General features: G+C 41.7%; 1 protein-coding gene across 1 annotated transcript; it reads left to right on the forward strand.

The window, feature by feature from the left end:
- Positions 1 to 14262: 14262 nt before the first annotated feature.
- Positions 14263 to 434254, forward strand: arhgef10la (Rho guanine nucleotide exchange factor (GEF) 10-like a). The gene is made up of 27 exons (XM_060910368.1): positions 14263 to 14399; positions 36824 to 37003; positions 38350 to 38377; positions 60677 to 60756; positions 68318 to 68401; positions 68606 to 68733; positions 71128 to 71211; positions 76011 to 76119; positions 79968 to 80071; positions 82847 to 82924; positions 87392 to 87571; positions 93548 to 93664; positions 111097 to 111189; positions 126957 to 127127; positions 147775 to 147920; positions 153108 to 153262; positions 190223 to 190338; positions 196038 to 196165; positions 221585 to 221685; positions 275199 to 275320; positions 336853 to 336939; positions 368256 to 368467; positions 371442 to 371599; positions 387611 to 387758; positions 414892 to 415061; positions 430651 to 430773; positions 433423 to 434254. The coding sequence occupies exons 2-27, from the start codon at positions 36829 to 36831 to the stop codon at positions 433965 to 433967; spliced, it is 3642 nt and encodes a 1213-aa protein (XP_060766351.1). The 5' UTR covers positions 14263 to 14399; positions 36824 to 36828; the 3' UTR covers positions 433968 to 434254.
- The last annotated feature ends 142462 nt before the right edge of the window (positions 434255 to 576716 follow it).

Here is a 576716-nt window from a genome sequence, read left to right on the forward strand (position 1 = left end):
ATTTTGAAAAATTATTTAATTTCAAGGCCTCCCCCACTGCTTTCTGTCGCTCTGACTACGTCACAGTCACTGTTGCGCTGATTGGTCAGAGCGTTGGCCTATACGCACAGAGACAGTTTGAAAGACAGCGGGTTGTTCCTCCCACAGCCTTCGGAAACGTCTACGGATCGAGGCCAGACTAAATATTCACATTTAGTCTGGCTTGCCAGGCTAGCATTTTTCACAAATCGTGACTGTCATTTCACTGGTTTGTTTTCATTCTAAGCAGAAAAAAGATTTTGTCTGATGCTTTGGATAAAGTTTTTATTTATCCACTTTGCAAAAAAAATAAAAACACTCTGTTTCTCAAAACCCAGTGAATGTGGATAGAATAAAACAGTTATTCCACTCAATCTCGTCGTACATGGCTTATAGCTTACAGGCTATCAGCTCATGTACAGTACGACTCAATTTCTTGGAATAACTGTTAAATGTAATGATAGAGTATGATGTTTATATCTGATTATTTTCCACCGAACTAACTCCATGACTTCAAGCGTTTTTATTCATTACAATCTTCAAAAGGAAGACCTTTCTGTAATACGTCCTCCGAAATCATTTTAAAAACCATCTGGAAGTGATATATGACATGTTTACGTCATGATATTATTTTCATCCGAAGTTTATTGCCTTGTTGCAATCTTTGGGCAGAAACAGTACATTGATCCATATTTTACATTTTCTCCAAAGGCCAATGCCTGCTTGGGTTCACGACGGTCATAGGCCACTAAATTGATTTTGCTGCCATGGAACGTGTGCAAGTGGACTGTTTTGTGTTTACATTTTAAATCTGTGTGTTTTAGTAAAAGCATTGAATGTGAAGCTCATCTGGATGTGTCAAAAGACATCCAGGAATTTCAACACAAGAGAAACCTCATTTCATTCCTGATGTCCTCGTGAAGCGGAACGGCTTTTCTTACTCGAATAGAGGTTTTCAGTTCATTTTTTCTGCCGTTAACTTAAATGCTAAAGCCTGTCATTACAACACACGGTGTAGTTAAGTACTTGAATGGTGTTAATATTTTGTGTGTGTGTGGAGTGTGTGTGTGTGTGTGTGTGTGTGTGTGTGAGTGGAAAAAAAAAAACGGTTCAGTGTTCTCATACATACACAGCGCAAAACCTCAACTAAACCACATCAGAAAATAAAGAGAGCCTCAAAACCAGTGCATAACCATTTAAATTATGAATAACGGAAGTTCACCTTTAGTATTTTGTCATCACGATGATTGTATGTACTTTCAGTTCCACAATCATGCGTTCATACCATTTTCGTTTTGATTATCGTAGTGCAGATTTTGAGATCCGGTTTAATGCAATCAAACTGAAGCTAATATGAATGTAATGAATTTTGAAAAAGCTTCAGTATAATACTAGACGTGTTTTCATTCCTTTACACTAGGCTTCAAAAGCTACCAGAAGGCTAAAGTTGGTAAAGTTGTTTTAGCTATGTTTCCATCCAAAAATCAAGCAAGTAAAAAATAAAATAAAATAAATAAAAGGAAAATATGGCTTTTTAAAAATAAAACGCATATAAAACTTCTTTCACGAGATAGCATCTAAACAGAGTAAATTAGCAAATTCATAACATGACCAACTCTATTTTAGCTTATATTTCAGCTCATGCTAAAATCAGCTAAAGTTGCTAGTTTTTTTTTTTTTAAGGTATTTTGACGATTTTCTACATTGTAGAACAGTACCGAAGACATCAGAACTATGAAATAACATCTGGAACTATGTGGTAAAAAAGAAATATGTTTCGCATTTTAGATTCTTCAAAGTATCCAGTGTTTACCTTGATGACGCTTTGCACATTATTAGCATTATCTTAACCAGCTTCATGAGGTAGTCACCTGGAATGCTTTTCAATTAACAGGTGTCTCGTCGAAAGCTAATTCATTAGTGAACGAGTTCCTTGCCTTCTTAATGCGTTTGAGATCAAATAGTAAATAATAACAAATACACTAAATAGCCCTATTCAACACCACAAATCCATATTATGCTAAGAACCGCTCAAGGAAGTAAAGAGAAACGACATCTATCATGACTTTAAGACATGAAGAAGTGTCTTTTAATTCATAAAAATAAAGATAAAACACTGAATTACTGTTGAAAGTGTGTCCAAAGTTGTAATTGGTACCGTATAACATTTTAATGTACTTTGAAATACCTTCCTCCGGCTTTGGATGGAAACATGGCTAAGTGTTGTGATGACTACGACACAGCGTGCAGAGTCACTTCTTTGGTTCGTTGGAATTTTGTTAGCCAGCCTGGACCAAGCTATGAATATAAAGCCTAAATCTAACCAGTGTTACTGTTTGGTTTTAAGAAAATTGAACAGACAAAGAAGTGTGACTTGTCATCGTTTTACTTTGTACTGAGTGCATTTGTTTAATGTGTTTTAATAAATTCTCTCCAATAAGAAAACTCGGCTCTGGATTTTCAATAATTAAACTGGACGTTACCGTATTTTGTGTGACAAACGTTTTATCTTTTTTTTCAGTTTTTTTTTTTTTTATTATATATGAATCTGATATAAGGTTGAAATTTAAATATGAAATTTAAAGGCAGTCATTTTCAAATCATTATCTAGCACAGGAATTCAGAAAATAGAATCCATGTTGCAGTGTTATAGTAATTTAAAAAATTCAGCGTACAGTGCTGTGCAAAAATCTAAGGCACCCTACTTTTTTTCAGACAAACTTTGTAATAGATTTATACTTTATGACCAACAGTAACACAGGCTGGCACGGTGGTGTAGTGGCTAGCACTGTTGCCTCACAGCAAGAAGGTTCTGGGTTCGAGCCCAGCAGCTGGCGAGGGCCTTTCTGTGTGGAGTTTGCATGTTCTCCCCGTGTCCGCGTGGGTTTCCTCCGGGTGCTCCGGTTTCCCCCACAGTCCAAAGACATGCAGGTTAGGTTAACTGGTGACTCTAAATTGAGCGTAGGTGTGAATGTGAGTGTGAATGGTTGTCTGTGTCTATGTGTCAGCCCTGTGATGACCTGGCGACTTGTCCAGGGTGTACCCTGCCTTTCGCCTGTAGTCAGCTGGGATAGGCTCCAGCTTGCCTGCGACCCTGTAGAACAGGATAAGCGGCTACAGATAATGGATGGATGGACCTACAGTATCTCAGGGCGGCGTAGTGGTTAGCACTGTCGCCTCACAGCAAGAAGGTTCTGGATTCAAGCCCAGTGGCTGACAGGGGCCCTTCTGTGTGGAGTTTGCATGTTCTCCCCGTGTCTGCATGGGTTTCATCCGTTTTCCCCCACAGTCCAAAGACATGCGGTTAGGCTAACTGGCTACTCTAAATTGTCCATTGATCAAGCTTGGAGATGGATGGGCTCCACCAATCATGGACTGTTAAAATGGTGCCCCTACAGCCCTTGCTGGCTATGAGTAAAAAGGAAGAGACGTTATCGAGTCAGTACAAAAACATTTTAGAGTCCAAACGTTCGTTTTCCAGCATGAAATTAAATGTTACAGAAAAAAAGTTTGTATCTGAGCAGCATATTCCATAAGAGAGCACTTTTCAGATGAAAAAAGAAAACATAATGAAGGCTACTGGGTTTCGGTGCAAAATGAAGAAGCGAGTGTGACAGTCAAAGTGTCCAGAAGAACCGTGGCTGGTTCTGGAAGATGCTCAGTAAAACCTACAGCTCATTTCCGCATAAAACTGCACTCACTGGACCTCAGACTACTATTTTTATTTTAAAGCAAAAGGTCGTCTCACACCAAATATTGACTTTGCTTCATTGATTATGGCTTACTGATTACTGTTTATAGTATTATTTTTATGTTGAAACATTTCATTTCATTATTTTGAAGTCATTTTTGGTCTCCAGCATTTCTTTACATGTGCCTAAGACTTTTGCACAGGACTGTAGAATCCAGGAAAACATGCATTTATCTATTTAAAAAAATGAAAACAGCTGCATTTTGATCAGGGTTGAGTTTTTAGCATTGAATTAGCAAATGCTGAAAATGTTGTTAGCAAGCATTCATGCTAATTAGCTTGAGGACAGTAGAATGATTTATTTGAAAGTTGAAAGCAAAATATTAAAAATTTAGTTTCTCGCTAAGGTATAATTTGTGTAACAGATTTGTACAAGGTAAGCGAGTATCACAATAAAATTCAAAATAAAGCAAAACAAACAAGACATCTTGTTTTTCTTTGGATGACGCAACTTCCTGTTGAACATGTGATTTGTGGATTATTCCAAACGTTTCATCAGGGTGAATGTGTTCAGGTAATGTTGTGAGACACCAACATTCACACATTATTACAAAATTATAAGATTTCTGAAGTATTTTAATGATTAGATTTTAAGATTAAGCATAGTTATAGGGGAATGGGCAAAAACAGAGGTGAGGTGAAAGTTATGAGGCAGCGTAAATGCTACGTATTGAAGCTAGCGAAGAAGTGAGGCGAGTAATTTAGTTAGCTAGCACACAGCTAAACAATGTAAAGGCAGAGGGAGTGTGGCAGCAGGGGCGTGGTCAAGCGCCGGTCTGTGACAGGAGGGCGGAGTCAGGGAAGGTAAGTGGCAGAATCACTACACCTGACGACAATTAACCTGTGTTTGTGTGTGTCTTCCCAGTGACCGCGCCCTATTTAAGGAGGGAGAGCGAGAGCAGAGGAGCTCTCCCGAACCAGACACCTGATGTGTGTGCGCGTGTGTGTCTGGGTGTGTGTGTATGTTCATGAGAGACCACTGAAAAGTGTAGCAATAAAACTATTGTTGAACCTGATCTCTGTCCTGCCGTCCTTTGTGCTCCACCCCTTCGTAAGAACTGTTACAGTGGTGCTGAAACCCGGGATCTGGAGCACAGCAGCCTAACAGCCCCATGGAGTCCTCCCCGTTCGCTGAACTGGTCCACGCCCTCGCCACGGCCCAGCAAAGCCAGCACCAGGCGCTACTCACCCTCCGAAAGGAGCAAGAACAGCGGTTCGAGGCCCTGGTGTTGGCCCACCAAGAAGATCGAGAGGCGTTACGGCACCACCTCGCGTCGGCGGGGTCCACCAACGCTCCTGCCGCAGGCCCGTCTCCCCTCACTGTCACCAAGATGGGCCCGCAGGACGACCCCGAGGCATTCATCACGCTCTTCGAGCAAGTCGCCGAAGCCTCGGGGTGGCCCATGGAGCAGCACGCGGCGCGCCTTCTCCCCCTGCTAACGGGAGAGGCACAGCTGGCCGCGCTACAGCTCCCCACCGACTGCCGGCTGGCCTACGCAGACCTCCGCCAGGCCGTCCTCCAGCGTGTGGGGCGCACTCCAGAACAGCAGCACCAGCGCTTCCGCGCGTTGCACTTGGAGGAAGTCGGCCGGCCATTCATGTTTGGCCAGCAGCTCTGGGACGCCTGCTGGCGGTGGTTGAGGGCCGACAACCGCAACGCCGAGGGAATCATCGACCAGGTGGTGCTGGAACAGTTCATCGCTCGCTTGCCAGCAGGAACTGCGGAGTGGGTCCAGTGCCACCGCCCGGCATTGCTGGATCAGGCAGTCGAGCTGGCGGAGGACCATTTGGTGGCTGTCCCGGCGGCAGGACAGCAGATGGCATCGTCTCTTCTCTCCTCTTCTCTCTCTCTCTCTCCCCCTCCTCCTGTGTCCCGTCCTCGCCCCATTCCCCCACCGCGGAGGCGGGGGCTGGCACCACCCCAGCCGGCCCACCGCACCTGCGGTGCCCTCCCGTTTCTCCCTTCTTTGTCTGTCTCTCCCCCACCTCAGGTGAGTGAGCCCCAGATCATCGGTGCAGAGGGAAAGCCCGGGCCGGTCTGCTGGCGCTGCGGGGAGCCGGGCCACTTTCAACAGCAGTGCACGGCGATGGAAGTGGGCGCGGTGATTCAGATCCCCGACGCGCCAGAGGCCGCCCTCGATCAGGCCGGAGCGTATCGCATACCGGTGAGTATCCAAGGGGATACATATCAGGCGTTGGTGGATTCTGGCTGTAATCAGACCTCAATTCACCAAAGCCTGGTGCAAAACGAGGCATTGGGGGAGGACAGGGGGTGAAGGTGTTGTGTGTGCACGGGGACGTTCACAGCTACCCTTTGGTGTTGGTCCACATTTTTTTCAGAGGGGAAAAAGTTATAGTGAAGGCGGCGGTTAATCCTCGCCTTACCCACTCTTTAATTTTGGGGACTGATTGGCCGGGATTTCGGGATTTAATGACGCACCTAGTCAAGAGTGGGTCCTGCCATTTAACGGGGGGAGGTCCCGGTGTCATTTTGGCGGGATCAGCTGTCGCAGAGCCGTCTACGTCATCTCCGTGTCAGAGTGAGGAGCCGCCGGCCCCTCCTCTCTCTCTTGGGGAGTCCCTCGCAGACTTCCTATTAGAGCAATCGCGAGACGAGACTCTGTGACATGCGTTTGACCAAGTGAGAGTAATCGATGGTCAAACGCTCCAGCCGAACGCCACCCCGTCCTTCCCGTACTTCGCAATTATGAAGGATAGGCTATACTGAGTGACGCAGGACACTCAAACTAAAGAGCGAGTCACGCAGCTTTTGATTCCGAAGAGCCGCCGGGAATTGGTATTCCAGGCGGCTCACTTTAATCCCATGGCTGGACACTTAGGGCAGGATAAGACACTAGCCCGAATAATGGCCCGATTCTATTGGCCGGGGATTTGCGGCGATGTTCGTAGGTGGTGTACGGCATGCCGCGAATGCCAGTTAGTAAATCCAGCGGCCATTCCAAAAGCGCCTTTGCGCCCTTTTCCATTGATCGAGACCCCGTTTGAGAGAATTGGGATGGATCTCGTCGGGCCATTAGATCGGTCAGCACGAGGATACCGCTTTATATTAGTTCCGGTGGACTATGCAACGCGATACCCGGAAACAGTGCCTCTGCGCAATATCTCAGCACGCAGTATTGCAGAGGCACTCTTCCGCGTCATCTCCCGAGTCGGAATCCCGAAAGAGATTCTGACTGATCAAGGCACTACATTTATGTCACGAACACTGCGTGAACTGTATGGGTTATTGGGGATTAAGCCGATCCGCACCAGTGTGTATCACCCACAAACGGACGGTTTAGTGGAACGGTTCAATCGCACCCTCAAAAATATCATTAAAAAATTTGTAAGTGAGGACGTACGTAATTGGGATAAGTGGCTCGAGCCCTTGTTGTTCTCAGTGCGAGAGGTTCCCCAAGCCTCCACGGGGTTCTCCCCGTTCGAATTATTATATGGGCATAAGCCGCGCGGCATCCTAGACGTGCTGCGGGAAAATTGGGAGGAGGGACCTTCACAAAGCAAGAACGAAATCCAATACGTTCTGGACCTGCGTGCAAAACTCCACACGCTCACCCACCTAACCCAGGAGAATTTGCGGCAGGCCCAAGAACGGCAAGCCCGCCTGTACAACAAGGGTACGCGCCTTAGGGAGTTTACACCGGGAGATAAAGTACTCGTACTGTTGCTCACATCGAGCTCCAAATTGATCGCCAAGTGGCAAGGGCCCTTTGAGGTCACACGGCGAGTCAGGGACGTCGACTATGAGGTGAGGCGAACGGACAGCGGTGGGGCACTACAAATTTACCACCTCAACCTACTTAAACTCCGGAATGAGGAGGTCCCCGTGGCATTGGTGTCGGTGGTTCCGGAGAAGGCAGAGCTGGGGCCGGAGGTCCAAAAGGGGGCATTGGCATCATGCACCTCTCCGGTCCCCTGTGGAGACCACCTCTCCCCGACCCAACTCACGGAGGTCGTCCAGTTGCAGGCCGAGTTTTCGGATGTGTTCTCGCCCCTGCCCGGTCGCACTAACCTCATAGAGCACCACATAGAGACGCCCCCGGGGGTAGTAGTGCGTAGCCGCCCTTACAGACTACCCGAACACAAAAAAAAGGTGGTTCGGGAAGAACTTGAGACCATGCTCGAAATGGGCATCGTTGAGGAGTCCCACAGTGACTGGAGCAGCCCGGTGGTCTTGGTACCCAAGGCCGACGGGTCGGTCCGGTTCTGTGTGGACTATAGAAAAGTCAACGCGGTGTCTAAATTTGATTCGTACCTGATGCCTCGTATTGATGAGTTGCTCGATCGACTCGGCACTGCTCGCTTTTATTCTACGCTGGATTTGACGAAGGGATATTGGCAGATCCCCTTGACTCCACTATCCCGAGAAAAAACGGCCTTTTCCACACCGTTTGGTTTACACCAATTCGTCACCCTTCCGTTTGGGCTGTTTGGGGCACCCGCTACATTTCAGCGGCTGATGGACAGAGTCCTCCGCCCTCACGCCACGTATGCGGCTGCCTATCTAGATGATATCATCATCTACAGTAATGACTGGCAGAGGCACCTCGAACATCTGAGGGCCATCCTTAGGTCGCTGAGGCAAGCGGGGCTCACAGCCAACCCAAAGAAGTGTGGAATTGGGCAGGTGGAAGTACGGTATCTGGGCTTCCACTTGGGCAACGGGCAGGTGCATCCCCAAATTAATAAGACGGCAGCGATTGCGGCCTGCCCGAGGCCCAAGACCAAAAAGGGGGTGAGACAGTTCCTGGGGCTGGCTGGCTATTACCGTAGGTTTATACCTAATTATTCGGACGTCACCAGCCCGCTGACTGATCTCACTAAAAAGGGGGCACCAGATCCGGTCCAGTGGAAGGAGCAATGCCAGCGGGCTTTTTCTAAGGTGAAGGCTGCACTGTGTGGGGGGCCACTTTTACACTCCCCTGACTTTTGTCTCCCCTTTGTGTTGCAGACCGTCGGACAGAGGGCTGGGGGCAGTTTTGTCCCAGGAGGTGGAGGGGGAGGACCGCCCCGTCCTGTACATTAGCAGGAAGCTGTCAGTGCGTGAGGGGCGCTACAGCACGATCGAGAAAGAGGTCTGGCGATCAAGTGGGTGGTCCTCGCCCTCCGTTACTACCTGCTGGGGCGCCCTTTCACTCTCTGTTTGGACCACGCACCCCTCCAGTGGCTCCACCGCATGAAAGATGCCAATGCGCGGATCACCCGTTGGTATCTGGCACTCCAACCCTTCAATTTTAAGGTGGTCCACAGGCCGGGGTTGCAGCTGGTCGTGGCAGACTTCCTCTCCCGTCAAGGGGGGGGGGGGGAGTCGGCTGCGGGCTGGATGGCCGCCCGGCCTGAGTCGGGCGGTGGGGGTATGTGGCAGTGGGGGCATGGTCAAGCGCCGGTCTGTGACAGGAGGGCGGAGTCAGGGAAGGTAAGTGGCAGAATCACTACACCTGACGACAATTAACCTGTGTTTGTGTATGTCTTCCCAGTGACCGCGCCCTATTTAAGGAGGGAGAGCGAGAGCAGAGGAGCTCTCCCGAACCAGACACCTGATGTGTGTGCGCGCGCGTGTCTGGGTGTGTGTATGTTCATGAGAGACCACTGAAAAGTGTAGCAATAAAACTATTGTTGAACCTGATCTCTGTCCTGCCGTCCTCTGTGCTCCACCCCTTCGTAAGAACTGTTACAGGGAGTTTGGAAACAAGAGAAATCTGTCAGGAATGTCAACATTTCCCTCAGAAAGTTCTGCTATTGTTCTGTCATTGATGTTTTGAAGTGGAACCTGCAATACAAAGACAATTAAGTTTGTCATTCATTATCTCTAGTCACTTTATCCTGTTCTACAGGGCCACAGGCAAGCTGGAGCCTATCCCAGCTGACTACGGGCGAAAGGCGGGGTACACCCTGGACAAGTCGCCAGGTCATCACAGGGCTGACACATAGACACAGACAACCATTCACACTCACATTCACACCTACGGTCAATTTAGAGTCACCAGTTAACCTAACCTGCATGTCTTTGGACTGTGGGGGAAACCAGAGCACCCAGAGGAAACCCACGCGGACACGGGGAGAACATGCAAACTCCGCACAGAAAGGTCCTCGCCGGCCACGGGGCTCGAACCCGGACCTTCTTGCTGTGAGGCAACAGCATTAACCACTACACCACCGTGCTGCCATCTATCATTATTCCATCCACTTTGTTTAAGCATGTTGAACATGCTCAACAGTTGGTACAATGTTTTTAGGGGATTGAATGCTGAATGCCTCACCATTACTCCTCCAAATATACCTCTGGTCATTGTGGCCAAACATCTCAGTCTAATCTGAGCATAAAACTTTCCTCCAGAAGGATTTTTCTTTGTCCAAATTTTAGTGGAGCTTGAAGGTGTTGCTTGTGAAGCAAGGGTTTCTTTCTTGGTTGGCAGTTTCTTAAGGCCCGGTCCCACTGCACTTACGGATGCAAAGAGGATGTAAAACGTAAAAAAATCTTTGCCATCCGTTGGAAAACGCTACGCATCCGTTGTGTACTCATTGCATACGTGCTTCATACGCTCTATCCATCGAGCATCCGTCCACTGTGATTTCATCCGCGCAAAAAGTTTTGAGCTGCACAAAACTTTTAGAACGGATGAACTTTCCGCCGTGTACGATGTAAATCCGCGACATATACGAGCAACAAACGTTCTATGTCCGTTATCATCCGTTAAACATCTGCTGTATCCTCTCTGCATCCTCTGGGCATCCTCGCAACTCACATCCGCTGCAGCTGAAAACGGAAAGAGGGAGGAAAGATAAGGTACATGAAACGTCTATTCATCGTTAGTAGCACGGAAATAGAAAGGATGTAAGCGTATGCATCTCGTATATAAAGTATTCAAAACGGACAAAGCGTTTATATCTGGGAAGTATCTCGTATATTTAGGATGTCTGGAGTATGTCTAGAGTATGTAGAAGGACACCTAGCGGACAATCGATATTTTGTATAAAAAGGGGGAGAAAATCATCTAGTAGTAGAGATGTATCGATGTAGCTGCCAGCACGTCTTTCCGCTTTATGCTGACGGCGTGCGTGCTGCATCACTTTATTTCCGCGGAGCAGACGCAATTCATACCCCCCACATGCGCAGTGAACGGTCTGCATCCGATATATATCCGCGCAACATCCCCTTTGTTTCCGTTAGGCGTACGTGATGCATTCCCTTCATCTGCTATGCATCCGCTCTTTCTGCTATGCGTCCGCTTCTCAGTTATCACCGGTAACCCCTTCGGAGCTGTCATCCACTTCCATCCGCTTTCATCCGCTAGGCTTCCTATGAACATGCGTTTAACATCCCCGCTATATACTACCCACGTCCGTTCTTTTCCGTTCTGTTTTCGCAAATTTTCGCCAATTTTGTCCATTTCTGGAGCGGATGAAAACGGATAGAGCCACCCCTGAAATTTTGCTCGTCCGCTGTGTCCTTTTTGCATACGTTTTGTGTCCATCGGCCAGTGGGACCGGGCCTTTAGTCCATGGTCATGTCAAACTTGCTTGCCTGTAGACAGTTCATGGCAGGCCTGTGCCTTGGTGATTCCTGGGTTGTTCCTGACCATCCGAACCAATTTCTTCTCAGGTGAGAGTGATAGTTTGAGTCATCTTCCAAAACTTGACAAAGTGGCTACACCTCCCAGTAACTTGTACTTGCCAAACAAACCCTTTTATGTTGGCACAGAGAAGATACCAGCTACAGTCAATCATGATCACGAACAGGAAGTTAAGAGGCCTTGGTCTTGGCAAGTTAAAAGACATATTTTTGGACTTTCAGCACCACTGAATTAATATTCTAAATGTGTGTGTGTATATTTTTGACTCTGTAATTTCAGAAAACCCAAAATAAAGTCAAACTTGTGCACCAAATTCTTGTTTTTTATTCTGTTTAAGATACATGTTGGACAATCGTTCTGCCACAGGAAAAGAACAGTTCAAATAAATCATTGGTAAGCACAATATTACCATGATGTTCACGTCCATGAAGGGTGGATGTAATTTTCTGACCTCAACTGTACATTTATGCAAGAGGTGAGCCCCTTTTAAGCACTCCAAGCACAGAGTGGTTAAATGACTAAATGCTGCAGAAAGACTCCAGTTTACACTTGGATGATCCATGTGTCTTGATTATATACGGATGTGGATTTATCCGTATAAATGCAGACGTAAATAAACCCATTCAAAACAGATGTAAATCTGATCACCCGAACCACTTCAGGATGTCTGGGACACATATAAGAAGCATGTTATCTGAGTGTATATATGGTACACTCACCGGCCACTTTAATAGGAACTTGTTCTTGATTCTAAGATTCCTGTTCTTAGCTGCAGGAATGGAACCCAGTGTGGTGTTCTGCTGTTGGATGCTGAGATGCTTTTCTGTTCACCACAGTTGTAAAGAGTGATTATACACAGTGGCGTGCACAGACATTTTGGGGGGCAAGTGCTCTGGGGGGAAAAAAGGGCACTTTTTTGCGCATGTGGAACACCTTATTATAAAAGTCTGAGATTTAACCCTCCTCTTGTGTTCGGGTCACCACTGACCCGTTTTAGTTTTTAAAGGTATAAAACAACCACTTAATGTTAATTTATTACATCAAGGCTTTTTGACTTTGCCAGGAATCTCTAGTTGAACAAAATAGAAAAAGAAATTTTTGTTTTCCTAAATCTGAAAATGGTCTAGCAAAAAAATATAATACTTATGTGCAGTTGTTTCTGTATGCGACGGGCTACTTCACAACAAAATAATTACAGCTTGGGCTTAGAGGGCAAACAATACATTTTCACTCGATTCATGTGTTACCTGGCTGGTGGGGCAGGGGAAGAGCTGACTGACTGCCCGATGTGTTGTCTGCGCTACGACAAGGCCGTGGCTTCCAGGACGCTATGCTGCTGCAACCTCACATTGAATGCACTGCACGCTTGTTCACGTGACAGAGCAAGAGAGACAGAGGGCCGGTGTGTGTGCGGAGGGGGCACACATCGGGACATTATTTTCACACACGCTTTTAATGCCGCGGCTTTTCTAAAAGATCATATCGACATTGGCCTCAGTAAACTGTAAAAAAAAAAAAAAAATTCAAAAGGGCAGTTTTTTGGACAGAGGGCAGAGGGGCAGGTGCTTGAGCACCACCTCGTGTCTATCTGTGCACGCCACTGATTATACAAGTTACGATATCCTTCCTGGCAAAAAAAAAAAAATGCTCAAGCCAATCTGGCCATTTTCCTCTGACCTCTCTGATCAACAAGGTGTTTGTTTCCACCCACAGAACTGTCCCTCACTCATTTGATGTTTTTTGTTTTTCGCACCATTCTGTGTAAACTCTAGAGACTGTCATGTGTGAAAACCTCAGGAGATCAGTAGTTTCTGAAATACTCACACCATCACATATGTCTGGCTCAAACCAACGCCCATGCCACAGTGAAAGTCACACTTTGAGATCACAGTTTTTCCCGTTCTGATGTTTGAACATCGTGAACATTAACTGAAGCTCTTGATTTATAATTTTGTGGGCAATGTTTATTCTGGGGCGGCACGGTGGTGTAGTGGTTAGCGCTGTCGCCTCACAGCAAGAAGGTCCGGGTTCGAGCCCCGTGGCCGGCGAGGGCCTTTCTGTGCGGAGTTTGCATGTTCTCCCCGTGTCCACGTGGGTTTCCTCCGGGTGCTCCGGTTTCCCCCACAGTCCAAAGACATGCAGGTTAGGTTAACTGGTGACTCTAAATTGACCGTAGGTGTGAATGTGAGTGTGAATGGTTGTCTGTGTCTATGTGTCAGCCCTGTGATGACCTGTCGACTTGTCCAGGGTGTACCCCGCCTTTCGCCCGTAGTCAGCTGGGATAGGCTCCAGCTTGCCTGCGACCCTGTAGAACAGGATAAAGCGGCTAGAGATGATGAGATGAGATGTTTATTCTGTTCTAAGCTTGGCTTCTTTTGAGTGCTGTACGTAAGTCTGTTCCTGTCGACAATTTTTAGGATTTGTATAGTATTGTATTGTGCCTTATTTCTTTGTCTATGCAAAAAAGTACAACTGTTAATCAAATCCAGTCATACTTTAAGACCTCAATTAGCTAATTCCATTTATCTTAGCACATCTTAGAGATGGCGTCTTGTGTAGTCATGCCAATCCCCCCCTTTCTCTCTCTCCTCCTTTGTCCTATTCTTTTTTTTTCCTCCATCTCAAGTCCCCACCTCCAGGCTGTGCTCTGATTGGACGATGAGTCTCTCTTCAGCACTGCCATTGGACTTCGTGCAGGAGAAAATCCTCTCTTTTCACTCAGTGGGGCTTAAAGCAGTGTTTATCAGTTAGGGGGAGAAAAGAGAAAGGGAGGGAGGGAGGGAGGTAGTGAACGACAATGCAGGGAGGGAGGGAGGGAGGGAGAGGACGGAGAGAAAGAAGGAGCATTGATATTCATTCAGTCTGAAGAAGGAGTGGGAAAGTAAACAGCCCTCTCGGAGGCCCAGGAAGCCAGAGGGAGATGTGTTTCAAATGCGCCGGGTTTCAAAGCAGGAAGTCAATGCAAGCTTGTCGGGGTTGAATTGCCTGTCAGGAGGCGCTGAAGGTTTTCCTCTGGAAGTCTGAGTGGAGATAAGAAGGTAAGAGTACTGATTTATTGTCCTGTTACAGTACTTTCCCACTCACACAGGCTGTCTCTCTGTCTAATTTATCTCTCTTTCCAAAAAAGCACAGAGGCCAGAGATCATGAACCAAGTGGTGGAAATATATAAACACTGAAACATGGAAAGCTTGTATTCCTTGTAACATCTCTGATTTGCACATACACACACCTGTCAGAAGAACGATCCAAGCACGTGATGCTGTCTCGTGTGTCTACTCGTGTATATTGATAATACACCCCCCCCCCCCAATTTTTTATTTATTTTTTATTTTTTGCAGCAAATTTCAATGCAAAACACAACCAGGAAATGAGGACTAACACTTTACAAACTAACAGGATCCATCAAACAGGTGGTGCACGTCCACTGTGCAGGAATGAACCAGGAATAACAAGTTTTTTCTTTTCTGTAATTGATAAAAGTTTATGGAATTAAAAACAGGACGGCCATTTCCTCCAGGTTTCCGATACAGATATGATGGAGATACGTTTAACCCAAACATCTGGAAAAAAAAAAATGTAAGCATATACTTAATGCATCATCTACTGTGTTTCTAAACATCACAAACCAAAAGATAACTGAAATTAGCTATAAACAAGTAACAGTACGTTACTACATGTTGTTTAATTTTCTGATTACACCGACTCTTTGTAATATGTTATCGTTTCTGTCGCAACATATCATTCATAAGGACTCGTACAATTGACGCATCCCATAATCTAAGACTGATAATAATAATAAATGTTAAAAATGTCATTAGTTAACAAAGAAAAATATGTTTTCTGTCAGAAGATGTTTACTGAACATATTTATGGAAGGAGTCTCCAGTGCGAGTGCTTTATAATGGTGAGTTTTAGGTTTTCCTCCACAGGAAAGTCTTCAGGGTCGAGGAGTTTACACTTTGTGGTTTCTCTGCAACATGAGGAGCTGTTAGAGGAAAAAAGGTCATGGTCAAGGCTTTTTTTTTAACTTTGAATTGTCATGTCATCCATATCCAGTTGGTGCAGTACACAGTTAAAACGAAACGACGTTTCTCCAGGACCATGGTGCTACATTAAACATCACAGGACTACAACTTTACATGTAAGGATATAAAGTGTAAGCGTGCAGCGATTGCAAAGATTGCAGACAATAAACTACACACAACATAAAGTGCAAACTTCGACAACAGAAAGCGGAGACGACAAGGACAGTGCAAAACAGACAACTCGCCCAAACAGACGGTCCAGTGCCAACCAGTACCTGTTACTCTCAATCTAAGACTTGTTCTAAGACGTATATCAATATTGATGGGGGTGGGGGTGCGGTGGGCATGGCTTATTTGACTAACCAGTGATAAAACAGCATGAACTCATTATCTCTAGCCGCTTTATCCTGTTCTACAGGGTCGCAGGCGAGCTGGAGCCTATCCCAGCTGACTATGGGCGAAAGGCGGGGTACACCCTGGACAAGTCGCCAGGTCATCACAGGGCTGACACATAGACACAGACAACCATTCACACTCACATTCACACCTACGCTCAATTTAGAGTCACCAGTTAACCTAACCTGCATGTCTTTGGACTGTGGGGGAAACCGGAGCACCCGGAGGAAACCCACGCGGACACGGGGAGAACATGCAAACTCCACACAGAAAGGCCCTTGTCGGCCCCGGGGCTCGAACCCGGACCTTCTTGCTGTGAGGCGACAGCGCTAACCACTACACCACCGTGCTGCCCTCAGCGTGAAGTCAAGTGTTGTTAATGTATCGATTGAAGGTACAGCTAGTTGTAGAAGGTTTACAGGTAGAAATAAGAAACTGGAAGGAAATTTTTTTTCAATGTTTGATCCAGGCAACCAAGTCCTTGTTTTACCAAGTCCTCTATCTGTGAGCATCTCCTCACTCCACCTGTGATCATATCGAAATGTCTGACATCCTGTGATGGAAAATATTTCCAAAGTATTCTGCTAGCTTCACTGTCAAGCTAGACGGCCTTTTGATTTCATAAAATCGGTGAAATTCAGTTCCGTCTGAAATGTGGTTATTGTGATATATGTTTATTTCTGTAATATCTCACAAAATATCAGGCCATTCTGTGGTTGGGAAGTTATTTAATTTGAGGGGATTAAAACAAATAATGTGCATGAAATCGCTCGCTTCGTGCAGTCAAGCAGACAGAGGAAGTCCGTGTGTGTGTGTGTGTGTGTGTGTGTGCGCATGCGCAGGTTTACCATCTTCTTCTTCTTTTGGGTTTTACAGCAGCTGGCATCCACAGTGTTGCATTACTGCCATCTACAGGTTTACCTTTGAGTGTGCACCGACAGTTCCATCATTCTGTCGCTAAACAAACAGCTGATCACACCGAGGTGCTCGCTGACCACCGATATTTATTAGTTTGATATTTCCTGAGTTTCCTTTCCTTCGTATAGAACATAACATCTTTTCTTCTCGCTTTCCGTTACTGTAGTCGCTCTTTCACGTTTCATTCGCACACTCACGTCCTCTATTTTTCTCTCCTGTTTCAAATTTGTATCCCACAATGCCTTGCGTGAACAGGGAAAGCCCACCATGTGACGCATGACGTAGCATCTTGAATTGGGTCATGGTGAAGCAGGGAAAAATAGCGGAGAATTTAGGGCCATGTGGCCCTAAATTCATTAATTGTTCTCTCATCTCATCTCATTATCTCTAGCTGCTTTATCCTGTTCTACAGGGTCGCAGGCAAGCTGGAGCCTATCCCAGCTGACTACGGGCGAAAGGCGGGGTACACCCTGGACAAGTCGCCAGGTCATCACAGGGCTGACACATAGACACAGACAACCATTCACACTCACATTCACACCTACGGTCAATTTAGAGTCACCAGTTAACCTAACCTGCATGTCTTTGGACTGTGGGGGAAACCGGAGCACCCAGAGGAAACCCACGCGGACACGGGGAGAACATGCAAACTCCGCACAGAAAGGCCCTCGCCGGCCACGGGGCTCGAACCCAGGACCTTCTTGCTGTGAGGCGACAGTGCTAACCACTACACCACCGTGCCACCTTCATTAATTGTTCTATTAAAAAAAAAAAAAGAATAAATTTGGAAGTCTGTGATTCGAATTCAGTAGCTTTCAGTCCACTAAACAAAAATAACTGTGTGTTGGGGAAAGTTCTTTTTATGACCTACACTTGAAAAATCTTAAAGGCAGTCTACCTTTAACGCTATTCGACACACCAAAAACTGTAATATTGGCTTGTACGGATATCATGCCATGAATTTTTCATAGCATCCTACACTCCATCATCACAGCCTCACATTGTTTATGCGTCAGTGTACATGAGGGCACTGTGCCACCCCCTAATCTGCATCTTGGCTCGCTCAGCTGCTTTTCCCCTTTCACCGAGTTTCCTCAGTATCCCCGCGAATCAAAGCTTCAACAAACCCAATGTTCTCCCTGTTTCCTTCTGCTGAAAATCCCTGTATCATTAGCAGTCCATGCATGTGTGAGGCACAGCTCCACCACCAGACTTTTCTCTCCTCATAGTAACACAAAGTTTAAATAAAGCATATCATTTCATGTACATTTCAAGTTATTTCAAGAATTTTGTTCAAACACACGATGTCAGTAATGGTTCAGTACGAATGATTAGCACCTGAGATGTGGAGTGATTCAGGTTACTGCTGTATTTGTCCTCTTTTCTTTCACTTTGTCAGCTCTGTCTCTGAGTTGTGTGACTTGGTCCCCTTGGAATACGGCATGAACAGACTTTCAGTTTGAGTGAATACTTCTTGAGAAACCTGTCATGGAGACGCTTCATGTTTCTGACGGATTTTTACACAGCGGTGTGAGACGAGTCTGTCAGTCAGCTGCATGGGTACAGGAGGCAGTCCCGAAGATTGTGTACAACAGCTTTGCACAAAGATATCTGAGATAGATAGATAGATAGATAGATAGATAGATAGATAGATAGATAGATAGATAGATAGATAGATAGATAGATGTATCAGTAAACAGACAGAGAGATATAGACAGAGACAGACAGAAACATAGATAGGAAGACATAGATAGATAGATAGATAGATAGATAGATAGATAGATAGATAGATAGATAGATAGATAGATAGATAGACTGATTGACAGACAGACAGACAAATAGATTGACAGACAGCCAGATAGATAGCTTGACAGACAGACAGACAGACAGACAGACAGACAGACAGACAGACAGACAGATAGATAGATAGATAGATAGATAGATAGATAGATAGATAGATAGGCTGACAGACAGATTGAAAGACAAATAGACAAATAGATTGACAGACCGTCATCCAGCTAGACAGACAGACAGACAGATTGAAAGACAAATAGATTGACAGACAGACAGACAGAGAGGGAGAGAGAGGCTGATTGACAGACAGACAGATTGAGAGACAAATAGACAGATAGACAAATAGATTGACAGTCAGCCAGATAGATAGATAGATAGATAGATAGATAGATAGATAGATAGATAGATAGATAGATAGATAGGCTGACAGACAGACAGATTGAAAGACAAATAGACAAATAGATTGACAGACCATCATCCAGCTAGGCAGACAGACAGACAGATTGAAAGACAAATAGACAAATAGATTGACAGACAGACAGAGAGAGAGGGAGAGAGAGGCTGATTGACTGACAGACAGACAGACAGACAGACTGAGAGACAAATAGACAGATAGACAAATAGATTGACAGTCAGCCAGATAGATAGATAGATAGATAGATAGATAGACTGACAGCCCACCAGACAGACAGACAGTAATCAATCCTGTAACACTTTGTGTGAAGGCCAGCCTGTATAATGACTTGCAGTAGCAGTTAAAAGTCGTCCTCATGGTAATGAATGAGTCCAAACCTTTGATTGGTTCTGTATGAATATTTTCAATACATTATAGTGCATTCAAAAGGTGATACAAACTTCATTACCATTACACTTCATTACCATTACACATTATAATTACACATCATTATCATTACACATTATAATTACACGTCATTATCATTACACATCATTATCATTAGATATGAACAGAGATTACAGTTTGTAGCACTGTTTATATTTATAATGCAGATGTTAAAAGAATGCAGTACGAGTCATGTTTATAACGCATTATTTCACCACAATATCTTCTCATAATGTGCTGTGCAAAGTGGGGCTTCATCATAGAATGTGTTATGAAAATTATTTATATCGCATTATGTGAATGTTTCGTAATGCATAATGAAGATATTCTATGAAGTGGAATGTATTTTTTAAAAATAAGTATAACAATATGCATAAGGTCTAATGAATGCATTATAACATGATATGAACAGGTTCATAGTTTATTATACTGTATGTATGAGCTGCACAGAAAAAGCCGTCTTAAATTCTTCCTCCTCCTGCTCCTTATAGTTTGCACCACGAACATTATAATATACTAATTCCAATAATAATAATAATAATAATAATAATAATAATAATAATATATTTATTTATTTATTTATTTATTTTTACATTAATGAATAAATCAACTCAATATTATAATTTGCGTAATTTGTGTTTGCAGCTGTATAAATGATCTTGAGCGTACTGTGATGTGAAGGAAACAGACTGGTAGGTCGTTCCAGACTTCCTGTATTTCTTCTCTCCTGCCACACGAATGCAGTAAGCGTTAGTCAGTAAGTAAGCAGACACGCAGGACAAAATGTATTAAAATTTATTACGACTTTTGCAGGGCGGCACGGTGGTGTAGTGGTTAGTGCTGTCGCCTCACAGCAAGAAGGTCCGGGTTCGAGCCCCGTGGCCGGCGAGGGCCTTTCTGTGCGGAGTTTGCATGTTCTCCCCGTGTCCGCGTGGGTTTCCTCCGGGTGCTCTGGTTTCCCCTACAGTCCAAAGACATGCAGGTTAGGTTAACTGGTGACTCTAAATTGACCGTAGGTGTGAATGTGAGTGTGAATGGTTGTCTGTGTCTATGTGTCAGCCCTGTGATGACCTGGCGACTTGTCCAGGGTGTACCCCGCCTTTCGCCCGTAGTCAGCTGGGATAGGCTCCAGCTCGCCTGCGACCCTGTAGAACAGGATAAAGCGGCTAGAGATAATGAGATGAGATGTTACTGTTATTGCACGCTCTGAATTTTCCATACATCTCCACCCCCAGACTCCACGCATGCTCTTTACACACAGACTCTGTACCTGCTTTGTGTGTTAGCTGATTGCTAAAATAATAATCAAGAGAGCTCAGGAGGATGAGATCAGTAGCTTCTTTTGAAACATGTTTGCAAAGGCGATCCTTTTGTCAGGATTATTATAAAAGCAGCCGATTATGCAGTGCTTTGTGTTTCTTCCAGGTGCTTCTTCGAAAAGAACTTTTTTTCTAATTACATAAAAGTCGGCAATGAAAACTGTGGTAAAGGGTATTATCTGCGTTACAGTAGAATCTGAAAGTGGGTCCAAGAGCAGAAGCAAAACATGATGGGGCATGCTGTAGTAGTAATAATAATAATAACAACAAATCTTATTTTCATTTAACAGCACATCCCTAAGTGTTTAAATTCTCATATCACAGCGATTTACCAATGATTATGATTTTGAATTGATTAAAGAACAATAGATTGTACTTTTTATCCATTTATAGTTATGCTCAATGTTGTTGAAACCCACACAGCACGTTATATACAGTAACAGTTATTCCACAAAATCGAGTCGTACACAAGCTGATAGCTGACTCGGTGCTACACGCTTCGTCGGCTATAATCCACGTACGACGAGATTGAGTGGAATAACTGTTTTATTCCATCCACATTCACTGGATTTAGCGAGAGCATTTTTATTTTTATCAAATTTGCTAAATATAAACTTTATACAAAACATCCGACAAAATCATTTCCGCTTAGAGTGTAAACAAACTGGCGAAATGACAGGAGCAATTTCTGAAAAATGCTATAATAATAATAACAACAATTCTTGATAAATAAAAAAAAACATGCATTCTTACCATGAAATACTTTTATTCCATATTTTTTTGCTTTTTTTTTGTAATTTTGTTTTCAAGTAGAGTTTTTATTTCGTCCTTGGCTGGTTCAGTAACACGCGCCGCCATTTTGTTTTTCTCTACTCATGGTATATGAGCTGATATCCTAGTAGTAGAGTCGATCAGAGAGCATGATTGCTCATATCCAGTGAATGTGGATAAAATAAATGCAGTTATCACATACATCATAAGAGCTATAAAGGGCTTTTACTCACTCATTTACTCACCAGGCTTGCTTTTATTTCTCTCTTGACGTCAATAAGACAAAACCAACAAAATGTAGGACAAACTCTTCTGTCCTGAAGACTTTCACATGGTGGAAAACCTCCAGCTTTACCTGACACTGGAGACTCTTTCTACAAAATTATGCAAACGTTTCCTTACAGGAAACTAAACCTCATCAACCATTACATGTGTTTTTTTAAATCTGTTTACATGGCGCATCTGCCATACAAGTCCCTGTGCATGTTGTAACTATAGAAACGATACTGGAATTGAACGAGTGTATTTATCTCAACCTGCGATTTGCCTTATAGCTGAAACCTTCTGACCAATCAGAATCAGTGTTACTGATGAAATATGTTGTAAGTAATAAAGCGTGGAACTCAAACGGCCATTTGCTGACTCAGGTTGTCTCTGAGAGCTGGGGAGGCGTCCTAGGTAGTGTCTCTGTCAGCACTGAGACAGCACCATTTTAGCCAGACTGACTCCCTTTGTTTGTGTGTGTGTGTGTGTGTGTGTGTGTGTGTGTGTGTGTGTGTGTGTGTGTGCACGTGTGTGTGCTGGTTCACAAACACAGCCCACACTAGAACATCCTACACGGGTTACATAACAGTCAACATTCCACAACTGTCGAGATCCACAAATCTTCATAATCTTTCATACTTTTTCACACTTTTATGCATTTTTTTTATAAATGTAAAGACATCAGCAACACTACACATTTCTAATGAAGCATGAACATCAGAGGCTTTAGGGTTGTGGACTGTGGAATTCCTTAAAAAAATGCATTGAATTACTTTGAGTGCATGAAAAAATGAACATCTTTCTCTCTCTCTCTCTAACCCTGTGTCCGAAATCACTCACTCGTTCACTATTCCCTACTCACTATATAGGGAATTACTATATAGAGGACTATATAGTGAGCTCATTGGTAAAATGAAAAAATGCTTTCGGACACTTGCTCGTCATGCTGGTATTTACGCCATTACTGTCACACAATTAAAACGTGCCAGATCAGTCGGCTGGTGGGTTTTCAAAATAATAAATACATACATGTTATTTACCAGCTGGGAGGTCCGTATCGTGAAATACCGTAACCGAGGTCTTGAAAGTACTGAGCGAGGCGCTCTGGGCCGAGGTCAGTATTCAAGGCCGAGGTCACGATATTTCACCATACGGACCGACCTTAAGCTGGTAAGTAATATATTTATTTTTTTCTTTACCAAATTCTAACAGAAAACGAGAGCGCCCGAAAGGGAAAACCGAGCCGAGCCGCCATTTTGAATCCTCATTCACAGCTGTAATGCAAATTGCCTCCTCCTCGGTATACAAGTGCACTTCCATGGCAGGGGAAAAACTACATTTTGCCGCCTATGTAGTCCCCTATTTATACAAAACTGAGTCATTCAGGATTCAGCCATGTTTTTGCTCGGCGTTAGGAACAGTTAGAGGTTTTTAGCTTTCTCCTGAAATGTTTTATTTTATTTCTTCTTCCTCAGGGTAGTAAAACTCGCTTTCGCTGTGAGCACTGTCGTTATCGCTATCCATGCTGTAAAATTAATGCTATTCTCCTGAGAAATGCTGGCAAAAATTTATAAGATTTTTGATAATCTTATAAATAAATCTTATAAAAAAGATAAATGTTGACTAAAATTGCTACTATGTTTGTTGTTGTTGTGAACAAGCGAGTCGCCAGAGATCTGTAACCGGGGTCGTTAACTGGGGTCCGTACCGTAGGATACGTACCTGCTCGCCAGCCAATCAGAGTGCAGGATTTGATGGAAACTGGACTGCGAAAAAAATAAACGCATGTTTTTTTGTGATAAATCCATATTATACTGAGCGTATTTCCCACATTAATCAATACAAAGTACCTGCATCTTTCAAGTTTTTTTTAAATCAAGGCTGAATACTTTCTTTTTTGCCGCTGCCTTTTATTAAATCAAATTTGAGACTTTTGATTTCTTTCAGTGCATGATGGGATATATTGCTTTGGTTAATGACAATCGGTTGTACACTACTTTTCATGATGCATTGTGGGATACTTTGAGTGCACTATATAGGGTGTAAATAATCCTCACTAAGGTTTCGGACAGCACTACAAAATGGCGTCCCCACTATATAGTGCCCTATATAGTAAATAGGGAGTGATTTTGGACACAGGGTAAGTAAAAAGGAAAAAAAATAGTGAGGTCTGTGAAAATTAAACTTTGTCTTCTCTTGGGACAAACTGAATAATAATAATAATAATAATAATAACTAGAAAAGCACTCGGAGAGCGCAGACCTCCTCCAAGAATCCTTTAAAAAAATCCGGGATCCAGAAGGTGATCCGGATCACCACCAAAATTTAATGGATTGTTACTTGTGCCCAGTAACACCTCTGGAAAAAATTTCAGAGCAATCCGTTAATTACTTTTTCCTTAATGTTGCTAATAGGCAAACAAACAAACAAACAAACAAATGCTACCAAAACTAGAAAGGCACTCGGAGAGCGCAGACCTCCTCCAAGAATCCTTTAAAAAAATCCAGGATCCAGAAGGTGATCCGGATCACCGCCAAAATTTAATGGATTGTTAGTTGTGCCCAGTCACACCTCTGGAAAAAAATTTCAGAGCAATCCGTTCATTACTTTTTCCGTAATGTTGCTAACAGACAAACCAACAAACAAACAAACCAACGCTACCGAAAACATAACCTCCTTGCCAGAGGTAAACATAACCTCCTTGGTGGAGGTAATAAGAATTTAGAGCTACAAAGACTTTTGTTTTAGGTTAAAGTAAGAAAAAGAGATAATTATTATGCACAAATAATTTTGTGCATGGGGTGGCATGGTGGTGTAGTGGTTAGCGCTGCTGCCTCACAGCAAGAAGGTCCGGGTTCGAGCCCCGTGGCCGGCGAGGGCCTTTCTGTGTGGAGTTTGCATGTTCTCCCCGTGTCCGCGTGGGTTTCCTCCGGGTGCTCCGGTTTCCCCCACAGTCCAAAGACATGCAGGTTAGGTTAACTGGTGACTCTAAATTGACCGTAGGTGTGAATGTGAGTGTGAATGGTTGTCTGTGTCTATGTGTCAGCCCTGTGATGACCTGGCGACTTGTCCAGGGTGTACCCCGCCTTTCGCCCGTAGTCAGCTGGGATAGGCTCCAGCTTGCCTGCGACCCTGTAGAAGGATAAAGCGGCTAGAGATAATGAGATGAGATGAATTTTGTGCATGCAAAGTAAATCATCTTTAATTCCCTCAACAGCTTTTTAATCCTGTCAGGTTTATGATTTGTCAATTTAAAAAAAAACAAACAACACACACACTTTCATACTCAAAAAACGTCAGGGGTGCAAACTTTTGCACTCTGCTGTATGTATGATGCTCCTCACCCCATCCGCTGTGTGTTCATCATACAGAAGTGGCCCTTATTGCTTCTTGAATGGAATGTGACTCTTTATGATCCGCATAAAGTCCAAGCAGCCCCCCTGAGAGAAAAGTCACGATCTCACAAAGCGATTACTGTGCAGTATGAGCCAATCAATAAAGCGTTCACTGCCTCATAAAGCCACTGTGTAGATACTTCATGTCAAGTCAAGTTTATTTGTATAGCGCTTTTAACAATAAACATTGTCGCAAAGCAGCTTTACAGAATTTGAATGACTTTAAACATGAGATAATTTTATCCCTAATCTATCCCCAATGAGCAAGCCTGTGGCAACGGTGGCGAGGAAAAACTCCCTCAGACGACATGAGGAAGAAACCTCGAGAGGAACCAGACTCAAAAGGGAACCCATCCTCATTTGGATGACAAAAGACAGCCTGACTATAACATTAACAGTTTTAACATGAAGTCAGTTTCGTTGATGCTATAACTCTTCAATTGACTTCATGCTAATGTTCTCCACGTATTACAGGCCTGACCTCTTTACCTCCTGAGAGACACAAATCATCAGTTACAAGGTCTGACTAATTCCCAATCTTTTATTTATGGAGGCATATTTTATCATTACAGATCTCCTCTGAATGAGAATCATCGCTCCCTGTGCATTGAGCTTGTTCAGATCAATACTTTCTCATCAGTATTTTCTAAAAAGTAACAAAGAACAGCATGTAATACATTCCCTCCAGGAATATACAGCTCATAAAAGCTCATATAACCACCTCGAAACCGAAACGGATTACAGATGTTTTAAATTGATCCGTTTAATTCTATCGACGTCTTGATAACTCCACATCACCCGCAGCACGACGCTGACCTTCTGACCTGTGAGCTCATCAGCAGTCGAGCATTTTCACTGACGAAAGCTGAAAAGATGCTTTTGTAAGACGGAGCCACAGTTTTCTGTCACAATCGTGCCATTGTGTGGTGCTGTGCATGCGGTGGGACGATCCAAGTGACTGCTGAACTCCAGTGGTGTTTGGAAAAAAACAGATTCGAATAAACATGGGACTGAATCTGAGTAGAACAGGCCCAAAGACCCAGTGTATCATGGGATGGAATGGGATGGGATGGGATCAGAACCCACCAGATGTGTTTTGCTTATATCTTGAAATTTGTATCTTTCCGATGTCAATAAATGCAAATTTTTTTTCAAACAAAACTACTGATAAACAAGTAAACAATCAAATAAACTAAATAGGACAAACAAACCAACCACAGGCATGAGACAAATTAAAACACTATCAAATGTCAACAACTTTGTTAGCAAAACAAATAGTTTTGTTACCAGTTCATTATCCTAAATTAAAAAAAGAAAATAATTTGTGATGTTGACAAAACAGCAAACAAACAAACAAACAAACAAACAAACAAACAAACAAACAAACAAACAAGGAAAACCAACAAACAAACTAAAATTGATAACAAAATAAATAAACTGCAATCGTGGCAAAATTTTAAAAAATCTTTTGTTTGCAATGCATATAGATTTATCAATTCATTACTCCTAATTAAAAAATAATAATTATGAAGCTATGTAATGTTTACTGTTTTTTAACAAAGCATGTTTTCTTCTATCTTAAATTTTGAAATTTGTAACTGAAATTTGTCTTTCCGATGTCAATAAACGCAACATTTTTTTTGCAAACAAAACTACTGACAAACAAGCAAACAATCAAGTAAACTAAATAGGAGAAAAAAACAAACCAAAGGCAGGAGACAAATTAAAACACGATATCAAATCGCAACATCTTTGTTTGCAAAACAAATAGTTTTGTTATCAATTCATTATCCTCAATTGAAAAAAAAAGAAAATAATTTGCGACACTGACAAATAAACATATAAACAAACAAATAAGCAACCAACCAACCAACCAAAAAAAAAAAAAAACCCACCCCAGGGAAACAGTCAATATGCGTGAAAATATGACGTTTATCGTCTCATATTTAAAATATTTTCACTCATTAGCTTCGCTTCACTCACTCACTCATGATATATACGTTCACCACTCGAAGAAAAACTTCATATCTTAGTGCAACCGTGCAATATCCTCGATTTATTCTCTCCACATTCACTGGATATGAGCAATCACATGCTCTGATTGGCTACTGTACTACTAGGATATCAGCTCATATACCGTGAGTAGAGAAAAACAAAATGGCGGAGCGTGTTGCTGAACCAACCGGGAATGAAATAAAAACTCTACTTGAAAACAAAACCCCCAAAAATAAAAAAAAGAAACAAAATATCGAATGAAAGTATTTGATGGTAAGAATGTATCTTAAAACAAATCAAGAATTATTATTCTTATCGTATTTTTCACAAAGTGCTACTGTCATTTTGCCGGTTTGTTTCCATTCTAAGCGGAGATGGTTTTGTTGGACGTTACCGTATGTATCAAGTTTTTATTGATCAAATTTGCAAAAAAAAAAAAGTCGCACATGACTTATAGCCAACTCGGTGCTACGTGCCTCATCGGCTGTCAGCTCATGTACGAGTCGAGTTCATGGAATAACTGTTAAATGTATGTTCCATATGTTATTTCATAGTTTTGATGTCTTCAGGGTTGTTCTACAATATAGAAAATACAAAATACAGAAAAGCCTATGAATGAGTAGAGTAGGGGTGTACAAACTTTTGACTGGTTCTGTATGTGTGCAAATTAGATAACTCGAGGGGGAAGAAAACAGAAGAGACATCAGAATTTGCCAAAAATGTGTGTGTGTGTGTGTTGAATGTAGTATTGAGAAAGAACTTTGACCTCTTCACCCAAGACTAATGACATCACTCTCTTCCCATCAATTTAATCTATTTCCAATCAATTTCCTTTATTTTGGAGGAATTTACTCGACAACATGCTCCAAAATTACGTTCCATGACACACAAGACGATGTCAAAAACATTTTTTAAAGGTTCAAATTAAAAATCTATCAAGGTAAAGCTCCCGTAAGCAGTTTCAAACCTCCCGATTTTAACTCCTAGTCTGTAATTTCCTCATTTTTAAGGAGCAGAATGTAGAACCTCCTGTAAAAGCTCCCACAATCAGAAGCCCAGGGAGTCATTATCTCAGCTCTCAGGAGACGATGAGAAAAGAAGCACTGCAGCCAAGAATGTTCCGGAAAAGGAAATAGTTGTGAGTTAATCAAAATGTAAAGCAGATGCTGTCAGGGAGTTTCCTCAAACATTTCCTCAAACAGATGTTGTCATTCAAACCTTGTATGACCATCAGACTGCTTCCACAGGCGTCGGCATGACAGAGAGGGATAATACGAGGACTTTTACACGGATCGTACGAGAAAATGTGATGGGATTGAATATAGAATATTGGAATGTATCATGAAAATGAATGACTTAGCTCTTCGTTTTAATCTGAAATACTCCAAGTGCCCTTTCGAAGCCTGGGCATCCCTAAAGGATTATCAGTGATGGTTATCGACAGAAAGGGTGATGCAGGTGGAGATTAGATTCACAACATAATTTGGAAGAAAAGTTGCTGCATGATGAACTGGAAACGTGTATGTCAAGGGTTCGGGTCAGGATTAGGAGTCAGAGTTCTTCTTATGATGTCATTCATGAAATCTAGCCTCTTGCTCAATGAGATTTGATCACGTTTTGGCAAACAAGTGGTGAAAATAAAATCAAGAAAATGAGTCAGTGACTAACATGGGAAGTGATTACTATTTATCTCGACTGAAAATTTAACCAATTATTTTTATCAGAGCTAAAAATACACGGTCACAAAGCAAGGACTCTTTTTTTTTTTTTAAGCTCATATGTCCATAAAGTTGATGAGCTGTTGCCATGGTGTGGCGTCCGTCATCCGTCCGTCGTTCACAATTCAGGTAAATCGTATCTCCTCGATCAGTTCTCCACAGATTTCGGTTCCGATTGTTTTGTCTGAAAGAACTCCTCACGCTTCACAAAACTTGGTCGTTGTTTTGTAAAATGTTTTACTAACAAGTTAGTCAAGTCCCTTCCATGCCAGGATCTGGTCTTCCCAGGCAGGCTCCTGTCCCAGTACTACCCAGTTCATAAAGGCACATGGGTGTGCTTCTAGAGCCCTCAGCTTCTTGCCTATACAGCTAGGGTTACAGTGGGGGCTGGTCCTCTGGTAACCGTGACAGTTTGGCTCCCTACTCGCATCTGTATTTCAGCGTGCCTTGCCAGACAGCAGCAGGTACCGTTTTTTAAAATGATGGTCTTTGGTATGACCAGGCTACGAGTAGAACTCACGATTTCCTGATCAAGAGGCGGATACGCTAACCACTGTGCAAGCTCATGGTATTATTATCCATCCATCCATCATCTTTAGCTGCTTTATCCTGTCCAACAGGGTCGCAGGCAAGCTGGAGCCTATCCCAGCTGACTACGGGTGAAAGGCGGGGTACACCCTGGACAAGTCGCCAGGTCATCACAGGGCTGACACATAGACACAGACAACCATTCACACTCACATTCACACCTACGGTCAATTTAGAGCCACCAGTTAACCTAACCTGCATGTCTTTGGACTGTGGGGGAAACCGGAGCACCCGGAGGAAACCCACGCGGACACGGGGAGAACATGCAAACTCCACACAGAAAGGCCCTCGCCGGCCACGGGGCTCGAACCCGGACCTTCTTGCTGTGAGGCGACAGCGCTAACCACTACACCACCGTGCCGCCCTGGTATTATTATTATTATTATTATTATTATTATTATTATCACCTCACCTGGGATGGAGTCTACCAGGGGGCGAGGTATTGTTTTCGGTTGGGTTTGTTTGTTTGTAAACAATGTTACTGGAAAATGGCTAGACCAGTCTTCATGAAACTTTCAGGATAGATGGGCATTGGTCTCAGATAGAACCTCCAGCGGGTCAAGGCTAGGATTCTTTTTTTTATTATTATTATTTTAATTTTTTTAGCTGGTGGCACGGTGGTGTAGTGGTTAGCGCTGTCGCCTCACAGCAAGAAGGTCCGGGTTCGAGCCCCGTGGCCGGCGAGGGCCTTTCTGTGCGGAGTTTGCATGTTCTCCCCGTGTCCGCATGGGTTTCCTCCGGGTGCTCCGGTTTCCCCCACAGTCCAAAGACATGCAGGTTAGGTTAACCGGTGACTCTAAATTGAGCGTAGGTGTGAATGTGAGTGTGAATGGTTGTCTGTGTCTATGTGTCAGCCCTGTGATGACCTGGCGACTTGTCCAGGGTGTACCCCGCCTTTCGCCCGTAGTCAGCTGGGATAGGCTCCAGCTTGCCTGCGACCCTGTAGAACAGGATAAAGTGGCTAGAGATAATGAGATGAGATGAGATATTTTTAGCTCATATGTCCATAAGGCTGATGAGCTGTTGCCATGGTGTGGCGTCCGTTGTCCATCCATCTGTCGTTCACAATTCAGGTAAATTGTATCTCCTCTATCAGTTCTCCATGGATTTCAGTTCCGATTGTTTTGTTTGAAAGAACTCTACACTCCACACAAAACTTGGTCGTTGTTTTGTAAAATGTTTTACTAACAAGTTAGTCAAGTCCCTGCCATGCCAGGATTTGATCTTCCCAGGCAGGCTCCTGTCCCAGTACTACCCAGTTCCTTGTGTAGAACTCATGATAGAACTCATGATAGGACTCATGATATTCTTTTTTTTTTTTTCAAAAGCTCTGAGCTCAGAATTTTGGGGGTCATCCGGCCAAAGTCAAGGTCATGATGACCTAAAAGGTAAAAAAAAAAAAAAGCCCTGAGCTCAGACTGCAGGAGTGCGGCCTCGGAAAGACTCCTCCCACAAACACGCTGATTGGATCACTGCCTGACTTATTTCCATACACTGCTGTCATTGGATGGTTTCTTGGATCGTTTACATACGCAAAGGAAGGGCTTTTGGCCACACCCACTTTTAAACCCCATTATTCTATTCTTATTATTCTAGTATTATTCTACTCTTACCTCTTAGAGTTTTCAAAACTGAAGCCTCCAAACCAAGGCTGACATACACATGCTGTTGCAGGGGGCGACAGAATCAGAATCATGTTTATTGGCCAAGTATGTTCACACACAAGGTCAAAATCAAGGTCAAGGTCACCAAAAAGGTCAGAAATGTTTTTTTGCGATATCTTCCTTCATATTCATCATAAGTGCTACCAGGCAAGGTTTGTTTTGCCTGGGAACACATTATTATTATTATTATTATTATTATTATTATGAAGAAGAAAAAGAAGGATGAATTCGGGTCTCGTGTCAGCGTAACATCAAAACTGATTAAATTGGTCTTCACTTCAGTTGACATCTATTGGAATAGACCTTTGTAAATCCTGCTCTTAAGCCCAACGCACACCTTCCCGATTTCATCAGGGCTTCGTGTGTCGGGCAATCGGTTACGAATATACGGGCCCGATTTGATCGGTTCAAAATTCCCCGCACACATTTGCGAGACATCGTACACATTCAGCCTGAATAGATGGTCACATGTTCAAGATATCACATGATGGTACAAAATATATATATACACAGAGCCCTCCACAATTATTGGCACCCCTGGTTAAGATGTGTTAAAAGCTTTAAAATAAATTCAATTTTTATTGCAGAAGCATAATCTCACACTGAAAATTGTAGAAAAATGTAACCCTTAACTCAAGTGAATTAAAAAAAAATCCTTGAATAAGAAATAATTGTTTTTCATAAAATCACCTGTTCCACAATTATTGGCACCCATAACAATTCCTAGAAAATAAATGTAATTGAAGCATTTGTCATTTCTACTGTAGTTTATAAAGTTGATCAGAGTATCTAGGAACCTTTAATTAGTAATTCATCACATCCTGTTTCCCTGGGGTATAAATATGATGTGACACAGAGGCCTATTTCTCTTATCCACTCTTCAACATGGGAACAGTGTTGCCAGATACTGCTGACGTTTTCCAGCCCAAAATATGTTCAAAACCGGCCAAAATGCACTTGAAACCGCCCAATCTGGCAACACTGCATGGGAAAGACAAGAGAACACACCATTCAAGTGAGGCAGATGTGTGTCGACCTTCATAAGTCAGGCAATGGCTACAAGAAAACAGCCGCTTGCCTACACCGGCCCGTATCTACAGTCAGAGGAATCATCAAGAAGTTTAAAACAACTGGAACTGTGGCAAACAAGCCTGGACGAGGATGCAAGTTTATCTTGCCACCACGCACAGTGAGGAGGATGGGAAGGGAAGTAAAAAGTTCTCCAAAGCTCACTGTTAGAGAATTGCATCAAAGAGAAGCATCTTGGGGTCACAAAGTCTCCATAACAACCATCAGGTGCTATCTACATGCCAACAAGCTGTTTGGGAGGCATGCACGGAAAAAGCCTTTTCTCACTTACAAGCATAAACGTAAACGTCTGGAGTTCGCTAAGCGGTACTGGGACCATGTGCTTTGGTCAGATGAGACCAAGATAGAGCTTTTTGGCAACAAACACTCTAATAGATCACAAAAGATGAGTATGCGGAAAAGCACCTCATGCCCACTGTGAAGTATGGGGGAGGATCGGTGATGCTGTGGGCCTGTTTCTCTTCCAAAGGCCCCGGGAACCTTGTTAGGGTGCATGGCATCATGAACTCTTTGAAATACCAAGACATTTTAAATCAAAATCTGGTGGCCTCTGCCCGAAAGCTGAAGATGGGTCGTCACTGGGTCTTTCAGCAAGATAATGACCCTAAACATGTGGCCAAATCTACACAAAAATGGTTCACCAGACACAAAATTAAGCTCCTCCCATGGCCATCTCAGTCCCCAGACCTCAACCCAATTGAAAACCTGTGGGGTGAGCTGAAGAGGAGAGTGCATAGGAGATGACCCAGGACTCTGGATGATTTAGAGAGATTGTGCAAAGAGGAATGGTTGAAGATCCATCTCTCTGTATTCTCCCATCTTGTGAAATGTTATAGGAGAAGATTAAGTGCTGTCTTGTTGGCAAAAGGGAGTTGTACAAAGTATTAACATCAGGGGTGCCAATAATTGTGGCACACATGATTTCATGTAAAAGAATTATTTCTTAATGTGGGATTTTTTTTTCCCACTGAATAAATGCACTTGAATTAAAGGTTGGATTTTTCTCTTTTAATGCATTGTTGTCCTATATTATAAAAAAAAAAAAAAGAATTTATTAGACGCCTAAGAACACAACGAGGGGTGCCAATAATTGTGGAGGGTGCTATATATATATATATATATATATATATATATATATATATATATATATACATACATAGAGAAGTATTAAATTTTGAATATTAGAATCAAAAAGGGATAATAATCCCAACTAGACAAATCAATAATAAGAATTGATTCTAATTTGTTCAGTCGTTCTTAAAATTCAACTTGTTCTGGGATTCCGGACAAGCGATTTCTGTCCCACTGAATGCTATAATACTTTACCAGGCCTTTTCAAAGCTGACACGATTACAGCCATAGCCTCGTTCCTCTTTTCCTGTTTGCTGTAATCAGGTGAACTAATGTCGTAAAGACAGGTGGACGCTTCCCAAAGCGACACAAGTTGTGCTTCCTGGTCTGCAGTCCACGTGTGATTGTTGCAAGTCGACATTTTGCCTTATTTACACCATGTGATCAATCGTGGCACTCCAATTGGCTGTTTAAAATTATCGTAACCGATGAGATCGTAGTAACAACACACACACTACCGATTGTGTTGCATATGAGGAGATCGCGTCCGAAAATATCAAGACCAGTTTGATCTGAACCGAGCAACCGAGAACCGCTGAAATCAGCTATGAGGTGCCCCCGCACACATTTACAATTCGCAAGCGATTTAATCAGCTTGACTGTTTAACCAAGGGAATCCTCTCTGGTGACTTACACTACGTTCAGACTGCAACCTGAAACGACCCATATCTGATTTGTTATGAAATCCGATTTTTTTGTTAGGCCGTTCACATTACCAATTATATGAGACTTGTATGCGATCTCCAATATGAACGGAAAACGACCCAAAAGTGTCCCGCATGCGCAAACTGACATGTAATAAGCACATCTACGTAATACGTAAACAAAAAAAAAGCCATTGTTGTTGTTTTCCACCAAAGAGGCGGGATTAGCCAACGCAGAATAGTGACGTTTGTCTCTTGTTGATGACGTGTAGGTCGCATGAATGCGACTTGTCCGGTCAGACTGCAGTCGCATGTAAAACGACCCAAAAGTGTCCCGCATGCGCAAATTGACACGTAATAAGCACATCTACGTAATACGTAAAAAAAAAAAAGCCATTGTTGTTGTTTTCCACCAAAGAGGCGGGATTAGCCAACGCAGAATAGTGACGTTTGTCTCTTGTTGATGACGTGTAGGTCACATGAATGCGACCTGTCCGGTCAGACTGCAGTCGCATGTAAAAATAACAGATATGCATCGGAATTAGGACCACATATCCAAGCGGCCTGGGTCACGTGAAAAAAATCGGATCTATGTCGTTCAGATTGTCAATAACAAATCAGATACAGGTCGCATATGGGCAAAAAAAATCGGATATGGGTCGTTTCAGGGTGCAGTCTGAACGTAGTCTTAGAAAAATTAGTTTGGTTTTCATTTCTCCGGAGGCTGTTTTCGAGGCATCAAGGATAGCATAAGCTGCAGTCAAAAACATCCGTTGACATCTCTGCATTCCAGTATCTGCTTTCTTGGTGTTGTCTTTAAGCTGAGTCCACACAGTCCTGTTCGTCTTAGGAGCCAGTAAGAGCTTACAATTTTCCAGTCTGGCATATTTGTCAGTAAGCTCATCGAGTTTTGCTTTGGGTAGTTTGCCATTGATGAGACCATCTATGATCTTCACCAGATCGTCATCGATTGGTGGGCTTGTTTTCTCACTTGTGGCAAACTCCTGGGCGAGGTCCTGGAACTTGCTTGAGGCAGCATTTTTCTCTTTCTGTTGATCTTTATCTTGAGAAAGAAATTTTTCTAAGTCACCAGCAAGATCTCATCTCATCATCTCTAGCCGCTTTATCCTTCTACAGGGTCGCAGGCAAGCTGGAGCCTATCCCAGCTGACTACGGGTGAAAGACAGGGTACACCCTGGACAAGTCGCCAGGTCATCACAGGGCTGACACATAGACACAGACAACCATTCACACTCACATTCACACCTACGCTCAATTTAGACTCACCAGTTAACCTAACCTGCATGTCTTTGGACTGTGGGGGAAACCGGAGCACCCGGAGGAAACCCACGCAGACACGGGGAGAACATGCAAACTCCACACAGAAAGGCCCTCGCCGGCCATGGGGCTCGAACCCAGGACCTTCTTGCTGTGAGGCGACAGCGCTAACCACTACACCACCGTGCCGCCCCCAGCAAGATCTGCATTAGAGATATTCCCGCCAGATTCCTCCTCTTCATCACTCCAGAAATGTTCATTATAAGCGTAGTTTTCAATGGCAGTCGCAACAAACTGTTCTACATGTTGTTTCAGATCAGTTTTCATCTCTGAAAACATGGCAGATATAGAAGTTTTCAAATCTTCTGAGGATGTGGTTTCAGTCGAGGTTCCTGGGTCATACATATTAATTGTTGCGAACAAGTAATAAATATATGTAGTGTGAATAGGAATTCACAAGTCTTATTCAGATTCCGATCAGATTCAGAATATTTATTGTCATTGTCTCAAAAAAGAACAATGAAATTTCATTTGGAGCATCCGTACAGCAGAGTTGTACACCACTCATTGAATATTCTTCGAAGCAAAGCTAGATCGAAGATTATGAACGTAGTGTTTCCCAAAATTCATACGACTGTGGATCATTTGTAGGGAAACTATCACTTACTTTCCCCCCTGGCGGCACGGTGGTGTAGTGGTTAGCGCTGTCGCCTCACAGCAAGAAGGTCCGGGTTCGAGCCCCGGGGCCGGCGAGGGCCTTTCTGTGTGGAGTTTGCATGTTCTCCCTGTGTCCGCGTGGGTTTCCTCCGGGTGCTCCGGTTTCCCCCACAGTCCAAAGACATGCAGGTTAGGTTAACTGGTGACTCTAAATTGAGCGTAGGTGTGAATGTGAGTGTGAATGGTTGTCTGTGTCTATGTGTCAGCCCTGTGATGACCTGGCGATTTGTCCAGGGTGTACCCCGCCTTTTGCCCGTAGTCAGCTGGGATAGGCTCCAGCTCGCCTGCGACCCTGTAGAACAGGATAAAGCGGCTAGAGATAATGAGATGAGACTTTCCCCCCTTTTATTTTTGCTAGGGAACTAACACTTACTTCCCTTTTTTATTACCAATTTTAATGACATTGTCGACTTTTAAGTAGAATAACAGTCTTACGAATTTAGACTGTAGGGAAACTATCACATACTTTCCCTTCTTAGTGAATATTTTAAGGGAACTATCACTTACTTCCCTAAATTTCCTCGTTAGGCTTTACACCAACTGAGGTATGAAAGGTCTCGTGAAGTTATACGAGTCCATGTGACTAACATTAATAAAACAACTCCCAAAACATAAAGAAGTCGTAAGATTTCTAAAAGAAAAAAATCATAGAAACTATAAGAAAAGGAATATAATATATCCATAAATATCAATTCCCTGTATAAAACCGAATTTAATCCAAAAAAAAAAAACAGCTCTAGAAGGAAGACCACAAGAAAGCTCTGAACTCCACGGCGTCCAACATTGTACTGACTCACGGCGGTGCGCGTGTGCATCTCATGTTAACCGGAAGTACGTCACTGCGATTTGGTAGAATTAATATCACTTCATCGATTTTCCCATAAAATAGAAGCAACTTCACTTTCTTCTTCCAGGACCTATGAGCACACCTTCTCAGCAGCCGAGGGGCATTACGGAGGCCGAGGAACAAGAGAAAGGTGGTCACAGAGAAACGCTGAAAGATGGTGATACGCCACAGAAAGACAGCATCGTTTCTGCTCCGGGGAAAGACGGTGAACTTCAGGAGGATGCAGGAAAGGCGACATGTGGTGCAGGTACTGATGGAATTGTGAAACAAAGAGAATTAATGAGGTTGTTTTTAAGAGGCAGCACCCTCTGGTGGTCAGGAGGATCTCATACGCTCAGGCAAAGTCAATCTGACAAAGATCGCATGTTTCTGCGAGAAGAGAAATGGGCAGATTAGGACTTTTGTATTTTTTATATCAGAATCAGCTGAATAATAATAATAATAATAATAATAATAATGTGTCTGGGGCGGCACGGTGGTGTAGTGGTTAGCGCTGTCGCCTCACAGCAAGAAGGTCCTGGGTTCGAGCCCCGGGGCCGGCGAGGGCCTTTCTGTGTGGAGTTTGCATGTTCTCCCCGTGTCCGCGTGGGTTTCCTCCGGGTGCTCCGGTTTCCCCCACAGTCCAAAGACATGCAGGTTAGGTTAACTGGTGACTCTAAATTGAGCGTAGGTGTGAATGTGAGTGTGAATGGTTGTCTGTGTCTATGTGTCAGCCCTGTGATGACCTGGCGACTTGTCCAGGGTGTACCCCGCCTTTCACCCGTAGTCAGCTGGGATAGGCTCCAGCTTGCCTGCGACCCTGTAGAAGGATAAAGCGGCTAGAGATAATGAATGAATGAATGAATAATGTGTCTGTATTTCTAACAGCATCTTAGTCAAGATGAGAGACAGAGACCCACTGAGAGACTGAAAGAGAGAGAGAGACTGAGAGAGACAGATATAGACACACAGAGAGAAAGAGACTGAGAAAGAGAGGCAGACAGAGATAGACAGAGAGAGAGAAGGAAAGAGAGACAGACAGACAGACACACACACACACTGAGAGACAGACAGACAGAGACACGCACACACTGAGCGAGAGAGAGACACACACACAGAGACTGAAAGAAAGAGACAGAGACACACACAGACAGAGACACGCACACACTGAGCAAGAGAGAGAGAGACAGAGAGAGAGACACACACACACACACACACACACTGAGAGACAGACAAACAGATACACGCACACACTGAGCGAGAGAGAGAGAGACACACACACACACACACAGAGACTGAAAGAGAGAGAGAAAGAGACTGAGAGAGAGAGACACACACTGAGAGATAGACAGACAGACAGATACGCACACACTGAGCAAGACAGAAAGAGACACACACACACAGAGAGAGAGAGAGAGAGAGAGAGATGGACTGAGAGAGAGTCCAATTACTTGGGTTTCCTTGCTGCATGCTATAAAGATTAAAATAAAAGCTTGAGGTCAGACCTTAATTAAACTATTTATAACTAAATTATACCTTAATTCAGCAAATTTTTATTCACTTTCTTTCATATTTTAACAACAGATTTAATTTATTCATTTATTTATTTTCCAGATATGCCGTCCTCTACAAGCCCCAAACAGTAAGTAGCCAGACTCCGACTCCTTTTCGTTCAAACCTTCACCTCATTTATTCCTAATTTAGTCTCTTTTGTCATTTGAACCTTCTTCCTCTGTTCATTCTTCCGCAAGAAATCCTGCCCCGAGTTTCCACCACTCCATTTCATTTTATATCAAACATGATGTTAAATGTTATGAGCTTTAAAACCATCCATAATATCTACTACATCTAATTTATGAACTAATTATTAAAAGTGGTCATTTTATCAGACTTTCAGCTGCTCAGGTTGATCATTGCACAGCTCATTGTACAGCTTTTCCTGCTGCAATCACAACGATCCGGATCACCAAGCAACCTTATCACAAATTAAACCTGGCAATTATAAATGCCATGAACTACAAGATATAAGATATAAATGTAGAAATTAATAATAATAATAATAATAATAATAATAATAATAATACATTCCTATACAAGGAACAAAATGAAATTATATTTTGACATTGATTCTAATTCACTGTTACATATAAGCTATGAAAAGTTCTGCGTCTTTTATCAAGAGCTGGGGATTTTATCAAGAATATTCCAGAATCCTAAAGAATGTCAGGACATATTAAAGGAATAAAGCACTCGGGAGAATGCGTTTAGAGCAAAATAACTAATGCTGAGATGTTGTGATGCACTTTGATATGAAGTGAGGTTACTGCTACCAACCCAAAGTTGATTGTTTTGCAATAACAGCACGTCGGGTCGTGTTTTATTCTGCTTATACCACAGCAATTTGACAATTCTAACAACATTTAAAGCAGAACTGAAGTCATGTTTAAACTTGCTTTATTTCTTAATTAACGTGTTATTCAATTACGTTTTCAGTAACCTTATATCGTGACTCGTATTGGCAACTAATTGCAATTAAATATTATACTTATCGGCCTATTCGGTTTTTAGTCGTGTTGAATTTAGTTCGTTTGGTCCACGGCAGGTGTCGCTTATCCGCGCGATCTTCACAAGACTTGTGCGAGACTTCAAAACATGAAGTGTCAGCCAGGTGTCAGTGCCGCCATTTTGAAAACTGTTTTCCAACCGAAATATTGCACAAAAACGAGTTTAAATGACGATTACTGCCTACTTTTTTCAAACTTTCCTGACTGCTATCAAAACAAACAAAACTTCCGGCTTGATTCCGTCAGCATTCGAAAGAGGGCGCACGCGTCTTTTGACAACGTTGGCAGATGTTGGTGACTTTGATTTCCGCTGTACGTTTTACTTCCGTCCTACGATGTCTCGCACAGGTCTCAACGAATCTCGTTTATGGCCATCGCTTTGACATATGGACTGATATATTACAGAGCATATTTCAGACACTCATAACTTGCTATAGCAGCGACAAAATAGCGATCAAAAATGCATTCCGATATTTAATAAAATGAGATAAATAGAATTTTGATAATAAAAAAAATTGCCTTCAGTTCCCCTTTAAAAAAAGTAATAATTAATGAATGATGAATCATATTTCTTATCCGTTTATACTTACATTTAATGTCGCAGAACGTCCACAAATCAAGTTCGTTCTTGTGATCACTTACAGTCAGATCCATAAATATTTGGACAGTGATAGTTTTTTTTTTTGTATCTTTGCCTCTGTCCATCAACACCACCATGGATTTGAAACGAATCAATCAAGATGTGAATGAAGGGTCGACTTTCAGCTTTCATTCAACAGGTTTAATCAACATATTGCAAATATTAGCCATTTTTTACACAGTAGACAAACAAGCTTGTTATGTTACCATGAAAAATTCCTGGAGACATTCCTGTGTCAGAAAACGTACTCACACTGGACACTCCTGAAGAAAACGTCACCATGTAAACAATTACCAATAGACTTGGGGCGATTACGTGAAATTCAATTATGATTACTTCGAAAGTTTAGATAACAGTTACGATTACATCACATGCACTACAATTATAATTACAGCAAATCCTATGCCAAATTTTGTTATGGACAAGTGCTTTTGACATATTTAGGGACAAATTTGGGCACTTATGAGCAACACTATTCAATGAATCAAATGATGAAAATAAATTAAAAAAACAAGAACAAGAATGTTGGTTTTATTTGCAATATTTATTATAATTTTTCATTATGTATGTTTTCACATATAGTCTCTATTATTAACGTAAAATGTAATGTAAAACTGGCCAGTGTCCATTAAAGTGCAAGAGACTATATGTGAAAACATACACAATTTCTTTATTCTATTTATTATGAGCAGATCAGTTGATATGCGAGTACTGTAGTGCAGACACAGGAAATAAATGAACAGTTTTTTCCAAAGTTAAAAGTATTTTCTTCAAAATAGTTAATTTTGCTCTATTTTGAGTTGAGAGAGTAAAATTTGGAGTTGGAGTGGGAGCAAAATTACAGAGTAATTGTGTAGCAGAGTTGGCTGTGGCTCTGAACTGAGTAAAATAGTACAAGAGTTAATTTCAAGACACACTGAATAGAGTCAAATACCAAAATAAAGTCAAATAAACCAAGATAAATGAAGATGTTATAAAAATCAGTTTTAGAACTGTGTTGGAATGTGTGAAAAAACATGACCTTACCCATTGTGACTGGACCTGATGGGCTTAAGAGTTGGCAGTGAGGGGGGGTTTCACTCTTCTCATGGAATGGAATGGAAATTTTTACTCTTCTCATTGAATACCCCTCCCACTGCCAACCCTTTATCCCAAAACAATAGGACATACGTTTTATGATGGCCAATTAATTGTCCAAATCAGTGGAGCAGATTTAAGTTTCCGTGCTTGATCCATTCCTCAGACTGAACAGAATCACCTCAAGTGACCAAAGTGGTTCGTCACAATAGGTAAGGTCATGCTTTTTCACACATTCCAACACAGTTCTAAAACTGCTTTTTATAACAGTTTCATTTATCTGTTATTTTTAAAAAAAAGTACAATCATGATATACATACGACAGAGATATTATTGTAGCTGAACTTGTGCCGAATACAAAAAAGTCATATGACTTTGAAAATACTGCTTAGATTTGTTGAAATTGTTAACAAAATCAGAGCATACCAAAATCATTAGAGTGCCAGGAGATGCCCTCAGACCCCTGAGGATTAAAGTCTACTGACTGTAGCGGCCAAAGTAGAATTCATATAGATGTGAATTACAATTTATGTTAAAAGGTATATATAATTTAATTTGAGTGTGTAATTTCATATAAGTAGTTTATTTCATGATTAAGATGATGAATAATATGTGGCAAGGTTAAAAGAATTAGAATTAGAATCAGAATTCATATGTTAAGAATTAGAACTGTCTCACGCTTCTTAAGAATTCATATGTGAAGAATTAGAACAAGAATTAGAACTGTCTCACGCTTCTCAAGAATTAGAATTAGAATTCATTCAGCTATATAAGAACGGTCTCACGCTTCTCAGGGTAGATCTCGAGAAGCCGTGGAAGCGAATAGTTTTTCTTACCTGACTCTCTGACTCACGACTCTCTGTATCTTAGAACCTTTGTAATTGTTAAACGAGAATTAAAGTTCAACTTTCAAGACGTTTCAAGTGGATTTATTGCAAGGCACACGGACACTGAGAGTGGAAACAGTTACTTTGGGACAGAGACTTTGTCAGCGTAAGCTATAGCACTTTTCTCAAGGTCTCACTACGAACGAGCCTCTACAATAGTAAGAAAAACTCGCTTGACATCGGATTACAAAATGCTGGAGAGGTTCGCTGAAACTGGAAAGAAGATTCATCGAGGGATTTACCGAGGGACTTCTGAACTAGCGCGATCACGTGGTACACTCGTGGCTGGTGATTGACAAGTGGACATGGTTGCAACGTGACTGTCGCAAGTGGAATCGGAACAAAAAACCGGACCGACGTTCAAAGCAATCATGACGGATGAAAAGGAAAGGACGGTAAGCCCTCTAGGGGGAAAAACGTCAGGGTAAACCAACACAAGTGTCATTGGAAAATAGTCTGCAGACAAGAATCAGCTCCAGAAGAGCAAAGCTAGGAAAACTCATCTCATCTCATTATCTCTAGCCGCTTTATCCTTCTACAGGGTCGCAGGCAAGCTGGAGCCTATCCCAGCTGACTACGGGCGAAAGGCGGGGTACACCCTGGACAAGTCGCCAGGTCATCACAGGGCTGACACATAGACACAGACAACCATTCACACTCACGGTCAATTTAGAGTCACCAGTTAACCTAACCTGCATGTCTTTGGACTGTGGGGGAAACCGGAGCACCCGGAGGAAACCCACGTGGACACGGGGAGAACATGCAAACTCCACACAGAAAGGCCCTCGCCGGCCCCGGGGCTCGAACCCAGGACCTTCTTGCTGTGAGGCGACAGCGCTAACCACTACACCACCGTGCAGCCGCTAGGAAAACTGACTGAGAAAAAAAAACGAATTGCGTGAGTTAATGGATGATGATGCAAACGTGGAAATTATAACAAAGGAATTGTTAACCAAGTATGAAGAACTGATAGGATAATTCAGTAAGATAAATGCTGATGTCAAAGACCTGTACAGTCAACTTGGATGCACACAGAATATGAATGCAGATCAAAGTAATTGGTTTCAGCCAAGATATGATGAGCAATGCAATTTTGTGCGAGAGGTTAGATCATGGATACAGGATGCAACGCTTCGCATAGAAGAGTCTGAAAGAGTGAACAATGAGGTAAATCCTGAAGATAGTGTTTCAGTTACATCCAGAAAGAGTAAAAAAGCCAAGTCTGTCTCTTCTGCTTCTGTAGTATCATCAGTTCACGCTGAGCGCTTAAAAGTTGAAATGGAGAAAGCTGCTTTGTTAACCGACAGCCACATTGAAACAGAAAAGGGCTTTGGAAGAGCAGGAGCTACGGCTCAAAGCTAAAAAGGAAGAGCAGGAGCTATGGCTCAAAGCGGAAAAGGAAAAACAGAAAAGGGCTTTGGAAGAGCAGGAGCTACGGCTCAAAGCTAAAAAAGAAGAGTTGGAGTTACAAGCAGAGCTCGCTGCATCAGATGCAAGATTAGCTGTGTTAAGAAAATTTGAAGACTCAGATGTGTCAAGCGGCTCTAAAGGCAGTAGAGTGGATTCACTGACGGCTACTCAGAGACAACATGTCAGCCACAATAGGAGCAGTGGGGCTAGTAATGTATCTCAGCATAGCCATAGTAGGGGAATAGCTGCCGATGCAACGCCTGTTGTGCGACAAGAGCCTGTTACTTCAAAGGGCAATTCTGCAAACACAGATTGGCCTACTATCAAGTCGGACGACGCTAAGGCACTTGAAGCATATGCTCTGTTTCTGATCAACTGTAACAATGCAATGTCGTATCTAGAGTACTTGGATGAGATGGAGAATGCTGCGAACATGCGCACAGTCATCTCCAAGCTCCCATACAGGCTGAGGGAGAAATTCAGGAGCGTCGCCATTGACATTCAGAAGAAAGATCGGCGAACAAAGTTCCAAGACGTGGTGTCATTTGTAACCAAACAGGCTGAAATGGCAGCACACCCTGTGTTTGGTGAAATCTCAGGTCAAACAAAGCGCCAACCTGAAAAATCAGCTGGCAAGAAAACCATCATAACGCTAGCCACTGAAGCTAAAGAGCAGAAAGTAGTGAAAGATGTTGCTGGTGCTGAGAACAAGAAAGCTAAAGAGAAGAAACCAAACATGAACATGGCTTTCGTGAAACCGTGCATCTTCTGTCAGGGAGATCATACCATGGAACAGTGCAAGAAACTTCAAAAAAAAGCTGCACAAAGAAAAATTGGAATTCCTTAAAAGTAAAGGACTCTGCTTCAGCTGTCTTATAGGAGGACACATGAGCAGTGCCTGTGAAGAAAAGAAGAGCTGTGAGATGTGTTCAGCTAAACACCCTACACTGTTACACATAAAGCAGACCCCTAAAGACATACCAAAAGAAGACACTTCAAGGGAGGAACCAAAAGAGGAGTCTTTACAGGAAGAACAAACTGTGGTCAGTGGATTCGTGGATGCAGGGAAAACTTGCTCTCAGATGGGGGCCGGGGGTGCAGGAACCGTCCTCGCCATCGTTCCGGTGAGAGTGAAGGCAAAGAAAGGCAACAAGGTGCTGACTTGTTATGCGTTCCTGGATCCAGGGAACAACGCCTCCTTTTGCACTAACAAGCTAGCCAACAACCTTAACCTGCAAGGAAAAAATGTGAACATCCTACTTACCACTATGGGAGACCAAAGGACCGTCACGTGCAAGGTGTTGCCAGACTTAGAAGTCAGCAGTCTGGAAGGGGATGACTTTGTCGGGCTCACTGGTGTGTTTACGCAAAGGGCCATACCTGCTAGTCAGGAGAATATCCCAACCCAAGAGGACGTGGATAGGTGGCCACACTTACGAGGTGTACGAATTCCATTGATCAAGGCAGATATCGATCTTCTAATTGGGACGGATGTCGCAAAGGCTTTAGAGCCAAAAGAGGTAATCTGCAGCGTGAAAGATGGGCCGTATGCAGTACGTACAGTCTTGGGATGGACAGTGAACGGGCCGCTGCGTGAGAACATCGGAAGCTGGTCAAAGAACGGATACCCACAGATCCAAATGAATCGGATATCGGTGGCTCGACTTGAAGAATTGTGGACCCAGCAATTCAAGTATGATTTTCCCGAGAATGCTCAAGGAGAGCAGCTTGAGATGTCAAAGGAAGATCAACTGTTTATGGACAGAGTCACCACATCCACAAAACTGGTCGACGGTCACTACTCTATCGGATTGCCATTGAAAAACAAAGATGTGAAAATGCCTAACAATAGAGCAATGACGGAGCAATGAGCGCTCAACATGAAAAAGAAGCTTCAGAGAAACCAGACGTTCCGAGAAGAATACGTCAGCTTCATGAACCAGGTCATAACCAAGGGATACGCCGTCAAAGTCCCAGACGAAGAGCTTAACAGGAGTGATGGAAAGGTGTGGTTTATTCCACATCATGCCGTCTACCACCCCAAGAAGCATAAACTTCGAGTGGTATTCGACTGCGGCGCTTCATATCAGGGAACCACACTCAATGAGCAACTACTGCAAGGGCCTGACATGACAAGCAGTCTGGTTGGAGTCTTAACACGATTTCGTCAGGAGCCAATCGCAGTTATGGCAGATGTGGAGGCCATGTTCCACCAGGTCAAGGTCCCATCTGAAGACGCAGACCTTCTCAGGTTTTTATGGTGGCCTGACGGGGATATCTCAAAGGAACTGCAGGAGTACAGAATGGAGGTACACTTGTTCGGAGCCACCTCTTCACCCAGCTGTGCGAACTATGCGCTGAGAAGATGTGCCGAGGACAACAGGAGTACTTTTGATGCAGCAGCTGTGGAGACAGTGTTGAACAATTTTTACGTCGACGATTGTCTAAAATCAGTTAACTCAGAACAGGAAGTGATCAAGCTACTCCACGACTTGACGGCCATCTGTCAAACAGGAGGCTTTAGACTGACAAAATGGACGACCAACAGTCGAAACGTGTTGTTAACCATCCCGCTTGAGGACCGAGCAACAGAAGTCAAGGATCTTGATCTCGACCAGGACTCACTCGCCATCAAGAGAGCTTTGGGAGTGCAATGGTGCATCCGGTCAGATCATTTCAAGTTTCAGGTGAACATCGAGCAGAAGCCTTTTACCAGGAGAGGAATCCTGTCTACAATGAGCTCTGTCTATGATCCACTAGGAATGTTGTCACCAGTCATACTACCTGCTAGAAACATCTTGCAAGAATTGTGTAGACTAAGAACAGCCTGGGATGACACTGTGCCAGAACACCTCATACAACAATGGACCAAGTGGACTGAAGAACTCCAACAGCTCACTGAATTTCGAGTAACACGGTGCTTTAAGCCACCTGAATTTGGCAAAACTGTGCAAGCTCAACTGCATCACTTTTGTGACGCATGTGAAATAGGTTATGGTACTGTCACGTACTTAGTCCAGAAGAATAGCAGCAACCAAGTACACTGTTCATTCGTCTTGGGGAAGGCGAGGGTCGCCCCTCTGAAACCAACTACCATCCCGCGGTTGGAGCTGACGGTGGCTGCCTTAGCTGTGAAGGTGGACGTCATGCTGAAGAAAGAGCTTCAGTTGCCGCTATCAGATTCCAAGTTTTGGACAGACAGTACTGCCGTACTCAAGTACATAGCCAATAAGAACATCAGATTTAAAACATTTGTGGCAAACAGGATTGCCATAATTCTGCAAGCATCAAAAGTGCATCAATGGAGCTATGTCAACACTCAGTTGAATCCTGCCGATTATGCCTCGAGGGGTCAAAGGGTGAACGCCTTCATGAGGAATGACGTCTGGATTGCTGGTCCCAGCTTCCTCAGTAAACCAGAAAGGGAGTGGCCAGACGAACCCAATCACCTAGAAGAGCTCACGGCTGAGGACCCTGAGGTGAAGAAAGGCGTGCTGGTTAACGCTATCACAGTAGAAAGCACTGATGCAATGCAGCAGCTAATCCAATACTACTCTTCATGGATACGTCTCAAGAAGGCTGTGGCGTGGTTCATGCGACTCAAGCAAACCCTGGTGAACCTGTCTAGGAAGAGAAAAGAGTTGAAAGGATTGTGCAGAGAAGGAAACAACAGCTGAACAAAGAGATGTTGAGCTACAAAAAGGGTCTCAAACATACTTACCTGACTGTGGATGACCTGCAAAAAGCAGAGATCGCTATTATTAGCCATTGTCAAAACGATAACTTCCAAGAGGAGATATCTGCTCTTCGGAGAAAGGACTCTATTAAGAAGAGTAGTCGAATCTTCAGACTCAATCCACAACTTGAAGAGGGAATCCTTCGCGTTGGAGGGAGGCTCAGTGGAGCATCCATGCCAGCCGAAGCCAAGCATCCGATGATCATCCCTAAGAACCATCACGTGGTGGACTTGATTCTCCAGGATGCACACGAGTGTTTAGGACACAGTGGACGAAATCATGTCTTGTCTCACACACACCAAAGGTACTGGATCATTGACTCTCCCTCATCAATCAGAAGAATGCTGTCTCGGTGTATTACCTGTCGAAAACAACATGGTGCATCAGGCACACAAATGATGGCAGACCTACCAAGAAACAGAGTTCTACCAAATGAACCACCCTTTACCAGAACTGGTGTGGATCTATTCGGGCCATTCAGCGTCAAGCGGGGAAGAGTGTCTGTAAAAAGATATGGGGTGATATTCACCTGCCTTGCATGTCGTGCGGTCCACATAGAAATGGCAACATCATTGGAGACCGACTCCTTTATTCAAGCTCTGCGGCGCTTCATTGCGAGAAGGGGTCAAGTGAAGGAAATGAGATCCGACAAAGGGACCAACTTCGTTGGAGCCGACCACGAGCTGAGAAGGGCAATAAAGGCGTGGAATACTTCACAAATCGAGAACAGCTTGCTCCAGCGTGACATCACTTGGTTATTCAATCCACCATCTGGATCCCACCATGGAGGGGTGTGGGAAAGAATCATCCGCTCCATCAGGAAGATCATGGATGCCACTTTAAGAGAACAAAGCTTGGACGAGGAAGGTCTTCAAATGTTCTTCTGTGAATGTGAAGCCATCTTGAATAGTAGGCCTATCACTACGCCTTCTAATGACATTAATGACTTGGAAGCCCTTACCCCACAGCACTTACTCTTGCTCAAGACTAACCCCAACCTACCACCGGGTGTCTTTGATAAGGATGATACTTACGCACGCAAGAGATGGAGGCAAGTCCAATACATGAGTGATCTGTTCTGGAAACACTGGACCAAAGAATATCTGCCTCAACTCCAGAAAAGACAGAAATGGAACAATCCAGCGTGCAACTTCATCCCGGGAGATATAGTCTTGATCGTCGACGAATCAGCCCCTAGAGGATCATGGCTAATGGGAAGAATCGTGAAGACTGTGGAGGACGAACATGGAGTCGTCCGCAAGGTTCGAGTCAAGACGAAGATGAATGAACTTGAGCGGCCGATCACCAAACTCTGCCTGCTTCAAGAAGCAGAATGAAAAGGACTGTTAAATACATTCAATGTTGTAATTGTTTCTAGGATAGAAAGCAATTAGGGGCCGGGTATATAGCGGCCAAAGTAGAATTCATATAGATGTGAATTACAATTTATGTTAAAAGGTATATATAATTTCATTTGAGTGTGTAATTTCATATAAGTAGTTTATTTCATGATTAAGATGATGAATAATATGTGGCAAGGTTAAAAGAGTTAGAATTAGAATCAGAATTCATATGTTGGGCGGCACGGTGGTGTAGTGGTTAGCGCTGTCGCCTCACAGCAAGAAGGTCCTGGGTTCGAGCCCCGGGGCCGGCGAGGGCCTTTCTGTGTGGAGTTTGCATGTTCTCCCCGTGTCCGCGTGGGTTTCCTCCGGGTGCTCCGGTTTCCCCCACAGTCCAAAGACATGCAGGTTAGGTTAACTGGTGACTCTAAATTGACTGTAGGTGTGAGTGTGAATGGTTGTCTGTGTCTATGTGTCAGCCCTGTGATGACCTGGCGACTTGTCCAGGGTGTACCCCGCCTTTCGCCCGTAGTCAGCTGGGATAGGCTCCAGTTTGCCTGCGACCCTGTAGAAGGATAAAGCGGCTAGAGATAATGAGATGAGATAATTCATATGTTAAGAATTAGAACTGTCTCACGCTTCTTAAGAATTCATATGTGAAGAATTAGAACAAGAATTAGAACTGTCTCACGCTTCTCAAGAATTAGAATTAGAATTCATTCAGCTATATAAGAACGGTCTCACGCTTCTCAGGGTAGATCTCGAGAAGCCGTGGAAGCGAATAGTTTTTCTTACCTGACTCTCTGACTCACCGACTCTCTGTATCTTAGAACCTTTGTAATTGTTAAACGAGAATTAAAGTTCAACTTTCAAGACGTTTCAAGTGGATTTATTGCAAGGCACACGGACACTGAGAGTGGAAACAGTTACTTTGGGACAGAGACTTCGTCAGCGTAAGCTATAGCACTTTTCTCAAGGTCTCACTACGAATGAGCCTCTACACTGACCTTGCAGGTAAATGGACCAAAGATGTTCAGTATACACAAGGTACCAATGTTCTTCACTTATATTTTTACCATCATGTAATTTTGTTATATGATTACGATTACTGGTACCCACAATTACAATTATAATTACAGCATGTTTCCTGAGTAAAATTACGATTACATTATGATTACATAAAAATGTCATCGATTACAGTCAATTACGATTACCCCATGTTTAATTACCAAGGTTTTGCAATCAGTTCATCCGCCATATACGTTACTGTGTTAGGTGTTACTATGGAAACGATAACATGTTAGAAGAATTGCATTGGTATAGACATGTGATTTACCTCACAGCCAAAAGTGCTGTCAGAAATGCTGGGACAGGAAATGAATCAACACCTTCAATCCAGTGGCATTATTGTAAAATTGTCAAATTTCTATTGCTAAGATGGATGTTTTAATGAAAGTTTACATTATTGGATTATACAATTAATCTTTATCCTGTAGTTAAACTGATGAAACAACAGCGATGGGGAAATACACTCACTGGCCACTTTAATAGGAATTACTTCTTGATTCTAAGATTCCTGTTCTGGCTACAGGAGTGGAACCCAGTGTGGTGTTCTTTCTGCTGTTGCTTTTCTGCTGAGATGCTTTTCTGCTCACCACGGTTGTCTCATCTCATCTCATTATCTCTAGCCACTTTATCCTTCTACAGGGTCGCAGGCAAGCTGGAGCCTATCCCAGCTGACTACGGGCGAAAGGCGGGGTACACCCTGGACAAGTCGCCAGGTCATCACAGGGCTGACACATAGACACAGACAACCATTCACACTCACATTCACACCTACGCTCAATTTAGAGTCACCAGTTAACCTAACCTGCATGTCTTTGGACTGTGGGGGAAACCGGAGCACCCGGAGGAAACCCACGCGGACACGGGAAGAACATGCAAACTCCGCACAGAAAGGCCCTCGCCGGCCCCGGGGCTCGAACCCAGGACCTTCTTGCTGTGAGGCGACAGCGCTAACCACTACACCACCGTGCCGCCCCACCATGGTTGTAAAGAGTGATTATATGAGTTACTATATCCTTCCTGGCAAAAAAGCTCGAACCAATCTGGCCATTTTCCTCTGACCTCTCTGATCAACAAGGCGTTTGTTTCCACCCACAGAACTGTCGCTCACTCACTCGATGTTTTTTGTTTTTCGCACCATTCTGCGTAAACTCTAGAGACTGTTGTGTGTGAAAACCCCAGGAGATCAGCAGCTTCTGAAATACTCAAACCATCAAATCCATGGCTCAAACCAACACCCGTGCCACAGTGAAAGAAAGTCACACTTTGAGATCACAATTTTTCCCGTTCTGATGTTTGAACATTGTGAACATTAACTGAAGCTCTTGATTTGTATCTGCATGATTTGATGCGTCGTGCTGCTGTCTAGGGATCGGCTGATTAGAGAACTGCGTTAAACAACAGGTGGATGTGTGAGTGTACAGTTCGATTGACATACCGTACAATGAAAACTATATTTATTCAATTAAAATCGAAATCTTATAGATATACTGTATACGGCACTAAAGTTTTGAGAGCGCTCAGGTTTTATGGAGTGATGAGACAGTATTTTGAGATCGGTGCTACAGTTGAAATATGAAATATTTGTACTTGTTCTGAACACCTGCAGGTCAGTGTCCGGGTTCAGCATGGAGGCTTTTTTTTTCTTTGATGAAAAGGACACAGTGCTAAACCGTTGCTGTCGTTCCTGTGGGTTTTCCTGTCCTGTTCTCAGAGCCGTGACTAAAACGAGCTTCTCTTCAGTTCTGGCTACCTTGCTGTTTTTGCTGAGTGCACGTTTCCACCATCGAGATGTCAATATGGCACCACAGCCTGGAGCTATCAATAGCATTTTCCGCTCGATAATGCGAGTGTCAGCATTTGCTCTGATTGCAGTGCTGTCCGGAGGTCAAGCCCAGGTCTGCTTCTGTGACACGAAGCAAAAATGAAAGGTTTTATATGGCACGAGTGCACAAATGTGTCATTTACTGTATGTGTCATCAATGGACTTTTATAAAGTTGGATTCAAAAGTATTGGAACAGTTTGTGTTGCAGGGGGTTCGTAAGACTTTAAATGAAATGTCAAAGGCGTGCTAAGTTACATTTTAATCATATATGCTTTATCCTGGCAAAGCTGGCTGTAGATCTGAAGCTTATCTCAGGAATCCAGGGTACAAGGTGGGAATACACTCATGGTAGTGTGATTATTCATTCTTTTGCTTCCAACATCTGGTCTGGAATGAAATTCTGGATTTGATTGGTCTGTTTTCATTTTGGTGAGTTTTATTACTGTATTACCCACAATGCTGTTCAATTACCTACTGCTAGTGATGCAGTAGGAGTTAATCTGTGGTTCATCTCGATCTGAAAAGAGTGATGCAGCAGCGCTTTAGTCCTTCAGTCTGTCCAGGTTTGAGACACCGCCTCATCTAGAGACTCTGGTCAAAAAGATCAGCGTCCAAAAGTTTCATACTTATACCGCCATCAACGCCATCACACTCCGGTCACTAACTAGCCGAGCCTCTATCATAACCCAGTACAACTGTGTTGTATAGCTGCATTGCATACTGAGACTTTAAACTGAGTAACGGTGAGTGAGAAAAAGAAACTCAGAACAATGTCACCCAATGATGTCAGTGTGGCACACAAACACTGACTTCTCGTGGCAGGAACAGAAATATAGTACCGGCCAACAAATGATTGGAATATATCTGATATACCACGAAAAAATCCAGCCAATATTATCATTATTATACATACACATTCCTTTCAGGTGTTCAAGATTTCTTTCTCTTTCAAAATTCTCTCAAAATCTTCCGTATTTAACGAAGCAAACCTGGCGGCCATGTTTGTTTACAGATTGTCATAGTCGCTTGCTGGCGCAGAAGTTTTACGTTGGAGATGTAAATGAACTGAAATCGTAAACCATATTCAATGCTCATTCTCCATTGGGTAGAGTGATGTAATACACATAGGATAAGCAATATGCGAACAATATTGCATGCTATCAAATAAAATGAATGAAACCCACTAGAAGGGAATAGAACACGTTTATAGTCCATCGAAAAAGTGTCCTGTATGTATAATAATTCAGTATGAACATCATGAATATGTCTCAGGGTGGAGTTTTCCTTTAAAGGATGAATAGCGATGTAGGTTGGACTTTACACCTCATATCAACACGTGCCACATGATTCCAAAATACACGTTTCGTTGCCCTGGAATGATTGTTCTGGGATGAAGGGAACAACAGACTCTACACGCACAATACAGTGGTGCTTGAAAGTTTGGGAACCCTTTAGAATTTTCTATATTTCTGCATATATGACCTAAAACAGCATCAGATTTTCACTCAAGTCCTAAAAGTAGATAAAGAGAACCCAGTTAAACAAATGAGACAAAAATATTATACTTGGTCATTTATTTATTTATTTAGTCATTTATGATTAGCAGTTAATTTGAAGGTGAAATTAGAGTCAAGTGTTTTCAATCAATGGGATGACAATCAGGTGTGAGTGGGCACCCTGTTTTATTTAAAGAACAGGGATCTGTCAAAGTCTGATCTTCACAATACATGTTTGTGGAAGTGTATCATGGCATGAACAAAGGAGATTTCTGAGAACCTCAGAAAAAGTGTTGTTGATGCTCATCAGGCTGGAAAAGGTTACAAAACCATCTCTAAAGAGTTTGGACTCCACCAATCCACAGTCAGACAGATTGTGTAAATTCAAGACCATTGTTACCCTCCCCAGGAGTGGTCGACCAACAAAGATCACTCCAAGAGCAAGGCGTGTAATAGTTGGGAAGGTCACAAAGGACCCCAGGGTAACTTCTAAGCAACTGAAGGCCTCTCTCACATTGGCTAATGTTAATATTCATGAGCCCACCATCAGGAGAACACTGAACAACAATGGTGTGCATGGCAGGGCTGCAAGGAGAAAGCCACTGCTCTCCAAAAATAACATTGCTGCTTGTCTGCAGTTTGCTAAAATCATGTGGACAAGCCAGAAGGCTGTTGGAAAAATGTTTTGTGGACGGATGAGACCAAAATAGAACTTTTTGGTTTCAATGAGAAGCGTTACGTTTGGAGAAAGGAAAACACTGCATTCCAGCATAAGAACCTTATCCCATCTGTGAAACATGGTGGTGGTAGTATCATGGTTTGGGCCTGTTTTGCTGCATCTGGGCCAGGACGGCTTGCCATCATTGATGGAACAATGAATTCTGAATTATACCAGCAAATTCTAAAGGAAAATGTCAGAACATCTGTCCATGAACTGAATCTCAAAAGAAGGTGGGTCATGCAGCAAGACAACGACCCTAAGCACACAAGTTGTTCTACCAAAGAATGGTTAAAGAAGAATAAAGTTAATGTTTTGGAATGGCCAAGTCAAAGTCCTGACCTTAATCCAATCGAAATGTTGTGGAAGGACCTGAAGCGAGCAGTTCATGTGAGGAAACCCACCACCATCCCAGAGTTGAAGCTGTTCTGTACGGAGAAACGGGCTAAAATTCCTCCAAGCCGGTGTGCAGGACTGATCAACAGTTACCGGAAACGTTTAGTTGCAGTTATTGCTGCACAAGGGGGTCACACCAGATACTGAAAGCAAAGGTTCACATACTTTTGCCCCTCACAGATATGTAATATTGGATCATTTTCCTCAATAAATAAATGGCCAAGTATAATATTTTTGTCTCATTTGTTTAACTGGGTTCTCTTTATCTACTTTTAGGACTTGTGTGGAAATCTGATGATGTTTTAGGTCATATTTATGCAGAAATATAGAAAATTCTAAAGGGTTCACAGACTTTCAAGCACCACTGTATGTACATCAGCACAATATGGCGGTGTGACTTGAAGCGTGTTTGCAAAATGCTGACGAGAAAAAGGAGGAGACGCAGGTAAACATCAGACAGGCAGTATTCCTCCACTCCCTGTGTTTAGTCTGAGATCATGTTCAGCGTGTGAGTTAACAGGAGACGACAGCATGCTCCGTCTGTCTTAGCGTGTGTGTGTATATATACACGTATCTGTGAACGTGTCGAGAGACAGGAAGTCCTCGAGTGCACAGAGCTCACGGCTTTCTTATTAGCATTCTGCAGCAGAACACCTGTTCTTCCCTCCATGGCAAATGGAGACTCTTGGGATTAGCTGCTCCACACTGCTTTTCTGATGCCTTTGTATTCTGTGCTGTGATTAATATTTGGTGGAAAATCTCCACCTGCAGGACAGTTTTTATGTTTTTTGTTTTCATTGCTTTTATCTAGAGATAAAATTAGCTGTTTTTAATTAAAAATAGCAGCTTTCGCACTGTGCCCTCTCACCTCTAACTGTTCGTGGCCAGACGGGATGGTGAAATTTATTGAAAGTGAAGTTACTGTCGAGAAGATGAATGTCAAGATGTTTGTAAATGAACTGAAATTGTTATAAAGGAAAACGGTTTCTTTGTGGACTCTCCAACATGATCAGTTCTCATTCCTGTGTAATCACTTGAACATACTGGTACGCATTGCGGGCGAGGTTTAAGTGTAATGACACTGAAATGCAAGGATAAGCTTCTTACAAAATATTTCACATTTCTGATCGGTGCTGATTAACTTTCTATAACAGCAGCACTGACAGTCATGCAGCTGTAATACAAATCACAAATCTTATGTTAATATACCTATAGTAGCAACTCATTCACAGGTACAGTGGTGCTTGAAAGTTTGTGAGCCCTTTAGAATGTTCTATATTTCTGCATAAATATGACCTAAAACATCATCAGATTTTCACACAAGTCCTAAAAGTAGATAAAGAGAACCCAGTTAAACAAATGAGACAAAAATATAATACTCGGTCATTTATTTATTGAGGAAAATGATCCAATATTACATATCTGTGAGTGGCAAAAGTATGTGAACCTTTGCTTTCAGTATCTGGTGTGACCCCCTTGTGCAGCAATAACTGCAACTAAACGTTTGCGGTAACTGTTGATCAGTCCCGCACACCGGCTTGGAGGAATTTTAGCCCGTTCCTCCGTACAGAACAGCTTCAACTCTGGGATGTTGGTGGGTTTCCTCACATGAACTGCTCGCTTCAGGTCCTTCCACAACATTTCCATTAGATTAAGGTCAGGACTTTGACTTGGCCATTCCAAAACATTCACTTTATTCTTCTTTAACCATTCTTTGGGAGAACAACTTGTGTGCTTACGGTCGTTGTCTTGCTGCATGACCCACCTTCTCTTGACATTCAGTTCAAATAAATGACCGAAGATAATATTTTTGTCTTATTTGTTTAACTGGGTTCACTTTATCAACTTTTAGGACTTGTGTAAAAATCTCATCTCATCATCTCTAGCCGCTTTATCCTGTTCTACAGGGTCACAGGCAAGCTGGAGCCTATCACAGCTGACTATGGGCGAAAGGCGGGGTACACCCTGGACAAGTCGCCAGGTCATCACAGGGCTGACACATAGACACAGACAACCATTCACACTGACATTCACACCTACGGTCAATTTAGAGTCACCAGTTAACCTAACCTGCATGTCTTTGGACTGTGGCGGAAACCGGAGCACCCGGAGGAAACCCACGCGGACAACATGCAAACTCCGCACAGAAAGGCCCTCACCGGCCACAGGGCTCGAACCCGGACCTTCTTGCTGTGAGGCGACAGCGCTAACCACTACACCACCGTGCTGCCCCTGTGTGAAAATCTGATGATGTTTTAGGTCATACCGTATTTATGCAGAAATATAGAAAATTCTAAAGGGTTCACAAACTTTCAAGCACCACTGTACAGTACCCAGTCATATGAATTGTCAGATACAGAACTGTAGATGGTCGAAGTGGTATGGCATGGTTTCTTGAGACAGATGGGAGCTGGAGGGTATGCCCGAAAAAATTCCCCTTCTCGCAGACAACAGAAGAAAGGTGTTGACCCTGCAACACAAGTCGACGGCCAGCTCAACTGGGTTTTTAAAATATCAAATGAGCAATTACTGTACAAGAAATAACTCAGTCGCATTGTATCCGAGACTTTTGTCATGTCCAATATTTGAAATATTTGGCACATGTGTGGTGTATGGAAAGCGATGCAGTGCAAATTCGGGTGCTCTTTGATAAAAGTACACCGTCGAAGACCTGGGCAAGAGTGGAGGAGCTGCTGGGGTTTGACAGGCAGTAGACCAAAAGGATGATGATGAGTAGTAAAGACTTCCAGCATTTATTGGAATGGAGGTTTCCAAGGCAAACACGCCCCAAGCAGTGGCGGCTTTCAAACAGGGGAGGCTGGTCGGTTATGATATTTCCAGATTTTAAAAGAAAATGAAAAAACACATCAATTTTGCCCATACTCATGCCTCTGATCTGGCTGATTGTTGGCAGTGTCACAAACTGTGAAATAACGGGTTCTTTTGGCCCATTAGCCTACTGTCCAATATACATGATGGTGGTGTTGGGGGGAGGGGTATATTTTAACATTTTATATTTTAAAATTGTGGCATGTTGTTTAAAAATTGATCATTATTGAAAGCAGCTCTTTGTCAGGAACCTCAGCAGTAACAGCAGAGTGTTCTGGAATAGGCACAAGCACTGACCTTGGGGAGCCAAACATAGAGCTGGGTGCCACACATTTCATTCACTGACACTTTCCCTATATTTTACTTATTTTGACTGAGAAATGTTTTATTGACAATTCTGATAACCCTTCACTTTTAATCCAGGTCTGTAGTGTGAAATGTTCTCGGCTGTGTTTTTGTTTAAAAATGTTTTCCAAATTGTAGCTGTGTTTAATTCATATCCAGAAAAATATATATTCCAATATAATATACTCAGCATAAACATTTTAAATAGATTCCATATTTTTGGTCCATCCATGACATATTACTAAAGTAGCCTATTTACTGTTGTTGATGTGGGTCACTTGCTGTTAGCCAAGTCACTTTCTCGTACCAGGAGAGCTGAAAGGAATGAGTATTATTCCCTACCTTTTTCACCAAGTCAATTTGAGGCGTTGGTCTACCCTGCTCTTTAATTTTAATTTTTTCCTCGAAAGGAAGACGGGCAAATGGCTTCGCCAAAATTAAATCAGCAATGCTTGGCCTCCGTGCGCAGCTTTCTTGCTAGCTGACTAGCCCCCTCAAGTTCAAGTTCAGTCACTCAAATAAACAAAATTTCTGGAACTAAGATAGCAAACTTGACAACACTATATTTACACTTTATTTACAATGAAAATATATACAAACTAAAAAAGCTGGTAGAAACCGTATGTAATGAATGAAATCGAAATGTAAGCCGATCTCTTACAATACACCACAGCACTTGCGAATCTGCATGGGACTGAACTGAGATTCACTGCTGCCTGTCTACTGTATATTTGAAACGAGCTGTCAATCAAAGAAAATATCCAGTCGCTTTCACCAATCACCAGTCTCCTCGTGGAAACTGCCATGTCCCTCCCACTGTGAGGCTGGGAGTCCGTGGGCGGGCGTTTTCGCAGTATTTGTCCAATAATCGTCTTGCATTTTGATATTGAAAAGCACAGAGCTCCCAAATGCCATTGAAGTCCACTGAGGCTGGGAGTCCATGGGACTCCGTGGGCGGGCGTTTTCACAGTATTTGTCCAATAATTGTCTTGCATTTTGAGATTGAAAAGCGCAGAGCTCCCAAATGCCATTGAAGTCCACTGAGGCTGGGCTGCATCATGCTGTCACGAGGGGGAAAAACTCACGCACACATTAGGCGAACTGGGGAAAGTTATAAGGGAATGATTTCACACTGTAGTTGGGTTGAGCACATATATTTCTATGATTCTGGATCTGAAATAGCAATGTTATAAGGTCGGCTATAACATAAGCCTAGCGCAATTCATCCTACATGATGTTCATCATTTTTAGAGGAGGCTGAGCCTCCCTCGTTGTCTTAGAGCAATCGCCCGTGGCCCCAAGGCTGATCTTGTGCCACAAGGGAAACGATGATAATGATGATGATGATGACTTCTCTGGTGGGCACTTCATATAACTATCATTAATACATACTAATAAACACATCAAAACATACTGATATTTAATAAAGAAAAAAATATGATGAGTGATATTTTATTTGTTCTGTGGACGTTGATTTCACATTTATAGCAGGAGATTTCATGCATTCATCAACTCCATGGAATGTAAACTCTGTACACTTCCCCTCCTGGCCAGCAGAGGTCGCCATCTCCAGGGTTGTTGAACAATTTCTGCATTTACATCTGATTCACTCCCTGTTTTTTTTTCCTTTTCAGAATTTAAACAGTTTTTAAATTAATTGCTTAATTTTTGCTTCTCCAAATACACATGGACAAAACATGGAATATTCAATCTGACTATAAAATATACTTAAAAATGAGCAGGTGAAAGTAAGGATACAAAAAACAATAGGCGAAGAAAGAGAAAAGAAAAAACCCCCAGCAGTCTGCAAGGCAAAGAAAAAAAATCAGAACGCAAATATCACATCACCAAATGGCATTTTTTGAGAATGAAGATAATTCCAGCAGTATCATTTCGATTTAAATGGATGTGTATAATTTTTCAGTCTTTTAGTCATATTTTTCATGGACCTCAAGTTCAGAACAAATAAAAAATCAGATATGAATAAATCAGTATTTAAACAGTTCAGCTTGCTCGTCGTGCGAAGTCTTGCCAATCCATGTATTGAGTAAGCCTTAATATTTCACGATTGCCTTTTCATGATTTAACCCTAGCTTTTTTTCTTGAATATTCTCTGGATTTATCTTTCGACTCATAAAACATTAAAGCTTTCCCTGTTGAAAAATTATTCATTTCCTGAGGCTTCAAGTGTCCACTAGAGGGCTCTAGTAGCCACAAAAAATACTGTTATAGGACTGAACCATGTAAAATAGTTTTTTGATGACAGTGTTTTGTGTGTGTGGGTGTGAAAATTGGACCAGTCAAAGCCAAAAATAAATAAGCAGCTGATGTCACATGAAAAAAAAGTGGATTATGCTTTTATTGTAGCCTCAACATAAACTTTAAATTACATATATGGCCAGAGATATTGATCTTTATGCTCCTAGAGCTCATACTGAACAAAACAACTAGCTGGTAACTTCCGTAATATCATTTTTAGTTTGAGTACTGCTTTTTAAAGGAGAACTGAAGTCATTTTTAAACTTGCTTTATTTCTTAATTAACGTGTTATTCAATTACGTTTTCGGTTTCAGTAACTTTATATCATGACTCGTATTGGCAACTAATTGCAATTAGATGTTATACTCTTCAGGGCGGCACGGTGGTGTAGTGGTTAGCGCTGTCGCCTCACAGCAAGAAGGTCTGGGTTCGAGCCCCGTGGCCGGTGAGGGACTTTCTGTGCGGAGTTTGCATGTTCTCCCCGTGTCCGCGTGGGTTTCCTCCGGGTGCTCCGGTTTCCCCCACAGTCCAAAGACATGCAGGTTAGGTTAACTGGTGACTCTAAATTGACCGTAGGTGTGAATGTGAGTGTGAATGGTTGTCTGTGTCTATGTGTCAGCCCTGTGATGACCTGGCGACTTGTCCAGGGTGTACCCCGCCTTTCGCCCGTAGTCAGCTGGGATAGGCTCCAGCTTGCCTGCGACCCTGTAGAACAGGATAAATTGGCTAGAGATAATGAGATGAGATGAGTTTTTAGCAGTGTTGAATTTAGTTCGTTCGGTCCACAGCAGGCGCCGCTTATCCGTGCGATCTTCACGAGACTTGTACGAGACTTCGAAACGTGAAGAAGTGTCAGCCAGGTGTCGGTGCCGCCATTTTGAAAACTGTTCTCCAAACAAAATATTGTGCAAAAACGAGTTTAAATGGCGATTACTGCCTGCTTTTTTCAAACTTTCCTGATTGCTATCAAAACAAACAAAACTTCAGGCTTGATTACGTCAGCATTCGAAACAGGGCACGCGCGTCTTTGGCAGATGTCGGTCGCTTTGATTTCCGCCGTACGTTTTACTTCCGTCCTACGATGTCTCGCACAGGTCTCAGCGAATCTCGTTTACGACCGTTGCTTTGACATATGGACTGATATATTACAGAGCATATTTCAAACACTCATAACTTGCTATAGCAGTGACAAAATAGCGATCAACAATGCATTCCTATATTTAATAAAATGACATTAATAGAATTTTGATCATAAAAATTTTGCCTTCAGTTCTCCTTTAATGACTGTACACAATGACACCGGCACTGATTTTTAATAACACAAGGCTCCTTATTTGTCTGAAACATTCTAGAGATACAGAGAGCCCAGCTCTAGCTGCAGCACTGGAAAAGACAGAAGAGGCCACAGTCGGTCCATTAGCGTCTCCTGGAGGTAAGCGTCTCCGTAGTTATCTTTCTATCTCGAAAAATCAATTTGTCAATTTGCTTTGAGAATTATTCCAACTCTCTTGCTGTGATTTGCTATGAAACACACTCAAAGATTAATAAATGAAAACGTCGACCTTGTCTTAATGATGCACTTTAATTCATTCTTAAACCACAGTCGCAGTTCTGTTTGGTCAGAAGGTGCTGATTAATTTTCCATAACAGCAGTTTGTGATGCACATCGGAGCTTTATATTAATGCGCTTGTTCTACATTACATTACGTTACAGGCATTTAGCAGACGCTCTTATCCAAAGTGGCGTACAGTACAGCATACTCAGAGCAACCTGGGGAGCAGTTGGGGGTTAGGGACCTTGCTCAAGGGCACGTCAGTCATTCCTGCCAGTCCAGGGACTCGAACCGTCAACCTTTTGGTCCCAAAGCTGCTTCTTGAACCATTAGGCTTAGCATGGTTCTATTGCAATATCATTTCTGTTGTAATTTACAGAGGGACTTGTATTTTGGATGTTCACGTCAATGAATTCGAAACCGGGTGTAAAGTTTTCTGTAAGGAGTCTCCAGTGTCAGTGCTTTGTACCAGTCAGTAAATTCTTCACCATGGGAAAGTCTTCATGACGGATGACTTTGGGGTTTGCAGTTTCTCAATAACATGATGCCGCTTACAGAACTGCGGTGGGTTTCCTAAAAGCATCGTACTACAAAGCTCATCGCTAAATGGTAGAGCGAGCATCACAATGAACACTCGCTCTCCTAGTTAAGATGCTCTTGGCGTTAAGAGGCTTTTGGGAAACCCACCCCTGAACGATTCATAGCAGCGTATGACATCGAGCATAACAGGTATGACATGCTTATATTAGTAAATTGCTATCTTATCAGCTAAACAGGATGCAGTAATGTTAGGAAACTGGCTGAATATTTCCATGCTGACCAGAGGAGAAAAGAAGAAGAAGAAGAAGAAGAAGCAGAAGGCTTTATTTGTCACATGCACACTCAAGCACAGTGAAATTTATCCTCTGCATTTAACCCATCTGAAGCAGTGAACACACGTGCACACACACCCAGGGAGCAGTTAGGGGTTTGGTACCTTGCTGAAGGGCACTTCAGCCCAAGGCCACCCCACGTTTACTGAACTGCATGTCTTTGAACTACGGGGGAAACCGGAGCAAACCCATGCAGATAACATGCAAACTCCATACAGAAAGGCCCCCGTTGGCCACTGGGCTTGAACCCAGAACCTTCTTGCTGTGAGGCCACAGTGCTAACCAGCACACCACCGTGCCACCCTCATGACAAATTTGAACCAAGTACATAGTCCAACCCATGCTTGCATGGACTAGTAAAGGACTATAAAGACGATGATATTACTGTATATAATTTATCTAATCTCATTATCTCATTATCTCTAGCCGCTTTATCCTGTTCTACAGGGTCGCAGGCGAGCTGGAGCCTATCCCAGCTGACTACAGGCGAAAGTCGGGGTACACCCTGGACAAGTCGCCAGGTCATCACAGGGCTGACACATAGACACAGACAACCATTCACACTCACATTCACACCTACGGTCAATTTAGAGTCACCAGTTAACCTAACCTGCATGTCTTTGGACTGTGGGGGAAACCGGAGCACCCGGAGGAAACCCACGCGGACACGGGGAGAACATGCAAACTCCGCACAGAAAGGCCCTCGCCGGCCACGGGGCTCGAACCCGGACCTTCTTGCTGTGAGGCGACAGCGCTAACCACTACACCACCGTGCCGCCCTATATAATTTATATCATTAGCTTAACTATTTAAACATGCTTTTATTGAGTTCAGGGTAATTATATACAGTAGATGGAATTTATTCTTCGATTGGTCAAATCCACTCTGCCCATTGTTGTCGTTCCTCTCTCCTTTTCTTTCCAACTAATCTCTTAGATAAAGTTGAAGAAGAAAGTCTCTGCTGTTCAGTCAGCTCCTGTAGGCCGTGTGGGATGCGTGTATGTGACAAGATTGTCTTCAATGACTTGTAAATGTTTGTTCGTTGCCACCAGCAAATCTCTAAATCGCTGCAGGCTACAAGTCAGTTGCTGTCCTCAGGAGCCAGACCCTGAGTCAGAAACACACACTGACTGTTTCTTTTCCACTAATGCCAAGCAATACTGTTGGATGAACCTTTCATTTAGATTCATTTCGGTCTCCATTGCAGTTAATTGCATTGAATTTTAGGGAGGACAATTAAATAATAATCAAAAGCTGTAGTGATCTGTGACCTGGCTGTTGTATTTGTTTTATCACTCCAGGTATATTGCTTTTATGTCAATTTAAAATCAATCGGTCACAGCGAGGAGATTGGCAAGACTTTGCAATGCGCCATACATCTTGTGAGCTTATACACTCATGTAAAAACAAGAAAGTAAACAGGAAATTGTGGACAGAGATTGTGCAACAACTCAAGACCTTGCCTGATATGAAGGGGTAAAGAGGGTTAATGCCCTGAAGCTGGTGTTATTGCACCAATATGGAGTCAGGCCTCATTGTTTCCACTGAGAATGAAAGATGTGAGTTTGCTTGAAAATTTTAAATGTAAGGAAAGAACATACAGTCCTGGTCTGAAACACTGGCACCCCTGAATTTCAAGCACATAATTAACAGTCATTCCATGAAATCGAGTCGTACATGAGCTGATGAGGCGCGTAGCACCGAGTCGGCTATAAGCTGTGTACGACGAGATTGAGTAGAATAACTGTTTTATTCTATCCACATTCACTGGATTTTGAGAAACGAAGCATTTTTATTTGTATTCAAATTCGATAAATAAAAACTTCATACAAAACGTCCGACAAAATCATTTCTGCTTAGAATGTAAACAAGCTGGCGAAATGACAGGAGCAATTTGTGAAAAAAAAGCTATAATAATAATTCTTAAAAAAGAAAAAAAGATACGTTCTTACCATCAAATACTTTTATTTCATATTTTGTTGGATTTTTTATTTTTTTATTTTTTGGGGTTTTGTTTTCGAGTAGAGTTTTTATTTCATCTTTGGTTGATTCAGCAACACACTCCGCCATTTCGTTTTTCTCTAATAATAATAATAATAATAATAATAATAATAATAAGTTAAATTTATATAGCGCTTTTCAAAAAACCCAAGGACGCTTTACAATTATAGACAAGGAAAGAAAAAAAAATATATAATAAAAAAATAAATAACAAATAAAAAGTAAAAAGCCCACCAAGTAGGGGTCAGGATGTAATTCCCGTGGTGTAGCAGCCACAGTCCCACCAAAAGGCGCACAAAAACAAGTCCCACATCTCCAGCACCGCCGCCGTGACGCCGTCAGCAACATCGCTCGAACACCACGCCATGGATCCACAAAGCGAGCAGAGAAGCTCCGCCATGCAGAGCACTGGCATGTCCCAAACTGCCTGCACAGCCGCCGCGACACCACCGAGCAACATCGCTCGGAACATCACGCCAAGCGTTAAAGCGCAGAGCGCTGGACAACCACGATGTAAAATGAGCAACGAGCTCACTGCAGTCCATAGCTGGGAGCGCAGGCATCACCCACGGTGAACCAAGGCCTGGAGGGAACCAACGCTCAAAACTGGGTCTGGAGCTACACCACAACCAGCAGACAAAACACTCAAACAAACACCAAACTACACAAACACACAGAAAAAAAAATAGAAAAAGAAATAAAATAAAATAAAATAAAATAAAATAAAAAAGCTCTGGTGAGAAGTGGCAGCCAGAACGCGCATGACGTACTCTCAACCGGAAACGGAAACGAAAAAAAAAAGCTACTCATGGTATATGAGCTGATAGCCTAGTAGTAGTAGAGTAGCCAATCAGAATACACAGTTGCTCATATCCAGTGAATGTGGATAGAATAATTTAGGATATCATCTGAAATAATTTTTTGGATAATCAGAATATTTGAATAAAATCTTCAATGGGGAAAAAAAAACCCTTCCATAAATAGTAAAATAATGCAAACACACATTGTACTCCAGACACCATGATTGGCAGCCTTCAGTAACATTTGGTTGCACAACCTTTGCCAACAATGACAGCCTTTAGACGTTTCTTGGAGCCGTCTAGAAGCTTCTTGCGCCTCTCTGCTGGTAGTTTCTGCCACTCTTCCATTGCTGTGTGTTCTAGCTCTTCAGTTTGCAGGAGTTCTTTTTGCAGTGGCAGATTTCAGCGTTCTCCAAAGATTTTCAATGGAATTTAGGTCAGGACTCAGTGCTGGCCACTTTAAAACAGTCCATTTTTTCCTTTTCAACCATTCTTTTGTGCTGTTGGACGTGTGCTTTGGGCTGTTGTCCTGCTCAAAGTCTCAACACCTTCCCTGCAAACCTAGATTTCTGTCATCAGGGAACACATTTTACTCGAAAATGCCTTGGCAATCTTCTCATTTCATCATCCCTTTGATACATTCAGTGCCTGCAGGACCAGAGGCATTAAAGTATCCCACAGCATGACAGAAGCTCCACTGTGTTTTACTGTAGGGAGAGTGTTCTTTTCCTTATGGGCTGAGGCTGATGCACTGAATTCCCAAACAGCCCTATTTTGGTTTTGTCTGTCCAAAGAACAAAGACTGTGACTTATCTATGAACATTTTTGCAAACATTAATGGACTTTTTTCCCCCCACAATCCACACAAACCTTCGCAGACTTCTGTCATCGCCTTGACAGATTTGAGACTGTGAAACCTCTTAACATAACAAACTGCTGAAACAGAGGTTTCACGATCTTTCGTGATTGCCTTGTTGCCTTTAGAATTATCATTATTTTTTTTTTTTTGATAATGTAATTTCCGATGCACTCGGACCGCTTTCTTGTCTTCACCATTGTGAAAAAGGGACGAGAAACAATCAGCCCCATTTTCTGCAGTAAAACCATCATTTATTGGATAATCCAGGTCATGTGACAGACTAAAAACTCAGCACAGTCGAGTCTTTTTTGCTTTTTATTTTGTTTGAGGAGCTCATTTAAATTCATCAAAAGGGTGCCAATAATTCTATTCAGCATACATTTTATGTCTATTTTTTTAATTTCACTATACGTAAGCTTTTTTTGTTGTTGTTCAATACCTTTGGACATTTTGTTACATATTCTGATGATACAAAATGGGTTCATTTGCATTTTTTTCCTGAAGATATTCTTACTTTCAGAGTTCAGGGGTACCAATAATTCTGACCAATACTGTGCACATGCCAACCATCCATGAGACAATTATAACATTGTTACAGTATGTGTGTCTTCTGAAGCAGAATAGGTTCTTTAAAGGGTTAAGACTCCAGCTTTAAAAAGTAATGGCACCCCAGCCTATCTGTGAATGATTCATTTTTTCCATTTGGATCAGCTTCAATAGAAATGACGAGGAAATCACACTTTAAAATTATGGGACTTATATGCAGCAAGTGTATAATTCCTTTTTAAGTAGTTTAAGCACACACGCACAGATGTAAATGAGTCACTCTGGCAGTTAGTCATCGTGTGTGGGACAGGCGTAGGCCACCACTGAGCCGATAATCACTGATAGTCAGACTAATTGTGGTTAAGGAACTTTGAAAGTCTGCACTCCCTCCGTCATGAACACATTCCACAAAGCTGAGCTTTTCCTCAGGCTGAAAATCGCCGACCATTTCGTTTCTTTTTCTCTCTGGTTCTGACAAGAGCTTATTTAGCCTTGCTGGCTAATCCATTTCCCGATACTCCGAAAGCAAGCTTTTCCTCGGCTTAACTGGAAACGGGACCTCTGGAGGTGTGATGCAGAGGTGGAAGGATTGTAGACAAATCGGGTTTTAAAAGCGAATCAATAGACCCCGAGTAAGCTAAACTGGGCAAGACGTGGTGGGAGTGAAGCTAACGAGCTAACGGCTAGTCCGACGAGCTGAGAAAACACAGCTGGGGCAATCGATCAGGTGAACAAGTTATTTGTAATCTCAGGACACTCAAGGTACTGTTTCTCACACTGTTTCTCACATGGTGCCATTCGATACATTATGATTTGAATAGAAACAGAAAAGCAGTGAAAATGTAAAAAAGATTGAAAAAGGAATGAGAAGAAAAATTAAATAAAAAATAAAAATATAGAAATGAAAAACAAATTAGGAAGATAGTATTTAACAAAGCATAATAATGCAAATGTTAAGAACAAATTACATGAAATACAGACGAGTAAATTAAAACAAAATAAGTAACTACATTCTCAGAAAATAAAGTACATTATTGTACCTTTAGGGGTACAACAGCTTGTAACTGGTACTTATCTGTACCCTTTATATACTGCTTGGGAACATATAGGTACCTTTTTGTCCCGAAAAAGCTACACATAGTTACCGCAAAGACCAATAATGAACCCTAGGCGGTACATTAGTGTAGATTGTACCTTGGGGGACAGAAATGGGCTCTTACTGTACCCCTGTTTCTAACAGTGTAGAAGGGCATTCAGTAGAGTGTATACCTCTGCCAAGCCACAGATCATCAACATCAAAATCAAATCACTTGAACCGAGGATAATACTAAAGCTGTACACTAAATTTCATCAAAATCTATTCACTACTTTTTGAGTTATGTCAGGAACAAACAAACAAACAAAAAAAAATCCCGGATCCACATACATATCTGGATCCTGGATCAACATACATATCCGGATTTGCACCAAAATCTAATCAGTGGTTTCGTGGCCCATGGCTCACCTTTCCTCCAAATTTGATCAAAATTTGTTCACTACTTTTTGAGTTACGTTGGGAAAAGCAAACAAACAAACGAACAGGCGAAAATATAACCTCCTCCAACAAAGTTGGCGGAGGTAAAAATAGGTCTAAAGTCCTTCGCGCACCATATGGCGGCGCTGATCTCTGTTTCTGTAGCCCTCGGCCTCTCACGTACAGTACCTAGGGCTACAGTGGGGGGCTAGTCCTCTGGTAACCGCGAGAGTTTGACTCCCCACTCACATCTGTATTGCAGCGTGCCTTGCCAGATGGCAGCAGGCACCATTTTTATGATGGTCTTTGGTATGACCTGACCGCGAGTAGAACTCGCGATCTCCCAGCGGACACGCTAACCACTAGGCCAACTCACGTTAAAAAAGTGGTAAAAAAATATGTAATAGATACAAAAAAATAAATGAATAGAAATTAGTTAAATATTAAAATGTGAAACGACACTCCATTTTTTTAAATTCCAGATTTTTAATTTAAGACATGTAAATTCATATTTAGTAAATATCTTGCCATCTTTTTGTCTATTTTTGTGTTTTTTTTTTACTTCATTTTTTCGACTGAATCAGAATCATTTGATGTTGTGAAGGAACTGGTGGAGGGGGATGAATGAAGAATTTTGTCCATTTTTATTGCTTAACTCCTACGATAGTACACCGTAATTTTTTTTTTAAATACATGAAACAAAAGAGATAATTAAATCTCTCATGACCATATTTGTAAATCAGATGTTTCCACACAGGGTAATGACCCCTAATTTGGGAACTCCTGACTTAAACAGTGGTGAGTGGACACACACCTACACACTGTATTTCCTCTGTGATGTTTTCTCAGTCTTTCAGTCGGATGATATTCAGACAGGCAGCTCAGAGGTGATCTATGATGACGTGCCATGTGAGGACGTGTCTCGAGGAGAAGGTCGGTAATAATAAAGTGTGTGTATGTGAGAGAGAGAGAGAGAGAGAGAGAGAGAGAGAGAGAGAGCATGATCTGTATGGCAGCTGTGCGTTCATGCATTACTATATTTGTCACGGAGAATATATGTGTCTCAGAGTCAGACATTACCTGTGTCCAATGGGGATGTGCTGACCATAGTTGCTTGTGTGTATGTGTGTGTGGTAGGAGACATGATCTATGAGGATGTACAGAGAGAGGAAGTCCCTCAGGGGCCCAACAATGGCTGGAGTTCCAGTGAGTTTGAGAGCTATGATGAGCAGTCAGACTCTGAGAAAGCAGCCTCCCGGAGCAAGGTGTGTATCTGACATCTTTTTACAATATAAATTACACTCTGGTTTTATTCAGCATTCCACACACCTCAAATGCTGAAGGACATCTTGCCTACATTCTGTCCAGAAGGGGGCAGAATGGAACTACTTTTGCTCTTCGTTCCCACACCTGCACCTCTCTCGCTGCCTGTCACAGGGCCCGGTTTTCAGTTCACTCCTCATCTACTTCACGCTTCTTCATATTCCTGAGGTCAGGCTACCATTAAAAACACTTTGCCCAGACAGAAATCCCTGAGAAACCAATTGCTTATCAGTACCCTCACCTCTGTCTCACCCGAACGGCACTGAACACCTGCACTCACACACTAAATATTACATGGCACCCTTTAATATGTAAGTGTTCCAGAACTTTCAAAATCTTTCAGAACTCATGCCTTAACTCTCCTGCTATTGCGTGCTTTCGTTAAAGATCAGGCAAATTTTATATATATATATATATATATATATATATATATATATATATATATATGTACACTGTAACCCCGCTATAACGAACGGACGTCCAAATAGTTCGTCATACCAAAAAGTGTGTAATACTGAAATGGACCCACTTGTCACGCCAAACACTTATATTATATGCTAAATTATAGACACATTCTACTTATCACGAATTTCTCCTTCTGAGTCACTATCGCAGTTTATTGACTGAGTTAAAGGGTCACAAATGGAGGTTATGATTTCTTTGTCTGTTATGGAAATGATGGAGGTTACTGGTGTATCGTTGTCAATGTCCGCACTACACTACACTACATTTTTTAAATCTTCACCATTCCATTCATTCATGTGTTGCAAATCACTGATGTCATTTATGTTGTGCTGCAGGGCTGGGTGGGGCGAGGGGTATAAAAACACTGCCGGTACGCTTTAACTAGGTGTTAAGTTTGGTGGTATCAGCACTCATTTTGTCCTTTTATCGATCCTTTGATCACTGTTCTCATTAATTGTTAGTGATCGACACATAAGCGAGGCTCGTTAAGCCTTTGTTTTATGGCGTTAAGACATATTGTTAACTTGGCTGCGGACTTGATTACTTTTTGCTTGTCTCTGGTGGGAAGAGGAGCGCATGGCTCAGTGTGTCATGAAAGCAGGTGAATGATGGATATAATTGCAGGAAGAGAGTTTATTTACAAACAGGCAGGCAAACAGATCAAATACATAAGACAAAGGCAGGATCGTGAAACAGGCAAAGGTCATGCGAGGCACAAACAGAATGGCAGAGAGAAAGATGGAAGGCAGAGTCCAAATATACAAAACAAAGTTAAAACCACAAAGGCAGTACAGATATAAGGCTTGGTAATGTGAGACACTCAGTACAGCTTGTAAACTTCGCCAAGTCTGTGTGTTTAGAGAGTCCTTATAAGCTCGCGCTGTGATTGTGCACTAATCCGGAACAGGTGCAGAGCAATTAGTCCTAATGGCATTCTGAGTGCCAACTCGTGTGGACATGACACAGTGATTTTTTTTTTTCAACTCATTGTCACTAAAGGCAGGGGACACAAACTTAGTTCGTAATTTGCGAAAGTTTATAGGAAGAGTTTGTTATAGCGGGATTTTACTGTGTGTTTATATATATATTATATATAAACAGTTATTCCATGAAATCGAGTCGTACATGAGCTGATAACCAGTAAGGCGCGTATAAGCCATGTATGACGAGATTAAGTGGGATAACGGTTTTATTCCATCCACATTCACTGGATTTTGAGAAACGGAGCCTTTTTATTTTTATTTTTAGCCAAGTCGACAAATAAAAACTTTATAAAAAAGTCAGACAAAATCATTTCTGCTTAGAATGTAAACAAACTGGCGAAATGACAGTAGCAATATGTGAAAAATGCTATCATCATAATTCTTGAAAAAAAATATGCTCCTACCATAATACTTTTATTCCATATTTTGTTGCTTTTTTTTGTATTTTTTTGGGGTTTTGTTTTCAAGTAGTTTTTATTTTGTCCTCAGTTGGTTCAGCAACACGCTCCGCCATTTTGATTTTCTGTTCTTACGGTATATGAGCTGATATCCTAGTAGTAGAGTAGCCAATCAGAGTGTGCGATTGCTCATATCCAGTGAATGTGGATAGAATAATTGAAGATAGTCTGCAAAGCAACAGAACACAAGGCCGGCTGAACGTAGCTTTGAGGGCATGGAATAAACCCTTGCCCCACTCTGCTCACACTTTAAGACTAAACCTTAATCCATGCCACCTTCTTGCCCCACTTACTGTATGCTACTCACCCATTTTTGTGTGCTTTTATCATTACCTATGTGTTTGTACTCCCTGTTTTACTCATCTCCATCTATCCCTGGCTTATACGCTGCTCTGCGGCTGCTGATGTGATGTGATGTGATGCTGTGTAGCTCACCCCTGATGTACGTCATCTTCGGGAATGTTGTGCCAAGACCAAGAGGGAGCTAGCCTCGAAACTGGGGGGAAAATATCAGGTATAAAATCACAAAGCTGTTAACTCTATATGCTCTTTTATATCTATAAAAAATGTAAAGTAACTACAATTTCCATCTGAAAAAGGACCTTTTGGCATAAATTCTGTCCAAACACTATATTTGTACAGTATATGTCTTTTATGTCTTTCCTTTGTCTGAAAAAGTGAAGGACCCTTATATATCTGCATAAATTCTGCACGAAAACTACTGTATATCATTAGTTGCATATAGCCAAGCCAAGATTTGATGTGGCCACATCTTGTCTTTATGAAAAAAAAATCATATTTTTATCAATAGTTCATGTATCATTCACTTGTACATGCTTTTGTCTGAAAATGAGAGACGTGTACTTTATGCATTTGTGAATAATATATAATTAGGTGCCAATTGCTAAGCCAAGAATTTTATTGTTAATGTTTTTGTAAATGTCTTTTTGTGAAAATGTATTTATTACATCTGTCATTCACTTATGCCTCTCTTTGTTTAAAAAGAAAAAAAACAAACGTATGCATGTGTGTACATTCAAATACTCTATAAATAGTTGCATATTTCCAAGCCAAGAGTTTTATTCTGCATTTTTAAGGCATGGTTTGTCTTTAAAATCCATATGTAAATCAGTAATTCAACTGTCACTCACACATACCCTTTTTGTCTGAAAAAGAAGGAAATTATGCATCTGCATACATTCTGTAAAAAAATTATAATACTCTATAATTATTTGCATATAGCCAAGCCAATGATTTTCTTGTTCATCTTTTTGGTTATGGATTTTCTTTTAAATTCATATGTAAATCAGTAATTCAACGATGCCAACCATTTTGGATAGTATGCCCATTTTTCTCAAAATAGAAGGAACATTATGTATCTGCACAGTCTCTATAAATATGATATAAATAGTTGTGTACTTCCAAGCTAAGACCTTTTAATGTGTATCTTTTTAAGATATGCATTGTCTTTAAAATGCCCTCACTTAAGCCCTTTCTGTCCAAAAAAGAGAAGGACCCTTATGCATCTGCGTAAATTCTGTATAAACCCTGTATAAATAGTTGCACATTTCTAATCCAAGACTTTTACTTTGCACTTTTTTGGGGCAGGTCTTGTCTTTAAATTCATATGTAAATAATTAATTCAACTGTCATTCATTTATGTTTGTCTGGAATAGAGAAGGGACCTTATGCATCTGCATGAATTCTGTTCAAATATTATATAAATGATTTACATAAAACCAAGCCAAGACTTTCTTTTTGCATCTTTTTGGCACAGCTTGTTTTGGAAATTCAAATGTAAGTTATTAATTAAACTATGTCAATCATTCATGCTCATTTTTTTTCTGTAAAAGAGAAGGAACCTTATGTATCTGCGTAAATTCTGTATAAACTCAATATCAATAGTTGTATATTTACAATCCAAGACTTTTACTGTGCACTTTTTGGGCATGTCTTTTCTTTAAAATTCATATTTAAATCAGTAATTCAACTGTCATTCATTTATGTTCGTCTGAAAAGGAGAAGGAACCTAATGCATCTGCATAAATTCTGTTCAAATATTATATGATTATTTACATAAAACCAAGCAAAGACTTTGTTTGTGTCTTTTTGGCATGGGTTGTTTTGGAAATTAATATTTCAGTCATTACTTAAAGCTAGACGGCCTTTCAATTTCATAAAATCGGTGAAATTTAGTTCCCTCTGAAATGTGGTCATTGTGATATGTTTATTTCTGTAATATCTCACAAAATATCAGGCTATTCTGTGACTGGGAAGTTATTTAATTTGAGGGGATTTCCGAGCAGATAATGTGCATGAAATCACTCACTTTGCGCAGTCAAGCAGACAGAGGAAGCCCGTGTGCGCATGCCCAGGTTTACCTTGACCATGCACTGACGGTTACATCATTTTATTGCTAAACGAACAGCTGATCGCACCAAGGTGCTCGCTGACCACAAATATTTATAAGTTTGGCCCTGCATTTCCTTTCCTTTGTAACATACCATCGTTTCTTCTCGCTTTCTGTTACTGTAGTCAGTCTTTCACATTTCATTCACACACTCATGTCCTCCAGTTTCTCTCCTGTTTCAAATTTGTATCCCACAATGGCTTGTGTGAACGGAGAAAGCCCACCACATGATGCATGATGTAGTATCTTGAATTGGTTCATGGTGAAGCAGGAAAAAATAGCTTAGAATTTCAGGCCATGTGGCCCTAAATTCATTAATTGTTCTATTTAAAACAAAAACTAATAAAATTGCAAATCTGTGCTTCGAATTCAGTAGCTTTCATCCACTAAACAAAAATACTCGTGTGACGGAAAATTCTTTTTATGACCAAAACTTGAAAAATCTGAAAGGCAGTCTACCTTTAAACTATATGAACTATTTGTGCCCATTTTTTTCTGAAAAAGACAAGGAACGTTATACATCAGCATAAATTCTGTATAAACCCTGTATAAATAGTTGTGTATTTCCAATCTAAGACATTTAATGTGCATATATTTTAGATACGCACTGTCTTTAAAACTCATGTAAATGCGTGATTAAACATGACATTCACTTATGCCCCTTTTGTCTGAAAAAGAGAAGGACCCTTATGCATCTGCATAAATTCTGTATAAGCCCTATATAAATAGTTGTGTATTTCCAATCTAAGACATTTAATGTGCATATATTTTAGATACGCATTGTCTTTAAAACTCATGTAAATGCGTGATTAAACATGACATTCACTTATGCCCCTTTTGTCTGAAAAAGAGAAGGACCCTTATGCATCTGCATAAATTCTGTATAAGCCCTGTATAAATAGTTGCACATTTCCAATCCAAGACTTTTACTGTGCACTTTTTTGGGCATGTCTTGTCTTTAAAATTTATTTTTAAATGAGTAATTCACCTGTCATTCATTTATGTTCATCTGAAAAGAGAAGGAACCTTATGCATCTGCATAAATTCTGTACATCTACAGAATTTACATACATAAAACCAAGCCAAAACTTTCTTTTTGGCACAACTTGTTTTGGAAATTCATATGTAAGTCATTATTTAAACTATATCACCTATTTGTGCTAATTTTTTTTTTGAAAAAGAGAAGGAGCCTTATGCATCTACATATTTTCTGTGTAAAAACATTATAATTATTTGCACATAGGCAAGCTAGGGCTTTCATTGTTCATCTTTTTGAGCATGTCTTTTTTTCATTTTACAACTTGTGATTAGCGCCCTGTCATTAATGTCTTATCCTACGTTGTATATTGTGTGATGTAGTTTATGTGGCTTAATAATTTTCCCATCTTTTCATTTCTTTCACCGAAGTGATTTTTAAATGTGCTTAATAATTATAAAATTGTCGACCTGATTCAGTAGGATGGGCTGACTCATTATCTAATGGGAAGAATGAATACTTTCTTCTGCTCTGCCTCAGTCTCCCGGTGCTGTCTGTCTCTCTTTTAAGACCAGTTTATAGTCCATCATTATATATGTACAGCACTGCACTGACAAATGTTGTTGTCATCTGTTATAACATCATTCAGCCATAAACTGAATAGCTAATACACTCAAAGAGACAAACAACTGCTGAAACTTTTATGGTTCTTTTCGACATTACCACAAATCAAATACTTTTTGGTGCAGTGTTTTTTTATGCTGTTGTTATCATGGAATGATGAACTTGAGTACTGCCTTTGCGCTCTGTACTCTGATTTTGCCACAGTAATCTACTTATTATTGCTCATTATTCTGTCCACTTAAAGCTCAATACCTCTCATTAAGTCTGTCCTGATTATTTTGTTGGAAATTTTTGGCACTTTGAACCACTTTTTCCAAACATAAACATGTTTTCATCTTGGATTCTGGGTGGTTTAGGCATTTGATACTGAATAGCAGGTGGATCGAAGTATGATATCCTAATATCCTGCTTGCTGACTCATAATGTTCGACCTTTTCCCCATCATGCCATGTTTCTAGCTCATCTGGCCATAAGGCCGATTGCCATGGCGTGGCGCCCATCATCTACAATTCAGTTAAATCGTACCTCCTCCGTCAGTTCTCCACGGAGTTCCGTTCCGATTGTTTTGTTTGAAAGAACTCATTACTCCGCACAAAACTTCGTTGTTGTTTTGTCAATTTTTTTGCTAACAAGTTAGCAATTAGGCCAAATTAATGAATTTTCCAGGCCTTTTTGTAACGAACGAATTGTACCGAACTGGTAATTCGGTCACCTTCACGAGTTTTCGGACTTTTTTCACTAGAATTGTATCTCTGCTCTCATTTCTCACCTGATTCCAGTTCTGATCAATGTTTTGGGTAGATCTTCCCTCGGGGAACAAAACTTGGTCATTCATTTGTTGATGTTCTTGTTGCAAATACTTTGTTTACAACTTTGTTTATTTTCAGTTAAATCATGTCTCCTCCCTCAGTTCTCAATGGATTTCAGTTCTGATTGTTTTGTTTGAAAGAACTAGACCTTCTGCACAACACTTGCTCATTGTATTGTCAATTTTTTTTTGAATAAGTAATTAAGTCAACTTAACAAATTCTCTTCTGACTAGAATTGCATCTCCTCGCTCATTTATCATATAAATTCAGTTCTGATCTATGTTTTGGATAGATCGTCCCTTGTGGAACAAAATTTAGTCCTTTGTTGAGTTTCCTGTTGTAAACAATTTGCCATGGAGGTTGGTCCTCTATCACATTGTTACATTTCAGTTCTGTTTGATGTTTTGGTAGTCATGATTGTTCTGATGGCAGGCCAGATGAGCTACTACATCTTTGATGTTCTGGTTTCTGGTTTGCTTTCTCCCATGTTTCAGATGCATCAGCTCATGAGGGCAGCACGCAGTGGGACTAAAGATGGCCTGGAGAAGACCAAGATGGCTGTCATGAGAAAAGTTTCCTTTCTACAGAAGAAGGACCAATTAGGTAAAGCAACATTAGTTTCATTTCGGTTCATTTATTCAAATGAGATCTGCATGATGAGCGAAGCATTTCAAGTAAGATCTGAACCAACCAACCAAGCATCCATCCATCCAAGATGGGTGACTGTCTCTATGTAAATCTTCTCTGGTGGGATTAGTGTTTGTATATTTTCTTACAATGTCTTCAAAGTGAAGATGAACAAAATACAACGACATTGCCACAACAGTAATCACCTGTAGTTTATATCAAGATGTGTGTTGTGCTTGGGATTTCCATTCCATGGTACATAGTTACAACCCTAGTGGGTATACACTTACAAAGGTGTTTGCTCAGTCTAGAAATCCAATATCTTACAGTATGTGCTGCACTTCGATAGATTTAATTTATTGATCCCAAGCTGGGAAATTGTTAAACAAATCTTAACATGTTAATATTAACAACAAACAAAATATTATATACATGATTATCCACTGTTGCTCACTGATGGTGTAGCTCACTCCAGTCCCGTCTAGTCCAGAAGGAACGATCTAAAGTTGCGCAATAAATGTTGCAAGCTACATACACTATATACAAGCTATATATAGAAGCTATATCCACCTTGGAATACCTACCTATTTGCCAGAAAGAATCCAAAATGGTGAGGAATTGACTGAAGCGATTTTTGTTGAACTGCTCATTAAGGTTTAATTAGTCCATAACTTCATTAATAATTGTAATTAAGCAAATCTGGGTAGAAGTTATATGCACCCTAGGTACCCCTACCTTCATTCCAGAAAGAATCAAAATTGGTGAAGAATTGAGGGAGAAGAAGCGATTTGTGTGGAAACTGCTCATTAGGGATTGATTAATTACTCCATATCTTCATTATTAATTACAATTATGCAAATTTGGGTATGTATATGCACCCCAGGCAGACCGACCTTCCTGCCAAAAAGAATAAAAGTTGGTGAAGGAATTGAGAGAGAAGAAGTGATTATCATGAAATGTGGATGCCGCCGGATGGACGACAGACAACACATGATGGCATGACTGCATCACCTGTCGGTCGGATGAGCTCATAATTCTTTTGTAAATAATAAAAGATTGCACATTAAGGGAAGGGCCTTTGATATTTGGAATATTCGATATTTGAGAATACAAACGTTTTTCTGTAATGGACAGATGGAAGACCTGATAATAGTGCTTCGGTTTTGCATATAATGGGTAGAAGGGAAAATTGCACAATGAGATACAGTAGTAGTGGCTGCATTTGTGAATAAATTATCATCTGATAATTAAGCATGGTCATGTAGCATCACTGGTCCATTGGGTTTCTTCTGCATTCTTTGGTTTCCTTCTATCTCCCAAAAACCATTCTGAAACCACTGGTGGATTACCTATGCTAAATTTTCCCGAAGTCTGAACGTGTCATCACGGTGCCTTGCTCTGGACTGGTCTCCTATGAAGGAAACATTCCCACCTGTATTCTAACTATTCTTTGGATAGACTCTGGATCCAACTCGACCCTGACCAGGACGAAGCTCTGACTGAAGATGAATTAATTAAAATGGAGGCTTCTAGACTCCGCACTGAAGTCAAACATGACGATACAGACATTTTAGCATCATATCAAGACAGAAAGATCCTAATTGTCATTTCAGATGTTGACTTATTGCAGCAATGTGGCTCAAATATAATACTAAATGTGTCGATTCTGCCTGAAATTATTACTATTCCGGTCATTAACTACAATGCTTACCAAAACCTGTTTGAGAATCCGAAGGATTTTGTGTGTCTCTATCAGTGAGATCATTTTTCAGGCTCCTTTGCAATTCTTTGTGATGTGAAAGTGTGTTTGGATGGAGCTTAGGACAGCTTGCTTACATGCTGCTTCAGATTTGCAGCTTGGTTTTTTTTTTTTTCAACCCTCACCAAGTTAAGCACAAACAGGAATAAAATAGACAGAGCAACTTTCAGAACAGAAATCCAGGTCTAGACAACTAATGAGAGAATCGAAGGCAATAGTGGTAAGGAAACATACCTGGAGAACATTCAGATGTAAACTTGAAAGGAACCAAGACTGAATAAAGGGTAAACAATTCTTCTCTGGTCTGGGAAGAGGGTCTTGGACCAAACAAAATAATGATTTGTAAAAAAAAAATCCACCACCACCACCCACCCCCAAACTATATCCAAAACTGATGTGATGTGCTAAACTGGAAGAGATTTTTTTTAAAACGATCCCATTAACCCTTTGATGCAAAACATGGGTCAAAAGTGACCCGGCTGAGTTTTTATCTTCTATATCTTTGCAATAAATTAATTCCATCATTCAGTATTCAAGGTATTCCTCAGTTAACTTGTTTTTGATCATCATACATCCTTATTTTATTTTTTCCTTTCTTACTTTTTGAATAAAAACCCTTTTTGTATCACTACCCTTCAAATGCACAACATGGGTCAAAAACGACCTGCATTCATTTTCCAGGTTATTTCATGTACGGCTGAGTGTTTCTATGATCTACTTTTGAAATAAATTCATTTTGTCATTTACTTCTCCAAATATGCAGTAAATATCTTGTTTTTGTTTCGCACAAATCATCATTTTTATTTTTCCTTTCTTAAGTTATGAACAAGCACAGCTTTTGTAATTCTACATCAAGTTTACACACATGGGTCAGAACCGACCCGCATGCATTTACTCCAGCGTTTGGTGGGAACTGTGAATTGTGCTTGTGTCGGACATTTCACAGCTCAGCACAGCGCCCTTTGCCCATCTAATACATGGAAGTAATGTTTTTCAATTGTTCTAACATTACCTTAGAAAAAAATTGATGATGTTTAGGTTCCCTTGAGAGTGAGTAGATTACTTGTCAGAAAGTTACAAGTAATTACTATTAGCTACCGAGCTGTTGACATATTCTACTTTAGTTAGCTAATTTTATTGTAGTTGGCTTAGCTAATGACATAGTTAATCAATAAATAACTGGCCCCATTCACTGCTAAAGTAATTACTTGAAACAAATTATTATTATTATAGTATTAAGACGTTTAATTTTAAATCACACTTGGATGACCCATGTGTAGTAATATAAAAAGTATTTTTGTTCATAAAGTAGGAAAGAAAAAATTAAATTAATGATTTGTGGTAATTAAAAACAAGATATTTAAAGAATAATTGGAATATTCAATCATAAAATAAATTGATTTCAAATGATAGAGCAAAGAAAAACTCAGTCAGCATGAAATAACCTGGAAAATGAATGCGGGTCATTTTTGACCCATGTTGTGCATTAGAAGGGGTGTGCATACCATATGTTTTACATCAAAGGGTTAAATATGAACCCAAAACCCCTTCACGACCCTGAACCCCCAACCCTGCCAAAATGGACATGCAAACATCTCATCTCACTCATTATCTGTAGCCGCTTTATCCTGTTCTACAGGGTCGCAGGCGAGCTGGAGCCTATCCCAGCTGACTACGGGCGAAAGGCGGGGTACACCCTGGACAAGTCGCCAGGTCATCACAGGGCTGACACATAGACACAGACAACCATTCACACTCACATTCACACCTACGCTCAATTTAGAGTCACCAGTTAACCTAACCTGCATGTCTTTGGACTGTGGGAGAAACCGGAGCACCCGGAGGAAACCCACGCGGACACGGGGAGAACATGCAAACTCCACACAGAAAGGCCCTCGCCGGCCACGGGGCTCGAACCCGGACCTTCTTGCTGTGAGGCGACAGCGCTAACCACTACACCACTGTGCCGCCCACATGCAAACATCAGGTCATTAATTCTATGCTCTACAGAGAAGTAATCAAACTCTCTTTCCGTAACTTCTGCCCTCTCTGTGTATCACTACAGATGAAGCAGAAGATGATGCCGGCTATCTGGATGTGCTAGTTTCTGAGGCCAAGCATCCTCCTGCACACCTGGGCCCAATGCCAGAGGGACTTAGCAGTCACCAGGTCTCTGTGTGTGTGTGTTTGAAGTAATTCAAAGAGAAGGAATACTTTTTAAAGTGCTTAAAGTTTCTGTCTTCACAATCCAATTATTGCTGGAGGAACCAGTCTCAAGTCATTTTCTCTGTTGACTTGGAATTGTCATTAACATTTTTATTTGGACTTGGTCATTGTTCTTGCTAAATTAGGTCTTGATCTTGATGGACAGCTTGTAAAACTAATGTTTGAATTGTCTTTTGGTTTTGCATGAGCAAAATTGGCAAGGAGTCTTTTTTTTTTAGAGAAAACAGCCTAATTATTGGTGGAATGTTGGTGTATGAATGAAGCTAACTAAGGCAACGGCACACGACAATGGCAACGGGATTTTTTTTTTTAAATATCGCGTCCACATGGGCAACGGATCAGTAAAATATTAGGTACATATGGCAACGCAACACTTGCTGAAAACGATGCAATACACATGCCACACCTCTACGTGCGCTGTAAGACGGTCCCATCGGAGACACCAGAACAATAGAAGAAGTAGACACATGCGCATAAACCCCTTCTTCTGTAGCATCAGCCACATAAAGTTTTGATTATTAATCAGTAGCGTAAAACGAAAGACTCGGAAAGAGGAATGAATGGGGGTAGATGGAAGCCGGTACGCCAACATTCTGATATCCTCCAGAATTCTTTAATGGTCTGGAATAAATTGAATGCTACATGTTGATGGATTACTTTGTTCTTCTACGCCCTTTTTGAGGAATGTATTGTCAGACTTAAACCAACATCTGAAGAGGTGAGATCGCTCCTTTTTTTTTTTCCTATTTTTGCTGGCGGGATTGTTTTTGTTTTTGGAAAGCGCACGGGCGGTGCGCGGTTTGGTACTGCTTCCGCAGTGTTTGGACTAAAGACTCTGCCCTAAAGGCTATTCTCTCTCTCTCTCTCTCTCTCTCTCTCTCTCACTTTGCACCATTACACAATAAATATTCACAGTGAAAATATTTTGTAAGCACGTTTCATGAACCAAGTTATAGGATTTGTTGACAACTCGCATCGAGTTCGTTACACTTCTACCCGGCGTGAAGCACTGACAGTCATGTGGTTGTGACGTTATCGTAAACAAATCCGTTCTACTCATCCAGACGACTTCGCAACGGCACCGTTGCCAGATTTTTCCACTCTGGAACCTGTTCTCAAAAGATTTCGTTTTGGGGCACCCAATACGCCGGTGCCGTGTGGACGCCAGGCCGAAACGATAAACAATTTTATCAGATTCACCTGAATCCGTTGCCGTGTGGACAGGGCCAAAGTTGAGAGGACTAGGATAGTTGGTTCAAGTTTAAGACCAGGTGTTGACAGAAATCTTGTTTACCAATGCCTTTTTCATCTTTGCAAATGTGACAGCCATTTTACAACAGACCCCTTGTGTAATATGGAGTAAAACTCTCAAAAATCACATCTTTGTTGAAGAAATATCACTGGCTTGCATATGCCCAAATAAATGATGAATGTTAACCCAATTATTAACTCATCTGGCCATAAGGCTGATGAGCTGTTGCCATGGCATGGCGTCCATCCATCATCCATGATTCAGTTAAATCGTATCTCCTCCATCAGTTCTCCACAGAGTTCCATTCCACTTGTTTTGTTTGAAAGAACTCATCACTCCGCACAAAACTTGGTCATTGTTTTATCAAATTTTTTTTTTTTTTGCTCACGAGTTAGTAATTAGTCCAAATTAACGAATTTTCCAGGCCTCTCACTCGGATTGTATCTCCTCTCTCGTTTCTCATCCAATTTCAGTTCTGATCGATGTTTTGGGTAGATCTTCCTTTGAGGAACAAAACTTGGTCATTTGTTTGTTGATTTTCTTGTTGTAAACAATTTGTTTGCAACTTTTTTTTTTACAATTTTGTTTATTTTCAGTTATATCATGTCTCCTCCTTCAGTTCTCAATGGATTTCAGTTCTGATTGTTTTATTTGAAAGAACTCGACCTTCTGCACAAAACTTGTCAAGTTTTGGGAACAAATTAGTCATTAGGTCAACTTAACACATTTTCTTCTGACTAGAATTGTATCTCCTCTCTCAGTTAACATACAAATTCAGTTCTGATCAATGTTTTGGGTCGATCTTCCCTCGGGGAACAAGATTTAGTCCTTTGTTGAGTTTCCTGTTGTAAACAATTTGTTGTGGAGGTTGGTCCTCTCTCACATTGTCATGTTTCAGTTCTGTTTGATGTTTTGGTTGTCATGGCTGTTTTGATGGTAGGCCAGATGAGCTACGACATTCTTGATGTTCTGGTATGTCTAAATCTATTGGCCTTGGATGATTCCGCAGGAGTCTATGCAGTTCTTAAGAAAATTGATAAATTTGGTCTGGAATATATGAAAGTGAAATAAACACTTGGCTTTAAGATTCTGTCTTTCATCAATCTTGGTTTGTCCTGGTCTTGGACTTGACAGTGGCAGCCTTGAATCCTTTCAGCGTAATGCTACCAATTGTACAAGTGCTGAATAGTCGGCAAAGGCAACACAGCTGAACCAGTACTTAAGAAGCAGATCCAACATTTTTGTTTGTTTGTCCAATTTATTTATTTTATTTTGATCATTTAATTAAAATTTTAAGGACTTGCACTTAGTGGTTGCTCAGAGTTGAACAGGAATGCATGCAGTAGAGTTAGAAGAAGGACGAATTCACAGGACTACATAACACCTTTTCATGCCAACTGACAATTTAGTTAGATACTCAAAATAGTGAAATCATTTACACTTTGAATTATTTTCTCTTTCTTCAGATTGTTCGGCGTCACATTCTGAGCTCCATTGTGCAAAGTGAAAGGAGTTACTTGGAGTCTCTTAAAAGAATCCTTCAAGTGAGTCACTTCTGAGTGGTTCTGGGTTGGATTTTAATCACAAAAATGATCCCAAATCAGAAATATCAATCTGAAAATTTCTGTAACGAGTATACCATATATTTAACAATTATTCCATGAAATCAAGTCGCACATGAGCTGATGGCTGATGAGGTGCGTAACACCGAGTCGACTATAAGCCATGTATGACGAGATTGAGTGGAATAACTGTTTTATTCTATCCACATTCACTGGATTTTGAGAACCAGAGCATTTTTATTTATTTATTTTTTACAAGTTCTATTAAAAAAAAAAAAAAAAAACTTTATACAAAACGTCCAACAAAATCATTTCCTTTTAGGTAAACTTCTTAAAAACCTATCAATGGCGGCACGAATTGACTTTAGTGTTGTTTTTTTGTAGAAAGTGCCGTCTTGCTGTCATGGTATAGAATAGCTTTAGACATTTATTTAATTCGTCCTTGGACATTTCAGTTCTGTAATTTTCAAACTTCTTTGAGCTTTTGAACCAGTCTAAAAAAATTCCACAAATTTTAATGCTTAAAGATGAAGAATGTAAACAAACCGGTGAAATGACAGGAGCAATTTGTGAAAAATGGGATAATAAGAATAATAATCCTTGAAAAATGAAAAAAAAGGTATGTTCTTACCATCAAATACTTTTATTTCATATTTTGTTTCTTTTTTTGTATTTTTGGGGTTTTGTTTTCAAGTAGAGTTTTTATTTCATCCTCGGTTGGTTTAGCAACACGCTCCACCATTTTGTTTTTCTCTACTCACGGTATATGAGCTGATATCCTAGTAGTAGAGTAGCCAATTGGCGTGCACGATTGCTCATATCTGGTGAATGTGGATAGAATAATATAATTTACTCAAAAGTAGATTTAAAATATTTTGTCAGTTGAGTTGAACTTGGGTTTGTGGTGTTTCCTGCTTTTACATTACAAAAATTAAATTTGCTATGTGATTTACAGAAATAAAATCGTGATTTAAATAAATAAATAAATAAATAAATAAAATACTCCCTAACAATTTGAGGGAATTCCCAGAGATCCAAAAAGTATAAAAAAGTAAAGATTACAGAATTGCTAAAGTAATTTTTTGCTCTTAGATTTTAGTCAGTCATGCTCATAAGTACGTATGTCTTCATGAGGAAAAATGTATGATGTTTTATCGTGAAATAATACATTGGTTAGAATCTAATTGTTGGCCAATTGATGTAGTAAAAAAATGACACTTCAGGACACACTGTTATAGGAAACCAATGTCAACTTCAGGGTGGTAACAGTAACTGCCATAATAATAATAATAATAATAATAATACAACCCCGATTCCAAAAAAGTTGAGACTAAGTACAAATTGTAAATAAAAATGGAATGCAATAATTTACAAATCTCAAAAACTGATATTGTATTCACAATAGAACATAGACAACATATCAAATGTCGAAAGTGAGACATTTTGAAATTTCATGACAAATATTGGCTCATTTGAAATTTCATGACAGCAACACGTCTCAAAAAAGTTGGGACAGGGGCAATAAGAGGCTGGAAAAGTTAAAGGTACAAAAAAGGAACAGCTGGAGGACCAAATTGCAACTCATTAGGTCAATTAGCAATAGGTCATTAACATGACTGGATATAAAAAGAGCATCTTGGAGTGGCAGCGGCTCTCAGAAGTAAAGATGGGATGAGGATCACCAATCCCCCTAATTCTGCACCGACAAATAGTGGAGCAATATCAGAAAGGAGTTCGACAGTGTAAAATTGCAAAGAGTTTGAACATATCATCATCTACAGTGCATAATATCATCAAAAGATTCAGAGAATCTGGAAGAATCTCTGTACGTAAGGGTTAAGGCCGGAAAACCATACTGGGTGCCCGTGATCTTCGGGCCCTTAGACGGCACTGCATCACATACAGGCATGCTTCTGTATTGGAAATCACAAAATGGGCTCAGGAATATTTCCAGAGAACATTACCTGTGAACACAATTCACCATGCCATCCGCCGTTGCCAGCTAAAACTTTATAGTTCGAAGAAGAAGCCGTATCTAAACATGATCCAGAAGCGCAGATGTCTTCTCTGGGCCAAGGCTCATTTAAAATGGACTGTGGCAAAGTGGAAAACTGTTCTGTGGTCAGACGAATCAAAATTTGAAGTTCTTTATGGAAATCAGGGACGCCGTGTCATTCGGACTAAAGAGGAGAAGGACGACCCAAGTTGTTATCAGCGCTCAGTTCAGAAGCCTGCATCTCTGATGGTATGGGGTTGCATTAGTGCGTGTGGCATGGGCAGCTTACACATCTGGAAAGACACCATCAATGCTGAAAGGTATATCCAGGTTCTAGAGCAACATATGCTCCCATCCAGACGACGTCTCTTTCAGGGAAGACCTTGCATTTTCCAACATGACAATGCCAAACCACATACTGCATCAATTACAGCATCATGGCTGCGTAGAAGAAGGGTCCGGGTACTGAACTGGCCAGGCTGCAGTCCAGATCTTTCACCCATAGAAAACATTTGGTGCATCATAAAACGGAAGATACGACAAAAAAGACCTGACAGTTGAGCAACTAGAATCCTACATTAGACAAGAATGGGTTAACATTCCTATCCCTAAACTTGAGCAACTTGTCTCCTCAGTCCCCAGACGTTTACAGACTGTTGTAAAGAGAAAAGGGGATGTCTCACAGTGGTAAACATGGCCTTGTCCCAACTTTTTTGAGATGTGTTGTTGTCATGAAATTTAAAATCACCTAATTTTTCTCTTTAGATGATACATTTTCTCAGTTTAAACATTTGATATGTCATCTATGTTCTATTCTGAATAAAATATGGAATTTTGAAACTTCCACATCATTGCATTCCATTTTTATTTACAATTTGTACTTTGTCCCAACTTTTTTGGAATCGGGGTTGTAATAATAATACCCTTTATTAGGCGCAGGGTTTCAAAAGCTGACACTTATTTCCATGAAAGCTGTGCATAACATAAATATGAATGAATGGCAAATATATAATCACAAATAGAAGAAATAAAAATGAATAATGTGGATAAAATATTAAAACATAGCAATTTGTATTGACCATGGAAAGTTTAAGAAATCGTGTGAAAGTTATAATAACTTAGAATTTTGAGTACACTGGACAATTTAGAGTTCCTCTACATCGTTGATTATTTTCCGAGAACATCATGCTTTATTTCTTACGTCTGGCATTTCTGAGCTTATCACAGCAATTTCTAATGATCCGAATAAGTCAAGCTAATTCGTTATTTCAGTGCCGTCCCTTGCTTCTTCTGTCACATCGATTTTAAAATGTCACGTTTTCTCATTGACTCAGTGAATATATAAACCTCTGACTGCACCTGGAATATAATGGCTGGAATATCTACAGACGATTTCAGAGTCTAAGCTTGAAATGAAGCCCGAGTTTTAATGTGTTTTATAATCACATTCGTACTGAGTTATGCATCCTTTTAAACGAAACCCAATATGCCGTCTCCGAGTCGAGTTACATGTATCGCAGCAGGTGCAGGCAAAAACATTTATTATCATTTCAGTTCCCTTCCCAGGCAGAGGCACGAGTCCAAATTGAATCACGGATCAATGACAAATGGGTCCTATATGAAATCTAGTCCATCTGGATCCATGCGAGTTCCCCTTTTGTTGTGGAATGAAAGCTCTGTCTGCAGTCTTTTGCTTTTTATGTCATCGTGCTAATGTACTCAACAAGTGCATTTGGCAAGAAAGCTATATAAACTAGATGGATCAGTAATTGGTGAGGGTGTAACCCCCCCCCCCCCCCCAAAAAAAAAAAAAAAAAAAAAAAAAACCTTGAAAAATTGAGTTCTGGAGCTGTAGCTGGAGGCCTTGTTGGAGAAGCAGAGGCATTCTCAGCCTTAATTTGTCCTTGTCGATAATTCATTAGCAGTGGAGAATATGGGGAAAGAAAGAAAGACGTCATGAAAAATCTATTGTTTCCACAGTCTGACTACACATTATCTTAGCTTTTAATGGCTAAAAACTTCACTGCTTATTCATGCACATGTTTATTGTGTGTGTGTGTCCTAAGTGCTTAAAAGCGTCCCCAAGACTGTCCCTAGGAAAGAGGATAATATATCCTCCTGGCTTTGATTTGAGCGCTAATAATGCAGGATGTATTGAGTACAGCATGACTAAACTCAGCTTTATTAACAAGGAAAATTGCCCGAGCTAAAGAAATGAATAAAACGACCATAGGACATTGAAGCCTTGATGAGCATCATCCTTAAATCAAATCATTCATTTTTTTTAATATACAATTTACCACTTCCTGTCCGAATGCACTTAAATCTGACTTTATGTTCACCTGCATCCCGATTTTCTTACCCTTAGGCACTTTCAAGGTAAAACGAGTGACAATCACTTCTTAGCATGACCGCTCACTCACTGAAAAAAAAAAATTCCCATTATTCCACAGGAGTACCAGAGGCCGTTGTTGGAGGCTGAGCCTCGCATCCTGAGCCCGAGGAAGATCAGGCCTATTTTCTTCCGTGTGCGGGAGATCACTCAATGCCACTGCATGTTCCAGATTGCTTTGGCTTCCCGTGTGGCAGAGTGGGACGCTAGTGAGAAGATTGGCGACCTCTTTGTTGCCTCGGTGAGAGATACACTTATTTTTTTTCTGCCAAACATTTCACTGTGGTTCAGCGTAGCTGGCGCCTTAACCCTTAACCTTAGCTTTAGATTTAAAATCTACATTTTAGGGCGTATTCACACCTACGTTGTTTGGTCCGGACCAAATGACCAAACGAACCAAATTTCCCTTGGTCCGGACCTTTTGGGTTGGTCTGAATACAAACCACAGAACTCTGGTCCGGACCAAACAAGCGGACCGAGACCGAGCTGCAAGGTCGGACTCGGTCCGGACCAAAGGAACCCTGGTGCGGACCTTTTGGAGTAGTGAAAGCAGACCGGACCTAATCTGACAGTTTTGCTTTTTTGTACCTCGGGAGCTTCCGTCGTTTGTCGAGCATTATGGGAAACAGAGTCTTGACACTCCACCGCAAAGTGCAAACACTGTTTCGGTTGTCAAGGGAACCTTACAACAGTCGTTCAGTCATTCAGACCAGTGGTAGGCTAGACTACAGAGTACAAAAAATGAGTAGGGGGCAAACGTGGGCCGAGGAAGAAACGCGTACCCTTGTGGATATATGGGCAGATATCCACATATCTGAGCTTTTGGAGAGAACACACAAAAATGCCGACGTGTTTGCTGTATTCAGTGAGAAAATGAAGAAGGGGTTCACGTGCTCCCCAGAACAATGTCGGCTAAAAGTGAAGAAACTCCGTCAGACCTACATTAAAATCAGGGACATTCTTTCAAAAAGTGGCGGTACTAGCGACGCAAAAAAAGAAATTCATCTATTACGATGGATAAGGCGAATATCCCGACACATACCTCCTCCGTCTTGCGTGAAGAGCCAGAACTGTCACAACATGATGTGCGCTCATCAGCGCTATCCTCCGTAGCCGCCTTGCCCTTTGAAGTCGTCGTTGATAAATTACTTGTACAACAGCATAGTAATCGCACAATTGTGAAAACAGTAAAAACTGGAAAAAACATATAGCTTTGATGACATTAAAAAGAATAACAGCACGGAAAGCCTCCATGACTACTTTTGAACTTAACGCTTTGTGCGCGTGTCGTCTCTGACCAATAGCTGAACGACCTCAGGGCGCGCGGCTTTGTTGACAGATTTTGGTCCGCTTACTAAAATGTACAGTGTGAAAGCGAACCGCGCCAAAATGAAAAAATAAAAAAAACATTTGGTTCGGACTAAAGCAAGTGAACTATCGAACTATCCTGGTCTGAATACACCCTTAAACTTAGATTTTAGGGCCTAAAGGTTAGAGAAGCAGCCTTGGGCCCAAAGGGTTGCGAGTTTGAGACGCTGGCCTGGCAGGAAACATCCATGGCTTGAGTGCTCTTGAGCAAGGCACCTAACCCCCAAGTGCTCTCCAGGAGCTGGGTACATGTGCTCATTGTACGTCGCTCTGGATAAAAGCGTCTGCTAAATGCCTGGAATGTAATTAAAAAATCCTAACCAAGATGTTTGAATCCTGTCTACTCATATCATTATAATTTGATGATTAGGAAACAAAGCTGGAGAACCGAGCCTGCGTGACATAAATGCGACCCAACCGTAAATGCGACCCAACCATAAATGCTAAAAAATTGATATAACGTGTGCTTTAACAATTAGTGGACAAAAGGAATGGTGTCGATGTAGATTTTTATAATGGATGCATGTATATGTGTTTTTGAATTCTTCTCAGAAAGAGTGACCAAGTTGCCCATAATATTTCATTCATTCATCTTTGTAACTCCTTTATCTTGGTCAGGGTCATGGGGGATCTGGGTAACACTGGGTGCCATATTAGACACTACTTCATCACAGGGCCTGATGTACACACATCCATACACTTATTTACATCTTGGGGCAATTACAGTATGTGTAGCCAGTTTGCCTAATGGTGTGTGTTTGGACAGTTAAAGGAACCTGGAGAACTCAGAGGAAACCTAGAAGAACATACAAAACTCTGCCCAGATAGTAACCCAAGCTCTGGTTTGAACCCATGACCTTAGAGCTGTGATGCAGCAATGGTACCAACAGCACCACTGGGCTGCCTGCAATAGTTCATAATGTATTCGGTTCTATCAAAGATAAATGCAACAAGCGAGATCTGGCTGAAGTGACTGAAGATTGATGTGAGCACTTGGAAAAAGTATTGTAGAGCCAATCAACATGTCCAGCAGCTCTAATTTTCTGAACATGAACCTTTGTGGCTTCTCTAGGAGATACTGTGTTCCAGCCAGTCATATTCATTTCTGTAAATGATTTTGCTGAAGGCGGCTCATCAGGCCAGAGACGAGCTAAACAGCTAGAGACACATACACTCACGGGCCACTTTACCAGAAACACCCACATATACACCTGAGGTTTTATGCAGTTCTCTAATCAGCCGATCTCTTGACAGCAGCACAATGCATCAAGTCATACAGATACAAATCAAGAGCTTCAGTTCATGTTCACTTCTTCAAACATCAGAATTGTGATCTCAAAGTGTGACTTTCTTTCACTGTGGCATGGGTGTTGGTTTGAGCCAGATGGACTGGTTTGAGTATTTCAGAAACTGCTGATCTCCTGGGGTTTTCACACACAGCAGTCTCTAGAGTTTGCACAGACAGAATGGTGCAAAAAACAAAAAACATCGAGTGAGTGAGCGACAGTTCTGTGGGTGGAAACAAACGTCTTGTTGATAAGACAGGTCAGAGGAAAATGGACAGGAAGGAGCTGCCAGGAAGGATATAGCAACTCATATAATCACTCTTTCCAACCGTGGTGAGCAGAAAAGCATCTCAGCATGCAACAGCAGAAAGAAGACCACATTGGGTTCCACTCCTGCAGCCAAGAACAGGGATCTGAGAATCAAGAACAAGTTCCTGTTAAAGTGGCTGGTGGGTGTATGTTCCGAGATTGATGCCATGGCTGGTTTAAAAAAAAAACCCAGACGTATGCATTTATTCTCCCGTGTCAAAAAGTTCAAAACTAATGTATCTCATGTATTCAGAATCTACGACACTAGTTCGAATTGGCAACATGAAATGCGACAACAAAACAAATGATACATAAACACTTTCAACCATTCGCATGAAAACTAATTGGTCATCATGTTAGTCATCCAGATCTTTCTAAGTAATTAATTTTTGCAGAATTGAACCTTTGCGTAAAGCGAGACGGCCTTTCGATTTCAAGAAATCGGTGAAATTTAGTTCCGTCTGAAATGTGGTCATTGTGATATATGTTTATTTCTGTAATATCTCACAAAATATCAGGCCATTCTGTGGCTGGGAAGTTATTTAATTTGAGAGGATTGAAGCAAATAATGTGCATGAAATCGCTCGCTTCGTGCAGTCAAGCAGACAGAGGAAGTCCGTGTGTGCGCATGCGCAGGTTTACCTTCTTCTTCTTCTTTTGGGTTTTACAGCAGCTGGCATCCAGTGTCGCATTACTGCCATCTACAGGTTTACCTTTGAGCGTGCACTGACAGTTCCATCATTCTGTCGCTAAACGAACAGCTGATCACACCGAGGTGCTCGCTGAGCGCCAATATTTATTAGTTTGGTCCTGCGTTTCCTTTCCTTCGTATAGAACATAACGTCTTTTCTTCTCGCTTTCCGTTACTGTAGTCGGTCTTTCACATTTCATTCGCACACTCACGTCCTCTATTTTCCTGTCCTATTTCAAATTTGTATCCCACAATGCCTCACGCGAACAGGGAAAGCCCACCATGTCATGCATGACATAGTATCTTGAATCGGGTCATGGTGAAGCAGGAAAAACTAGCGGAGAATTTAAAAGAGAACTGAAGGCAAATTTTTTTATTGTCAAAATTCTGTTGATCTCATCTCATCTCATTATCTCTAGCCGCTTTATCCTTCTACAGGGTCGCAGGCAAGCTGGAGCCTATCCCAGCTGACTACGGGCGAAAGGCGGGGTACACCCTGGACAAGTCGCCAGGTCATCACAGGGCTGACACATAGACACAGACAACCATTCACACTCACATTCACACCTACGCTCAATTTAGAGTCACCAGTTAACCTAACCTGCATGTCTTTGGACTGTGGGGGAAACCGGAGCACCCGGAGGAAACCCACGCGGACACGGGGAGAACATGCAAACTCCACACAGAAAGGCCCTCGCCAGCCCCGGGGCTCGAACCCAGGACCTTCTTGCTGTGAGGCGACAGCGCTAACCACTACACCACCATGCCGCCCCTCTATTGATCTCATTTTATTAAATATCGGAATGCATTTTTGATTGCTATTTTGTCGCTGCTATAGCAAGTTATGAGTGTTTGAAATATGCTCTGTAATATATCAGTCCATATGTTAAAGCGATGGCCGTAAACGAGATTCGTTGAGACCTGTGCGAGACATCGTAGGACGGAAGTAAAACGTACAGCGGAAATCAAAGTGACCGACATCTGCCAACGTTGTCAAAAGACGTGCGCGCCCTCTTTCGAATGCTGATGTGATCAAGCCATAAGTTTTGTTTGTTTTGATAGCAGTCAGGAAAGTTTGAAAAAAGCAGGCAGTAATCGTCATTTAAACTCGTTTTTGTGCAATATTTCGTTTGGAAAATAGTTTTAAAAATGGCAGCACTGACACCTGGCTGACGCTTGATGTTTCGAAGTCTCGCACAAGTCTCGTGAAGATCGCGCGGATAAGCGACGCCTGCCGTGGACCAAACGAACTAAATTCAACACGGCTAAAAACCGAATAGGCTGATAAATATAATATTTAATTGCAATTAGTTGCCAATACGAGTCACGATATAAGGTTACTAAAACCGAAAACGTAACTGAATAACACGTTAATTAAGAAATAAAGCAAGTTTAAAAATGACTTCAGTTCTCCTTTAAGGCCACATGGCCCTAAATTCATTAATTGTTCTGTTTAAAAACACTAATAAAATCGGAAGTCTGTGATTCAAATTTGGTAGCTTTCGGTCCACTAAACAAAAATAATTGTGTGTCGGGGAAAATTCTTTTTATGACCTACACTTGAAAAATCTGAAAGGCAGTCTAGCTTTGATTCTTTCACTTTGGAACAGGGATATTAAAAGACAAACCGACCGATTATTTGATCATTGACTTTATTTTTAACCATAACACCAACTGTTATTTCTATTCACAATGGTCTCACTTTCATATGAAATGTTCCTTAGCAAAAAATGCTGGCGAATAGAGAGAAATAAAAGAAAAGCTTTAATTGAGAGCAAAGCATTAGCGAGTAGGTTATGTCACTATATCACGTTGACCTGCTTCAAACGATGAAGCAATTACAGCGAGCAAAGATGGTGTTCTTTATCACAGGGCGATGAGAGATGCGTTAGCACCGCACCACTGCGGGAAGGCTAATGGCCTAATGAATGAGTGTACAGTTATGACCCTCCATGCAGAGAGCATCTTCAGAGCCTGCTCATTATTCACCAGTTAAAAGAGCCTACTTGGCCTCATTGATGTTCTCTGGATTTGCACAGAAGCCCCTAAGCATGAAGAGCTAATGGGGATTTTTTTTCCTTCTCTTTTTTTCTTCACCCATTTACAGTAGGGATGCTGTCTATTCCGATGTACACCTGGTTGCTCATTTTCTCCTACATTTACCGCCACTTGCCTGAACCACCAGTTGCGTTCAGTCAAAACGAAATGAATGGATGATTTATTTTTCTTGCCAGCGCTCAATACGACCAGCTGTAATGGATTATGAAGGGTGTTTGGATTGCAGAGGTGGCAAACAGTTCGGCTTTATAAGTACCTCAGGAAAATTGTCATTCATTTCCCTCGGCTCAGCCCTGCAGTCATGTGAGGGTCGGAGGAAAATTCCATGTTTCCAGCAGTTTTCATTTGCCAACTCTTTTGAGAAATGAAACATTACGGCTGACGTTATTTAGCCACAGTGAATTGTACACCCAGGTCGATTTGAATAAATAAGAGAGAGTTGATTATTATACATTTCTTCTGTGCCCTTTTCACTCACCAATTTTCTCATCGGGGTCCTCTTCAGTTCTCCAAGTCCATGGTGCTGGATGTTTACAGTGATTACGTCAATAACTTCACCAATGCCATGGCCCTGATCAAGAAAGCCTGCTTATCCAAACCCGCCTTCCTGGAGTTCCTCAAGGTGAGTATGATGTGCTATGGAAATGAATCCACTATTCTGTATAGAGAGCTGTTTGTGTCCCACTGATAATATGCCTGATAATCAGGGCTTTGAACCAGAACTTTTTTCCTATTGGTTCGTTCCGAACAGAAACGGAATTTTAATGTTTCCGGTTTTGGGTTCCACCATTAAATAGACGTTCCCGAACCGGTTAGAACAAAAAAATTTCGCTCCCAGAACGGTTAATTACGTTCCCTGTCAGCCGTTTAACAAATGGCTATAAAATTATGTCTCTGTCTCATCCAGCTTAAGCCAAATGTAGGCTAATTCTATTACAACCTTCATTAAATAAGACAAGAAATAATTCAAAACAATTATTATTTCAAATGTTGGCGATTTGGATTCTCAGTATGTCTTCCCATCTACACAAACAGAAAAAGTGCCAAAAATGAAAGAGAATTCGTTTAGTGTGTTACCAAAGGCTAGTCAGGCCCTATGCATTGATAGGCTAACAGAGGTTAACGTCATTTAATGTTCGCGAGCCTCTCATTAACGTGGACAAATATATTGATATCGTGTTTGAAATTGACGTTTTTGAATAACGATAGACTGCAATATTTACCTCTTATTTAAGATGTGGAGACGTGATAGTAGTCCACCCTCCCGCTCTCTCCGTTCAGTCAGCGAACGTCACACAGGAAGTGAACCCCAGCGGGTCATAGAAACTTGCGCAGGAGAAGAATGACTTTATTTGTAGGCTACGGAAACTTTGAGGAACGAAATAAAAACCGGTATTAACCGGTTACCATTATTTTTAATAAGCGTTTCTGTTCCGGAACATAAAAAATAATAAAGTTTCTGGTTTCGTTTCTGTTCCATGTGAAATAGAAAAAGTTCCCGATTTTCGTTTTCGTTCCTTGAACCGGTTCAAAGCCCTGCTGATAAATAACAATTATTCGTCAAAGGCAAGATGAATATTGGTGATTATACTGTACATACAGGACACTTTTCTATTCCCTTCTAGTAGGCTCCATTCATCTGGTTTGACAGCATGCAATATTGTTAGCATATTGCTTATCCTATGTGTATTCTGCCACTCTACCCAATGGAGAATAAGTGTTGAATATAGTTTACGATATTGCACGGTTGTCATGTTGTCTTGACATCACACATCAGAGACGTAAAACTTCCGCACTAGTGAACGACTGTGACAATTTGTAAACAAACATGGCTGCCAGGTTTGCTTCGTTAAATAAGATTTTGAGAGAATTTTGAAAGAGAAAGACGCATTGAACACCCGAAAGGAATGTGTATGTATAATAATAATAATAATAATAATAATAATATTGGCTGGCTTTTTTCGTGGTATATCAGATATATTCCATTCAGCTACTCGTCTTCGACTCGTTCAATATCATGCTAGCTGAATGGAATATATCTGATATAACACGGAAAAAAAGCCAGCCAATATTATTTAAATAATAACCAAGATGAAGTCGAGGTTATTATTCACTGAGCCTGGGGCAGATAATTGTTTTAGTATAAATACCCAGGTGATTTATTAAAAAAAAATGGATTAAAAATGATTTCAATCTTCAAAAGCAGCAGGCAAATGTAATAATGGTGCACGCAGACTTGTCACTTATCGACACCGAGTCACATAAAATAGTTTGTTTTTAAATCGATAAAATAAATCACAATTTCTCTTTACCTTTGAATAGTTTTAGATCAAACTTCGTAGCATCTTTAGTGCTTTTAGGAACAGGATTTTCTTTCATGAGCTGTAATTCTTCCTCACTTACGGTGACGAAGCGATCGGCCGCCATTTTGCTGAGTCACTCGAGGTGATTATCGAGAAATCGTCCGAATTTCTTGACCAATCAGCACGTGCGATTTTCTATAATCACCGGCGTATTTATACTAACAACTGATAGACACAAATCTTTTTTTTTAAAGATCCATCCTGTACTTGTTCAATTTGCGTCCAATCAAATGCTTTCTAGAACGCATTTGTCCCACCCCTGTAAACAAACCGCGCACATTTCAGTAGAAACAGGCTAGCATCAAATATCAAATAAAAGTAAATCATCGTTCATTCATTCATTCATTCATTCATTCATTCATTCAGTATTTTGGGTAAATTCGAAATAAATCAATATGTCCTTAATGTCTCGATGAGCGTGGGCATTATTTAACTACAGTTGTCGATTTGCGAAAAACTCAACTCTGCTAACTTCAATCCTGTTACTCCTTCAACAGCAAAATGCAGCCCGTCAACAACAAAAACCTTGGACTAAATGTTATATTATGACCTGAGATATGTAATAACATTTTATTTTGAATGCTAAAATATGATAAATGAATGATTCAGGCCTCAGTTACTAACGTAATATTTAGTCCCAACGATAAAAACATTTGATTTACGGATTATTAGCTCATCCGGCTGACAGGCGATGAATTTATGCCATCATGTGTTGTCCAGTGTCGTTCACGTTTCACAAAAATCGCTTCTTCTCTCTCAGTTCTTCACTGATTTTTTTTTTCTTTTGGCAGGAAGGTCGGTCTGCCTGGGGTGCATATACGTACTGTAGCTTCTACCCAAATTTTCATAATTGCAATTAATAATGAAGATATGGAGTCTCATCTCATTATCTCTAGCCGCTTTATCCTGTTCTACAGGGTCGCAGGCAAGCTGGAGCCTATCCCAGCTGACTACGGGCGAAAGGCGGGGTACACCCTGGACAAGTCACCAGGTCATCACAGGGCTGACACATAGACACAGACAACCATTCACACTCACATTCACACCTACGCTCAATTTAGAGTCACCAGTTAACCTAACCTGCATGTCTTTGGACTGTGGGGGAAACCGGAACAAACCCACGCGGACAACATGCAAACTCCGCACAGAAAGGCTCTCGCTGGCCACGGGGCTCAAACCCGGACCTTCTTGCTGTGAGGCGACAGCGCTAACCACTACACCACCGTGCCGCCCAAGATATGGAGTAATTAATCAATTCCTATAGCCTGGCAAGCCAGACTAAATGTGAATATTTAGTCTGGCCTCGATCCGTAGACATTTCCGACGGGGGTAGGAGGAACAAACCACTGTCTTTCAAACTGTCTCTGTGCGTATAGGCCAACGCTCTGACCAATCAGCGCAACAGTGACTGTGACGTAGTCAGAGCGACAGAAAGCAGTGGGGGAGACCTTGAAATAAATAATTTTTCAAAATGCGTATTAATTAATAAACAGGTTCTAGATATTAAGAAGTTTGGAGATAATGACCACAAGTTTGGAGTCTGTACCACATACACTCATTTTTTTTTTCCAAGTGTTTTTCAAGGGTTTGCTTAAACTGTTTTTGAGAGTTTTTATTTAGTGGTGTTTGGTGAAATAATTTCCCTTAAATTTAAAATAACGGGAAAATAAGAAACAATCAAAAAGTAATGTTTCAAAGCTGTTTATTAATTCTTCGTACTGCACAAACTAGCCCCATCCTTTTGGCTACGAGCGGAGCCAGCTGGTAGATCAGACTTTTGCCATAGCCGGTCGGCAAAACAGCGAAAACGTCCTTCTTGAAAAGGAATGAGCGGAGAGCCTCTTCCTGCTCATGTTTCAACGAAAACTCCAAGTCTAATTCTTCTAAAACTGATTCCAAAGCGGAGTCAAACGCGCGCTGTTCACTAGCCGCAGCCATCTTTCCTGCTGCGCTTTCTCCAGCGTCGCGCAGCTTTGTCGTCACTCCTGCAAAAGCCCGCCCAAAGAATCCAAACAAAAACCTTGCATTGTGATTGGCGGGCACGATTTGATGCCCAGGGTGTTTTTGTTTATATGGTGCAAGGCTAGACCCATTCACTAGGCAAAAAATATTTTTGGCCGCTAGGCGGGTGGGTCTAGTTTACTAGGCTACAATTCCTAATGAGCAGTTTCCACACAAATCACTTCTTCTCCATCAATTCTTCACCGATTTTGATTCTTTCTCTCATGAAGGTAGGGTGCATATAACTTCTACGCAGATTTGCTTAATTACAATTATTAATCAAGTTACAGTCTAATTAAGCCTGAATGTCTTGCAGTTCAACAAAAATCACTACTTCTCGGTCAATTCCTCACCGTTTTGGATTCTTTCTAGCAAATAGGTCGGTATTCCTAGGGTGGATATCGCTTCTATATATACACTATATTGCCAAAAGTATTTGCTCACCCATCCAAATTATCGGAATCAGGTGTTCCAATCACTTCCATGACCACAGGTGTATAAAATCAAGCACCTAGACATGCAGACTGTTTTTACAAACATTTGTGAAAGAATGGGTCGCTCTCAGGAGCTCAGTGAATTCCAACGTGGAACTGTGATAGGATGCCACCTGTGCAACAAATCCAGTCGTGAAATTTCCTCGCTCCTAAATATTCCACAGTCAACTGTCAGCTGTATTATAAGAAAATGGAAGTGTTTGGGAATGACAGCAACTCAGCCACGAAGTGGTAGGCCACGTAAACTGACCGAGTGGGGTCAGCGGATGCTGATGCGCATAGTGCAAAGAGGTCGCCAACTTTCTGCAGAGTCAATCACTACAGACCTCCATACTTCATGTGGCCTTCAGATTAGCTCAAGAACAGTACGCAGAGAGCTTCATGGAATGGGTTTCCATGGTCGAGCAGCTGCATCCAAGCCATACATCACCAAGTGCAATGCAAAGCATCGGATGCAGTGGTGTAAAGCATGCCGCCAGTGCAGTGCAGAGCAGTGGAGATGCATTCTCTGGAGTGATGAATCGCGCTTCTCCATCTGGCAATCTGATGGACAAGCCTGGGTTTGGCGGTTGCCAGGAGAACGGTATTTGTCTGACTGCATTGTGCCAAGTGTAAAGTTTGGTGGAGGGGGGATTATGGTGTGGGGTTGTTTTTCAGGAGCTGGGCTTGGCCCCTTAGTTCCAGTGAAAGGAACTCTGAATGCTTCAGCATACCAAGACATTTTGGACAATTCCATGCTCCCAACTTTGTGGGAACAGTTTGGAGCTGGCCCCTTCCTCTTCCAACATGACTGTGCACCAGTGCACAAAGCAAGGTCCATAAAGACATGGATGACAGAGTCTGGTGTGGATGAACTTGACTGGCCTGCACGGAGTCCTGACCTCAACCTGATAGAACACCTTTGGGATGAATTAGAGCGGAGACTGAGAGCCAGGCCTTCTCGTCCAACATTAGTGTGACCTCACAAATGCGCTTCTGGAAGAATGGTCAAAAATTCCCATAAACACACTCCTAAACCTTGTGGACAGCCTTCCCAGAAGAGTTGAAGCTGTTCTAGCTGCAAAGGGTGGACCGACGTCATATTGAACCCTATGGATTAGGAATGGGATGTCACTTAAGCTCATATGTGAGTCAAGGCAGGTGAGCGAATACTTTTGGCAATATAGTGTAGCTTGTGTATATAGTGTATATAGCTTGCAACATTTATTGCACAAGGAAGGTGCAATAAATCGTTCCTTCTGGACTGGACAGGACCGGAATGAGATACACAGTCATTCACGGTCTCGTTTAACTGTTACCATTATTTAAAAATGATCTATTTGAAACACAAATCTGCTGCAAACTTTTGTATTTCCAATGTGACCCTGAGCAGATTTGTGCATTTAATCACAAAATCAAAAATTCTTACTGTATTTTGTACCAGTTTTCAGTTTCCAGCATACAGACAGTTGGCTTTCAGTAACGCATTTGGTTTAACATTCCTGGACACAGTGGGATTAGTCTCAAATCCAAAAAAAAAATTGCTAAATCAACATTGACACAGTGATTTAATCACACAAGGCTTAAGCTGGTTTTCATTTATTTCAGCAAGATGTAGTTTATGCTGCTGTGTGCAGTGTGTTCCCTATCTGATACGGACCACAGATTCCCCAGGTACACTAAAGCACACGTTCCACACACCTGAAGCACCAAATAAAGAACCACTTGCTGCAGAACATCATTCCGATTAGCACCGATGATAAAAACCAGAGCAGAGCAAACATCCCCATCTGCAACGGAATTAGGGACGGATTTAAAGGGAAACACAGATGGATGCCACTATCCTGTAAAAACAGCCAGAACTAATCACCATAGGCATCCCATACCAACAAAAGAGCAGAGAACAATCAACGTTGGGTGTTAATTCTTCTCAAAACATCAATCGTAGTAACAAAGATCTGTAAAATTACAACCAGTCGTATTATATTAATAACCTGGTCCTGCTTATGAACAGAAACTAACTGGTAAAGATGTGTAGGGTTAATAAAATAGGCACTGGCTAAAAGCGGAGCTCCTGATGAGTGGAAGCGCAAAATCAATCTGAATAGGATAATAATATTACAGCAGCATGTATGAACTATCGAATTGTATACTGTGGTGTCGTGTATTTCACATCAATAAATCGCTGCATTATCTTGTGACAGTGACACTAATAATGAGATACACGTCAAAAAACATGAATTCATTACGAAGGTGTCGCTGTGACTTACAGTGGTGCTTGAAAGTTTGTGAACCCTTTAGAATTTTCTATATTTCTGCATAAATATGACCTAAAACATCATCAGATTTTCACACAAGTCCTAAAAGTAGATAAAGAGAACCCAGTTAAACAAATGAGACAAAAATATTATACTTGGTCATTTATTTATTGAGGAAAATGATCCAATATTACATATCTGTGAATGGCAAAAGTATGTGAACCTTTGCTTTCAGTATCTGGTGTGACTCCCTTGTGCAGCAATAACTGCAACTAAACGTTTCCGGTAACTGTTGATCAGTCCTGCATGCCAGCTTGGAGGAATTTTAGCCCGTTCCTCAATACAGAACAGCTTCAACTCTGGGATGTTGGTGGGTTTCCTCACATGAACTGCTCGCTTCAGGTCCTTCCACAACATTTCGATTGGATTAAGGTCAGGACTTTGACTTGGCCATTCCAAAATATTAACTTTATTCTTCTTTAACCATTCTTTGGTAGAATGACTTGTGTGCTTAGGGTCGTTGTCTTGCTGCATGACCCACCTTCTCTTGAGATTCAGTTCGTGGACAGATGTCCTGACATTTTGCTTGGGAATTCGCTGGTATAATTCAGAATTCATTGTTCCATCAATGATGGCAAGCCGTCCTAGCCCAGATGCGGCAAAACAGGCCCAAACCATGATACTACCACCACCATGTTTCACAGATGGGATAAGGTTCTTATGCTGGAATGCAGTGTTTTCCTTTCTCCAAACATAACTCTTCTCATTTAAACTAAAAAGTTCTATTTTGTTCTCATCCGTCCACATAACATTTTTCCAATAGCCTTCTGGCTTGTCCACATGATCTTTAGTAAACTGCAGATGAGCAGCAATGTTCTTTTTGGAGAGCAGTGGCTTTCTCCTTGCAACCCTGCCATGCACACCATTGTTGTTCAGTGTTCTCCTGATGGTGGACTCATGAACATTAACATTAGCCAATGTGAGAGAGGCCTTCAGTTGCTTAGAAGTTATCCTGGGGTTCTTTGTGACCTCGCCAACTATTACACGCCTTGCTCTTGGAGTGATCTTTGTTGGTCGACCACTCCTGGGGAGGGTAATGATGGTCTTGAATTTCCTCCATTTGTACACAATCTGTCTGACTGTGGATTGGTGGAGTCCAAACTCTTTAGAGATGGTTTTGTAACCTTTTCCAGCCTGATGAGCATCAACAACGCTTTTTCTGAGGTCCTCAGAAATCTCCTTTGTTCGTGCCATGATACACTTCCACAAACATGTGTTGTGAAGATCAGACTTTGATAGATCCCTGTTCTTTAAATAAAACAGGGTGCCCACTCACACCTGATTGTCATCCCATTGATTGAAAACACCTGACTCTAATTTCACCTTTGAATTAACTGCTAATCCTAGAGGTTCACAGACTTTTGCCACTCACAGATATGTAATATTGGATCATTTTCCTCAATAAAAAAATGACCAAGTATAATATTTTTGTCTCATTTGTTTAACTGGGTTCTGTTTATCTACGTTTAGGACTTGTGTGAAAATCTGATGATGTTTTGGGTCATATTTATGTAGAAATATAGAAAATTCTAAAGGGTTCACAAACTTTCAAGCACCACTGTATAATAGTTCAAAACGACGAATAGACCCCTTCGCATGTTTGTAAACAAACTGACTGTTGCTAGGATGTGCGGGCAGCCTGGACTCAAACAATGGCGCTGCCCATAGACCGGCATTATGAGCTGTCAGATTATGCAAAACAATTGTCGTTACAAGATCGAGAATGCTACATAAATAAGTTAACTCTAACAAGTGGACATCGCCTACCGGATCCGCATTTAATTAAAGAGTGGACGGACGATGATAGTAAGTTCCCTGGTATACAATGGCCAGATATATACTCGTACCTTATTGACAAGACTTCAGTGTACACCCACGAAAAACTTCGTGCCTACAAGTCTTTAGACGCATATGATTGTTATGTGTGGGCATGTACAACTTAATTAACAATGGGACATTCATATTCATTTTGTTTTAATCAAATTATGCCAGTGATGTGATGGCAATGTGGCTTTAGCTACAACAGCAAATCCCAACACTAAACAGCAATTTGCAGGAGGTAATGGCATGAAAGGAATGATAGTGTAAAGAGTGCAGCTAAGAGAAATCAGAGCTGCGTAAAAAGCGAGAGGCAGAGAGCAGAAATGAAACTGAACGGGGCGGGAGCTAGGTTAGAGCAGTCAACGTAAGTTGGCATTTAGAGCGAGGGCACACAATTTTACCTTTCCATCTGTTAGGACTAGGACTGTTTTGGCCTCTAGAGGCCGCTGTTATTTCCTTTTCATGTCGTGTTTATTTTGGCCTCTAGAGGCCGCCACTGTTCCTGTGTTTTGTGTTTGTGTTAATTGCCTAATTATCTTCACCTGTGTCCTTAATTAGTTTGTCTATTTATACCCCTGAGTTCAGTCCTCTTGTCACGGAGTCTTTGTGCTGTTATGTTTATCTCCAGTTTCCTTTGTACTGTGTTTTTTGATCTTCTTAGCTTTTGTATTTTTGCACTTTGCTTTTCTTTTGGATTATACTCTTTGGTTTTTTTTTGTCTTTTGTTTTGCCCTGTATATAGTGTATATAGTTTAAATAAACCTTTTGATTCTTTTTCTACTTCCGCCTCACGCCTCTGCATTTGAGTCATCCCCCTGGTGGCCTAGTGGGGGTTTGCTGGATTATCACACCAACGAACCAGGTTCGAATCCCAGCAAAACCCTAACAGAAAGACTCCGTCATGACCGACTCAGCAGAGGCTGCTTCAACTGTCTACCCGGCCAACCTTCAGGGAATTATGGCAGCTTTGACACGCTTCGGAGCGACCATGGACGCTCATGGACGTACGCTCACCAGCCAACGTGAGGCCCTCGCTCGCCACGAGGAACTGCTTCAGCAAATTGGGAAAACCCTGGCACAGCTGACATCTCTGCCTGCATCTCCTGCTCCTGATCCAGTTCCTGCTCCTGATCCAGCTCCCACTCCTGCTCCAGTGCCTCCTGCAATGCTGCCTTCTTCACCTCGCGAACCCAGCCTTCCTGCACCACAGAGGTATGACGGCAAGCACAGTGAGTGCCGAGAGTTCCTTACCCAGTGTCAACTCACCTTTGAGCTTCAGCCTACCACCTACACTACGGATCGCCGCAAGATTGCCTTTGTGATCACCTTATTAGCTGGTAAGGCGCGAGCCTGGGCTACTGCTATCTGGCAAAGACAGGGACCTGAGTGCTTTGATTTCCAGCTGTTTTCTGAAGAGATGCTTCGGGTCTTCGATCAGGCAGACATCAGTACCGACGCAGCCCGAAAGCTCATGTCCATCCAGCAAGGAGGAAGCGTCGCAGATTACGCCATCTCGTTCCGAACACTCGCAGCAGTAAGTGGATGGAACGAGACTGCCCTGGTGTCAGCCTTCCACCATGGTCTGTCTGACCCCATCAAGGACGGTCTGGCCTCTATTGGATGCCCAAGTGACCTCGAAACCCTCATCTCACATGCTATTCGTCTGGACAACAGGATGAGAGAACGCCACCAAGCCTTGAGCCCCCCCAGCCTCCCTACCTCTACCTGGAGACCGTCTACCTCCTTCAGTGACTGTCCAGAACCCATGCAAGTGGGTCGTACTCGCCTCTCCGCATCTGAGAGGGAGCGCAGAAGGAGGGACAAGTGCTGCATCTACTGTGGCAAGCCTGGTCACTTCCGAGCATCATGTCCCGAACTCTTGGGAAAAGGACCGCCCCGTCCAGCCGAGGGAGGGTTGTGACGGGGCCTACCCTCTCTCCCGGACTCCCTGGCCAAGGAATCTACATCCCGGTCTCCATCTCCTGGGGTGAGTCTGTCCACTCTTGTCAAGCTTTGATAGACTCAGGGGCGGCTGGGAACTTTATGGATATTCACTTCGCCCAAAGCATCAATATTCCGACTGCACCTCTTGAAGTCCCACTGTCTGTGTCTGCCCTCGATGGCCAAGCGTTAGGTGATGGAAGAGTCACCCAAGTTACTTCTCCAGTTTTCCTCCAGTCTCAAGGTCACAAGGAAGAAATATCCCTGCACCTGATTCCTTCACCTGAGTTCCCAGTTATTCTAGGCCTTCCTTGGCTTACTCGCCACAACCCTCGCATAGACTGGGTAACTAGCCAGGTTGTGGAATGGGGCCCTGCATGCCATGCCTCTTGTCTGCTCTCTAGCTCTCCTGTGTCTCCTGCCGAGCCCCCTGATCTCATCGAGTTATCTCAAGTTCCCACAGAGTACTGGGATCTCAAGGAGGTATTCAGCAAGAGCAGGGCCGCCGTTCTTCCTCCGCACCGGGCCTACGACTGTGCCATCGACTTGCTCCCTGGGACTACCCCTCCTCGTGGCAGACTGTTTTCACTCTCTCAGCCAGAACGCAAGGCCATGGAGGAATACCTCAAAGATGCCCTGGTCTCTGGGTTTATTCGACCCTCCACTTCACCTGCTGGAGCCGGCTTCTTCTTTGTCGGCAAGAAGGATGGGGGGCTCCGACCATGTATTGATTACAGGGGCCTGAATAAGATCACTGTGCGCAACCGATATCCCCTTCCGCTGATGTCCACAGCTTTCGACCTGCTCCAAGGCGCCACCGTCTTCACCAAGTTGGACCTACGGAACGCATACCACCTCATCCGTATCCGACAGGGAGACGAGTGGAAGACTGCCTTTAACACCCCGTCTGGGCACTACGAATACCAGGTGATGCCCTTCGGACTCACCAACGCACCAGCTGTTTTTCAGGCCCTAATCAACGACGTCTTAAGGGACATGATTAACCTATACGTTTTTGTCTACCTCGACGACATCCTTATCTTTTCCAAGACCGTGCAGGAGCACCGCCACCATGTCCGCCAGGTTCTCCAGAGGCTGCTACAGAACAATCTGTTCGCCAAGGCCCAGAAATGCGAATTTCATGTTCCCGAGGTCTCCTTTCTGGGATTTATTGTACGGACAGGCCAACTCCAAATGGACCCTGCCAAGACCCTGGCCGTCCGGGACTGGCCTACTCCCAAGTCCGTTAAGGAGGTTCAGCGGTTCTTAGGATTCGCTAACTTCTACCGCAAGTTCATCAGGAACTTCAGTTCTGTGGCAGCACCCATGTCAGACCTCACCAAAGGGACAGGTGGATCTTATGGCTGGTCTCCTCAGGCAGAAAAGGCGTTCAAAGACCTCAAGGACCGCTTCTGCACGGCACCCATTCTGGTTCTCCCGGACACCTCCCAACCATTCATCGTGGAGGTGGACGCCTCGGACAGTGGTGTCGGCGCGGTGCTCTCTCAACGTTCGGAAGGAAAGCTGCACCCCTGCGCTTACTTCTCCCACCGCCTGAGTCCTGCTGAGTCCCGGTACGATGTGGGGGATCGAGAACTGCTAGCGGTCAAACTGGCCCTTGAGGAGTGGAGGCACTGGCTGGAGGGAGCACAACATCCATTCCTGGTTTGGACTGACCACAAGAACCTGGAGTACCTCCAGCAAGCCAAGAGACTGAACCCTCGACAGGCTAGGTGGGCCCTGTTTTTCAGTCGGTTTGACTTCACCCTCTCATACCGCCCCGGCTCCAAGAACACCAAACCTGACGCACTGTCCAGACTGTTCTCTGCCACTAACAGGGAGAATGAAGTCGGGCCTATTATCCCTGTGTCCCGGATTGTGGCCCCTGTCCGCTGGGGTATTGAGGAGGCTGTCCGACGAGCCCAACGCCAGGACCCCGGTCCTGGGACGGGGCCACCAGGCCTCTTGTACGTCCCACATCAAGCCCGGGCCAAGGTTCTCCAGTGGGGTCACTCTTCCCCTCTCACCGCCCACCCGGGAGCTCGGAGGACCCTGGACTTCCTGAAAAGACGCTTCTGGTGGCCTAACATGGAGAAGGAAGTAAGGTCATTTGTCCTGTCCTGTGAGGTTTGCACCAGAACCAAGAACCCACGACAGCGTCCCCAGGGTCTCCTGCATCCTCTGACCATTCCCCGGCGTCCCTGGTCCCACGTGGCAGTCGACTTTATCACGGGTCTCCCTGAGTCACAAGGTAACACGGTCATTTTGGTCTTAGTTGACAGATTCTCCAAGGCCTGCCGCTTCATACCACTGTGCAAACTCCCCTCTGCTCTTGAAACTGCGAAACTTTTGTTTAATCATGTCTTCCGAGTCTTTGGTCTTCCACAGGACATCGTCTCAGACCGAGGGCCCCAGTTCTCCTCCCGAGTGTGGCACGGGTTCTGCAAGGTCATCGGAGCCACTGCCAGCCTCTCCTCTGGGTTTCACCCACAGTCCAATGGTCAGACGGAGAGGCTCAACCAGGACCTGGAAACCACCCTGCGAGGCCTGGCTATGGATAACCCGACATCGTGGAGCACCTGGCTGCCATGGGCGGAGTACGCCCACAACACCCTGCAGTCATCGGCCACCAAGCTGTCGCCATTCCAGTGCCAATTCGGGTTCCAGCCACCTCTGTTCCCGGACCAGGAGGAGGACGTGGGGGTGCCCTCGGTCAACCAATATGTGAGACGGTGTCGCAAGACCTGGAGCAAGGTCAGGAAGACCCTCATACAGACCTCCAGAACCAACCAGACTCAGGCCAACCGCCATAGAAGACCTGCACACGCTTTCCGCCCTGGGCAGCGTGTTTGGCTGTCCACTAAGGACCTTCCACTGCGGGTGGAGAACCGCAAGCTTGCTCCTCGCTACATTGGCCCCTTCAAGGTGGTGCGCAGGGTGAACCCTGTCTCCTACCGGCTCCAGTTGCCCCGGACTCTGAGGATCAACCCCACTTTCCATGTTTCCCTGTTACGGCCCGTACTGACATCTACGTATGCCCCTGCCCCTAGGAACCCCCCACCCCCCCGCATCTTCCAGGGGCAGACTGTGTTCACTGTGAATCGCCTGCTTGACTCCCGCCGGGTCCGCGGCGGGTTGCAATATCTGGTGGACTGGGAGGGCTATGGTCCTGAGGAGCGCTGCTGGGTTCCTGCTCGGGATGTCCTTGATAAAGAACTATGTCGGGACTTCCATTCGGCCCATCCGGATCGCCCTGGGAACGTCAGGAGACGCTCCTAGAGGGGGGGGTCCTGTTAGGACTAGGACTGTTTTGGCCTCTAGAGGCCGCTGTTATTTCCTTTTCATGTCGTGTTTATTTTGGCCTCTAGAGGCCGCCACTGTTCCTGTGTTTTGTGTTTGTGTTAATTGCCTAATTATCTTCACCTGTGTCCTTAATTAGTTTGTCTATTTATACCCCTGAGTTCAGTCCTCTTGTCACGGAGTCTTTGTGCTGTTATGTTTATCTCCAGTTTCCTTTGTACTGTGTTTTTTGATCTTCTTAGCTTTTGAATTTTTGCACTTTGCTTTTCTTTTGGATTATACTCTTTGGTTTTTTTTTGTCTTTTGTTTTGCCCTGTATATAGTGTATATAGTTTAAATAAACCTTTTGATTCTTTTTCTACTTCCGCCTCACGCCTCTGCATTTGAGTCATCCCCCTGGTGGCCTAGTGGGGGTTTGCTGGATTATCACACCAACGAACCAGGTTCGAATCCCAGCAAAACCCTAACACCATCCTTGCTTTAAAATTGTGATTTTCGGCATACACAAATAATGATGGCACAAAATCTGGACTGCTTGAGTCAAGCGAGACCGCTCCTACAAACAAAACTGCATGCAAAGCTAAGCTAACATGCTAACAATATTCATTACATTGTGTAACTATGACCCAGCTAATCAGACAAACGTTACCAAAGTATTTTGCTACATCAATAAATGAAGACTAGAAAGAATAAAAAAGAAAGATTTAATAAATAGCCTGATCTTACCTGTGATGAAGTGGGCGCTGCAAACCCGCGCATTTTTGATGGTGCTTTCATCCCAGTCTACACGTTTGATGGCTTGTAGTCATAGACATCGGCGATTTTTTTGGAATGGGTGAGATCCTGCTGGAATTCTGAACATTTTAACCCCATCACGGCTACGATTCTGACACCCGACAACACAACAACTAGGCATCGCCGAGTCTTTTTTGAGTCCAGGCTGCGCGCACAATTTCCACTTGCGTATGAATGACGTTTACTGCGAAGGGGTCTATACTTTACTGACTTAAGAAACAAAAAAACAAACAATGCAAATGAATTCCACGGGGAATCTTCTTGAATGCTGATTTTTAAGTTGTAGTTGAACGGACATCAAACGACGTGCACAATTCGCTGTCATTTCTCATCCTAATATTTAACAATTATTCCCTGAAGGTGAAGTGAATATCGGTTAATAATAACTGACGTGAAGTCGAGGTTATTATTCACTGATATTCACTGAGCGTGAGGCAGATAATCGTTTTAGTATAAATACACAGGTGATTATTTAAAAAAAATTGTATTAAAAAAATTTTCAATCTTCAAAAACAGCATGCGGCACGGTGGTGTAGTGGTTAGCGCTGTCGCCTCACAGCAAGAAGGTCCGGGTTCGAGCCCCGTGGCCGGCGAGGGCCTTTCTGTGCGGAGTTTGCATGTTCTCCCCGTGTCCGCGTGGGTTTCCTCCGGGTGCTCCGGTTTCCCCCACAGTCCAAAGACATGCAGGTTAGGTTAACTGGTGACTCTAAATTGACCGTAGGTGTGAATGTGAGTGTGAATGGTTGTCTGTGTCTATGTGTCAGCCCTGTGATGACCTGGCGACTTGTCCAGGGTGTACCCCGCCTTTCACCCGTAGTCAGCTGGGATAGGATCCGGCTTGCCTGTGACCCTGTAGAACAGGATAAAGCGGCTAGAGATAATGAGATGAGATGAGGAAAAACAGCATGCAAATGTAATAACAGCGCGTCGCAGACTTGTGTCACTTATCTACACCGAGTCACATAAAATACTTTGTTTTGAAATCGTTAAAATAAATCACAATTCCAGCTTAACTTTGAATAGATTTAGAACAAACTTCGTAGTATCTTTTTAGTGCTTTTAGGAACAGGATTTTCTTTCATCATTTGCAATTCTTCCTCACTTACGGTGATGAAGCGATCGGCCGCCGTTTTTCCGAGTCGCTCGAGGCGATTACTGAGAAATAGTCTGAATTTCTCGACCAATCAGCACGTGCGATTTTCTATAATCACCTCTATATTTATACTAATACTATTTAAAGCACTTGCAACAAGAGCTAAAGTTACAGTTATTGGCAATAAGTGAGGAAAAAAACAATTAGCAAACAGCAGTAGTTTGTTATCGGATGAAGGGAAAGTATTTCGACAGCGTGTCAAAATTGGGCTTCTGTGGTTGTTCTGTTTTGACAGCCATTATTGTTCTACTCATATGTGAATATAGACATACAATGATAAATTAAGATTAATATATACAACTTACTAGTGTCACCAGTCTGACCAGAGAGCTTCTGTTTGCCAATGATGCCGCCCTCGTAGCACAATCTGAGGAAGGCTTGCAAAGGCTGGTGGACCTTTGCTCCAAAGCATGCAAAGAATTTGGCCTTACCATCAGTCTGAAGAAGACCCAAGTATTGGTGCAGAACCCAAGATGCAACACAGAACTGAGTATCACCATAGACAGCACTGTCCTTGATGTGGTCAGCGAATTTACTTACCTGGGCTCTACCATCTCCGATAATCTGTCCCTCGACCGAGAAATAGCCAGACGCATTGGAAAGGCTTCAACAACATTGGCCCGCCTCTCAAAACGAGTCTGGGAGAACCGCCTGCTCACAACCAGCACAAAAGTGAAGGTATACAACGCCAGTATCCTTCTATATGGATCTGAGAGCTGGCCTATGTATGCAGAGCAAGAAAACAGGTTCAACTCGTTCCACATGTGGTGCTTGCAGCGAATTCTCGGAGTGACATGGAGGGATAAGATGCCCAACCAAGAGGTTCTGGAGAGAACAAAGAGCAAGACACTCCATTTAATCCTTGTACATCATCGCCTCCGTTGGCTAGGACATGTTCGCTGTATGGAAGATGGTAGGATACCCAAAGATCTCTTGCATGGCGAGCTGTTGACTGGTGCTAGGGGCAAAGGCAGACTCCTACTAAGGTTAAAAAACGTCTACAAGCGCGACTTGAAAGAGTTTCAAGTCGCAGAAGATCGGGGCAAATGGAGAAAGGCTTTAAGTCTGGGAAAAAAGGTTTGCGAACAGCATCGTCTTGAGCGTTGGCAGCAAAGAAGAGATTCTCGCAGGCTGAGAACCGTTTTTTTTTCATACACTGCACACAATATTTTAATATTTTAACTTTTCGGTGGTGCTATGCTATTGTCTGTCAAGACATACGGCAGCCATCGTCATATACTGTACAACTTGATAGTGTCTCCAGTCTGCAAAGTGTAAGTGACAAATCTACAAAGTACAAATGGAGTCACGTCTCCAACGCAGTGATTCAGAAGTCCAAGCCCAAACTGAAGGCCGTAACGTGGGTGCAAGGTTGCTTTACCAAACATTCACAAAAGCAAAAATAGCAAAAAGTAAACTTTAACATTCCCTTATTTTTTCCTGCTGAACAGCCAAAATGTCTCAGGTCCGTGTGGAGATGACTCTGCTGTTTTTGTGAAATCCGAACCGCTCATATTTCTCTCTGTTTGTTTTGTCTGTAACTTGTGCAAACTTAATAAAACCCAGGAAGAAAAAAAAAACCACGCTTTCCAAGCTGGAGCAAGATGTGAAAGAGGATGCTGCCTTTCACACGAGTTAAAGAACACATCTTGCATATTTTAATGCGTTTCTATCTACACGTGTAAAATACAGGGTGGATTTAATGCAGAATGATTAATGTGTCACTTGTGTGACTTCCTAAATGCTGAAATTACTAACCGAAGGGCAGGTATTAAATTTGTGGTAGGCCATTTTACGCTATTTGAACACAAAATAGAGCCATTGTTTTATTACAGTTTCTCAAAGAAAGTCTCTCACAACCTCTCTATAAATTGTGTGTGTGTGTGCAGAAAAAGCAGTCATCTAGTGTTGACCGGATCACTCTATACGGTCTGATGGTGAAGCCTATTCAGCGTTTTCCTCAGTTCATCCTCCTGTTACAGGTCAGTGGGTATAAAATTAAATATATTTTCTCTCATCATAATCGTTGTCATCCTCATCATCGTAATACTTAGGACCTATATAAGAGAATAGTTGAGATCTGATGGCAGATTTTTAAATTAAATATTACATTTTTCACGGCGGGGCGGCACGGTGGTGTAGTGGTTAGCGCTGTCGCCTCACAGCAAGAAGGTCCGGGATCGAGCCCCGGGGCCGGCGAGGGCCTTTCTGTGTGGGGTTTGCATGTTCTCCCCGTGTCCGCGTGGGTTTCCTCCGGGTGCTCCGGTTTCCCCCACAGTCCAAAGACATGCAGGTTAGGTTAACTGGTGACTCTAAATTGACCGTAGGTGTGAATGTGAGTGTGAATGGTTGTCTGTGTCTATGTGTCAGCCCTGTGATGACCTGGCGACTTGTCCAGGGTGTACCCCGCCTTTCGCCCGTAGTCAGCTGGGAGAGGCTCCAGCTTGCCTGCGACCCTGTAGAAGGATAAAGCGGCTAGAGATAATGAGATGAGATGAGATTTTTCACGGCATGGTGGTGTAGTGGTTAGCACGGTCGCCTCACAGCAAGGAGGTTCTGGGTTCGAGCCCAGTGGCCGATGAAGGCCTTTCTGTGTGGAGTTTGCATGTTGTCAGCGTGGGTTTGCTCCAGTTTTCCCTACAGTCCAAAGACATGCAGTTAGGTTAACGTGGGGCGGCCTTGGGCTGAAGTGCCCTTGAGCAAGGTACCAAACCCCTGATTGCTCCCCGGGCGCTGTAGTATCTCTGCCCACTGCTCTGTGTGTGTGTGTGTGTTCACTGCTTCAGATGGGTTAAATGCAGAGGTTGAATCTCACTGTGCTTGAAGTGTGCATGTGACAAATAAAAGTTTCTAACAAATGATCTTAACTTAGGAATTAATTTTTTTCATCTCAAGTAACAAAACCATAAAGTGGGTCTGTGTTACTAAGCAACTGATGATGCGTGACAGAAATGACACCAATGCATTATTTAATTGATAGCAAGATAAGTAGCATTTTAAAATAGAAGAAGGAATAAGTAAGTGACTTGCTGGAAAAAAGTTATACACCTTTTATTTCGCACATTTTCATAATCAACATCAGTGTTGTCATAATACGCTCACTAATACTATTGTACTTGTAACAGTTACTGATCGATTGTGATTTGTCTGTACTAAAGCAGGTCGAATTGATAAAGTACGAGTGATCTAGAAATATAAGTCCTCTGCCGCTAAGGGGATTCTGACTCACGGATCAGGGAGCGACAATCACTGACACAGACGAGCAGTTCGGAGATGTTTCTCAGTTTATTGAAGGACAGACTATATATATATATATATATATATATATATATATATATATATATATATATATATATACACATTCAAGAGTGTGGTGTAGCGATATGATTGGAAAATGTAATTTCAGGAAGCTGAGTTGGCTGAGTGTGATAGTGTAGGTGATGGAGAATTACTGAGCAGGATAGCCTTAGGAAAAACAGAGAGCAGATGTGTGAGCAAAGATAAGTTTCAAGGATTTAACTGAAACTAGACAAAAGTTGCAAGAAGAAAAAAAAAAAAAACAACAACCTACATGCCTCTGTCAGTTTCCTATCAATGATATCGTTCTGTTGTCAATAGAACAAATATAACTATATAACTGTCATTTCTATAGTTACAGTTATCTCATCTCATCTCATTATCTCTAGCCGCTTTATCCTGTTCTACAGGGTCGCAGGCAAGCTGGAGCCTATCCCAGCTGACTACGGGTGAAAGGCGGGGTACACCCTGGACAAGTCGCCAGGTCATCACAGGGCTCATAGACACAGACAACCATTCACACTCACATTCACACCTACGGTCAATTTAGAGTCACCAGTTAACCTAACCTGCATGTCTTTGGACTGTGGGGGAAACCGGAGCACCCGGAGGAAACCCACGCGGACACGGGGAGAACATGCAAACTCCGCACAGAAAGGCCCTCGTCGGCCACAGGGCTCGAACCCGGACCTTCTTGCTGTGAGGCGACAGCGCTAACCACTACACCACCGTGCCGCCCTCATCATGTTTTTATTTTATTTTATTTTTTTAGCTCATCTGGGGTGGCACGGTGGTGTAGTAGTTAGCACTGTTGCCTCACAGCAAGAAGGTCCTGGGTTCGAGCCCCGTGGCTGGCGAGGGCCTTTCTGTGTGGAGTTTGCATGTTCTCCCCGTGTCCACGTGGGTTTCCTCCGGGTGCTCCGGTTTCCCCCACAGTCCAAAGACATGCAGGTTAGGTTAACTGGTGACTCTAAATTGAGCGTAGGTGTGAATGTGAGTGTGAATGGTTGTCTGTGTCTATGTGTCAGCCCTGTGATGACCTGGCGACTTGTCCAGGGTGTACCCCGCCTTTCGCCCGTAGTCAGCTGGGATAGGCTCCAGCTCGCCTGCGACCCTGTAGAACAGGATAAGCAGCTACAGATAATGGATGGATGGATGGATAGCTCATCTGGCTGCAGGTCAGGCCGGATGAGCTTATGCGATCATCTGTCCATCGTCCATCTACAGTTTACAAAAATCGCTTCTCTTCCTACAGGATTGATCGGATTTCAGTCAAACACACATACAATGTTCCGCATCTTGGCAACATAAAAAGTTGCCAAGATGGTAGTGCCACTTGTCATATTTACAATTTTGTGGATGTTTGAAAATTTTGGCTGACTCCTCACATTAAACACTACTCTTTGTAAACTGCGAGGACGTTTTCACTGAAACTCACCCAGAAGACTCTAAAGAGATATAACAACAAGAGTTGTTCACCAGGTGGTGCCATCTGTCATGGATGAGGCTACAGAGGGGTCGTATGCAATTTCACAAAAATCGCTACTCCTCCCACAGGATTGATCAGATTTTAATCAAACTCATAAGGAATGTTCCCCAGGTGGGTGTGTGCATAAAAGTTGTCAAGGCAGTGGCGCCACCTGTCATATTTAACATCTTATGGCCGTTTGAAATTTTTGGGTGACTAGTCACACCAAACATGACTGTTCGTAAACTGCTGGGATGTTTTCAGTGAAACTCACCCAGAAGACTCTAAAGACATATTCCAACAAGAGTTGTTCACCAGATGGTGCCATCTGTCATGGATGAGGCTACAGAGGGGTCTTATGCAATTTCACAAAAATCGCTACTCCTCCAACAGGATTGATCGGATTTCAAACTCAAACACAATAACAGTGGCCGGTATGAGCTACATCCTTGTTGAGGCTATTTTTTTTTTTTTTGATATGGATATACTTTAGATAACATCATAAACAAATACAGAATAACATGAGTTCAAGATTTCACAGTTAGGATGTTTCTGTATTCTGTTATATTGCCCAAGTAAAGATATTAAGGCAAGTCAGGTCAGTTTATTTGTATCACGCTTTTAACCACAGACATTATCGCAAAGCAGCTTTACAGAAAATTAAAGACTTTAAACATATGAACTAATTTTATCCCAAATAAATGTATTTATCCCTGATGAGCAAGCCTCTGGCAACCATGACAAGGAAAAGCTCCCTCAAGGTGGTGATATACGGGGCAACTTTTTGGGCAATGTTGCTCGGCAACTATGCTTCGACACTTTCCCATTGCGACTGTACAACATAATTTCTATTTGAATGATTTTTGTCGTTTTGGGCAACTTTTTAAGATCCAGAGTGCTAGCAGCGACCCACATGACCACCTGAGAGCTTCTGAAATTTTCAACAAAGAAGGCGGCGTCTCCGGCAGTGGAGCGAAGAAAAAGAGAGACAACCGTTCAAAAGTTTGGGGTCACCCAGACAATTTTGTGTTTTCCATGAAAAGTCACACTTTTATTTACCACCATAAGTTGTAAAATGAATAGAAAATATAGTCGAGACATTTTTCTGGCCATTTTGAGCATTTAATCGACCCCACAAATGTGATGCTCCAGAAACTCAATCTGCTCAAAGGAAGGTCAGTTTTATAGCTTCTCTAAAGAGCTAAACTGTTTTCAGCTGTGCTAACATGATTGTACAAGGGTTTTCTAATCATCCATTAGCCTTCTGAGGCAATGAGCAAACACATTGTACCATTAGAACACTGGAGTGATAGTTGCTGGAAATGGGCCTCTATACACCTATGGAGATATTGCACCTAAACCCAGACATTTGCAGCTAGAATAGTCATTTACCACATTAGCAATGTATAGAGTGGATTTCTGATTAGTTTAAAGTGATCTTCATTGAAAAGAACAGTGCTTTTCTTTCAAAAATAAGGACATTTCAAAGTGACCCCAAACTTTTGAACGGTAGTGTATGCTGGTAAGTTGTTCGGTGTAAACCCAAAGTAGTGAATTGACCTCATCAAATGTTTAGAAAACCAACAGACATCTCTTTTTATGTGCTCAGGTTGTAATTAAGACGTCGTTTTTTTTCAGCTAAGTGTAAACTTCCGTTAGCTAACGACCGCTCCAGAGAGATTGAATGGGATTTAGCTAACTAGTAGTGGTTTTTGCTAACATAGTTAGCTGAAAGTTATCGCTAGCTATGTAGGGATAATGTTAGCTCTCTTGTGTCAAGTTAAAAGCGATTGGCAGCTTGTGATTTTTTTTTGTGTGTGTGTATGTGAGTTGTAATAAACGATTACTAATAGCTGCAAATGTTTCAGTGTCCATCTTTGTGGTGTCTGTCTCCCTGGTAATAGATTTGCTCTTATCTGATTGGTTGTTGCCAGTTGTCTGTTGCCCTAATTAGTTGCCTTGTGTCTCATCTGGTTGCCCGTTGCTGGCAACATCACCCAAAAAAGTTGCCCTGTGTATCATCACCTTCAGACGACCTGAGGAAGAAACCTCGAGAGGAACCAGACTCAAAAGGGAACCCATCCTCATCTGGGTGATAATAGATAGCACGATTATAAATAACTTGCTTCTATAAAAAAGTCACGAAGTACTGTACAACTGTGTAACCAGGAAATTCATCATCATGAAGTCTGTTTTGCCGAAGTTATAAACTGTTCATTGATGGAGACTTGAGTGCAAAACTGTTCATGACAATCGCAGTCCTAAAGTTATTATGTCAATTGTCATCCTAAACCATCGTAGCAAATCTGTAAGTGTCTAAGGGCGTATTCACACCTACGTTGTTTGGTCCGGACCAAACGACCAAACGAACCAAATTTCCCTTGGTCCGGACCTTTTGGGTTGGTCTGAATACAAACCACCGAACTCTGGTCCGGACCAAACAAGCGGACCGAGACCGAGCTGCAAGGTCGGACTCGGTCCGGACCAAAGGAACTCTGGTGCGGACCTTTTGGAGTAGTGAAAGCAGACCGGACCTACCGTAATCTGACAGTTTTGCTTTTTTGTACCTCGGGAGCTTCCGTCGTTTGTCGAGCATTATGGGAAACAGAGTCTTGACACTCCACCGCAAAGTGCAAACACTGTTTCGGTTGTCAAGGGAACCTTACAACAGTCGTTCAGTCATTCAGACCAGTGGTAGGCTCGACTACAGAGTACAAAAAAATGAGTAGGGGGCAAACGTGGGCCGAGGAAGAAACGCGTACCCTTGTGGATATCTGGGCAGATGTCCACATATCTGAGCTTTTGGAGAGAACACACAAAAATGCCGACTTGTTTGCTGTATTCAGTGAGAAAATGAAGGAGAAGGGGTTCACGCGCTCCCCAGAACAATGTCGGCTAAAAGTGAAGAAACTCCGTCAGACCTACATTAAAATCAGGGACATTCTTTCAAAAAGTGGCGGTACTAGCGACGCAAAAAAGAAATTCATCTATTACGATGGATAAGACGAATATCCCGACACATACCTCCTCCGTCTTGCGTGAAGAGCCAGAACTGTCACAACATGATGTGCGCTCATCAGCGCTATCCTCCGTAGCCACCTTGCCCTTTGAAGTCGTCGTTGATAAATTACTTGTACAACAGCATAGTAATCGCACAATTGTGAAAACAGTAAAAACTGGAAAAAACATATAGCTTTGATGACATTAAAAAGAATAACAGCACGGAAAGCCTCCATGACTACTTTTGAACTTAACGCTTTGTGCGCGTGTCGTCTCTGACCAATAGCTGAACGACCTCAGGGCGCGCGGCTTTGTTGACAGATTTTGGTCCGCTTACTAAAATGTACAGTGTGAAAGCGAACCGCACCAAAATGAAAAAATAAAAAAAACATTTGGTTCGGACCAAAGCAAGTGAACTATCGAACTATCCTGGTCTGAATACACCCTAAGTATATCTTTCGACTGTCTGTATGGGCCCATTCTCCACAGGAGCAATGTGATGAGACTCCAGCCAGAAGTAGGGCATCAGGAAGGATCAGGCAGGTCAGAAGAGCAGGAGAGGCCAGCATCACTGGCGTCTCAGGATTGGCATGTAACTCAACATATTACTTAAACTAGGAACTTGGCTTGCCAGTTGATTATATATAACCCTAAGCCACAATTTACTCAAACTGTGTGTGTGTGTGTGTGTGCAAACCTACAGAACAAACTGATTTGCAAGCTTGTTTTCTGCAAGCTGATTACGAGCTAAATAACACATCCACTTTGCAAATTTGTCTTAATGAAAATGTAGTTTGGGGGCAGTTGTTCCTAATAGTCTAAAATACAGATTGGATTTCTGACCAGATGAATTAATTTAACGCCTGCAGTGTGATTTACCATGACTGAAGGGCAGGTATTGAATTTGTGGAAGTGCCTTTTTCACCACTTGAAGACAAACTAAAGCCATTGTTTTATTATACGATCGCGGTAAAGTTAGTTTCATACGAGATATTTGTAGCTTTGGTGGATTTAAAGAGCCTGTGAAAAGATGAATATTATGAACTGAACACCCTGCTGTTGACATGTTTATTTTGTGTGCTGAAAGTATTTTGAGCAGATTTCCAACGCAAATTGGCATATTTAATCTGCTTTAAGGCCCTGCGACGGAGTAGCCCGTCACGAGGTGCGGCACGCACGCACACAGCTGAAATGAACCCGTTTTCATTCTCGCAATAACTGTTCATCCTGTTTAAATTGTACTGGTCAGTTAGTCACTTTAGGTCGCCGAGGGTGCACGCTTGCCTTCCTAAACAACCACTTCACTTGCCATAAAATCATCTTTGGGTTTTACTCACCACTTCACTTTATAATTTATCTGCCGTCCGTACCGCATTTATTTAAACAGTGTAAACGTCATCGTCGTGCTTAAAAAGCCTCATTGGCGGGGGGCGCTCATGGGTGACATAAGTATAATTTTTATTTTGTTGATTTCTTACCGGCTTTATTGATCAGAGAATGATATCGGGACCTGAATTATTTTTTTCTTTATTTTTTCATATTTTGTTTATTAGAATTAGGCATGCCTGGATTAAATTATTATGGATTACGCTGGTTATAGGAGGAGCCTGGGGTCTATAAAAGAGCTAGCTTACTTCCAAGCTAGAGAGTAGTTGGTGGAGAGTTACACAGGAGGTAACATTTCTAGAGAGACTTTACCAGTAAAAGAAGTACTCTGTGTAAATAGTTTTTTTTTCCTTTTTTCTCCCTTCTTTATGGACTTTTGCATTTTTCTTGTGTATATTTGTAAATTTTTTTTCCCACTTATTTCCTGTTGCATTTGGGAAACGAGCACAATAAACACCACCAAAACTAGAATTACGACTACGCCATTGTTTTTGGAAAGGAGAAATCGAACCTCACGACAGGTCCGGTTCAACAATACCTATAACTACGACTATAATAATAACAACTATAAATAAATCAGTCCCTTGCAGTTTATGTGGTTGGTGGTTAAAACATCTGACCAATCAGGTAACTGTTTTTATTTTTTTCACAGTCCGGTTTCCATCAAATCCTGTGCTCTGATTGGCTGGCGAGCAGGTCTGTATCCTACGATACGGACCCCAGTTACGGACCCCGGTTATGGACCTCTGGTGACTTGCTCGTTCACAACAACAAACATAGTAGCATTTTTTGTCAACATTTAACTTTTTTTTTATCAGATTTATTTATAAGATTATCAAAAAATCTTATAAATTTTTGCCAGCATTTCTCAGGAGAATAGCATTAATTTTACAGCATGGATAGCGATAACGACAATCTTCACAGCGAAAGCGAGTTTTACTACCCTGAGGAAGAAGAAATAAAAGAAAACATTTCAGGAGAAAGCTAAAAACCTGTAACTGTTGCTAACGCCGAGCAAAAACATGGCTGAATCCTGAATGACTCAATTTTGTATAAATAGGGGACTACATAGGCGGCAAAATGTAGTTTTTTTCCTGACATGGAAGTGCACTTGTATACCGAGGAGGAAGCCATTTGCATTACAGCCGTGAATGAGGATTCAAAATGGCAGCTCGGCTCGGTTTTCCCTTTCGGGCTCTCTCGTTTTCTGTTAGAATTTGGTAAAGAAAAAAATAAATATATTATTTACCAGCTTAAGGTCGGTCCATATGGTGAAATACCGTGACCTCGGCCTTGAATACTGACCTCTGCCCAGAGGGCCTCGCTCAGTACTTTCAAGACCTCGGTCACGGTATTTCATGATACAGACCTCCCAGCTGGTAAATAACACACACACACACACACACACACATACATACACATATATATATATATATATATATATATATATATATATATATATATATATGGGTGGCACGGTGGTGTAGTGGTTAGCGCTGTCGCCTCACAGCAAGAAGGTCCTGGGTTCGAGCCCCGTGGCCGGCGAGGGCCTTTCTGTGCAGAGTTTGCATGTTCTCCCCGTGTCCGCGTGGGTTTCCTCTGGGTGCTCCGGTTTCCCCCACAGTCCAAAGACATGCAGGTTAGGTTAACTGGTGACTCTAAATTGACCGTAGGTGTGAATGTGAGTGTGAATGGTTGTCTGTGTCTATGTGTCAGCCCTGTGATGACCTGGCGACTTGTCCAGGGTGTACCCCGCCTTTCGCCCGTAGTCAGCTGGGATAGGCTCCAGCTTGCCTGCGACCCTGTAGAACAGGATAAAGCGGCTAGAGATAATGAGATGATATATATATGTGTAACGTTGTCTGAGCATGTGCTATTTGTCTGAGCCTGGGCATCTTTGTACATCCTTGTTGCATCATGAAGTCACAGAATACGGATTCACAGAAAATAAAAATAAAAAATACAAAGCACAGATCTTTTATTCACGGATATGTGATTTTCCATGAAATATCAAGAGTAAATTAATAAACTAAACATATAAATGCAGGTAAGATATTTTAGATTAGATTAGATTAGATTAGATTAGATTAGATTAGATTAGATTAGATAAAACTGTATTGATCCCTTTGGGAGGGTTCCCTTAGGGAAATTAAGATTCCAGCAGCATCATTACAGATAAACAGAGAAAAGAAATAGAGAAAAACTTCTAGATAAATTAAAATAAATTAAGTATTTACATATACAAATATAAAAGGATAAGCTATGTGGAAGAGAGGAAAGGGGGAGTGGGGTTAGGGTAAGTGTGTGTGGGGGGGAAGCAGGAAAGATATTGCACTTTATATTGCACATTGTCCGGTATTGCTTATTCTTATTTAATCATGAACTTTGGCAATCTAAACATTTCATCGTTTTAGACTTCTTAATTTTTTATCCGTGATACATCATCCGTATGAATTCGGTAACCAATCTGTAAAACGTCCGTGAACAATCCGTAAATTATTAGCATTTGTGATGCATCTGTATTAAAATCCGTAACCACTTTGTATTTTGTATCCTTGCATGCGTTTGTTTCCCTGAGTGGCAGCACCAAGCGATATTATAGTCGAGATTATAGTTGTGAGGTTTCTGCTCCAGACTGGAATTAAATTCAGGCAGAGCTATAGTCAGAGTTTTCGGTGTTGTAGGACCGGGCCCTTTGACTTGATACAAATATGCCCATGTGGCAGCTATGTAATATGAATTTCAGAGTAGATTATATACATTTTACACATATTACAACTTCAAAAATCAGAAAAAGCCCACAAGAGACCAACTGCAAGCAACTTCACTAGCTAGAGTGAAAGCACTGGTAAGTAACTTCAAGATGGTTATAAGGTAACGATCAGAAACCGTCAGCAATCGATTCGTCGGTGTAAAATGAACCTGAGTCAGAGTCTTTCTCAGCTCTGTATTCTTCTCTCGGGCTCTCCATCTCTCTCTGCTTTGTTTTATCTCTCAGGAATTCATCCAAACCACATGAATCAACAATGAATAAGCAATCTCACAGTGTCCTCACCAGAGACATGTCTCTCTTTCTCCCTCTGCATATACAGTGTGTGTGTGTGTATATATATATATATATATATATATATATATATATATATATATATATATATATTCATATTCGCACAGCACACATACCAAATGTCACAGAGAAAAGTGGATCGACATCAGAAATATCATGGTGACCTTACTCAACACTGAGGCCTCTGATGATGGTGAAATGTCAGTCTTGCTGTGTTTTCTGTCAGCACCAGACTGCTTTCGGCTTTTTTTTCTTTTCTTTTCTGTCCTCTCAGGAGCTGGGATCCGAGCCTGTGTGTGTGTGTGTGTGTTCTCGAGCCAAGGAACTTCATTTCATACCTCAGTAGGCATCGATTAGCCATGAATATATGAAAGATAACTTATGAAAGTGGATAAGGAAAATTCTTCCCTCCAGCACGGGTGTGTTTAATCACACATTAACCGCAACCAAATACAAACGGCTTTGATTTTGAAAAGGCCTGGAATTAGCAAAAAAAAAAAAAAAAAAAAGGTGCTTCTCGAATGTTGTTGTTTAATTATTTAAAAAAAATTTAAATAATGTGTCCGGCGTCGTCCACATTTCACGAAAAATCACTTCTTTTCTCTCAGTTCTTCACTGATTTTTATTCTTTTTGGCAGGAAGGTCGGTCTGCCTGGGGTGCATATACGTAGCTTCTACCCAAATTTGCATAATTGCAATTATAATGAAGATATGGAGTAATTAATCAATTCCTAACGAGCAGTTTCCACACATCACTTATTCTCCTTCAATTCTTCACCGATTTTGATTCTTTCTCTCGTGAAGGTAGGGTGCATACCATATAACTTCTACCCAGATTTGCTTAATTACAATTATTAATGAAGTAACAGACTAATTAAGCCTTAATGTCTTGCAGTTCAACAAAAATCGCTTCTTCTCGGTCACTTCCTCGCCGTTTTGGATTCTTTCTGGCAAATAGGTCGGTATTCCTAGGGTGGATATCGCTTCTATATATAGCTTGTATATATGGTAGCTTGCAACATTTATTGCACAAGGAAGGTGGTCCACTTTAGATCGTTCCTTCTGGACTGGATGGGGTCGGAGTGAGCTACGCCGTCATTGACGGTCTCATTTTTACATTGTCACACCATATGTTCAAAAGTACACAGACAACTGAACATTACACCCATATTTTGCTCGATGATGTTTTTGTATTCTCTTGCATTAACACTTCTGTTCACTGGGAACCAAACCTGTTCCAGCTTGACAGAGTCCCTGTGCAGAAAGCAAGGTCTGTAAAGACGTAGCTTGCCAAAGCTGGAAATGAAGTCCATGCTTTTGGGATGAATTGGAATGCCGAATGTGTGCCAGGCCTCTTTGCCCAATGTCAGTGCCTGACCTCATTACTGCTCTTGTGGTTGAATGGGTAAATCCTCACAGACATGCTCCACAATCTAGTGGAAAGCTTTCCCAGAAGACTGGAAGGGAGGCTGTTATAACAACAGCGTGATGACCAAGTCCATATTCATGTCCATGAGTCTGGAATGGGATGTTCAACAAGCACATATGGATGAGGGGTAATACATAATCCATTGATATGACAATCAAGTTGGGTGATTTAAACGCTGATTGGAAAATGTGGTGTCTGTAGCTTTAAGATTGACAAAAATAAAATGTTTCCTGTAATATTTTGCTGATCTTTTTGTTTTGTGTGAATTTTAAGAGCCTGCTGTTTGACTTCAGAGCAGAGCAATAACAAAACGTCTGAGCTTGCCAAACAGATTAAGCCATAAATGTCGTAAACGTAAATGAATCAACCAGGAGTTGATCAGGGCTACTTTACGATACAACAAGTTTATAATGAGCTTAGCTACAGGTAATAACTGGTTGCGTTTGGTTATAGTCCCGACTTCAGTTTTGCAAGCATTGCTTAACCTTGTTTGTGGTAACAAAACAAAACAAAACCCTAAATGCTAATAGTACAGCCAATTAAAGATGTAATGATGCATCATGTACGTGACGTGCATTACATTCAGTATGTCTGGCCACGCCTACTTCTTTTCCTCTGTTAGAGCCACAAGTGTAGCTACTTGTCAGGGGGTAATGATGGGACGATGGCGTATTACACACACACCCCATCTCAAGCCTAATATGGATGTCATGGTCAGGTGTCCACATACTTTTGGTGATATAGTGTACCATAAATTAAACAACAGCAACAAAAACAAAATGTTCCAAACATTCTGAACTCTTATAGACAATTTATTGCTAAATGAATGTTGATTTTTTTGACTCTCATCACACACACACACACGCACGCACGCACACACACACACACACACACACACACAGTGAGACGATCACAGCTCCAGTGGAACAGCTTTTTGATAATGAGTCCCACTGGGTGCACAATATGTTGCTCTCTTCACACCAAGCACCCGAGTTGCTCCCACAGGATTTCCGTCCATATGTTCTGCAAATGTTAAACAAATGACCTAAAGGTCAGGCAAACGAGGTTACCAATCAGTGTGTGTTCCCTCAACTGGTATTGTGTGAATATCCTGAAAAAAATCCCAATGTTTTACAGGAAGCCTTTCAGAACTCAGGAATGGCTGGGTGCATGCTTACTATCCAAGGAATGAAATGGATGTGACAAACTAAATGACGCTCATTTTTAATGTTACATTTTTGGAAGGGCGGCACGGTGGTGTAGTGGTTAGCGCTGTCGCCTCACAGCAAGAAGGTCCGGGTTCGAGCCCGGTGGCCGGCGAGGGCCTTTCTGTGTGGAGTTTGCATGTTCTCCCCGTGTCCGCGTGGGTTTCCTCCGGGTGCTCCGGTTTCCCCCACAGTCCAAAGACATGCAGGTTAGGTTAACTGGTGACTCTAAATTGAGCGTAGGTGTGAATGTGAGTGTGAATGGTTGTCTGTGTCTATGTGTCAGCCCTGTGATGACCTGGCGACTTGTCCAGGGTGTACCCCGCCTTTCGCCCGTAGTCAGCTGGGATAGGCTCCAGCTTGCCTGCGACCCTGTAGAACAGGATAAAGCGGCTAGAGATAATGAGATGAGACATTTTTGTAAATCCTCATCTCATATATATATATATATATATATATATATATATATACACACACACACACACACACACACACAAGTCGCCAGGTCATCACAGGGCTGACGCATAGACACAGACAACCATTCACACTCACATTCACACCTACGCTCAATTTAGAGTCACCAATTAACCTAACCTGCATGTCTTTGGACTGTGGGGGAAACCGGAGCACCCGGAGGAAACCCACGCGGACACGGGGAGAACATGCAAACTCTGCACAGAAAGGCCCTCGCCGGCCCCGGGGCTCGAACCTGGACCTTCTTGCTGTGAGGCGACAGCGCAAACCACTACACCACCGTGCCACCCCTCATATTTAAGTTATTCCACAAAATCGAGTCGTACATGAGCTGATAGCTGATGAGGCACATAGCACCGAGTTGTCTATAACCCATGTACGACCAGATTGAGTGGAATAACTGTTTTATTCTATGTACATTCACTGGATTTTGAGAAACAGCATTTTGATTTTAATTTTTTGCAAATTCAATAAATTAAAACTTTATACAAAACCTCTGATAAAACCATTCCTGCTTAGGATGTAAACAAACCGTTGAAATGACAGTAGCGATTTGTGAAAAAATGCTATAATAAATCTCATCTCATTATTTCTAGCTGCTTTATCCTGTTCTACAGGGTTGCAGGCAAGCTGGAGCCTATCCCAGCTGACTACGGGCGAAAGGCGGGGTACACCCTGGACAAGTCGCCAGGTCATCACAGGGCTGACACATAGACACAGACAACCTTAATAATTCTTGAAAAATAATAAAAAAGATACGTTCTTACCATCAAATGCATTTATTCCATATTTTGTTGCTTTTTTTTTGCATCTTTGGAGTTTTCTTTTTCTTCTTTAGGATTTTTTTAAATATTTTTTTTTGGTGGTTGGCAAACCAACTTAAAGGTGCATTATTACCGACTGGGCTGGAGTGTTGAACAGGAGCTACTGGGGGGGGGCTTCTATTCTTTTAGCTATTTCTGTTTCTTTTAAATACTTTATAATTTTGGGGTTTTGTTTTCGAGTAGCTTTTATTTCATCCTTGGTTGGTTCAGCAACACGCGCCACCATTTTGTTTTACTCTACTCACAGTATATGAGCTGATAGCCGAGTACTAGTGTAGCCAATCAGAGCATGTGATTGCTCATATCCAGTGAATGTGGATAGAATTTTATATATAACACAAGCTGCGTTACTTCTGCCTATGGTGAAGTCACATGCAATCCTGTTGTTGTATATTATTGCACCTACTGCTGTCTAAACAACACATTTACAGCTTGGAAAAACTAAGAGATAATGCAGCCTGAAAATAATCATGATTCATTTTTTTTGTTTCATCGATTCAGATCATTCCAAATTTGTATCTCGATTTATCATCAGTCGATATATCATTACGTACCTACCAATTCACCTGATACACCACAATGAATGTAGACACAAAGCATAATTAGCTTGTGGGAAGACTGCACAGGAACTAACTTGTTTCATGGACAATCCACAACATGAAATGTAACTATAAAAGGATAAAATGTACAATATATCATTCTTTAAAAATACGGTTACACTGGAAACTGCTGTAGTACACTACCGTTCAAAAGTTTGGGGTCACCCAGACAATTTTGTGTTTTCCATGAAAAGTCACACTTTTATTTCCCACCATAAGTTGTAAAATGAATAGAAAATATAGTCAAGACATTTTTCTGGCCATTTTGAGCATTTAATCGACCCCACAAATGTGATGCTCCAGAAACTCAATCTGCTCAAAGGAAGGTCAGTTTTATAGCTTCTCTAAAGAGCTCAACTGTTTTCAGCTGTGCTAACATGATTGTACAAGGGTTTTCTAATCATCCATTAGCCTTCTGAGGCAATGAGCAAACACATTGTACCATTAGAACACTGGAGTGAGAGTTGCTGGAAATGGGCCTCTATACACCTATGGAGATATTGCACCAAAAACCAGACATTTGCAGCTAGAATAGTCATTTACCACATTAGCAATGTATAGAGTGGATTTCTGATTAGTTTAAAGTGATCTTCATTGAAAAGAACAGTGCTTTTCTTTCAAAAATAAGGACATTTCAAAGTGACCCCAAACTTTTGAACGGTAGTGTATCACTGGAAAAACAAAAAACACTGATATTTTGCTGTAAAAAAATAATCAATTTCAGACTGTTAACAGAAACTAATCCACCGCTGATAGTTTTCCTTTAACGACATGCCCCTAATGTGTTTTATTCCCTACTTAGCAGAGCATTTTATGAGACATTATAGATACACAATATTATTACAGTTCTGTCGATGGTTTATTGTGAGAGAATACTCAAGAGTTTTGGAGACATCATTATACATTTAAAAGAAAAGTTTCCATCACACCATTAAGGATACATCATCAATAACATTTCACGACTAAGTCTCTCTCTCTCTCTCTCTCTCTCTCTCTCTCTCAGGACATGCTGAAAAACACTCCGAAAGGACATGTGGACCGTTTGCCCCTGCAGTTGGCTTTGACCGAGCTGGAGACTCTGGCTGAGAAGTTGAATGAACAAAAACGAGTGGCAGATCAAATCACAGAGACCCAACAGCTCGCCCGCAGCGTCAGTGACCGCTCACTTAGCAAGGTTCCTATCTCTCTCTCTCTCTCTCTCTCTCTCTCTCTCTCTCTCTCTCTCTCTCTCTCTCTCTCACACACACACATACACACACACACAGAGTCCCTGATACCAGGTCACAAAACTGCATTCTAGCTTGCATGGAGATACTGCAGGGAAAAAACAAACAAACTGATTATCTTGTTACATTAGCACCTTTCAAGGGGTGGGATATAATAGCCAGCAAAAGAATAGTCCGTTCTCAAAGTCGATGTGTTGGAAGCAGGAAAAATAGGCAAGTGTAAGGATCTGAGTGACTTTGACAAGGGCCAAATTGTGATGGCTAGATGACTGGGTCTGAGCATCTCCAAAAGGGCACATCTTGAGGGGTGTTCCCAGTATGCAGTGGTTCATACCTACCAAAAGTGGTCCAAGGATCCAAAGGACAACCGGTGAACCGGCGACAGGGTCATGGGTGTCGAAGGCTCATTGATTCGCATGGGGCATTAAGGTTAGCCCATATGGTCCAATCCAGAAGAATAGAAGAGCTACTGTAGCACAAACTGCTGAAAAAGTTAATGCTGGCTAAAACAGAAAGGGGTTTGCCAGTAAAACAGCACTGAGTCTGTCTTATAACATTTTATAAGGTTGGTGAGACTATTCCTCTTTCCACAATCTCTCCAGATCATCCAGGGTCCGCATCCCTCTCTTGTGCTCTCGCCTCTTCAGCTCAGTCCGCAGGTTTTCACTGAGGTTCAGTTCAGGGGACTGAGATGGCCGGGGCAGAAGCTTGATTCTCTGGACAATAAACCATTTTTGTATTGATTTGGACATCAGATTATTGTCCTGCTGGAAAATCCAATGATGACCCAGTTTTGGTTTCCCAGCAGAAGCAGCCAGATTTGGATCCAAAATGTCCTGGTATTTCATGGAGTCCATGATGCCATGGACCCTAATAAGGTTTCCAGGCCTTTGGAGGAAAAACAGCCCCCAAACATCACAGAATCTCCACCATATTTTACAGTTGGGATCGGATTCTTTTCATGATAGCCATCCTTCTTTCTTTTTTTTTTAATGCCAAACCCACCTTGAGTGTTTAATGTCAAAAAGCTCCATTTTTGACCAGAGAACACGGTTCCAGTCAAAGTTCTAGTAGCGTTTCATAAACTTCAGGTGCTTATGTTTGGGATTAACTGACAGAAAAGCTTTTTTCTGGCACCTTCTAAATAATCTATTGGCATGGAGGTGGAGTCTGATGGTCGTTTTGGAGACTCGGAAACCCCAAGGTTTTACTTTTTCTTGTAATTCACCAACAGTGATCCTTGGGGATTTTCTGCCTCTCTTACCCTCTTCCTCATTGCACGTGGGGGCAAAATAAACTTGGATCTTCTTCCAGGTGAGTTTGTAACAGTTCCAGTCGGTGTCCACTTTTTAACTTTTGCCCTAACAGTAGAAATGGACATTTTCAGATGAGTTATTATTATTTTTTTTATATCCATTCCATGACTTATAAAGGTCAACACACTTCTCCCTCATTTGGTTTGCGTGTCTCTTATCTTTCCCATGTTGATTTTGAAGGAATCTATCCTCTGTATGCGTCACCTCATATTTGTTCCCCAGTTAATCAGAATTACAGCTTGAAAGTTCCTACACACTCCAGTCAACTCACAAATACTGTATAATTTAAATGCGAAACATGCTTCAGTTACATTGGGTTCACTATCATTTCCAGGGGTGCCAATAATAGTGACATGTATTTTTGTTGAAAATAATAATTTCTTGATGGGGGATTCGTTTTCCTCTGAATAAATTAATTTCAATTAAAGGTTGGATTTTTCTCATTTTTTTCAGCATGAGATGAAGCAACTTCAACAAAAGGTGGATTTTTTACGAATCTTTACAAAGGGTGCCAATAATTGTGGAGGGCACCATATCTCAATCTAGAACTTCATCTAAATTAAATGATATAATCAAATAATAGCAAAGAATAAATTCACTTCATGAAATAAATTGCGTCAAAAAGTTTAAAAAAAATTTCAAATTAAAAGTAAATAATGAAAATAAACACATTAAACTTGAACAAATCCTAGTAATTGCGACTTCATTACAATCTCGGTTGAAAAGCTGCGAACGCATCTTTCTTTTTTTTTACTGACTTTATGAATTCTGAGGAAATCAGGTCACCACATCGCTCCTGTTCATTCAAATTTACGTGAGATGAAGATGAATAATTACCGAATTATTTGAAATCTTACAAAAAATATGATGTACGACACAGCGGTCATTAAGTCGTTCAATTAACACCCATGTATGACGAGATTGAGTGGAATAACTGTTTTATTCTATCCACGTTCACTGGATTTTAAGAAACAGAGCATTTTTGATATTTTTGGCAAATTCGAGAAATAAACACTTCATACAAAATGTCCGACAAAATCGTTTCTGCTCAGAGTGTAAACAAATCGGCGAAACGACAGTCGCAATTTGTGAAAAAAATCTATGATAATAATAATTCTTGAAAAATAGAGAAACGTTCTTCCCATCAAATACTTTTATTCCATATTTTGTTGCTTTTGTATTTTTTGGAGTTTTGTTTTTGAGTAGTTTTTATTTCATCCTCGGTTGGTTCAGCAACATGCTCTGCCATTTTGTTTTTCTCTACTCACGGTATATGAGCTGATATCCTAGTAGTAGAGTAGCCAATCAGCGCACGATTGTTCATATCCAGGGAATGTGGATAGAATAATACAGTCATTCAACTCGCTCAGACTGGCTCATGGGGTCAATGATCACTGGACATGATGATTTGCTCAATTCATTTGTATTCACACGACAGATTTAAATCCTTCCATGTGCTGATATCCAAATATCCTGTTCATCATGACGGTATTGTGAAATCACACACGGGGTGTGAAATACATACGGTATGGCTCGCATTAGTCCTGATGATGAGCAGTCTTCAGTGGCCACTGATGGTCCATTATTGGTCAGGGAAACACCCCAACACTCAATGGCAGAGGTTTTTTTTTTTTTTTTTCCATTAGGATGCTCATGGGACAACTCCGCTGCTGCAGATTTGACCAAATGCATTGTTGGAAAAGAGAAATGAAGGAGTAAATGAAACATTTAATTGGCAAGCATGAGTTCCTCTCTCGAAATGTTCTCTCTCTCGCTCTCTCTCTCTCTCGTTTTTCCCCTCTGCCTCTTTGTCTCTATTCTAGTGCTGATTTTTGTGCAGAGTTTCATTTAGCGAAGCGAGATGGGCAGAATTTCAATGTGTTTCTATTAGCCCATAAGTGCTCAATGAAATATTCATCCATTGTCCTGCACTTTCAGAGTTACTGGAGCACGACAGCTAAAAACGGTGTGTGGGAAGGTTCTGTGTGTCACTCTGGTTAACGCACACATCATTCTCGCACTGCTGTTATTCACGCGTGCACACACACACGCACACGCATACTGTATACACCACATACTAATATATTCATCTGATGAAATCACATCTGAAAAATGAAACCACACTCCCTACATCTGAAAACGGCCAAATTGTGTAAAAATCCCCAATGATCACTTATGTTATAGCAGCTTAAACACATAATTTCTTCACCTGCCTCCCCTATTTTCTTTCCATTCATACAACCCCGATTCCAAAAAAGTTGGGACAAAGTCTCATCTCATCTCATTATCTCTAGCCGCTTTATCCTTCTACAGGGTCGCAGGCAAGCTGGAGCCTATCCCAGCTGACTACGGGCGAAAGGCGGGGTACACCCTGGACAAGTCGCCAGGTCATCACAGGGCTGACACATAGACACAGACAACCATTCACACTCACATTCACACCTACGGTCAATTTAGAGTCACCAGTTAACCTAACCTGCATGTCTTTGGACTGTGGGGGAAACCGGAGCACCCGGAGGAAACCCACGCGGACACGGGGAGAACATGCAAACTCCGCACAGAAAGGCCCTCGCCGGCCCCGGGGCTCGAACCCAGGACCTTCTTGCTGTGAGGCGACAGCGCTAACCACTACACCACCGTGCCGCCTGGGACAAAGTGCAAATTGTAAATAAAAACGGAATGCAGTAATTTACAAATCTCAAAAACTGATATTGTATTCACAATAGAACATAGACAACATATCAAATGTCGAAAGTGAGACATTTTGAAATTTCATGCCAAATATTGGCTCATTTGAAATTTCATGACAGCAACACATCTCAAAAAAGTTGGGACAGGGGCAATAAGAGGCTGGAAAAGTTAAAGGTACAAAAAAGGAACAGCTGGAGGACCAAATTGCAACTCATTAGGTCAATTGGCAATAGGTCATTAACATGACTGGGTATAAAAAGAGCATCTTGGAGTGGCAGCGGCTCTCAGAAGTAAAGATGGGAAGAGGATCACCAATCCCCCTAATTCTGCGCCGACAAATAGTGGAGCAATATCAGAAAAGAGTTCGACAGTGTAAAATTGCAAAGAGTTTGAACATATCATCATCTACAGTGCATAATATCATCAAAAGATTCAGAGAACCTGGAAAAATCTCTGTGCGTAAGGGTCAAGGCCGGAAAACCATACTGGGTGCCTGTGATCTTCGGGCCCTTAGACGGCACTGCATCACATACAGGCATGCTTCTGTATTGGAAATCACAAAATGGGCTCAGGAATATTTCCAGAGAACATTATCTGTGAACACAATTCACCGTGCCATCCACTGTTGCCAGCTAAAACTCTATAGTTCAAAGAAGAAGCCGTATCTAAACACGATCCAGAAGCACAGACGTCTTCTCTGGGCCAAGACTCATTTAAAATGGACTGTGGCAAAGTGGAAAACTGTTCTGTGGTCAAACGAATCAAAATTTGAAGTTCTTTATGGAAATCAGGGACGCCGTGTCATTCGGACTAAAGAGGAGAAGGACGACCCAAGTTGTTATCAGCGCTCAGTTCAGAAGCCTGCATCTCTGATGGTATGGGGTTGCATTAGTGCGTGTGGCATGGGCAGCTTACACATCTGGAAAGACACCATCAGTGCTGAAAGGTATATCCAGGTTCTAGAGCAACATATGCTCCCATCCAGACGACGTCTCTTTCAGGGAAGACCTTGCATTTTCCAACATGACAATGCCAAACCACATACTGCATCAGTTACAGCATCATGGCTGTGTAGAAGAAGGGTCCGGGTACTGAACTGGCCAGCCTGCAGTCCAGATCTTTCACCCATAGAAAACATTTGGTGCATCATAAAACGGAAGATCTGACAAAAAAGACCTAAGACAGTTGAGCAACTAGAATCCTACATTAGACAAGAATGGGTTAACATTCCTATCCCTAAACTTGAGCAACTTGTCTCCTCAGTCCCCAGACGTTTACAGACTGTTGTAAAGAGAAAAGGGGATGTCTCACAGTGGCAAACATGGCCTTGTCCCAACTTTTTTGAGATGTGTTGTTGTCATGAAATTTAAAATCACCTAATTTTTCTCTTTAAATGATACATTTTCTCAGTTTAAACATTTGATATGTCATCTATGTTCTATTCTGAATAAAATATGGAATTTTGAAACTTCCACATCATTGCATTCCGTTTTTATTTACAATTTGTACTTTGTCCCAACTTTTTTGGAATCGGGGTTGTATTAACAAGATAAAAATTGCAGCTTTGTTACATTACTAACTCGTTTCACACAGATGTTCTTGCGCAATATTGGCGTGAAAAAGAAGACACATCATTATTCCAGCTTTAGTGATTTACACTGAAAAAAAAAAGCCACGCCACCAGAGGTGTGACGTGTTACGACGGCGCATTGGCGTCTGTAATGATGTATCAACACGTCGGAAATATGAAGACCGCAATCATACCGGCGCTGCTTTCAAAACAGCAGTGGGTGAACGGAGTGTGGAGGTGCTTTTGTTAGCCGTGCACATTTATACCTCTCTTCAAACACAAGCAAAGTTGCTGAGCATCACATGCAGCATGTCATCACTTTGAGTCATTTTTATTTCATCCTCAGTTGGTTCAGAAACACGCTCTGCCATTTTGTTTTTCTCTACTCACGGTATACGAGCTGATAGCCTAGTAGTAGAGTAGCCAATAAGAGCACACAATTGCTCATATCCAGTGAATGTGGCTAGAATAAATATATAGTTACTCCTTCTACTCGGCAAGTAATGATATATCCTGTGAAGATAAATCTCAGTACAAATTTATGATGATTTTAATCACTGAAATAAAAATGAATCGTGATTATTATCAGGCTGTGTAATCCTCTTACAGTAGTTTTCCCTCACTGTTATTGTGTTGTTTAGACAGCAGAGGGCACAGTGACATACAATAGCGGAAACACACATGACTTCACCCTTGGAGGAAGTAACACAGCTCTAATGCTGTGAAAACGCACAATAAAAACAGATCTAAAATGGGAAAGAGCTGCTGTGCAAATAGATTTAACAAGAAATCAGAGCTCTCTTTTTACCGACTGCTGAAAGATAAAGGAAAGAGAAGCAAATGGAAGGAGTACAAATGTTCACTGTTCATTTTTAAGAAAAGGAATATTTTCATTAATAGGTTATTATATTTTAGTACAACCTTTACAAATGTGGTTAAATAATGATAGTTGATCTCATCTCATTATCTCTAGCCGCTTTATCCTGTTCTACAGGGTTGCAGGCAAGCTGGAGCCTATCCCAGCTGACTACGGGCGAAAGGCGGGGTACACCCTGGACAAGTCGCCAGGTCATCACAGGGCTGACACATAGACACAGACAACCATTCACACTCACATTCACACCTACGGTCAATTTAGAGTCACCAGTTAACTTAACCTGCATGTCTTTGGACTGTGGGGGAAACCGGAGCACCCGGAGGAAACCCACACGGAGAACATGCAAACTCCACACAGAAAGGCCCTCGCCGGCCACGGGACTCGAACCCAGACCTTCTTGCTGTGAGGCGACAGCGCTAACCACTACACCACCATACCACCCTGAAACAAAAGTTATTTTAAATTTAAATTTCACAAAAGGTTGATAAAGAATAGAAAAGGAAATGTGGCGACTTTTTGGCAATACAATTTTTTAATTTAATATTTTTTCAAAAATTTCATTGGAAAATTGGATCATGAACCCAATATTGTGAAACAAACTGTGAATTTGGTCAATCATTACATTTGTATTTCAGACCAATCAGAATTGAGAATTTGTGAGATATAAAATGTTGACAGTATTCTATAATTCTTGAAGACATTCAAGAAAGTAAAGAGTTAAAAAAAAGTATGGATAAGCATGAAGTACTTTTGTATACCTGGTACTTCTTTGGTACTTAAATTTCCATCTTGCCAAGTATATATCAAATATAAGTCATATAAATGTGCATATTTCATTATTACCCATCGCTATTGCATTAGAACTTCAGGTGCTTGTGTACAAATCAAGCAGTTTTGCTAGAAGTTGTAATGTACGTGAATATCTGACGTACATACTGTATACCAGGCATCACTTAGAATTACTACATGCTGTAATTTCCTTATAAATATTAAGTGCTACAAACAAAAAGACTTTTTCATTTCACTGGGAACAATGATGATTAACTTATTTAATTAAAATGGTGAAATCTTTATCACTCTAATAAGTTATTTGTAGCCACTAATGACTGTATTGCTTAATAAGATTGATGGGCTTATTTAGCGTATCATCCAAGTGCACCTGCATTTCCTGAAGGAAACAAATAATTTAGAGTCACACGAGAATCTGAACATTTGCTCAGTAATTAGTTGAAAAAAATTTAGTGGAACATATTTAATTTTTTTATTTACAGATTTAATAGGCATGACGTACCTTTTTTGTTTAGTTTGTGATGCCCAAAATTGCAGGTAAGCAGAAGGAAGTCAGTGTACAAAAACATTTTCAACTATAAATAAATACACACAAAGTACACCATATTAATGCCGTTTAGCAGACGCTCTTATCCAGAGTGAAATACAACACACCCAGAGCAGCCGTTGGGGGTTACGGTAGGTGCCTTGCTCAAGGGCACTTCAGCCATTCCTGCTGGTCCAGGGACTCAAACCGGCAACCTTTTGGTCCCAAAGCTAAGCTGCTTCTCTAGACATTAAGCCATGGCTTCCCCTTTCAGTAGAAAGATGTAAAAAACAGTGATTTGTGGAAATGAACCAATTCAAGGAAAACTGAAATGAAGTGAGAACGGTTCAACGTAATCCTTGACTTGCAAGTGACGTCAAAGCAAAATAGAAACCCGGATGTCGGCCATGTTGGTGGAGATACAAATGCGGGGTCAAGCGACATTCCATATAAAACATAGTCATGCGTGCGCAACCCTCTTTTTGTTTTTCCACTGCTTTTAAGCGTTCTTTTAGCTCTGCCATATCTTCGTGCTGTATATGGTTGTGGTCACAACAGTACTCGTGACTGTGGCACGTTTCGATTTTTTAGAATTCCGTCCATGATTCGGAAAGAGGGCGAGGAAACTCTGAGGCTTAGTATGGAGAGGAGAGGAGACGAGCACGTCTGAACAACATCGGCAGGCAGGGCTGATCTAACACAGGCTCAAACCAAAACAGCTCGTGTTTGCAGTAATCATTTTATCTCAGGTGAAATTTTTTTTTTTTCCGTGCTCTCACGGAAGGCGGTCGCATTTCTCTGCTCTCCTCTCCTTTTTTTCCTGCTTGTGCTCTTTGTTTCGTCTCATCTGCCTATACTTTTTTTTTTAGAGACTCTCTCCGCATTGAATTTCTAAACTAAAAAATCATGAATTTGATAAACTGGTCTCCTAATGAAATTGACACAGTTTCTGGGTTTGGGGGAACCCACCTGTCCTGCCGGAACGTCTGTGGAGGACATTGGAGATATCTACCTATTCGGAACCATGATTACCAGACTTTTGCTGATTGGATTAGGCATTGCCCTGGTATATCGAGGAAATCAGACAATGGTGACAGCTGTTCAAAGCCCCACAAAGCTGCCCGATATGATTAAAGCGGTGGGCAAAGCTGTCGGCACTCAGACTGTGGCTATAGAACTTGAACCACAACAATGGTTGTCATCTGGGAGACGCTTTCGGCTTTGCAAGGAATAAGTATTTCGGAGACCAAATAGAATTGAATTGAACAGAAATGGACAGATATGGACGAAATGGACAGATATGGACGAGTGTTGTGGACGTGTAAAGACTGCGTCTGTTCGAAAGACCAAACAATCTTATCTATCTTATCGACATTCGGCTCCCTGAACAGCACCGGCCTTGATCAAGGCCGTCGCTGGGGAAACATTTCCCCCAGAAGGTCACTGCTGGGAGACACTCTCGCATTCTTCGCATTCCTTCCCCAATTTTCCGCGGCCGCCGTTTTTCACCCCCAGTGTGACAAGCGGGTGCGTGACCAGCGCCGTTTGCATGGCTGCAGGAGCGAACGGCTGCTTGCTTGTGCTGGGTTACCTCTACCTCCTCCCCTCCCCTCCTACCCCCTTCCCCCTTCCCCCCCCACCCCTGACTGCCCCCTCCTTCCCCACTTTCCCCCCCTCAAGTCCCGTGTTTTAAAGTGTACTTGTGTTATTGTGTGCTTATGTGCGGAGGTTTTTAAATGCTCCCACACTGTACTCCTGATAGGAGCATAGTGTGTGTGTGTGTGTGTGTGGGGGGGGGGGGGGTGCTCTTTTTTTCCTCATCTTTCCTCATGTTACTACTGTGTTTCTTTTCTTTTATCCCTGTCTTCCTGTCCTGTTCCCCCTCTGTAAGGACAGGTTGATGGTCAATTTCACTGGTAACTGTGACAATAAAGGTTTCATTCAAAAGCTTTCTCAATAAGATCATGGAAGAATTTTATTTCGTGTTGCTAGAATTTTGATATAAAATGAGTGTTCTGTTGCCGTAGTTCACTCGGTCGTTGTTAGAATTTTAACACGTGTATTACCATTTTGCTTCTTGGCGCGCCAGCAAAATTATACGGTAGAAACAATCCAGACTGGGCACCCACTCAGAACATGGGCTATGTTTCGTCCAAGATCAGACTCGATCGATTCTTTGGCATCCAAACCAGATAGAATGCGATATCTGGGTACTCGATGGTTGGTAGAAGCATCTTATCTTCAGAAAAGTCCTGCCATCCTAGTTGCTTTGTAGATCCACCATCATGGCGGACGCTCATGACGTAGGACATTTTGATCACGTGGTTGCAAGCCTCAAAACAGAGACCCAAACAAATATAGCTACAAGTTTGCTGAAGAAAAAGTGAGTTCAATCAGGCAAAAGATTCCAATCAATATCGCAATCATCGTCCCTTAAGCGTGTTCCTTTTATGAAAAACGTGAGCACATTGTGGTTGATAAATCCACTTGTTCTTGTTTCGAAATACCCTGAGAATCATGTCCACATCTTGATCGCACCATTGCTGCTTCCTGTCCTGTACCAAAACATTTTACAGGTGCAAAAACAGCAAAAGCGATCCATTTGTTCTTTTTTTCAGGCAACTTGTAATGCGAATGTAGACTTTGTGGTTTTCATGTACAGTACTGTGCAAAAGTCTTAGGCACCATATTTAATTTTTTTTTATACAAACTTTCTTATAGATTTCTCATCTCATTATCTGTAGCCGCTTTATCCTGTTCTACAGGGTCGCAGGCAAGCTGGAGCCTATCCCAGCTGACTACGGGCGAAAGGCGGGGTACACCCTGGACAAGTCGCCAGGTCATCACAGGGCTGACACATAGACACAGACAACCATTCACACTCACACCTACGGTCAATTTAGAGTCACCAGTTAACCCTAACCTGCATGTCTTTGGACTGTGGGGGAAACCGGAGCACCCGGAGGAAACCCACGCGGACACGGGGAGAACATGCAAACTCCGCACAGAAAGGCCCTCGCCAGCCACGGGGCTCGAACCCGGATCTTCTCGCTGTGAGGCGACAGCGCTAACCACTACACCACCGTGCCGCCCTTATAGATTTCTACATTATCGAATCAGTACAAAAACGTTTTAGAGTTCCAAATGTTAGGTTTTTTCCAGCACGAAATTAAATCTGATCTCATTATCTCTAGCCGCTTTATCCTTCTACAGGGTCGCAGGAAAGCTGGAGCCTATCCCAGCTGACTACGGGCGAAAGGCGGGGTACATCCTGGACAAGTCGCCAGGTCATCACAGGGCTGACACATAGACACAGACAACCATTCACACTCACATTCACACCTACGGTCAATTTAGAGTCACCAGTTAACCTAACCTGCATGTCTTTGGACTGTGGGGGAAACCGGAGCAAACCCACGCGGACACGGGGAGAACATGCAAACTCTGCACAGAAAGGCCCTCGCCGGCCCCGGGGCTCGAACCCGGACCTTCTTGCTGTGAGGCAACAGCGCTAACCACTACACCACCGTGCCGCCCGAAATTAAATGTTACATAAAAAAAAGCTTGTATCTAAGCAGCATATTCCATAAGAGAGCACTTTTCAGATGAAAAAGGAAAACATAATGAAGGCTACTGGGTTTCGGTGCAAAATGAAGAAGCGAGTGTGACAGTCAAAGTGTCCAGAAGAACTGTGGCTGGTTCTGGAAGATGCTCAGTAAAACCTACAGCTCAGTTCCTTATAAAACTGCACTCATTGTACCTCAGACTACTTTTTTTTTTTTAAAGCAAAGAGTCGTCTCACACCAAATATCGACTGTTTCATTTATTATGACTTCCTGATTACAGTACTTTCTAATGTTGAAACATTTCATTTCATTGTTTCTTAAGCCATTTTTGGTCGACAGCATTTCTTTACATGCGCCTAAGACTTTTGCACAGAACTGTATGTTCACAGGTTTTGGATAGAATTCAGTTGTCTGCATGTGTTTATGACACTTTGTTTTTCCTCTGTGCGTCATGCTTCCTTGTTGGAATACAATCCGAAACAAAACTCCACGCTGAAATGTGTCTATTTTGAAATATTTGTGATGCGTTCCATGAATCTTGCACTAATTCGTTGTGATGCAGTTGTCCTGAGTTACTCCAGATACTTGGCTCTGCTAGTCCGCGATCTCTGAGATGACGAGCGTGATGATATTGATCGTGTTATTAGCATAAAAATTGAAGCTTTGCAAGCTGACCTGTTTGAGGAGAGTGCTTAGATGAGGGCAGACTAAAGGAATAAAGCGCTGCTGCATCGCTCTCTTTAAGGAGAGATGAAACAAGAGCTAATTCCTACTTGTGCCAGTATCATCAGGGAGTCAGACTGCATTGCGGGTAATATATGAAAGAGTTAGGTCGATGTATTAAAAAGATGAATAGTGCCCTGTGGAGCTAGAATAACCCCGAGGTACTTGAATCACACGCTGTATTGCCCGCTGCTTCATGATTGTGAAGGAGAATGAACTGGAAAAACACAGCGCACTAATGTTTACACTTGGGTACGGAAACGGACGAAGTTTATCTTTATTATAATATTATAATGAGCAAGGTCACAGGTGCGTTTAAATTTGGAATATTTAATTAAATTCTTGATTTTTATTTTTAAAAAAAATATTTTTCTAAATATTTCAATTTGTCTCGATTGAAGAGCCTTCATTCGATCTGGGCGATCCGCCATGTTTGCTGTGGCTCCGCGGTCACGACCTCACATGACTTGTCTGAACCGAGCGGTTTGTAAACAGGCTAACACGTGGTTTGGACACCCCGCATTCAGAAATAAAATGTATTGAAACAAGCTGATGCATACCAGCTATGTCCAGAGGTGGACAGTAACGAAGTACATTTACTTGAGTACTGTACTTAAGTACACTTTTTGAGTATCTGTACTTTCCTTGAGTATTTTTTTTTGGAAACTTATGACTTTAGCTTCACTACATTTGAAAGACAAATATCGTACTTTTCACTCCACTACATTTCTATCAAGGTCCTCGTTACTCGTTACTATGAAGCAGCTTTGAAAGTGTATACGTTTTTCTTTTCTTTTCTAAAACGTGATTGTTTTTTTCTAGTGCTGTCAAAAATGTCGTGTTATTAACGCGTTAACTTGACTCACTTTTAACGGCGATAATTTTTTTATCGCGAGATTAACGCTCTGTGACATGATGTAGGTTTTTCATAAGCTTTTGAAACTGCCAGGAACAGAGACAAACGATAGCAGCTAGACTGTAATGCCCCGCACAGCCAGAGTCCTCTGCCCTCCTCCCAAAGAACCAGCGCGGGCAGGGCGCGCTAGTAGAGATGGGATTTATGGCTCTTTGATGGGATCCGCATCTTTGTGATCTGTTCTTTGAAAAGAGCCGTTCAAAAGACTGGCTCATTTGGCTCTTTTTAAATATTTATTCAGTTTTAAGAAGACAGCGTCTAAAAAAGCCAGATCCCTCTGAACTGTAAACTCAATGCTATCCCAGAAATCCTTCCTGTAATATGCAAATTTGGCCGCCTCTGATTGGACAGCGCGACACATCAACAGGCAGAAAGTGTAAAAGTACAAAATGTGTTAAGTGAGCTGAAACAGTAAAGATCAGATTCAATGCAATATTTATCAACGAACAACTTAAACTTAATATAATAGTGTACTTTATATTATAATCAAGCATGTCAAGCCTACCGTCACTGTGTAACCTGTCTCTCTGATTAGAGTTGTAGACTAACTCAAGCAGTAGATCACTTCACTCATGGTTCTTTTGCTAGCCCCGGTGCTCGGCTTAGGTTTCACTTTGCAGTGGCTGTGTCAAGACGTGTTATGCTTTGCAATACAAAGCAAGCCCATTCACGTTTTTATGCTGATAAGAGAATTACAATGGTTTTTCATGTGACAAAAATATGCGATTAAATTGCGATTAATCGCGAGTTAACTATGACTGTCGCGACATTAATCGCGATTAAATATTTGAATCGCTTGACAGCACTAGTTTTTTCGCAGGTGACACTGAGACAGCCGATCAGTAATCACTAGTCACGTCACGTCCATAGACTGGATAAAATCGAGTTCACTTATTTCTCAGCAGCGTTATTTAAACACGATCAGTTGATGGCAGAATGGAATGAGGCGGTTCTTTTGGGGAATACACATCCACTCATGGCTTTACCTAGAACCCATGTTTCAGTTTTCTGAAAGGATTAAAGATTCGTTTCATTTTAAACGTTTGCTTTGTTTGCTGAAAACAAACCACATCACGGCCTACAAAAACTCGCCGTCCAACCTGCGGGAGCATATTGAGGGATATAAATGTTTTATTCCAAGAGAAAGCTTGCGACGAAGTTGTCTGTGCTTTTAGAGCTAGCGATAATGTCGCAAACGTAGCTATACAGTCTGGTTAGTCAAATGACTTTCTATGGATTTGCCCGCCAAGTTGCCGTAGCCTTGTCCACGGCTAACGTTAACACGTAGCTAGTTAACTTGGACACTGTTAGTTAGCATGTAAAAACGGAGTTACGTTAACATGAATAACGTTAACTTATCTGAAGTGCTTTCAGAAATATGTTTTTGCATAATCTTGCCAGATAAACAGAATGTAGAAATCTTTCTTTTCTAGTAGCGTTAGCTACACAATATGATTTTGAGTTTAAAAAGAGTTTGCTAGCATGTCAGGTGGAGTTTCACTGGCTAGCTAGCTTAACGTTAAACCACCATGATGGCACAGCATGCATTCATTTTGTGAATTCACATTTCTGTCTTTGGTAACGGCATTAGGTTTTGTAAGCGTTGTGGCAATAATACAACGATGCATTGACAGATGATGTACTTTTAATACTTAAGTATTTTTAAAAGCAAGTACTTCAGTACTTTAATTTAAATAAAAAAAAAATTGACTGAACAACTTTTGCTTGTATCGGAGTCACATTTGAGTAGTGGGATCTGTACTTTGACTTAAATAATGAAGTTGGGTACTTTGTCCACCTCTGGCTATGGGGATGGGTATCAGCTCAACAATTCAGAAAGGGGAGTGGATTCAATGATTTCTGAACCAGCAGATCGACACACCTGTGCCACTTTAACCAACTTAAAGAAGTTTATTTTCATCAAATGCCACTGAAAAATCATGTTAATTATTAAAAAAATCTCATTCTCATCATCTGTAGCCGCTTTATCCTGTTCTACAGGGTCACAGGCAAGCTGGAGCCTATCCCAGCTGACTACGGGCGAAAGGCGGGGTACACCCTGGACAAGTCGCCAGGTCATCACAGGGCTGACACATAGACAACCATTCACACCTACGGTCAATTTAGAGTCACCAGTTAACCTAACCTGCATGTCTTTGGACTGTGGGGGAAACCCACGCGGAGAACATGCAAACTGCACAGAAAGGCCCTCACCGGCCACGGGGCTCGAACCCGGACCTTCTTGCTGTGAGGCGACAGCGCTAACCACTACACCACCGTGCTGCCCATTAAAAAAAAAACATAATACGCAAATCATTCAGGGTCGATTGTTGCTTTAAGGAGTATCTGTTAGTTTAACAACTCAAGTAACGTTCCATGACCTCTAGAAGCTCGAAGATGTCGAGTCAACATTAAGTTCAGGAGCTTATCCATAATATTATAGAACTTTCCTTTCAAAATGCTGATTTCATCTGTTTATAAATGTAAAAATAAGCCCAGAAGTACTCAATATTTCAAAAATGTAATGTTTGATTTGTGCAATCCCCAATGGATTTTATGTATGAGGAGAACTCAACAAGGGCATGTTAAAAACAGTATCAGAAAGTAGGGAGAATGTGTAGCTCAGCGGCTCTTCTAATTTTTTCAATGCATTTTAACAAAGGCTCAATGCCACTTCCTATTCCCTCTCGAACCAGCAACTCATTTTGTCTTACGCGACATTGGATTGTGGCTCAAGAAGGAAAACAGATGCATTATTTACACAACTGTGTTTTTGAATGATCAAGCAAAACCACACAGTGTTTGCTTTGAACTACTTAGCTCGCAGTTCAATTACTGCTCAAGGTTTATTGGTATTACGTGACGAAGCTTAACAGAATACAAGTGTAATGAACCACGGGAAAATATTAGCTTCACATCAGGCTGTAAATAACCTTGATGTTCTGCACGTGCAACACTTTTGACTACTTTTGTTCAGATGTTCATCTTGGGCTTTAATTAGAGTTCAGCATCTTAATTTCCTCATCACTGCGTTTCTTGTGTTGAGGAATGAATTTTACATGGATATGAACTACAATTAATAAAAAGTACATGAGAGCGATTCAAAATAGTGAGTTGAAAGCACATTAAAATAGTCTACAGTTAACTCTTGGAATTTGATGATAACATTTATTTTTTTTGTGGTCCGGTTTCCATCAAATCCAGTGTTCTGATTGGCTGGCGAGCAGGTCTTACGATACGGACCCCAGTTACGGACCCCGGTTATGGACCTCTGGCGACTCGCTCATTCACAACAACAACAAACATAGTAGCATTTTTAGTCAACATTTATCTTTTTTTTTAAATGAGATTTATTTATAAGATTATCAAAAATATTATAAATTTTTGCCAGCATTTCTCAGGAGAATAGCATTAATTTTACAGCATGGATAGCGATAACGACAGTGTTCACAGCGAAAGCGAGTTTTACTACCCTGAGGAAGAAGAAATAAAAGAAACCATTTCAGGAGAAAGCTAAAAACCTGTAACTGTTGCTAACGCCGAGCAAAAACATGGCTGAATCCTGAATGACTCAATTTTGTATAAATAGGGGACTACATAGGCGGCAAAATGTAGTTTTTTTTCCTGCTATGGAAGTGCACTTGTATACCGAGGAGGAAGCCATTTGCATTATAGCCGTGAATGAGGATTCAAAATGGCGGCTCGGCTCGGTTTTCCCTTTCGGGCGCTCTCGTTTTCTGTTAGAATTTGGTAAAGAAAAAAAAAATATATTATTTACCAGCTTAAGGTCGGTCCGTATGGTGAAATACCGTGACCTCGGCCTTGAATACTGACCTCGGCCCAGAGGGCCTCGCTCAGTACTTTCAAGACCTCGGTCATGGCATTTCACCATACGGCCCTCCCAGCTGGTAAATAACATATATGTACTAAAGTTATTACTGTAATAATTACAACCAGGGCTATTCATACAGTAACACATTGGCAATACCCAATATATATTACATGGACCTGAGTGTTTTACTGGGAAATACGCCACTTGTATTTTTTATATGAGCTCTATCCGGGACATGGAGAACCAAAACCGTGATATAAATCTCTATATGTCACTCATGAGGAACTCAATGAATTGTTTTGTTTCAATAAATTTGGGGACTTTTTGTTTGTGTGTCGATATAATAAAAAGAAAATCACATGTTGGCTTGAAGATATGACGTTTATCTTCTCGTCTTGAAAAACTTTCATTTTTCATACAAAATACATCACAGATCTGAGTGACATATTTAAATAATATTGGCTGGCATTGAGTGGTCTATCAGATATATTCCATTCAGCTATCATGATACTGAACGAGTCAAAGACGAGTAGCTGAATGGAATATATCTGATAGACCATGAAAAAAAGACAGCCAATATTATTATTACTATACATACACACATTCCTTTCGAGTGTTCAATGCATCTTTCTCTTTCAAAATTCTCTCTGTATTCTCTGTATTTAATGAAGCAAACCTGGCAGCCATGTGTGTTTACAAATTGTCACAGTCGCTCGCTAGTGCGGAAGTTTTACGTCTCCGACGTGTGACGTCATGTTGCCAACCATGCAATATCGTAAACCATATTCAACGCTCATTTTCCATTGGGTAGCATGAGGTAATACATGTAGAATAAGTGATATGCTAACAATATCGCATGCTATCAAAGCAAATGAATGAAACCTGCGAGAAGGGAATAGAGCACGTGTTTTTAGTCCATCGAAAAAGTGTCCTGTATGTATAATAATTCCTGATATTTCACTCCATTGACATCACTCCCAGTGTTTTCCCACTGACTAGATACGTGTTGTCAAAACGGCAAACCGGTTCAAAATTATTTTGATTAACTTGTGGATATTTTTTGTGTGGATGTGTCCATATAATATAATATAATATAATATAATATAATATAATATAATATAATATAATATAATATAATATAAAGAACATTACACAGATATATGAAGTTTATCTTTTCGTATTGAAAATATTTTCACTCGTTCGCTTTGCTCACTCGTGATACTGTACATACAGTCACCACTTGAAGATAAACGTCATATCTTCGTGCAACCGTGTAATATATATATATATATATATATATATATATATATATATATATATATATATATAAAAATAATATATTCATTCTATTAGTCCTTTTTATTTCTATTTTTTTCTCTGTAATTTTTAGTCACGCAATATTACATTAAACAGCATCCCTCTCTCCGACGAGCCTACGCAAGAAAACTCTGTCTACTTCAAAATCATGCACGACTACATACAAGCGACTTTAAAAATGAGAAGCAGCCCAGAAAATCAACTTAATTACCTCCGTAACCTGCCTCTGAATATGATGAATTTAATTTGTCAACTCTGAGCATGACCCAATATCTTGAATTAAACTTGAAACCAATGAGTTATTAGAGATACAGGACTTCCAAAGCCATTTTGCATCTCTGCTGGCTAGAGTTTAACAGTGGTAGCTCATTAGTTAAGGCATTGGGCTTCTGCTTGGAAGTTTGCGAGTTCAAATCCCATCACCACCAAACTGCCTCTGTGGGGTCCTTGAGCAAAATCCCTAACCCTCAACTGCTCACTTAAATGTAAGTCAGTTGCCCCTTTTCCACCAAATCAGTTCCGGGGCTGGTGCTGGTTCACAACTCGTTCAACTTGCGAGCCAGCTGAGAGCTAGTTTGCTTTTCCATAGCTCGCGGTGCTAAGGGGAGCCACATCATTATGTCAGTTATGTCGCTGTGTTTGCATAAACCTTGGCGTGAACATCGAAGCAACAACAACATGGAGAAGAAGAAGAAGCAGCAACAACAATAATGGATGACTGCTGCTTTACTGCATCCATGATATCTCGTTGCTTATTTAAAAATGGCGACCTTTCGTGGTCTTGCTATTATTGTTGGTCTTAACAACTCCGCCCCCCCGCTGACGTAAGCGGTTCTTTGCTCTGGCCCAGCAGAGAGTTGCTGCTAGCCTGGAACCGGTTTTTCTGGCCCCAGAGCCAGTTCTTTGTCAGTGGAAACAAAAAACCCGGTTCCAAACTAAGCACTGGCCCCGAACCAGCCCTGGAACTGATTTGGTGGAAAAGGGGCAAGTGTGGATAGAAGTGTACCTCATATGCAGTAAATCCATGAAGAACATTTAGTAACTGTGCAGACTTTCTGTTCCACAATTCATGAGAGCAACATATCTGGATACTTTGCTCTTGAGTACAGTAATGCCCCACCCCTTTTTGGGTGAAAACAGCCACTCTCATTCACCAGCATAAAAAAGAATGTGCTTTTTAGCTACTAGGATCCCAAACATATGGCCAGTCAGGCAAATAATTACATTGTCATTGTTGGTCAATGATCAGCATCATTATTTAGAAAAAATTATCACTCAGTAGGGGTTGAGTGTCCTCTCAGTACTACAGTTTACTATTTTCATCCTCTCTGCGGATGGTCTGAAGCCTCAGAACTCTTCTTTTGCTGTCCTTTGTGCTCTTGGGAAGAAGAAAATCATCAACTTGGGGTTATTTTTATTGTTTGACGGAGCAGGTTTTAGGCATGTTGCCACTCGCTTGTCCAATTTGATGCCAGCACTTTCACAGTGCTTGTTTTCACCCCAAAAAGGGGGGCGTTGCCATTCTGACAACGGCACCATGACACATGCCTGCTCTCATCAATTTGATTGGGACAGCCTCACATGAGAACACTAAACTGCTCCGAATGGTTTATACCCAACATTTTCAACTATAAATTTTTATCCGAACAAATAAAAATGAGCTATTTTATCAGGTTAACTTCAGCTTTGATTCCTTAAATAGAAGAATGATGAGGTTAGCATCAGACCTTTTATTTTCAATGGCATGGCTGGTGTCCTTCATTCAGCTGGTGCTGCAAACATCAGAAGCATGGAACATCAAACAGAAACTCACTGTGTTAGGGTTTTGCTGGGATTCGAACCTGGTTTGCTGGTGTGATAATCCAGCAAACCCCCACTAGGCCACCAGGGGGATGACACAAATGCAAAGGCATGAGGTGGAAGTAGAAAAAGTATCAAAAGGTTTATTTACATTATATACAGTCCAAAAGAAATAATCCAAAATGCTCAGAAGATGAAGGAAAAAATAAGAAAAATCCAAAGTACAAAAGTCAAAACAAAAGCCAAAAAACCAGAAAAGAAAAGGCAAAAATACCAACGCTCAGAAGATCCAAAAAACAGTAAATACTAGGTCCAAAAAGTCCAAACAGAAAAGCAAAGTGCAAAACCAAAAAGACAAAGGCAAGGAACACGGTACAGAGGAAACTGGAGCTAAACATAACAGCACAAAGACTCCGTGACAAGAGGACTGAACTCAGGGGTATAAATACACAAACTAATTAAGGACAGGGCGGGGCAGGAAACAGGCAATAAGACAAAAAACAAAACACAGAACACAGTGGTGACCTCTAGAGGCCAAAACAAACATGACCAGAAAAGGAAATAACAGCGGCCTCTAGAGGCCAAAACAGTCCCAGTCCTAACACGCTGTTTTACTTTTGTAGGAACGATATTACTGTTGCATTATTACATTGTTGCTGTTTCCTTCTCCAGGTGCTGAATTCAGATCAGAGCTCTTTGGTCCTGTGCGAGACGTTGATCGAGACGGTGTACGGCGAACGTGGCCAGGTTCTCAAATCCAAGGAGCGTAAAGTCTTCCTATTCAGCAACATGCTCGTCTGTGCAAACGTTAACGTAAAGTGAGTGTTCCAACAAATGGACTCCTCTGAGTGACCACTAACCTACCTACCTACCTACTCCTCCCTGAAGTCACTTTCTGACTGATAGCCACTGACTGATAGACTAAATGTGGCGTCTGTCTTACCGAGCCATTTTTTTCTATTTATGTAGCTATAATGGCACTTACGCTAAATAGCATTTTCATTATCTAAGAACAAATGGCTATGTGTTTAGGTACTGATGCAAGGCTTATATCCATAGATCAAAAGCATAAGAGCTTCCTTTGTCCCCTTCAAATCAATTATCTATGACCGTGCCATTGATCTATGGAGCAAAAGGTAAACAAGCAAGACTTTTCTCTCCTAACCCTGCATCTGGTTCCATCCTTTGCAGTAATCACTACATAGTTGCTTCTTAAATGTTGCTCTTTTGAAGTTGATTTTGCTTGCCCTTTAAAAACCTTTGACAAAGCACAATCCAAGTATCGATTGTGCTTTGTTTGCAAAGTACACTGTAGAAATATTTCTACTTGATCTTAGGGGGTCCTTCGAGATTTTGGGATATTCATATGGTGCGTTCAGTCAATTCAAATAATAGAGACTTGTTTCATAGAGAAGCTACTTTGGGAGTGTTCATTTTTATAAGGGTCTCTATGTAATTATTATAGAAATATTATAGTTGTATTATAGACCATTCTTCTACATTACATGTACCCCCAACTAACATGTGTCTAATCTCTCAGCTTACAAATAAGCTTCTAAAAATAAACACCAAATCTCTTGTATAATGTCACAGACACATAGCCTGAAGGTACTTTATCATCTAGGACAGCCTACTGTCGTGCCTACTTGGCTCAAAATAAGCACAACATAAAGGGAGTCCACACCGTTGTTCAGGTTAAATAGTATTTTATTTAAACATAATTAAGAAATAAGAAATAATAAACATTTAAAGGAAAGTAATAAAGCACTGGTTGGCCTGTGCAGGGCCTCCATGGCGCAAAGCAAGAGTTACCAAAACCAAAAGCCCCGATAGCCAGTTAGCGAACACTGAATGGCCACGTATTTGAACTGTCACGGCTGTCTAGACCAGGTGTTGCAGTACCAGACAGCTCCCCCTTTGGACTGGAGGGAGACCCAGACAAGTTCAAGTTCAATAATTATATGGGGAAGGAGTGAGCACTCTCAGCAAGGCAAAGCCGGGCATGACACTACGTCTGGAATGCCTCGGACCCAAGTAATTTCTGATGTGTCGTCATAGAAGTTTACAAATGTTCTAAAAATAACCATTCAAACTGACTAAATTGCTCACTTACTTGATGGTAGATAGCACAGGGAATGCTTTGACCAACTTTTCTGACCTTCTGGAGCAAGGATGTTTCAACCTTATCTGCAAAAGACCAGTGGTGGCTTGATTCAACTAAGCAGAAGCCATATCTCATGGGTCAAATGAAGGCCAAGAATAATTGATTAAACAGGTGGAACCAGATCTGGTTAGTGCTTCATTGTAAAGAAAACCTGCAGCCACACTGGCCTTTTGTGGATAAGATCGGAAACCCTTCTTCTGATGTGACCTTTGGTTCCGTGGTCTTAAAAAAAAAAGGCACTTTAGTGTCAGATCAGCATGTCAAGTCTGACTTGGCATGTTGGAAAGATGCTTGGTGTAGGGAAACTACTGAAGTATCACACTACAATTTATATAAGGCAAGCCACCACCAAGTTCTTCATCCTTTGAAATGTCACCGAAGCATTTGCAAAACCAAACGACATGACATCACACTTGTATATATCGTTGTGGGCCAGAGTGTTTGAGTGAGATTCTAAGACAATTACAAATACAGGTATCTATGGAGTAACAAAAAGAGCCAAGCAAATTTTCCGTCCTTGGGAGAAGATAAGATTTCTTGATAGTGGCTTGTTTACTTTCCTGTAGTCAATATACCGTAAAAGACGGCTATGACGTTGTGAAGCCATGGCCTAATGGTTAAAGAAGCAGCATAGGGACCAAAAGGTCTCTGGTTCAATTCCCTGGACCAGCAGGAATGGCTGAAGTGCTCTTGAGCAAGGCACTCCCCAGGCTGCTCTGGGTATGTTGTACGTCACACAGTGATAGAGCATTACGATTCCAGCAGAGATAAACACTGGCTTTCAAACACAGGGTGCAAGACCTTAAGCAAATAATGTCTTATTAGAAGTAGTTCACTGATAAATGTTGTTCAGGACCCTGAAAAATCTCAGGAGAATATTACTAGGCAAGATCTCAAGGTCTATGATCTTCTTCTGTCATTTTTGGATATCTATGATTACGAAGAACCGGTAGTACAACCCATAACACAGAGTTATTTTGGGGAAAAAAAATGCATTTGAATCACCAACTAAAACATTTCTAAGACATTTCGGAGCCTTACTAAATGTCAGAATGGCCAGAAGCCACATTAATAGATTAGTCAAGAAGAGTGTGTCTATTGTGTTCAAGTATGTAGAAAACTAATTGCTGTTATTCCAGCGAGTAGTTGAACCTGAGTCTGGACTTACTTTATGTTAGTGTTTGCTTGGCTCACCAGTGTGAACAAAGGTTATAAGCAAGGTCAGCTGGTATAAATGGGTTAGCATAACTTAACCTTTCCACTATTTTAAGGAGAAAAATACATACAAATAAGGCTCCATTTTCTGCATTTTTGGCCAACCATAATACAAATTACAGTATTGTGCTTCATTTTCCAAAAAAGACAAGGCATGATGCTATTAGCTAGCCTACAGCTAAGGTTACACTATCATGATCAGGGTTAACAGTCCTCTCACTTCGCCTGAATTCATCAATTCTCTGCACATATCGAACCACTGTGTTAACTGTGTTATGCACCATTAGGATGGAAAAAAATACCATGACATCAAGTGTATTCACTTGTAGGAAAAACATAAACAAAATCTTGGTTTAGTTCCATCCAGTCATTCTTCAAAAAAATGCAATGAGGTCCAAAATGTTCAGCTGCCATTTGTAGAGGAATAAAAATCTCTGCTGTTTTGACATAACAGATAAAGACACATTATCATTGCCCAGCACCTGTGAAATAGGATTTAGCCATACTGTCCATTCTGTCCTATGGTGGAAGATGTGTTTAGTTTTTTTTCCTTCTTCTTCTTTATTTTATGCCACCAGAGAGGGCTTTGCACTTCTGAGAGCAGCTTATTTGAAATGTTTTTTGGCATGCTGTGAAGATTTTGTTTGTGTTTCAAGACTATCCATCCATCCATCCATCCATCCATTATCTGTAGCTGCTTATCCTGTGCAGGGTTGCGGGCAAGCTGGAGCCTATCCCAGCTGACTATGGGCAAGAGGCGGGGTACACCCTGGACAAGTCGCCAGATCATCGTAGGGCTGACACACAGAGACAAACAATAATTCACACTCACATTCACACCTACGGTCAATCTAGAGCCACCAATTAGCCTAACCTGCACGTCTTTGAACTGTGGGGGACATGGAACACCCGGCGGAAACCCACACAGATACGGGGAGAACGTGCAAACTCCACACAGAAAGGCCCTGTCAGCCACTGGGCTTGAACCCAGAACCTTTTTGCTGTGAGACAACAGTGCTAACCATTACACCAGCATGGCATCATCATCATCATCATATTTCCCTCTTGGCACATTACTGGCCTTGGGGCGCTCCTGATGGGGGTAGTCTAACATCCATCAGTTGCATAAGCCTTGTTTTGTCCATCATACACCACCTAGCCTGTGTTCTATCCACCCCAAGCAACTTTTCGACCTTAGTCCAGACTTTGGTCGGTGTTCTACAATCAAAAAGAACTTGCTTTTGTATGGCCCAGTTTTGTAACCTGCAAACATGGCCTAGGTATTTCAAATACTGCCGTTGACAGAAGATGCGGATAGGAGGAGTGTTTGTAAGTTCCCTCAGTTTTTCATTGGAAATTTTGTATCTCCAATCTAGTTCACTGTCATCGGACACTTGCTTTTCTCTTGTGGGAGCATTGATGCGTTGAAACCCACCCTTGACCATTTTCCTTAGAAATCCGTTCCATATCACTTCCACTGTATCCAACTCTTTTTCAGTCAGTGCACATGCCTGTATACTATATAGAAGGCGAGATCACACACACGTGGTGAGGAATCTGACTCGAGTTGATAGTTTGACTCGCTTATCTGTGAGGATATGTTTTAGCTCATTCCATTTCTGGTAGGCCGTTCCAATTCTTGCAAATAGGAAACGAGACGTCTTTTCTTCATCGTTGGTAATTGTATACCCGAGATATTTAAAAACCCTTACATTTTTAATTTTGTTACCATCAATGGTGAGCAGACTTGCCTGGCTCTTTATTTCCTCATTTACGTTGAAGGCCATAGTTTCTGTTTTTACATAAGACATTTTCAAGCCGAAGCGTGCAAAGGTTCGATCGTAAATCTCTAGGGTGTGGTGTTCTTTAGTTCATCTATTGAGTTTGCAAAAATCGCCTCATCATCAGCATACAGCAATTCGGTAATCTGGGTAGTTCCACGTGCTGGGGCCTCTGAGCGGTATTCCCGTGGTGATACTTCATTGGGAATGCAGTATGTAACATTCACACCTGCACCTGGTACTCCCTTAGTACTTCATTTCGTGCTACCCTGACTACAAAGTCCATATAGATATTGAATAGGATAGGGGACTCAATTGCGCCTTGGCGACATCCTACCAGTGTGTCGAAGAGATGGCACCCTGTTTCAAGACTATTATTTCCTTTTCTAACCTGAGAAGTGTGTATGACTCGTGCATATAACATAAGTAGCCATTTATAGCACTAAACACTGGAAAGAGTTTGCAGGCGGAAAGTGAAATTTTCAGTTCTTGGCAGCAGGCAGAGTCTAGTTAAAGCAATTCCGTTTGTCTATTTCTTTTGACTTATGCAATGAAATTTTTATTGCTTCTGTTAACATTTATAAAAAGACTCATCTGGTATTTCTGGTATTACTGTTTCAAAATAGAGTCAGATGTCTTGCAATGCCTTCTGGGAAAGTTCTGCAACTGAAATCGACTGTCCTGTTGACTTGATCCCAAGGAATCATTGAACAAACTTTATTTGCACAAAATTAAACTATTGAAACAAGCCTGAAGATGGCAAAAGAAGAACTGTGGGTGTGTGGGGGAGTCGACAATGTTCCTGGAGTGTTTAAATGGAATTTCTTTTTGCTTTCTGCCACTAGGGGTCCCCCAGACATCAGCAGTCTGGTTCCAGTTGGGCCCAAATACACCATGAAGTGGAGTGCCCCTTTATTGCAAGTCCAGGTAGTCGAGGTCAGCAAGGACACCCTCTTTCAGCAGGGAGGTGTCAAAAGGTCAGGCAGCTCTCCAACACCAGGTAAGCATAACCTTATCCTTATCATTCCTCTCTAGGCAATGGTCGCTACCAAAAGCTCACTGCTTTCTGAATTAAATGAATGTTTCCTTGCCGGTTGACTTTATCTCTTTGACATGCTGATATGGAGAGGAACAATGGAAAGGATGGCCAAGCACATCTCATTTCACTCTCTGATAGACCACAAACATAGTGTGTACGGTCATCAATCTACAGTGTATTCCCTCCATTTCCAATTAAAAGCGCCGTAGGGCGAGATTGAAATGGGAAGTGAGCCTTATTATATTATAAAAATGTTGTGCTTTTGCAGAGAGAGAGATCAAAATGTGAATGAAAAGGGAAGATGATAGAGAGAGGGCACATAAATAAACATGCTGGAACAATTGGAGATATAAAATGTCACAATTCGAAGGTGCAAGAAAGTAAAACGGCTGTTCCGAACTTGAAATATGAATGCAATTTTGTCACAAATGTCAATGGAGCCAACAGCACATTGATTAGAAATTGATTTTGAAAATGAGATGATGAGAAAAGCAGCAGGAAGCAGTTTTCTTCAACTCGTCTTTGTGATCTATGGTATTCTTCCAGCTTTCATTTCTTCTCCATATCATCGCTGGAGTTTTTCCACAACTTACAACTCTATTTTATCCAGCTCTTTCCTCCATTTCCACCCTTCTTACCTTACATTTGGATGAGCAAGAAACAAGTCAATCTTGCTGCTTGTAGTTTGTCTCTTGTGGGTGTGTAGAGGCTGCTACTGGTGTCACTCGTGGGCAGTGTCTAGTGCAACTGTATAATGAAACTGTAGTAACTATATGTACTGTATGTTCTAACACGAACTAGTTAAATACAAAGGAAATAATCAGTGTGAAAATTGGTTGTTTGATTTACATGGTTCGTAGAAGGCATCATACGAACTTCATTGGCAGATTAGCAAAGCAAAACTTAGCATACTAGCTATATATATACTCAACGAGAGGTGACATTGATTGTTGCTACTTCCTGTCAAGCTTTATTTTTCTTCGTTAGACATTAATGAGACATATGGCAGAATGAACCCATGGTTATATGTTTTTTCCTCCATTTTGTTTGCCAAACAGGGAACTAATTGCAAGTAGGAGCTAGACAGAGACTGTGACGAAAGTCACAGTAATTTGCGCTAGCTGACCTTTGTCAGTTGAAGGTCAAGGAAAAGTTATGCCCTGCTGCCCTGAACAGAAAAAAAAAAATTGATTGAAAAAAATCATGAAAATTGACAGAGCTATAAGTGATTAAAAAAAAGGCTGTTCTTCATGGATCATTCCGGTTCAGTGATCCAGATCAGCACCAAAAGTCATGGCAACTATTCTTCATGTGAAATTTGGTGATGATTGGTTGAAAACTGGAGAAATAGCATCCTAAAAAAGTTAGGATAATAATAATACTCTCATCTCATCATCTCTAGCTGCTTTATCCTGTTCTACAGGGTCGCAGGCAAGCTGGAGCCTATCCCAGCTGACTACGGGCGAAAGGCGGGGTACACCCTGGACAAGTCGCCAGGTCATCACAGGGCTGACACATAGACACAGACAACCATTCACACTCACATTCACACCTACGGTCAATTTAGAGTCACCAGTTAACCTAACCTGCATGTCTTTGGACTGTGGGGAAAACCGGAGCACCCGGAAGAAACCCACACGGACACGGGGAGAACATGCAAACTCCGCACAGAAAGACCCTCGCCGGCCACGGGGCTCGAACCCGGACCTTCTTGCTGTGAGGTGACAGCGCTAACCACTACACCACCGTGCCGCCCCAATAATAATAATAATAATAATAATAATAATATATGGATCATTCTGGTTCAGTGATCTGGATCACCACCAAAAGTCATAGCAACGTAATTGAGCCCAGAGGTAGTCTTCATGTGAAATTTGGTGATGATTGGTTGAAAACTGAGGGAGAAATAGCATCCTAAAAAATCATTAGGAGAATAATAATAATAATAAGTAGAATAAAGTAGAAAGATCCTGAGTGAGAGTAAAAATTTGTGCCAGCACTGCTAGCGCAAATTAATTAAAGTTATGGGTAGGGAACAGAAGAAATATGAGACCACACTCAAAATTGGTTGGATTAGTCCAAGGAAATATTTGAGCTAATGCTGCTTTTTCATGTCATTCCTAATTTGAACAGAATAGAGAAAATCTCAGTTCAAATGTCTCCTGTCACTGTTTTCTGGCACTAGTATTGCTCATATACTAGCGCATCTCAGACAATTAGAATATCCTGAAAAAAGTTTTTTTTTTCAAAATTTAATTCAAAAAGGTAAACTTTCATATATTCTATATTCATTCCATGTAAAGTGAAATATTTCAAGCCTTTTTTGTTTTCATTTTGATGATTATGGCTTATAGCTCATGAAAATCAGAAATCTTGGCTCTCAAATTATTAGAATATTTCCTAAGATCAATCAAAAAAGGATTTACAATACAGAAATGTCCAACTTCTGAAAAGTATATTCATTTATACACTCGATACTTGGTTGAGGCTCTTTTACCATGAATTACTGCATCAATGTGGTGTGGCATGGAGGTGATCAGTCTGTGACACTGCTGAGGTGTTATTGAAGCCCAGGTTGCTTTGAAAGTGGCCTTCAGCTCATCTGTATTTTTGGGTCGGGTGTTTCTCATCTTCCTCTTGACAATATCCCAAAGATTCTCTATGGTTTCAGGTCAGGCGAGTTGGCTGGCCAATCAAGCACAGTCATATCATGGTCAGCAAACCATTTGGTAGTAGTTTTGGCATTGTGAGCAGGTGCTAAGTCCTGCTGGAAAAGGAAATCAGCATCTCCATAAAGCTTGTCAGTAGATAGACGCATGAAGTGCTCAAAAATCTCCTGGTAGATGGCTACACTGACTTTGGACTTGATAAAAAAAACAGTGGACCAACACCAGCAGATGACATGGCACCCCAAATCATCACAGACTGTGAAAACTTCACACTGGGCTTCAAACACCTTGGATTATGTGCCTCTCCACTCTTCCTCCAGACTCTAGACACTGATTTCTAAATGAAATGCAAAATTTACTTTCATCTGAGAAAAGGACTTTGGACCACTGAGCAACAGTCCACTTCTTCAGTCACTTCCTTAGCCCAGGTAAGACGCTTCTGATGTTGTCTCTGGTTCAGGAGTGGCTTGATATTAGGAATGCGACAGTTGTAGCCCCTTTCCTGAAGATGTCTGTATGTGGTGGCTCTTGATGCACTGACACCAGCCTCTGTTCACTCCTTGTGAAGCTCACACAGCTCTTGAATCGACTTTTCTTGACAATCCTCTCAAGGCTGCAGTCATCCCTGTTGCTTGTGCACCTTTTCTAGCCAGCCTTTTCAGCAATGACCTTCTGTGGCTTGCCCTTCTTTTGGAGTGGATCGATGATTGATTGTCTGCTGGAAAACTGTCAAGTCAGCAGTCTTCCCCATGATTGTGGTTGCGTGTACTTAACTAGACTGAGAGATACATGGTATTTATACTGTTTTACTCAAACTCGAAATGAAATGCGCTAATATTTTGAGATGTTTAAAATGTATTTTTTAGCACTGTAGGCCATAATTATCAAAATTAAAATTGGAAAATGCTTGAAATGTTAGCTTACGTGTAATGAGTCTAGAATATATTACATTTTCACTTTCTTAAATAACTGATGGAAAATATTCAACTTTTTCCCGATATTCTAATAGTTTGAGTTGCACTAGTGTATATATCTATCTATCTATCTATCTATCTATCTATCTATCTATCTATCTATCTATCTATCTATCTATATATATATATATATATATATATATATATATATATATATATACACTACCATTCAAAAGTTTGGGATCACCCAGACAATTTTGTGTTTTCCATGAAAAGTCACACTTTTATTTAAAAGTTCACGACACAGGAATGCAACAGGTCCACTGAGTAAAGCCACGTCGTTATGGAAGGAGATTTAGAGCCATAACCATTTAAAAGCCTGGATGCATTTGTGAAGTGCTGTATAATACCCCTTTGAACAAACAGATCAAAAACAAAAATACATTTCCTCATGATTAAAGTAACGAGGCAAAACTTTTAAGATAAATGCATTTCGTTCAAGCTGGCGTTTTGTTCAGGAGCTAAAATATCGTTCAAATAAATTAACTTTATCTTATTATCCAGACATGTTAAGCATCTTGGGATTGTTCATAGCATGGCATATCTTGTCATAATGTCTTGTTTATATACATCAAATATGGACTAAAGAGAGATTCCAAAGGCATCGGGATTTATTTATTTATTTTATTTTTTTTTTTTTTGTCGTCTCTGATCAAATTAAACCTTGTCTATGTTTGGATCATGTGGGATAAAATCATGGTTTGAAAATATATTGAATCAATAGCCTTAAATCTACACTACCGTTCAAAAGTTTGGGGTCGCCCAGACAATTTTGTGTTTTCCATGAAAAGTCACACTTTTATTTACCACCATAAGTTGTAAAATGAATAGAAAATATAGTCGAGACATTTTTCTGGCCATTTTGAGCATTTCATCGACCCCACAAATGTGATGCTCCAGAAACTCAATCTGCTCAAAGGAAGGTCAGTTTTATAGCTTCTCTAAAGAGCTCAACTGTTTTCAGCTGTGCTAACATGATTGTACAAGGGTTTTCTAATCATCCATTAGCCTTCTGAGGCAATGAGCAAACACATTGTACCATTAGAACACTGGAGTGATAGTTGCTGGAAATGGGCCTCTATACACCTATGGAGATATTGCACCAAAAACCAGACATTTGCAGCTAGAATAGTCATTTAGCACATTAGCAATGTATAGAGTGGATTTCTGATTAGTTTAAAGTGATCTTCATTGAAAAGAACAGTGCTTTTCTTTCAAAAATAAGGACATTTCAAAGTGACCCCAAACTTTTGAACGGTAATGTATATAGAAGAGATGAAAAAAAGATGATCGTCTGTTACTTTGGCACTTACTAGTGAATGTAGGATTGCCTCTCTTGCTCTTTTTCATTTGATCCAAGTACTCTTGAGTTCAATGCATTGCTCTAAGCCATCACTTTGCCACCATATCCCAGGGTACATTGGTCCACTGTGAACTACTCTTGACAGACATCTCTGCTGCATGTACTGCTATTTATAGTAACCCACACTCACACTCACTCAGCCCGTCATAACAATTCCCCTCTCATATGATGTCACCCCACAGGATGCCTGGACCCGTATCATATCCCATGCTCCCTGTGCACACCTCAAAAATGGACTCATTTTTCATCTCCTGCAAGCCCTGGTGCCCTAATTTATTGATGGAATGGTTCTTGCAGGAAGCTCAGGGACCAGTGCTGGATGCTGTATAGAGATGTAAACCTCCTTTGGTGCTTCTTCTATGCTTTTTCTTCTCTTTGCTGTGTCAGCCCTTACACACTGCATCACCACAAGGCAAAAAAGTGTGTTTTGGTGAAACAAACAACTTTGTGAGCATTTAGGGACGGGTAGATGCTGTTTGAACCTGGGAGGGAAAACTAATTAATATTGTGTCTAATTAAGACATTGCAGCAATAATCAGTTATGCATACTTGGCTTAATAGCTATTAAATGCTAATAATGTCATTTTACAATAAACTACAGTTGTTTATGAACGTTTAGGTGGTTTGCTAATAAACATGGATACTGGTGTTAATTACAGGGGATAATAATGAGCATTAGTATCTAATTAGTATTAACTTTATATCAAATTACTACTTTGAATTGTACTCATATGCATGATTAGCTAGTTAGCTAGCAAAGTTGGCACTTAATTGTAACTAAATTGGGAGCAAGGATTTATCCCAGGTTTAAATACACATTAAATTACTTTGCTTTCATCATAAGATAAAGCTAATCTTCGCAACAACATTGCGAGAAAAGATGAATACTGGCTTTAATTATAATAACGAGCCTAATGTTAACAGGCTTGGTACCAAGTGATTTTTACCTCCACCAACTTTGTTGGAGGAGGTTATGTTTTGACCTCCGTTTGTTTGTCTGTTTGTTTCTTTGTTCCCAATCTAACTCAAAAAGCAGTGAATGGATTTTGATGAAATTTTGAGGAAAGGTGGGCCATGGGCCAATGAACAATTGATTAGATTCTGATGCAAATCCAGATATGTATGTGGATCCAGGATTTTTCTGTTGTTGTTGTTGGTCTTTTCCCCAATGTAACTCAAAAAGTAGTGAATGGATTTGGATGACATTTGGTGGACAGCTTTAATATTATCCAGACTTGTAGTACTCTGGTCCAAAACTTGGACTTGAGTCCGACTCGTGCCCTCATTTTAAGGACTCGTGACTTGACTTGGACTCAGACTCGTGCATTAAATGCATTCGGACTTGTAAATTGGAGATGAGGAGTCAGATTTTTTCTTTATTTTTTGTAACATGCCATAATAATTTGGCATAAGATATTTATATCTACATTAATTTTATACTAATTTCGTGCAAGAGAAACACATTCACCTGTTCATACGTCATGTTCAGGAACAAACTAACGTTAATGGCACTAAAATGCCTGGAGAGAACGCTCCTAGGATTGTCCGCTTTGCTTATACAGACTTCTCGTGCAGCGGGAAAAATGCAGTGCTGTGTGTTCCATATGTAGAAGAACTATCGAGGAGACGACGGGGACGACCTCGAACTTCAATCGTCATTTGATAAGACTCCACCCAGAGAAGGAAGTGACACGCTATGTTCATTGCTCTGTTGATAGCGGGGCTTGCTGAGCGATGAACTAGCTAGTGTTAACCCTCTCTCATGTTATTTGCCCTGTTGATCGTGGGCGGGGCTTGCTGAGCGATGAACAAGCTTTTTATCTGTAGCCTGTTAACTAAAATGGGGCAGTCGAGCAGTAACGTTAGTTCAAAACAGTAACAGAGATGCTTTCACATACCGTAAAGGCAGCAACAGCCACCATCAAATGGTGCGGGTGGAGTCTTGTTCTCAGACTCGACTCGAAATTTTCTTGAATGATTTGGACTTGACTCAGACTTGAACACTGGGGACCTGAGACTGGACTCGGACTCGAGATTTAGTGACTCGACGATAACACGGGTATTATCGTAGGTTCAAGTGATTTGATTTTGATTAGACTCGTAACAAACATTCCTACCTGTTTTAAATACACACTAAAATAGTTTGCTCAAGCCTGGCTAGTTTGCTAGCAAAGATGATGACTAGTTGTGTTTTAATTTAATAAATGTTACTATTTCATATTTCACTTAAGCCTTGCTAGATTGGTAGACATTCTTACCCGCGTTAAATACATTATTAAAGTAGTTTACTACATTAGCTAGGTTACTAGCAAAACAGCTACTAATTTTAATTATAGTCGTTAATCTGATATTATCACGCTTCCTTTTCAATGTGTAATGCAATATTTTGAGGTTGCATATACAGTATCTCTAGAAAACTGGTTACAGCTTTTAATTACAGTGCAATGCTTAGTTTAAGGAGAGCGAGCTGGCTAGTGATTTTGTCATGTTCGTTAGCGAGGTGATAATATAAAATACCTGAAGCTGATGAGGTGACTGATTGATTATAATCAATATTAACACTAGGATGGTAAGCGCGAGCCCAGCAACCAAAAATAAATGCTAGTTTCATATGATCAGTTTTGATATTTATGGATGGCAAGTATAGACTAGCTAATGGCTAAGGTTGAATGACTTAGCTAGCTAGGAATGTAAAAACAGAATTACAGTGGGAATTAGAGTTATTATTATTATTATTATTATTATTTTAGATGTATCTACAGATTACTAAGATGAAAATTTCACTGTAATTACAGTTAGCATTGCAATGCATAGCAAAGCAAGTCTGTACTGATAAACATCACAATCAAATCAGAAAATCTAGAGTTCGAAAGCACTGAATAACAAACGAGTGGGCAATTGACATGCAGTTTTCACCCGAATACATTTTAGTGTGGCTTAAATTACGTTCCATGTTTTCAAGTGTCACACAAAGCTTTAATTATTATTTTTTAAATCTTCTACATTTGTTTATTTTACCTTAAATTTACATTGCATTTTCCAATTTGAAATTATTTTAAAAAATACATGTTGGTTTATGATTCAATAATAATCATGAGATAAAATACTGATGTACAGATATCTTGAAATATAGATATGATATACTCTACACTTACCGGCCACTTTATTCGGCACACCCATCCACCTGCTGTTTTCTGCAGTTCTCTAATCAGCCGATCCCTCGACAGCAGCACAATGCATCAAATCGTGAGGATACAAATCAAGAGCTTCAGTTCATGTTCACTTCATTCAAACATCAGAATGGGGAAAAATTGTGATCTCTAAGTGTGACTTTCTTTCACTGTGGCATGGGTGTTGGTTTGAGCCAGATGGACTGGTTTGAGTATTTCAGAAACTGCTGATCTCCTGGGGTTTTGTTTTCATACACAACAGTCTCTGAGAGTTTATACAGACAGAATGGTGCGAAAAACAAAAACCACTGACCGAGTGAGTGACAGTTCTGTGGGTGGAAACAAACGCCTTGTTGATAAGGCGAGGTCAGAGGAAAACGGGCAGATTGGTTCGAGCTTTTTTGCCAGGAAGGATATAGCAACTCATAGCAACTCTTTACAACCGTGGTGAGCAGAAAAGCATCTCAGCATGCAACAGCAGAAAGAAGACCACATTGGGTTCCACTTCTGCAACCAAGAACAGGAATCTTAGAATCAATACAATACAATAGCTCTTTATTATCCCATAGTTGGGCAATTTGTAGTACGACAGCGGTCGAGTTAAAAAATTACAAAATATAAAATAAAAACTTAAAAGACAGAAAGAACATTGTACATATACCCAATCAAAAATCACTATAAAAACGAACAAATACATTAAAAACAGGTATACAAAAGTTGTAAACTGAGATACATAAAACATTTATAAAGAATGAAAATCAGGCAAAAGGGGAGATTCAAAAACAATAAAAATACTGTTACTGAATAATAATAAAAACAATTAAAACAGTGGACTAATTTAATTAAAAACATATCTAGTTGCTTCTCTTTTGATTTAATAGAGAGATTGCAGTGGGAATGAATGATTGCTTTGATCTGTTTGTTCTAGTTTAGGGGACCCTATAACGCCGACGAGATGCTAAGATATTGAATTCCTGGTAAAGTGGGTGTTGATGGTTACTACAGTGGTGCTTGAAAGTTTGTGAACCCTTTAGAATTTTCTATATTTCTGCATAAATATGACCTAAAACATCATCAGATTTCCACACAAATCCTAAAAGTAGATAAAGAGAAGCCAGTTAAACAAATGAGACAAAAATATCATACTTGTTCATTTATTTATTGAGGAAAATGATCCAATATTACATATCTGTGAGTGGCAAAATTATGTGAACCTGTGCTTTCAGTATCTGATGTGACCCCCTTGTGCAGCAATAACTGCAACTAAACGTTTCCGGTAACTGTTGATCAGTCCTGCACACCGGCTTGGAGGAATTTTAGCCCATTCCTCCGTACAGAACAGCTTCAACTCTGGGATGTTGGTGGGTTTCCTCACATGAACTGCTCGCTTCAGGTCTTTCCACAACATTTCGATTGGATTAAGGTCAGGACTTTGACTTGGCCATTCCAAAACATTAACTTTATTCTTCTTTAACCATTCTTTGGTAGAACGACTTGTGTGCTTAGGGTCATTGTCTTGCTGCATGACCCACCTTCTCTTGAGATTCAGTTCATGGACAGATGTCCTGACATTTTCCTTTAGAATTCGCTGGTATAATTCAGAATTCATTGTTCCATCAACGATGGCAAGCCGTCCTGGCCCAGATGCAGCAAAACAGGCCCAAACCATGATACTACCACCACCATGTTTCACAGATGGGATAAGGTTCTTCTGCTGGAATGCAGTGTTTTCCTTTTCCAAACATAACACTTCTCATTTGAACCAAAAAGTTCTATTTTGGTCTCATCTGTCCACAAAACATTTTTCCAATAGCCTTCTGGCTTGTCCACGTGATCTTTAGCAAACTTCAGACAAGCAGCAATGTTCTTTTTGGAGAGCAGTGGCTTTCTCCTTGCAACCCTGCCATGCACAACATTGCTGTTCAGTGTTCTCCTGATGGTGGACTCATGAACATTAACATTAGCCAATGTGAGAGAGGCCTTCAGTTGCTTAGAAGTTACCCTGGGGTCCTTTGTGACATTGCCGGCTATTACACGCCTTGCTCTTGGAATGATCTTTGTTGGTCGACCACTCCTGGGGAGGGTAATAATGGTCTTGAATTTCCCCCATTTGTACACAATCTGTCTGACTGTGGAATGGTGGAGCCCAAACTCTTTAGAGATGGTTTTATAACCTTTTCCAGCCTGATGAGCATCAACAAGGCTTTTTCTGAGGTCCTCAGAAATCTCCTTTGTTCATGCCATGATGCACTTCCACAAACATGTGTTGTGAATATCAGACTTTGATAGATCCCTGTTCTTTAAATAAAACCGGGTGCCCACTCACACCTGATTGTCATCCCACTGATTGAAAACACCTGACTTTAATTTCACCTTCAAATTAACAGCTAATCCTAGAGGTTCACATACTTTTGCCACTCACAGATATGTAATATTGGATCATTTTCCTCAATAAATAAATGACCAAGTCTAATATTTTTGTCTCATTTGTTTAACTGGGTTCTCTTTATCTACTTTTAGGACTTGTGTGAAAATCTGATGATGTTTTAGGTCATATTTATGCAGAAATATAGAAAATTCTAAAGGGTTCACAAACTTTCAAGCACCACTGTAACTATAGAATTTGCTTTGTTTAAAACTTGTTTCTTATACAATGTGCTGAGACTGATTTGTTGTGTTCCAATAACTTTGCTACAGATGTTTACCATTCTGCTAAGTTTATTTTTACACTGTACACTAAGATTTCCAAACCAGCAAATGAGTGAAAAGCTCAAAACACTCTCAATACAGGATCTATAAAAAAGCATTAGCATCTTCCTGTCAACTTTGAAGAAATTCAACTTCCTCAGAAAGAACAAGCGCTGTTGGAATTTTCTTAAAATCATGTTAATATTATCCTCCCATCGTAACTTATTGTCCAACATAGAACCAAGATATTTGTACTTCTCGACGACTTCCACTTTTTTACCATTTATAGTTGTTACATCCACTGGTCGTGCATCTCTCCTAAAATCTGTACACATATCCTTGGTCTTATCAATGTTAAGAACAAGTTAAGAACAAGTTCCTATTAAAGTGGCCAGTGAGTGTATGTTAAATTGAGAACACCGAACCTTTGGAAAATAGACTGCAGCTGGAGATAACAGCTTTGAGAATGTTGATTTTGGACTCCTGCCTTGGACTTGTTGGACTTTCCTGTCCTCAACTTTGGTGTGTGTGTGGGGGGGGGGGGGGGGGGGAGGAAGGGGTGGTGGGAGTGTGTTTGGCTGAAGCAGGTGGTGTGAAAGCCTAATCTTGGTACAGCAACTGGATTATGCTGGATTACAACTCTGAACGTTCACCACCAGGACTGTGGCCATCATGGCCTCCAGGCCCTCTGTGAAGAAATGAGTGTCCATATCTTCCTGCTGTTCGCTGCACCAGTGTTAGTCTGTCTGTGTGGAAGAATGTTCGAAAGATTTGAGGAAAAAGAGAGAGAGAGAGAGAGAGAGAGAGAGAGAGAGAGAGAGAGAAATTTCCATCCAGTAATGGAATCGTCATGTTTCCATCAACTAGTCCTATAACAATATTGCCTGAAGAGCATCTTACACTGTCGTGCTGTTGAATCTGGTATTCTGATTGGCCAGAAGGTGTTGATTAATTTTCTATAACAGCAACTCTGACATTTATATCAGTGCACTTGTTATAGCATGTTAAAATGTCTAGAGTCACAGCACTTTGTAACAGTTGGTAAGGACAGAAGAGTTTGCGGGTTTTTTTTTTTCAGTTTCACATTAACATGACAAGCTGCATTTTTTTTTCTTATCAACTCATAATTTCAAGAAAAAATATCATAGAAAAACGATATACCTGCTATATGGTATATCAGGTATATATGGCAAGTCAGTGTTGTAGTCGAGTGTTGTATATATATGGCAAGTCAGTCAGTGTTGTATATATATGGCAGTGTTGTATATATATGGCAAGTCAGTCAGTGTTGTATATATATGGCAAGTCAGTGTTGTAGTCGAGTGTTGTATATATATGGCAAGTCAGTCAGTGTTGTATATATATGGCAGTGTTGTATATATATGGCAAGTCAGTCAGTGTTGTATATATATGGCAAGTCAGTGTTGTAGTCGAGTGTTGTATATATATGGCAAGTCAGTCAGTGTTGTATATATATGGCAGTGTTGTATATATATATGGCAAGTCAGTCAGTGTTGTGTATATATATGGCAAGTCAGTGTTGTAGTCGAGTCACTAAACCTCGAGTCTGAGTCCAGTCTCGAGTCCCCAGTGTTCAAGTCCAAGTCATTAAAGAAAATTTTGAGTCGAGTCCGAATCGAATCCACTATTGATCCGAGTCGAGTCCGAGAACAAGACTCCAACCGCACCATTTGACGGTGGCTGTTGCTGCCTTTATGTGAACCCGTTTACGGCACGTGCGAGAGAGTCCGCTTGGCATGCGCGCTGTCCGAAGCGTGCCCGAGAGTCTATCTGATGCATGTGTCAAGGCACACCAGGTGTGACAGTCTTGCATGAAATTCGTACAAAAATTAATGTAGATATAAATATCTTATGCCAAATTATTATGGCATGTTACAAAATATAAGCAAAAAATCCGAGTCCTCGTCTCCAATTTACGGGTCTGAGTCCAAGTCCGAGTGCTCAAGTCCAAATCAAGTCACGAGTCCTTAAAATTAGAGCATGAGTCCGACTCGAGTACTACAAGCCTGCCACAAGTGATCCAGTAACTTGTTTCATGAATGTTCTTGAACAATAAAAGTAACTATAGATAGAAAGATGTACTTTACATCTCCTCCTGTGGACAGTTGGGGGTCGCGCCTGGAGGACGCTCTGGACTCTTGCAGTCATGCTTTTGTGGCTGGGGACTGCAGTTGACTTGCTGACTTTGGGACTACGGTTGTCGTGAACAGTTTTGTACTCAGGTTTCCGTCGGTGGGGGGTTTATAGCATCAACGAAGCTGACTTCATGTTCGGACTGTTAATGTTAGTCATGTTGTCTGTTGTTGCCCAGATGAGGATGGGTTCCCTTTTGAGTCTGGTTCCTCTCGAGGTTTCTTCCTCATGTTGTCTGAGGGAGTTTTTCCTTGCCACCGTCGCCACAGGCTTCATCACTGGGGATAGATTAGGCATAAAATTAGCTCATATTTTAAGTGGTTCAAATTCTGTAAAGCTGCTTTGCGACAATGTCTATTGTTAAAAGCGCTATACAAATAAACTTGACTTGACTTGTCTTGATTTTATGAATCCCTAAAGGGAATAATAAACTGATTAAAGAGTATGTGTTATTCATTAATTCATAAACTAAAATATGTAATTGTTGGCAAATTACAGCTGAATAAAAGAAATAAAACACTTCCGCACATATCAAGGTTATTACACGGTCGCACGAAAATATGAAGTTTATCTTCAAGTTTTGAATGTATATTTCACAAGTGAGCGAAGCAAATGAGTGGTATATTTTTCAACACGGGCGGCACGGTGGTGTAGTGGTTAGCGCTGTCGCCTCACAGCAAGAAGGTCCTGGGTTCGAGCCCTGGGGCCGGCGAGGGCCTTTCTGTGCGGAGTTTGCATGTTCTCCCCGTGTCCGCGTGGGTTTCCTCCGGGTGCTCCGGTTTCCCCCACAGTCCAAAGACATGCAGGTTAGGTTAACTGGTGACTCTAAATTGAGCGTAGGTGTGAATGTGAGTGTGAATGGTTGTGTGTCTATGTGTCAGCCCTGTGATGACCTGGTGACTTGTCCAGGGTGTACCCCGCCTTTCGCCCGTAGTCAGCTGGGATAGGCTCCAGCTTGCCTGCGACCCTGTAGAAGGATAAAGCGGCTAGAGATAATGAGATGAGATGAGATTTTTCAACACAAGAAGATAAACTTCATATCTTCACGCCACCATGTAATGTTCTTTATATTATATGGACACATCCACAAAAAAAAAAAAAGCAAGTTAATCAAAAGAATTTTAATTTTGAACCAGTTCACTACTTTGACAACACGTGTCTAGTCAGCGGGAAAACACTGGGAGTGACGTCATCCCAGTGGAATTATTATCCATACAGGACACTTTTTTGATGGAATAAAAACGTGTTCTATTCCCTTCTAGCGGGTTTCATTCATTTGGTTTGATAGCATGCGATATTGTTAGCATATCGCTTATCCGATGTGTATTATGTCACTCTACTCAATGCAGAATGAGCGTTGAATATGGTTTACGATATTGTATGGTTGTCAAGACAACATGACGTCACACGTCCCTTACGAAAATTAACCATGGTTTTACTATGAAAACTTACCATGGTTTTACCATGGTTTATAGTTATTCATGGTTTTCATGGTTTTTTGAGTAACCATGAAAACCATTGTTCATGACTATGGTTTAACCATGATTTAACCATGGTTTCACTATGGTATAATCTTTGCACCCAATCGTTTCAACCCAATTGTTTGGGCTAAGATAACCTAGCGTTGAGTTTGTGCAATATTAGCCCAGTGGTTGGGTTAAAGTTGAGTTATTTTTGACCCAGTATTTTTAGAGTGTATTTTTATTGTTGTTGTTGTTTAGGATGTACTGTATGCATTTTACCTCAATGTTCACTTAAATTTTTAGGTTCTAAGTAAATGTTAATGTATCTGGGCTGTTAATCGAGATCCTTCTCTACAGCATTGACTGTTGGACGAAATACTACAGTTAGTGCATCCTTTTAAAAAACATACTATCCCTTTTTAAACTAATTTCATAGTTACTATGACCTATTACACATACAACTATGATGCTACCACAGCTACTGCAGTACTATGGATAAACCACAGTAATGCTATGGCTGGTTCATAGTACTTAGAATCACCATGAGACACCATGGTAGAATCATGGTTACTACATAAAAACCATAGTATAACCATGGTTACTACATAAAAACCATAGTATAACCATGGTTACTACATGTAAACCATGGTAGATTTTCGTAAGGGGTTGGAGATGTAAAAGTTCTGTGCAAGCAAATGACTGTGACATTTTGTAAATGAACATGGCTGCCAGGTTTGCTTTGTTAAATACAGAAGATTTTGAGAGAATTTTGAAAGAGAAAGACACATTGAACACCCGAAAGGAATGTATAATAATAATAATAATAATAATAATAATAATAATAATAATAATAATATTGGCTGGCTTTTTTTCATGGTATATCCAAGGGAGTAACTTTGATTTTGACATTGGTGGGGACACAAAAGTGATCCAAGGCAGAGCTTCCGAAAGGTGTTTTTTTTTTTCCATTAGCAATCATAATTTCATGTCATGCAGATCTTATAGGTTAACGAGGGCAGCCATGGCCTTCAGCCTCTGCTCCTCTTTCTCTTCCTGCCTCTCTTCCTCTACCTTCTCTGCACTGTCTTTCATCTCCTCCAGCCTCTCTGCTGTCTGTCACCTTACAAAAATATGTTGATGCATGACATATGAACAGATTAGGGATAGAATGACTGTAGAGTTTCATGGTAAGGTTGTAGCCTCAGCAAAAAGGGCTGGCCAAAAAGGACAAAATTATTACATGGACTATAATTTATTCCCCACAAAAACATGGACGCATAATATCACATGATCTTCTAGAATCTGAGGATTTATTACTTTTACACCACACAATTCCTAATTTGTGTTTAAGCAGTCGTTCTGTCTCTTCCACAGAAATACATGGAAATAAGAATTAAAAACTTTAAGCATTTTTAGCATTAAATATTGTTTTTTTTTAAATTCAATATCTGTATTGTTTGACATTGGGGGGGTCTCAAAATTCACTGACTGCCTTATTGAGACACTCATAATTAGGTGCTACTGATGGCATTTTCTATTCTGTAATTAAGCTCAAATTTAGTTAAAATGATATTTGGATATATACAGTAATTTAGTGATTGCCTATTATAGCATGATTATGATTACATTAGTATTGCATTTGTAGTATACCCCCCATTTTTTGTCTTTTTGTTGCCCCTCCATTTTCCATATTATGTCTTTTTGTTGCCTGTTTCTGTGTTCGTAACGTGTGTTATGATTTTCACTGCAGATGTGCTGGTGACTTCTTTTATGTTCATGCTGCAGTTACCAATATTCGTCTGTAGGTGGCAGTAAAGGACCATGGATTTGTTGTATCTAGCCTAGCCTAGTAGTAGTAGAAAGAGGTCTCTGTAAAACGGTGAATTCAGCAGCTGTCACGCTGTTGATTCTGAAATGCAAGTCGCACATCTGCATGGCGATGCAGTAGCCTACATCTGACTACTTACATTCTGTAAAACCATTAGGTCTATAAATTTAACAGTCATTCATCGAGGATATTATCTAACACCAAGTTACATTGCTCCAGCATTCCTTTTCTCTGCAGCTATGCAGTAGCCTAGCTCTGATGCGTCCTGTCACGTTGCTAAACCTGCCTAAGGAGCCGCAGCAATACTTTTATGAAGGGTTTCCATACATCAAAAGGAGTTTGTTGAGTTTTTAAAGCTCAATGGAAACCCTGCACTTTCATTCTTGACTTTGAAGAAGAATGAACGAATGTCTCGTTTCTTGGGAGGGGGGCCGTCATCCATGATACTCAAGTCAGCATGCGAGTCGTAGGGCAAGCATGCGTGGACATCGAAGTCCAGCTCAATTTGTAGGCTGACGGAGAGTGGGGGGTGCGTGGGGTAGGTCAGGTGTGTACGTGTGAGATATGGGGGGTTGATGGGCGGGTAGTCATGGCTGCTGTGGGAAGTGTGCTGCTTTTACAGCAGATGGAGTGACAACTGGGATAGCCAACCATGTAAGTTAGCGAGAAACAGGTAGCTAATCAGAGAATGATATCTACGTTAGAGGGGGATTATTAGCAGTGTCATACATTTAACCCTTTGTGTGCCATATAATCATTGCTCAGGTTAGGACATTAGTTTTATTGATCGTGATTACACAGTAGCGGCTGAATATTGGTAGGGACACGTCCCTAGCGTCCCAACCCAAAATTACGCCCTAGGGTATATCAGATATATTACATTCAGCTACTCATCTTCGACTCATTCATTATCATGTGAGCTGAATGGAATATATCCGATAGACCACTCAATGCCAGCCACTATTATTTAAATACGTCACCCAGATCCGTGATATATTTCATCTGAAAAATGTGAGTTTTTCAACACAAGAAGATAAACTTCGTATCTTCAAGCCAACATGTGATTTTCTTTTTATTATATCGACACATTCACAAACAAAAAGTCCCCAAATTTATCAAAACCATTCATTGATTTCCTTCCGAGTGATATATCTCATCTCATCTCATCTCATCTCATCTCATCTCATCTCATCTCATTATCTCTAGCCGCTTTATCCTGTTCTACAGGGTCGCAGGCAAGCTGGAGCCTATCCCAGCTGACTACGGGCGAAAGGCGGGGTACACCCTGGACAAGTCGCCAGGTCATCACAGGGCTGACACATAGACACAGACAACCATTCACACTCACATTCACACCTACGCTCAATTTAGAGTCACCAGTTAACCTAACCTGCATGAACCCGAACCTTCTTGCTGTGAGGTGACAGCGCTAACCACTACACCACCGTGCCGCCAGCCCGAGTGATATATATATATATATATATATATATATATATATATATATATATATATATATATATGTGTGTGTGTGTGTGTGTGTGTGTGTGTGTGTGTGTGTGTTATTTACCAGCTGGGAGGTCCGTATGGTGAAATACCGTAACCGAGGTCTTGAAAGTACTGAGCGAGGCCCTCTGGGCCGAGGTCAGTATTCAAGGCCGAGGTCACGGTTTTTCACCATACGGACCGACCTTAAGCTGGTAAATAATATATTTATTTTTTTCTTTACCAAATTCTAACAGAAAACGAGAGCGCCCAAAAGGGAAAACCGAGCCGAGCCGCCATTTTGAATCATATTTCACGGGCATAATGCAAATTGCCTCCTCCTCGGTATACAAGTGCACTTCCATGGCAGGAAAAAAAACTACATTTTGCCGCCTATGTAGTCCCCTATTTATACAAAATTGAGTCATTCAGGATTCAGCCATGTTTTTGCTCGGCGTTAGCAACAGTTACAGGTTTTTAGCTTTCTCCTGAAATGTTTTATTTTATTTCTTCTTCCTCAGGGTAGTAAAACTCACTTTCGCTGTGAACACTGTCGTTATCACTATCCATGCTGTAAAATTAATGCTATTCTCCTGAGAAATGCTGGCAAACATTTATAAGATTTTTGATAAAAATCTTATAAATAAATCTGATAAAAAAGATAAATGTTGACAAAAATTGCGACTATGTTTGTTGTTGTGAACGAGTGAGTCGCCAGAGGTCCGTAACTGGGATCCGTATCGTAGGATACGGACCCACTCACCAGCCAATCAGAGCGCAGGATTTGATGGAAACCGGGCCTTGAAAAAAAAAACAGATTTATGTCATGGTTTTGGTTCTCAATGTCCCAAATGCGGCTCAAATGAAAAAAAAATGAGCGGTGTATTTCTCAGGAAAACATTCGTGTCCATGTAATATATCCTGTTATTGGACAATGATCAAATTCAAGATGATTACAGTAACCCCTTCTAAATCACGCCATCTCATCGTTGATTATTTTCCTATATCAGCATGCCCCCAGTGATTTATTTATCGCGTAATCAAAAGAGTCTCAAGCAAAGATGAATGAGCCCCCATACTGCTGTTTTAAATGGTGCATCAAAACAGCCTTTGGTAGATGCAAATTAGCATGTTAGTAAGCTAGCTAAACATTGGTTATTCACAAGATTCCGGCCCAGTCTGACCATTTTGAGAGCTAATTTAGATAGTTTCAGGATAAAAATACATCAGTTTTCATTATCGTTATTTATTCCTTGTCATTGGTTATTTTTACGTGTGAATTCGTTGATGAAAAACTAAAGCAATTGTACTCAATTAAAATGGAAGATTTTAGTTAAGACGCACAAAAATGACCGAAGCATTCATATGATTGTTGATATCTCTTGGAATAAGCCTTTATACATATTCGTGTAAGTATAACGACTTATGTAACTTTAATGTAGCCCTTTGACAGACGAAACCATTCCCATTTCCAGCATGAAGCAGTCGCTCTTTATGCAGGCCGACCTACAGAAGTGATTTTGTAGTTGCTCAAAGCATACCATTTGTATGTCAGAGAGTAAGAATACCCTTGAGCTCAAATCCTATTAAGACCAGTTTATACTTGACACATCATTTTGTGTTCGCAAGCAGAAGCAGCGACAATGTGAGCAGCATTCTTCACATACTCACATGCATACTTTATACTGTATACATCGAAAGGATTAAAAGCGACTCACAAAATGCCACATCGGCACCAAAACATCCCTGTTTGTCAGACTTACAAAGTCAAACTGTAAAATGTTTAGTGATTCCACACACAGTGATGCTGTTGAGACTGATGAGCTCAGTTAAAAAAAAAAAAAATCCACCGTCTGTGCGATAGTTGTCATGATCTGCATCAGTTGACTTTACATTAAGGCTAGGGCGTAATTTTGGGTAGGGACGCTAGGGACGTGTCCCTACCAATATTCAGCCGCTACTGTGTAATTACGATCAATAAAACCGATGTCCTAACCTGAGCAATGATTATATGGCACACAAAGGGTTAAATGTATGACACTGCTAATAATCCCCCCTCTAACGTAGATATCATTCTCTGATTAGCTACCTGTTTCTCGCTAACTTGCATGGTTGGCTATCCCAGCTGTCACTCCATCTGCTGTAAAAGCAGCACACTTCCCACAGCAGCCGTGACTACCCGCCCATCAACCCCCCGTATCTCACACGTACACACCTGACCTACCCCACGCACCCCCCCACTCTCCGTCAGCCTACAAATTGAGCTGGACTTCGATGTCCACGCATGCTTGCCCTACGACTCGCATGCTGACTTGAGTATCATGGATGACGGCCCCCCTCCCAAGAAACGAGACATTCGTTCATTCTTCTTCAAAGTCAAGAATGTAAGTGCAGGGTTTCCGTCGAGCTTTAAAAACTTTGATGTATGGAAACCCTTCATAAAAGTATTGCTGCGGCTCCTTAGGCAGGTTTAGCAACGTGACAGGACGCATCAGAGCTAGGCTACTGCATAGCTGCAGAGAAAAGGAATGCTGGAGCAATGTAACTTGGTGTTAGATAATATCCTCGATGAATGAATGTTAAATTTATAGACCTAATGGTTTTACAGACTGTAAATAGTCAGATGTAGGCTACTGCATGGCCATGCAGATGTGCGACTTGCATTTCAGAATCAACAGCGTGACAGCCGCTGAGTCTGCTGCGTTCACCGTTTTACAGAGACCTCTTTCTACTACTACTAGGCTAGGCTAGATACAACAAATCCATGGTCCTTTACTGCCACCTACAGACGAATACTGGTAACTGCCTTGGATCACTTTTGTGTCCCCACCAATGTCAAAATCAAAGTTACTCCCTTGCATTCAGGAGATCATACTTTTAAGTATTTACAAATCTGGATAATGTAGAAGACCGATATGCAAAACAGACATGAAGATATTTAAAAACAAATATGTTTAAAACACTAAATATTTTACAGTTATTCCACAAAATCGAGTCATACATGAGCTGATAGCCGATGAGGCACGTAGCACCGAGTTGGCTATAAGCCAGGTATGACGAGATTGAGTGGAATAATTGTTTTATTCTATCCACATTCACTGGATTTTGAGAAACAGTAGCCTAGTAAACTAGACCCACCCGCCTAGCGGCCAAAAATATTTTTGCCTAGCGAATGGGTCTAGCCTCACACCATATCAACAAAACACCCCGGGCATCAAATCGTGCCCGCCAATCACAACGCAAGGTTTTTGTTTGGATTCTTTGGGCGGGCTTTTGCAGGAGTGACGACAAAGCTGTGCGACGCTGGAGAAAGTGCAACAGGAAAGATGGCTACGGCTAGAGAACAGCGCGCGTTTGACTCCGCTTTGGAATCAGTTTTAGAAGAATTAGACTTGGAGTTTTCGTTGAAACATGAGCAGGAAGAGGCTCTCCGCTCATTCCTTTTCAAGAAGGACGTTTTCGCTGTTTTGCCGACCGGCTATGGCAAAAGTCTGATCTACCAGCTGGCTCCGCTCGTAGCCAAAAGGATGGGGCTAGTTTGTGCAGTATGAAGAATTAATAAACAGCTTTGAAACATTACTTTTTGATTGTTTGTTTCTTATTTTCCTGTTATTTTAAATTTAAGGGAAATTATTTCACCAAACACCACTAAATAAAAACTCTCAAAAACAGTTTAAGCAAACCCTTGAAAAACACTTGAAAAAAAAATGAGTGTATGTTAAGGATGTGGTACAGACTCCAAACTTGTGGTCATTATCTCCAAACTTCTTAATATCTAGAACCTGTTTATTAATTAATACGCATTTTGAAAAATTATTTATTCCAAGGTCTCCCCCACTGCTTTCTGTCGCTCTGACTATGTCACAGTCACTGTTGCGCTGATTGGTCAGAGCGTTGGCCTATACGCACAGAGACAGTTTGAAAGACAGCGGTTTGTTCCTCCCACACCCGTCGGAAATGTCTACGAGCGAGGCCAGACTAAATATTCACATTTAGTCTGGCTAACCAGGCTAGAGAAACAGAGCATTTTTACTGTATTTATTTTTATTTTTTGCAAAGTCGATAAATAAAAACTTTCTACAAAATGTCCGACAAAATCATTTCTTTAGAATGTAAACAAACTGGCAAAATGACAGGAACAATTTCTGAAAAATGCTATAATAATAATAATAATAATAATAATAATAATAATAATAATTCTAGAAAAATTAAAAAAAGATATGTTCTTACCATCAAATACTTTTATTCCATAGTTTGTTGCTTTTTTTTGGGGGGGGGGGTTGTTTTTGAGTAGTTTTTATTTCGTCCTCGGTGGGTTCAGCAACACGCTCTGCCATTTCGTTCTTCCAATTTTTATTCTTTAAGGGTTTTCTTGGTGGTTGGCAAACCAAATTAAAGGTGCATTACTACTACTGACTGGGCTGGAGTGTTGAACAGGAGATATTTGAGGGACCCCCCCCCCAATATTCTTTTAGCTATTTCTGTTTCTTTTAAATACCTGATAACAAAGCCATCATTTTGTTTTTCTCTACTCACGGTATATGAGCTGATATCCTATTAGTAGAGTAACCAATCAGAGCATGCGATTGCTCATATCCAGTGAATGTGGATAGAATATATAGAAGATATTAAACGGTTGCACGAAAATATGAAATTTATCTTTGAGTAGTGAACATATTCATGAGTGAGTGAAGCAAACAGTTGAAGAAATATTTTCAACACGAGAAGCTAAACTTCATATCTTTGCCCCACCATGTAATGTTTTTTATATTATATGGACACGTACAGGGGTTAAATTGGGCCGGGGCTGTCCGGGGCTGAGCCCCGGCACATAAGCTCGGAGCGGATGGCATATGATCACGCACACATCAAAAGCAACAAACCCTTTTCACGATTTTCAGTTCTGAATAATTAAATATCATTTTATTAATCAATAAACCCATGACTTTTATGAGATAGATCATAGTTTTCCTGATAACAAGACGACCTGTCAAAGCTATTTAGAACAGAACTTGCGATCAGAGATTCTGGTTTCTGGAACACTGCGTGGGTTGCCAATTCCGCTTTTTATAAGCGGCTTTGGGGTTTCTTTTTTTGTGAGCTCGCTTTAAAAAAAAATCAGAAGTCGTGGTTTGCGGGTTTTTGGGCTTGTGTTTCAGCGTTGTGACTTGTTTATAATTTTCTCCGTACACCGTCTCCCCTTTTACCTGCATACGATCCTAATCCATCAGAGGTGCTTGAACGAACTGTCTGTGCATTTGGCGAGTTCAATTTCCATAGTCCCCAGTTATCGACAGAAATTAGCCAGGGGGAAGGGGGAGATGTCAGTTCATTATCATATTTTTTATTATTAAAAACAAAATATCAAATAATACTGAAGAGGGGAAAAAATAATACTGATCTAAATATGTTGTGTTTTTATTTTTAGACAGTATGTGTTTAGCAAAACACATACTGTCTAAAAATAAAAACACAACATATTTAGATCAGTATTATTTTTTCCCCTCTTCAGTATTATTTGATATTTTGTTTTTAATAATAAAAAATATGATAATGATTATGTTCACTGTATTGTTAATATTATTAGTGTTTTATTATTTATTGTTAATATTTAATTTAATGTTAATTTATTATTATTTATTGTTAATATTATTAGTGTATTATTAGTGTAATTATTATTGTTATTATTATGTATTCAATTATTTATTTGGCATGTGGTGCTTTTTGTATTGTCTAGAACATACATAAGATGAGCATATTATAGCAGCAAAATAGAAGCACAATCATTTGAATGCAGCAAAAGTTTTGCTGCATTCAAATGATTGTGCTTCTATTTTGCTGCTATAATATGCTCATCTTATGTATGTTCTAGACAATACAAAAAGCACCACATGCCAGATAAATAATTGAATACATAATAATAACAATAATAATAAATGCTTCCAACGTTATAGTGTTGTTTGTATTTGGTTGCATTCACTGCATGAATATATTTGATTGACAATTTGACTGACAGTGTTTTGGCATATTTAACATTTATCCTCCAAAATAAATCAACTGTTTTGGTTTAAGATTGTGCAAGCCTTCAAATTTTCTCACTGAACATTTCTCCTTCACATTTTTCACCTGTAGGCATGTGACAAGATTTAACATGATATTGCTCAACCTACCTCTGTAAAGTCAGCTAACAACTTATTAAAATGCACCAGAATTCAGCAAATAACATGTATGATAATAAAAAACTTCTGGGGGAGGACCCCCAGACCCCCCACTAATCATTTCCTTCAAACCAATGTACAACAACCTGTACAATCTGTTACATTGGCCAACCAATCTACATTCAAACTGCCATAATGTGTAGGGGGACACTACAAGACACACATAGGCCTACAACACACAGATAAGGTGTATATCTCTGTGCAATATGATATGGTTTTCAAATTAGAGGGTTATTTTCCAAAAAGTATATTGGGGCAGGGTGGCGGGGGCAGGGGCGGGTACGAGGCAGAGCCCCCCCACATAACCAATCCCAATTTAACCCCTGGACACGTACAAAAAATACGCAAGTTAATCAAAAGAATTTTAATTTTGAACCTTTGAAAATGCACGTCTAGTCAGCGGGAAAACATCATCGGAGTGAAATATCAGGAAATATGTCGCTCAGATCCGTGATGTATTTCGTATGAAAAATGTGAGTTTTTTAACATAAGCTAAACTTCATATCTTCAAGCCAACATGTGATTTTCTTTTTATTATATCGACACATTCACAAGCAAAAAGTGCCCAAATTTATCCAAACAATTCATTGATTTCCTCACAACTGACATATAGAGATTTATATCACGGTTTTGGTTCTCCATGTCCCGGATGGCGCGCGAATGAAAAATACAAGTGGTGTATTTCCCAGTAAAACATTCGTGCCCATATTTTCAGAAAACCAGTTAGTGTTTGGACTCAACAAAGGGCGCTTTATTGTTAGAACTCAATAAAGTGCATACAGAGGGATGCGATTTATGACACAACACTAGTTTGTTTAGTCAGTTGAGGGCACAGGGTCACATAATCCTATACAGCCCATTATTTCCGTTGGTACACTGACACGAGAATGTGCACAAATGACACTCAAAACAATTGCAGCACACAAGTGTATGTATTGTGTGTGTATATATATATGTGCAAATTTAAAAACAAGTATAATTAGAAGATAAAGATAAACTCGCGTCCTTCCACCAGACTTTGTGTTGGGTCTGGCATCTGCCCCCTCACGCACCCACCCACCCACACAGTCCACTTGATTATGTGGAGGCAGTGACAGGGCCAGACACTTCTGTGGCCACTGAATCTACCATTGGGATTTAATTATGCTTTTTTACACAGGACTTTCCCCTACTATCGATTCCCACAAGCTGGGTACGCTGGGAAAAAAAGGTGGGGATAGAGGGCGGGTGTTTCAAATCGATGGCACATTTCACATCTAATGAGACACCTGCATTCTCTCCTCTGCCCTTAAAGTCCTTCATATTTCTCGGAAACTTCACTTTTTTTTATTACTTTCTCTTGTTTTCCATCTCTACAGGTTGAGTCTGTGTGATTCCACAAACAACAAGAGGATTGATCTACAGTCCGCATCGATCTTCTTTGTTAAGGGTGGGAAATATCAAATCATTTTTAATTGGGCTTTCTTGTTTCAAAGTTGTTAAAAAAAAAAGGAGGATTTCTGAGAAAGTTCAACCCAGGTTTCTTCTCAAATATGCAAAGTTGGACCATTTTCAGTCACAATGGCTTGTTTGTGGAGAAACAACGTGGAAGATCTTAAGGCTAATCCTGACTAATTGATTGATATTTTAAGAAGACGAATCATAATAATAAGAAGAAAACAAAACCCTAAAACGCTGAGAGTTCCTCTGTTGGCTGTGTTAACTGGGTCAACCCTGTCTTTGCTCTTTGAATAAGAATTGGATCACACTTTCTTCTGTAAATATCCATCCATCCATTATCTGTAGCCGCTTTATCCTGTTCTACAGGGTCACGGGCAAGCTGGAGCCTATCCCAGCTGACTATGGGCAAGAGGTGGAGTACACCCTCGACAAGTCGCCAGGTCATCACAGGTGGACACGGGGAGAACATGTAAACTCCGCACAGAAAGGCCCTCGCCGGCCACAGGGCTCGAACCCGGACCTTCTTGCTGTTAGGCAACAGTGCTAACCACTACACCACCGTGCCGCCTCTTCTGTAAATATCCGATAAATAATTCTTTCATAACTTATAATCAAGTTATAATGCAAATGTCTATAATAATAATAATAATAATAATAGTGGGTGGGGCGGCACGGTGGTGTAGTGGTTAGCGCTGTCGCCTCACAGCAAGAAGGTCCTGGGTTCGAGCCCCGGGGCCGGCGAGGGCCTTTCTGTGTGGAGTTTGCATGTTCTCCCCGTGTCCGCGTGGGTTTCCTCCGGGTGCTCCGGTTTCCCCCACAGTCCAAAGACATGCAGGTTAGGTTAACTGGTGACTCTAAATTGAGCGTAGGTGTGAATGTGAGTGTGAATGGTTGTCTGTGTCTATGTGTCAGCCCTGTGATGACCTGGCGACTTGTCCAGGGTGTACCCCGCCTTTCGCCCATAGTCAGCTGGGATAGGCTCCAGCTTGCCTGCGACCCTGTAGAAGGATAAAGCGGCTAGAATGAATGAATAGTGGGTGGAATGGTGATGTAGTGGTTAGCATTGACACCTCACAGTAAGAAGGTTCTGGGTTCTCCCCATGTCCGCGTGGGTTTCCTCCGGGTGCTCCGGTTTCCCCCACAGTCCAAAGACATGCAGGTTAGGTTAACTGGTGACTCTAAATTGAGCGTAGGTGTGAATGTGAGTGTGAATGGTTGTCTGTGTCTATGTGTCAGCCCTGTGATGACCTGGCGACTTGTCCAGGGTGTACCCCGCCTTTTGCCCGTAGTCAGCTTGGATAGGCTCCGGCTTGCCTGCGACCCTGCACAGGATAAACGGCTACAGATAATGGATGGATGGATGGATAATAATAGTAATGAAATATACTGTGCACTGAGAGGCTCCAGTTGACTCTTCGGTGACTGGCATAGTATTATTTTGTGAGGGGCACAGCCTTGGAGAAAACAGTACTCTGCCAGTCACTGAAGAGAATCCATAACTTCAACCAGAGCCTCTCATGTGCACAGTATATTTGATTCGTATCCCTCATCAACAAACAAACTGAAAGTGTTAACTTTGAACTTTCTCTAAGAGATTGAATCGCAGCATAAACTCACTGGAGGCAGCCTATTTGTTTTTTATTTTGGAGCAACCTTTGACCTGCATATGTGCAATGTACTACACTATCGTTTTTTTTAACCTTTAAAAAAAATTGTTTGTTTGTTTGTTTCTGCAATTGCGTACCTCGCCAGGCATGATCATGATACCTAGATCTACACACACAGAAATGCTCGCAGAGCCACAGCTGTGACTGGGGTCAATTACTAAACCATTAATTTCGGTATTTGAAAAAGAGCCAAAGTAGTACATAAAAAAAAAATAAAATACTGACTCACAAAATCAGAAATCTGTTAAATCTATTGATTTGTGTGGTTATTTTAATGTGTTTGGTTGAAAATCCCCCTGGTTGAAATGTTAATGTTTTTGTTTTGATTGTATTAATGACTTCCATTATTGTCTATCTTTATTGCTTAAAAAAAAGCCTTGAGTTGGCCGTATAACTTGAAATTGTGACATCAGTTCATGGTATATCCAGGATATACTGTACCATGACTGACTCGTACCATACAGTATCCTTTTTTTTTTTGGATGACATGAGATACAGTCTGGCGGCACGGTGGTGTAGTGGTTAGCGCTGTCGCCTCACAGCAAGAGGGTCCGGGTTCGAGCCCTGTGGCTGGCGAGGGCCTTTCTGTGCGGAGTTTGCATGTTCTCCCCGTGTCCGCGTGGGTTTCCTCCGGGTGCTCCGGTTTCCCCCACAGTCCAAAGACATGCAGGTTAGGTTAACTGGTGACTCTAAATTGAGCGTAGGTGTGAATGTGAGTGTGAATGGTTGTCTGTGTCTATGTGTCAGCCCTGTGATGACCTGGCGACTTGTCCAGGGTGTACCCCGCCTTTCGCCCGTAGTCAGCTGGGATAGGCTCCAGCTTGCCTGCGACCCTGTAGAACAGGATAAAGCAGCTAGAGATAATGAGATGAGATGAGATGAGCTTTATTTGAAGTGAAGTTATGATACATCCATAAGAATTGCATAAGTCTTTTTACCCTCAACGTTTTGACATGCTGTGCATTCTGAGATGCTTTTCTGCTCACTACGTTTGTAAAGAGTGGTTATTTGAGTTACCGTAGCTTTCCTGTCAGCTTGAACTAGTCTGGATATTTTTCTAGTCGATGTTTTTTTGTTTTTTGGACCATTCTTTCAACATTGAACAGTAACTGCACTTGTACTCCATCTATTTTTACCAACAGCACATCCATGACATTTCTAGAAAATTGTCAAGGATATACATAGTGCTCCGTAACACTGTTCTACAGTAAATGCAAATGTGCACTTTAGTTTGACGGTGTATTGTGCACATTGAGCTGTACATTCCTGCTTCTTTTCTCTTACCATTCTTATTTAATCACAGACTGTCGAAAAAAATAAATAAAACAAAACCCTTGATTGAACAACTACATGTGCTGAAATATAGACATCTACATGCACTTCTGTGTAACGCCTCTTCTAACATTCCATGATCATTCAAGCCACTGACATTTTTTTGGAGCTGTGTGTTTTATCTTTATAGTTATGATTCATTTCATTTATCAGATTTTTGTCTGGTTTCAATTTTTGCTGCTATTTTATAGCATTTCGACTTGCGAAATAAATTAGTTTATGATGCCTCAATTAGTGCCAGATCATTATCCAAACGATGATGCAATACATCATGCTTTATGCTGTATTGGTTTCACTCTAAAATGAATGCATCGATGTTTTCATTCACTCAATGCAGATGTTTTTGCAGTGTAAGTTTGATCATTAATAGTAACACGTTTGTGACTAGTTGGTGCTGGGTGTCTACCAGAAGAAGAATAAAAAAATATTCTGATATTATGCTGATGCCACAAAATGAAATTAGCAGAGGTGGACAAAGTACCCAACTTCATTACTTAAGTCAAAGTACAGATCCCGGTGGTAAAATGTGACTCCGATACAAGTGAAAGTTGTCCAGTCAAATTTTTACTTAAGTCAAAGTACTGAAGTACTAGCTTTTAAAAATACTTAAGTATTAACCCTCATCCTACCATGCTATTTTACACCTTAATCTTACCATGTGGGGTCCGTTTGGACCCCAATACTTTTCTTTAAAATTAATGCTTATAAAGACAAAATCACCAGATAAGTTTTGTTCAGAACATCTTGTATTAATAACAGCAACACACTAAAGGGCCCAAGGCATAAAGAACACACTTAACCTTCATCCTACCAGCCAATTTTACATACACAAACTACCAGGCGGGGTCCGTATGGACCCCAGGAGGGAATACCTTGAAATCAATGCAGTAAGAACCAATTCAATGCAGCAAACAGACATAACTTTATTGAAGAACAAAATCCACTATGGCTGAATATCAATGATGTATTATAAATGCAATAACATTGCAATAATATTGCAATAACTAGCATACATGTAGCAAATTATAGCGCCACAAAAAAAAATTGGCATTATATACATGATTTTTGCAGCTCATGCAGATGTAAAACATTCTGGATTACAACTTACGTCTTTTCTTACAGAATTTAAAACAAAAAAGTAATTGTAAAATAATTTCGGGCTTTTGTTTTGCAGCCTGTGCTTATTGCAGCAGTGGGGTCCACACGGACCCCAAGAAGGAATGCCTTGGTAGTTTCATTATGGAACATAAAAGAAATAAAAGAAGTTAACTTTCAGTGTGCTATTCAATTATAAAATGAAAGACAGATAAACTTTACTCTGGGGTCCGGTTGGACCCCAGTAACAAATTAATTATACCTTCACAATGCAAAAAGCTGATCTTCCGGTGCTTTAGTGTTTTAATTAAGACATAAATTCCGACAAATTCATAAAACGGTGCGGCAGTATGTCACATATTTTTAAAATGGCAAACAAACATATAGGTGCGGGGTCCAGATGGACCCCACTTGGTAGGATGAAGGTTAAAAGTACATTTTCTGTCAACGCATACAATACCTGATTGCCTCTGAAGCAACCTACTGGGTTTACTGACTACCTTGTAGAACCTGTAGCTGAAGCTCCACCTGACATGCTCGCAAACTCTTTTCAAACTCGAAATCGTATTGGGTAGCTAATGTTACTAGAAAAGAAAGATGTCTAAATTCTGTTTATTTGGCAAGATTATGCTAAAACATGTTTCTGAAAGCACTTCAGATAAGTTAACATTATTTATTTTATTATTTTTTTTATTAGTTTATTTAACAGGGGCCATGTACAGAACAAATCCCATACCAGAGTTACGGTAGCTATACAGCTAATTTTCATCTGTGGTCTCTGGGCAGGGGGCTTAAAACAAACAAACAAACAAACAAACAAACAAACAATATGGACAATACATACACTACTATTGCCACTATGACTAAATATACACTAAAACCAACAACATCATACCAGGACAACATCACAACATGTAAAGCCTAGGTCACAACCGAACGGACAATTTTTTGGCCGTGCGATTTTTGGCGTTTCCCAAATCGCTGCGTTTTTTTTTTGTTCATGGAGAAAGACGTGCGTTGGCCGTAAGTTTGTCTTGCAACCTGAAAAAAACGTAAGCGCCCGTAGAGTTTGTTTGACATGACAAAGAACCTCTGCGGCCAGTCTACGGCTCGAAAATCAGCACGTCACACGCGTGCCCTCCGTGCATTTCACACGCGCCCTCCGTGCGTTTCTTGCGTTTTTTGCACGTAGACCGGCCATAGGAGCACGTATGGCCGGTTGTGACCAAGGCTTAACAATGACACAAGGACAACACACCTACACAGGACACAAATGACAACACATAAGGCAGCACACATCACGAAATCATAAATTAGTGATCATGTCTTTGATAAGCCTTCAGCCATGTCTTCAAAGATTTTTTAAATTGGCTGAAACTTGTACAGTCTCTAATATGAACTGGAATTGAGTTCCATTTTTCTACTGCACTGATAGATAAAGCTGATCGGCCAAAGGAAGTCTTCCTGAAACTCCCATAACAATCACCTCTCACTGAAGACCTAGAGACCCTTAATTTATCTCTGCAAAGTGATATGTATTGCTTAAGAGGTGGCGGTGCAAGATCATGGATAAGTTTATACATCAAGCACATATCAGCAAAACAGATAAAACTCTCAAAGGTTAGTAAGTTGTGTTTTGTTATGATGGCACAATGATGGTAATTTCTTGGGTTTTTATCAAGAACTTTTATAGCCTGTTTGTAGAGGGTGGCTAAAGGTTGTAAGATAGTCACCCCTGCCTGGGACCAATTTGTAGGGCAGTAAGATAGATGTGAAAAAAATCATAGAATGTAAAAACAGTTTAGCAGCAGGTAAGGGCAATTGGTGCCTGATATGCCTAAAACAGGGCTGCCAACTTGTGTTTTGTTTGTGGGTCATCCAGCTGGAGATGGACAATGAAGGGGGGTTGAGATTTTGGATTTAGTAGATGTTCCTGCATTCTGGTGGATTTTTGGAGTGGCCTGCTGTGCCATACCTACATTTTTACACACCCTGACTTGCCAGGCCTTCAGCTTGTGGCCAACAAAAGCACCACGTTTTGGCTTAAAAGCCCCCACACTAGAAAACTACAGATGACTGCCAATGTTCCTGTAGCCTGTGTTTCAGATTTAAAGGCAAGTTCATGTTTGAAAATATTTCATCAGCTAAGCCTAAACACCTTCTGAATTGAAACTAATGTTAAGTTTTTAATAACTGTTGCAAAAAATAAGATTGTCCCTCACTGACTATTCATTATGCATTTAAGGGCTTTCCCCACCACTGGGTTCAGCAGAAGATTGGCATGGGGAAAAATATCAACAGCAAAAGAACAAATAAAATGCTTAAACAGTAAGCAAAATGTGCATGTGCTACAAGAAACATTAAAATGATTAAGTTTGAACAGTATTGAAACACAAAAAGCTGAACCTTGGCCATAGGTGGGAATGTGCACACAAAGTTGGGCTTAAAAATTTGTCATACTTAAATAAGCTATATTAATATATTTCTTATTAATTTATTTCTTATCTATGTTTCTTATTAGTAACAGAGCATTCGTCAGGGCCTGTTATCTGACAAATATTCTCTACCTGTCTTGCCCTCTTTGAAACCCTGTCTCCTCAGTATATTGTTCTTTGTCTTTTTTTTTTAATTATTCACAACAAGTTCAAGTTCTTTGATATTACAGGCGACCATGCTTTATTTACTTTAACTGAGCAATTACATACATCAGAAATAATTAAAAATAAATACCCTGTAAATAAACAATAGGTATGGTGGCTAATGGCTCTTCTTGCATTTGTAATATTATCTCTTACTTGCTTTATTTTACAACATTTCCAGTATGGCTTCAAATAAAGTCATAAAGTATGATAACATACAGTAAACAAACTAAAAATGCGCCTTAATAAACGTGTGCTAAGGAGGTGCTCTCCCGTGCTGCTTGTTGGGGAAGATAGAGGCTGTGGCATGGCAGTAGGCCTATAATGATTTAGCATGCCTAGTACACAGCTCTCAATATGGCATTAAATATTCTCACAACACTTACAGGCTAAAACGATTAAGAAACTTTATATAAGTTCATAATTACGCCAGTAACGCCACACATCGGCGTACATATGTACAAACCTGTCTGAGACACCCGTCTTCAACTCGGATACCTTCTTCTCTCTCCTCTTCCTCTAAATTGACGGTAGGCAATTATCCAACTTCCGGCGAGTGCAGCATCATTAGATGCGCCACCTACCACAGGGGAGTGTGTACAGAAAGGAACACCTCTCTGCCTGTTTAGCCGTGCGTAAGGCATAATTGATTGATCGCAAGTGGTTGGCGCGACGCAATGGGTAGCCTAGATCAGATAGATAAACTAGATTTTTTTCCAGCGTGAGAAATCGGTGGTATGGCATGTGAGCGTGTGAAGACAATCAAATGCGTGTGTCTCACGCTCATTGCGTGAGAGTTGGCAGCCCAGCCTAAAATTAGCTCGACTAGCTTGGACACTTTTGGATAACTTTTTTATGTGCTTTTTAAAAGTTAAGTTAGAATCAATGATAACACCCAGATACCTGAAATTATCAACAGTATTTATCACCTCTCCCTTAACAAGGATATTAGGTTGTTGTTCTGGGTCATGCCTCTTGATGGAAAAATACATGGCTACTGTTTTGCTCACATTAAGAGTAAGACAGTTAACTGTCAGCCAATCAGACACTTTATTTAACGCTGCAGTGAGTTGTGTTGCAGCTTGTTCAGTCGTTTTGGCATGTGTATAAATAACTGTGTCATCTGCATGCATCTGAATGTAAACTTCTGGGCATATCAGATATAGACTAAATAAAATCAGTCCTAAAATCGATCCCTGGGGGACTCCAGTGGTGCTATTAGATAGGGGAGAGCATGTGTCCATAATTCTTGTACACTGCTTTCTTGAATCTAAGTAAGATTCGATCCATGTCAGAGCGTTAGAAGAAAGGTTCAACTTTGAGAGTTTATTTAATAGAACATTGTGATTAACCGTGTCAAACGCCTTTTTAAAATCAAGGAAGACAGCACCAACAACACTTCCCCTATCAAGTCTGGATTTAATTTGCTCAATAAAATAACAAAGTGCTGTTTCTGTTGAATGATTCTTCCTAAATCCAAAGTACATGGGGTGTAGTGGAAAATTACCATCTAAATAGGCTATCAACTGGTCACAGACCACTCTGTCAGCTACCTTAGAGGCTGTCCACACGGCAACGGATTCAGGTGAATCTGATAAAATTGTTTATCGTTTCGGCCTGGCGTCCACACGGCACCGGCGTTTTGGGTGCCCCAAAACGATATTTTTTGAGAACGGGTTCCAGAGTGGAAAAATCTGGCAAAGGCGCCGTTGCGAAGTCGTCTGGATGAGCAGAACGGATTTGTTTACGATGACGTCACAACCACATGACTAGAACAAGCAGCACTCTCGCTGTTTTGTATGAACCACTGCATTGCATTCACTTTTGTATACAGCTTTTCTTTTAAATAAACAAGTAACTGAACCCTTTCTTGAATTTCTTTTTTTTATTGGATAAGACTGCTTTTCAAAATGTTCAGACACAATATAAAAAGTTATATAAATTATATAAAAATGCTTTTCAAAATGTTCAGACACAATAAGAAAATTAAGTTCTATAATGCTATGCACACTAATAAAACTAATTTGTACACATAGAAGGCACGATTTCCTCGCGTAGTCACAGCCATCTTGTTGTTGTTGTTGTGTGTTTGCTCCTGAGAGTGCTTCACGCCGGGTAGAAGAAGGGGTTTATGTGTATGCGTCCCACTTCTTCTATTGTTCTGGTGTCTCCGATGGGACCGTCTTACAGTGCATGTAGAGGTGTGGCATATGTATTGGACCGTTTTCAGCAAGCGTTGCGTTGCCATATGTATCTGATATTTTACTGATCCGTTGCTCATGTGGACCCGATATTTTTTTTAATAAAATCTCGTTGCTGTTGTCGTGTGGATGTAGCTCAAGTGAGTAACTGGAGAAGAGAAAATGTTTGCATACTTCCTAACAAATGCACAATCACAGTCAAAATATCTTTTGCCTTAGAGTTCTTAAACTGGTTTAAGATTTTAGTTACAGATGATTCTGGTACTTCTAAGATGTTAAACAATGGTAGATCATTATTTGGTAATGTAATGGCCTTCTCTCTTGGACCAAAGCCTAGTGCTAGATTTTGAACTGAATCAATAAAATAACTATTGAACACAGAAGAAATTTGGACTTTATCTTGAATTATAGTTCCCTGCACTTGTAATTCATACCCTTTATCTCTTTTATTATAGTCTTTCTTTAAAACTCTATTAATATTTTGCCAAATTTTCTTGCAATGACCCTTTGATTCATTTATAATGTTAATAAAAAAATGTGCTTTAGCCTTTCTCAATTCATGTACCACTTCATTGCGCAACTGCTGAAAAATTCTCCTATCATTGGGTAATCCAGACTTAAGTGTAGTTTTCAATGCATGATCCCTTCGCTTCATTAAGTTCCAAACTTGTTCACTAAGCCAAGGTAAGTTTTGCTTTTTTCTGGAGTATGTAATATTTTTACTAAATTCACTTTTGACCTTATCAATCATGGTCATTAATCTCTCAGAAGCATCATCTAGGTCCTATCAACACGCTATTCATGTTAGCGTGTAAAAATGGAGTTACGCTAACAGTGTCCAAGTTAACTAGCTATGTGTTAATGTTAGCCGTGGACAAGGCGATGGCAACTTGGCAAGCAAAGCCATAGAAAATCATTTGACTAACCAGATTGCATAGCGATTGCAACGTTATCGCTCGCTCTAAAAGCACAAACAGCTTCATTGCAAGCATTCTCTTGGAATCAAACGTTTACCTACCTCAATATGCTTCCGCAGGTTGGACGGCGAGTTTTTGTAGGCCGTGATGTGGTTCGTTTTAGGCAAACAAATCAAACATTTAAAATGAAACAAATCTTTATTCCTTTCAGAAAACTGAAACATGGGTTCTTCGTATTGCCATGGATGCGTGCATTCCTCAGAAGAACCACCCTCTTCCATCAACTGGTCGTGTTCAAATTATGCTGCTGAGAAATCATTGAACGTGATTTTATCCAGTCTATGGACGTGACGTGACCCTAGTGATTACTGATAGGCTGTCTCAGTGTCACCTGTGAAAAAAACAAACAATCACATTTTAGAAAAGAAAAGAAAAAAAACATCCACTTTCAAAGCTGCTTCATAGTAACGAGTAACGACGACCTTGATAGAAATGCAGTGGAGTGAAAAGTACGATATTTGTCTTTCAAATGTAGTGAAGTTAAAGTCTTGTTTGTTTGTTTATTTAGTAAACCAATGTATATACATAATATAATAAATACAATATGGAAAATATACACTAGTTGTACATGGATAACGCAAGAAAGTTTAAAACTTATTTCCATTGCGGTCCATATGAGTGATGACATGATGGCGGGTAAATACTAATTATACATTAATCACATATAATTATCACATATACATATTAAGTTAATTAATACTGAGTATGTATGAAAATTTATTTAAAAAAAGTACTAATAATTATAATAAAACGAGAATCTTAATACATAGTAATTATTTTAAAGGTTAAACACCATAAAGTCGCAATCGTAGGTATGAAAAAAAATTTAAAATACTATGTATAGAGGAAAGGATTTGATCCTTGATTGTGTAGACAAGTGACTAGATGCTTTTTTACTTCCTTTTTAAAACTAAATTTGTTGGAATGAGACTTAATATGGGCGGGGAGGTTATTCCATAAAACAGAACCAGTGAATTGAAAAGATGACTGTCCAGAAGATCTAACTCTGGGGACAAGAAGGGAAAAGGGGCCCGAACGGGTGTTGTAGCGGAAATTGTTAAGTGTAAAAGATTGTTTGAGATATTGTGGAGCGTTGCCGTGAATAATGTTATGCATGTGGTGGAGTTTAAGTTGTTGAACACGGACATCCACTGGTAACATATTGACCTGTCTTAACTCAGTTGCCCCGATGTGTGTACGAGGGGTAAGGTTGAGAATATATCGAACTATTTTGTTCTGAGTGGTTTGCAGACGGGTTTGTAGCTTCTTGGTTAGGCCAGAATACCAGGAAGCGCTGGCATAGTCAAAATGACATTGAATGAGTGCTGAGGTAAGGAGTTTTTTGGTTTTGACGTCCAGATGTCTGGTCTGACGATAGTCATAAGTTTCCAACAAAAATAATACTCAAGTAAAGTACAGATACTCAAAAAGCGTACTCAAGTGAATGTACTTCGTTACTGTCCACCTCTGGAAATTAGTTAGTTGCTTAGTGAAGTCCTTAAAAAATGAAGTACACTAATTCATACCGTACATGATAAATGAAATGGTATTTGATTGACAGGTAAAATGATCCTGGGCCCTCCTCGACTCTATCAAGAACTCCACGAACTGCAGCATGACCTTTCAGTGGTGGAGCAGGTCACCACTTTGGTGGGCACTTTACAGGGCATGTACCAGGTAAACACAGCTCTTGTCTCATCATCATCATCATCATCACACACACACACACACACACACACACACACACACACACACACCATAGTCTTTTTCCACACACAAAATTACTTCTACCTTTTTTACTAACATACCGTACAGTACATACAGTGTGTAGCTTAAATGTTGAAATGGACCACAGAAAGAGTAATGCATCATGCAGAATGGTATTACAGAGCCTCTGAAGTTAAATGGTGGTTGTTTTTGTTCATAAGATGGGACAGGAATTAATGTATCAAGGTCATGAGATAGTATTTTATCTCAAGTATCTTACCACCAAATCACGGCATCACATTATGATGGCGTCACCTTGTGCCCATCACCGAATATGTTGTGTAGTGTTATAATATTTACACCTTAGTCCTCCCACCGAAACTAATCACACTCTTCATGATGCGCTACGGCTGTGTGGCCGCCCCGACCTGTTCAGCTGCATCACAGACCACCTGATGCCTGCAGTCTGCAACCGCTTCTTAAGTGTTCAGCTTGGAGATTACCGCCTGCCGGACTTGGATTATGCTGACAACACGACGTTGTTCTGCTGCTTGTTGGCTGAATTGAAGGGAGCACTACTTCATGCTTTTGGTCAGGAGGCATCCAGGCTTGGGCTACATGTCAACTGGTTGAAGATCAAGCTGGTGCATATACCGTAGGTGACAGTCCTGACCCACCACCCATCGTCACTGGCACCAATCACGTCAAGTTCGTCATGTCATTTGTTTACCTGGGATTAGCAGTCACTAACAAGGGCGAACTCCTCACTGAGATCAATAGACAATGTGGACTGGCGGCAGGCATCATGAGAAACCTTTGGAGACCATTCTGGAGACAATGTGACATCTTCTGATGCACCAAGATACAGGTCTACAACACTGTGGTTTTGTCTCTGCTGCTCTCCGGTGCCAAGACCTGACCTCTCATTAAAACCTTGGCCACCCGTGTTCTTGGCTTCGAGATCCGTGCCCTCAGGACCATTGAGGGGGTGCATTGGTACAGCCTTGTCTTCAATGAGGAGCTCCACTGAATACTTTTATTCCATATTTTGTTGCTTTTTTGTTGTATTTTTTGGGATTTTGCTTTTGATGCAAATTTTTATTTCAGCCTCGGTTGGTTCAGCAACGTGTTCTGCCATTTTGTTCTTCTTCTTCTTTTGGGTTTTTGGTGGTTGGCAAACCAACTTAAAGGTGCATTACTGCCATGGGCTGGAGTGTGGAACAGGAGATATTGGGGGGGGGGGGGGGGGGGGGACAAAACTATATTCTTTTAGCCATTTCTGTTTCTTTTAAATACTTGATAACAAAGCTGCCATTTTGTTTTTCTCTACTCACGGTATATGACCTGAAATCCTAGTAGTGGAATAGCCAATCAGAGTATGTGATTGCTCATATCCAGTAAATGTCCATTATCTGTAACTGCTTATCCTGTGCATTGTCGCAGGCAAGCTGCAGCCTATCCCAGCTGACTATGGGCAAAAGGCGGGGTACACCCTGGACAAGTCGCCAGGTCATCGCAGGGCCGATACATAGAGACAAACAACTATTCACACTCACATTCACACCTACGGTCAATTTAGAGCCACCAATTCGCCTAACCTGCATGTCTTTGGACTGTGGAGGAAACTGGAGCACCCGGAGGAAACCCACCCATGCAGACACGGGGAGAACATGCAAACTCCACACAGAAAGGCCCTTGTCGGCCACTGGATTCTAACCCAGAGCCTTGTTGCTGTGAGGCGACAGCGCTAACCACTACACCACTGTGCCGCCCTCCAGTGAATGTGGATGGAAAAAAAAATATCCTTATAACCTCAAGCTGACTGTGAAGAATGTTTTTTTTAGACTGTATGAGTCTGTATGCATGAACCTGGAGCTTTTTGATTTTGATTAATGACACTGTTTTCAACATGCCATTGTTTTCAACAATGGGGAAGCCTTGGCCTAATCGTTAGAGAAGTAGCTTTGGGACCAAAAGGTTGCCAGCTCAATTCCCTGGACCAGCAGGAATGGCTGAAGTGCCTATAAGGCATGTAACCCTTAACTGCTCTCCAGGATGCTAGGGGTATGTTGTATGTTGTTCTGGATACGAGCGTCTGCTAAATGCCTGTAATGTAACAAATTATCTTATAAAAACTGCTTAAATTGCAGTGTACAACTGGCTTTAAGTGCTTCGGGGTCATGAAATAGAACTCAAGATTACTTTAATATTTGTGGCCATGCCAAAAAAATAAGAATAATGATCATAACCACCATGCCAGCCACCTCAGTTGCTCTGTATCATATAAAAGGTTAAAAAAAAATGCCAAGAGAGTACATCAATGAAAATAATAAGCTCTGGCATACAAGCCAGAGCTGAGGAAGAAAGTCTTTCAGGTAGCAGTCAAAGAGAAAGTCCTCCAAATGAAAATTTAAGCTGCAATTAAAATGTCATCAAAGATCAGGCACCAAATGCACAGATCATCAATTGATAATCGACTAAATCTGCTTGAGAGCGGCTGTGTGGTTCTGAAACTAAAACCAGGCTGCCTCCCTGACGCCCTAACAAGCCTCCAAACCATCTGAATGTTTTTTTTTTTAAATACACACTTTATCATTGAGATGTGTAAAAACACGTGAAGTCCTTTTGGCTTTTCTCCAAATGACGGACTTTTGCCCAAATGGCTGATCATTGTGTACAGAAATCTTAGCAAACAAAAAGAAGGAGGGAAAAAAAAAAACCGTCCACAAATCTCATCGATATTGCAGAAGGACTTGATTGGATTTGGCTTTAGGGAATAGGGAGTAATTGTGTTTGCAAGAGGTTCAGTGCTTCACTTTATGTCTCTTTTATTTTTGGGAGCTGTAGCTTTGGATTGCAGCTATCAGTGAGAGATTGCATGTGGTAATGCTTCCCGTGTAGCAAGTATTCATGATGCAATTTAATGTCTGGCATAGGTCTATGTGAATGCTTATAAGCAGCAATAGTTGTTTTATAACCATTATATTAAGTGTATGACGTGTTCTAATACTTTTTCGTAATAGCATTTCAGAGACTAATATTGTAACGCAATATAACCCTGGCTCTGGTGTTATAACATGCCGTTCAGATGCTTAGCCATGTGTTATGACATTACTTTTGCATGCAAATCAAACTACATATAACTATTGATGCAGACCTATCACATCATCATCATCATCGATTCCCACTAGGCACTTTATAGGCCTTGGGGCGCTCCTGATATCCTTGCGTCAATCAGTTGCATGAAGACTATCTTCTCCATTATAATTTTCCTTGCCTGGTGGGTATCTGTACCCAATAACTTTTCGACATTGTTCCACACTTTCCGTGGCGTTTTGACGTCACATAGCACCTGCTTTTATAGCGTGGGCATTATAGCGTATCATACATGCTATGTTACTCATTTATAGTGCATTATGAATACTGAAGTATCATTGGATTTTTGGGGCAGCACGGTGGTGTAGTGGTCAGCACTGTTGCCTCACAGCAAGAAGGTTCTGGGTTTGAGCCCAGCATCTGACGGGGGCCTTTCTGTGTGGAGTTTGCATGTTTTCCCCGTGTCTGTGTGGGTTTCCTCCAGGTGCTCTGGTTTCCCCCAAGAACATGCAGGCTAGGCTAATTGGCTACTTGAAATTGTCCATAGGTGTGAATGTGATTATATCCCGAGCCCAGAAATGGGAGGGTTGCAGCAGGAAGGGCATCCGGCGTAAAACTACATTCCAATTAATATGACATGTGGATCAACAGTGCTGGACAAGGGAGAAGATGATGATGATGAAGTATCATTGGATTTTTAGGCCTTAAACAAAATTTATTCAAAGTGTACCTACCGACGTATGACATTCGGTAACACTTTCTATGAATGTTATATTGATAATGAGATGAAAGACGATGCTGCAGTCGCAGCTCACAGTGAGCAACATCTCCAGGGCTTAATTGACCGTTTTGCTCAGGCCTGCAAAGACTTTGGATTGACCATCAGCCTGAAGAAGACAATTGTCATAAGCCAAGACACAGAAGTTCCACCAGTCATTCCCATCAACGACTATGTTCTTGAAGTCGTCCATCACTTCATGTACCTGGGATCAATGCTCACAAATACTGAATCCCTTGATGCTGAAATCAACAAACGCATCGGAAAAGCTGCATCTACCTTCTCACGGCTTACATCACATGTCTGGGAAAACAAGAAACTCATGGAGAAGACCAAATCAGCAGTATACAATGCCTGTACAATCAGCATCCTGTTATACGGCAGCGAGACCTGGAAAACTTATGCATATCAAGAGAAGAAACTGAACTCTTTTCACTTGCGCTGTTTACGTCACATCCTTGGAGTCTCCTGGAAGGACAGGGTACCAAATACAGAGGTGCTGTCCCGTGCTGGCCTCCCTTCAATGTATACACTCCTGAGACAATGCTGACTATGCTGGCTTGGCCATGTTCATCACATGGATGATGGGCGCATCCCAAAATACATCCTGTATGGAGAGCTGGCGACTGGGAAGAGGCCCACTGGCCATCTGAAGCTGCATTACATGGATGTTTGCAAGCGCGACCTGAAAGCCATAGGCATCAACATTGAGAACTGCGAGGAAATGGCTGACAATTGCACCAGCTGGAAATGTGTCCTGAAAGAAGGCCTCAAAAAGGGAGAAGAGACACTGACCAAGCAAGCCGAGGAGACGCGCTCACATCCCCAAAACACAGAGATGGTCTACATATGTGCCAAGTTGGAAGATCATGTCTCTCCCGCATTGGACTAACCAGCCACAGTCGAAGTTGCACTAAAGACACTGGAACCCGCAACCGGGGTGCATCACCATAGTCGACACAACCGATGGAGGTCTACTACTACTAATAAGATGAAAGTAAGATCATTTAAATACACACAGTGTCATGAGAACTCATAGGATTGGGACTAAACAGACGTGTGTCCATAAGAAAACCACTTGTTCGTGAAGCTAATCAGAAGAAAAGTCTTCATTTTGCTAAGCAGCATAAAGATTGGACTCTGGAGCAATGTAAAAAGGTCATGTGGTCTGCTGAGTCCAGATTGACCCTATTCCAGAGTGACGAGTGTATCAGGGTAAGAAGGAAAGCACATGAAGAGATGCACCCATCATGCATAGTGTCCATTGTACAAGCCTCTGGAGGCGGTGTTATGGTCTGGGGTTGCTTCGGTTGGTCAGATCGAGGCTCAGCAACATTATGGGGCAATAAAATGAAGTCAGCTGATGACCTGAATGTACTGAATGACCAGGTTATCACATCAGTGGATTTTTTTCTTCGCTGATGGCATGGGCATATTCTAGGGCAACATTGCTAGGATTCATCAAACTCAAATAGTGAAAGAGTGACTCAGGGAGCATGAGGAATCATTTTCACACATGAATTGGCCACCACAGAGTCTTGACCTTAACCCCATTGAAAGGCTTTTGGATGTGCTGGAGACGACTTCACAGAGTGGTTCGACTCTCCCATTGGCAATACAAGATCACATTGAAAAATTAATGCAACTCTGGATGGAAATAGGCTTTTTTTCTTTGTCGAGGCAATGTATTTCTGCAATGCTTAGGAAGGTGTTATATCTAGTGTAATTACTGTATAAATTAAATATTAACCATATTGTTTATTCTTATTTATTGTGTGTGTGTGTGTGAGAGAAGAATCTGAACACCACTGTGGCGCAAGACTGGTGCTTGGCCCTGCAAAGGCTCATCCGGATCAAAGAGGACCAAATCCAGAGTGCCAACAAATGCCGTCTTCGGCTACAAGTCCCTGGCAAGCCGGACAAGTGAGTGATACACTTTCAGAAAGTTGATCTGTCAGAGACTGGACATGTAATAGAAATGGAAGGGTAAAAAACCAAATATATATACACTACCGTTCAAAAGTTTGGGGTCACCCAGACAATGTTGTGTTTTCCATGAAAAGTCACACTTTTATTTACCACCATAAGTTGTAAAATGAATAGAAAATAGAGTCAAGACATTTTTCTGGCCATTTTGAGCATTTAATCGACCCCACAAATGTGATGCTCCAGAAACTCAATCTGCTCAAAGGAAGGTCAGTTTTATAGCTTCTCTAAAGAGCTCAACTGTTTTCAGCTGTGCTAACATGATTGTACAAGGGTTTTCTAATCATCCATTAGCCTTCTGAGGCAATGAGCAAACACATTGTACCATTAGAACACTGGAGTGATAGTTGCTGGAAATGGGCCTCTATACACCTCTATACACCTCTATACACCTGGAGTGAGAAAGTGTGCACGTGTGACAGTGACAGGGAAGAACCTAGGCTCGTGCTTGCCCTGAGTTTCTCTTAAAGTGAAGGCAGAAGAACGTTCAGCGCCTGGCCAGGCTTTCTATGTATTAATTTACATAGATGTTTTAATATGAAATATAAATAAGTGTCTTAGACAATAGATACTATTTCACGCTACTGATTAATAATCAAAACTTTATGTGGCTGATGCTACAGAAGAAGGGGTTTATGCGCATGCGTCATACTTCTTCTATTGTTCTGGTGCCTCCGATGGGACCATCTTACAGCGCACGTAGAGGTGTGGCATGTGTATTGCATCGTTTTCAGCAAGCGTTGCGTTGCGATATGTACCTGATATTTTATTGATCCATTGCCCATGTGGACTCGATATTTAAAAAAAAAAAAAAAATCTCGTTGCCGTTGTCGTGTGGATGTAGCCTAAGTGTTCATCACAGAGAGGTATACGTTTCCAGTGATGCTTGGTGCTTGTCTATGTGACAAAATGTTAGTGAGAAAAACAGTTTTGAATTTACATCAAATTACATAAAATCATAGTTACAATCTGCATACAGCTCCGCGTCTGTCTCCACACCCATTACTCTTGTTTGAATTACTCATGAACTTGTTATTGCATGGGTATAAAACACATATCACAAGAAAGAACAGACTCGGATCTTTGCAATGCTGCTAGTCCCATTTGTACAGTATTTATACATACTGAAGTAATCACTTTATAATACAGATCAAACTTCTGCAAAGTAATATCTTTACTAATGTCCTCACACATTTTCACACTCCTGATTCTCAGCTGCGGCAGCACGGTGGTGTAGTGGTTAACACTGTCGCCTCACAGCAAGAAGGTCCGGGTTCGAGCCCCGTGGCTGGCGAGGGCCTTTCTGTGCGGAGTTTGCATGTTCTCTCTGTGTCCGCGTGGGTTTCCTCCGGGTGCTCCGGTTTCCCCCACAGTCCAAAGACATGCAGGTTAGGTTAACTGGTGAGTCTAAATTGACCGTAGGTGTGAATGTGGGTGTGAATGGTTGTCTGTGTCTATGTGTCAGCCCTGTGATGACCTGGCGACTTGTCCAGGGTGTACCCCGCCTTTCACCCGTAGTCAGCTGGGATAGGCTCCAGCTTGCCTGCGACCCTGTAGAAGGATAAAGCAGCTACATGAGATGAGATGACTCTCAGCTGAATAAGTCACAGATTCTCTATTGCATCACATTATCAAAATATTGAAATAAACAGCATATCTTACTCTTTCCGATGATACTAGAAGTTTCTTTGTGCAATAAAGCATTGTCGAATAACCTGGTTTTGAATTTACAGGAAATAAAACTTTTTTTCCGGCACGAAGCGCATATTTTTGCAAATTGCTGAGTCATAGAACATCCCACCATCATCGAGCTTCCCTACCCAATTATGAAAAGATATCACCACTGGCATCATTTTATGATAAAACACATGTAAAAACATAATTTAATGTCATCTTTTTTCTTGATATAAAGGTTAATATAAAAATGTGCAAGTATCAGTGATGGAAGATCTGGATGGATCTTCCTAGACTGTTCCTAAAAAAAAAAAATTCCAGCATGCATGACTGGCCCTTATAATAACCACAAGATAAGACATTAAAGTAAAGGTAATGAAATTACCCTGAAAACAGCCCACAGTTCATAGGATTAATCATACCCAAATGGGTCTTTATCAGGACCAAAGGTCCATTAGTCATGCCAAGTCTGTTTATCAGAGCCAAACTCATGGGGGATAATTATGTATGGATTTAGTCTTGTGTCCAAATTGCAATGCAAGTTCATGAGGTATTTCCCTACTAAAATAACCATAGTTTAGATTTTGAAGCTGGCACATTACTCACTTCAAGCTAAAGATTGTTGTAATACTCACTAAACACATGGACACAATCTAGCAAAAAATCAGGCTAGCTACCCAGCTAGCAAAATAACAATTCAAATATTGATACTCCAACTTGCCCATACTGGCCAAAATTATGATAACTAGAAAGAATATTAAAGCATGTCTTTCAGACACTACTCAATTTTTCATGCCAGATGTTAGCTCTGATTGTCTCAGAAAGGGTTAGGTTGAACAGCAGATAATCTAATCTTAGTTTCAGATTTGTCTTACTCAATGTTCAGAGCTTTGACTGGACCATACAAATACTAGAGGTGTTCTCAAATTATGTTACGAATTCCCTAAGTTGGAACACCTATTCTATAAGTCAAAAGTCTCCAAGCTTCAAGTCCAAGTCAAGTCTTGGGTCTCTTAGATGCAAGTCTGAGTCAAGTCAAAGGTCTCTGAGTTGCAAGTCCAAGTCAAGTTTCATGTGTTTTAGATGCAAGTCTGAGTCAAGTCTAAGGTCTCCAAGCTGCAAGTCCCAGTCAAGTCTCAGGTCTCTTAGATGCAAGTATGAATTAAGTCTAAGGTCTCCAAGCTGCAAGTCTGAGTCAAGTCTCAGGTCTCTTAGATGCAAGTCTGAGTCAAGTCTCTGAGCAGCAAGTGTGAGTCAAGTCTCAGGTCTCTGAGCTGCAAATCCAAGTCAACTTTTGGGCTTCTTAGATGCAAACCTGAGTCAAGTCTAAGGTCTCCAAGCTGCAAGTCCAAGTCAAGTTTCATGTGTCTTAGATGCAAGTCTGAGTCAAGTCTAAGGTCTCCAAGCTGCAAGTCTGAGTCAAGTCTTGGGTCTCTTAGATGCAAGTCTGAGTCAAGTCTAAGGTCTCCGAGCTGCAAGTCCAAGTCAAGTCTCAGGTCTCTTAGATGCAAGTCTGAGTCAAGTCTATGGTCTCCGAGCTGCAAGTCCGAGTCAAGTCTTGGGTCTCTTAGATGCAAGTCTGAGTCAGGTCTAAGGTCTCCAAGCTGCAAGTCTGAGTCAAGTCTCGGGTCTCTTAGATGCAAGTCTGAGTCAAGTCTAAGGTCTCCGAGCTGCAAGTCCAAGTCAAGTCTCGGGTCTCTTAGATGCAAGTCTGAGTCAAGTCTAAGGTCTCCAAGCTGCAAGTCTGAGTCAAGTCTCGGGTCTCTTAGATGCAAGTCTCAGTCAAGTTGAAGGTCTCCAAGCTGCAAGTCCAAGTCAAGTCTCGGGTCTTTTAGATGCAAGTCCAAGTCAAGTTTCAGGTCTTTGATTTCCATATCTAATGCCAGCCTTACACCAAATTTCTTTTCAAGTAACTAAGGACCAAGATGGTGGCATGTTCATGTTGCGAGGCTCAGCGTTTTACCAGTTTTTGTGATATGGTATTTATTTACCTGTTCATCTCCTACATTTTGGCTCGATTCACTTGTGCAAGCTTCGCATACAACAGACAAGCACGATTTGACATTAATCATCACTGTACAGACATCATTAAGGATCACTGTGTTTCACTGGCTTTGTACCTGTACTCTGCACAGTGACAATAAAATTGAATCTAATCTAATCTGATTCTACTGTCGCAGATAAATTTCTAATGTTGGAATAAAATCATGAGAGTTTGCTAGAGTTGGGATGTACTCCTGTCATCTTGATCATTTGGTGGAAGATGGTCTGGATAACTGCATTAAGTCAGTCTTTTTCTCATTTTGACATTCTGATAAAATCAACTGTGTAGTTGCTGAAGTCATGACCCTGCAAGATCATCTGTCTTTGCAAAATCAGAGATAATCACTTGAAAATTGTTTGGTGAAACACTGGCGTAACTCTATGACTTATGCCACATTGTCTTTAGATGGGAGCTGGTGTCAGTCTTTTAAAAAGTCTTTTCAAAGTCTTCTAGAGTATGGTGAGCACAAGTCAGGTCTCCGGTGTGTAACTGGTCTTTGAACTGGAATTCGGAGTCAAATCTCAGGTCTCGAAGCGGTATGCCTGAGTCAAGTCTCAGAACTCTACGCTCCAACTCAGAGTCAAGTCTCAGGTCTTTGGAGTGCAAGCCTGAGTCAAAGCTCAGGTTTCAATTCTCAAGTCTCATAGCTGAAAGTTTGTGAGGTGAAAGTCTGGGCCAAGTGTCAAGTCTCTGAGATGACAGTCAAGTAAAGAGTCACTAGCTTGACTACTCTTCTCTGCCATCCAACTCACACAGAGGGAGAGAGCTCATCATTAGAAATATAATGAAGCCCAGTGTTCAGCATGTTGGTGCAGTGGTTAGAACTGTTGCCTCACAGCAAAAAGGTTCTGGGTTTGAACCTCATGGCCAACCAAGGCCTTTCTGTGTAGAGTTTGCATGTTCTCCTCATGCTTGCATGGGTTTCCTCCAGACCCTCCGGCTTCCTCCCACAGTCCAACAGGTCAACTGGCTTCTCTAAATTGCCCATATGGGGGGTGTGAACTCTGTGATAGTCCTGCGACAGACTGGTGAACTGCCCAGGGTGGACCCTGCCTTTTGCCCAAAGTCAGCTGGGATTGGCTCCAATTTCCCCATGACCCTGACAGATAAGCAGTATAGATAATGGATGGATGGATGAAGCCAAGTGTCTTAAGCTTTCTCCATCACTTAATTCAAGAAGTGCTCATGAATATATTTCATCTGTAAAGCTGAGCAGTTCTGTACTAACTTCTGAGCAATTTAAAAATATTCTAGTTAGTGTCAAACAGGTTACCACATGCCCGAGGCAGCATTCAAATGATAAAGGGTTTGGATGACACATAAACTTGCTCCCTGGATCACCGACGATTACATTTGCTCAGGCTGTGCTTTATTTTCAACAGCAAATTACTGGAATAATAGGATGGCTGGTCGGATCATTAAGTGATCATTTCTTAAATTCATTACCTTTAATACATTGGGAAGAATTGCTGGCAGCTTTTGACCTTGGTACAGTAAGCACAGATGTGTCAATTTGGTATTTGCACTTAGCTAACATTTGCCAGAGAACTCATTGTACTTCACCCAGGCTGAGCACTACAGCAATTCCTTTTAAATTTCTTTCAGAGGGGTTTTTGATGTACTGTTATTATGTCACATTAGGAAAGGGAGGATGTAAATGTGTTGTGGCGGAGGCCGTGCGTTTTTCACACCGCCCTGCACTTGGATGTGCTTATCCTCATTGTGCAGAGGTGGGAGGAACTGTCATTCAGAAGGATGGCTGTGGAGGAGAGGAAATGAAGACAGATTAGTGAGGGATTCACATAGGAAATGGAAGGACAGACACTAGGGGGAATAGGGAGGGTGGGAAGAGAGGAAGAAGAACAAAGGAGAAAGACAGACAGAGAGACAGATTTGCGTATGTTATTTTATAAGAAATGACATGGTGTAAACAGCAGGTGCAAAATGAGACAGACGTCCACATTGTGAAAATGAAAATGACAAATACAACCCCAATTCCCAAAAAATGGGACACTGTGTAAAACATAAATAAAAACAGAATGTGAAGATTTGCAAATCATGGAAACCTTATATTTCATTGAAAATAGTACAAAGACAATGTATCAAATGTTAAAACTGAGAATTTTTTTTTTAATTTGATGTCAGCAACACGTTTCAGAAAAGTTGGGACGGGGCAACAAAAGACTGAAAAAGTTGTGTAATACTTAAAAAAAAACAACAAACCCCTAAATTGGTTGATTGGCAACAGGTCAGTAACATGACTGGGTATAAAAAGAGCATCCCAGAGAGGCAGAGTCTCTCAGAAGTAAAGATGGGGAGGGGTTCACCACTCTGTGAAAGACTGCGTGGGCAAACAGTGCAACCATTTAAGAATAATGTTCCTCAATGTAAAATTGCAAAGAATTTGGGGATCACATCATCTATGGTACATAATATCATTAAAAGATTCAGAGAATCTGGAGAAATCTCTGTATGCAAGAGACAAGGATGAAAACTGACGTTGGATGCATGTGATCTTCAGGCCCTCAGGAGATACTGCATTAAAAGCAGACACGTGTCTGTAGTGGAAATCACTGTATGGGTTCAGGAACACTTCAGAAAACCATTGTCTGTGAAAACAGTTCATTACTGCATCCACAAATACAAGTTAAAACCAGATATAAACAATATCCAGAAACACCGCCGCCTTCTCTGGCCTTGAGCTCTTTTACAATGGACTGAGGCGAAGTGGAAAATTGTCCCGAGGTCTGATGAATCAAATTAGAAATTCTTTTTAGAAATCATGGACACCATGTCCTCCAGGCTAAAGAGGAGAGGGACCATCCGGCTTGTTATCAGTGCACAGTTCAAAAGCCAGCATCTGTGATGGTATGAGGGTGCATTAGTGCACACGACATGGGGAGCTTGTACCGTACATCTGGGAAGGCATCATAATGCTGAAGGATAAGAAAGAACAACTTTATTCATCACACAGTTGTGAAATTCCTCTCTGCATTTAACTCATCTGAAGCAGTGAACACACACATGAGCACACACACATACCCAGAGCAGTGGGCAGCCATGCTAACAGCACCCAGGGAGCAGTTGGGAGTTAGGTGCCTCACTCAAGGGCACCTCAGCCCAAGGCTGGCCCATGTTAACCTAACCGCATGTCTTTGAACTGTGGGGGAAACCGGAGCACCTGGAGGAAACCCACACAGACACGGGGAGAACATGCAAACTCCACACAGAAAGGCCCCCATCGGCCGTGAACCTAGAACCTTGTTGTTGTGAGGCGACTGTGCTAACCACTTACACTACTGTGCCGCCAGCACATTTCAGAGCAATATGCTGCCATCTAGACAAAATCTTTTTTAGGGAAGGGCTTCTTTCTTTCAGCAAGACAATGCCAAACTGCTGTCTGTACATATTAAAACTGCATGGCTCTGTAGTAAAAGAGTCCGGGTGCTAAACTGGCCTGCCTGCAGTCCAGACCCATTTCCCATTTAAAACATTTGGCATGTTATGAAGTGCGAAATATGACAAAGGAGACCCCAAAGTGTTGAGCAACTGAAATTGTATATCAGGCAAGAATGGGACAACATTTCTTTTTCAGAACTACAACAATTGGTCTCCTCAGTTCCCAAACATTTACAGAGTGTAGTTCAGAGTAGAGGTGATGCAACACAGTGGTAAACATCCCCCTGTCCCAACTTTTCTGAAATGTGTTCCTGACATCAAATTCAAAATGAGTATATATTTAAAAAAAAATCTCAATTTCAATATTTGATATGGTGTCTTTGCACTATTTTCAATGAAATATAATGTTTCCATGATTTGCAAATGATCACATTCTGTTTTTATTTCCAGTTTCTACAGCGTCCCAACTTTTTTTTTTTTTAGAATTGGGGCTGTAGAAAATAGTAAAAGTACAGAAAAACCTATGAATGAGTAGATGTGTCTAACAGGTGGTGGCTCAGTGGGTTAAGCCTTTGGGTCGTGGGTTTCCCGAAAGCCTCTTAAGGCCAAGAGTGTCTTTAATTACCTCCTAAGATCTATCGTCAAGCTCATGTGGTTTTCCTGAACAACATCATAGACCAAGTAGTCCTTTAGTTTGCTCTGAATTTATGAGAGATCCGAACCACTTGTTCTAAATAAAGAGCGACTTGCTCATAGCTGAATACACAGAATGCGATGCACCTCCGAGGGACTCCCACAGTCAACGGGGGAAACTAGTGTTGAATCCGCTGCCGGTGTTCAATTATTTTTTTTTGTACCGTGCATTGCAAGTACATAGAGTTAATTCATCTCATCTCATCTCATCTCATTATCTCTAGCCGCTTTATCCTGTTCTACAGGGTCGCAGGCAAGCTGGAGCCTATCCCAGCTGACTACGGGCGAAAGGCGGGGTACACCCTGGACAAGTCACCAGGTCATCACAGGGCTGACACATAGACACAGACAACCATTCACACTCACATCTACGGTCAATTTAGAGTCACCAGTTAACCTGACCTGCATGTCTTTGGACTGTGGGGGAAACCGGAGCACCCGGAGGAAACCCACGGGGAGAACATGCAAACTCCGCACAGAAAGGCCCTCGCCGGCCACGGGGCTCGAACCCGGACCTTCTTGCTGTGAGGCGACAGCGCTAACCACTACACCACCGTGCCGCCCCATCGAATTAATTATTAAAAAAAAACATTATGAATATATTTCAATATGTTATGGAATCACATATGGATATCGTAATGTCACATTGATATTGCCACATTTTAATTAAATTTAACTCTATTAGGCGAGTGATCAAAAACGAACGCCATGTGACCTCATCGACTGGATTTAGGAACTACTAATGCCGATATCAGGGACACGCACTGCAAAGAAGCTCTTCATAATGTTGTTATTAAGACTCCTTCTTATGAGTGAGTTCGGGAAAACCACGTACAGAGACAATGTTCGTTGCTGAAGAGTCTCTCAACTCTCTTTTTAGTCCTAAACGGCAACATAATTGGGAAACCTACCCCAGATGGTTGTAGGTTTGAGGCCCAGCACTGCCAAGCTGCCACTGTTGGGGTCTTGGGCAAGGCCCTTAACCATATCAACCCGACATAGACATGGGAAGAAGTTGAACTTTGGAAATTGTGCATAAAAAGGATTTAATCCTTTCTGAGTACGCACAAATGCTGACCTCACTGTTGGACTCTTAATACAGTCTGACATTAAGATGCTGTTGTTGCAGAGTGGGGTTCGTGAGACTGAAGAGACAGGAACAGGCAGGTTACTTTGACTTGTGTTTTATTTTTATTTCCACTTTTTAGCGTAGCTTCTGTTTTCTTTTCAGGTCTCACACTGAGACACACTCCAGCATCAACACACTAACTTTAAATACACACACATGGCTCCATGCTGGTTCTGACTCAGTCCTTCTCAGCTCTTTGCACTCTCCTCCTTCTATAACCCCGATTCCAAAAAAGTTGGGACAAAGTACAAATTGTAAATAAAAATAAAATGCAATAATTTATAAATCTCAAAAACTGATATTGTATTCACAATAGAACATAGACAACATATCAAATGTCGAAAGTGAGACATTTTGAAATTTCATGCCAAATATTGGCTCATTTGAAATTTCATGACAGCAACACATCTCAAAAAAGTTGGGACAGGGGCAATAAGAGGCTGGAAAAGTTAAAGGTACAAAAAAGGAACAGCTGGAGGGCCAAATTGCAACTCATTAGGTCAACTGGCAATAGGTCGTTAACATGACTGGGTATAAAAAGAGCATCTTGGAGTGGCAGCGGCTCTCAGAAGTAAAGATGGGAAGAGGATCACCAATCCCCCTAATTCTGCGTTGACAAATAGTGGAGCAATATCAGAAAGGAGTTCGACAGTGTAAAATTGCAAAGAGTTTGAACATATCATCATCTACAGTGCATAATATCATCGAAAGATTCAGAGAATCTGGAAGAATCTCTGTGCGTAAGGGTCAAGGCCGGAAAACCATACTGGGTGCCCATGATCTTCGGGCCCTTATACGGCACTGCATCACATACAGGCATGCTTCTGTATTGGAAATCACAAAATGGGCTCAGGAATATTTCCAGAGAACATTATCTGTGAACACAATTCACCGTGCCATCCGCCGTTGCCAGCTAAAACTCTATAGTTCAAAGAAGAAGCCGTATCTAAACATGATCCAGAAGCGCAGACGTCTTCTCTGGGCCAAGGCTCATTTAAAATGGACTGTGGCAAAGTGGAAAACTGTTCTGTGGTCAGACGAATCAAAATTTGAAGTTCTTTATGGAAATCAGGGACGCCGTGTCATTCGGACTAAAGAGGAGAAGGACGACCCAAGTTGTTATCAGCACTCAGTTCAGAAGCCTGCATCTCTGATGGTATGGGGTTGCATTAGTGCGTGTGGCATGGGCAGCTTACACATCTGGAAAGACACTATCAATGCTGAAAGGTATATCCAGGTTCTAGAGCAACATATGCTCCCATCCAGACGACGTCTCTTTCAGGGAAGACCTTGCATTTTCCAACATGACAATGCCAAACCACATCCTGCATCAATTACAGCATCATGGCTGCGTAGAAGAAGGGTCCGGGTACTGAACTGGCCAGCCTGCAGTCCAGATCTTTCACCCATAGAAAACATTTGGCGCATCATAAAACGGAAGATACGACAAAAAAGACCTAAGACAGTTGAGCAACTAGAATCCTACATTAGACAAGAATGGGTTAACATTCCTATCCCTAAACTTGAGCAACTTGTCTCCTCAGTCCCCAGACGTTTACAGACTGTTGTAAAGAGAAAAGGGGATGTCTCACAGTGGTAAACATGGCCTTGTCCCAACTTTTTTGAGATGTGTTGTTGTCATGAAATTTAAAATCACCTAATTTTTCTCTTTAAATGATACATTTTCTCAGTTTAAACATTTGATATGTCATCTATGTTCTATTCTGAATAAAATATGGAATTTTGAAACTTCCACATCATTGCATTCCGTTTTTATTTACAATTTGTACTTTGTCCCAACTTTTTTGGAATCGGGATTGTATTCCTTCTGCCGTTCACTGCAACCCAGGGCACACTCATGAATTAAATCTGTTGCAGGTGTGACCCCTTTGCCACTTACCTCCCTCGGCTGCTCTCTCCGTCCACCGGCCCTCGATCCCGCCTCCGCATCCACAGCAATAAAACATTCAAACATGGCCAATGTTTTCACCTTGATGAGTCTGCATTTTGCCTGAGTATATTACAGGTACCCTGTATGAGCGGTATGTCAACAGAATTAACCAAAGCTGGTGGAGTTCTTGCTCAGTGAGTCTGGTGCCTAGTGTCAGGACACGGGTCAGCATCTGGCAGGTGGCACACTGACATCCTGACAGCCCAGCTATTGCTCCAGGGTCGGGGCCTTTAAGCGACATGGCTTGAATCCTAAATTTAGGTTCGCTCTGGTGTGATGTGATTTTTTTTTTCTTTTTTTTTTTTCCCAAGGATCATTAAGACTGGATTTAAAGCATTTTATTTTTAATTCACACCTAATAAAAGCGTACTTTATTATTACTTTTGACCTACCTTCTAACCTTCCATAATCTATAATCTTCCACTTTGAGTGCTGTATTAACACTAATACAACAATGTATTGCTCTGCACATTTCAAGAAGCTGCACACTCTTAGAAAATTGGTGTCGAGTACTCTTAAAATCCCTCTTGAGGTAACCGTAAAGATTTCATATCAAAGTTTTTTCATTGCAGAAAACGTTTCATGCAAACCTCTTTATGATGCTAGAACCTGTCGCTAGTGTTGGATCAGATTAAAGCGGGCTCTGAGGGTACTCAGCCACCTTTTTCACTAATGTAGAGGCAGCATAAGTGGTTCGTGTGTGTGTGATGAATGCCACATGGTATTCCTTCCAACATCTGTCCTGTTCTTCTGCATTACTGTCACATACACCACTGACCCACCTGCCAGACATCAGCCAGTGCCCTGCTCTCCGTTCTGCCCTGTTGCCTTGGGGCCCACATCCACACTTTGGCACGCACACACCTCGCCTCTCAGTCATTTAGCGAGAGGAAGTTGAAGTTATGGCTGTATCAAGCCTGCATTTCATATGAAACCTGATTTCTCGCTTTTCATCGTTTTTCACCTTTCTGAAAATCCTTCTGCTGAGTTCGGAGAAAATTCACAAGCAGGAAGGAAAGAGCTCGAGCTACAATCCTTGTAGAGTTCTTGACTTTTATGAGTGCAGTCACTGGGTTTAGGTGATCTTTTTTTTTTTTTTTTTTTATCCTGACTGTGTCTTTAGGCTTCGCTCTCTATTTCTGATTCTGCTGTTTCTGAAGTCTGGGAGCGAATATAAAGCAGGCTGAGGTGTTGATATGACGGGAGCTCAGGCGGACTGCACACTGCACTCAATTACCTTCTAATGATGACTGAACGGGAATTGCCTCACGTCTCGCTGCCTGATAAAACTCCTTAGTAGGGCTGATGGTTACTAAATGTTAACAAGTGCTAAACATCAGTGGTGCATTGAGTACCTAATAAAGTAAGCGCATTGAGAGATGGATCTGTGTTTTTGTGCTTTTATTACTGTACCATGTGAAAACTAGGCATTTTTAACCACAAGGTTGAAGCGGTGCTGTGTCATCTGGACACGAATGAAAACGTTTTTCAAAATTTAGTATGGACTGTTATCCATCCATTATCCATAACCACTTATCCTGTGCAGGGTTGTGGGCAAGCTGGAGCCTATCCCAGCTGACTACGGGCGAAAGGCGGGGTACACCCTGGACAAGTCGCCAGGTCATCACAGGGCTGACACATAGACACAGACAACCATTCACACTCACATTCACACCTACGCTCAATTTAGAGTCACCAGTTAACCTAACCTGCATGTCTTTGGACTGTGGGGAAACCGGAGCACCCGGAGGAAACCCACGCGGACACGGGGAAAACATGCAAACCCCGCACAGAAAGGTCCCTGTCGGCCACTGGGCTCAAACCCAGAACCTTCTTGCTGCGAGGCGACAGCGCTAACCACTACACCACCATGCCGCCTGTGTACTGTTATCTGAACCTTAAACAACAACAACAAAGATATTCTGGATTTGTTTTTTTTGTTGTAGAAGATGGCAGAGGACAAGAAAATGGCTGCAAGAGACAATTGCCTGAACAAACTAACAACATCTGGATATGTCCACCAGCTTTTCATACCAGATGCTCGATTATGGATTTTGAGTTCTACTTGCTGCATTATGCTACCAAGCTGTATTCCGTATGCAGGAAATACAAACCAAAGTGAAACCGGACCAACGGAAGTTACTGTAAATCTGACATGAAATCATGTACCCAAAATTGTCCGTAGGGCGGCACGGTGGTGTAGTGGTTAGCGCTGTCGCCTCACAGCAAGAAGGTCCGGGTTCTTGCCCCGTGGCCGGCGAGGGCCTTTCTGTGCGGAGTTTGCATGTTCTCCCCGTGTCCGCGTGGGTTTCCTCCGGGTGCTCCGGTTTCCCCCACAGTCCAAAGACATGCAGGTTAGGTTAACTGGTGACTCTAAATTGACCGTAGGTGTGAATGTGAGTGTGAATGGTTGTCTGTGTCTATGTGTCAGCCCTGTGATGACCTGGCGACTTGTCCAGGGTGTACCCCGCCTTTCGCCCGTAGTCAGCTGGGATAGGCTCCAGCTTGCCTGCGACCCTGTAGAAGGATAAAGCGGCTAGAGATAATGAGATGAGATGAGAAAATGGTCCGTTTTCCAGGCAGTGCCTACAGATGATCCAGAACCTTGTGAATCCATCAGGAGACAATCTCGACTGTAAATTATTGGCGAACTTCCCAGATTTGTTGAGCAACAGACCACAAAATGCTGCTCGTAAGGTCAAGAAACACATGATGAACTATTAGTGCTGCCAAGCAAATGTTGTACAAAAACTGCACTCGCATGATCGACGCATTTTCACCTTAAATCAGAATGTCATTCGCTGATTTGTTTTATGGCAGAAGGAAGATCTATACTTGTCTCGGTCGTGGATGATGTTAAAAGTGGTAAATGTATCCAGTAGGGGCGCTATCGAGGTGATTATTCGTTGCTCAGCCAGCGAAAATGGTGCAAAACATCGCACGCTTTTCAACGCCGTTTCTACGCATTCTGTAAACAGCGCGTCTGGTACAAAAATCCCGTGGTGTGACACATATCAAGACACGCAAATAATTATCTGCTTTGACACTGTAACTAGCTTGTCGTGCCTTCGCTGTGTTCCATTGGTTGTGCTTTGAAAAGGTTTTCCAAAGTTAAACTGGGTCAAAGTTAAATTTGAGTGAATTCTGAGTACAGCGCCAAGGCATCAAATCCAAGCAGTGTATTCAAAGCATTTAGCACTTTGTCCGTAAGGGAAAGACAGTATTCAAGGGTGCACAGAGGTTTGAAGAAAATATCTAATGTTAAGAAAGAGAAATAAGAAGAACACACAGAGGATTACCTCTGGTAAGATCATACATGTCCTTCGTCTCTCATTTCTCTCATCTTTGTGCGCCAGTGACTTATTCACGAGTCTGAACACTTGGTGATTTATTTTGGGACTTGGACCATTTTAAAAGTAAAATTTAATGTAAAACCACCCAAAAAAATGTTGAAACTATTTTGTTGATTGAAAAGAAACAATTTGAGTCCGACTATATTAATAAGCTTAATAGCATATCAGTGAGCTTAATAATTTAAAGCAAATATCTTGGAAAAAAACAAACTGAGCTAAAAGTCAGTCTTTATGTCTGTCTTTTATAAAAAACAAAAAAAGCTGCATGTTGAATTTGTTCTTAATGATATAACCACAGGGCGGCACGGTGGTGTAGTGGTTAGCGCTGTCGCCTCACAGCAAGAAGGTCCGGGTTCGAGCCCTGTGGCCGGCGAGGGCCTTTCTGTGTGGAGTTTGCATGTTCTCCCCGTGTCCGCGTGGGTTTCCTCCGGGTGCTCCGGTTTCCCCCACAGTCCAAAGACATGCAGGTTAGGTTAACTGGTGACTCTAAATTGAGCGTAGGTGTGAATGTGAGTGTGAATGGTTGTCTGTGTCTATGTGTCAGCCCTGTGATAACCTGGCGACTTGTCCAGGGTGTACCCCGCCTTTCGCCCGTAGTCAGCTGGGATAGGCTCCAGCTTGCCTGCGACCCTGTAGAACAGGATAAAGCGGCTAGAGATAATGAGATGAGATGAGATGAGACACGCCGCCTAGTGGCCAGTGTTAGTAATTACCAGTCGTACACCGCCTAGTGGCCAGCGTTAGTAATTACCAGTCGTACACACCGCCTAGTGGCCAGTGTTAGTAATTACCAGTCGTGCACCCCGCCTAGTGGCCAGTGTTAGTAATTACCAGTCATACACACCACCTAGTGGCCAGTGTTAGTAATTACCAGTCAGACATACCGCCTAGTGGCCAGTGTTAGTAATTACCAGTCAGACACACCGCCTAGTGGCCAGTGTTAGTAATTACCAGTCAGACACACCGCCTAGTGGCCAGTGTTAGTAATTACCAGTCGTACACACCACCTAGTGGCCAGTGTTAGTAATTACCAGTCAGACATACCGCCTAGTGGCCAGTGTTAGTAATTACCAGTCAGACACACCGCCTAGTGGCCAGTGTTAGTAATTACCAGTCAGACACACCGCCTAGTGGCCAGTGTTAGTAATTACCAGTCGTACACACCGCCTAGTGGCCAGTGTTAGTAATTACCAGTCGTACACACCGCCTAGTGGCCAGTGTTAGTAATTACCAGTCGTACACACCGCCTAGTGGCCAGTGTTAGTAATTACCAGTCAGACACACCGCCTAGTGGCCAGTGTTAGTAATTACCAGTCGTACACACCGCCTAGTGGCCAGTGTTAGTAATTACCAGTCGTACACACCGCCTAGTGGCCAGTGTTAGCCGGTAAAGAAATAAAACAAGAGGCTGGCTATGAGGGCGGCACGGTGGTGTAGTGGTTAGCGCTGTCGCCTCACAGCAAGAAGGTCCAGGTTCGAGCCCCGTGACCGGCGAGGGCCTTTCTGTGCGGAGTTTGCATGTTCTCCCTGTGTCCGCGTGGGTTTCCTCCGGGTGCTCCGGTTTCCCCCACAGTCCAAAGACATGCAGGTTAGGTTAACTGGTGACTCTAAATTGACCGTAGGTGTGAATGTGAGTGTGAATGGTTGTCTGTGTCTATGGGTCAGCCCTGTGATGACCTGGCGACTTGTCCAGGGTGTACCCCGCCTTTCGCCCGTAGTCAGCTGGGATAGGCTCCAGCTTGCCTGCGACCCTGTAGAACAGGATAAAGCGGCTAGAGATAATGAGATGAGATGAGATGAGATTTTGTCAACCGTGTTACGGACAAATGTTATGTCATCTTAAACATATATAAAAATACTACACATTTGAAAACACATTTGTTTGAAAGTGCTTAAGTCCATTAACAAGATGTTTTTAATTAATCTGTACAACTGTTATGGAAAATATGAATTTTGAGCTTCATAAATAGGATTTTATGGTTCACTGTGATGCAGAATGACACTTTTTTCAACATAAATCCTTGTTACGTCAAATTTAGAGTTGTTCTCCCTCCTTATACAAGACTTCCCTATCCAGAGATAATCCCCAATCTTTTATTTTACAGTTCATCAAACACATAAGAGATTTATAGCACAAAAAACACTTGCAACACAGTTGACAGGCAATGTAACACAACTGACGGGAGTAACACAGTTGACAGGGCAGAAGAACAAGAGGACACTTTTTAGGATAAAAAGAGCTTTTTATTGTTTTAAATTAGTGCTGTCAAGCGATTAAAATATTTAATCGCGATTAATGTCGCGACAGTCATAGTTAACTAGCGATTAATCGCAATTTAATCGCACATTTTTGTCACATAAAAAGCCATTGTAATTCTCTTATCAGCATAAAAAAGTGAATGGGCTTGCCTTGTACCAATGTTTTTTTTTTTATTGCAAAGCATAACACGTCTTGACACAGCCACTGCAAAGTGAAACCTAAGCCGAGCACCGGCGCGGGGCTAGCAAAAGAACCATGAGTGAAATGATCTACTGTTTGAGTTAGTCTACAACTAAAGAGAGATAGGTTAGACAGTGACGGTAGGCTTGACATGCTTGATTATAATATAAAGTACACTATTATATTAAGTTTAAGTTGTTCGTTGATAAATATTGCATTGAATCTGATCTTTACTGTTTCAGCTCACTTAACACATTTTGTACTTTTACACTTTCTGCCTGTTGATGCGTCGCGCTGTCCAATCAGAGGCGGCCAAATTTGCATATTACAGGAAGGATTTCTGGGATAGCATTGAGTTTACAGTTCAGAGGGATCTGGCTTCTTTAGACGCTGTCTTCTTAAAACTGAATACATATTTAAAAAGAGCCAAATGAGCCAGTCTTTTGAACGGCTCTTTTCAAAGAACAGATCACAAAGATGCGGATCCCATCATCTCATCTCATCTCATTATCTCAAGCCGCTTTATCCTTCTACAGGGTCGCAGGCAAGCTGGAGCCTATCCCAGCTGACTACGGGCGAAAGGCGGGGTACACCCTGGACAAGTCGCCAGGTCATCACAGGGCTGACACATAGACACAGACAACCATTCACACTCACATTCACACCTACGGTCAATTTAGAGTCACCAGTTAACCTAACCTGCATGTCTTTGGACTGTGGGGGAAACCGGAGCACCCGGAGGAAACCCACGCGGACACGGGGAGAACATGCAAACTCCGCACAGAAACGCCCTCGCCGGCCCCGGGGCTCGAACCCAGGACCTTCTTGCTGTGAGGCGACAGCGCTAACCACTACACCACTGTGCCGCCCCCGGATCCCATCAAAGAGCCATAAATCCCATCTCTACTAGCACGCCCTGCCCACGCTGGTTCTTTGGGGGAGGAGGGCAGAGGACTCTGGCTGTGCGGGGCGTGGCATTACAGTCTAGCTGCTGGTTTTCTAAGCAAAGTCTCTGTTCCAAGTTCCTGGCAGTTTCAAAAGCTTATGAAAAACCTACATCATGTCACAGAGCGTTAATCTCGCGATAAAAAAATTATCGCCGTTAAAATTGAGTCAAGTTAACGCGTTAATAACGCGACATTTTTGACAGCACTATTTTAAATTTAACTACAAATAAGCTGATGAATTCAGGTGAACTGTTAAAACAACATTTAGACACAATTTCAGAGAAACGTAGCTTATTTAACAAATTGAACATATTAAATCATTCTGTTTGTTTGTCTGTCAATATGAAGATTAAGTGACAAAAACATACTCCTCCTCAACTGTGTCATAGCTGATGGGTAACACAGTTGATGGTAACACAGTTGACATTTCGGCCATTTTTAGAGTGTTGTGCTAACTGCAGACCTCAGAGCTTTCACTACAAGACCTTAATCAATTCATATTTTATTATCTTTAGCTGTATACTTTGTAAATACAATTTCTAAATCAGGTTTCTATGAATATGTTGACAACACAGTTGACAGACAATTAACCCTCTCTCGGAGTATACAACAGTATTGATGAAAATATTGAAGAGGTGAACTCAAAACTTACCACACGGTCTTCAAATTTCCCACCAAAGAGGATATGACATCACATGATGTTGGTCACATGACTTAGGACCAAACCATTTGCCGATTTATATGGGGGGGGGGGGGTTTCAGTGGGTAACACAGTTGACATAAGTTTCTCGGACGCACACAAAATTCTTCATTTAATTTATAATATAAAGCATTTTAGGCTTTTAAACACTTTTGTCATATTATAATAATTACTATGAATAAATATTTGTAAAAATTTTAAACAAAAACCTTTTTTTAAAATGTAAATATGAAGACCAAACCTGACATTTGGAAAATCGGACAGCATAAAAACACCAAATTCCAGTATTATATATGCATTTTTGCAGAGTAAAATGATGTAATTTGTTGACTTTTTGTATTATATAAAAGAGAAATGTGTGCTAATGTACACGGGCGCAGATAGAGGGGGGGACGGGTGGGATTCGTCCCACCCAGATTTAAATTCACTTCGTTCGGTCCCCCCCACTTATAGGGAGGAAAAAAACGTCTATGCTGTCTTTCTTTGCATAAGGCAAACCTCACAGAAAAATCAAAAGACTAATTACCATTCGGTTTATTGAGGTGCACAGCAGTACATACATAGTTGCAACTAGACCCCGAAGCCGTTTGTTTTCAGGATAATGGCTGGCTGATGAAATTATTGGCTGGCTAGCTGACTCAGCCAAAACCTTAATGGCTGCTGCAGCCACCAAAATGTTTATGGCTACAAATGGCTGATACTGGACGTCACTGTGTGGCATATATCCGGGCGAACGGATCAAACAAATGGGGGGAATAAATAGCAAATTACCACAGGTCCCCTGGTCTCTTACTTCATTGTAAATATAAATCTAGCAAGATTGTAGTTCAATGCTAATAATAAGCTAATCTGGATTGTTCGAGGAAGGCATCTAGCTATCTACTCTCACTAGCAATGACCAGTGAAGGACTGGCAGCTATCTTACTATGATGAAAGTAGAGTGGTGGAGTACTTTTTTTTTTATCAATCTCGAAGTATGTGAAACAAACAAACAAACAAACAAAAAAACCTTTACACTTTCCCTCAGCAGCGGCAAAGAATGCAGCCATCTCGTCGATATCAGAGTCGATTGATGCTCTGGGTGGGTTCCCGGGTTCCCCAGTGTATCGTGGTAACGGTGTGAGGGGCGGGAAGCCAGACAGGTAGTCACAACGGCAAGCTTGTGGTGGCTCTCTGTGCTGTGATATCAGTTCTAAATCTCTACAGTGTATGCCTATACGTCTCTATTGTGTTACTACTAGTGTGTACAGTTGATCATGTTTGTGTCACTTTTCTTGTAGCTCATGATGTGGATAAACCCATTATTTGATGTACACAATTCTTAGTGGCTCAGCCAAATTTTATTAGATAGCGGCTCAAATTGGCTTACAAAATTATTGGCTGGCGGCGGCTCAAATTCTAAATGGCGGTTTTAGCGGCGCCTGGCGGCGGCTTCGGGGTCTAGTTGCAACAACTCACATAAAACAAAACAAAGACTGATATTCAGTTGGTTGAGCTGCGCAGACTGCACAGGTTGCAAGCTCGAGCTTGGTTGCTACGGTAACCCACAACAAGCTTGACAGGCATATCGGGGTTGGGGTTGGTTTGCTGGCAGCTTTGTCCCCCCCAGTTTTTTGTCTCCCCCAGTTCAAAAAACGTATCTGCGCCCCTGCTAATGTACAAAAGATCATTGGCTGAAGTTAATAGTTAGTGAAATTGACAAATACAGCACATGGACTTGAGATGTACCCCTAATTATAGAATGACTCACCTGTGTGAGGGGCGGCACGGTGGTGTAGTGGTTAGCGCTGTTGCCTCACAGCAAGAAGGTCCTGGGTTCGATCCCCGTGACCGGCGAGGGCCTTTGTGTGTGGATTTTGCATGTTCTCCCCGTGTCTGTGTGGGTTTCCTCCGGGTGCTCCGGTTTCCCCTACAGTCCAAAGACATGCAGGTTAGGTTAACTGGTGACTCTAAATTGAGCGTAGGTGTGAATGTGAGTGTGAGTGGTTGTCTGTGTCTATGTGTCAGCCCTGTGATGACCTGGCGACTTGTCCAGGGTGTACCCCGCCTTTCGCCCGTAGTCACCTGGGATAGGCTCCAGCTTGCCTGTGACCCTGTAGAACAGGATAAAGCGGCTACAGATAATGAGATGAGATACCTGTGTGATTGAGTATCATCACTCACAGTCATTAGACTCTGTTTTTCCATTTCCACATGGGTATATCCCATTTGGACGAGTTTAATTTGTCACTGGTGCATTGCGTTGGCACTTTTTACTTCATCTTCTTTATTTTTTAAAATCCCTTCTCTACTTCAACTTTATAAATAATCATCCGTGGAACCATTAAGGTCTAACAAGTGCAAATTCAGCAATTTGTGTAAAAGCGTTCGAGGTGATGAAGGTAAGAGTTCCAAGACTTTTTCAGACAAGTGCATTAATAAGAACCTTGCAGAAAGTTATGAATGATTAAGGTTAGAATCAGGGTAGAGCCATCGACAAGCATTTGCTTATTACTCCATTTGTATGAAATCCAGTGAAATCATTCCTGCTCATTAGGATTCCTGTGAACTTGGCAAATCTTCAGCTTGGTGAAAGAGCCGGGTCTCCTTGGGCAGTAATGCACCTTCAGCCTTCATGTTAATGTCAGAATTTTCTCTGGGAAAAAAAAAAGCTGGAAATTACATTAGGGTCTTTTATTGGATTTTGAATAGAGCTCAATTATTTAAAAAAAACTGCTTGCAGTGACATTGTGTAGGAGGTGTTGTGTGAAACGCTATGATAAATTAAGAATTTAACCAAGCATCAAGGTGGCTCTGGTGTATTTAAGAAGAGAGAATTAATCACAATAATAATTTATCAAAACCCACTTTATGACAAAGGGAAATTTATCACTCAAATGAAACAAATTCTTTGTTCGAGAGTTGGTGTATTTATTGCATGACCAAAGCACACTGGATTTAAGCAATGCAATAACAATAGCCCTGAAATTGCAAACAGGAAAGAACGCACCTTTAAAAAAAAAAAAGCAAAATTGATAAAGTTAATTTAAGTTGTGAATGCAAGCACGAGTTCAAACAGTGATGATAAAGAAAGGGAGCTAAGAAGAGCTGCACAATAAAGGCAAATATGAGGATACTGTGGTTATAATGGGCATTATAAATGAAAAAAAAAATCAGTCTGAAAAAATATTTAATAAAGAATTAATTATCAAACCAAACTCAGAACAGGTGTACATAATCGGGAGCATGTGATCAGGTTCAAGGGCTGCAGGGGAACAGAGTCCAAAAGGCAAGACCCGCAGATCAGCGCTGTGCACCAGAAGTGTGGTTTAGACCTGACTGATCTCCCCTTCTAACGAGCGACACATTCACCCTGGATCGGAGGGGGCCAGGGCCATTGGGAATTCCAAGGCAAAAGGTCACTGGTTCGATTCCCTGAACCAGGAGGAATGGCTGAATTGTCCTTGAGCAAAGCACCTAACCCCCATCTGCTCCCCATGCTGCTCTGGCTTTGTTGTACTGTACATCGCGCTTTATAAGAGCGTCTGCTAAATGACTGTAGTGTAATGTGATGTAATGGCAGAAGCGCTGACCATGGTAAGGCCGAAGGGAGAGATGATATCACCCAAGGGGCAGATTGAGCAGGCGACAACATCCCCACCGGAACCCAGGGACAGGGTAGGGCAAATCTCCAGCTCCGTTGTTGCTGATGAGGGTGCCCTCCACTGCTCTGGTCTGGACACAGTGCTACAGTACTGGGGACTGTCCCATTGGGTCCCCAGCATAAGCTTGGTGCTGGAGACTTGCCCGCTTGTCTCTGGCATGGGTATGATGTTGGATGCTGCCCCATTGGCTTCTTAAATGGGCATGATTTTGGAGGTCACCTCTTCGGCCGCTAGTGTAGGCATGGGCATGATGTTGGAGGCCACCCAACTGGCATCTATTGTGGGCATGGGGATGACTTTGGAGGCCGCCCCATCAGCCTTTAGCATGGACACCTCTGGAAGGCCACTATCCATGCTTGGCCACATCAGCTGGGCTAACACACCAGTCATAGCCACCATTGGCCAAAAAATTCCTTGGAGGTGTTGCACCTAGAACTGGGCTAGGAGAGCCTTGAGTCACTCAGTCTGTGCCTGGTTTGCCCAGAGCAGACGCTGCCAAAAGTCTGCTGTATCCAGTGGGTTAGGTTGAGTAATCTGTCATTTATGGCCAGCAGATGTGAGGTCAGACTACTTTTACTGTATTTACCAAAACAAAATTAGTGAGGATAACACAATGCTGCTGGCCTGCACTGACCTGACAGCTAATAATTTGCAATTTTATGTTACATATTTATTTATTTATTTATTTATTTTATATTCATAAGAAGAATTAAACAATTGCTGTTGTATTATGTGCTGTTCTTGGGAAATTTGTTGATTATTTTCCGATAACAGCACAACCCAGTGTGTATTATTATTTTTTCCTTTTAAAAATTATTTTCATTTAATTATAGATTGGACACTTAACATTACACACTTTATTAAAGTGAGTAAAGGTGCCAATCACTGTGTATTTAGCAAATATGCTTTTAAAGAACCTGAGAAATTGTGGGTTTTTTTTCATGTAATGACAAGCCAATGTACTTAAAAAAAAAAAGCTGTCATCTCATGGATTCTGCCATTAAAATCACAAATTCTTTCGGACTGATTCATAAAATATTTAACAGTCATTCGATGTTATTCTGTATATTCTACGAGGCGCGTAATACCGAGCCATGTACGACGCGATTGAATGGAATAACTGTTTTATTCTATCCACATTCACTAGATTTTGAGAAACAGAGTGTTTATATTTTTATTTTTTGCAAATTCGATAAATAAAAACTTTATACAAAATGTCCGACAAAATTGTTTCCGCTTAGAATGTAAACAAACCGGTGAAATGACAGGAGCAATTTGTGAAAAATGCGATAATGATAATAATAATGCTTGAAAAATAAAAATGTTCTTACCATCAAATACTTTTATTTCATATTTTCATCTCATCTCATCTCATTATCTGTAGCCGCTTTATCCTGTTCTACAGGGTCGCAGGCAAGCTGGAGCCTATCCCAGCTGACTACGGGCGAAAGGCGGGGTACACCCTGGACAAGTCGCCAGGTCATCACAGGGCTGACACATAGGCCAAGTTTACATTAGACCGTATCTGTCTCGTTTTCTTCGCGGATGCACTGTCTGTTTACATTAAAACGCCTGGAAACGCCGGGAAACGGGAATCCGCCAGGGTCCGCGTATTCAATCCAGATCGTGTCTGGTCCGGTGCTGTGTAAACATTGAGAATACGCGGATATGCTGTGCTGAGCTCTAGCTGGCGTCGTCATTGGACAACGTCACTGTGGCATCCACCTTCCTGATTCGCTGGCGTTGGTCATGTGACGCGACTGCTGAAAAATGGCGCGGACTTCCGCCTTGTATCACCTTCCATTAAAGAGTATAAAAGTATGAAAATACTGCAAATACTGATGCAAATACTGCCCATTGTGTAGTTATGATTGTCTTTAGGCTTGCCATCCTTCCACTTGCAAGTGGTAAGTGACGCGCATGCCCGACATGCACTGAGATCACACACACAGCGGCTCAGTCCCGAATCACTGTTTGTGCACTTCACTCGCGCACTCTGTGAGCTGCGCAGGGCCGGAGTGCGCACCCTCCAGAGGGCACTCGCTGTTCAGGGCGGAGTGATTTGGAGCGCAGGATGCCTGCGGAGCCGAGCGTATCCGTGTATTGGCGTTGCTGTGTGCACGTGAATCGTTTTAAAAACGTTAATCTGATGATCCGCTGATATGGTCTAATGTAAACCCCACCATAGACACAGACAACCATTCACACTCACATTCACACCTACGGTCAATTTAGAGTCACCAGTTAACCTAACCTGCATGTCTTTGGACTGTGGGGGAAACCGGAGCACCCGGAGGAATATTCCATATTTTATTTTATTTTTTTGTATTTTTTGGGGTTTTGTTTTCGAATCAAGTTTTATTTCATTCTTGGTTGGTTCAGCAACATGCTCTGCCATTTTGTTTTTCTCTCCTCATGGTATATGAGCTGATAGCCTAGTCGTAGAGTAGCCAATCAGAGCGCACGATTGCTCATATCCACTGAATATGGATAGGACAATTATATTTATTATTATGAATGTTATATGAAGATCATAGGCAAGTAGGCTTTCTCAAAAGTGTCATTCAGAGCAACTTTCTTGATGCAGTGACGAATAAGTCCAATATATACACTACCGTTCAAAAGTTTGGGGTCACTTTGAAATGTCCTTATTTTTGAAAGAAAAGCACTGTTCTTTTCAATGAAGATCACTTTAAACTAATCAGAAATCCACTCTATACATTGCTAATGTGGTAAATGACTATTCTAGCTGCAAATGTCTGGTTTTTGGTGCAATATCTCCATAGGTGTATAGAGGCCCATTTCCAGCAACTCTCACTCCAGTGTTCTAATGGTACAATGTGTTTGCTCATTGCCTCAGAAGGCTAATGGATGATTAGAAAACCCTTGTACAATCATGTTAGCACAGCTGAAAACAGTTGAGCTCTTTAGAGAAGCTATAAAACTGACCTTCCTTTGAGCAGATTGAGTTTCTGGAGCATCACATTTGTGGGGTCGATTAAATGCTCAAAGTGGCCAGAAAAATGTCTTGACTATATTTTCTATTCGTTTTACAACTTATGGTGGGAAATAAAAGTGTGACTTTTCATGGAAAACACAAAATTGTCTGGGCGATCCCAAACTTTTGAACGGTAGTGTATCATCAATTCAGAGCAAATAAATAACTTGCTGGAGCTTTGTCCAGTTTATTTCTCTGCTCAAACATGATATTTAATTAAATTTTTATTTCTCAGCTCGTGTATTTAAATGCAAATGTAATTACATGCCGTCATCTCTGGCATCAAAAACAGGATAAATATGAATAAATCCATTTGTGTGTGGGCTTTTTTTTTTGGCTTTAACATTTTTTTTTCCCTGATCTGCCTGCATGTGTTTGTTGCAGGTCTGGCCATCCAGTCAGCTTCATGGTGGTGTTCAACACCCCGAGTCCTCTCAGCAAGATCTCCTGGGTCAACCGTCTTCATCTGGCGAAGATAGCACAGAGTGAGTGTTCGCCTCCTTTTCGAGTCCTTTCTCCAGTTAGATGACTTGTCATTCAGAGACATAAAGCGTGTTCAATTGCTAAGATGTTTTGAAAAGCCGGCAGACTGACAGGCTCTAAGTGAAACGTCTGATGCCACTCCAGAGTGGTTTTCTTTTTCCAACTCACTCGTGAGTTTGCCAGAAGAAAGACAATTTCGATGACATTCTTCTGTGTGACCTTTTTTTTCATGCTGTGAATAGCCACCGTGGTTTGAATGTCAAAATATTAAATACTAAGTCTGAGAGCATTTCTCTGTGTCGAGATAAAACTTGAATTCCTGCTGGAATGTTCTGGTTATCTGATCTCCACATTTACATGGCTATGGCGTGCTAATTTTTTTTTTTTTTACATCCTTATTGTCCTATAAATGTATTTTAATATCTGTTTTAACCCAAGAAATTAAGAACTGTAGCTTATTCAGGGTAGGGCTATATAAGCCCTTCCTGACAGCTGATTTACAGGAGCTTATTTCAGTTCCAATGTCAAGTTGGCATAAGGTTGCGTTATAACGGAGTTTGTCACTTAGGATCCGAGACAGCATCATAACCGTCATTGAGGTGTCATGATATTGTCATAAGCATTCTTAAAAAACTATAAGCAGAAACAAGGAACATACTTTACAGAAGAGCGAAAGGAAATACAACATACTGTCATGACATAACGATGACATAAGTATTCATAACAGTCATATAAAGACACACACTTATGGTGAGGCAAATACATGACGTCATGTGAGAAGCAGGGCTTTGAACCGGAATTTTTTTCCTATTGGTTCGTTCCGAACAGAAACGGAATTTTAACGTTTCCGGTTTGGGGTTCCACCATTAAATAGACGTTCCCGAACCGGTTAGAACAAAAAAATTTCGTTCCCGGAACGGTTAATTACGTTCCCTGTCAGCTGTTTAACAAATGGCTATAAAATTATGTCTCTGTCTCATCCAGCTTAAGCCAAATGTAGGCTAATTCTATTACAACCTTCATTAAATAAGACAAGAAATAATTCAGAACAATTATTATTTCAAATGTTGGCGATTTGGATTCTCAGTATGTCTTCCCATCTACACAAACAGAAAAAGTGCCAAAAATGAAAGAGAATTCGTTTAGTGTGTTACCAAAGGCTAGTCAGGCCCTATAGAGGGCTACCGCATGACGTCACCGCGCCGCGAGATTTTGTTAGGCGCCATATTGGAAGACCAAGTACACATCTATGCAAGTAAATACATACATAAAACAAACTACACCTGAAATGTAGCCAGGGCCGGTTCTGCCCTAATCTGGACCCGGGTGCAACATCGCGCAAACCCCCCCCCCCCAAAAAAAAAGCACCAGTCTAAATCAGGACAACCATCACATAACTATAACTATAAACATTTTATATTAACTATTTTAACTAAATGGGCTATAATAAATAAGCCTGCAGGCAGCCACGGCGGGCTGCCTCAGAAAACTAACCATTTGTCCTACCTTAAAACTCGTTTTGCATTTTCTGTCTCCTTTTTTGTATTTTCGACCCTCTGTTTATTTTCTTTCCTTTTCTGAAAACCCGATTTGCGTCCAGACATTTTGTTCTGCTACCAACGAACTAACTCGTCAGGTCTCGTCTCTCGAGCCCGCGATGATTCCCGTGGGAAGGGCAACAACTGATACATTTTTACAAACAGCCAATAGGGAGGTTGCATCGTTCAGGCTCTTCTTTGCTCAGACACTCAGTAATGGAGACGTGATAGTAGTCCACCCTCCCGCTCTCTCCATTCAGTCAGCGAACGTCACACAGGAAGTGAACCCCAGCGGGTCATAGAAACTTGCGCAGGAGAAGAATGACTATTTGTAGGCTACAGAAACTTTGAGGAACTAAATAAAAACCGGTATTAACCGGTTACCATTATTTTTAATAAGCGTTTCTGTTCCGGAACATAAAAAATAATAAAGTTTCTGGTTTCGTTTCTGTTCCATGTGAAATAGAAAAAGTTCCCGGTTTTCGTTTTCGTTCCTTGAACCGGTTCAAAGCTCTGGTGAGAAGTCATAAGTATTCATTAAACTCTCGAGCAGAAATTAGAAACGATGCATAATTCTGTTATTACAATGTAATGATAACTGTTATAACCTTCATTGTGTTGTGCAGCAGATTTTCACATGTTGAGGTCAGGAAGCACTACCAAGCATCCTTTGAACAATTTGACAAGCAATGTCACATCGCTGTTATGTCACTCTGATACAGCAGGACTTCACTGACTTTGTGTTGTAACATGTCATAACATGGAAAGTGCCATAATGCATCAGATTATACACTATTTTAGTCATGTGTTATGTCAACTCGCTATAAAAACATAAAATGAGCAGCTTGTATGATAGCTGGGAAGCCATGGCCTAATGGTTAGAGAAGCAGCTTTGGGACCAAAAAGTCAGTGGTTCGATTCCCTGGACCAGCAGGACTGGCTGAAGTACCCTTGTGCAAGGTACCTAACCCCCAACTGCTCCGGCAAGGGTGGTGTCTGTCCTTGAGACCTTGTGTCTGATTAGCCAAAGAAAAACTGATGATGCAATTATCAGTTCAGGTGGTAGCCTGGAGAAAACTAAACTGGCATGTTTATAGATGATTATGTCGTTTTAGATCAAGTGTTATGAAAGGTTTATGTTGGTGTTATGCGGCACTATACACACTGAAATTATTATATTGAAATATTTGTGTTGTGTTTAGAGATCCTGATGCTAATTTGTTGGTTGGTGCTGTATTTTCATTATTCCTATGAGAAGTAGGTTGTTCGGGCCTGAGCACCGGGGGCGCACAGCCTTCGGTGTCCACCAGAGGGCGGTACACTGAGGTGCAAGGCCCTATTATTTTCCGAAGGTGGTTCTTCTTCAAGACTTGGCCATTTTTGAGGTGGTTCCCATGGGTGAAAACTCATGAAATTTGGTACACACATCAGTCCTGGCCACTGCTTCTCAGGGATAGAGGCTTGGACCCGGGTATGTCCAAGGGACTCCATAACACTCCCACATGTCATTAAGACTTTTGTCCCGTATATAGTTTCACCCAACCTAAATTTGGTAAGTGTGTGGGGTGCCCCAAGACAAACAAAATTGTAATATCCATTGTATTAGCCACACTCAACAGGAAGTGACTTATTTTTGGTTTTGCGCATTTTGACGTGTTACAGTTTGACGTTCTCCGAGGCAGTTTGATGGATTCATGCCAGATTTGGTATACCGGAGGTGCTCAGGCCCTTCATCGCCGCTTGCAGCTATATTTCTAAATTGTCATGGCATCACAACGTGACATTGTTATTGCTAGCTCAGTTACAATCACGTTTAATATGAGAAACATCTCATAGCTTGCAACACTAACACACTAGTGCCAAGCACCATGGGGAAGCCATGGCCTAATAGTTAGGGAAGCAGCTTTGGGACCAAAAGGTCGCCGGTTTGATTCCATGGACCAGCAGAAATGGCTGAAGTGCCCTTGAGCAAGGCACATAACCCCCAACTGCTCCCCGGGATGCTCTGGGTATGTTGTACATCGCTCTGGACAAGAGAGTCTGCTAAATGTCTATAATGTCTGTACATTGTCTCTTTCGTCGTCTTCTTTTTTGGATTCATTAAACGAGACACTATGACTGCGAGCTGGCCTAGTGGTTAGCGTGTCCGCCTCTCGACCAGGAGATTGCGAGTTCTACTCAGGGTTGTGCCTTACCAAAGACCATCATAAAAATGGTACCTACTTGCAAGGCATGCTGCAATACAGATGCAAGTATGGAGTCAAACTCTTGCAGTTACCAGAGGACCAGCTCCCCACTGTAACCCTAGCTATGCAATAGGCAAGGGGCCAAGGGCTAATTAAACGGAGATCAGCATTGCACCCATGCACCTCAGAGTTGGGTAGTACTGGGACAGGACACTGCCTGGGAAGCCCAGATCCTGGCATGGGAGGGACTTTAACTAGACACTATACTAGCTCTGTTTTTTTTTTTTTATGATTGATAATCCCTCTCCCAGCCCTGACGTAAGCGATTCTTGGTTCTTGACTAGCAAAGAGTTGGTTTCACTCCGGAATTGGTTTTCCTGACCGAGAATCAGTTATTTGGCTGTCAAAATGCAAAGGACTGGTTGGAGATTAGGACCAGCTCTGAACTGGCCCTAGAACTGCCTTGGTGGAAAAGGGCTATATGTGTCACTACCCCATCCAAAAAAAAAAAAAAAAAGACCAAGCACTTTTTTTTTCCTCACTCACCATTTTCTAGCAGTGTTCAATGTTATATTAATGAAAAATCCAACAATGTCCAAATGTTGGACTCAAAATTGCTCATCTAGTTTTTCCGAGTTATGCCAGAGACTTGGCTCTGCTAGATAGCAGCCAACGAGATGACAAGCACTATCATATCACTGGAGGTGTTTGCATGAAAGATGAATCTTTGGAAGCTGATCTATTTGAGCAGTGTCCAGATGACAAGGTGAAGTAGCTGGACAGGCTAAAAGACTAAAGTGCCGCTGCACTCTCTGCACTCTTGTTAAGTAGAGGCTACAGTGGTGCTTAAAAGTTTGTGAACCCTTTAGAATTTTCTATATTTCTGCAAAAATATAACCCAAAACATCATCAGATTTTCACACAAGTCCTAAAAGTAGATAAAGAGAACCCAGTTAAACAAATGAGACAAAAATATAATACTTGGTCATTTATTTATTGAGGAAAATGATCCAATATTACATGTCTGTGAGTGGCAAAAGTATGTGAACCTTTGCTTTCAGTATCTGGTGTGACCCCCTTGTGCAGCAATAACTGCAACTAAATGTTTCTGGTATCTGTTGATCAGTCCTGCACACCGGCTTGGAGGACTTTTAGCCCATTCCTCCGTACAGAACAGCTTCAACTCTGGGATGTTGGTGGGTTTCCTCACATGAACTGCTCGCTTCAGGTCCTTCCACAACATTTCGATTGGATTAAGGTCAGGACTTTGACTTGGCCATTCCAAAACATTAACTTTATTCTTCTTTAACCATTCTTTGGTAGAACGACTTGTGTGCTTAGGGTCGTTGTCTTGCTGCATGACCCACCTTCTCTTGAAATTCAGTTCGTGGACAGATGTCCTAACATTTTCCTTTAGAATTCCCTGGTATAATTCAGAATTCATTGCTCCATCAATGATGGCAAGCTGTCCTGGCCCAGATGCAGCAAAACAGGCCCAAAACACGATACTACCACCACCATGTTTCACAGATGGGATAAGGTTGTTATGCTGGAATGCAGTGTTTTCCTTTCTCCAGACTTAACGCTTCTCATTTAAACCAAATTGTTCTATTTTGGGCTCAGCCGTCCACAAAACATTTTTCCAATAGCCTTCTGGCTTGTCCAGGTGATCTTTAGCAAACTTCAGACAAGCAGCAAGTATTTTGGAGAGCAGTGGCTTTCTCCTTGCAACCCTGTCATGCACACCATTGTTGTTCAGTGTTCTCCTGATGGTGGACTCATGAACATTAACATTAGCCAATGTGAGAGAGGCCTTCAGTTGCTTAGAAGTTACCTTGGGGTCCTTTGTGACCTCGCCGACTATTACACACCTTGCTCTTGGAGTGATCTTTGTTGGTCGACCACTCCTGGGGAGGGTAACAATGGTCTTGAATTTCCTCCATTTGTACACAATCTGTCTGACTGTGGATTGGTGGAGTCCAAACTCTTTAGAGATGGTTTTGTAACCTTTTCCAGCCTGATGAACATCAACAACGCTTTTTCTGAGGTCCTCAGAAATCTCCTTTGTCCATGCCATGATACACTTCCACAAACATGTGTTGTGAAGATCAGACTTTGATAGATCCCTGTTCTTTAAATAAAACAGGGTGCCCACTCACACCTGATTTGTCATCCAATTGATTGAAAACACCTGACTCTAATTTCACCTTCAAATTAACTGCTAATCCTAGAGGTTCACATACTTTTGTCACTCACAGATATGTAATATTGGATCATTTTCGTCAATAAATAAATTACCAAGTATAATATTTTTGTCTAATTTGTTTAACTGGGTTCTCTTTATCTACTTTTAGGACTTGTGTGAAAATCTGATGATGTTTTGGGTCATATTTATGCAGAAATATAGAAAATTCTAAAGGGTTCACAAACTTTTAAGCACCACTGTAAATCCTCCTGGTGTGTAGAAAGAAAGAAATGAGACCGTTAATGATGATGTAGCTCACTCCGGCCCCATCCAGTCCAGAAGGAACGATCTAAAGTGGGCCACCTTGCGCAATAAATGTTGTAAGCTATATACACTATATACAAGCTATATATAGAAGCGATATCCACCCTAGGAATACTGACCTATTTGCCAGAAAGAATCCAAAATGGCGAGGAATTGACAGAGAAGAAGCGATTTTTGTTGAACTGCAAAACATTAAGGCTTAATTAGTCCGTAACTTGATTAATAATTGTAATGAAGCAAATCTGGGTCGAAGTTATATGCATCCTAGATCCCCCTACCTTCATGAGAACGAATCAAAATGGGTGAAGAATTGAGGGAGAAGAAGCGATTTGTGTGGAAACTGCTCGTTAGGGATTGATTAATTACTCCATATCTTCATTATTAATTGCAATTATGCAAATTTGGGTAGAAGCCATATGCACCCCAGGCAGACCGACCTTCCTGCCAAAAAGAATAAAAATTGGTGAAGAATTGAGAGAGAAGAAGCGATTTTCATGAAATGTGGACGATACCAGACGGACGACGGACAACACATGATGGCATGCACTCATTATCTTTCAGCCGGATCAGTTAATAATTCTTGGATGCCAGGATCACAAGTTAATTATTAATAAGATCAATATGCAAATTTTATACACAAAATAAAACGTTAATGTTTCAGAAAATCTACACCAGGCAAACTGGATTCTCTTCCTGAACACAGCATGAACTTTCCAAGACTCAAAACTACTTAGACGACTTTCCTCCCTTCCTCTACCTCCCTTTTTTTTTTACCAAGTCGCAGCAATGAGTCTTGCTGACAGCTCTCTCAACCCCTTGTCTCAACAGCTCCTCCTTTCCATCACGTATTCCCGCTGTCGAGCTCATGAATGCGCTCGGTTCGTAGCTGTGTCTGTCGGCAGGACGTCTCTATAAGCTCCTCTCAAGCCTTCAGGAGGGCTTTTAGAAGAGCCAGTAATACGCGACTAGCGGTGGAAATCGTCCGTGAGAGTCAGAGTCATTCGGGTCATTTCGAAATATCGCGTAATAAGATGTAAGACAAGGTGACTGAACTTCTGTTGTTATCTAGAAGCCATTCTGTCATCCAAGGCACTTCATTATGTCTTCTGAATAGTAGGAAATGGACTAGAATTTGAATTTCTGTGTATGACTCACACACATAACCTTGTGAAACTTGTTAAGTCATGCGGTATTAAAGTCTGACGGTATGAATCAAGGCAAAATAGTGGACGTTAGGTCATCTCACAGACCTGCACAACTTTCAGGTTTTTTTTTTTTTTTAATATACATTATTCAGTTTTTACCATCTGTTATACAAATGTTAACCACAGCACGGTTGGTTGAATACTCGAATCTGATTGGTCACAAGATGTGCTTATATATGGTAACTGCACGGCTCGGAAAGTAGTTCCGGCAGTAACTGCAACGTTTGCTGAATATTAATGTGCTCGTTTGAATATGTTACTGTTTCCACAGCAGACACATGACATCATCTCAGACTAATAATGAACTGATTTAAAAAATGTGGCGTTTCACAAAGTCGTTTGTTTGTTTTTTGGAGACATTTATTTCAAATCCAGTGCAGCATTCTGAAAACAAACTTGTTCCACAATGCTAACTTTAAATATAAACTCATAAAACGTTCTTTAATTAATGTAAGTTTGTAATTATTGATGAATCTCGATGGTATGAGAGAAATAAAACACGTCAAGTTGTGCTGTTATAGAGGTTTTCGACCTGACGTCATAGGGTCACATGATACTGTTTACGCCGCCATTTTGGAGGTCAAACAAAGCCACGCTTATCAGCAAACAACGCTTGTAATATCCATCTTCTTCATCGCTTACTTTTATCGTAGAATGCCTGATACGTGTTGTGTAGTTAGCTGCCACAACAGAAGAGGGGATAAACCTGGATTAACGTTCCATAGGTTCCCGGCCGATCGACAGCGTCGCGAAAAGTGGATCGCGGCGATCAGGCGAGAGAATTGGCAGCCCACCGACAGGGGCGCAGATACATTTTTTGAACTGGGGGGGGACAAAGCTGCCAGCAAACCAACCCCAACCCCCAACATGTGTTGACTTTTCAACAACTCTTCGCAAAGTTTCCTTATGAAACAATATGCTCGCTGAAATGATGGCAGGGAACGCCAGATTAAACATTAAAACTGCCTTCTGAGCACTGTATCTACAGGCTACCACTGAAAGAAGGAGGCTACCAGAAAGGCATCTCTACTCCGTACGATTTTACTTTCACTACGACATTACTTTGAACAGACTATCAAAAAATTGCAAGGTGATATGATAAAGTAAGGCACAGTTTACTTACAGTCGTCGTTTTTTGAAAAAACGATGCAATCGTTTTCTGCCTTTTCGGTTTGGCACCCTTCATCATGCCGTGTTGGGGTCCTGAACTAGGAGCTGTCCCCGATATGCCTGTCAAACTTGTTGTGGGTAACCATAGCAACCAAGCTCGAGCTCGCAACCTGTGCAGTCTGCGCAGCTCAACCAACTGAATATCAGTCTTTGTTTTGTTTTATGTGAGTTGTTGCAACTATGTATGTACTGCTGTGCACCTCAATAAACCGAATGGTAATTAGTCTTTTGATTTTTCCGTGAGGTTTGCCTTATGCAAAGAAAGACAGCATAGACGTTTTTTCCTCCCTATAAGTGGGGGGGACCGAACGAGGTGAATTTAAATCTGGGTGGGACGAATCCCACCCGTCCCACCCTCTATCTGCGCCCGTGCCCACCGAACACATGCGTTTGTGTGGCGAACATTTTGTCTCAGGTAACTTTTCCAAAAGTTTAAAGATATCGTATGCGAGATAAATGACAAATTATACATGTAGCCTAGCACCTAGCCTACACGTAAGGCCTGTTAGGCGGTGTTCAGGCTACCTGGCACCGAGCCCCACTAGTCAGGCTACGATGGTTTTATCCTTATACATCCATGGTTTTATATACGTGAGACGGGGACCGCTCGGCCTCATCAATGGGGCTACCTGGCACCGGGCTTCTTACTAGTGTTTGGGCGGCTTACGTGTAGTCTAGGTTTAACATACACGGTGCCCTCAGGCGAGGCAGAGCCATGTTGTTGAGTGGGTTGTACTTTTTAGATGTGAATATGCAATGGACAAAACTAAAATTTGATACTAGACATATTAATTATTATGCGTTTTTCTATATGATTAATGTAACTCTCTCTCAACCTGGACACTATTTTTCTAACTGCAATGAATTTACTTTTATTTGGTATCACATTGAAGTAGACTGTTATGGAATTTTTTTGCCACAAAATGTTGTTGGAAATCTTTGCATAAGTTGTCATGGCAACCATTCAAACAATGCATGCTGTGAAAAGGGAAAATACACCGTTGCAGTGGCATAAACAGGTGATTAGGTAACGAGTATGGGTCACGTATACCAGCCTCCGTCAATTTTTCGCGATATCTGCTCTTACTTTTACCATCGAGATGCTGTACGGTACACGACAGTGTAATGTCGCTCGATAACCCACATGCTGGGCTAGCGGGAGTCGCCATTGTTGTGACCGCCAAAATGGCACCTCTACTTGTCGACATGGCAACGGTCACGTGGGTCAAAAACCTCTATAGGAAAATAATCAACTTCAGGCTGATTTTCAGGTTGGATATTCAGAAATGAGAACCTTCTGACCAATCAGAATTGAGAATTTATCAGTGGTGTGTTGGAAACAGTTACGATTATCAAAATACCAAACAAAAAGAAAAGAAAAAAAAGACATGGCAAATTGAAAAGATTTGAAGGACTCGATAATAAATAATATCTTGATTTAAGAATTGCGTTGTGTTTGGTTTTTATCTTCTTCCACCATCTTGATCTGCTTTCTGTTCCTGGCAGGACGCAAATAGATAGTTTGATTTTTGAAGATTGCTCATGTTTTGCTAAATTGTTGTGTCTGCAGGAACAGCCGTAACAGTCGTCCGTTCTGCTTCATCAGCATCGGCTGTTGAAAGTGCTTTTATGGTGATGAGTAAATAACAATCTTGGCTGACACTAAGTGGATTTTGGCAGATTACTGCTGCTGGGAGAAACATGACTAGCTAGCGATGGAGTGCAATGACAAACAGATTTCAACAGGTTTCCTGAGGAAAAAAAAACACTTTCTCTCACTCTCTCATCCTCTCTCTCACTCTCTCATACACTCTCTCTCTCTGTCTCTTATACACACTCATATACTCTCACTGTCTTATACTCTGTCACTCTCTCATCCTCCCTCTCACTCTCTCATCCTCTCTCACACTCCCTTAGACACTCTCTCACTCTCATATTCTCTCACTCTCTTATCCTCCCTCACTCTCTCATACTGTATACTCTCTGACTCTCTTATACTATCTCTCACTCTCTCATACACTCTCTCACTCTTTTATACACACTCTCTTTTCCTATATCTCACTCTCCTCTCACACTCTCTTAGACTCTCTCATACTCTCTCATCCTCTCTTTCACTCACTTAGACACTCTCACTCTCATTCTCTTATACTCTCTCTCTCACTCTTATACCATCTTTCTCACTCTCTTATACACTCTCTCATCATCTCTTTCACGTTATTTTCCTCTATCTTACTCGTATGTACCCTCTCACACTCTTAGACACTCTCTCTTATCCTCTCTCACTCTCTCATCCTCACTCTCTTAAACTCTCTCACTCTCATATACACTCTCATACTCTTATCCTCTCACTCACTCTCTTATTTAAGCTCTGACTCTCTTATACTCTCACTCTTATACTGTCTCTCTCACTCTCTCATATACTCTCACTCTTATACTGTCTCCCTCACTCTCTCATATACTCTCACTCTTATACTGTCTGTCTCACTCTCTCATATACTCTCACTCTTATACTATCTCCCTCACTCTCTCATATACTCTCACTCTTATACTGTCTCCCTCACTCTTTCATATACTCTCACTCTTATACTGTCTCCCTCACTCTTTCATATACTCTCACTCTTATACTGTCTCCCTCACTCTCTCATATACTCTCTCTCACCCTTATACTGTCTGTCTCACTCTCTCATATACTCTCTCTCACTCTTATACTGTCTCCCTCACTCTCTCATATACTCTCTCTCACTCTTATACTGTCTCCCTCACTCTCTCATATACTCTCACTCTTATACTGTCTCTCTCACTCTCTCATACTCTCTCTCACTCTTATACTGTCTCTCTCACTCTCTCATATACTCTCTCTCACTCTTATACTGTCTCTCTCATACTCTCTCATATACTCTCACTCTTATACTGTCTCTCTCATACTCTCTCTCACTCTTATACTGTCTGTCTCACTCTCTCATATACTCTCTCTCACTCTTATACTGTCTCTCTCACTCTCTCATATACTCTCTCTCACTCTTATACTGTCTCTCTCATACTCTCTCTCACTCTTATACTGTCTGTCTCACTCTCTCATATACTCTCTCTCACTCTTATACTGTCTCTCTCACTCTCTCATATACTCTCTCTCACTCTTATACTGTCTCTCTCATACTCTCTCATATACTCTCACTCTTATACTGTCTCTCTCATACTCTCTCTCACTCTTATACTGTCTGTCTCACTCTCTCATATACTCTCTCTCACTCTTATACTGTCTCTCTCACTCTCTCATATACTCTCTCTCACTCTTATACTGTCTCCCTCACTCTCTCATATACTCTCTCTCTCACTCTTATACTGTCTCCCTCACTCTCTCATATACTCTCACTCTTATACTGTCTCCCTCACTCTCTCATACTCTCTCTCACTCTTATACTGTCTCTCTCACTCTCTCATATACTCTCTCTCACTCTTATACTGTCTCTCTCACTCTCTCATATACTCTCACTCTTATACTGTCTCTCTCACTCTCTCATACTCTCTCTCACTCTTATACTGTCTCTCTCACTCTCTCATATACTCTCTCTCACTCTTATACTGTCTCTCTCACTCTCTCATACTCTCACTCTTATACTGTCTCTCTCACTCTCTCATACTCTCTCTCACTCTTATACTGTCTCTCTCACTCTCTCATATACTCTCTCTCACTCTTATACTGTCTCTCTCATACTCTCTCATATACTCTCACTCTTATACTGTCTCTCTCACTCTCTCATATACTCTCTCTCTCACTCTTATACTGTCTCTCTCATACTCTCTCATATACTCTCACTCTTATACTGTCTCTCTCATACTCTCACTCTTATACTGTCTCTCTCATACTCTCTCGTATACTCTCTCTCACTCTTATACTGTCTCTCTCACTCTCTCATATACTCCCTCTCACTCTTATACTGTCTCTCTCACTCTCTCATATACTCTCTCTCACTCTTATACTGTCTCTCTCATACTCTCTCTCACTCTCTCTCACTCTTATACTGTCTCTCTCACTCTCTCATACTCTCTCTCACTCTTATACTGTCTGTCTCACTCTCTCATATACTCTCTCTCACTCTTATACTGTCTCCCTCACTCTCTCATATACTCTCACTCTTATACTGTCTCCCTCACTCTCTCATACTCTCTCTCACTCTTATACTGTCTCCCTCACTCTCTCATATACTCTCACTCTTATACTGTCTCTCTCACTCTCTCATACTCTCTCTCACTCTTATACTGTCTCTCTCACTCTCTCATACTCTCTCTCACTCTTATACTGTCTCTCTCACTCTCTCATATACTCTCTCTCACTCTTATACTGTCTCTCTCATACTCTCTCATATACTCTCACTCTTATACTGTCTCTCTCAAACTCTCTCTCACTCTTATATTGTCTCTCTCACTCTCTCATATACTCTCTCTCTCACTCTTATACTGTCTCTCTCATACTCTCTCATATACTCTCACTCTTATACTGTCTCTATCATACTCTCTCTCACTCTTATACTGTCTCTCTCATACTCTCTCGTATACTCTCTCTCTCACTCTTATACTGTCTCTCTCATACTCTCTCATATACTCTCACTCTTATACTGTCTCTATCATACTCTCTCTCACTCTTATACTGTCTCTCTCATACTCTCTCGTATACTCTCTCTCACTCTTATACTGTCTCTCTCACTCTCTCATATACTCTCTCTCACTCTTATACTGTCTCTCTCACTCTCTCATATACTCTCTCTCACTCTTATACTGTCTCTCTCATACTCTCTCTCACTCTCTCTCACTCTTATACTGTCTCTCTCACTCTCTCATACTCTCTCTCACTCTTATACTGTCTGTCTCACTCTCTCATATACTCTCTCTCACTCTTATACTGTCTCTCTCATACTCTCTCATATACTCTCACTCTTATACTGTCTCTCTCATACTCTCTCTCACTCTTATACTGTCTCCCTCACTCTCTCATATACTCTCACTCTTATACTGTCTCTCTCACTCTCTCATACTCTCACTCTTATACTGTCTCTCTCACTCTCTCATACTCTCACTCTTATACTGTCTCTCTCACTCTCTCATATACTCTCTCTCACTCTTATACTGTCTCTCTCATACTCTCTCATATACTCTCACTCTTATACTGTCTCTCTCATACTCTCTCTCACTCTTATACTGTCTCTCTCACTCTCTCATATACTCTCTCTCTCACTCTTATACTGTCTCTCTCATACTCTCTCTCACTCTTATACTGTCTCTCTCATACTCTCTCATATACTCTCTCTCACTCTTATACTGTCTCTCTCACTCTCTCATATACTCTCTCTCACTCTTATACTGTCTCTCTCACTCTCTCATATACTCTCTCTCACTCTTATACTGTCTCTCTCATACTCTCTCTCACTCTTATACTGTCTGTCTCACTCTCTCATATACTCTCTCTCACTCTTATACTGTCTCTCTCATACTCTCTCATATACTCTCACTCTTATACTGTCTCTCTCATACTCTCTCTCACTCTTATACTGTCTCTCTCACTCTCTCATATACTCTCTCTCACTCTTATACTGTCTCTCTCATACTCTCTCATATACTCTCACTCTTATACTGTCTCTCTCATACTCTCTCTCACTCTTATACTGTCTCTCTCACTCTCTCATATACTCTCTCTCACTCTTATACTGTCTCCCTCACTCTCTCATATACTCTCACGCTTATACTGTCTCTCTCACTCTCTCATACTCTCTCTCACTCTTATACTGTCTCTCTCACTCTCTCATATACTCTCTCTCACTCTTATACTGTCTCTCTCATACTCTCTCATATACTCTCACTCTTATACTGTCTCTCTCATACTCTCTCTCACTCTTATACTGTCTCTCTCACTCTCTCATACTCTCTCTCACTCTTATACTGTCTCTCTCACTCTCTCATATACTCTCTCTCACTCTTATACTGTCTCTCTCATACTCTCTCATATACTCTCACTCTTATACTGTCTCTCTCATACTCTCTCTCACTCTTATACTGTCTCTCTCACTCTCTCATATACTCTCTCTCACTCTTATACTGTCTCTCTCATACTCTCTCATATACTCTCACTCTTATACTGTCTCTCTCATACTCTCTCTCACTCTTATACTGTCTCTCTCATACTCTCTCATATACTCTCTCTCACTCTTATACTGTCTCTCTCACTCTCTCATACTCTCTCTCACTCTTATACTGTCTCTCTCACTCTCTCATATACTCTCTCTCTCACTCTTATACTGTCTCTCTCATACTCTCTCATATACTCTCACTCTTATACTGTCTCTCTCATACTCTCTCTCACTCTTATACTGTCTCTCTCACTCTCTCATATACTCTCTCTCTCACTCTTATACTGTCTCTCTCATACTCTCTCATATACTCTCACTCTTATACTGTCTCTCTCATACTCTCTCATATACTCTCTCTCACTCTTATACTGTCTCTCTCATACTCTCTCTCACTCTTATACTGTCTGTCTCACTCTCTCATATACTCTCTCTCACTCTTATACTGTCTCTCTCATACTCTCTCATATACTCTCACTCTTATACTGTCTCTCTCATACTCTCTCTCACTCTTATACTGTCTCTCTCACTCTCTCATATACTCTCTCTCACTCTTATACTGTCTCTCTCATACTCTCTCATATACTCTCACTCTTATACTGTCTCTCTCATACTCTCTCTCACTCTTATACTGTCTCTCTCACTCTCTCATATACTCTCTCTCACTCTTATACTGTCTCTCTCATACTCTCTCATATACTCTCACTCTTATACTGTCTCTCTCATACTCTCTCTCACTCTTATACTGTCTCTCTCACTCTCTCATACTCTCTCTCACTCTTATACTGTCTCTCTCACTCTCTCATATACTCTCTCTCACTCTTATACTGTCTCTCTCATACTCTCTCATATACTCTCACTCTTATACTGTCTCTCTCATACTCTCTCTCACTCTTATACTGTCTCTCTCATACTCTCTCATATACTCTCACTCTTATACTGTCTTTCTCATACTCTCTCTCACTCTTATACTGTCTCTCTCACTCTCTCATATACTCTCTCTCACTCTTATACTGTCTCCCTCACTCTCTCATATACTCTCTCTCTCACTCTTATACTGTCTCCCTCACTCTCTCATATACTCTCACTCTTATACTGTCTCTCTCACTCTCTCATACTCTCTCTCACTCTTATACTGTCTCTCTCACTCTCTCATATACTCTCTCTCACTCTTATACTGTCTCTCTCACTCTCTCATATACTCTCACTCTTATACTGTCTCTCTCACTCTCTCATACTCTCTCTCACTCTTATACTGTCTCTCTCACTCTCTCATATACTCTCTCTCACTCTTATACTGTCTCACTCACTCTCTCATATACTCTCACTCTTATACTGTCTCTCTCACTCTCTCATACTCTCTCTCACTCTTATACTGTCTCTCTCACTCTCTCTTACTCTCTCTCACTCTTATACTCTCTCTCACTCTCTCATATACTCTCTCTCACTCTTATACTGTCTCTCTCATACTCTCTCATATACTCTCACTCTTATACTGTCTCTCTCATACTCTCTCTCACTCTTATACTGTCTCTCTCACTCTCTCATATACTCTCTCTCTCACTCTTATACTGTCTCTCTCATACTCTCTCATATACTCTCACTCTTATACTGTCTCTCTCATACTCTCTCTCACTCTTATACTGTCTCTCTCATACTCTCTCATATACTCTCTCTCACTCTTATACTGTCTCTCTCACTCTCTCATATACTATCTCTCACTCTTATACTGTCTCTCTCACTCTCTCATATACTCTCTCTCTCACTCTTATACTGTCTCTCTCATACTCTCTCATATACTCTCTCTCTCACTCTTATACTGTCTCTCTCACTCTCTCATATACTCTCTCTCACTCTTATACTGTCTCTCTCACTCTCTCATACTCTCTCTCACTCTTATACTGTCTCTCTCACTCTCTCATATACTCTCTCACTCTTATACTGTCTCTCTCATACTCTCTCATATACTCTCACTCTTATACTGTCTCTCTCATACTCTCTCTCACTCTTATACTGTCTCTCTCACTCTCTCATATACTCTCTCTCTCACTCTTATACTGTCTCTCTCATACTCTCTCATATACTCTCACTCTTATACTGTCTCTCTCATACTCTCTCTCACTCTTATACTGTCTCTCTCATACTCTCTCATATACTCTCTCTCACTCTTATACTGTCTCTCTCATACTCTCTCTCACTCTTATACTGTCTGTCTCACTCTCTCATATACTCTCTCTCACTCTTATACTGTCTCTCTCATACTCTCTCATATACTCTCACTCTTATACTGTCTCTCTCATACTCTCTCTCACTCTTATACTGTCTCTCTCACTCTCTCATATACTCTCTCTCACTCTTATACTGTCTCTCTCATACTCTCTCATATACTCTCACTCTTATACTGTCTCTCTCATACTCTCTCTCACTCTTATACTGTCTCTCTCATACTCTCTCATATACTCTCACTCTTATACTGTCTCTCTCATACTCTCTCTCACTCTTATACTGTCTCTCTCATACTCTCTCGTATACTCTCACTCTTATACTGTCTCTCTCATACTCTCTCTCACTCTTATACTGTCTCTCTCACTCTCTCATATACTCTCTCTCACTCTTATACTGTCTCTCTCATACTCTCTCATATACTCTCACTCTTATACTGTCTCTCTCATACTCTCTCTCACTCTTATACTGTCTCTCTCACTCTCTCATACTCTCTCTCACTCTTATACTGTCTCTCTCACTCTCTCATATACTCTCTCTCACTCTTATACTGTCTCTCTCATACTCTCTCATATACTCTCACTCTTATACTGTCTCTCTCATACTCTCTCTCACTCTTATACTGTCTCTCTCACTCTCTCATACTCTCTCTCACTCTTATACTGTCTCTCTCACTCTCTCATATACTCTCTCTCTCACTCTTATACTGTCTCTCTCATACTCTCTCATATACTCTCACTCTTATACTGTCTCTCTCATACTCTCTCTCACTCTTATACTGTCTCTCTCATACTCTCTCATATACTCTCTCTCACTCTTATACTGTCTCTCTCACTCTCTCATATACTCTCTCTCACTCTTATACTGTCTCTCTCATACTCTCTCATATACTCTCACTCTTATACTGTCTCTCTCATACTCTCTCTCACTCTTATACTGTCTGTCTCACTCTCTCATATACTCTCTCTCACTCTTATACTGTCTCTCTCACTCTCTCATATACTCTCTCTCACTCTTATACTGTCTCCCTCACTCTCTCATATACTCTCTCTCTCACTCTTATACTGTCTCCCTCACTCTCTCATATACTCTCACTCTTATACTGTCTCTCTCACTCTCTCATACTCTCTCTCACTCTTATACTGTCTCTCTCACTCTCTCATATACTCTCTCTCACTCTTATACTGTCTCTCTCACTCTCTCATATACTCTCACTCTTATACTGTCTCTCTCACTCTCTCATACTCTCTCTCACTCTTATACTGTCTCTCTCACTCTCTCATATACTCTCTCTCACTCTTATACTGTCTCCCTCACTCTCTCATATACTCTCACTCTTATACTGTCTCACTCTCTCATACTCTCTCTCACTCTTATACTGTCTCTCTCACTCTCTCATATACTCTCTCTCACTCTTATACTGTCTCTCTCATACTCTCTCATATACTCTCACTCTTATACTGTCTCTCTCATACTCTCTCTCACTCTTATACTGTCTCTCTCACTCTCTCATATACTCTCTCTCACTCTTATACTGTCTCTCTCATACTCTCTCATATACTCTCTCTCACTCTTATACTGTCTCCCTCACTCTCTCATATACTCTCTCTCACTCTTATACTGTCTCCCTCACTCTCTCATATACTCTCACTCTTATACTGTCTCTCTCACTCTCTCATACTCTCTCTCACTCTTATACTGTCTCTCTCACTCTCTCATATACTCTCTCTCACTCTCTCATATACTCTCTCTCACTCTTATACTGTCTCTCTCACTCTCTCATATACTCTCACTCTTATACTGTCTCTCTCACTCTCTCATACTCTCTCTCACTCTTATACTGTCTCTCTCACTCTCTCATATACTCTCTCTCACTCTTATACTGTCTCCCTCACTCTCTCATATACTCTCACTCTTATACTGTCTCTCTCACTCTCTCATACTCTCTCTCACTCTTATACTGTCTCTCTCACTCTCTCATACTCTCTCTCACTCTCTCATATACTCTCTCTCACTCTTATACTGTCTCTCTCATACTCTCTCATATACTCTCACTCTTATACTGTCTCTCTCATACTCTCTCTCACTCTTATACTGTCTGTCTCACTCTCTCATATACTCTCTCTCACTCTTATACTGTCTCTCTCACTCTCTCATATACTCTCTCTCTCACTCTTATACTGTCTCTCTCATACTCTCTTTCACTCTTATACTGTCTGTCTCACTCTCTCATATACTCTCTCTCACTCTTATACTGTCTCTCTCACTCTCTCATATACTCTCACTCTTATACTGTCTATCTCACTCTCTTATACACTCCCTCATTCTTGTCTACACACTCTCTTTCACTCTTATACTCTCACACTCTCTTATCCTGTCTCTCTCACTCTCTTAAACTCTCTCTCACTCTCCTATATACTCTGACACTCTCTTACGCTCTTTCACTCTTTCTTATACACACTCTAGCTCTCTTATACTCTCTCTCACTATCTTATACACTAACACTTTCTAATACTCTCTCCCTCTGTTATTCTCTCTCACTCCCTTACACACTCTCCCACTCTCTTATCCTCTCTAAAACTTTTTTATAATCTTCTTCCTTCTTTCCATTCTGTCATTTCATTCTTTTTGTCTTTTCTGTATGTTTGAGCTTTTCTTTTTCTTTTGCTTCATTCTTTCTTTTTTTTTTACCTCTCCCACTGTTTCTTCTGTTCTCTCATGGAAAACTGTTTGTTTTATTTTCAGTCCTCTTTGCTTGTTCATTTGTTTCCATGGTTACTCCTTTACTTTTGTATTTTCCCTGTGTTGGTCTGTGACCTCCTGTTTTTACTGCACACCAGAATAACTTATCTTTCTTTATCAAGGCCTGGCATCTAATCCAGCATGACCTTCTTACTTGTGCCTCAAACGCCAATGACGCACTGAAGTTGTGTGGAAGATTGTATAGAGTCAGGACCTGAAGCGACTCTCTCCTGCGCCAGCGGCGTGAAATCTGCCTCTCTGTCAATTATCCATTAATTACATCACACCTACGCTTTCCCTTCGCACTGAACAAAATGGAATTACAAGCAGAGGGAGGATGTTGATGTAATTTCATGCGTGGTCTGCTGTTGCCAAGCTTCTCTCTCCTCCCTGGTGGAGATGTGGAGATGTTAGCTTGATCAGTTCCATTGTCTCGCCTCTTCCACCTGGGGCTGACTAATCAATCTGCCCCGGCGCGCGAACATCAGCACGTCCACGTCACTAATTCAAATACGACGTCAAATGACTGACCCGACAGCTCCAGCTCTGAAAGTGCGGCAGTACAGAAGCATTTTAAATGGACTTGTTGTTGAACTTTTCTCTCACCCTGGTGGCCTTTTTCCCCTCGCCGCGTTCCCTTCATCAGCACTTTAAAGCACTTTCCTCTTCGATCAGAGTCAGATTCTTTATTTATTATCATCTGCTTGGATCTGATTTTCCTTCAGTTCATTCTACTTTCCAGTCTGCATTCATTCACTTTGTTTCTTTTTGTTTCCATTTCTGTCGGATGTTGCTTTTCTTTCTTTCTTTCTTTCTTTCTTTCTTTCTTTCTTTCTTTCTTTCTTTCTTTCTTTCTTTCTTTCACTTTTCCTCTATTTGTATGTTAAATATTTGTGCAAGAACTTCATCCTTCTATTCATTCTTTCTGTCGGTCTTCCTACATTTCTTTTTCTGTTTGTTTGTTTGTTTGTTTCTTTGTTTCTTTCTTTCTTTCTTTCTTTCTTTCTTTCTTTCTTTCTTTCTTTCTTTCTTTCTTTCTTTCTTCCATTTGTATGCTAAAGGTTTGTACTTCAACCTTATCCTTCTATTCAATCTGTCTTTTCTTCCTACATTTCTTTCTTTCTTTCTTTCTTTCTTTCTTTCTTTCTTTCTTTCTTTCTTTCTTTCTTTCTTTCTTTCTTTCTTTCACTTTTCCTCTCTTTGTATATTAAATATTTGTGCCTGAACTTCATCCTTCTATTCAATTTGTCTTTTCTTCCTACACTTCTTTCTTTCTTTCTTTCTTTCTTTCTTTCTTTCTTTCTTTCTTTCTTTCTTTCTTTCTTTCTTTCTTTCACTTTTCCTCCATTTGCATGTTCAATGGTCTTTCTTTCTTTCTTTCTTTCTTTCTTTCTTTCTTTCTTTCTTTCTTTCTTTCTTTCATTTGTATGCTAAATGTTTTTTTTTCTTGAACTACATCCTCTATTCATTCTTTCTTTGTCTTTTTTCCTACACATCTTTCTTTCTTTCTTTCTTTCTTTCTTTCTTTCTTTCTTTCTTTCTTTCTTTCTTTCTTTCTTTCTTTCCATGGCTTCATGATTTTGGGAAACACAAATTAATAATGTAATTAAAGGCTTAAAGATGAAATGCTAAAATGTATTCTTTGATAATGAATTTGGATGCTCTTTCAGCTTCATCAGGATGACTGCAGTTTAATTCTCATTTTGTTGTTGAAAGTGTGCTTTATATTTCAGACTCAGCGCGCTCCGAGCCAGGGGAACATCAGAGAGGGAATAGTGACAGAAGAGGCATAACATTCTTTGATCACATGCTTTATACACACACACACACACACACACACACACACACACACACACACACACACACACACACACATTCAGTTTGAGGGAGAATTAGTTTTAAACTGATATGTATTGAGATCAGCAGGAGTGTGTGTGTGTGTGTGTGTGTAGGAGAGAGTGCTGCTCTGTGTGTACACCGTGTGCTTGCTGTAGCTGTGCGGTGCAGCAGAGTGAAGGAAGAAATACAAGCGCAAGAGTAATTGTTAACTCATGAGGAAAAAAAGAAGCTCATCTACTTCGAGGCTTTTTTGCAGATTAATTGGCGTGGCAGTGCATTTGGAAGGTGTGTGTGTGTGTGTGTGTGTGTGTGTGTGTGTGTGTGTGTGTGTGTGTGTGTGAGGGAGAAAGACTGAGACTTTGATTGAGACCAGCATTCAGTACTGCCACAGGGAGTCGTGAGTAAGAAGCAGGGGGCTAAAAGCTCTCCTCGACTGCTCCATCTCTGCCTCATGTCTCTGTACCGCGCACACGCACACGCGCACACACACACACACACACACCCTCCTCTTCCTCCTCTTCCACCTCTTCATCTTCCTCATCCTCATTTTCCTCATCTTCCACTTCCTCTTTCTAATCTTCCTGATCTTCTTCCTCATCCTCCTCTTCCACTTCCTCTTTCTCATATTCCACTTTTTCATCCTCATCTTCCTCCTCTTCCACTTACTCTTTCTCATCTTCCTCCTCTTCCTCACCATCATCTTCCTGCTCTTCCACTTCCTCTTTCTCATCTTTCTCCTCTTCTTCCTCTTCTGCTTCCTCATGCTGATCTTCCTCCTCTTCCAGTTCCTCTTTCTCATTTTCCTCCTTTTTCCTCCTCTTCCTCCTCCTCATCATCTTCCACTTCCTCTGTCTCATTTCCCTCCTCTTCCTCATCATCATCTTGCTCCTCTTCCACTTCCTCCTCTTCCTCCTCTTCCTCTTCCTCACCATCATCATCCTGCACTTCTACTTTCTCTTTCTCACCTTCCTCCTTGTCATCCTCCTCTTCCTCCTCTTCCACTTCCTCTTTCACATCTTCTTCCTCTTCTTCCTCATCCAGATCTTCCTCTTCCACTTCCTCTTTCTCATCTTTGTCCTCTTCCTTTTCCCCATCATCTTCCTCCTATTCATCTTCCTCAACCTCATCTTCTTCCTTTTCCACTTCTTCTTTTACATCTTCTTCCGCTTCATCGTCATCTTCCTTCTCTTCCTCTTCCTCATCATGTTCCTCATCTTCCCTTTCCTGTTTCTCATCTTCTTCCTCTTCCTTTTCCTCTTGTTCCTTCTCTTCCACTTCCTCTTCCTCCTATTCTTTATCTCTGTCTACCTCTTCCTCATCTTCCTCTTGCTCCTTCTTCAGATCCATTCCCATAATGTGCACTTTATACTCTTCATCGTCTCCAAAATTATTGGCACCCTTCACAATCATTATTACTCAAGCATATTACTCTGTGAGGAATGGGTGCCTGATCCCAGAAAAATGGTACATGCAGTCAAACTGTGTCAAATTTATTGGCACCCCTGGTGAATGTATAAAATCTGAGACCCCCCTGTATTTGGTCTAATGGCTGCTGCTTTCAGTATTTTTTGTTTACGTTTTGAGTTTGTCTATGACAGTGGTGGCTGGTAGTCTTTCAAACAGGGAAGGCTGGTCGGTTACGATATTTCCAGATTTTAAAAGAAAAAACACATCAATTTTGCCCATACTCTTGCCTCTGATCTGGCTGATTGTTGGCAGGGTCACAAACTGTGAAATAACAGGTTTTTTTGGCCCATTAGCCTACTGTCCAATATACATGATGGTGGTGTTGGGGGGGGTGTATATTTTAACATTTTATATTTTAAAATTGTGGCAGGGCGGCACGGTGGTGTAGTGGTTAGCGCTGTCGCCTCACAGCAAGAAGGTCCTGGGTTCGAGCCCCGTGGCCGGCGAGGGCCTTTCTGTGTGGAGTTTGCATGTTCTCCCCGTGTCCGTGTGGGTTTCCTCCGGGTGCTCCGGTTTCCCCCACAGTCCAAAGACATGCAGGTTAGGTTAACTGGTGACTCTAAATTGAGCGTAGGTGTGAATGTGAGTGTGAATGGTTGTCTGTGTCTATGTGTCAGCCCTGTGATGACCTGGCGACTTGTCCAGGGTGTACCCCGCCTTTCGCCCCTAGTCAGCTGGGATAGGCTCCAGCTTGCCTGCGACCCTGTAGAAGGATAAAGCGGCTAGAGATAATGAGATGAGATGAAAATTGTGGCATGTTGTTTAAAAATTGACCTCGGCTGTGTTTTTGTTTAAAAATGTTTTCCAAATTGTAGCTGTGTTTAATTCATATCCAGAAAAACATATATTCCAATATAATATACTCAGCATAAACACTTTAAATAGATTCTATATTTTTGGTCCATCCATGACATATTACTAAAGTAGCCTATTTACTGTTGTTGATGTGGGTCACTTGCTGTTAGCCAATTCACTTTCTCGTACCAGGAGATCTGAAAGGAACGAGTATTATTCCCTACCTTTTTCACCAAGTCAATTTGAGGCGTTGGTCTACCCTGCTCTTTAATTTAAATTTTTTCCTCGAAAGGAAGACTGGCAAATGGCTTCGCCAAAATTAAATCAGCAATGCTTGGCATCCGTGCACAGCTTTCTTGCTAGCTGACTAGCCCCCTCAAGTTCAAGTTCAGTCACTCAAATAAACGAAATTTCTGGAACTAAGATAGCAAACTTGACAACACTATATTTACACTTTATTTACAATGAAAATATATACAAACTAAAAAAGCTGGTAGAAACCGTATGTAATGAATGAAATCGAAATGTAAGCTGATCTCTTACAATACAGCACAGCACTTGCGAATCCGCATGGGACTGAACTGATGTTGCCAGATACTGCTGACGTTATCCAGCCCAAAATATGTTCAAAACCCGCCAAAATGCACTTAAAACCGCCCAATTGGGTGGGAAACCGCCCAATCTGGCAACACTGTACCGCTGCCTGTCTATAGTTGAAACGAGCTGTCAATCAAAGAAAATATCCGTCCGCTTTCACCAATCACCAGTCTCCTCACGGAAACTGCCATGTCCCTCCCATATGAGGCTCAGAGTCCGTGGGCGGGCATTTTCGCAGTATTTGTCCAACAACCGTCTTGCATTTTGAGATTGAAAAGCGCATAGCTCCCAAATGCCATTGAAGTCCATTGAGGCTGGGAGTCCGTGAGACTCCGTGGGCGGGCGTTTTCGCAGTATTTGTCCAATAATCATCTTGCATTTTGAGATTGACAAGCACATAGCTCCCATTCCACTGAGGCTGGGCTGCATCGCGCTGTCACGAGGGGGAAAAACTCACGCACACATTAGGCGAACTGGGGAAAGTTATAAGGGAATGATTTCGCACTGTAGTTGGGTTGAGCACATATATTTCTATGATTCTGGATCTGAAATAGCAATGTTATAAGGTCGGCTATAACATAAGCCTAGCACAATTCATCCTACACGATGTTCGTCATTTTTAGAGGAGGCTGAGCCTGCCTCGTTGTCTTAGAGCAGGGGTGTCAAACCTGATCCATAAAGGGCCGTGTGGCTGCAGGTTTTCATTCCAGCCATGCAGCAGCACACCTGACTTGGCTCATTCAATCAACTGAACTGTCTTCACACAGTCAAATACTTGCAGCCACACCCACCCTTGATTAAAGGGTGGGTGTGTCAGTTGATTGAATAAGCCAAATCAGGGTGCTGCTGCATGGCTGGAATGAAAACCTGCAGCCACACGGCCCTTTATGGATCAGGTTTGACACCCCTGTCTTAGAGCAATCGCCCATGGTCTATGACCACCCTTACAGAGTATTTAAAAATAAATGCCCAAGGGCATTTTTGAAAAAAAAAAATTCTTGCGAGTGATATTTGTGATTATAAAGCTACATTGCCACCTTGTAACTGAATATGCAAAATAGTCTTGCTGGGATGTTTTATGATCAGTAAACATTATCAAGAATTCAATTAACATTTCCATGGCTTTGCATTGGTTCCTGTAACATACCCAGAGCTCTGGTTTGTTTAATTACTCTGCGCTTTTTTTCCTCCGCTTGACTCTGAGAGACCGGATTGCCATCAAATTAATCATATACAGATTTAAGATGACAAGCTAATGGCATTCAATAATGATAATGTGTAATTAAAAATGCTTTTCGGAGTAAAAACTAGGCTTATTATTATAATAGCATAGAAAATTTCCCTCCGGGCCTAAATGGCTGCAGCGGTTTGGTCCATCACAGATAGCGGCTGGTGCTAGCATGCCATTGGGCTCGAGTCCAAAGGCGCTTAAGCTTTTGATTCTGCTAAATGCATCAGAGCATCAAGCCCACCAAAGCTGCTGGTTCAGCCCTCTGCAGGTTCGCTTTGGCGGCTGCCTGCAACTGTGCACTTGATGAATGAATTCAATTATGCGTTCGGGAGGTATTAAAAGGTCGTTTGCTTCCATCAGGCGATGGAAAGGCTATAATAGCTGTTGCCGCTACATTTGCCAGCTACGCCTTACTGTACATGTGAGACCCAAAGATGCTGTAAGGCATGGATAAGTTACAGCAGTAAATATTATTTAAGTGGAATACCAACATATGAAACGGCTACAAAATGAGCTCGAAAGTTGAAAATCGGGTCAATGATCCTTAATAAATGAGCCTTTAGCTCTGTCTGAATCAGACGATGTTAATAATAAATGGATTGTGAGGAAAGCACAAAACCACCCTGTTCTTGGATATGTGGCATACTGAGACTTGTTTAAAAAAAAAAAAAATTCTCAATGAACTTCACCGATGAACACATTCATGGATTATTCAAAACTCAGAATCCTGAGCTCATCTAGCCGACAGGTAATGAGTTTATGCCATCATGTCCACCCGGTGGCGTCCACATTTCACGAAAATCACTTTTTCTCTCTCAATTCTTCACCAATTTTTATACTTTTTGGCAGGAAGGTCGGTCTGTTTGGGGTGCATATGGCTTCTATGCAAATTTGCATAATTGCAATTAATAATGAAGATATGGAGTAATTAATCAATCAATCCTTAATGAGCAGTTTCCACACAAATCACTTCTTCTCCCTCAATTCTTCACTGATTTTGATTCTTTCTGGCATGAAGGTAGGGGTACCTAGGATGCATATAACTTCTACCCAGATTTGCTTCATTACAATTATTAATGAAGTTATGGACTAATTAAGCCTTAATGTCTTGCAGTTCAACAAAAATCGCTTCTTCTCAGTCAATTCCTTGCTGTTTTGGATTCTTTCTGGCAAATAGGTCGGTATTCCTAGGGTGGATATTGCTTCTATATATAGCTTGTGTATAGTGTATATACCGTAGCTTGCGACATTTATTGCACACTTTAGATCATTCTTTCTGGATTAGACGGGGCCGGAGTGAGCTGCACCGTCACTGACGGTCTCGTTTCCTGATTTTATACCATTTTTTGTTCTGTGAAGGCCACAGAAATGGAGGGCCCCCCAAAAAGCACTTCAAAAGATCTCAGGTAGCGTTTAACTGGATGGTGCTGGTAAGGTAGCTGGATGCTAGCTGCCGTAAAACCCGAAAGAAGAAGAAGAAGAAGCGCACACACATGGACTTCCTCTGTCTTCTTGACTGCATGAAGTGAGCGATTTCATGCACATTATTTGTTTTAATCCCCTCAAATTAAAGAACTTCCCAGCCACAGAATGGCCTGATATTTTGTGAGATATTACAGAAACAAACATATATCACAATGACCACATTTCAGAGAGAACTAAATTTCACCGATTTTATGAAATCGAAAGGCTGTCTTGCTTTAATGACATATATTATTGAAATGCAAATTTTAAATACGACTAAGGATACAAATACATTGTATTACACTGATAACACAAAACATTCAGGAATCTCATCTCATCTCATTATCTCTAGCTGCTTTATCCTGTTCTACAGGGTCGCAGGCAAGCTGGAGCCTATCCCAGCTGACTACGGGCGAAAGGCGGGGTACACCCTGGACAAGTCGCCAGGTCATCACAGGGCTGACACATAGACACAGACAACCATTCACACTCACATTCACACCTACGCTCAATTTAGAGTCACCAGTTAACCTAACCTGCATGTCTTTGGACTGTGGGGGAAACCGGAGCACCCGGAGGAAACCCACGTGGACACGGGGAGAACATGCAAACTCCACACAGAAAGGCCCTCGCCGGCCCCGGGGCTCAAACCCAGGACCTTCTTGCTGTGAGGCAACAGCGCTAACCACTACACCACCGTGCCACCCACATTCAGGAATGTTACAAGAAATATAAAATGCTTTTTACTGTATTGTATGAAAGTTGAGAAAAGTACGAGAGGACATGATTGGATTTTTATTTTTGGAATTTTTTTTTATTCACAAAAAGACTGAAGCGCTGCCTGATGTGCCTTTATGTTTATTATATAAAAAAGTATCTCATGTGACATTGCCACTAATCATAACAACAATGTTAAAATTGGTGCCTTCCAAATATACCAGTTAATTAGATGTTATATCTATCTGGAGCTTTGAAAAACAAAGATTCGACTGATTTCTCAGTGTGAAAACTTTGGCGAGGAGGAGACGGCTTTGTCTTCTGTATTGAAATATTTCTCATTGTGCATTCATACAGTTCCTTAAATTTGCTCAATAATGAGCTGAAATTTTCTATCAGCACTCTCTGTCCTCTGGGTTTCTTTTTTTTTTTGAATCCCTAGATGTTGCATAGTTCTTTAAAAATATATTTTATATGATTTTTATATACAAAAACATAGAATCCAAACATTCATTTTTTTCCAGCACAAATTAAATATTAAAGAGGAAAAAAAAAAGTTTGTATCCGAGCAGCATATTCCATAAGAGAGCACTTTTCAGATTAAAAAATAAAACATAATGAATGCTACTGGGTTTTGGTGCAAATTGAAGAAGCGGGTGTGACAGTTAAAGTGTCCAGAAGAACTGTGGCTGGTTCTGTAAGATGCTCAGTAAAACCTACAGCTCATTTCCGCATAAAACTGCACTCACTGGACCTCAGACTACTATTTTTAATTTTTTTTTCAAGCAAAGGGTCATCTCACACCAAATATCAACTTTGTTTCATTTATTATGGCTTACTGATTACTGTTTATAGTATTATTTTTTTTTAATGTTAAAACATTTCATTATTTTTAAGCCATTTTTGGTCGACAGCCAAGTCAAGTCAAGCTTATTTGTATAGCGCTTTTAACAATAAACATTGTCGCAAAGAAGCTTTACAGAATTTGAACAACTTAAAATATGAGCTAATTTTATCCCTAATCTATCCCCAACGAGCAAGCCTGTGGCTACGGTGGCAAGGAAAAACTCCCTCAGACGACATGAGGAAGAAACCCCGAGAGGAACCAGACCCAAAAGGGAACCAATCCCCATCCGGGCAACAACAGACAACATGACTAACATTAACAGTCCTAACAAAGTCAGCTTCGTTGATGCTATAAACCCCCCACCGACGGAAACCCAAGCCCAAAACCGTTCATGACAACCACAGTCTCAAAGTCAGCAAGTCAACTACAGTCCCCAGCCACAAAAGCACCACTGCAAGAGACCAGAGCATCCTCCAGGCGCGACCCCCAACTGTCCACATGGGACCGCCTTCCACAGGAGCGATGCGATGAGACTCCAACCAGACACAGGGCACCAGGATGGATCAGGCAGGTCCGAGGAGCAGAAGAGGTCAGCATCTCGATCCCGGGACCGACATGTAACTCAGAGGGACAGATTTGGGGGGGAGAGAAGAGAGAGAAAACACAGGTTGTTAGGTATGCCCAATGTCACCTGAATAAGTAGGAACAGTATACATATTGCACCGAGTACAAGCAGGGACTCCGGCAACTAACTATGACAGCATAACTAAAAGGGGAGAGCCAGAAGGTAACACAGGCATGAGGGAGCCCCGGGACATAAAGCAGCAGCCACTACACCGTCAACAAACTTGAGTGAGCAAGCAAGTGGGGACTGACAGCATCCATACATCCCAGTTTACCAAAATACTCTATGTCTGAGGACCCTCTAGATCTACACCTTTACCTCATAAACACCATTAACAAAAGGCTTGACTAAACAGATATGTTTTCAGCCTAGACTTAAACACTGAGACTGTGTCTGATTCCTGAACACTACTTGGAAGGCTGGTCCATAACAGTGGGGCTTTGTAAGAAAAGGCTCTGCCCCCGATGTAGCCTTCACTATACGAGGTACCAGCAGATAGCCTGCACCTTTTGATCCAAGTAGGCGTGGCGGGTCATAGAGGAGCAGAAGTTCACTCAGGTACTGTGGTGCGAGACCATTTAGTGCTTTAAAGGTCAATAGTAGTATTTTATAATCAATACGAAATTTGATTGGGAGCCAATGCAGTGTGGATAAGACAGGGGTGATGTGGTCATATTTTCTAGTTCTAGTAAGGACTCTTGCTGCTGCATTTTGAACTAACTGGAGCTTGTTTATGCACTTATTGGAACATCCAGACAGTAAGGCATTACAATAATCCAACCTGGAGGTAACGAAAGCATGGACTAGTTTTTTCCGCGTCATGTAGTGACATTCAATTTCTTATCTTAGCAGTATTTCTGAGATGAAAGAAAGCTATCCGGGTAATGTTATCAATGTGAGTTTCGAATGAAAGACTGGGGTCAATAATCACTCCGAGGTCTTTTACTGCTGCACGTGAAGAAACAGAAAGGCCATCCAGAGTCACTGTGTAATCAGAAAACTTACTTCTAGCTACATGTGGTCCGAGTACAAGTACTTCAGTCTTGTCAGAGTTAAGCAGAAGGAAGTTAATAAGCATCCAGTGTCTAATGTCCTTAACACATTCCTCAATTCTATTAAGCTGGTGTCTCTCATCAGGTTTTGCAGAAACATACAACTGTGTGTCATCAGCATAACAGTGGAAACTAATACAATGTTTACAAATAATATCACCCAGAGGTAACATATATAAAGAAAAAAGCAGTGGACCCAAGACAGAACCTTGTGGAACACCAAACTTTACCTCAGTACGTCTAGAAATATCACCATTTATATCAACATACTGATAACGATCAGTTAGATAAGACCTGAGCCAGGAGAGGGCCGTTCCCTTAACTCCCACAACATTTTCTAGTCTATCCAGAAGAATGGAATGATCAATGGTATCAAATGCTGCACTTAGGTCAAGCAACACAAGCAGCGAGACACAGCCCTGATCAGATGCCAACAGTAGGTCGTTTACTACTTTAACCAAAGCTGTCTCTGTGCTATGATGAGGTCTAAATCCTGACTGATACATTTCATGGATGTTATTCCTATGTAAATATGAGCATAGTTTAAAGGATTTGGGTACATAGCCAACCATAAGAGAAGAATTTATTATTTTTAGAAGTGGTTCAATTACTTCAGGTATTATCTGTTTGAATAGACGTGTAGGTAAGGGATCTAGTACGCAAGTTGAGGCTTTTGATGCCGAGATTAATGAAAGTAATTCAGTTTCTTTTAGGGGAGTAAAACATTCTAATTGCTGATCTGATACAGTTATATTGTTAACTACAGGGTCACTTACATTGTCTGACCTTAAATTAGTAGTTTGAATTATTTGTCGGATAGTCTCAATTTTGTCATTAAAAAAATTCATGAAATCGTCGCTACTACATACTGCAGGTGTGCATGTGTCTATAGTGGACTTATTCCTGGTTAATTTTACTACAGTATTAAATAAGAATCTCAGATTATTTTTGTTATCTTCTATTAGGCAGGAGAGATATGTTGATCTAGCAGCACTAAGAGCTTTTCTATACTTCAGGAAGCTCTCCTTCCATGCTAATTGTGTTTCTTTACACGTTCCCAAGGCTTTTGTACAGAACTGAAGATGGCAGATGCTTCAAAGAAAGTATGTACAGTAATTCTTGATATGGTTGATGATTTCTTCTCAAAGGAGATGGTTATTTGTTTGGAAAGTCTCACCAATGTGAACCCTTTGTAACAGTCAAAGGGAAGTTTTGAGGATGAATGGATTTATGTTATGGTGGCTTGGTATCACAATAAACGGCTTTTTTATTTTTTAATTTGTGCTAGCAGTGCTGGCGCAAATTGTTACTCTCACTCAGGATCCTTCTTCTTCTTCTTATTGGTGGCACGGTGGTGTAGTGGTTAGCACTGTCACCTCACAGCAAGAAGGTCCTGGATTCGAGCCCAGTGACCGACGAGGGACTTTCTGTGCGGAGTTTGCATGTTCTCCCCGTGTCTGCGTGGGTTTCCTCCGGGTGCTCCGGTTTCCCCCACAGTCCAAAGACATGCAGGTTAGGTTAACTGGTGACTCTAAATTGACCGTAGGTGTGAATGTGAGTGTGAATGGTTGTCTGTGTCTATGTGTCAGCCCTGTGATGACCTGGCGACTTGTCCAGGGTGTACCCGCCTTTCGCCCGTAGTCAGCTGGGATAGGCTCCAGCTTGCCTGAGACCCTGTAGAACAGGATAAAGTGGCTAGAGATAATGAGATGAGATGAGATCACCAAATTTCACATGAAGAATACCTCTGGGCTGAATTAAGTTGCTATGACTTTTGGTGCTGATTTGGATCACTGAACTGGAATGATCCATGAAAAATGGGATATTTTTCAATTAATTATAACTCTGACAACTTTCATGATTTTTTCAATCAGTGTTTTTTTTTTAAGGGTTTAATTTGCACTTTAAAAATCTACCGCCTCCCTTAGTTCATTACACATTTTGTATTCATTGTCTGTGCACTATCGTCTTTATCTATTGTCTTTGTTTTGTTATATTGTATAGCCTTTGTATTGGTATAATTAAAAAAAAAAGTTTTCCTTGACCTTCAATTGACAAAGGTCAGCTAGCACAAATTACTGTGACTTTAGTCACAGTCTCTATCTAGTTTTTATTTTTATTTTTTTGTCTTATTAACTTTAAGAAAAGGGAAAATTGAGGCTGGAGAGGGAGCAACAGGAACTTGTTTCATGTAGGTTTCACAAATATAACCATAAATGGATAAAAAGTAGCACGTTTTAAAATGCATGGCCAAATTGCTGTTGTACAAGAGCAATAAAACACCCAGGATGTGCTTTTATTGGAAACATCACTAACTTCCTCCAAGGTACAATCTACACTAATGTACCCCCGAGGAATCATTATTGGACCTCAGGGTAACTATGTGTACCTTTCAGGACCAAATAGGTACATATAAATTTTCCCAAGCAGTGTATAAAGGGTACAAATAAGTACCAGTGGCAAGCCGTCATACCCATAAAGCGACAATATTTAACAGTTATTCCATGAAATCAAGTCGTACATGAGCTCATAGCCGACGAGGCACGTAGCATCGAGTCGGCTATAAGCCAAGTATGACGAGATTGAGTGGAATAACTGTTTTATTCTATCTATAGTCACTGGATTTTGAGAAACAGATCATTTTTATTTTTTCCAAATTCGATAAATAAAAACTTTATACAAAACATCCGACAAAATCATTTCCATTTCAGCAGATTTCTTAAAAACCAATCAATGGCTGCACAAATTGACTTTAGTGTTTTTTCTTTTTTTTGTAGAAAGTGCCATTTTGCTGTCGTGCCAAGGTATAGAATAGCTTTAGACATTTATTTAATTCTTCCTTGGACGTTTCAGTTCTGTAATTTTCAAACTTCTTTGAGCTTTTGGACCAGTCTAAAAAAATTCAACAAATTTTAATGAAGAATGTAAATAAACCGGCGAAATGACAGGAGCAATTTGTGAAGAATGCTATAATAATAATAATAATGGGGCGGCACGGTGGTGTAGTGGTTAGCGCTGTCGCCTCACAGCAAGAAGGTTCTGGGTTCGAGCCCCGGGGCCGGCGAGGGCCTTTCTGTGTGGAGTTTGCATGTTCTCCCCGTGTCCGCGTGGGTTTCCTCCGGGTGCTCCGGTTTCCCCCACAGTCCAAAGACATGCAGGTTAGGTTAACTGGTGACTCTAAATTGAGCGTAGGTGTGAATGTGAGTGTGAATGGTTGTCTGTGTCTATGTGTCAGCCCTGTGATGACCTGGCGACTTGTCCAGGGTGTACCCCACCTTTCGCCCGTAGTCAGCTGGGATAGGCTCCAGCTTGCCTGCGACCCTGTAGAAGGATAAAGTGGCTAGAGATAATGAGATGAGATAATAATAATTCTTGAAAAATATAAAAAAGATACGTTCTGACCATCAAATACTTTTATTCCATATTTTGTTGCTTTTTTGTATTTTTTTGAGTTTTGTTTTCGAGTAGAGTTTTTATTTCATCCTCGGTTAGTTCAGCAACACGCTCCGCTATTTTGTTTTTCTCTACTCACAGTATATGAGCTGATATCCTAGTAGTAGAGTAGCCAATCAGAGCATGCAATTGCTCATATCCAGTGAATGTGGATAGAATAATGTACTTTATTTGCTAAGTGTGTCCATGTTTAGTTGTACTTCGACTTCATCACACTATCCCATCACTGATTATTTTCCTCAAAGAGCACCACCTTCTTACATTCCTTACATATCCTGTACATGCAATGGATAGAGATGAGAACGTTAAAGTGCTGGCGTATTACTCTATTACAGTGGTGCTTGAAAGTTTGTGAACCCTTTAGAATGTTCTATATTTCTGCATAAATATGACCTAAAACATCATCAGATTTTCACACAAGTCCTAAAAGTAGATAAAGAGAACCCAGTTAAACAAATGAGACAAAATATTATACTTTGTCATTTATTTATTGAGGAAAATGATCCAATATTACATATCTGTGAGTGGCAAAAGAATGTGAACCTTTCCTTTCAGTATCTGGTGTGACCCCCTTGTGCAGCAATAACTGCAACTAAACGTTTGCGGTAACTGTTGATCAGTCCTGCACACCGGCTTGGAGGAATTTTAGCCCATTCCTCCGTACAGAACAGCTTCAACTCTGGGATGCTGGTGGGTTTCCTCACATGAACTGCTCGCTTCAGGTCCTTCCACAACATTTCCATTGGATTAAGGTCAGGACTTTGACTTGGCCATTCCAAAACATTCACTTTATTCTTCTTTAACCATTCTTTGGTAGAACGACTTGTGTGCTTTGGGTTGTTGTCTTGCTGCATGACCCACCTTCTTTTGAGGTTCAGTTCATGGACAGATGTCCTGACATTTTCCTTTAGAATTTGCTGGTATAATTCAGAATTCATTGTTCCATCAATGATGGCAAGTCGTCCTGGCCCAGATGCAGCAAAACAGGCCCAAATCATGATACTACCACCACTGTGTTTCACAGATGGGATAAGGTTCTTATGTTGGAATGCAGTGTTTTCCTTTCTCCAAACATAACGCTTCTCATTTAAACCAAAAAGTTCTATTTTGGTCTCATCCATCCACAAAACATTTTTCCAATAGCCTTCTGGCTTGTCCACTTGATCTTTAGCAAACTGCAGACGAGCAGCAATGTTCTTTTTGGAGTGCAGTGGCTTTCTCCTTGCAAACCTGCCAAGCGCACCATTGTTGTTCAGTGTTCTCCTGATGGTGGACTCATGAATGTTAACATTAGCTAATGTGAGAGAAGCCTTCAGTTGCTTAGAAGTTACCCTGGGGTCTTTTGTGACCTTGCCAACTATTACATGCCTTGCTCTTGGAGTGATCTTTGTTGGTCGACCACTCCTGGGGAGGGTAACAATGGTCTTGAATTTCCTCCATTTGTACACAATCTGTCTGACTGTGGATTGGTGGAGTCCAAACTCTTTAGAGATGGTCTTGTAACATTTTCCAGCCTGATGAGCATCAACGACGCTTTTTCTGAGGTCCTCAGAAATCTCCTTTGTCCGTGCCATGATACACTTCCACAAACATGTGTTGTGAAGATCAGACTTTGATAGATCCCTGTTCTTTAAATAAAACAGGGTGCCCACTCACACCTGATTGTCATCCCACTGATTGAAAACACCTGACTCTAATTTCACCTTCAAATTAACTGCTAATCCGAGAGGTTCACATACTTTTGCCACCCATAGATATGTAATATTGGATCATTTTCCTCAATAAATAAATGACCAAGTATAATATTTTTGTCTCATTTGTTTAACTGGGTTCTCTTTATCTACTTTTAGGACTTGTGTGAAAATCTGATGATGTTTTAGGTCATATTTATGCAGAAATGTAGAAAATTCTAAAGGGTTCACAAACTTTCAAGCACCACTGTATGTGCAGAGAGGGATAGGTTTTAGCTAAAGAGTGCTGGTCTTTCTAGCGTTCTGCTAGTTTGGGTGCAGGAAGCGTACGCGAGCAGAATGCATGATGTCCGATTCATTAGCGATGCTGGCCCTCACGGCGAGGCTGGAGCAGTGAGGTTGGCTTGACTGGCCGTCTCTCATTAATGCTTCATTCAGCCTGGCAGTGCAGCATTGTGTTTATTATTTGTGCGGAGGGGAAGCTTCCGGTATTTGTCATCATTAATGCATTTCAAAGGGCTGAAGGTCAGCACAGGTGGTCCTCTGATAGAAAGCCAGCTGTAACATGATAAAATGGTGGAGCTTGGTGTCATGATCTCATTATTAAATACTTATTTAGCTTTGGGACTCCAAAGGAAATAAATCACTGTCTTTAATTTGTTTATCTCACTTATTAAGCCGTGTCTTTAAGATCAGCGCAGTTCAGGACAAGCCGTCGCATTCTAACAGCATTCCAAAGGCACACAGTCAAGCTTATAAGGCTGCATATTGCCGACATTTCTTTTTATGTCATATGACTCAAAACTTAAATTCCATGACAAGACAGCTGGCTCAACATCAAAATTGACAAAAGCAGTCCTCATGATGCCTGCTGGACCTTATGTAGGTTTATAAATACCAACAGCAACGTAATGACAGGGCTATGCGCTTGTTTATTATCTATAAATCTTAAAGGTTCTGAGTGCAAAGTTGAATTCTGGACAAACATGTCGTATTTCTATTGCTGTTAGAGTTTCGAGATGTTTCGCTGCTGCACACACACACCGTGTATCCTGTGCGTCAATGTTTTGCCGAGATAAAAAACATCCTGGCGGCACGGTGGTGTAGTGGTTAGCGCTGTCGCCTCACAGCAAGAAGGTCCGGGTTCGAGCCCCGTGGCCGGCGAGGGCCTTTCTGTGCGGAGTTTGCATGTTCTCCCCGTGTCCGCGTGGGTTTCCTCCGGGTGCTCCGGTTTCCCCCACAGTCCAAAGACATGCAGGTTAGGTTAACTGGTGACTCTAAATTGACCGTAGGTGTGAATGTGAGTGTGAATGGTTGTCTGTGTCTATGTGTCAGCCCTGTGATGACCTGGCGACTTGTCCAGGGTGTACCCCGCCTTTCGCCCGTAGTCAGCTGGGATAGGCTCCAGCTTGCCTGCGACCCTGTAGAAGGATAAAGCGGCTACAGATAATGAGATGAGATGAAAAAATATCCTGCGTTTTATGATTCTGGAGATTGCTGAAGCAAGTGAGCATGTGACCACCGTGGGGCGTGTTTGACCTACTTTTAGCCAAAACAAGTTGGCGTGGGCAAACATGGCGGACTCGGCTCTCCCGCCAGCGGAAAAGAAAAGGAAAGCCTACCTAGTGAGTGAAACTGCAAGATAGAGCAAGGTTATATGACATGTCATTTGTCTGGACAGATAACTAAATCATTCTAGCTAGCGCTTAGCTATCTTAGCCTTAGAATGCATGCATTTGACTCCGCAGTAGCGAATATGGAGTTATACACCGAATGTTTTGATCTTACAGAGAAAGAAACAAGAACACAAAAGCAGTAACAGAGAAAAGATATATTCGTCTTTTGTTTTTTTGTTTTTTTCACGGATCTATTTGCAAAAGTCAACCACAAGGGGGTGTCATGGCTCAGGTGGCTAAGGCGCCATACCATAAATCCGGGTACCCGGGTTCGATTCCGACCCGAGGTCATTTCCCGATCCCTCCCTGTCTCTCTCTCCCACTCATTTCCTGTCCTGTCTCTACACTGTCCTATCCAATAAAGGTGAAAAAAGCCCAAAAAATATCTTAAAAAAAACAAAGTGAACCACAAATTACATCCTGTGACTCAAAACTCTCCGAGGTTGATGCAGAGCCACGATGTTTTCTTGGTCGCGTCACCATTTTGGTGTGATGCAGTTCCATAGTTATGCTAATTAATTCAAGCTCCTCGCGTTCGACTATTTCCATGGAGGTAGGATATTCGGTCCTAAAATGGAGAAAAGTGACCCTCAGGACATCAAATGGCCCTTTTCCACTACCCTTTTTCAGCTCACTTCAGCTCACTTCAGCCCGACACGGCTCGCGTTTCGACTATCTAAGAACAGCACGACTCAGCTTGCTTCAGCCCTGCTCAGCCCCCAAAACTCGCACAGTTTTGGAGTGGGGCTGAAGCGAGCCAAACCGAGCCGAGTGAGGCTAGGGGCATGAGGAGACACTCCCCTGTGCACTGATTGGTGAGGAGGAGTGTCCTCACATGCCCACACACGCCCCGCGAGCACGCTGGGATCTGTAAACACCGTAAACCCGGAAGAAGGAGAATTACGAATTACGAGAATTTCTGAAGCCTTATGCGCCTCGCCTCATCTATACGCTCTTGCCAGTATCTGTTGGCGTTGTCGGTGACAACAAGCCACAGCACCAAGACCAGCAACACTAACGACTCCATGTCCTCCATGTTTATTGTTTACTATCCGGGTTGTGAGTCTACCGCTTAAAAGGTCACTGATGTCACTGTTTGCGCCGCATAACGACATCACGTGACGTCCACCCACTTTCGCTAACTCCACCCAATGTGTCCACCCACTTCCAGCCAGCACGGTTCAGCGCGGTTATAGTCGAAATGCAACTCCAACAGCCCCGCTCAGCTCGACTCAGCCCAACTCAGCACGGCACGGCTCAGCCCAACTCAGCCGCGTTGGTAGTGGAAAAGCGGCAAAAATGATCACATCTCGTCCACATGATATTGTTCTTGCAGAAAATAGGAAAATGCCACGCACGATAAAAAATGAAAAAATTTCAGATAACTTTGCAGTCAGCACCTTTAATCTTTATTTTACTATTTATAAGATGTCTTATGTATACTTTTTCTGTCCCAAACAACCACTCCATCATTTATTATCGACAAAGTCCGTTGTTATGATGCTATAATGTACAGTAAGACGGTACAAGATAACAAAAAAAAAATCTCAATCTTGTCTTACATGGCTTATCGCCAACTCAGTGTTACATGCCTCATCAGCTATCGGCTCATGTACAACTCGGTTTCGTGGAATAACTGTTAAATGTAGGTTTTTGTCTGTCTCTTTACTGTGATAGGTGATAGGTTTTAGGAATATCTATAGAAACATAGTAACACTGTCGAAGAGGTTAAGCCTCGGTCACAACCGGCCGTACGTGCTCCTACGGCCGGTTTACGTGCAAAAAACGCAAGAAATGCATGGAGGGCGCTCGTGAAACACACGGAGGGCGCGCGTGTGATGTGCTGATTTTCGAGCCATAGACTGAAGAGGTTCTTTGTCATGTCAAACAAACTCTACGGGTGATTACGTTTTTTTTCAGGTTGCAAGACAAACTTACAGCCAACGTGCATCTTTCTCCACGAACAAAAAAAACGCAGCGATTTGGGAAACGCCAAAAATCGCACGGCCAAAAAAATCGTACGTCCGGTTGTGACCTAGGCTTTATGACAAGAGCTATGTATAGATTACGACAAGGTTATGAGACATTAATGGCAGTGTTATGCTATATGTTATGTTATCTTTTGTCTGTCCCTAAATTAGTTCAATGTGTCACATTATCATCATCAGTTTCTACATTTCTTTGAAACGCTTCATTATAAAGTCTCTCAGTCTTTAAAATTGACACAATTTTGGATGCATTTTAATGGCACTCCAAGGACGCCGAGCCTTCCATGACCCAAGGAGCACAAATTAAGGCCCATTATTTAAGCTAACTGAATAATTAGCCCAGAAAAATCAGAAAGCATCACGAAGACCTGAATACCCCCTAAGAGCTGACTGACAAGCTTGGCCTCTATTTCAGTAACCTGTGACCTTTCTCATTCCTCAGAAGGCCACATTGAATGACGAGGTCAGGGATCAGTTGGCGCTTTATATAATTATGAATCAGGCGCGTTTTATCAGACAGCGAGCCTGCTTGCAAATGGTAAGGAGTCTGGCAGAGCAGAAGGATTAACTGCTCCAGTAGGTCAGGAAAAAAAAAAAAAACATTCACGCTGTTTTTTTTTTCTTCCTGTGCTGCAGTTGCATTAGTGACACCAGTGAGGAAAGAAACGTCGCAGCGAAGCTCTCTGTGTGTTAATGACATCCGAAATACACACAAATACCTTTCTTACAGCTATTACATCTGTTTGAGTTTTGAAGGCCAGATTTTAATGGTACAAAATTGCATGAAAGCTGAGATGGTGAAAAGGATCATCATGCTCTGAGGTGTTCCAAAATCGAATTGCTGCACACATTGTTTCCCGTGCTGTAGAAAGAAACAGACTTTTTGTATTGCCGAGATTGATTAGTCGTAGAAAGTACATATCCAAATCTTCACACATTTAACGATTAAAAAAAAAAAATATATATATATATATCCAATGACTAAAATATGCTATGGATATTTTATGCATCTTATTAATCCACAATCGGAGCAATAATAATATTAATAATAATAATAATACAAGTTCATGAGAGAGTTTAGAGCTGTTTTATTTCTTCAGATGGTCATTAGATAGCATAGTAAATTACTGATGCAAATTAGCAGGAGGAGGATCTCTGGATTAAGAAGCTCCGCCTCCAAATCTGTAGACGTGCATTGCCAAGGCGAGCAATAAAATAGAAAATGATAGCATGTGCTGGGTCAAGTGCTGTTTTAAAAGCTGAATAATGACAATTTGTGAGCCATGTTGTTGAAATAAACTCAACATGCACTGATTAATGTGATACACTACCGTTGAAAAGTTTGGGGTCACTTTGAAATGTCCTTATTTTTGAAAGAAAAGCACTGTTCTTTTCAATGAAGATCACTTTAAACTAATCAGAAATCCACTCTATACATTGCTAATGTGGTAAATGACTATTCTAGCTGCAAATGTCTGGTTTTTGGTGCAATATCTCCATAGGTGTATAGAGGCCCATTTCCAGCAACTCTCACTCCAGTGTTCTAATGGTACAATGTGTTTGCTCATTGCCTCAGAAGGCTAATGGATGATTAGAAAACCCTTGTACAATCATGTTAGCACAGCTGAAAACAGTTTAGCTCTTTAGAGAAGCTATAAAACTGACCTTCCTTTGAGCAGATTGAGTTTCTGGAGCATCACATTTGTGGGGTCGATTAAATGCTCAAAATGGCCAGAAAAATGTCTTGACTATATTTTCTATTCATTTTACAACTTATGGTGGGAAATAAAAGTGTGACTTTTCATGGAAAACACAAAATTGTCTGGGTGACCCCAAACTTTTGAACGGTAGTGTAATTATGACTTGAACTATTCATGCCGCAAATAACTAGACTACTATTAGATAGTTCTTTTTTTTTTAAGATATTTTTTTGGGCTTTTTTCACCTTTATTGGATAGGACAGTGTAGAGACAGGACAGGAAATGAGTGGGAGAGAGAGATGGATCAGGAAATGACCTCGGGTCGGAATCAAACCCAGGTCCCCAGATTTATGGTATGGCGCCATAGCCACCTGAGCCACGACGCCCCCTACTATTAGATAGTTCTGTCAGTGTTGCAGGAGGTGTGTGTGTGTGGGGGGGATTAAAAGCAAGGCAGGTGCTTTTATGGTAACCCCAGACAGAGGTCTGAACCCAATATGAATGGTGCAGACAGAAAAAAAGACTTAAACGTGTGCTTAGCCCGTCTTTGAATATGTATAACTTTCCCCACTTAAATATTGACATAACTTTTGGACTAAAGTCGCCGACTCTGAATATGACCCATTTCATTTTTCAGACATATTATGTCGAACTTAATAAAAATTGCCAATTCATCTTGATACGGTTCGTTAATTATGCAGTATCATCCATTCTGGACTGTTGACTCCATTAAATGTCACCATTCCAAAGCTAGTTCTTTTAACCACGCAATTAAAAACGTCATTTTAAAACTAGCATGTCTTAAGACTTCAAGGGCATATGAAGGACAGTGAATCAGTTCCCTGATCTCAAGGAATTCTTCAGTAAAGATATTCATTATGCAGTCATTTTGAAGTGCCATATATTATCTGCACTTTGAAGTGGAAACATTTGGTCTGACTCACATTATTATTTTAAATGATATTTGAGAAGCAAGAGGAGAGTTCTTTTTTGTACGGCTTTGTTTAATGTTCCTAATTGAATGCGTCCAACAATCCTGTCACCTTTTTATCAAAGCTTTGACAAGTCTCATTACTGAGAGCAAAGACTTGAAACCAGTCTGGAAAACTAAAGTTCGAGCTTTTGCCTTAAAGCACCTATATGTGGAATAAATAAACAAACATATATACACTGCCGTTCAAAAATTTGGGGTCACTTTGAAATTTCCTTATTTTTGAAAGAAAAGCACTGTTCTTTTCAATGAAGCTCACTTTAAAGGTCCCATGGCATGAAATTTTCACTTTCTGAGGTTTTTTAACGTTAAAATGAGTTCCTCTGACCTTCTTAAGTCACCCCAGTGGCTAGAAATTTCATAATGTGTAAACCAAACTATGCCCAACATTTGAGAATGGCGCGTCAAAACGGCGCGTTGATAAGCTCTTCCCTTTACTACATCAGCAAGGGAGATGATCCCCACGCCCTCCCTCTGGATTCCCACCCACTGTATGGATTGCCCCGCCCAGTTGTAGTGAGGAGACCATAGAGGACACAACAACATGGCATCACCTAAGCGAGCGAAACATGGAAATTGCGCTGTACATGGATGTGACAACACAGAAAAGAGTCTGTTTTTACTGCCGACGGGAGAGCCCCTGAAGACGCAGTGGCTTAATTTTATTTACTTCAATAATACGCCGTCGAGTCTATCTAAGACGGTGTATGTTTGTCGGAAGCATTTTCCTGATGAATGTTTCCACAACTTGGGACAGTACATGGCAGGTTTTGCACATCAACTGTCACTGAAGCCTGGGTCCGTACCAAGCATCCCTGCCGCATCAGCAACAAACACCGAACAAGGAAGTGTATAACTGGTCGTTTTGCCGTGTTTTAAAATCGGTGCGTTTGCAATGGCTACATTAGCTGTGCAGCTAACCACTTCCTACAGTTAGCCAGGTACTCTGCGCTACCTCTGTTATAATAGCCAATCAAAACAGTTTTTACAAAGACACCCACATTCTTTTTTTTAAGTCACTCGTTCATTTTTTGTTTGTTCAGTAAAAACCCAAACATTTGTTGAATTTATTTTATTTCCTCGCGTTGCACCTTAATGACGTCAACGCGCGGTATTTTTCCCTGATTCTGGGCCGGGGTGTCGTGAGTGGCAGAGCAGCTCCATCGCTGCGATCCATTGAAAGTCAGCCCTAGATCCAATCTTTTGTCAGGAGCCGAGGTCGCGCGGGCAGCCCTCCAGTGGCACCGGCCGCCCGTGGAGGCAGCGGTTCTCCCAGGGGCGAGTTGGGGGGAGGAAATGGCAAAGTCCCCACTCCTCCATGGTAAAACTGCTCAGTTTTACCATGGGCCTCAGGCTGAAAAAAACCCGACAAAGTCCCAGTTTTACCATGGGCTCGAGTTGTACCATTTTTTTAGACAGGGCGGATGGACCAGGGCATTCGCCCGCCTGGCCGTGCCCGACGAGGAGCGCTCTCGGCCGGCTTGGGAGGCAGACGGCAGCCCCTCCCCCTCCCCCCATGGCACGCCCCCACCCTCTACCCTTCCCCGCCTCCTGCTTCTCATTAGCAAAACGACGCACTGGGAAAAGCGCTGAAATGGAGCTTTCTCCCAGGAGGCTATATCTACATTCCGAGGGTTCATTTCGAGAAAGACTGCGGATATAACATCCGGAAGCCTCCACGATCCCGTTTAAAGCATCAACAAACCACCATGCCATGGGACCTTTAAACTAATCAGAAATCCACTCTATACATTGCTAATGTGGTAAATGACTATTCTAGCTGCAAATGTCTGGTTTTTGGTGCAATATCTCCATAGGTGTATAGAAGCCCATTTCCAGCAACTCTCACTCCAGTGTTCTAATGGTACAATGTGTTTGCTCATTGCCTCAGAAGGCTAATGGATGATTAGAAAACCCTTGTACAATCATGTTAGCACAGCTGAACACAGTTGAGCTCTTTAGAGAAGCTATAAAACTGACCTTCCTTTGAGCAGATTGAGTTTCTGGAGCATCACATTTGTGGGGTCGATTAAATGCTCAAAATGGCCAGAAAAATGTCTTGACTATATTTTCTATTCATTTTACAACTTATGATGGTAAATAAAAGTGTGACTTTTCATGGAAAACACAAAATTGTCTGGGTGACCCCAAACTTTTGAACGGTAGTGCATATAAATAAAATAAAAGTGCTCTGCCGAAAGCAGGCACTGCAAATATTTCCTTGGACTGGTGTGTTCACTGTATTGATTTTAAAGTTAACTTTGCTTCTAAAGTTAAGAGGTAAAGGGATCCCAAATCAAATTGCTCACTCCCCGTAAAGGTGTATAGACCATTAAGCTATGTCAGCACTGGCCTGCGCATCCTTTGAAATGAAATCCACACAACCCTGAAATGGTGAGACTCACCCTAATTGGCCCTTAAGTTGTCTTGCATGTCTGCGTCTTTGACTGCTGAACAATGACCCAACAATCTCCTGCCATCTGCGGCGGCAGCACTCACATCTCGCCATTTATAGCAAACATTTCATTGAAAATCCCCAAGTATTGTTTTTGAGTGCTTTCATTGTTGCGTCTGATGCGAATAGAATGTTGATGTGTAAAAGTCACAAGGGTGAAATGACATTTTAGTTGCTCATGATGGAATGAGTGTACGCCATTAAATATTAACGTATAGCCTACTTTGTGTTTAGTCAGAGAAAAAAACAAAAAAAACCCAAAAAACAATACCAAACTAATATCCAACACTCCATGAGTAAATAATTCTTTTGATTTTGATCAATGTATCAAGTGAGGAATAAATCACTTGTGCATGTGCTGTTCTGGGAAAATAATCAACAACATGGTGGTGCAATGCAATACAGCCTGAGTTGAAGCACAGTGACTGCTTCCAAACCAAAGTTAATTATTTTCCAAAAGCAGCTCATCCCAAAGTGTTTTATTCCTCCAGCAATTTGCCAACAACTGCGATTTTTATTTATTAGCTCATCCAGCTGACAGGCGATGAGTTTATGCCATCATGTGTTGTCCGTCGTCCGTCCGGCATCATCCACATTTCACGAAAATCGCTTCTTCTCTCTCAATTCTTCACTGATTTTTATTCTTTTTGGCAGGAAGGTAGGCCTGCATGGAGTGCATATGGCTTCTACCCAAATTTGCGTAATTGCAATTAATAATAAAGATATGGAGTAATTAAGCCCTAACGAGCAGTTTCCACACAAATCACTTCTTCTCCCTCAATTCACTGATTTTGATTCTTTCTGGCATGAAGGTAGGGGTACCTAGGGTGCGTATAAGGGTAGTATCTCACTGAGCTGCGACAGCCCGCGACTAGTTGGAGACACAACAATTGCGATAAAATATGCGAATTAGCGACAATTTTCACTTGGAATCACACTGAATTGATATTTGCATATTTTGCCACAATTGTTGTGTCTCCAACTAGTCGCAGGCTGTCGCAGCCCGGCTTTCCCTCGGCAGGCAGGGAAGTAGAGGAAGCCTCATGGAAACTGACTTGAGAAGGGTTCGCGATGGCTTTGCGACACCGGCGATGCATTTGCGGCTATTTTGATAGAAATTTTGTCGTACTAATTTTTTGAACATGTTCAAAATTTCAGCGACAAAGGCGCGACACTTTCTGACTCATGCGAGGAAATTGAGAAGCCCCACGAATGTTTCAAGACACTTTTGAAACTCTCTTGCGAATGACGTTCGCATTTTGTCACAAGCTGTCGCAGCCCAGTGAGATACTAGCTTAACTTCTACCCAGGTTTGCTTAATTACAGTTATTAATCAAGTTATGGACTAATTAATCCTTAATGAGCAGTTCAACAAAAATCGGTTCTTCTCGGTCAATTCCTCGCAATTTTGGATTCTTTCTGACAAATAGGTCGGTATTCCTAGGGTGGATATTGCTTCTATATATAGCTTGTATATAGTGTGTATAGCTTGCAACATTTATTGTGCAAGGTGGCCCACTTTAGATCGTTCCTTCTGGACTAGACGGGGCCAGAGTGAGCTATGCCGTCATTGACGTACTTATTATCCATTTGATGTTGTGAAACAACAACACATCACTTACATTATTATAGAAGCCATAAACAGTTGTTTTCTCAGCACCCCCTATTTTTTTCTGTCTCTGAAAGTCTCTTTAAAAGACTTTACTTCTGACTGACTTAACACTGACACTGGATACTCCTTCCATGAATGTGTTACAACAGTAAACTTCAACAGACAAGTCCATGTGTAAAGTTTTACAACAGAAACAGTTAAGTACTACTGTCAGAGCTGCTGTTATAAAGCAAATCTACATCTTCCGACTAATCAGAATGGAGAATTCAACACATACATTGATGATATAACGTCCTACATAATATAAAGGTTGTTATATTGGTTAAAATGAACTGATTAACCTGAAAAACAAGATAATGCCTTGCTCAAGGGGATTTCAGCCATTCCTGCTGGTCCAGGGAATTGAACCAGCAACCTTTTAGTCTCAAAGTTGCTTCTCAAACCATTAGGTCATGGCTTCCATGGTCATGACAGAGTGTTTGAACTTGATGGCATTATTACCTTAATAGCATTTAGCAGACGCTCTTATCCATCCAGAGCGACATACAACATACCCAGGGCAGCCTGGGGAGCAGTTGGGGGTTAGGTTCCATGCTCAAGGGCACTTCAACCATTCCAGCTGGTCCAGGGAATCAAACCAGTGACCTTTTGGTCCCAACCCTGCTTCTCTATGGCTCCCCCTTTAGGCCCTAGTTCCTGTTCTTACTTACTTTATAGCAGCTATAAATAGTCATTCTCTCACCAGTCTCAACAAATATCATTTCATATTGTTTGTGTCACAAAGAAGTTGTGTACTATTGGCCTCATCTTGTCTTCGTCTGCTTATCCGGGGCTGGGTCGCGGAGGCAGCAGTCTGAGCATGGAAGCCCAAACTTCCCTTTCCACAGACACCTCGACCAGCTCCTTGGGAAGAACACCGAGGCGTTCCCAGGCCAGCCGAGAGACATAGTCCCTCCAGCATGTCCTGGGTCTTCTCCGGGGCCTCTTCCCGGGGGGACATGCCTGGAACACCTCTCCAGGGAGGCGTCCAGGAGGCATCCAAAAGAGATGCCCCAGTCACCTCAGCTGATTCCTCTCGATGTGGAGGAGCAGCGCCTATACTCCGAGCTCCTCCCGAGTGACTGTGCTTCTCACCCTATCTCTAAGGGAGCGCCCAGCCACCCTGCGAAGGAAACTCATTTCGGCCGCTTGTATCCGCGATCTTGTTCTTTCGGTCATTACCCAAAGCTCATGACCATAGGTGAGAGTCGGAACGTAGATCGACTGGTAAATCGAGAGCTTCGCCTTTTGGATCAGCTCCTTCTTCACCACGACGGACCGGTAAAGTGACCGCATCACTGCGGAGGCTGCACCGATCCGCCTGTCAATCTCACGCTCTATCCTTCCCTCACTCGTGAACAAGATCCCGAGATACTTAAACTCCTCCACTTGAGGCAGGACTTCTCCACCAACCTGGAGAGGGCAAGCCACCCTTTTCCGGTCGAGAACCATGGCCTCGGACTTGGAGGTGCTGATTCTCATCCCAGCCGCTTAACACTCGACTGCAAACTGCCCCAGTGCATGCTGAAGGTCCTGGTTTGAAGAAGCCAACAGGACAACATCATCCACAAAAAGCAGAGATGAAATCCTGTGGTTCCCAAACAGGATTCCCTCTGGCCCCTGGCTGTGCCTAGAAATTCTGTCCATAAAAATTATGAACAGAACCGGTGACAAAGGGCAGCCCTGCTGGAGTCCAACATGCACTGGAAACAGGTCTGACTTACTGCCGGCAATGCGAACCAGACTCCTGCTCCGTTTGTATAGGGACCGGACAACCCTTAGCAAAGAGCCCCGAACCCCATACTCCCAAAGCACCCCCCACAGAATACCACGAGGGACATGGTCGAATGCCTTCTCCAGATCCACAAAGCACATGTGGACTGGTTGGGCAAACTCCCATGAACCCTCGAGCACCCTATGAAGGGTATAGAACTAGTCCAGTGTTCCGCGACCAGGACGAAAACCGCATTGTTCCTCCTGGATCCAAGGTTCAATTATGCAAGCTATGTTGTGTACTATTGGGTTTATGTTTAATTACATGAGTACTAGTAGTAGTCTAGTTCCACTTACCTACAAGTTTATTTTGCTTATTTTCAGATGTACTTAGCATCTGATGCATCTTCTTTAATAGTCTAACCATAATTTGCCAACATTGATGATTCCACTTGCACTGGTACCATTTTTCCTTCGCTGCAATGCCTTGGTGAAGCCTGTCACCATTTTTGCCACTGATTTCAAAGAAGTCATCTAAATTTGAATGTATACAAAGGTGTGCTGTAGTTCCCAAGAAAGTTTCAGCAACTTTCTTGCATTCTTTTAATGCAATTTCCTCCTACCCCAGTATGCATTGAACAATCACATCACTAATTTAGCTAATGGTCATCTGAGGATGCCTTTGTATTTAAGGAGTTGTTCTGTGGTATTATGGAAGTCCTTGGTGTGATGATGATCAAGGCAAACAGCAACTTTTAGAATTTCTATGTCCTACTGTATATAATCTGCAGTTTTTAATGTTATTCATTTTTGTTGCTGCATTGTGCTTCAGAGCTCTGGTCGCTCCCACCACCTCCAGGCTTCATTAATTGACTTCCAGAAGTTCCTACATTGCATGCTGAGACAGACACCTGTGCTATTTCTTATGAATCATTTTGTTGAGAACTTCATGGGAGTTTGAACACTGTGATGCTCTGCAGGATAAGGCTTAGCTGCACTCTTGACAAATAATGGTCTTACAATGAGATGTTTTGTATAATATGTACAAATTCCTTTCCTTTACAAGAAGTCACTTAGGTGAAAAAGACGGTATCGATCACTGAGTCATTCCTTTCATTCACTTGTTGCTGAAAGATTTTTTTTTTTGTCTGGAAAGTTCATCTGTCAGAATGTGTTTTTATGTCTACTTCTGCCTTCACTGACTCAACGAACATTCCAGTCCTTGGAGCTTCATTCATGAATATGATTTTCTTACGTAGTCTTATGTCAGCTCAAAACTGCTGTTGATGCATGATCAGTAAATAGCTATGATCTATATAGCTCTGATTATTAAGTTAGTTCTGGGTATGACTTCAACTGGTGGTGAGTCTCGGGTCTGAGAGGACTTGAGTACTGGGGAAAGTGGAGTTATCCCTTAATCACCATTGCTCCCAGGTCTGCTCTGACCCAGAGTGGTAGCACCTGCCTGCCTAGGTTTCAGCTATGGGTTAAATAGTACGTACATCACCAATAAGGAGCCAACAGGGTCAATGGCACACCACCAGATGGCATGCGTAAGAGCCACTCAAATGGCCAATGGATGGCATCACTTGCAAAGTCAGTTGTCACTGTGGGGCAACTTCCATACCTGTCAGGTCTGTGGCACTTTTGTGCACCACTTGGCATCAGGTCTGGAGGTCCAGAGAGACAACACGATGGGGGCGCGACATCATTTGTCTTACTGTGCAAGGTGCTTTGATAGGAGAGGAGAATAGTATACAAGAGCTCACAAGGCCAGGCATTCCATGGCGGCTCGGCTGGGCCCTTCGTGCTATTTGTGCCGCTGCTGCGGATGGCTCTGTCACTCTGGTGTGGGCCTCGCAGCCCATCTGCATTTCTGCACATCCTAATAAAACAGTCATCATCGCTAGTGATGGACAGCCGATGACAACAATTATTAAGTAAGGAATAAAATGCTAGGGGCCATGCTATTCCAGGAAAATATCAGTGACTGTGTGGTGTGATGTGGGTTGACACAAAGCATAGATAGATAGATAGATAGATAGATAGATAGATAGATAGATAGATAGATAGCAGTTGATTTCACTTACTGCTCACATTCTGAAGCTGATTATCTTCTAATAACTACATGTCCTGTTGTATATGTACGTGTATGTACCTATATAATGGCTATGTCAGGTTATGGTTTGCCTGCTACTGGTAACATCAAATCCAGTACAACTTGCTTCATGGTTGAGTAACCGGCGACTAAATTGGTTACCCTACTAGGCTTGCCTGTGTGAAAAGGGTGAAACTGGGCATCCTGGCAGAACCAAATGCAAGATCTGTCTCAAGGTCTGTAGCGGACCACCCCAGTCAGGTGCTTTGTGGCATCACCCAAGAGCGGGGATAAACAAACCTATCTTCTGGTCAGCCACTGCAGCAAACAATAAATGCCAGCATGTCTCGGCCTGTCCTTGCCCACTGGACCACATTTCTGTTTGCCGAGAGAGTGTTCCTAGGCTGACAAAAGCTAGTTGCACTTTAAACTTGACTTGCGTGCAGCTCTATGAAAAGGTTTGGAACCAACTATAGAACAGTCATTGTTGATTTGATGGACTGCAAATGATGATGATGATGATGTATATAGTGGACCACTTTGAACCTGTGCAACAATGGGGATGAGCCAAGCTAAGCATCGCTGAATGCTGCAGAGGAGGAAGGAGAGGCTATGTTTTCACTGCAGCGCTCCCAATAACTTCATTACACAATGTCCCACTTAAGTGAAGAACCCTACCTCCTCCCTTGTGCTGAGAAAACAACCACTCAGTTTTTGGCTCACCACTAAGTTTTTGGCTTACCAATCATTTGCTCAAAACATTCAAATAAAGCACTCCAGAACTGTCTCTGTTCTTTCAGCCCTGATTGACTTTGGAGTCGCTGACAACTGCATAGACCATGACACCATTATGAAGCTTAAGCTCCCCCACACAGCTACTACAGTATCCCTTAAAAATTAAGGGCATCGACAGAGGACCCATTGGAACTGCACCATCACACTATGCACTATGCAAGCCCCTCCTACTCCAAGTTATTGCCCTCCATCAGTAGCCCATCTCCTTCCTGGTCACTGTCACCACTAAGCACCCAATAGTCCTTGGATTCTCCTGGATGTATCGCCATGATCCTCAGATTTTCTAGCAGAACAAGGTGATCATCACGTTGCCTGAACAATGCTTTCACCACTGTTTGCATCTCTCATGTGTCCTCATCACATCTACCACTGTGAAGAGCCCCAACATTCCAGTCACAACCCCTATCCCTGAAGTACATCCTGAACTCTTTGAAATGTTCAGCAAAGCCAAGGCCAGTGGCCTACAACTCCACAGACCTTATGATTGTACCATCGACCTTCTGCCCAACACCATGCCCCCATGTAACCACATCTATCCACTGTCCCTCACAGAACAACAAGCCATGAAGGACTACATCCAAGAAGCCTTTCAAAAGGGATATATTTGTCCTCTTGCCGCGCTTGCTTCAGTAGGCTTCTTCTTTGTGGAGAAAAGTTGGTGTGGATGATTAAATTAGTTCACATTGGAATATTCCTATCCTTCCTCACTGGTCCCCTCAGCCCTGAAACAACTCAGATCAGACAAGGTGTTCACAATCCTTGATCTATGCTGTGTCTACCATCTCAAGACCAAGAGCCTGAATCCATTCTACCTTCATTCTGTTTTGTCAGTCACATAACATGAAATTTTGACCAGGATATTGAAAATTTACTTACATACCAAGTCCCGTCTGCATCCCCACCCAGTCATACTTTTGTGTTTTCGCAACACTGAGAGGCAAACTCATAACCTCATCACACACAACTCCAGCCACAGGCTTCTCCAGTACACAGTGAACATACCATATGACCTGCTGCAAATTCAACACTTGGACTCAACCTTGTATCTCGTTACTTTGTCATTAAATAATGAGGAAACAGGCCATAACTGGCCATGAAACTGCTTATCATTCATTTGTCCAATGACTTTTGAGCCTGCGAAAATGGAAAATGGAAGGACTGTGTAAAAAAAAAGTAATAATAATAAAAAAATAAAAAAGGCTGTAATTCCTAAACAGGTTTTGTTATGCCTTGAATTATAACTGAAATTTTACACTTTAATCACACCTTGATTGCTTCGTTTCAAATCCAATTTGGTGGTATACAGAGGCAAAATTATGGAAATTATCCAAATACTATATTATAGACCTCAGCCTTACCCTTTTTTCTCTGTCTTGAAGTTAATGAGACAAAAAAAAACATTACATTGCCCAAACTATTTGAATTTTACGAAGATGCTGTAGGCATGTAAATTTGCTGCACGTTAATTTTGAGCAAACCATAAGTGCGACTGCACAAGGCAGCGCACCAAGCTTCATGAATCTTTTCTGAACTGAATGGCCTCAAATCACTCAGGTTCACTCAGCTCTCTCAAAAAAAATCAACTTTAATTTAAATCTTTCTGAGTTATTCACATACTCCTCTGGGTTGCCTTGGATTTCAAAAGTGTACGGTATATTTGGTGAACTGCACAGAGAAAATTACAGTTTCTTTTGCAAGGTCACATAAATGACTCTGAGGGTACTGAGTTCATTTCATTCAGTTGCTGTTGCCCGGCTTTCTCTAGTCTGGAGTGTTGATCTGTTTGTGTCTATCTGAATGTCTGTTGTTGGTTTTTTTTATCTATTTTAAAAAAATCTGTAAATATTCTAGTGGCTATGTAAGTTCTGTTAATGACTGAGATTTCTGCTTTTTTGATTCAATTAATCATGTTCTTCACAAATAAGACTAACTTGTTAAAGGAATCTCAGTTATGCTCAAAAATGGGCTAATGATGTAAGTTTTAAATAAGTAAATGATTATAAAGCGGCATGATGGTGTAGTCTCATTATCTCATTATCTCTAGCCGCTTTATCCTGTTCTACAGGGTCGCAGGCAAGCTGGAGCCTATCCCAGCTGACTACGGGCGAAAGGCAGGGTACACCTTGGACAAGTCGCCAGGTCATCACAGGCCTGACACATAGACACAGACAACCATTCACACTCACATTCACACCTACGGTCAATTTAGAGTCACCAGTTAACCTAACCTGCATGTCTTTGGACTGTGGGGGAAACCGGAGCACCTGGAGGAAACCCACACGGACACGGGGAGAACATGCAAACTCTGCACAGAAAGGCCCTCGCTGGCCACGGGGTTCGACACTATCACCTCACAGCAAGAAGGTTCTGGGTTTGAGCCCAGTGGTTGATGGGCGAGGGCCTTTCTGTGCGGAGTTTGCATGTTCTCCCCGTGTCTGCGTGGGTTTCCTCCGGGTGCTCCGGTTTCCCCCACAGTCCAAAGACATGCAGGTTAGGTTAACTGGTGACTCTAAATTGACCGTAGGTGTGAATGTGAGTGTGAATGGTTGTCTGTGTCTATGTGTCAGCCCTGTGATGACCTGGTGACTTGTCCAGGGTGTACCCCGCCTTTCGCCCGTAGTCAATTGGGATAGGCTCCAGCTTGCCCGCAACCCTGTACATGATAAGCAGTTATGGATAATGGATGGATGGATTATAAATCATCTCTACTACTAAAGAAAGGCTGTGTGTCTGTTCACTTTCAGTATGCAAATCGGCACAGCTGGATGCACATATTTGGAAGAATTTCATGAAACTTGGCAGGATTCTTTGTTATACGTTGGTAATATGCCTATTGCAATTTCGTTCAATTCAGTCGCATTTTACCAGAGTTATGGCACAGTTGCCAGTGGGGGATATCGTACTCTCAGAGCACTCTAGTTAAAATTGACATGCTGATTTGTACAGAGAACATGATTCATTTTGTCTATCACATTCAGGAGAAGAAAACACACCTGGCTGGATCTGTGCAGAAGATGACGGGAGGACAAAAGATCCACTCTGGTGTCCACTGCTTGCCTGTCGTATGCCTGTCTTCACCTCAAAAGCCCAGGAATGTAAGGTTAGCAACTGCCAGTATCTTGAAAAGTCTTGTGTGTGTGTTCGTACTTTGTCACACTCTGCAATTAGAAACTATAGTCCACTGTAAGCAAAACTTTGTTTTAAACTTTACTCTTTATAAAAATTGATTAGCAGAAAATTGTGCTTTTTGTTTTAAGACAAATGTCCCTGGTCATTCCTCTGTGAAGGCTGCCATTTCTAGCCTGAGGAAATTGAAACTGTGCACCAGCACCACCTTTAAAGGTGCGGACAGACTGCAGCGATATCTCACAAGAACATGGCAGACCTGTGAAACGATAAGTTGACACTGAAACCTTGCCAGAGAAACTTGCTGGAGAGAAAGTGGCAATCGATAGCGGCTATTAAGCCTGGTGAGCCTTTCATAGATCAAAGCCTGAACTTGAGTGAGAGACACATTAAAAGGGTTTTCGTGGTCAGTCAGAAAGGTATAAAATCTATTTGTACCGTCTGTAAGATGATAGCCCAGACTACATTTTCAACCCTAACGTTGTTACAGGACTTGCCTCTGCGTTGCATTATGAGGCGCCAAATTACCAGTGCCTCCATGGGAGGATGTTATAAAGTGATCATGCAATTACTTTAATGACTGTGTGACACCTGAGCATAAATCAATGCGCCTGTATTAAATTAAGGTTCTGTGCTTCAGTCAGGAAGTTGAGGTCTGTCTGCAGAAACTCAAACTCTGTCCAAGAAATCATAATTTTCATACCATTATTCAAGATCTCGATCTAGTTCTGTTCTATACGCTGTTTGTGCGTATTTAACAGTGATTTTTAACACGACCAGGAAAAAATACACTAAGTAACTTTAAAAACGCACATTGATAAAACTTGCTGAATTCGTGCTGAGTTTATCTCAAGAAGAAAAGAAATATATCACAATGGAAAAATAACTTCGTTCCGCCCGAATAAGTTCCAAATCTGTGCTCAAATCAGAATTTAAGGGAGTTGTACTCAATAACGTACAATATGACTCGGGTAGTCAATGACATGGACAGGCTTTAATTTTCAAACAAATTTTGCATACACACAATCTTGCCTATAAATACCCGGGGGAAATGATGGGAAAATTGTCATTATTGAAGATGCCACGCCTAAGCCAAAATCAACGTGAACAGGCCGTCGGGATGTTGCGTGCCGGAAGTACACAGACAGAGGTCGCCCGGCACTTCGGTGTTCATCATTCGACCATTTCCCGTTTGAGTCAGCGTTACAGACAGACAGGGAGCACCAGGGATCGTCCACGCCCTGGTCAGCCTCGAGTCACGACACCAGTTCAGGATCGGCACATCAGGCTAGCTCACCTCCGTGACAGATTCCTGACACCCTCAGTCACTGCTGCTGAGACCCCTGGACGACACAGACCCAGAATCTCCAGCATGACGGTCCGAACATGGACCAACTGTCACTTTGAATTTTTTTATTGTGAATTAATTCTTGAGTCTGACAATAAATGTCCTTTATCGATGTTTCAAGATGTGTGTGCATTACATACAATATCATAAATTTCAAATATATGCATGGATCTAAAGTGATATCGTGTTGAATTCCATTGTGCGTTTTTAAAGTTACTTCGTATACAACTTTTTTTTTTTTACACTATGCTAGGTTCTAAACATGAAGTAGTGTCTATTACAAATTCGAAGGTTCTGATTATTTTTTAGTACCAAGATGAAGTCCTGCATAATGAAATGTCAAAAATGTTCAAGGTGATATGCAGGTAGAACAACCCCAATTCCAAGGGACACCGTGTGTAAAACATAAAAAACGAATGTGAAGATTTACAAATCATGGAAACCCTATATTTCATTGAAAATAGTACAGAGACAACATATAAAATAATGAAACTGAGAGATTTTTTTTTTTTAATATATGCTCATTTTGAATTTGATGTCAGCGACAACACGTTTCAGAAAAGTTGGGACGGGGAGACAAAAGACTCAAAAAGTTGTGTAATGCTAAAAAAAACAACAACCCTAAATTGGTTAATTGGCAACAGGTCAGCAAGATGATTAGGTATAAAAAGATCATCCCAGAGAGGCAGAGTCTTGCAGAAGTAAAGATGGGAAGGGGTTCACTGCTCTGTGAAAGACTGCATGAGCAACCAGTGCAACAATTTAAGAATAACGTTCCTCAGTGTAAAATTGCAAAGAATTTCGGGATCACATCATCTATGGTACATAATATCATTAAAATATTCAGAGAATATGGGGAAATCTCTGTATGCAAGAGACAAGGCTGAAAACTGACATTGGATGCCTGTGATCTTCAGGCCCTCAGGAGACACTGCATTAAAAGCAGACACGTGTCTGTCGTGGAAATCACTGTAGGGGTTCAGGAACACTTCAGAAAACCATCGTCGATGAAAACAGTTCATTACTGCATCCACAAATACAAGTTAAAACCAAATATAAACAATATCCAGAAACACCGCCACCTTCTCTAGGCCCGAGCTCTTTTACGATGGACTGAGGCGAAGTGGAAAATTGTCCAGAGGTCTGATGAATCAAAAGTAGAAATTCTTTTGAGAAATCATGGACACCACATCCTCCAAGCTAAAGAAGACAGGGACCATCCGGCTTGTTATCAGTGCACAGTTCAAAAGCCAGCATCTGTGATGGTATGAGGGGGCATTAGTGCACATGACATGGGGAGCTTGTACATCTGGGCAGGCATCATTAATGCTGAATACACATTTCAGAGCAATATGCTGCCATCCAGACAAAATCTTTTTCAGGGAAGGCCATCCTTCTTTCAGCAAGACAATGCCAAACCTCTTTCTGCACATATTACATATGCTTTGTATTTATTTCGTAAATCTGCTTGTTCACATGTATAAGAACTTGTGCTTTTGTCTCAGAGTCTCTCTTGTTGTTTGTGTTAATTGAGTGTTATGTGGCGGCACGGTGGTGTAGTGGTTAGCGCTGTCGCCTCACAGCAAGAAGGTCCTGGGTTCGAGTCCCGTGGCCGGCGAGGGCCTTTCTGTGTGGAGTTCGCATGTTCTCCCCGTGTCCGTGTGGGTTTCCTCCGGGTGCTCCGGTTTCCCCCACAGTCCAAAGACATGCAGGTTAGGTTAACTGGTGACTCTAAATTGAGCGTAGGTGTGAATGTGAGTGTGAATGGTTGTCTGTGTCTATGTGTCAGCCCTGTGATGACCTGGCGACTTGTCCAGGGTGAACCCCGCCTTTCGCCCGTAGTCAGCTGGGATAGACTTCAGCTTGCCTGCGACCCTGTAGAAGGATAAAGCAGCTAGAGATAATGAGATGAGATGAGATTTGAATTTTGCCTATGGACATTTATTGCTCGATTCATCTTTTTCAAGCCGGACATTAAATTATATTGTCCATTCTCACAATGACTCTGATTTTTGTGGCCAAATCCACTCCCATTCAACAGTGTTCGCTCAGCTACCTTCACAATTACTACCATCTACAGGTTTACCTTTGACCGTGCACTGACAATTACACCATTCTGTTGCTAAACGAACAGCTGATCACACTGAGGTGCTCGCTGACTGCCGATATTTGTTAGTTTGGTCCTGCGTTTCCTTTCCTTCGCAAAAGAACGTCTTTTCTTCTCACTTTCCATTACTGTAGTTGGTCTTTCACGTTTCATTCATGTCCTTCATTTTCCTCTCCTGTTTCAAATTTGTATCCCACAATGCCTTGCGTGAGTGGGGAAAGCCCACCATGTGGTATCATGTAGTATCTTGAATTGGGTCATGGTGAAGCAGGAAAAAAATCGCGGAGAATTTAGGGCCATGTGGCCCTAAATTCATTTATTGTTCTATTAAAAAAAAAAAAAACTAATAAAATTGGAAGTCTGTGATTCATATTCAGTAACTTTCTGTCCACTAAACAAAAATAATTAGGTGTCAGGGAAAATTCTTTTTATGACCTAAACTTGAAAAATCTAAAAGGCAGTCTACCTTTAATGAAATATGCTGCATTCGAGGATTTCACACAATGTCCTGAACTTTCATGGGAGGAAAATAATATCAGTTGTTTATCAATTATTTATTCCGAAGAGGACGGGGTGAGCCACCACCAGTTTGCCGCTAAAATCCACTCTAGCTGAGGACAGATGGTGGCATCTGAATGGTCAGATTTTAGGTTAATATTTGTGGCTTTGCTGAAAATAAGATATAATGTGGATTAATATGAGCTAAGCTGCTGGGAGAGACAATTTCTCATGGACAGAAGGTGGATTTAGAAAGAATTGTTAGGATTATTTTCTACCATCCAAGTGACTAGAGGGAAAGGCTAAGTCAGCACTTCCTTTCCCCAATTTCCTTCAACTTTTTTTTTCCATCTCCAGTCTCACTCTGCTAGTGGCTTGACTTATTCCATGCCAAAGCCTTCAAACATCTTTCTTCAATCTTGGCAGCAGTCTGACTTGGCAAAGTGTTCATTAGCGCAAGGAAGTGAAAACATCTGCGTCATGGGGATGGCGGATGTTAACGACCAAGATTCAGACAAATATAGCCGGAGGGGATCAAAGCTTTTACAACTGTAATCTGATTATAGCTTGAATATTATCTTGGGGTCATATGAGGAAGATGAACGCAGCACATAATAGTGCTAGACACAACAGGTAACTGTTTCTGAGACTTCTTTATCCAAGTCTGAAGTGGTCCGTCAATCAGGATGTACATTTCTCTCCCGTTCAGCGGTTGTAGATGGAATCATTTCTAAAGAGAATGTGGTATTCCATTAAAGCTGGACGTAGTGTTCATTAATGTGAAAAATTCTCATATTAGCAATTGCACTGGTTCATTTCATGTTCACCCTGAACTCATCTTTTCCATTCCACCAGCTTTCATCTCAACATCGACAACTGACCATTAAGTTGTCTGGCATTGTCTTTATTGCCCAGACTTTAATACACAGACTCAGAGCTCATCCCTTAACTTCTGAGAAGACACTTCACCAGAATTGACTTCAACAACATATTGAGTGCTTCACAGAACTATGAAAAGAAAAAAAAAACTTCTTTATTCTGTTTAGCTTTTATTTGAGAGTGCTTTGCTACCTGAGGGATTTCATCATGATTGCTTTGAAGTGAATGATGACACAAAAAAGGGGATTTTGGAAAAATCAGGCATTTTCTTCAGTGCAAGTCTTATGTGGAGAGATGTTGACTTTGAAGTAGCAGAGTTTGAGACTATCCAGTTTTCCAGACTATCCAGTTTTAACTCAAATCTGGGAAGATCCCACAATAGACTGGTGACCTCACCAGGGTGTGCTCCGCCTCTCACCCAGTGTCAGCTGGGATTGGCTCCAGCTCATGCATAATCTGCAATGGATAAGTGACGTAGAAAATTGATGGATGGCTGGATGGAACCGATAAGACTGTAATGCAATATGGCTACAGATGGTTGACAAAGGAAAACCTGAAAACACAATGAACATTTTCCAGCACAGTTTGGGCCAACACAATCAATTATCAAAACACCAACTGAGGCAATATCTTTTGGAAGAACATTATACATTGCTCCAGTACTGTTTCAGAGACTTGCAAGGTCAATGTCAAGGTGCCTGCATATGATTCCTATCGGGCATAAAGGCACATAGCAACATTTGTCTGTCTAGCAAGCCATATCTTATGAAATATGCTAGTTAAGTCAAGTCAAAGTCCCTTCCACACCAGGATCTGGTCTTCCCAAGCAGTCTCCAGTCCCAGTACTAACCAGCTCTTTGAGGCATATGGGTGTGGCGCCAATCTCTGTTTCCTCAGCCTCTCACCTATACAACTAGGGGTACAGTGGGGGCCTAGTCCTCTGATAACTGCAAGAGTTTGACTTCCCTACTTGCATGTGTATTGCACCGTGCCTTACCGGATGGCAGTCAGTATTATTTTTATGATGGTCTTTGGTATGACCCAACTGTGAGTAGAACTTGTGATCTCCTGCTTGAGAGGTAGACACGCTAACCACTAGGCCAGCTTGCGGTCTGAAATATGCTAGTGCCATGCATTTAATATCATTCCCTAAGCAAAAATACGTTTATTCAAGTGTACTATGAGTATACTTATTTTTTTACTAAAACTGAGGAAGTATACTTGAAGTTGACTTTTTATAAACTATATTTTATATACTTAAGAATAGTATAGTGAAGTATACTTGGCTTATACTGAAAAGTATAAACAAAAGTCTAAGACTAAGTACATTAATACTAAGACTTATACTTTAATACTAAAACGTATACTTTAGTATACTTTTTTACGTTTTTCTGCCACAAAGTACTAATACTTAGTATATCTTGCTCCAAGTGCATAATAAGGTCAAATCATTGACTCATGCTTAACATTTAATTTATATATTAATATAATATAATGCTGGAGTTTAAAACTTTACAGTATATAGTATGTGTGCTCAATTGCATTATCTTTATGTACCTTAAAATCATACACAAAAACAGAAAAACTTTTGACTTGACTTTATTGATCAGTTTCTCCAGTAAGGAAGGACTTGATTTCATAGGTCTTTGTTTTTGAAATGTTTGAAAATATATCAAACTTGTTTTCAACATTCTGTCTTGTGATTTTGTAAATGCATCACACTCTTGTGTACATACAGTATGAGTAAACTTTAAGAATACTTTGAGTGTATTTCCAGTATATAAATAGTAAGCTACAAGTAATATGCCAAGCAAACTTAAAGTATAACAAGTAAACTAGTGAAGTAACCAATGTTTATAACAGTATACTTAAAGTATACAATAATAAACTAAAAATAGGGACTCGAAGTATATAACTAAGGGGTGTCATGGCTCAGTCGACTAAGGTGCCATACCATAAATCCGGGGACCCGGGTTTGATTCCGACCCAAGGTCACTTCCCTGTACTTCCAAAAAGAAGTATATACTGTAACTAGTACAATAGCACTATATTAATAAGTGTACTTGTGGTATACTTTAAGCATACGAGAGGGATATACCAAGTACATTGATGGTATATAGATGAGTGTACTGGTTGTATACTTTAAAGTGTACTTTTGCAAACTTAAAATGAACTTTAAAGTATACTTTTATAAACTTGAAATGTTCCAATTTAGTCCGAAAAAGTATTAGATTTGTATACTTTCTAGTACACTAAAAGTACATGGTCTGTAGTATACTTGCTATACTCATATTTATACTGAAGCAAACTTAATAAAATGAACTTTAAGTATACTACTTTTTGCTAAGGGTTAGCTAATTGTAGCTAACTGAAGAAATCCAATGCGAAGATAAGAAGTACACTCAAGCACAGACTAAAGCCCACTGAAATATCTCCTCTTCATTTCATCCATCTGAAGCAGTGAACACATACGTACATGCACACACAAGTGAGCAATGAGCACACATACCCAGAGCAGTGGGCAGCTATGCTCCAGCGCCTGGGAGCAGTTGGGGGTAAGGTGCCTTGCTCAAGGGCACTTCAGGCCATGACAACCCCATGTTAACCTAACCACATGTCTTTGGGCTGTGGAGGAAACCGGGGCACCTGGAGGAAACCCACGCAGACATGGGGAACACATGCAAACTCCACACAGAAAGGCCCTCATCAGCCACTGGGCTCGAACACAGAACCTTCTTGCTGTGAGGTGACAGTGCTCACCACTACACCACTGTTCCACCAACCCTAGATAGCCATCCCAATAAACTGAGTCATTGGGTCTAGCCTGGCCACCTCATAGTAGAAGATATGGCTATGCCCATCAAAAAGGGGTCTGAACTGTTAATTTGTTTTCCCAGATTTTCCATCCATTACCCGTAACCACTTATCCTGAGCAGGGTTGCGGGTAAGCTGGAGCCTATCCCACTTGACTATGGGTGAGAGGCAGGGTAGACCCTGGGCAGGTTGCCAGATCATCACAGGGCTGACACATAGACAAACAACCATTCACACTCACATTCACACCTACAGTCAATTTAGAGCCATCAGTCACCCTAACCGCATGTCTTTGGACTGTGGGAGAAACCAGAGCACCCAGAGGAAACCCACGCAGACACGGGGAGAACATGCAAACTCTGCACAGAAAGGCCCCATCAGCCATTGGGCTTGGACCCAGAACCTTCTTGCTGTGAGGCAACAGTGCTAACCACTATGCCACCCCACCCTAGATAGCCCCAGTGTTTGCCCCACCCTAGATAGCTACGCCAATAAAGTCATTGGGTCTAGCCTGGCCACCTGATTGTAAAAGGTATGGCTATGCCCATCAAAAAGAGGTTTAAACTGTTAATTTATTTTCAGAGATTTTATTTTTTTATTTTGATATGTTCTGAGACATTAATCGGAAATTTGCTATATTTGTTTTCAGTTATATTTGGTCACAATGGAGCTAATCAGCGGTCACAACTCTTATGCATTACACAAGACTTCCGATCAACGAATTCTTTGAATATATGCAATGTTATTTCTTTAACGACAGCGATGTCGGGATCAAAACAATACAATGTACTTAAGGCAGCTAAGAAATCAGACGGAAGCCTCAGAAAAATGAAGTACATCCTGTCACTCACTTATGATTTCTGATGTGTTATTGACTTATAGCCGTCTGCATCCTGATACATGATTAATTTGCACAGTAATGTCATTATATTTCCCTGGAATGGTCTGCATTCTGGATTACTCAAGGGTTTGCGATGATTTTGGCCTTTGTTGATTACTCCTGTGTAAGTTGTCTAGCTTTGGGATTGAGTTATATGACCATGGCCCTCTGGTGCTCCTATTGTCCCATCACTCCTGCTGATGATGTGAGTGGTGAGTGAGCTGTGCCATGCCGCCACCAACAGCCCCCAAACTCCTTGACTGACTGCCGACTGTAGATGAGATAGCCAAGTGACACCTCCAGCGATAGCGAACATGCGGGCCGAGTCTATTTATAACGCCACTTGGAGAGCGACTGATATACGACGTTGATGACTTGCTGCTGGGGGTGGGACGGGGTGGTGTTTAGAAACCCAGACATCTTGGCCTGATGCATGGCATGACCTGACATGAAATATAGATCAAACAACGTCTCAGAGAAAGGTGCCCTTCTCGTTTCATGCCAGCCCTCTATTGATTTAAGCTTTTCTTGTTTTCTGGTTGTTGTTTTTTTTTTCTTTTTTCAGTCATCATGATGAAATCTTCCTTCCATTCAGAGCACGTAGAGATTACTCCTTGCTTCCTTTCTTTTAAATCCTGATTTTGTTGTCTTCTCAGCTCTGTGATGAGCAGATGCTGCAGAATGGATTAAAACTTCCTCGCACATCTCTGCTCATGTGTTGTGACGCTGCCTCTCTTCTTCTGCAGCACTATAGCCCTCTGGCAAACACAAACACGTGAACAGCAGGGGTGCTGAAAAAGTGCCTGTGCATGTTTAAGAAGCATCAACAAGACCTGCAGTCATATTTCTGCATGCTTTCATCAAGGGGGCTCTGGGTTATTAATTACTGATGCCACAGCCTCCCACCTGCCTGGTACACCCTGCCTTTTCCTCCCTGCCTTGTTACGGAGTTGTGTAATTAATGAAGAAGGCCATCCTTTTTTTGTTGTTTGCGTATCCTGAAGAAGGCTCCTTCTATCCACCCCAGTCTGCCAGTTGTTTATTCATAACATGTTGCTGTCACCGAGTGCCAAGGCTGAGTTGGACTGATTTTCTGCCATGTTGCTAGGATCAGAAAAGGCCAAAGAAGCGTGCCCTCAGCATGCACATTACGTCAGAGATGGGAAAACTGTCAATCTGATTCTTTTCTTCACTGTTTGATCACAGAGGCCTGTCGCCTAGACTGTCATGGCTCGCACCAATGAAAGCACTATGGTCAGTGAAAGCTTGCCAGGATCTCATCACAGCCTGGGGGAAATGTACTGAATGCTTTTATTGCATTTCACTCACTTTTGCATTAAACAGCCAATCCCTGGCCCATGCTACAGGATATTGAGGCCAATTTTTTGGCTGAAATGTCCTTCCTGATGCTGGTGTCGCAAATGAAGGCTGATGTTAACCAATCATGTTCAGCGTGCTTCAGTCACCATGCTTCAACGTGAAAACACTCAACTCAACTTTTAAGAGCAAAATGAAGTCATTGCCAGGAATGTAAACATGTAAAAAAGATTGCTGCCTGAACGCAGTGTGAAATAATCTACCATAACTATGGAATCTCCCATGTGAAAAAAACTCTTGACTTGCCCTGCATGATCTGCAAATCACACTTCTCAGGGACTTCTCAGGGTGAGATTCTGATTCATGAACATAATCTGAATGTGTGTGGTGGAATAACACTCATCCATCCATTATCCGTAACCACTTATCTTGTGCAGGGTTGCAGGCGAGCTGGAACCTATCCCAGCTGACTATGGGCGAGGTACACCCTGTACAAGTCGCCAAATCATTGCAAGGCCGACACGTACTGTAGAAACAAACAGCAATTCACATTCATGGTCAATTTAGAGCCACCGGTTAAAGGCCAATTTATGCTGACAACCCAGTCCTCGCAGATAGCGTCGCAGACAGTGTCTGCGTAGCCCCCCCACCTTCGCAGACGCTCTGCACGCACCTCCCAAAAATTGTGACCACCGCAGAAGCCTCGCAGACAGCGCCGCAGACAAGAGGGCTCTGATTAGTCCACTCTACATCCGCCGTACACCCACTTCCGCTTCCCTACTTTCCCGGTTTGGTTTGTTTTCACGACCGGCATTTTTAAAAACACGAGCGAAGATGGAGCAGCATGAAGAGCGGTTGATCAAGGAAGTACGTACATCTATACGACTCCAGTTCTAGTCATTATAAAAAAAAAAAGTTCTAGTCATTATAAGTAACCGGAGGATAAACACTCCACTAACCACACCCACCAACTACTCCTAGCGACTTCGCGCCCACTTGCGTTGTGCCGGTGAATAACATCGCACACGCCTATTACTCCCGCTCAACAATAAATTACAACTGTCTGCGAAAAGCTATCTGCGAAAGCCTTGTCGCAAGAGCATGCAGAGGCCTTTAGGCTAACCTGCATGTCTTTGGACTGTGAAGGAAACCGGAGCACCCAGAGAAAACCCACGGAGACATGGGGAGAACATGCAAACTCCACACAGAAAGGCCCCTGTCGGCAGCTGGGCTCCAACCCAGAACCGTCTTGCTGTGAGGCGACAGTGCTAACCACTACACCACCGTGTCATCCTGGAATAATACTCAACAGACCTCAAAAGCTCAGAAGATTAGCTGATGTTTCTCCATTGTGCAATACAGCACTACAACTTGGTGACAGTTATTTATTTATTTATTTATTTATTAGGGCTCTTGTCTGGGGACTGCAACCAGGATTTGCTACATTAATCTGTGTGCATAGCCAGCAGCAGCAAAAACTCTTGATATATCTGTGTGTTCTGGGAGAGAATGCCTCGGTAATGATAGTGGTTGTTGCACTACCTTTTTTTTTTTGCTGAGTACTCGCCTGCAGTCGTCTGAGCTACATAAACATGTAATGATCTGTCAGGTAAACTTTATTCCCACCGAGCTAGTCAAGGGTCATCACAAGTAGGAAAATGGTTGAAGGGACAGTGAAGAGAGCAGAAGGACAAACACTGTTCTGTTTTTAACAGAAAAAGCTACCTAGAAAAAGGTATGCACATCAAGTAATGGGATGATCCTTTCCTTTCCTTTCCTTTTTGTCCTGGGCTTGAAGTATAGGCACATCCATCTCTCCATGCACTTTTAACCAGTAGAGGGCAGTGTGGCTCTGGTGTGTAGGTAATGGAGGTAGCACTGCACTAATACCAAAGCGCGAGGTCATCAGCATAGGGGCTGATCTGTTGCGTTGACAGTTACATGCTAATTACTGGACCTCATCCCTGCTCCAACAGTGCCTTGAGCATGACATAAAGTGTCTTGCCTTCCATTCCCCCACTCACTATCACCTCATTCTTATTGAGAGAGCAGGCAGCCACTAATATAACCTTGACGAGAACAGCGTAGCACACGCGAAATGTGCTAATTTAAACGTCAGCACTCCGTTTGACTTACCCTTAATAGCACGAGGGTACTTTATGAGAACAGTGCTTTGCCGCACCCTGCTAATGCCTAGTCTTTTGTTTACCGCACGCCTGTGAATTGCCTCGCTTCATCCCCTCCTCCTACTCCTCAATGCTAATTACACTGTCAGTCCTCTCCACCTGATTGCACCACATGGACCACTGGATAATGTCAAAAAATTAAATGCCTCAGTGAAAATCAATTGTCTTGTGAAGTAGGCCACTCAGTTTGCGACTGGGCGAGGTAAATATGTCCTCTGGTGAAAACCATGGGCAACTTGAAGCCTCCCGTCTCCACTGAAAACATTTCATTTGGGTTTCGCGCATCATCAAAGGCTGATAAGGTAGATGCTCTGGAACAAAACAGCAGAGGATTAGGTGATATAAGCCACATTCCATTCCTTATCAGGGCTTGATTAGAAGTGGTCCTTTGTAACTGAGATTACTGTGAGCTGAATATTAAACTGCTTTTCTTTGGACTCTGCTCGGAAGGGCGAGCATCTTTGATTTGGGTTGGCTGCTTGGCGACACTTCCTGCTTCGCCACAGGAGCCTGAGGACCTTTTATTCTCTTCTCTCAGTCATTGGATCAGGAAGATTAACCACACACTATTCTCCTAGCCTTCACATCTGTTGTTTTCTGCCAAATTCTGCCAGCCTCTACCATGGTATCACCCAGTCAAGTTCTGGAGACCAGCACACATTCTCACTTTTTAACATTTCCTGTTTTCATGCTTGGTATGAAATTAAAGAATGGTGTGAAACAGAGGGACTCCTGGCTCCCAGCCCTCTCTTTATCCTCATTGTATATAAAACTCCAACGTGGCACTGTTGTACTGTGTCAGAAAATTGGTGCCAGGAGGGATGATAAAACACACCGAGTCTCTCATTGAATTAACTGGACGCATCATAATCAGATGCACCAAACAGGACACGAGGAGAAAAATATCAATCCAAACATGAATATGAATGTGGCTTTGTGATATGCTGGCAATGTCAGACGCTGCTCAGAGCACTAATATGCTGAAGCACTTGCTGAATTTCTGCTGCCTACTAATGATACGATGCTTGTGATAAGCAAAGGGAACTTTTTTTTCCCTTTAGCCAAAGCCTGTTAAAGAATACATCTACCTTGAAAAACATTAAATTCGTTTGTATTGAAATATTTGTGATGTGTTTAGAGATTCTGGTGCAAATTTTTTTGGCTGGTGCTATATTTTTGTTATTCCCGTCAGAAGTTAAGTAACACGGGGACGTTCCTTTTGGTTTTATTATTGGCTTGTAAAAAAAAAAACTCTTTCTTATTCATCATTTTGTAGCAATAAGACTTGTCGTGTTACTGAGAAGGGGAGGCAGGGTGGTGTAATGGTTAGCACTGTCGTCTCACAGGAAGAAGGGTCTGGGTTCGAGCCCAGTGGCCTTTCTGTGTGGAGTTTGCATGTTCTCCTGGTTTCCTCCGAGTGCTCCCACAGTTCAAAGACATGCGGTTAGGTTAACATAGGGGTGGCCTTGAGCTGAAGTGCCCTTGAGCAAGGCACCGAACCCCCAACTGCTCCCTGGGTGCTGTTAGCATGGCTGCCCACTGCTCTGGGTATGTGTGTGTGCTCATTGCTCACTTACCGGTATGTCCATGTGTGTGTTCACTGTTTCAGATGGGTTAAATGCAGAATTTCACTGTGCGAAATGTCATCACTGTTGAACTTTATCTGGGCTTGACTTGCAGCAGTAGGGTGGCCAGTTCCTTTCTGCACACACACACACACACACACACCCCTACGGGTATGGGCAATCAAGAGTAGCCAATTACATTACATTACATTACATTTAGCAGACACTCTTATCCAGAACAACATACAACATACCCAGAGCAACCTGGGGAGCAGTTGGGGGTTAGGTGCCTTGCTCAAGGGCACTTCAGCCATTCCTGCTGGTCCAGGGAATCAAACCAGCAACCTTTTGGTCTCAAAGCTGCTTCTGTAACCATTAGGCCATGGCTTCCCCCCTAATCTAACTGCATGTCTTTGAACTGTGGGGGAAACCGGAGCACACGGAGGAAACCCACACAGACATGAGGAGAACATGCAAACTCCACACAGGTCCTCCATTGGCCACTGAGCTTGAACAGTGCTAATCTAGGGTGACCAGACGTCCCGGTTTTACCGGGACAGTCCCGATTTGGGGTTGTGTGTCCCGAGTCCCGACAAAAGTCTGTCGGGACACGGATATGTTCCGGTTTTCGCCACTCGTGACGTTTGCGACTGAATCATTAGCGGAGAAATGTCTGCATTTACTATTTTGATGAATTGACAGGAATCGCAAACTTCCCTGGTTACTGCCCCCTGGCCCTGTGGCACGGGTGTTTATTTAGCCACATTATTCCAGACAACAGAACGTGTTGCCATGCAACAATAAAATAAACATTAACTGGCGCGAATGTTCTTTGTGTAGCAGCTAGCAGCAGTAATGCCGCAGCAATTATGCCAAAAAGAAAATGTACCTTTTCCAAAGATTTACAGGGCACCTACCCCTTCCTCCGAGAGGTGCAGAACAATGCGCACGAAGCCTACTGCACACACTGTAAGTGTTCCTTCTCCGTAGCCCACGGTGGTAACGCCGATATACAGGATCACATTAAAACTCTTCTTGTAAATATACGTAGGCTAATGCATTTTGTTTAGGGTGGGTGGATTGACAGTCGCCTTAGCTTTGTTCCTGTGCTTTGTTCTTGTACTGAGTTGGGTAGCCTATGCTGCAAATGCTGTGCGCTCCTGTGGGGGCTTTCCTCGGGCTGTCGCCCCTCTCCTCCTTTACTGCTGTTTTGTTTGAGTGTCATCTCATCTCATCTCATTATCTCTAGCCGCTTTATCCTTCTACAGGGTCGCAGGCAAGCTGGAGCCTATCCCAGCTGACTACGGGCGAAAGGCGGGGTACACCCTGGACAAGTCGCCAGGTCATCACAGGGCTGACACATAGACACAGACAACCATTCACACTCACATTCACACCTACGCTCAATTTAGAGTCACCAGTTAACCTAACCTGCATGTCTTTGGACTGTGGGGGAAACCGGAGCACCCGGAGGAAACCCACGCGGACACGGGGAGAACATGCAAACTCCACACAGAAAGGCCCTCGCCGGCCCCGGGGCTCGAACCCGGACCTTCTTGCTGTGAGGCGACAGCGCTAACCACTACACCACCGTGCCGCCCCAAAAGCTGTTGTCTGACCATAATTTAACTGATCTGTACTGTATACCACTATGCTACTAGATAACAACATGCCTGTTTCTTTTATTTCATGTGAGATGTTGATAAATGTGAGCTTCAACAAAATGATAAGAGCACCTCTCTGAGTGTCACGTTTACGTAAAAAAAAGGTGTGCGTGCACGAGCATGGTCGCGTCCAAAAGTGTCCCGGTTTCAGACTAGGGAAATCTGGTCACCCTATGCTAATCACTACACCACCATCTTGCTCTACTGAGAACCAACAAAGCACAAAAGTGCCCTGTCCTGAAGAAGGTAAAATGTACTGTTGCAAAGTTCTTAAACTGGACACTCATTCCTTCAACGGTGTTTTTTAGACTCTTCAGAATAGTTCAGAAGAGTTAATCGAGGGCAGCTATCACTGGTGATTTTGGTTGTTCCACCAACTGGAGGTCATGGAGTGAGACCATGAGCTGCTTATTTCAACCTGGTCCATTTGAGTAAGATATGATTTGACACCAAATAGCAGGCAGGTGCATGGGACTCTGTTTAATGGGCCGCGATGCAGCTTTCAGACTCCATGGTGGTGTTTATGAAGGAGGAACTGCGGCTGTCAGTATTAATTCAGTTGAAATAGATCCACAGTGTTTCTGATGCTTCCTGCCAAAACCCGGTTGCTAGTTTGTATTCCTGTCTTCTACACCCATGTATTGAATTCCTATAGGCTAAAGGAGTGCTAATCGCAGAGCATGCATGCAGCAGAATGCTAAAACCCAACCACGTGTAGCTTTAATGTAAAGTTTCTCCCTGTCGACTCCTGCTTCCCATTTTAAAGTACCTGAAGAGTAAGACATGAAGCAGCGCTCGTCTGGCCAAGTGTAAGATAAAAGAAAATAGGTTTTACCCTGGCATGTACGTGCAAAACACATTTGCAAGCGAAAAGCTCAGCAACAAATCAGAAAATTCCAGAAACATGACAGCTAATTCAGAAACACAGTGACGTTCATTCAAACCAGACAGGTGAATATCACACACTCAGTGCTGATTGGATTTAGCAGGTAACTATTACAAGGAAAGAGTGCCTTATTAGCTTTAAGTGTACCTTCGCCCCCAGCTCTGAGAAGCTTCAGCCATTGCATCATTTTGAAAAAATGCTAAAAAGTGGGAAAGGAGCTGAAAATGGGGTTGGGGAGGAGATGACAGGCTCTGATGAATAATATGTCTCAAAAAGCATACCGTATATTTGAAATTATTCTATCCACATTCACTGAATATGAGCAACTGCGTGCTCGGATTGGCTGCTCTACTACTAGGATATCAGCTTATATACCGGGAGTAGAGACAAACAAAATGTGGTGCGTGTTGCTGAACCAACCGGGGACGAAATAAAAACTAGACTCGAAAACAAAACCCTAAAAATAAAAAAAAAAAGCGCAGTAAAATATGGAATGAAAGTATTTGATGGTAAGGATGCATCTTTTTTAAAAAATTTTTTGAAGAATTATTATTTTCACATTTTTCACAAATTGCAAAAAAATGAAAATGTTCCGTTTCTCAAAATCCAGTGAATGTGGATAGAATAAAGCAGTTATTCCACTCAATCTCGTTGTACATGGCTTATAGTCATCTCGGTGTTACGTGCCTCATCGAATATCAGCTCATGTACGACTCGATTTTGTGGAATAACTATTAAATGAACACAATTTCACAGACTCCCACTCAAAGGTGGGGGCAGAGGGAGATGGGCCGCCCATCTCTGGTTAGAATGTGCTCTTTGGGCGTTCTTTTTTAATATATTAAAAAAATAATAATTACTGACATGAAGTACAAGGCGGCACGGTGGTGTAGCGGTTAGCGCTGTCGCCTCACAGCAAGAAGGTGCGGGTTCGAGCCCCGTGGCCGGCGAGGGCCTTTCTGTGCGGAGTTTGCATGTTCTCCCCGTGTCCGCGTGGGTTTCCTCCGGGTGCTCCGGTTTCCCCCACAGTCCAAAGACATGCAGGTTAGGTTAACTGGTGACTCTAAATTGACCGTAGGTGTGAATGTGAGTGTGAATGGTTGTCTGTGTCTATGTGTCAGCCCTGTGATGACCTGGCAACTTGTCCAGGGTGTGCCCCGCCTTTCGCCCGTAGTCAGCTGGGATAGGCTCCAGCTTGCCTGCGACCCTGTAGAACAGGATAAAGCGGCTAGAGATAATGAGATGAAGTACCACATGGCAACTCTACATCAGTGTTGGCCTTGAAAGGTTCAGGATGATTTTAAAGCTAGACTGCCTTTCAGATTTTTCAAGTGTAGGTCATAAAAAGAATCTTCCCTGACACACAATTATTTTTGTTTAGTGGACCGAAAGCGACTGAATTCGAATCACAGACTTCCAATTTTATTAGTTTTTTAAAAAATAGAACAATTAATGAATTTAGGGCCACATGACCCTAAATTCTCCGCTATTTTTTCCTGCTTCACCATGACCCGATTCAAGATACTATGTCATGCATGACGTGGTGGCCTTTCCTCGTTCACGCAAGGCATTGTGGGATACAAATTTGAAACAGGAGAGAAAAATGGAGGACGTGAGTGTGCGAATGAAACGTGAAAGACCGACTACAGTAGCAGAAAGCGAGAAGAAAAGATGTTATGTTATTTACGAAGGAAAGGAAACGCAGGACCAAACTAATAAATATCGGCGGTCAGCGAGCACCTTGGTGTGATCAGCTGTTCGTTTAGCGACAGAATGATGGAACTGTCAGTGCACGCTCAAAGGTAAACCTGCGCATGCGCACACACACGGACTTCCTCTGTCTGCTTGACTGCACGAAGCGAGCGATTTCATGCACGTTATTTGCTTTAATCCTTTCAAATTAAATAACTTCCCAGCCACAGAATGGCTTGATATTTTATGAAATATTACGGAAATAAACATATATCACAATGACCACATTTCAGAGGGAACTGAAAATTGAGCCATTTTCAACCCATGCTGATTTTTATTTAAAAAAAATGGAATTATATCAATATTAACACAAAGCTGGAAGCTGGAATCTCTTATCTCTGTTTGTTTATGTACTTCATTTATTAATTTTTCCCACCACTCCCTCCCTCCCTCTGCTACCATCTTCCCTCCCCCACTTCATCTACTCTTGTTATACCTGGGCTTCTGGGATGGCGTGGTCGGCCCCATCCTGTCTGGCTGTCAGGTGGGACTGGCATTGGTTGGTGCCATTGGGAGGGTTGATGGGTCAGGGTTCCCCTCCGGGTCAGGGTCCCGAGGTTTTCTCGGCGCCCCGCCCACCCCACGCATGCACTCTGATACCTGCCTACTCTTGGTATTGCACAGCGCGCCTTATCCTCTTTTAAATGCTCTACACATTAGGAAGCACACACCATTTGTACACCTGCAATAAGAACAACATGATAGACTAGGGTAAGGGAGGAGTGCATGTGGGAAACCTCTGCAGGTGCTTCGCTGCACTCCTTGCCTCTTTTAATGCAAATACATCTCTTCTTTTAATGCAGTACATTTTAGAGAAGGCACACATTCTTGTCATATACAGTCATATATAGGATAGGTGGGGCGTGTTGTGCGGAGGCTATGGGGGGCTGGTGTCGGTGCATGGGGCATCAGGGCCCGGAGCCCTGCCTCATGCAGTACCTCCCCCTCCCCTCTGTCGTCCCATCATGATTTAGCTTGGGCAGGGGGGGCTGGCACCATAGACATAACAGGTGCTCAGGTAGTCATCATAATTAACTATTAAATAACTATTATTTTTAGAATTTCTATCTATAAAAAATTTACTAACACAAATGATTAGCAAATAAAATAATACTCCCCCTCCCCCTCTCTCCTTCATTATGATCCAGTTTCCTTCTCCCTGGCCCGACACAGACCAGCACTGCTTACATATACACACACACACACACACACATACACACACACACACACACACACACACACACACACGTGCTTACTTTCACATATCCCGCTCCCCCCCAACATATACACACTGTCCCTTCACCCATAATTCAAGGCCCAAAACCCCTCCAAATCTCCCCCACCTACCCTCCTCTATCTCATATGCACATTCATTACCCCTAATCAACCCCACCCATCCTCCTCTATACAGCAATATAGCTCTTGTTTATCTTTGTCGAATTTGTCTCCATGTGTTCTGTTACATCTCTTTGTTAACATATTAGTAGTATTGTCCAGCCTTTGAAATTGTTGTTAGTTACGTCAGTGCGTCTGTTGTATGTCATGTGTATGTATTGATTTGTTTCATTCTGTTTTTTTTACTTTGTATTTGTTTGTATTTGTTAGCAAATAAATTTAAAAAAAAAAAAATTTAAAAAAAAAAATATTAACACAAGCATTGATGTGTTTCATGACAGTACAGTCATATCATTTAGTTTACATCTCAAAAAACACACTGAAGTCTGCATACCTCTAAAATGTAAATGAAGTCGGGTTCTTGATGTGGTGACATGCTTTGGCTTTTGCTGTTTTTTTTATTTGCTGCTTGGGTTTTACTTTTGATGTGCTCTTGGTTTCGCGTTGTGTTTTTCGTCTTGCTGTTATGTTTGTGGATGTGCTGATTTAAATATATATTATTTGCTGTTGTGTTTTTGATTTGGATTTGTGTTTTTAGTTTTGTTCTGTTTTAGAGTTTTCTGTTTCTTTTTTAAATTTGTGGTTGTGTCTGGTGTTGCTGCTATTTATTTTCCTTTGTTGGAGGATGTGCTTTTGGCTTTGCTGTTGTGTTTCTTCACTTTGCTCTTCTTGATTTTGTCGTGTGTTTAGCTTTGCTGTTGAGTTTTTAGTCTTGATGCTGCGTTTTATTGGATTTGCTTTTGGGTCCAGTGTTAGTTTTATTAAAGTGTTTTTCTTGCACTTACGGGCCACCGTACATTTCTCTATCCTAATAGCTGCGAATCGCTTTGCCGGAGTGCTGTACCTTGATTTCCTTTGAATCATGAGTCTCCACTTTGCTCTCTTTGCCTCCTTTAGCATGTGGATAGAGATGAGGGACCGTGTGGAGGTGGACATCAGAACCAGGCAATTATCTGTTAATAACCAGCACAAAAGCTGTTAGTTTTCGCTGTTGTGTGGGAGATGCGTGTGATTTTTCTTTTCATGAAGATTTGAGTGTTTCTATGAGTGAAGCCTCTGCCTTTGTGACTCAGACATATATATATATATATATACACAGTGGTGCTTGAAAGTTTGTGAACCCTTTAGAATTTCCCATATTTCTACATAAATATTCCTGAAACATCAATAAATGAAACAAAATATTATACTTGGTCATTTATTTATTGAGGAAAATGATCTAATATTACATATCTGTGAGTGGCAAAAGTATGTGAATCTCTAGGATTAGCAGTTACTTACTTACTTATCCTTTTTACGTTCTTTCTTTCTTTCTTTCTTTCTTTCTTTCTTTCTTTCTTTCTTTCTTTCTTTCTTCTACTTTATCGTCTACTACAAATACCGTTTCTTTCTTTCTTTCTTTCTTTCTTTCTTTCTTTCTTTCTTTCTTTCTTTCTTTCTTTGATTAACAGTCTACATTCATTTCTTTCTTTCTTTCTTTCTTTCTTTCTTTCTTTCTTTCTTTCTCTTTCTTTGATTAACAGTCTACATTTCTCTTTCTTTCTTTCTTTCTTTCTTTCTTTCTTTCTTTCTTTCTTTCTTTCTTTCTTCTACTTTATCGTCTACTACAAATACCGTTTCTTTCTTTCTTTCTTTCTTTCTTTCTTTCTTTCTTTGATTAACAGTCTACATTCATTTCTTTCTTTCTTTCTTTCTTTCTTTCTTTCTTTCTTTCTTTCTCTTTCTTTGATTAACAGTCTACATTTCTCTTTCTTTCTTTCTTTCTTTCTTTCTTTCTTTCTTTCTTTCTTTCTTTCTTCTACTTTATCGTCTACTACAAATACCGTTTCTTTCTTTCTTTCTTTCTTTCTTTCTTTCTTTCTTTCTTTCTTTCTTTCTTTCTTTCTTTCTTTCTTTGATTAACAGTCTACATTCATTTCTTTCTTTCTTTCTTTCTTTCTTTCTTTCTTTCTTTCTTTCTTTCTTTCTTTCTCTTTCTTTGATTAACAGTCTACATTTCTTTCTTTCTTTCTTTCTTTCTTTCTTTCTTTCTTTCTTTCTTTCTTTCTTTCTTTCTTTCTTCTACTTTATCGTCTACTACAAATACCGTTTCTTTCTTTCTTTCTTTCTTTCTTTCTTTCTTTCTTTCTTTCTTTCTTTCTTTCTTCTACTTTATCGTCTACTACAAATACCGTTTCTTTCTTTCTTTCTTTCTTTCTTTCTTTCTTTCTTTCTTTCTTCTACTTTATCGTCTACTACAAATACCGTTTCTTTCTTTCTTTCTTTCTTTCTTTCTTTCTTTCTTTCTTTCTTTCTTTCTTTCTTTCTTTCTTTCTTTCTCTTTCTTTGATTAACAGTCTACATTTCTTTCTTTCTTTCTTTCTTTCTTTCTTTCTTTCTTTCTTTCTTTCTTCTACTTTATCGTCTACTACAAATACCGTTTCTTTCTTTCTTTCTTTCTTTCTTTCTTTCTTTCTTTCTTTCTTTCTTTCTTTCTTTCTTTCTTTCTTTGATTAACAGTCTACATTTCTTTCTTTCTTTCTTTCTTTCTTTCTTTATTTATTTATTTCTTTCTCTCTTTCTTTCTTTCTTTCTTTCTTTCTTTCTTTCTTTCTTTCTTCTACTTTATCAACATCTACTATAAATACAGTTTTTCTTTCTTTTTTCTTTCTTTGATTAACAAAGTCTACATTAATTTCTTTCTTTCTTTCTTTCTTTCTTTCTTTCTTTCTTTCTTTCTTTCTTCTACTTTATCAATGTCTACTACAAATTCTGTTTCTTTCTTTCTTTGATTAACAAAGTCTACATTTCTTTCTTTCTTTCTTTCTTTCTTTCTTTCTTTCTTTCTTTCTTTCTTTCTTCTACTTTATCAACATCTACTATAAATACAGTTTTTCTTTCTTTTTTCTTTCTTTGATTAACAAAGTCTACATTAATTTCTTTCTTTCTTTCTTTCTTTCTTTCTTTCTTTCTTTCTTTCTTCTACTTTATCAATGTCTACTACAAATTCTGTTTCTTTCTTTCTTTGATTAACAAAGTCTACATTTCTTTCTTTCTTTCTTTCTTTCTTTCTTTCTTTCTTTCTTTCTTTCTTTCTTCTACTTTATCAACCTCTACTACAAATACCATCTTTCTTTCTTTCTTTCTTTCTTTCTTTCTTTCTTTCTTTCTTTCTTTCTTTCTTTCTTTCTTTCTTTCTTGCTTTCTTTCTTTCTTTTCTGTTTGAAACACTACTAGTGCATCAGACGGTGCATGTGAGTTTGTAGCCTCCTCCTCCAATAGTCTCTATCTAGAGTGTCACTGGCCAAAAGGCCCCAGTCCTTCAAATCGGCAACCACTAAGTCCTTCCATGACTTTCTCGGTCGACCCTTCTTCCATTTCCCAGCCACTTGCAGGTTTGTGATGTCTTTGATGGTTTGGGAGCTGCGATGGATGTGGCCAAACCGTCGAAGGCACCTGTATCTGATCTCCGAGAAGAGCTCAGCCAGGCCCAACTTCTGGCGAAGGTCTTCAGTACTGATGTTAACACTTGGCTTAATATGGCACATCCAATGCAGCATAGCTCTTTCATTACGCTCCAGGCACCTGAGATCCTCCTTTTTAATCGGCCAGCACTCACAGGCATATAGCATTGCGCTATGAACATAGGAGTTGTAGACTCTGCCACGAATGCTCCAAGATACACTCCTAGATGACAGGAGGGGCAGGATCTCTCTGAATTTCTTCCAGGCTGACCTAGTTAGCATTATAGTGGTAAGCTCACAGCCACCGCCAGCACATGGGTTGTCACCAAGGTAACAAAAAGAGTCAACAGTGTCAAGCTCATGAGTGCCAATAGCCACCTGATTACATTGCTTGCCAATGTAATGGGACGTGCGAGACCAAGGCAACAGTCACATCTGAAATTGGGAACAGCAGATAGCCTACCATGTATGTTTGTGCATTTCTTGTGTACCCAGTGCTTGCAATCATTACAGAAGATGGAATTACAGCCAACACCTTTCCTGCAGATGCCACAGGGATATTTACCAGAGTCCCTCAAGGTGTTAAGGTTAGGGCCAGATATCATCACCTTTGTTTTCTTCATATTGACTCTCAGTCCTCTGGACTCCAAGCCACTTTTCCACAGAAGAAACTTATCAGTGAGCTCATCAAGGGACTCAGCAGTGATCACCAGGTTGTCAGCATAGAGTAGCTCCCAAGGTGCACCGGTTGAAAAATCATGGGATAAGGCTTCCAGTACGATGACAAAAATATTTGAAGGTGAAATTAGAGTCAGGTGTTTTCAATCAATGGGATGACAATCAGGTGTGAGTGGGCACCCTGTTTTATTTAAAGAACAGGGATCTATCAAAGTCTGATCTTCACAACATATATTTGTGGAAGTGTATCATGGCACGAACAAAGGAGATTTCTGAGGACCTCAGAAAAAGCATTGTTGATGCTCATCAGGCTGGAAAAGGTTACAAAACCATCTCTAAAGAGTTTGGACTCCACCAATCCACAGTCAGACAGATTGTGTACAAATGGAGGAAATTCAAGACCACTGTTACCCTCCCCAGGAGTGGTCGACCAACAAAGATCACTCCAAGAGCAATGCGTGTAATAGTCAGTGAGGGCACAAAAGACCCCAGGGTAACTTCTAAGCAACTGAAGGCTTCTCTCACATTAGCTAATGTTAATGTTCATGAGTCCACCATCAGGAGAAGACTGAACAACAATGTTGTGCATGGCAGGGTTGCAAGGAGAAAGCCACTGCTCTCCAAAAAGAACATTGCTGCTTGTCTGCAGTTTGCTAAAATCACGTGGACAAGCCAGAAGGTTATTGGAAAAATGTTTTGTGGACGGATGAGACCAAAATAGAAATTTTTGGTTTAAATGAGAAGCGTTATGTTTGGAGAAAGGAAAACACTGCATTCCAGCATAAGAACCTTATCCCATCTGTGAAACATGGTGGTGGTAGTATCATGGTTTGGGCCTGTTTTGCTGCATCTGGGCCAGGACGGCTTGCCATCATTGATGGAACAATGAATTCTGAATTATACCAGTGAATTCTAAAGGAAAATGTCAGGACATCTGTCCATGAACTGAATCTCAAGAAAAGGTGGGTCATGCAGCAAGACAACGACCCTAAGCACACAAGTCGTTCTACCAAAGAATGGTTAAAGAAGAATAAAGTGAATGTTTTGGAATGGCCAAGTCAAAGTCCTGACCTTAATCCAATGGAAATGTTGTGGAAGGACCTGAAGCGAGCAGTTCATGTGAGGAAACCCACCAACATCCCAGAGTTGAAGCTGTTCTGTACGGAGGAATGGGCTAAAATTCCTCCAAGCCGGTGTGCAGGACTGATCAACAGTTACCGGAAACATTTAGTTGCAGTTATTGCTGCACAAGGGGGTCACACCAGATACTGAAAGCAAAGGTTCACATACTTTTGCCACTCACAGATATGTCATATTGGATCATTTTCCTTAATAAATAAATGACCGAGCATAATATTTTTGTCTCATTTGTTTAACTGGGTTCTCTTTATCTACTTTTAGGACTTGTGTGAAAATCTGATGATGTTTTAGCTCATATTTATGCAGAAATATCGAAATTTCTAAAGGGTTCACAAACTTTCAAGCACCACTGTGTGTGTGTATATATATATATATATATATATATATATATATATATATATATATATATACATACAGTATTTATATATGTGTGTGTGTGTATACATACATGGTGGCGTTAATCTTTGAGTGGTGAAAATATTCCCGAGTGAGCAAAGCGAACAAGTGAAAATATTTTCAACACAAGAAGATAAACCATATCTTCGCACTACTGTGTAATGTTCTTTATATTATATGGACAGATCCACAAAAAAAAAAAACACACACACAAGTTAATCAAAAGAATTTAAATTTTGAACCAGTTTGCCATTTTGACAACGCACATCTAGTCAGCAGGAAAACACTGGGAGTGACATCATCGGAGTGAAATATTGAGAATTATTATCCATACAGGTCACTTTTTCGATGGAATAAAAACGTGTTCTATTCCCTTCCAGTGGGTTTCATTCATTTGGTTTGATAGCATGCAATATTGTTAGCATATTGCTTATGCTATGTGTGTTACGTCACTCTACCCAATGGAGAATGAGCGTTGAATATGGTTTACGATATTGCATGGTTGTCAAGACAACATGACGTCACACGTCAGAGACGTAAAACTTCTGCGCTGGCGAGCGACTGTGACAATTTGTAAACAAATATGGCCACCAGGTTTGCTTCGTTAAATACGGAAGATTTTGAGAGAATTTTGAAAGAGAAAGACGTGTTGAACACCTGAAAGGAATGTCTCATCTCATCTCATTATCTCTAGCCGCTTTATCCTGTTCTACAGGGTCGCAGGCAAGCTGGAGCCTATCCCAGCTGACTACGGGTGAAAGGCGGGGTACACCCTGGACAAGTCGCCAGGTCATCACAGGGCTGACACATAGACACAGACAACCATTCACACTCACATTCACACCTACGGTCAATTTAGAGTCACCAGTTAACCTAACCTGCATGTCTTTGGACTGTGGGGGAAACCGGAGCACCCGGAGGAAACCCACGCGGACACGGGGAGAACATGCAGACTCCACACAGAAAGGCCCTCGCCGGCCCCGGGGCTCGAACCCGGACCTTCTTGCTGTGAGGCGACAGCGCTAACCACTACACCACCGTGCCGCCCGAAAGGAATGTGTATGTATAATAATAATAATAATAATAATAATAGCTAGCTTTCACACTCATCTTTGACTCGTTCAAAATCGTGCTCGCTGAATGGATATACCATGAAAAAAAGCCAGCCAATATTATTTAAATATGTCAGTCAGTCAGTCAGATCTGTGATGTATTTCGTTTGAAAAACGCAAGTTTTTCAACACGAGAAGATAAACTTCATATCTTCAACCCAACGTGTGATTTTCTTTTTATTATTTCGACATATTCACAAACAAAAAGTCCCCAAATTTATCAAAACAGTTCACTGATTTCCTCACAAGTCACATGTAGAGATTTATGTCCTGGTTTTGGTTCTCCATGTCCCGGATGGAACGTGTATGAAAAATACAAGTGGCGTATTTCCCAGTAAACACTTGTTATGTTGCAGCGTTTCACGTTAAACCAAACTGTGCGGGTTTACAGCCTACCCAGAGTTTATTGGATGCTAATGGGGTGGTGTCCCAGCTTACCAAGTTGTTCACAGTGTGTCATTGGACTGGACTGTCAGAGGATTATGAGGTTTGATCTGAATGTCATTGCTCATTACTTGGGCACTGGATAAAGTCAGACAGCAGGTTTTAACATTGCATTCAGATGAATGCAGTCTGTAACCTCGTATATACCAGCTCTCATCCTTGCTGCCATGGATAATTTAACCTCGATACTGTTGATTTGTACCTCATTACAAAATATTTTCTCACACACTGAATCTCATTGAAATGAATAAAGAGTTGTGGCTGTGAAAAAAAGAGAAAAGGAGGTAAAAGACATAAATATTTATTTGAACTAACATGGCAGTTTGTCGGAATTTACTCCAAAACACTGGTTAATTATTTAAGTAAGTAAGTTTTCAGTTGGTTTGTGGTATTTACGTCAACAATGTACAAAAATTCATTATTAAATTAATAATTAATTGATTAAATAATGGGCGGCACGGTGGTGTAGTGGTTAGCGCTGTCGCCTCACAGCAAGAAGGTCCGGGTTCGAGCCCCGTGGCCGGCGAGGGCCTTTCTGTGCGGAGTTTGCATGTTCTCCCCGTGTCCGCGTGGGTTTCCTCCGGGTGCTCCGGTTTCCCCCACAGTCCAAAGACATGCAGGTTAGGTTAACTGGTGACTCTAAATTGAGCGTAGGTGTGAATGTGAGTGTGAATGGTTGTCTGTGTGTATGTGTCAGCCCTGTGATGACCTGGCGACTTGTCCAGGGTGTACCCCGCCTTTCGCCCGTAGTCAGCTGGGATAGGCTCCAGCTTGCCTGCGACCCCCCTGTATAAAGTTTTTCATATTCATACATACATTCATTCATACACAGACACACACACACACCCATCCATCCATCCATCCATCCATACACACACACACACACAGTCCAAAAAGTATGAGGCCACACTGAAGATTTGGGATTTAAAAAAGAAAAAAGGAAATGGACAGAAGGTTTTAGAATCCTGAAATATTTGAAACGAAGGAAATTAACATTCAGTATCTTGTGTATTTAATCGTTAACATTCTGCACTATTTCTCGGTCTCTATTTAAATGCAAGCAAATTTGTGATATGAACTGCTTTGTACAAAAGGTCTGATTTTCCTCATCTCATGCCTTATCTCTTCTATTGAAGCATATGTTCAGGCCACATTCTGAACGATTTGATCTAAAATGGATCATAAGGTTTTACACAAACTTGCAGAGTCTTGCCAGATCGAGTGTACAGTCATTAAAGCAGAGAAGAAAATAAGAGGATGGAGCGAATACTAAGAAACTCATGATGTAAATATTAAAAAAAAATCATCTAAATATTTCATAGATTCTGCTTTTTGCTCAGGTTGTTGTTAATATAATTTGTAATGAAAATTGGTGTATTAAATTCGAAAATAATGCAAAATAGGAGCATTTTCACGAGTGGACCCCGCTGTCTACAGAGTAACATACGGTATATTCTATGGTACATATATTTTTTTTCTCCCTAACCATGCAGTCTTAAAGTAAAATGTAGTATGAATGTGCTTCTACTTCGCAATTTGCTCTTTTAGTAATCTCTGAGTTTCAAGAATTTTGCATGCATTTTGGTTGTGTCCTGGTACTTACTACCTTTTAACCCAAACCACTTCCCAGTGTTCTACAATTTACACCGAGTGAATACCTAGAAATGAGGGAAGCTATGTGATAAATATACCCGAATGCTAAGGGAAGCCTAAAGGTTAGAGAAGCAACTTTGCGATCAATAGGTTGCTGGTTCAATTCCCTGGACTTTCCCCCTCCCTCTACATTCATGGCTGAAGTGCCCTAGAGCTTAGCACCCAACCCCCTACCTGCTTCCTGGGTATATATGTACTCATATCCCCAAATGGGTTAAATCTCATCTCATCTCATTATCTCTAGCCGCTTTATCCTTCTACAGGGTCGCAGGCAAGCTGGAGCCTATCCCAGCTGACTACGGGTGAAAGGCAGGGTACACCCTGGACAAGTCGCCAGGTCATCACAGGGCTGACACATAGACACAGACAACCATTCACACTCACATTCACACCTACGCTCAATTTAGAGTTACCAGTTAACCTAACCTGCATGTCTTTGGACTGTGGGGGAAACCGGAGCACCCGGAGGAAACCCACGCGGACACGGGGAGAACATGCAAACTCCACACAGAAAGGCCCTCGCCGGCCACGGGGCTCGAACCCAGGACCTTCTTGCTGTGAGGCGACAGCGCTAACCACTACACCACCGTGCCGCCCAAATGGGTTAAATGCAGAGGGGGAAAAAAATAGCCTCAATGAGACTGGAGCTCATACCAGCCACTGTTGTGTGTGAATTTGAAATCCGATCAATCCTGGAGGAGGAGCAGCAATTTCTGTGAAATTGCACATGACCCCTCTGCAGCCTCATCCATGGTAGGTGGCGCCACCTGGTGAACAATTCTTGTTGGAATATGTCTTCAGAGTCTTCTGGGTGAGTTTCAGTGAAAACGTCCGAGCAGTTTACGAACAGTCATGTTTGGTGTGACGAGTCACACAAAAAATTTCAAACGGCCATAAAATGTTAAATATGACAAGTGGTGCCACCATCTTGACAACTTTTATACACACCAACCTGGAGAATATTCCATACGAGTTTGATCAAAATCTTATCAATCCTGGAGGAGTAGCAATTTTTGTGAAATTGCACGTGATCCCTATGTAGCCTCATCCATGGTAGGTGGCACCACCTGGTGAACAATTCTTGTTGTTAAATGTCTTTAGAGTCTTCTGGGTGAGTGTCAGTGAAAACATCCCAGCAGTTTAGGAAGAGTAGCGTTTAATTAATGTGATGAGTCACCCAAAAATTTCAGACGCCCATAAATATGACAGGTGGCGCCACCATCTTGACAACTTTTCTGCACACCCACTTGGCAAACATTGTATGCGAGTTTGATCACAATCTGATCAATCCTGTAGGAGGAGTAGCGATTTTTGTAAATTGTGGACGGACGACATGTGATCGCATAAGCTCATCCGGCCTGACCTACAGCCAGATGAGCTAAAAATCACTGTGCTCTAAAGAATGCAGATTAAAAAATAAATAAATAAAAAGTAAATCTGATATTATATGGTGGTGCAGTGGTTAGCACTGTTGCCTCACAGCAAGAAGGTTCTGGGTTCGAGTCCCATGCTCGACAGAGGCCTTTCTCTGTGTGGAGTTTGTGCGTTCTCCTCGTGCCTGTGTGGGTTTTTTCCCATAATCCAAAGACATGGATTAGGTTATCTGGCTACTCTAAATTGCCGATCGGTGTAAATGGTTGTTTGTCTCTGCAATGGATTGGTGACCTGTCCATGGCGAACCCCGCCTCTCACCCAATGTCAGCTGGGATTGGCCCCAGCTTGCCCATGACCCACAATGGATAAAGAAAATGAATGATATTATATGAATAATAATCTGGCAGGGTGGCACGGTGGTGTAGTGGTTAGCGCTGTCGCCTCACAGCAAGAAGGTCCAGGTTCGAGCCCCGTGGCCGGCGAGGGCCTTTCTGTGCGGAGTTTGCATGTTCTCCCCGTATCCGCGTGGGTTTCCTCCGGGTGCTCCGGTTTCCCCCACAGTCCAAAGACATGCAGGTTAGGTTAACTGGTGACTCTAAATTGACTGTAGGTGTGAATGTGAGTGTGAATGGTTGTCTGTGTCTACAGTATGTGTCAGCCCTGCGATGACCTGGCGACTTGTCCAGGGTGTACCCCGCCTTTTGCCCGTAGTCAGCTGGGATAGGCTCCAGCTTGCCTGCGACCCTGTAGAACAGGATAAAGCAGCTAGAGATAATGAGATGAGATAATCTGGCATATTTATAGACAATGGAAATTTAAAGAGTGCACTGAGAATATTTGAGAAACATGAAAATCCAGTAATAGTTCTTACATCTTCAGAGCATTATTCACAAGGCAGATGCCTGCTTGATGATCACTGCATCTAATATGTGACAAATTTAGTCCCAGCTGAACTTAGAAGTGAACATTTCACAGAAGCTGCCGGAGTGAAATCTATCCGAAGGTGCAAACACTCCATCTGTGTCACATCCCGATGATGTTAATTGGTTATTGCTAATTCATTCTCCTACATCAAACACGGAAAGTGTGGCGATGTAATAAATGAGTCATTTGTATCTTGCTCCACATTTTTCTGTTCATCTGACAGCTTGACGATTAAAGCCCCGATCTTGTTGCACACAAGGTCACCTCCTTACCATTTTGCATGAGCCAACATCTGTACATGTAACCACCTGCCAAAGTAATTCTCTTGCTTTTATTACTGTCATGTGGATGCGCTAATATTATTCCATACACATGCATCATTAGATAATCCTAGTTCTTATCAGAATGTGATTCGCCACTCGCTCGGTGTGCGGACATCATAATTGCCACATATCCAACATATGGGCTGCTTGCCCTTGGGGGAATGGGTGGGTCATGTCCCATGTAAGGCACCAGGTCATGGGTACCACCAGCTGTGAACCTGGCCTCTAGACACATCAACAAATCTCTCATTAATTATCACTTAAGTGCTTGATCAGCTGCATTGCAAACACTGTGTCAAATCTTGCTTTTATTTACTATTTATTATTTATTAACCAATATTTCAACAGGATAAACCCTTTCAGACAGTGTCTGCTATCACTGGGGGTCCTGCATTAAATTATTACAATTGAAAAACAGATTACTTATTAAAAAGCAAAATACAACTAAAAATAACAGCTAAATTAAAAAAGTCAAAATTTTTTACTCTAAGAGACTATAGAATGTTCTTGATTCTCCTTTTGAAGCCAGTTAATGATCTTTCTATAGTAACTTTGCTTCTGCAGGTAGGGTATTACAGTAAATGTTTTTGGTCCCATATACTTAATCGATTTTCTGAAGAATTCTGTTTTAACTTGAGGAAGTTCAAGGTTTATCCCTTTTTGTCTAGTGTTTTACTTCGAGGAGATCCAGCAGAAAGTCATGGGGAGATCCTGAGGGGGCAAGCCATACAGGCATCTATGAACAAAGACGCACATATTCCGTTTTTGTTGGGTTCGCAGGTCTTTCCAGCCCAGTCGTTCCAGACTGATGTCTTTGCTACTTCTCTTTCAGTACAACCTTGGCTGCTCTTATCTGCAGTCTCTTAAGTTTTTCTAGGAGTGTTGAGCTAGCTCTACTCCAGCAGATATCACAATAGTCTAAGATCGGCAGAATGAATGCCCTGTAAATGGTGTTGGCTGCCTCTGTTGTCAGGTTTGGTCTGGTTCTTCTGAGGGCGCCAAGACACTGCGAAACCTTCCTAGCTAGATTGTTAATGTGCTCTTCGTATGTGAGTGCAGCATCAAGATGCACCCCAAGGTACTTATATGATGTCACTTGCTTAAGTACTTGGTCTCCAATTGCGATGTTCAGATTTGAAGAATGCGCCAATTTTTGGTGTGTCCCAAATAGTAAGCACTCAGTCTTTTTCAAATGAATTATCATCTCATTTTGGTCAAGCCAGTAGAGCATGTTGTTGAAATTTGCATTAAGCGTTGTCTCGATGCAGTTTGAGGTTGGTCCAGATGTGAAGATGACAGTATCATCAGCATATATGAGAATGGAAGATCTTTCAAGGACGAGCTGTATGTCGTTAACATATAAAATGAAGAGGAGAGGGCCTAAAATGCTGCCTTGAGGAACTCCACTTGTGACATTTTGGGGGACAGATGTTATCCCATTACAATATACAACCTGTTGTCTCTGCATCAGGTAACTTGAAAGCCATTTCAGCTCTTTATCTTTTATACCATATTTAATGAGTTTGCTAAGCAACAAGCCATGTGGTACCGAATCAAATGCCTTTCTGAGATCAATAAATACGGCACCCGTCAAGCATCCCTTGTCGGCGTTTGCTCTGATGGTTTCTGTTAGATGAATGACTGCGGCTTGTGTGGAATGTCCCTTTCGAAATCCATGCTGGTTATTACTTAGCAGATTGTTGACCTCCGAGTAACTCATCAGTTGAAAGTGCACAGCCTTTTCCAGGACTTTGGAGACAATCAAGAGTAGAGATATGGGGCGATAGTTGTCCATGTCTTTGTGGTTGCCAGCCTTGAATAATGGTATCACTTTTGCTACCCTCCATTCCTCTGGAACCCTTGATGTTCGTAGGGAGGTGTTGATAAGCCTAGCCAGCGAAACAGCAATTTCCGCTGCATCATCCCTGAGCATTCGAGGAGGAATGTTGTCAAGACCAGGTGCCTTATTAGGCTTGAGTGTCCTGAGTTGTTGGTAAACAAAGGCAGAGCTGACTGGTTGGAAGCGGAACTCCTTCCTGGTCAAGGTCTCGAGGGGATAGGATTTTTTGCCTGGCAAGATGAGACATGGGATCCGATCAATGATGGTTGAGAAAAAAACACAAAACCCATTTGCAATTACAGTTTTATCAGTGGTGATTGTTCCGCTGACTGACATAGCATCAGGTGGAGATCTGCTTGTCTTGTTGCTGGTTGGGTGTATTTTCTTGATGGTATTCCAAAAATTGCGTGGGTCGTTGATGTTAGTGTCAATTAATTGTCGATTGTAGCTTGCTTTAGAGGCTCTTATCTTTGTAGTAACAAGGTTGCGATGACGTCTGTACTCCTTCCAATCCTCTTCTGAACCTAATCTCCTTGCTCTTTTCAGAAACATGCCTCTTGCTCTCATGAGATTGCTTATTTCTGTAGTGAACCAGGGGCAGTCACGACCATGAATCTTCTTTGTTACCATGGGTGCATGAGCATCGCAGATCTTTGTGAAACGTTCCCTCCACTGTGTCCAAAAACAATCAACATCCTCAATATTTGCATCAAAGTCCTGAAAAGCTTCATGTAAGTCGACGCAGAATAATTCTGGATCATACTTGCTGAAAACTTGGCAGGTAGTGGTTGGGATTTCAAGGAGTTCAGTTTTCTAACACATGCTACCATTTCATGATCACTGAAAGCTGTTGATATGACATCGCGTCTCACGATGTTCTGTGAGCTATTAGAAGCAATGGTGTCTAGGAGTGATGTACTATTCTTTGTTATCCTCGTGGGAGTATCAACCAACTGTTCCAGACCGATAGTACGAAAAATGCTGACCAATTTCGTGGTGTCACTGTCGTGCTTTCAGCCAGGCAATAAGTCACAGTTAAGATCTCCCAAGATGATTATCTCCTTGTTTTCTACAGACGCTTTATTCAAAACGTCCAGTAACTTATCCATGAACTTGGGGTCATGATAATCAGATGTAGTTGGGGGGTTGTAGAAATTACCTATCAGAATGCCTTTTGATTTTGGATATAAAACCTCAATCCATATACCCTCAACATCATCATGTTCTAGGCCAGTTCTCCTGATGTTAGGTGTGAATTCAGCGATGTAGACCAGGACTCCACCATCTAAACCAACAGGCCTGTCCTTTCTATAGATTTTGAAGCCATCCACCTGGAGCTCACTATCCGGGATATCCTCAGAAAGGTGGGTTTCTGAAAGTCCTATCACATGGAGTCCTTTGTTTGTAGAGCTGAAGAGCCTTAGTTGGTCCAGTTTGCCTAGAAGCGACCATATGTTTTGATGCACGATCTTAAGTCCACGGGTTAGACACAATTCGCTGATCCTGTCTGGTTGGCTCACAGGATCGAAACATACTCTTCTTCTTCTTTGTTGGAGGAGGTTATGTTTTCTCTTGTTTGTTTCTTTGTAATATCCATCCATCCATTATCTGTAGCCACTCATCCTGTTCTACAGGGTCGCAGGCAAGCTGGAGCCTATCCCAGCTGACTGTGGGCAAGAGGCGGGGTACACCCTGGACAAGTTGCCAGGTTATCATAGGGTTAACACACCATTCACACTCACATTCACATCTACGGTCAATTTAGAGCCACCAATTATCCTAACCTGCATGTCTTTGGACTATGGGGGAAACCGGAGCACCCGGAGGAAACCCACACAGACACGGGGAGAACATGCAAACTCCACACAGAAAGGCCCTCACCGGCCGCTGGGCTTGAACCCAGGACCTTCTTGCTGTGAGGCGACAGTCCTAACCACTACACCACCATGTGGCCCCTTCTTTGTAATAATAATAGCTTAATTAAAAACACTATTGTGAAAAAGTCTTTTACATTAAAATAAAAGTCACAACAGTTCATATATATTTATATGTGAATGTTGAATAAAACAGAATAGATAGCTCCTACAAGCAAATTTCCCCAAGCAAATTCTTTTCTCTCAGCTGTGTGAGGGTAGTCGTGCAATTGGAAGGCCTAGGTTACGTTTCAAAGACACCTTAAAAAGGAACTTAGCCGAAAGAAACATCTCAGCCGGTAACTGGCAACGTTTGTCACTTGATAGAACAGGATGGAAAAGAGCAATTAATAGATCGTCATTGTCGGATACGACAGACAGCCAGAGAGAGAGAGAGAGAGAGAGATAGCTCCTACAGCTACAGTTTCAAAGCTTTCGGGATGAATGATTGCTGACGTCTCTTCGTTCTAGAAAGCGGTGCTTGGTTACTTTTCCTGTTCCTCCGGCTGTCGTTGTGTACGTGTTCAGATTGTTGAAATAAGTAGTGAAAATTGTTACCCTCCATCATACACTTTAGATCATTCTTAGTCATAGTGTCTCTTCTTTGGCCCAGTGGTTCCAGGGTGTCCTTTGGAAGTCCAAGGATACTTAGACAATGGTCATACACTCTTTGTAGCTCCACAGAGAGATACTCAGGCAAACCACGCCAAATGGGACTGGCATATTCCAGCAAGGGCCGGATCTTTGTCATGTAGGTAGTAAGGCCAACCTCAATAGGAAGACCAGCTTTCCTCCATGCTCTCACATAATAAATACGTTGACTAGCTTTCCTGACAATACTCGATATGTCAGAGTTCCACTTTAAGTCATCCTGTACTACAACGCCAAGCAACTTGAACTCAGTGACTCTTTCGAGGTCCACGTCCTTGATGCGTAAAGGAGGTAGGGAGTTGTTCGGGTTTTTTTTTAAGAAACCCACATCTCTTTTGTTTTCTTGGCATTGAGTTCCATTTTGTTGCTCTCAGCCCAGAAATAGTGCATGACATCCTGCATACGACTCTCTGAATTTAAAGATCCTTTCTGGTATTCTTGGTTTCAGTCACGTGACTTTTCTTTGTGATTTCACTTCTGGTAAAACTGCTGATGGTGAAGCAAACCAAAACGGCTGCCGTAGTGCAAACAACTAACTATAACTTATCAGAGTACGCTCGTAATCTAGAAGCCACTGCTCACTTTAGATACATTCAGAAGATTGCTCTGTGCAATGGAATCGACCCCTACAGTCTGGGAAAGAAGGATTTGGCATACGATCTCAAAAACTACCCTTCAGTCGAGTTCTCGAACTATCTGGTGTTGCAGACGTCCTTCTCCACTGCAAAACAGATGAAAGCGTTGAAGAGTACGGAGGCTTAGAACTTTTTTGTATGTGGCTGGGTAAAGGACCTTGCTATCAAGTCGCTGTCGAATGAATCCTGTATTGTGTAAGTATGGTGTTTTTTTAAAGCTTTTCGTTCACGTCTTTACAACGAAGCGCTGCAAGCTGAAGTGTAAACAAACAACAGTTCACTTGATTCTCACTTGTGTTGGCTCTTATCTCTCAGCTAAATCATTCACAAAGATCATCAGAAACCCCTTTAAAGACCTGGATCTTAGTTAAACAAGATGGAGAAGAAGTGATCACGGCGCACTGTAACTGTACGGCTGGGGAAGAATTTTGTCGCGACCTTCATGCGTATGGACTTTGTGAGGAGCAAACAAAGAAACAACTGGGGACTTTAGCGCTTCGTGACTAAAAAAAAAGTACCATAAAATAATGACACATAGCAAGAAAAGTACTTGGAATACACTAAGGACAGAGCTGAGAGGGAAATACAGACCTTTCACAAAGAAGTGATCACTGCAAACTCGAGCAGGCTTCGACTCGGCTCCCTTCGATTTCACTGAGAGGTTCAAAAGCCACCTTTCTCCACGTCTTTTTGTGAAATCTTGTGTTTGTTCATCTTTTTTATTAGTTCTTGGGGAACCCTGAGGAAACTTTGATCAGTTTCATGGTTTGATCGATTCAAACAACCTAAAACAACACAAGCGTAAGGCATTTTTCATGCAAGCAATGCACCTTCTCCGTACAAACGCTTTGTCAACTGAGCTTTGGTAAACCACCAGCTAAAGTTTTGAATAACTAACGAGGTGGATGTGACTCACTTGTCTGTGAAGATTCTCATTCATCCAGGTCATGGTAAACTGCGGGTGGTAAAAGAGAGCAACTGGACTTGCTTGAAGATTCTTGAAGACGTTTCACCTCTCATCCGAAAGGCTTCTTCAGTTCTGTCTGACTGGTAGGGAGCATCAGTGAGAGGATAAATACCTGATGCTCCCTACCAGTCAGACAGAACTGAAGAAGCCTTTCGGATGAGAGGTGAAACGTCTTCAAGAATCTTCAAGCAAGTCCAGTTGCTTTCTTTTACCACCCATGTGACTCACTTCCACTCACATGCGAAACCCAAGAATTACGTGCAGTCATCGGCATACCGTATTTGCATGTTGTAACTCGGTCACTCGGAATGCCTTCCTCAATGTCGTTAATATAAAGAGTGTAGGAAATAGAACTCCACCTTGTGGAACACCAACAATGATGAGCTAATTTAGACAATGCTCCAGGTAGCTTCACTTGCAGTGTTCTTCCTGACAAGAAGCTCTAAGTCCATTTCTAGAAGCTTCTAACTCCCATGGTGGCAAGCTTGGTCAACAAGATGGCATGGTGGATTAAATCAAACGCTTTGCAAAGACCCAGAAATACAGTATTCACACCTTCTGTCTTACTGCCAAAATTTGCCACATTATACCAGTTGAGCAATAACAGTTGATCTATCTTGAGTAAATATCTTGTTTGTTTATTCCCAATGTAACTCAAAAAGTAATGAGCAAATTTTGATGCAATTTGGAGGAAAGGTGAGCCACGGGCCAAGGAACAATCGATCAGATTTTGATGCAAATCCGAGTATGTGGCTTGGCGCAGAGGTATGCAATCTAACGAGTACCCTTCTAGCTTTTATTGTGGTTCCTGGAGCTGAAAGAGCAGCAGATGGGTTTTGAGAGGAAGTCTGGAAGGATGTGTGCCCTATGAAATCGACTGGGTGGAATGGGACATCACGTTGATATGTAAATGACTTTCTCACTGCTGATGGCTGCACTATGCGAAGAGTCTCTGACTGTGTGTGCTGATACATTATTCTGAGCAGAAGGTTGTTTCCGTGCATCTGTACAATATGACAGAGCCAGAATAGATCCAGAGTATTTACAATGTGGATCTATTTCAAATAGATCAAATCCTTCCAGGCTTTAGAAACTTCCAGAGAGCAGCAAAGGGTTTCTGGAAATTAAGGGCCGTTGAGTTATATGCACATATCTTAACAGATTTCAGACTGAAATCACAGAGATCACTATTCAAACCTAAGATTTAGACAGTTTGGTAGGATTTTGAGTAAAATAGAGGTCTCTCTCACTTGTGTGCCTTTTTTGGGGGGCTGTACATACCACGGGTGATTGCTCTAAGACAACGAGGGAGGCTCAGCCTCCTCTAAAAATGACGAACATCGTGTAGGATGAATTGCGCTAGGCTTATGTTATAGCCGACCTTATAACATTGCTATTTCAGATCCAGAATCATCGAAATATATGTGCTCAACCCACTACAGTGCGAAATCATTCCGTTATAACTTTCCCCAGTTCGCCTAATGTGTGCGTGAGTTTTTCCCCCTCGTGACAGCGCGATGCAGCCCAGCCTCAGTGGATTGGGAGCTATGTGCTTGTCAATCTCAAAATGCAAGACAATTATTGGACAAATACTGCGAAAACGCCCACCCACGGAGTCTCACGGACTCCCAGCCTCAATGGACTTCAATGGCATTTGGGAGCTCTGCGCTTTTCAATCTCAAAATGCAAGACGGTTATTGGACAAATACTGCGAAAATGCCCGCCCACGGACTCCCAGCCTCACATGGGAGGGACATGGCAGTTTCCGCGAGGAGACTGGCGATTGGTGAAAGCGGCCGGATATTTTCTTTGATTGACAGCTCGTTTCAACTATAGACAGGCAGCACAGTGTTGCCAGATTGGGCGGTTTACCGGCCAATTAAGTGCATTTTGGCGGGTTTTGAACATATTTTGGGCTGGATAACGTCAGCAGTATCTGGCAACATCAGTTCAGTCCCATGCGGATTCGCAAGTGCTGTATTGTAAGAGATCGGCTTACATTTCGATTTCATTCATTACATACGGTTTCTACCAGCTTTTTTAGTTTGTATATATTTTCACTGTAAATAAAGTGTAAATATAGTGTTGTCAAGTTTGCTATCTTAGTTCCAGAAATTTCGTTTATTTGAGTGACTGAACTTGAGGCGGCTAGTCAGCTAGCAAGAAAGCTGCGCACGGATGCCAAGCATTGCTGATTTAATTTTGGTGAAGCCATTTGCCAGGCTTCCTTTCGAGGAAAAAATTAAAATTAAAGAGCAGGGTAGACCAACGCCTCAAACTGACTTGGTGAAAAAGGTAGGGAATAATACTCGTTCCTTTCAGATCTCCTGGTACGAGAAAGTGAATTGGCTAACAGCAAGTGACCCACATCAACAACAGTAAATAGGCTACTTTAGTAATACTGTATGTCATGGATGGACCAAAAATATAGAATCTATTTAAAGTGTTTATGCTGAGTATATTATATTGGAATATATGTTTTTCTGGATATGAATTAAACACCGCTACAATTTGGAAAACATTTTTAAACAAAAACACAGCCGAGGTCAATTTTTAAACAACATGCCACAATTTTAAAATATAATATGTTAAAATATAAACCCCCTCCCCCACCACCATCATGTATATTGGACAGTAGGCTAATGGGCCAAAATAACCTGTTATTTCACAGTTTGTGACCCTGCCAACAATCAGCTAGATCAGAGGCATGAGTATGGGCAAAATTGTTGTGTTTTTTCTTTTAAAATCTGGAAATATCGTAACCGACCAGCCTCCCCTGTTTGAAAGACTACCAGCCGCCACTGGTACATACACTCAGAAACTTAAATGATGTTTGAGGCCAAATTTTATATTATTATTATTTTTCATCTCATCTCATTATCTCTAGCCGCTTTATCCTGTTCTACAGGGTCGCAGGCAAGCTGGAGCCTATCCCGGCTGACTACGGGTGAAAGGCGGGGTACACCCTGGACAAGTCGCCAGGTCATCACAGGGCTGACACATAGACACAGACAACCATTCACACTCACATTCACACCTACGCTCAATTTAGAGTCACCTGTTAACCTAACCTGCATGTCTTTGGACTGTGGGGGAAACCGGAGCACCCGGAGGAAACCCACGCAGACACGGGGAGAACATGAAACTCCGCACAGAAAGGCCCTCGCCGGCCACGGGGCTCGAACCCGGACCTTCTTGCTGTGACATTCCTGACATTATTTAATAAATTTGACTCAAGACAGCAAATTAATATAATACACTCACCGGCCACTTTAATAGGAACTTGTTCTTGATTCTAAGATCCCTGTTCTTGGCTGCAGGAGTGGAACCCAATGTGATCTTCTGCTGTTGCTTTTCTGCTGAGATGCTTTTCTGCTCACCACGGTTATAAAAAGTTACGATGAGTTACTGTATCCTTCCTGGCAAATGTTTTTTATTTTCCGCATCATTCTGTGTAAACTCGAGAGACTGTTGTGTATAAAAACCCCAGGAGATCAGCAGGTTCTGAAATACTCACACCATCACATACGTCTGGCTCAAACCAACACCCATGCCACAGTGAAAGAAAGTCACACTTTGAGATCACGATTTTTCCCGTTCTGATGTTTGAACATTGCGAACGTTAACTGAAGCCCTTGATTTGTATCTGCATGATTTGATGCATTGCGCTGCTGTTTAGGGATTGGCTGATGAGAGAACGGCATCAAACAGCAGGTGGATGTAGGGGTGTTCCTAGTAAAGTGGCCAGTGAGTGTATGTGTGATAATATTCATAGAACTATATCCTGTGCACACATTACAATTGCTTGTACAATTTCAGTATCTTCTGGTGTGTCATTACATTGTGCAAACAATTAACTGTTGGTGCATTAAAAGTTTTATATATATATATACAGTTGTATAAATACTATAAATGTATTTTTGCAGCACATTTGCCGTGATTAATGTGATCATTACATCGAGAACTATTCATGCAGGAATTTATTGGGAATACGTAAACCAGACTTTTATTAAATGTGTATTTTAGTGCTTTCTCATCTTGTCATATGCAGTGGTGCTTAGAAGTTTGTGAACCCTGTAGAATTTTCAATATTTCTGCATAAATATGACCTAAAACATCATCAGATTTTCACACAAGGCCTAAAAGTAGATAAAGAGAACCCAGTTAAACAAATGAGACAAAAATATTATACTTGGTCATTTATTTATTGAGGAAAATGATCCAATATTACATATCTGTGAGTGGCAAAAGTATGTGAACCTCTCGGATTAGCAGTTAATTTGAAGGTGAAATTAGAGTCCGGTGTTTTCAATCAATGGGATGACAATCAGGTGTGAGTGGGCACCCTGTTTTATTTCAAGAACAGGGATCTATCGAAGTCTGATCTTCACAACACATGTTTGTGGAAGTGTATCATGGCACGAACAAAGGAGATTTCTGAGGACCTCAGAAAAAGCGTTGTTGATGCTCATCAGGCTGGAAAAGGTTACAAAACCATCTCTAAAGAGTTTGGACTCCACCAATCCACAGTCAGACAGATTGTGTACAAATGGAGGAAATTCAAGTCTATTGTTACCCTCCCCAGGAGTGGTCGACCAACAAAATCACTCCAAGAGCAAGGCGTGTAATAGTCGGTGAGATCACAAAGGACCCCAGGGTAACTTCTAAGCCAGTGTGCAGGACTGATCAACAGTTCCCGGAAACGTTTAGTTGCAGTTATTGCTGCACAAGGGGGTCACACCAGATACTCAAAGCAAAGGTTCCCATACTTTTGCCACTCACAGAAATGTAATATTGGATCATTTTCCTCAATAAATAAATGACCAGGTATAATATGTTTGTCTCATTTGTTTAACTGGGTTCTCTTTATCTACTTTTAGGACTTGTGTGAAAATCTGATGATGTTTTAGGTCATATTTATGCAGAAATAGAGAAAACTCTAAAGAGTTTACAAACTTTCAAGCACCACTGTACATCTTTTCGGTTTAGCTTTTTGTTTTGAAGTTTTCTCTTGATTTTATGCTGCATTATGTTACATTTGGCAACCAAGTCCACAGGTCAGGCCATTGAAAAACCTCTGTCTTGGATGCTGGTGCACAAGAACAATCTGTCCTTCTCAGAGGTGTGAAAGACACTCGGGTTATTTGCATAGTCTAAATGGTAAGCCCACAAAATCTATATAAGCACGTGCATATTCATTCGACTCTTATGAATACTTATCAATACTGCCATCGTTTTGGACTTAAGTTTCTGAAGTAATTCGTGTGTATACATGACAATTTTTTTTTTTTTTGTAATTTCATTTCTGCATACAGGAATGGACTGAAGGAACTGTTAGGGTCTAAGAAGCCGAAAAGTTATTTTTACTTCCGCCAACTTTGTTGGATGAGGTTATGTTTTCGCCTCCATTTGCTTGTTTTTACAAACGTAACCCAAAAAGTAGTGAGCGAATTTTGATGAAATTTATAGGAAAGGTGAGCCATGGGCCAAGGAACAATTGATTAGATTTTGATGCAAATCCGGATACGTATGCGGATCCAACATTTGTTTGCCTGTTCCCAACGTAACTCAAAAAGTCATGAACAGATTTGGATGAAATTTGGTGTACAGCTTTAGGATTATCCTACCGTAGGTTCAAATGTTTTGATTTTGATGTTGATAACATGTAGCTTGGTGGAGGTATCGACTCTACCGAGTGCCTTTCTAGTTTGTGTCTGTGGTGTGTTGAGGCTACTCTTCGTTCACAAAGATCCTTATTTAGTAGCCTTTGAGGAGGAGGTTTGTGCCTCACTAACTGTAAAAGATAGCACTCGTGGAGATTTTATTTACGTAGACACCATGGTTGACTTCAAGCAAAAATAAAACAAAATGAACTTAAAATTCAATAACTTAGTGGTCAACAATCTGTTTCACTCCTCAATCCTTCCACACAAAGACAACACAGCGCCCCCAGCTGACATCTATCAGTACATTATGCAGACCGGATGACCTCATTCGGAGGAGGAGGAGGAAAGACCGGTCCAACATATTGATATTATTTACTTATATTTTGAAGCTTAAGACTTAATTCCAAATTACTTTTCTATGATTACAAAGAAGAAACAAATATATTCTTAGTATAATAATAATAATAATAATAATAATAATAATAATAATAATAATAATAATAATGTCAATTGGCTCGAACATGGTGTTTATGTACTTAATGCCAATGTTCATATTTTCACAGCTTGTGTTGATTTGCATGAACACCAGTCTGTATTTCTCAACTTTAGGTACCAAATCAGGTGCTTTTGAAAACTGTATACAGGGTACTTGAATTTGTGCGGTATAATTATTATTATGGGCGGCACGGTGGTGTCGTGGTTAGCGCTGTCGCCTCACAGCAAGAAGGTTCGTGTTCAAGCCCCGTGACCGGCGAGGGCCTTTCTGTGCGGAGTTTGCATGTTCTCCGCGTGGGTTTCCTCCGGGTGCTCCGGTTTCCCCCACAGTCCAAAGACATGCAGGTTAGGTTAACTGGTGACTCTAAATTGAGCGTAGGTGTGAATGTGAGTGTGAATGGTTGTCTGTGTCTATGTGTCAGCCCTGTGATGACCTGGCGACTTGTCCAGGGTGTACCCCGCCTTTCGCCCGTAGTCAGCTGGGATAGGCTCCAGCTCGCCTGCGACCCTGTAGAAGGATAAAGCGGCTAGAGATAATGAGATGAGATGAGGTGTTTAAGGCAAGCATGCGAAATAGACCGGACATGAAATGTTATGTGATAGTGATGTGATGTGGTAGTTGTTTTTTGCCCATCCTTCATGGTTATGAATATCATTTGATGTTTACACTGTGGACAAAATGCATTACATTTCCATGGATGTTAATGAGGAAATAAGAATGTTGTATAATTGTGCTATTCTACATCAAATACCAGCGATATTAACAAACCGACAATGTCAGGAAGCCCAACTTCGATTTCATGTTGTCTTGAAGACCTTCCACTCTCGGGTTATAATTACATTATTCATAGGAACACAGTCTATTCTGTAACTCTGATGTATTATTCAGTAACTACTGTGAAACTGTGAGAGTGAGGAATGTTAGCCTGAAGCTACCAATGAATCCTAGAATGTTGAGGTCAGAGGTCATCAATTGGTAGACAGTGGACCCAGCAAACTATTGTAACATGATAAACTGAAAAAAAAAATCATAATATAATAAAAAAAGGCTCAGTTTCCGTAGCAGATCTCTCATGGTTTATCCAATCGCATGGATTTATATACATTATTTAGCATAAAAAAGCTCACTGGGGTAGATGCTAGAGAGATTAGTTTAATACTTGAATTGGTTTTTCATTTTCTTACAGTACTCTGGTCTGATTAAAGCTAGATGGCCTTTCGATTCCATAAAATCGGTGAAATTTGGTTCCCTCTGAAATGTGGTCATTGTGATATATGTTTATTTCTGTAATATCTCAAAAAATATCAGGCCATTCTGTGTCAGGGAAGTTATTTAATTTGAGGGGATTAAAGCAAATAATGTGCATGAAATCACTCGCTTCGTGCAGTCAAGCAGACAGAGGAAGTCTGTGTGTGTGCGCATGCGCAGGTTTACCTTTGAGCGTGCACTGGCAGTTCCATCATTCTGTCGCTAAACGAACAGCTGATCACACTGAGGTGCTCGCTGAGCGTCGATATTTATTAGTTTGGTCCTGCGTTTCCTTTCCTTTGTATAGAACATAACATCTTTTCTTTTTTTTCGCTGTCCAAATCCTGCGCTCTGATTGGCTGGCGAGCGGATCTGTATCCTATGGTACGGACCCCGGTTACGGACCTCTGGCGACTCGCTCGTTCACAACAACAACAAACATAGTAGCATTTTTTGTCAACATTTATCTTTTTTATAAGATTTATTTATAAGATTATCAAAAATCTTATAAATTTTTGCCAGCATTTCTCAGGAGAATAGCATTAATTTTACAGCATGGATAGCGATAACGACAGTGTTCACAGCAAAAGCGAGTTTTATGACCCTGAGGAAGAAGAAATAAAAGAAAACATTTCAGGAGAAAGCTAAAAACCTGTAACTGTTGCTAACGCCGAGCAAAAACATGGCTGAATCCTGAATGACTCAATTTTGTATAAATAGGGGACTACATAGGCGGCAAAATGTAGTTTTTTTTTCCTGCCATGGAAGTGCACTTGTATACCGAGGAGGAAGCAATTTGCATTACAGCCGTGAATGAGGATTCAAAATGGTGGCTCGGCTCGGTTTTCCCTTTCAGGCGCTCTCGTTTTCTGTTAGAATTTGGTAAAGAAAAAAATAAATACATTATTTACCAGCTTAAGGTCGGTCCGTATGGTGAAATACTATGGAATCAATTTTGTGCCAAAATGTTCATACAATACTTTTGAAATATCAAACAAAAACGACAAATCAAAATACAAAAAAACAAAAAAAAGTAAATTTTTTTACACTGGCAAACAAATTATTCATGTAATCGTGCAAAATATCAGTCTGTTACTCTTCAGAAACCTTTTATTTTTGTTCCGCGTCTTTCTCAGTTTTGTTTGACGTAATTTATTTTGGTTGCGATTCCAGCTTTCTCGTTTGCGCTCCCTGACTTTTTGCTTGCAGTTTTGGCACAAATTTCACGTGTGGGTGGGCTGTCCAGGAATGCATTCCCATTGGCTAACTTGTGTTTGACTGACAGCTACGCTCAGCCATTCCCTACTCGGATTCTGGCGGACTGTTTGACGAGTGACCGATCCATTGACGGTAAACAAGGATCGAGTGGACTTCAGTGGCGACTATGATATTGAATTAATTCAACAAAGTGTAAGTGCGGGACAAATGTGTTGTATGTGTTGCAGTAGTGCACATTATGCAGGTGTGTTTAACATTAGCAAGACAGCTATTATATTGGGCAGTGGAGCTAAGTCTAACATTTGACTTGCCATGAAACACCTGCATAATGTGCACTACTGCAACACATACAACACATTTGTCCCGCACTTACACTTTGTTGAATTAATTCAATATCATAGTCGCCACTGAAGTCCACTCGATCCTTGTTTACCGTCAATGGATCGGTCACTCGTCAAACAGTCCGCCAGAATCCGAGTAGGGAATGGCTGAGCGTAGCTGTCAGTCAAACACAAGTTAGCCAATGGGAATGCATTCCTGGACAGCCCACCCACACGTGAAGTTTGTGCCAAAACTGCAAGCAAAAAGTCAGGGAGCGCAAACGAGAAAGCTGGAATCGCAACCAAAATAAATTACGTCAAACAAAACTGAGAAAGATGCGGAACAAAAATAAAAGGTTTCTGAAGAGTAATAGACTGATATTTTGCACGATTACACGAATAATTTGTTTGCCAGTGTAAAAAAAAAAATTTGACTTTTTTTTGTTTTTTTTGTATTTTGATTTGTCGTTTTTGTTTGATATTTCAAAAGTATTGTATGAACATTTTGGCACAAAATTGATTCCATAAAATACCGTGACCTCAGCCTTGAATACTGACCTCGGCCCAGAGGGCCTCGCTCAGTACTTTCAAGACCTCGGTCACAGTATTTCACAATACGGACCAACCAGCAGGTAAATAGCATATATTTCTTCTCGCTTTCCGTTACTGTAGTCGGTCTTTCACATTTCAGTCGCACACTCATGTCCTCCGTTTTTCTTTCCTATTTCAAATTTGTGTCCCACAATACCTTGCGTGAACGGGGAAAGCCCACCATGCCATGCATGACATAGTATCTTGAATTGGGTCATGGTGAAGCAGGAAAAAATAGTGGAGAATTTCGGGCCATGTGGCTTTAAATTCATTAATTGTTTTATTTAAAAAACCAAATAACATTTGGAAATCTGTGATTCGAATTCAGTAGCTTTCGGTCCACTAAACAAAAATAATTAGGTGTCAGGGAAAATCCTTTTTATGACCTACATTTGAAAAATCTGAAATGCAGTCTACCTTTAATGGACTGATAGGAAGGATATTTTTTTGTCTACTGTTTTTGGACAAATAATTATCTCTCTGTTAGTATCAAAAGTGGTAACATGAAGTGCCATAATGAAACAAAACACTATTTTGGACTATTTTGCCAAAAAACTGCTTAATAAAATCTTCACAAAGTTTTATTTAGGAGTTAAAACTTTTTGCCCTGTAGGCTTAAGGGAAAGTAAATAAGTTGCTTGCGTATAATTATCAAGAGTCACATGTTTGGAATTAGATCTCTGCATTGACAGACGGCAGACAGAAGTAAACCAGATCATGCAGCAATTCCACATGGAGAAGTCAAACGCCAACCCCCATCGTAGCCGAGATAGACTGAGAGTTGCTATATTACTTGTGCATCTGGACAGCGGTCTGGCGAAATGCCCTTTGAGAATCCACGATACATTTGTTACTTCAGGGAATCATAGAGTCCATTGCTGAGACCTCGGGAATGAGTAGGCAGCCTGATAGAACAACTTCCTTTTCACTCGAGACTGGTCAAAGACAAAGCAATCTCCACCTGCAAAGATTGCCTGCATCTCATACAGCGAGACTGTCGAACGACTCGGACCCTGGTGCACTGCTAGCGTGTGCTCTCGTCATGACTGACGTTTGATTACCAATTAAACATATCTGTCCTCGATGGCAGAGGAGAAGATGGAATAAAAATGAGGCTGGCGGCAGGACAGAATGTGCTGCATGCGTGTGAGTCAACGAGGTGATTCAATATTCAAGTGGGGTGGGGTGGAGGTGTTCGCGTTGGACAGATGGCCTCACGCAGTCATCTGACTCACTTTATTTTTAGAGTGTTTGTATTTGCACATACATTTCGCTGATGGGGGGGTTGAAGGCGTGATTGGTGTCATAAATTACTCGTGATTGATGCTCACTTTCTTCTGCAGCAACATTAAATGGCATTAAAGCTGTACAGATACTGACACACTGACACCCACCATACACACACACACACACACACACACACACAAAACTCTCTACGATGCAATTACGCATACCTTCTGCTCTGCTGCTTCGCTCATCATTCATTCTCTTGTGATATATTATGATGGAGATGCTGTTTGTGGTCTGTGAACATAAAACGTAAAATTCTGACAAATTATATGCTCCAGGACTGGTATAGCTTTATTTGTTTTTTGCTAATTATGCAGCAATCCATAACTACACTGGAAATCCATATTCTTCTGAACACAAGTTTGATATCATTTTCCTTTTTAGTAGAGAAAATCACACGCTCTGATTGGTCGAGAGATTCGGACTATTTCTCGATAATCACCTCAAGCAACTCGGCAAAATGGCAGCCAATCGCATCGTCACCGTAAGTGAAGAAGAATTAGAAATTAGGAAAGAAAATGCTGTTTCTAAAAGCACTAAAGATGCTGCAAAGTTTGGTCTAAAACTATTCAAAGGGAAGGATTGATTGTGATTTATTTTATTTATTTCAAAACAAAGTATTTTATGTGAGTCGGCATAGATAAGTGACAAGTCTGTGCTGCGCCGTTATTACATTTACATGCTGCTTTTGAAGATTGAACGAAATGATTTTTTGAATATGCTTTTTTAAAATAATCACCTGTGTATTTATACTAAAACAATTATCCACCTCAGGCTCAGTGAATATCGATAAATAAGAACCTTAATTTCATCTCATTCTTATGGCCCTTTTCCACTACCCTTTTTCAGCTCGCTTCAGCTCACTTCATCCCGACACGGCTCACGTTTCGACTACCAAAAAACCAGCACGACTCAGCTCGCTTCAGCCCTGCTTAGCCCCTAAAACTCGCACCGTTTTGGAGTGGGGCTGAAGCGAGCCAAAGCGAGCCGAGTGAGGCTGGGGGCGTGAGCAGACACTCCCCTGTGCACTGATTGGTGAGGAGGAGTGTCCTCACATGCCCACACACGCCCCGCGAGCGCGCTGGGATCTGTAAACACCGTAAACCCGGAAGGAGAAGAATTACGAATTACGAGAATTTCTGAAGCCTTATGCGCCTCGCCTCATCTATACGCTCTTGCCAGTATCTGTCCGCGTTGTCGGTGACAACAAGCCACAGCACCAAGACCAGCAACACTAACGACTCCATGTCCTCCATGTTTATTGTTTACTATCCGGGTTGTGAGTCTACCGCTTAAAAGGTCACTGATGTCACTGTTTGCGCCGCATAACGACATCACGTGACGTCCACCCACTTTCGCTAACTCCACCCAATGTGTCCACCCACTTCCAGCCAGCACGGTTCAGCGCGGTTATAGTCGAAATGCAACTCCAACAGCCCCACTCAGCTCGACTCAGCCCAACTCAGCACGGCACGGCTCAGCCCAACTCAGCCGCGTTTGTAGTGGAAAAGCGGCATTATTCACTGATATTCACTTCACCTTTGGCGAATAATTGATATTTAACAGTTATTCCATGAAATCGAATCGTACATGAGCCGATAGCTGATGAGGTGCATAGCACTGAGTCGGCTATAATCCATGTACGACGAGATTGAGTGGAATAACTGTTTTATTCTATCCACATTCACTGGATTTGAAGAAACAGAGCATTTTTATTTGTATTTTTTTGCAAATTCAATAAATAAAAACTTTATACGAAACATCTGACAAAATCCTGGAAACAAACCGGCGAAATGACAGGAGCAATTTGTGAAAAAGGCAAAAATAATAATTCTTGAAAAATGAAAAATAAGATACATTCTTACCATCAAATACTTTTAATCCTTTTTTTGTATATTTTAGGGTTTTGTTTTCGAGGAGAGTTTTTATTTCATCCTCGGTTGGTTCTGCAACACGTGCCGCCATTTTGTTTTTCTGTACTCACGGTATATGAGCTGATATCCTAGTAGTAGAGTCGCCAATCAGAGCATGCGATTGGTTATATCCAGTGAATGGGGATAGAATAATTATATTTATCCCTGCTATTTGTAAGTACTGTAGGTATCAGCACCTGATAATTATGTAGAATTAAGAAACAGGAGGGAGCTTGTAAAAAAAAAAAAAACCTTTATATGAGGACAATATACATATATATTTTTTACATATTTTTTTCAGTGATCTTTAAACAGTCACAAATACAAATTCCAGTGAGAACAATGTCAGCCAAGAACAGGATCTGAGGCTGCAGTGGGCACAGACTCACTCAAACTGTGCACAACTGAAGCTTGGACAAAGACCAGGCAATGTGTTTTCCAATTTTCAGCTGTCCAATTTCTGCGAATCTGTGCCCACTGTCCAATAAATAAAAAATAAGTAAATGATTAAATTCAAATTTACTTTAAAAAACAACTGTTAACATTCTCCAGTTTAGTAAAATACACATTTAGAGTTTCTCATCTCATCTCATTATCTCTAGCCGCTTTATCCTGTTCTACAGGGTCGCAGGCAAGCTGGAGCCTATCCCAGCTGACTACGGGCGAAAGGCGGGGTACACCCTGGACAAGTCGCCAGGTCATCACAGGGCTGACACATAGACACAGACAACCATTCACACTCACATTCACACCTACGCTCAATTTAGAGTCACCAGTTAACCTAACCTGCATGTCTTTGGACTGTGGGGGAAACCGGAGCACCCGGAGGAAACCCACGCGGACACGGGGAGAACATGCAAACTCCGCACAGAAAGGCCCTCGCCGGCCACGGGGCTCGAACCCAGGACCACCTTGTTGTGAAGCAACAGTGCTGACCACTACACCACCCTGTCACCATTCGTCAATGAAAAAAAAAAAAAATCCTACTTACAGATCAAAACTGTTTCTGTTATCAAAACCTGCATGATTAATTTGCACTAGCAGCATTGATGCAAATTGTTACTCTCACTCAGGATCTTTCTACTTTTTTGTAGAAAAAAAAAAACAAAACTCAGAAATCCCAATATTATAAAAAGTCACAAATTTACAGTAAAGTAACTCAAAGAACCAGATCACTTCAATTTGCAAGGTCGGATGCTTGTGATTATAAAAATAAAGGAATTTGCATTTGCATCCCGCCTCCAAACTGTTTACTGACATGGAAGTGGTCTCTCCTAATCTCATAATGCCAGACTAAGTTTCAATATCCTGCATCCAACCAAAACCCCCACCAAATTCCTAATCCAGTAAAAACTTATACTAATACTTCCTAATACTCTGATGAGACTAATGTTGCAGCATTAAGCTTTATCTCCACAAGTCTGTGCATTTGAAAGAAGTTACAGCGCCCTCCACAATTATTGGCACCCCGGTTCCCGGTTAAGATGCAGGGCTGCCAACTTTTCAAAATTCCTTGGAGTGAGATATTCACTTGTCCCCCTGCATTCTGGCGTTTTGTTAGTGGGTCGTCCAGCTGGAGATGGACAATGGGGGGGGGGGTTGAGATTTTGGATTTAGTAGATGTTCCTGCATTCTGGTGGATTTTTGGAGTGGCCTGCTGTGCCATACCTACATCCTTACACACCCTGACTTGCCAGGCCTTCAGCTTGTGGCCAACAAAAGCACCAAGTTTTGGCTTAAAAGCCCCCACACTAGAAAACTACAGATGACTGCCAATGTTCCTGTAGCCCTATAGACCTGTGTTTCAGATTTAAAGGCAAGTTCATGTTTGAAAATATTTCATCAGCTAAGCCTAAACACCTTCTGAATTGAAACTAAATGTTAAGTTTTTAATAACTGTTGCAAAAATAAGATTGTCCCTCACTGACTATTCATTATGCATTTAAGGGCTTTCCCCACCACTGGGTTCAGCAGAAGATTGGCATGGGGAAAAATATCGACAGCAAAAGAACAAATAAAATGCTTAAACAGGAAGCAAAATGTGCATGTGCTACAAGAAACATTAAAATGATTAAGTTTGAACCGTATTGAAACACAAAAAGCTGAACCTTGGCCATAGGTGGGAATGGGCACACAAAGTTGGGCTTAAAAATGTTGGTCATACTTAAATAAGCTATATTAATATATTTCTTATTAATTTATTTCTTATCTATGTTTCTTATTAGTAATAGAGCATTCGTCAGGGCCTGTTATCTGACAAATATTCTCTACCTGTCTTGCCCTCTTTGAAACCCTGTCTCCTCAGTATATTGTTCTGTCTTTTTTTTTTAATTATTCACAACAAGTTCAAGTTCTTTGATATTACAGGCGACCATGCTTTATTTACTTTAACTGAGCAATTACATACATCAGAAATAATTAAAAATAAATACCCTGTAAATAAACAATAGGTATGGTGGCTAATGGCTCTTCTTGCATTTGTAATATTATCTCTTACTTGCTTTATTTTATAACATTTCCAGTATGGCTTCAAATAAAGTCATAAAGTATGATAACATACAGTAAACAAACTAAAAATGCGCCTTAATAACCGTGTGCTAAGGAGGTGCTCTCCCGTGCTGCTTGTTGGGGAAGATAGAGGCTGTGGCACGGCAGTAGGCCTATAATGATTTAGCATGCCTAGTACACAGCTCTTGATATGGCATTAAATATTCTCACAACACTTATAGGCTAAAACAATTAAGAAACTTTATATAAGTTCATAATTACGCCAGTAACGCCACACATTGGCATGCATATGTACAAACCTGTCTGAGACACCCGTCTTCAACTCGGATACCTTCTTCTCTCTCCTCTTCCTCTAAATTGACGGTAGGCAATTATCCAACTTCTGGCGAGTGCAGCATCATTAGATGCGCCACCTACCATAGGGGAGTGTGTACAGAAGGGAACACCTCTCTGTTTAGCCGTGCGTAAGGCGTAATTGATCAATCACAAGTGGTTGGCGCGACGCAATGGGTAGCCTAGATTAGATAGATAAACTAGATTTTTTTCTCGCGTGAGAAATCGGAGGTATGGCGTGTGAGCGTGTGAAGACAATCGAATGCGTGTGTCTCACGCTCATTGCGTGAGAGTTGGCAGCCCAGAAGATGTGTTAAAAGCCTTAAAATAAATTCAATTTTTTATTGCAGAAGCATAATCTCACACTGAAAATTGTAGAAAAATGTAACCCTTAACTCAAGTGAATTAAAAAAAAAAATCCCTGACTAAGAAATAATTCTTTTTCATAAAATCACATGTTCCACAATTATTGGCACCCATAACAATTCCTAGAAAATAAATGTAATTGAAGCATTTCTGTCATTTCTACTGTAGTTTATAAAGTTGATCAGAGTATCTAGGAACCTTTAATTAGCAATTCATCACATCCTGTTTCCCTGGGGTGTAAATATGATGTGACACAGAGGCCTATTTCTCTTATCCACTCTTCAACATGGGAAAGACAAGAGAACACACCGTTCAAGTAAGGCAGATGTGTGCCGACCTTCATAAGTCAGGCAATGGCTACAAGAAAATAGCCGCTCGCCTACACTGGCCCGTATCTACTGTCAGAGGAATCATCAAGAAGCTTAAAACAACTGGAACAGTGGCGAACAAGCCTGGACGAGGATGCAAGTTTATCTTGCCACCACGCACAGTGAGGAGGATGGGAAGAGAAGTAAAAAGTTATCCAAAGCTCACTGTTAGAGAATTGCATCAAAGAATAGCATCTTGGGGTCACAAAGTAACAACCATCAGGCGCTATTGACATGCCAACAAGCTGTTTGGGAGGCATACACGGAAAAAGCCTTTTCTCACTTACAAGCATAAACGTAAACGTCTGGAGTTCGCTAAGCGGTACTTGGATTGTGTGCTTTGGTCAGATGAGACCAAGATAGAGCTTTTTGGCAACAAACACTCTAATACATCACAAAAGATGAGTATGCGGAAAAGCACCTCATGCCCACTGTGAAGTATGGGGGAGGATCGGTGAAAACCTGTGGGGTGAGCTGAAGAGGAGAGTGCATAGGAGAGGACCCAGGACTCTGGACAATTTAGAGAGATTGTGCAAAGAGGAATGGTTGAAGATCCCTGTCTCTGTATTCTCCCATCTTGTGAAATGTTATAGGAGAATATTAAGTGCTGTCTTGTTGGCAAAAGGGGTTTGTACAAAGTATTAACATCAAGGGTGCCAATAATTGTGGCACACATGATTTCATGTGAAAGAATTATTTCTTAATGTGGGATTTTTTTTCCTCCTGAATAAATGCACTTGAACTAAAGGTTGGATTTTTCTCTTTTTTATTGCATTGTTGTCCTATATTATTAAAAAAAATGAATTTATTAGAAGCCTAAGAACACATTTTAACGAGGGGTGCCAATAATTGTGGAGGGCGCTGTATTTTCTAATGCAAACAAGGTCTTTCACAACCTTTCAAAGGCAGTATTACAAACTAAGATGTGTTTTAAATTTCAGAATGTTAGTATATAAACTCTGCAGTGAATAGAAGATCTGTTGATTGGCGAGCCAGCCAGGAGTCGCAAAAGGCAACTTAAGCGTAACTAATTGGATACCTCTAGTAAATACTGTTTGTCTGAATATATATGAAGCTATGTAGCAAATATACTGTGTGCTTTTTTCTTCATTTCTCTCTCTCTCTCTCTCTCTCTCTCTCTCTCTCTCTATCTGTCTGTCTCTCTCGATCCTGATGTTTCTGCTTAATATTTTCTGCCTGAGGTAAAACATGGATAACTGAAACTGCATATACGGCGGTTCCACTATTTTTGAAGCATGAATGCACCTTTCATTGCCAGTTTTATTAGCACTCTCTGTTTAGCTGCTGTGAAAAGCTCTCAGGCCTACCATTAACCACTACCTTCTCCAAATGAAAATGCCTTCAGGAGTATTGGAACAAATAACTATTTTTATTAATGTTCAAAAAATTTAACTGCATATGCTATATATGTAGCAATTGGAGCTCATTCTTTACTTCAGGCTTTGACGGAAAAGGACGTTGTCGATACAAAAGGGATATAAAAGTTGCTTTTATCACAAGGGAAATTATTATTTATTGCACAAACATGAAGTGTAAGAGAGCCTGGCATCATTAAAAATAAATAAATAAATAAAAATCAGTGTCGTGAGTGTATTATGATGCGTTGGCTTTATAGATGTTTGTTCAGTGGTACAATTGTTGGGCCAAAAATGAATTTTACACATTGTTCAATGTTGATTTAATTTGCAAACAACGTGAGACGAATGAACAGCTTTAAGATATTCGTAAAGTATCCTAAAAGTTTACAAAATGCTAAATTTCAGTCTATTTACTTCTAACCTTAAGAATGCTTATAGTATAACTTTAAGTGATTTTCCATGACTTCTTAAAAATAACGAAATGCTGTTAAAATAACATTTAAGATGTCATTTAAAGTTACTAAATTTAACATTTAAATGTACTTAAAGTCACTATTACTTTTAAGATTACCAATAAAAGATCTGAGAGTTACTAGTACGAATTTAAAAAGTTCAGTAAAGATACTTAAATTTATGACTACATTTAAGGGCCGGTCTTAAAGGTAACTTAAATACACTACTAAATTTGAGACTCTTTTAAGGTTTAGATGAAATGCAATTAAATTCACATTTTCCATAACATAATCCATCAGTGACAAAGAGGAAATTAGAAGCAGTCATCATCATGATGAATGTATTTGTCATCTTTATCATTATCATAAGTCATATTTTAAAGAAATCCCTCCATTTGCTGAAATCCAACCCCAGTGAAGAGACTATGGGAAGCCAGAGTGTAAACAATGAGCATATGCTTGTGACCAATAAAAATAGTCTACGCAGAATGACCAAATGGGCGCCAAGCGTTTGACCACTCGCATTGTGTCTTAATTGGCTTGGTGTAGTGGTGTAATTATCTCTGTGTGAACCAAACAATGGCACAGTCTAAGCTGATGAAGTTTTTGGGTGGGGTTTCTTCAAGCATTGATGATAATTTAAGGGCTGAAACAGGCACGGGGGAGGCACTCAGAGCCCCGATCATCCCCAAGCGCGTTGCACAGTGGTAGTAATACAGGGGTCGGTTAAAAACAATGAGAGCCTCTGCCATCCTCGAGCATATCAGACAGCATCAGTAATACAGGGGTCGGTTAAAAACACTCAGAGCCCTGACTGTCCCCAAGCACACTCAGAGCCCCTACTCAGAGCCCCTACCGTCCCAAACCACTCAGAGCCCCTACCGTCCCCGAGCACATCGGGCGGTGTCAGTAATACAGGGGTCGCTTAAAACCACTCAGAGCCCCTACCGTCCCCGAGCACATCAGGCGGTGTCAGTAATACAGGGGTCGCTTAAAACCACTCAGAGCCCCTACCATCCCCGAGCACATCAGGCGGTGTCAGTAATACAGGGGTCGCTTAAAACCACTCAGAGCCCCTACCGTCCCCGAGCACATCGGGCGGTGTTAGTAATACAGGGGTCGCTTAAAACCACTCAGAGCCCCTACCGTCCCCGAGCACATCGGGCGGTGTCAGTAATACAGGGGTCGCTTAAAACCACTCAGAGCCCCTATCGTCCCCGAGCACATCGGGCGGTGTTAGTAATACAGGGGTCGCTTAAAACCACTCAGAGCCCCTACCGTCCCCGAGCACATCGGACGGTATCAGTAATACAGGGGTCGCTTAAAACCACTCAGAGCCCCTACCGTCCCCGAGCACATCAGGCGGTGTCAGTAATACAGGGGTCGGTTAAAAACACTCAGAGCCCCTACCGTCCCCGAGCACATCGGGCGGTGTCAATAATACAGGGGTCGCTTAAAACCACTCAGAGCCCCTACCGTCCTCGGGCACATCGGATAGCATCAGTGATACAGGGATCAGTTAAAAACACTCAGAGCCTTGACCATCCCCGAGTACATCAGACAGTGGACGGTAAAAACGCCAACGTGAAAGTGCTGTTAGCCGGCTAGCGACTGAAGAGAGCTATGTTTCAGGCGGCGTGGCATGTTGAGTTCCCGTGGTGAATGTATGATGAAAACTGCTGTGTCATTCTGTGTTTGGTTTGTATATTGACAGGAAATTCAAATTCCTTCACTGTTGGTTGGTTGTTCCAAGATTCTGCTCGACTCTGTTCAACTGTAAATGAAGTTTTGTGTTGAAGTAAAGGCTAAAGGGAGTCCTAATACCTCTTTTGAATAATTCCAGGCTAAAATAACCTTTAGCTCAAACTAAAGAGGTTTATTTTTGCTTGAACTGGCACATGGTGCCCAAAATCAAGTCTTTTGTATTAGAGGCTGGAGTGGAGCCTAAATTTTCTATGTAATGGAGAGGCCTATCTGCATCTGTACAAATATTTTAATTGTGCCAGTTTGGTTGGTATAAATCTGTATTAAGTCCACTTTAATAAGTCAGTAACGAAGAAAAAATACAAACTAAGTGAAGAAAACATTTAAAAAAGTGAAGACTTCTTTGACTTGATTTTTCAAGGAGAAAAGTGGAGAATAGTTTTCAGAACCCAGGGGAAATGCTGTAAAACTACACAAAACCTATGTAATCAAACCTCCTTAGACATTTAAAGTGGTGTGTGATGACAGGCATGACGTTGCAAATTCTGATCTCAAGCAAACGTAACTCCTAAATCGATCAAAGTCAGGTGACACACTGCAAAAAATAAAAATCTTAGGAAGTTGATTTGTCTATTTTCAAGTCAAAACATCTAGCCACCCTTATTATAAGACATAATTGCCCAACAAGCAAAACCTCATTTAGCTAGAAAGGCTAGTTTTTAGACAGTCCATCTTGAAAATCTTGTATAGACAAAATGTCTTGAAAAAGTCTTATTTGGAGCACCTTTGAAAATAAAACAAGTTTTTTTTTTTTTTTTAAAACAAGTAAGTACATTTTGGACATTTGTCAAATGCGATTCATCTTGTTTCAAGAAAAAACAAAAAACAAAGTATGCTTGTTTTGGGAATAAATGAACTTTACTGAAATCTTTGAATCCAGGGCTGCCAACTTTTCGAAATTCCTTGGAGTGAGATTTTTTTTTTTTTTGGGGGGGGGGGGGGGGGGGGGTCGACGGCAAAATTTTTCCGCACACCATGCAGTAAGTGGGAATTTTGTATTCAGTTTGATATTCACTTGTCCCCCTGCATTCTGGTGTTTTGTTTGTGGGTCGTCCAGCTGGAAATGGCCAATGGGGGGGGGGGGGGGGGTTTGAGATTTTGGATTTAGTAGATGTTCCTGCATTCTGGTGGATTTTTGGAGTGGCCTGCTGTGCCATACCTACATCCTTACACACCCTGACTTGCCAGGCCTTCAGCTTGTGGCCAACAAAAGCACCAAGTTTTGGCTTAAAAGCCCCCACACTACAAAACTACAGACGACTGCCAATGTTCCTGTAGCCCTATAGACCTGTGTTTCAGATTTAAAGGCAAGTTCATGTTTGAAAATATTTCATCAGCTAAGCCTAAACACCTTCTGAATTGAAACTAAATGTTAAGTTTTTCATAACTGTTGCAAAAAATAAGATTGTCCCTCACTGACTATTCATTATGCATTTAAGGGCTTTCCCCACCACTGGGTTCAGCAGAAGATTGGCATGGGGAAAAATATCAACAGCAAAAGAACAAATAAAATGCTTAAACAGTAAGCAAAATGTGCATGTGCTACAAGAAACATTAAAATGATTAAGTTTGAACAGTATTGAAACACAAAAAGCTGAACCTTGGCCATAGGTGGGAATGTGCACACAAAGTTGGGCTTAAAAATTTTGGTCATACTTAAATAAGCTATATTAATATTATTTCTTATTAATTTATTTCTTATCTATGTTTCTTATTAGTAATAGAGCATTCGTCAGGGCCTGTTATCTGACAAATATTCTCTACCTGTCTTGCCCTCTTTGAAACCCTGTCTCCTCAGTATATTGTTCTGTCTTTTTTTTTAATTATTCACAAGTTCAAGTTCTTTGATATTACAGGCGACCATGCTTTATTTACTTTAACTGAGCAATTACATACATCAGAAATAATTAAAAATAAATACCCTGTAAATAAACAATAGGTATGGTGGCTAATGGCTCTTCTTGCATTTGTAATATTATCTCTTACTTGCTTTATTTTATAACATTTCCAGTATGGCTTCAAATAAAGTCATAAAGTATGATAACATACAGTAAACAAACTAAAAATGCGCCTTTATAAACGTGTGCTAAGGAGGTGCTCTCCCGTGCTGCTTGTTGGGGAAGATAGAGGCTGTGGCACGGCAGTAGGCCTATAATGATTTAGCATGCCTAGTACACAGCTCTCGATATGGCATTAAATATTCTCACAACACTTATAGGCTAAAACGATTAAGAAACTTTATATAAGTTCATAATTACGCCAGTAACGCCACACATTGGCGTGCATACAGTATGTACAAACCTGTCTGAGACACCCGTCTTCAACTCGGATACCTTCTTCTCTCTCCTCTTCCTCTAAATTGACGGTAGGCAATTATCCAACTTCCGGCGAGTGCAGCATCATTAGATGCGCCACCTACCATAGGGGAGTGTGTACAGAAGGGAACACCTCTCTGCCTGTTTAGCCGTGCGTAAGGCGTAATTGATTGATCGCAAGTGGTTGGTGTGACGCAATGGGTAGCCTAGATCAGATAGATAAACTAGATTTTTTTTCTAGCGTGAGAAATCGGAGGTATGGCGTGTGAGCGTGCGAAGACAATCAAATGCGTGTGTCTCACGCTCATTGCGTGAGAGTTGGCAGCCCAGTTGAATCTTTCATTACAATTCAACTCCACCTTACATATCCTAAGTTTACTGCGACTGTTTTCTCAGTCATTCAGAGTGAGGTCCTTCTAGATGCTGTACAGACTCTAGACCAGACAAGTGCCTTCAAAAAGGCTATGAGTGAGTGGAGGGCGTTTTAGTGAGGTCTTTTTGGAATGCTGTGAGTTAAGTTCAGTGTTTTTTTGGTTTGTTTTGTTTGTTTGTTTGTTTGGTTGTTTTTTTGTGCCTGATCTTGTAAACCCCTCATACACATGAATAATCAGTGCCCCCAAAATGCACTGTTGCTTTGGCGTTGTGTAAGCACTGTAAGTCAAAATGCATAGACTTTTTTTTTTTTGTGCCTGATCTTGTAAACCCCTCGTACACTGCACTGTTGCTTTGGCATTGTGTAAGCACTGTAAAGGCCAATTTATGCTGACAACCCAGTCCTCGCAGACGGCGTCGCAGATAGCGTCTGGGTAGCCCCCCCCTTCGCAGACGCTCTGCGCTCACCTCCCAAAAATTGTGACCACCGCAGAAGCCTCGCAGACAGCCTCGCAGACAAGAGGGCTCTGATTGGTCCACTCTACATCTGCTGTACACGCACTTCCACTTCCCTACTTTCCCGGTTTGGTTTGTTTTCACGACCGGCATTTTTAAAAACATGAGCGAAGATGGAGCAGCACGAAGAGCGGTTGATCGAGGAAGTGAGGAAGTACGTACATCTATACGACTCCAGTTCTAGTCATTATAAGTAACCGGAGGATAAACACTCCACTAACCACACCCACCAACTACTCCTAGCGATTTTGCGACTTCGCGCCCCCTTGCGTTGTGGCGGTGAATAACATCGCACACGCCTATTACTCCCCGCTCAACGATAAATTACAACTGTCTGCGAAAAGCTATCTGCGAAAGCCTTGTCGCAAGAGCATGCAGAGGCCTTAAGTCAAAATGCGTAGACTTTTTTTTTTTTATTACTTTTTTTTTTGGTGCCTGGGGTCCTGGAGAAGTGGAATCTTAAGAGATGTTTTAATGTTTGAATGTTGAAATGGGAAAAAAAATAAACTTGTTGCAATGCTACACGTGTCGTCAACTTGATTCAAGATAGTCTCTGGTCTCATATCTAGAGTATTTTACTAATTACAGGTCACAAAAGGAGAATCGTTTAAGCTAGTAATGCTTAGTTGTAGAATTTAACAATCCTAATATTAGTATATTTATCTTAAATTCAGTTTTTACTGCTAAGACTTTGTCATGAATTTAAGTGAAATACCCTTAAAATGAAATAAATAAAAATGACTTGAATGGCTAAATGTAAGAAGTACGATCTTGTTATAAGGACTATTTTGATTATTTTGAGTTAATCAGATCTCGCATAATAAGTTCTCTAATCTTATTTTGGAATTATTTCATCTAAAAACAGGTTAGATTTTTCATCTTACTTTCAGAAATCTTACCAAGTTGAATTTGACTAGTTCCATTGGCAGATTTTTTTCACCTGATTCAAGCAAATATGCTTTGTTTTAATCTTTTATTTCTTATTTTTGAAAGGCCATTTTTTGCAGTGCATGGGTTCTTCTTTACAGAAGGTTGTGCTATGGTTGGCATAAGAACATAAGAATTATAACTGACTCAGTGGTTCAGTGTACCTATGATGATATGGATATGAAACTTTGTGTAATAGTCAGAGAAAATATATATGACTAATACTAACATTGGCTGTCAGTGTCAAAACCACACACAGTTCAACAGTTTGAATTTATGTTGGCTAATGCCAAGTTCAGAAGACACTGATCAACTTTTGGAAGTGCCACCACTGAGAAATTTTCCAATTAAGAGAAATTTGTCATTTGATTTTATGTCAGCTTGACACAAAAATTGACCTCTCACTGCTAATGTGGGTTTATGAAAAAAATGTATTTAGATGTCATGTAGCCTTATGAATGTCACCTTTTTTCTTTTTTTTTTGGGATGACTGAAGCAATTTTCAGAAACCATGATATCCTTTATGTTGGGAAAATCGTGTACAGCTTTCATTTTTGGATGAACGATCCCTCCAGGAAAGCTCACAGACACGCTGGCTTGAATTCACTTTTACAGTGACATTGAAAATATATTATTAGGAGGTATGCCTGTCATTAAAAGCAGAACTTTTTCTTTTTTAGCTAGAAGCCGCGCTGCACAATCCAGTCCATTGTGCTCTGCTTGGTTTCTCTGCAGCGAGCACGTCACTCCCGCAGGGATACCTCTGGGTAAGTTGAATTAGATCACTTTGTCTATTTATGAAATATCAACAATAAGAGAAAATTAAGGGAATAAAAATATATACGAAGGCCATAGGTCATCATGAAGGTCATCTATAACAGAGGTACATGATTTTTATTTTATTTTATTTTTTTAACAGCCAGAGACCCCTTTAACTGTAAACACCCTCAATTAACATTATTACATTATTGTGGACAACAATTATCGTGCCGTTACCACACAAATCGTCTTTTCTGAATGCGTAAGTGGTATCAGCTTAACTTAACTCAGCATTCTGACTCATAGGAAAGTGTAAAGTACAACCCCGATTCCAAAAAAGTTGGGACAAAGTACAAATTGTAAATAAAAACGGAATGCAATGATGTGGAAGTTTCAAAATTCCATATTTTATTCAGAATAGAACATAGATGACATATCAAATGTTTAAAGTGAGAAAATGTATCATTTAAAGAGAAAAATTAGGTGATTTTAAATTTCATGACAACAACACATCTCAAAAAAGTTGGGACAAGGCCATGTTTACCACTGTGAGACATCCCCTTTTCTCTTTACAACAGTCTGTAAACGTCTGGGGACTGAGGAGACAAGTTGCTCAAGTTTAGGGATAGGAATGTTAACCCATTCTTGTCTAATGTAGGATTCTAGTTGCTCAACTGTCTTGGGTCTTTTTGTCGTATCTTCCGTTTTATGATGTGCCAAATGTTTTCTATGGGTGAAAGATCTGGACTGCAGGCTGGCCAGTTCAGTACCCGGACCCTTCTTCTACGCAGCCATGATGCTGTAATTGATGCAGTATGTGGTTTGGCATTGTCATGTTGGAAAATGCAAGGTCTTCCCTGAAAGAGACGTCGTCTGGATGGGAGCATATGTTGCTCTAGAACCTGGATATACCTTTCAGCATTGATGGTGTCTTTCCAGATGTGTAAGCTGCCCATGCCACACGCACTAATGCAACCCCATACCATCAGAGATGCAGGCTTCTGAACTGAGCGCTGATCACAACTTGGGTCGTCCTTCTCCTCTTTAGTCCGAATGACACGGCGTCCCTGATTTCCTTAAAGAACTTCAAATTTTGATTCGTCTGACCACAGAACAGTTTTCGACTTTGCCACAGTCCATTTTAAATGAGCCTTGGCCCAGAGAAGACACCTGCGCCTCTGGATCATGTTTAGATATGGCTTCTTCTTTGAACTATAGAGTTTTAGCTGGCAACGGCGGATGGCACGGTGAATTGTATTCACAGATAATGTTCTCTGGAAATATTCCTGAGCCCATTTTGTGATTTCCAATATGGAAGCATGCCTGTATGTGATGCAGTGCCGTCTAAGGGCCCGAAGATCACGGCCACCCAGTATGGTTTTCTGGCCTTGACCCTTACGCACAGAGATTCTTCCAGATTCTCTGAATCTTTTGATGATATTATGCACTGTAGATGATGATATGTTCAAACTCTTTGCAATTTGACACTGTCGAACTCCTTTCTGATATTGCTCCACTATTTGTCGGCGCAGAATTAGGGGGATTGGTGATCCTCTTCCCATCTTTACTTCTGAGAGTCGCTGCCACTCCAAGATGCTCATTTTATACCCAGTCATGTTAATGACCTATTGCTAATTGACCTAATGAGTTGCAAATTTGTCCTCCAGCTGTTCCTTTTTTGTACCTTTAACTTTTCCAGCCTCTTATTGCCCCTGTCCCAACTTTTTTGAGATGTGTTGCTGTCATGAAATTTCAAATGAGCCAATATTTGGCATGAAATTTCAAAATGTCTCACTTTCAACATTTGATATGTTGTCTATGTTCTATTGTGAATACAATATCAGTTTTTGAGATTTGTAAATTATTGCATTCCGTTTTTATTTACAATTTGTACTTTGTCCCAACTTTTTTGGAATCGGGGTTGTATAAAGTTTCTGCCAATATGTTTATCATGCTTGTATGATTAAAACTCACAAAGATATTTATCGAAATACATGACCTACTCATTCTAAACCTGCCGACCTTCGCCGTTGAAGCTCTCGACTTGAGAGGGTTAAAGGATCACAGACTGAGGCAAATGATTTCTTTGTCTGTTACGGAAATGACAGCGGTTACCAGTGTATCGTTATCAATGTCCACCCACTGACTCACCACATTTTCTAAATGTTCACCATGCAGTTCTTTCATTTGTTGCAAGACACTGATGATGTAATTTATATCACGCCTTGGGGCCGGGTGGAGCAAGGGATATAAAAACACCACTGGTGCATTTTAACTAGGTGTTAAGTTTGGCGGCATCAGCACTTGTTTCATCCTTTTATTGATCCTTTGATCACCGTTCTCAATAATTGTTCATGATCAACACCTAAGCTTGGCTGGTTAGGCCTTTTGTTTTATGGCGTTAACTTGACTGCGGACTCGATTACTTATTGCTTGTCTCTGGTGGGAAGAGGAGCGCATGGCTCAGTGTGTCATGTAAGCAGGTGAATGATGGATATAATTGCAGGAAGAGAGTTTATTTACAAACAGGCAGGCAAACAGTTAAAAAATGTAAGACAGAGGCAGGGTCGTGAAACGGGAAAAGGTCAAGAGAGGCACAAACAGACTGGTGGAGACGAAGACGGAAGGCAGAGTCCAAATATACAAAACAAATTATACAGCAAAACACTGCTTTATTAGAATAATAGCATCAAAACAAGACCCAAGGTCAGAATCTCTAATAACAATCATGTCTGTGAAGATTCTCAGTCATCCAGGTACATAGTAATCTGTGGTTGGTAGAAGAGAGCAACTGGACTTTCTTGAAGATTCTTGAAAACGTTTCACCTCTCATCCGAAAGGCTTCCTCAGTTCTGTCTGACTAATAGGGAGTATCAGGTATTTATCCTCTCATGGATCATCATAGAATCCGAATCAGAATTCTGAAGGATGAGAGGTGAAACGTTTTCAAGAATCTTCAAGCAAGTCCAGTTGCTCTCTTCTACCAACCACAGATTCTAATAACAATCGTTCTTTCTCATAAAAATGTATCTCAGGATCCATAAACCAATCAATATTCAACCTCCTACTGTTATGGGTGGTGAGATGTGGTGAGTAGGATCCAAGAGCAGAACACAGACCAGTAAATCCAATAATAAAAAGATTTAATAGGAGTAAAAAAAAAAAAAAAATCCAGAAAAAGCTAGGGACAAAAAAAACCAAAAAAAAAAACAAACGAGGCAGGCAAGGATAAAAAATGCTAGCATAAAAATAATCGTTACGAGAGGCGAAACGTCTTCAAGACTTTTCAAGCAAGTCCAGTTGCTCTCTTCTACCAACCACAGATTACTATGTACCTGGATGACTGAGAATCTTCACAGATATGTTTCTACGCACTTTGGGATGAGTTCCCTTCGACTGGTGTGGGAGTATGAGAGGACTTCCAGAAAACTGGCAGACATCTTAGCCAGAGAGGATCGTTCATTTTGTCAACCTGGAACGACCATCACTGAACAGAGGTGGGGGTCTATGACATCTATCAGCCACCTGCAATGCAGCCATCAGCATTCGGATTCGGATTCTATGATGATCCATGAGAGGATGGATACTTGATACTCCCTATTAGACAGACAGAACTGAGGATGCCTTTCGGATGAGAGGCGAAACGTCTTCAAGACTTTTCAAGCAAGTCCAGTTGCTCTCTTCTACCAACCACAGATTACTATGTACCTGGCTGACTGAGTATCTTCACAGATAGCATAAAAATAGTTCAGACAAAAAACATAACACAACAAACATGCAAAAAAGACAAAAATGTAGTGCAAAAAACTGTGACAAGAAACAGGCAAAACAGAGAGCAAATTTCAAGAAGCAATAATGGCACAGAGACGACATGAAAAACCAACGAGACGTTCTGGCAAAGTCCCCTTCTGAGAACAGCCTTTTTATACACAGCAGAGCAAACCAGGACGTGAATGCCAGCAAGATGGAAGTCCCGTCCCAGATCTGGATTAGCGCTGAACTGGGAGATAATAAATCTCCAAAGTGGAAGTCCAGGGTGGAGCATGACACCTACCACTTTCCTCTCCAGATAGTAACCAAGTAATATCACGTTTAGATGTTTCACATGTTCATCTTTGCTCTTTGCGTAATCCTCAAGTCCGCAGCATCTGGACAAATCCAGTTGGTGCCCCGGGACACAAAAGCACGCCCTTATCTATGTGTTGGAGTTAATTGTATTTGGGGATATTCTGAATTACAGGGGGTATTATGGGCAAGACTCAGGAGTGAATCTGAAAGAGAAATGACCTCATGATGGTTTTTGTCTGATTTCACCGTTCAGTCGAGCTTATTTCAATGTTGAGATGAAGTACAAGCTGGTTAATAAAGTGACGGCTTAAAGAAAGGTCGAAAGTCAGTGACTGAGGCACTTGAATAGTTTTCTGGCTTATGGGTGCAGATCTGATTTTGAATTAAAATAAACGACATTTCAAATGGAACGGAAATGATGAATATTTAAGGGATTTAAAATTAATTTAGTTGTACATTGGGGAAAAAATAAACACAATTTCCAACCCAGGCTTGAAAATACTGAGCAGTTTTTTAACCATTTTAAATTCACAGTCCCTTATTTATTTATTTATTTATTTATTTATTTATTTATTTATTTATTTAATAATTTAACTCTTTACAATCTTTGAAAATCTATAAAATTTTTTATTTTTGTTTTGTTAAACTTCTAATATTTATCTTGTTAAGACCCCCAGAATGATTGTGTATTTTCTTTTCATCTTGAATATATCGAAACATAATTTCTTTTAAACTCAAATGTTTTAAACATTCTGTTTATTTGGCGAGATTATGCTGAAACATATTTCTGAAAGGACTTCAGATAAGTTAACGTTATTCATGTTAGCATAACTCCGTTTTTACACGCTAAATAACAGTGTCCAAGTTAACTAGCTTTGTGTTAACATTAGCCGTGGACAAGGCTACGGCAACTTGGCAGGCAAATCCATAGAAAGTAATTGGACTAACCAGACTGCACAGCTATTGCAATGTTATCGCTCGCTCTAAAAGCACAGACAGCTTTGTTGCAAGCTTTCTCTTGGAATAAAACGTTTATATCCCTCAATGTGCTTCTGCAGGTTGGACGGCGAGTTTTTGTAGGCCGTGATAGGGTTGTTTTAGGCAAACAAAGCAAACATTTAAAATGAAACAAATCTTTAATCCAAACAGAAAACTGAAACATGGGTTCATGGGCCATGGGTGCATGCATTCTCCAGAAGAACCGCCTCCTTCCATTCTGCCATCAACTGATCGTGTTCAAATAATGCTGCAGAGAAATCGTTGAACTTGATTTTATCCAGTCTATGGATGTGACGTGACCCTAGTGATTACTGATCGGCTGTCTCAGTGTCACCTGTGAAAAAAACATCACGTTTTAGAAAAGAAAAGAAAAAAAATCCATTTTCAAAGCTGCTCCATAGTAACGAGTAACGAGGACCTTGATAGAAATGTAATGGAGTGAAAAGTACGATATTTGTCTCTCAAATGTAGTGAAGCTAAAGTCATAAGTTTAAAAAAAAATACTCAAGTAAAGTACAGATACTCAAAAAGTGTACTTAAGTACAGTACTCAAGTAAATGTATTTCGTTACTGTCCACCTCTACAAGCTCCTCCCGGCAAGGAACATTTGCACTTACATATTAAGGAACTCCAGGAAGTTTGCCTGCCCCTCTTGCAAGACTGAATGTTTTAAGAATAGTTTTATAATGAGTTTTGCATTTCCATCTTAATATTTCAATTCTAGTCAAATTTTAAATTCCAAATCAATAATTTTTATAAAAAAATTCTTTTTTTTAATTCTCATGCATCTGTTAACTTAAACGTAATTTAACCAAATGGCTGCAATGTTTTAGTAAATAAAGTATCTATCTATCTATCTATCTATCTATCTATCTATCTATCTATCTATCTATCTATCTATCTATCTATCTATCTATCTATCTATAAAGTCATCTCTCTTTTTCTTTGCACCACTGCTGGAGACGCCGCCACCTTTGCTGAAAATTTCAGAAGCTCTCAGGTGTTTATGTGATTCGCTGCTAGCACTCTGATTGGATGATCTTAAAAAGTTGCCCAAAACTATCAAAATCGTTCAAATAGAAATTATTGGCCCTTTTCCACTACCCTTTTTCAGCTCACTTCAGCTCGCTTCAGCTCACTTCAGCCCGACACGGCTCACGTTTCGACTATCTCAGAGCAGCACGACTCAGCTCGCTTCAGCCCTACCCAGCACCCAAAACTCGCACGGTTTTGGAGTGGGGCTGAAGCGAGCCAAACCGAGCCGAGTGGGACTAGGGGTGTGAGGAGACACTCCCCTGTGCACTGATTGGTGAGGAGGAGTGTCCTCACATGCCCACACACGCCCCGCGAGCACGCTGGGATCTGTAAACACCGTAAACCCGGAAGAAGAAGAATTACGAATTACGAGAATTTCTGAAGCCTTATGCGCCTTGCCTCATCTATACACTCTTGCCAGTATCTGTTGGCGTTGTCGGTGACAACAAGCCACAGCACCAAGACCAGCAACACTAACGACTCCATGTCCTCCATGTTTATTGTTTACTATCCGGGTCGTGAGACTACCGCTTAAAATATCACTGATGTCACTGTTTGCGCTGCCAAACGACATCACGTGACGTCCACCCACTTTCGCTAACTCCACCCAATGTGTCCACCCACTTCCAGCCAGCACGGTTCAGCGCGGTTGTAGTCGAAATGCAACTCCAACAGCCCCACTCAGCTCGACTCAGCCCAACTCAGCACCGCACGGCTCAGCCCAACTCAGCCGCGTTTGTAGTGGAAAAGCAGCATATGTCGCCCGATCTCAATGGGAAAGTGTCGAGGAGCAGTTGCTCGGCAGCATTGCCCAAAAAAAGTTGCCCTGTGTATCATCACCTTAAGTGTTTGAATTCGACACCGTTGATGGAAAGACAGTATCGACGAGAAAAGTGACATGAAAAAATGGCTATTTTGTTATTGAAATGCACAGGGATGGGCGAAGCTATACATTATACTGCAGGGGCGCTGTGTTTTTTTTTCGAGTCATTGAGTTTTAAACACAAATTTGGTGTTGTTTAAAAGTATAGAAACCACAGTTTTAACTTGTTATGGCTGATGACATGCTTTTGATGATTCTGTGCCTCATTTGGAATGATAACATTTACTTCCTTTTCCTTTTAGGGCGACTCATAGTCCAAAATGCTAGAACTAAAATTTTACAGTTCAGAAAATGTTCAAAATTATATCTCATCTCATCTCATCATCTCTAGCCGCTTTATCCTGTGCTACAGGGTCGCAGGCGAGCTGGAGCCTATCCCAGCTGACTACGGGCGAAAGGCAGGGTACACCCTGGACAAGTCGCCAGGTCATCACAGGGCTGACACATAGACAACCATTCACACTCACATTCACACCTACGGTCAATTTAGAGTCACCAGTTAACCTAACCTGCATGTCTTTGGACTGTGGGGGAAACCGGAGCACCCGGAGGAAACCCACGCGGACACAGGGAGAACATGCAAACTCTGCACAGAAAGGCACTCGCCGGCCACGGGGCTCGAACCCGGACCTTCTTGCTGTGAGGCGACAGCGCTAACCACTACACCACCGTGCCGCCTATGAACTCATTCATTCATTCATTCATTCATTCATTATCTCTAGCCGCTTTATCCTTCTACAGGGTCGCAGGCAAGCTGGAGCCTATCCCAGCTGACTACGGGCGAAAGGCGGGGTACACCCTGGACAAGTCGCCAGGTCATCACAGGGCTGACACATAGACACAGACAACCATTCACACTCACATTCACACCTACGCTCAATTTAGAGTCACCAGTTAACCTAACCTGCATGTCTTTGGACTGTGGGGGAAACCGGAGCACCCGGAGGAAACCCACGCGGACACGGGGAGAACATGCAAACTCCACACAGAAAGGCCCTCGCCGGCCACGGGGCTCGAACCCAGACCTTCTTGCTGTGAGGCGACAGCGCTAACCACTACACCACCGTGCTGCCTATGAACTAAAATTTGAAATAAATTCTGAATCCAGTCGTGCCAGCAGTAAAAATGGTGCTTGCCTGTTATGAGCAGTTGTTTTCTTGGTCCATTCAATTCAACGTTTAGTTCACGCCAGGTGTCATTTGCTTGCATTTTCACACTAGTTGGATAAATGGAGGATGAGCCTTCACGCTATGCCTCCTCAATGAGGAATGACTCCAATCACACCATACAAGATAGCCTCCTGGGATTTTTCTCGTGGCTCTGATCAAATTAATGACATTGCTTATGAGTCAGTGAGTCAGACGTCCTTCGTCCCATCCTCTTATTTGTCTTGCTCGAGCTTTGTATCCTCTCAGCACCTGATACTAATTAACATATTGATTTTTCCTCGAGTACAACACCTTGTCTTCTGAGATGTGCAGCTTTCACCCTTCGCTCACTTTATAGACTCAAACAGGCTTTGTTCATCGATCGCTTGGCAAAGGAATAGTTTAGATATTTACTGTGGGACTAATTTGTTTGACATTACTTTGATTTTCAATGATCCATCCAATTATGATAAGATAAATAAATAATACTCTTCCTCGACTGCAAGCTTCATGATTTAAAGGTTAAGGTGAGAAAGCCAATTCTCTGAAATGGAAATCCATGTGGGATTGTAAGGTAAATGATATATATTATATGGACACGAGTATTTTACTGAGAAATACACCACTTGTATTTTTCATGAGCTCCATCTGGGACATGGAGAACCAAAACCGTGACATAAATCTCGATATGTCACTTGTGAGGAAATCGATGAACTGTTTTGATAAATTTGGGGACTTTTTGTTTGTGAATGTGTCAATATAATAAAAAGAAAATCACACGCGGGCTTGAAGATATGAAGTTTATCTTCTTGTGTTGAAATTTTTCAAATGAAATACATCACGGATCCGAGTGACACACATATATATATATATATATATATATATATATATATATATATATATATATATATATATATACGTATGTTATTTACCAGCTGGGAGGTCCGTATCGTGAAATACCGTGACCGAGGTCTTGAAAGTCCTGAGCGAGGCCCTCTGGGCTGAGGTCAGTATTCAAGGCCGAGGTCACGGTATTTCACCATACGGACCGACCTTAAGCTGGTAAATAATATATTTATTTTTTTCTTTACCAAATTCTAACAGAAAACGAGAGCGCCCGAAAGGGAAAATTGAGGCGAGCCACCATTTTGAATCCTCATTCACGGCTGTAATGCAAATGGCTTCCTCCTCGGTATACAAGTGCACTTCCATGGCAAGGAAAAAAAAACTACATTTTGCCGCCTATGTAGTCCCCTATTTATACAAAATTGAGTCATTCAGGATTCAGCCATGTTTTTGCTCGGCGTTAGCAAGTTAGAGGTTTTTAGCTTTCTCCTGAAATGTTTTAGTTTGTCTTCCTCAGGGTAGTAAAACTCGCTTTCACTGTGAACACTGTTGTTATCGCTATCCATGCTGTAAAATTAATGCTATTTTGAATCCTCATTCATGGCTGTAATGCAAATTGCTTCCTCCTCGGTATACAAGTGCACTTCCATGGCAGGAAAAAAACTACATTTTGCTGCCTATGTAGTCCCCTATTTATACAAATAGGAGTCATTCAGGATTCAGCCATGTTTTTGCTCAGCGTTAGCAAGTTACAGGTTTTTAGCTTTCTCCTGAAATGTTTTCTTTTATTTCTTCTTCCTCAGGGTAGTAAAACTCGCTTTCGCTGTGAAGACTGTCGTTATCGCTATCCATGCTGTAAAATTAATGCTATTCTCCTGAGAAATGCGGAAATACAGTGCCTTGAAAAAGTATTCATACCCCTTGAGCTTTTTCACATTTTTCCACCTTACAACCATGAACTTAAAAGTTTTTTATTGAGATTTTGAAGTGAAACGAAAATGATAAATGGTCTTTAAAATTTTAAACAAATAAAAATCTGAAAAATGTGATGTGCATTAGTATTCAGCCCCCCTGCGTCAATACTTTGTAGAGCCACCTTTTGCTGCAATTACAGCTGCAAGTCTTTTGTGGTATGTCTCTACCAGCTTTGCACATCTAGACACTGAAATTTTTGCCCATTCTTCTTTGAAAAATAGCTCAAGCTCAGCCGGATTGGATGGAGAGCGTCTGGGAACAGCAATTTTCAAGTCTTGCCACAGATGCTCAATGGGATTTAGGTCTGGACTTTGACTGGGCCATTCTAACACATGAATATTCTTTGATCTAAACTATTCCATTGTAGCTCTGGCTGTATGTTTAGGGTCATTGTTTTGCTGGAAGGTGAATCTCCTTCCCAGTCTCAAGTCTTTTGCAGCCTCCAACAGGTTTTCTTCCAGCATTGCCCTGTATTTAGCTCCATCCATCTTCCCATCAACTCTGACCAGCTTCCCTGTCCCTGCTGAAGAAAAGCATCCCCATAGCATGATGCTGCCACCACCATGTTTCACAGTGGGGATGGTGTGTGCAGGGTGATGAGCAGTGTTAGTTTTCCACCACACATAGCGCTTTGCATTTAGGCCAAAAAGTTCAACTTTGGTCTCATCTGACCAAAGCACCTTCTTCCACATGTTTGCTGTGTCCCCTACATGGCTTCTTATGCCTGTCTTTCAACAATGGCTTTCTTCTTGCCACTCTTCCAAAAAGGCCAGATTTGTGGAGTGTACGACTTATAGTTGTCCTGTGCGCAGATTCTCCCACCTGAGCTGTGGATTTCTGCAGCTCCTCCAGAGTGATCATGGGCCTCTTGGCTGCTTCTCTGACCAGTGCTCTCCTTGCTCGCTCTGTCGGTTTAGGTGGACGGCCATGTCTTGGTAGGTTTGCAGTTGTGCCATACTTTTTCCATTTTTGAATGATGGATTGAACAGTGCTTCTTGAGATGTTCAGAGCTTGGGATATTTTTTTATAACCTAACCCTGCTTTAAACTTCTCCAGAACTTTATCCCTGACCTGTCTGGTGAGTTCTTTGGTCTTCATGATGCTGTTTGTTCTTCAGTGTTCTCTAACAAACCACTGAGGCCTTCACAGAACAAGTGTATTTATGCTGAGAGTAAATTACACACAGTAGGACTCTATTAACTAATGAGATGACTTCTGAAGGTAATTGATTGCACTGGATTGTATTTAGAGGTATCAGAGTACAGGGGGCTGAATACTAATACACACCACATTTTTCAGATTTTTATTTGTTTAAAATTTTGAAGACCATTTATCATTTTCGTTTCACTTCACAATTATGTGCTACTCTGTGTTGGTCTATCACATAAAATCTCAATAAAAAAAAATTAAGTTCATGGTTGTAAGGTGGAAAAATGTGAAAAAGTTCAAGGGGTATGAATACTTTTTCAAGGCACTGTAAATGTTGACAAAAATGCTACCATGTTTGTTGTTGTTGTGAACAAGCGAGTCGCCAGAGGTCCGTAACCGGGGTCCGTAACTGGGGTCCGTACCGTAGGATATGGACCCGCTCGCCAGCCAATCAGAGCGCAGGATTTGGACCACGAAAAAAATAATTAACAGTTATTCGACGAAATCGAGTTGTATACGAGCTGATAGTCGATGAGGCGCATAGCACCGAGTTGTCTATAAGCCACGTACGATGAGATTGAGTGGAATAACTGTTTTATTCTATCCACATTCACTGGATTTTGAGAAACAGAGCATTTTTATTTTAACTTTTTGCAAATTCCATAAATAGAAACTCAATCCAAAACGTCTGACAAAATAATTTCCATGGAGCATGTAAACAAACCAGCGAAATGACAGTAGCAATTTGTGAAAAATGTGATGATAATTCTTGAAAAAAATGTTTTTACCATCAAATACTTTTATTCCATTTTTTTTGGGGGGGGGTTGTTTTCAAGTAGAGTTTTTATTTCATCCTTGGTTGGTTCTAGTCTGGCTAACGCGACTTCAAAGCTCTGCGAGCATTTGGTCTGGCAAAGATATTAAGCCCAACCGTTTCCCAAAGCGCGTGGTTGACCCGCCTCCCTGAAATGCCTCAGTTTGCTACTGGTCGAAGCCTGAAAAGGCTGTGACGAAGCTTAAACCAATCACATCACTCTTTCCTCTGACGTATGTGACGCGACAGAAACTGCTTGAGTAACAGGAAGAAGATAAATACCTCCAGGGCTGCTCTTTGCTCCGTTTTCAATGAGAACTTCCCGTTGAATGCTTTCAATACAGCATCTACCGCTGTGTCAAAGGCTTGCCGCCGCTCCATGTTCGTAATGTTTCTAGTGAATGAAGCGCTTCCGGCATAGATTCTGTAAACAATCTATGGCTTCCGGTCGCAGTTCTACTACGTCACTGCCTTGAACACGCCTCTCCCCAGGGCCGTTGGAGATGCTCAAAGTTGATTGGCTCCCGATTTTTCGGGAGCTTGGAAGAGCTGGAGATAGCTTGCCTTGCCAGACTAAGCTTGCAACAGGCCCTCGTGTTGCGTCACACTTAGGATGGGCGGGCCCAGGCTAGGTTGGTTCAGCAACATGCTCCGCCATGTTCTTCTTCTTCTATTTTTGGGAATTTTGGCAGTTGGCAAACCAACTTAAAGGTGCATTACTGTCACCCACTGGGCTGGAGTGTGGAACAGGAGGTACTGGGGGGAAAATAACTATATTCTTTTAGGTATTTCTGTTTCTTTTAAATGCTTGATAACAAAGTGATATATCTGACTTGATGCGCTCTGCCATTCTGTTTTTCTCTACTCACGGTATATGAGCTGATCTCCTAGTAGTTAGAGTAGCCAATCAGAGAGGGCGATTGCTCATATCCAGTGAATATGGATAGAATATAGTATATACACACACACACACACACACACACACACACACACAAAGTACAGTGGTGCTTGAAAGTTTGTGAACCCTTTAGAATTTTCTATATTTCTGTGTAAAAATGACCTAAAACATCATCAGATTTTCACACAAGTCCTGAAAGTAGATAAAGAGAACCCAGTTAAACAAATGAGACAAAATTATTATACTTGGTCATTTATTTATTGAGGAAAATGATCCAATATTACATATCTGTGAGTGGCAAAAGTATGTGAACCTTAGCTTTCAGTATCTGGTGTGACCCCCTTGTGCAGCAATAACTGCAACTAAACGTTTGCGGTAACTGTTGATCAGTCCTGCGCACCGGCTTGGAGGAATTTTAGCCCATTCCTCCATACAGAACAGCTTCAACTCTGGGATGTTGGTGGGTTTCCTCACATGAACTGCTCGCTTCAGGTCCTTCCACAACATTTCCATTGGATTAAGGTCAGGACTTTGACTTGGCCATTCCAAAACATTAACTTTATTCTTCTTTAACCATTCTTTGGTAGAACGACTTGTGTGCTTAAGGTCGTTGTCTTGCTGCATGACCCACCTTCTCTTGAGATTCAGTTCATGGACAGATGTCCTGACATTTTCCTTTAGAATTCACTGGTATAATTCAGAATTCATTGTTCCATCAATGATGGCAAGCTGTCCTGGCACAGATGCAACAAAACAGGCCCAAACCATGATACTACCACCACCATGTTTCACAGATGGGATAAGGTTCTTATGCTGGAATGCAGTGTTTTCCTTTCTCCAAACATGAGGCTTCTCATTTCAACCAAAATGATCTATTTTGGTCTCATCCTTCACAAAACATTTTTCCAGTAGCTGTCTGGCTTGTCCACGTGATATTTAGCAAACTGCAGATGAGCAGCAATATTCTTTTTGGAGAGCAGTGGCTTTCTCCTTGCAAGCCTGCCATGCACACCATTGTTGTTCAGTGTTCTCCTGATGGTGGACTCATGAACATTAATATTAACCAACATGAGAGAGGCCTTCAGTTGCTTAGAAGTTGCCCTGGGGTCCTTTGTGACCTCGCTGACTATTACACGCCTTGCTCTTGGAGTGATCTTTGTTGGTCGACCACTCCTGGGGAGGGTAACAATGGTCTTAAATTTCCTGCATTTGTACACAATCTGTCTGACTGTGGATGGGTGGAGTCCAAACTCTTTAGAGATGGTTTTGTAACCTTTTCCAGCCTGATGAGCATCAACAATGCTGTTTCTGAGGTCCTCAGAAATCTCCTTTGTTCGTACTATTATACACTTCCACAAACATGTGTTGTGAAGATCAGACTTTGATAGATCCCTGTTCTTTAAATAAAACAGGGTGCCCACTCACACCTGATTGTCATCCCATTGACTGAAAACACCTGACTCTAATTTCACCTTCAAATTAACTATTAATCCTAGAGGTTCACATACTTTTGCCACTCACAGATATGTAATATTGGATCATTTTCCTCAATAAATAAATGACCAAGTATAATATTTTTGTCTTATTTGTTTAACTGGGTTCTCTTTATCTACTTTTAGGACTTGTGTGACAATCTGATGATGTTTTAGGTCATATTTATGAAGAAATATAGAAAATTCTAAAGGGTTCACAAACTTTCAAGCACCACTGTAATACACAAACACATCGAGCTTGTCTCTCAACTGTGCTGCTCTCTCAGCTCTGTGCAAAAGTCTTTGGCACATGTACAGTAAAGAAATCCTGTAGACCAAAAATGGCTTTAGATTTAAAAATAATGAAATGAAATGTTTCAACATGAGAAACAGTAATCAGTAAGCCATAATAAATGAAATAAAGTCAGTATTTGGTGTGAGACGACCCTTTGCTTAAAAAAAAAAAAAAGTAGTCTCAGGTCCAATGAGTGCAGTTTTATGCGGAAATGAGCTGTGGGTTTTACTGAGCATCTTCCAGAACCAGCCACGGTTCTTCTGGACACTTTGACCGTCACACTCGCTTCTTCATTTTGCACCAAAACCCAGCAGCCTTCTTTATGTTTTCTTTTTTAATCTGAAAAGTGCTCTCTTATGGAATATGCTGCTCAGATACAAACTTTTTTTTTCTGTAACATTTAATTTTGTGCTGGAAAAAAAAGAACGTTTGGACTCGAAAATGTTTTTGTGTTGCTGACTCGATAATGTAGAAGTCATAAAATAGAAATCTCTAACAAAGTTTGTATGAAAAAAATAGGGTGCCTAAGACTTTTGCACAGTACTGTATATATAGATATATAAGTGAACAGTGAAATGTCAAATCTAATGTTCGGCACTGAGTATAAGAATGCGATTAAAATGCTGTTTGCTCTTTTGTGCTCCTTCGATCAGATGCGTTCAAACAGTTTGAGCCGGAGATCAACAGCAAAAATCTCAGCCATGTTGAAACACTTCATGGTTTCTCTGAGCTACACTTGGCAAGCGATTTAGGACGAGATTGAAAATACGCTATGTTGTATTTTTTTTTCTTTTACTGAGTTTTTACTCCTTTTCAACCCTCTTCAGGGATGACGGGTCTGCATGAGTGCATCTTTTGTCAATTCTAGTGAGTATATCTTGTGCACAGAACTCGCTGTGTCATAGTATTCAAAAGTTTTTTCACCCGTCAGAAGCCAGTGGATTTTTTGTGCCTGCATGGGCGTACACTACCGTTCAAAAGTTTGGGGTCACCCAGACAATTTTGTGTTTTCCATGAAAAGTCACACTTTTATTTCCCACCATAAGTTGTAAAATGAATAGAAAATATAGTCGAGACATTTTTCTGGCCATTTTGAGCATTTAATCGACCCCACAAATGTGATGCTCCAGAAAGTCAATCTGCTCAAAGGAAGGTCAGTTTTATAGCTTCTCTAAAGAGCTCAACTGTTTTCAGCTGTGCTAACATGATTGTACAAGGGTTTTCTAATCATCCATTAGCCTTCTGAGGCAATGAGCAAACACATTGTACCATTAGAACACTGGAGTGATAGTTGCTGGAAATGGGGCTCTATACACCTATGGAGATATTGCACCAAAAACCAGACATTTGCAGCTAGAATAGTCATTTACCACATTAGCAATGTATAGAGTGGATTTCTGATTAGTTTAAAGTAGTGCTGTCAAGCGATTAAAATATTTAATCGCGATTAATGTCGCGACTGTCATAGTTAACTCGCGATTAATCACAATTTAATCGCACATTTTTGTCACAGGGCGGCACGGTGGTGTAGTAGTTAGCGCTGTCGCCTCACAGCAAGAAGGTCCGGGTTCGAGCCCTGTGGCCGGCGAGGGCCTTTCTGTGTGGAGTTTGCATGTTCTCCCCGTGTCCGCGTGGGTTTCCTCTGGGTGCTCCGGTTTCCCCCACAGTCCAAAGACATGCAGGTTAGGTTAACTGGTGACTCTAAATTGACCGTAGGTGTGAATGTGAGTGTGAATGGTTGTCCGTGTCTATGTGTCAGTCCTGTGATGACCTGGCGACTTGTCCAGGGTGTACCCTGCCTTTCGCCCGTAGTCAGCTGGGATAGGCTCCAGCTTGCCTGCGACCCTGTAGAAGGATAAAGCGGCTAGAGATAATGAGATGAGATGAGATTTTTGTCACATGAAAAACCATTATTATTCTCTTATCAGCATAAAAAAGTGAATGGGCTTGCTTTGTATTGCAAAGCATAACACGTCTTGACACAGCCACTGCAAAGTGAAACCTAAGCTGAGCACCGGGGCTAGCAAAAGAACCATGAGTGAAGTGATCTACTGCTTGAGTTCTAATCAGAGAGACAGGTTACACAGTGACGGTAGGCTTGACATGCTTGATTATAATATAAAGTACACTATTATATTAAGTTTAAGTTGTTCGTTGATAAATATTGCATTGAATCTGATCTTTACTGTTTCAGCTCACTTAACACATTTTGTACTTTTACACTTTCTGCCTGTTGATGCGTCGCACTGTCCAATCAGAGGCGGTCAAATTTGCATATTACAGGAAAGATTTCTGGGATAGCATTGAGTTTACAGTTCAGAGGGATCTGGCTTCTTTAGACGCTGTCTTCTTAAAACTGAATAAATATTTAAAAAGAGCCAAATGAGCCAGTCTTTTGAACGGCTCTTTTCAAAGAACGGATCACAAAGATGCGGATCCCATCAAAGAGCCATAAATCCCATCTCTACTATCGCGCCCTGCCCGCGCTGGTTCTTTGGGGGAGGAGGGCAGAGGACTCTGGCTGTGCGGGGCGTGGCATTACAGTCTAGCTGCTATCGGTTTTCTAAGCAAAGTCTCTGTTCCAAGTTCCTGGCAGTTTCAAAAGCTTATGAAAAACCTACATCATATCACAGAGCGTTAATCTCGCGATAAAAAAATTATCGCCGTTAAAATTGAGTCAAGTTAACGCGTTAATAACGCGACAATTTTGACTGCACTAGTTTAAAGTGATCTTCATTGAAAAGAACAGTGCTTTTCTTTCAAAAATAAGGACATTTCAAAGTGCCCCCAAACTTTTGAACGGTAGTGTATTTTTCAGCCCTCCAAATGCACTACAAAACTGAAGGTCGTTGTCATAAAATTGGTTGGTTGCGTTTGAGTTTTAATTAAATATAGATGGGAAAATGTTCAGGTGTTCATCTTCAGTAAGAGCTTTATCCTGATCAGGATCTGTCCCGGGAATATTGATCTCAAAGTGCAGATGATAGCTGGGAAAATACTGTATCCAATATATTTCCATATAGACAGAGCGAGAGATAAAATCCAGCTCAGATGTCCTGTTCCGCCCCTCCCTTCTCTCTTCCTCAAATTATTAATTCTGACAGTGCACTGAGTTAATACCGTAGGAAGCTTCCACAGCTTTCTGGCTGAGATGCAGAGACGAGTCCAGGGCATGACTCCAGATATATATTCCTCTAAACAAGCACTGATGAGTTTGTCCATCTTTTGGTTTTCAGGCTGGAACTGGATTGAATCCAAGAGAAGATAAGCAGTGTTAACATAGGGATGGGGTGGTTTTCAGGGATTTGGCCCAAGTTTGCACCATCTTGTGCAGCCTGTACTGCAGGCTATTATTTTCTTTTTGTGTCTCTATCAAGTGCACGAGTTTTTAACTAGACATCCTGTAGCTGTGTTCCAAAACAAACAATTGAATTGATGATACGGAAATTTTGAGACGAGTTTTCTGTGACTGAGTACTACATTTAGGCCTCCCAGCTCGCTTTTAGAGAACAGATTAATCTCCGCTGCCCAGAAACTTCTTCCCTTTTCTGCCACTGTGCCGTTTTTTGAATATAACACTTGGCACTTTGGTCCTTTTCAAGCTTTTGAACTAGCAGCTCATTGACAGCTTTTGGTAATTGGTGGATTTAGGGTTAAGCATCGACGGATAAGCCAATTTGCACGGAGGCATGTTGGGGTTGCCAATGAGTTCAGTGAGTTTGTAATTGTGTGCATCTCCGCTGCATTGGAAATGAATTATTAATGAACAAGGCTCCACAAGGGAGTATTGATAAAAACAAAATTCTCTGTTCCTTTAGCGTGGATTACTAATTTATTATGTCACCCTTTCCAAGTCTGCTTTTGGTGAGAGCATGCGATTCCATTGCTGGAGAAATTTCCTGGAGGAATTTGAATTTGAATGAGGTATGTTTCGAGAAAGTCTTCCTGTGTCTAAACGCCTTTCCTATAAATGGGTAAGCATACATTCGGACCTGGGTGGCACGGTGGTGTAGTGGTTTAGCCTGGGCCCGCCCATCCTAAGCGTGACGCAACATGAGGGCCTGTTGCGAGCTTAGTCTGGCCAGGCAAGCTATCTACAGCTCTTCCAAGCTCCCGAAAAATCGGGAACCAATCAACTTTGAGCATCTCCAACGGCCCTGGGTAGAGGCGTGTTCAAGGCAGTGACATAGTAGAACTGTGACCGGAAGCCATAGATTGTTTACAGAATCTATGCCGGAAGCGCTTCATTCACTAGAAACATTATGAACATGGAGCAAGTTCTCATTGAAAACGGAGCAAAGAGCAGCCCTGGAGGTATTTATTGAAAGGAAGGACGTTTTCGCCTTGCTCCCGACTGGCTTCGGTAAGAGTTTAATCTACTAGTTAGCCCCGTCGCGTCACATACATCAGAGGAAAGAGTGATGTGATTAGTTTAAGCTTCGTCACAGCCTTTTCTGGCTTCGACCAGTAGCAAACTGAGGCATTTCAGGGAGGCGGGTCAACCACGGGCTCTGGGAAACGGTTGGGCTTAATATCTTGGCCAGACCAATAGCTCGGAGAGCTTTGCAGTCACGTTAGCCAGACTAGTAGTGGTTAGCCCTGTCGCCTCACAGCAAGAAGGTCTGGGTTCGAGCCCCGGGGCCGGCAAGGGCCTTTCTGTGCGGAGTTTGCATGTTCTCCCCGTGTCCGCGTGGGTTTCCTCCGGGTGCTCCGGTTTCCCCCACAGTCCAAAGACATGCAGGTTAGGTTAACTGGTGACTCTAAATTGACCGTAGGTGTGAATGTGAGTGTGAATGGTTGTCTGTGTCTATGTGTCAGCCCTGTGATGACCTGGCGACTTGTCCAGGGTGTACCCTGCCTTTCGCCCGTAGTCAGCTGGGATAGGCTCCAGCTTGCCTGCGACCCTGTAGAAGGATAAAGCGGCTAGAGATAATGTGATGTGATGTGATGTGTCAGCCCCGTGATGACCTGGTGACTTGTCCAGGGTGTACCCCGCCTTTCGCCCGTAGTCAGCTGGGATAGGCTCCAGCTTGCCTGCGACCCTGTAGAACAGGATAAAGTGGCTACAGATAATGAGATGAGATGAGATGAGACATTCGGACCTGATCTTTCAAGGATAAAACAACAAATACTTTCAATATCCTTTGTTTCGCATCTATCTCAGATTATTTGTTTCCTGTCATTAGTCACTTTGCACCATTAGAGTTTATTTGTTTTTATTTCTTTACTAAATTCCATTCAATACTGCCACCTTTGCACAGTCGTTATCTTCATTTGTCACAATTCTTGTTTTTAGCACTATTAATGCACATTCACATGTACCGTACAAAGCACGTTTACATTCATATTTTTTATCGTTACATTTTTATCCGTATATTAGATAGTTGGCTTGTTCTTGGGATTTTTTTTTCTAAATTCTGTTTATGTTGTACAGTGTGTCTTTTTCTTTTTGTACTTTTTGTATGTCTGATAACTTGCTGCTGTAACAAAACAATTTCCCAGCTTGGGATCAATAAAGTAAATCTATATATCTATCTACAGGGCTTTTCCCAGGAAAAAAAAAAATCAGAGCCGTGCTGTTGATGTGGAGTCCAGCCATCAGAGCTGGCCTGACCCGGAGGGCCCCAAAGGCTGCTAGGGGTTCCAGGGGCATGCTCCCCTGGAAATTTTTTTAAATTAGAGACTTCAAATTGTACATTCTGGTGGCATCTAGGGCTGATTTAGGCATAGTTCAACATTATTAAATTTGCTGTTTTTACCTTGTCTAATATGCAAGGGGCGACATTTAAAGGGCAAAATTAAATCTGAAATAAAAACACTTCGTACCATGCTGCTTCATTTCCCAGTTCCAGGATGCCAGGAACAGAATTGAGGTCAAATCACGCGACAGTGCCATCTAGTGACCAGCGCCTAGAACGTGTTTTTATGTATGGTTGCGAATGGCAGTCGGTGCATGCAGTGAAATCCTTTAGTTTCACTTCTGGGTTGAGTACCAGGATAGTCTAGACCAGGGGTTTTCAAAGTGTGGGAGAGTCCGCCCCCCCTCAGAGAGCAAATAAACAACAGCGCCCCCCCCTTACAATTTTTGTTGTTGCTATACTTAATGTTCCATTCGTATTTTAAAAAAATGGTTGTTGTACACATTATTTTTTTCTTTTTCACATTTTAAACATCTGTGCTTTTTAAAACATCTTGTTTTACACATTTTAAACATCCCATAGCATCGTTAGCTAGCACCTCTTGGCAGACAACACACTGTGGCAGTGGAGCATCTTCAGATCCAGTCCATGAAAATCCAAACTTTAAATAATCGTGGTCATACTTCCTTCTTTTTCCAGTCCCCCAGGATTCCGCGGGCCTTTTTTGTGATTGTTGCGGCTAAAATGTCTGATGTTGTGGGGGGGTTTCCAAAAAAATTGCGATGAAAGTTGCGGTGTTTTTTAGGTTTTTGTTGCGATTACATTGCGGGAGGAAGTGAAAGTTGCGAGAAATTGTTGCGATTTTCTCTTTTTGTTATTAAAATTGAGCGATATGTTAAATATTAAGTTATTACTGAAAAACTATTGATTAAAAAAACAAAGACAAATGGTCCTATAAACAACTTTACCAATATAAAATATTACCAGGACTACAAAAATGCAGAAAAATAGGCTTTACTTATCCAAATGCACCTGTTGGTTCAAAAGTTAAAGTGCAGAGAACCTCACAGCACAACATGAAGTTACCTTAAAATATAATATAAATGCCTCAGCTTTTATGTAAGGAAAAAAAAAACTATTAATACTAGTACTGTGTGCAGGCAGTCTCTCCTGAAGACGAAATTAAACAATAATTATAAACTAATAAAATAAATGGCTCAGGCTTCATAGAAGAAAAAAAACAATTTGAACAGAATCTCACAGTATGATGCTGAAGCTGCCTAAACAATGGAAAATAAAATACCATTTTGGCAAAAATGTTGGCATCCATTAACTTCTTGTATTAAGTAAAACAAATAAAGTGCACACAGTCCTTCACTGTAAACATAACACACTTTCAGTGTTGCCAGATACTGCTGACGTTTTCCAGTCCAAAATATGTTCAAAACCCGCCAAAATGCACTTGAAATCGCCCAATCTGGCAATACGACGCGCATGCTGCTTCTCTTGAACACACGGAAGTAAGGCGGAAGGTAGTTTGTCGATGTCACCTCAAGACGACGCCAACGATTGGTCAAATTTGCGGGAAAGTTGCGGTGATTGGATATAATTGCAACACCGCCCTGAATTCGCGGGGATTGGTTGAATTTGCGCTGAAGTTGCAAATCGCAACATCCTGGAGGCTCTGTTTTTTTGCTTGGCCCAGACTTTGTCTCCTCACTCACTGTAGCTTTAGGTACTAAAAATCAATCCATCTTGTCTCTCACGTTGCGCCCCCCCCGAAGAACTCTGGCTCTCCCAGGGGGGGCGCGCCCCACACTTTGAAAAGCCCTGGTCTAGACCTATAGGGCTTGCTTGCTTGATGAGTGTTAACCGTCTCTCATGTTATTTGTCCTGTTGATGGTGGGCGGGGCTTGCTGAGCAATGAACAAGCTTTTTATCTGTAGCGTATGAACTAAAATGGGGTGGTCAAGCAGGAACGTTAGTCCAACACAGTAGCAGAGACGCTTTCACGTAAAGGCAGCAACAGCCACCGTCAAATGGTGCGGATGGAGTCTTGTTCTCAATCGAAAAAAAACTTTGATTGAAGTTCGAGGTTGTCCCCATTGTCTCCTCGATAGTTCTTCTACATATGGAACACATACCGGTAGCAGTGCATGTTTTTACCACTGCACAAGGAGTCTGTACAAGCAAAACGGACAATCCTGGGGCATTCTCTCCAGGCATTTTAGCACCATTAATGTTAGTTTGTTCCTGAACATGACGTATGACCAGGCGAATGTGCATTCGCTTGCACGAAATTAGTATAAAAATAAATATCTTATGCCAAATTATTATGGCATGTTACAAAAAATAAAGAAAAAATCAGAGTCCTCGTCTCCAATTTACGAGTCCGAATGAAGTTAATGCACGAGTCTGAGTCCAAGTTCGAGTCATCAGCGCTCAAGTCAAGTCACAAGTCCTTAAAATTAGGGCACGAGTCAGATTCGAGTACTACAAGCCTGGTTGATGGATAAAAGATTTCAGCCTCCTCAGCAGCCATCACTGGCTCCCTGTATTTACTGTAGAACCAACCAAGTGTGCTTTTCTTTCACGCCCATTAATCATCAGTCCAAAAGAAAACCCAATGAAGATCCCTTTCCACTCAAGCAATGAACAGATCTCTCAATTTCAAAAATGACCTTTTTTTTTTTTTTATAAGTTATTGAGATGAATCTCTGAATGCATTAGGTGCAGTGGTTATGAATGAGATATCCAAGAAAGGATATTGAAAGGATATTTAATATCAATTTTACTCTCAGCTTTGAAATTTAAATAACTGACAGGCAAAAAAAAAAAAAAAAACTGTGGCCAAGAGAAAAAGTGAAAATTTGATCAAGGCAGTCCGACAGGAGTGTTGCAAGCACAAGCACAAAGCGTAAAGGAATCATTTCAAATCGAGCTGCAGACTCTATGTCTGACATTACAGCACAGTCGCAAATCTACGAGCCCATATTTTTGCCATTATTTCCATCACCGTTTGGTTCACATTCTCACCTGGTGTCCATGGGAGCTAGAAATAATGCAGAACATTGATTGGTCAAATCTAATGGATACAGAATAGCCCTGATTATAGCGCCGGCTAGAACAGACGGCAGTATAGTGATTTTTAGGAGTGTAATAACTGCCAAAGGTTCTTTCACTTTTGTGATCTCCTTTTTCTTTGACCTTTAGAAAGTCTCAGGTATTACTCTGTATATTCTAGATTTGTATTTTGTCTTATTTTCCAGGAATAGTTTCTTGTTACTGAGATACAGTACTGTGCAAAAGTCTTTGGCACATGTAAAGAAATGCTGTAGACCAAAAATCTCATTATCTGTAGCCACTTAATCCTTCTACAGGGTCGCAGGCAAGCTGGAGCCTATCCCAGCTGACTACGGGCGAAAGGCGGGGTACACCCTGGACAAGTCGCCAGGTCATCACAGGGCTGACACATAGACAACCATTCACACTCACATTCACACCTACGGTCAATTTAGAGTCACCAGTTAACCTAACCTGCATGTCTTTGGGGGAAACCGGAGCACCCGGAGGAAACCCACGCGGACACCATGCAAACTCCACACAGAAAGGCCCTCGCCGGCCACGGGGCTCGAACCCAGACCTTCTTGCTGTGAGGCGACAGCGCTAACCACTACACCACCATGCCACCCTGGCTTAAAAATAATGAAATTAAATGTTTCAACATAAAAAAAAAATCCTGTAATCAGTAAGCCATTAGAAATGAAGCAAAGTCAATATTTGGTGTGAGACGACTCTTTGCTTTAAAAAAAAAAGTAGTCTGAGGTACAATGAGTGCAGTTTTATGCGGAAATGAGCTGTAGGTTTTACTGAGCATCTTCCAGAACCAGCCACAGTTCTTCTGGACACTTTGACTGTCACACTCGCTTCTTCATTTTGCACCAAAACCCAGTAGCCTTCTTTTTTAATCTGAAAAGCACTCTCTTATGGAATATGCTGCTCAGATACATTTTTTTTTCCCGTAACATTGAATTTTGTGCTGGAAAACGAACGTTTGTAACTCTAAAATGTTTTTGTACTGACTCGATAATGTAGAAGTCATAAAATAGAAATCTATAAGAAAATTTGTAGGGAAAAGAAGGGCGGCGAAGACTTTTGCACAGTACTGTACCGTCTATTTTAATTTTACACTTCTGATGCTACTCGACCCATATCAAATCCACCAACTTCAAAACGGCTTCCTATTCACTAAGAACCATTTTCAGAATTGGAATATTAAATTGTCTCTTGCTTATTAGCTCATCCGGCCGACAGGTTATGAGCTTACACGATCTTGTTGCGTCTGTGATCTATCCGGCGTCGTCCACATTTCACGAAATCGCTTCTTCTCTCTCAATTCCTCACTGATTTTTATTCTTTTTGGCAGGAAGGTAGGTCTGCCTGGGGTGCATATGGCTTCTACCCAAATTTGCATAATTGCAATTAATAATGAAGATATGGAGTAATTAATCAATCCCTAACGAGCAGTTTCCACACAAATCGCTTCTTCTCCCTCAATTCTTCAATGATTTTGATTCTTTCTTTCATGAAGGTAGGGTGCATATAACTTCTACCCAGATTTGCTTCATTACAATTATTAATGAATTTATGGACTAATTAAGCCTTAATGAGCAACAAAAATCACTTCTTCTCGGTCAATTCCTTGTCGTTTTGGATTCTTTCTGGCAAATAGGTCGGTATTCCTAGGGTGGATATCGCTTCTATATATAGCTTGTATATAGTGTATATAGCTCGCAACATTTATTGCGCAAGGCGTCCCACTTTAGATCGTTCCTTCTGGTCTGGACGGGGCCGGAGTGAGCCACGCCGTCATTGACGGTGTTGTTACATTTTATTACATTTGACAGCAAAGAAAAACAATGTGATCTGCTTCTTCAGTCCGTATTTTCTACCCTGTTGTTCTTTCTTTCTTTCTTTCTTTCTTTTTTCCTCCAAGCTCTTATCTTGGTCATTATACTGTAAGGACGATCTGTACAACTTTTTTTCTTCCTTTCCAGAACAGTCTTGGCTACCCAGATCATCCATCATTAAATTTGATAATATTTATACATTTTTTTATGTTCACCTTTAAATCAAGGGGGAAAAAAAAGATTGTGTCGTCCCCCCCGGGATCTCACCATAAAATGCTGGCAGTAGAGATATTTCTTAATTGTGTAAAGGTTGTCTGGAATCCAGAATCTAGACTTAGAAATTTGCAAAAGTCATTTTTATTGTTTTATTTCCTGCGATTTCAAATCCAGATTCATCGACCATGCTTTATCGCACTGAGAAACAGCTAGTATCGTCAGGAAGGGTAAATTCTGCTTTTTATTTTGTTATTTGGAACATTGTGAAGTGCTACGGATTGCATGACTTATTCAACCAAGAATCAGGAGTGTGAAAATGGGTGAAGAAATTCGTGAAGGTATTACTTTGCCGAAGTTTGATCTTTGTTTATAATATGTACGTACACATGACTAGCATCATTACAAGAAGAAAGAACCTTTATTTGTCACATGCACACTTCAAGCACAGTGAAATTCATCCTCTGCATTTAACCCATCTGAAGCAGTGAACACACGCACTCAGAGCAGTGGGCAGCCACACCAGAGCGCCCGGGGAGCAGTCAGGGGTTCGGTACCTTGCTCAAGGCCACCCCACGTCAACCTAACTGCATGTCTTTGGAGGAAACCGGAGCACCCAGAGAAAACCCACCCAGACATGGGGAGAACATGCAAACTCCATACAGAAAGGCCCTCGCCGGCCGCTGGGTTCAAACCCAGAACCTTCTTGCTGTGAGGCAACAGTGCTAACCGCTACACCACCATGCCGCCCTCTGGTTCCACATCTTCTTGTGATATGTGGTTCATATCTCTGCAGTGACAAGTTCCTGAGTAATTCAAACAAGTGGAATGGGTGTAGAGATGTGTGCAGATTGTAACCATGATTAAATTGGATGCAAATTCGAAATTATTATTCTTTGAATTTCATGAGCAATTCAGCTGGGAATAGGGCTTGTGAATTTGGACGCAATTTGCATCAGTTGGGTTCATAGGGTTAATGGAATATTAACAGCTTGTGAAAAACCTTATCTCAGATGCTTCAACTTAAGAAATACCTGGCACCATCGGAGGCATGAACTACACGCAGGTAATTTTAACTGAACTGAACTGACCTGTGCCAGTCAGATCTGAATATAAGCAACTTTTCCCTGTGTAAATATTCCAGAACTTTTCAACATTTAAATCACCGACTCTGGTTATATGAACATAGCCTCACAATGTTCTCTGGTAAACATAATATATCACATAATACTGTGTACTGCATTGTACGGTACACACTTACCGGCCACTTTATAGGAGCGTGTTCTTGATTCTAAGATTCCTGTTCCTGGCTGCAGGAGTGGAACCCAATGTGTTCTTCTGCTGTTGCATGCTGAGATGCTTTTCTGCTCACCACGGTTGTAAAGAGTTGCTATATCCTTCCTGGCAAAAAAGCTCAAACCAGTCGGGCCATTTTCCTCTGACCTCTCTTATCAACAAGGCGTTTGTTTCCACCCACAGAACTGTCGCTTACTCAGTGGTTTTTGTTTTTTTGCACCATTCTGTGTAGAGACTGTTGTGTGTGAAAACCCCAGTTTCTGAAAAACTCAAACCAGTCCATCTGGCTCAAACCAACACCCATGCCACACTGAAAGAAAGTCACACTTTGAGATCACAATTTTTTTTTCCCATTCTGATGTTTGAAGAAGTGAACATGAACTGAAGCTCTTGATTTGTATCTGCGTGATTTGATGCATCGTGATGCTGTCAAGGGATCGGCTGATTCGAGAACCGCATCAAACAGCAGGTGGATGGATGGATGTTTCTAATAAAGTGGCTGGTGAGTGTATTTGATTGAAAAAAAAAAATGGCTGGGTCTCCTGTCCAGTAGTTCTCCCTATGAGGGACACAACATCACCATATATGTTCCATATCATTCTCATCTCATCATCTCTAGCCGCTTTATCCTGTTCTACAGGGTCGCAGGCAAGCTGGAGCCTATCCCAGCTGACTACGGGCGAAAGGCGGGGTACACCCTGGACAAGTCGCCAGGTCATCACAGGGCTGGCACATAGACACAGACAACCATTCACACTCACATTCACACCTACGGTCAATTTAGAGTCACCAGTTAACCTAACCTGCATGTCTTTGGACTGTGGGGGAAACCGGAGGAAACCCACGTGGACACAGGGAGAACATGCAAACTCTGCACAGAAAGGCCCTCGCCGGCCACGGGGCTCAAACCCGGACCTTCTTGCTGTGAGGCGACAGCGCTAACCACTACACCACTGTGCTGCCTCCATATCATTCTATATAAAACAAACGACATTAAAAAAAAGTTATGATAATTTGTTAGTCAGAATGTAAGCAGGATAAGACAAAAACTGCTAGCCTGGTTTTCATGAAACTTGGTGGAAAAGTGTAGCATGGGCCAAGAAAGAACCTAATCAATTTTGGAGTGGATCCGACTCACTGGGTGGCTTCGGCATGTTGGTGTAGTGGTTAGCACTGTTGCATCACAGCAAGAAAGTTCTGGGTTCGATCCCAGCGGCCGACGGGGTCCTTTCTGTGTGGGTTTCCTCTGGGTGCTCTGGTTTCCCCTACAGTTCAAAGATGTGCAGTTAGATTAACATGGGGTGAAGTTAGGCTGACGTGCCTTTGAGCAAGGCACCTAACCCCCACTGCTCTGGGTATGTGTGTGTGCTCATTGCTCACTTGTTCAATGCTCATTGCATTTGTTCACAGCTTCAGATGGGTTAAATGCAGAGGATGAATTTCACTGTGCTTGAGAATGCATGTGACAAATAAAGGCTTCTTCAACACATTTAGTTTCACTTTTGCTAACATTGCGCCATTTTTCCTTGGCGGAGGTCTGCGTTCTCCAAGTGCGCTTCTAATTTCTGTTGAAACGCACGTGCACATACACAGCATCCTCTCTGTGACAATTACAGTGCCATTCTATGTTAAATATAAGGTGAGATATTCAGCTCATGGGATATAAGTGTAAGGTTCACAAGCCAACCTACACAAAAATACCTCTGAATATGAAATTTTACATGATTTATTCCAGGACTTTCATACAAGCAGCAAGCACCAGGCACAGCTTTGTGCACATTTCAGCCACGGATTCTGAGATCACAAACTCACACTGTCAGTTCTCAACACCTCGACTAATGAATCAACAGTATTCTGCTCCGGGCGGCACGGTGGTGTAGTGGTTAGCGCTGTCGCCTCACAGCAAGAAGGTCTGGGTTCGAGCCCCATGGCCGGCGAGGGCCTTTCTGTGCGGAGTTTGCATGTTCTCCCCGTGTCCGCGTGGGTTTCCTCCGGGTGCTCCGGTTTCCCCCACAGTCCAAAGACATGCAGGTTAGGTTAACTGGTGACTCTAAATTGAGCGTAGGTGTGAATGTGAGTGTGAATGGTTGTCTGTGTCTATGTGTCAGCCCTGTGATGACCTGGCGACTTGTCCAGGGTGTACCCCGCCTTTCGCCCGTAGTCAGATGGGATAGGCTCCAGCTTGCCTGCGACCCTGTAGAACAGGATAAAGCGGCTAGAGATGATGAGATGAGATGAGTATTCTGCTCCATAGACTGAACGTCATATGAATGTGCATCGTATAGAGATGACTCTAAGGATTCAGAATTTGTGCCTCAACCACCAAATGCACTGAATTTATAATGACCAACAGAGGGGAAAAAAAATCAAGGAAAGAGGAAGTTTTATTAATGTATTTCAGTATTCATACAGTAAAAGTTAAACTTTCTAAATAAACCACAGAAATTTCTTGGAAGTGCTAAGGTGCGAAGCTATGGATATCCTAGGGGTAGCTACAGCCTCCGTGTTATCTAGAGACCCGTTGACCTATCTTTTTGATGGCTAATACTAGAAGTTGATGGGTAATTTTCTGCAAAGATGGACTTCAAAATTCCTATTAGAGAAAATTGTGATGAAACAAAAACGAGCAATCAAAGTAAATACCAGTGGATGAGTGGGGACCCCAGACCACACGATAATACTGCATCCCACATGCGTGTTTCTCCAGTTCAATGTTTGCTCTTCCTTATTTATGAAGCAGGACGTGATTTGCTGCTCAGAACCAATAGCGTGCTCCCATTGGCCAGTGCACGGCATGGCAACCAACCATACTCCTTGTTTCATACTACAGCCAGGTCCAGCTGTAGCAACAGAATAAAGGTTGGCCTCTGCAACCAACTGAGCAGCTGTACAATTGAAAGGCTTGTTAGTCTAGGGCCCAGGTCAGATGACAGAAAGACACATGCTGCGATCGGTCAGGTGGCAACTGATTGCAGGTGGATGCAGGCATTTTGCATCAAATCCTTTGTTGTGGTCAGACATATTGCAAGACGCAAAGCTTTTAAGCTGAAGCAACCAGTCGGAAGCAGACGTAGCTAGACGCAGGTTGACGCAGCGCACAAAAAAACTTTAAAAAAATATAAGGCCATAAGACTGCCTGCAGGTGCAGTCTGTGTCTACCCGCGATGCATCGCAGCCATCTCTAAAGACTTGTCTTCCCCTGGGTCAGCCTGCATCTAGCTGCTATTACCTGCTTCAACCTGCGATTGGTCGCTCAAGCATTGCACGACTGCCTGCCTCTACATGCGTCAACCTGCTATTTGCACCGATTGGAAGCGAATTGCAAACAGATCGTGATCCACTTGCGTCAACCTGCCTCGACTAAAGATCCTCTGCAACACTCTGGCAGAGTGGATAGATGCAAGACTGGTCTTGCGTCTACCTGCGATTTTGTTATCGCAGGTAGATGCAAGTAGTTGAAAACTAGCTGCAGCCTGCCATCTGACCTGGTCATAAGCTACGCCAAGGTATCTTTTGAGGACTTCCCATTTGAGGAAGCCACAGAACTTTTCATGCACCCTCATCTGAGGCATGTGTGAAATCTCTAATATGTACATGTAAAGGTTAGCTTCTGTGGTTGGGACAGCCATTACCAAATTTACCACACCACAGGATGGAGCATTGCAAAACTCGGCACAAAGGCTACATGTTCTATAAAATGGCATAAAATTTAGAATTTTCTTGAAATGATTTGAGTTGACTGATTCCTTTTTTCAGAAATTCACGACCTCAAACACCTTATTTTAAGAGTTTCTCCAAACTGCTTTTTTATGCCAAGATTGCACTAAAGGGCTCCAAATTTGCTTCAATATTCAAAATTTCCCAGGTGATCTTGCCCCCAGACCCACTAGTAGTTCTTTACTCGGCCATCAGACACCCTTCCCTCAATTTCTAGGTAGTACCCTGTCTACAGGGTGGCACAGTGATGTAGTGGTTAGCACTGTCACCTCACAGCAAGAAGGTCCTGGGTTCGAGCCCAGCGGCTCACCAGGGCCTTTCTGTGTGGAGTTTGCATGTTCTCCCCATGCCTGCGTGGGTTTCCTCCGGGTGCTCCGGTTTCCTCCACAGTCCAAAGACATGCAGGTTAGGCTACTTGGTGTCTCTAAATTGACCGTAGGTGTGAATGTGAGTGTGAATGGTTGTCTGTGTCTATGTGTCAGCCCTGTGATGACCTGGAGACTTGTCCAGGGTGTACCCCGCCTTTTGCCCGTAGTCAGTTGGGATAGGCTCCAGCTTGCCTGCGACCCTGTACAGGATAAGCAGCTACAGATAATGGATGGATGGATGGATGGATGTACCCTGTCTACAGCACCCCAAAGCCCCTCCCTGGTGCCACCCATAAGTCCAGATTGCATTTTCCTGAATGTCTCTGTCACTAGTCTTCTTCCCATAACCTCCTGAGAAATTCCACCATCATTTGTGGGCACCATTATATAATAACAACCCGACCCAGGCACTCAAGCAGGCTACAAACCTCTTCCATACGTTCCTGTGTGTTTTGTATTCTCTTGGTGTGTTTCTCTCTGCTTCTTTCTCTCTCTTATCCTCCTCTTACCCGAGCCTTCCTACTGCATCGGCCGTGAAAATAACTTGTCTTTAAGAAAGTGTCTCCCCCAGTGATACCTCTGCTTTATTTCTCTTGCAGGTAGCGAGTGGTGGAGATTGTGCACAGGGTCATGTGGACATTTTTTCCCTGAATCGAACTACTCCACGTGCAGTGAAAAGTTTTCAGGTGCGAGCTCCTGTTCGTTGTTTGGAGTTTGTGTCTGAGCCCAGTCATTCTGACGCCGCCGATCCTGCTCTCCATAATGCCGCTGGTGCCGGGAACACAGTCTGCGTAGGCCTGGATGATGGCAGGTAGCGTTTTTCTTTTTTTTGCAATAAAAACTAATTTAATAAATTAAATAAACATTTAACAGTTATTCTACGAAATCGAGTTATACATGAGCTGATACGGTAGTTGACAAGGCACGTAGCAATGAGTCGGCTATAAGCCATGTACAGTGAGATTGGGTGGAATAACGGTTTGTTTTATTCTATCCACATTCACTGGATTTTGAGAAACAGAACATTTTTATTTTTTGCAAGTTTGATAAATATAAAAATAAAAACTTTATACAAAACGTCCGACAAAATAATTTCTGCTTAGAATGCAAACAAACCAGCAAAATGACAGGAGTAATTTGTGAAACAAGCGAAAATAATAATTCTTAAAAAAAAAAAACCTTCTTACCATCAAATACTTTTCCATATTTTGTTGCTTTTTTGTATTTTTGGGGTCTTCTTCTTCTTTAGGGTTTTTTTGGTGGTTAGCAAACCAACTTAAAGGTGCATTAACGCCATTGACTGGGCTGGAGAGTGGAACAGGCGCTATTGTGGGGGGCAAACTATCTTCTTTTCACTATTTCTGTTTCTTTTAAATACTTGACAACAATTTTTGGCGTTTTGTTTTTGAGTAGAGTTTTCATTTCATCCTCAGGTGGTTCAGCAATGCTCTCCACCATTTTGTTTTTCTCTTACGGTATATAAGCTGACATCCTAGTAATAGTGAGCGCGTGATTGCTCATATCCAGTGAATGTGGATAGAATAAATATACATATCCCAATTCTTATATACCAATGTATGACTATATGAAAATGAATATTGACTACAGATGAATATTTCAAACACAATAAATAAAAAAAAAATTATATTAGAAAAATAGTGGTTAGCATGTTCGCCTCTTGACCAGGAGATTGTGAGTTCTACTTGCGGTTGGGTCATACCAAAGACCATCATAAAAATGGTACCTACTGCCATCTGGCGAAGCGCTGCAATACGTTGCGAGTAGGGAGTTACCAGAGTATCAGCCCCACACTGTAATAGACGAGATGTCGATGGCTACAGAAATGGAGATTGGTGATGCCCAATGCACCTTAAGAGCGTGAGAGACTGCCTGGGAAGACCAGGTCCTGGCATGGGCAGGACTTTGTCTTTGATAATTAATATAATCGAAATAAATGCAAAGAAATTAAAAGACTTAAAATAAAAGAAGGTTGTAACTCAAACTTAGTAGAGTCGTTCAGATAGCGACCAAACATTACACAGACCATTGATGTATTCAGAAAAATAAATAAATAAAAATAGATTTACAACCCCGATTCCAAAAAAGTTGGGACAAAGTACAAATTGTAAATAAAAACGGAATGCAATAATTTACAAATCTCAAAAACTGATATTGTATTCACAATAGAACATAGACAACATATCAAATGTCAAAAGTGAGACATTTTGAAATTTCATGCCAAATATTGGCTCATTTGAAATTTCATGACAGCAACACATCTCAAAAAAGTTGGGACAGGGGCAATAAGAGGCTGGAAAAGTTAAAGGTACAAAAAAGGAACAGCTGGAGGACCAAATTGCAACTCATTAGGTCAATTGGCAATAGGTCATTAACATGACTGGGTATAAAAAGAGCATCTTGGAGTGGCAGCGGCTCTCAGAAGTAAAGATGGGAAGAGGATCACCAATCCCCCTAATTCTGCGCCGACAAATAGTGGAGCAATATCAGAAAGGAGTTCGACAGTGTAAAATTGCAAAGAGTTTGAACATATCATCTACAGTGCATAATATCATCAAAAGATTCAGAGAATCTGGAAGAATCTCTGTGCGTAAGGGTCAAGGCTGGAAAACCATACTGGGTGCCCGTGATCTTCGGGCCCTTAGACGGCACTGCATCACATACAGGCATGCTTCTGTATTGGAAATCACAAAATGGGCTCAGGAATATTTCCAGAGAACATTATCTGTGAACACAATTCACCGTGCCATCTGCCGTTGCTAGCTAAAACTCTATAGTTCAAAGAAGAAGCCGTATCTAAACATGATCCAGAAGCGCAGACGTCTTCTCTGGGCCAAGGCTCATTTAAAATGGACTGTGGCAAAGTGGAAAACTGTTCTGTGGTCAGACGAATCAAAATTTGAAGTTCTTTATGGAAATCAGGGACGCCGTGTCATTCGGACTAAAGAGGAGAAGGACGACCCAAGTTGTCATCAGCGCTCAGTTCAGAAGCCTGCATCTCTGATGGTATGGGGTTGCATTAGTGCATGTGGCATGGGCAGCTTACACATCTGGAAAGACACCATCAATGCTGAAAGGTATATCCAGGTTCTAGAGCAACATATGCTCCCATCCAGACGACGTCTCTTTCAGGGAACACCTTGCATTTTCCAACATGACAATGCCAAACCACATACTGCATCAATTACAGCATCATGGCTGCGTAGAAGAAGGGTCCGGGTACTGAACTGGCCAGCCTGCAGTCCAGATCTTTCACCCATAGAAAACATTTGGCGCATCATAAAACGGAAGATACGACAAAAAAGACCTAAGACAGTTGAGCAACTAGAATCCTACATTAGACAAGAATGGGTTAACATTCCTATCCCTAAACTTGAGCAACTTGTCTCCTCAGTCCCCAGACGTTTACAGACTGTTGTAAAGAGAAAAGGGGATGTCTCACAGTGGGAAACATGGCCTTGTCCCAACTTTTTTGAGATGTGTTGTTGTCATGAAATTTAAAATCGCCTAATTTTTCTCTTTAAATGATACATTTTCTCAGTTTAAACATTTGATATGTCATCTATGTTCTATTCTGAATAAAATATGGAATTTTGAAACTTCCACATCATTGCATTCCGTTTTTATTTACAATTTGTACTTTGTCCCAACTTTTTTGGAATCGGGGTTGTACTTAAGACAATATTCATCAAAATTCATATATAATATTAGCCAGGCAAAATGATCCTAATGTGCTCGGTATTCTCTGATATGTTTATTTTCCACAGTATTCTGGTCTATGGGAGCATGGACACATCAGCCCAGTGTCTTCTGGACCTCCGGAATATGATGGGTTCTCCTGTTCTGTGTCTCAAACATGCTTCGAACTTCTTGTTTGCAGGCCTACGGGATGGCACACTGCTCATCTATGAGAGACCGCCTGGAGGTACGTGTTACATAAGACTCAGAACAGGATTCTATCTGATCTGAATGTTTCAAAGGCTGCCCATGTGTATGCAGCATTCACTTATGTGTCCCAGTGCGTTTTTTTTTTTTTTTTTGAACCTGTCAGGATCCCAATCTTAATTTCCAAGTGGTACATGAAACACAATTTTTCAAAGAGAAAGCTAAATAAATAAAAAAAAAATCCTGTGCAAGAGTATAAATATACATTTAAATAAATAATGATTGGTGGCTTGTGTAAGTATTCACACCCTCCCCTGGAAATTTTCTACCTTTTATAGTGGAACTGAAATGGGCTTAATTGGAATGATGTCATGAATCTGCAACATTGTGCACAAAATAGCTAATAATACTAATGTGTGTGTGTGTGTGTGTGTGTGTGTGTGTGTGTGTGTGTGTGTGTTGGGGATCAGTATACATTATAAAATTACATGCATATAAAAAAAAACATAAGTGTGAGCTTGCATAAGTATTCACACCCTACTAAATTAGCTCTTTACTACATTTAAATGTCATGAAGATCAAACAGGTATCAAAAGAAGTTTGGGACAAAGTTCTGGGAAAAATAAAATATCGATCAGGATTTGCTTCTAAGAAATATCCTCAACTTTGACAGCCATTATTAATATAATAATAATAATAATAATAATAATAATTAAGTTAAATTTATATAGCGCCTTTCAAGAAACCCAAGGACACTTTACAATTATATACAAGGAAAACAAATGAATACATTAAAATAATAATAATAATAATAATAATAATAATAATAATAATAATAATAAGAAAAAATAAATAAATAAATAAATAAATAAATAAAAAGTAAAAAGTCCACCAAGTAGGGGTCAGGATGTAATTCCAGTGGTGTAGCAGCCACAGTCCCACCAAAAGGCGCACGAAAACGAGTCCCACATCTCCAGCACCGCCGCCGTGACGCTGTCAGAAACATCGCTCGAACACCACGCCATGGATCCACAAAGTGAGCAGAGAAGCTCCGCCATGCAGAGCGCTGGTATGTCCAAACCACCTGCGCAGCCGCTGCGACACCACCGAGCAAAATTGCTCAGAACATCACACCAAGCGTTAAAGCACAGAGCGCTGGACAACCACGATGTAAAATGAGCAGCGAGCTCACTGCAGTCCACAGCTGGGAGCGCAGGCATCACCCACAGCGAACCAAGGCCTGGAGGGAACCGACGCCCAAAACTAGGTTTGGAGCTACACCACAATCGGCGAACAAAACACTCAAACAAACATCAAACTACACAAACACACAGAAAAAAATAAATAAATAAAATGAAAATAGGAAAAGGCGGCACGGTGGTGTAGTGGTTAGCGCTGTCGCCTCACAGCAAGAAGGTTCCGGGTTCGAGCCCCGGGGCCGGCGAGGGCCTTTCTGTGTGGAGTTTGCATGTTCTCCCCGTGTCCGTGTGGGTTTCCTCCGGGTGCTCCGGTTTCCCCCACAGTCCAAAGACATGCAGGTTAGGTTAACTGGTGACTCTAAATTGAGCGTAGGTGTGAATGTGAGTGTGAATGGTTGTCTGTGTCTATGTGTCAGCCCTGTGATGACCTGGCGACTTGTCCAGGGTGTACCCCGCCTTTCGCCCGTAGTCAGCTGGGATAGGCTCCAGCTTGCCTGCGACCCTGTAGAAGGATAAAGCGGCTAGAGATAATGTGAATGTGTGTGAAAATAGGAAAAGAAAGAAAATCAAAATAAAATTAAAAAAGCTCTGGTGAGAAGCAGCAGCCAGAACACGCACGACGTACTCTCAACCGGAAACGGAAATGAAAAAAAAAAAAGTGGACAGTATATAACACTCCTGATGAGGTTGTCCAACAATAGTCCCTGACCGGACAAAATATCAGAAAAGCATCCAAGACGCCAAAGGTGGGTTTCAACATGATGCTACCACCACCACGCTTCACTGTGCAGCTTGTGTACTCAAGGTGATGAGCTGCGTTGGGTTTGTGCCAAACATCAGGCTTTGTGCCAAGACCAAACCAGCCTCATTGGATTAGATAAGAGAACCTTTTTCCACGTTTTCTGAAATGCCAATTTGCATTTTGGCCAATTCCAAATAGGATTTCACTTCATTCACCACTCTTCAAGAAAGACCAGGTTTGTGAAGCGTCCAGGTTAGGTCTGTCTTCTCTTATCCTAGCTGTGGATCTCTCCAGCTCTTTCAGAGTTACTCTTCTTCCATAATCATTACTTTTTTTTTCTTTCATGGATTTTATGACACTCCATGGGATGTTCAAAATTTATGATTTGTTTTAATCATCAAAGAGTAATGATGAATTATGAGTGGCAGTTACAGTTACAAGTGGACATGAAGTTTTTTTTTTTATTTGCAGTCTGAGTATTCATACTCTAATAATAGCTAGAATGTACATGTGGGTCATGAGGCTCCTTCTAATATGGCGGCACGGCAGCATCCATTTTCAAAAATGGATGGCATTTAGGGTTTTTCTGCTTTTCGAAACAAAAAGTGTTTTGATTTATAAATCGTGATCTTACCTCCAAGTTAAAAAAAAAAAACTTAAGCACGATAAAAATGTTGGAAAATATTCTTTTGAACAATGTCATTGAAGAACCATGTGCTTTTCTCGAAAAACATTTCCTTCTAGGACTCTTTGGCCATTTTTCTTGTTCACAATTTTTAATTTTTTTAGTATTATTATTGTTTTACAGAATTATTAATTTAGCTGCTTCTTAATAGTTTCAGTTATTCAGAAACTATAGTTCAGGTTTTTAAAAGATATCATGATGTCCGGGCAGCGGCACGGTGGTGTAGTGGTTAGCACTGTCGCCTCACAGCAAGAAGGTCCGGGTTCGAGCCCCGTGGCCGGCGAGGGCCTTTCTGTGCGGAGTTTGCATGTTCTCCCCATGTCTGCGTGGGTTTCCTCCGGGTGCTCCGGTTTCCCCCACAGTCCAAAGACATGCAGGTTAGGTTAACTGGTGACTCTAAATTGAGCGTAGGTGTGAATGTGAGTGTGAATGGTTGTCTGTGTCTATGTGTCAGCCCTGTGATGACCTGGCGACTTGTCCAGGGTGTACCCCGCCTTTCGTCCGTAGTCAGCTGGGATAGGCTCCAGCTTGCCTGCGACCCTGTAGAACAGCAGTTACGGAATTAAGTAAGCAGCTACGGAATTGAGTCTTGAGCTGATCGCTGACGAGACCTGCAGCACTGAGTTGGCTATAAGCCATGTACGGTGAAATTGAACGGAATAACTGTTTTATTCTATCCACATTCACTGGATTTAGAGAAACAGAGCATTTTTATTTTTTTGCAAATTGGATAAATAAAAACTTCATACAAAACGTCCAACAAAATAATTTCCGCTTAGAATATAAACAAACCGGCGAAATGACAGGAGCGATTTGTGAAAAATGCGAAAATAATAGTTCCTGAAAAATAAAACAAAAGATACATTCTTACCAGCAAATACTTTCATTCCATATTTTGTTGCATTCTTTTTTTTTTTTTTTGTAATTTTTGAGGTTTTCTTCTTCTTTAGGGTTTTTTTGGGGGTTGGCAAACCAATTTCAAGATGCATTACTGCCACCGACTGGGCTGCAGTGTGGAACAGGCAGTATTGGGGGGGGGGGGCGTACCGTATATTCTTTTTGCTATTTCTGTTAAATACTTGATAACAATTTTTGGGGTTTTGTTTTTGAGAAGAGTTTTTATTTCTTCCTCGGTTGGTTCAGCAACATGCTCCGCTATTTTGTTTTTCTGTACTGACGGGATATGAGCTGAAATCCTAATAGTAGAGTAGCCAATCAGAGCGCATGATTGCTCATATCCAGTGAATGTGGATAGAATTTATATATATATATATATATATATATATATATATATATATATATATATATATATATATATATATCAGGCCTAGAAATTCATATATTTTTTCGCCATCCAGCCGGACTAGTTACCTTCCAAAGTAACTCACCAAACAGAAAATCAACTCGCCAAAATTTGTTCATGTATGAATTTTACTTCTGTCAAAAATAACGCAAAAGAGAGTCGTTACCATTGTTCATGACTAATGTGCATTTATTTCAAGACCCGAGTATTTTGATACTGTTGTTAAATACATAAATGAGAACAACACAGAGCAGCATAATATAATATCAACAAATAATAATATATTGGAAAACTTGGCAACTTCGTGTATGAGTATTGAAAACAAATATACTTACTATCATGACTATAGCACCCAAAATATGTCCAACATGCTTTCTGTATTTAACCATTTATGAGAGAGAAAGCATTAGGAGCTTCATATTGACTAGGAATCAACTTGAAAAAAATAATTATTCCATAAAAATCGTATCGCAGCCGAGGCCTACCCTACTCCCACGTTTGCTTATAGACCCCTTCGCATGTTCGTAAACAAACCGACCGTTGCCAGGATGCGCGCGCAGCCTGGACCCAGAAACAATGGCGCTGCCCATAGACCGGCATTATGAGCTGTCAGATTATGCCAAACAATTGTCGTTACAAGATCGAGAACGCTACATAAATAAGTTAACTCTAACAAGTGGACATCGCCTACCGGATCCGCATTTAATTAAAGAGTGGACGGACGATGTTAGTAAGTTCCCTGGTATACAATGGCCAGATATATACTCGTACCTTATTGACAAGACTTCAGTGTACACCCACGAAAAACTTCGTGCCTACAAGTCTTTAGACGCATAGGATTGTTATGTGCGGGCATGTACAACTTGATTAACAATGGGACATTCATATTCATTTTGTTTTAATCAAATTATGCCAGTGATGTGATGGCAATGTGGCTTTAGCTACAACAGCAAATACCAACACTAAACAGCAATTTGCAGGAGGTAATGGCATGAAAGGAATGATAGTGTAAAGAGTGCAGCTAAGAGAAATCAGAGCTGCGTAAGAAGCGAGAGGCAGAGAGCAGAAATGAAACTGAACGTTTCCATCCTTGCTTTAAAATTGTGATTTTCGGCATACACAAATAATGATGGCACAAAATCTGGACTGCTTGAGTCAAGCGAGACCTCTCCTACAAACACAATTGCATGCAAAGTTAAGTTAACATGCTAACAATATTCATTACACTGTGTAACTATGACCCAGCTAATCAGACAAACGCTACCAAAGTATTTTGCTACATCAATAAACGAAGACTAGAAAGAATAAAAAAGAAAGATTTAATAAATAGCCTGATCTTACCTGTGATGAAGTGGGCACTGCAAACCCGCGCATTTTTGATAGTGCTTTCATCCCAGTCTACATGTTTGATGGCTTGTTGCCATAGACGTCGGCGATTTTTTTTTGGAATGGGTGAGATCCTGCTGGAATTCTGAACATTTTAACCCCATCACTGCTACGATTCTGACACCCGACAACACAACAACTAGGCATCGCCGAGTCTTTTTTGGGTCCAGGCTGCACACGCAATTTCCGCTTACGTATGAATGATGTTTACTGCAAAGGGGTCTATAAGTCCTTTGTCGTTTCTCCTCTTCAAACCGAGATCACTTTGTCCCCGTCTCTGGCGGTTTCTGTACACCTTTCAGAAAATTCCACATCGCAACGTAGCTTTGGCAGATGTAGATGTAAACAACAACAAAAACATGTGTTTAAATGGGCGATAATGTGGCCACATCTATTGAATTTGATAACGTGATTACTGTAATATTCAACGAGATGCGTTATATGTATGCGCAGTAGTGAAAAAACTGACAGCCTGAGTCGTACACGATACGATTCGGAATTCTTCGGTATTTTCCGCCCTGCTGATAAACACATCGATTAACACAGACACGGCACGCTTAATATGTGGCGGCTTTAGTTGACGGTGTGTCTGAATCTTCGCTTCATATATATTTTTTATTTTCAACTAGCCAGCCGGGCTGGCTAGTGACAGGAATTACCCGCCAAATGACAAATTAAGTCGCCTCAGGCGACCGGACCACTGCGAATTTCGAGCCGTATATGGGTCGGTCTCAGAAACTGGTCTCTCATTTGGGACATTATGGTCAAAAAAAAAATTTTCAAATTTAACTTTTTTTTTTTTTTGCATTTACCTAACACTCAGTGTTTCTTTTGTCATGTTTAATAAGAATAAAGATAGCGTCTTGCTTTATCTGGCCTCCATTGTGGAAAATTTTTTTTGATTACAATTCAAATGGTTTTGTAAAATTGATTTCCATATAAAATAACTCCATCATGAAGAATTAAAGCCCGTCCTTCACAGATGAGTGAAAAGATTGAATAAATTTCCTCTTTTTGATTGCTTGGGTTAAAAATGCCAAGTTATGATGACTGAATTGATTATTCACTTAAATATGAATAATATGATCCAGTTTGGGTATTTGATACGGCGAAATAGGACACAATGGAAAAATCAAGAACACACCGGAAAGATGAGAATAACGGCGGTGGTAAAAGAACAGTGACTGTACCGGCTGAAGGTCGCGCGGGTCTCTGCTGCGGCGCGCGAGCAACGGGACATCACTACCGCACCGGACAGAGCGTGAGGTGGGGGCGGGGCAAAATGACTGGCCGTAGATTCTATCAAAAGTTCGATCTAAATTGACCATGGTTGCAAAATATTGGCCAAAAATACGCAAACACTATGAAATATGAAAGCAAGATGAAAAAGAAACATTCTATTGCCTTATACTGCAAGACTAAAACAAAATAAAACTGTCAAAACTCACCTTTTCAGTGATAACGTCCGAACAGATCACCTGTGTAACAGAAAGATCGCAAATGGAAGCACGATCAACTTCTAACTGTTGGAGTGGAAAATTCCATTCTACACATGCAAATTGTTAATGCGTGTCCTTCCCCGCACGCTACGGTAAAAAATAGACCACGACTCATTTTATAGCTCAGAAATTCATACAAGACCAGCTACCATCGTAACATATTCTGTAAGAAACATATTCTAGACCTAACTTTCATCTTTCGTTTTAAAAAACAAAATCGCAGATTTATAACTAAATGTTTATATGGCGTAGTGATTTTAAGTTCCTACTTTTGGTGAGGTAGTGACCTCGACCCTGAGGCTTTCTGTTTAGATCGAAACACACGATCGTATTGGTTTTAGGTTTGCGGAAAACGGAGTTACAACGGTGATCAAATATTTTGCATGATGTTTTATTGTGGTTATGATTATTCTGTGAGCGCACCAATCCTTAGGTGTATAAAGTTACAACTTAAAATACAATCAGTGATAACTGTAGACTTTTCAGTGGACTACAACCTTTTTAAGGGAACGCGATGTAGTCGACCATTTATCATGTCCCAGATCAAGCCGCCATTTTCCCACAAATTTGCAGAATTTTTGCCAAATTCTGAATAGAGTTTTCACATCAAAGATTTAGTTTTATCTGTATTATTTCTTTCATCATTTTATTTCAAATTAAAACCAACATCACCATTCAAAAGCGTATAGTTTACTGACTGTGAGTATATTTAGTGGGGGACCCCCACAGTACCCAGTTTCTGAGACAGGCCCATATATGAGAGAGAGAGAGAGAGACTTTTCCCTCATGGGATGAAGCACTAAATGGAAGGGGTAATTCAGCATGATAATGATTATATTATTATGTCTGCCAATGAAAGGGACTCAGTGGAGTAAATGGGTAATCAGATCAAATCACATTAATACTACAAATGAGTCTAATTGTTTCCATGCTCTATTTGTTCTTTCATCAACGTCAAATATTCTGGTATTTTTTTTCCTTGGTCTAATACCATGAACGCACAAGCGAGTGCATGCAAAAATATTGCATCCTGTCATATACGTATTTACTACACAAGCAGAGATGAAAAGATTAAAATGAGACAAGCTCTGGGTTGTGTGTTAGTGAAATATTGACTTCGGTATTAACTTGAAAGTAAGCAATCATTTCTGCCTGCACCAGTGTCTAATTCGTTTGTTGGAAGTATGCATGAAATAATGACAGTCTATGTGACCAGGCACATGAAAATGTAGGATTCTCATACATGATACAGTAGATAGCCAACAGTCTGTGTCTGGTGTGTGTACAGTACGGTATGTGCACACATTTGTATGTTAAACGCTGTTAGGCACAAGGCCTGGAGCTTACAGGATATCATCAGTCATCTTCAGTTGACAGAAAAAGCAGCCATTGCATCATGAACTTATTACTTTATTCTGTTTACCTGCCTCTGATGGCAAAGCATTAATTCCACCCAAGCATAAAGTGGATTAATTATGGCCCTGGTGCTGTGTGCCTAGTAAAATATTAAAAATATTAAAAATGAGTGTTTAGTTCAAAAAACAACAAAAACAGTAGGAGAGTTCCAGAGAAACGATGCCATTTGAATACACAAACAAATAAAGCATGTATGCATATGAACATATATGAATATATAAAACATAAAGATAGAAATATTAGTATAAAACATATGTAGAGATCAAAATATGATTGCCATTATAACTTAGAAGTAAAGTCTTGTTTATATGTTATTGTTTCTTGAATAATGGGGATGTATATCATTGATACTCTATATGATGTAAAACTAATAATACACTTTTTAAAAAAAATGCATGCTATTTAATGAAAAAAGCACAATCTTTTAAAAGGTGACTCTTTCTGTAATGAGACATTTATTTGATAAGTATGAAATGAGACTCCAGTGTCAGCGCTTTGTAAGTTTTTCAAACGTGAAAGGTTTCATAGCTGAGAAGTTTACGCTTTCCAGTTTCTCCTTTTTTTTCTTTTTTAAGAGAGAGACAAAAGGAAAGGCTGGTGAGGGAACAACTGTCATAAGTTAAATTGGAACTAACTTGTCTTGCAGATGTTCTGCAACATTACAACCCCGATTCCAAAAAAGTTGGGACAAAGTACAAATTGTAAATAAAAATGGAATGCAATAATTTACAAATCTTAAAAACTGATATTGTATTCACAATAGAACATAGACAACATATCAAATGTCGAAAGTGAGACATTTTGAAATTTCATGCCAAATATTGGCTCATTTGAAATTTCATGACAGCAACACATCTCAAAAAAGTTGGGACAGGGGCAATAAGAGGCTGGAAAAGTTAAAGGTACAAAAAAGGAACAGCTGGAGGAACAAATTGCAACTCATTAGGTCAATTGGCAATAGGTCATTAACATGACTGGGTATAAAAAGAGCATCTTGGAGTGGCAGCGGCTCTCAGAAGTAAAGATGGGAAGAGGATCACCAATCCCCCTAATTCTGCACCGACAAATAGTGGAGCAATATCAGAAAGGAGTTTGACAGTGGAAAACTGCAAAGAGTTTGAACATATCATCATCTACAGTGCATAATATCATCAAAAGATTCAGAGAATCTGGAAGAATCTCTGTGCGTAAGGGTCAAGGCCGGAAAACCATACTGGGTGCCCGTGATCGTGTAGACGGCACTGCATCACATACAGGCATGCTTCTGTATTGGAAATCACAAAATGGGCTCAGGAATATTTCCAGAGAACATTACCTGTGAACACAATTCACCGTGCCATCCGCCGTTGCCAGCCAAAACTCTATAGTTTAAAGAAGAAGCCGTATCTAAACATGATCCAGAAGTGCAGACGTCTTCTCTGGGCCAAGGCTCATTTAAAATGGACTGTGGCAAAGTGGAAAACTGTTCTGTGGTCAGACGAATCAAAATTTGAAGTTCTTTATGGAAATCAGGGACGCCGTGTCATTTGGACTAAAGAGGAGAAGGACGACCCAAGTTGTTATCAGCGCTCAGTTCAGAAGCCTGCATCTCTGATGGTATGGGGTTGCATTAGTGCATGTGGCATGGGCAGCTTACACATCTGGAAAGACACCATCAATGCTGAAAGGTATATCCAGGTTCTAGAGCAACAAATGCTCCCATCCAGACGACGTCTCTTTCAGGGAAGACCTTGCATTTTCCAACATGACAATGCCAAACCACGTACTGCATCAATTACAGCATCATGGCTGTGTAGAAGAAGGGTCCGGGTACTGAACTGGCCAGCCTGCAGTCCAGATCTTTCACCCATAGAAAACATTTGGCGCATCATAAAACGGAAGATACGACAAAAAAGACCTAAGACAGTTGAGCAACTAGAATCCTACATTAGACAAGAATGTGTTAACATTCCTATCCCTAAACTTGAGCAACTTGTCTCCTCAGTCCCCAGACGTTTACAGACTGTTGTAAAGAGAAAAGGGGATGTCTCACAGTGGTAAACATGGCCTTGTCCCAACTTTTTTGAGATGTGTTGTTGTCATGAAATTTAAAATCACCTAATTTTTCTCTTTAAATGATACATTTTCTCAGTTTAAACATTTGATATGTCATCTATGTTCTATTCTGAATAAAATGTGGAATTTTGAAACTTCCACATCATTGCATTCCGTTTTTATTTACAATTTGTACTTTGTCCCAACTTTTTTGGAATCGGGGTTGTACATCTAAATATAAAAGGATAAAAAGTACAACATGTCATTCTTTCATAAATAAAATCTGTCAGTGAATCAACTTCAGATAGTAAAAGTAAATCAGCTTCATGTTGGGTCACATGACACCACTTTGTCACTGATGATTTTCTGATATTTTGCTTTACGTATTTAACTATTTTTTCCTTCCTTACATAATAATCTTCAAGAGCATTCCTTGTTTTTTCAATGATGACTTAATTTAATGAATATGAATAACATGTATACGTTTAGTAATTAGGTGTGTACGATGGTAAACAACACCCTCTTAAACACTATACTATACTTAAATAATATTGGCTGGCTTTTTCTGTGGTATATCAGATATATTCCTTTCAGCTAGCATGATGTTGAATGAGTAGACGAGTAGCTGAATGGAATATATCTGATATACCACAAAAAGCCAGCCAACATTATTATTATTATTATTATACATGGCAGCACGGTGGTGTAGTGGTTTGCGCTGTGGTTATACATACACATTCCTTTCAAAAATCTCTCAAAATCATCCATATTTAACAAAGCAAACCTGGCGGCCATGTTTGTTGACAAATTGTCCCACTCACTTGCTAGCGCTAAGTTTTACGTCCTGTTGTCTTGACAACCATGCAATATTGTAAATCATATTCAGCGCGTATTCTCCATTGGGTAGAGTGATGTAACATATATAGGATAAGCGATATGCTAACAATATTGCCTGCTATCAAACCAAATGAATGAAACCCACTAGAAGGGAATAGAACACGTTTTTATTCCACTGAAAAAGTGTCCTGTACTGTATGTGTAATGTACTATATTACAGTATATCCCTCATCAAAAAATTCCTGTGCATGGATTGGCCAAGGATGGCTCACATGACATAAAATACTGTAGTTCCACAGTTGATTAAGCAGTGTATCTCATGATGTAAAAAAAAAAAAATGGATATGGTGTGAGTCAGTCATGGTATATCCTAGATATACCATGAATTGACGTCACAATTTCAAACTATACGGCCGAGTCAAGTCACAGCTGTGGCTCCGCGAGCATTTCTGTGTGTGTGTGTGTACACTACCGTTCAAAAGTTTGGGGTCACTTTGAAATGTCCTTATTTTTGAAAGAAAAGCACTGTTCTTTTCAATGAAGATCACTTTAAACTAATCAGAAATCCACTCTATACATTGCTAATGTGGTAAATGACTATTCTAGCTGCAAATGTCTGGTTTTTGGTGCAATATCTCCATAGGTGTATAGAGGTCCATTTCCAGCAACTCTCACTCCAGTGTTCTAATGGTACAATGTGTTTGCTCATTGCCTCAGGCTACATTTACATTAGACCGTATCTGTCTCGTTTTCTTCGCGGATGCACTGTCCGTTTACATTAAACCGCCTGGAAACGCCGGGAAACGGGAATCCACCAGCGTCCACGTATTCAATCCAGATCGTGTCTGCTCCGGTGCTGTGTAAACATTCAGAATACGCGGATACGCTGTGCTGAGCTCTAGCTGGCGTCTCATTGGACAACGTCACTGTGACATCCACCTTCCTGATTCGCTGACGTTGGTCATGTGACACGACTGCTGAAAAACGGCGCGGACTTCCGCCTTGTATCACCTTTCATTAAAGAGTATAAAAGTATGAAAATACTGCAAATACTGATGCAAATACTGCCCATTGTGTAGTTATGATTGTCTTTAGGCTTGCCATCCTTCCACTTGCAAGTGGTAAGTGATATGCGCTGGGATCACACACACAGCGGCTCAGTCCCGAATCACAGCTTGTGCACTTCACTCGCGCGCTCTGTGAGCTGCGCAGGGCCGGAGTGCGCACCCTCCAGAGGGCACTCGCTGTTCAGGGCGGAGTGATTTGGAGCGCAGGATGCCTGCGGAGCCGAGCGTATCCGTGTATTGGCGTTGCTGTGTGCACGCAAATCGTGTATTGGTGTTGCTGTGTGCACGCTAATCGTTTTAAAAACGTTAATCTGATGATCCGCTGATACGGTCTAATGTAAACATGGGCTCAGAAGGCTAATGGATGATTAGAAAACCCTTGTACAATCATGTTAGCACAGCTGAAAACAGTTGAGCTCTTTAGAGAAGCTATAAAACTGACCTTCCTTTGAGCAGATTGAGTTTCTGGAGCATCACATTTGTGGGGTCGATTAAATGCTCAAAATGGCCAGAAAAATGTCTTGACTATATTTTCTACTCATTTTACAACTTACGGTGGTGAATAAAAGTGTGACTTTTCATGGAAAACGCAAAATTGTCTGGGTGACCCCAAACTTTTGAACGGTAGTGTAGATCTACGTATCACGAGCATGCCTTGCAAGGCAGGCGATAGCATGGTACAGTGGACATACATAGGTCGAAGGTCGCTCTGACGTCAACAACAAATATGGCTGCCTCCAGTGAGTTTATGCTGAGATTTAATCTCGTAGACAAAAGTTACAAGTTAACACTTTCAGTTTGTTTTTTAATGAGGGATATAAATGAAATATGCCATGCACTGAGAGGCAGTGGGAATTATGGATTCTCTTCAGTGACTGGCATAGTATTAATTTCGTCAGGGCTGTGACGCTCACAAAATAAAACTATGCCAGTTACCAAAGAGAATCCATAATTCCCGCTGCCTCTCAGTGCATGGCATATTTCATTTATATCCCTCATTAAAAAACAAACTGAAAGTGTTAACTTGTAACTTTTGTCTACGAGATTAAATCTCAGCATAAACTCACTGGAGGCAGCCATGTTTGTTGTTTGTTTTGTTTTAAACGGGGTAAAGCCTTTACAAAAAACAAACAACAAAGAAAAAAACTCTCATATATACTAACCCTGATTAACCTGTATACCCTGTATGCCCCCACATTTTGTTTGCTGCTGAATCTGTCCTTTTTTCAGTAGCTTTGTATAAACAATAACCGCTAAATGTAATGCAGTGTTATGTAAGGTGATCGCCGAGGCATTCTCATTGTGAAAAGTAAGTCACATGTACATGGACTGGCATTTAATGTTGTATTTGTTCCTTTCTATTTGTTTTTTGTCTGTTCATATTCTTTTTGGGGGAGTAAAGTCAGTTTAAAAATGCCGTTAAATGCATAGGCCTATAGGCCAAGTTTAATGACCTTGAGGTTATCAGAGGTCATATGTCGTTTTACAAATGAAAAATGAATTCAGCACCCAAACATTTAACAAACAAGGCCATTTGCTAACTTCATTAATCATTTTAGTACATTTCATTCCTTAGAAAGCTGAGAAACTGGGTTCAGCTGAGACGTTTACAGGCCCAAAGTTCAATGACCTCTAGAGGTCAACAGAGGTCAGATAGAGCTCGGCATATTGCAGATTTGAATTCGGCACACCCAAATTGACAAAATAAGACTGTTTGCCGACTTTGTCTCAAAAATGCCTACACTCCCCGGTCACACCGCCCGAACTTTGCTGGAGCGTTCCTTGAACGGTAGGGAGGGGGGGCCGAATTTCGACAACGCTCGTCACCGCGCACAAAATGGGAAAAAAATCAAAAACACGGGCATTGGCTTAGCTGTGCACCGCTGAAGCCGGCGTTGCTTTAGCGATGGTTTAGCGGTAGCGAGCGTTGGTTTAGCGGTGACGCGAGCGTTGGTATAGCAGCGTTCTGCGCATGCGGGCTTTGGCTCAGCGGGGGTATAAAGTTGGTTTAGCACCAATCATAGCAAGTCTCTCAGCATCCATGGTGATACAGTTTTACTGTAACTTTGAGCAAATTCGATATAGATGAGGTCTGAACTCAACGGCAGCTCGATTCCAAATGAGCTCCTGGTCCATTTCTCCCCGTATTTATAGCCAAATTCTGGTCCCGCTCCGACACCTCTATACCAACGCCAAACCAAAGTTCATTGCCGCCATGGATAGCTGCTTCAACACCCAACACCGTTCCAGCAACCCCGTGTCCGCTCGTAAAACGCTTACAACCGCTCCATCGAAGTTTGTGCAACGTTTAATCGCCGCCCGGGCAACGCTGGCGAAGCAGCGGTGGTCCAGCGTTCAAGATTTCTGCGTTGGCCTAGCGGACCCAAGCGTCCACGAACTTGCGTCTAGCGGTGCCAAACTTTGACTGGGCGTTGGTGGAGCGGGGGTGAACTTTGCCGGGGTGGAAAATTGCCCCCTCCTCACCGCTCGCAATATTTTGTGCAGCTCAAAACTTTCGGCGCGGTAGGAGGGCCCCTCGAGAAACATCAGCGGTGGCCGAGCATATACGGCGTTGCTTTAACGGGGGCCAACTTTTGTTAAACGGTGGTGAACGGTTACGAGCGGTGATGAATTTTTTTCACCGCTCCAGGAACGCTCCAGCAAAGTTCGGGCGGTGTGACCGGGGCCTTAACTCCTTAAATAAGCACTTTTTTGAATTTTGGTACCAGTCTATAACCTGGCAGCTGATGATTGAGAAATACTACCGTTATCAACATATAGGTATAAAAGAAGTGCTGCTGAGCGAGGTCTGTTTTGCCTGGCGACACTTGTTTTGTATTTTTTGGGGTTTTATTTTCAAGTAGAGTTTTTATTTCGTCCTCGGTCAGTTCAGCAACACGCTCCGCCATTTTGTTTTTCTCTACTCACGGTATATGAACTGATCGCCTCGTAGTAGAGCAGCCAATCGGAGCACACGATTTCTCATATCCAGTGAATGTGGATAGAATAAACTACACTATACGATACAGATGAACGAAACATAAAACCAAACATCAACCCCTCTTGTGAAAGACCACATACCTGGATGTTTCTCTTTCCCCCACAAAAGTGTTCTCCACGATGTAAACACAAATCTCCACTGTGTCATCGTTTGCGTATGACGATCCATGAGCTATTTTCAGAGTGTGCATTTGAAACAAAGGAAGACTGACATTTGGAATATGCCAGACAATTAACCCAAGGAATCAGAAGGCATTGTTGGGCTATTCCTGCTTCAAAGACAGAAATAAACAACTCAAAATGTTAATTAAATGACACGCCACACTTCCTTATTTAATTTTGCTTCATTAGCAGGCTGTGGAGGTGCAACGGGAGCTTGTGCAACACACTCCATCTAATCATGCCCTGTAATTAGAACTCAAAGAAGGAGATCTGCCTCATTTGGAGAATAATTGAGAAAAAAGAGGGAGCTGGAGGAGAAACTTTACATTACAAAATGTTGAGTGATTAACCTGACGAGTGAGAATGCTAACAACTAGTGAGGTCATGAAGTACAGCTGAAATATGGGTTGCATGATGAGGTTTGATCCTTTTGGTTTTGAATTGCTGCTAGAAATTAAACAGCACTGATACCTCTTAGTCATTTGGCTCACAAACACGGGGACATACTCTTGAGTGCTAATGGAACCAATTTAGCTTAAGTGACTCGCCTTGTAAATTAACATGCAATACTTTTTTTGTTGTTGTTGTTTGGTGACTATTCTGTGTGATGTGAATTGAAAATGCTAATTGACTGGTTTAATCTGTTTTATCCTACAGCCATTTATTTCTAGCATTTCTTATCTATTAATTTATCTCAACTGTTTATATGTTGGGTTTATAGGTGAGCTGTGGAACCCAGAGTCTTATCGTAAAGTCTTAGTGGGTCGTGAGCCAGTTCGGACATTGCTGGCTTTAGATGACTCCATATGGGCCAGCTGCGGTAACTGCGTCTCAGTCATCGACGTCTCCAGCCTGTCCACTCGGGTAAGGTTTCTGCTTGAAAATTCTCATTTATCAAATTGTTCTCTCATTCCCTTCTAAAAATATCATATGGAATAGTACGGGTCATAACTCAGAAGTGCTTGGCATCCAGTGACGGACAAATTAGATTGTGTGCGAAGATCAATAAGGCTATAGCCCTGCCATCCATTGCTGTTGTGGTCACACTCTCTCATCTCAGGGTTTGTTGTCTGTCACTTACAAACTATAAGGGCTGATGAAATAGACTGGGCCTTCCCATAATCTTTCTCCAGGGACAACTCAAATATAGCCTCGGCCATACCCCGACGTGCTGCTTGTAAGCCTCAGCTTTTAAAGTCTTACTTCATTCATACTGGTGGTTAGCACTGTTGTCTCACAGCAAGAAGGTTCTGGGTTCGAGCCCAGTGGCCAATGGGGGCCTTTCTGTGTGGAGTTTGTATGTTCTCCCCGTGTCTGCGTGGGTTTCCTCCGGGTGCTCCGGTTTCTTCTTAAATTGACCGTAGGTGTGAATGTGAGTGTGAATGGTTGTTTGTCTCTATCACTACGTTTACATGCACATCCAAATCGAGCTACTGTCAGTAATCGAGCAAAGGGTCCCAGCAGGGGTGCCAGAGAAATCCAATCCTACATGCACAAGTGAAATTGGGCTATTGTGCACCCGAGCCACAGGTGGCGCTACACACCCCATCGTGTTGGTACACTTCCGGTTGTCGTCATGAAGAAGAGCTATAGTGTTGCCAGATACTGCTGACGTATTCCAGCCCAAAACATGTTAAAATCCGCTAAAATGCACTTAAAACCCCCAATCTGGCAACACTGGCAGTTCTGTGTTCAAGCTGTTAGGCTTGCTCTAACAGACTGTATGGCTACAAACTGTCCTGCGCAGACCACTGTTTTGTAAGACAACTTATTTTTCTAAAGTCCATTTTTTGCTTACAATTTAACTTATGTCTTAATAAACACAAACAGTTCAATTGTTTTGTTTTTATTGACATTCTTCAGATGTTGGACATATGTGTATATATATATATATATATATATATATATATATATATATATATATACACACACACACACACAAATACAATGACTTGTTTATGTACACAATTCACAGCTATGCAACAGCTGTACAGATGTATTTGGTGATACAGTAAGTGAGCTAAATTTTAACAGTGCAAACAATGCCACAAAAAGAAAAGATTCATGCCGTTGTCATGATTCGTTGTCATGCCGACCGAGGCTGTTGTTTTTCCCACTTTTGGTCTCGTCACTCGTCACTTCCGGAAGGGGCAGCGCTGAAGTAAGCGGCTCGACTCCGTAGCTCGATAGGGTTTACATGCACTAAGTAACTCGGCTACAATCGCATAATCTAGGTCGTGTAGCTCGATTGCGAGAAATCAAATTTGGTTCAATTTCAGCCTAGCTAAGGTGTTTACATGCCATTTAGAGTTTCGATTTCAGTTGAGCAACGGCAGAAATTCGATTTTCTCTATGTGCATGTAAACGCACTGTATGTCTCAGCCCTGCGATGATCTGGCGGCTTGTCCAGGGTGTACCCCTTCCTCTCGCCCATAGTCAGCTGGGATAGGCCCCAGCTTGTCCGCAACCCTGCACAGGATAAGTGGTTATGGATAATGGATGGATGGATGGATGGATGGATGGATGGATGGATGGATGGATTCATTCATACCTTTTTAGGCCCAGCCCCTACCTCAAACATTTTCTTCATCCATTTTTGATGCCACTGAGATTTTTGGTCTTCCAGTGCTTCCTTAGACTGAACAGTGAAATCATTTGGTTGATCAATTAAAATTGAACAATTAAAGCCAAGTGCTTTTATTTGTCACATACATTTTACATGTAGTGAAATGTTGAAGGGGTCATCAGCTCAGCATATATATGAGTGATTCCACGCTTATGGGTACTGAAATGGGGACATGAACTTATTTTTAAAAATTCACCTAAAACCATTTCTTTTTTTTTTACCATCAGGTCACAAAACATGTAATCTTTAATGAATGATATGTTAAAAGATAACTTTAATTTTCTGAGATGTAATAAAAACATATTTATATGCCAAAGTCAGAACGTAACAGAAGTGTTGTGGACATATATATTCTCAATTTTAACAATGTAGAATTACTTTTTGAAACATAGGAAGGTGATGTTTTAGCAAATATAATTAATAAACATGTGTAGTAGAATAAACATACACATTCTTTCAATAAGATTAACATGGTATATAGCTAGATTGTAATTAATTTGTAACAGACGCGAGATGGACAATCGTAACAGAAGTAATGGAACAGACATCATTTTGGAACTCATAGGCTTGACTTTGGCATATAAATATGTTTTTATTACATCTCAGAAAATTAAAGTTATCTTTTAACATATCATTCATTAAAGAGTACATGTTTTGTGACCTGATGGTAAAAAAAGAAATGGTTTTAAGTGAATAAGTTCATGTCCCCATTTCAGTACCCATATGCGTGGAATCACTCATATATAAATAAATAAATAAATAAATAATATGAATAAAAACAACATATGCAAATAAGTAAACGCACTAGAAAAGTAAAAGATGACTCCTGAAGCATGGCATGTAAAAAATAAGTCTAAAATACTAATGAGTAAGTTAAAATAGCCTGGGGATAACAACAAGATTAAAATGAAATGTGCACAGTTAAAAAGAGGAAAATGAGTCCTCTAACACTGATATAAAAACTGTAGTAAAAGGGATTATTTAAAATGTACTGAGTTTAGCAGTCTAACTGCCTGTGGATAAAAACTCTTCCTCAGTCTCTCTGTTCGTGCATGGAGATTTCGTAGTCGTCTGCCTGAATTCAGCAGGGTGAAGAGGTTAGAGTTTGGGTGTGAGGCATCCTGCATGATTTTCCTGGCCCAAGCTCCCACCCTCTTTGTGTGCCGTATATGTCCATCAGACTCGGTAGGGGGGCTCTGATTGTCCGTTCCGCAGAGCGCACCACTCTCTGCAGTGCTTTCTGGTCGCGTTCTGTACAGTTCCCAAACCAGGCCGTAATACAGCCTGTTAGGACACTCTCCACCGCTGAGGAGTAAAATGTGGTCAAGATGGAAGTGGAGACCTTAAACTTCCTCAGTCGGCGGAGAAAGTACAGCCGCTGCCTGGATTTCGCTGTGAGGTGTTGTGTTTGTAGTGACCAGGAAAGGTCCTCAGTCAGGTGTACCCCCAGGTACTTGAAGCTGGGGACCCTCTCCACAGGCTCCCCGCTGATGGTGAGTGGTGTACGTATACGTCCTGCTCTGCACCTTCCTGAAATCTACCACCATTTCCTTTGTCTTGCTGACATTCAGGGCCAAGTTGCTGGACTGGCACCACAGTGCTAGGTCAGCCACCTCCTTCAGGTAGGCCTGCTCGTTTTTTTGTAAGATGAGACCCAGCACCACGGTGTCGTCAGCAAATTTGATGATGGAAGTAGAACTGCTGGTGGTTGTGCAGTCGTGTGTGTAGATGTTATAGAGCAATGGACTTGAAACACAATCCTGGGGCGAGCCAATGTTGAGGGTCAACTTCCCTGAAGTGACACCCCCCCTATTCTGACCACTTGGGGGCGATCCGTGAGGAAGCTGAGCACCCAGTTGCACAACTGGGTGTTAAATCCCAGCGCCCTCATCTTGTCAGCCAGGTGAAGGGGGATTATGGTGTTAAATGCTGAACTGTAATCTATGAACAGCATTCTCACATAATTTCCCCTCCCCTCTAGTCTGGTTAACACCAGACCATATCACAAGTGAAATATGGTCTGGAATCCGCCTATTGAATTTCTCGTAGGGGAGGTGTGGTTTACGATTGTCAACGGCTGTTTATTGGACGTTGCGAATGTCTATCATTTGGCGTATACGTAGCCCATGGCCAATCATGGCAGTTGTACCCGGTGACGTAGTTAGAGCGACGAAGAGGCGAAGAAGAGAAGGAAAGAGAAGGAAAAACAAAAATAGGAAAACAATGGCACTGAACGATTACTGCCGCTTGTGCAAGACAAATATGAGAGAAGCTGGTTTGGTTAGTTTGGTTCGTATCGCTCGCTGCCATGTTAAATGTGATCCGTAAACAGTCCCAAATAAACTACAAGCTTCCGTTTGTCGAGTAGTACGCGTCACCGTCTTTCCACCCCTCCCCACTCTCTGATTGGTTCCCTAACTCAGGCGAGCCTTTAGACCATAGTTTCCATGCTGTCTTTTCAGATCGGAATGATTGTGCAAAGCAGCATGGGATTTCCCAGGCTACCTCCCCTCATCCAGCTGGGCCAATGTAGTGTGCAGTAGGCTTGAGATGGCATCGTCCCTACTTCTATTTGCTCTGTAGGCAAATTGGTGAGGATCAAAAGAACTGGGCAGGGTGTGGCATATGTGTTTTTTCACAAGCCTCTCAAAGCACTTCATTACCGCTGATGTAAGGGCCACTGGGCAGTAGTCATTCAGGCCTGCTGGCTTGCTGTTCTTAGGCACAGGAACAATGATTGATTGTTTAAAGCAAGATGGAACCACGGCTTCAGCCAGTGACATGTTGAAGATCTCAGCATAAACAGGGGCTAGCTGATCAGCGCAGGATCTCAGAATCCTGCCAGGGATCTGATCGGGGCCTGTTGCTTTCCTCCCATTTACAGTACGCCTCTGAACACTCCCCTCACATCACTCTCACTGATAATGAAAGGAGGCGTCCCGTTAGCACTAGGCTTTTCAGTCACAGCTACCATGGGGTTAGCAAGGTCAAAGCGAGCATAGAATGTGTTTAGCTCATCAGCAAGTGAGGGGTCAGAGCTATGCATGGAGGTGGGCTTGTTTTTAAAATCTGTCATGACCCGAAGGCCGGGCGGCACAGTGGTGTAGTGGTTAGTGCTGTCGCCTCACAGCAAGAAGGTCCTGGGTTCGAGCCCCGTGGCCGGCGAGGGCCTTTCTGTGCGGAGTTTGCATGTTCTCCCCGTGTCCGTGTGGGTTTCCTCCGGGTGCTCCGGTTTCCCCCACAGTCCAAAGACATGCAGGTTAGGTTAACTGGTGACTCTAAATTGAGCGTAGGTGTGAATGTGAGTGTGAATGGTTGTCTGTGTCTATGTGTCAGCCCTGTGATGACCTGGCGACTTGTCCAGGGTGTACCCCGCCTTTCGCCCGTAGTCGGCTGGGATAGGCTCCAGCTTGCCTGCGACCCTGTAGAAGGATAAAGCAGCTAGAGATAATGAGATGAATGAGACCCGAAGGCCCTTCCACACACTGGCAGGATCACCAGCCTGGACGTCAGCTTCCACTCTGTCCTTGTAGCAGAGCTTTGCAGCCCTCACAGTCCTCCTTAGGCCATAAACTGCTTCTTTATAGCCTGCTCTCATGGTACATCTTGATCCCTTGGCTGTATTTCGATGTACTTTTGTATGAGTCAATGCTCTTCTTCAGTCTTTTAGTTGCAATGACAAACCATTTTTTAAAGTAGTTGTCATATTGTTGTGTAATGTATCAAATTAAAGAACATGAAGATCTGAACTGAAAACTTGTTTAATTTTGTAAATATGTCTAACTACCCCCCCCCCCCCCCCCCCCCAAGTTATAATCATTTCAAAATCCAGTGTTTTATAAAATTTCCATTTTTGTCCGTTGCCCGGGTCACAAACCAGCAATCATTTTCCATTGGTTTAATTTTCCATTCATGAGGAAAAAACAAACAAACAAACAAACAAACAAAAAAACCCTCAATCAGAAATTAATCGAGCAAAAAGCCAAAAATAAAGAGATTTAGAGTTGAGTATCAGGGTAAGAATTACAGATAAAGGCTTCTTCTTGTAGATCACAATTATGCGCCTAGATTTAAAAATAATACATCAGTGAAATTGGTCCAATCTTTGTGTTTAAACATAAAAGCCAGAATGTAGCAGGTATGTTCAGTTTAAACTGTGGAAACCGAGCATGACTAATGACGGTGGTGCTCGAATGCGCTGTGTATAAGAGGGTCAAATTTTTGTTAATTTTCTTCAAAACAGTATTACTGATATTTATACATCTTCTGGCCGGTACAGTGATGTAGTGGTTAGCGCTGTCACCTCACAGCAAGAAGGTCCAGGTTCGAGCCCCGGGGCCGGCGAGGGCCTTTCTGTGTGGAGTTTGCATGTTCTCCCCGTGTCCGTGTGGGTTTCCTCCGGGTGCTCCGGTTTCCCCCACAGTCCAAAGACATGCAGGTTAGGTTAACTCAGACCTGGGCATTTTCCGGCCCGCGGGCCGCATCCGGCCCTTTGGTTCATTCTGACCGGCCCGCGTAAGGTTAATTAGAAATTACAAAATAAACGCATTTCCTAATTTTACCTCATGCATGGACTGAATGTGCATTGCTTTTATTTTGAAGTTGTGTTAAACAAAAACGCAATGCGCGCGACATGAACATGACATGAAATCCCACGAAACCTAATCCCGCGATAACTACTTCCGTAATTTGTCCAGACCAACCACAAACTTGTACGTCATCCTTCAAACGGTCCAGCCAATCACACAGTGTGACGTCACCAGCAGGCGCCGGAGCCCGAGCCGATCTGTAGATCCGATACCTACACCGAATGGACTGATGATCATCTGTCAGCTGTGCTTCGCATCTCCACCTCAGACATTCAACCTGACTCTGATGCACTCGTTAAAGACCAACAGAGACTAGATTTCTCTCACTGAACAAATAAAAAGCACCAAATGAGGTGATTAGACTACAAATGTGGACATCATTATTATAATATGATGTATCTTGCTTGATATTTGGAGTAGAAAGACAATATTGTGATGTCTTTATTGTGTTTTGGGGTGAATGTGACTGAAAAAAAAAATGGTTCAAACATTCACATTTTGTTAACCATTGTTTTGGGAAATTTGATTGAATAAATGACATTTTTTGTAAGGCGACCTCGTTTTTTCCCCATACTCTTACCAGTCTTAGCAGCTTGTAAAAACAATGATATTTACTGCTTTATATAAAGAAATACAATTAATATTATGCAGAATTTAGTTCAGCCTTATGGTCCGGCCCTCCACAAAATTTTTTGTTTCTCATGTGGCCCCATGGAAAAAATAATTGCCCACCCCTGGGTTAACTGGTGACTCTAAATTGAGCGTAGGTGTGAATGTGAGTGTGAATGGTTGTCTGTGTCTATGTGTCAGCCCTGTGATGACCTGGCGACTTGTCCAGGGTGTACCCCGCCTTTCGCCCGTAGTCAGCTGGGATAGGCTCCAGCTTGCCTGCGACCCTGTAGAACAGGATAAAGCGGCTAGAGATAATGAGATGAGATGAGTATCAGGGTAAGAATTACAGATAAAGGCTTCTTCTTGTAGATCACAATTATGCGCCTTGGTTTAAAAATAATACATCAATGAAATTGGTCCATTCTTTGTGTTTAAACATAAAAGCCAGAATGTAGCGGGTATGTTCACTTTAAACTGTGGACACCGAGCATGACTAATGATGGTAGTGCTCGAATGCGCCGTGTATAAGAGGGTCAAATTTTTGTTAATTTTCTTCAAAACAGTATTACTGATATTTATACATGGCAGATTCTACCGTAACTGGATCCATTAACCACTTGCCCACAAAATAAGAAATTTTTCTTGTCCTTTTTTCAGTGAGGTAATATTTTTCAAGATTGAAAATATGGTATTTGGTCTTCTAAAACAGCACGTCATTTAAAAATACACTGAGTATATCAATAAAAGATTTTTAAAGAATAAAGTTCTATTTCTTTGACATATCTGACAGACAAAACTCCCATTTTAAAAATCCCTTTCATTATCCCTGTTGCTATGGTCAGTGAATTTCTGTCAGATGACCTGACGATAGACTCGGCCATTATGGATCTTTGGTAGTTATCGTGTGGAAGCAGGCTTTATCATTTTTGGGTGTCAACAGATAGAGTTGAAATAGATTAACAGCGAAAAAACTATTTCGTTCACGAGAGAAGCCCACGGTTATTTTTAAAAAATGCTATCGTCAGTCTGTCAGTCTAATGCACCTGACGATAGCACAGTTCAAGCCCTCACCACGCACATGTTGACTGACGCAAAGAGGAAATTCTACTGCGCATGATTTTTGTGACGGCAGACATTTACTTCCGGGCAAGACTTGGAGTTCTGACAGCTAGATTTCATCAAATAAATCAAGGTAAGATTTTCAGTCAGCGATCCTGACGATAGAAATTTTTGACGATGGAAACATTGAGAATATATTTGTGCATTCATATTTAAATTTTTCTGGAGGAAAACTATCGTAAGTTGAGAAATCAGAGCCCTTTCAGCCGACAGGCCATTTCAATGTGTTATTTCCCCGCGAAAGTGACACAGTCGTGTCTATCGTCACTGTTCTGACAATTATTGTTGATATTTCAATTTTGAAAATAAATGTTATCTTTTTTATTTCAATATTTTATTTTATTATTTGGTTCTAGTGATGAGGTATTTAATATTATTACTAAATTTGTCAGATTAATAATGTAAGAAACAGTTTTGTTGCTATGAGTATCTGTCAGAATATGATGGTCGACGTTAGTTTGTCTGTCAGATTTTGATGATAGAAACCGATGTGTTTCTATTGTCATTTATCATGTCTGTCATGTCAGGCTTTTATTAATTAGTTACCAGGACTACTGTCCTAAAATTTACTGTGAATGTCCAAGACCCCAAATGCTACTAGAAAAACTTAATAGAATGATCAAAATAATCAATTCAGCAATTTAAGGAGATGGGACTTGACTGGCCTCTGTTACGGTAGAATCTGCCACATCTTCTGGCTGGCACGGTGATGTAGTGGCTAGCACTGTCACCTCACAGCAAGAAGGTCCGGGTTCGAGCCCTGTGGCCGGCGAGGGCCTTTCTGTGCGGAGTTTACATGTTCTCTCCATGTCTGCGTGATCCAGCATCAGGATTGGAGAACGTTGCTGAACAAGGCATTTTAAGTATTGGTTTCCAGATGAGAAAGTAAGGTAAACCTCCTCCAAAGAAATCTTCATCAGCAGGGATGAGAATTTTCCGCTGACCGGCGGATTTCCGACTTTTTCAGACCAAAATGATCGTTTTTGAGATCGATGTAAATCCATTGAGAACTTTTCGGGGGGGGGGGGGGGGGGGGGGGGTATGGTTAATGATCTGTGGTCACCTTATAACGTCTTGATTCTTGGTGGGCTCCGGGTTAACACACTCGAGTCTTTCGACATGTCGTAATTAACATTCACTTTTGCGACAGTGTTTGACTTATTTGCGGTAGAATTTTCGGGAAATCCCATCGTGCGCAGTGTATAAACACAAGTACGCATGTGTAGTGGGTCCCGGCTTGGTCTCCGCTGACAGATATATATAGATAATCCTCTGAAAGGAGCTTTCTGGAAATATAAGACTGGAAATATCAGCAAAGCAGGACAACTGTTGCTCATTCTCCATTCATCTGGATGATGTTTATTCTCACTTTCATTTTAACCTTTTCACTGCAATCATGAATTATTTCTGTTATTATGTCTGCATTAAAGCACTGGCATTAAGCATTTTAGATAACATTCACATTAAATGAATATACTTTCATATTTTCAAGAAATAGAGGGCGGCACGGTGGTGTAGTGGTTAGCGCTGTCGCCTCACAGCAAGAAGGTCTGGGTTCGAGCCCCGTGGCCGGCGAGGGCCTTTCTGTGCGGAGTTTGCATGTTCTCCCCGTGTCCGCGTGGGTTTCCTCCGGGTGCTCCGGTTTCCCCCACAGTCCAAAGACATGCAGGTTAGGTTAACTGGTGACTCTAAATTGACCGTAGGTGTGAATGTGAGTGTGAATGGTTGTCTGTGTCTATGTGTCGGCCCTGTGATGACCTGGCGACTTGTCCAGGGTGTACCCCGCCTTTCGCCCATAGTCAGCTGGGATAGGCTCCAGCTTGCCTGCGACCCTGTAGAACAGGATAAAGCGGCTACAGATAATGAGATGAGATGAGATTTTCAAGAAATAAACGTATCAAGATCTCATCTCATCTCATTATCTCTAGCCGCTTTATCCTTACGTATCAAGATCTGTATCAAATCATAGATAAACATTTTCCCTTTTAATTATGTCATCTGTCTATCACCAATCATGTATACCGTACACTTTTCTCTCAAACACACATCTTCATTATCCCTCATCAAAAGAGTATTTTCTTTAACTGTACATAAAGTACATTAAGTGCTCACTTGATATAACAGAATAAATCTCTCTTGCAGTTAAACTAGTTCACATTTACATAACTGAACACAAACTGAAATAATAAACGCGGCTGACTCATAGCTTGCCGCTTTAACCCGTGAACTTATCATTGTTTACAATTTACGTGTGCCCTTCACCAAGGCTGCAGCCGTAGCTGGCCTTAACCTGCACGTTAGCATTAGCTTCAGCATTTCAAGCAATGCACTACACACACAACTGGTTTTCACACAGTAATAGCCCACAAATGCCCAATTCGAATAATGTGCCACACACACATTGATTTTCACACATACAGTAATAACCCATGGTAGTGTAGTGGTTAGCGCTGTCGCCTCACAGCAAGAAGGTCCGGGTTCGAGCCCCGTGGCCGGTGAGGGCCTTTCTGTGCGGAGTTTGCATGTTCTCCCTGTGGGTTTCCTCCGGGTGCTCCGGTTTCCCCCACAGTCCAAAGACATGCAGGTTAGGTTAACTGGTGACTCTAAATTGAGCGTAGGTGTGAATGTGAGTGTGAATGGTTGTCTGTGTCTATGTGTCAGCCCTGTGATGACCTGGCGACTTGTCCAGGGTGTACCCCGCCTTTCGCCCGTAGTCAGCTGGGATAGGCTCCAGCTTGCCTGCGACCCTGTAGAAGGATAAAGCGGCTAGAGATAATGAGATGAGATGAGATGAGATGAGATGTAATGCCCATTGTACATGCCTGTTCTTTAATTCAAAATCACCATCTTGATCTTCAAATTGACCGTATGGTATATGTATTACATTACACAACATCCTGTCCAGAAACCGAGTTAGTACACACAACAGTTGAAAGGGAAGTGATGAGTGATGTTGAATGCTGCCTGCTTAATATGCAAGACCTCCTGCTACCATGATAACATCAGAAGAAAGCTTAAGAGAATTATATGATAGAACTTTTTTCTGGTTTGCACTTCATTTTAAAGGATTAGAGTATATCAAGAAAGAACATACATTTCATATGAGACTGATGATATCATTTTAGACAAACTGAAACTTCTGAGGACAAACTACCAGTTACCAGCATCACTTCAGACTCGTGATAGTAGCAGTGCAGCTCATATACCGTACATCAACCAGTGGTGAAAAGCACAGATGGCCACACTTCCACTGTAAAGCCTCTGATATCAGTAGCTCATTCATTCATCTCATCTCATTATCTCTAGCCGCTTTATCCTTCTACAGGGTCGCAGGCAAGCTGGAGCCTATCCCAGCTGACTACGGGCGAAAGGCGGGGTACACCCTGGACAAGTCGCCAGGTCATCACAGGGCTGACACATAGACACAGACAACCATTCACACTCACATTCACACCTACGCTCAATTTAGAGTCACCAGTTAACCTAACCTGCATGTCTCTGGACTGTGGGGGAAACCAGAGCACCCAGAGGAAACCCAAGCGGACACGGGGAGAACATGCAAACTCCACACAGAAAGGCCCTCGCCGGCCACGGGGCTCGAACCCGGACCTTCTTGCTGTGAGGCGACAGCGCTAACCACTACACCACCATGCCGCTCCGGAATTTTATATATTTAAAAAATTATATATTCATTCATTTACATTGATATCCACATGTTAACAAAGACATGAATAGCAAAAATGCAGAAATATAATACTGTACAGCTCTTGTTTATATTAAAAGGTGCATTGATTTTTTTTAAAATCATCAAATGTGAATTGATTAAAAACAAGTCTCGTGTACCATATTAATCACCTGGTCGTCCACCAAGAAGGGGAATTTATTTCCAAATAAACTGCAACTTTTTGCTGATAAAATGTAATGGTTTTAAGGTAAAAAAAAAAAAGCCAAAAATCATTAGCTCCCGGGGCTCTGCCCCTGGGCCCCGCTGGGTGCCTGCGACCCCCAAACCCCAAGCTTTTTTCAGACTTTTTTAATATTTTTCATTCTCATCCCTGCATCAGGCATAACTGGGCAAAAGATACCATCCTTCTGAATGTTTCCCCGTACCAGAGTACATGTAAGGAAGCATCTTGGTTCATACTGATACTCTTTGGACAAATGCTGTTGTTAAAACTTCTTAGGAGCGCGACATAGAAGATTGAAGGGTGATTTGGCATATTTAGATGTTTTGTAGAGTTCTTCAAGTAAAAATGGTTTTACCAAGCATGGGTAAACAGCCAGAGAGCTGTTCAGAAACAGAAATATTTTCCAGTAGAATTTGGTAGTGGCGGCATGGTGGTGTAGTGGTTAGCGCTGTCGCCTCACAGCAAGAAGGTCTGGGTTCGAGCCCCGTGGCTGGCGAGGGCCTTTCTGTGTGGAGTTTGCATGTTCTCCCCGTGTCCGCGTGGGTTTCCTCCGGGTGCTCCGGTTTCCCCCACAGTCCAAAGACATGCAGGTTAGGTTAACTGGTGACTCTAAATTGACCGTAGGTGTGAATGTGAGTGTGAATGGTTGTCTGTGTCTATGTGTCAGCCCTGTGATGACCTGGCGACTTGTCCAGGGTGTACCCCGCCTTTCGCCCGTAGTCAGCTGGGATAGGCTCCAGCTTGCCTGAGACCCTGTAGAACAGGATAAAGCGGCTAGAGATAATGAGATGAGAATTTGGTAGTTTTTCGCGAAATATATTGAATGGATAACATTTTGGATACTACTAATACTATTATTATTATTATTATTATTATCTCATTCATCCGACAGGTGATAAGTTTATGCCATCATGTGTTGTCTGTTGTCTGTCTGGCGTCGTCCACATTTCACAAAAATCGCTTTTTCTCTCTCAATTCTTCACTGATTTTTATTCTTTTTGGCAGGAAGGTCTGTCTGCCTGGGGTGCATATATCTTCTACCCAAATTTGCATAATTGCAATTAATAATGAAGATATGGAGTAATTAATCAGTCCCTAATGAGCAGTTTCCACACAAATCGCTTCTTCTCCCTCAATTCTTCACCCATTTTGATTCTTCCTGGCATGAAGGTAGGGGTACCTAGGGTGCATAGAACTTCTACCTAGATTTGCTTAATTACAATTATTAATGAAGTTATGGACTAATTAAGCCTTAATGAGCAGGTTAACAAAAATAGCTTCTTCTTGGTCAATTCCTCGTTGTTTTGGATTCTTTATGGCAAATAGGTCGATATTCCTAGGGTGGATATAGCTTGCAAAATTTATTGTGCAAGGTGGCCCACTTTAGATAGTTCCTTTTGGACTAGACGGGGCCGGAGTGAGCTACAGCATCGTCGACGGTCTAGGTCGTAGTTGTTGTAGTCGTCATCATAATTTTGAGCAAATACAGTGTTTTCATATCTTGAAAGAACTGAGAGATTAAGGCCATCTGCATTCAGCTCTTCTGATGAGGAGAAGATGCAAATAATGAAGACTGACATCTCTTGAGATTTAATGGAACGACTACTGTCTTTGGATTCACCACTCTGCTGTGAAGGCAAACAGGAAACAGGATATAAACCAACTTTATAGATGTTTATAAGGGGTATTGTGTGACAACTTTTTCTTGTCTTCATTGGGGAAGTGAGAAAAGAATCAAGCCAAATTCCACTCACCCAACAGAGAGCAGTGCATGATGAGAGACAGAATGAGAAATACATCCACTGCCAGGGCAATTCAATTAAAAGAGAAAACCCATCAAAGGAAGTCTCCCTCATCTCCCCTGCACTCAAACAAAGGAGCTGCCTTTGGCAAGGGTACACATGAACAGGTGCTAATCCCCATCTGATGGGGCGGACGGGAAAGAACAGTGTTGCATCCCCTCGTAGAATTGCCCCTGCCAACTAATCACCATCACCCTTGCACTGGAGAACTCGCAGTGGGAGCTTTTCAATGCTAGACCTCAAGGGCTTGCATGCAGAGGCCTGATAAGGAGCAGTGCAGTGCTCTTGTACCTCATTAGGGCAGCACTTGTTCAATGTCTCCTCTTTCTTATTATACAAGAGGGCCTTAACAGCCTCTTCTTTTCTTGTGGACTTTTCTGAGAAAAAGTCCAGAACTTTTTTTTTTTTTTACACTGTGCACCACTTTGACGGAACCTGATGTGCCTCTGATATTTGAGTAGATGTTATGGATCGTGTGAAATGGTTGCATAACCAGGCTATTAGGTCCATTCCAGACCAGCACAGTGAAACCTTTCCTGGACAGCTGTAAAGTCACTCGCCCATTTAAAGCCACAAAGGGACTTGACCTACTTTCTTTCTGATTTCAACCAAACCTCGTCATCAGGATATAAAACCCTTTTCTTTGCACAGAGATGCAAAAATTTACATAAAATGAAAAATCTATGAGTCTGTGAAAATTCTCCACTTTGTAAGGTAATGTCTCTAGGCGACAGCAGAAGGTCTGCAACACAAGCCAAGCTGGTTCATGGATAGAAGTCTAGAGTTGCTGAATTACAGCAATTTTTAAAATACATTTATCAGTTCTAGGAGTGTCACGGTGGTGCAGAGGTTAGCACTGTCGCCTCACAGCAAGAAGGTTCTGGGTTCGAACCTCAAGACTGACTGGGGCCTTTCTTTGTGGAGTTTGTATGTTCTCCTCATGCCTGTGTGTTTCCTCCAGGTGCTCTGGTTTCCTTCCACAGTCCAAAGGCATGCAGATTAGTTCAACTTAAAATTGCCAATTGAGGTTTTTCACCTGACGTCACAGGGTCACGTGACGCCCCGGTGTCCGCCATTTTGAAGGTCAAGCTAGCTAATGTCAACAACATCATAGCTGGTATGTTACTGTAGCAATGTTTGCGTTCAGTCATTTGGATGACTGTTAAAACCTTTCAGTCTCAAGTTTTTCCTTTACTGTATTTACTAGTTTACTGTAATTATGATCCGGCAGCTATTTACACCGGATCCAGTGTAAATAGCTGCCGGAGCACGCTCCGGCTTGCTCCTGGAGTGCTCCGGCCGAGGTTCCGGAGCGCGCTCCGGCAGCTATTTACACTGGATCCGGTGTAAATAGCTGCCGGATCATAATTACAGTAAACTAGTAAATACAGTAAAGGAAAAACTTGAGACTGAAAGGTTTTAACAGTCATCCAAATGACTGAACGTAAACATTGCTACAGTAACATACCAGCTATGATGTTGTTGACATTAGCTAGTGCTAACAGCTAGTTGCTAGTACACTGCTACAACACAGACACCGACCCTTATAATACAGTTCTTGGTCATTGCCTGGTAACAGCAAATTTATAACGGGTCATGTCTCAACAGACTAAGAAGTTATTTCAATGACATTTAATAACATTTTGTTTATCCTGAGGACCGAAAGTAAATGAAAATGTGAACAAACCTTAGCTGTAATAAGATGGCGACCACCGGCTCCAGGGACGACCCGCTGATGTAGGCATGTTACCCAGCCTGACACAAAATATTTGTAGGTATCCAAACTCTTATACGCTTTCAGATCAATACCTGTGTATGGTGATGGGTTTTTAACGACATAGGTATACAGACCATGTGGGCCGAAGTCAGGTAAAGACGAGGGCTTCGTGTACTTCCGTACGTCAGTGAACAATCCTGGTGGAAGCAGGTAAACGTCGTTCTCTAAGCCTGCTAACCTCAATTTTTGCAAATACCTCTCCCTCTGCTCGCCCTGTAAATGCCCTACATCGCTGGATAGTGAAGGTGTTTTCTGCATCTCGCTCCTTTTTCTTTTATGTTTTTCGTTTGTCGCCTTCCTCGCATTCAAACTGATTCGAGCCGTGACGTCCAAAATGGCAGCCTCACATGACTTGGTCACATGGGTGAAAAACCTCAATAGATGTGAATATGAGCATGAATGGTTTTTCATCTGCGTGTTAGCCCTGCAATAGATTAGCGAACTATCCAGGATGTTACCCGCCTCTCACACAAAGGCAGCTGGGATTGCCTCCAGCTTCCCCCATGACCCTGATGGATAAACAGTATAGAGAATGGTTGAACGGTTTGATCTACTGAAATACTTTGCTCAGACCACTTCCAGTTGACAACCCCTGAGTCAGACCGCCATTCGTTTCCCAGTCACAGTAGATTGAGGTGCATTCTAGTGAGATAGCATGTATTTTCTTTTTTCTATACTCTGGTGGCATAGTGCACATTTTCACATTTATCGTGTTGCGCTAACAGCACTTAAGAACAAGGAAACACTGCTTAGCTTGTGACTTATAAGTAATGCCGCTTTTCCACTACAAACGCGGCTGAATCGGGCTGAGCCGTGCCGTGCTGAGTTGGGCTGAGTCGAGCTGAGCGGGGCTGCTGGAGTTGCATTTCGACTACAACCGCGCTGAACCGTGCTGGCTGGAAGTGGGTGGACACATTGGGTGGAGTTAGCGAAAGTGGGTGGACGTCACGTGATGTCGTTAAGCAGCGCAAACAGTGACATCAGTGAGCTTTTAAGCGGTAGTCTCACGACCCGAATAGTAAACAATAAACATGGAGTCGTTAGTATTGCTGGTCTTGGTGCTGTGGCTTGTTGTCACCGACAACGCCAACAGATACTGGCAAGAGCGTATAGATGAGGCGAGGCGCATAAGGCTTCAGAAATTCTCGTAATTCGTAATTCTTCTTCTTCCGGGTTTACGGTGTTTACAGATCCCAGCGTGCTCGCGGGGCGTGTGTGGGCATGTGAGGACACTCCTCCTCACCAATCAGTGCACAGGGGAGTGTCTGCTCACGCCCCCAGACTCACTCGGCTCGCTTTGGCTCGCTTCAGCCCTACTCCAAAACCGTGCGAGTTTTAGGGGCTAAGCAGGGCTGAAGCGAGCCGAGTCGTGCTGTTCTTTGGTAGTCGAAACGCGAGCCGTGTCGGGCTGAAGTGAGCTGAAGCGAGCTGAAGTGAGCTGAAGTGAGCTGAAAAAGGGTAGTGGAAAAGGGCCATTAGTGTAAGATACAGACTTATACAAATTGTGCAATTACAAAATTTTGCATTAAGGACATTGACATATTTACTAATAGGAAAAAAAAAACAAATCATAAATCTTCTGTTGACCTTAAGGCGCATGTTAATTGCATCTAACTATTTCAGTTATTCCATGAAATCGAGTCGTACGAGATGATAGCCGACGAGGCGTGTAGCACCGAGTTGTCTATAATCCATGTATGACGAGATTGAATGGAATAACTGTTTTATTCTATCAACATTCACTGCATTGTGAGAAACAGAACATTTTATTTATATTTTTTGCAAATTCAATAAATAAAAACTTAATACAAAACGTCAGACAAAATCATTTCCGCATAGAATGTAAACGAACCGGAGAAAATACAGTAGCGATTTGTGAAAAAAATGCGATAATAATTGGGAGGGTTGATGGGTCAGGGTCCCAAGGTCCTCTCAGCGCCCCGCCCACCCCACGCATGCACTCTGATACCTGCCTATTCTTGGTATTGCACAGCGCGCCTTATCCTCTTTTAAATGCTCTACACATTAGGAAGCACACACCATTTGCCCACCTTCAACAAGAACAACATGATAGACTAGGGCAGGGGAGGAGTGCATGTGGGAAACCTCTGCAGGTGCTTCGCTGCACTCCTCGCTTCTTTTAATGCAAATACATTTTAGAGGAGGCTTATTACGCTCATTGATTACAGAAAAGCCTTCGACCTGGTCGATCACGGCATCTTGTTAAAGAAGCTTAAGGTATACCGGTTCTCTGATGAATCTTTAGAATGGTTCCGGTCATACCTGGAAGGGCGCTTGCAGAAAGTTAGTGTCCAAGGAAAGCTCTCTTCCTGTGACATCTGGGGTCCCACAAGGGTCGATATTGGGCCCACTGCTGTTTATTGTCTTCATAAATGATTTACCTCTACACGTGAAGAAGGCCAACATGTACATTTATGCAGATGATACTACACAACTTGCATCAGGACGTGATATCCACACAGTGGAAGCGTTGCTACAGGAAGATCTTTCGCTTATCGATAAGTGGGCAAGAAACAACAAAATGGCACTGAATGCTGAGAAAACTAAAACCATGCTGGTGTGCAGTAGACCTAAGCACAGTAAGCTGGAGACGGAAGGCGAGTCCCTTGCTGTAACAATCTCTGGAAATCTTATCAACAGTGTTAAAACCAGCAAGTTACTCGGAATCCATCTCGATGACACACTTTCTTGGGCGGTTCATTCCAAGAAAACGGCTGCAAAGATATCCAAGAGACTGGGTTTGTTAAAGCGGACAAGAAAATTTCTAAATAAAAGAGCAAGAATTAGTTATTATAATGCTGTGATCCAGCCTGTTATGGACTATGGTGCGGTAGTGTGGGGAGATTCTTCAGTGAGTATCAGTGACACCATGCTACGTCTACAAAAGCGAGCTGCGCGGATTATTCTGGATGCTCAATGGGATGCACCATCGAAGGCCCTATTTGATGAGCTGAATATCGTCCCTTTCAAAGAAAAAGTCGCACGCGCTAAAGTGAAGTTGGTGTTCAAAGCCTTGAATGGTCAGGCGCCTGGTTACATCAGCGAAAAGTTCAAAGTTTATAACCAGATTCATCAAAAGAACACCAGGAACAGTAGCTGTAATGTAATTCTCCCAAAATGCAGACAATCATTTGGTCAGAAATCATTTAGGTTTAGTGCGGCGAAATTATGGAACAGTCTACCGCGTGACATGAAGTTGTGTAAATCGCCCATCAAGTTCAGCCGAAGGCTGAGTATGACATCATTTTTTTAGAATTGTGTCTCATCTCATCTCATCTCATTATCTCTAGCCACTTTATCCTTCTACAGGGTCGCAGGCAAGCTGTAGCCTATCCCAGCTGACTACGGGCGAAAGGCGGGGTACACCCTGGACAAGTCGCCAGGTCATCACAGGGCTGACACATAGACACAGACAACCATTCACACTCACATTCACACCTACGGTCAATTTAGAGTCACCAGTTAACCTAACCTGCATGTCTTTGGACTGTGGGGGAAACCGGAGCACCCGGAGGAAACCCACGCAGACACGGGGAGAACATGCAAACTCCACACAGAAAGGCCCTCGCCGGCCCCGGGGCTCGAACCCAGGACCTTCTTGCTGTGAGGTGACAGCGCTAACCACTACACCACCGTGCCGCCCTAGAATTGTGTCATTCTTAATAATGTTTTTAAATAGATAGAATATTTTAATTTTATTTACCTTTTTGATAGTGTTAATTTCATCTTTGCCAGTTATTTTTCTGAGGGCCATGTGTATGTTATCTATGGATATTTAATGTAACCCTCAATAAAAAATGAAAAAAAAAAATATATATATCTTTGAATATATAGGGTGCGGGGGGCGTGTAGGTGAAGATCTGGGCAGGTTTTCACCCTGCACGCCCTCTTCTTTTAATGCAGTACACTTTAGAGAAGGCATACATTCTTGTCATATGCAGTCATATATAGGATAGGTAGGGCGTGTTGTGCGGAGGTTATGGGGGGCTGGTGTCGGTGTGTGGGGGCCCGGAGCCCTGCCTCATGCAGTACCTCCCCCTCCCCTCGGTCGTCCCATCATGACTTAGCTTGGGCAGGGGCGGCTGGCACCACAGCCATGAACAGGTGCTCAGGTAGTCATCGTACGGTAATTAACTATTAAAGAACTATTATTTTTAGAATCACTATCTATAAAAAAATTACTAACACAAAGGATTAGCAAATAAAATAATACTCCCTCCCCCCCCTTCATTATGATCCAGCTTCTTTCTCCCTGGCCCGACACTAGACCAGCACTGCTTATATACACTCACACACACACACACGTGTGCTCACTATCACAAACTCCGCTCCCCCCCAACATACACACACTGTCCCTCCACCCATAACTCAAGGCCCAAAACCCCTCCAAATCCCCCCCTCCTACCCTCCTCCATCTCACATGCACATTCATTACCCCTAACCAACCCCACCCAGCCTCCCCTATTGAGGTTTTTCACCTGACGTCACAGGGTCACGTGACGCCCCGGTGTCCGCCATTTTGGACGGCAAGCTAGCTAATGTCAACAACAGTAGCTAGTATGTTACTGTAGCAATATTTATGTTCAGTCATTTGGATGACTGTTAAAACCTTTCAGTCTCAAGTTTTTCCTTTACTGGATTTACTAGTTTACTGAGCTAGCGCGCGATGGCTCCCGGCTCGGCCGGAGAGCGCGCGATGGCTCCCGGCTCGGCCGGAGAGCGCGCGATGGCTCCCGGCTCGGCCGGAGAGCGCGCGATGGCTCCCGGCTCGGCCGGAGAGCGCGCGATGGCTCCCGGCTCGGCCGGAGAGCGCGCGATGGCTCCCGGCTCGGCCGGAGAGCGCGCGATGGCTCCCGGCTCGGCCGGAGAGCGCGCTAGCTCAGTAAACTAGTAAATCCAGTAAAGGAAAAACTTGAGACTGAAAGGTTTTAACAGTCATCCAAATGACTGAACATAAATATTGCTACAGTAACATACTAGCTACTGTTGTTGACATTAGCTAGTGCTAACAGCTAGTTGCTAATACACTGCTACAACTACACCGACCCTAATAATACAGTTCTTGGTCATTGCCTGGTAACAGCAAATTTATAACGGGCCATGTCTCAACAGACTAAGAAGTTATTTCAATGACATTTAATAACATTTTGTTTATCCTGAGGACCGAAAGTAAATGAAAATGTGAACAAACCTTAGCTGTAATCAGATGGCGACCACCGGCTCCAGGGACGACCCGCTGATGTAGGCATGTTACCCAGCCTGACACAAAATATTTGTAGGCATCCAAACTCTTATACGCTTTCAGATCAATACCTGTGTATGGCGATGGGTTTTTAACGACATAGGTACACAGATCACGTGGGCCGAAGTCAGGTAAAGACGAGGGCTTCGTGTACTTCCGTACGTCAGTGAACAATCCTGGTGGAAGCAGGTAAACGTCGTTCTCTAAGCCCGCTAACCTCAATTTTTGCAAATACCTCTCCCTCTGCTCGCCCTGTAAATGCCCTACGTCGCTGGATAGTGAAGGTGTTTTCTGCATCTCGCTCCTTTTTCTTTTATGTTTTTCGTTTGTCGCCTTCCTCACATTCAAACTGATTCGAGCCGTGCCGTCCAAAATGGCAGCATCACATGACTTGGTCACGTGAGTGAAATACCTCAATACAGCAATATAGCTCTTGTTTATCTCTGTCGAATTTGTCTCCGTGTGTCCTGTTACATCTCTGTCAACATATTAGCAGTACTGTCCAGCCTTTGAAACCGTTGTTAATGTTACGTCAGTGTTTCTGTTGTATCTCATGTGTATGTATTAATTTGTTTCATTCTGTCCTTGATACTTTGTATTTGTTTGTATTTGTTAGCAAATAAAAAAAGCGATAATAATAATTCTTGAAAAAAATATATATGTATGTTCTTACCATCAAATATTTTTATTCCATATTTTGTTGCTTTATTTTTGTATTTTTCGGGGTTTTGTTTGCAAGTAGAGCTTTTATTTCATCCTTGGTTCTTTCAGCAAACACTATGACATTTTGTTTTTCTCTACTCATGGTATATGAGCTGATATCCTAGTCGTAGAGTAGCTAATCAGAGCGTGCGATTGCTCATATCAACACCTTCTGACCAATCAGAATAGAGAATTCAAAAACAGCTTAAGAAATGATATACTTTTCTTGTCAGCTGGAGCATCTTATCCCTGGAAAAAAAAAAGTTTTTTATGGTGTCTGGGAGAAAGTCTGAGGCAAGTCATACAAGCATTTCATTTTAAGCAAAGTCCAAAAGGCTTTAATCGTATAGCAGCCTGCGATCGTCAGCGATTTCTTCAGAACATCTCAGATAAATTTCTTTCATTAGACGGCATGATTCTCCACGATCTTCTTCCCGAGATGAGGCTCGACTGAAAAGTGCAATCTTTTTATCTCAAACAAAGCGTCCGTTTTATTCAAAAAGGCACTGAAATGTGTGCTTGCACTCCTTCCACTGCCTCAGTGATGGACAGTCTAGAAGTATCTAGAAGTCTAGAAGATTCTCAAAGTGTGCTGTGATCTAAAACGAATAAAATAATTGACAGTTATTCCACAAAATCGAGTCGTACATGAGATGATAGTCGACGAGGCGCATAGTACTGAGTTGGCTATAAGCCATGTAAAATGAGATTGAGTGGAATAACTGTTTTATTCCATCCACATTCATTGGATTTTGAGAAATGGAGGATTTTTATTTTTATGCAAATTCGATAAATAAAAACTTTATACAAAATATCCGACAAAATAATTTCCGCTTAGAATGTAAACAAACCGGTGAAATGACAGGAGCAATTTGTGAAAAAAAAGTGATGATAATTCTTGAAAAAAACATTCTTACCATCAAATATTTTTATTCCATATTTTGTTGCTTTATTTTTGTATTTTTTGGGGTTTTATTTGCGAGTAGCGCTTTTATTTCATCCTTGGTTCTTTCAGCAAAACGCTCCACCATTTTGTTTTTCTCTACTCATGGTATATGAGCTGATATCCTAGTCGTAGAGTAGCTAATCAGAGCATGCGATTGCTCATATCCAGTGAATGTAGATAGAATAATACACAATAGCAATCTCATTTTCATGGCACTCTGAAAAATCACATCAGATGTTGCACTGCTAGTGCTGTCGCCTCACAGCAAGAAGGTCCTGGGTTCGAGCCCCGTGGCCGGCGAGGGCCTTTCTGTGTGGAGTTTGCATGTTCTCCCCGTGTCCGCGTGGGTTTCCTCCGGGTGCTCCGGTTTCCCCCACAGTCCAAAGACATGCAGGTTAGGTTAACTGGTGACTCTAAATTGAGCGTAGGTGTGAATGTGAGTGTGAATGGTTGTCTGTGTCTATGTGTCAGCCCTGTGATGACCTGGCAACTTGTCCAGGGTGTACCCCGCCTTTCGCCCGTAGTCAGCTGGGATAGGATCCAGCTTGCCTGCGACCCTGTAGAAGGATAAAGCGGCTAGAAATAATGAGATGAGATGAGATGAGATGAGATGTTGCACTGCTTGAATTCTGGAAAACAATAAGAAAAAGAAAAGAAAAATTGTGGCTCGACTAAAATAGCAATATATTTGGCATTTTTACTTACAAATAAAGACTAATAAGTATATTTTCCAAAAATGATATGGACATGTTATAATTTACATAGGGGTGGCACGGTGGTGGAGTGGTTAGCGCTGTCGCCTCACAGCAAGAAGGTCCGGGTTCGAGCCCCGTGGCTGGCGAGGGCCTTTCTGTGCAGAGTTTGCATGTTCTCCCCGTGTCCACGTGGGTTTCCTCCGGGTGCTCCGGTTTCCCCCACAGTCCAAAGACATGCAGGTTAGGTTAACTGGTGACTCTAAATTGAGCGTAGGTGTGAATGTGAGTGTGAATGGTTGTCTGTGTCTATGTGTCAGCCCTGTGATGACCTGGCGACTTGTCCAGGGTGTACCCCGCCTTTCGCCCGTAGTCAGCTGGGATAGGCTCCAGCTTGCCTGCGACCCTGTAGAAGGATAAAGCGGCTAGAGATAATGAGATGAGATGAGATAATTTACGCTACTTTGTCACCTTGTCTTTGCTGTCTACCTCCAAATATGATGATGTTGAGGAGTCAGTGAATGTTACAGTTTGATTAAGGTGTTGGTTCAGTTTGTAATGCAGCTTGGAATACATTACATTACATTCATGGCATTTATCTACCGTTGTTATCCAGAGCAGCATACAACGTACCCAGAGTAGCCTGAGGAGCAGTTGGGGTTAGGTGCCTTGCTCAAGGGCACTTCAGCCATTCCTGCTGGTCCAGGGAATCAAACCGGCAACCTTTTGGTCCCAAAGCTGCTTCTCTAACCATTTGGCTGTTTCGGTTGTCAAAATGCCTGTACATCATAAAAAAAAGAGCCCTTGCATAGTCTGCAGAGATGATGGTGGAGAAAATCTTAAAAAGTCTACCTAATAACTAAAAAGAAATTAAGTCAAAATCACAAAACAGACTGAATGAATGAGAGATTATTTCGTTATCATCAGTAGCTTTAACAGTAAAATCACTCGAGCGAAGTGGCAGCTTCATTTCCGTTCCTGTGACCACATCTGTATCCAAAGCCATAAATCATTTCAGTAACTTTGTACTTTGTGGAAACTTTCAGCTTTGTTATTTAGTGGCAAACAGTGCACTACGGCGAAGAACCGAAGGTAAATGCCCTTAAATTGGAGCCAGCATGACTCGTGGGATCATTAAGAGTCTTGCAGTGTAGTTTTGCAGAGTCTCAAATAAGGCGAAATTGACCCGTGGCACAGCTGAGACTGGCCTTATGGGTCTTCAAGCGATAATGCGCTGTAGTGCCACTTATATCAGGAATGCGGTTCATGAAAAGAAGCCCTTGGTCACTCCATACAGCACCTCATTTATGTTTGCGTGTTCACTCTTCAGACTTAATGCTGCCAAATGCAGCCTGCGTCTGAGCGCCTGGTGACAGACGAGGCTTTTTATACTTCATGTGTATGAACAAATCTTTGCTCTTGGGTTCAACAAGACTGAGTAAACAACAGTGCGGGTGGTGTGTGTGTGTGTGGGTGGATAAAACGGCAGTGGATACATTTTCTTTATGGAACTGGTGCCATTATGGACCACTATGTTGTTTTTGCAGACTTTTCCAGGTTTTAGAAGAGAAAGAAGGACAAGGAGAGAGGAAGTGAGCGATTCGAGTGTTTTTGCGGTGCTACAACAAGCTCTATAAACTACTATGTCCCAATTATGTCAGTTTGTTGATTCTCATTGGTATCCAGGCCTCCCTGGCCTACTTATAAACCATTAGTGTTTAGGGTTTGTGTCATGATTCAACCAACTACTGGATAAAAGGGGAGTTAATTGACGAGGCAATATTAAAGGAACAGTCCACCGTACTTCCATAATGAAATATGCTCTTATCTGAATTGAGACGAGCTGCTCCGTACCTGTCCGAGCTTTGCGCGACCTCCCAGTCAGTCAGACGCGGTCACTCCTGTTAGCAATGTAGCTAGGCTCAGCATGGCCAATGGTATTTTTTGGGGCTGTAGTTAGATGCGACCAAACTCTTCCGCGTTTTTCCTGTTTACATAGGTTTATATGACCAGTGATATGAAACAAGTTCAGTGACACAAATTGAAACGTAGCGATTTTCTATGCTATGGAAAGTCCGCACTATAATGACAGGCGTACTAACACCTTCGGCAGCACATTGATACGGAGCTCAGATATCAATGCGCTGCCGAAGCGCGCAGAAGGTGTTAGTACGCCTGTCATTATAGTGCGGACTTTCCATAGCATAGAAAATCGCTACGTTTCAATTTGTGTCACTGAACTTGTTTCATATCACTGGTCATATAAACCTATGTAAACAGGAAAAACGCGGAAGAGTTTGGTCGCATCTAACTACAGCCCCAAAAAATACCATTGGCCATACTGAGCCTAGCTACATTGCTAACAGGAGTGACAGCACGTCTGAAAGCGTCTGACTGACTGGGAGGTCGCGCAAAGCTCGGAGAGGTACGGAGCAGCTCGTCTCAATTCAGATAAGAGCATATTTCATTATGGAAGTACGGTGGACTGTTCCTTTAATGTAATATTTGTAATGTAGATTTTTTTGAGAATTTATTCACAGTACAGTATATTTTCCTCATAAACACTTCATATTAAGGAACACATACTGCATAAGGGTTTAATTCATTCTTCCCAAATGTTTCATAAAACTCAGTTTAGTCAGTTGTAAAAGGTACACGAATTATTCTATCCACATTCACTGGATATGAGCAATCGCACGCTCTGATTGGCTACTCTACTACTAGGATATCAGCTCATATACCATGAGTAGAGAAAAACAAAATGGCGGAACATGTTACTGGACCAACCAAGGATGAAATAAAAACTACTTGAAAATAAAATCCCCCCCCAAAAAAGCACCAAAGTATGGAATGAAAGTATTTGATGCTATCTGTTTTTTTTTTCCAACAATTAATATTATTATAGCCTTTTTTCGCCAGTTTGTTTACATTCTTCATCTTTAAGCATTAAAGGAGAACTGAAGTCATTTTTAAACTTGTTTTATTTCTTAATTAACGTGCTATTCAAGTACGTTTTCGGTTTTAGTAACCTTATATCGTGACTCGTATTGGCAACTAATTGCAATTAAATATTATACTTATCGGCCTATTCGGTTTTTAGTCGTGTTGAATTTAGTTCGTTTGGTCCACGGCAGGCGCCGCTTATCCGCGCGATCTTCACGAGACTTGTGCGAGACTTCGAAACGTGAAGAAGTGTCAGCCAGGTGTCCGTGCCGCCATTTTGAAAACTGTTTTCCAAACGAAATCTTGCACAAAAACGAGTTTAAATGACGATTACTGCCTACTTTTTTCAAACTTTCCTGATTGCTATCAAAACAAAAAAAAAAAACTTCCGGCTTGATCACATCAGCATTTGAAAGCGCGTCTTTTGACAACGTTGGCAGATGTCGGTCACTTTGATTTCCGCTGTACGTTTTACTTCCGTCCTACGATGTCTCGTACAGGTCTCAAGAAATCTCGTTTACGGCCGTTGCTTTGACATATGAACTGATATATTACAGAGCATATTTCAAACACTCATAACTTGCTATACTGTAGCAGCGACAAAATAGTGATCAAAAATGCATTCCGATATTTAATAAAATGACATAAATAGAATTTTGATAATAAAAAAAAAATTGCCTTCAGTTCTCCTTTAAAATTTGTTGCCTTTTTTTTTTTTTAAAAGACTGGTTCAAAAGCTGTTTCTCAAAATCCAGTGAACGTAGATATCATAAAACAATTATTCCACTCAATCTCATTGTACATGAACTGGCTGGACTGGGCATTTTGTTTTTCTCTACTCATGGTATATGAGCTGATATCATCATTGTAGAGTAACCAATCAGAGCGCACGATTGATCATATCCAGTGAATGTGGATAGAATAATGATTGATATTTGATTTTAGCCTCCCGTCTAACATCACCATAAGCCATCGCTGACCTCTTTACTAATTTTTCTTTATTTCTTCCCTCGTTTCTCAGAGCTTTGAAGTCCACCAGGATCCGATGGTTAGCGTCGCTCATATGGTACGAGCCGGTGGAGGGGTGTGGATGGCGTTTTCTCAGGGCTCCTGCATTCGCTTGTTCCACACGGAAACCCTGGAACACCTACAAGAGATCAACATCTCTACGCGCTCTTCATTTCACAGTTCAAGTAAGTAGAGTTCACAATTATCATAATGATCCAAGTAAAATTCAAAATGAAGGCAAAAACAAATCCATATCGAGTGTTTGATGCTACTGCAACTACTGCAGTTCAGCTTCAGACTTGATTTTTTTTTTTTTTTTGCTCTGTTTATTTTATGACACTCTTAAAAATGTAAGAGATGACTGGAGACTATTTAATCATCCATAGAGCTCAGAGCTCATATCTTCTGACCTTTCGGCTTTTCCTGAATTATACATGTTCTAAGGTGATGACTTTTCTTTCATGCATCACAAAGGAATTACAACAAAACAGAATTAATTATATATGTATCTGTTTCACAGCTCGGATTAAATTCTCCTTGGTGTATCATTATAGTGAAATGGTTAAATACGTGACAGTGCAGTGCAATACGGAGCTTCTGTTACCAACCTGAAGTTGAAAATATTCCAGTAACAGCATATCTCTGTGTTTTATTCATTTTGCAGAGAAACTACAAAGTACAAATTCCTCCATCGTCCTCAGATTCAAGTCCCTGTGAATGACTTGTTACCATAGAAATGATAGAGAACAATGCATTATTATTCTATCTACTGTACATTCACTGGATATGAGCAATCGCACGCTCTGATTGGCTGCTCTACTACTAGGATATCAACTCATATACCGTGAGTAGAGAAAAACAAAATGGCGGAACATGTTGCTGAACCAACCGAGGACGAAATAAAAACTCTATTCAAAAACAAAACCACAAAACATACAAAAAAAAAAAGCAACAAAATATGGAATAAAAGTATTTGATGGTAAGAACATAACCTTTTTATTTTTTAAGAATTATTATTGTCACACTTGTACAAATTGCTCCTGTCATTTCACCTGTTTGTTTACATAATAATAATAATAATAATAATAATAATAATAATAATAATAATAATAATAATAATAATAATAAGTTAAATGTATATAGCACCTTTTAAAAATAAATAAATAAATAAATAAATAAAAATATAATAAAAAATAAAATGTAAAAAGTCCACCAAGTAGGGGTCAGGATGTAATTCCCGTGGTGTAGCAGCCACAGTCCCACCAAAAGGCGCACGAAAACAAGTCCCACATCTCCAGCACCGCCGCCGTGATGCCGTCAGCAACATCACTCGAACACCACGCCGTGGATCCACACAGCGAGCAGAGAAGCTCCGCCACGCAGAGTGCTGGTGTGTCCCAAACCGCCTGCACAGCCGCCGCGACGCCACCGAGCAACATCGCTCGGAACATCACGCCAAGCGTTAAAGCGCAGAGCGCTGGACAACCACGATGTAAAATGAGCAGCGAGCTCACTGCAGTCCACAGCTGGGAGTGCAGGCATCACCCACAGCGAACCAAGGCCTGGAGGGAACCGACGCCCAAAACTGGGTCCGGAGCTACACCACAACCGGCGGACAAAACACTCAAACAAACATCAAACTACACAAACACACAGGAAAGAAAAAAAAAATAGAAAAAGAAATAAAATAAGAGCTCCGGTGAGAAGCGGCAGCCAGAACGCGCATGACGTACTCTCAACCGGAAACGGAAACGAAAAAAAAACAAAACTAAGTTTTTTTCCCACATTCTAAGTGGAAATGATTTTGTCGGATGTTTTGTATAGTTTTCATTTATCGAATTTGCAAAAAAATAAAAAATGCTCTGTTTCTCAAAATCCAGTGAATGTTGATAGAATAAAACAGTTATTTCAGTCAATCTCGTCGTACTCGGTGCGAAGCGCCTCGCCGGCTATCATCTCATGTACGACTCGATTTCGTGGAATAACTTAAATATACACCTGTGATTTGTTTTGTGAAAATGAATCAACACCTTCTGACCAATCAGAATAGAGAATTCAAAAACAGCTTAAGAAATGATATACTTTTCTGGTCAGCTGGAGCATCTTATCCCTGGAAAAAAAAAGTTGTTTTTTATGGTGTCTGGGAGAAAGTCTGAGGCAAGTCATACAAGCATTTCATTTTAAGCAAAGTCCAAAAGGCTTTAATCGTATGGCAGCCTGCGATCGTCAGCAATTTCTTCAGAACATCTCAGATAAATTTCTTTCATTAGACGGCATGATTCTCCACGATCTTCTTCCCGAGATGAGGCTCGACTGAAAAGTGCAATCTTTTTATCTCAAACAAAGCGTCCGTTTTATTCAAAAAGGCACTGAAATGTGTGCTTTCACTCCTTCCACTGCCTCAATGATGGACAGTCTAGAAGTATCTAGAAGTCTAGAAGATTCTCAAAGTGCGCTGTGATCTAAAAGGAATAAAATAATTGACAGTTATTCCACAAAATCGAGTCGTACATGAGATGATAGTCGATGAGGTGCATAGTACTGAGTTGGCTATAAGCCATGTAAAATGAGATTGAGTGGAATAAGTGTTTTTTTTTTTTTACTTTTTTTTCTCCGTTTCCGGTTGAGAGTACGCCGTGCGCATTCTGGCTGCCGCTTCTCACCAGAGCTTTTTTCAATTTTCATTTTATTTTATTTTTTTTTTGTGTGTGTGTGTTTGTGTGGTTTGATGTTTGAGTGTTTTGTCCGCCGGTTGTGGTGTAGCTCCAGACCCAGTTTTGGGCGTCGGTTCCCTCCAGGCCTTGGTTCGCTGTGGGTGATGCCTGCGCTCCCAGCTGTGGACTGCAGTGAGCTCGCTGCTCATTTTACATCGTGGTTGTCCAGCGCTCTGTGCTTTAACGCTTGGCGTGATGTTCCGAGCGATGTTGCTCGGTGGCGTCGCGGCGGCTGTGCAGGCGGTTTGGGACATACCAGTGCTCTGCGTGGCGGAGCTTCTCTGCTCGCTTTGTGGATCCAAGGTGTGGTGTGGATCCATGGCGTGGCTGACGGCGTCACGGCGGCGGTGCTGGAGATGTGGGACTTGTTTTCGTGTGCCTTTTGGTGGGACTGTGGCTGCTACACCACTGGAATTACATCTTGATCCCTACTTGGTGGACTTTTTACTTTTATTTTTTATTATTTATTCATTTATTTATTTATTTTTGTTATTTTTTTTTTATTTGTTTATAATTGTAAAGTGTCCTTGGGTTTCTTGAAAGGCGCTATATAAATCTAACATTATTATTATTATTATTATTATTATCTCATCTCATCAAATTATCTCTAGCCACTTTATCCTTCTACAGGGTCGCAGGCAAGCTGGAGCCTATCCCAGCTGACTACGGGCGAAAGGCGGGGTACACCCTGGACAAGTCGCCAGGTCATCACAGGGCTGACACATAGACACAGACAACCATTCACACTCACATTCACACCTACGCTCAATTTAGAGTCACCAGTTAACCTAACCTGCATGTCTTTGGACTGTGGGGGAAACCGGAGCACCCGGAGGAAACCCACGCGGACACGGGGAGAACATGCAAACTCCACACAGAAAGGCCCTCGCCGGCTCTGGGGCTCGAACCCGGACCTTCTTGCTGTGAGGCGACAGCGCTAACCACTACACCACCGTGCCGCCATTATTATTATTATTATAACTGTTTTATTCCATCCACATTCATTGGATTTTGAGAAATGGAGCATTTTTATTTTTATGCAAATTCGATAAATAAAAACTTTATACAAAACGTCCGACAAAATAATTTCCGCTTAGAATGTAAACAAACCGGTGAAATGACGGTAGCAATTTGTGAAAAAAAAGTGATGATGATGATGAGAATAATAATAATTATTGAAAAAAAAAAACGTTCTTACCATCAGGTACTTTTATTCCATCTTTTGTTCCTTTTTTTTTGTATGTTTTTGGGGTTTTGTTTTCGAGTAGAGTTTTTATTTCGTCAGTGGTTGGTTCAGTAACATGCGCCACCATTTTGTTTTTCTCTACTCACGGTATCAGAGCACGTGATTGCTCATATCCAGTGAATGTGGATAGAATAATACAGGATGTGCTGTTAAGGGGAAGTAATGAACTTCAGGTTGGTAGCAGTGACTTTGCTTTGTGTCGCCACTTATTTGCTGATTATTTTCCTGTTTTTCTATTCAGTTCATTGTTTTTAATTTATTTCAGTCAAAGGAGCAAAAAAAAAAAATAGTCAACACTGATTTTTTTAATTCTCTGACTTGCCTGGAAAAAAAAATGGGGTGATGATGTCTCTAGGACAAAAATGGACCCCAAAAAATGCTTATTTGCACATTGGACATCCTCCCTTCAAACACATTTATCGTATCGAGGTTTGTTATGGGCCAGTTGCTGTAGAAATGAGTAATTTTATATTTTGTGTGTGTGTGTGCACGTAAATCTGTGAAATGTTCTCTCTGAGGGAGATGCAGGTACTTTGGAAAGATAAAAACACTGCTGAAAAGCACTCTGATGTGTTTTCAAACAGACAGGAAAAGGATTAATGGGCCTCCAGCTTTTCAAAATACCATGTGAATGTTTTTATGCTACGGTAAGTGAGCATCAACTTGATCCAAAAGGGTAGTGCTAGTCCATTTTGGTATTTCAAAAGAGAATACTAAACAACTGGGTTTGTCAGAGGAAAAACTAAAATAAGATCTTTGATTGAAATTCAAGGCATATCAACACAGGTACTTCAGTCCATCCAGTCTCAGCGTAAACTTTTAGCTTGTGTTATTTTATTCTCTGAGAAAATATGACAAACATTTAACATAAGCACTTAACGGTATGACAAAACTGATGTCCATCAACATCAGCGGATTACGTTAGATTTAATATTTCCATCCATTACTGACATGGCCATTGTCACCTGTTGACATTTTACATCCGCTGACGTTGATGTCCATGAACATCAGTAGATGTTAAATTTCAACTTTTTTTTTCTTCTTAATTTCCTGCCTGTCAATATTTTGTATATGTGATCTTTTTCAAATATTTTCAAGATGTTGTCTAGTCATCTGGAAAATAACAATATATATAACATTTAGGGTGGCACGGTGGTGTAGCGGTTAGCGCTGTCGCCTCACAGCAAGAAGGTCCAGGTTCGAGCCCTGTAGCCGGCGAGGGCCTTTCTGTGCGGAGTTTGCATGTTCTCCCCGTGTCCACGTGGGTTTCCTCCGGGTGCTCCGGTTTCCCCCACAGTCCAAAGACATGCAGGTTAGGTTAACTGGTGACTCTAAATTGAGCGTAGGTGTGAATGTGAGTGTGAATGGTTGTCTGTGTCTATGTGTCAGCCCTGTGATGACCTGGCGACTTGTCCAGGGTGTACCCCGCCTTTCGCCCGTAGTCAGCTGGGATAGGCTCCAGCTCGCCTGCGACCCTGTAGAACAGGATAAAGCGGCTAGAGATAATGAGATGAGATGAGATATATTTTCTTTGCTTTGCTTTATGATGAAATGTCTGTTGGTGCTCAATAGTCCCAATCATGACCAATGATAAATCAAGGGGGCAAAATTTTTAATCTTTTTTTTTTGGCATCTATTGGAAAACTAAAAAAAAAAAAAGTTGGTTTTCAGTGCACAGTTACTTGACTGATATTTTCCAGGTTCATCTGGAAAATTTAAAACAAGATGGTTGTTGTTATTTTTTTCTGAATCAATGGCCAGAGTCAAAGTGTATGAGGTGAATTTTGCTTTTATATATTTACTATTCATATGAATAAGGTGTGATATAATTTAAATATATAATTAAGTATAGACATAACAGTTATTCCACAAAATAATTGTTTTAATCTATCCACATTCACTGGATTTTGAAAAACAGAGCATTTTTATTTTTTGCAAATTTGATAAATAAAAACTTTCTACAAAACGTCCAACAAAATCATTTCCACTTAGAATGTAAACAAAATGGTGAAATGACATTAGCAATTTGTGAAAAATGCTATAATAATAATAATATATAAATAATTCTTGAAAAATAAAAAAAGATACATTCTTACCATCAGATACTTTTATTCCATATTTTGTTACTTTTTTGTGTTTTTTGGGATTGTTTTCGAGTTTTTATTTCGTCCTCAGTTGGTTCAGAAACATGCTCCACCATTTTGTTTTTCTCTACTCCTGGCATATGAGCTGATATCCTCATAGTAGGAGTAGCCAGAGCATGTGATTGCTCATATCTAGTGAATGTGGATCGAATAATATTTTATTTCATCAACTGATGTACCTTTTGACTAGGTAGGTGTTTATCTAGTCATGTTTGTGAACAATGATTCAAAGATCATAATAAAATTAGAAGGGCACTCGGTAGAGCGTATACCTCAGCTAAGCTATTCGGATTTGAATCAAAATATAATGAATTGTTTTTTGGCCCATCGCTTAACTTTCCACCAAATTTCATCCAAATCTGTTCACTACTTTTTGAGTTACGTTGGGAACAGACAAACAAACGGAGGTGAAAACATCACCTCCTCCAACAAAGTTGGTAGAGGTAAGAAAAAGAAAGGTATAGAATATGAGTCACTTCCTACTCGTTTTTGGGAAAGATTTAGATGTAACGTTGTTATCCACTGTAATGCAGTCCAGCTAAAGCCAGTTGGTTTTACATGTGTAGGTTCATTACTAAGATTTTCCCATAAACTCTCATGGGTACACCGGATAAAAATACAACCAGAGATGCTTATTATAGTCTCAGAAACGGAGGAAAAAAAAGATATTAAATGCAGCGAGTGCCATTCTGTGGGTGATTAAGTGGGCAGAGCAGGCACATAAGACCTTCAAATGATAACAAATTGGTTTTCTGTTTAGAAGAGAAACTACTCGGTTGAAATTTAATGGTTGCATTTTTTACAGACCAGTAAAATACTCAGAAGGTCAGTGAAAGTCAATGATTTCAGCTTGATTTGTTTCTAATATAACGACTGAATCGAGCTATTTGAGAGCAGGATGCCAGTGCCTCGACAAATATGAGTCTTCAAGTTATTGGCCACACACAAAACCTTTATAAAAAGAATTGTCAGGAAGACTTTGGTCTGTATTAGACAGTTTTTATCCCCGAGCTTTATTATTACAAAACCTCTGAACAGTGTGTCAAAGTGTTTCTTGGTGGTTTGCTGGTTTCTCGGTTGTTCTGCCGGCTGACTCTCTGAGGACGGTCCATGAATAAGTAGCTATCTTAAGAATCCAAACTGCATCAATGGAGCCATGGGGTTAGTGGCAGGAATTAATGAAAAGGAAAAGACATGAAGGAAGGAAGGCATAATACTGTAGACAAAGCTCTCCATTCCCAAAGTTGCTATGGAAACCCTCTTGTCTTGACTACAGCAGCCGTGGCACATTGGTAATATGCCAGTTTTAGCCCCCTTGCATCTCTTTGTGTGTATGTGTGAGTGTGTGTGTGTGTGTTCTTTCCTTTGCACTCTGCCCAATTGTTCCTTTTGTTCATTCATCCTTTCTATATGCCTTGTAGTCAACTTTAATTCCTTTTTTTTTCCTTTGCTTGTTCTCCCCAGATGCCACAAACAGGCTTCCTTGCTGTGTTCTGTGTTTTGTGATGCATAAAATATTTACCAACCCACCCGGTGTGGTTTTTCACACTTCACTTTCAGTTGTAGAAGCTTGTTTGAAAATTGATTACGGAAGTGGAGCTGTAGAGAGGAACAGATGAAAGTAACCATAACAGTTTGTCACTTTGGCTGCTTTGTGGGTCTTGATGCACAATTCGGATATTTTGGCAAAGACTCATATGCGGGCGGCACGGTGGTGTAGTGGTTAGCGCTGTCGCCTCACAGCAAGAAGGTCCTGGGTTCGAGCCCCGGGGCCGGCGAGGGCCTTTCTGTGTGGAGTTTGCATGTTCTCCCCGTGTCCGCGTGGGTTTCCTCCGGGTGCTCCGGTTTCCCCCACAGTCCAAAGACATGCAGGTTAGGTTAACTGGTGACTCTAAATTGACCGTAGGTGTGAATGTGAGTGTGAATGGTTGTCTGTGTCTGTGTGTCAGCCCTGTGATGACCTGGCGACTTGTCCAGGGTGTACCCCGCCTTTCGCCCGTAGTCAGCTGGGATAGGCTCCAGCTTGCCTGCGACCCTGTAGAAGGATAAAGCGGCTAGAGATAATGTGATGTGTGTGAATGTGTGTGACTCATATGCAAGACTTGACTCAAATCTGATTCGTGCTAATGTGGTTAACTCGGTTTCAACCATGATAGAACTTACAATACTGAGGTTATGATATATGTTACTCCATATATGATTTAACTAGGTGGCACGGTGGTGTCGTGGTTAGCGCTGTCGCCTCACAGCAAGAAGGTCCGGGTTCGAGCCCCGGGGCCGGCGAGGGCCTTTCTGTGTGGAGTTTGCATGTTCTCCCCGTGTCCGCGTGGGTTTCCTCCGGGTGCTCCGGTTTCCCCCACAGTCCAAAGACATGCAGGTTAGGTTAACTGGTGACTCTAAATTGAGCGTAGGTGTGAATGTGAGTGTGAATGGTTGTCTGTGTCTATGTGTCAGCCCTGTGATGACCTGGCGACTTGTCCAGGGTGTACCCCGCCTTTCGCCCGTAGTCAGCTGGGATAGGCTCCAGCTTGCCTGCGACCCTGTAGAACAGGATAAAGCGGCTAGAGATAATGAGATGAGATGATTTAACTAAATTGTAGACTACTCATACACAGTTGTCTCTAGGCTATAGTGAAGATGAGCAAAAGTAGGTAATTAGCAGTTATTCCACGAAATCGAGTCGTACATGAGCTGATAGCCAGCGAGGTGCGTAGCACCGAGTCGGCTATAAGCCGTGTACGACGAGATTGAGTGGAGTAACTGTTTTATTCTATCCACATTCACTGGATTTTGAGAAACGGAGCATTTTTATTTTTATTGTTTGCAAATTCGATCAATAAAAACTTCATACAAAACGTCTGACAAAATAATTTCTGCTTAGAATGTAAACAAACCGGCAAAATGACAGGAACAATTTGTGAAAAATGCAATAATAATTATTGAAAAATAAAAAAAAGATACGTTCTTACCATCCAATACTTTTATTCCATATTTTGTTGCTTTTTTTGTATATTTTTGGGGTTTTGTTTTCGAGTAGAGTTTTTATTTCATCCTCGGTTGGTTCAGCAACACATGCTCCGCCATTTTGTTCTTCTGCTTTAGGGTTTTTTGGTAGTGGGCAGCAAACCAACTTAAAGGTGAATTACTGCCACCAATTGAGCTGGAGTGTGGAACAGGAGATATTGCGGGGGGGGGGGGGGACAATATTTCATCTCATCTCATTATCTCTAGCCACTTTATCCTGTTCTACAGGGTCACAGGCAAGCTGGAGCCTATCCCAGCTGACTACGGGCGAAAGGCGGGGTACACCCTGGACAAGTCGCCAGGTCATCACAGGGCTGACACATAGACACAGACAACCATTCACACTCACATTCACACCTACGCTCAATTTAGAGTCACCAGTTAACCTAACCTGCATGTCTTTGGACTGTGGGGGAAACCGGAGCACCCGGAGGAAACCCACGCGGACACGGGGAGAACATGCAAACTCCACACAGAAAGGCCCTCGCCGGCCACGGGGCTCGAACCCGGACCTTCTTGCTGTGAGGCGACAGCGCTAACCACTACACCACCGTGCCACCCCGGGGGGACAATATTCTTTTAGCTATTTCTGTTTCTTTTAAATACTTGATACCACCATTTTTTTTCTCTACTCATGGTATATGAGCTGATAACCTAGTAGTAGAGTAGTCAATCAGAGCACGTGGTTGCTCATATCCAGTGAATGTGGATAGAATAATGCCAGTTAGCCTGATGCAAATGTTTGCTAGCATGACAGCAACTTAACGATGTTCACTAGAACTAAGATTCTGACGAACATTATATGTACACCCGAGAATCCATTATAAATCCAGCCAAATGTGGAAGTTAGCTCAGACCAGACCAAAGCTAAAGCTTTATCCTGCAGGATTACCAACATACAGGACCATCAAAAGTTTGTATACCCCTACTCTACTCATTCATGTTTTTTTTCCTGCATTTTGTATTTTCTACATTGTAGAACAATAGTGAAGACATCAAAATTATGAAATAATGTGGAACATATCATGAATTATGTGGTAAACAAAAAAGTGTAAAAAAAAAAAAAGTTTCGTATTTCAGATTCTTCAAAGTAGCCAGTGTTTACCTTGATGCTTTGCACATAACTGGCATTATTATTATTATTTTTTTTCTGGTTCTAATTTTGGTTTATCTTTCCTGTTTTTTTTTTTGCCTTTTTTTTGTCATTACTCTTTTATTTCTATGATGTCTGTTATTCAAATTTTTTAAATGTCCCCTTATTTCTTTACGGTCTGTCCCTCCTGTAGCCTGGTACTCGTGGGGGGGGGGGGGGGGGGGGGGATTTTTTAAACTTTTTGTGTGTCACATTGTTCCGTGTGTGTTCCATATGTTGTTTCGGAGTTTTGCTGTCTTCAGTATCATTCTGCAGTGTAGAAAATGGTAATACAGAAAAAAAACGATAAATGAGTAGGGGTGTATAAACTTTCGACTGGTACGGCGTATATACTACAAACCACTGATACTGTATAAATCACTCAAGGATTTAATTTGCACTTTAAAAATCTACCTCTTCTCTACTGGCATCATCTTAACCAGCTTCACGAGGTAGTCACCTGGAATGCTTTTTGATTAGCAGGTGTGTTTCGTCAAAAGTTAATTAGTGGACGAGTTTCTTGCTTCTTAATGAGTTTGAGATCAAACAGTAAATAATAAAATAGCCCTATTCGACACCACAACTGTAGTAATCCATATTATGTCAAGAATCGCTCAGCTAAGTAAAGAGCAACGACATCCATCATTACTTTAAGACATGAAGCGTCTTTTAATGAATAAAAATAAAGAAAAAACACTGAATTAGAAGGCGTATCCAAACCTTTGCTTGGTACTGTATGTTCATAGCAAGGACAAACGGTTCTCTCGTTTCCACTGGAGTTATTGTGTTCTTTTGTGCCTTTTGTATTTTACACTTAAGACCCTGGAGCTAAGACCCACAGTGTACTTACTGTACATTGGTCCTGAAAAATAACCATTTTTATTTTGTACTCTTCAATATTGACATGGTTACAAAAATGAGTAGCCTTGGACTGAGTCGGGGTGCAGTTAGGTTTTGTTTCATTTTGAAAAAGTGCTCTTGTACAGTTGAATAAAGCACATTGTGTTGTACGATGATAAGATGTTTTATCAAGTCACTTGTATTTGTAGAAAGATGCTGTAGTTGGTCTCTTGATATTCTTCACAGTTGGTATCAGGTGTTGGTATCAGAGCATTTTTTTTTTTTTTTTTAAGAGTATGAGTAAACAAGACCGTCAATGATGGCGCAGCTCATGCCAGCCCTGTCTAGTCCAGAAGGAACGATCTAAAGTGGGCCACCTTGCTCAGTTCTACTCTCAACCACTCCAGCTCAAATACTTGAGAGTAGAACTATGCAAGGTGCACCCTAGGTACCCCTACCTTCATGCCAGAAAGAATCAAAATCCGTGAAGAACTGAGGGAGAAGAAGCGATTTGTGTGGAAACTGCTCATTAGGGATTAATTACTCCATATCTTCATTATTAATTGCAATTATGCAAATTTGGGTAGAAGCTACGGTATATGCAACCCAGACAGACCGACCTTCCTGCCAAAAAGAATAAAAATCGGTGAAAAGTTGAGAGAGAAGAAGTGATTTTTGTGAAATGTGGACAACGCTGGATGGACGACGAACAACACATGATGGCGTAACCGCATCGCCTGTCGGCCGGATGAGCAAATAAGCATAGTATTGGATTGATACCTGATACCAGGACTGGCAAGGCAATTTATTTCACCTAGTTTGGAGTGACTGGCATCCATCATTCATGTGTCATTTGAGCACTAAATGATGTAGCCTCGCTTGTCATTGCATAACAATGATGATCATCTCATTCATCTCATCTCATTATCTGTAGCCGCTTTATCCTGTTCTACAGGGTCGCAGGCAAGCTGGAGCCTATCCCAGCTGACTACGGGCAAAAGGCGGGGTACACGCTGGACAAGTCGCCAGGTCATCACAGGGCTGACACATAGACACAGACAACCATTCACACTCACATTCACACCTACGCTCAATTTAGAGTCACCAGTTAACCTAACCTGCATGTCTTTGGACTGTGGGGGAAACCGGAGCACCCGGAGGAAACCCATGCAGACACGGGGAGAACATGCAAACTCCGCACAGAAAGGCCCTTGCCGGCCACGGGGCTCGAACCCAGGACCTTCTTGCTGTGAGGCGACAGCACTAACCACTACACCACCGTGCCACCCCACAATGATGATCATTTCAGAATTAATAGAACATTTGGATATGAGCCTTTAGATATGAGTCAAATATCCAGATCTCAGATGTTTTGGATTTAGAACCGTATTTCAATGTGGTTCATATTGGAGGAAAAATCAGAATTGGTTGACGACGTACGGTAAATGCAGCCTTAATACACCACGTATAAAACATCACATCTCACCAAGGAGCAACTCTCCATTCAGCCCTTTTAATACTGTTTAGTTTTCTTTGCTGGCTATGTCCAGTTTTAGGCGCCAGAAACACGGTTCTCGGCTTGTCACAGGCAATGATAATCACATGGACTGTGAAAGGTAAAAAAAAAAAGATGAGAGTAAATCAGACTTTGACAACTAACCTGAGAGTAGAACTTGCATCAGGTCTTCTGCCTCGGCCTTTTCCTATCAATATTCTGGAAAAAACAAAGAACAAAAGAAATCTCAGAATGCTGCAACATGGCAAGAAGAAAATGCCAGAACTTTCTGGATCAAAGATTCTGCTCGATTTAGTAAGACACTTGGAGACTCGTTTCTCAGTCAGAATATCTCATCTTTTTACTTGTGTTGAAACATGCACAGCACGACTGAAGGAATGATCTTAGTCCACCAATGCTACAGTTAAAATGAACTTCTCTTCGTTCTCCTGTTCCTCGGGATTTTGAAGCTCATAATTCTCTTTGAATATGTGAGCCAGGAGACCAAAAAAAAGGACTCATGGTTATTACAGATCAGTGGTCTTTAAGTCCCATGAGATCCTTCCTAGTCTCTGATGGTTGATGAATTAATTATTAGCATAACATCTGCAATGATTACTGAAGATTCTACTCACGTGGGACTTTAAATAGCTTTAGGCTATGCAAGCATCTGCTTCACTTTAATGGCTGTTTTTTTTTTTCATATAATAAATTGAGCTTTTAATGAGATCATAAAGATATCACAAAGAATATATATTTGGACATTGCCTAACCGGAAACGTCACTGTTTAGAGTTTAATAAGCAAATACCAAAGAGCCTTTGATAATTACTCCAGCAATTAATGTTTCATTTTAATCCTAACTGATGCAATGAGTAGCTTCTCATTTCTTAAAGATTAACAAAACCCAAAAAATAATCTCCTTTTAATCAAGACATGCTCAAGTGTTCACTTGTTCATATTTGTACCTACATACTGTGTACAGATTTTATTTTAAAAGAAAAGCAATGTCCCATCTCACTCTCTCCAAGGTTCAAATATTGCTCGCTGAGTACAATATACGCGAGAGAATCCGAGATTGTGATGTCATTTGCATACTACATGACTTATTGGGAAAATTGCATTTTTTCTTGTATTTTTAAGTGACATGCATTTGTTTGTTTTTATTCACTGAGAAAAGCAAAATTTTTAGACGGCAAGAATCGCATCGCTTTGACAACGACCGTTGTTTTATTAGCATGTGTCAGGACTGTGTTTGCATTATCTAGCCGAGTGACAGTTATACTTCATAAAAGTGAAGTCTGTTGATTTGGGGATTTTGTTGCCAGTAAAAATCACACGGTTATAGACAATTTCTGATTATATTTTTGGAATTAGAAGCTTTTATTTGTCACATACACATTACAGTACAGTGAAGTTCTTTCTCGGCATTCAACCCATCTGAAGCAGTGAACACACACAGAGAGAGAGAGAGAGAGAGAGAGAGAGCACAGTGGTGCCTGGGGATTTTTAAAAAAAATTTTTTAGAATTAGAAGCCTTTATTTGATGGCTCTGTGTAACAAAAGTAAAAGTCATATTACTTTTTTTAGCCAGTTACTTTAGATTTTCTGGAGAACCCTGTCCGTCATGTGTTTTTCCCTATTAAATAACATTTTTGATTTGTTTGTTGTTCGGGTTAGATTATTTAGCTCATCCACCATCTGAATCCCTGAGTAAAATTGTTCCTACAAAAACAATTTCTTTATTGTAATCCCATGAGTTGCAATGGGGATAGATCTACCATCAAGGCTGCTGTTATAGAAGATTAGTCAGGATCACAAATTCAGTAACCGATTGGAACTAAATTGGAATTATTTCAATTTTTTCAGTGTACTTTAGTAGATTTTAAATATACGACAGTATACGGTAAGTCAAATTCCTTCCCGTGCCAAAAGGCACATCGGGTGGCGCTGATCTCCGTTTCAGTATCCCTTAGCTTCTCACCTATATAACCTAGGGTTACAGTGGGGGTCTGGTCCTCTGGTAACTGCAAGAGTTTGACTCCCTGCTCACGTCTGTATTGCAGCACCTCACCAGATGGCAGTAGGTACCATTTTTATGATGGTCTTTGGTATGATCCGACTGCAAGTAGAACTCATGATCTCCCAGTCAAGAAGCGGACATGCTAACCAGGGTTTTTTCTAGAAAAATTTAGTATGAGGGCGCTCACCATGGCGAGGGAGTGAAGCGGGGGATGGTGCCGGTTCCCCCCCTCCCCCCCCCCCCCCCCCCCCCCGCCGTGCAAAGCCTTTGAAAAATGCTCCAATGGGACATTCTGAGGCTATCTGAGAGGGAAATTGTAACAAATTGTCTGTCAACATTGAAAAAGAAAGAAGTAATCTTCTTCTGCCCCGGACAGTCTTTGGCTTTCTTCCGTTTCGTGCCACGGGATGACATCTTTAAATGCCCAAGTGTCAACAAAAACAACTCGCGAACTACTTCTGTCAAAAACTCCCGCACCGGTGGGTGAAAGGTCATTCAGTCTCGAGAAATCTCGCTCTACAAGTCAGCTGACCTTGTATGTAACCCATGTCAAATCTCGCGAGAGCAGCCGCGACAAGTAAACAACTAAACAACATGGCGCCTCAGTCTGGAAAACGCCAATTCGGATTGTTTTTGCACCGTCTGGCGGTGTATCTACTATGATTGGAATATTTTTGGAGCAATTATAACGTATTTGATGATCAGACACATTGTCACGTAGTGTTGCTGGGATGTTTTCACGGAGTCGGTAAGGGGGCGCACGCCGAGAGTAAGAGGGCGCAGCGCCCCTGTTCCCCCATTTAGACGAAAGCCTGCTAACCACTCGGCCAACTCACAGTCATGCTACAGTATAAGCCTAAGGTTAAGGTTTAAATGACAAACTTTCAAAAATATATGAGCATCCATCTATAGAGCTGAGAGAAACATTTTCTACCTCTATAAAGCACCAGTGTTGCCTGTATTGGATATATGTAGTCTCTGTTTCAAAACACAAAAATCATCTTTTTGTTCTCAATCAATATTTACTTGAGAGATAAAATAACACGCTAAAAAAGGCAGAAAGCATCTCACTATGGTGTGAACCTACAAGGATGTTTCACACAAGTTGAAACCATCAGCTTCTCTTTTCAACAACTGTGTTTGATTTTTTTCCTCAGGTCAGAAGAGTGTGAGGGTCACCAGTCTGTTGATTTGCCAGGGATTGTTGTGGGTGGGCACAGCCCAAGGCATCATCATCACTCTGCCTGTACCCAAGCTGGAAGGCATCCCTAAAATAACAGGTACGTAGGCGGCACTTGTTTGTGTAGAAGCTATTTTGGGGAAATGTTCTTTACTTGGAGTTCTGGGAATTGGTGAGTTTCTTTCCTCATGTCGTTATATGAATTTTGAGAATGAATATAGTACTACCTTATAAATAGAAATGCCTGAAAATAAATTAAAATAATAGTTGCAGTGATGAACTTTCCCAAAACATTGCTCAAGATAATGTTAAAGTTGATAAACACCTGGAAGACAGAGGGGGCATTAGACAGCCCATATGACAGGATGCAATACTCGATGCATCTAGAGGCAGTGAGAAAACTGCATAGGACTATTCATAGGGGGGAAAAAAACATTGAGCAATATGAAATAGTCCAAAATACAACCCCACATGAATTATAGAGTATTTATTGAAGAGATTTATCTCACTGTTTCGGCAACATGGCCCGAAATGTTTGGATTTATCTAAAAAGATAAGAAAGATAGGGTTAAGGCAAAGTGAACATTTGCACTGTTTCTTAACTCAATTTGTATGACATTTGAACATCTCATGAGCTCAGGTGGGGTCACAACGGAGCCTTTCTGGTTACCACAACAACACGAAACCACATGCTACTGTACTAACTATAAAAACAATAACAGCTAGAGTATGGACTGGCTTCTTATTCAGGGTACATTCAGGCCATTCTCAGAAAATGTAACGAGTAACGGTAAAGACATTAAAAAAATGTTTGTATACACTAATTTTAGTTAATTCCTGGAAATATATATACTAAGTAACTTTAAAAACGCACAATGGAATTCAACACGATATCACTTTAGATCCATGCATATATTTGAAATTTACGATATTGTATGTAATGCACACACATCTTGAAACATCGATAAAGGATATTTATTGTCAAACTCAATAATTAATTCACAATAAAAAAATTCAAAGTGACAGTTGGTCCATGTTCGGACCGTCATGCTGGAGATTCTGGGTCTGTCGTCCAGGGGTCTCAGCAGCAGTGACTGAGGGTGTCAGGAATCTGTCACGGAGGTGAGCTAGCCTGATGTGCTGATCCTGAACTGGCGTCGTGACTCGAGGCTGACCAGGGCGTGGACGATCCCTGGTGCTCCCTGTCTGTCTGTAACGCTGACTCAAACGGGAAATGGTCGAATGATGAATACCGAAGTGCCGGGCGACCTCTGTCTGTGTACTTCCGGCACGCAACATCCCGATGGCCTGTTCACGTTGATTTTGGCTTAGGCGTGGCATCTTCAATAATGACAATTTTCCCATCATTTCCCCCGGGTATTTATAGGCAAGATTGTGTGTGTACAGTGTATGCAAAATTTGTTTGAAAATTAAAGCCTGTCCATGTCATTGACAACCCGAGTCATATTGTACGTTATTGAGTACAACTCCCTTAAATTCTGATTTGAGCACAGATTTGGAACTTATTCGGGCAGAACGAAGTTATTTTTCCATTGTGATATATTTCTTTTCTTCTTGAGATAAACTCAGCACAAATTCAGCAAGTTTTATCAATGTGCGTTTTTAAAGTTACTGAGTGTATTAATAGACAATAAAGCATATTTATTGAACTCACAAAGCAAGGTATATCATTATTATGAAAAAAATAATGCCCAGTTGTCTTGACTGTTAGCCATAATGTCTTTATTGTTACCCTATAGAGTAACAGTAAAGAAAACACTGGGAAACAGTAAAGACATTTCATGGCATTTTTGGGTAACTGAATGCAGAAAAAAAAGATAAACAAATTATACATTTATTATTCCAGCCTAACTTGCTACTTGGCTAACTAAAATTTTCAACATGCAGCATCATTATCTTTCTCATTTGGGATAACAGCAAAGACAGTTAATTTCCTTGACATCTCGAAATTTCATATTTTCCTGATCAGTATCCTGGATTCCAATGTTCATGCACCAGTGATTTTTATTTTTTTTCAAAATGGCTGCTCAACATCTTGGTCCTTCCTCATATAGCTGCACTGCCCTCTGTTGTCAAAGCCCTCAATTACAGCATGATTTTACCATTTGGGTAACGGTAAAGACATCAAGAAAGTACACATTCTTGCGCATATATTTTCGGCTATACACTAAAAACCACTGAAGCAAAGATCATGATATTTTTCCCAATAAAAGGTGAAGGTATAGAAGTAATATTTCAGAAAAGAAGTGAAAATAAAATTAAAAACAAAGGAATTATGTTCATTCAGATTTCACTAATCCTCATTTAGACACATGGTGGTAATGACATTTTGGTATATTTAGGCAAAATAATTTTTTTGTAAATGCAGACAAGTTGTCTCAGGGTTTTTTTTGTTTTTTGACTGCTCTGTTAAATTACTTCTTAAAATAAATGTATAGTAGAGGGCCAGAATGAATGGTTTTTGAGAAAAAAAAAGAACAACTTCATGTTTAAAACAGAATTTGTCACATTTTCTGAGAATGACCCATTCCTTCCTTGAACCTCGTTTTCCCAGGGTTCCATAATGACCCTGACCAGGATAAAGCAGTCCAGATGTGTAGATTTTTCAAGCACTGGGTTTGGTTATGTAAGCGTGTTGCAAACATTAAATCACTGAAACCCACAAAAACTGAAAAATCAAAAAGCTTGACTTTCTTTCTTTTCCTAACTTTATGAATATATACTGCAGGTAAAGTGATGACCTCTTTAAATGCCCATTGTGGTCCTGTGGACTTTCTGGTGGCAATCAGAAGCACTTTATCCCCAGATCTTCTGAAGCGAGATTCGGTTGTGGAAGCACCTGACTCAGCCTGTGGAGGGGAGGAGCGAACTGACTCCTCTTCCCAGGAGTCCCTGCAGCAGAGTAGCAGCTCCTCAATTGGGGAAAGCAAGTTAAATCGGAGGAGTGTGCTTCTTCAATACCGCGTTCGCTCTACCATGGGCTTACCTGGGCGACCACTGACCGCTCGATGTGACGGGTCCTCGGATTCATCGTTAGAGTCTTTAGAACACAGCCTTGAGGATGGGTCAATCTACGAACTCAGCGACGACCCAGACATGTGGGTCAGGGGTCGGCCATGTGAGAAGGACGGCCATAGGAGGGACAGGGTCATGTCGGCAGCCATCATCTCTGGAGGGAAGGGATTTAGAAGACTTAGGGAGGATGCATCAGAGAGTACCACAGAATTGACTGAGTCCTCCCTGATGGTTTGGCAACTGCCACTTACTGTGTAAAATGTGATCCACAGGTTCCTTCAGGATGCAAACATTTTGTGAGCTGTACAAATCTTGAGCATCCAAGAAACAATGTGTTTTAGTTTCTTTTTTTGTTGAGGGAATCTGTTGGTTTTTGTTTCCATGGTTTGGAATCCATGCCAGAGTGAACTGCAATCGCACCAGTGGGGAAAAAACAAAACACTCAAGCGGCATTGCTTTTCATTAGTGACAGCTGAAAATGTTTAACAATTATTCCATGAATTGTCGAATAACTGTTTTATTCTATCCACATTTACTGGATTTTGAGAAACATATTTTTATTTTTAGCAAATTCGATAAATAAAAACGTTACACAAAACGTCTGACAAAATCATTTCTGCTTAGGCGGACGTCTTAAAAACCTATCGATGGCGGCACAAATTGACTTTAGTGTTTTGGTTTTTTTTTTTGTAGAAAGTGCCATCTTGCTGTCGTGCTGTCGAGGTATAGAATAGCTTTAGACATTTATTTAATTCTTCCTTGGACGTTTCAGTTATGTCATTTTCAAACTTCTGTGACCTTTTGAACCAGTCTAGAAAAAAAAATCAACAAATTTTAATGTTTAAAGATGAAGAATATAAACAAGCCAGCGAAATGACAGGAGCAATTTGTAAAAAAAAAAAAAAAATGCTCGCATAATAATTCTTGAAAATAAAAAAAAAAGATATGTTCTTACCATGAGATACTTTCCTTCTATATTTTGTTGCTTTTTTGTATTTTGGGGGGTTTTGTTTTCGAGTAGAGTTTTTATTTCGTTCTCGGTTGGTTCAGCAACATGCTCCGCCATTTTGTTTTTCTCTACTCATGGTATCGGTATATGAGCTGATATCCTAGTAGTAGAGTAGCCAATCAGAGCGCGCGATTGCTCATATCCAGTGAATTAGTGATATTCAAACTTCCGTTAAGGTTTGTTATAATTCTAAAAAGCTTGGCTATATGTTCAAACAATCAATACAGTTGTGATGGAGAAACAATTTGCCAGTAAGACACCATGAAGGGCATTCCTTTTTACGGATCTCCAAGAAACACCTCCTGGGAAGTGATGCTTTCAGGCCCTTCTCTGATTACAGCCATGCACAACCATGCACGAGTAATGCTTTGGGCTGTGATTGCATTTCAGTGTAGCATGTATGCAACACACTGATGGAAGGTAAATGGAATGCAGTGGGGATGCACATTCACTCCTTAGTATTTAAATCTAAAATAATAATAATAATAATAATAAAGTAATTCCATTGCTGATTGTTTTTGGGGGGGTTTTAAGAGGAAAATTGTTGCTCAGTGTGGTCACTAATGAAAACCAATCCAGTGGTGATTGTAATTTCTAATCTGGAATCAAATGGAATCTTCTCAATTTCTAATTTTTCATGCAAAATACAACCCCGATTCCAAAAAAGTTGGGACAAAGTACAAATTGTAAATAAAAACGGAATGCAATGATGTGGAAGTTTCAAAATTCCATATTTTATTCAGAATAGAACATAGATGACATATCAAATGTTTAAACTGAGAAAATGTATCATTTAAGGAGAAAAATTAGGTGATTTTAAATTTCATGACAACAACACATCTCAAAAAAGTTGGGACAAGGCCATGTTTGCCACTGTGAGACATCCCCTTTTCTCTTTACAACAGTCTGTAAACGTCTGGGGACTGAGGAGACAAGTTGCTCAAGTTTAGGGATAGGAATGTTAACCCATTCTTGTCTAATGTAGGATTCTAGTTGCTCAACTGTCTTAGGTCTTTTTTGTCATATCTTCCGTTTTATGATGCGCCAAATGTTTTCTATGGGTGAAAGATCTGGACTGCAGGCTGGCCAGTTCAGTACCCGGACCCTTCTTCTACGCAGCCATGATGCTGTAATTGATGCAGTATGTGGTTTGGCATTGTCATGTTGGAAAATGCAAGGTCTTCCCTGAAAGAGACGTCGTCTGGATGGGAGCATATGTTGCTCTAGAACCTGGATATACCTTTCAGCATTGATGGTGTCTTTCCAGATGTGTAAGCTGCCCATGCCACACGCACTAATGCAACCCCATACCATCAGAGATGCAGGCTTCTGAACTGAGCGCTGATAACAACTTGGGTCGTCCTTCTCCTCTTTAGTCCGAATGACACGGTGTCCCCGATTTCCATGAAGAACTTCAAATTTTGATTCGTCTGACCATAGAACAGTTTTCCACTTTGCCACAGTCCATTTTAAATGAGCCTTGGCCCAGAGAAGACGTCTGCGCTTCTGGATCATGTTTAGATACGGCTTCTTCTTTGAACTATAGAGTTTTAGCTGGCAACGGCGGATGGCACGGTGAATTGTGTTCACAGATAATGTTCTCTGGAAATATTCCTGAGCCCATTTTGTGATTTCCAATACAGAAGCATGCCTGTATGTGATGCAGTGCCGTCTAAGGGCCCGAAGATCACGGGCACCCAGTATGGTTTTCCGGCCTTGACCCTTACGCACAGAGATTCTTCCAGATTATCTGAATCTTTTGATATTATTCACTGTAGATGATGATATGTTCAAACTCTTTGCAATTTTACACTGTCGAACTCCTTTCTGATATTGCTCCACTATTTGTCGGCGCAGAATTAGGGGGATTGGTGATCCTCTTCCCATCTTTACTTCTGAGAGCCGCTGCCACGCCAAGATGCTCTTTTTATACCCAGTCATGTTAATGACCTATTGCCAATTGACCTAATGAGTTGCAATTTGGTCCTCCAGCTGTTCCTTTTTTGTACCTTTAACTTTTCCAGCCTCTTATTGCCCCTGTCCCGACTTTTTTGAGATGTGTTGCTGTCATGAAATTTCAAATGAGCCAATATTTGGCATGAAATTTCAAAATGTCTCACTTTCAACATTTGATATGTTGTCTATGTTCTATTGTGAATACAATATCAGTTTTTGAGATTTGTAAATTATTGCATTCCGTTTTTATTTACAATTTGTACTTTGTCCCAACTTTTTTGGAATCGGGGTTGTACAGTATGAGCTAGGACATTAGTCTGTACCGTTCATTTGTCTGTCCCATATACCCCAATGTCTTGCAGGTCTTAACAGTATTGATGGCATTTCTGGAAAAAAAAATTGAGAGAAGGATAACAATTTCACCTTCAAAGGCAAAATTGCACATAGTGAAAAAAAAATAATAAATGCACTGTACATTCTATAACATTGGTTTACATCAATAAATGTGAGGTCAAGTTGAGTCATAGCATCTACACCTCATCGCAATGACTGTAAGAGTATTTCGAGACCATGATACATGCGATATTTCACTATGCACCACTTGTGTAATTTCTCCTCTTGAGAGAAAACATCATCCTGAACTCTGGTAAGGTCAAGATGAATCCTGAAGATACAAGACGCTTCTTTGAGAGCCTTGTCATATTAAAAGCATAAAAGTCTTCACAGGTCAATACCACTACTCTGGAACTACAGTACTTGGTGATGCACTGTGTATATATTCGATATTGTGATAGCTTCTCCTCTCTACAGGGAAACTCAAATCATTCTTTTGATTGCATTCAGCTTCTGCTTCATCATGGGTCAGTGGTGCTCAAATACACAATATTTCCTTAAGGCCTGCAGTCAGGTCGTCTCCAGTGGATCATTTTCTTTGGAATTTGCCATGCTGGAGCACGACTGAAGGTTCCATTTTATTTCAGAGCATTTAATGAAATCCTTTCAGCAAAAAGGGCAGGAGGCAAACTGAAAAGAGTTTCCATGCCTATTTAGAGTCTTTCAGAGATTTCTCAGTCCCTCTTATTGCTTGGAATGTGAACTCAGTTTGTGTCTTTTCTTGGGTCAGGTCAGAAATAAAGGTGTAAAGACACTGAAGTAAAATCTGGATATGTCACACAGACATATCCACACAATGGAGGAAAGTTCATCTGTAATTGAAAAAAAAAAGTTCAATAGAGATCTTGCATGTGACGTCACAGCCGATCCAGATTGTGACAGACGCCATCTTGTAGGTCAAACGCCATATTCCGCCTTCTACTTCTACTTCTATTTCTGCTTTTACTTCTACCTTTTCTTCTGGAAAACCCTACTATATACAATTCTACTACAACGGCTGCGGCTACAAGCTCTCCCTACCTGTGCACGGTTTTTATGTTTTTTGTGTGTATTTTTGCGTGTTGTTCGTCTGTACCAGACTTCAATATCCACTACAACCGTATGGACTTACTGGACATTGGTTTCCAGCAGAAAATGACGGTTTGTAGCGATTTCCATCGCATGCACAACATTCCGGACGAGAAAAAAAAAAAACATTCCGGACGAGACCAGATTGCGAGACCAGCGGGGTCTCCGTGGATTGTTATTGGAAGCAAAGCGAAGGAGGCGGCGCCGGGAGCCGAAGCAAAAGCGAGGCTACAGGCAGAGCCGGCCTGTTGACTAAGCTCAGAAAACAGCTACTCAAAACCTCCACTGCCAAGCCTCTACCTCTCCAACGCCAGATCCATGTAAACAACACGGACGATTTGGAATTACCTTATTCTATAATCGGCTGGTCAGTGCTATACTCAATACTTAAGTGACTTACCCATCCAATGAGGCTCATTTTCTTGTTTACAAGATACCACATCTGAGTCGCTGACAAATCCTGAATTTCTGTAAAGAAAACTGTCCAGAGATTTATAGGCACGCAGTGCTTCACCACTGAACAGCGAGGGAAAGTTGATGAGGTAATCATACACGTCCGAGTATTCCGCTGGCAGTTCAAAATCCGGTAAGCCATAAGGGTCACTAATCTGTAGATCGTTTATTTTAGACATATATCTAGTTATCTGTTCATTAGAAAAATGAGCCGTGTAGTCCGTCGGTTGAAATTGATCCATTCTATACACGAGTGCAGCAGTATTCAGCGGTGTTTTTGACCGACACGATGGCGGTTGTGTACTTTCCGGTCACGTGACTGCAAGATCTCTATAGACTTGTTTAACTAGGTAGTTTAAGTAAGTCTGCATTTACTACATGAGAATGAATTGTGTTGGAGTCAAGACCACTAAAACCGAGACCAAGTCATGCTCAAGACCATCCCTGTGTCCGAAATCGCTCCCTAATCACTATGTAGGGCACTATATAGTGAGGACACCATTTTGTAGTGCTGTCCGAAACCTTAGTGAGGATTATTTACACCCTATAATAGTGCAAAGTATCCCACAGTGCATCACACTGCAAAAAATTGAAAACTGAATTTGAGGAGAAAATGACTTAATACTCGTGAAATTATCTTGCTGCATGGACAGATCTTTTTACTTGATAAGACATCTTAGAATAAGTTGGTTGCAATCTAGAACTAGGTTTAATAATCTCATAATTGGTGTCTTATATTCTTCAAATAGGCAGCACGGTGGTGTAGTGGTTAGCACTGTCGCCTCGCAGCAAGAAGGTCCGGGTTCGAGCCCCGTGGCTGGCGAGGGCCTTTCTGTGCGGAGTTTGCATGTTCTCCCCGTGTCCGCGTGGGTTTCCTCCGGGTGCTCCGGTTTCCCCCACAGTCCAAAGACATGCAGGTTAGGTTAACTGGTGACTCTAAATTGACCGTGAGTGTGAATGGTTGTCTGTGTCTATGTGTCAGCCCTGTGATGACCTGGCGACTTGTCCAGGGTGTACCCCGCCTTTCGCCCGTAGTCAGCTGGGATAGGCTCCAGCTTGCCTGCGACCCTGTAGAAGGATAAAGCGGCTAGAGATAATGAGATGAGATGAGATATTCTTCAAATAGGAAATGCTAGATTGTTTCAACTATTTTCAAGATATTTTCACTTGCTAAGATCTCACTTTTGCAGTGCACGAAAAGTAGTGTAAAATGATGGTCACTAACCAAAGCAATATATCCCATCGTGCATTGCGGTTGCGCTGAAATAAATCAAATTAAAAGCCTCAAATTTGATTTAATAAAAGGCAGCGGCAAAGAAGAAAGTATTCAGCCTTGATTTAAAAGAACTGAAAGATGCAGGTACTTTGTATTGATTAATGTGGGAAATACGCTCAGTATAATATGGATTTATTATTTTGAAAACCCACCAGCCGACTGATCTGGCACGTTTTAATTGCGCGACAGTAATGATGGAAATACCAGCGTAACAGACTAGTGTCCGAAAGTGTTTTTTTTTTTCATTTTACCAATGAGCTCAATATATAGTCCTCTATAGAGCAATTCCCTCTATAGGGAGTAGGGAATAGTGAACGAGTGAGCAATTTTGGACACAGGGAATGACTTTGAGGGCTTGAGATCAAACCAAGACCAAGACCGAAGCAGGGCGAGACTGAGTCAAAACAAGGACCAAACTAGTGTGTGAAGGGCTGGGGGAGGGGTGACAGACGTTAACAGGAAGAACAATTTTGAATTAGCAGTGAGTCATGTTATTGGTTGCATTTGAAGCAGGAAATTTTACATCCAATGACAGCAATGATGCGAAAAAATAAATCAGACAGTGCATAGGCCATATAAGTCAGTTCAATAAGAATAATTTTTGAAAAATCTGAAAGGCAGTCTACCTTTAAAGGAGAACTGAAGGCAATTTTTTATTATCAAAATTCTATTTATCTCATTTTATTAAATATAGGAATACATTTTTGATAGCTATTTTTAAATAACCTGCTATATCAGTCCATATGTCAAAGCGATGGCCGTAAACGAGATTCGTTGAGACCTGTGCGAGACATCGTAGGACGGAAGTAAAACGTACAGCGGAAATCAAAGTGACCGACATCTGCCAAAATTGTCAAAAGATGCACGCGCCCTCTTTCGAATGCTGATGTGATCAAGCCGGAAGTTATTTTTTGTTTTGATAGCAATCAGGAAAGTTTGAAAAAAGTAGGCAGTAATCGTCATTTAAACTTGGTTTTGTGCAATATTTCATTTGGAAAACAGTTTTCAAAATGGCGGCACTGGCACCTGGCTGACACTTCACGTTTCGAAGTCTCGCACAAGTCTCGTGAAGATCGCGCGGATAAGCGACGCCTGCCATGGATCAAACGAACTAAATTCAACACGGCTAAAAACCGAATAGGCCGATAAGTATGATATTTAATTGCAATTAGTTGCCAATACGAGTCACGATATAAGGTTACTGAAACCGAAAACGTAATTGAATAACACGTTAATTAAGAAAGCAAGTTTAAAAATGACTTCAGTTCTGCTTTAACATGCTGCAGTGCCTCGTTGTTTGGAAAGATCTGAGTCCAAAAAGCTATACAATTGCCATGATGGATTTTTTTTTCCACTTTTATTCTCCAAAAAGAAACTTTAAAATGAAGAACAAAGAGGTGAGAGGGTGGGACAAACAGTGGTGATCAGTGATTGGTCGCAAGTGCAAGACAGGAGTTACACCGTGATTTGAGCGAACCTGCTTTTGAAACTCTTCTCATTTAAAACAGTCACTAATGTGTGTTGAAAAAGTCACTAGATTTGTTGCTGGGGTGGGTTTTTTTTTCCCCTTAATTGAAGTTGCTAAAGGGGTCTGAAAGAAATCACCAAATCTAGCGACAAAGTCTCTACATTGGTAAGACTGAAGGGGGATTGTTCCCAGAAATGGCTGCTAACATCAGACCTAACAAGCGGATATCCAGATAGAAAAAAAAAAAATGGCCGTTGAGGAAATGATTGTTTGTTTATACCTGCTATAATACAAGTGTAACTGGAATTGACTTGTTTACATTAGATGTAACAATAAATGGATAAAGCGTATGGCATTGCATTCATGAATAAATGAAAAATTGTAAATTCCAGCAAATTGCTGTGGTACAAGAGGAATAAAACATTTTCAGATGTGCTATTATTTGAAAAAAAAAAACAAACTTCAGGATGGTAACAGTAATTTTGTTTAATCACACCACACTGTTGTTGATTATTGTCCTGTAACGGAATGGAATAAGCATAATAGTATGGTTAGAAGTTTCTCAGTTGTTGCATAATATACAACATACATATACAATAAGTTGGTCATAAAATTTTAAAACGATGCTTGAAATTATAATTATCTCTAAATTATGATGTAATTTCTTTATTAGTAAGCACAGCTTAGTAACAAGCATTATCACAGGTTTATCATGACATTATCATTTACAGATCTGTAAACCACTAACATTACAAAAACATCAGAAATTAAAAATTAGAAATAAAAAATACACAAACTGTTATTAACTGTACAGAAACAGTGACACAACAAGTGAAGAAAAGGAAAAGAAATTGAATAAAATAATAGTAATGATCACATATTAGGGGTGGCACGGTGGTGTAGTGGTTAGCGCTGTCGCCTCACAGCAAGAAGGTCCGGGTTCGAGCCCCGTGGCCGGTGAGGGCCTTTCTGTGTGGAGTTTGCATGTTCTCCCCGTGTCCGCGTGGGTTTCCTCCGGTTTCCCCCACAGTCCAAAGACATGCAGGTTAGGTTAACTGGTGACTCTAAATTGACCGTAGGTGTGAATGAGAGTGTGAATGGTTGTCTGTGTCTATGTGTCAGCCCTGTGATGACCTGGCGACTTGTCCAGGGTGTACCCCGCCTTTCGCCCGTAGTCAGCTGGGATAGGCTCCAGCTTGCCTGCGACCCTGTAGAACAGGATAAAGCGGCTAGAGATAATGAGATGAGATCACGTCAGTATAAATGCACAGGTGATTATAGAAAATCGTGCACTCTGACTGGTCGAGAAATTCGGACTATTTCTCAATAATCACCTCGAGCGACTCGGCAAAATGGCGGCCGATCGCTTTGTCACTGTAAGTGAGGAAGAATTACAAATGATGAAAGAAAACGCCGTTCCTAAAAGCATGAAGTTTGGTCTAAAATTATTCAAAGATAAGGTGGAATTGTGATTTATTGTATTGATTTCAAAGCAAAGTATTTTATACGAGTCAGCGTAGATAAGTGACAAGTCTGTGCTGCGACTTTATTACATTTACATGCTGCTTTTGAAGATTGAAATAAATAATTTTTTTTTCAAATACAATTTAAATTTTTTTTAAATAATCACCTGTGTATTTATACTAAATTATCCACCTCTGGCTGAGTGAGTATCGGTGAATGATAACCCCGACTTCATCTCGTCTTTGTCTTGGTTATTACTGAAAAAATATTGGCTGGCTTTTTTTGTCTCATCTCATTATCTCTAGCCGCTTTATCCTTCTACAGGGTCGCAGCCAAGCTGGAGCCTATCCCAGCTGACTACGGGCGAAAGGCGGGGTACACCCTGGACAAGTCGCCAGGTCATCACAGGGCTGACACATAGACACAGACAACCATTCACACTCACATTCACACCTACGGTCAATTTAGAGTCACCAGTTAACCTAACCTGCATGTCTTTGGACTGTGGGGGAAACCGGAGCACCCGGAGGAAACCCACGTGGACACGGGGAGAACATGCAAACTCCGCACAGAAAGGCCCTCGCCGGCCACGGGGCTCGAACCCGGACCTTCTTGCTGTGAGGCGACAGCGCTAACCACTACACCACCATGCTGCCATCATTATTATTATTATTTTTATACATACACATTCCTTTCAGGTGTTCACCACGTCTTTCTCTTTCAAAATTCTCCCCAAATCTCCCTCATTTAACGAAGCAAACCTGGCAGCCATATTTGTTTACAAATTGTCACAGTCGCTCGCTGGCGTGGAAGTTTTATGTCTCCAACTTGTCTCTTTTCCAGTTTTTCGATGTCCGTTGGTATGTTTTTTCCCTTGTAAATATGCATGAAGAATATCTAATGAAGCTTTGGTTGCCTTTCAGGTGTTCAACATGTCTTTCTCTTACCCGGTGAACAAAGAAATGCTTGTGCGCATGCACAACAAACAACGTTCTCACTGAATATTCGCATCAGCTCTGACGTGTGACGTAATGTTGTCTTGGCAACCATGCAATATCGTAAACCATATTCAACGCTCATTCCCCATTGGGTAGAGTGACGTAATACACATAAGATAATTGATATGCTAACAATATTACATGCTGCCAAAACAAATGAATGAAACCTGCTAGAAGGGAATAGAACACGTGTTTTTATTCCATCAAAAAAGTGTCCTGTGTGTGTAATAATCACACATTATTATTCGCTTCCTTTTGGTGAATAACTGTGAAATATCACTGATTATGGAATAAATAAACCTGGAATTTTATTTTGTACTTAAAATGAGGAAAAACAACCGACCAAACAAAAACCCTATCGTTCCAAAAGTGGTTTGTGCAGCCATGGATATTAAAACTACCGCTTACTGTATAATAGAACACATTTTAAGGATAACCTTATAACCCTGCCTTTTAGTAACAAGTCATATAAGATGCCAATAATACAGAAAATTGTTTATATGAAACTAATGCATCCCAGTGCCATTGTAATACAAATATAAGGTATCATTTGGAATAAAAGACAAAGCAGAGCCTTTTATTTTTCTCTCTTCTTTTCTTGCAAGGATTTATGATGTAAGCTTTAGAACGGCATTTCCTCATGCAGTTTTGCCCAAAGCTCCTTCTACAGTAACTTTCATTCCAGATGCTACTGAGCCATGCAAATAGAACCGTGCAATATCTTCAGCAACACTGAGCTGCTCCATGTCCATGGCAGAGGTGAGAACGGTGCGAAGCTAAAAGCCAAGATGCAAAAAAAAAAAAAAGGGATAAATTATACTTGTTCAATTTTGAGCAGCCAGATGTGTCATATTTAGAAGTTGTATTGTAATGTAATGTAGTGTTGTAGGCAATACTGACAATACTGAGAATGCACAACGATGCATCATGAAGTCCTGGTACTGGTGTTTTATTTTATTTTTATTTTATTTTTAATTTAAGCAGCATTTAGTATGAAGTTGTATTCTCATGTAGAACTAATATCTTTCAGAGAACCAGTAATCACTAAAAGATGATGTAAATAATGGTTTATATCTACTATCTGTTTTGTTAATACTTTTGCCCAGTCTGTTTCTTGATTTCAGGATCTGTTGTTGTTGTTGAAATAAATCGATTTGAACAAATTTGTTTCTCGAAACATCTACATCTCTTCAGTTTTATCCTCAGAAACAGACCTGCAGTTGGTGTCTTGCTGTTCATCTCAGATCTAAGAACTGGCAAAAATTCCTACATTCCTGTTGATTACTCCCTGAGCAATTCCTGCTGAACTGTCAGATTTAGATGCTTTAGGTGCTTGGCATTTTCTCATCCCACCTTACGCTTCAGACAGGCAAATCTCTGCGATTTTGTGCTAGTCACTGTAAAAGGCTGAAGATAAGTAGAAGGTATTAAACGATATGGCTCACAAGGGGAAACCTAGAACGAGCACTAAAAAGGTCAGTATTTCAGAAAAAAAGAAAAGGGAAAAAAAAGAAATGTTGTTGACAGTGTGAACGACTCAACTGTATCCACAGCAAGACGGTAGATATCTGCATCTACTCTCCCATAAACAACGGTCCAGGATGTAGTAGGAATAAGGAGGCATGTGAGAAAAAATAATAATAATTAAAACAAAACAAAACCAACAACTAGTTGTCCAAATCAAGTTTGGGTTCGAGGAATTATTTATGTAAAATATTACTTAAAAACATATTAAAGCTGAAAGTTTGTTCCGAAAGCTGAAAGTTTTTTTTTTTATTACTTTTATTTACAATTGCTAAATAAATTAACCAAACAAAAATAACTTTATTTTTTTCACGGTGCAGTTTCCATCAAATCCTGCGCTCTGATTGGCTGGCGAGTGGGTCCGTATCCTATGGTACAGACCCCGGTTACGGACCTCTGGCGACTCACTCGTTCACAACAACAACAAACATAGTAGCATTTTTTGTCAATATTTATCTTTTTTTTATACGATTTATTGATAAGATTATCAAAAATCTTATAAATTTTTGCCAGCATTTCTCAGGAGAATATCATTAATTTTACATCATGGATAGCGATAATGACAGTGTTCACAGCGAAAGCAAGTTTTACTACCCTGAGGAAGAAGAAATAAAAGAAAACATTTCAGGAGAAAGCTAAAAACCTGTAACTTGCTAACGCCGAGCAAAAACATGGCTGAATCCTGAATGACTCAATTTTGTATAAATAGGGGACTACATAGGCGGCAAAATGTAGTTTTCTTCCTGCCATGGAAGTGCACTTGTATACCGAGGAGGAAGCAATTTGCATTATAGCCGTGAATGAGGATTCAAAATAGCATTAATTTTACAGCATGGATAGCGATAACAACAGTGTTCACAGCAAAAGTGAGTTTTACTACCCTGAGGAAGACAAACTAAAACATTTCAGGAGAAAGCTAAAAACCTCTAACTTGCTAACGCCGAGCAAAAACATGGCTGAATCCTGAATGACTCAATATTGTATAAATAGGGGACTACATAGGCGGCAAAATGTAGTTTTTTTGCCTGCCATGGAAGTGTGCTTATATACCAAGGAGGAAGCAATTTGCATTACAGCCGTGAATGAGGATTCAAAATGGTGTCTCGGCTCAGTTTTCCCTTTCGGGCGCTCTCGTTTTCTGTTAGAATTTGGTAAAGAAAAAAAATATTATTTACCAGCTTAAGGTCGGTCTGTATGGTGAAATACCGTGACCTCGGCCTTGAATACTGACCTCGGCCCAGAGGGCCTTGCTCAGTACTTTCAATACCTCGGTCATGGTATTTCACGATATGGACCTCCCAGCTGATAAATAACACACATACATATACATACACATATATATATATATCCTCCCCCAATTCCAGAAATTTGGGACACTGTGTAAAATATAAATAAAAAACAGTATGTGAAGATTTGCAAATCTTGGAAAACCCTATATTTCATTGAAAATAGTACAAAGACAACATATCAAATGTTGAAACTGAGAAATTGTGTGTGTGTGTGTGTGTGTGTGTGTGTGTATACACACACACACAACCCTGATTCCAAAAAAGTTGGGACAAAGTACAAATTGTAAATAAAAACGGAATGCAATAATTTACAAATCTCAAAAACTGATATTGTATTCACAATAGAACATAGACAACATATCAAATGTTGAAAGTGAGACATTTTGAAATTTCATGCCAAATATTGGCTCATTTGAAATTTCATGACAGCAACACATCTCAAAAAAGTTGGGACAGGGGCAATAAGACGCTGGAAAAGTTAAAGGTACAAAAAAGGAATAGCTGGAGGTTCAAATTTCAACTCATTAGGTCAATTGGCAATAGGTCATTAACATGACTGGGTATAAAAAGAGCATCTTGGAGTGGCAGCGGCTCTCAGAAGTAAAGATGGGAAGAGGATCACCAATCCCCCTAATTCTGCGCCGACAAATAGTGGAGCAATATCAGAAAGGAGTTCGACAGTGTAAAATTGCAAAGAGTTTGAACATATCATCATCTACAGTGCATAATATCATCAAAAGATTCAGAGAATCTGGAAGAATCTCTGTGCGTAAAGGTCAAGGCCGGAAAACCATACCGGGTGCCCGTGATCTTCGGGCCCTTAGACGGCACTGCATCACATACAGGCATGCTTCTGTATTGGAAATCACAAAATGGGCTCAGGAATATTTCCAGAGAACATTATCTGTGAACACAATTCACCGTGCCATCCGCCGTTGCCAGCTAAAACTCTATAGTTCAAAGAAGAAGCCGTATCTAAACATGATCCAGAAGCGCAGACGTCTTCTCTGGGCCAAGGCTCATTTAAAATGGACTGTGGCAAAGTGGAAAACTGTTCTGTGGTCAGACGAATCAAAATGTGAAGTTCTTGATGGAAATCAGGGACGCCGTGTCATTCGCACTAAAGAGGAGAAGGACGACCCAAGTTGTTATCAGCGCTCAGTTCAGAAGCCTGCATCTCTGATGGTATGGGGTTGCATTAGTGCGTGTGGCATGGGCAGCTTACACATCTGGAAAGACACCATCAATGCTGAAAGGTATATCCAGGCTCTAGAGCAACATATGCTCCCATCCAGATGACGTCTCTTTCAGGGAAGACCTTGCATTTTCCAACATGACAATGCCAAACCACATACTGCATCAATTACAGCATCATGGCTGCGTAGAAGAAGGGTCCGGGTACTGAACTGGCCAGCCTGCAGTCCAGATCTTTCACCCATAGAAAACATTTGGCGCATCATAAAACGGAAGATACGACAAAAAAGACCTAAGACAGTTGAGCAACTAGAATCCTACATTAGATAAGAATGGGTTAACATTCCTATCCCTAAACTTGAGCAACTTGTCTCCTCAGTCCCCAGACGTTTACAGACTGTTGTAAAGAGAAAAGGGGATGTCTCACAGTGGCAAACATGGCCTTGTCCCAACTTTTTTGAGATGTGTTGATGTCATGAAATTTAAAATCACCTAATTTTTCTCTTTAAATGATACATTTTCTCAGTTTAAACATTTGATATGTCATCTATGTTCTATTCTGAATAAAATATGGAATTTTGAAACTTCCACATCATTGCATTCCGTTTTTATTTACAATTTGTACTTTGTCCCAGCTTTTTTGGAATTGGGGTTGTGTATATATATTTGCTCATTTTGAATTTGACGTCAGCAGCACGTTTCAAAAATGTTGGGACAGGGCAACAAAAGACTGAAAAAGTTGTGCAATGCTAGGGAAAAAAACAAAATTTGGTTAATTGGCAACAGGTCAGTAACATGATTTGGTATAAAAAGAGCATGCCAGAGAGACGGAGTCTCTCAGAAGTAAAGATGAGGAGGGGTTGACCGCTCTGTGAAAGACTGCGTGTTCAGATCTTGCCGATACAAATCAAGAGCTTCAGTTAATGTTCACTCACATCAAACATCAGAATGGAATAACTGTCACCTCAAAGTGTGACTTTCTTTCACTGTAGCATGGGTGTTGATCCAGATGGACCAGTTTGAGTATTTCAGAAACTATTGATCTTCTGGGGTTTTCACACACAGCAGTCTTGAGAGTTTACACAGACAGAATGGTGCAAAAAAACAAACAAAAAAAAAACATTGAGTGAGTGAGTGACAGTTCTGTGAGTGGAAACAAACACCTTGTTGATGAGAGAGGTCAGAGATCAGAATGGACAGATTGGCTTGAGCTTTTTTGCCAGGAAGGATATAGTAACTCATATAATCACTCTTTACAACCGTGGTGAGCAGAAAAGCATCTCAGCATGCAACAGCAGAAGAGCACATTGGGTTCCACTCCTGCAGCCAAGAACAGGAATCTTAGAATCAAGAACAAGCTCCTGTTAAAGTGGCCGGTGGGTGTAGCTTGACATTACAATCTTAATGAACCCCTTTGATGGGGATGAAGAGATAAGAAATGAGTTGTTATTATTAACTGATTATTTATACAGAAGTCAGACTTATTGTTTGTTTTTACTTTGCATTATTCTCTGATTAGAGTGAATATTTTTAATCTACTAACTAAGTTCGCGGGCTGCACAGTGGTGTAGTGGTTAGCGCTGTCGCCTCACAGCAAGAAGGTCCAGGTTCGAGCCCCGTGGCCAGCGAGGGCCTTTCTGTGCGGAGTTTGCATGTTGTCCGTGTGGGTTTCCTCTGGGTGCTCTGGTTTCCCCCACAGTCCAAAGACATGCAGGTTAGGTTAACTGGTGACTCTAAATTGAATGTGAATGGTTGTCTGTGTCTATGTGTCAGCCCTGTGATGACCTGGCGACTTGTCCAGGGTGTACCCCACCTTTTGCCCGTAGTCAGCTGGGATAGGCTCCAGCTTGCCTGCGACCCTGTAGAACAGGATAAAGCGGCTAGAGATGATGAGATGAGATGAACTAAGTTCGCAAATTTACTTAATGAGCTAATCTTTGGTCACAGCTACCATGGACAATCTCCCCCAGACCACCAGAGGGCACCCTCACTTATATTTAAGAACTTCGTTATTGTGGTGTCTGGCTGATTTCCTGTGTTGGTGCCCACCTGAGCTGTATTACCCCCTGATTAGTTTCCTTACTTAAGTTCTTTGGTTTCTGGCCTGAGTTTCCTACTATTTGTTTCTCTGACAAGTCTGGAGCCCTGTTTTGTTTTTTTTCTCTTCTGTCAAAGCCTTTTCAGAATCGTAGTTGGTTTTACTCAGTTCTGGCTCTTTTCCCGCCTTTTGTTTCTTGTTTTTTAGTTGTTTATATCATAAAACTTAACTGCCCATGTATCCACAATCCTGGATTTGTTTTTCTTAGACCTACTAATTCATCATGACTTGCTGGGTTGACTTGAACCCGAATCAAATAAATTCAGTGCATTTTGTGATGCAAATCTCAACCATGGAATGGTAATTAAGTAAGGAATAAGACATCTGGGGAGCACTGCTAGAGAACTAGAGTATAATCAGCAATAGGGTGGTATGATGTGGCCTGACATGCAGCAGAGTTACTACTCCAAAGTTCTTTTCCAGTAACAGTACCTCCTAAAGTGTTTTATTACATTTCCCGTGACGGAGTAAGCAGGGTGAGGTTTTGTAATCCGTGCATAGTCTGATGGTCTGTAGATTACCTGATTAAACATTTGTCTATCATGAGCATATAGGAACTCCCATATGGCCTTTCATTGGGCACCATGATCTTTGACCTTGAGTGACCCTGAAAGGTCAAGGTCACAGGTTTTCAGAGGGCTGTAACTTGAAAATGGTTGATGGGAGGCAGATATTTACTATTATCAACTTATAGGAAGTACCATATGGGCTTTCATTTGGCACCATGACCTTTGACCTTGAATGACTTTGAAATGTTAAATTTAAGGTCATGGATATTCATAGGTGGGCGGCAGGGTGGTGTAGTGGTTAGCACTGTCACCTCACAGCAAGAAGGTTCTGGGCTGAGCCCAGTGGCCGACGAGGGCCTTTCTGTGTGGAGTTTGCATGTTCTCCCCGTGTCTGTGTGGGTTTTCTCTGGGTGCTCTGGTTTCCCCCACAGTCCAAAGACATGCAGGTTAGGTTAACTGGTGACTCTAAATTGACCATAGGTGTGAATGGTTGTTTGTCTCTTTGTATCAGCCCTGCAATGACCTGGTGACTTGTCCAGGGTGTACCCTGCCTCTCACCCATAGTCAGCTGGGCTAGGCTCCAGCTTGCCTGTGACCCTGTAGAACAGGATAAGTGGCTACAGATAATGGATGGACAGATGAATATATGCTATATGGCCAAAAGTTTGTGGACACCTGATGATCACACTCATGCTTGTTGAACATCCCATTCCAGATTTATTCCCCTTTGCTCTTATAACAATCTCCAGTCTTCTGGGAAGGCTTTCCATTAGATTTTGGGGTGTGGCTGTGGGGATTTATAATCGTTCAGCTACAAGCTCATATAGCTTACATTACATTAATGGCACTTAGCAGATGCTGTTATCCAGAGCAACCTACAATATACCCAGAGGAGCAGGTGGGGGTTAGGTGCCTTGCTCAAGGGCACCACACACCCATTCCTTTTGGTCCCCAAGCTGCTTCTCTAACCATGAGGCCATGGCTTCCCCAGCATGAGTAAGGTCAGGCCTGGGGTGCAGTCAGCATTCCAGTGCATCCCAAAGGTGTTGCGATCAGGGCTCTGTCCAGAACACTTGTTGTTCCACCCCTGTCTTGGCAAACCATGTCTTCATGGAGCATGCTTCGTGCACAGGAGCATTGTCATGCTGGAACACCTTTGGGCCTCTTGGTTCCAGTGTAATCCTCTAGCATGCAAAGACATTCTAGACAATTCCGTTCTTTGTGGCATGGTGGTGTAGTGGTTAGCACTGTTGCCTCACAGCACGAAGGTTCTGGGTTCAAGCCCAGTAGCTGACGGGGGCCTTTCTGTGTGGAGTTTGCATGTTCTCTGCATGTTTTTCCTCCAAGTGCTCTGGTTTCCCCCAAAGACATGCAGTTAGGTTAACTGGCTACTCAAAATTATCCATAGGTGTGAATGTGTGTGAATGGTTGAGAGGAAAAAAAAACTCCTGGATAATAATCCAGTTGAAGGAAGTCGAAACCACTACTGCAATTCTTCCCGAGAAACTTTGATGGCTGAAGCCGTCAGAACAGACCTGCCATCAGGCAGAACGCCAAAGAAGAAGAAGAACTTTGGGGCAACAGTTTGAGCAAGAACCATGTATGGGTTGGATGATGTGATGGGTGGGTGTCCACATACTTTTGGCCATGTAGTGTGTGTGTGTGTATATATGAGTGATTCCACGCTTACGGGTACTGAAATGGGGACATGAACTTATTTTTAAAAATTCACCTAAAACCATTTCTTTTTTTTACCATCAGGTCACAAAACATGTAATCTTTAATGAATGATATGTTAAAAGATAACTTTAATTTTCTGAGATGTAATAAAAACATATTTATATGCCAAAGTCAGAACGTAACAGAAGTGTTGTGGACATATATATTCTCAATTTTAACAATGTAGAATTACTTTTTGAAACATAGGAAGGTGATGTTTTAGCAAATATAATTAATAAAAATGTGTAGTAGAATAAACATACACATTCTTTCAATAAGATTAACATGGTATATAGCTAGATTGTAATTAATTTGTAACAGACGCGAGATGGACAATCGTAACAGAAGTAATGTAACGGACATCATTTTGGAACTCATAGGCTTGACTTTGGCATATAAATATGTTTTTATTACATCTCAGAAAATTAAAGTTATCTTTTAACATATCATTCATTAAAGATTACATGTTTTGTGACCTGATGGTAAAAAAAGAAATGGTTTTAGGTGAATAAGTTCATGTTCCCATTTCAGTACCCATAAGCGTGGAATCACTCATATATATATATATATATACAATTTGTAAATGCAATATCCGTGGGATGCAAATGGCACTAAAATCATGGAACCCATTAAATATTTTATTATTATTATTATTATTATAGCTCTACCCACATGTTGGATATGTAGTTACAGTATGGCTCACTGGGAAATAGGAATAGCTACAATATACAGAATTGCAGATTCGTTTCCCTGGAACTTTTAATTCTTTCTTTATTACAAGCTAATGGCAACCAGATGCTATCATATATTTGAGGTTTATTGCTAGCACACACCTACAAGTGATCAACAAGCTCCATTAAACATTTTTTCCCCACTTAATATGGTTCTTTTTATTGTGATGCGGCTCCCATCAAAATTTCCGACAGCTCATTCAAAGCTACATATATCTCTGTGAAATGGAAGGCAGGCGGGATGGAAGCTCGAAGCAACTTCAGCGAAGTTTCGATCGTTTCTTTTATTTTCAATTTGCATAAGTTATGCGCTTTTCACCAGCTAAATGTTGTAAAAAAATATATATCTCCCTGGGGACAGACACGGAGTATGAATTTGAGAGAGCAGAGACAGGCGAGCTGACTCAGTCAGGAACGTGTGCCTCTGGGAGCAATGAGGTGAGGAGCAACCGTTTTCTTTACCGAACATAAGCTCATGATTGTACGCTGCTGCTGAATCGCAGTTTGTCACAGAGTGCTCGTCTACCCACCCGTCACCGGAGACAACAAGTCCCGAGGAGCTGTATTGCCTCGCTAGCGTTTTGCCTGACAAATACTCTCCAATAGGAGCGGTGTAAGAATTCATTTTTTTCATATGGAAAGACTGCTTAAAAAAAAAAAAAAACAACCTTTCGAGATATATTCCTGCCAATTAAACCCACTGCGGGAGATATTTGCCTATCGCCCAGCACAGATTTGCTCACATAATGTCTCAGGGTTGTCTATTCTCCCCCCTTCGAAGGTGTGACTCGCAAGCCTGCTCAAGGCTAAACCAGGTCACGTTGCATGGATGTGGCTGATGGTCCTTTTGTGTTTTTATCTATCTCCTCATAAAAGACCCTTTTGTATTTGCATACCTTTTCATTTCCGCTGGCTTCAGCAGCGGTGCTGATTTAAAAAAAAAAGAAGGGGGAAAAAAAAGAGAAGATTGGTATGAGGTGGCACATGGTCAGCTATCAGCTACCGAATGGGAACAAAAGAGCTAGAAGCCAACAATTAAGCAGGGAAGGGTTGAGCTTACGTATATCCCAACTGTCAGTTACTACAGCTGTCCATCAGTCTTACTCCGCGTCCATGTGCCCCTGCTTCGAATACATATCTATCAATGTTTCAGGCATACCTGTCAACTTTGAGGTTTGAAAAAAAGGGATATTTCCCAGATTTTTAACTCAAAATAAGGGAAAATTTCGGAAAGTCATACCCTTCACCAAAAGTGGGTGTGTAGTTGAATGGGGGGCAATTTTCTATCTAGTATTTGTGATTTCCTGTACTCTGGTGCATGTTGGTGATAGCCAAGACCCAAACTCAATATGCTTATGGTTTATAGAGTGCATTTGTGAATAAACTATACATTTATTTTTATTTGCTTTCAGTGGTACCAGTTATTTCCCAAATTAAGGGCTAAAATACGTATCTTATGTTAAAATAAGAAAGGTCATTATATAACCAGTCAATAAATTCAATCCCATTGCAATTTATTATGGTTTTACCATAGTCATGGCCTCGGAACACTAGATAGATAGATAGATAGATAGATAGATAGATAGATAGATAGATAGATAGATAGATAGATAGATAGATAGATAGATAGATAGATAGAGTAATAAAGAGATAAAGAGTAATATAAGATATTAAACCAAGAGTGATTTAAAATGGGTAAGTTTCAGATAGAAAATAAAATAGACAATGAGTGGATAAAACAGTTAATACACCAATTAGTTTACACTAGGCTATTTATGAGGTCTTAGCCAGGACATACTTAATGTAAACATGTGTAGCTTACCTTTGATTATTTGGGAGGCTTTCGTTTTCCTCATGGAAAATTTCTTTGCGATGGAAGAGTCTGGGAACATTCCAGCCATGCACTTGTTGAAATCATCAAAGAAAGAGAGGCTAATGTTTTTCTTAGCTATTAGCATCGCCATCTTCACCTCAGACCTAATCAGTGTTGCCAGATACTGCTGACGTTTTCCAGCCCAAATTATGTTCAAAACCCGCCAAAATGCACTTGAAACCGCCCAACTTGGGCGGGAAACCGCCCAATCTGGCAACACTGGACCTAATCACTTGTTCAGCCTCACTTCCGGACGTAGTTCTGTAATTACTGATGCCTGAGAGGGCGGGGACGTGAATTCATGGCCCGACTTCCTGCTGTAAACTCCTGTCAGAGGCGTGTCATGAATTCTGGACCGACCGACTTTTTTATATTGTGAAAATACGGGACTTTTATATAATGTGAAACTACGGGATATTTTCGGGAAAATAAAAAAACGGGAAGACAGCGGGAAATAAGTCAAAATAAGGGATTTCCTGGGAAAAACAAGAGGGTTGACAGGTATGGTTTCAGGTAGTGAATTTAACTTTAAAGTGCATATCATGGGTAAATTCAGGAGCGAGATCAATGTAATTCTCCAATTTTATATTAAACTTTGGTCAAATATCTGTCACGTTTTGCATTTTGAGCAATTTTTTTTAACCTTACACAATACAAGAAAAATTCAGTTGAAATCAAGCCATTTGAGGCGAATTGGTCCGCCTCTGAAAAAAACTTGGCATTTGGATTTCCCGGCAAACGTTGATTTTCGTGACGTCACGTGCAGGACGCCTCCTTCTGAATCCCATGTCAGCGCTGGTTTGTTTATAAGAAAACGACTGTATTATTTACATCCCCGGTGTTGTCTCCGTCATCTTCACTACTTGAATCATCATCAGATCCAAACAGATGAAGCCCCAATTCTGACGTCTCATTATATTCGTCATCCAAAGGTGAAGTAACATTGCGCTCAGGTGACAATTCCATATTTCAATGCAAAATCGCTAGCTGCTAAACCTGGTCTACGCAGGCTGTGCACTGAAACCGTGCAAGCCTGCTGGCGCTTCCGCAGGTGACGTCACGAATCTGGCTCCAGACTCCCTTGGGATTTTTCCAGATGTGTTTTTCTTATTTTATTTTTTTCTGCTGTAGACAGATGGCCTTGTACAAAATTATCCTTCTGGATGAGTGTGTAAAGGGACATACTTTCATATAAAAAAAAAAACACGAAATTGGTCCAGGATATGCACTTTAAATGCTGACCGAAGAAATGAAAAATAGACTACCTTTTTCCATTTTACAATGCTTGATTTAATTTCTGTGGGATGCAGGAATAAAACCGTGCTTTGCAAAAATGTGCAAAGGTTGGAATGTGCCAACATTTGCAGTTCTCATAGCATTTATTATTAATGGCGGCTTGCTATGGTGATGCAGTACATACCTAAAAATGTTTTGCATCTTTGCTTTGCAGCATGTCTTTACATCAGTCTCAAGGTGATGATACACAGGGCAACTTTTTGGGCAATATTGCCAGCAACAGGCAACTAGATGAGACACAGAGCAACTAATTACGGCAACAGACAATTGGCAAACAACCAATCAGATAAGAGCAAATCTATTTCCAGGGAGACAGACACCACAAAGATGGACACTGAAATATTTCCAGCGGTCACTTCTTTTGTCTCGGCTTTTTAGATCCCGAAGTTTGTATTGTTTCACTGAAGCTCTTGATCTGTATCTAGTATGAGATTTTATAAAATCCACATACCACATAATTGCTAGTTGGATAAGGGCCTGGTCCCACAACACCGATACCTATAACTCAGGGGCGATTTCTCAGAGACAACAAGGGAAGCCAAGCTTCCCCTAAAATTCTCTCCCCAAACTGCGGCGTCTACGACGTTGAATTCTCATTAAAACAATAACTTGCATAACATAATATATGCCCAAGATTGTATTTATGTTCATAACTATCCTGTAACTTATTTGAGTGATGTCTGACGAACTTGCAGTTCGCTACGAGAATCACCTTTGCTGCCAGGCTGTAACCTTTCTTATTTCAATGGGCTCTATGGACTGGCAGCAGTGTTGCCAGATTGGGCGGTTTTAAGTGCATTTTGGCGGGTTTTGAACATATTTTGGGATGGAAAACGTCAGCAGTATCTGGCAACACTGACTGGCAGCCGGGTATCCATTGCAGTCTACGAGACGGCTCTGAACAGCCAATTTCGGCTAGTTGTTATTGGTTAAAATCAACAAAATCATCACTTCAAGGGAAGCCAGGCTTCTCTGGGACTAAACGAGACAGTGGGAGGGACAAGAAGCCGGGCTGATAAAGGATTATTGGAGGTAGTGTTTGAAAGACATGAGGGCAGTACTTCGGCGAGGAACACGGAAGTATGATCAGTCAGTCCCTAGCGGATGTCGAGAAAGTGTAGTCGTGTGCTAAAGTGCTGTCCGAATTTCTTTTCATATAAACGGTTCTTCTCATTGATGTCTCTGTACATTACTCTGTAAATAAATGTAAATATTACTCGTTGTGCTCCGTTAACTTTCATCCATTCTATCAGTTTGATCATTCGTGAATTCACTCGTTTATTTCATTTGTAGTTCAATCTGGTTGTAGGCTAGCTTGAGCCTTATTGGGATCTGCAGTGCTAGCTGCTAGCAGAAATTGGTAAAGTCTCTGGAAAGCACAACCAGCTAGTATGACAGGGTCACAGACCATTTTCTGGAAAAGGAGCGGAGGGCAGAATTTGTGTATAAATAGTGTTCATGTTCATGAATCTGAAGTGTGTATATTGTTCAGTAATGTTAAGAGAATGGTGGGCTCTGTGTTATAGGTTATACCTGGGTATAATATTCAAGGTTCTGTGTGTTGCATAGCCTACCTGGTTATGAATTTTCAGACTGTGTTACAGAAGATGTTCAAGAATGTGTTGCACAGCTGGGTGTTGTGTTAAAGACTCTGTGTTGCATATCAGGGTATGATGTTCAAGGCTCTTCGTTGAATAGCCAGTGATTTTTGGATGTTTGATATTTTTGATTAAGGATATGAGGCACTAGCCTGGCAAGCCAGACTATAACATGAAATGTACAAGCAAAAATACTTTCTGCCACTAGGTAGGGTTGTCTAGTTCACTATGCTAATGGGGCACACCTTTCTATGCTTTGATATCCGGCCTACAGGTTTTACGATGAATGCGTAAAATGGGCTTCCCCTGTTTTAAAAACCAGTAGCCACCACTGCTATAACTCCAACTCTGACTATATCTCTGCCTGAATTTAGTTCCAGTCTGGAGCAGAAACACCACAACTATAATCTCGACTATAATATCACTTGGTGCTGCCACTCAGGGAAATAAACACATGCAACTTAGGAATAGTTATGGAAGTTTTTTTCAAGTAGTAGCACGTTATTCCAGGTCGTACTGTACAGCTTGGACTTCAAAACAACCCATGCACACACTCCGGTGGTTGATAATAATACAGATAGGTCACAGACTGTGTAAATATAATAAAAAAGGATACAAAATACGGAGTGGTTACGGATTTTAATACGGATGCTAATAATTTACGGATTGTTCACGGATGTTTTACAGACTGGTTACCGATTTCATACGGATGATGCATCACGGATAAAAAAATAAGAAATCTAAAACAAATGTTTGGACTGCTGAAGTTCATAATTTAAAATATCTTCCCTGCATTTATATGTTTATTAATTTACTATTGACATTTCACAGAAAGGGCGGCACGGTGGTGTAGTGGTTAGCGCTGTCGCCTCACAGCAAGAAGGTCCGGATTCGAGCCCCGTGGCCAGCGAGGGCCTTTCTGTGCGGAGTTTGCATGTTCTCCCCGTGTCCGCGTGGGTTTCCTCCGGGTGCTCCGGTTTCCCCCACAGTCCAAAGACATGCAGGTTAGGTTAACTGGTGACTCTAAATTGAGCGTAGGTGTGAATGTGAGTGTGAATGGTTGTCTGTGTCTATGTGTCAGCCCTGTGATGACCTGGCGACTTGTCCAGGGTGTACCCCACCTTTCGCCTGTAGTCAGCTGGGATAGGCTCCAGCTTGCCTGCGACCCTGTAGAACAGGATAAAGCGGCTACAGATAATGAGATGAGATGAGTTCCAGGTCTGGAAAAATCACTCCAGAAGCAATCTCACCAATACGGATAAACCCAGGCCTGGGCTCTAGGGATCGTTATCGGTTTGGTGTGAGCACCAACCATATAAACTGCAGGGGACTGATTTATTTATAGTTATCATTATAGTTGTTATAATTATCAGTATTGTGGAACCGGACCTTAATTGCAGAAATGAACAGAGGTGCCGGTGATCCTGTTAAAGAAGCCAGTGAGTGTACTTAACACTTACCATCTATTAACTAGATTCATGAGGAACACACTAACATGTTGGTCACTGAAGATTTTTAAACAATTTTCAGTTTTTGGCCAAAAGAGAGAAAAAACCCCTGAACTTTTTGAATGAAAAAAAAAAAAAAAACACAGAGAGAAATGTCAGCTATTTCATGATTTCTGTGAGGGACGTTATTAAACCAGTTTGTAAGGGGAAAAAAAATAGCAGCACTACATCAGAAATGTATGTTTTACTGTTAACTGCGTTTTTCCTTTTCCTTCCCAGGACTACTCATTTTTTCTCTCCTCCAGGTCTGAATTTGTAGTTATTTTCAATTTTCTTGTTTTCTCGTGGTTGGGATAAGGTAAGCACTTTCATCGACCATTTCCTGCAGTGCTTCAAATTTCCACACACATGTCTCTGAAAAATAAATGAATTTGGACAATATACGGTACATCATACCATGAATTTAAGGGTTCTGGTACCTCCTGGGATGTCGTGCCTAAATTGGTCTGATTAGTGTGTTTGCCTTGATGCACCAGGAGGCACCAATACCTAATAACACCCTAATCTACTCCAGTAACAATCTCAGACAACCAAATATCTCGCACAGCAAATCACCGAAGGGTTCTCCACGGAACTAAGTAACAATAACACCACAGCAGGCGGGGGAAATGAACACATCTAGGAAGTAGAACTCATATTATTACCAGAATCGAGTTCTGATCAAACACTGACTTGTGCAGATTTATTTATTTTTTTCTTTGTAATTACGGCGGTGCAGGTTTTGGGGGAAACACACAACACACAGTCGGTGATTTGTAGACTTTATCTTTTTCATCATGCTGCAAAAATTAGTTTCAAATTTCCATGTTCATTTCATTGTCTTCGTACCGACTAGTGGCCTAGTGGTAGCGTGTCCGCCTCTCGATCGGGAGATCGTGAGTTCTATTCACGGTCGGGTCATACCAAAGACCATCATAAAAATGGTACCTACTACCATCTGGCAAGGCACGCTGCAATACAGATGTGCATGGGGAGTTAAACTCTCGTGGTTACCAGAGGACTAGCCCCCCACTGTAACCCTAGCTATGTAATAGGTGAGAGGCCGAGGGCTATGGAAACGGAGATTGGCGCTGCCCGATGCGCCACCATACAGGTTGGGCCTGGTTAGTACTTGAGTGGGAGACTGCCTAGGAATACCAGGTACTGTAAGGCATGGGAAGGACTTTAACTTTTTAATTTCATTATCTTCAATCTTACAGTGGCACTTGAAAGTTTGTGAACCCTTTAGAATGTTCTATAGTTCTATATTTTATATTTCTGTATAAATATGACCCAAAACATCAGATTTTCCATCAAGTCCTAAACGTAAATGAAGAGAACAAAAGTAAAGAAATGAGACAAAAATATTATATCTCATCTCATTATCTCTAGCCGCTTTATCCTGTTCTACAGGGTCGCAGACAAGCTGGAGCCTATCCCAGCTGACTACGGGCGAAAGGCAGGGTACACCCTGGACAAGTCGCCAGGTCATCACAGGGCTGACACATAGACACAGACAACCATTCACACTCACATTCACACCTACGGTCAATTTAGAGTCACCAGTTAACCTAACCTGCATGTCTTTGGACTGTGGGGGAAACCGGAGCACCCGGAGGAAACCCACGCGGACACGGCGAAAACATGCAAACTCCGCAAAGACAGGCCCTCGCCGGCCACGAGGCTCGAACCCGGACCTTCTTGCTGTGAGGTGACAGCGCTAACCACTACGCCACCGCGTTGCCTTAAAATATTATATCTGGTCATTTATTTATTGAAAAGTTCTCAAAGGTTCTGATTCAATATTACATATCTGGGAGTTGCAAAAGTATGTGAACTCCTAGGATTAACAGTTAACGTACTGTGCAAAAGTCTTAGGCACCCTATTTTTTCGTACAAACTTTATCGATTTCTATTTTATGACTTCTATATTATCGAGTCAGTACAAAAAACATTTTAGAGTTACAAACTTTTTTTTTTCCAGCACAAAATTAAATGTTACAGGAAAAAAAAAAAAAAGTTTGTGTCTGAGCAGCATATTCCATAAGAGAGCACTTTTCAGATAAAAGAAAATATAATCAAGGCTACTCTGTTTCGGTGCAAAATTAAGAAGCAAGTGTGACAAAGTGTCCAGAAGAACTGTGGCTGGTTCTGGAAGATGCTCAGTAAAACCCACAGCTCATTTCCGCATAAAACTGCACTCATTCTACCGTAGACGACTTTTTTTTTAAGGGTCATCACACATCAAATATTGACTTTGCATTTATTCATTTATTATAGTTTTTTTTTTTAATGCTGAAACATTTCATTTCATTATTTTTAAGCCATTTTTGGTCTCCAGCATTTCTTTACATGTGCCTAAAGACCCGGTCACACAGCGCTTTACGGCTTTATCACCGCCAAAACCCGTCAAAAAGTGCTCTCCCGTGAAGCAGACGATGTTGTTCGTGTTGATGTCGAAATTAAGACGTGTAACAGTCGATATACAGACATGACAGGACGCAGGGGAAAATCGGAACGGCGTCGGACACGACAAAAAGTTTTGGACTGCTCAAAACTTTAGACCGCGGACAACCATGGCCGGCACACGTGGTGAAGACGTGCAACACACGTGAAAAACACGTGATAATCAGTGTCCCGGCCGTTATTAAAACTTGGGGAGACGTGGTAAGACGCGAAAGTTTGGCGGTCTATCACGGGCAGAGCACGGTCATCGGACGGGTGTTACGCGTTGGTATCACGGGATATAGCGTGTGTTTAGCGGCTTATCACTGAGAAATGGATTTTTCCGCGTACATAGCACTATCTAAGCCCGTTAAACGACGTCTCAAACAAGTTCTAAATTCGACTGATCACTGTCTAATCACTTCTGCATCACTTCTGATTTGCGGCATGTATAAATACCGTAATTTTCTGAGACCTCGGCACTTGCAGTCTAGATGTCAAGGGGTGAACATGAACCCTCAACGCTGTGATGTCCTCATCTTAATGCTCCAGCACCAACAGAACCAACTGATACAGGCTCAACATATCCTTGCTGAGGGAAGAAGAAGGAGGAGGAGGAGGAGGAGGGTGGTACGGAACATCTGGGTGCGTGACTGGATTGCGAGGAGACCTCAGCTTGGGCTTTACGACCGTTTCATGGTCGAGCTGCGTAACGAAGATCCAAGAGCCTTTCAGAACTTTATGAGGATGCCTCCTGCGATGTACGATGAAATTGTGCAGAGACTGAAACCAGCCCTGCACACAGCTGTGCGCGACCGCTTTTATATGCGCAGCAAACCGCTCTTCCAACGACGCTGAGCCGCGGTTACCCGTGATTTGGCAGTGCTATGGCAGTGGAGTGCCCGTTTTACGTCCGCGCTCAACACGTGATCGGCAGTGCTACAGACGCGATGAGGCCGCGGTTATCCGTGGTAACTTGTCGCTTTTTTCCCTGCGTTCGAACACGTGCGAACCTATTTTTAGCCTTACACGTGGCTGGACTTGGTTAGCTGTGCTTAAGCAGTGCTGCAGCAGTGAAACAGCCGCCGACGGCCATACCCCGTACAAAGCACGGCAAAGCCAAAATTGACCAAAAATTACTACTTACGACCACGTCCACCAGATTTTTGTATCTTTTGTACGTGATATAGACACGGAGTGCTGTGTGACCGGGCGTTAAGACTTTTGCACAGCACTGTATGGTCTGTATGGATATGTAAGACCTCAGAAAATATATGTCCAGTGTCAGTAACATTGTGACTGTTACTATGCCTGAGTAAACTGTGATGAACCAAAGGAGAAATTTACATTTTTAAAAAAATCTTTGCCAAAAGTTTATTCTAGATTCGACAGTGCACCGTTAGTCTATACCATGCAGTGCACCATGATAGCAATGGTCCCATGCACAAAGATGCCACTTTTTTTTCCATTCAGCAACTCCTTCACTACAACTGGACCAAAAATTATAGAAATACCACAAAGTATGTCGATACTACAAAAGTTTTTGTAAATATAGAACTTACCAAAACAGCATTTAAAAAAAAAAAAACAACGTTTTACTGAAAGTCAATTATAGGAGTGTTCTGTCGGACCTGGTACCAAGTCCATAGGGCTCAAGAAATTAATTTTAATTTGAAATTAGAGTCAGGTGTTTTCAATCAATGGGGTGACAATCAGGTGTGAGTGGGCGCCCTGTTTTATTTTTAAGAACAGGATTCTGTCAAAGTCCGATCTTCATCTTCTGTCTGTTCATGCAGTATGGGTGCACACAAAAAAAACTTCCTCCAACAGTTCAAAAAAGTTCCTCTGGTCCAAAAGTGCTTCTATCCCCCCTCCTCAGGAATGGCCCTCCTGCAAAGGTCACTCCAAGAGCAAGGCGTGTCCAAATCCACAAGGTCACAGAAGTACCCAGGGTAACTTCTAAGCAACTAAGGTGGGGTTTACATTAGACCGTATCAGCGGATCATCAGATTAACGTTTTTAAAAACGATTAGCGTGCACATAGCAACGCCAGTACACGATTCGCGTGCACACAGCAACGCCAATACACGGATACGCTAATCACATGACTAATTCGGCACGTAAGTTGAAATGTGTCAGTGCGGCTCATCGCTTCCTCCTCAGTGGCTGCGCTCCAAATCACTCCGCCCTGAACAGCGAGTGCCCTCTGGAGGGTGCGCACTCCGGCCCTGCGCAGCTCACAGAGCGCGCGAGTGAAGCGCACGAGCAGTGATTCGGGACTGAGCCGCTGTGTGTGTGATCCCAGTGCATATCGGGCATGCGCAAGTCACTTACCACTTGCAAGTGGAAGGATGGCAAGCCTAAAGACAATCATAACTACACAATGGGCAGTATTTGCATCAGTATTTGCAGTATTTTCATACTTTTATACTCTTTAATGAAAGGTGATACAAGGCGGAAGTCCGTGCCGTTTTTCAGCAGTCGCGTCACATGACCAACGCCAGCGAATCAGGAAGGTGGATGTCACAGTGACATTGTCCAATGACGACGTCAGCTAGAGCTCAGCACAGCGTATCCGCGTATCCTCAATGTTTACACAGCACCGGATCAGATACGAACTGGGTTGAATACGTGGGCTCTGGCGGATTCCCGTTTCCCGGCGTTTTAATGTGAACGGACAGTGCATCCGCGAAGAAAACGAGACAGATATGGTCTAATGTAAACTTGGCCTAAAGGCCTCTCTCATATTGGCGAATGTTAATGTCCAAGAGTCCACCATCAGGAGAAAACTGACCAACAATGGTGTGCATGGCAGGGTTACAAGGGGAAAGCTAGTGGTCTCCAAAAAGAACATTGCTTCCCAACTATATCCCAACTTACAGCTATTGGAAAAACGTTTTGTGGACAGACAAGAGCAAAATAGAGCTTTTTGGTGTAAATGAGAAGCGTTATGTTTAGAGAAGGGAAAACTCTGCATTCCAGCATAAGAAGCTTATCCCATCTGTGAAGCATGGTGGTGGTAGTATCATAGTATGGGCCTGTTTTGCTGCATCTGGGCCAAGATGGCTTGCCATCACTGATGGAACAATGAATTCTGAATTATTTCCGGGAATTCTAAAGGAAAATGTCAGGACATCTGTCTGTGAACTGAATGTCAAGAGAAAGTCAGTCATGCAGCAAAACAGTGACCTTAAGCACACAAGTCATTCTACCAAAGAATGTTGTGGAAGGACCTGAAGTGAGCAGTTCATGTGAAAAAAAAAAAAACACCAAATCCCAGAGATGAAGCTGTTCTGTACAGAGGAATGGGCTAAAATTCCTCCAGGCCGATGTACAGCACTGATCAACGGTTACCGCAAATGTTTAGTTGCAATTATTGTTGCACAAGCTGGTCACCAGATTTTCCACAATAAATAAATGACCAAGTGTATATATAAATAAATAAAAGACCAAAATATTTCTCATTTATTTACTTGGGTTCTCTTTACCCATTTTGAGGACAAAGTCTGATGGTGTTTTAGGTCATATTTATGCAGAAATGTAGAAAATCCGAAAGCATTCACAAACTTTCAAGCACCACTGTAAATGAATATACCGTGTTTTATAGGATACAATCAGGCCCGCCGACAGGGGGGGACAAATGGGTATGTTGTCCCGGGCCCAGGAATGGGGAGGGCCCAGAACTGGGCTCTCACGAAGTTGCGATTATTTTATTTCATTTCAAAATGTGTTGATTTGGGGGAGAAACGTGCTATATTTGCATTCAATGAATGATTTCTAGATCTTTTGCCTTTATTGTCTTTGAAAAAGGCGTCAAGAACCCCCTACCACCCCTAATGCAAAAATGGTTTGGTCTGACTCTTTGATTAAGGGGGAAAAAAACGACATCGTTCGATCATAGCGCTTCGACAATCAGCGTGCGTGCCATTTGCCAACATGCACAAGTCAGGAGCACAGAAAAGAAAAGAAAAGAAAAGAAAAGAAAAGAAAAGAAAAGAAAAGAGAAAAAGAGAGGAAGAAACCAAGAGACTCAGGGGCTCACTGCATAAATATTTTAAAAAAGATTCGGATGATGCAGCAGGTACTAGCAAAGGCAGTGGGGCAGCTGAGCCAGGTAAGACCAGTGTTGGGCACGTTACTTTCAAAAAGTAATTAGTTATAGTTACTAGTTACTTTTCCCAAAAAGTAACTGAGTTAGTAACGGAGTTACTTTGTCATAAAAGTAACTAATTACCAGGGAAAGTAATTATTCCGTTACATTTTGTTCCCCCTCAAAAAAATTAAATTCAATTAGTGTAATCATAATAAAAGTGAATGTTAAATGTGTTTAATGACTGAAATGGACACTTAACAGAACCAATTAGTAACATTATCTACACTATATTAATATTTTGTGGGACAATGTGAGAGAAGACATCTATCAAATGTAATATATTTTTGTAGTTATTAAAATTATGTTACTAATTACTGGCCACTGACGAGGACAAACGCTTTGTTCCTCGACATAATGTGCATTGCACATAAACACTCTTGCCTTTTATTTCAAGTAATGAAAAGTCCTGGCTGTATTTCCAATGTGAAAGCGCAGTGCTGGGCTGACCGCTCGCCATCGCTGGGTCTTCCGATTGAAAGAGTGCGCAGTAGTGCAGTAGGTGTGGCCTACCTACGTATGTTGTCCAAATCTACTCTGATTGGCTTACTGTGCCGTTGTCTCGTGTCTCCCCGCCCCACACGAAAGCAGAGTAAAGAAAGGCTGAACGAGCAGCGTGCCAGATGAGAACAGCTTTAACCCTTTGGTGACTGACCCCTTGAAAATGGTTCCTCCAGGAACTATGACTTTTCAGTTGTCAAGACAACAGAAGAACTAAAATACAAAAACAGAAAGATACGTCACAATGCTCTTGTGCACAAAACAAAATGCTCTTGTATTTTAGTTTTTCCGTTGTCTTGACGACTGAAACGTCATCGTTCCTGGAGGAACCATGTTCAAGGGGTCAGTCACCAAATTAATAAAGTAACGCATAGTATTTTATTGTAAGTAACGGGAACGGCGTTATAACGATGTAAAAAGTAATTAGTTAGATTACTCGTTACTAAAAAAAGTAACGCCGTTAGTAACGCTGTTTATTTCTAACGCTGTTATTCCCATCACTGGGTAAGACACAGCCAACTTTTTCCAGCCCCGGAAAGTAACCCCAACCAAGGCACGCGCGGCACACAATTCATGTTACAAACGAGGGGAGAGCAAGTCACACTGAACACCGTATCAAACACACAGGGCATTGAATCATTTCATAACCACAACAGCTTAATAACATTGTGTTTCATATATCTGATTGAGGGGCGGCACGGTGGTGTAGTGGTTAGCGCTGTCACCTCACAGCAAGAAGGTCCTGGGTTCGAGCCCCGTGGCCGGCGAGGGCCTTTCTGTGCGGAGTTTGCATGTTCTCCCCGTGTCCGCGTGGGTTTCCTCCGGGTGCTCCGGTTTCCCCCACAGTCCAAAGACATGCAGGTTAGGTTAACTGGTGACTCTAAATTGAGCGTAGGTGTGAATGTGAGTGTGAATGGTTGTCTGTGTCTATGTGTCAGCCCTGTGATGACCTGGCGACTTGTCCAGGGTGTACCCCGCCTTTCGCCCGTAGTCAGCTGGGATAGGCTCCAGCTCGCCTGCGACCCTGTAGAACAGGATAAAGCGGCTAGAGATAATGAGATGAGATGAGATGAGATATCTGATTGAAGCTAAGAATATTCACATTAGTCCGCAATCATATCCCGCCATTTCTCGAGCGGTGTGTTGTTCTCTGCTTTTCACACTGGACAGTATGCACGCACGCACAACAAAAGTCCAGCACATTGCATTTCGCACCTGAATAGTTGCAGACTAAGGAAATGTTAAAACTGTAAAAATGCCGAAATGCTAAAATGAAATGGTTGTTGACCGGTTGAATGGTTTTTGAATACCTGTCATTTAAGGGTTGGAGTGAGTAGAGACTGGGATAAGAGAGGTGGGTGTGTGTGTGGGTTGGCCCCGGGGGGGGGGGGGGGGGGGGGGGGGGGTGTTAGGGGGGCCCATTCATAGCATTTTGTCCCGGGCCCAGCCAAAGCTGTCAGCGGCCCTGGGCCCTGGATACAATCAATCCTACATCAGTGCTCCAATAGTTTATTCAACCTAATGTCTATTGAGTGCATCTGTGTGGTGTGTAGTAGATCAGGGGTTTTCAAAGTGTGGGAGAGTCAAGGCCTCTGCATGTTCTTGCGACAAAGCTTTCACAGATAGCTTTTCGCAGACAGTTGTAATTTATCGTTGAGCGGGGAGTAATAGGTGTGCGCGATGTTATTCACCGCCACAACGCAAGGGGGCGCGAAGTCGCGAAATCGCTAGGAGTAGTTGGTGGGTGTGGTTAGTGGAGTGTTTATCCTCCGGTTACTTATAATGACTAGAACTGGAGTCGTATAGATGTACGTACTTCCTCGATCAACCGCTCTTCGTGCTGCTCCATCTTCGCTCGTGTTTTTAAAAATGGCAGTCATGAAAACAAACCAAACTGGGAAAGTAGGGAAGTGGGAGTGCGTGTACAGCGGATGTAGAGTGGACCAATCAGAGCCCTCTTGTCTGCGACGCTGTCTGCGAGGCTTCTATGGTGGTCACAATTTTTGGGAGGTGCGCGCAGAGCATCTGCGAAGGGGGGGCTACGCAGACGCCATCTGCGAGGACTGCGTTGTCAGCATAAATTGGCCTTAAGGCGGAAGGTAGTTTGTCGACGCCACCTCAAGACGACGCCAACAATTGGTCAAATTTGCGGGAAGGTTGCGGTGATTGGATATAATTGCAACACCGCCCTGAATTCGTGGGGATTGCTTGAATTTGCGTTGAAGTTGCAAATCGCAACATCGCGAAATCCTGGAGGGTCTGTTTTTTTGCTTGGCCCAGACTCTGTCTCCTCACTCACTGTAGCTTTAGGTACTAAAAATTGATCCATTTTGTCTCTGGCAAAGGCTAGCTGAAGTTCGCTAAATGTCCGCAATAGTAACTTATTCTGGTTCATGTTTCCTCACGTTGCGACCCCGCTGAAGAACTCTGGTGCCCCCCAGGGGAGGCGCGCCCCACACTTTGAAAAGCCCTGTAGTAGAATATATAGTTGGAAAATGTAGGTTTTGGAACCCGGGTGGCATGGTGGTGTAGTGGTTAGCACTGTCACCTCACAGGAACAAGGTCCTGAGTTTGAGCCCAATGACTTATGTTTGTGGTTAACTGACAGAAAATATTTTTTTACTGGCAAGCATTCCAAATAATCTGTTGGCATGGAGGTGGTGTCTGATGGAGCTTTTGGAGACTTGGAAACCCCAAGATTTTACTTTTTCTTGAAATTCACCAACAGTGATTCTTTTTTTTCTTCATTTCCTCTCTTACCCTCCTCCTTGGCACGGTGATGTAGTGGTTAGCACTGTCGCCTCACAGCAAGAAGGTTCTGGGTTCGAGCCCAGCAGCCAACGAGGGCCTTTCTGTGCGGAGTTTGCATGTTCTCCCCGTGTCCGTGTGGGTTTCCTCCGGGTGCTCCAGTTTCCCCCACAGTCCAAAGACATGCAGGTTAGGTTAACTGGTGACTCTAAATTGAGCGTAGGTGTGAATGTGAGTGTGAACGGTTGTCTGTGTCTATGTGTCAGCCCTGTGATGACTTGGCAACTTGTCCAGGGTGTACCCCGCCTTTCGCCCGTAGTCAGCTGGGATAGGCTCCAGCTTGCCTGTGACCCTGTACAGGATAAGTGGCTACAGATAATGGATGGATGGATGGATGGATGGATGGATGGTTTTGGAAAACGGTGATGTCACAGCATCAAGTTTTGCATCACTTGGTTTATTAAATGACACTGCAAACAGATTTTGGATAAGAGCTCCACAAACATTTTGTATTCAAGTGCATGCAGGAGTTCCACCTCATGATCAGTCTGCACATATGAATCCCTGAGCTTTATTGCAGCTTGCCTTCTTTACAACTCTTCACGTTATTCTGATGGCATTTAACATAGACCTAACAGGTTATTAAATACTCAACACCTACGGTACCAAGCTGACATGCTCATGTCAATCATTTTAAATAATGGCTTCAATAAATAAGGTGGCACAGTAGTGTAGTGGTTAGCACTGCTGCTTCATAGCAAGAAGGTTCTGGGTTTGAGCCCAGCGGCCAACGGGGGCCTTTCTGTGTGGAGTTTACATGTTCTCCCCATGTCTGTGTGGGTTTCTTCCAGGTGCTCTGGTTTCCCCCACAGTCTATAGACATGCAGGTTAGGCTAATTAGTGTCTCTAAATTGACTGTAGGTGTGAATGTGAGTGTGAATGGTTGTTTGTCTCTATGTGCCAGCCTTGTGATGATCTGGTGACTTGTCCAGGGTGTACCCTGCCTCTCACCCATAGTCAGCTGGGATAGGCTCCAGCTTGCCCGTGGCTCTGCACAGGATTACTGGTTATGGATAATGGATGGATGGATAAATAAATAAAGATTGGGTTCTTGCCTGAACTGATAATCGCATCGTCCGTTTTTCTTTGGCTCATCATACACAAGGTCTGCCACCACGCTTGCTGGAGCAGTTGGGGGTTAGACGCCTTGCTCAAGGGCACTTAAGCCAATCCTTTTGTTTCAGGGAATCAAACCAGCAATCTTTTGGTCCCAAAGCTGTTTTCTAACCATTTGGCCATGGCTTCCCCAAGTAAAATAAAAAACCTGCTCTTGTGGATTTCAGGAAGTGGGTGGAGTTTCCTCTCATTCAATTGGTTTCTACTCTCATGCAGGTGTTTGTTACTGTCACGTAGGTCGGAACAGGTGACCGTAACAAATGAGGGTGGTATTTAGTGTCATGGGGCAGTTTTTTATTCCCATTTGGGTGTAAGTGGGTGATGTTTACTCTCCTGCAGATAGTTTTTACTCCCAGCTTGGTAAAAGTGGGTGGTTTTTTACTTTCATGTGAGCAGAAGTCGTCTTCTTTCAGCTGCTCCCGTACCGTACGTTCAGGGTTGCCACAGCGAACCTGTTCCACATATTTGATTTGGCATACTGTAGGTTTGACACTGGATGCCCTTTCTGATGCAACCCTCCTCAGTTTGCCCAGGCTTGGGACCGGCGCTAAGTACGCACTGTCTTGTACAGCTCCAGTGGCTGAGTATTTGGATTGTGGGGGAAACCGGAGCACCCAGAGGAAATCTACACAGACAAGGGAAGAAAATACAAACTCTACACAGAGGTCCCTGTCCGCCATGAGGTTTGAACTCAGAACCTTCTTACTATGAGGTGACAGTGCAAACCACTACACCACCATGCCACCCAGTGAGTGAGTGGTTTTTATTCTCATTTGGGTGTTTTCCCTCCCATCTGGGTGCAAGGGGGTGTTTTTTATTCTCATGTAGGAGTTTTTACACTCATGTGGGTGGAAGTGGGTGGTTTTTATTCTCATATGGGCAACATTTATTGCCATTTGGGTGGGCGGGGTGGTTTTTATTCTCATTTGGTTGGTTTTCATTCTCACGTGGCTGGTTTTTACCCTTTTATGGGCAGTTTTTACTCTTGTGTGGGTTGCAGATGGTGGTTTTTCCTCTCATACCGGTACATGTGGGAGAGTAGAAAAATCATGCCGGTACTAAGTGATATGCTGGTGTAATGGATGTGATATGTCACCATTTCTGCAGCTGGGGTTTCATTAAAAATTCAGAGTTCCCAAACTGGATTTATGGGTTTGTTGGTAATTAGAATCTTTCCGACACAAGATGTTCGACTCAGCGGACGATATTTATGATGAAAAAGAAGTTGGCTGGTTAGTTGTGGTGTGATTTGTGGTGTATTATTCACCGCTGTGGTTGTGCAAGGATTATACCCCAATTTCTCAGTGATTGACAGCGGCTGTTGAAGTGTGAAATGTTGCAGCTTCGACACGAGGGATGGCCTGCTCAACTCTATTTGCATTTGTCTCATTGACAGGACCATCACTTGTCCAAGCCTCTACATAAGACTCCCTTTTAACAGGCTCCCACAGTCCCTAAATCTTTCCTTTATTCGCAATTTGTTTGCTTTATCGAGATTCTTCCTTGGAACCATGTTAAACAGTGTACTTACCATCTGCAACATTTATCTCGCCGTCCAGTCACTGTGGAGGCTTTCTAGCGGTTTTATTATTAAATGACAACTCCTTGAAGTATGTACGATCTTAAAGGTAGTTTTGTGACTCAAACTTTGATTTATCTACATCCCAGGATCAGTTTTTTCCCCTTTTAAAACAGTATTTAAAGGAAACGGAAAGCCAAACCCTGTTCTTTCCTGTTTCCGCTTACCTTTCGAAAGATAAACTCAGCACTTTCGTGCACTATTATTTCTCTGACCTTCATCCCAGCTTATTTCACGATAATGTTTAAGCCTATGAAGGGCGACCGTCACTTCATATATCACTTGTTACGCACTCCTACCATCCCCGCAGGAACTCCACCAAGAAGATAAAACGTCCTTTTATTCCATATCATGAATTCAGCCACTTTTTGCACCAGTATTCTGCCCATTACTCTAACTAAATGAGAAGTCAAGCATCCGAGAAAAAAGGTAGTTCAGCAGCAGCATCTCATCCATGCGTCTTTGTGGAACGTAGGCTTCCCAGAATGCAATTCTGAAATAAATGACAAGCATCTAATCCAACCATGCTCCAACCAGGTTCTAGAGCAACGGGAAAAATATAGTTGTCTCAATTCACTCTTTTTTTCACAAGAACCCACAATGAGTACCTGTTGTTCTCTTGTGAGAATCAGCAATCATATCGGTCGGAGGCTCAATCTGACACACACACCTGAAGCTAAAGCACTGCTGAGTGCATGTTAACAGCCATGCAAGCTTTATTTTCATGTTTTTTTTTTTTTGGTCTACTGTTTTCCTTCACACACTCCAAGACATGCATACTGATAGATGAAGGTCACATCCATGCAACTAAAGTCAAAGTGGCATAATAGTACAGTAGGAATAAGGAAAATTGACTTTAGAATGTGAACATATTTTCTGGAAACTTGCATCATCCACTACGGAAGGGACAACTCACTTCAGGATATGTTGTTGTAGGAAAATAATCTCATATACAAACAGTTATTCCATGAAATTGAGTTGTGCATGAGCTGATAGCCAACGAGGCACATCGTGCTGAGCCGACTATAAGCCATGTATGATGAGATTGAGTGGAATAACTGTTTTATTCGATCCTCATTCACTGGATTTTGAGAAACAGAGCATTTTAATTTTTTTCCAAATTCGATAAATAAAAACTTTATATAAAATGTCTGACAAAATCATTTCCACTTAGAATGTAAACACACCGATGAAATGACAGAAGCAATTTGTGAAAAATGGTACAATAATAATTCTTGAAAAAAAAAAAAAAAGACACATTCGTACCATCAAATACTTTCATTCCGTATTTTGTTACTTTTTTGTATTTTTGGGGGGGGGTTTGTTTTCGAGAAGAGTTTTTATTTAATCCTTGGTTGGTTCAGTGACACACTCCGCCATTTTCTTTTTCTTTAGGGGTTTTTTTTTTGGGTGGTTGGCAAACCAACTTAAAAGGTGCATTACTGCCACTGACTGGGCTGGAGTGTGCAACAGGAGATATGGGGGACTATATTCTTTTACCTAGTTCTGTTTCTTTTAAATACTTGATTACAAAGTGATATATCTGACTTGATGTGGTCCGCCATTTTGTTTTCTCAACTCACGGTATATGAGCTGATAGCCTAGTAATAGAGTAGCCAATAGAATGTGTTTAAAATATAATTATTATAAAATTTTCCACAGACATTTGGCACTATGAACAGTTTTATGTATTTATTTGAAAACCGCAGTGGTGTGTGTTTTGTGTTTTTTATTTTTTTATTCATTCACATTATGGAACATCCATGAACGAAGTAGTTTCTGTTATCAATTATATTATAGCAGCTATAAGCAGATGTTCCCTCAGCAACCTTGCTTTTTTCCCCTCTCTCTTACAGTTAAACAGCAAACAAATAAATTCCAGCTTATGTTATTAAAAAGCCACAAAGCTTAAACTCCTGTCCTGAAGCTTTTTTTCTGCTTTAGAAAAACATACAGTATGTAAAGCTTTAACTCTGACTGTTACAAAGCACTGACACTGGAGACTCCTTCCAGAAAACTTCAGCATATCAGTGAAAACACACATGCAAAATAGTAAGTAAGTAAATAAATAGAATAGCATTTCCTGCACATGAGCTGTTACTATAGAAATGAGGAAAAAAAAAATGTGGCACTCCAAATTAATTCAAAGAATTAAAAGTTGTTCAAGATCAGTATCCGTTTTATTGGCCATGTAAGGTCACACTTGCAAAGAATTTGACTTGATGTTTGCTCCAAGATCAATACAAACAAGAGAGCAAGGTCAATGTATAAGGAAGTACAAGTATGAAGAAATATTATTCCACATTGTGAATGTTATAAATATATTTATTCGATCTACATTCACCAGATATGAGCAATCGCATTCTCTGATTGGCTACTCTACTACTCGGCGATCAGCTCATATACCGTGAGTAGAGAAAAACAAAATGGCGGAGTGTGTTGCTGAACCAACTGAGGATGAAATAAAAACCGTACTCTAAAACAAAACCCCCAGAATTATCAAGTATTGAAAAGAAACAAATAGTGAAAAGAACATCGGATTTTTCCCCCCCCCCGATATCTCCTGTTCCACACTCCAGCCCAGTCGGTGGCAGGAATGCACCTTTAAGTTGGTTTGCCAACTGCCAAAAAAACCCTAAGGAGGAAGAAGAAATCCCCAAAAATACAAAAAAAGCAACAAAATATGGAATAAACATGTTTGACAGTAAGAACATATTTTTTTCAAGAATTATTATAGCATTTTTCACAAATTGCTTCTGTCATTTCGCCGGTTTGTTTTACATACTATGCGGAAATTTTGTCTGACAATTTGTATAAAGTTTTTATTTATCGAATTTGGAAAAAATAAAAAATGCTTTGTTTCTCAAAATCCGGTGAATGTGGACTGAATAAAACAGTTATTCCACTCAATCTTGTCGTACATGGCTTATAGCCGACAAGGTGCATAGCACCTCGTCGGCTATCAGCTCATGTACAAACTGATTTAATGGAATAACTGTTAAATATACTCTAAATGTATATGTAAACTAATTTAAATCAAAGTGCATTATATAGTGAGCTATTCCTGAATGGTTATACAGCAAGATAAGCAATATACACAGTACTAAAGACATAACATTGAGAGCCATTAATTACAATTCCACAGTGTGTTTGATGCAAAGAGCTCTTAATTCAAAGTGAATGCATTAATTAGAGAGATTGCTGAATGATTGTGTAGTGTGGAGTGCGTAACTACATCAATAATATACACAGTACTAAACACATAATGTAATGAGCTTTAGATTACAATTTCACAGTGTAATAGAAGCAAAGAGGTCTTCACCCGTCAGAAGGTTTAGGCATAAGTTATTTCTGTGCAGTCTGCCAACTGCAGCATGCCCTATCTGTGACTGCAGGGGAGAACTGTACTTTTGGTCAGTGAGCAGAGCCATGGCCCGGGGAACGAACCTATCTCAGCTCTGTGCCTTGAAGTTGTTGTTTTAACAGTCTGATAGCTCACCCCTGAAGGCAGTGGATGAAAGATGTGTTTGGCAGGATGTCAGGTCAGTGGCAATCTTGACTGCTCTCTTTCTGCATCTCTCTTAGATCTCGTGTAAAAATGGCAGGTTGCAGCCAATGATATATTTTCTTCATGATCCAAACCAGATAGTCATGACAATGAGGACGTGAGGACAGACTCGATGACTGCCATGTAAAACTGCACCAGTAGTGTTTGAATTTTCTCAGCTGTTGCAGGAAGAACATGCAAGAGTATTCATCTCATTATCTCTAGCCGCTTTATCCTTCTACAGGGTCGCAGGCAAGCTGGAGCCCATCCCAGCTGACTACGGGCGAAAGGCGGGGTACACCCTGGACAAGTCGCCAGGTCATCGCAGGGCTGACACATAGACACAGACAACCATTCACACTCACATTCACACCTACGGTCAATTTAGAGTCACCAGTTAACCTAACCTGCATGTCTTTGGACTGTGGGGGAAACCAGAGCACCCGGAGGAAACCCACGCGGACACGGGGAGAACATGCAAACTCCACACAGAAAGGCCCTCGCCGGCCCCGGGGCTCGAACCCAGGACCTTCTTGCTGTGAGGCGACAGCACTAACCACTACACCACCGTGCCGCCCTGCAAGAGTATTTGTATTGCCATTTTCCCAACCGTCCCAACTCTTTCTGATTTGGGGTTGTATATAAAAGCAAATCTCACCACCCTTGATTGGAAAAGAGCGGGTCACGGTCGCTCCGATGTAACTGGAAGCTTCCGAGAACAACAGCTTCAATGGGTGTTGACCATAAGAACCATGTTTCCTTGAAACCAAAAACAGACGAGATGGGAAAAGTCTTTTTTTTCCCCCCTGATTAGTCATCACAGCTTGTCCAGTTTGTTGCACAAAGATCTCAGATTAGCGAGGATAATTCCTGGTTTTGGTGAATATACAATAGTCCTCTGGTCCAAAAAGCACCCCCACGCCCTTTCCGCATTTCCTTCATTTCACTCCCTGAGACAGGGCTGTCCTGCCCCTGAATAAAGTCCCCAAAGAATCAATAATTGAAGCTGTTTCTTCAGGAATGTCTTGTAGAATGGTGTTCCACATGTTGAGCAAATTGTTTCAATCAGAGATCCTGTTAGGATCAGAACTGATAATATTAACAAACAAAAATAAATAGAACACAGCAGGCAGAGCAACACACCTTGGATCTTGAATACTTTTGTATACTTTTGTAATATTGTATTATAATAAATCCATCCATCCATCCATCATCAATACCGCTCATCCATTAGGGTCACGGGGAAAGCTGGAGAGGTAGGGTACACCCTGGGCAAGTCACCGATTTACCACAGGGCTAACAGACAACCAACCATCACATTCACACCTTTTGGGCAATTTTGAGTAGCCAGTCGATGTCTTTTTTGGACTGTCAGAGGAAACTGGATCACCTGAAGTAAACCCATACAGATATGAGAAGAGGGCGGCACGGTGGTGTAGTGGTTAGCGCTGTCGCCTCACAGCAAGAAGGTCCTGGGTTCGAGCCCCGGGGCCGGCGAGGGCCTTTCTGTGCGGAGTTTGCATGTTCTCCCCGTGTCCGTGTGGGTTTCCTCCGGGTGCTCCGGTTTCCCTCACAGTCCAAAGACATGCAGGTTAGGTTAACTGGTGACTCTAAATTGACCGTAGGTGTGAATGTGAGTGTGAATGGTTGTCTGTGTCTATGTGTCAGCCCTGTGATGACCTGGCGACTTGTCCAGGGTGTACCCCGCCTTTCGCCCGTAGTCAGCTGGGATAGGCTCCAGCTTGCCTGCGACCCTGTAGAAGGATAAAGCGGCTAGAGATAATGAGATGAGATATGAGAAGAATGTGGAAACTCCACACAGAAAGGCACCAATCGAACCCAGAACCTTCTTGCTGTGAGACAACAGTGCTAACCACTGTGCCACCTGTATTATAATAAATAAAATGCTAAACTATTTTAAGGTGAGCAAACTCTTACTATTTGAGCTGGGACTTGAGCTCAGCCAAAACGTAGCCAGACACCAAAAAAGCAACAGGTCAAAGGATTTTGCAAGGGATTAGCGACAGGCTGCCAGGTTGCTCCATTGTGTGTAGCTGTAGATGTTGAGTTTAAAAGTAACTCAGTAAATTACAGAGGGAAATGAATACTTAAGTCTGAGTGAAAAATACTGTAGCGGGCATGCAGTGTGGAAGAAAAATCTTAGTTTCTCAGTTGTTAGTTAGCCTGTGCTACTTGCTCTCAATAGATAGCACTGGCTTGACCACTTTATTAGCATTCACTAACACTACTGATGAACGCTACACCGGCTGGAAGGTGACTTCACTGCTGCGCTGACAGCGCCAACTCGCTGTTAAGCTCGTGTTCGCCTTCGAGAAGGCCTGGGGTGATAAATTTTTGTTCCCTCCCACTATAAATCAAAATCTGACTGGCTAAATCATCTGTCACTTCCTACATAAACATACACTGCCATGGCCGTCTGTCCTGGCAATGAAGTCCTAACCAATGAGTGAGCAGCTCTAAACTCTTCTCAGCCTAGAGACAACAAACAAACAAATCTCACTGGATAACTCAATTTTAATGTTTAATTTCAATTTTAATGTTTTCTGAAGCACATTCGATAGAAAATGAGGCCAAAGATGATAATTATAATGAAGTTATGAAAGGATGAAGGAAATTAAATATCTCATCTCATTATCTGTAGCCGCTTTATCCTGTTCTACAGGGTCGCAGGCAAGCTGGAGCCTATCCCAGCTGACTACGGGCGAAAGGCGGGGTACACCCTGGACAAGTCGCCAGGTCATCACAGGGCTGACACATAGACACAGACAACCATTCACACTCACACCTACGGTCAATTTAGAGTCACCAGTTAACCTAACCTGCATGTCTTTGGACTGTGGGGGAAACCGGAGCACCCGGAGGAAACCCACGCGGACACAGGGAGAACATGCAAACTCCGCACAGAAAGGCCCTCGCCGGCCACGGGGCTCGAACCCGGACCTTCTTGCTGTGAGGCGACAGCGCTAACCACTACACCACTGTGCCGCCCGGAAATAAAATATAATGTTTGAAATGCTGATATGTTTGGGCCTTCTCTGAAGGCCTAGAAGGCCCTGATGGTTCCCCTCTGTATATATTATAAGCTAGTGGTTTGCATGTAAAATGCATTATTATTTCAAGGAAAAAAGCTTTCTTAATTGTGGAGTTGACTGTATTTGGTCTCTTAAAGCCACAGAAATTCCACCATAAACAGCAACCCTCATTTTATCAGACATATGCAAAGACTGCTCATAAACGCTCAAAGCTTTACAAGTTTTGAGTTAAATATTGTAGCAAAATATTCCATGGTGACCAAAACAAGACCAAAAACTTTGCGAGGTCTGGATCTAAAGTGCCACACTGAGTCCTGTCATCATTAAGCCACTGCCTTATCCCAGAGAACTCACTAATCAAACAGCCCTCTGTGTTCAATATGCCCTCGCCCGCTTAATAGCATTGACCTCTGTTTTTAAAAGAGTCTCTCATGGCTTTGCTTTCATTGTGTGAACCAAGGCAAATGATTTAGCAAACTCCATTCAGTTCAGGAAGTGTGCGTCCTGTTTTCTGAATTTCTCTTTGAATGAATCCTTCAAAACTGAAATAAATATTTCTTCGGCCATTTTATACAGTGGCATGCAAAAATTTGGGCAGCCTTGCTAGAAATGTCTGTTACTGTGAATAGTTAATTAAGTGAGCAGAAGATGAACTGATCACCAAAAGGCATAAAGGTAAAGACGAGGCATTTCTTTTCAGCATTTTCTGCAAGATTTGTGGATTATTTTTGTTTTGTACAATTGGAGAGTGAAAAAAAGAAAAGGAACACCATGCAAAAGTTTGGGCACCCTAATACATTTGGGTTCTCAGGTAACTTTTACCAAGGTTCCAGACCTTAATTAGCTTATTGAGCTGTGGCTTGTTCAAATTCTTCGTTAGGAAAGGTCAGATGATGCAGATTTCAAAGCTGTATAAATTCTCTGACTCCTCAAATTTGTCGCTAAAATCAACAGCCATGGGCTCCTCTAAGCAACTCCCTCGCATTCTGAATAATAAAATAATTGATGCTCACAAAGCAGGAGAAGGCTACAAGAACGTAGCAAAGTGTTTCAGGTAGCTGTTTCCTCAGATCGTAATGTTATCAAGAAATGGCAGTTAACAGAAACAGTGGCGATCAAGGCGAGGTCTGGAAGATGAAGAAAACTTTCTGAAAGAACTGCTCATTGGACTGCTAGAAAGGCAAATAAAACCCCCTGTTTGACTGCAAAAGACCTTCAGAAAGATTTAGCAGACCCTGGAGTGGTGGTGCACTGTTCTACTATGCAGCGACACCTGAACAAATATGACCTTCATGAGAAAGTCATCAGGAGAAACCCTTTCCTGTGTCCAAGCCACAAAATTCAGTGTCTGAAGTTTGCAAATGAACATCTAAATAAGCCTGATGCATTTTGGAAACAAGTCCTGTGGACTGATGAAATCAAAATGGAACTTTTTGGCCACAATGTGCAAAGGCATGTTTGGAGAAAAAAAGGGGCCAAATTCCAGGAAAAGAACACCTCTCCAACTCTGAAGCATGGGTGTGGATCGATCATGCTTTGGGGTTGTGTTGCAGCCAGTGGCACAGGGCACATTTCATTAGTCGAGGGAAGCATGGATTTGAATAAATACCAGCAAATTCTGGAAGCAAACATCACACCATCTGTAAAAAAGTTGAAGTTAAAAAGAGGACGGGTCCTACAATAAGTCGATGATCCAAAACACACCTCAAAATCTACAATGGAATACCTCAAGAGGCACAAGCTGAAGGTTTTGCCCGGGCCCTCACAGTCCCCTGACCTAAACATCATTGAAAATCTGTGGATAGATCTCAAAAGAGCAGTGCATGCAAAACAGCCCAAGAAACTTGTAGAACTGGAAGCCTTTTGCAAGGACGAATGTGTGAAAATCCCCCAGGTAAGAACTGAAAGATTATTAGCTGGCTACAAAAAGTGTTTACAAGCTGTGATACTTGCCAAAGCAGGTGTTACTAAGTACTGACCATGTCAGGTGCCCAAACTTTTGCTTCAGGTCCTTTTCATTTTTTGGTATTTTGCACCTGTAAAGGATGGAAATAAAATGTAATATTGCGGAAAATATTAAAGAAATGTGTCATCTTTACCCTTATGCCTTTTGGTGATCAGTTCATCTTCTGCTCACTTAACTATTCACAGTAACAGACATTTTCAGCAAGGGTGCCCAAACTTTTGCATGCCACTGTAACCAACATTATGTAGTTGAAGTCAGCTTTTGGATTAGACAGCAGATATTTGAGTCAGCAGTCTGTTTCATCCTCTTCTAACTAAGTGAGAGGAGAAATCCATTAACCATTGATCCTACCCTCCTGGGCATGCAGGTCAAACTCCTGGCCAATAAGCTTGTGACTGACGGGGACAACAAACTAACACCACAGTGTGATCACGTCACAAGCTGGCTGAGCGCTGGGAGAGACAAAGTCTCCTTGAAACATAATATTCACAAAGCATTCTGCTAAACTGTGAGTTCCTGTTCATGTAGCATATTCTATATCATACACTATATGGCCAAACTTTTGTGGACACCTGACCCATATATGGGTCTTCACCAACCTATTGCAACAAAGTTCGAAGCTCACAATTGTATAGGATGTCTTTATACCGTATGCTGTAGCATTACAAGTTCCCTTCAGTGGAACTAAGAGGCCAAAGTCTGTTCCAGCATGACAATACCCCTGTGCACAAAGCACGCTCCATGAGGACATGGTTTGCCACAGTTAGAGTGGAAGAACTCAAGTGTCCTGCACAGATTCCTAACCTCAACCCCGCTGAAAACGTTTGAGATGTTTTGGAACGAAGAATTCTCCTGAGGTGAGGTGAGCTGAGGTGGCTCGGGCATCTTTTTCGGATGCCTCCTGGACGCCTCCCTGGGGAGGTTTTCCAGGCATGTCCCCCCGGGAAGAGGCCCCGGGGAAGACCCAGGACACGCTGGAGGGACTATGTCTCTCGGCTGGCCTGGGAACACCTCGGTGTTCTTCCCGAGGAGCTGGCCAAGGTGTCTGGGGAAAGGGAAGTTTGGGCTTCCATGCTTAGACTGCTGCCTCCGCGACCCGGTCCCGGATAAGCGGAAGAAGACGAGACGAGAATTCTCCAGTGTGAGCACTTTGTAACAGTAAGGTATAGTTGTTTTGGGTGATTCTCATGAAGACCTTCACATTAACAAAGTTTTTCACCTCATTTCAGTATTTTTTCAAGTTGAGAGCCTAAAATAGAGTGTGAACTTTACTATGTTGATCTTTTTTTAATGGAAAAATATTTTAATGGAATGTTATTCTTATTTGAGGCTTACATGATCCAGAATAATTCTCATCACTGTTACAGTAAATGATGAAGCTAGATCATGAGTTAAAAACATTTGACAATTTATTTCATATTTCCACAAAATATCCCATTAAATGAACAGCACAGTCCATGACAATTACTTTATATATTTGACATTTATTTATTGCCCTGGCGGCACGGTGGTGTAGTGGTTAGCGCTGTCGCCTCACAGCAAGAAGGTCCTGGGTTCGAGCCCCGTGGCCGGCGAGGGCCTTTCTGTGTGGAGTTTGCATGTTCTCCCCGTGTCCGCGTGGGTTTCCTCCGGGTGCTCCGGTTTCCCCCACAGTCCAAAGACATGCAGGTTAGGTTAACTGGAGACTCTAAATTGACCGTAGGTGTGAATGTGAGTGTGAATGGTTGTCTGTGTCTATGTGTCAGCCCTGTGATGACCTGGCGACTTGTCCAGGGTGTACCCCGCCTTTCGCCCGTAGTCAGCTGGGATAGGCTCCAGCTTGCCTGCGACCCTGTAGAAGGATAAAGCGGCTAGAGATAATGAGATGAGATGAGATTTATTGCCCTCACAGTGCATGGTAATGAGAATATTGAGTAACGGTAATGAGATACTCTTGGCTAATTTCACAAATAACCTGAAATGCTAGCATGCTAGCAACCTATAACTTTGCCACATGTTAAAGCCTTATATTGTGATAATAATCATAAAATAATATATTTTTTATTTTTAAAACTAATGAGTATTAAACCAGGCGGCACGGTGGTGTAGTGGTTAGCGCTGTCGCCTCACAGCAAGAAGGTCCTGGGTTCGAGCCCCGGGGCCGGCGAGGGCCTTTCTGTGTGGAGTTTGCATGTTCTCCCCGTGTCCGCGTGGGTTTCCTCCGGGTGCTCCGGTTTCCCCCACAGTCCAAAGACATGCAGGTTAGGTTAACTGGTGACTCTAAATTGACCGTAGGTGTGAGTGTGAATGGTTGTCTGTGTCTATGTGTCAGCCCTGTGATGACCTGGCGACTTGTCCAGGGTGTACCCCGCCTTTCGCCCATAGTCAGCTGGGATAGGCTCCAGCTTGCCTGCGACCCTGTAGAAGGATAAAGCGGCTAGAGATAATGAATGAATGAATGAATGAATGAGTATTAAACCATAACGGTAATGATAATAGACAGTGTAACTGAGGACAGATTTAGCAACATTAACATAAATATCACAAAGTAAGAGAAGAGTGAGCAACTGACCTTATCTCCATTTTGAATCTTGTATCTGAAGTGATGCATCATGGGATAGCTGATCAATTTAAAGGCACGGTGTACTTTTTATAGGGGGGTGAAATCATGAAACGGTAATGAGAAACATTTGGTGCGGACACAGTTATTTTGTTTAAAATCAAGTACCTTTTTTTGTTCAACACAAAAAATATTAATATTATGCATAAATATAGATGTTTTAAAATAACTTTACACTGTATTTTTTTTATATAATTAGGAATTGTTATATGATTTAAAGTAAACATTAAAAAAAGGGATGCGGACACATAACGGTAATGAGAATTTCCATAGATTTTTTGTTTAATTGATATAAAAATTAGTTTATATGATGATGAAAACCATTTGTCCATACAGTGCTCCCTATTTTCTTTACACAAAATATCAGAGTTTATGTGAATTAAGTATTGATTTTGGAAAATGCGTCCTGGACATGTTCACTGCAGCTTCATGAGAATCACCCTTTTAAGAAGTTTTCCAAAACATGAAAGTTTTCACCAACAGAGATGTTTGAAATTTCTTCTTTTTTTCATTAACAGGATAAACTGTGTTATTTTGCCTTATTGACTTCAAGAGAGGAAGAGGAAACACTGGAGAGGGAATGATTGTTTAAGTCGCTTTTATAATCTAAGTGCTAGGAGGAACTAACTTATTTTGTCAATGTACCACATTGAATGCAATGCAAATGTGCCACGCCATGGGATTTTTATACCAGATGCTCTGTTTAGAGAATGTGTAGAAACAACGTTGAAAAGTGCACAAGATTTTGCACAGTTTTCGCTGGCTGATCAACGAATAATCACTTCAATTGTGCCCCTATGGGATACATTTGCCACTTTTAACATCATCCATGACTGTGCTGGACTGAGGCTGGTTCGAAAGGACTTGAGACAGGGACTCGTTTGAAATGACTACCATGTAGTTACTGTCCAGAACTGGAAATGAGTCAACGCTCGACAATGTCCATTCACTGTACATGTACTGACTGATTCTGAGTCCTGGTCTCCATATTTTCAGCACTTTCAAAACCTCTTTCCAAGGTTGGAAAGAATAAAAACACATTTTACAACTGACTATCTTGTATCAACAACAGTTCTAGCTTTGTTGGTAACATCTTGAACAGGCTAAAGTTGGTCCCATGTTTGAAACAGAGTATTAGCAGCTAATATTCTGGCATAATTGGTACAGTGCCAAAAATGAATTTGGCATGGTGCCAACCAATCAATGAGGCATCAGATTAAATTATCTATAGCTGTTTTGCAAATCCATAGTAAAAGTAGTGTCATTCTGGTCCAAAAATACACTTTAGACCTAGCTGAAACATCATGGACATTTTGAAGGCTTTCTGCCTGGAAAATGGACACTTTTTGGGTTGCGTGCACATGATTTCATGTCAGATTTACAGTAACGTCCCTTGGTCCAATTTCACTTGGTTTGTATTTCCTGCCTACAGAGGCTTGGTCGTGTAATGCAGCAGGTATAACTCTTCTCATCTCATTATCTCTAGCCACTTTATCCTGTTCTACAGGGTCGCAGGCAAGCTGGAGCCTCTCCCAGCTGACTACGGGCGAAAGGTGGGGTACACCCTGGACAAGTCGCCAGGTCATCACAGGGCTGACACATAGACACAGACAACCATTCACATTCACACCTACGGTCAATTTAGAGTCACCAGTTAACCTAACCTGCATGTCTTTGGACTGTGGGGGAAACCGGAGCACCCGGAGGAAACCCACGGGGACATGGGGAGAACATGCAAACTACACACAGAAAGGCCCTCGCCAGCCACGGGGCTCGAACCCGGGCCTTCTTGCTGTGAAGCGACAGCGCTAACCACTCCACCACCGTGCCACCCTTCGGTGTATCTGTAAATGCAAATACATAACAAGTCATAACACACCAACCTAAATGCATTCCTGAGGTAAAGCAATAACTGAAAACACACACAAAAAAAAAAAACACAAGTGCACTGTTGGAAATAAAATGCAAATGTACCGTAGACGGAGGAAGTGAGTTTATTTTTTGTTCATCTCCATCTTATTTACACCCTTTTTGAAAGGTTCTTAATAACTGATTTCTATCATGTAGCAGGGTGTTCATTGCCTCCCCCGGCTTTATATTTTTGTTGCAAAGTTTAACAAATGTGTGTGCCGACCTTGTTTTTGACCTTTATTCAGTTATCAAACAGCTTCCCCTTCAAATAATTGGCTTGACTCGAATCTCTAACCTGCAGGTATCAAGGGAAAAATACAGAAAATGTGCAGAAAAAAATCTCATTTTGAAGACAATATATTACACTACATAAAAAAACCACCCCAAAACACAAATCTTTCATTTCTCTAATGATGTGGTGCTTTTTTTAACAAACACTGATGAGAGTAACTGACATTTTAGAGATATGTACCAAGAGGACTATGAATTGGAAAGGCGTTCTCTAACCTGATTTACAAGTGATGAGCTGTGCTTGTTAAGATGTAAAAGTCCCATTTGTAATACAATAAAGGGAATAAGAGCTTGCTCGCCAAAAAATCTCAGGCTTAATTACATGTAATTAGACACATTGTTGGAGAACTGATGCACAGGGCCAACCCCTGGGTAAAGAGAATGATAATTATAGAAAAAGCATTTCAATGTGCCAATATCAACAGCCCACTGATTTTATTTATATATATACTCCTAGCATACCTATTAGGCAGGTTTGTGTGATTTAAAGATGCAGGCGGTGTGTGGGAAAGAAGTCACAATGCATGATGTAAAGAAAGCCCTCTGGCTGACTTTATGGTGGATCAGTTTCACATTGAACATGATGTAACATCAATTTCCAAGCCCTACTGACCAAAAGATGTAATAACCTGCAAATTAAACACAATTTTGCCTTTTAAATAAAAAAAAAAGTGTGCCACTGTACAAGCAGTTAAAGAACAGAATAAATTTGGAACATAATTTTACGGCGGCACGGTGGTGTAGTGGTTAGTGCTGTCGCCTCACAGCAAGAAGGTCCTGGGTTCGAGCCCCGGGGCTGGCGAGGGCCTTTCTGTGCGGAGTTTGCATGTTCTCCCCGTGTCTGCGTGGGTTTCCTCCGGGTGCTCCGGTTTCCCCTACAGTCCAAAGACATGCAGGTTAGGTTAACTGGTGACTCTAAATTGACTGTGAGTGTGAATGTGAGTGTGAATGGTTGTCTGTGTCTATGTGTCAGCCCTGTGATGACCTGGCGACTTGTCCAGGGTGTACCCCACCTTTCGCCCGTAGTCAGCTGGGATAGGCTCCAGCTTGCCTGCGACCCTGTAGAAGGATAAAGCGGCTAGAGATAATGAATGAATGAATGAATGAATGAACATAATTTTACATGAGCTACTGTACTGTAGCTATTCCAGTTGGCTAGACAGGGCTTGAGGGAGAGATTTCTTCAAGCTGTTGCATTGCAACACTGAGTTTGGGCTTCCCTAAGAGCAGGGGCAGCAGCCAGACTGCTAACTCACTCTTGGGCCACTCACGTGCTTTCACCACTCTGCATTAGGGCAGTGGGCATGTGCCATCCTTGACTTTCATGTAATGGAGTAGTAAAGCATCTCCTTCCCTCTACTAAGCTGGGGTGGTGCCTTGAGCAAGCACTAGCAACCCCTCACTCCCCTTGCTCAGGACTATGACCAAAGATTGGACTCGGCAGACTGCATGGAGGAGACCACCACCTGGTAGTTCAACAGGCAGGAAGGTGGACCCAGCAAAGCATTTGTGGAATGTGATCAGGGCACAATGCAACATGTAGAACACTGTTGGCCATCCACTGCATCCTGACCTAGCTCCAGCCATCTTGATTCTGTCTTGCCCCTGGATCCAGTTAGGTCAGGATGAGAGAGTAAGGCTGATGGCTGCACAACTCTCTGTCACTCTAATTCAAGTCACATGCAAGTCATGACTTCAAATTCAAGTCCTGTGGTGATGGACAAGTGGCAAATCGACAGCAGGCAAGATGGAGGCAAAGAAAGATGAGTGCCCTCTGCCCATCAACACAAACCCTCCAGAATATGATGCAGGAAACTGACAAGATCCCGCAGTCCATGAGTATCAGTACTGATTGGCTGCAGGCTGACCCCACTGATGACCCATCTTTGCACTTGCATGAGCCTGAGAATCAAAGCCCGGGTTGGCCTCGTCAGTCACCTCTGGACCCACAACCACCACCCACCAAATTGAAGTCATGGTCATCTTTGACCCCGAAGGACGAACATCACTCTGCATCCAGACTGTCCACTTACTCCAAGGCCACCATATCCAACCGATGCATATTCAAAGCCACAAAGGCTTAAAGCTCATCTTGTGGTGACATCTTTGTGTATGATTAAGGATGCAGCTGGAATGTCTGAGGGCTGCAGCAACCTCCAGAGCACCTGCTGATCCTCAGCCTACTCTTTTGCGAGTACCTCAATGATATTCTACTTACAGGTTGTGCTTTTTGGAGTCTGGTAAGGGACTTAATCTCTCAGTGAAGGGAATGACTTTGAGTGAGGAATGAGACAGCAGGAGGCAGGTGTTTGGTCACTGCTAGGTTGCTTGTTTAGCTTCTCTTGACAACCCAGGAAGTATCCAGACTGCCCATAGTCTTTTTTTTTTTATGATCCACCACACCAACTTAGATCAAAAAGTTGCAGGCTATTTGTTGGTACCTCAAATAGTGAAGGCTATAGCAGGGGCAGAGCTTTCACTTCCAAAGCTCCACAGTCATGGAACAGCCTTCCAATGAGTGTTCAGGACTCAAAGACAGTCTCAGGGTGAGGTCTTGGCTGAAACATATTTGTTAAGTCAAGCCTTTTGTTAATAGTTTATTATTATTATTATTATTATTGGGCGGCACGGTGGTGTAGTGGTTAGCGCTGTCGCCTCACAGCAAGAAGGTCCTGGGTTCGAGCCCCGGGGCCGGCGAGGGCCTTTCTGTGTGGAGTTTGCATGTTCTCCCTGTGTCCGCGTGGGTTTCCTCCGGGTGCTCTGGTTTCCCCCACAGTCCAAAGACATGCAGGTTAGGTTAACTGGTGACTCTAAATTGACTGTAGGTGTGAGTGTGAATGGTTGTCTGTGTGTCAGCCCTGTGATGACCTGGCGACTTGTCCAGGGTGTACCCCGCCTTTCACCCGTAGTCAGCTGGGATAGGCTCCAGCTTGCCTGCGACCCTGTAGAAGGATAAAGCGGCTAGAGATGATGAGATGAGATTATTATTATGTAAAGGAGCAGATCTGGAGGATCCATAGGCATAGGATTTTGGTGAACTGGGATGTTTGGATCCCAGTGTATGATCAAACACTGCATGATGGTGTGATTCAGATCAAAGTGAAGCAAAGTTACTGTTATCATCCTGAAGTTGATTATTTTTCAACGACAGCATGTCCAAAAGTATTTTGTTCCACTAAAATGACAGTAATTTACCAGTGATTACTTTGTTTTAAAAGTATTACATGAAAATTCTACACCTCACACTTTTTGTCCATTTATAGTTAAGTTTAATGTTGTGGAATATCCAGGAAACAAGTTCCTATTATGTTCGAGCCCCGGGGCTGGCGAGGGCCTTTCTGTGTGGAGTTTGCATGTTCTCCCCGTGTCCGCGTGGGTTTCCTCCGGGTGCTCCGGTTTCCCCCACAGTCCAAAGACATGCAGGTTAGGTTAACTGGTGACTCTAAATTGACCGTAGGTGTGAATGTGAGTGTGAATGGTTGTCTATGTGTTAGCCCTGTGATGACCTGGCGACTTGTCCAGGGTGTACCCCGCATTTCGCCCGTAGTCAGCTGGGATAGGCTCCAGCTTGCCTGCGACCCTGTAGAAGGATAAAGCGGCTAGAGATAATGAGATGAGATGAGAAGTTCCTATTATTACATATGGATGTTATAGTGGATATAAACAGTCTTTCCCTTATCAGTGTCTCATTTTTCACTCTCTTGAGGGAAGAAAAAGCAACAAAGCATTTCACTGATTCTTGAAACTTTGGCAAAAACATGTCCCACCAAGAAAAGTGTGAAGTCTGTTGGAAATTAATAACATTTTCATAAAAAAAAAAGTTATAATCAGGGAGTCTTTTGCACATATGGAAGGCTCTTTTATAGGATTGTTTTTATTAATTTAATGATTATATGCTGGCCACTGCCTACAAAATCAGTCGTCCTCGGATAGGAGCTAATCATTTCAACTTGATTAAAAAAACAAAAAGTAATAATTTAATTGAATAATGCCCTTACTACATGAAATAATACATTTGTTATACAGTGGTGCTTGAAAGTTTGTGAACCCTTTAGAATTTTCTATATTTCTGCATAAATATGACCGAAAACAACATCAGATTTTCACACAAGTTCTAAAAATAGATAAAGAGAACCCAGTTAAACAAACGAGACAAAAATGTTATACTTGGTCATTTATTTATTGAGGAAAATGATCCAATATTACGTATCTGTGAGTGGCAAAAGTATGTGAACCTTTGCTTTCAGTATCTGGTGTGACCCCCTTGTGCAGCAATAACTGCAACTAAACGTTTCTGGTAACTGTTGATCAGTCCTGCACACCGGCTTGGAGGAATTTTAGCCCGTTCCTCCGTACAGAACAGCTTCAATTCTGGGATGTTGGTGGGTTTCCTCACATGAACTGCTCGCTTCAGGTCCTTCCACAACATTTTGATTGGATTAAGGTCAGGACTTTGACTTGGCCATTCCAAAACATTAACTTTATTCTTCTTTATCCATTCTTTGGTAGAACAACTTGGGTGCTTAGGGTCATTGTCTTGCTGCATGACACACCTTCTCTTGAGATTCAGTTCATGGACAGATGTCCTGACATTTTCCTTTAGAATTCGCTGGTATAATTCAGAATTCATTGTTCCATCAATGATGGCAAGCCGTCCTGGCCCAGATGCAGCAAAACAGGCCCAAACTATGATACTACCACCACCACGTTTCACAAATGGGATAAGGTTCTGATGCTGGAATGCAGTGTTTTCCTTTCTCCAAACATAACGCTTCTCATTTAAACCAAAAAGTTCTATTTTGGTCTCATCTGTCCACAAAACATTTTTCCAATAGCCTTCTGGCTTGTCCATGTGATCTTTAGCAAACTGCAGATGAGCAGCAATGTTCTTTTTGGAGAGCAGTGGCTTTCTCCTTGCAACCCTGCCATGCACACCATTGTTGTTCAGTGTTCTCCTGATGGTGGACTCATGAACATTAACATTAGCCAATGTGAGAGAGGCCTTTAGTTGCTTAGAAGTTACCCTGGGGTCCTTTGTGACCTCACCAACTATTACACGCCTTGCTCTTGGAGTGATCTTTGTTGGTCGACCACTCCTGGGGAGGGTAACAATGGCCTTGAATTTCCTCCATTTGTACACAATCTGTCTGACTGTGGATTGGTGGAGTCCAAACTCTTGAGATATGGTTTTGTAACCTTTTCCAGCCTGATGAGCATCAACAACGCTTTTTCTGAGGTCCTCAGAAATCTCCTTTGTTCGTGCCATGATACACTTCCACAAACATGTGTTGTGAAGATCAGACTTTGATAGATCCCTGTTCTTTAAATAAAACAGGGTGCCCACTCACACCTGATTGTCATCCCATTGATTGAAAACACCTGACTCTAATTTCACCTTCAAATTAACTGCTAATCCTAGAGTTTCACATACTTTTGCCACTCGCAGATATATAATATTGGATCATTTTCCTGAATAAATAAATGACCAAGTATAATATTTTTGTTTCATTTGTTTAACTGGGTTCTCTTTATCTACTTTTAGGACTTGTGTGAAAATCTGATGATGTTTTAGGTCATATTTATGCAGAAATATAGAAAATTCTAAAGGGTTCACAAACTTTCAAGCACCACTGTATGTATATAAAACTGCAAACAGTGAGTTTTGAACGATGTTTGCTATTATTTTGTGGTTGCTCAAAATGTGTCCCACATATTCGTCACCACGTCAGATATTTACAAAAAGCAATAAAATCAGGCAACTACAAGGTCAACTATATTCCCGAGGACGCCCTTTTCAAACCTTCAGCTCTACTGCGTGCTTCCAGATTACTCAAGCTCCTGTAAGTTTGGCATTTTCTCTTAAACTTGGTCATATTTTTGGACACTGCTACAGTCACAACCATAGCATGTCAACACCGTCACTTTTGTATAAAAAATATTAGATTAGATTATGACATAGATGTATACTTTTTATGAAGAGGTCTGAAGTAGCTAGCAACAGAGGGAAAACAAGATGGCTAATGTGAACAACTCCTGCATAGCATGTGAAAGAGTAGGTTTTGTCACCACCGTCAGACTGTGTGTCACCACCGTCTGACAGAAAACCTGACTGTGGTGACGTACAACCTGACAGTGGTGACAAAAACCTCCAAATGGCCCTCAGTGGAGGCTAGAACATATTTGTTGATCACAATAAATACCAATATGACATGTGATGTTTCATTAACCTCTTTTACACTACCATTCAAAAGTTTGGGGTCACTTTGAAATGTCCTTATTTTTGAAAGAAAAGCACTGTTCTTTTCAATGACGGTCACTTTAAACTAATCAGAAATCCACTCTATACATTGCTAATGTGGTAAATGACTATTCTAGCTGCAAATGTCTGGTTTTTGGTGCAATATCTCCATAGGTGTATAGAGGCCCATTTCCAGCAACTCTCACTCCAGTGTTCTAATGGTACAATGTGTTTGCTCATTGCCTCAGAAGGCTAATGGATGATTAGAAAACCCTTGTACAATCATGTTAGCACAGCTGGAAACAGTTTAGCTCTTTAGAGAAGCTATAAAACTGACCTTCCTTTGAGCAGATTGAGGCTACATCCACACGACAACGGCAACGAGATGTTATTTAAAAATATATCGCGTCCAAATGGGCAACAATCAGTAAAATATCAGGTCCATATGGCAACGCAACGCTTGCTGAAAACGATGCAATACACATGCCACACCTCTAGGGGCGCTGTAAGACGGTCCCTTCGGAGACACCAGAACAATAGAAGAAGTAAGGACGCATGCGCATAAACTATTATGCGCGAGACTTCATATTAGCCACAAAGTCAGGAAAATCTGTTCGTAAAATTACATTATAATGACCAAATACAATGAAAAGTATTTTTCCAGTCTCACCTGTGAAAGGTAATCCCATGTGATCTCGTTTGGACGGTAAACCTGTTGGTACAGTTAAACGCAGCTAATCTTTATTCTCCGCTTTGACCTTTCCAATATGGCGGCGAGGATGACGTATGATTCTACACGGAAGGCGGCGTCTTTAATGGTCCGGAATAAATTGAATGCTACGTTGATGGATTAATTTGCTCCTCTACGCCCTTTTTGAGGAATGTATTGTCGGACTTAAACCATCATCTGAAGAGGTGAGATCGCTCCTTTTTTTCGCTATTTTTTCTGGCGGGATTGACTCTGCCCTACGGGATATTCTCTCTCTCTCTCTCTCTCACTTTGCACCATTACACAATAAATATTCACAGTGAAAATATTTTGTAAGCGCGTTTCATGAATCAAGTTATAGGATTTGTTGACAACTCGCATCGCAATGAGAAGATCATTGGCACTACGGGTGTTAAGAATCAGACTATTTCATAAATGAATATTTTGCTGTAGAGCTGCAGTGTTTGTACAATTGCATGTTTTTGCTTCACTATTACTGTCACTATTCTGCTTCTTGCATTACTACTGTGAACTAACACTGAACATAATAATAATAATAATAATAATATCCAAGCTTGTGTTTCACTCTCACTAGTGCTCTGTAAGGCTTTTTCCTGGTGATATCCTGGTGATATTCGTTACACTTCTACCCGGCGTGAAGCACTCACAGTCATGTGGTTGTGACGTCATCGTAAACAAATCCGTTCTACTCATCCAGACGACTTCACAACGGCAACGTTGCCAGATCTTTCCACTCTGGAACCCGTTCTCAAAAAGATTGCGTTTTGGGCACCCAAAACGCCGGTGCCGTGTGGACGCCAGGCCTAAACGATAAGCAATTGTATCGGAGTCACCTGAATCCGTTGCCGTGTGGACAGGGCCTGAGTTTCTGGAGCATCACATTTGTGGGGTCGATTAAATGCTCAAAATGGCCAGAAAAATGTCTTGACTATATTTTCTATTCATTTTACAACTTATGGTGGGAAATAAAAGTGTGACTTTTCATGGAAAACACAGAATTGTCTGGGTGACCCCAAACTTTTGAACGGTAGTGTACCGTATATTTATGTAATTCCTCCTATATTTCTTCCCTATTGTCCAACCCTTAGGGGATGTAGTGTGCCTTTCCTCTCTCTCTGTCAATTCACTATTATGTCATGTTCATTTGGTGTATGTCATTTGGGATGCACATAAGGCACCTACTACCTACATATGTAGCACATTGTATACAGTGTCCCTTCTCCAATGACTAAAGCCAAATGGAAATGGAATGACCTTTAACCAAATCCAACGTTCATAACATCTCCCTCAATTTCATAGTCATTACACTCAACTTTGACTTTATGTATTTTAGGAAGTTATGGCTAGGCAGCAGTTATCAGTGGAGGAGAGAAGGAGAAGAAACAGGGAATATAAAAAAAAGTGCATAGAGAAAATACAGTGATGCAGAGCTAAAGGAGGAATACCTCAGTATGGAAAGGCAAAGATGGAAGAAGGGAGTGGAGGAAGGGAAGATTAAAAATATCAATAACTTGAATGAAAGGGAAAAGAGAAGTCAGAGAAAGGCTTGGAAACATAGGCAACAAGTATCAAGAGAACGTAAGAGAAAGGTCTCCGATCACCCAGAAACTCCCCCAGACAGCCCAGTGGATCGGCTAGACACCAGCCAGCTCGAAGTAGGCAGGCTATAGCAGGAGAAAGGGAAAGAAAGAAAACAAGAAAAAGATACTCTAGAGCAGGGGTCTGCAACCTATGGCACGCGTGCCACTGCTGGCACGCGGTGGCATAATCACTGGCACGCACAACACTGGACCAGTATCAGCAAAAAAAAAAAAAAATCTGAGTGACAGCACGATCTTCCAACCGCATTCGCTCCACAGCGCTCTCCACCCAGCTCCCGCCCACTTTCCCAGAGACCCATGTGTAAAATTAGCCTAGCGTGCATCAAAATCAAAGTTACCTGATAGCGTTACAAGTGCAGAGATGACAGGGCCTCCGGCTAAAAAAACTAAAGCTAGGGCATTTCAGCCCTCCTGGATGGAAGAATATGGTTTTGTTTTCGTCAAAGATTGTGCTGTATGTACCTTGTGCTGTGAAAACGTTGTGTGCCGAACTTCCAGCGTTAAGCGGCATTTCGAGACAAACCATGAGAAGACATATAAAGACCCTGCATCCTCGCATGCTGGATGTCTGCACCAGAGAAGTTCAGCTGTCTCAAGAACATTGCATTGGCCCTCTTGTCAGTGTTCGGCTCAACATACCTGTGTGAGCAGGTATTTTCGCACATGCAAAGCGTGCTCAGCCCCACCCGCAGCCGTTTGACGACGGACCATTCTGAGGCATGTTTACAATTAAAAGTGACAAACTACGAACCCCAGATAAAAAAAAACTCAGCCAAGAAAAGCAAGGACAGGGATCACACTGACTGGTAGGCAAGATATATTAATTGAGGCATAGCCTATGATTCATTTTAGCCTCAGCCCACACTGATTAGTTAAATACGTTGCTGTTTGCTTATATAAAATGTTGTGGCCGTTTCGTTCGTGATGCATTTTTATGCGTCACTGGCCTTTGTTAAAATGATTTATGAGAGGTTTCTTTAATTGTTGATTCATAAGATGTTTATAAGATGTGTTTATAAGAAGAAGAATTTTATAAGAAGATTAATACAGTAAGATTCTATGTAGGGGCGGCACGGTGGTGTAGTGGTTAGCGCTGTCGCCTCACAGCAAGAAGGTCCTGGGTTCGAGCCCCGGGGCCGGCGAGGGCCTTTCTGTGTGGAGTTTGCATGTTCTCCCCGTGTCCGCGTGGGTTTCCTCCGGGTGCTCTGGTTTCCCCCACAGTCCAGAGACATGCAGGTTAGGTTAACTGGTGACTCTAAATTGACCGTAGGTGTGAATGTGAGTGTGAATGGTTGTCTGTGTCTATGTGTCAGCCCTGTGATGACCTGGCGACTTGTCCAGGGTGTACCCCGCCTTTCGCCCGTAGTCAGCTGGGATAGGCTCCAGCTTGCCTGCGACCCTGTAGAAGGATAAAGCGGCTAGAGATAATGAGATGAGATGAGATTCTATGTATAATGACACACACACACACACACACGGGTGCATGAGGGTCCTCCTCAGCATCACAGAGGAGAAAACGGAGACAGAAGTTGAAACATTCAGAGAAAAAAAAAATACAAAATACAAATCCAACTATCAGTTCTATTTTGGGTTATAGAGGTTTTCGACCTGACGTCATAGGCAGGCTTTCGTCTAAACAGGGGAACAGGGGCGCTGCGCCCTCTTACTCTCGGCGTGCGCCCCCTTACCGACTCCGTGAAAACATCCCAGCAACACTACGTGACAATGTGTCTGATCATCAAATACGTTATAATCGCTCCAAAAATATTCCAATCATAGTAGATACACCGCCAGACGGTGCAAAAACAATCCAAATTGGTGTTTTCCAGACTGAGGCGCCATGTTGTTTAGTTGTTTACTTGTCGCGGCTGCTCTCGCGAGATTTGACATGGGTTACATACAAGGTCAGCTGACTTGTAGAGCGAGATTTCTCGAGACTGAATGACCTTTCACCCACCGGCGCGGGAGCTTCTGACAGAAGTAGTTCGCGAGTTGTTTTTGTTGACACTTGGGCATTTAAAGATGTCATCCCGCGGCACGAAGCGGAAGAAAGCCAAAGACTGTCCGGGGCAGAAGAAGATTACTTCTTTCTTTTTCAATGTTGACAGACAATTTGTTACAATTTCCCTCTCAGATAGCCTCAGAATGTCCCATTGGAGCATTTTTCAAAGGCTTTGCACGGCGGGGGGGGACGACAACCGGCACCATCTCCTCCCCCCCGCTTTGCTCCCTCGCCATGGTGAGCGCCCTCATACTAAATTTTTCTAGAAAAAACCCTGATATGGTCACGTGATACTGTTTACACCGCCATTTTGGAGGTCAAACAAAGCCACGCTTATCAGCAAACAACGCTTGTAACATCCATCTTCTTCATCGCTTACTTTTATCGTAGAATGCCTGATACGTGTTGTGCAGTTAGCTGCCACAACAGAAGAGGGGATAAACCTGGATTAACGTTCCATAGGTTCCCGGCCGATCGACAGCGTCGCGAAAAGTGGATCGCGGCGATCAGGCGAGAGAATTGGCAGCCCACCGAACACACGCGTTTGTGTGGCGAACATTTTGTCTCAGGTAACTTTTCCAAAAGTTTAAAGATATCGTATGCAAGATAAATAACAAATTATACATGTAGCCTAGCACCTCGCCTACACGTAAGCCCTGTTAGGCGGTGTTCAGGCTACCTGGCACCGAGCCCCACTAGTCAGGCTACGATGGTTTTATCTTTATGCATCCATGGTTTTATATACGTGAGACGGGGACCGCTCGGCCTCATCAATGGGGCTACCTGGCACCGGGCTTCTTACTAGTGTTTGGGCGGCTTACGTGTAGTCTAGGTTTAACATACACGGTGCCCTCAGGCGAGGCAGAGCCATGTTGTTGGGTGGGTTGTACTTTTTAGATGTGAATATGCAATGGACAAAACTAGAATTCGATACTAGACATATTAATTATTATGCGTTTTTCTATATGATTAATGTAACTCTCTCTCTCAACCTGGACACTATTTTTCTAACTGCAATGAATTTACTTTTATTTGGTATCACATTGAAGTAGACTGTTATGGAATATTTTTGCCACAAAATGTTGTTGGAAATCTTTGCATATGTTGCCATGGCAACCATTCAAACAATGCATGCTGTGAAAAGGGAAAATGCATATTTGACAAATCTCTGACATGTTGGGCTAGCGGGAGTCGCTATTGTTGTGACCGCCAAAATGGCGCCATCTACTTGTCGACATGGCAATGGTCACGTGGGTCGAAAACCTCTATACAATCATCTGGTTATCATAGTCTTTGGTAGATGTATTTTTTGCTGTTAACATTTTTTTTTTTTTAAACCTTGATTTTGGAGCAGATTATAGGCCTGCAAGCAAAATGTGAAATTGTGTCTGAGCACAACAATCTATTTATCTGTAAGGAATACTTGTATGCATGCCTATGTATAATAAAATTCCAAATTCGTTGGAAATTTTCCTGTAGTTTGTGTCATTTTACCGTAGTTTGTCATTTTACCATTATTGTTGATAGTGGCACACTCATTGACTAGAAAATTTGAAATTGGCACTCGATGTCTCAAAGGTTGCCGACCCCTGCTCTAGAGAGATGAAAGCTATGAGAAATAAACTTCAAGAGGTAATAAAGGACAGGAACAAAATGAAAGTGTTGGTTACGAGAACAAGCTAGGAATAAAAAAAACCCCACAATCACCAAGAAAAAAAACCCAGAGCAGCTGTTGCAGGGAAGCCAACTCAAAAACCCCACTATCAAGAAAACGTTGCTGTTCCACAACGCACTCATTCATGAATTGAAACAAAACAAGGCTGCCCACAAGAACCGTAACTTGACTCTGTCAGGCAAGGTTCTCAAAATACATCGGCTAATTCACCAGACAAGGCAATTTGGCGTAACATTAGATCTTTAAAGGAGTACACGTGAAACTGTATAAAAATCGAATAAAAGTGAATATTTGACTTTTAACAGTGTATATGTGTGCTAAGAATGCCAGATAATGATTAAAAAACTCTAAATACATATTAGAACAAATATATACAAAATAATTTGCTTTTTATTGTGTCTGACGGTGTTGACAAAAACAAAGTAATAGCTGAAAAAATGCCTATTTTATGAAAAAAATACAAAATGAGGAGCTTGCACCGGTACATTGCTGAACAGCCAAGGCCTTGTCCTATAATGATATACAGTGGGGCAAAAAAAGTATTTAGTCAGTCACCAATTGTGCAAGTTCTCCCACTTAAAAAGATGAGAGAGGCCTGTAATTTTCATCATAGGTACACTTCAACTATGAGAGACAAAATGAGAAAAAAAAAAATCCAGAAAATCACAGTCTGATTTTTAAAGAATTTATTTGCAAATTATGGTGGAAAATAAGTATTTGGTCAATAACAAAAGTTCATCTCAATACTTTGTTATATACCCTTTGTTGGCAATGACAGAGGTCAAACGTTTTCTGTAAGTCTTCACAAGGTTTTCACACACTGTTGCTGGTATTTTGGCCCATTCCTCCATGCAGATCATCTCTAGAGCAGTGATGTTTTGGGGCTGTCGCTGGGCAACACGGACTTTCAACTCCCTCCAAAGATTTTCTATGGGGTTGAGATCTGGAGACTGGCTAGGCCACTCCAGGACCTTGAAATGCTTCTCACGAAGCCACTCCTTCATTGCCCGGGCGGTGTGTTTGGGATCACTGTCATGCTGAAAGACCCAGCCACGTTTCATCTTCAATGCCCTTGCTGATGGAAGGAGGTTTTCACTCAAAATCTCACGATACATGGCCCCATTCATTCTTTCCTTTACACGGATCAGTCGTCCTGGTCCCTTTGCAGAAAAACAGCCCCAAAGCATGATGTTTCCACCCCCATGCTTCACAGTAGGTATGGTGTTCTTTGGATGCAACTCAGCATTCTTTCTTCTCCAAACACAACAAGTTGAGTTTTTACCAAAAAGTTCTATTTTGGTTTCATCTGACCATATGACATTCTCCCAGTCCTCTTCTGGATCATCCAAATGCTATCTAGCAAACTTCAGACGGGCCTGGACATGTACTGGCTTAAGCAGGGGGACACGTCTGGCACTGCAGGATTTGAGTCCCTGGCGGCATAGTGTGTTACTGATGGTAGCCTTTGTTACTTTGGTCCCAGCTCTCTGCAGGTCATTCACTTGGTCCCCCCATGTGGTTCTGGGATTTTTGCTCACCATTCTTGTGATCATTTTGACCCCATGGGGTGAGATCTTGCGTGGAGCCCCAGATTGAGGGAGATTATCAGTGGTCTTGTATGTCTTCCATTTTCTAATAATTGCTCCCACAGTTGATTTCTTCACACCAAGCTGCTTACCTATTGCAGATTCAGTCTTCCCAGCCTGGTGCAGGTCTACAATTTTGTTTCTGGTGTCCTTTGACAGCTCTTTGGTCTTGGCCATAGTGGAGTTTGGAGTGTGACTGTTTGAGGTTGTGGACAGGTGTCTTTTATACTGATAACGAGTTCAAACAGGTGCCATTAATACAGGTAATGAGTGGAGGACAGAGGAGCCTCTTAAAGAAGAAGTTACAGGTCTGTGAGAGCCAGAAATCTTGCTTGTTTGTAGGTGACCAAATACTTATTTTACCGAGGAATTTACCAATTAATTCATTAAAAATCCTACAATGTGATTTCCTGGATTCTTGCCCCCCATTCTGTCTCTCATAGTTGAAGTGTGCCTATGATGAAAATTACAGGCCTCTCTCATCTTTTTAAGTGGGAGAACTTGGACAATTGGTGGCTGACTAAATACTTTTTTGCCCCACTGTACCTTTTAGATTTTGTAATTTAAGTAACATTTTATTTTCAAAATTAAAACCTGTTTTATCCAAAATCCCAAGAATCAGTGACTTCATGTTATAGGAAACCTCAATCAATGTCGATGACATTCCTGTGGCGAAAACTTCTCTGACTGTCCCAAACCATCGACACTGGAGACTCCTTTCATAACTGTTATAAACATCTTCCAGAAAATGATCCCAGATCAATGATACATTTTTTCTTTCTGAAATAACACACCGATTTATTAGTTTTGCATATTAATAATATAAACCTGTGCTTTGCAGCAGCACTGCTGTCAGAGATGCTGTTAAAGAACACTAACCAATACTGTCTGACCAATCAGAATCAAGAATTCAGTCGTGTGTTATACAGTTCAAAATACAGGAACTGGTCTTTGGAAACATGATGTAAGAAGGTACACTCTTAGATAAGTATTCTATCAAGTGATCTTTGGAAAGTTGAGTTTCCTTAAATGATTCTTCTGGGATGCTTGACAGATAGGGACTTGACTATCGGGTCCGACATAAAACCTTAAGGGATAAGGGACACCTGATTGACCTTTTATTCTCAGATAATCAAAAAGTATAACATTTAAAACATGTAGCTTTTGTGGAAAACTGTGGATCAGTGAGACTTTGAGCAACAGAAAATCAGGGTTGAAGGGATAAAGGTTCCTCCAGGTTCCTCTTGGTTCCCCAGGTTGCTGATGATGTGTTCCACCTCAAAGGAGAATTTATCAGCTAATGACGTTAACCAGGAGCTGTGAGGAGGGATAATTGCAACCACTTTGGTGTCAGAAAAGGTTAATTACTGTGTAAGTCAGTTCTGTGTTTTTTTTTCTTTTCTTTTTTACTGCAGTGCTAAAAAGTGGGGTGCTTGCAAGCACCATTGTGTTTACTCATGTTTACATTTATGAATTAAAAGACTGAGCAGATGCAGATTCATGCTAACGTCTTGGCCCTGGTCAGTAAATGGGTTTCGCTCCTCCTCAGATTGAGTCACTTGAGCTGCCAGGGTGAATACAGATGAGGTGTGCTGTGGTTTATTTCTGACCTTCATCAGTGCCGTTACTTTCACTAAAGCGACAAGGTATTGGCAATTAAATCTGGTTTTTAATGCTTTTCTAGGCTTTTGGCCTTTAAATTTGTAACAAAAAAGTTGTTGTATGTTATTTACTGTATATATCTTTACACTCACCGGCCACTTTAACAGGAACTTGTTCTTGATTCTAAAGGCGTATTCACACCTACGTTGTTTGGTCTGGACCAAATGACCAAACGAACCAAATTTCCCTTGGTCCGTACCTTTTGGGTTGATCTGAATACAAACCACCGAACTCTGGTCTGGACCAAACAAGCGGACCGAGACCGAGCTGCAAGGTCGGACTCGATCCGGACCAAAGGAACCCTGGTGCGGATCTTTTGGAGGTGTGAAAGCAGACCGGACCTAATCCGACAGTTTTGCTTTTTTGTACCACGGGAGCTTCCGTCGTTTGTCGAGCATTATGGGAAACAGAGTCTTGACACTCCACCGCAAAGTGCAAACACTGTTTCGGTTGTCAAGGGAACCTTACAACAGTCGTTCAGTCATTCGGACCAGTGGTAGGCTAGACTACAGAGTACAAAAAATGAGTAGGGGGCAAACGTGGGCTGAGGAAGAAACGCGTACCCTTGTGGATATATGGGCAGATGTCCACATATCTGAGCTTTTGGAGAGAACACACAAAAATGCCGACGTGTTTGCTGTATTCAGTGAGAAAATGAAGGAGAAGGGGTTCACGCGCTCCCCAGAACAATGTCGGCTAAAAATGAAGAAACTCCGTCAGACCTACATTAAAATCAGGGACATTCTTTCAAAAAGTGGCGGTACTAGCGACGCAAAAAAGAAATTCATCTATTACGATGGATAAGGTGAATATCCCGACACATACCTCCTCCGTCTTGCGTGAAGAGCCAGAACTGTCACAACATGATGTGCGCTCATCGGCGCTATCCTCCGTAGCCGCCTTGCCCTTTGTCGTCGTCGTTGATAAATTACTTGTACAACAGCATAGTAATCACACAATTGTGAAAACAGTAAAAACTGGAAAAAACATATAGCTTTGATGACATTAAAAAGAATAACAGCACGGAAAGCCTTCATGACTACTTTTGAACTTAACGCTTTGTGCGCGTGTCGTCTCTGACCAATAGCTGAACGACCTCAGGGCGCGTGGCTTTGTTGACAGATTTTGGTCCGCTTACTAAAATGTACAGTGTGAAAGCGAACCGCACCAAAATGAAAAAAAAAAAAAAAACATTTGGTTCGGACCAAAGCAAGTGAACTATCGAACTATCCTGGTCTGAATACACCCTTAGATTCCTGTTCTTGGCTGCAGGACTGGAAGCCAATGTGCTCTTCTGCTGTTCCATGCTGAGATGCTTTTCTGCTCACCACGGTTGTAAAGAGTTATGAGTTACTGTATCCTTCCTGGCAAAAAAAAAAGCTAAAAACCAATCTGTCTATTTTCCTCTGACCTCTCTTATCAACAAGGCGTTTGTTTCCACTCTCAGAACTGTTGCTTGCTCACTCACTCAACGTTTTTTGTTTTTTGCACCATTCTGTATGACTGTTGTGTGTGAAAACCCCAGGAGATCAGGAGCAGTTTCTGAAATACTCAAACCATCTCATACATCTGGCTCAAACCAACACCCATGCCACAGTGAAAAGTCGCACTTTGAGACAGGGGCGCAGATAGGATTTTTGAACTGGGGGGGACTGAGCTGTCAGCAAATGATTCCATTTTGTATATATATGTGTGTGTATATATATATATATATACACACACACACTACCGTTCAAAAGTTTGGGGTCACTTTGAAATGTCCTTATTTTTGAAAGAAAAGCGCTGTTCTTTTCAATGAAGATCACTTTAAACTAATCAGAAATCCACTCTATACATTGCTAATGTGGTAAATGACCATTCGAGCTGCAAATGTCTGGTTTTTGGTGCAATATCTCCATAGGTGTATAGAGGCCCATTTCCAGCAACTCTCACTCCAGTGTTCTAATGGTACAATGTGTTTGCTCATTGCCTCAGAAGGCTAATGGATGATTAGAAAACCCTTGTACAATCATGTTAGCACAGCTGAAAACAGTTTAGCTCTTTAGAGAAGCTATAAAACTGACCTTCCTTTGAGCAGATTGAGTTTCTGGAGCATCACATTTGTGGGGTCGATTAAATGCTCAAAATGGCCAGAAAAATGTCTCGACTATATTTTCTATTCATTTTACAACTTATGGTGGGAAATAAAAGTGTGACTTTTCATGGAAAACACAAAATTGTCTGGGTGACCCCAAACTTTTGAACGGTAGTGTGTATACATGTTATTTCACCTCCCTCACTGCCATCACCAGGAACTACCTGCAGGCCAGGACAATGATAACATTTTAACATAGCCTATGGAAATCCAAAGTTTACACATTATCATCACGCACAGAAATTGCAAAACTGCAAAACTAGTTTTAAAACCGCTAAGTTCCAACTGTTAAACATAGCGAGAGGCTGGGCTACGTGTGTGTGTGTAAAGTGTAAACCAGTGCATCCTGACTTTCTAACTATGCCTGTGTGTTGCATGAGCGGCAGTCAGTCAACAACTCTTCGCAAAGTTTCCTTATGAAACAATATGCTCGCTGAAATGATGGCAGGGAACGCCAGATTAAACATTAAAACTGCCTTCTGAGCACTGTATCTACAGGCTACCACCGAAAGAAGGAGGCTACCAGAAAGGCATCTCTACTCCGTACGATTTTACTTTCACTACGACATTACTTTGAACAGACTATCAAAAAATTGCAAGGTGATATGATAAAGTAAGGCACAGTTTACTTACAGTCTTTTTTTTTTTTTTTTGAAAAAACGATGCAATCGTTTTCTGCCTTTTGGCACCCTTCATCATGCCGTGTTGGGGTCCTGAACTAGGAGGAGCTGTCCCTGATATGCCTGTCAAACTTGTTGTGGGTAACCATAGCAACCAAGCTCGAGCTTGCAACCTGTGTAGTCTGCGCAGTTGCAACTATGTATGTACTGCTGTGCACCTCAATAAACCGAATGGTAATTAGTCTTTTGATTTTTCCGTGAGGTTTGCCTTATGCAAAGAAAGACAGCATAGACGTTTTTTCCATCCTATAAGTGGGGGGGACCGAACGAGGTGAATTTAAATCTGGGTGGGACGAATCCCCCCCGTCCCCCCCCATCTGCGCCCGTGCTTTGAGATCACAATTTTTCCCGTTCTGATGTTTGATGTGAGTGAACATGATCTGAAGCTCTTGATTTGTATCTGTATGATTTGATGCATTGTGCGGCTGTCAAGAGATCGGCTGATTCGAGAATCAATAAAACAAATAAAATAAAACAGCAGGTGAATGAATGGGTGTTCCTAATAAAGTGGCTGGTGAGCGTATGTTTTCTATATGTTGGTTCTCCTGGATATTTTATGTATAGAATATGTAATATATAATATTGCTAACTGAAAGTGTAGAATTAGTTCAATTCAAATATTTTTTTTCGTAATTCCCTTAATTATCACCATGTTTCTTTGACCATCAGTAAGACCTACTGATCTGTTCATTTTTTTCCCAAAATGTTTATAAAAGTCTTATATAATTCAGAATACGGATTTACAGTGGTGCTTGAAAGTTTGTGAACCCTTTAGAATTTTCTATATTTCTGCATAAATATGACCTAAAACATCATCAGATTTTCACACAAGTCCTAAAAGTAGATAAAGAGAACCCAGTTAAACAAATGAGACAAAAATATTATACTTGGTCATTTATTTATTAAGGAAAATGATCCAATATTACATATCTGTGAGTGGCAAAAGTATGTGAACCTTTGCTTTCAGTATCTGGTGTGACCCCCTTGTGCAGCAATAACTGCAACTAAACATTTCCGGTAACTGTTGATCAGTCCTGCACACCGGCTTGGAGGAATTTTAGCCCTTTCCTCCGTACAGAACAGCTTCAACTCTGGGATGTTGGTGGGTTTCCTCACATAAACTGCTCGCTTCGGGTCCTTCCACAACATTTCCATTGGATTAAGGTCAGGACTTTGACCTGGCCATTCCAAAACATTAACTTTATTCTTTAACCATTCTTTGGTAGAATGACTTGTGTGCTTCGGGTCATTGTCTTGCTGCATGACCCACCTTCTCTTGAGATTCAGTTCATGGACAGATGTCCTGACACTTTCCTTTAGAATTCGTTGGTATAATTCAGAATTCATTGTTCCATCAATGATGGCAAGCCATCCTGGCCCAGATGCAGCAAAACAGGCCCGAACCATGATACTACCACCACCATGTTTCACAGATGGGATAAGGTTCTTATGCTGGAATGCAGTGTTTTCCTTTCTCCAAACGTAACACTTCTCATTTAAACCAAAAATTTATATTTTGGTCTCATCCATCCACAAAACATTTTTCCAATAGCCTTCTGGCTTGTCCACATGATCTTTAGCAAACTGCAGACGAGCAGCAATGTTCTTTTTAGAGAGCAGTGGCTTTCTCCTTGCAACCCTGCCATGCACACCATTGCTGTTCAGTGTTCTCCTGATGGTGGACTCATGAACATTAGCTAATGTGAGAGAGGCCTTCAGTTGCTTAGAAGTTACCCTGGGGTCCTTTGTGACCTCACCGACTATTACACGTCTTGCTCTTGCAGTGATCTTTGTTGGTTGACCACTCCTGGGGAGGGTAACAATGGCCTTGAATTTCCTCCATTTGTACACAATCTGTCTGACTGTGGATTGGTGGAGTCCAAACTCTTTAGAGATGGTTTTATAACCTTTTCCAGCCTGATGAGAATCAACAACGCTTTTTCTGAGGTCCTCAGAAATCTCCTTTGTTCGTGCCATGATACACTTCCACAAACATGTGTTGTGAAGATCAGACTTTGATAGATCCCTGTTCTTTAAATAAAACAGGGTGCCCACTCACACCTGATTGTCATCCCATTGATTGAAATCACCTGACTCTAATTTCACCTTCAAATTAACTGCTAATCCTTGAGGTTCACATACTCATTTGTTTAACTGGGTTCTCTTTATCTACTTTTAGGACTTTTGTGTGAGAATCTGATGATGTTTTAGGCCATATTTATGCAGAAATATAGAAAATTCTAAAGGGTTCACAAACTTTCAAGCACCACTGTATTTTAACATATGGTTGTTATACAATGCTTGAAACTAGTTGAAGTTGGAAGATAAGCTCAATATCATCTGTGATCTCGATCAATATCTTCATCTGTGCTGCCAGTCGCTCGTTAATTCACTTTCAGCTAAGATTAAATCATGTGCAGATGCTTGGACTTTCTCTGGAGAAACCCATGAAATCCTTAGAAACCATTGTGCAAACAACAGTAATAATTAGTAACCTAGTTTAACTTTCAGTGTACAACCCCGATTCCAAAAAAGTTGAGACAAAGTACAAATTCTAAATAAAAACGGAATGCAATGATGTGGAAGTTAAAAAATTCCATATTTTATTCAGAATAGAACATAGATGACATAAATGTTTAAACTGAGAAAATGTATCATTTAAAGAGAAAAATTAGGTGATTTTAAATTTCATGACAACAACACATCTCAAAAAAGTTGGGACAAGGCCATGTTTACCACTGTGAGACATCCCCTTTTCTCTTTACAACAGTCTGTAAACGTCTGGGGACTGAGGAGACAAGTTGCTCAAGTTTAGGGATAGGAATGTTAACCCATTCTTGTCTAATGTAGGATTCTAGTTGCTCAACTGTCTTAGGTCTTTTTTGTCGTATCTTCCGTTTTATGATGCACCAAATGTTTTCTATGGGTGAAAGATCTGGACTGCAGGCTGGCCAGTTCAGTACCCGGACCCTTCTTCTACACAGCCATGATGCTGTAATTGATGCAGTATGTGGTTTGGCATTGTCATGTTGGAAAATGCAAGGCCTTCCCTGAAAGAGACATCGTCCGGATGGGAGCATATGTTGCTCTAGAACCTGGATATACCTTTCAGCATTGATGGTGTCTTTCCAGATGTGTAAGCTGCCCATGCCACACACACTAATGCAACCCCATACCATCAGAGATGCAGGCTTCTGAACTGAGCGCTGATAACAACTTGGGTCGTCCTTCTCCTCTTTAGTCCGAATGACACGGCGTCCCTGATTTCCATAAAGAACTTCAAATTTTGATTCGTCTGACCACAGAACAGTTTTCCACTTTGCCACAGTCCATTTTAAATGAGCCTTGGCCCAGAGAAGACGTCTGCGCTTCTGGATCATGTTTAGATACGGCTTCTTCTTTGAACTATAGAGTTTTAGCTGGCAACGGCGGATGGCACGGTGAATTGTGTTCACAGATAATGTTCTCTGGAAATATTCCTGAGCCCATTTTGTGATTTCCAATACAGAAGCATGCCTGTATGTTATGCAGTGCCGTCTAAGGGCCCGAAGATCACGGGCACCCGGTATGGTTTTCCGGCCTTGACCCTTACGCACAGAGATTCTTCCAGATTCTCTGAATCTTTTGATGATATTATGCACTGTAGATGATGATATGTTCAAACTCTTTGCAATTTTACACTGTCGAACTCCTTTCTGATATTGCTCCACTATTTGTCGTCGCAGAATTAGGGGGATTGGTGATCCTCTTCCCATCTTTATTTCTGAGAGCCGCTGCCACTCCAAGATGCTCTTTTTATACCCAGTCATGTTAATGACCTATTGCCAATTGACCTAATGAGTTGCAATTTGGTCCTCCAGCTGTTCCTTTTTTGTACCTTTAACTTTTCCAGCCTCTTATTGCCCCTGTCCCAACTTTTTTGAGATGTGTTACTGTCATGAAATTTCAAATGAGCCAATATTTGGCATGAAATTTCAAAATGTCTCACTTTCGACATTTGATATGTTGTCTATGTTCTATTGTGAATACAATATCAGTTTTTGAGATTTGTAAATTATTGCATTCTGTTTTTATTTACAATTTGTACTTTGTCCCAACTTTTTTGGAATTGGGGTTGTAATTCCCATTAGTATCTCCATGCTTTCATTTCTTCTTCCTCTCTTCTTCTTCTTCATTTGTTTATTGATAGTTTTTTGTTCCATTTACATGTTTTGTTTATCAATTACATAAATCATATCTTTTAATTCCTTTCCTTTGTTTCAAATTTTTTCCTCAGTTAGTGACTTAGCATTGCTCAAGTTTCAAATTTGACTTATTTTTCATATATCTCCAATATTTAGGATTATATGTAAAGTTTTTTTTTTTTTTTTGTATCTCAGGCTAGGAAATTTTTGAGTTTGCATGTTCTCCCCTTGTCTGAGTGGGTTTCCTCCAGGTGCTCCAGTTTCCCCCACAGTCCAAAGGCATGCAGATTAGGCTAATTGGTGGCTCTAACTTGACTGTTGGTGTGACTGTGAGTGTGAATGGTTGTTTGTCTCTGTATCAGCCCTGCGATGATCTGGAGACTTGTCCAGGGTGTACCCCGCCTCTCACCCATAGTCAGCTGGGATAGGCTCCAGCTTGCCCATGACCCTGCACAGGATAAGTGGTTACAGATAATGGATGGATGGATATTATAATTTTATCAGCTAATATTTTTAATATTAGTAGAGTATGAATATTTGGCTTTTATATCAGGTGAAGAGCCATATTTGTGGAAAAAAGTCAAAGTCCCTCTCACACCAGACTCTGGTCTTCCCAGGCAGTCTCCTGTCCTAGTACTAACCAATTCTTTAAGGTATATGGGTGTGGCGCCGATCTCTGTTTCAGTAGTCCTCGGCCTCTCGCCTATATAGCTAGGGTTACAGTGGGGGGCTAGTCCTCTGGTAACCATGAGAGTTTGACTTCCCGACTTGCATCTGTATTGCAGCATGCCTTGCCAGATAGTAGTTGGTACTATTTGTATGATGGTATTTGGTATGACTCAACCACGAGTAGAACTCACAATCTCCTGTTCAAGAGACAGACATGCTAACCACTAGACCAACTCGCGGTATATTTGTGGAAACTCTGATATTCAACTATTATTTGTCAGTAACAGTGCTGAAAACCTGAGTTTGGAGCAGCTTCCAAACATGGCCGCTCTGGACTACAATTCCCAAACACCACAGCCACAACCCCCCTCATCTCCAGCGTATTAACAAGTACACCTGTCTCTCATTCGTCTGCAATCACTCCCCTATATAAGCTCAGCAGTCACAAACACACATCGCGAAGTATTGTTCTGTGTCCCACCTTACAGAGCCTTCTGACTTTCTGCCTGACTAATCGTGTTTAGACTCTGTTTACGTTTATTTCCTGACTCCGCTTCCTCACCTGCCTTCTGATATCCTATTTGCTGATCGACTGACCCTTGCCCATCCCTGACTACGACATTGATTCCTGATTTCGATTTGTTGACAGCTTGCGATGCATCCGTTATGCCCTGCGCTTGCATCCGCAACCTTGACATAAACTATTATTATATTATAATGACAAAATAAAGTAATGCAACAAATAGTTTTCAGCTATCTTGCATGTTAGGTTAACTGGTGACTCTAAATTGACCGTAGGTGTGAATTAGAGTGTGAATGGTTGTCTGTGTCTATGTGTCAGCCCTGTGATGACCTGGCGACTTGTCCAGGGTGTACCCCGCCTTTCGCCCGTAGTCAGCTGGGGTAGGCTCCAGCTTGCCTGCGACCCTGTAGAAGGATAAAGCGGCTAGAGATAATGAGATGAGATGAGAAATGCACTTGATAAAATATTTCCCCCCAAGCTGTTTTTCGTATTCGGACTATGTGGGGCTGGACTACACTTCCAGACTGCATTTCCCAGAATGCACCGTGGCCCATGGATGCGGCCCCCGCAGACTATCACGCCCCGATGATGCATATATGTAAAGAGTTTGTGTAGCTATTCGTTCCTGGAGAAAAGCTTTAGTTTTTTGTATTACACTGTCTCGCTTTACACATGACTGCATTACAAGCTTTGTTTCTCATGTTTTGATAAATATTCTGCATTTTTCTCCACCTCCAGCGTCCTTCCGTGTCACTGCTGATGAATCCGTTTCTCCTGATTTTTAACGTTTTCTTTCTTTTTCAAATCTAAAATTTGTGAAGATCCACCTACATCAAAGTTCTTGCTTAGTAAGGACGTGACCAACATGATGACTGAATAACGGCAGAAACTTTCTAATACTTAACTTTTCAAGGATTAGTTAAATTTTTAAAATAAATCGCATCGATTTAAAGTGGTTACGCTTCATGTTGGGGCGTCACGTTACCACTTTTGACTAGCGGCACGGACTCTGAACCGATATCTGTTGAATGTTTTAACATAACATATAACATTGCCTCTCTGTTAAATCATCTTTCAGCATCCCTATTCTGTCATTCAGTTTGTTTCAAAGGCACGTCATCACTTCTTCACTAATTATATCTCGTCTCTGAAAATTCTTTATTGATTTAGCTTCCTTGTAGATGCATATAATGAAGCATGACATTTTTTTATTTTTCATGCATTTATCAGATCTGGTATGTGTGTGTGTGTGTTTTTTTTTTTTTTTATGCTGAAATACTTTCCTGGGTCATCATGGTTGACTAGTTGCGGACCCCTGCTGTAACGGTTGATTTGAAGGGGGAAAGAAAAAAAAAGCTTTATGAATTTTTCTCATTCGCGTTTGCCATTTGCAGGATTGATTTTATGTCCAAATAATTAGGTGTATTAGAGAAAACATCATGAACTCCATAATGAAGTAGCCCATTACATCCAAGATTAAGGCCTTATGGGAGCTACCTAAGAAAACAATTAAACAATACATTATGGGATTTGGAATTAAATATGGATGTGATGTTCTTGAACAGTTCCTCATGGGCCTGCTGCTGGGACTGAGTTCGAGCTCCTGAGTCTTATTGCATTTGTAATTAATCAGTGCATCTTTAAGGGCACCTTCGATCAGAGAGCACAAACGATGCACAACAGCACTAATTGGAATTATAAAATGTGCTGTTCAGCTCGGAAAGGTCGCTGTAAAGCATTCCTGCTTCCATAAGGCATTTGTAGTGCATGCACACACCAACACACACACACACACGATAATGAAGCATTCCCCAATGAGAGTATTAACACAGGTTCTGTCATTATTAGATTAATGCATAACAGCAGTGTGGCCTGAGACAGAAGGAGAAGCAGAGAAGGAGGCGAAGACTCCATTAATAATCACAGTCACCTTTTTGCCACTTAATTGATTTGGGGAAGCGACTATTGAATGAGCACCCTGTACTCGTGTCACTCTTTAGATCTCTTAAATGGTGAACGGCGTGTTTTGCTTTCAGGACATACGAGTAGCTATAAGGGAAAGAAAAAAAAAACTATATAGATACAGTGACTTTAGTCACAGTGATTTGCGCTAGCTCTTACAAACTTGGTTACCGTACCCTATAGCTCCGGAATGGTGAGAGACAGAGAATGATGCTTCATGAGGAAAAAAGCCAGTTTTTCATGGATCATTCTGGTTTGGTGATCCAGATCAGCACCAAAAGTTACAGCAACTTATTTCAGAATTCCAGAGGTCTTCTTCATGTGAAATTGTGGTGATTGGTTGAAAACTGAGGGAGAAATAGCATCCTAAAAACATTAGGATAATAATAAAGTAGAAAGATTCTGAGTGAGAGTCACAATTTGCGCTAGCGCAAATGAAAAAGGTGAGGCTGATTTATTTAGTTGAAGGCTTTAATGAACAACAGGATCTCATCAAGACGAGCTTCAAGATAACGTATTACATTATAATATGGAATAACACTGGACTTAAGCATGGTGTTCATAACCCATTCAAGACAACTGATATAAACCAAGCGAGTTGATAACTTCAAGTCTCTGGGCTCTTTTAGAATGGACTCCTTAAAGGACCTCAAGATTCATAAGGCACTTGCTTGGCAAGCCTGCCGTGACCTCGACAAAATATGGTTCTCAAACCTGGCCAAACACCTGAAGGTTAAACTGTTCAGGCTTGAGTTTCCCAAAAGCATCATAGCACAAATCACCATTAAATGGTAGAGTGAGCAGCACAATGAACACTCTCTCTTAGTTAAGATGCTCTTTGCGTTAAGAGGCTTTTGGGAAACCTACCCCATATCGGTTGTCGAACCCATCCTCCTATATGGTACCGAGACATGGACCACAATGCTGAAACAGCAGCAGAGACAATGGAACCTTTACCAAGCTTCTTAATTGGGTTCAAAACTTCCAACAGTCTACCCATGCCACCTTGGTGGAGATATACAGGAACTTGCCTCCAGTCACAATGAGATTTAAATCAAGAAGAGTCCTCTTTGCAGGACGTTGTTTTAGAGCCGAGTGGGAGGTGATAGCTCATCCCTCATCTCATCTCATTATCTTTAGCCGCTTTATCCTGTTCTACAGGGTCGCAGGCAAGCTGGAGCCTATCCCAGCTGACTACGGGCGAAAGGCGGGGTACACCCTGGACAAGTCGCCAGGTCATCACGGGGCTGACACATAGACACAGACAACCATTCACACTCACATTCACACCTACGGTCAATTTAGAGTCACCAGTTAACCTAACCTGCATGTCTTTGGACTGTGGGGGAAACCGGAGCACCCAGAGGAAACCCATGCAGACACGGGGAGAACATGCAAACTCCACACAGAAAGGCCCTCGCCGGCCACGGGGCTCGAACCCGGACCTTCTTGCTGTGAGCCGACAGCGCTAACCACTACACCAGGGGGAGGTGATATCTTGCCAAAAAATGATGAAGAAGAAGAAAACCCCAAATAATACAATAAAAGCAACAAAATATGGAATGAAAGTATTTGATGGGAAGAACATATCTTTTTTTTCAATAATTATTATCACATTTTTCACAAATTGCTTCTGTCATTTCACCGGTTTGTTTATATTCTAAGCGGACATGATTTTGTCAGACGTTTTGTATGAAGTTTTTATTTATTGACTTTGCAAAAAAAAAAAAAATCTGTTTCTCAAAATCCAGTGAATGTGGATAAAATAAAACAGTTATTCCACTCAATCTCGGTGCTACGTGCCTTATCAGCTATCAGCTCACATACGACTCGATTTTGTGGAATAACTGTAAATTATAACGCAGAAAATGTTCTTAAATGTATCCCAGTTCCACCAAATGTCACCTTACCTTTAAAAAATGATGAAAGGAATGTTTATTGAAAGTAATGGTTATTTGAATAAGCCTTTATCACGTGCGTGTCATTTTTATTTCAGGATAAACCGTCCTGATGAGTTTGTCGGTGTCGTGTAGCCTTATGAATATTACACTTAAATAAAAGGTTATTAGGTCATTGTGTATCAAACAGAAGGTGACAAGTTTAAAATTCTCAAACAGATGTCAGACCCAAGGAGAAAAAAGAGGAAAAGCTTTGAGTGTAAAGTGTGGCTTCATCATGGATAGCTTGACTGGGGAAAAGGAGCATTCTGGGCAGTTGGGAAAAACAAACGTATAATAATAAAGCAATTTTATATCTCATCTCATTATCTCTAGCCGCTTTATCCTGTTCTACAGGGTCGCAGGCAAGCTGGAGCCTATCCCAGCTGACTACGGGCGAAAGGCGGGGTACACCCTGGACAAGTCGCCAGGTCATCACAGGGCTGACACATAGACACAGATAACCATTCACACTCACATTCACACCTACGGTCAATTTAGAGTCACCAGTTAACCTAACCTGCATGTCTTTGGACTGTGAGGGAAACCGGAGCACCCGGAGGAAACCCATGCGGACACGGGGAGAACATGCAAACTCCTCACAGAAAGGCCCTCGCCGGCCACGGGGCTCGAACCCAGGACCTTCTTGCTGTGAGGCGACAGCTCTAACCACTACACCACCGTGCCGCCCACAATTTCATACATTTTATGTTTTTAAACTTGTTCCTGGAGTAATAGGGGAATTGTCTTCACTATTGCCCCTCCCCTGTGTACAAATCAATCATAAAAGGTTAATTAAACAGCAGTTTAGCTTCCAACCATATCAAACTTATTTCCTGACCCAAATTGTTACTTCGATCGCATGTTTAACTCTCTCAGTTTTCACTTTTTGACATTTAATTAGCTGCATAATTAAGCTAGCTGATGAGACTGACTCTGGCAAGCAGTCAGTAGCACTCTGATGTTCTTCACTTTGCAGTTTTATTTCCCAGAGAGAGAAAGAGAGAGAGAGAGCGAAAGCGAGATTGTTTTCGTCCCTGTATCTGGATCTAAGCTTAGCTTCTGAAATGGGGAACAGCAGGATAATGTCAGAATGTGCTACATTTACAGCTGTGTTTTGCAATTTTTGGACACCGTTGCATGCGCTAACCCTGTAGATGCCGCTGCATTATTCATGTGGCACACAAACCCCTGCAACAGCAACAAGCTCACTCTGCGGTGGATATGACGGAGCTGTCAGACGTTCTACACTTGTTAGAACTCTGCTGTTAGATATCAGGGGGTAAGAGGACCATTTCCTTATTACAGAGCCGAGCTCTATTTACAGACCCCTTTCTGCGGGGAGGTAAAAATAAATAAATAAATAAATGGATTTGCTTGTGGCCTGCAGCATATCATGCGTAGGTGAGATTTGAGACCTGGTGTCTGTGATTTTAAATAATAAAAGGTAATTCAGCAAAATGTGTCGTGCAAGAAGAGTGGGAATACATTTCAGATTTGTCTCAAGCTCAGGTTTAAAGCAAACCTCCAGTGGATTTACTCTCAAAATCATGCTAAGTAAAAGTATTTGTAGACTTCAGCAGTCAAACATTCATTTTCGGAGACCAAATAGTGTTCTAGAAAAATAATTTTTTATTAAAATACCAGATGGGCCTCCTGCGGAAATGACATATGCGATGACGTGGCGTAGTGGAAGCTTGGAGCGACTCTGCTGTTTATATCCTCTGTTTACATTTGTAAACATGGTTTACATGGTTTTGCTAGTAGTTTTCAAACGAATCATCTAATGAGACACTTTCATCTCCCAACAAAGAACACTGGATAATCTTGTCTTCGAAGACAACTGTCTCTGTCTGGATTTCAGCACTGACTGACTGGTTCATCTGTTTGCACAGCGATATCCATCCATCTATTATCCATAACTGCTTATCCTGTGCAGGGTTGCAGGCAAGCTGGAGCCTATCCCAACTGACTATGGGCGAGAGATCATTTAATTTAACCCTCTGCGAAGTGGGATGAGCTGTAAACGGCAAAACAGCAATGAAGCTCATGCAATCTGCAATCTCACCTGGGTTCTCAATCTCCTGGAAGCACTTCCATCCATCCATCCATCCATTATCTGTAGCTGCTTATCCTGTTCTACAGGGTGGCAGGCAAGCTGGAGCCTATCCCAGCTGACTATGGGCAAAAGGCGGGGTACACCCTGGACAAGTTGCCAAGTCATCGCAGGGCTGACACATAGACACAGACAACCATTCACACTCACATTCACACCTACGCTCAATTTAGAGTCACCAGTTAACCTAACCTGCATGTCTTTGGGGGAAACCGGAGCACCCGGAGGAAACCCACGCGGACAACACGCAAACTCCACATAGAAAGGCCCTCGCCGGCCACTGGGTTTGAACCCAGGACCTTCTTGCTGTGAGGCGACAGCACTAACCACTACACCACCGTACCGCCCCCAAGTATTATAATAATAATAATAGGGCGGCACGGTGGTGTAGTGGTTAGCGCTGTCGCCTCACAGCAAGAAGGTCCGGGTTCAAGCCCCGTGGCCGGCGAGGGCCTTTCTGTGTGGAGTTTGCATGTTCTCCCCGTGTCCGCGTGGGTTTCCTCCGGGTGCTCCGGTTTCCCCCACAGTCCAAAGACATGCAGGTTAGGTTAACTGGTGACTCTAAATTGAGCGTAGGTGTGAATGTGAGTGTGAATGGTTGTCTGTGTCTATGTGTCAGCCCTGTGATGACCTGGCGACTTGTCCAGGGTGTACCCCGCCTTTCGCCCGTAGTCAACTGGGATAGGCTCCAGCTTGCCTGCGACCCTGTAGAACAGGGTAAAGCGGCTACAGATAATGAGATGAGATGAGATGGTTACTCATTGCCACCTCACAGCTCCAGGGTCCTTGGTTTGATCCAAAGTGCCAGATACTATCTGGGTGGAGTTTAATATGTTCTCTCTGTGCAGTGGATTGGCTACACCAAATTGTGTATGGGTGTTGATGATTGTGTCAATGTGTGTATGGTGTGCTGTAATGGACTGGTGTCCTGTTCATGGTATTCCCGCCTCCTGCTCAGTGTTCCCAGGATAGGCTCCGGATCCAGAATGACTTTGATCAGGATAAATCATTTACTGAAGGTGAATGAATGAATGGATTTCTTGAAGTTTAGATAAATGCTTACTACCTGACAAGGATATTTGATTTTTTTAAAGTTTTATTTATATATATATATATATATATATATATATATATATATATATATATATATATATATATATAAATAAAATGTGGAATAGAAAAATTTCACTCTGACACCCAACTTTTGAACATTATTAAAAATTTATTCTCGACAAACGTTTCGGCCTTCAGCCTTCTTCAGTGTCAAAAAAACAACATGGTGCTATGGGCGTGGTCTTATATATACAAATTTGTGAATTCTATACACTTCAAAGTAAAAGACAAAGAAAAAATAAACTATTAATTACACAATTTAATAATTCAATATTATTAAAATTAATGAAAAAGAATGCGATTTTTAGATTTATATTCTTTTCGCTCGTTTAACCCATAAGGGGCTAAAGTAAACAATTGCGACATCCAGTACGCGTCCCTATTTAGAAGCACGTTGTCTAAACAATCTTGAGCAGCGTTAACTATTGTTTCTATACAAATGAATTCAAAATCATTCAAATTATGGGGCGTACTGGATGTCGCAATTGTTTACTTTAGCCCCTTATGGGTTAAACAAGCAAAAATAATATAAATCTAAAAATTGCATTATTTTTAATAAATTTTAATAATATTGAATTATTAAATTGTGTAATTAATAGTTTATTTTTTCTTTGTCTTTTATTTTGAAGTGTATAGAATTCACAAATTTGTATATATAAGACCACGCCCATAGCACCATGTTTTGTTTTTTTTTTACACTGAAGAAGGCTGAAGGCTGAAACGTTTGTCGAGAATACATTTTTAATAATGTTCAAAAGTTGGGTGTCAGAGTGAAATTTTTCTATTCTACATTATCTATATCTACACTGCTGGGACCCGTGGTATCCTTTGGATAGACTGGTTGTTGGCTGACAGAGACTTTTTACTCTATTTTATTTATATATATATATATATATATATATTAGTGCTGTCAAGCGATTAAAATATTTAATCGCGATTAATGTCGCGACTGTGATAGTTAACTCGCGATTAATCGCAATTTAATCGCACATTTTTGTCACATGAAAAACCATTGTAATTCTCTTATCAGCATAAAAAGTGAATGGGCTTGCTCACCGTTCGAACTATGGGGGTACTCGGGGGATCCGAGATCCCCTGAAACAGACATGAGATCCCTTGAAAACATGATTTGGGAAATGTTGGGGGGGTCTCTAAAATATAGAGTGCTCCGAGATGATGCTAAAAATAGTAACCATGCGGTCGGCGCGGCCATCTTGGAAGTCACTCGCTCCAGAGTGCGCATAGAGTACACATCATAGAGTAAACATTCACCGATTCGTTTCCGCGTTAGAGGGCTTAGAAGCTTTGATTTTTTAAGAATTTAGACATCTGAAGTGATGGAGCACTACTGTGAAAGTTTGGATAAGCAGGCACGGGAGCGTTATGCTGAGAAGGTACGTTTCATTGGGAATGTAGATCCATACACTGTTAGTGAGAAGGAATGGAAAGCTGACCCCAGCTTGTTGCCGCATAATTATCAATTATTTTAGTCAGTGAATAAAATGTAGGCCTAGTATGTAACTTGTACTAACAGCATGTGTACATAAACATTACTAGGCCTAGATCTTAAATGCCATTTGATGCAACAATGCACTGCAGTAGACATAAGCTACCTAATGTGACAAATATATCCATTAATCATTGCCGAAAGTACATAGAAAAGATAATAATTTGTATCACATTTATTTTAGTAACTATGAAATTCAAGACAATTTAACCTACCTGTCACAAAGTGATCAGAACAAATCCGGATACAGTCTAGTCCTAAATTTGAGCGGTTAATGGCAGCCAGCCACTGTCGTCTCCTCCGCTCGCTTTTCTCCTGTGCTGCAATTCCCGGGTTTGTCATGACTTTAGGGAGTCTGTGGAAGCTTTTGCCACCCTTTTACCCCCGGCTACTACAGCCAACAATGACGCACATATTCGGCATTTTGCTTCGCTGAGCAACAACAATGCACTGACACAGCGACGTTTGACTTCCAGTATGGCCGCCGCTGGGTTCGCGCTGATCTCGAAGCACTCTATTGGCAAAATTATGTTTATTGACATAGCAATCGTGTGTAACGGGAAGCATTTGCATATCCGAAGTGAGCGCGCGATGGAGATCCGCGCTCTGAGACGAGCGCAAGCACCCCCAAGGGAAAAAAAGGGACCCCCCCGAAAATATCGGCATAGTTCGAACACTGGTTGTACCAATGTTTTTTTTTTTATTTTTATTGCAGAGCATAACACGTCTTGTCACAGCCACTGCAAAGTGGGGCTGGAGCCGCCGATGGGAAAACGAAACTTAAGCCGAGCACCGTGGCTCTTTGGGGGAGGGCAGAGGACTCTGGCTGTGTGGGGCGTGGCATCATGTCACAGAGCGTTAATCTCGCGATAAAAAAATTATCGCCGTTAAAATTGAGTCAAGTTAACGCGTTAATAACGCGACATTTTTGACAGCACTAATATATATATATATATATATATATATATATATATATATATATATATAAAATTTATTTATTTCCCCATGAGAGATTCAGCCTTTGTGAAAGAATCCCGAAGGTGGACAAATCAATATTGGTCACAACTGAAAGCCTTCTCCTTGGCAGGAAAATTGATCTGTGTGTGTGTTTTAAGCGCTCGTAAATTGTATTTACAAACGTTCTGCAGGTCATCATTTAAGTCCGTGAATCTTTTCATTTCTGACTTGGGCATTCAGTGAGTCTCTTTTAGGCTGGATTGACTGCAAAAAAAAAAAAGGCCGAGAAATTTCAAAGTGACCTTGATGAGTGAAAACCTACAGTGACACAAATCCAAGTCGCAATGAATACGACCTTGTTTTCAATTTCTCTTGGTGTGTGAGTGACTGTCTACATATTTTACAATGAAAAATGTGTACGTTTAACTACATACCTGTACGATATGGAAAATATGCTTGAACATGGGTATCCACGGAAAACCAGGTCAGCACTTCATTTTAATCTCGGTATAAGTTTTCCATGAGATGCTGTGAGGGATTGAACTTCAGAGGTTTCTAATTTGCACTGCAGAGACACCAGTGTGCCTCGGTGACCGTGTGGAGTACGTTAAACCGAACATCTGTCAGACACAGACAGCGGACAGTGGCAGATACAGATGAAAGATATGGCACATATCAAACTCTGGCAGTGATGGATAGCAGAAGAAATACCACCATAGAGAATGTGAGGAATGGGACAAGGTTCGTGAAGCTGGGGACATAAAAATGAAACCGAACACAAATACATGGATGCTGTGATAAAAACTGACAGCACAGGATACCTTTATATAACAACCACATATGTGCAAATGGAAAAAACAAAAAAAACAAAAACAACCCACAATCTATGTTGTTGCTGGGTGTTTTGTTGTGCGACCTTTCTGTAAAGCGCTGCATCTATTGATAGAAATTGCTCTTATCCACTATAACCCATACTGTCATATGCAGTAGTGTTGGAAAAAAACATTATCCTCTAACCGTCCATATTTCCAACACTTCCAACCCCCTGATCCTGGTGTCAAAAAGCATTACAGGAGTGCCTCTTGGAGACTCGATAGCATTTCAGAAGCATGCTATAAGCAACAAGAAGCCTCCAGTACTTCTGACTTAAAGAGCAGCTATCCAAGTTCATCTCAATTTGCTCACTCAACACTGACATTGGCAGCTCCAGAGTTCATTTTGTCCCTCAAAGTTGATCCAATCCATTCAAAGCCATTTTGGTATGATTTCTTTTAGACCAGTATTTCCAAAGCATTTACACAGTTAGACGAAACTCATTAGCTCTGCTTGACGAAGCAACATATGGAAGCGAGTTAGCTCATTAGCTTGCCAACTAACATACCTACCAATGTATTTATTTTGTCCTGTCTTTTTTAGGGACAGTCTACAGGTCATGTTGTAATGGTTATTAGGTCATCCGGCTGACGGGCGAGGAGTTTATGCCATCATGTGTTGTCCGTCATCTGTTCGGTGTCGTCCACATTTCACAAAAATCGCGTCTTCTCTCTCAATTCTTCACCGATTTTTATTCTTTTTGGCAGGAAGGTAGGTGTGTCTGGGGTGCATATGGCTTCTACCCAAATTTCCATAACTGTAATTAATAATGAAAATATGGACAAATTAAGCCCTAACGAGCAGTTTCCACACAAATCGCTGCTGCTGCTTCTTCTTCAATTCTTCACTGATTTTGATTCTTTCTGGCATGAAGGTAGGGGTACCTAGGGTGCATATAACTTCTAGCCAGATCTGATTAATTACAATTATTAATGAAGTTATGGACTAATTAAGCCTTTATGAGCAATTTAACAAAAATCACTTCTTCTCGGTCAAGTCCTCACCATTTTGGATTCTCATCTCATCATTCTCATTATCTCTAGCCGCTTTATCCTTCTACAGGGTCACAGGCAAGCTGGAGCCTATCCCAACTGACTATGGGCGAGAGGCGGGGTACACCCTGGACAAGTCGCCAGGTCATCACAGGGCTGACACATAGACACAGACAACCATTCACACTCACATTCACACCTACGGTCAATTTAGAGTCACCAGTTAACCTAACCTGCATGTCTTTGGACTGTGGGGGAAACCGGAGCACCCGGAGGAAACCCACGCGGACACGGGGAGAACATGCAAACTCCACACAGAAAGGCCCTCGCCGGCCCCGGGGCTCGAACCCGGACCTTCTTGCTATGAGGCGACAGTGCTAACCACTACACCACTGTGCCGCCCCCATTTTGGATTCTTTCTGGCAAATAAGTCAGCATTCCTCAGGTGTATATAGCTTATATATATATAAAATATAGTGTGTATCGGGCGACATGGTGGTGTAGTGGTTAGCGCGGTCACCTCACGGCAAGAAGGTCCAGGTTCGAGCCCCGTGGCCGGCGAGGGCCTTTCTGTGCGGAGTTTCCATGTTCTCCACGTGGGTTTCCTCCGGGTGCTCCGGTTTCCCCCACAGTCCAAAGACATGCAGGTTAGGTTAACTGGTGACTCTAAATTGACCGTAGGTGTGAATGTGAGTGTGAATGGTTGTCTGTGTCTATGTGTCAGCCCTGTGATGACCTGGCGACTTGTCCAGGGTGTACCCCGCCTTTCACCCGTTGTCAGCTGGGATAGGCTCCAGCTCGCCTGCGACCCTGTAGAAAAGGATAAAGCAGCTACAGATAATGAGATGAGATGAGATAATGTGTATCGCTTGCAACATTTATTCCACATTTATGTGGAATAAATTCCACATTTATTCTAGAACATTCCTTCTGGACTAGACAGGGCCGGAGTGAGTTACGCCATCATTGACGATCCTTTTAATGCATTCATTTTAAATACGCATGTTATCCTGGCCAGGGTCATGGTGGAGCCAAAGCCTTTCCTGGAAACGAGGTTGGAATACACCCTGGATGGGAAACCTGTCCATTGCAGGGTGCACACACATTCGCACACTCATTCCCACCTTGGGACATTTTAGTGTAGCCAAGGAGGTCGAAGTAAACCGGAGAATTTGGAGGACATCCACATGGAAAACATACGTGACTTAAAACAGCGAGTAACCCGAGTTCAGGATAGAACCGGGACTCCTGAGGTGTGAGGCTGCTGCTTTCAATAAATGTATATCAGAACTGTATATATGAATTAGGGGGCGCTAGTGCGCACTCATAGAGTAGATGTGTTTTCCATGAGCTCCAGCCAAATGCAAATTCAATTTTAATAAATAGTGTAGTTAAATGAGTATTTGTATGAGATCATTCACGTTATATTATTTTATACTTAAGGAGTTCTTTGCATAGTTCTCTGACCGAAAATGTCTGACTCTCGACCCAAACGAGATCCAAAAACTAGCCATGCAAAGCAAGACACTCCATGGGGAAAAAGCATGGTTGAAGGTAACGGTAATCAGGGGCGGTCTGGCAATCTGTGCTTTCTGGAAAAGTCCAGAACGGCTGTCCGGTCTACGGCCATCGGCCCTGTTCAATAACCAAAATTTTCAGTCTATCAACTAACAGGTGGCACTAAGATGATAATTTATCCGTCAATCATTATTCCATAGGCCTAAAAGCCAACAAAGAAGAGTCACGTTAGTGTCTGTCAACAGAAAGATGGCAAGCAGAAAACGTAAGGAGAAAGGTGGATGGGAAAAGTTAAAACAAAAGAAAGTGAAGTCACTTAAAGATGCTTCAAAATGTAGAAAGCTCACAGAGCTTTTTGGCAGCAGTGCAACTGCAAGCAGCAGCAGTAACGTTCATGTCACGTTATCACCGAGCGAGACTGAGAACCAGGTGGACATCTAACCTGACCAACAACATGCTGATGATGATGGTCATGATGAGAGGCAGGCAGCTGAGGGAATTTCACCGGAGGAGGAGGCACCGGTAAGTGACAACGACATAAAACCATAGCATAAAACAGGTTACGTAAAGGCCACTCATAGACCCCTCTCATAGTAGGCCAATCTTCTATTGACTGGATTTGCGGTGTGATGATGAGAAATATGTGGTTTATTGCTGTCAAAACAAACACGTAACTACCAAGCAAGCCAATTATAAATAGATAGGGAAGCACAAATGGCCGTGATTTCATATGTTCACCTCTGCATAATTCATACAGATTAGGCTCTTTACGTTCAAGAGAACCAAAGCTCTAGCCTATCATTAACCAAAAGTTTGAGGGCAAGAAGTGTTTTCCATTTTGGTACTATTTATCTTTGTCTTCTCTTTCGTGGTGCGTGGTGGAATGTCTGTGGAATAGGCTACAAATGTTGTTTGAAGGATGATTGGTATCATAACTAATCACAGCAGCATTGCATTGTGCAATTTGTCTCATCTCATCTCATTATCTCTATCCGCTTTATCCTGTCCTACAGGGTCGCAGGCAAGCTGGAGCCTATCCCAGCTGACTACGGGCGAAAGGCGGGGTACACCCTGGACAAGTCGCCAGGTCATCACAGGGCTGACACATAGACACAGACAACCATTCACACTCACATTCACACCTACGGTCAATTTAGAGTCACCAGTTAACCTAACCTGCATGTCTTTGGACTGTGGGGGAAACCGGAGCACCCGGAGGAAACCCACGCGGACACGGGGAGAACATACAAACTCCGCACAGAAAGGCCCTTGCCGGCCACGGGGCTCGAACCCGGACCTTCTTGCTGTGAGGCGACAGCGCTAACCACTACACCACCGTGCCGCCTGTGCAATTTGTTAATAGCCTAATTTTAGATCTGTTTGTCAGGCTTACCTACCAAAAAATCAGCATAATATTAAAACTATAAAATGTGTCAAGCAGGCTAATTCTTACACAGAATAGACTTAAAAGGCTAAAAATGTAATTGGGATGTAGGAAAAAACCTCAATCTGTTTTATTCTTCTTGTCTGTAGCCTAGGTATCAAATGCTATGTTTATCCAAAGTTTTGGCTGGTTTTTAAAAATAGAATTTTGAGGTACCCTGTGATGACCTGGCGACTTGTCCAGGGTGTACCCCGCCTTTCGCCCGTAGTCAGCTGGGATAGGCTCCAGCTTGCCTGCGACCCTGTATGGTAGAAGGATAAAGCGGCTAGAGATAATGAGATGAGATGAGAATTTTGAGGTATAAGTACAGGTTTAACGGCCGTCATTCCAAATAATACTATTAAACAAATGTTAATCAAGCATATGTCAGTGCACAGTGTGAAGGGTTTTCCTAGATGCCATTGCGTAGTTTAGATATAATCAACAATAGCATTAGCATCCAACTTCATCTTTTCAATTGTTTGTTTATTCAGGTTGAAGATAGTGGCAGCTCAGGTGGGGTTTACATTAGACCGTATCAGCGGATCATCAGATTAACGTTTTTAAAACGATTAGTGTGCACACAGCAACACCAATACACGATTCGCGTGCACACAGCAACACCAATACACGGATACGCTCGGCTCCGCAGGCATCCTGCACTCCAAATCACTCCGCCCTGAACAGCGAGTGCCCTCTGGAGGGTGCGCACTCCGGCCCTGCGCAGCTCACAGAGCGCGTGAGTGAAGCGCACGAGCAGTGATTCGGGACTGAGCCGCTGTGTGTGTGATCCCAGCGCATATCACTTACCACTTGCAAGTGGAAGGATGGCAAGCCTAAAGACAATCATAACTACACAATGGGCAGTATTTGCATCAGTATTTGCAGTATTTTCATACTTTTATACTCTTTAATGAAAGGTGATACAAGGCGGAAGTCCGCGCCGTTTTTCAGCAGTCGCGTCACATGACCAACGCCAGCGAATCAGGAAGGTGGATGTCACGGTGACGTTGTCCAATGACGACGCCAGCTAGAGCTCAGCACAGCGTATCCGTGTATTCTCAATGTTTACACAGCACCGGACCAGACACGATCTAGATTGAATACGTGGACCCCGGCGGATTCCCGTTTCCTGGCATTTCCAGGCGTTTTAATGTAAACGGACAGTGCATCCGCGAAGAAAACGAGACAGATACGGTCTAATGTAAACTTGGCCTCAAAAGATGACAGGGAGAGTCCAGGAAAGTGCCAGAATGAGGGATCAGTGCCTCAATATTTCAGCCGCCCCAGCTTAAGGAGCAGCAGTTCTCAGGAACACCTTGAGGCCTTCATGTTAATGGCTACTGAAAGACATCCTCATGTCCCCGGATAGTGACCGTATCATTGACAGAGTGGCAGAAAACAGTGACCTTCTGAGGAAACGTCTTCTCCCTCAGCACTAATCGTACCAACCTTTAATAGCCAACATTCAGAATGACTGCTCAGTGTAATTATTGTTGGCAAAGTCAGTTACAAATATCAGTGATACAGATTTTTTTTTTCTCTTTAAAATGCAAGCATAGAAGTGACTGTAAAATAGCAGTATAAAAGACAATGTCTATGTTCATTTTTGTTTAGGAGATGCAAGTGATGTTTAGTCATTCTTGCATATTAGGTGTTCTTGAATAAACAATCAGAAATAGTTCATCTGTGTGGGTTTTGTTATGACGGACAATATACCACTATAGACCCTTCCCACGTGACGTCACGACAAACGCGGCCGCCATTTTGGACATGAACTACCGGTAGTCTACCACAGCCAACAACGAGGAACGACGGCGAAGCATCGAAAGGAATATAGCCATCAAAGAAAGTTTTTACTTTCAGCAAGACTTCCATCATGCCATTATATTGTTGTGCACCTGGATGTACTATAGTAACCATCAACACACAAGGCAAGATTTATCATTTTCTCGGATCCCGACAGATGCTGACCGACGGAGAAGATGGATGGTCTCTAAAATACTGGCAAAGTGATGTTTATTGACATAGCAATCGTGTGTAACGGGAAGCATTTGCATATCCGAAGTGTTGTGTTTACATCAAAGATAAAATAAACCGATATGACAACGACTGCTGCTGCCAGGTTGGGGACACAAACTAGTAGAAAGGAAGTGTGCCAACAGACTTCCTTTGTGGTCGATTCTGCTTTAAGGTAAGATGCATTTAATTATTCGTCTGCTGTGGGTTTGGAATCGGTAGCCTGACCGATTCGTTCATGTTTGTGGTGCCATTTGTTTGTTGACGCGTGTTGAAATGGAAGATTGGTTGTTGACATGATTTCCAGTGATGCTTTGGTGCTGCTGTGGATCAGATGTGTTGAGTAGCCTGACTGTTTTTTTTTTTCTTGCGTGTGGTATCATTGTTGACGCGAGGTTGTTTTTTGAACATGCCAATGCGGACACGATTTCCCCTGATGAGTTATGACTTCAGACGCGATGCGTGTGTGGAGTCCGCGTGATATGTGCGTAAGAGAGGCTTCTCATGTGTTTGGAGATCCGCGCTCTGAGACAAGCGCAAGCGCAAGCACCCCCCCAGGGAAAAAAAGGGACCCCCCGAAAATATCGGCATAGTTCGAACACTGGGTTGGAGAAAGTAATGGCAAATAGTGAGTGCACAAACTATAGAAGGTAAACTGTACACAGCGCCAGGGCAGTGTGATGGTATGTCTACTTTTAGATTGTGTTAGCTTATCAATGAACACACTCGTCACTCGACGAGTTTCACGTCTTTACGACGGATACTTAAATGTGTGTTAGGTATTATTGTTGCAGTCTAAGCAGTCACTGTAGCAGCTAGATGAGCGAGAACCGAAAGGGTCTGTGCCATAACCTGTTATTTCTTCATGTCCAAAATGGCGGTCGCGTTTACGAAGGTCACGTGAGTGAAAAGGGTCTATAGTGGGCCTATTTGGGGGGGAAAGTCCAGGGCCGTTTTTTGGTCCCAGTCCATCCCTGACGGTAATGCTCGTGGAGCAGCAAGCATGGAGGGGGACGCCTTAAGCATTGCTAAGTTTACGGATGGCCTGCAAGCTTTAAAAGCGGACATGTGCGACAAAATTGGCTCTAAAGAAATGTATATACATTAATTTAAGTTCAAATACCGGTATATTTCAGAATCAGAATCACTTTTATTGCCAGGTATGTGAACACACGAGGAATTTGACTCCGGTTTCACTTAGCTCTCTTAGTACAAACAGATAAAAAGCGTAGACAAAAACAAAACAAAAAGCTATGTACATGTATTACCCTTCTACATGTATAGTGCAAGGATGACTTGGTAAATATAAATATACAGTGTGCACAGAATGACGGTATGAGTGTGCAGATATTTCACAGTTGATGTTACTGATATTTGAGTCCAGTTTTAGCTGTTCATCACAGACAGAGCCTGAGGGGGGAAAAAAAACTGTTCTTGTGTCTGGTTTATTTATAATATTTTTATAATATTTTACTTTATTCATGCCCTAAAAACCTCATTTAATCTCATTATCTCTCGCCGCTTTATCCTGTCCTACAGGGTCACAGGCAAGCTGGAGCCTATCCCAGCTGACTACGGGCGAAAGGCGGGGTACACCCTGGACAAGTCGCCAGGTCATCACAGGGCTGACACATAGACACAGACAACCATTCACACTCACGGTCAATTTAGAGTCACCAGTTAACCTAACCTGCATGTTTTGGGACTGTGGAGGAAACCCACGTGGACAGCATGCAAACTCTGGACAGAAAGGCCCTCGCCGGCCACGGGGCTCGAACCCGGACCTTCTTGCTGCGAGGCGACAGCGCTAACCACTACACCACCGTGCCGCCCGCCCTAAAAACCTGTTTAAAATAAATAAATAAATAAATAAATAAAAGAAATAAACAAAGTGTTGCAACAGCTTTGACATTTCTGATGATTACTGCCTGAATTTTGACTGCAAATTTCCACAACTAAAATGTAATTTTACAAGCAACCTTTCAAAATCTTCAGTGAGGGGGGGAAAGCAAAAACATTTTCAGAGTAGTGAAGCCAAAGGTATACTTTCTCTAGGCAGAACGCAGTAGAAAACTCAACTTATTACCTCTTCAATGTAACTGCACTTCTTTGCTTTTTAATTAAATTACATCTCTTTTTTAGTTTTACAAGCTGTTCCGTCTTCGGTAAATTGCTGCGATATTTCTGTAGACCCAGGCTGTCAAACGTTTATAGTTCATCCCTGGTTTAAATCTTTCAGATATGCAACCCATTCTGTTATGTCGACTGTTGGGGGGGGAAAGTGAATAGCTGATGCTTTTTCATGGTGGTTAATTAAATGTGACAAAGGTCAAGATGTCCTGGGGGATTTAAAACACACAAGATGTAGCCTACCGTCCTGAAGAGCACCGACTGCAACGCCTTGATGAATAGTAAATGTTCCAATATTATGAGAAATGATAAGCATGTATGAGAAAGAAGTGAAAATTAATATAGGAGACTTGCATGAATGAATGATGAGGGATTAATCAGGCAGAAGTGATGAAAGAAGTGATTCATCTTTGTTAGTGTTTGAGGTCAACTCATTTGCTCCCAATCAGCATTTGATTTTATTTATTATATATTGAAAACACTGACAGGAAACAACCGTAAAACATATTTACAGTGAGGTACTGGAACATCTTACCACGAGTTGGCCTAGTGGTTAGCGTGTCTGCCCTTCGACCGGGAGATCGTGAGTTTTACTCGTGGTCAGGTCATACCAAAGTCCATCATAAAAAATGGTACCTACTACCATCTGGCAAGGCACGCTGCAATACAGATGTGAGTAGGGAAATCAAACTCTCGCGGTTACCTGAGGACCAGCCCCCTACTGTAAGCCTAGCTGTATAGGCGAGAGGCCGAGGGCTATCGAAACGGAGATCGGTGCCACACCCATACACCTTAGAGTTGGGTAGTACTGGGACAGGAGACTGCCTGGGAAGACCAGATTTTGGCGTGAGAGGGACTTTGACTTTTTATTGACTGTAATATCTTACATGGTATAAAATAATGCATAATTTGCTCACTTGGCTGATATGATGAATTTATTTATTTTTAGCTTTGCCATAACAAGATATACCTGCATCTGTGCAACCCCAATTCCAAAAAAGTTGGGATGCTGTGTAAACTGTAAATAAAACCAGAATGTGATAATTTGCAAATCATGGAAACACGATATTTCATTGAAAATAGTACATAGACAACATATCAAATAATAAAACTGAGAAATCTTATTGCTTTTTGAAAAAAATATATGCTCATTTTGAATTTGATGTCAGCAACGTGTTTCAAAACAGTTGGGACAGGGGCATGTTTATCACTGTGTTGCATCACGTCTACTTTGAACAACACTTTGTAAATGTTTGGGAACTGAGGCAACCAATTGCTGTAGTTTTGAAAGACAAATGTTGTCCCATTCTTGCCAGATATACAATTTCAGTTGCTCAACAGTTCTCTCCTTTGTCATAATTTGAGCTTCATAATGCGACAAATGTTTTAAATGGCAGACAAGTCTGGACTGCAGGCAGGCCAGTTTAGCACCCGAACTCTTAAATTGTTGCACTGTTTCCCATGCAGTCTTTCACAGGGTGGTGAACCCCTCCCCATCTTTACTTCTGAGAGACTCCGCCTCTCTGGGATGCTCTTTTTCTACCCAGTGATGTTACTGACCTGTTGCCAATTAACCAATTTAGTTTTTTTTTAGCATTACACAACTTTTTCAGTCTTTTGTTGCCCCTGTCTCTTCCCAACTCTTCTGAAACGTGTTGTTGCTGACATCAAATTCAAAATGAGCATATATTTTTCAAAAAACAATAACATTTCTCAGTTTCAATTTTTCATGTGTTGTCTCTGTACTATTTTCAATGAAATACAGGGTTTCCATGATTTGCAAATCTTCACATTCGGTTTTTATTTATGTTTCACACAGTGTCCCAACTTTTTTGGAATTGGGGTTGTTCATACATTATGGCTGGGAAACCACTACAGTTTGTGCCAACTACAATGGCCTCGTTGTACCTAATCTGTATGTCTTTGGAGTGTGGGGGAAACTGGAGCACCTGCGGGAAACCCAGGCAGGCATGGGGAGAACATGCAAACACCACATAGAAAGGCCCCCATTGGCCATGAGGTTTGAACCTGAAACCTTCTTCCTGTGAAGGCGACAATGCTAATTTACACCTGAGCTGAAGGTGACCCATCCATGGCAGTTTATCACTGCTGAGATTTGAATCCAGAACCTTCTGATCTGCTCCTCAGATGCTCAACTAGCTTGTGTGGATTCAAAGCAGTCAATGAGTGCATGTTGGGATGGTTGTGGTAGCTCAGTGTAAAATAAGCTCTACATGATTTAAGACTCAGTTTTCGAAAACCAGAAAATAAATAACCTTTTTTTCCCCAACAGATTTCTTGAGCTTGTTTCGATCCCCATGTGCTTTAGTGTCCATTTTGTCTTATGCCTTTCTTTTTTCTTTCGGTCCTGTCTCTGCCCCGTCCCATCATTGGTCTGTTACTGATCGTATTCACCTTTCGTGTTTTTGATTTGCAATTACTTGACTTTGCCTTCTTAGATTCTATCTGTGCCATTGCTCTGCACGAAGTCTGTTTTTTTTTTGTGCATCTGCTTCTGAGTAATAGTCACTTTATTTGACCAGTGTCTCATTTATTTAGAAAGATATAGCACGTATCAAACTCTGGCAGTGATGGATAGAGAAGAGATGGCACCAGAGAGGACACGAGGAATGGGACAGGGTTTGTGAAGCTGGTTACGTAAAAATGAAACAGAGCACAAATATATGGATGCTGTGATAAAAACTGACAGCACAGGATACCTTTATATAACAACCACATGCGTGCAAATGGAAAAAAAACAAACAAACCCCACAATCTACATTGTTGCTGAGTGTTTTGTTGTGTGGCCTTTCTGTAAAGTGCTGCATCTAATGATAGAAATTGCTCTTATCCACTTTAACCCATACTGTCACATGCAGTAGTGTTGGAAAAAAAAACAAACAACAAAACATTATCTTCTAAAGGCTTACTCACAACCCACCATATGTGCTACTACGGGTTGTCTATGGTAAAAAAATTGGCAAAACCATGTTTGAGACTTGCGTGTGTTCAGCACCGTAGAAGGTCGCAGACTGGCCATGGAGACTTTTGGCCTTGCGCATGCAAATTCTACGGGTCTTGCAAAAAATCAAGAACACATACACTACGTACAATACCCGTACTCCTTTTGTACACCTGAACCAAGTCAGCAGCACGGCTAGTAGGGGCTTTGTGATGACAGTAAGATGCACGAGTGACACATGGTCACTGTATGAGTGACGTGCCTCGGAAGTACTACACAAGTACTCCACACTTGCTATTTGTGTGGCCCCCAAGACAGAAGTACATCTCACTTTCTACCCTTATGTGTGGCATGCACGCAGCGCACGCGACCCACACGCGACACGAGGGGCAAGACTCCGGGTATATGTGTTGGGAAGGAACCGATCATGTAACATGTAGCATTGTAGAAGGGAAGAAGATGTCTGCCGCCATACCACCACAATGACTGAGGGAGTTGGACCCTTATAGGCAGATGATAGAAGGTGAGGAACAGCACGAAGCGATATTGTTCTTCAGCCGAAAGACAGATGCAGAATGCTGCAGACACGCTGGTTTTATACCCACTCCTGGGTCGCAAGTCATGAGTGATTGTCACGTGATAATCATGTGCGTCACACATGCTTCACAAGTGCGGCCCGTACTCCTAGTGCAGGAAACTGGTAAAATGCAAGTCACACACACTGATCATGTGCGTCAGACATGTGCTTTCCATGGGCTAACGGTGCAATTTTTCCCATGCCTCAAGAAAGTCAGGCGTGCAACCTGTACTTGATAAGTACTCCTCCCTTAAACTTTCCCCCGGGTTCACCGCGACCCTGCGGCACTGCTGTGAGCTACCAAACCCTGCGACCTGTGCGTGTCAAACACCTACGGCAGGTTGTGAGTGTGGCATAACTGTCCATATTTCCAACATTTCCAATCCCCTGATTCTGGTTTCAAACGGAATTACAGGAGTGCCTTTTGGAGACTTGATACATACATGTCAACCCCTCACGGCTCTCGCCTGTACTCCCTGGTAAAGAAATCCATAATTTCCATACTAAATCCATAGTAATATTTCATGCATAATAAAAATGTATCAAATCTTACCTAATACCTAATGTCAGATACAACCTGGTGAAAATGTAGAAAAATCCGTAGTTGAATACCACTACACCCATACCATTTTTAAAATGCCAAAATCCGTAGGGAATACGGGAAATCCGTAGGGGTTGACATGTATGTTGATGGCATTTCAGAAGCATGCTATAAGCAACAAGAAGCCTCCAGTCCTTCTGACCTGAAGAGCAGCTATCCAAGTTCATCTCAATTTGCTCACTCAACACTGACCCTGGCAGCTCCTTTTCATAAGAGCTTGGTTTGGAACTCAATATCGATACAATCCATTCAAGGCCATTTTGGGATGATTTCTTTTAGACCAATATTTCCAAAGCATTTACGCAGTTAGAGGAAACATTTTCAGATGATTGATTGAGATGAATCAAAGAATTTTCAAAGAAAAAGCAGTTCCTTTCAACAACCCTACATTTTTTTAATTACATTTACATTTAGAACGAAAATGCATCAAAGTCCTTTAGGTGCCAGTTTTCCCATGTTTATGCACAGTAGAGAATATATATATATCACAGGCAAGCTGGAGCCTATCCCAGCTGACTACGGGCGAAAGGCGGGGTACACCCTGGACAAGTCGCCAGGTCATCACAGGGCTGACACATAGACACAGACAACCATTCACACTCACACCTATGCTCAATTTAGAGTCACCAGTTAACCTAACCTGCATGTCTTTGGACTGTGGGGGAAACCGGAGCACCCGGAGGAAACCCACGCGGACACGGGGAGAACATGCAAACTCCGCACAGAAAGGCCCTTGTCGGCCACGGGGCTCGAACCCGGACCTTCTTGCTGTGAGGCGACAGCGCTAACCACTACGCCCCCTATATATATGGAGGCACAAGTGTTTTACCATGAAATATGCCACTCCTATTTTTTTTTATACAACCTACATCCAGACGGCAACCGTGATGTATTTCTCAATCTGTCACTTGTGAGGAAATTGATGAACTGTTTTGATAAATTTGGGGACTTTTTCTTTGCGAATGTGTTGATATAATAAAAGAAAATCACACATTGGCTTGAAGATATGAAGTTTATCTTTTCGTGTTGGAAAATTCATTTTTCATATGAAATACATTGCAGATTTGAGTGACATATTTAAATAATATTGGCTGTGTTAGGTCAGAGATTCAGCGTCTCTTCCTCTTGCTCCAACCGGAGCGATCACCCTCTCGCAGATCGGTCCCTTCGTGTCAACCAGAATTCTGGGGCGAATCGTGAAGAAAGACAGGAACAAGAATATTTCACAGTCTTTATTCACAAGTCACCAAAGACAAGAGAATACAGAAGGCTTTTATGTGTGTATGTGTGTGTGTGTGTGTGTGTGATTGTGTGTGTGTGGGGGGGAGAAAGACTACGTGCAAGTGAAGAGACCTTGGTCTAAGCAGGTCAAGTTATCTACATCAATAATAAGCAGAATGTTCAGACACATTTCTGATCAATAATAAGCAGAATGTTCTTATGATATGATATGATAGCACAGGGCAATATGTTCTTATGATAGCAATGGAATTTTAAGCAAAATACTGTTTCTAGCTGAGCACAGGGTCACAAAATAGATTAATGCCTTCTTGGTCAAGAATAAATCCTTACAGGCTGGTTTTTTTTTTGTGGTATAGCAGATATATTGTATTCAGCTAGCATGATATTGAACGAGTTGAAGACAAGTAGCTGAATGGAATATATCTGATATACAATGAAAAAAGCCATTATTATTATTAGACATATGCATTCCTTTCAGGTGTTCAATGCGTCTTTCTCTTTCAAAATTTTCTCAAAATCTTCCATATTTAACAAAGCAAATCTGGCAGCCATGTTTGTTTACAAATTGTCAGTCACTCGCTAGCGCAGAAGTTTTACATCTCTGACGTGTGATGTCATGTTGTCTTGACAACCATGCAATATCGTAAACCATATTCAATGCTTGTCAGCCCTGTGATGACCTGGCGACTTGTCCAGGGTGTACCCCGCCTTTCGCCCGTAGTCAGCTGGGATAGGCTCCAGCTTGCCTGCAACCCTGTAGAACAGGATAAAGCGGCTAGAGATAATGAGATGAGATATTCAACGCTCATTCTCTATTGGCTAGAGTGACATAATACATGTAGGATAAGCGATATGCTAACAATATTGCATGCTATCAAACCAAATGAATGAAACCCGCTAGAACGGAATAGAACACGTTTTTATTCAATCGAAAAAAATGTCCTGTATGTATAATAATTCCTGATATTTCACTCCGATGACATCACTCCCAGGGTTTTTCCACTGACTAGACGCGGATTGGCGAACCGGTTCAGGATTAAAATTCTTTTGATTATCTTGCATTTTTTTTTGGAATGTGTCCATATAATATAAAGAACATTACATGGTGGTGCGAAGGTGTGAAGTTTATCTTCTCATGTTGAAAAAATATTTCACTCGCTCACTTTGATCATTTATGATGAATACATTCACCACCCGAAGATAAACTTCATATCTCCGTGCAACTGTGTAATATCCTCTCTCTCTCTCTCTCTCTCTCTCTCAATAAAAACCCATTTCAAAACTAATCTTTTCTTCATCGCAATACTCAAACCCATTAATTCTTTGAGCTCGTTGGGTTTTTTTTCTTTCTTTTTTTTTTTAATCAAAACCACCAAGTATACAGTTCATTAACTTGCTAGCCAACTAACACAACTTCCCATTTTTAATGTTTTCCTTTATTTGTTTACGGACAGTCCACGGGTCATTGGATATGACCATAACAAAGAACATGCCGAGTTTACGAACTGCAAGTAACAATATAAATTTAGTCCTCTTGGAAACAATCTTTTGAAAGTAAAAAAAAAAAAAAGTGTGTGTGTGTATACACACAGCGCCCTCCACAATTATTGGCACCCCTGGCCAGGCCCGCCGACAGGGGGGGACAAACGGGTATGTTGTCCCGGGCCCAGGAATGGGGGGGGGGCCCAGAACTGGGCTCTCATGAAGTTGCGATTATTTTATTTCATTTCAAAATGTGTTGATTTGGGGGAGAAATGTGCTATATTTGCATTCAATAAATGATTTCTAGATCTTTTGCCTTTATTGTCTTTGAAAAAGGCGTCGAGAACCCCCTACCACCCCTAATGCAAAAATGGTTTGGTCTGACTCTTTGATTAAGGGGGAAAAAAACGACATCGTTCGATCATAGCGCTTCGACAATCAGCTTGCGTGCCATTTGCCAACATGCACAAACCAGGAGCACAGAAAAGAAAAGAAAAGAGAAAAAGAGAGGAAGAAACCAAGAGACTCAGGGGCTCACTGCATAAATATTTTAAAAAAGATTGGGATGATGCAGCAGGTACTAGCAAAGGCAGTGGGGCAGCTGAGCCAGGTAAGACCAGTGTTGGGCACGTTACTTTCAAAAAGTAATTAGTTATAGTTACTAGTTACTTTTCCCAAAAAGTAACTGAGTTAGTAACGGAGTTACTTTGTCATAAAAGTAACTAATTACCAGGGAAAGTAATTATTCCGTTACATTTTGTTCCCCCTCAAAAAAAAAATCTAATTCAATTAGTGTAATCATAATAAAAGTGAATGTTAAATGTGTTTAATGACTGAAATGGACACTTAACAGAACCAATTAGTAACGTTATCTACACTATATTAATATTTTTGTGGGACAATGTGAGAGAAGACATCTATCAAATGTAATATATTTTTGTAGTTATTAAAATTATGTTACTAATTACTGGCCACTGACGAGGACAAACGCTTTGTTCCTCGACATAATGTGCATTGCACGTAAACACTCTTGCCTTTTATTTCAAGTAATGAAAAGTAATGGCTGTATTTCCAATGTGAAAGCGCAGTGCTGGGCTGACCGCTCGCCATCGCTGGGTCTTCCGATTGAAAGAGTGCGCAGTAGTGCAGTAGGCGTGGCCTACCTACATATGTTGTCCAAATCTACTCTGACTGGCTTACTGTACCGGTGTGTCGTGTCTCCCCGCCCCACATGGAAGCAGAGTAAAGAAAGGCTGAACGAGCAGCGTGCCAGATGAGAACAGCTTTAATAAAGTAACGCATAGTATTTTATTGTAAGTAACGGGAACGGCGTTATAACGATGTAAAAAGTAATTAGTTAGATTACTCGTTACTAAAAAAAAGTAACGCCGTTAGTAACGCCGTTTATTTCTAACGCCGTTATTCCCATCACTGGGTAAGACACAGCCAACTTTTTCCAGCCCCGTAAAGTAACCCCAACCAAGGCACGCGCGGCACGCAATTCATGTTACAAACGAGGGGAGAGCAAGTCACACTGAACACCATATCAAACGCACAGGGCATTGAATCATTTCATAACCACAAAAAAGCTTAATAACCACTTAATAACATTGTGTTTCATATATCTGATTGAAGCTAAGAATATTCACATTAGCCCGCAATCATATCCCGCCGTTTCTCGAGCAGCGTGTTCTTCTCTGCTTTTCACACTGGACAGTACGCACGCACGCACGCACAACAAAAGTCCGGCACATTGCATTTCGCACCTGAATAGTTGCAGACTAAGGAAATGTTAAAACTGTAAAAATGTTGAAATGCTAAAATGAAATGGTTGTTGACCGGTTGAATGGTTTTTGAATACCTGTCATTTAAGGGTTGGAGTGAGGAGAGACTGGGATAAGAGAGGTGGGTGTGTGTGTGGGTTGGCCCAGGGGGGCCCATTCAGAGCATTTTGCCCCGGGCCCAGCCAAAGCTGTCAGCGGCCCTGCCCCTGGCTAAGATGTGTTAAAAGCCTTAAAATAAATTCAATTTTTATTGCAGAAGCATAATCTCACACTGAAACTTGTAGAAAAATGTAACCTTTAACTCAAGTGAATTTAAAAAAAAAACATCCCTGACTAAGAAATAATTATTTTTCATAAAATCACCTGTTCCACAATTATTGGCACCCATAACAATTCCTAGAAAATAAATGTAATTGAAGCATTTCTGTCATTTCTACTGTAGTTTATAAAGTTGATCAGAGTATCTAGGAACGTTTAATTAGTAATTCATCACATCCTGTTTCCCTGGGGTGTAAATATGATGTGACACAGAGCCCTATTTCTCTTATCCACTCTTCAACATGGGAAAGACAAGAGAACACACCATTCATGTAAGGCAGATGTGTGTCGACCTTCATAAGTCAGGCAATGGCTACAAGAAAACAGCCACTCGCCTACACCGGCCCATATCTATGGTCAGAGGAATCATCAAGAAGTTTAAAACAACTGGGACAGTGGCAAACAAGCCTGGACGAGGATGCAAGTTTATCTTGCCACCACGCACAGTGAGGAGGATGGGAAGAGAAGTAAAAAGTTCTCCAAAGCTCACTGGTAGAGAATTGCATCAAAGAGTAGCATCTTGGGGTCACAAAGTCTCCATAACAACCATCAGGCGCTATCTACATGCCAACAAGCTGTTTGGGAGGCATGCACGGAAAAAGCCTTTTCTCACTTACAAGCATAAACGTAAACGTCTGGAGTTCGCTAAGCGGTACTGGGACTTCAACTGGGACTGTGTGCTTTGGTCAGATGAGACCAAGATAGAGCGTTTTGGCAACAAACACTCTAATACATCACAAAAGATGAGTATGCGGGAAAGCACCTCATGCGCACTGTGAAGTATGGGGAAGGATCGGTGATGCTGTGGGCCTGTTTCTCTTCCAAAGGCCCTGGGAACCTTGTTAGGGTGCATGGCATCATGAACTCTTTGAAATACCAGGACATTTTAAATCAAAATCTGGTGGCCTCTGCCCGAAAGCTGAAGATGGGTCGTCACTGGGTCTTTCAGCAAGATAATGACCCTAAACATGTGGCCAAATCTACACAAAAATGGTTCACCAGACACAAAATCCAGCTCCTCCCATGGCCATCTCAGTCCCCAGACCTCAACCCAATTGAAAACCTGTGGGGTGAGCTGAAGAGGAGAGTGCATAGGAGAGGACCCAGGACTCTGGATGATTTAGAGAGATTGTGCAAAGAGGAATGGTTGAAGACCCCTCTCTCTGTATTCTCCCATCTTGTGAAATGTTCATTCATTCATTCATTCATTATCTCTAGCCGCTTTATCCTTCTACAGGGTCGCAGGCAAGCTGGAGCCTATCCCAGCTGACTACGGGCGAAAGGCGGGGTACACCCTGGACAAGTCACCAGGTCATCACAGGGCCAACACATAGACACAGACAACCATTCACACTCACATTCACACCTATGGTCAATTTAGAGTCACCAGTTAACCTAACCTGCATGTCTTTGGACTGTGGGGGAAACCGGAGCACCCGGAGGAAACCCACGCGGACACGGAGAGAACATGCAAACTCCACACAGAAAGGCCCTCGCCGGCCCCGGGGCTTGAACCCAGGACCTTCTTGCTGTGAGGCGACAGCGCTAACCACTACACCACCGTGCCGCCCTTGTGAAATGTTATAGGAGAATATTAAGCGCTGTCTTGTTGGCAAAAGGGAGTTGTATTAACATCAGGGGTGCCAATAATTGTGGCACACATGATTTCATGTAAAATAATTATTTCTTAATGTGGGATTTTTTCCCACTGAATAAATGCACTTGAATTAAACGTTGAATTTTTCTCTTGGGGCGGCACGGTGGTGTAGTGGTTAGCGCTGTCGCCTCACAGCAAGAAGGTCCGGGTTCGAGCCCCGTGGCCGGCGAGGGCCTTTCTGTGTGGAGTTTGCATGTTCTCCCCGTGTCCGCGTGGGTTTCCTCTGGGTGCTCCGGTTTCCCCCACAGTCCAAAGACATGCAGGTTAGGTTAACTGGTGACTCTAAATTGACCGTAAATGTGAGTGTGAATGGTTGTCTGTGTCTATGTGTCAGCCCTGTGATGACCTGGCGACTTGTCCAGGGTGTACCCCGCCTTTCGCCCGTAGTCAGCTGGGATAGGCTCTAGCTTGCCTGAGACCCTGTAGAACAGGATAAAGTGGCTAGAGATGATGAGATTTTTCTCTTTTTTTGCATTCTTGTCCTCATCTCATCTCATTATCTCTAGCCGCTTTATCCTTCTACAGGGTCGCAGGCAAGCTGGAGCCTATCCCAGCTGACTACGGGCGAAAGGCGGGGTACACCCTGGACAAGTCGCCAGGTCATCACAGGGCTGACACATAGACACAGACAACCATTCACACTCACATTCACACCTACGGTCAATTTAGAGTCACCAGTTAACCTAACCTGCATGTCTTTGGACTGTGGGGGAAACCGGAGCACCCGGAGGAAACCCACGTGGACACGGGGAGAACATGCAAACTCCGCACAGAAAGGCCCTCGCCGGTCACGGGGCTCGAACCCGGACCTTCTTGCTGTGAGGCGACAGCGCTAACCACTACACCACTGTGCTGCCCCGCATTCTTGTCCTATATTATTTAAAAAAAGATTTATTAGAAGCCTAAGAACATATCTTAATGAGGGGTGCCAATAATTGTGGAGGGCACTGTGTGTGTATAAATAAAAAAAATAATTAACAGTGGTGGGCGGCATGGTGGTGTAGTGGTTAGCACTGTCGCCTGACAGCAAGAAGGTTCTGGGTTCGAACCCAGCGGCCGACAAGGGCCTTTCTATGTGGGGTTTGCATGTTCTCCCTGTGTCTGTGTGGGTTTCCTCCAGGTGCTCCAGTTTCTCCCACAGTTCAAAGACATGCGGTTAGGTTAATATGGGACGGCCTTGGGCTGAGGTGCCCTCGAGCAAGGCACCTAACTCCTGACTGCTCCCCGGGTGCTGTTAGCATGGCTGCCCACTGCTCTGGGTATGTGTGTGTGCTCATTGTGCATGTGTGTGTTCACTGCTTCAGATGGGTTAAATGCAGAGAGGAAATTTCACAAGTGTGTGATGAATAAAGTTGTGTTTTCTTTCTCAAAAAAAATCTTTTTCACGTCTTAAAAGACATTTCCTTAACCTAGGGGCTAAAGGTGAAACAGTTTGAAGAACTTATTTTCTTTCCACTACGATGAACCAGTGATAGGGATTTTTGTTTGTATGGGTGTTTTGTTGTTGTTGCTGCTGTTTTTTTTTCCCAATTCACTGTTTTCAACCAAATGAAGATGAACTCAGGCCAAACTCTTAACAAATCATCCCGTCGTCACTATCATTTGTGTATCGCCCACTCTTCCCTGACCCTGACGATTCATGAGTAGTGTGTTCTTGTCGGAACACACCATTTATAACCGAGCCACGGCGTGACTTGCTGATTTATGGACAGCATTGGTCTCGCAGGAATCCATTAACTATGAGCCATGCTGTGAGATGAGAGATGTATAAATACCTAGATGTGGAAAAGGCGAAGGTGCGGGCCCTGTTGGTTGACTTTAAGGTCATGGGGGGGGAAAGTTTTTTCACCAGATATGTTTGTAATCATAGCCGGCATGTCAGGGTGCAAATAATGAATAAGTTCATATATCATATCATTTGAAGTTAATCAATGCAAGCTTAAGGCCATCCAGATTTACTGTGCGGAAATGAAGTTTTATAATATATGATCTACGGTAATGGAGGCATAACAGATCAGAGAGATTGATGTCTTTGGGTAATGATTATACAATTTTTTTTTTCCCCTCACTAAAATTTCCCAGTGTTTGGGTCAAAACTTTTTGATGCAACGCCTGCAAAAACCGAACATTACATCATACACGACTGCATCAGAGATGATGCAAAGAGGCACAGAAACTGAGAAAAAATTTGATCAGAGTGCAGAATTTTATAGAAATTGGAAAATGTCTGAAGTCCTTGTCGTGAAGGGTTTCACGATAATATGTTCCGTCCATCCAAGAGTGCTGGAATTGGCACTCTTTGTGACAATAAGCAAAAATTATTCTATAAAATAATTAATACAACATCATGATATGTTCTGTCAAACAGAAAACTATTGGCAGCCTTCATTACAGTTAATATGTACAGTATAATACACTCCCCAGCCACTTTAATAGGAACTTGTTCTTGATTCTAAGATTCGTTTTCTTGGCTGCAGGAGTGGAACCCAATGCAATCTTCTGCTGTTGCATGCTGAGATGCTTTTCTGCTCACCACAGTTGTAAAGAGTTGCTAAGAGTTACGATATCCTTCCTGCCAAAAAAAAAAAAAACAACCTCAAACCAATCTGGCCATTTTCCTCTGACCTCTCTTATCAACAAGGCGTTTGTTTCCACCCACAGAACTGTCACTCACTCACTCAATGTTTTTTTTTTCGCACCATTCTGTGTAAACTCCAGAGACTGTTGTGTGTGAAAACCCCAGGAGATCAGTAGTTTCTGAAATACTCAAACCATCAAATACATCTGGCTCAAACCAACACCCATGCCACAGTGAAAGAAAGTCACACTTTGAGATCACAATTTTTCCCGTTCTGATGTTTGAACATTGTGAACATTAACTGAAGCTCTCGATTTACATCTGCATGATTTGATGCATTGTGCTGCTGTCAAGGGATCGGCTGATTAGAGAACGGCATAAAATAAAACAGCAGGTGGATGGACGGGTGTCCATAATAAAGTTGACGGTGAGTGTAATATATATATATATATATATATATATATATATATATATATATATATATAAAACCTGATGTCTAGAGCATCACAGAGCTTTGAAAATTATAACTGTAATGAAGAACTGGTCTAAATATGACAGAATGCAAAATAAGACTAAACATGGTGTATATATATATATATATATATATATATATATATCATCTCATTATCTCTAGCTGCTTTATCCTGTTCTACAGGGTCGCAGGCAAGCTGGAGTCTATCCCAGCTGACTACGGGCGAAAGGCGGGGTACGCCCTGGACAAGTCGCCAGGTCATCACAGGGCTGACACATAGACACAGACAACCATTCACACTCACATTCACACCTACGCTCAATTTAGAGTCACCAGTTAACCTAACCTGCATGTCTTTGGACTGTGGGGGAAACCGGAGCACCCGGAGGAAACCCACAAGGACAACATGCAAACTCCGCACAGAAAGGCCCTCGCCGGCCACGGGGCTCGAACCCGGACCTTCTTACTGTGAGGCGACAGCGCTAACCACTACACCACCGTGCCGCCCCCCTCGCATTCTGAATAATAAAATAATTGATGCTCACAAAGCAGGAGAAGGCTACGAGAACATAGCAGTGTTTTCAGGTTGCTGTTTCCTCAGATCGTAATGTTATTAAGAAATGGCAGTTAACAGAAACAGTGGAGATCAAGGTGAGGTCTGGAAGATGAAGAAAACTTTCTGAAAGAACTGCTCGTTGGATTGCTAGAAAGGCAAATAAAAACCCCTGTTTGACTGCAAAAGACCTTCAGAAAGATTTAGCAGCCCCTGGAGTGGTGGTGCACTGTTCTACTATGCAGCGACACCTGAACAAATATGACCTTCATGGGAGAGTCATCAGAAGAAAACCGTTCCTGCGTCCTAGCCACAAAATTCAGCGTCCAAAGTTTGCAAATGAACATCTAAATAAGCCTGATGCATTTTGGAAACAAGTCCTGTGGACTGGTGAAATCAAAATAGAACTTTTTGGCCACAATGTGCAAAGGTGTGTTTGGAGAAAAAAGGGTACCAAATTCCAGGAAAAGAACACCTCTCCAACTCTGAAGCATGGGTGTGCATCGATCATGCTTTGGGGTTGAGTTGCAGCCAGTGGCACAGGGCACATTTCATTGGTTGAGGGAAGCATGGATTCGAATAAGTACCAGCAAACTCTGGAAGCAAACATCACACCATCTGTAAAAAAGTTGAAGTTAAAAAGAGGATGGGTCCTACAATAAGACGATGATCCAAAACACACCTCAAAATCTACAATGGAATACCTCAAGAGGCACAAGCTGAAGGTTTTGCCCGGGCCCTCACAGTCCCCTGACCTAAACATCATTGAAAATCTGTGGATAGATCTCAAAAGAGCAGTGCATGCAAGACAGCCCAAGAAACTTGTAGAACTGGAAGCCTTTTGCAAGGACGAATGTGTGAAAATCCCCCAGGTAAGAACTGAAAGATTATTAGCCGGCTACAAAAAGTGTTTACAAGCTGTGATTCTTGCCAAAGGGGGTGTTACTAGGTACTAACCATGCATGGTGCCAAAACATTTGCTTCAGGTCCTTTTCATTTTTTGTTATTGTACGCTTGTAAATGATGGAAATAAAAATGCAATCTTGTGGAAAATATTAAAGAAATGTGTCACCTTTACCCTTATGCCTTTTGGTGATCAGTTCATCTTCTTCTCACTTAACTATTCACAGTAACAGACATTTTCAGCAAGGGTGCCCAAACTTTTGCATGCCTGCGTGTGTGTGTGTGTGTGTACATATATATGGTTTTGATGTAAGGAATAAAACACTTATTGGGACACTGTAATAGGAAAATAATCAACATCTGGGCTGTGCAGCACAGCCTGAACTGTTTTATTCATTTTATACCACAGCAATTATGAAACAATCACAGTTTTTCATATTTTAATTCAATAAGGACACACATTTGTCCATTTATAGTTGCATTTAATGTTGTGAAACATCCAAGAGACAAGTTAAGTCTTGTTATCGCTTACATTATAGCATCTGTAACCAGTCATTCCCTCAACAGCCAATCTGTTTTCTCTTGCTCCAGATGTTAAAATGCTAAAATTAGAAGGTCACTCGGTCGAGTCCATACTTCCACTAAAAAAACATATCAACATCAGAATCAAAATCACTTGATCCTAGGATGCTACTAAAACTGTCCACCAAATTTCATCCAAATCCGTTCACTACATTTTGAGTTATGTTGGGAACAGGTAAAAAAAAAATATTCTAGATCCATATACTGTACATATCCTGATTTACATCACAACCAAATCAATTGTTCCTTGGCCCATGGCTCACCTTTCCTCCAAATTTCATCAAAATCTGTTCACCACTTTTTGACTTACATTGGGAACAGTAAAACAAACAAACAAAAACAAATGGAAGTGAAAACATAACCTTCTCCAACAAACTTGGGGGCAGCAACAATGCAGACTGTCATGTTAGTGAAAAGCAACAAAGCATAAACTCCTCCATACTCTGGTAGAAAACTTGGTTTGTTCACCAACCAAACGGATGATCACATCATCGGCTTTTCTTTGGCTAATCAGACACAAAGTACACCACCGCTCTTGCTGGAGCAATTGGGGATTAGGTGCCTTGCTCAAGGGCACTTCAGCCAGTCTTGCTGGTCTCGGGAATCAAACTAGCAACCTTTTGGTCTCAAAGCTGCTTCTCTAAGCATTAATCCATGGCTTCTCCATGAGAAAGCCCTGAACCTGGAGACTCCTTCGAAATGATAAATAAACATGTCTTTACAGAAAACATCACCATATCAACAACTCTCTAGGTTTTAGTTACTATAGAAACAACAACGTATTAGATCAAGCACATTAATTCAAAGCTGTGATTTGAATTACAGCCAGAACGACTGCCTGAGCTGCTGTCATAGAATATTCATCAACACCTTCTGACCAATCATATTTGAGAATCCATCAGCACTGTGATATAACTATGGAAATGTTAGCCATCTGTTCCTCTGGGATTTTTGCTGTCTGTGTGTAGCAGGACTCGTCTCCTGATTTCCAGTCTTTTTGAAATGTACAGTGATTGAAATGCTTTGGTACAGCAGGTACAAACATTATTACTATTTATTTATTTATTTATTTATTTATCCACAGAGAAGATCAGCTACAATCCTTTCCATCCATTTTAAAAGAGCCATAGTCATCGTGTGCACAGGCAAATGAAATTTGATTTATTGTGTGAGAACATGCAGGGGAAAAAAAAAAGAAGAAGAAATACAATCTTCTGTTATTCATTCAAGAAAACAAACAAAACATTCCAGGCCATGGATGCAGAGCTATCAAATGCAAAAGTAAGAGATCTCTAATCAATCAGACACACAGCTCCACACTTGCATACATGTCAACCTATACGGAATGTCCGTATTTTATACGGATTTGATTCAATAAACGTAGTATACGGGCGTACAAATCAAGTTATACGGATTCTTTAAAAAAACTTCAATATTTATTTAGAGCTATAATCAATTCCCACGATGATAAAAGAGCGCATAACATTTACAAACGTACTGTACACCACAGAAAGCACTGACAGCCAGTAAAGAGTCTTATGAAATCGCGTGTTATCTTGTGGTAGCGAGACTTCGTTCCACTTCTGATCATGCGCACACCGCATTGTGAGAATCCCGCCAACCGGGAAGTAACATTTTGTTTGAAATGCGTATTTCCACCTGAGCGACTTTCACTAGCGACTGAAAAGATTCTGAATGGGCACTCCGGCAAGATCAGCACAGACACTTGCTGTGACGTGCAGCCTAGTGAGGTATTGGTGCAGAGTGCTAAAAAAGCTGTCATGGAGTACAATTCAGAACATTAGAGTGACACTTTGTGTTTTTGTCAAACATTGGAGCTTTGTATTCATTCTGAAGGTTTATTGTTATTAATATTGAATAAAAAAGTAACTGGGATATATCATTGTTAATTATCATTCAAATTTTAGGTAAATTATTTTAATTTGCATCTTATAAGGATTTTATAAGGGAAAATTTTGGAGGTTGGTTATACAGGTTTGATTGACCAAAGGTTGACATGTATGCACTTGATATGATGCCAGGTATCTGAACAAACAAACAAACACAACTGTTTACTAGAAATGCATTCAAGGAACACGAGGCCCCTCCCAACAGCATTTTTGTAGGCGGTCATGCAGCCGTCACGAATAGTCAGTTACCTCGATTTTTCGATGATTATTATTATTATTTTTTTCTGGAAGTGCAATCACATTTCCTGTCAAAAAGATTATTATGGCATTCAAAGAAAAGAAAAAAAAAGCAACTCAGTCTGCTGATCTGTCATAGTTCTTTGTCATTTTCACCACAGAAAGCATGGAAGCAACAGAAGAGGCCAAAGACAGAAGGCCAATCTATATTTTCGATTTACTGGACAACATACACCATTAGGCTTTATAATTACACACAGTGTCGGTGAGATCCAGAGCATCACATTACGATGCAGAGCATGCACAATGTAAAAGGAATATCAAGTGTTTCATATTTCCAGTTTTTTTCAAGGCATTTCAGCAGAAATAATCCCCAACATGTTCAACGAGAACACGAATGGAATACATTCTCAGAGAAATACAGCCCGTTCAGCCACTGCCATGGCGGCTGGATAGCTGCCCGGCTCATTAAATAAAAGTCACTTTTCTCATATGAAGTGATGACAGATTGTATCCAAACTGTAGCCAGGTTGAGCAAAGGGCATCCTGAATATATTTCCGCCCATTAATGCTCGCCCCACGCCTTAGTATTTCCTGGAGTTTGTTGACAAGATTCGTCACGAATCCATGCAAGTGAATCTCTACTGTAGTGACGAAGACCAGTTGATGGAATAAAAGTTAGTTTTCTGATATTAGATGTTGACAGTTTGTCGCCAAACCGTTGCCAAGTCGAGAAAAGGACATTCCGAATATATCCGCACTCATTAATATGCATCCCATGCTTTCGTATTTTCTGGAGTTTGGTGACAAGCATTTTCTCATCTCATCTCCTTATGTCTAGCCACTTTATCCTGTTCTACAGGGTCGCAGGCAAGCTGGAGCCTATCCCAGCTGGCTACGGGCGAAAGGCGGGGTACACCCTGGACAAGTCGCCAGGTCATCACAGGGCTGACACATAGACACAGACAACCATTCACACTCACATTCACACCTACGCTCAATTTAGAGTCACCAGTTAACCTAACCTGCATGTCTTTGGACTGTGGGGGAAACCGGAGCACCCGGAGGAAACCCACGCGGACACAGGGAGAACATGCAAACTCCGCACAGAAAGGCCCTCGCCGGCCACGGGGCTCGAACCCAGAACCTTCTTGCTGTGAGGCGAGAGCGCTAACCACTACACCACTGTGCCGCCTACAAGCATTTTTGAAAACGATTTTATATACAAGTCGATCCTTATGATCACTCCAGACAAACTGAATGGTGGATTTCCCAAAAGCCTCTTAATGCTAAGAGCCTCTGAACAAGGAGAGAGAGAGTGTTCATTGTGCTGCTCGTTCTACCATTTAACGATGCTCTTTGTGCTATGATGCATTTGGGAAACTCGGCACTGTACTCTCTATTTTCAACCCTATATTTTTCCCCTTCGTAAATACGTCTGATCCTCATTTCTTTCTTTCTTTTTTCCCCCACAAAGGTTTCACAGACAAATAGTTATTCTTTTTTCTGAAACTGACATTTTTCTTCACAAGATGTCTTGATATTGGTTCAGAACTTTCCCGAGCATCCTTTAGCAGGAGTTTTTTTTATTTATTTTTATTTTTTTACAGAGCATTACTTTATCTAAACTGTGGAGGTCAATCTTAATGTGCTCACACGTCTGTCGTGGAGAAGAACAATTTATTGTTCAGTCCCACAGATGATTCTGTGTGTGTGGGGGGGGGGAATCATACACAGCACTTTCTATGAAGGTAATAATTCCTATGAAGCCCATATTCAAAAATAAAAGCTTTACAAGGTAATGCAATAATGCTTGAAAAGTATCATAAGATATGATATAAGATCTGAAAACCCATATCTGCTGCTTCGAAAAAAAAAGACTCCTGGATATCCTGAATCAAACTTGTGATAAAACGGGTCACAGTTTCAAAATAGTATCTCATAATTTTTGAAAATGCTTTGATAAAAAGTCATATTTCTGATCAAATTAATCATAATTTCAAGATAATATAGCATACCATAATGAGGAGATGTTAAGTCATAATTACGAGATACTGTTCACATGAATCACATCATTATGATTTGGTATCTCAAAATTATCAGATAGTATCATTATATGAGAGTATTTCAAAATTATGACTTTGTATCTCATACTTTTGGCTTCGTTTCTCAAAATTATGACAAGTTATTCAAAAATAATGAGCTAGTTTGTAGATAGTACATAAGGTAGGTACTCTGAAGAATCTATCAAACAGGTTTTGGTTTTTTTCACACTTTTTTTTTTTTTTTAATTTACCATATAAATCCATATATGTTCCAGATGCTATTTCATAGTTTAGATGTCTTCGGCATTGCTCTGCAGTGTGTGAAAGTAATATATAGTCCTGTGCAAAAGTGTTAGACACGTAAAGAAATGCTGTCGACCAAAAATGGCTTAAAAATTAATGAAATGAAATGTTTCAACATATTTAAAAAAATACTGTAAGCAGTAAGCCATAATAAATGCATAAATAAAAAGTCAGTATTTGGAGTGAGACGACCCTTTGCTTTTTAAAAAAAAAGAAAAAAAAAGTAATCTGAGGTCCAGTGAGTGCAGTTTTATAAGGAAATGAGCTGTAGGTTTTACTGAGCATCTTCCAGAACCAGCCACAGTTCTTCTGGACACTTTGTCACACTCGCTTCTTCATTTTGCACGAAATCCCAGTAGGCTCTTTCTCTCCGTGCTCTCACGGAAGACGGTTGCATTTCTCTGCTCTCCTCTCCCTTATCTTCCCTGCTTATGCTCCTCTTGTCTCGTCTCATCTCATCTGTCTACTGTCTATACTTTTGAGAGACTCTCTTCGCATTGCTCTCCAAACTAAAAAATCATGGAATTGATAAATTGGTCTCTTAACGAAATTGACAGTTTTCTTGACGAGAAGCCTGGATTCGGGGGAACCTGCCTGTCCTGCCGGAACATTCGCGACTGGCTACATGATGGATGCGTGGGAGCAGTGGCAGGTCATGTGCCTGGCAATTCTTTCTGTGGAGAACATCTACCTATTCGGTAGACATCTACCTATTCGGAACCAAGATTACAGGACTTTTGCTGATTGGATTAGGCATTGCCCTGGTTTATCGAGGAAATCAGAAAATGGTGACAGCTGTTTAAAGCCCCATAAAGCTGCCCGACATGATTGAAGTGGTGGGCAGAGCTGTCGGCACTCAGACTGTGGCTATTCAGAACTTGAACCGCAACATGGATGACATCATGGAGAAGCTTTCGGCTTTGCAAAGGAAAGTGGATTGATTCAGAGACCAGAATGGACAAACAGAGTGGTTGTGTAAAAGAATGCGTCTACTCACCCCAAGACCAAACAATCCCAATCTTATCTGCTTTCGGCTCCCTCAGACAGCACTGGCCTCGGCCAAGGCCGTTGCTGGGACAACATCTCCCCCTGAAGGTTACTGTTGTGAGACGCTTTCGCATTCCTTCCCCCACTTCCCGCGGTCGCCGCTTTTACCCCCAGTGTGACAAGCGGGTGCACGACCAGCGCCGTCATGGCTGCAGGAATGGATGGCTGCTTGCTTGCGCTGGGTTACCTCCCCCCTTACCCCCCACCCCTGATCACCCCCTCCCTTCTCCCCCCCTCAAGTCCCGAGTTTTCATGTTGTAAAGTGTATTTGTGTTATTTTGTGCTTATGTACTGAGGAGTTTTTTTTATGTTCCCACACTGTACTCCTCACAGGAGCATAGTGTGGGGGTTGCTTTTTTTTCTCCTCCCCTCTCCTGCTGTTACTCTGTATTTTTCTTTTCATCCCTGTCTTCCTGTCCTGTCTACTCCCCCTCTGTCAATTGTGTGTATGTAACGACAGATTGATGGTCAATTTCGCTGGTACTTGTGACTAGTGACAAAGGGTTCATTCGTTCGTGCGTTATGTTTTCTTTTTTAATCTGAAAAGTGCTCTCTTATGGAATATGCTGCTCAGATAGAACCTTTTTTTTCGAAACATTTAATTTTGTGCTGGAAAATGATTCAATGTTTGGACTCTAAAATGTTTTTGTACTGACTCGATAATGTATATTTAACAGTTATTCCATGAAATCGAGTCATACATGAGTTGATAGCGGCTATAAACCGTGTAAGGCTAGATTGAGTGGAATAACTGTTTTGTTCTCTCCACATTCACTAGATTTTGAGATACAGAGCATTTTTAAATATCTATTTTTTCCAAGTCAATAAATAAAAACTTTATACAAAATGTGTGTCAAAATCATGTCCGCTTAATGTAAACAAACCGGCAAAATGACAGCCGTAATTTCTGCAAATGCTACAGTAATCATAATAATTCTCAAAAAAAAGTTCTTACCATCAAATAATTTTATTCCATATTATGTTGCCTTTTTTGGGGTTTTGTTTTTGAGTAGAGTTTTTATTTCATCCTTGGTTGGTTCAGCAACACATGCCACCATTTTGTTCTTCTTCTTTAGGGTTTTTTGGCGGTTAAACCAGTTTAAAGGTGCATTACTGCCACCTACTGGCCTGGAGTGTGGAACAGGAGCTATTGGGGGAGGGGACTATATTATTTTAGCTATTTCTGTTTTTTTTTTATTCTTGATCAGAAAGCCGCCATTTTGTTTTTCTCTACTCATGGTACATGAGCTGATATCCTAGTAGTAAAGTAGCCAATCAGAGTGTGCGATTGCTCATATCCAATGACTGTGCATAGAATAATATATATACACTACCATTCAAAAGTTTGGGGTCACCCAGACAATTTTGTGTTTTCCATGAAAAGTCACACTTTTATTTCCCACCATAAGTTGTAAAATGAATAGAAAATATAGTCAAGACATTTTTCTGGCCATTTTGAGCATTTAATCGACCCCACAAATGTGATGCTCCAGAAACTCAATCTGCTCAAAGGAAGGTCAGTTTTATAGCTTCTCTAAAGAGCTCAACTGTTTTCAGCTGTGCTAACATGATTGTACAAGGGTTTTCTAATCATCCATTAGCCTTCTGAGGCAATGAGCAAACACATTGTACCATTAGAACACTGGAGTGAGAGTTGCTGGAAATGGGCCTCTATACACCTATGGAGATATTGCACCAAAAACCACACATTTGCAGCTAGAATAGTCATTTACCACATTAGCAATGTATAGAGTGCATTTCTGATTAGTTTAAAGTGATCTTCATTGAAAAGAACAGTGCTTTTCTTTCAAAAATAAGGGCATTTCAAAGAACAGTAGTGTGTGTGTGTATATATATATATATATATATACAGGGTGCGATTTGTCAAAAAACCAGAAGGGGGGATGTTTTTTTTTTAATCATGAAACGTCACAAAATTAAGGTAACAATAGATAGTTTTCACATGACGTCACAGAGTCGGGGATTCCCTGGTGGCGGCCATCTTGGAGGGCTAGCTTACTGTATGGGTCACTGAGCACACATTGTAGCGCGCGAGTTACATTCATTTATATATTATTTACATTTATAGTTACATTGCTACTATTTAAAACTAGCAATGGTGCACACCTGTTGTATTCACGGCTGTCGTAATAGGTCAGATGATGAAGTCAAGTGGAGCTTTTATGGAATTCCCACTGTACGGGAGCACTCGGCATACAAAGGAGAAATCTATGGCTTGCGAGAATCAACCGCAAGGATTATCAGCCTTCCAAACACAGCAAAGTCTGCGCCGATCATTTTATAAGTGGTAAGTTGTTTAAATAAACAATCAATTGTGTTTCAGTTTGTTTTTGGAAACCAAAACATCATGTGAACAATCTCTGGAGAATGCCTAACTGGAACCGCTGAGTGTACGTTTACATTGTAATGTACACTTAATATCGCTCGTTTGTCACGTTTCTATTTGAAACTTGTCACTTCACTCACGCAAGGGTCATTTTTGAAAAACATTTTAGGTCTATTCTGTATGATTTAATTTGTGTTTGGGATGCAAACAGCGCGCCTTTTGGCGGATGCCGCCTGAATCGCGCAGATCCGATTTTTTTTTGGGGGGGGGGGCGTTGGAGTGTCTGATTATAATTTCAAAGTAAATTCTGTATTAAAATTATGAAATAAGTAAATCCGTTACAGTCCATGAAACAGGAAGTATAAGGATGAGAAAAAAACAGTTTAAATCGGGAAGCTGCGCACACTTGTGCAACCCGAGCGTTGTGCAGGACTGCGCAAATGTGCGCAGCTTCCCGATTTAAACTGTTTTTTTCTCATCCTTATACTTCCTGTTTCATGGACTGTAACGGATTTGCTTATTTAGTAATTTTAATACAGAATTTACTTTGAAATTATAATCAGACACTCCAACGCCCCCCCCCCCCCCCCCCCCCCAAAAAAAAAAAAAAATCGGATCTGCGCGATTCAGGCGGCATCCGCCAAAAGGCACACTGTGAATATATAAAGTTGTATATATCAGACAGCCTTTAAAGTTTGATGAAGTCAGTTTCAGGCTTTGGAGCAGGCTTTGGCAGTTTCAGGCTTTGGCAGCCCTGCGATAGTCACTTGAAAATGCATCTTTGTCTACTTCGTAGGGGTCAATTCCCCCAATCAAGGCCAGTTTGGCTGCATACCGTTGTCGTGAGATGTCGTCTAATGTATCTATATACTTCTGTTTGCTTGATTTTGCCGACATTGATCTTTATTTTAGAAAACTGACTATATAACTTCATAAATTCGTCCGAGATAACGTAGCCGGTAGTGGCGATGGTCCGTTTTGTTTGCCCTCCAAGATGGCGGCTGGGGGGGCGTTCCCCGGAATGCCGTGACGTCAGTGAAAACTATCTATACGGGAAGGTTGGCAACCCTAGATGTTCGTGAACATCAAAGCTGCCACTTCGGGTCATTTTGAAAGTGAGTGCAATGTAGACCATAGAAAACTGTGTCACAACATGCCTGTCATATCAACTTTTTTTTTTGGTTTGTTTGTTTTATTGACGGGGTTGTCCCAGAGGATTTTTTTTCAGCAGAGATAAAAACCAGAGTGGGGGATGATCCCCCCCATCCCCCCAGCAAATCGCACCCAGTATATATATGTGTATATATATATATATATATATATATATATATATATATATATATTCATTCATTCATTATCTCTAGCCGCTTTATCCTTCTACAGGGTCGCAGGCAAGCTGGAGCCTATCCCAGCTGACTACGGGCGAAAGGCGGGGTACACCCTGGACAAGTCGCCAGGTCATCACAGGGCTGACACATAGACAGACAACCATTCACACTCACGGTCAATTTAGAGTCACCAGTTAACCTAACCTGCATGTCTTTGGACTGTGGGGGAAACCGGAGCACCCGGAGGAAACCCACGCGGACACTGGGAGAACATGCAAACTCCACACAGAAAGGCCCTCGGCGGCCCCGGGGCTCGAACCCAGGACCTTCTTGCTGTGAGGCGACAGCGCTAACCACTACACCACCGTGCCGCCATATATATATATATATATATATATATATATATATATAATTGGCATCATATAACAATTTATATGAATTTATACAAGCCACTGGTCAAGATTCGCTGGAGTGATGGACATCTTATGAAGTCGCCCTTTTATTTATAAGGTTTTGTTCAGATGAAATTGAATAAAATATTGCTGTAATGACCTTTGTTTGGTCTGAGCTTCTCATTAAATCAGTTCAATCCAACGACATCACCTTTGTTCATTTGTTCATTAAATTTGTACGAATTGACAAATTTGTCAGATGAGCTTATTAATCTTTTAGCACATTGGGTGAGCTTGGGATGAGAAATTTTAATCACAAAGGATAATGAAGTCCCATGAATGTAGTCCCAAGAAGACCTCCACCCATTAACCCTGCCCCTCACCTTCCCCTTAACTACTCGTACTGTGATACAGTAATGTATTTCCCTTTTTAAATCTGCATGTTGGGTGCATCTGTCTTTCCTCTGCCATCTCTCTGTCCTCCTCATACAGTATCAGTACATTCGCTTTCACACTTAATGAATGTGTAATGAATATTTAGCATGCAATATAAGCTCTACAAATAAAGTTCCAAATGATTGTATTATGCATTGTTTAGTATTCAGCTCATTAGGTTGATTATGATTTATAATAGAGCAGCCTATCACCCTTTCCATCAGTACAGCATTTCAAACTGGATTCAAAATATCAAGCCAAGAGGAAGTGTTCATAAACCGAGCGGTAATATTGTATAACGAGATCAAATTACATCTTTTTGCCTTTGATACATCCATGTATGACTGGTGGCCAAGTGAGCAGGCACAACTGATTCACAAGATATATTTATAGATCATATGTCTAACTGAGGGCAGCACGGTGGTGTAGTGGTTAGCGCTGTCGCCTCACAGCAAGAAGGTCCGGGTTTGAGCCCCGTGGCCGGCGAGGGCCTTTCTGTGCGGAGTTTGCATGTTCTCCCCGTGTCCGCGTGGGTTTCCTCCGGGTGCTCCGGTTTCCCCCACAGTCCAAAGACATGCAGGTTAGGTTAACTGGTGACTCTAAATTGACCGTAGGTGTGAATGTGAGTGTGAATGGTTGTCTGTGTCTATGTGTCAGCCCTGTGATGACCTGGCGACTTGTCCAGGGTGTACCCTGCCTTTCGCCCGTAGTCAGCTGGGATAGGCTCCAGCTTGCCTGCGACCCTGTAGAACAGGATAAAGCGGCTAGAGATAATGAGATGAGATGAAATGTCTAACTGAAAGTGTACAAGAGACTTAAAAAGACACCAAAGATATACAAAGTTACTAATTATGTGTGGGTGACGTTCCTTGAAAACCTGTAGACAGTTTTTTTTTGTTTGTTTGTTTGTTTTTCTCTGCAAATCCATCCATCCATTATCCATAACCGCTTATCTTGTACAGGGTCGCAGGCAAGCTGGAGCCTATCCCAGCTGACTATGGGTGAGAGGCGGGGTACACCCTGGACAAGTCGCCAGATCATTACAGGGCTGACACACAGAGACAAACAAGCATTCACACCTACGCTCAATTTAGAGTCACCAGTTAACCTAACCTGCATGTCTTTGGACTGTGGGGGAAACCGGAGCACCCGGAGGAAACCCATGCGGACACGGGGAGAACATGCAAACTCCGCACAGAAAGGCCCTCGTCGGCCACGGGGCTCGAACCCGGACCTTCTTGCTGTGAGGCGACAGCGCTAACCAGTACACCACCGTGCCGCTAGGCTGCAAATATTTTACTTTATTCTATCCACATTTACTGGATATGAGAAATCATGCGCTTTGATTGGCTATACTACTACAAGGATATGAGCTCATATACCATGAGTAGAGAAAAACAAAAAATGGCGGAGTGTGTTACTGAACCAACCGAGGACAAAATATAAACTCTACTAGAAAATAAAAAATACAAAAAAGCAACAACATATGGAATGAAAGTATTTGATGGTCACAGCATATTATTATTATTATTATTATTATTATTATTATTATTATTATAGCTTTTTTTTTTACAAATTACTCCTGTCATTTCACTGGTTTGTTTACATTCTAAGAGGAAATTATTTTGTAGGACGTTTTGTACAATGTTTTTCTTTATCAAATTTGCAAAAAATAAAAATACTCCATTTTTCAAAATCCAGTGAATGTGGATAGAATAAAACAGTTATTCCACTCAATCTCTTCATACATGGCTTATTGCCGACTTGGTGCTACGCGCCTCATTAACTATCAGCTCATATACAACTCGATTTTGTATACTTGATATAAAAATGCGATCACTTCATGTACATCATTTTAATTCTTTTCTCATTGTCACCTCAATCCTGTAACTAAAGATTCAAACAAGAGTCATCAGAAGATGACATACCCCCCCCCCCCCCCCCCCTTCCCCCGGCCCCCACATGAAACCCCACTCAAAATTTTCCTGAGTTGAATTGGTTGACATGGAAATACAGGAAAAATTTAAATCTAGTCACTTAACATAACTGTCAGATTTTGTGATAAAGTTCCTAATAGTTTTTGAATTATGCTCCGCAAACTAAAATATTTATTGGCGGACAGACAGATGGACAGAGCGATAGCTTTATCCGCCGCATTATCTGCTGGGGGTGATAACAAACTTCAGTATAGTAATCCAGGTAAACGCAGCTATTAGTCTATAATAATTGTAGCCCTTCTTCGAGGTTATATATCCATAATGATTCATCATTCCATTTTTATCAAGCAAATAGTCATAATAATTCACAAAATATCCAAACAGCATGATCTCATTTTTTTAATATATGCATTTCCTGAACCAAACATGCTATTGAATAACTGTTAAATATTTCTCGCATTTAAATATGATTTTATGATCATTGGTCATGCTTCCATTTTCAATATTATCTTTTCAGGTTTTTTTTTTTTTAATTTTTCATTTGTTATATTACTTTATACCACAGCACTGTTTCATTCTTGATTCTGATTGGTCAGAATGTTTATTTGTTTGTTTGTTTGTTTTAAATAACGAGCTTTGACAAAAATTCCAACTGCAATGCAAATCACAGGCTTACATTACTGTGCTCATTGGGAATATGTCATCATTTCTATTTTCATTTTTCAACATCCAATCAAATTTAATTTTATTATTTTATAATTCTAGTTGTTGTTTTTTTTGGGGATAAATTACACTTTTGTAGATTAAGAGATTTTTTTTCCTCTTTCAAAATCCATATTCTTTTTTTTAATTCAGTTGTTTCATATTAATTATCTGAAAGCAAGGAAGTCTGTAAAATTAAAACAAATAATAATTAAAGATTAACCGGATTTACCACATGTCATGCTTCAGAGGTGCTCTTTCATCATCTTGTTATTAATTTGTTGTTTTTAGTGTTTAATGAGTTCTGTGGGTGCCATGAAATGAACTTGAGCTGTTCCATGGACGGATTTGGTGTTTTACAGTTGATTTGACATTTACCAATCAACATACATGTGTTAGAATGACGAAAAACAGAGAAACCTTTGGTGGATTTTTTTTTTTAAACTCTGCTTGGCCAAAAAATAATTTCATGCAACTTTACTTCAAGAAAAAAAAAAACAACCCTGATTAAAATGAGGTCTTGTGAGGTTGTGCAAAAATCAGAGTGACTCTAGTTGTACTGTACGTCCTGACATACAGAGGAAGGACTAAGAGAAACGGCATTTCAATCCTCTTCATGTCCTCTATATTCTTGGGTTTCACGTGATGTCACATCCGCCTCATTAGTTATTCGAAACTTTAGCTGGTGGTCTACCAAAGCTCAGTTGACAAAGCGTTTGTACGGAGAAGGTGCATTGCTCGCATGAAAAATGCCTTACGCTTGCGTTGCTTTAGGTTGTTCGAATCGATCAAACCATGAAACTGATAAAAGTTTCTTCAGGGTTACCTGTGAACTAATAAAAAAGGGTGAACGAACACAGGGTTTCACAAAAACACGTGGAGAAAGGTGGCTTTTGAACCTCTCAGTGAAATTGAAGGGAGCCGAGTCGAAGCCTGCTCGAGTTTGCAGTGATCACTTGGTGAAAGGTTTGTATTTCCCTCTCAGCTCTGTCCTTAGTGTTTTCCAAGTACTTTTTTTGCTATGTGTCGTTATTTTACGGTACTTTTTTTAGTCCTGAAGTGCTAAAGTGCCCAGCTGTTTCTTTGTTTGCTCCTCACAAAGTCCATATGCATGAAGGTCGAGACAAAATCCTTCCCCAGCCGTACAGTTACAATGCGCCATGATCACTTCTTCTCCGTCTTGTTTAACTAAGATCCAGGTCTTTAAAGGGGTTTCTGATGATCTTTGTGAATGATTTAGCTGAGAGATAAGAGCCAACACAAGTGAGAATCAAATGAACTGTTTGTTTACACTTCAACTTGCAGTGCTTTGTTGTAAAGACATGAATGAAAAGCTTAAAAAAACATACTTACACGGCAGGGGCGATTTCTCAGAGACAACAAGGGAAGCCGAGCTTCCCCTAAAATTCTCTCCCCAAACTGCGGCGTCTACGACGTTGAATTCTCATTAAAACAATAACTTGCATAACATAATATATGCCCAAGAATGTATTTATGTTCATAACTATCCTGTAACTTATTTGAGTGATGTCTGACGAACTTGCAGTTCGCTACGAGAATCACCTTTGCTGCCAGGCTGTAACCTTTCTTATTTCAATGGGCTCTATGGACTGGCAGCAGTGTTGCCAGATTGGGCGGTTTTAAGTGCATTTTGGCGGGTTTTGAACATATTTTGGGATGGAAAACGTCAGCAGTATCTGGCAACACTGACTGGCAGCCGGGTATCCGTTGCAGTCTACGAGACGGCTCTAAACAGCCAATTTCGGCTAGTTGTTATTGGTTAAAATCAACAAAATCGTCACTTCCAGGGAAGCCGGGCTTCTCTGGGACTAAATGAGACAGTGGGAGGGACAAGAAGCCGGGCTGATAAAGGATTATTGGAGGTAGTGTTTGAAAGACATGAGGAGGGCGGTACTTCGGCGAGGAACACGGAAGCATGATCAGTCCCTAGCGGATGTCGAGAAAGTGTAGTCGTGTGCTAAAGTGCTGTCCGAATTTCTTTTCATATAAACGGTTCTTCTCATTGATGTCTCTGTACATTACTCTGTAAATAAATGTAAATATTACTCGTTGTGCTCCGTTAACTTTCATCCATTCTATCAGTTTGATCATTCGTGAATTCACTCGTTTATTTCATTTGTAGTTCAATCTGGTTGTAGGCTAGCTTGAGCCTTATTGGGATCTGCAGTGCTAGCTGCTAACAGAAATTGGTGAAGTCTCTGGAAAGCACAACCAGCTGGTATGACAGGGTCACAGACCATTTTCTGGAAAAGGAGCGGAGGGCAGAATTTGTGTATAAATAGTGTTCATGTTCATGAATCTGAAGTGTGTATATTGTTCAGTAATGTGAAGAGAATGGTGGGCTCTGTGTTATAGGTTATACCTGGGTATAATATTCAAGGTTCTGTGTGTTGCATAGCCTCCCTGGTTATGAATTTCCAGACTGTGTTGCAGAAGATGTTCAAGGATGTGTTGCACAGCTGGGTCTTGTGTTAAAGACTCTGTGTTGCATATCAGGGTATGATGTTCAAGGCTCTTCGTTGAATAGCCAGTGATTTTTGGATGTTTGATATTTTTGATTAAGGATATGAGGCACTAGCCTGGCAAGCCAGACTATAACATGAAATGTACAAGCAAAAATACTTTCTGCCACTAGGTAGGGTTGTCTAGTTCACTATGCTAATGGGGCACACCTTTCTATGCTTTGATATCCGGCCTACAGGTTTTACAATGAATACGTAAAATGGGCTTCCCCTGTTTTAAAAACCAGCAGCCGCCACTGTTACACGGGCAAAAACAATACAGGATTCATTCGGCAGCGACTTGATCCCGAGGTCCTTTACCCAGCCATATACAAAAAAGTTGTAAGCCTCCATACTCTTCCACGCTTTCATCTGTTTTGCGGTGTAGAAGGACGTCTGCAACACCAGATAGTTCGAGAACTCGACTGAAGGGTAGTTTTTGAGATCGTATGCCAAATCCTTCTTTCCCAGACTGTAGGGGTCGATTCCATTGCACATAGCGATCTTCTGAATGTATCTAAAGTGAGCAGTGGCTTCTAAATTACGAGCGTACTCTGAAGTTATAGTTAGTTGTTTGCACTACGGCAGCTGTTTTGGTTTGCTTCACCATCAGCAGTTTTACCGGAAGTGAAATCGCTAAGAAAAGTCACATGACTGAAACCCAATAATATATTGCAGAATTGATGATAAAGTTAATTTCAATTTTTGATTTGATCCTTTTGCAAAAAAATTTCCTGTATGAAAATTAGTAGCTATAATTTCTCGAAATTGTGCATGATTTGGATCAAACCAGATCAGAAGATATGAAATCATTCCCGATGAATATCTCTAAACATATGTTTCTAAAGGCGGCATGGTGGTGTAGTGATTAGCGCTATTGCCTCACAGCAAGAAGGTCCTGGGTTTGCACCCAGTGGCCGACGAGGACCTTCCTGTGTGGAATTTGCATGTTCTCCCCGTGTCTACAGTATGTGGGTTTCGTCCGGGTGCTCTGGTTTCCCTTACAGTCCAAAGACATGCAGGTTAGGCTAATCAGTGGCTCTAAATTGACCGTAGGTGTGAATGTGAGTGTGAATGGTTGTTTGTCTCTATTTGTCAGCCCTGCAATAACCTGGTGACTTGTCCAGGGTGTACCCCGCCTCTCGCCCATAGTCAGCTGGGATAGGCTCCAGCTTGCCTGTGACCCTGTACTCGATAAGCGGTTACAGATAATGGCTGGATGGATATTTTTCTAAACATGTTTCCATTGCAGTAACAAGTGCTGCTGTAATCTGCAAGCTTTTTTCCAAGCTCCATATTCTGCAATTTGAGAAGCAGGTTTATTTTTCAGGAAAAACAAACAAGCAAAAAAAAATTCAGTAGCTCTGCAGTTCTTACTTGTCTTAATAAATAAAATCAAATCCAATACCACATATAAAATATTTATGAAAGATCATCTCATCTCATTATCTCTAGCCGCTTTATCCTGTTCTACAGGGTCGCAGGCAAGCTGGATCCTATCCCAGCTGACTACGGGCGAAAGGCGGGGTACACCCTGGACAAGTCGCCAGGTCATCACAGGGCTGACACATAGACACAGACAACCATTCACACTCACATTCACACCTACGGTCAATTTAGAGTCACCAGTTAACCTAACCTGCATGTCTTTGGACTGTGGGGGAAACCGGAGCACCCGGAGGAAACCCACGCGGACACGGGGAGAACATGCAAACTCCGCACAGAAAGGCCCTCGCCGGCCACGGGGCTCGAACCCAGGACCTTCTTGCTGTGAGGCGACAGCGCTAACCACTACACTACCGTGCCGCCCTGAAAGATCAATATTTGGAAAAAAAATCCATGATATACTTGGGGGAAAATATTTAACAATAAAATGATTAAGATGTGGTACCTTGTCAAAATATGAAGCCGTGAATGCAGCAGCTCATACTGGGAGTTTCTTTGGCATCATCCCTGCAGGCTTTGTTCTCTTTTTCTCCTCAACATATGATGCATTATTTACAGCAATGGACAACACGCAATGGGAGACATTAAGGTACTGTAACAAGCATAAAAGAGAGCAATAAAGACTCGCTCATTAAAGTAGGTCTTCTTTATTTATAATACATTTATTCAATTTTTGATTACATACTCGTATCATTGGCTTGGAATATAAAATGTGTGTAGAAGCCTCAAAAACACCTTCACATTTTAGAGATTACTGTATATTTAGAGCATAAGTGATGACATTCTGAGTGCATTTTCCCACAGTAAGTTTGACATTAGCACATGTAGCAGAATATCATTAGGACCATAGGCTATTTTTGAGTTTGTTTGGTTTTTTTCACTTTCTACTCTGCTTTTTGTCATTTTGTCAACAAATCCATGAGAACATTACTGAAATGTTTAAAAACAATGTTCCTCAAAGAAAGATAGGATTCAGAGATTTCGATATTTCACCCTTTACGGTACATAGTATTATTCAATGCATAAAGGGCAAAGGGCTCAAGCCTAATCTGAACACCCATGATCTCTGATCCCTCAAATGGCACTGCATCAAGAACTGTCATTCATCTGTAGCTGATATCACGACATGGGCTTGGGATTACTTCGGCAAACCTTTGTCAAGCTACCATACAGAGTTACATCCATAAATACCAGTTAAAACTTTACTGTACAAAAAGGAAGCCTTATGTTCAGTGTTTCCAGAAGCACATGAACTTCTCTGGGCTCAGAGACATCTGGGATGGATCATCACACAGTGGAGACATGTTTTGTGGTCAGATGAATCAATACTCCAGAAGAAGGTCCTGGGTTCGAGCCCCGGGGCCGGCGAGGGCCTTTCTGTGCGGAGTTTGCATGTTCTCCCCGTGTCCGCGTGGGTTTCCTCCGGGTGCTCCGGTTTCCCCCACAGTCCAAAGACATGCAGGTTAGGTTAACTGGTGACTCTAAATTGAGCGTAGGTGTGAATGTGAGTGTGAATGGTTGTCTGTGTCTATGTGTCAGCCCTGTGATGACCTGGCGACTTGTCCAGGGTGTACCCCGCCTTTCGCCCGTAGTCAGCTGGGATAGGCTCCAGCTTGCCTGCGACCCTGTAGAACAGGATAAAGCGGCTAGAGATAATGAGATGAGATGAGAATGGGATGCTGTGTGTTTCAGACCAAAAATGAATAGGACTATTCAGACTGTTACCTGGAACAAGTCCAAAAGCCAGGGTGTGTCATGGTATGGGGTTGTGTCAGTGCCCTTGGCAAAGGTACTTATACGTCTGTGATGGAGCATTAATGCAGAAAAGTAGATTGAAATTTTGGCGCAACATATCCTTCCTTCAAGACGACATCTTTTCCAGGGAGATTTCAACAAGACAATGCAAAACCACATTCTGCACACATTACAAAGGCATGGCTGTGGAAGAAGAGGGTGTCTGTCCCCTCTGTCCCACATAGAGAATGTGTGGAGAGTTTTGAAATGAAAAATGACAATGATGACCTTGTACTGTTGCACACCGTAAGACAGATAGAATGGGACAAAATAACACCTGAAACATTTCATCACTTGGTGTCTTCAGTCTATAAACATCTTTTAAATGTTTATTTTGGGGAAAAAAAAGGTCATGAAATTCATGAGGTAAAACATCAAATAAAGTGCTGTTGTATTGTTTTCGGTTTCTATTTCAACATACCATCCTAACTTTTTCTGATTTAGAGTTGTAAATGGTAAGAGATGGTTCTTAGTGATCTGGCAAGACATGACCCTTGATGACTGGACATTCTCTGGAAGAGTTTTTCATATTAGGTGTGATACTGCAATCACAACACCAGGCAAAAAGTACCTGTTTTATCTACTTGAGCACTTTGTGTCTGAAGTCTCCTGAGTCTACGGTACATCTAGAGCTCCCGTCTACATCATTTACATCATCACCTGACTGCTTTTTCAGTAGGATGGCAGATTTATACTTCACCAACTTTCAACAAAGACATGTTTCGAAAGGTTGTCACTGAGAACTGAAACATCACATGTAAGGAGCGTATTTTAAAGCCCATGTTCCTCTCTGATACTAAATTGCACAACAAAGCCATCATGGGTTTTTGGAAACAGTACATCCTTGTGTTTCTCATGAGGTGTGGCTTGTTTCTGAGCGATAAGCCATTTCTGAGCTCTGAATCTGAAAAGAATGCAAAAATTCCCACAAATTTTGCTCATCAGATTCGAAATGTTAAGTTCCAGATCGGCTGTTGGAAAATGCTGGATTAGTGATAAATAATTAATAAATGACGGCATAGCTCACTCCGGCCTCATCTAGTCAAGACTGAATGATCTAAAGTGGGCCACCTTGTGCAATAAATGTTGCATGCTATATACACTATATACAAGATATATATAGAAGTGATATCAACCCTAGGAGGGTGGCACGGTGGTGTAGTGGTTAGGGCTGTCGCATCACAGCAAGAAGGTCCGGGGTCGAGGGCCGTGGCTGGCGAGGGCCTTTCTGTGCGGAGTTTGCATGTTCTCCCCGTGTCCGCGTGGGTTTCCTCCGGGTGCTCCGGTTTCCTCCACAGTCCGAAGACATGCAGGTTAGGTTAACTGGTGACTCTAAATTGACCGTAGGTGTGAATGTGAGTGTGAATGGTTGTCTGTGTCTATGTGTCAGCCCTGTGATGACCTGGCGACTTGTCCAGGGTGTACCCCGCCTTTCGCCCGTAGTCAGCTGGGATAGGCTCCAGCTTGCCTGCGACCCTGTAGAACAGGATAAAGTGGCTAGAGATAATGAGATGAGATGAGTTGTAAAGCAGTATTACCTTCACTGGTTAGCTGCCATTATAAGAACTTGTTCCTATGACGGCTTGCTATGACACATGCTGATTCCGGCTAAGTGTAGTATGATTTTTCTCTGTTTTATGATTGATGATGTGATAGATAGTGCTTAGGCATGTGTAAAGAAATCCTGCAGACCAAAAATGGCTTAAAAATAATGAAATGAAATGTTTCAACATACTATAAACAGTAATCAGTGAGCCATAAGAAATGAAACAAAGTCGATATTTGGTGTGAGTGCAGTTTTATGCGGAAATGAGCTGTAGGCTTTACTAAGCATCTTACAGAACCAGCCACAGTTCATCTGGACACTTTGACTGTCACACTCGCTTCTTCACTTTGCACTGAAACCCAGCAGCCTTCATTATGTTTTCTTTTTTCATCTGAAAAGTGCTCTCTTTTTTCAGACTTTTGTTTTTCCTATTCTATTGGAGGATTTCTCCATCAATGTTTACATATCAGCCAGTGTCCTATACGTATCATCCGAGTCATCAGTGCTCAAGTACAAGTTAAGTCTCATCTCATCTCATTATCTCTAGCCGCTTTATCCTTCTACAGGGTCGCAGGCAAGCTGGAGCCTATCCCAGCTGACTACGGGCGAAAGGCGGGGTACACCCTGGACAAGTCGCCAGGTCATCACAGGGCTGACACATAGACACAGACAACCATTCACACTCACATTCACACCTACGCTCAATTTAGAGTCACCAGTTAACCTAACCTGCATGTCTTTGGACTGTGGGGGAAACCGGAGCACCCGGAGGAAACCCACGCGGACACGGGGAGAACATGCAAACTCCACACAGAAAGGCCCTCGCCGGCCCCGGGGCTCGAACCCAGGACCTTCTTACTGTGAGGCGACAGCGCTAACCACTACACCACCGTGCCGCCCCAAGTCAAGTCATGAGTCCTTATAGGGCATGAGTCAGACTCAAGTTCTACAAGCCTGCTTCTGGACACTTTGACTGTTACACTCACGTCTTCATTTTGCACCAAAATCCAGTCGCCCTCATTATGTTTTCTTTTTTCAACTGAAAAGTGCTCTCTTATGGAATATGCTGCTCAGTTACAAACATTTTTTTTTTTCTGTAACATTTAATTTTGTGCTGGAAAAAAAAAAAAAAACGGACATTTGGAACTCTAAAATGTTTTTGTACTGACTTGATAATGAAAGTCATAAAATGATGAAGAATGAAAAAAAAAAATTATAGGGTGCTTAAAACTTTTGCAGAGTACTGTATATTTTATGGAACTGTGATTAAAGCAAAGTGTTCCATCCAAAGTGTTCCATTGTAAGAAATAAATGTTATTTCTCAAAAAAAAAGCTAGATTATCAACATACAGGGTTTCTCTTGTTGTTTTGAATGATTTTGGCCCGATATATATAGCTAATCTATCAGTAAGTAATAAACTACTATACACTACTGTTCAAAAGTTTAGGGTCACCCAGACAATTTTGTGTTTTCCATGAAAAGTCACACTTTTATTTCCCACCATAAGTTGTAAAATGAATAGAAAATATAGTCAAGACATTTTTCTGGCCATTTTGAGCATTTAATCGACCCCACAAATGTGATCCTCCAGAAACTCAATCTGCTCAAAGGAAGGTCAGTTTTATAGCTTCTCTAAAGAGCTCAACTGTTTTCAGCTGTGCTAACATGATTGTACAAGGGTTTTCTAATCATCCATTAGCCTTCTGAGGCAATGAGCAAACACATTGTACCATTAGAACACTGGAGTGAGAGTTGCTGGAAATGGGCCTCTATACACCTATGGAGATATTGCACCAAAAACCAGACATTTGCAGCTAGAATAGTCATTTACCACATTAGCAATGTATAGAGTGGATTTCTGATTAGTTTAAAGTGATCTTCATTGAAAAGAACAGTGCTTTTCTTTCAAAAATAAGGACATTTCAAAGTGACCCCATACTTTTGAACGGTAGTGTATGGCCATAGCATAACATATCTCTAAATACATGCTATGACATTTGTCATAAAACATGGCGAGAAGGGCAAAAATAATGATGTGACTTTAGCTGTTTAGCTGTAATCAGACTCTGACCAGAATTAACTGGTCAGAATGGTAGCATGATGTTTTTATATCACTGGATGTTAACTGCCAGGGCAAGTCACGCTAGCATGACACATTTATGCCAGGCTTATAATGTACTTATGCCAGTTTTACCTAGCGTTAGCCAGTTTGTCAATTAGCCTAGACAGTCAAGGACACGGGTAAAACTGGACACCTCGTCTCGGATTACTATCTTTGCACAAATGTTTAAATTTGAGCTCTTGCATTGGTTAATCTCATCTCATCTCATTATCTGTAGCCGCTTTATCCTGTTCTACAGGGTCGCAGGCAAGCTGGAGCCTATCCCAGCTGACTACGGGCGAAAGGCGGGGTACACCCTGGACAAGTCGCCAGGTCATCACAGGGCTGACACATAGACACAGACAACCATTCACACTCACACCTACGGTCAATTTAGAGTCACCAGTTAACCTAACCTGCATGTCTTTGGACTGTGGGGGAAACCGGAGCACCCGGAGGAAACCCACGCGGACACGGGGAGAACATGCAAACTCCACACAGAAAGGCCCTCGCCAGCCCCGGGGCTCGAACCCAGGACCTTCTTGCTGTGAGGCGACAGCGCTAACCACTCCACCACCGTGCCGCCCCGCATTGGTTAATTTCTCAGCAAAATAAAACTTCCATGGAGGAAAAAAAATGACTCACTGAAGTGTATTGGATCCTCATCTTAAAACAGACACATACATCCAACAGATGTTTGTGTGTGCGTGTCTGCTGCAGATGTACCGGTACATCCCAAACATCAGACCTCCAGATTTGTGAAGACTGCGCTAAACCAGTTGAGCTCCTCTGCAACATCTGGCAGATTTGTAATTCCTCTGTGAGCTGAAGTGGAGTGAATCAGATTGATGATGTTCACTATTAAAGCTCAATAGAACAGCTTGACTGACAATAATAAATCCTGCTTCATCACAAAATGCTTGTTGGTTTGCTGTAAACACGCTATAGGGAAAAACAATTGAAATGAAAATATATGGAATTTGTGCTTCAGTGTGTACTGAAACAAGTGTGATCTAACAATTCCCACCCAGGGAGACCATCATTCATCACTAAAGAGGCTTGAAAGAGCAACGGTGACATTTTTGTATGTTCTGTACGATGACATTATGTGCAGTGACATTTTGAACAGTTCACTACATACCTAGAATTTATTAGCCAGGAGTGTGGTAATTAGAGGTAAGCTCTGGTATTTACATTGCCTATTAAATTTTGAAATACATGCTATCATAATTGTGTGCAAAAGTTTGTATCGCCTAAGGCTATTAAAGGGAGAATTAAAATTTTTAATTTAATTTGAATTTAAAAACCCTCTGTTTTAATCTTTATCTGCAAAAACAACTGGAATTATAATTGGTAAAATGAAATTTGCCTGCATCCTATGAACAACCAAGCACTTATCCACCCACCCAACCAACCAACCAATCATCCAAGCTGTCAATCTACCAACCACCCAATCATTCAAGCAACCAATCTATCGATCTCCCAAAAAACCCAATCAACCAACAAACCAACCCCCAATCATTAGTTGGGTGGTCCAAAAAATAAACCACCCACCCAACCAACCAACCAACCAAACTTCTCATCTCATCTCATTATCTCTAGCCGCTTTATCCTGTTCTACAGGGTCGCAGGCAAGCTGGAGCCTATCCCAGCTGACTACGGGTGAAAGGTGGGGTACACCCTGGACAAGTCGCCAGGTCATCACAGGGCTGACACATAGACACAGACAACCATTCACACTCACATTCACACCTACGGTCAATTTAGAGTCACCAGTTAACCTAACCTGCATGTCTTTGGGCTGTGGGGGAAACCGGAGCACCCGGAGGAAACCCACGCGGACACGGGGAGAACATGCAAACTCCGCACAGAAAGGCCCGCGTCGGCCACTGGGCTCAAACCCAGAGCTTCTTGCTGTGAGGTGACAACACTAACCACTACACCACCGTGCCGCCCCCCAACCAAACTTAACAATCCAAAACATAAGACGGAATCAATAGCAAATTAAAACTAGATAAAGACTGTGACTAAAGTCACAGTAATTTGTGCTAGCTGACCTTTGTCAATTGAAGGTCAAGGTGAAGGTCATTTTGCTGAACAAAAAAAAAAAAAAACTGATTGAAAAATCGTGAAAATTGACAAAGTTATAAGTAATTGAAAAAAAAAGCCCATTTTTCTGGTTTGGTGATCCAGATCAGCACCAAAAGTCATAGCAGTGTAATTCAGCCCAGAGGTATTATTCATGTGAAATTTGGTGACCAAATAACTAAGAAAGAAATTCTTCCCAAATCAGAAATAATCACATTTATTCTATTTGTTCCTGATGATTATGCCACAGATTCTCATCTACATCGCATTTGATGTTTTCCCTTGCAACACACCACGGGATAAACCTCCTTGCATGGTGTATCCATTGCTGGCAGTCCTCTGCATCTATTGCCAGGCAACCAGCATTCATTGCATCCAGGAGGGACATCTGATCATATGGTCGGTTATCACACTCCTTCCATCTCCAAGCAGAGAAGAACTCCTTGATCGGGTTCAAAAAAGGAGAGGGTGCAGGGAGGATTCGCATCATTACAGTGAGGTGTGCTGCACATCATTGTTTCACAGGGTGAGAGTGGTGGAAGGCAACATTTTCCCAAATTATAACATACAGAGTCATATCAGGACGCAACAGTCTTCTCTGTTCAAGTGGAACCAGTCAAGGTGATCTTGAGATAGCAAAGGACACAGTCATTGGAGAAGGCAGCACCCATGGTGATATTGGCACCCCTCTGCCATGTCCTCTCTTTACAAATATGTGCCTTTGGCCTCTTTGAGCCATGATAGTAAATAGCAACTCTACTGTAAGATGGTGTCTTGTATCGATGGATAAGAACTGATTGCTGATGGAATAATTGTGCAAAGGAGTTTCACACAGGTGCTTTGGAGAATCATAAATATTCAAGCAATTGCTATTAGCTATCAATAAAGACTTTCTTTTTGTTTGACACAATTAATCCGATTGAGCAATTTGTCTTTGGATGAGATGTTTTAACTGTTTCTAAAATGGGCGCTGCAACCAATGAAAAAAGTAATAACACATTTGCAAGAAAAGATGTCTCTTGTGCTAAGAAGATGATGATGATGGACTCAGTTTCATTAAGCATGTTTTAGCAATTGAGAAACACTAACAATACATGTGGTTTTCTCCATTCAATTCCTCAGAAAAGAAAAAAAAACACCCTTATGCAACTGCTTTAACCAGATGAATGCTTGGCATTCAAAAATGGATGCATTGTATGAATAAAACACTTGGTGGTTTGCTGAAATAGGAAATTAATCCCTGTTGGGGTGGTGCAATGCTGCCTGGAACAAAGTGCAATTACTGTTAATGCCTCGAGGTTGATTATCTTTGGATAACAGCTAGGCTCTCAAGTTTTATTCCTTGTATACCAAATCAATTTGCCCAGCTTTTACCTCTGAGTTATACAAAGCACTGGCACTGGAGACTCCATCCAAAAATATCTCCTGACAGTGAAGCAGGTCAATTAGCTGCTACTTTAAAAATGTTAACATATTGGAATGAGCACAGTGTAATTAAAATCACATTTGGATACCAATCAGAACTATTGTCCAAGCTGCTATTATAGAAAATGAATCAACATAGGAGAATTGCATCCCTGTGATAGATTGGCGACTTGCACAGGGTGTACCCTGCCTCCCAGCCAAAGACAACTGGGATTGGATCCAGCTTCCCCTGTGACCCTGACAGATAAGCATTATAGATGATGGATGGAGATGGATGGATATTGATGGATGGATAGATGAATATTGATGGATGAATGGATGGATGGATATTGTTGGATGGATGGGTGGATAGATATTGATGGATGGATGGATGGATGGATGGATGGAGATATATATTTATGGATGGGTAGATGGCTGGAAGGATGTATATCGATGGATGGATGTATATCGATGGATGGATGGATACCGATGGGTGGATGAGATGGATGGATGGATTTTGATGGATGATATGGATGGATGGATGGATGGATGGATGGTATTGATGGATATGGATGGATATTGATGGATGAGTGGGTGGGTGGATGGTTATTGATGGATATGGATGGATGGATACTGATGGATGAATGGATGTATATCAATGGATGGATGGATATAGATGGATGGGTATTGATGGATAGATGGATATGGATGGATGGGTGGATGGATGGTTATTGATGGATGGATATCAATACATGAATGAATAGATTTGGATGGATGGATGGATGGATGGATGGGTATTGATGGATAGACGGATATGGATGGATGGATGGATGGATGGATGGATGGATGGGTATTGTTGGATAGACGGATATGGATGGGTGGGTGGATGGATGGATGGTTATTGATGGATGGATGGTTATTGATGGATGAATGGATGTATATCAATGGATGGATATTGATGGATGGATGTATATCAATGGATGGATGAGTGAATGATACTGATGGATGGATGGATGGATGGATGGATGGATGGATAGATTTTGATGGATGATATTGATGGATGGGTATTGATGGATGGATGGATGGATGGATGGATGGATGGTATTGATGGATGGGTAGATGGCTGGAAGGATGGATATTGATGGATGGATGGCTATTGATGGGTGGATGCAGATGGATGGATGGATATGGATGAATGGATGGATATTGATGGATATCAAAGCATAGATTGATGGATGGATGGATGGATGGATGGATGGATGGTTATTGATGGATAGATGGATATGGATGGATGGATACTGGTGGATGAATGGATGATATCGATGGATATTGATGGATGTATATCAATGGATGGATGGGTGAATGGATATTAATGGATGGATATCAATGCATGAATGGATGGATGGATATGGTTGGATGGATAGATTTTGATGAATGATACTGATGGATGGGTGGATGGATGGATGTATATTGATGGATGGATGTATATTGATGCATGGATGGATGGGTGGGTGGATGGATATTTATGGATGGATATGGCGTGACATTATTGACTTTTTTTGTTTGTTTGTTTGTTTAGTTTGAATGCAGCGCTCCAAACCTCACTGCATTTACCAATGGGAAAAACAAAACAAAAAAAAAGAAAACATACTCAAGCCTGTGATAAGCAATTGCACATTTTAGTACCTTTCTCCTGTGCCTGGTAGTAGACATATCTCATAATTGCCTTTGGTTCATAGCATACTATGAATTAAAACACGACAGGTATAAAACTGCACCAAAACTAACCGTGCCCTTCAGTAGAACAGGTGTAACTTTATTTTATTAGCACGTCATAGTATGTTTTGTCATCGTGCTTATTTCAGTTCTCCCCTGGGAAGCATCATATCTCCCAAAACAGTATGGTGCTGGTCTTGCTTTGATATACACTTCCACATTAGTCCTTGACAAGCTCGGGTTGTTTTTGATGAAGAGCGGAGTCTGGGTGACAGCCTCTTCTCATGAAGAATATTTACACTGCCTCATGTAGAGGGCTGTAAATAAATGGTTTTGTGTTGAACTGATAGACCTGATGAGACCAGAGCAGAACCAACCACAAATGATTCTAGTAGGGATTCATCAAGAGCATTTTTTTATTACACTGAGTCCATTTTATGGCCTTCATCAAAAACGAAACCGAAATAATAAGAAACCTACACATTTCCCAATTTAAAGAGTAGCCATGTTTTGTTATTGTTAGTTATTATTTGCATTCAACTAGCATTTCTTAGAGACATTTTTTTCCGTAGCTAGTGTTTACTGAAGCATGTGATGGTTGCTACTAGCAGTACACGCTTCATGCTTAATTTTTATGTTTTAAGATGGTTGCATAGATTTTGGGTTTAAAACCCCTTGAAATATTTTATGAGAATTCCAAATGCTGTTTTATATGTGGTTAATATAACACGCAAATGATTATATATGTGTCAAGTGACATTTTCTGTGCAATAATCGAACTATAATGAGGTTCACAGAAGGTCAACGAAGTCATTATGATTCCATATTGAACCAAATGTCAGATTAAAGCATTGCACAGTTTACTGACTAAATACATCACTCACCATTTCAGTTTGTTCAACAAATTCGATGTAGGACCATGAAATTTGACACAGGCATAAATCCCATACAGGGATATCACAGCTAACTATGTTTTAAGCTTTTAATAGTTTAAACGTTAAACATTTGTTTACCATTCTTAACATCCCCTGACCTCCCAAGACAACATTTATTGAGTTTCTGCTTGATGCCACTTAGAACTAACAGAGGAACAATTACAAAGACTTGACTGTAATGGCTTAGGAGCTGGGAGGACAATTTTCCCTTCCATTCCTGTCTGCCTGTAGAGACACTCAGATCGATGCCTGACATGGGCTTTGTGTGGTCAACCTTAAAGCATGGAAGCAAATAACACCGGAGTCTGAGGGGAAAAAGTCGACTGTCTTGATGACTCAAGCCACCCGAGTTGCGTCACTTTAATTAGGCACTTGTTCATCAGAAGGACGAAAGGTGGGATGTCAGTCAGAAGTGGTGCAGAAGCTCGCTCGTGCTTCCTTGTTCGGAGTAATTACAATGTCTGTCAGGACATGATGCTTACGCTATAGTGGGTGGATGAGTTTATTACGTTTCAGTGATGGCTGTCTTCGATAACAAATACACCCGGCTCTGTGGAAATGTTTTTTTTTTTTTATTATATCAGCTTTAAAGTCTGGAAGAGTGTACTGGTGGTGGGGGGGCGCTTAAATTTTTCTTTAACTGTAATTATGAATACTACTACTACTACTACTACTACTAGTGCTAATAATAATAATATAGTCCCAGAGACTTTTTTTTAAACTATAATACTATTCAAATACTGAACAATTATTCCACATAATCGAGTCGTACATGAGCTGAAAGCTGATGAGGTGCATAGCACCGAGTTGGCTATAAGCCATGTACGACGAGATGAAGTAGAATAACTGTTTTATTCGATCCACATTCACTGGATTTTGAGAAACAGAGCATTTTCATTTTTATTTTTTGCAAATTCATTGCATGTTCTCCCCGTGTCCGCGTGGGTTTCCTCCGGGTGCTCCGGTTTCCCCCACAGTCCAAAGACATGCAGGTTAGGTTAACTGGTGACTCTAAATTGACCGTAGGTGTGAATGTGAGTGTGAACGGTTGTCTGTGTCTATGTGTCAGCCCTGTGATGACCTGGCGACTTGTCCAGGGTGTACCCCGCCTTTCGCCCGTAGTCAGCTGGGATAGGCTCCAGCTTGCCTGCGACCCTGTAGAAGGATAAAGCGGCTGGAGATAATGAGATGAGATGAGATGAGATGAGATGAGATGAGATGAGATGAGATGAGATTTTTTGCAAATTCAATAAATAAAAACTTTATCCAAAATGTCCGACAAAATCATTTCCGCTTAGAATGTCAACAAACCGGTGAAATGACAGGAGCAATTTTTGAAAAATGCTATAATAATTCTTGAAAAATAAAAAAGATATGTTCTTACCATCAAATACTTTTTATTCCATATTCTGTTGCTTTTTTAATTCTTGGGGTTTTTTTTTGAATAGAGTTTTTATTTAATTCTCAGTTGGTTCAGCAACACGTTCCGCCATTTTGTTTTTCTCTACTCATGGTATATGAGCTGATATCCTCGTAGCAGAGTAGCCAATCAGAGCACGCGATTGCTCATATCCAGTGAATGTGGATAGAATAATAGCCTTTATTTATTGATTGATTGATTTATATATTTTCATCATTCATATCAAATATAATTATTATACATTTGTTTTACATATCTGAATTCAGATTAAGTGTAAACTCTACCCACATGTTCTAGGACTTTCCAGGACTCGTCAGCAGGTTTAGACAGCTGCAAAACCGCACGTTTTCCAGTTTTATCGACGCCCAGGTAGCAATCGAACAGAAGAGCTCAGTACTCTGTAGTGTGAGGCAGAGAAGTGGTCAGGAGATCAACAGAAAGACACAAACTAGAGAAGACTAACTCAGTAAACAAAGCATAAGCTCTGAGCAAACACTAATCAAGACAGACAGATAACAAAGACATGCTGCTAGAGTGAAACTTCACGAAGGATCCCTGAGGGTCTGGGTTATTTAAAGGGAGCAGTGTGATGGCTAATAGCTGGGTGTTTTCAGTGATCATGTGTCTGTGGATTGGGATCATGCCATGACCTTGTGAGTTGAGGATCATGGGAGTTGGAGTCTGCAACTTCATTTGATGTACAAATAATTACAGAATATCCCTTTCATGCACAGTGTTCACACTTATAGATATGAGGAAAATATAATGTTCAAATAACTTCAGTTTAACATAAATCATTACCAATCATTATCAATGTTTTCTAGACTGATGTACATAAAATACTAAATTTCCAAGATGGCGGCGTGCGCACACGCAGCGGCTCCTCTCTGTCCCGACAGAACGGTGTTTTCGTGTTTTTTATGTTTTAAAACAGTGTGTATCTGTTCGTCTTTGTTGTGTCCATCAGTCTTAAGGCACACATACTCCCGTGAGTTTCTGCTCGACATCCGCAGAACTATATTCACGGATATAAATCCAGCGGACGTGGAAGTGCTATGCGACTACGGTTTGCTCCGGAGGCCTGCTCAATCACCGACCCCCACTCCTGCATCCAGCCCACAGTAGAAGCGCCACAGGCGGAACATGCAGAAACAGAAGAGGGGCAAGCGAGGAGGTATCCAGGCTAGGCTAGTGGCTAGCCCTCACCGGCCGGCTATCCCTACCATCACTCTGGCCAACGTACTTGTACGCTCGCTGGACAACAAGCTGGATTATGTCCGCCTACTCCGCTCATCTTTTAAGTCTGTGAGTGAATGTTGTGTCCTCGTGTTTGTGGAAACATGGCTTAACGACAGCATCCCGGACTGTGCCATTCAACTAGCCCGGCTAACATGCTACCGGTCAGACAGAGCGCTAGTCGAGGGTGGGAAGACTCATGGTGGAGGACTCTGTGTTTACATCAGTGATGCCTGGTGCCGCGATGCTGTTGTGGTCTGCAAACACTGCTCACCACTGGTGGAGTTTATAATTATTAAGTGCCGGCCATTCTACCTGCCGAGGGAATTTACAGCCATATTGCTGGTAGCATTATACATCCCTCCCAGCTCCAATAACAACAGGAGTGAAGCACTGAATGAACTCTATCAGCACATCAGTGAGCAGCAGACAGCCCACCCAAATGCTTTCCTCATCCTGGGGATTTCAATCATGCAAACCCCAAGAGCGTGTTTCCAAAACTCTATGGACATATCAACTTTCCCACACGTGGAAACAATACTCTGGACAATGTTTACACCATGCATAAAGACGCCTACAAAGCCCTACTCCTCCCCCACCTTGGGGCCTCAGAGCAGTCCACTGTTATGCTAATACCAGCATACAGGCCTCTGGTTAAAGTCACCAAACCAGCTACAAAGCAGATATGTGTGTGGCCAGAGGGATCCTCAGAGGCACTCCAGGACTGTTTTTCCACCACTGACTGGAGCATGTTCAGACAGGCGACCACCTACAACAACATCACAGATCTACAGGAGTACATGGAGACCGTCACTGCCTACATGAGGAAGTGCATGGACGACGTTATGGTCACCAGAACCATCTCCATTCGGGCCAATCAGAAGCCATGGCTGACAGGGGAAGTCCACAGGCTCCATTGGGCTTGGAACACTGCCTTCAGAGCTGGGGATGAGGTGGGCCTGAGGTCAGCTAGGGCCAACCTGTCATGAGGCATCAGGGTGGCCAAAAGACAGTATTCCAGGTACATTGCTGACTATTTCAACAACAGCAGAGACACCAGGAACCTGTGGCGGGGGATTCAGACCATCACAGACTACAAGCCCTCGCCGCAGACCTGTGACAACTCCACGTCTCTGCTGAATCAGTTGAATGACTTCTTCGTTCGCTTTGAGGCAGACAACAGCACCATGGCACAGAAGACCCCACCACCTCCTGGCGACCAGGTGTTGACGCTGTCCCCAGACAGCGTGAGGAGAGCTCTCAGGACGACAAATACACGAAAAGCCCCGGGTCCTGATAACATTCCGGGTTGTGTCCTGAGAGACTGTGCCGAGGAGCTCACATCTTCAACATCTCGTTGAGCCAGGCTGTTGTCCCCACATGCCTCAAAGCCACCACCATCATCCCGGTCCCGAAGAAGCCGTCTCCCTCCTGCTTCAATGACTACTGCCCTGTCGCACTCACTCCTATCCTCATGAAGTGCTTTGAGCGGCTAGTCATGCGGCATATCAAGTCTGCCCTCCCCCACGCCCTGGATCCTTTCCAGTTTGCATATCAGTCCAACCGTTCGACCGATGATGCCATCTCCACTGCCCTCCACTCAGCCCTCACCCACCTGGAGACAAAAGACTCGTACATCAGAATGCTGTTCATAGACTTTAGCTCAGCATTCAACACAATCATTCCTCAGCAGCTCATTCATAAACTGGACCAGCTGGGACTCAACAACTCCCTGTGCAACTGGCTGCTGGACTTCCTGACAGGGAGACCACAGGCTGTACGGGTCGGCAGCAACTCCTCCAGCACCATCACATTGAACACGGGGGGCCCCCCCAAGGATGTGTGCTAAGCCCCCTCCTCTTCACTCTGCTGACCCACAACTGCACACCAACATCCAGCTCCAATCTCTTCATTAAGTTTGCAGATGACACGACTGTGGTGGGTCTCATCAACAATGGCGATGAGACAATCTACAGGAGTGAGGTGAGCCGCTTGGCCATGTGGTGCAAGGACAACAATCTCCGCCTGAACATGGAGAAGACGAAGGAGATTGTTGTGGACTTCAGGAGCGTGCACACCCAGCATGCTCCACTATCTATCGACGGTGCTGCAGTGGAGAGCGTGAGCAGCACCAAGTTTCTGGGTGTGCACATCTCTGAAGACCTGTCCTGGAGCAACAACACCGTATCACTGGCCAAAAAAGCCCAACAGTGTCTGTACTTCCTCCGCAAACTGAGGAGAGCAAGAGTCCTGGCCCCCATCATGCACACATTCTACAGAGGCACCATTGAGAACATCCTGACCAGCTGCATCACCGTGTGGTACGGCGCCTGCACCGTGTCCTGCTGCAAGACTCTGCAGCGCATCGTGAGAGCAGCTGAGAGGATCATTGGTGTCTCTCTCCCTTCTCTAATGGATATTTATAACTCCCGCCTCACCCGCAAAGCCATCAGGATTGCAGGTGACCCCACCCACCCATTTCACAGCCTCTTCAGCCTGCTGCCGTCGGGGAGGAGACTGCGGAGTCTCCGGGCCAAAACCAGCAGGCTCAAGGACAGTTTCTTTCACCAGGCAGTCAGGAGGCTCAACTCCCTCCCTGTTCTGCCCCTCCTCCCCCCTCTTCCCCCTGCCACAGATTCTGCTCGCACACCCCCCCTTCAGCATCTGACATATCACCCTCACAGTCCCCCCCCAACACACACACACACACACACACACACACACACACACACACACCGTACTGTACTCTCAATGTTCATTAACACACTGAACTCAGGGACTGCACATTTCACTTTACCTCGCTC

This window comes from Neoarius graeffei, chromosome 26, assembly GCF_027579695.1.
Source record: "Neoarius graeffei isolate fNeoGra1 chromosome 26, fNeoGra1.pri, whole genome shotgun sequence".
NCBI lineage: Eukaryota > Metazoa > Chordata > Actinopteri > Siluriformes > Ariidae > Neoarius > Neoarius graeffei.

Excerpts from the sequence above, each read along its gene's own strand:
- arhgef10la (XM_060910368.1), top strand. The coding sequence starts at position 36,829 with ATGAGCACACCTTCTCAGCAGCCGAGGGGCATTACGGAGGCCGAGGAA. Across the intron at positions 190,339-196,037 it reads CTTTACAGGGCATGTACCAG|AATCTGAACACCACTGTGGC; the intron begins GTAAACACAGCT and ends GTGTGAGAGAAG. Across the intron at positions 415,062-430,650 it reads CTCTTCATTTCACAGTTCAA|GTCAGAAGAGTGTGAGGGTC; the intron begins GTAAGTAGAGTT and ends TTTTTTCCTCAG.